The sequence below is a fragment of the Rattus norvegicus genome, chromosome 9 (genome assembly GCF_036323735.1).
Source record: "Rattus norvegicus strain BN/NHsdMcwi chromosome 9, GRCr8, whole genome shotgun sequence".
Classification (NCBI taxonomy): Eukaryota; Metazoa; Chordata; class Mammalia; order Rodentia; family Muridae; genus Rattus; species Rattus norvegicus.
In genome coordinates this window covers 113,135,079-113,711,794 of record NC_086027.1, presented here as the reverse complement: position 1 = coordinate 113,711,794, position 576,716 = coordinate 113,135,079, and the positions used below count along the sequence as shown (strand labels likewise).

Genomic DNA, 576,716 nt, shown 5'->3' with positions numbered 1-576,716 from the left:
AAGAGGGTGTTGGATCCCCCGGAACTAGAGTTAAAGATGATTGTGCGTCACCATGTCAGTGCTGTGAATAGAACCCCGGCCTCTGGTAGTAACCAGTGCTAACTAAGCCATCTCGCCAGCCCCCTAAGTTCACTGTTGAATTTAGTCCTATATTCCCACAAAACCCCACCCCAAAACCCTGAGATCAGGGACCTGGACACTTGCACACCAGTGTTGGTTGCAGTATTATGAAAACAGTCTGCCCCACGATCAGCAATGCCCAGTTATGCAACATAACACAAAATGGATAGAGATGGGAGCTGGGCTTTCAACAGTCAAAACTGGAAAAGGTGAAATCTATTTTTAAAGTCGCAGCACAAGGTCTTGACTCCATGGCGACGCCCTCTAAAGGTCTGGTGAGTGTCCACGTGCATGCCACTACCCAGGACTCTGAGCCCTGTTCAAATGTCACCTCCTTTGAGACATTGCCCTCTCTCAGACTGCCTCCTTGTGCTCCGGTGTGCGGTTGTGTTTGTCTGCAGAGTGTGCACTGTGGGAACGGCATGCTCACTGTAGATCCCTATGCACTGGGGTAGATTTCTGCCCTTGCTCTGCCATGTGACTTCGGACAAGCTATGTAGTCTGCTGAGTTCCCTCATTTGGAAAACGGAATAGTCATGAGCTGTGTCCAAGGAGCACTGGACCTCTATAGATGCTGTTACCATGGTTGCGACAACCCTGTCTCCTTCCCACTAGTGAGTGAGTCCCCTGGAAGAGGAAATACAGCATCCTTCTCTTCACCCAGGACAGCCAGCTCCTGGTCCATGGCAGAGGGTCAGAGAATGAATGAATGAGTGAATGAATGAATGAATATGAGTGGATGAATAGAATTATTGTTCAGAGGGCCCTCCTGTAAAAGACTCTACCACTAGGGCACATCATCCATGGTGCCAAACATGGGTGCTCAAAGCAAACACACATTTTGTTTTGTTTTTTTTTTGACACCAATGTCCCTCCCAGTCAGACCTTAAGACCCCAAAGTTGCCTGTAAGCCACAGACCACCTGCCAGAGGACATCTCTTGGCATCTGTTTTTTGATTCAGTGATGTTCATTTCTTCCCAAAGCATTCATGCCTTTCAGAACATCCGAAATGAGGTCTCCCCAGCAGATTCCCACATCCATTCTGCTTTTGGGAAAATACCAAACATATTAATAAAATAACATATTATTCATCCTGTAACTGCAAAATCAACCAACCTGTTGATGGTAAGACATGCATCCTCAAATAAACATGGGTGGGTGATTTTGCCCCATGTGGGCATTTATTAGCAACATCTGGAGACAGTTTTGGCTCTCATCTCTTAAGCATGGCAGGTGCATCATGGTACTTTAAGTATGAAGTGGATAAGGTCAGAGAGGCTGCAAAGACCCTCAGTGCCCAGCATGACCTTCTAGAGCAAAGAATTCTCTAACTAAGAATGCACTAGAGTGGAGGCAGGAGTGGAGGCTTGAGGCCATCCTGAGCTACACAGGGAGTCAAAGCAAGCTAGCATGCAAGCAAGCTAACCGAAGTCACTAGAGCAGAGACAAGACAAATCTTGCTTCTCGGTTCCACTGTAGAAACGTGGCCTCACCTGGGTGTTTATGTCAGACTAAGATGCTGTGTGCACATGGTCAACCTGGAGCTTGTTAGAATGCAAATCCTACAGGTGTTCATGGGGCTTGAAATGTTGGCACTTCTAACAAGCTCTTGGGTGAAGCCAGACAGTACTGCCAGTTTATTGGATGTGCTTTGAGGAGCAGAGGTTAGAAAAGATAAGTTTCTTTATTATGAAGTGGGGGAAAGCAAGCACACAAACACAACAGTTGGCCTAGTTACAGTCTTGCTGGTCTCTTGGACTGAGGAAAATAGTCTTTGAAAATCTGCAAGCATTATAATTCACAGGATGCAGCATCAGACCTGGGTGCTGACACTCCCCGTCAGGGCAGAGAGGTGGATAAGAGAGGATCCTGCTTACATGGAAGGGCAATGTCAAGAACGAGGGGGAAGCAGATGAAGCATCCTTGTGGAGGGAGAGCAGGTGACAGGCCCTGCCTGGAAGACTCAATCCTGTGCACAGAGTGTGAGGATGGGCACACATTCCCTAGAAACAGGAGGAGGGTGGGGATTTAAGACAATGACCAAGCTTCCTCAGGAAACAGTAGGCCTTCTCTGGAGTACCGTGTGCCCTATAGTGGGACATGTTCAGAACCAGTTGTGGGAATCTCACTCCTCATCATTCAGAGCATGGCTGGAGTCCACAGGAGTTTTCCTATAGGCAAGGAGCCAGCTAGAGAGCAAAGGATAATGCTGTCCTCCACACCCCACTCTTTGTAATTTTCTTGAACCTGGAAGTTGCTTAGAGAAAGCAGGGAGGAAAATTACCTCAATCCTCTTTTAAGAGTAAAACTATTAGAGATCTAGTTTTGTACCATTTTTGTGTCTGTTTTCCTGAGAATGCAACCCAAGAAGCTCAGCATTTACTCTGCAGCCCAGGTTGACTTTGAACTTGTCACAATCATTCTGCCTTAGTCTTCTGAGCGCTGAGCTTATAGGCACACACCATCACATCCACTTTTATTTGCCATTCTGGAATGGAGCAGCAACTGGGACTAAAATGGTTCAGAGGGTTCCACTTGATCCTTTAGGCAGGTTATATTATAGCCAGAGAAAAGGAAGTAACAGAATAGAAGTAGTCTGTATCCAGTAGACTAAGGTGCAGTTAAAGTAAGGCTACTCTGTTTATAAAGTACAGGTTAGTTTGTTTATATGTGGAGTCAGGTTACAGCTCACCACTGATGAAGAAGCCCTTTTAGATGGAAAGGCTTTAGGATGAGTCTAGCTCAGTTTAGCAGTTCCTGCGCATTCAATTTGGGAATAGTTACTACTGTAATGCCATTGGGTCCAGACTTATCTGGTTAAGGATCCTTTAGGAAAACAGTGTAACCGATAAGGCATTAAAAGAGAAACAAAACTAATCAACATAGACAACTGTTTTCAAATGAGTTAAAGCAAGGGAATTTACCGATGACACTGTCAGATAGACTGAAACTTCCTGTCTTCAGGGAAAAAATAGATCTGTTTGGCGACCCAAATGCTTCCTTGTGTTTCTGTGATCAAGTGGCTCTCAGCATGATTGACTTCCATTTTGGTCTGCTCTGGTTGTCTGGGTCTAAGTGCCAGGGCTCTTCTAAAGCAATGGCCTCGCATACATTTTGTTTAACATCTGCCTAGTGCGAGCCTAGGAGATGGTGAGAATCTCTCAGAGAAGGGTGGGTGACATTCTCCATCCAACCCATCAGAGGTGCCATGGGAAGGAAGCTACGCTGTGGACCAGCTCGCACACCAGGGAATCCAAGGCCATGCAATGAGTTATTTTGGAGGAGGAAAGAGCAACTTTGTTTCCTTCACGAGGGTTTTTGTTTCTTTTCATCACCGTCCCCCAGCTGCGGTCCAAACCCAGGGCCTTGCGCTTGCTAGGTAAGCGCTCTACCACTGAGCTAAATCCCCAACCCCTTCTTTTCATTTCTAAGAAATGCAATTTTATTACTTTTAAGTAAAAGCAACACCTTTGAGCCCAGCTAACAATAACATGATCTTGCTGCCTAAAGGAAGAATCTCTTTTAGGTTGTCATATAGCTGAAAACAATTATAGTCAGCACAATTAGTCACTGGGTAAAGGAATAGTTCTGTGGGGCATGGAAATAACTTCCTATCTAATAGAGATATCCTATTCCACAGTTGTTCCTGCGCTTGCTTAAGCACTCACTCACCCCACACACTGTTAAAGAGAAACTTCATCTCACTGCTTTGAGATCAGAACTCACATCAGATTAATGGAATACAAGGTGATGTATTTTATCATGTTGCTATAGACGTTTGATTGATGAGAGAGACCAGTGTAAGGGGCAAAGAGAATTTTCCTTTTACCCCCTGAAAATTCCGTAATTTAAGTCTGACAGCAGACAAATTAACAGGAGAAAAATCACATAACTTCATTATGTCCATACACATGGGAGACTCACAAAAACATGAGACTTGGAGACAAGCCAGATGGCTGAGAGTTATATAATGTCCTAAACTGCAGAGGCTGGGGAGTTTCTGGGCCAGCCGTGAAAACAGGTTAAGCGAGAATGAGAAGAGGAAGCCAGGGCAGACAGAGGCTGTCTTGTTGTCTAAATAATCTCTCAGAAAGCAGGCCTAGAGGGTAAGTTAAAAGCTGTACTTGTTGGACCTGGAGAGAGACCTCAGTGGTTATGCACGCTTCCTGCTTTTCCGGGCAACCTGAGTTCAGTTCCCAGCTCCCATGCTCCATGTTCACGGTATCCTGTAACCCCAACTGCAAGGCATCTGAAGATCTTTGGACTTCTGCTGGTGTGCGCACGTGAGCAAATACACGCAAACACACACACACACACACACACACACACACACACACACACAGAGAGAGAGAGAGCCAAAAATATAAATTAAATCTTTTTTTCTTTTCTTTTTTTCTTTTTTTTCCCCCCCGAGCTGGAGACCGAACCCAGGGCCTTGCGCTTGCTAGGCAAGCGCTCTACCACTGAGCTAAATCCCCAACCCCAAATCTTTTCTTTTTAAGGTTGTCCCTCTTAGCGTCCCATCACTGAAGCAGACTCCTAAGATAACGTATAAGGGTAATAGATGTCCTGGCTCTCAGCCTCAGAGGCTCCTGCTCACCAGCTCTTCCCAGGACAGACTCCCACTAACCATCTGCTGCTCCCACCAGGAGAGCACACAATAGTGGGGACACATGGCAGGACAAAGCTGACCAATTTATGGAGGGGCTGTGAGAAAGTGAAACTGAAAAGCTGACAGTGAGTGCCCCGTCATGCAGGATCCAGTCACTTTAACATCTTCTGGCCTCCACATAAAGGATCCCACCAGCTCCCACCAGCTCCACCCTGGGAAACAAGCCTTCAACATGGAGGCCTTCAGCTAATGCTTGTGATCGAAGTTAAGGTTCTGTGCAAACGTTAAGAAAAAGCAGACATTGATGCTTTTCTCCTCTTTGGTTAGGAGCTGATCCTGCGAAGGGGTTCCTGACATTGGTGCTCCACAGTAGGTACTGTCTGCCAAAGCTCCCAACTTTCAGATGCCTTTCTCTGAGCTTCAACACCAGCCTGAGAAATATGGCGGAAACATATATAAACATACTAGTATTTTTCCAGTGTCCGAAAGTATTGGATAGCAACCAGTTCATAAAGCACAGTGGTTTCATTGGCACAGTGAGTTCTACTTTCCTTGAGAGCCGGGCTGTGGCAAACACCAGTTCGTTTGTTTGCTTGCTTGCTTTACTTCAGTCATAACACTAACTTTCAGATACATTATGTCTTCATGGATGCATATGTGTAGGTCGCCAAGTGGCTATAAAGGGTTAAATAAGCTGCAACACAAGTCAATGTGCTTCAAAGAGAAAGGTTGAGAATCTCCTTAAGAGTCAGATACAGAGCCCAGGCTGCTGGAGTCAGGCTGCAGGGTCAGATTGAGCCGCAGAAGGGAGCAAGAAGAGCTGTGGTGGGAAGGGCAAGACCAGGTCCAAGTAAACAAATGAGTAGACATACTGATGTCAGATCCCAAAGACAAATGGATCTATGGTCAGTGTTAGCATTGCTTCTAGGCTCTGCCCAACGGTTACCTAGTAACTGCCAGTTAGGACCCTGACTGCTATAAAAGAACTGTTTGCTCCTGCTCTCTCTCTCTCTCTCTCTCTCTCTCTCTCTCTCTCTCTCTCTCTCTCTCTCTCTTTCTCTGGGTGTGTCTCTCTCCGTGTCTCTGTCTCTGTCTCTGTCTGTCTGTCTGTCTGTCTCTCTGGCTTCTCTCTCCCTCGCTCTCTTTCCCCCCTTCTCTCTCTGTGTGTTCCTGGCTAGTCTCTTCCCTTCTTTCTCTCTCCTCTCTCTGTCTTTCTCTGTCCCCTCTCTTTCTCTGCCTCTACTCCCTTCTCAACACCTCCTTCTCATGCCTCCAAATAGACTTCATTTTATACTAGACCCATCATATGGCTGGTACCGTGGGGGCAGGGGAGGCTCATCATGGGCCCACTAAATAACTCTCTCCTGCCACAACATGCCACCGCATAACAAAACGTATCAGTCAGAAATTTGAGTGGACCATATAGACAATGAGGACCAAACCAAGTTGAAGCCTCTGAGACAGCCAAGAGTGTTCTGTCTGTCAGTCCCTCGGTGCATATACTGGGTGGTCAGAGGGCAGGTTGACGAATCCATCACTAACAGTGTTGGTCTCTTCCTTTTTATAGGGTCTGGGGGTGGGGTGGGGTTTGTGCCCTTTTCTCAGTCTGGTACGGCTTTTCCCGATATGACTTTAGCACAACCACTCATTTTAAGGTTTCAGTTTACTGTGGTAAGTTTAGAGGGTGGCATCCTTCCTACTTTCAGGAATATCTTATTTATTGGTTTGTGTCTTGTGTGTGGGTGGTTCCAGGCAGACGGTGTTGCTTACACATCTATCAAGGTACATAGACACCCTTGTCTCCAAACTGTCGTCAACTCTTGCTTGCCAAGCGGATTCTTTCAGGAAAGGTTGGGGTGGGAGGAACCACTTTTTTTATACAATGCAGAGAAACTTCTCGAGGGGCACAGCCAGATCTCAATGCAGAAAGAATGCTTTTCACAAGGACACTGAATCTACACTGGTGAAGCTACATCTGTTCACAATGTGGCTATAAAGAGCTCCAAGAGAAAAAAAATTGTGAGATTATATCATTTCACTGACTTGCCAGCTTAAATATGCAAAAACATTTTTATTTGGGCACATCCGGGAAGAGAAGTAGCTGGTGTCTCATAGCTATACTAGGTAAGTGTGTTTATACTGACGGGGGTGTGTAATGTTATGGGATATACATCATGGGGTTCGTCCACAGTTCCTGACTCACAGCTCTTGAAGCACTCATAATTTCCCAAGAGACTAGAGCAAGAAGAAGAATATCTTTTGTCCTTAGTTCCTTAGAGCCCAAAAGGTGAGAGACAGTCTTTATTTACAAAAAGCCCACTTTGACTACACCTGAGTTCATGTTAATGAGGCTATTTGTGTAAACCCCTAGACAACCCCAGGATTAGGTTCCCTCTGGTTGCCAGGGCAACCAATCATATGCTTGAAGCCTGTCATTCTCTCCTCAAGCTATCTTGGTGGACAGGAACTCAGGATGGTCGCCAGTGGCCAATAGTTTGATCAGTCATAGCTGTGTAACGAAGCTTCTGCACATACCGTGAGAAGCTGGACTTGAGACTCTGCAGAAGGGCTCAGTGTCTGTGGTGAGAGCACCGGAGAGAGCATAGAGGTGACATATCTCTTCCCACGCACACACCCAACACATGTCTCCCTGTCCTTCACAACAGGTTTAGAAATGCATGCACACGTTCTCTGACTCCTGTGAGCCGTTCTAGCAAATTCACCTAACACAGTGGGAAGAGAACTAGGAAAATGATTTACGGGCATCTAGTCAGAAGTGGGGTGCATACCGCTGCTTGCAGCTGGCCCCTGAAATAAGAGCTTTCTTCTAGGACCAAATCTTTGCCGTGTGGGATCTGACACTGTCCAGCTAAGCAGTGTCAGAATGAACTTAAGAGGAGACATGCTACTGTGATTCCAGGGCCATCCGTTTCAGGGCTGTAGGGTGTGTGAGAACCACCCCTCACATTTAGTCACAGATGCATTTCGTTCTCTGAGAGCAAGTGGAAGCAGTGTGTTTCCTGCTGAGGATGTAACAGAATGGGGAGGTCTGTGGAGACTGCAAATACCACCTCATGCTGAACAGATCCTTCAGCCTGCTCAGTTCCATTCAGAGCAGAATGCAGTACTCCATGATGAGGCTCCTTCAGATATTGAACATGTTAAGCTGAAGGAACTGAGAAAGCCCAGATGCAGGAAGGTCGCCTCACCCTTCTCTTGCGTCCTCCCCTGAAGCAGATCACAGACAAGTCTCCTCTGGCTGTAGATCATAAGACTCACTTTGGAGGGCTCCTGCCCTATATATACCCAGAGGCCAAGGAGAATTGCGCACACAAGCACACAGACCTTGCTGAGTTCCCTGGGTGTGTGACTCATCTCGTCTTGCCTCTTTCTCCTCCAGTCACCTCTGCATGACTGTCCCTAATAACACATTGTTTCCCTGAGCTCTTTTTATGCACATCAAACTTCTGTTAAAATGTATCATCCTTTCCTGTTGCTGCTCCGTCCTTTGCCATAAGAATTCCAGCCTTGAAATAGGTGGAGGAAAGTTTTGTTTTGTTTTTTTCCCACTCAGGAATTCATTCTGGAAAACAGTCTTTATCCTGCAATTACAGACCAGAGACGTTCACCAAAATAAGGTGGGCGGGCAGTTCTACACTACTTCTCATCCTTAGTCAGTTGTCAGAGTTTCCAGGCAGGAGCCTGCCCCTAACCTCGTGGAGCTGGAGCTTCTCTGAAAAGCTGGGCAGGTCTGGCAGGCTGGGACTGGTGTTTGTGAGCCACTCCACAGACACGATTCCTGCTGGGCCCCCATCAGGGATGGTCCAAACAGCCTGTAGTCTGCCCCAGAATGTGGCTAGATGAATTTACCAAAGGTCACCTTTGTGCTCCTTTATTTTCGGTAGGGTTATCAGGAAAATGAAATCAACCTGGTACCCACGTTTCTCTTTTCTATCAAAACTAAAACTAGACCAAGAGTTCGCAGGAAGAGCATGAAAACCTGCCTTTTCTTAGGAAGTAGAGTACACGGATACTGTGAGATTGGCTCCTGCAGATACCAAACTCCAAGGCTGCTTAGCCCCTGTATCCAGTGGCATGGACTTTCAAACAACACCCTCCTGTATACTTGAGTCATATCTAGCCTTACAGTAGAAGAACAACGGAAGTGCTGTGCAGATCTGTTCTACTATGGTATCTAGAGATAGCAGGCAGGGAAACTGTACACTTAGCACAGATGCAGATGTTTTACTATTCCTGATCCCTGACTGTGCAATGCAGAATCTGTAGGCACAAAGAGCACACTGACTACTTACCTACTCACTAATGTTTAATATGCAACATATATCTGTAAATAAAGAACAGTGTGATCTTTAAACCTACTTTACTTCTTTGCTGTCTCTGCTTGACTCTCACAGATATCAGACTGTCAGCCCCTGGTGCAACCTAATACAAGAAAATACTCCCCAAATTCAGGCCCCCCATTTATCTGTTGTGGTGGTGGTTTGTATATGCTTGGCACAGGGATTGGCACTATTTGGAGGTGTGGCCTTGTTGGAGTGGGTGTGGCCTTGTTGGAGTGGGTGTGGCTCTGTGAATATGGGCTTTAAGAACCTCATCCTAGCTGCCTGGAGGTCAGTATTCTGCTAGCAGCCTTCAGATAAAGATGTAGAGCTCTCAGATCCTCCTGTACCATGCCTGCCTGGATGCTGCCATGCTCCTGACTTGATGATAATGGATTGAACCTCTAAACCTGTAAGCCAGCCCCAATTAAATGTTGTCCTTCTAAGAGTTGCCTTGGTCATGGTGTCTGTTCACAGCAGTAAAACCCTAAGACACCTGTCAACCAAACACACACAGGGGTGCCATTTGGTACATGAACACAGCAACAAACCAATGCTAATCTAATGGTTTGGAGACATTCTATGCACCGTAGATACACACTGAGGTTTAGGTGGGATTCAAGGATGAGTGTGGCTTCGGAAAGTGTGATAGTAAGCTACACGTTACAAACATTCATATGTCAAATATACACACTGAAATACTTACAGACGGGAAAGATTTGCTCATTCCTGGTATGTGTTGCTATTCACATAAGACATTCGGAAGAAAGTGCAATTTTGAACTATTTTGTATAATACATATATTGAAGCGCAGTGTATACCCTCCCACATTCTAACCCATGGCCCCTTCTCATGAAAGAAGCAGGCAGTTCCTGGTACATTTTACTTCTTTACGTGGTTGTTGCTCCCTGATATCACATCATGAACTCATGGTCCCACAGCACCATGACCTGCCCCTCTTAGTCTACAATACCTCTTGTCAGTAGCATGAACCGTTTGTGTTAGGTTAGCCGACGGTATTTTTATTTCACAGTTCTGTTTTAAAGATTCACACTGGTGAATAGCATGCTTCTTTGTGTTTTAGTGTGTGGCACATCAGTCTTTCACATTAAACCAATTTACAAAGGAACTTTGTTTTAAGGTGAGACATAAATCGTGGAGGTGTTGGCTCTCCGTTCCACTGGGCAGGTAAACATTGGCAGTGGGGATCCTACTATCCTGGGTGTGTTCTGAAGGAACTGCAGGTCCTTAAGGCTTTATCCCTGGACACCTTGCTTTATTCTTGTACAGAGTTGCACAGCAAAACCTCATGTGGTAATCGGCTCACTCCGGACTCTACTCCTTAGGGGACAGAGAGGAGGACCCAGATTTTCAATATAGTCTTTCCTTTTTCTTCTCCTTCCTTCCTTCCTCCACCCTCCCTCCATCCCTTTTTTTCTTCCTCCCTCCCTCCCTCTCCTCCCTTCCGCCTTTCCTTCCTTTCCTGACACAGGTGCCTGTAGAGGGCCACAATAACATTCGCCACCACTAGATGGCGCTGGCTTCCACTGCGCCCCACGTGGAAAGCCAGGATAGCCTCCGCCATTACAAGATGGCGCCAGCCTTCGCCACGCCAGCCGACTCCCTTTCAGGAAGTTATCTGTGTGCGCATGTGCAAGAGTGCCTTCGTGCCAGGTCTTTGCCCACTCCGGGGCGTGCCTAATGAGATCATGGGTAAACAACCAATCAGGTGTGGATGCGCCATGCTAGGGTGTATTTAAGCGCACCATGTTGGCGCACCGAGGCTTCTCCTTAAGATTAAAATAAAGTTTGGTCACAGCAAGGCTTTCTATGTACCCGCGTGTTTCTTGCCGGCGAGAGGTCGCGCGTGGGACAGGTGCCCACTATGTAGCCCAGGCTAGCCGGGAACTCATTATGTAGACCAGGCTGTCTTGGAAGTTACAGAGTTGCCTCTGTTCTCCAGTGCTTAATTCCAAAAAAGAGTTTTTTTGAGAATTCTTTGCAGCTAATAATTATTCCTTTCTGTCTGTACAATTCCTCTTCTCTGTTCCCACGTCTAACTCGATCCCCTTCTTGAGACACATGTGTGCCCAATGCTCTTTGTCCTGACCAGTTCGAGACTAAATGAAAAGTACTTAAGTCAGTTGTCTATGCTCCTTCCAACCCAGAGAGAGTGAGAATTAACACACACACTTGCCAAACATCACAGCCTTTTGCAACACTGGGGCCACATGATCAACCACAGTTTGAAGCTTCTTACTGTATAAGTTTCCTCGGTCCCCTGAGGAGGACTCTAAAGGACTTAGCCACAGCTTAGGGGAAGTGTCACCATTTGTATCACAGGCTCAGGCTAGGTTGAGTGCAAAGGGTGGTGGAGCAGAGGACTTTACTGGGCAGACATCTGAGGCTGAAGTGAGCCTGGGCAGTTTCTCCACACTTGTTAGCATTTTGTCTAAGCTCCATCCCACAGTTACCTGGCAACAGTCAAGTATGCCTGACTCAATATAAAAGGGTTGCTTGCCCCACCCCAGTCCTCCCTCTCTTGCTCTCTCTTGTTCTCCCCCGTTGTCCCCTCTATCCCCATTCCCTTTCCCCCTTCTCTCCACGTGCTCTATGGCTGGCCTCTACTCCTCTCTACTCCTCTCTCTCTCTCTCTCTCTCTCTCTCTCTCTCTCTCTCTGCCTTTCTCTGCATCTCCTGAGACCCCTCCCCATTTCCTGAATTAACTCTAAACTCTATACTACACCATCATGTGGCTACTCCTTCAGGGGAAGGGATGCCTCAGCATGGGCCCGTGGAGGCACTTTTCCCCCCATACCTGACTGTACCTCCATAAGACATATCCCCACCCTTTTTATCTTTTTATTGACACATCACTCCTTTCTCTGCTTCCTGTGGAGACATGAGTGAGGGACTGCATTAGCGTCTGTGACATTGCTGCAATCAGAATACCTGACAGAAACAAGGGAGTAAGCCATGTTTTGGGGACGTGGTTTCAGAGGAATCTGTCTGTCCCGGAGGTAAGGCTCAGTGGATGCACTTGACTGTGGAGGTGCAAATACCAAGTGGAATCTGGGAAAGTGGCAGGGATAGGAGCCCGGTGGTGGCCATCAGGGGTCCACCCCCAGTGACTACTGCCACCTAGGCCTTACCTATCAAAGGTTTCATACCACACACACACACACACACACACACACACACACACACACACACACACACACCAGATAGCACAACCAGTCGGGACACTGTCCAAAAACATGAAACCCATGAAGGAAATCACAGATTCAAAATGTAGCAGGGACTAGACAAAGCCAGATCATATTTAAAAGCAAGAAGGATCCAGATTCTGCAGCAACCAGCCCAGGAACTCCATGCTGCATTTTTATCTCCAGTAACCAGTTCAGAGAGCCAAGCCTGCTTGAAATAGTCAGACTCAGAGGAAGCCACACTGCTATCTCTAGCAAATGATTATCCAACGGTTCAATACTTGATTAATGACTGACGTGGGCCTCTACGTTTTGTCCCTGTTTCCAATTAGGGCCAATTAGGAAATGTTAAATATGGCCTTCCATTTAATCATGTGGGATGACCTGTATCTAGTTAACCCACTTATTTATTTGTAGCACCAGGCTCTAGTCAGAGCACACCTGAAGGCTTCCCTTCCCCACTGCAAAGCTTGTCTGATTTTCTGCTTTTGTTTTGAGTCTCTGCCATAACGCAAGTGGTGGTGGCTGGCTCCCTTACAAGCTCTGACTAAACAGCCTCGTTTTTCTCTCATTTAATTGGTTTTCACCGAATTTTACGTGGACCTAATATTTTTTGATTGCTACCCAAATTTACATTTGCTCAACAAATATTTACGGGGAAGCTAATTAATTCTCCTATGTTAGATGCCAGAAATCTGGGTTGAGTTTCCAGACTAGTGAGGGAGAATTTCATTAATCGAATAATTACACCAACAGATACAACATCTCAACTACCAGGAGAAGCAGTGTGGTGTGCTATGAGGACCTAAAGTACTTGCTCAGAGCCCATTTCTTTGAGGAATTAACAATTAGCCTGAGATTTGGAGAGGGACAAGACAACAGGCAAGGGAGAAGAAAGACTATAAAGGCCCAAGTCAAGGTCATGGGTAGTATGGACAAAACTGAAGCCTGGAGAATGGGGAGCCTGGTTGGAGGCCATAGAACTCGGGGGCAATGCCAGAGGAAGTGTGATTGAGAGACACATGCCGGGTCTCATGGGCATGTTGAAGGAACTTTGTCTTGATCCAAACACAACCATATAATAGCCAACAATGATTGTAAGATACTGCGTCCGCATGCTTCTGATGGTTTGGTTACAGGAAATCTGTTGTTTATTACAAGTTTAAAGACAACAGGGGATTGATGATAAGCTTTGCGGGTGTGGAAGAAAATAGGTAAGTGTAAACTTTAGTAGGTATAGAACACAGGGCTGGGGGCCGGGGACATGGCTCAGTACTCGAGGTGTTGCGAGTGAGTTTCAGGAGCTGAGTTCAGCCCTCCAACACCCAAGCCAGATTCTGGTTTGCTTCCTGTTGCCTTGATAAACACAGTGATAAAAAGCAGGGTGAGGAGGAGAGGGTTTCTTTCACTGTATAGCTTACCATCTATCATGAAGGGAACCAGGGCAAGAACTCAAGAGCAGGAATCTAAAAGCTAGCACTGAAGCAGAGAATGTTGCTGACTGGCTTTCCTTCAGTGCCTTGCTGAGCTGGCCTCCTTAGACAACTCATGACCACCTGGGTCTACTACCTCAACCATTAATGATGAAAACGTACCACAGACCAGCCAACAGGCCAATCTCATGGAAGCATATTCTTCACTGTCGTTCCCTCTTCCAAGGAGACTCTAGTGTGTATGAGGCTGACAAAAAAACGAACCGACATGCCAAGTAAATACTGTGTTGGTATAGAGACCTAACCACAATCCCATCATGCCAGACGTGGAGATGGGATGCCTGGAGTGAGTTGGCTAGTGAGATTTGCTGAACCAGTGAGAGACATTTTCTCAATAAACAAGGTGGAGAATGCTTGACCAGACATCAGCGTGTGACCACACATGTGCAAGAGTAGTGTCAAGTGATGCTTACGGGAAGAGGCAGATCCAGGAAGACTGAAAGCTTCCCTCAAATTTAGCTGGATGGAGCTGAAGTAACACATTCACAGAGTCATGGACGATTGGAGACCAAATGCTCAGCAGGAAGGCAAGAGAGCAAGTAACTGAGCTGTATGTGGCTGTGCAGGACAGAGGGGTGGGGTGGCAGCTATAAAGGGGGGGGGGAGACAAGGGAATAAACAGCTAGGAGTTGTCCATCCCTCCCTTTCTTTTGACTTGGATTGCTTTGGTCTCCAGATATTTCAAGTGAAAACCTTGAGGAAAAATCAGTTGAACGTGAAGGGTAAGTGCATAATTCCCTGAGGAGGGCGATCCACAGCTTCCGGGTTCTGAGGCAGCTGAAAGGGTGGGGGTGGGGCCCACCTTTCCTCTGAGGAAGAGTAGGTGGAGATGAGGTAGGAAAAGGCAAGAGCTCATCCATCTGGTGAGTTCTATCTTTTCCTGTAAAGTGGGAGGCTCGGTCATCTGCCAAAAGAGAGGAGGAGGAGTGGGCATCTGAGACCAAAGGGAGGTGATCTCAGCAAGACTCATGGGGACCAGAGACACAGAGTACACAGCAGTGTTAGGCTCTGGGAAGTTTGATGAAACCAAGCAGAACCAATGGGGGCTTCCCGTAGCGGAAGGAAAGAGTACATAAGATGTGTGTGTGTGTGTGTGTGTGTGTGTGTGTGTGTGTGTGTGTGTGTGTGTGTGCACAGACATCATGTATATATACAAATGTATGTATCCTATATGCAGACATATAAAATACAGATATATAGATATATAATTTTACTATATACTTGTACTATATAGATATGTACATATGACTATTTACATATATATATTTACATATATGTATATATATATATGTATATATATATTGCCTTCCTTATGATTAGGATATTGCCAGAAAACAAAGTGGCAATGACCTAGAGACCAGCTAGTAAGCCAGCTAGGAAGCTTACCTGGTTTAGCATTCAGGAGACGGTAGACAGAGAGGAGAAGGGGGACAGGTCTTACAGAGCTCTGTGATGGGGCGACAAGCAAGAGACAAAGTCACGCTCGGAGTGGTTCTGTTGTGCAGTAGTTGTGGTCAGCTGCTATTTCTCTGGCCCCAAAACACACATTCAGACATAACTCCAGAGAAAGCCCTAGAATGGGAATGTCGTGTTAAGAACTCTGCCATGAAGCCACACAACTTAAGCTTTGGGGCCCTCCGCCTGCACGCCCTAAAAGAGCCCTAGCAACTTTTGTATTTGCTACAGTTTGCAGGTTCAGCTATACCCATGGTTTCTTCACAAGCTTCAGATGGAGAATATCAACAATAGACTCTGGAGCCGAAGCTTTCTTAGGAGCACAGTGTCTCCATTCCTTCACGGTATCTAATCATAATGAAAGAAATGCCCCGAGGAGCTGGACCTCCCCCCACCTTCATGGATGTCCATTAGCAAAGACTTCCAGCTATGGAGAAGTGAATGGGGGCTGGAGATGGGGCATGAGAGCTGCCCTGAGTTAGGCAACAGGGGAACCACCCTTAGCCACTTGCTCCTGGAAGCTGGGTGTGAGCCAACCGGAGTGACAGAAGCCAGTCACTCCCCTCATACCCTTGGCTCCTTTTGCCTCTGAAGACCTGCTGTGTCTGAACTTTGCCTGTTGTAAACCCCTACCACGTGTCACAAGACACACATTCCTCCACACATCTTTTTAAATTTTTCTTGTTCTGAGACACTGCCAGGACTCTGACATTGTGGTGTCCCTGTTGTTGTGATAGAATCACGGCTCGTGTCTGGACAGACCACACCAGGCCAATAATGGTCCCATGTGGAAGAGGTTTATTGGGGACGATGGAGACGGGGGCGGGGGAGGGGGTGGGAAGAGAGGGAGAAAAAAAGAAGAGAAAGGGGGCAGAAAGGGTCTGTCTTCTATTTGAACTGCTCCCAGGTGAAGGTGGGAGCTGGGAATGTATGGCCATTACCGTGTCAGCAGATGTGCAGGTCCCTGTCGCCTGCAGGTGACGTCACAGCTGGAGTCGAAAGCAGTTCCTGATGCCAACGCCTGTGACCGACCGTTGCCCATGTAATATTCTTGCGTTTGCTTGATCCACAGGCTTTCCTGGTAGTCTCTTTGGGAAGACAATCATAAACACAAACAAGACAGGGGCCATGATCACGTGACACGTTTCTCACTATGATGCTGACCCACTCTATTTACCTGTGATGTGCCTGAGCCAGATGGCTACAACCTAGTCCTTTTCTCAACAGAGAAGGCATAAGACACATTCTGAAAGCTTGGTCTCCATCTGAGCATTGGGTCTACTCAGGATTTCAACCAAGGCCCTTCCCAGTTTAGGTTCCAGGAAGTAGTTACTGCCTCGGGTGGAAGAGGAAAACAATGGGTTTGGGTAATGGTTTTGCCCCTTCAGAGTTTCTAGTTATCCATTCTACTTAAAACATCATCATGTACGTTGCACCTATTCAATTGATTAAATTTGATATTGGTTCATGGCTGACTTTGGACTACTTTCTCAGTCTGCCATGAATGGTTTAGAGATGTCTAGAATATCTACCCCACTGGGTCTGTTTGGGCACACAGAGGAAACATACACTTGGATAGGATTGGCTCTTTTGAGGGAAGCACACTTTGGCCTCACTGACTCTTCATTGTCCAAATTGATCACAAATTGGGCAGATAAATGTTTACAAAGAATGTACTTGTTGCTATTAGGACCATATCTTTAAATGTTTTCTTGGGGACCTCAAATATCCTTGTAACATAAGTCTTTAAAATAAGCAGGCATAACCTCTCATGAATCCTTTTCCTGCCTCGGATACAAATCCTGCACAAGTGCATGCAACTTTCGCACACGTCCCACTTCCTACCCCATGTCTAACTATATCTCCCCTAAAGTCTAGTGCCTCTCACGGGTTCACAAATCTGTTTCTCCTGCTGGTGCGCAGATCCGAAAGGTGGTAGGACCTCTAATACATAGGCTTAGGGGGAAGTGTTTAGGTCATCAGGAGCGACACCCTAGAAAAGATCAACACTGTGTTTCTTCCTTTCAGGACTGGTTAGCAAACCCAGGACTCTGTACCTTCTAGGGAAATGCTCTATCCTGAGCTGTACTTTGGAGACAGAGCAGCCCAGGTTGCTCCTGCACCTGGGATCCCAGCTTTGTGCCAAGTTTACATTCTTCTGAGACCTTGAGTTGTTTCTCAAGAAAGCAAGTTGTAAATCAGCGAGCCTGCCCCGGTCCCTCCACCCGTCTCTGGCTTTCTAATATCTTCCTCACTCATACCTCTGCTGTGGTGCTGTCTGTCCTGAGGAGATGCAGCCAGAAGAGCCTGAACAACAGCTGCTGCCACTTTTGTCTTGGCACTTTCAGCTTCCAAAAAGGTGAGTCAAATCTTCCCCGTCCCCCTTCCCCTTCCCTCCCCCTCCCCTTCCGCATCCTCCTCCCCCTCCCTCTTCCCCTTCCCTCCCCCTCCCCTTCCGCATCCTCCTCCCCCTCCCCCTTCCCCTTCCCTTCCCCCTCCTCCTCCCCCCTCCCCCCTCATTCAGCCTTAGGTGTTTTGCTGTGGAAACTGAAATCATACTAACACAGTCTATGTAACCGTTTCCAGTTTTGTCACCATCTTAAATAAGAAATGCTCACGAACGAGCACTGCCCATTACTCGCTGGCTCATCCCAGGGCACGTGAAGCCTCCTTCACGGTTTTTAGGTCACGTGACATGGAAACAGGTTGTAGTTTCTAATTCTTTACCCTTGGATGTTTCTTTTTTCTTTTTCTCAGCCAAGACTTTTTGCCAAATGTTAAACTGTAAATAAACAGATCTGCAAATAAATGCTTCCGTTTACTCCAGGTGGGTCCACATCTTAAACCGCAGTGCTCAGTGAAAGTACCTTCTACTGTCAAGGAAAGCCCTGGTCTGTGAGAGATGTCAGTTATTCTCAGATGAGACCCTCACTCATTTTTCCAGGCTTATCTCCTACTATTTTTAAACAAAATATAGAATCGCCAGCAAAGTCAATGTAGCCAGTCCTTTCTGTCATACGCCGCATCCTCCCCCCTCCCCCGCGTACCCCCCGTCCGGCCTCCGGGGTCTTTGTTTGTCTCCTTCAGCGTTTCAGTGCCAGCCGCTATTCTCCAAGAGGCTCAGTCAGTCTCATTCCCAGGAGGAACCCACAAAAAATCGAACCTAGGACAGGATAGAGGCAGATCCTGCTTTTCAGTGGGGATGAGATCATTCGCATACAAAATGCTTCTGTCCTGAAAATATTTCCCTGCTTTTCTTGGCCACTTGTTTTTTCTCCATTTCTACTCATCCTTCAATGGTGATTGTAGCAGAGCTCCTGGGGGCTACCTGCAAACTGTCTGAACCCCTCTCCCCCCACTCTCCTCCTCCGCCCTGCTCTGGGGTCTCTACCGGAGCTCCTGGCTGCCCTGGGCTCTCATGGTCTGCCCAAGCGGCCAGTAATCCAGCAATATGGCCTCTGGATACACACTAGACTTTGGGGTCTGCTGTCTTTTGTTCTTTGAGACCTACCTTTCTGCCTTGCAAACCCTCTTGCCCCACGATGTCCCAAAAGAGGGCTTTGCCCGTAAGACGCAGTACTAAATCAAATGAGCACAAAAACCATCATTTCATAAGCCGAACAGCACTTTTGTAGTGAGAACTCCCATTTTTTAATTCCCCAGAGCATGTGTTCAAACGCTGTTGAATCTGGGCCCCTCAGAGAGTCGATCTGCTTTCTGATTGGTTCCGTGTGTTTCTAAAGATTTACTGAGAACTGGAAGAAGGCACCAGTCTAGTTTGGGTTCATTTTATTCAGGAACGGGTGAGAGTGGCCTAGAACTCCAGCACCAGGTTGTGTCATCTGTAAGTGCTAAATTAATTGCTAGGGCTTTTGTCTGTTTGTTTTGGAAATACTGTCTCTGTATGTATCCAGGCTGTCCCAAAACTCACTAATTAGCTCAGGCTGACCTTGAACTCCAAGTCTGCAGGCCTCTACCTCCTGGCTCTTGAGATTACAGACCTGCACCTGCCATGCTGAGCCTTTTTTTTAAAGGAAAAAAAATTATTTTTATTTTCTGTTGAATTACTAAACTGACTGATGCAAAACAGCCTAGATCTAACCAAAAAGAAAAAGTCACAGATGTGGTGTGTGTGATTCCCTCTTTGAGCAGGATGCTCCCACGGCTTCATGGTGAAGTCAGCCAAGTAGTCGTGGCAGCAGCAGCAGACCAATGTCCCAGCACTGAAGTCCTCAGACCAGGGCGACTTCCTCTGAGCCTCTCCCTCCAGGAAGTTGTTAGTAGCTCACGACTTGGGATTTCTCTGTCCTTGAAAGGATGCTCTGGCCAGCCTTGTGACTGAGATGGAAGCTCGAGGATCTGGCCCTGTCGACACTAAGTGCTTTATCCTCTTCCTCCACCTGTGCTTTGTTACCTTCCAAACCCCAGAGAACCGAGGGCAGCTGTTCTGCTGCTCTGAGAAATTATTTTGCCTGGAATATTGATCACAGACAGGAACATGTACCGAATGGAATATAGCACGCCAGATGTTCATCCAGAGAAGAGGACCTTAGCCAGAACATGGTATCTCTTTACTTACACGATCCCAAACCTGGTAATCCCCAGTGGGATTAACTCCCTTGGTTCCTACATCAGAGACCGGTAAAGTGCTGCTCTAACCAGGAAACCCTGAAACCTATTGCATTCGTTTTTTCCAGACTGAGACTAGAAAGCCAGAGTCCTAGACAAGTTAAACGCTGTCCTTATCGATCAATAAGGCAGACGTGGCTCTAGAAGAACCCAGAGGGACCTAGTATCTCCATCGATAGATTGCAACAAGAAAAAAAGAAAAGAAACACTTTGTCCATTAGTTGTAACGCTCTTTGTTATCCCAAAGCCTAAGAGAGATTTCGCTTTACAAACTGATGCACTCCCAGTCACTCTAACGGATGATGCTACTCACTCTAACGGGTGACTACGACTTCACCCAGCTAAATCTGTTCCAGAAAAATATGTGCACGAAGCAAAGCCAGGAAAAGGAAGGCTTCGAAGATTCATCAGATTCCAGCTTCTCGTCCCAAAACGCTAGTTGAGATCAGAATTACTTTTTAAAATAGTTTCATACCACAGAGTGGTTGTTCAAATTCTGTCTGAATGTTACCTGAGTATCTTTCACAGAGATCAGTGGTGTGAGCAGGCTCTCCTGACCAAGTAGACCCCGTCCAACCCCAAGGCTTTTATACTTGGGATTTATTACTGTGAAAAACTGTCACTCTGAGCAGGCCATCAAAGCCCACTGGATGGCAGGGTCAGATAGCTCTGAACCTTACTGGCCTTTTCTAAACACAGAGGTCACACTGTGAGGGGTAGGGGTGGGTGGGTGGCCATAGGAAAGATGTCACCAAGGAAAGAAAATTCAGGCTTCAATTTATATCCCAACCTTTACCTGCCATGCTGTGAACAGAGTCTTTGCGTTCTCTCCTGCAATTTAGACGTTGAAGTCTTGACTTTTGTTAGATAGTCCTAGAAGATGGGGGCTTGGAGAACTAGGCTGTGGATATGTTGTGGAACTCCCAAGAATGAGATTAGTGTTTTAGTCACAGTTCCTATTCTTACACAAAACTTCACGACCAAGAACCAAGTTGAGGAGGAAAGGGTTTATTCAGAGACTTCCACATTGCTGTTCATCACCAAAGGAAGTCAGGACAGGAATTCAGGCAGGTCAGGAGGCAGGAGCTGATGCAGAGGCCATGGAGGGATGTTATTTGCTGGCTTGCTTCCCCTGGCTTGCTCAACTGCTTATAGAACCCAGGAACCTCAGCTCAGAGAAGGCAACACACACAATGGGCTGGGCTCTCCCACCCTTGATCACTAATTGAGAAAATGCCTTACAGCTGGGTCTCATGGAGGCATTTCCTCAAGGGAGGCTCCTTTCTCTGTGATAACACCAGCTTGTGCCAATTTGAGGCACAAAACCAGCCAGTACAATTAGTGACAGCTTCAGTTTGGATCTGGAATGGAAAAGGTCTATGAACCTTCAACAGAACCCCAAGCCCAAAGTTCTACCAGACATTAGAAAAGAAAAATGTCTGATTTGATAGGTCTGCTGTCCGTGGTTTTATTGCTGTGAAGACACACGATGACCACGGCCACATCTGTAAAGGACAACATTTAATTGGGGCTGGCTTACAGTTTCAGAGGTTTAGTCCATTATCGTCACAGCGGGAAGCATGGCAGACACGGTTCTGGAGGGGCTGAGCTCTACATCTAGGTCCACAGGCATCAGAAAGAGACCGTGTGGCACACTGGGCATAGCTAGAACATATGAGACCTCAAAAGCTACCCCTACTCCCAAGGTGACACACTCGAAAGACCACATATACTCCAATGAGGCTGCACCTCCTAATAGTGCCACTCTCTATGGGCCAATTATGAGTCTATGTGGTCCATACCTATTCCAACCACTAGAGTCGTCATCTTCTAAGTCTTCCAAGCAGTATACGTGTCTTCAGAGGACACTCTTCAGTAATCAATGTGAACCTTAGCTGCTTTGAATTTCAGGACAATAATAAAATCTACGGGCAGTCAGTGTTCAGTAATGCCATCACGATTGATCAGCAGAAAGAGTCCCGCCTGAGAATCCACGAGCATCGTCAGCCGGGGCACTCTTGACTCTGTTGCACATATTCCTCTCCTCAAGCACACAGAGCTGTACTTTCCCTGTCGTGTCCAGGGCACAGGGGTGGAGTACAGCAGATGCCATCTGTGGGGCGGAATGAACTGCAATCCTTGCATTTGTGAGCTAGAGTGTTAACCCAACCCTCCTCTGTGCAGCACCTATTCCTCCTCCCTCAGGACGGGTATGATGCGATGACGTGATTGTTTACATAGGCACAGTGAGTCTCAAGCCTTTGAAGGCAGTGCATATGAAGGCCTGTGTCTGTATCTGACACAAAGCCTAGAACTGTAACCAGTGTAGGCTGTTTTCATGAATGAATGATGAGATGTTAAAAATCTGATCGATGCTCCTAGGACATACCACCTCTCCTCTAGGCACATAAAAGAGTGAAGATTGCATCTCCCTGCCATTAAATGGTCTTTGGAAGCAGCAGGGATACGAAGCACTTCTGGTCTGAACTTCAGGCCTGCACTCTCTACCAAGACTTTTCTCTGGCCTAGGCCACCAGTCAGCCACAGTTGATGAGTCTGGGTTCCTAAGTGACCGTGTGAGCAGATCACACCCTTTCTCCCCTGACCTGTTCTGGATTTTATATTCCACGAGCAAGAAATAAACCTCGGCTGAAAGATCGCAAGGTCTTTTTTGTCCTGTGGCATAACTTAGCCCATCCTGACCAACGCAGTCCATGGCCACTTCAAGAAGAGAGCAAAGAAAGTACATTTTTAAAGGATAAAATGTGTAAGTGCTCGTGCAGGCACTCTCTTATAAAAATTCTAGGTCTGGGGCCCTCTTACCTGATTTCTCGGGCAAGATCTAAAATTTAAAAGCCACTTGTGCCAGACAGGACAGCACACCTCTGTGCTCCCAGCTTCTTGGGAGGCTAAACAGGACGATCACAATATGCAAAAGACAATCCAGGACCGAGGAAATGGCTCAGTGAATAGAGTAGTTGCCACATAAGTGTGAAGACACGAGTGTGAATCCCTAGAACCCGTGTAAGGTCAGATGCGGTGGTGCATGTCTGTTCTCTCAGTGAGCCTGCCATCTCCAAATGCATATGGGAATTGGAGGCAGAGGAACCCCAGGAAGCCGGTGTGGTATATGAGGTGGAGAGGAAGAGACTCTGTTCCTAACAAGGTGGACCTCCAGGTTGTCCTTTGGCCCCTGCAGGCATACTGTAGCACGATCACCCCTCTCATAAAACAAAACAGAACAACTCTGTCTAAGAAAGGCTCTGCCAGAGTGTGATACAGAGGCCAATGCTCGCAGCCAACCACTGGACTGAGAACAGGGTCCCCAATGGAGGAGTTAGAGAAAAGACTGAAGGAGCTGAAGGGGTTTGCAACCCCATAGGAAGAACAACAATATCAACCAACCAAACCCCAGAGCTCCCAGGGACTAAACCACCAATCAAAGAGTACACATGGAGGGACCCATGGCTCCATCCGCATATGTAGCAGAGGATGGTCTTGTCAGAGGCCCTTGGTCCTGTGAAAGCTCGATGCCCCAGTGTAGGGGAAGGTCAGGGTGGGGAGGTTGGAGGGAGTGGGAGGGTGGGTGAGGGAGGGAGCACCCTCATGGAGGTAGGGGGTGGGGGGATGGGATGGGGGGTTTCTGGAAGGGAAGCCGGGAAAGGGGATAACATTTGAAATGTAAATAAAGAAAATATCCAATAAAAGCAAAGAAAAATAAAAAGTTAAAAAAAAAAAGACCACTCAATCTGCACAGCTCCGTTAGTGAGCTCGAAGGCCTAATGTCCTTCTGTGACAATCCTCCAGATCCCTGCCTCCCTACCAGTCAGAACAAGGCCAATGCCAGCAGGCTACAGAGACACTCTGACTCCCTCTGCGTGGTATTCTACTCCACGAATAAACCCACATTCGCTATTGGTTTGGGTATAAATGTTTAAAATGCACGTCATTTCATTTTTCTTTTCTTTTTTTGAAATCTGGAGTGGCATTTGTAGGAACGAGCACCGTATGTCCCTTGCAGTGCCTTCTCAGTAGGGCCAGCTTGGCCCCACTGTATGGTGCCCTCTCCCCAGTGACCTTCTGGGGACCTCACTTCTTACCCTGCAGAGTATCTGGCCAAAGTCTGTGAGCAGTTGGAGAAGGGACAGGATGGAAGTGCCCGCTTGCTGCTGCAATCCTACATCCACGGCATCCAAAATCCTGACTCGCTTTGACTCTAGCGCCGGCTGGACGTTGTGCGAGGATGGGTACCACATGGCTCACAAAGCATCCCGGCTCCCAGTGCTTTATTTGTCTCTGCAATGTGCAAAATGCCTCCCTGCCCCAAATTCCAATATTTTAAGACACAAGCTGGATCTATTAGACAGAATTTCGTACTGGGAGCAATGTGAAAGAAAAGTTGCTTTGAGAGCCTCTGCCTCAGTTTTCGGCTGAAATGAATTCACCTTCTCATAGCAATGCACTACATGATAACTTCTATTTCTGTCTCAAGAAATTCTGCCCAAAGGTACCAGTCTCAGAACGTGACCTCCTGGATCATGCAATGGTGGCATCCTTTTTTTTTTTTGTTGTTCTTTTTTTCGGAGCTGGGGACCGAACCCAGGGCCTTGCGCTTCCTAGGTAAGCGCTCTACCACTGAGCTAAATCCCCAGCCCGGTGGCATCCTTTCTTTAGAATAGCTGGATGGCAAAGAGGCAGACATCAGAGGGCGGTGACAGGCGGCGGTGGTGGCTGGAGGCAGAGGAGGAGAAGGGAGGGGGAAAAACAGAGGAGGTCCCCTGGAAGGACCAGACCTGACCCTCCTTCCCCACTTTAGAAGACCCCAAATGCCTGGTCCACACAAACACTTGGCACGACCCAGGCCACGAATCCCGGTGCATCCTTTCTTTGGAATAAAGTTTGAGACCCAGGTGACTCCCAATCAGGGTCTTTCGTGGGTTTTGTGACAGACATTTCAAACATGTGACCATCCCTTGGCCTCTGAGCAGTTTTACCACAATCAAGTGTTTTCCTGTTCACACCTGATGTACACAGTCTAGACCAGTTCTCCCAACATCCAAGTGTCCGGAGAACCGCCATTGAAGACTCACCTTTAGCTTGGATTGTGAGTGGTAACATCAATTCTGTGAAGAGAGCGTCTAGATTTGACCTAAGGTTCACTCCACGAGCATCCGACAAGCATCAGGTAGAGGCGCTGGCACACAGATCCCGTAACATAAGTAGGATTCCGAGTTTCCACAACATGGAATCAGGAGAGGACTGAGATCTGTCTCCTGACGTGCACGCACGCCTGTGTCATGGCACACGTGTACATGCTCTCACACAGGCAAAAATGTCAAATTACCATGTGGTCTAGATATAGCTAAGATAATGGAAAACGGCGTCTCAAATGGGTAATTGTGCTCACATGCTCGCAACGACATCATTGCAAAGAGACAGCAGGAGAAGCAGCTCATGATCTGCCAACAGAAAATGGGTTCATGTATGCCCAACCTTGTGGGATAGCAACATGATGTTATCACCTATGAAATTCATGCTTAAGACCTGCACAATCAAGTCTCTCTCTCTCTCTCTCTCTCTCTCTCTCTCTCTCTCTCTCACACACACACACACACACACACACCCCTCATACCTTATCCACAGCTTGCCTGCTGCTGCCCCATGTCCTGCCTAGTTGTTTGTACCTCAAAATGGAATGTGTGCACACCACAGAATTCAGCCTCAAAAAGACTAGGACACTGGAACAGCTGAACCATGCTCACAACCACACGTGAAAGGTCCCATCAAGAGGGGCAGATGCTATATACTTCCCCTTAGGTGAGTAAGCTACAGTAGTCACACTACAAGGCATGGGTAGAATGCTTATTGCCAGGGGCTGGGGCAAGTGGGGAGTTAGTGTTTAATGGGTAAAGAGTTTCTATTTGGAAAGAATAAAAATGCTCCTGATTTGGATGGCGACGACGAAGCCCACGAACTCTACACTTACCTTAGGATGATCAGTTGTGTGTTATGTGTATTTTACCACATTTTTTAAAAGGAAACCTGGCCAGTAAGATTGATCAGTGGGTAGAGGTTATTGTATGTTCAGGATCGACAGCCTGAGTTTGATCCCTGGATCCCACAGGTAGCAGGAGAGAACAGTTTCCTGAGTTGTCCTCTGGCCTCCACATGAATGCTAAATGTGGAGCATTTGTTTATATTATATAATTTGGAGCACCAAACAAACCTAAAAAGAACAGGAGTTCAGACATCGTCTTTAAGTCTCTCTATATGAACACAAAACACTTCTTTGACAATGTATTACTTTGCTATATGCTCATGCAATGGCCAAGGTTGACTGTTGCGTGTAGCTTTGCTATCCCGCCTAAGCTCTGGAAACAGGCTGTGCTACCAGCCCCCACCCAGCTTCCCTTGAATCCACAGATAAAAGACACGCACACACAGTTGTTCATTTTCAACTTGCCTTCTTGGTACAATTGCTGGGCGATACTATTCCTGACCCCCCCCCCCCACCCGGAAAAGCGTGCCCTTAGCAGTATTCTTATCTCTGTACCTCCCACTGCCCTAACTTTAGTTGTTCAGTTACATCCCCGACTGCCCGCCTGTGGGAGCCGCGCTCTGCTCGAGACCTCACATGTCTAATCAACTTTTCTCCATCAGAAGCTTGGGGAACTCGCCTCTCCACCCTTGCCTCCTGGGACCGGAAGTCCCGCCTAATCCTTCCGCCCAGCTACTGGCCCATGGCTTCTTTACTGACAGATCAAGAACCAATTGAGAAAGAGGACAGCACCAGACTCGCTCCTACAGTTGACCCACTGAAAAAGTCAGTCAGGACAGTGATACAAGCATTCTGGTGGAAGAACTGGGAACCTTTAGGCCATTTAGAAATGCAGACAAGTAAGCTGAGAGTGGAAGTTATCTGGGGTCGCACTTGAGAAGTCCAAAACACCCAACACTTCAGCCCTGCTGTCTAGATTTGTCCATTATAATATACTTAAGAAATGGTGATGACAGGGATGAGGGAGCCTCAATGCCCGTGTGCACTTACTTGCCTTACGGTAAAAGCACGGGGATGATTTGTGCATGAGATTCCAGCACAGCAGAAACTTTAAACCGTTGTAGTTTGTCCTAAGGTCCCAGGAGCAAACACACAGTTCTTCCTGGGCATTTGCTGTATGTTGTCTCTCTCCACTTCGTGTGTGCTCAAGAAACGAGCCTGCTATCTGGCTCCTTGATCATCAAAACAAATTCCTACTGGACAGTGGGAACGTGGTTCAGTGGAAACAAAATACACTTCAATTTCCATGCATCAAATATTTATGGAGAATTGGCAGGCGGCACCCGGCTGTAATGCCAGCACTTGGGGGGTGGGCTGGGAAGATCAGAGGGCAATTTGAGGCCAGCCTGGGCTGTATCAAATGCTATCTTAAAAAAAAAAAAACAACAAAAGCAAAAACACACATGCACATAGACACACAGACAAATACATACACACATACATACAAACACTATATATATATATATATATAGAGAGAGAGAGAGAGAGGAGGGAAGAGAAGACAAGAGAAGAGAAGAGAAGAGAAGAGAAGAGAAGAGAAGAGAAGAGAAGAGAAGAGAAGAGAAGAGAAGAGAAGAGAGATGCAGGGACATTTTAGGATATAGTAGAAGGTGTTGTAAGTGTTGTGACGGAGAGCTAAGGGATCCACGAGGATGGTTTACAAGGTTCAGCAGAGAAAGAGGACAAGCAGGGGAGAGATAGGAAAGTCAGAAGACGGTTAGTGGGTGCACAGACCGGATGGGGGATGGGAAGTCGGGTCAGAAGAAGAGAGAAAGAGCAGGCAAGGTGCAAAGAGGCTAGGAGGCAGGGGTGTGTGTGTGCACACTTACAGTGCTTGCTGTGGAGTCTGGTCTTACCCAGTTTTGGGGGCTGGTTAAACAGCATCCATGAGGCTGAAGCTGAACCTTGAAGCCCACAGAGATACCAAATGAAAAAGATGCTGTAAAGTGGGGAGGGAAATAAAGCGAGAACCAGAATCCACACCATCCACGGTGCCCTCAAGGGTGGGCTGATGTTTTACTGCCTGTTTTGCTGAAGATCCAGTACTGGGGATAAGCCAGGGTTCTCTGTCATGGACTAAGACCCTCACACATTTGTCCTTGGCAAAGCTGAAAAAACAACTCCAGAAGACAGAGAGACCATGTGGTCAACCCCAGACCGCCCCTTCATCTCCCCACCTCACCACCAAGCCAGAACGTCTGAGTAGCTCATAGATCTTGAAACCATACAGAGGTCCCATTCAGCACAAATGGGCACCTCACAGGGGACTGGGGAGTGAGGGGTTATAAGAGAAATCACCAGCTGAGGTAGGATGGTAAGGATGGGCAAATGTCGGCTAGACAGTGGGGCCATGTTGGTCTACGTCTGACCCACAGCTGGACCCAGCCTCTTGTAGGGGCAGAACTCAGGGAGTTGACTGTGCTCTGTGGTGGGGAGGCACAGTCTGAGATGTGGGAAAGCTGGAGCTGGTTCGGGGGTCCCGGGTCCTGCAATGAGGCCGGGCCATGGGGTCCTCAGACCCTTGGACATCAAGGTGCTGGTGGAGTTGAGAAAGAGTTGAGAAGGGAGTCATGGGCTGTGGGGCTGGGGGTTTTGGGTAGGTCAGAAAGGGAGCTCTGGTTTGTCCCATGGGGGGATTGTCCTTAGCTTGGCAGAGGCCAGCTTGGTGGCAGTAGTGACTGGGAGCTCAGAGAGGCCTTCTACGGGAGAATTAAGCTGTAACTTTGTAGGCGAATGCCTTCCTCGTGGCTCCCCACGGCAGATCCTGATGGAACAGATAGACCGTGGTTCTAAACAGTTTATTGATTTTCATGGTGGAAAATGGATGAGTACTGTACCATACCCACTTCTCAGGGTGGGCCTGAGATTAAATAGCTTTTGCAGGGAGGGATGTCTGGGAAGGGAAGCTTGTTGGTTATGCCCTCTGGGCCTCCAGGTACCTCATTAGCATGAAGAATTTTGAGCCTACTTGACCACAGGACATATTTCTTTTATGTGAGAAACATGGCACATGTTCCAAGTCAGGGGTCTGGCAGGGAGCTGGGAGTCGCCTAAGCCTCAGGTGTGTGCCCACCGAGTCTCTGGGTCTCGACCTGCTCTACCTTACCAAACTTCCTGGCATGGTTTACACCCCACAGGGCATCTTCCCAGGGCACTGGAGTCACACTAAAAAACGGGCAGTTGGGAAGACTGTATCTTTTAAAGGGAATGACAATAAACAGGAGAACTATGTTTTCCCAGAGAAGAAACTTGTTTAAAAACAAAACAAACAGAAATAGGCTGGGTGTAGCGGCTCACATCTGTAATCCCAGCATCTGGGAGGTAGAGGCTGGAAGATGAGGAATTCAGTATCACCCGTGGTGTGATGGTTTGTATATACTCAGGGAGTGGCACTATTAGGAGGTGTGGCCTTGTTGGAGTGGGTGTGGCCTTGTTGGAGTGGGTGTGTCACTCTGAGTGGGCTTTAAGACCCTCATCTGAGCTTCCTGGAAGTCAGTATTCTGCTTGCAGCCTTCAGATGAAGATGTAGAACCCTCAGCTCCTCCTGCACCAGGCCTGCCTGGATGCTGCCATGTTCCCACCTTGATGATAGTGGACTGAACCTCTGAACCTGTAAGCCAGCCCCAATTAAATGTTGTCCTTATGAGAGTTGTCTTGGGTTGGGGATTTAGCTCAGGGTAGAGCGCTTGCCTAGCAAGTGCAAGGCCCTGGGTTCGGTCCCCAGCTCCGAAAAAAAAAAAAAAAAAAAGAGTTGTCTTTTGTCTTGGTCATGGTGTCTGTTCACAGCAGTAAAACCCTAACTAAGACACATGGTTATATGACTCCCTCCCAAATAAAAGAACCAAACAATGGATAAATAAAATATAATAACAAAAGTGGAATGCTCTGGTTGAATGTGTCTGAATTGGAACCTTCGAGGCTGTGGCAAGGCTAGTTTACAAACTCGCCAGAAATTCTCAGCTTCTTCTCTTGTTCTGCCTTCAAGCTCTGGACCTTCCAACACTCAGATCGGGATGCCCTCCAGATTCAATTCAATTCACTTCCTAAAGAAAACCAAATGGTCCAGGGGAAAAGCAGGCTTCCTGTCTGCCCCAGCTCTCTACCCTGGGGAAAAGTCACTCCACCAGGGTTGCTTCTCTGTTCCTGTCCTGACCTTGGAGCCAAGCCATAGAAGGGAGGAAGGGGCCCCTGCTAAATGAGGAGATAGATGCTCCCCACAACTGGCACGGACCAGAGCCGGGCCTTTATTCGGTATCGCAGAGCAACAGACCCTTGGTTCCCCAAGAATAATCCAGATTCCAAAATTCATTAGAGGGATTCCCCAAACTCAGAAAAGGTCCTGGGGTTCATGGTTGTGGTTTCCTGTGGAAAGAGATGGGGAAATCCTTAAAGGAAGAAGACAAACTGACCATGGGGTGGCAGGATGCCTGGCACTGGCATAAAGATGGTTTAGATCATAGTTTACCCCAAGTCTGAAGGGAGTCAGGGTAGCCAGGGACAGTTCAATGGGTGTCAATTAGGGAGCCAAATCACCCTACCCCCCACCCACCACCACGATTTGTTTCCTTTTAGAAAAATAATATCTAGAGAGCTTACAATAAAACTATCTTTAACTCTGACTGACGTTTACAGATCTTAACACTGCCCAGTGCTCCAGGGTGAGGCGGGTCACCCCGCTCCGTCTCCAAAATGACTCAGCAGATGGCTGCTGAGTGTGACACACTCTCTAGACTGTCAGTGTTCCAAACCCAACCACGAATTCTGGGGACGCTTGAGTGTTTGATGGCTATTTCTTTTTGACCCCCAACATTTTCAAATGCCTGCTCGGTGCCAGGCTCCTGATCCAGTGCCTATGCAGACTCCCTTGCTGAATCCTCAAATGTCTGCAGAAAGCTCTATTATTATCCCTGTTTGAGCTGGTGGATTCTCTGTGAAGTCACCCGAGGTCACACGGCTAGAGCAGAGACAGACAGCCTTTGCAACGTAACCCAGACAACCAGAGCCAAGGAAGCAGACCAGGGCTGAGACGTGCTGGACATGGGCGAGCTTCGCTCACCCAAAAGTTCTGGGGGTGTCCGAAAGAGCAAGCTCAAGGTGACTTTGATGGAGAAGTTTTAATGAGGAACAGACGTGGTAGAAACAGGCAGTGAATTCTCAGGAGAGAAAATCGTACTCGAGAGAAAGTGGAGTCCCTTTATGATATTTAGGGGATGTTTCCTGGCTTCGCCTCTGGACCTTACCTCAGGCCATTTGAGTGGGGCTCTCGTTTGAAAAGGGGAAAGATGGGTAGCTGGCGATCTGGTTAGGTAATGCTCACTCCCACTCTTCCTCGCTGAGGCACTAGGCGTCGGGAGCTAGGATCTAATTATATGAGGCACCGCAAGTCCCTGGGTCAGGCTCCAAGCAGTTAGGGTCTGGTGGTTGGAAAGTGGGGAAGTTTGCTTTATACTTTTTTGGCCTCTTGTCTCAATAGTTGTCTCAATAGCATGAGTCCTGCTAACTTTAAAGAGAAGGTAAGAAAAGGCTGAAGGGTTGGGCCGTGTCCAGAGACCGGTGGATAAAGCACTTGCTGAACAAGCACGAAGCCTGACGGTTAGGTCCTCAACACTCATTAAAGCCAGGCAGGTGAGCCCCTACGCCTGTGATCTCAGCACTGGTGAGGTGGGCAAGCTGATAGGCTTAACTAGCCAAGTCCACGAGTTCTAGGATCCGTGAGAGATCCATGCCTCAGCAAACAGAGCAAAGAGTAATTAAGAAAGGTCTCTGGTTTTTATATGCATGTGCACATGCATGTGTGCATGGACACACAGATAAGGGCCAACTATACCCACACATATGCAAGTGTACTTACACGCATGCACTTACAACACATACACCTATACATGCAGGAGGGAAGGAAGGGAGGAAGGGGGAAAGAGAGAGGGAGGGAGGAAAGGAGGGAGGGAGGAAGAAAGAAGGAAGAAGGATGGGAGGGAGAAAGAAAGGAAGGAAAGAAGGAAGGAAGGAAGGAAGGAAGGAAGGAAGGAAGGAAGGAAGGAAGGAAGGGAGGAGGCAGGGTGGGCTTTATAAGGTGATATCCAAAAGGTAATATTTAACTGTCTGAGGAGACAGCTGTGAAGTCTTTAGAAGCCATCCTTCTGGTTTTTGTCACAGAGCACTGTGATTAAACAGGTCAATAGGGAGGTGCAAATAAGACTGAGAGGCTCAGGTCAGATGGCAAGTGTGGATATACTTAGGGATGGCGTGTGTGTGTGTGTGTGTGTGTGTGTGTGTGTGTGTGTGTATGTTGCACACTGGGGATCAAACCTAGGACCCTAGGGATGATAAGCACACACTTCTATGCCTCCATCGTGAGGACTGTTTGGACCATTCTGGCATCTGCTCCGCTCAGTGTCAAGGAACTGCACATCAGTCCCACCCCAGGCCCTAAGACTGAATGACTAACTGGGCTGTGCTTTCTGTCAGTGTTTAGCAACATGATTGCCTCCATGGGAAGCCACACTGTGACAGAGGCTGACAGGTAACTTGACAGTGATTCCTTTCCACAAGTTCATTCTGCAACTTCTCCTCCAAGAAAAACCTGAAAGAGGGAACTGCTCCGTTGCTATGTATCATGGGAACACTTCAGAGGTACTCTCGGCAAAACCTTCAGGTGGAAAAACAGCCCACATGTCATAAGATAAAATTTAAAGAGAAAAGAAAAGAGTTGGCAAAGGAGCCGGAGGCAGCAGCATGGAGGGCTCTGAGGTGCAACAGAGGATGCGGGCGGAGTGCTGCTGAGGCTCTGTGACAACAGGAAGTGACGCAAAGGACATACGTGGGGAAGGCTGGCTCCTGAGAGTCTGTATGCCTCATCCCAACTAGCAGGACAGAATAGAGACAAGGCTTGGGAAAGGCGCCTTACCGCGACATCACAGTGTGGAACCGGATGCAGTGGTCACGTGTGTGATCCCCGCGTGGGGGAGCCTTGCAGCGACATCACAGTGTGGAAGAGGACGCAGTGGTCACGTGTGTGATCCCCGCGTGGGGGAGCCCTGCAGCGACATCACAGTGTGGAACCGGATGCAGTGGTCACGTGTGTGATCCCCGCGTGGGGGAGCCCTGCAGCGACATCACAGCGTGGAACTGGATGCAGTGGTCACGTGTGTGATCCCCACATGGGGGAGCTGTCTGGGCTCAAGGGTGAAAGTCCACTGCAGTAACCAAATAGACAAGTGCATCTGGCATTGCAGGACCCCTTGTGCATGACCTCACCAGGATAACTCTCAAAACGCAGGCGCAGGCCCGCTGCTGCAGTGAGGATCAGGATGGCAGGCTTACCATCAAGGAGACCCAGAGAAGGCCTGGGGGAGCTCCGAAGCTTCTCCCATAGAACTAGCATGCATCATTCTCCCATCACACTGCTGTATTCGGTGACACTGGGGGTGACAATTAAGGGGCCCACGGATTTTGCTGGTGTCTCCCCAGTAAGCACAAGTCATAGGCGATATGAAAATCCAGTCTCCTGACAGTGTGTCTCCTAAGGCTGGGAGGGGCTGTTAGCATGTGCCTCGAAGCCCACCCTCTAACCACAGCCCATTCTCCCAATATGACAGCCTCCTAATCCTGAGTCGCCTTCTTAGTATGAGGGGTCACCCCAGACAAGAAAGTCACTTATGTCACTCAGAAAAACCAATGCTTACTAGACTGTGTTCTAGGAACCAAGGGGGAAAACCAGTTCTGTCTGGTACAACACGATGTGCAGTCTCCGAACACTGCTGAGATCATTATATACATCGCATTTAATCTTCAAGACAATCAATCATATGGGGTACGCGCATCACAATCTCACGGCAAAACCGAGGTGTACAAAGAATGTCTTGTGACCTCACACAGGTCGTAAATGACAGCAGGCATTCAAATTCCTACCTGTGACCTGTGTTTCCATGTCCCTCTGGAACCTACTATCAAAGGGAGAAACCAGGATGTTGGTTGTGTTTACTATAGAAGGACATTTAAAGACCTGGTGCTACTTAGTGCCCTAGAGAAAGGTCTAGGTTCTGCCCTGGGAGGAACTCCATCTTGAGTTAGGGGTGTAGCTGTGGCAGAGTGCTTCTGTAGCAAGATAGAGAAAAGCCAACGGCAAACACGTCAGTACTCAGAGTCAGAAGGTCGCCTCAGATCTGACTGTCTGTTAGTAGTTGAATGGTGTTAGGAAGGAAGGGGAAGGAAGGGGAGGAAAATGACAGGAAACCCTTACACAAAATCCTCATGGATCTCACGGAGAGTTCACCCACCCTTCACAGGTTTCATCTACGGAATTAAGGAGTTCATTTATTTGCAGAGAGAAACAAACCCATTTAAAGCCGTTTCCCTTTCTTTTCAGCCGAGTCTGCTTTGGTCTTTGGTTCTTGGGACTCACCTCCTCTCTCCTACTTCCTCTAGTCTCACGTGATACCCTCAAGCCTCTGGTGGCATGCATATATATATATATATATATATATATATATATATATATATATATATATATATATATTACATTACTGTTAAGTCCGAATTCCTCGCCCTCACTTGATTCGGGAAGGAGCAGTGCCCAAGAACGACAAGAGACTGAGTTCGATGCAAAAGCAACAAGCTGTATTTGGGCAGAGCTCTGGGCCAATACGTACCCCTCGCAGGAGGCAGAGATTGGCCCTGAACCACCAAAGCACCGAGTTTATATTGGGTTTTGGACGAGGAGCGGGAAAAGGATGGCGGGGCGATACATGATTGGTCCTTGCGCTTATTCAAACTTAAGCAAGTTTTGAGCAGGCAAAAGGGATATCTGGGGTCCCACAGATGTTCTTTGTGGCTTTTCTCGGAATTCTGGGTACAGGGTGGAGGAGGTCGTTTATGCCCTTGGAGTACAGCTATCTGATCTCATGACGCCTCCAAGTTCCTGGAACACAAACTTCCCGGTACATGGGTCATGTAAGAGTTAACTAGTACAGGCTGAAAGCCAGGTTCAGGCCTTGAGTGGGTGGGCGACAAGGACGAGTTTTTGAACAACATTTCAGTACATTTATATATAGATGCATTATATATATTGTTCTTTTGCTTCAGTTACTTTTACACTGTTTACATGGACCATTACTTTGGCATCAGGAAACACTACCTTTCAGGGGATTTATTAAATACCTAACTGTGCATGCCACAGCACTTGAAACCCAGCCAAGGGAGCCAGGCCCTCAGCGAGCCAGGGTGGCTGGAGAGTGGGAACAGCCAGGTCAGGCCTAGTCTGCAAAGAACTGTGTTCTGGACTAAATTCTACCTCCAAATGCCTTGTGACATCGGAAGGTTCACCTACGCCCCGGGATCTCAGATAAGTGAGCTGTGAAATATCCCAGTTCTTCACGGTCACATCCCAAACTCAAACTGCTCGCGGGGTTTATGCGAAATGGTGTCGGGAAGATTTTGGTGCCAGCAACATGGACAGAAGGAGTAATTGTGCACATGCCTTATGGAAGGCAGAGGGAGCTCCCAGTAATGTCGCCGGAGTCTTAGTGAGAGCGGCTGCAACTGGGCCGTCTTGAGCCCAGCTTGCACACCCTGTTGTTATTGCTCCTTTTCCATTAGACATAAGGAGAGCCTGCCTCAGCGGGTCACCACGGGATGACTGGAGATTAACCTGTGTGCTGTGGCTGAAAGAGACAGTAACTTCATGATTTCTGATCTCTTCCATCAGCCCCACTGAGACTAACCCAAGTTTTTACAAGAAGCAAAAGGTCATTTGGATCCCGGGCAGCAGAAAAAAAGAAAAAGTTTTTCAAAGCAAGTGCCCTGGGGATGGAAAAGAGAGAGATTTCAGCCTTGGTTCTCTACCTAACAGCAGCAGCCAAGGAGGGAGGCGAAAAGAAGGAGGGAGGAGGGAGGGGGAGGAGGGATGAGGGAGGAGACAAAGAAAAAGTGCAGGGGCCCCAGGGCAAGAGCCTGAGGTAGACTACAGGGGATAGAAAGACAGGGAACAAAGGCCCTAAGAGTTCTTTGGCTTTCTGACCACTTCCCACTTCTGCTTCCCAGGAGGTGCTCAGTAATGATTTGTGTGAGCAAAACACTGCTCACGAGTCAAGTCCACCCAGTAAGATGAGGTCTCAGGAAAAAGGTCACATCTGGGGGAACACAAGGCAAGGTCAGGGTCTGCTTAGTCTCGAATTCTGCATACCGAACGCTCAAGATGTGAGATGCAGCCTAGAAGCAAATACAGAATTGACTGTTCATATTTAGTCTGTGGTGGTGGAGGAAAACCCTTCTCCCTGGCCCCCAATGCTCCAGGTGTAAAGCTTGAATCTGGAATCAGTGTAGAATTCAGAGGTGGCAAACTTTAAGGGGATGTCTTCGAATTGTCAGCTAGCCTCCCTCCTTTCCCTGGTTTTCTCACATCGCAGCCACGAGGCAAACAGTGCTGCCCTACACAGGGCCAGCAGAAAGTGGACTGAATCCATAATAGCTGTGAACCAGAGTAAACGCTTTCTTCTTGTAGGCTGATTCTCTCAGGTGTTTTGTGATAGTAAAGGAAATCTGACTAACCGCACCAGGCCAATCCAGGCTTCACAGGGCGTCCTCTTGTGTGGCATTACGTCGGCTTTGGCTTTCACAGCACCTTGGACTTAACATTGATATTTGTGTTCTTGTTGCTTTGTAACCCCTGCTCATGAGTGTCACAAGACACAAATCAGCCAGGCATTAACAAAGACACACATTTCCATCTCAGTAAAACATTTTACCAACCTGATCTTAAAACATACCCTTTTAAAGCCTGCTTTGGTAACATCAACATGCAGGAAAGGAGGAGTCAAGTCAGGTGCCATGTGCCAGATGCTAAAGAGATGTTTGATGTGGACACAAACTCAAGGGTGCCTCATGAAGACCCAACCAAAGGTCGTTGGCGATGGTCGCTTCTAGAGAGCAGCTCCGCCTGGTTCCAGGAGCCGTCCCAACTCAACCCATGAGCACTGGCTGTCGTTATAGCATCAATCACTTTCATAGGTCAAATTGGCAGTACTCAGTTATCCAAAAGCCACTTATCAATAAGGGGCTACAATCAACACACCAGCCTGTGCAAGTCAACTTGAGGTTCATAGATGACAACGGTCTCCCATCTATGAATGGAACTGGGAGGGCTTAGCTGTTAAGCCAGCGTTTCAACATGTGGGCTGATCACAGATAGAATGGGCTACTGTGTAACACGTAAGCACAAAGGTATCCTCAACACTTAAACCGAAAGCCTGTCCACTGGCGGTTAGACGTTGGCCCTCACCCTGTCCTGATGCTAACCTGGAGCACTGCTTTGCATGACTGAGTTCTTTCCCTCCCCCCTCCTCCCTCTCTTGCTCTCCCCATCCTTCTGTGACTGACTTTCCAGCTGAAGGGTGGGCCCACTCACAGGCGGACCGCCATCCCTCTGAAGGGACATCCTCTCTGACATGCTCACCACACAGGGCTCAGTAGCTTTGCTTGTGTGAAAAGTTCTGCTACCACCACACAGGGGGTCTTCTGCCCCAACAAAACGGAACGCTGCAGCTGCCACCGTTCAAGTCCTTCATCTCCAGGCTCACTGGGCCGGGTCTGTGCACTTAGCACTTTCGGGGAGTGACCTTCCCTAGGACCCTGGGACTGGCTGAGGTAAGGCTTGGTGGAAGGAAGGAGTGACTTCTAAGCCTCGGGGCTTTGGACTTCCTGCAGCCTGAAAGATGCCCTCTTGTTGTTCACTCGTTAGTCAGGGGCACCATCTTGGGGCTTGCTTCCCACTCTCTTCCAGAAGACCAGAATCCAGAGAAGTATCGGTCCCTACTTTTGAGCTCTATCAACTCAGGTTACCATTACCTGATCAGGATCCTGCCATGGACTCTATCCCAGACATCAATGGGCTTCACAGGAGCAGGTGTGAGAGGAGGGTCTGAGATGTCTGTCCCGTGACTAACAGAGAGGAAGGGGAGGGGGAGGAAGAAGAGACGGAAGAGGAGGATGAGGAGCTATGCTTTCCTGAGGTAAAATTCGGTTCCTCACCTCTGGCCTTTAGCAGAGGATATGAGAGGAACCGAGCTCTGGGGAAGCAGCCAGGGAGCAGATGTACTCCTGACCCATTCTGCTGAACACTGTGGAGTTGTGGCCTCGCAGCTTCTGGGAAGAAACCTACCTGAAAGTAGGAAGAATTTAAAAGTGTCAGGCACTCAGGGAGCCCTGTGCCTTCTGAACCTTGTATGTCTTGGTTTTCTCACGTCTAAAAGGATGGTTGTACAGGTTCCTACGAAGAACCTGGGGTTGATTCCAACAGAGCTCAGAGTAGGCTCTCGGCGCTCACAGAATACATTACCTACCATCAATAACGGGTTCCTCAGGAGACGCCACTGAAAATGGTTGATGACCAATCGGCCCTGGGTAAGGTGAGTTTATGAGGGAGTTCTGATCTTTTGTGAGCTAAGAGACACTGCATAGAGGAGACGCCTCGGAAGGAACAGGAAAAACAGGGGTATAGCCTGTAGATACAGCCTTCTCATCACGGTACCCAAATTCCCCTCCCCAGTCTGCTCTTACGTTGCCTTCTGGCATCGAGCAAGTCTTTTTCCGAGCCAGCCGTGTTTCATTTGAAAGGTGCTGAATCAGGCTGTACCTCAGGGTCACAGTGGACAGGACAGGTGTGTGCTCAGGAACTTCTGTGAGAGGGACAGTGTGTAAAGTGAGTCAGGAGTGGTTTGAGGAATTGAAATGAATCGTCTTTCTGTGTGTACGAGTGGCTGAGACTTTACCAGGATAAAACAGCGATCAACACCACTGCGGCTGCGGCTCCTGCTCACGGGTCAGGCCCTAGGACACACCGTACAGATGGTTCTGTCCAGCCCTCTCTACGAGCTCTAGCATTAGACCTGACTCAGTGAGATGAGGGTTTATATTCACTACGGAGGGTAGAGGGAGGGTAGCTGGTGTGACTCAGCACTTATTGCCACTCCCCTTGGTGTTATGGTTTTGTTTTATTTTACCTATGTGAGTGTAGTAGGACCAATTTAAACTTTTCCCCGTCTAGCTTACAAATGAACGGGAATTCCAGACCATGGTTATTTTATTTGGCCTTGAGAATTACTGGGCGGAGGCAACCCTTAATCTACTTTTCTAACTGCTGGGCTGGCTGCCTCCCCAGCGGTGTGCCCCAGACACTTGCTGCTGTTTCTCCTGGCCCTGTGCTCTTGATCCATCTCCCCTTGTGGCAGCTTCCTCCTCTCCTTCTTCCTACTTCCCTCTGCAACTCCCAAACAGGTAACTCAAAACCCCCCTACCTTTAATTCCCCTCCCTGCAGTAATTGGCTGTAGCCCTGTCATGGTTTGAGGCCCAGGGAATGACACTATTTGGAGCTGTGGCCTTGTTGGAGTAGATGCGCCACTGTGGGCGTGAGCTTAAGACCCTCGCCCTAGCTGCCTGGAAGCCAGTCTTCCCCTAGCTGACTTCAGATGAAGATGTAGAACTCTCAGCTCCTCCTGCACCATGCCGGCCTGGATGCTTCTATGTTCACTTCTTGATGATAGTGGACTGAACCTCTGAACCTGTAAGCCAGCCCCCATTAAATGTTGTCTGTTGCGCGCCCAATGTCCCGCCAGCAAGAACGACGCGCGGCAACAGGATTCTTCTGCGAGCAAGCCTTTACTGTGTTACAGCTCTTCTTAGTGTTACAGCTCTTCTCAGTGTTACAGCTCTCTTGAACAGGGACCCCGAGCAGCAAAGTCACTCGACTTATATACACAACAGTATGCTAATTATCTCTCAGGGATTGGTGGGGCATGGATCACCCCACTACTTGTCCTCCAGGGATTGGCGGAGAATGAATCACCTCATTAGCATATTAACGGTCAACTGACACCTGGTGCATAAACCGCACATGTGCAGTACCGCTGTTCACCACTAGAGGAAGCCCTAGCAAGGGGACAAGCCTGCACATGCGCAGTAAGTTGTCGACATCCAGACAAGGCTGGATGTAGGCGCCATCTTTGTTTCGCCGCGCCGCTCTCTACAGTTGTCCTTTATAAGACTTGTCTTAGTCATGGTGTCTGTTCACAGCAGTAAAACCCCAAGACAAGCCATTTTTATTTAACCAATATTTTTTTAAATTGAGGAACAGGTTTGCATGACAAAAGCTGGTAAATGTGAGAATTCACTGGTAGGCAACTAGATCTTAGGTACAGAATTTAGCATTACAATACATAACAATAGACTAAACTCCAACATGTGAGTGTTTGTATGTATGTCTATGTACCCTGTATACCCAGGGCCCATGGAGCTCGGAAGCGGGTGTCAGATCCCCTGGAACTGGAGTTACAGATGGTTGGGAACCATGGGTTAGAAGTGAACCCAGGTCCCAGAATAATCTGTTGAGCAATTTCTACAGCCCTTATCTCAGTGTTGTACAGACTTTTTTCTAATCCTCACAATGAGTCTGTAAGGTAGCACAGGCCTGAGTTCATTTTCTGCTGTTATGTCATCAAGTGTCCCAGAGTCAGAGGCTCCAGATGCTGTCTCCAGATGCTGTCTCCAGATGCTGTCTCCAAGGCTTGTTGGTCCTCTGCTCAGGGCCTGTCGGATGCAGGCAAGGTGACAGCTAGACTGTGGTGTCGTCTTTCTCTTCTACTCAAGTCATCTTTTCATGTGTGGGCTGCTGGCCTCTGAAACAGTCTTCTCCTGACATGGTAGTCTGCATCTGTACCCTTGTCAGACTGAGGGTCCCGAATTCTAACTGTCTCGGCACTGGCTGGCAGGACTGCTGAGGGCTCCCCGAGGTCCTCCAACTGCATGTCGCCCTGTGGATTCGGGCACTGTAGAAACTGCTGTTTTTAATCTGTGGGTGCTGCAGATGACTGCGAGGTCAGATGGGGCTATGATCAGCCCCTGAGGTCCCTGGTCCCTCTCTGACATGTCCTTTCCACAGCATGACAGTTTGCTCCGTCAAGGCCATCAGGAGAGCGGCCTCTTCTGGGTCCTCTCTTATTTTTTAAATAATTTAAAGTAATTTTTTAATTAAAATATAGTTACGTTTTCTCCCTTCCCCCTTTCTCCTTACAGCCCCTCCTTGCTCTCTCTCAGTTTTGTGGCCTCTGTCTTTAATTGTTGCATACGTATTCCTAAATATGTTCAGTTTATATAATGTTTCTTGCATGCATAGGATTTCGTGGTTCACCATTTGGTGTTGGTTAAACAATTGCAGAGAGGTTCTTCCCTGGGGAAAGACTATTTCTCCCACTCTTTGCATTTTCTAATTGCCTGGAGCTCTTTGTCTAAGTCTGAGGACCTGTGAGTTGTCCCCTTTCTGTGTTAACATGTTAATTGGTGCCATTCGTACCGAGGTCTTGTTTAGACAGCCATGTGCATGAGACTTCATGGGTATTGCTTCTCAGACATTTCTAGAAGACACAATCTTACGACGATGAACTTTCTATCCCTCCAGCTCGAACGACACCCCGCCCCGTCCCCGCCCCCACCCCCTTCAGCTCTGATCCCTGAGCTTCAGGTGCCAGAGTTGCATTGTAGACGCAGCAGATGGGGCTGAGCTGAGTCCTCTTCCATGGCTCGCCCAATCATTTCCCCTTTGTGAACTGATCGCCAATTGATTCAATCCCTTAATCACATCTATGCATCCTTACCTTTGTTGTTGCGTGCAAGGTCAGCCCAGGCATTGATTACGCACAGTCACTGGACCCACACTCACTAGGGAGGAGCTTGTACCCCAGGGGAGAGAGCGCTGGATGAGAGTTCCGTCTGCCACAGACTCCGTTTCAGAAGGCACAGGTGCATGCCTAAAGTCCCTCGGCAACACAGAGTGACACCGGCCTTGAAGAGAGTGAGAGAGGCCTACATCCAAGCCCCATGCTATACCAAAGCCTCGTTCTGAGAGCACGCCTCACAGTCCCGGAACAGGTCATCTGCAGCACGCGCAGTTTCAAAGACTTCTTGGCGATACAGGAAATCCACGCACTCAAGTCCAACATTGGCGAGGTTTTCCTCGGAGCTCCTCAGAGTCGGCACTCCAACGCAAAGGAGCAAGCAGCCTTCCTGGAGACCCCCCTCCACCTCTCTAGGCTTTGCCCTGTACAGTGATAACAGTGGGGTGGGGGTTGGGGGTTCTCGCCTTAGCTGTGGTCACCACTCTGCCTGCCTGTGAGCCTCTCACAGATGAAGCACTCAAGAAATGAGCCAGGCATGGTGGCATCAGCCTGTAATCCCAGTGCTTGGGAGGATGAGGCAAGAGGATTTTGAGTCTGAGCTTGTGGGAGAACCCATTTCAAGGAAAAGGAAACCGTGAACTCTCTCCCATACGTGGTGATAATTTCTCAGACTCTTGTTTTCCTGCTCAAAGTGCCATGCACTTGGTAGTATTTGAGCTAACTTGTTCCATGTGTGGGGAGAGCTCCGTGAGTTAATACAGAGAGTGCCGTCAGCCCTGTGGCCATCTTGGCTGAAGCCAGGAAAGAAACTGCTTCAAGCCTGCTGGGGCCCATTTCTTTCCTCTGCACAGGTAGAAGATGTAGTCCATTCCCTCCTCTGGCGAGCAGGGTACAAGGAGCTATTTGGCACTTGTACCCTCTGCTGAGCCCCTCAACACTCTGCCACCCTCTATAGGGTCGGAGGCTCAGGGAGATTAAAAACCCCGGCTGAGGTCATGTGGCTGTTCGTGCTGCAGCCTGGATTAAGGACCACGTGATGTCAAAGCCATATGCTTTCTAGTTTGAACTATCGAATATCCCTCCCACCCCCAGGTAAAGTATAATCCTGGAAGCCGTGAGCTGCACTTAGGTGCCTGAGTATTACAGGGATATTCGGGAGTTCTAACAGAGCTTCTTAACAGAAAGACTTGTCTCAAGCATGACAACATTTGTGTAATACAGAAGGTTTGGTATTTCTATAGACTTTCTGTGTCTTTCCCGAGACATGTTTTCAGAAAGCAACTGAAAACAGAAGAGTGGGAAGAGATGGGGCACACACAGGTGTGTGGGTGTCTTTTGGGATGTTTGTTGGGGTGGGAAAAGCACCTTACAATGAACAAACAAGAGCTGGTGGCCCCAGAACAGCTTGTGAGCCGCAGAAATGGTGGACAGGCACATTGTCAGTGGTTTAGCATGCTTTTGGCGCCATCTAGTGGTTCAAGGGGGAAATGAATCTTTCTGGGAAAACCCATTTTCCTCCAAGTCATTGGAGTGTGCTTGCCTCCAGGTGAATAACGTTAGAGTACAGGTTACCCATGGTCCTTCCCACTGTGCCTGCTGGTGTATTTAGTCTTTCCTCATGAGCTCAAGTGGTTTTTTTGTGGTATATATTTCAAAGGCTTCCCATGTTTAAAGAGAAATTCTTTTAAAAGACATTACTGAGGATTGGTACCATTTACCTTTGTTCAGAAGGTAAATGGTGTTTTAGGAGTTCATAAGAGCAATGCCCAATTTATCTGAGTCCCTGACATGAGCATGGGCACTCCTCTGCTGCAGGAATATACCACAGCAGCTTTAGGCAGAGGTCAGATGCCTCAGCGCACCACGAAGCTGGCAAACCCACGACTTCCACTTATTTCCCAGCAACCTCAGGCCAGGCTTCTTGAGGGCTTACATAGTTTTCGTGGCAATCCTAGAAAGTTCATGTGATTGTTCCTGTCTGATAGCTGTAACCAACCCAGTGAGGTTGTAACAGAAGGTGATTGGTGAATCGTGGTGAGTGAGAAGTCATAGCAGCCGAGAGGTCAAGAGCAGGGGAAAGACTGATGATCTGCAGCAGGCAAGAACGGTTCCAGGAGTCATCCGGGGAGGCCCGGGGAAAGCACACATTCGTGTAGGGGTCGGCCCACTCCTAAGCGTGCTCCTAAGGAGTATGTACTACTCCCGAGCGTGTTTATGTCATAAAGCACATGTATAAAATACTAAGCAACACACCTCCGGGTCATGCTAGTTTGCCCCATAAAACTTCAGAGGCAAATAGATGGAAGGCCACTTTGAAGGAGCATTAATGAGAGGGATTTCACCAAAGGTGCCCGCTTCACTCAGGGACAAAACATCACACAGGTCCACTCCCAGTCACCAAACTTTCCCTGATGTTTCGCCCTTTCTTTAGGCTATATTATCTTTCTCTAAAGATACTCAAACCCTATAAGGGGCCGTTTTGTTCTGCGTTATCTTTATTTGTACAGACTTCTCACCTGGATTCTTTAAATATTCAAGTGGCAGAACTACAAGGGCTTCAGTCCCCAGCGTGGGTAGCTCTGTAAGGAATACGGTGTTGATATTCCTCAGGATGGAACTGGGATTACCCAGGGTCCAGGAGAAACTCAGATGTTAAATATTTGCCTGCAAATGTGTTTTCCCATGGAAGAGGGCAGCCAACAGGATTAAGGGCGGTGCGGGGATTGCCCAAGGGCTCCCTCTTGAGGCCAGCCTGGGAATATGCAACAGGACAGCTGCTTTAGTGGTAAACCGATTACCAGGCAGGTCATAAAGTGAGACTGCTTGTCTTGGGACGGGCTCAGGGGAGACATCAAGGTGAACAGTGACTGAATTACTGATCTCCCAAAGCCCGTAGGATTCCAGTGCTGACAGAAATAGCAGGCTGTTTCAGTCTTACACTCTGCCCATGCATATCACGAAGTATCTGACTCCTTGGCAGGGACTGAACACATCTGATCTTGGCAGGAACAGGGGCGGGTGGGGGTGTGTGTGAGAGGAAGGTATGGAGTCTGAAGAAAGGGGCTGTTTGAGAGGTTTGTAGAATAAATGGGCTATCCCCAAGGAGAGTCTGACAAGAATAGGTCTGGTAGATAAAGGGAAAAGGAAAAAATATAAGGCATCAACAATAGTTCCCAAGATTGAACAACCATATGGGACGAACACGGGCCAGATAAGATAGATGGTTCCTGACGGGCGCTTGGGGGTGGTGGGCACAGGGTTTCAGACTCTGGCTACCAAGGGCTCTGGAGTGGTTGAAGACATCGACAGCTCCGCTCACAGTACATAGGTCAGTGTACTGAGTTTAGGAAGGAGAGGAGAGAAACCCAAGTTTTTCATGAAAGGACGTGGGAGCCAGACAAAAGCACACTGGGACAGCAGCCTCTCATTTTCAGACCGGGCTGGCTGGCTGGGCAGGTCTGGGTACACAACAGTTGTCACTTCTGACTCTCCTGCCGGGAAGGACAGTGCTGGCAGCAGCCTTCTGCCCAACTGGCCGAGGAACAGCCCAAATGTCCAGGGAGGAGGACCAGCTGGCTGGCTGTGCTGGGGCCAGAGTGATGAGCCCCGGAGCCTGACCTTGTCACCACCGGACCCTCTCATCAGGTTGTAGCTCTCTCCTCTTTACTTGTGGAGGAAAAACCTCGCATCCCTGATGGCTGAGAAGGTGCAGACGAGCCAGCTGTCTACGGGCTGCATAGACCGCACTTCTGATCTCACCACCCGCCCTATCAATTTGATGAAGAGATCGGAATGTCCGTTTTTCTCCGGGAATCCAGTGCCTGTATCTCAGGGGTGCGTGGGTGGGGAGGGGAAACAGATGTGAACGTTTCCAGAAACAATTCCTCAACTTCTGCAGCTCTCACAGAGTGGTGAGACCATAATACTTTCCTTGGGGGTCCTCCAGAGACCATGGACGTCCTATTCAACAATTGTTTCCATAATATTTTAAGTGTGGGCTGCTGTCTGTTTCTAATTTTGCCTGGGGTGCTAATATTTCATCACAGTATGTGTATTTTTTATATATGTGTGTTACTTTGAACTATCTTCTCAGATGTGTTTGACCACCACTAATTGGGAAAAAGTATTTTTAGTATCTGTTCTTCTATCTTTGTAGATCTGCCCTATTTAAGGAAAAACATTAAAAAAAAAAAAAAGAACAGTTTGAGTCTGTTAAGAAGCACACCAGATATAAATTTAAACTTCTGCAAACAACATTTTCAAGTTCAGTGTAGAGGTCAGGGAGGAGAGCAGGAGCCCACAGTGCTCAGTGGGACCCCTTGCTGACTGTTCCTGCCTATCGATGCAGTGAGCATCCTTACACACTGAGTTCACACGCACCAGCACAACTCCTTAAAACCAATGCACTCCAACGAAAGCAGTAGTCTGGATGCTCTTCAAAAGCTCATGGAGACATGGTTTGTAAAGAAATGGAGGGCGTGGGGAAGAAGCCCAGTTGGGAACATGATTGCCAACAAGCCCGAACCTGAGTTCAATCAGCAGCATCCACTTAAAGATAAAAGGCTGGGCACATCTGCACACACCCAAAATCCCAGTGTGAACACACCTCCACCCCTCCACACCTCCACACCTACTACACCTCCTACACCTCCACAACTCCACACCTCCTACACCTCCTACACCTCCACAACTCCACACCTCCTACACCTCCTACACCTCCTAAACCTCCTACAACTCCTACACCTCCACACCTCCACATCTCCAACACCTCCTCACCTCCACACCTCCTACACCTCCGACACCTCCTACAAGTCCACACGTCCACACCTCCTACACCTCCATACCTCCACACCTCTTATAGCTCTTACACCTCTACACCTCCACACCTCCACACCTCCTACACCTCCACACCTCCTACACCTCCACACCTCCTACACCTCCACACCTTCACACCTCCACACCTCCTACACCTCGTACCTCCACACCTCCAACACCTCCTATACCTCCTACACATCCACACCTCCTATACCTCCTAAACCGACAACACCGCCACACCTCCTACACTTCCTAACCTCCTACAACTCCACACCTCCTACACCGCCACAACTCATTCACTTCCTACACCTCCACAACTCCTACACATCAACACTTCCTAATCTCCACACCTCCACACTTCCACACCTCCTAAACCTCCACACTTCGAACACCTCCAAACCTCCACATCTCCACATCTCCACACCTCCTACAACACTACACCTCCACACCTCCACACATCCTACACCTCCACAACTCCACACCTCCTACACCTGCAGACCTCCACACCTCCACAACTCCACACCTCCACACCTCCACACAACCACACCTCCTACACCTCCTACACCTTCAAAGCTCCTACACCTCCACACCTCCTAGAACTCCTATACCTCCTACACATCCCACACATCCTACACTTCCTACACCTCCACACCTCCTACACCTCCTACACCTCCACACCTCCTACATCTCCTATACCTCCTACACCTCCACACCTCCTACACCTCCACACTTCCAATCTCTACACCTCCACACCTCCACACCTCCTACACCTCCACACCTCCACACCTCCTACATCTCCACCACCTCCTACACCCCCACACCTCCTACACCTCCACAACTCCACACCAACTACACCTGCTACACCTCCTAACCTCCTACACCTCCACACCTCCTACACCTCCACACTTCAACACCTCCACACCTCCACACCTCCTACACCTCCACACCTCCACACCTCCACACCTCCTACACCTCCTACACCTCCACACCTCCACACTTCCTACACCTCCTACAGCTCCACACCTCCTACACCTCCTACACCTCCTACACCTCCACACCTCCACACTTCCTACACCTCCTACACCTCCACACCTCCTACACCTCCCATACCTCCAACACTTCCTACAACTCCACACCTCCACACCTCCTACACCTCCATAACTCCACAACTCTTCCACCTCCTACACCTCCACAACTCCACACCTCCACACCTCCTACATCTCCTACACCTCCTACACCTCCACACCTTCGTACCTCCTACACCTCCATACCTCCACAACTCTTACACCTCCTACACCTCCACAACTCCACACCTCCACACCTCCTACACCTCCACACATTCACACCTCCTAGACCTCCACACCTCCACCCCTCCACACCTCCACACCTCCTAAACCTCCTACATCTCCACAACTCCACAACTCCACACCTCCTACAACTCCACACCTCTGACCCTCCTACACCTCCTACATGTCCACACCTCCACACCTCCTACACCTCGTACTCCTACAAGCCTCCACACCTCCACACCTCCACACCTCCACAACTCCACATCTCCTACACCTCCACACCTCCACACCTCCTACACCTCCATACCTCCACACCCCTTACACCGCCTGCACATCCACACCTCCACACCTCCACACCTCCTACACTTCCACACCTCCTACACCTCCACAACTCCTTCACTTCCACACCTTCACACCTCCACACCTCCTATACCTCGACACCTCCACACCTCCAACACCTCCTATACCTCCTATACATCCACACCTCCTAAACCTCCTAAACTTCCTACACCTCCACACCTCCTACACTTCCAACACCTCCTATACCTCCACACCTCCTAGAACTCCTACACCTCCTACACCTCCACAACTCCTTCACTTCCTACAACTACACACCTCCTACACATCCACACTTCCTAATCTCCACACCTCCACACCTCCTAAACCTCCACACCTCCTACATCTCCTACACCTCCACACCTCCTACAACACTACACCTACACACCTCCTCACCTCCTAAACCTCGTACACCAACACACCCCCTACAACACTGCACCTCCTACTCCTCCACACTTCCACACCTCCTACACCTCCACACCTCCTACACCTCCACACATCCACACCTCCACACCTCCACACCTCCTACACCTCCACACCTCCACACCTCCTACACCTCCACACCTCGTACACCTCCACACCTCCACAGCTCCTCACCTTCACATCTCCACACCTCCTATACCTCCAACACCTCCCCACCTCCAAACCTCCACACTCCTACACATCCTACACCTCCACACCTCCTACACTTGCTGCACCTCTACACCACCACACCTCCTACACCTACTACACGTCCACACCTCCTACATCTCCGCACCTCTACACCTCCATACCTCCACACCTCCTACAACGCCAACACCTCCTACATTTCCTACATGTCCTACACCTCCAACCTTCTACACCTTCTACACCTCCTCCACCTCCTAAACCCCATAAACCTCCACACCTCCTACAACACTTCACCCCTACACCTCCCCACTTCCACACCTCCTACACCTCCACACCTACACCTCCTACACCTCCTATACCTCCTACACCTCCACAGCTCCACACCTCCACACCACCTACACCTCCTACACCTCCACACCTCCACACCTCTATACCTCCTACACCTCCACACCTCCACACCTCCACACCTCCTACACCTCCTATACCTCCACACCTCCTACACCTCCATACCTCCTAGAATTCCTACAGCTCCTACACTTCCTGCACCTCCTACACCTGCACACCTCCACACCTACTACACGTAAACCTTCAAACTTCCTACACCTCCACACATCCTACACCTCCAGAACTCCACACCTCCTACACCTGCAGACCTCCACACCTCCACAACTCCACACCTCCACACCTCCACACATCCACACCTCCTACATCTTCTACACCTGCAAAGCTCCTACACCTCGACACCTCCTAGAACCCCTATACCTCCTACACATCCCACAACTCCTACACCTCCTACACCTCCACACCTCCTACAAATTCTATACCTCCACACCTCCTACATCTCCACACCTCCCACACTTCCTACACCTACACACCTCCTACATCTCCTACACCTCCACACCTCCTACACAACCTACACTTCCTACACCTCCACACCTCCTACACCTCCACACCTCCTACACCTCCACACTTCCAATCTCTACACCTCCACACCTACACACCTCTTACAAGTCCACACCTCCACACCTCCTACACCTCCTACACCTCCTACACCTCCTGCACCTCCTATAAACCCACACCTCCTACACCTCCACAACTCCACAACACCTACACCTGCTACAACTCCTACACCTCCTACACCTCCACACCTCCTACAACTTCTATACCTCCACACCTCCTACATCTCCACACCTCCCACACTTCCTACACCTACACACCTCCTACATCTCCTACACCTCCACACCTCCTACACAACCTACACTTCCTACACCTCCACACCTCCTACACCTCCACACCTCCTACACCTCCACAACTCCACAACACCTACACCTGCTACAACTCCTACACCTCCTACACCTCCACACCTCCTACACCTCCACACTTCCACACCTCCACACCTTCTACACCTCCACACCTCCACACGTCCACACCTCCGACACCTCCTACACCTCCACAACTCCACAACTCCACACCTCCTACACCTCCACACCTCTACACCTCCTTCACCTCCTATATGTCCACACCTCCACACCTCCACACCTCCTACACCTCCTACACCTCCTACACCTCCGACCTCCTCCACCTGCTACACCTTCACACCTCCTACACCTCCACACCTCCACCCCTCCACCCCTCCACACCTCCTACACCTCCACAACTCCACACCTCATACAACCGCACACCTCCTACACCTGCTACACCTTCACACCTCCTACACGTCCACACCTCCACCACTCCACACCTCCACACCTCCTACACCTCCTACACCTCCACAACTCCACAACTCCACACCTCCTACAACTCCACACCTCTACACCTCTTACACCTCCTACATGTACACACCTCCACATCTCCTACACCTCCTATACCTCATACTCCTCCAAGCCTCAACACCTCCACACCTCCACAACTCCACACCTCCTACACCTCCACACCTCCAAACCTCCTACACCTCCTACACCTCCACACCTCCTACACCTCCTACACCTCCGACACATCTTATACCTCCACACCTCCACACCACCTAAACCTCCATACCTGCACACCCCTTACACCTCCTACACTTAGACACCTCCACACCTCCACACCTCCTACCCCTCCTACACCTCTACACCTCCACACCTCTATACCTCCTACACCTCCACACCTCCACACCTCCTACACCGCCTACACCTCCACATCTCCACACCTACACACTTCCTACAACTCCTTCACCTCTTACACTGCCTTCACCTCCTACACCTCCAAACCTCCTACACCTCCTACACCTCCTATACCTCCACACCTCCTACACCTCCACACTTCCACACCTCCACACCTCCACACCTCCACACCTCCTACACCTCCACACCTCCACACCTCCACACCTCTACACCTCCTACACCTCCTACATGTCCACACTTCCACACCTCCACACCTCCTACACCTCCACACCTCCACACCTCTACACCTCCTACACCTCCTACATGTCCACAACTCCACACCACCACACCTCCTACACCTCCTACACCTCCTACACCTCCAAACCTCCTACACCTCCTACACCTCCTATACCTCCACACTTCCTACACCTCCACACTTCCACACCTCCTACACATCCACACTCCCACACCTCCACACTTCCATACCTCCACACCTCCACACGTCCACACCTCCTACACCTCCAAACCTCCACACCTCCACACCTCCTACACCTTCATAACTCCACACACCTTACACCTCCTACACTTCCACAGCTCAACACCTCCACACCTCCACACCTCCTACACCTCCTACACCTCCTACACCTCTACACCTCCACACCTCTATACCTCCTACACCTCCACACCTCCACACCTCCTACACCTCCTACACCTCCACATCTCCGCACCTCCACACTACCTACAACTCCTTCACCTCGTACACTGCCTTCACCTCCTACACCTCCACACCTCCACACCTCCTACACCTGCAGACCTCCACACCTCCACACTCCACACCTCCACACCTCCACACATCCACACCTCCTGCAAAGCTCCTACACCTCGACACCTCCTAGAACTCCTATAACTCCTACACTTCCCAAAACTCCTACACCTCCTACACGTGCACACCTCCTACAACTTCTATACCTCCACACCTCCTACATCTCCACACTTCCTACACTTCCTACACCTCCACACCTCCTACACCTCCTACACCTACATACCTCCTACACCTCCTACACTTCCTACACCTCCACACCTCTTACAACTCCACACGTCCTACACCTCCACACTTCCAATCTCTACACCTACACACCTACACACCTCTTACACCTCCAAACCTCCACACCTCCTACACCTCGTACACCTCCTGCACCTCCTACAAGCCCACACCTCCTACACCTCCACAACTCCACACCACCTACACCTGCTACACCTCCTACACCTCCTACACCTCCACACCTCCTACATCTCCACACTTCCACACCTCCACAGCTCTACACCTCCACACCTCCTAAACCTCCACACCAACACACCTCCACACCTCCACACCTCCACACCTCCTACACATCCACACCTCCACACCTCCACACCTCCTACACCTACACACCTCCACAACTCCTACACCTCCAAACCTCCACACATCCACACCTCCTACACATCCTACAAACCCACACCTCCACACCTCCACACTCCTACACCTCCACACATCCACACCTCCTACACCTCCACACCAGCACACCTCCACACCTCCTACACTTCCTATACCTCCTACACCTCCACACCTCCACACCTCCACACTCCTACACCTCCACACATCCTACACCTCCACACATCCACACCTCCACACCTCCTACACCTCCTATACCTCCTACACTTCCACACCTCCACACATCCTACACCTCCACACCTCATACACCTCCACACCTCCTACTCCTGCTACACCTTCACACCACCTACACCTCCACACCTCCACCCCTCCACCGCTCCACAGCTCCTATACCTCGTACTCCTCAGAGCCTCCACACCTCCACACCTCCGCACCTCCACACCTCCACACCTCCTACACCTCCTACACCTCCACAACTCCACAACTACACACCTCATACACCTCCACACCTCCTACACCTGCTACACCTTCACACCTCCTACACCTCCGCACCTCCACACCTCCACACCTCCACAGCTCCACACCTCCACAACTCCACACCTCCTACACCTCCTACACCTCCGACACATCCTATACCTCCACACCTCCACACCTCCTACACCTCCATACCTCCACACCCCTTACACCTCCTACACTTCCACACCTTCACACCTCCATACCTCCTACACTTCCACACCTCCTACACCTCCACACCTCCACAACTCCTACACCTCCACACCTTCATACCTCCATACCTCCTACACCTCGACACCTCCTCCACCTCCTCCACCTCATACACCTCCAAACCTCCTACACCTTCTATACCTCCTACACCTCCTACACCTCCTACACCTCCACACCTCCTACAACACTACACCACTACACCTCCCCACCTCCACACCTCCTACACCTCCACACCTCCTACACCTCCTATACCTCCTATACCACCACACCTCCGCACTTCCTAAACCTGAACAACACCTACACCTCCATACCTCCACACCTCCACACCTACACACCTCTATACCTCCTATTCCTCCACACCTCCACACCTCCAACACCTTCTACAGCTCCACATCTCCACACCTCCACACTTCCTACAACTCCTTCATCTCGTACACTGCCTTCACCTCCTACACTTCCAACCTCCTACACCTCCTACACCTCCTATACCTCCACACCTTCTACACCTCCAAACTCCTAGAATTCCTACAGCTCCTACACTTCCTACACCTCCTACACCTCCACACCTCCACACCTACTACACGTACACCTTCACACTTCCTACACCTCCACACATCCTACACCTCCAGAACTCCACACCTCCTACACCTGCAGACCTCCACACCTCCACTACTCCACACCTCCACACCTCCACACATCCACACCTCCTACATCTTCTACACCTGCAAAGCTCCTACACCTCGACACCTCCTAGAACCCCTATACCTCCTACACATCCCACAACTCCTACACCTCCTACACGTCCACACCTCCTACAAATTCTATACCTCGACACCTCCTACATCTCCACACCTCCTACACTTCCTACACCTTCACACCTCCTACACGTCCACACCTCCTACACCTCCACACCTCCTAAACCTCCACACTTCCAATCTCTACACCTCCACACCTCCACACCTCCTACACCTCCTACACCTCTTGCAACTTCTACAAACCCACAACTCCTACATGTCCACAACTCCACACCACCTACACCTGCTACACCTCCTACACCTCCTACACCTCCACAACTCCTACACCTCCACACTTCTACACCTCCACACCTCCACAACTCCTACAACTCCTACACTTCCACAATTCCACAACTTTACACCTCCTACAACTCCACACCTCTACACCTCCTACACTTCCTACATGTACACACCTCCACACCTCCTACACCTCCTACACCTCCACAACTCCACAACTCCACACCTCCTACAACTCCACAACCCTACACCTCCTACACCTCCTACATGTACACACCTCCACACCTCCTATACCTCCTACACCTCCGACATATCCTATACCTCCACACCTCCACACCTCCTACACCTCCATACCTCCACACCTCCTACACGTCCTACACCTCCGACACATCCTATACCTCCACACCTCCACACCTCCTACACCTCCATACCTCCACACCCCTTACACCTCCTACACCTCTACACCTCCACACCTCTATACCTGCTACACCTCCTACATGTACACAACTCCACACCTCCTACACCTCCACACCTCCTACACCTCCTACACCTCCACACCTCCACACCTCCTACACCTCCTACACCTCCTATACCTCATACTCCTCCAAGCCTCAACACATCTACACCTCCACACATCCACAACTCCACACCTCCTACACATCCACACCTCCACACCTCCTACACCTCCTACACCTCCACACCTCCTACACCTCCTACACCTCCGACACATCCTGTACCTCCACACCTCCACACCTCCTACACCTCCATACCTCCACACCCCTTACACCTCCTACACCTCTACACCTCCACACCTCTATACCTCCTAAACCTCCACACCTCCACACCTCCTACACCTCCTACACCTCCACATCTCTGCACCTCCACACTACCTACAACTCCTTCACCTCGTACACTGCCTTCACCTCCTATACCTCCACACCTCCACACCTCCACACCTCTATACCTCCTACACCTCCACACCTCCACACCTCCTACACCTCCTACACCTCCACATCTCCGCTCCTCCACGCTACCTACAACTCCTTCACCTCGTACACTGCCTTCACCTCCTACACCTCCACACCTCCACACCTCCACACCTCGTAACTCCTACACCTCCACAACTCCACACCTCCTACACCTCCACACCTCTACACCTCCTACACCTCCTACATGTCCACACCTCCACACCTCCACACCTCCTACACCTCCTACACCTCCTACACCTCCGACCTCCTACACCTGCTACACCTTCACAACTCCTACCCCTCCACACCTCCACCCCTCCACACCTCCACATCTCCTACACCTCCTACACCTCCACAACTCCACAACTCCACACCTCATACAACTCCACACCTCCTACACATGCTACACCTTCACACCTCCTACACCTCCACCCCTCCACACCTCCACACCTCCTACACCTCCTACACCTCCACAACTCCACAACACCACACCTCCTACAACTCCACACCTCTACACCTCCTACACCTCCTACATGTACACACCTCCACACCTCCTACACCTCCTACACCTCCACAACTCCACAACTCCACACCTCCTACAACTCCACACTTCTACACCTCCTACACCTCCTACATGTACGCACCTCCACACCTCCTACACCTCCTATACCTCATACTCCTCCAAGCCTCAACACCTCCACACCTCCACACCTCCACAACTCCACACCTCCTACACATCCACACCTCCACACCTCCTACACCTCCTACACCTCCGACACATCCTATACCTCCACACCTCCACACCTCCTACACCTTCATAACTCCACACACCTTACACCTCCTACACTTCCACAGCTCAACACCTCCACACCTCCACACCTCCACACCTCCTACACCTCCTACACCTACACCTCTACACCTTCACACCTCTATACCTCCTACACCTCCACACCTCCACACCTCCTACACCTCCTACACCTCCACATCTCCGCACCTCCACACTACCTACAACTCCTTCACCTCGTACACTGCCTTCACCTCCTACACCTCCACACCTCCACACCTCCTACACCTGCAGACCTCCACACCTCCACACTCCACACCTCCACACCTCCACACATCCACACCTCCTGCAAAGCTCCTACACCTCGACACCTCGTAGAACTCCTATAACTCCTACACATCCCAAAACTCCTACACCTCCTACACGTGCACACCTCCTACAACTTCTATACCTCCACACCTCCTACGTCTCCACACTTCCTACACTTCCTACACCTCCACACCTCCTACACCTCCTACACCTACATACCTCCTACACCTCCTACACTTCCTACACCTCCACACCTCTTACAACTCCACACATCCTACACCTCCACACTTCCAATCTCTACACCTCCACACCTACACACCTCTTACACCTCCACACCTCCACACCTCCTACACCTCCTACACCTCCACAACTACACAACTCCACACCACCTACACCTGCTACACCTCCTACACCTCCTACACCTCCACACCTCCTACATCTCCACACTTCCACACCTCCAAGCTCTACACCTCCACACCTCCTAAACCTCCACACCAACACACCTCCACTCCTCCACACCTCCACACCTCCTACACATCCACACCTCCACACCTCCACACCTCCTACACCTACACGCCTCCACAACTCCTACACCTCCAAACCTCCACACATCCACACCTCCTACACATCCTACAAACCCACACCTCCACACCTCCACATTCCTACACCTCCACACATCCACACCTCCTACACCTCCACACCAGCACACCTCCACACCTCCTACACTTCCTATACCTCCTACACCTCCACACCTCCACACCTCCACACCTCCACACTCCTACACCTCCACACATCCTACACCTCCACACATCCACACCTCCACACCTCCTACACCTCCTATACCTCCTACACTTCCACACCTCCACACATCCTACACCTCCACACCTCATACACCTCCACACCTCCTACTCCTGCTACACCTTCACACCACCTACACCTCCACACCTCCACCCCTCCACCGCTCCACAGCTCCTATACCTCGTACTCCTCAGAGCCTCCACACCTCCACACCTCCGCACCTCCACACCTCCACACCTCCTACACCTCCTACACCTCCACAACTCCACAACTACACACCTCATACACCTCCACACCTCCTACACCTGCTACACCTTCACACCTCCTACACCTCCACACCTCCACACCTCCACACCTCCACAGCTCCACACCTCCACAACTCCACACCTCCTACACCTCCTACACCTCCGACACATCCTATACCTCCACACCTCCACACCTCCTACACCTCCATACCTCCACACTCCTTACACCTCCTACACTTCCACACCTTCACACCTCCATACCTCCTACACTTCCACACCTCCTACACCTCCACACCTCCACAACTCCTACACCTCCACACCTTCATACCTCCATACCTCCTACACCTCGACACCTCCTCCACCTCCTCCACCTCATACACCTCCAAACCTCCTACACCTTCTATACCTCCTACACCTCCTACACCTCCTACACCTCCACACCTCCTACAACACTACACCACTACACCTCCCCACCTCCACACCTCCTACACCTCCACACCTCCTACACCTCCTATACCTCCTATACCACCACACCTCCGCACTTCCTAAACCTGAACAACACCTACACCTCCATACCTCCACACCTCCACACCTACACACCTCTATACCTCCTATTCCTCCACACCTCCACACCTCCAACACCTTCTACAGCTCCACATCTCCACACCTCCACACTTCCTACAACTCCTTCATCTCGTACACTGCCTTCACCTCCTACACTTCCAACCTCCTACACCTCCTACACCTCCTATACCTCCACACCTTCTACACCTCCAAAGTCCTAGAATTCCTACAGCTCCTACACTTCCTACACCTCCTACACCTCCACACCTCCACACCTACTACACGTACACCTTCACACTTCCTACACCTCCACACATCCTACACCTCCAGAACTCCACACCTCCTACACCTGCAGACCTCCACACCTCCACTACTCCACACCTCCACACCTCCACACATCCACACCTCCTACATCTTCTACACCTGCAAAGCTCCTACACCTCGACACCTCCTAGAACCCCTATACCTCCTACACATCCCACAACTCCTACACCTCCTACACGTCCACACCTCCTACAAATTCTATACCTCGACACCTCCTACATCTCCACACCTCCTACACTTCCTACACCTTAACACCTCCTACACGTCCACACCTCCTACACCTCCACACCTCCTAAACCTCCACACTTCCAATCTCTACACCTCCACACCTCCACACCTCCTACACCTCCTACACCTCTTGCAACTTCTACAAACCCACAACTCCTACACGTCCACAACTCCACACCACCTACACCTGCTACACCTCCTACACCTCCTACACGTCCATAACTCCTACACCTCCACACTTCTACACCTCCACACCTCCACACCTCCTACAACTCCTACACCTCCACAAGTCCACAACTTTACACCTCCTACAACTCCACACCTCTACACCTCCTACACTTCCTACATGTACACACCTCCACACCTCCTACACCTCCTACACCTCCACAACTCCACAACTCCACACCTCCTACAACTCCACAACCCTACACCTCCTACACCTCCTACATGTACACACCTCCACACCTCCTATACCTCCTACACCTCCGACATATCCTATACCTCCACACCTCCACACCTCCTACACCTCCATACCTCCACACCTCCTACACGTCCTACACCTCCGACACATCCTATACCTCCACACCTCCACACCTTCTACACCTCCATAACTCCACACCCCTTACACCTCCTACACCTCTACACCTCCACACCTCTATACCTGCTACACCTCCTACATGTACACACCTCCACACCTCCTACACCTCCACACCTCTTACACCTCCTACACCTCCACACCTCCACACCTCCTACACCTCCTACACCTCCTATACCTCATACTCCTCCAAGCCTCAACACATCTACACCTCAACACATCCACAACTCCACACCTCCTACACATCCACACCTCCACACCTCCTACACCTCCTACACTTCCACACCTCCTACACCTCCTACACCTCCGACACATCCTGTACCTCCACACCTCCACACCTCCTACACCTCCATACCTCCACACCCCTTACACCTCCTACACCTCTACACCTCCAAACCTCTATACCTCCTAAACCTCCACACCTCCACACCTCCTACACCTCCTACACCTCCACATCTCTGCACCTCCACACTACCTACAACTCCTTCACCTCGTACACTGCCTTCACCTCCTATACCTCCACACCTCCACACCTCCACACCTCTATACCTCCTACACCTCCACACCTCCACACCTCCTACACCTCCTACACCTCCACATCTCCGCTCCTCCACACTACCTACAACTCCTTCACCTCGTACACTGCCTTCACCTCCTACACCTCCACACGTCCACACCTCCACACCTCGTACAACTCCTACACCTCCACAACTCCACACCTCCTACACCTCCACACCTCTACACCTCCTACACCTCCTACATGTCCACATCTCCACACCTCCACACCTCCTACACCTCCTACACCTCCTACACCTCTGACCTCCTACACCTGCTACACCTTCACAACTCCTACCCCTCCACACCTCCACATCTCCTACACCTCCTACACCTCCACAACTCCACAACTCCACACCTCATACAACTCCACACCTCCTACACATGCTACACCTTCACACCTCCTACACCTCCACCCCTCCACACCTCCACACCTCCTACACCTCCTACACCTCCACAACTCCACAACACCACACCTCCTACAACTCCACACCTCTACACCTCCTACACCTCCTACATGTACACACCTCCACACCTCCTACACCTCCTACACCTCCACAACTCCACAACTCCACACCTCCTACAACTCCACACCTCTACACTTCCTACACCTCCGACACATCCTATACCTCCACACCTCCACACCTCCTACACCTTCATAACTCCACACACCTTACACCTCCTACACTTCCACAGCTCAACACCTCCACACCTCCACACCTCCACACCTCCTACACCTCCTACACCTACACCTCTACACCTCCACACCTCTATACCTCCTACACCTCCACACCTCCACACCTCCGACACCTCCTACACCTCCACATCTCCGCACCTCCACACTACCTACAACTCCTTCACCTCGTACACTGCCTTCACCTCCTACACCTCCACACCTCCACACCTCCTACACCTGCAGACCTCCACACCTCCACACTCCACACCTCCACACCTCCACACATCCACACCTCCTGCAAAGCTCCTACACCTCTACACCTCCTAGAACTCCTATAACTCCTACACATCCCAAAACTCCTACACCTCCTACACGTGCACACCTCCTACAACTTCTATACCTCCACACCTCCTACATCTCCACACTTCCTACACTTCCTACACCTCCACACCTCCTACACCTCCTACACCTACATACCTCCTACACCTCCTACACTTCCTACACCTCCACACCTCTTACAACTCCACACATCCTACACCTCCACACTTCCAATCTCTACACCTCCACACCTACACACCTCTTACACCTCCACACCTCCACACCTCCTACACCTCGTACACCTCCTGCACTTCCTACAAGCCCACACCTCCTATACTCCACATCTCCACACCACCTACACCTGCTACAACTCCTACACCTCCTACACCTCCACACCACCTACACCTCCACACTTCCACACCTCCACACCTCTACACCTCCACACCTCCTAAACCTCCACACCAACACACCTCCATACCTCCACACCTCCACACCTCCTACACATCCACACCTCCACACCTCCACACCTCCTACACCTCCTATACCTCCTATACCTCATACTCCTCCAAGCCTCAACACATCTACACCTCAACACATCCACAACTCCACACCTCCTACACATCCACACCTCCACACCTCCTACACCTCCTACACTTCCACACCTCCTACACCTCCTACACCTCCGACACATCCTGTACCTCCACACCTCCACACCTCCTACACCTCCATACCTCCACACCCCTTACACCTCCTACACCTCTACACCTCCACACCTCTATACCTCCTAAACCTCCACACCTCCACACCTCCTACACCTCCTACACCTCCACATCTCTGCACCTCCACACTACCTACAACTCCTTCACCTCGTACACTGCCTTCACCTCCTACACCTCCACACCTCCACACCTCCACACCTCTATACCTCCTACACCTCCACACCTCCACACCTCCTACACCTCCTACACCTCCACATCTCCGCTCCTCCACACTACCTACAACTCCTTCACCTCGTACACTGCCTTCACCTCCTACACCTCCACACCTCCACACCTCCACACCTCGTACAACTCCTACACCTCCACAACTCCACACCTCCTACACCTCCACACCTCTACACCTCCTACACCTCCTACATGTCCACACCTCCACACCTCCACACCTCCTACACCTCCTACACCTCCTACACCTCCGACCTCCTACACCTGCTACACCTTCACAACTCCTACCCCTCCACACCTCCACCCCTCCACACCTCCACATCTCCTACACCTCCTACACCTCCACAACTCCACAACTCCACACCTCATACAACTCCACACCTCCTACACATGCTACACCTTCACACCTCCTACACCTCCACCCCTCCACACCTCCACACCTCATACACCTCCTACACCTCCACAACTCCACAACACCACACCTCCTACAACTCCACACCTCTACACCTCCTACACCTCCTACATGTACACACCTCCACACCTCCTACACCTCCTACACCTCCACAACTCCACAACTCCACACCTCCTACAACTCCACACCTCTACACTTCCTACACCTCCTACATGTACGCACCTCCACACCTCCTACACCTCCTATACCTCATACTCCTCCAAGCCTCAACACCTCCACACCTCCACACCTCCACAACTCCACACCTCTTACACATCCACACCTCCACACCTCCTACACCTCCTACACCTCCGACACATCCTATACCTCCACACCTCCACACCTCCTACACCTTCATAACTCCACACACCTTACACCTCCTACACTTCCACAGCTCAACACCTCCACACCTCCACACCTCCACACCTCCTACACCTCCTACACCTACACCTCTACACCTCCACACCTCTATACCTCCTACACCTCCACACCTCCACACCTCCGACACCTCCTACACCTCCACATCTCCGCACCTCCACACTACCTACAACTCCTTCACCTCGTACACTGCCTTCACCTCCTACACCTCCACACCTCCACACCTCCTCCACCTGCAGACCTCCACACCTCCACACTCCACACCTCCACACCTCCACACATCCACACCTCCTGCAAAGCTCCTACACCTCTACACCTCCTAGAACTCCTATAACTCCTACACATCCCAAAACTCCTACACCTCCTACACGTGCACACCTCCTACAACTTCTATACCTCCACACCTCCTACACCTCCACACTTCCTACACTTCCTACACCTCCACACCTCCTACACCTCCTACACCTACATACCTCCTACACCTCCTACACTTCCTACACCTTCACACCTCTTACAACTCCACACATCCTACACCTCCACACTTCCAATCTCTACACCTCCACACCTACACACCTCTTACACCTCCACACCTCCACACCTCCTACACCTCGTACACCTCCTGCACTTCCTACAAGCCCACACCTCCTATACTCCACATCTCCACACCACCTACACCTGCTACAACTCCTACACCTCCTACACCTCCACACCACCTATACCTCCACACTTCCACACCTCCACACCTCTACACCTCCACACCTCCTAAACCTCCACACCAACACACCTCCATACCTCCACACCTCCACACCTCCTACACATCCACACCTCCACACCTCCACACCTCCTACACCTACACGCCTCCACAACTCCTACACCTCCAAACCTCCACACATCCACACCTCCTACACATCCTACAAACCCACACCTCCACACCTCCACACCTCCACACTCCCACACCTCCACACATCCACACCTCCTACACCTCCACACCAGCACACCTCCACACCTCCTACACCTCCTATACCTCCTACACCTCCACACCTCCACACTCCTACACCTCCACACATCCTACACCTCCACACATCCACACCTCCACACCTCCTACACCTCCTATACGTCCTACACTTCCACACCTCCACACATCCTACACCTCCACACCTCATTCACCTCCACACCTCCTACTCCTGCTACACCTTCACACCACCTACACCTCCAAACCTCCACCCCTCCACCGCTCCACACCTCCTATACCTCGTACTCCTCCAAGCCTCCACACCTCCACACCTCCCCACCTCCACACCTCCACACCTCCTACACCTCCTACACCTCCACAACTACACAACTACACACCTCATACACCTCCACACCTTCTACACCTGCTACACCTTCACACTTCCTACACCTCCACACATCCTACACCTCCAGAACTCCACACCTCCTATACCTGCAGACCTCCACACCTCCACACCTCATCCATCCACTCCTCCTACATCTTCTACACCTCCAAAGCTCCTACACCTCCACACCTCCTAGAACTCCTATACCTCCTACACATCCCACAACTCCTACACCTCCTACACGTCCACACCTCCTAAAAATTCTATACCTCGACACCTCCTACATCTCCACACCTCCTACACCTCCTATACCTCCACACCTCCTACACGTCCACACCTCCTACACCTCCACACCTCCTAAACCTCCACACATCCAATCTCTACACCTCCACACCTACACACCTCCTACACCTCCACACCACCACACCTCCTACACCTCCTACACCTCTTGCACCTTCTACAAACCCACAACTCCTACACGTCCACAACTCCACACCACCTACACCTGCTACACCTCCTACACCTCCTACACCTCCACAACTCCTACACCTCCACACTTCCACACCTCCACACCTCCACACCTCCTACAACTCCTACGCCTCCACAACTCCACAACTCCACACCTCATATAACTCCACACCTCCTACACCTGCTACACCTTCACACCTCCTACACCTCCACCCCTCCACACCTCCACACCTCCTACACCTCCTACACCTCCACAACTCCACAACTTTACACCTCCTACAACTCCTCACCTCTACACCTCCTACACCTCCTACATGTACACACCTCCACACCTCCTACACCTCCTACACCTCCACAACTCCACAACTCCACACCTCCTACAACTCCACAACCCTACACCTCCTAAACCTCCTACATGTGCACACCTCCACACCTCCTACACCTCCTATACCTCATACTCCTCCAAGCCTCAACACCTCTACACCTCCACACATCCAGAACTCCACACCTCCTACACATCCACACCTCCACACCTCCTACACCTCCTACACCTCCGACACATCCTATACCTCCACACCTCCACACCTCCTACACCTTCATAACTCCACACACCTTACACCTCCTACACTTCCACAGCTCAACACCTCCACACCTCCACACCTCCTACACCTCCTACACCTCCTACACCTCTACACCTCCACACCTCTATACCTCCTACACCTCCATACCTCCACACCTCCGACACCTCCTACACCTCCACATCTCCGCACCTCCACACTACCTACAACTCCTTCACCTCGTACACTGCCTTCACCTCCTACACCTCCACACCTCCACAACTCCTACACCTGCAGACCTCCACACCTCCACACTCCACACCTCCACACCTCCACACATCCACACCTCCTGCAAAGCTCCTACACCTCGACACCTCCTAGAACTCCTATAACTCCTACACATCCCAAAACTCCTACACCTCCTACACGTGCACACCTCCTACAACTTCTATACCTCCACACCTCCTACATCTCCACACTTCCTACACTTCCTACACCTCCACACCTCCTACACCTCCTACACCTACATACCTCCTACACCTCCTACACTTCCTACACCTCCACACCTCTTACAACTCCACACATCCTACACCTCCACACTTCCAATCTCTACTCCTCCACACCTACACACCTCTTACACCTCCACACCTCCACACCTCCTACACCTCGTACACCTCCTGCACTTCCTACAAGCCCACACCTCCTATACTCCACAACTCCACACCACCTACACCTGCTACAACTCCTACACCTCCTACACCTCCACACCACCTACACCTCCACACTTCCACACCTCCACACCTCTACACCTCCACACCTCCTAAACCTCCACACCAACACACCTCCATACCTCCACACCTCCACACCTCCTACACATCCACACCTCCACACCTCCACACCTCCTACACCTACACGCCTCCACAACTCCTACACCTCCAAACCTCCACACACCCACACCTCCTACACATCCTACAAACCCACACCTCCACACCTCCACACCTCCACACCTCCACACTCCCACACCTCCACACATCCATACCTCCTACACCTCCACACCAGCACACCTCCACACCTCCTACACCTCCTATACCTCCTACACCTCCACACCTCCACACTCCTACACCTCCACACATCCTACACCTCCACACATCCACACCTCCACACCTCCTACACCTCCTATACCTCCTACACTTCCACACCTCCACACATCCTACACCTCCACACCTCATTCACCTCCACACCTCCTACTCCTGCTACACCTTCACACCACCTACACCTCCAAACCTCCACCCCTCCACACCTCCTATACCTCGTACTCCTCCAAGCCTCCACACCTCCACACCTCCCCACCTCCACACCTCCACACCTCCTACACCTCCTACACCTCCACAACTACACAACTACACACCTCATACACCTCCACACCTTCTACACCTGCTACACCTTCACACTTCCTACACCTCCACACATCCTACACCTCCAGAACTCCACACCTCCTATACCTGCAGACCTCCACACCTCCACACCTCCATCCATCCACTCCTCCTACATCTTCTACACCTCCAAAGCTCCTACACCTCCACACCTCCTAGAACTCCTATACCTCCTACACATCCCACAACTCCTACACCTCCTACACGTCCACACCTCCTACAAATTCTATACCTCGACACCTCCTACATCTCCACACCTCCTACACCTCCTACACCTCCACACCTCCTACACGTCCACACCTCCTACACCTCCACACCTCCTAAACCTCCACACATCCAATCTCTACACCTCCACACCTACACACCTCCTACACCTCCACACCACCACACCTCCTACACCTCCTACACCTCTTGCACCTTCTACAAACCCACAACTCCTACACGTCCACAACTCCACACCACCTACACCTGCTACACCTCCTACACCTCCTACACCTCCACAACTCCTACACCTCCACACTTCCACACCTCCACACCTCCACACCTCCTACAACTCCTACGCCTCCACAACTCCACAACTCCACACCTCATATAACTCCACACCTCCTACACCTGCTACACCTTCACACCTCCTACACCTCCACCCCTCCACACCTCCACACCTCCTACACCTCCTACACCTCCACAACTCCACAACTTTACACCTCCTACAACTCCTCACCTCTACACCTCCTACACCTCCTACATGTACACACCTCCACACCTCCTACACCTCCTACACCTCCACAACTCCACAACTCCACACCTCCTACAACTCCACAACCCTACACCTCCTAAACCTCCTACATGTGCACACCTCCACACCTCCTACACCTCCTATACCTCATACTCCTCCAAGCCTCAACACCTCTACACCTCCACACATCCAGAACTCCACACCTCCTACACATCCACACCTCCACACCTCCTACACCTCCTACACCTCCGACACATCCTATACCTCCACACCTCCACACCTCCTACACCTTCATAACTCCACACACCTTACACCTCCTACACTTCCACAGCTCAACACCTCCACACCTCCACACCTCCTACACCTCCTACACCTCCTACACCTCTACACCTCCACACCTCTATACCTCCTACACCTCCATACCTCCACACCTCCGACACCTCCTACACCTCCACATCTCCGCACCTCCACACTGCCTACAACTCCTTCACCTCGTACACTGCCTTCACCTCCTACACCTCCACACCTCCACAACTCCTACACCTGCAGACCTCCACACCTCCACACTCCACACCTCCACACCTCCACACATCCACACCTCCTGCAAAGCTCCTACACCTCGACACCTCCTAGAACTCCTATAACTCCTACACATCCCAAAACTCCTACACCTCCTACACGTGCACACCTCCTACAACTTCTATACCTCCACACCTCCTACATCTCCACACTTCCTACACTTCCTACACCTCCACACCTCCTACACCTCCTACACCTACATACCTCCTACACCTCCTACACTTCCTACACCTCCACACCTCTTACAACTCCACACATCCTACACCTCCACACTTCCAATCTCTACACCTCCACACCTACACACCTCTTACACCTCCACACCTCCACACCTCCTACACCTCGTACACCTCCTGCACTTCCTACAAGCCCACACCTCCTATACTCCACAACTCCACACCACCTACACCTGCTACAACTCCTACACCTCCTACACCTCCACACCACCTACACCTCCACACTTCCACACCTCCACACCTCTACACCTCCACACCTCCTAAACCTCCACACCAACACACCTCCATACCTCCACACCTCCACACCTCCTACACATCCACACCTCCACACCTCCACACCTCCTACACCTACACGCCTCCACAACTCCTACACCTCCAAACCTCCACACATCCACACCTCCTACACATCCTACAAACCCACACCTCCACACCTCCACACCTCCACACCTCCACACTCCCACACCTCCACACATCCACACCTCCTACACCTCCACACCAGCACACCTCCACACCTCCTACACCTCCTATACCTCCTACACCTCCACACCTCCACACTCCTACACCTCCACACATCCTACACCTCCACACATCCACACCTCCACACCTCCTACACCTCCTATACCTCCTACACTTCCACACCTCCACACATCCTACACCTCCACACCTCATTCACCTCCACACCTCCTACTCCTGCTACACCTTCACACCACCTACACCTCCAAACCTCCACCCCTCCACCGCTCCACACCTCCTATACCTCGTACTCCTCCAAGCCTCCACACCTCCACACCTCCCCACCTCCACACCTCCACACCTCCTACACCTCCTACACCTCCACAACTACACAACTACACACCTCATACACCTCCACACCTTCTACACCTGCTACACCTTCACACTTCCTACACCTCCACACATCCTACACCTCCAGAACTCCACACCTCCTATACCTGCAGACCTCCACACCTCCACACCTCCATCCATCCACTCCTCCTACATCTTCTACACCTCCAAAGCTCCTACACCTCCACACCTCCTAGAACTCCTATACCTCCTACACATCCCACAACTCCTACACCTCCTACACGTCCACACCTCCTACAAATTCTATACCTCGACACCTCCTACATCTCCACACCTCCTACACCTCCTACACCTCCACACCTCCTACACGTCCACACCTCCTACACCTCCACACCTCCTAAACCTCCACACATCCAATCTCTACACCTCCACACCTACACACCTCCTACACCTCCACACCACCACACCTCCTACACCTCTTGCACCTTCTACAAACCCACAACTCCTACACGTCCACAACTCCACACCACCTACACCTGCTACACCTCCTACACCTCCTACACCTCCACAACTCCTACACCTCCACACTTCCACACCTCCACACCTCCACACCTCCTACAACTCCTACGCCTCCACAACTCCACAACTCCACACCTCATATAACTCCACACCTCCTACACCTGCTACACCTTCACACCTCCTACACCTCCACCCCTCCACACCTCCACACCTCCTACACCTCCTACACCTCCACAACTCCACAACTTTACACCTCCTACAACTCCTCACCTCTACACCTCCTACACCTCCTACATGTACACACCTCCACACCTCCTACACCTCCTACACCTCCACAACTCCACAACTCCACACCTCCTACAACTCCACAACCCTACACCTCCTAAACCTCCTACATGTGCACACCTCCACACCTCCTACACCTCCTATACCTCATACTCCTCCAAGCCTCAACACCTCTACACCTCCACACATCCAGAACTCCACACCTCCTACACATCCACACCTCCACACCTCCTACACCTCCTACACCTCCGACACATCCTATACCTCCACACCTCCACACCTCCTACACCTTCATAACTCCACACACCTTACACCTCCTACACTTCCACAGCTCAACACCTCCACACCTCCACACCTCCTACACCTCCTACACCTCCTACACCTCTACACCTCCACACCTCTATACCTCCTACACCTCCATACCTCCACACCTCCGACACCTCCTACACCTCCACATCTCCGCACCTCCACACTGCCTACAACTCCTTCACCTCGTACACTGCCTTCACCTCCTACACCTCCACACCTCCACAACTCCTACACCTGCAGACCTCCACACCTCCACACTCCACACCTCCACACCTCCACACATCCACACCTCCTGCAAAGCTCCTACACCTCGACACCTCCTAGAACTCCTATAACTCCTACACATCCCAAAACTCCTACACCTCCTACACGTGCACACCTCCTACAACTTCTATACCTCCACACCTCCTACATCTCCACACTTCCTACACTTCCTACACCTCCACACCTCCTACACCTCCTACACCTACATACCTCCTACACCTCCTACACTTCCTACACCTCCACACCTCTTACAACTCCACACATCCTACACCTCCACACTTCCAATCTCTACACCTCCACACCTACACACCTCTTACACCTCCACACCTCCACACCTCCTACACCTCGTACACCTCCTGCACTTCCTACAAGCCCACACCTCCTATACTCCACAACTCCACACCACCTACACCTGCTACAACTCCTACACCTCCTACACCTCCACACCACCTACACCTCCACACTTCCACACCTCCACACCTCTACACCTCCACACCTCCTAAACCTCCACACCAACACACCTCCATACCTCCACACCTCCACACCTCCTACACATCCACACCTCCACACCTCCACACCTCCTACACCTACACGCCTCCACAACTCCTACACCTCCAAACCTCCACACATCCACACCTCCTACACATCCTACAAACCCACACCTCCACACCTCCACACCTCCACACCTCCACACTCCCACACCTCCACACATCCACACCTCCTACACCTCCACACCAGCACACCTCCACACCTCCTACACCTCCTATACCTCCTACACCTCCACACCTCCACACTCCTACACCTCCACACATCCTACACCTCCACACATCCACACCTCCACACCTCCTACACCTCCTATACCTCCTACACTTCCACACCTCCACACATCCTACACCTCCACACCTCATTCACCTCCACACCTCCTACTCCTGCTACACCTTCACACCACCTACACCTCCAAACCTCCACCCCTCCACCGCTCCACACCTCCTATACCTCGTACTCCTCCAAGCCTCCACACCTCCACACCTCCCCACCTCCACACCTCCACACCTCCTACACCTCCTACACCTCCACAACTACACAACTACACACCTCATACACCTCCACACCTTCTACACCTGCTACACCTTCACACTTCCTACACCTCCACACATCCTACACCTCCAGAACTCCACACCTCCTATACCTGCAGACCTCCACACCTCCACACCTCCATCCATCCACTCCTCCTACATCTTCTACACCTCCAAAGCTCCTACACCTCCACACCTCCTAGAACTCCTATACCTCCTACACATCCCACAACTCCTACACCTCCTACACGTCCACACCTCCTACAAATTCTATACCTCGACACCTCCTATATCTCCACACCTCCTACACCTCCTACACCTCCACACCTCCTACACGTCCACACCTCCTACACCTCCACACCTCCTAAACCTCCACACATCCAATCTCTACACCTCCACACCTACACACCTCCTACACCTCCACACCACCACACCTCCTACACCTCCTACACCTCTTGCACCTTCTACAAACCCACAACTCCTACACGTCCACAACTCCACACCACCTACACCTGCTACACCTCCTACACCTCCTACACCTCCACAACTCCTACACCTCCACACTTCCACACCTCCACACCTCCACACCTCCTACAACTCCTACGCCTCCACAACTCCACAACTCCACACCTCATATAACTCCACACCTCCTACACCTGCTACACCTTCACACCTCCTACACCTCCACCCCTCCACCGCTCCACACCTCCTATACCTCGTACTCCTCCAAGCCTCCACACCTCCACACCTCCCCACCTCCACACCTCCACACCTCCTACACCTCCTACACCTCCACAACTACACAACTACACACCTCATACACCTCCACACCTCCTACACCTGCTACACCTTCACACTTCCTACACCTCCACACATCCTACACCTCCAGAACTCCACACCTCCTATACCTGCAGACCTCCACACCTCCACACCTCCATCCATCCACTCCTCCTACATCTTCTACACCTCCAAAGCTCCTACACCTCCACACCTCCTAGAACTCCTATACCTCCTACACATCCCACAACTCCTACACCTCCTACACGTCCACACCTCCTAAAAATTCTATACCTCGACACCTCCTACATCTCCACACCTCCTACACCTCCTACACCTCCACACCTCCTACACGTCCACACCTCCTACACCTCCACACCTCCTAAACCTCCACACATCCAATCTCTACACCTCCACACCTACACACCTCCTACACCTCCACACCACCACACCTCCTACACCTCCTACACCTCTTGCACCTTCTACAAACCCACAACTCCTACACGTCCACAACTCCACACCACCTACACCTGCTACACCTCCTACACCTCCTACACCTCCACAACTCCTACACCTCCACACTTCCACACCTCCACACCTCCACACCTCCTACAACTCCTACGCCTCCACAACTCCACAACTCCACACCTCATATAACTCCACACCTCCTACACCTGCTACACCTTCACACCTCCTACACCTCCACCCCTCCACACCTCCACACCTCATACACCTCCTACACCTCCACAACTCCACAACACCACACCTCCTACAACTCCTCACCTCTACACCTCCTACACCTCCTACATGTACACACCTCCACACCTCCTACACCTCCTACACCTCCACAACTCCACAACTCACACCTCCTACAACTTCACAACCCTACACCTCCTACACCTCCTACATGTGCACACCTCCACACCTCCTACACCTCCTATACCTCATACTCCTCCAAGCCTCAACACCTCTACACCTCCACACATCCAGAACTCCACACCTCCTACACATCCACACCTCCACACCTCCTACACCTCCTACACCTCCGACACATCCTATACCTCCACACCTCCACACCTCCTACACCTTCATAACTCCACACACCTTACACCTCCTACACTTCCACAGCTCAACACCTCCACACCTCCACACCTCCTACACCTCCTACACCTCCTACACCTCTACACCTCCACACCTCTATACCTCCTACACCTCCATACCTCCACACCTCCAACACCTCCTACACCTCCACATCTCCTCACCTCCACACTACCTACAACTCCTTCACCTCGTACACTGCCTTCACCTCCTACACCTCCACACCTCCACACCTCCTACACCTGCAGACCTCCACACCTCCACACTCCACACCTCCACACCTCCACACATCCACACCTCCTGCAAAGCTCCTACACCTCTACACCTCCTAGAACTCCTATAACTCCTACACATCCCAAAACTCCTACACCTCCTACACGTGCACACCTCCTACAACTTCTATACCTCCACACCTCCTACATCTCCACACTTCTTACACTTCCTACACCTCCACACCACCTACACCTCCTACACCTACATACCTCCTACACCTCCTACACTTCCTACACCTCCACACCTCTTACAACTCCACCCGTCCTACACCTCCACACTTCCAATCTCTACACCTCCACACCTACACACCTCTTACACCTCCACACCTCCACACCTCCACACCTCCACACTCCTACACCTCCACACAACCATACACCTCCACACATCCAATCCTCCACACCTCCTACACCTCCTATACCTCCTACACTTCCACACCTCCACACATCCTACACTTCCACACCTCATACACCTCCACACCTCCTACTCCTGCTACACCTTCACACCACCTACACCTCCAAACCTCCACCCCTCCACCGCTCCACACCTCCTATACCTCGTACTCCTCCAAGCCTCTACACCTCCATACCTCCGCACCTCCACACCTCCACACCTCCTACACCTCCTACATCTCCACACCTCATACACCTCCACACCTCCTACACCCGCTACACCTTCACACCTCCTACACCTCCACACCTCCACACCTCCACACCTCCACACCTCCACACCTCCACATCTCCACAACTCCACACCTCCTACACCTCCTACACCTCCGATACATCCTATGCCTCCATACCTCCACACCTCCTACACCTCCATACCTCCATACCCCTTACACCTCCTACACTTCCACACCTTCACACCTCCACACCTCCTACACTTCCACACCTCCTACACCTCCACACCTCCACATCTCCTACACCTCCACACCTTCACACCTCCATACCTCCTACACCTCGACATCTCCTCCACCTCCTCCACCTCATACACCTCCAAACCTCCTACACCTCCTACACCTCCACACCTCCTGCAACACTACACCACTACACCTCCCCACCTCCACACCTCCTACACCTCCCCACCTCCTTCACCTCCTATACCTCCTACACCACCACACCTCCGCACCTCCTAAACCTGAACAACACCTATACCTCCATACCTCCACACCTCCACACCTCCACACCTCTATACCTCCTATTCCTCCACACCTCCACACCTCCTACACCTTCTACACCTCCACATCTCCACACCTCCACACTTCCTACAACTCCTTCATCTCGTACACTGCCTTCACCTCCTACACTTCCAACCTCCTACACCTCCTACATCTCCTATACCTCCACACCTCCTACACCTCCAAACTCCTAGAATTCCTACAGCTCCTACACTTCCTACACCTCCTACACCTCCACACCTCCACACCTACTACACGTACACCTTCACACTTCCTACACCTCCACACATCCTACACCTCCAGAACTCCACACCTCCTACACTGCAGACCTCCACACCTCCACAACTCCACACCTCCACACCTCCACACATCCACACCTCCTACATCTTCTACACCTGCAAAGCTCCTACACCTCCACACCTCCTAGAACTCCTATACCTCCTACACATCCCACAACACCTACACCTCCTACACGTCCACACCTCCTACAACTTCTATACCTCGACACCTCCTACATCTCCACACCTCCTACACCTCCTACACCTCCACACCTCCTACACGTCACACCTCCTACACCTCCACACCTCCTAAACCTCTACACTTCCAATCTCTACACCTCCACACCTACACACCTCCTACACCTCCACACCTCCACACCTCCTACACCTCCTACACCTATTGCACCTTCTACAAACCCACAACTCCTACACGTCCACAACTCCACACCACCTACACCTGCTACACCTCCTACACCTCCTATACCTCCACAACTCCTACACCTCCACACTTCCACACCTCCACACCTCCACACCTCCTACACCTCCTACACCTCCACATCTCCGCACCTCCACACTACCTACAACTCCTTCACCTCGTACACTGCCTTCACCTCCTACACCTCCACACCTCCACACCTCCTACACCTGCAGACCTCCACACCTCCACATTCCACACCTCCACACATGCACACCTCCTGCTAAGCTCCTACACCTCGACACCTCTTAGAACTCCTATAACTCCTACACATCCCACAACTCCTACACCTCCTACACGTGCACACCTCCTACAACTTCTATACGTCCACACGTCCTGCATCTCCACACCTCCTACACTTCCTACACCTCCACACCTCCTACACCTCCTACACCTACATACCTCCTACACCTCCTACACTTCCTACACCTCCACACCTCTTACAACTCCACACGTCCTACACCTCCACACTTCCAATCTCTACACTTCCAAACCTACACACCACTTACACCTCCACACCTCCACACCTCCTACACCTCGTACACCTCCTTCACCTCCTAAAAGCCCACACCTCCTACACCTCCACAACTCCACACCACCTACACCTGCTACACCTCCTACACCTCCTACACCTCCACACCTACTACACCTCCACACTTCTACACCTCCACACCTCCACCTCTCCACACCTCCTACACCTCCACACCTCCACACCTCCACACCTCATACACCTCCACACCTCCTACTCCTTCTACACCTTCACACCACCTACACCTCCACATCTCCACCCCTCCACCGCTCCACACCTCCTATACCTCGTACTCCTCCAAGCCTCCACACCTCCACACCACCGCACCTCCACATCTCCACACCTCCTACACCTCCTACACCTCCACAACTCCACAACTACACACCTCATATACCTCCACACCTCCTACACGTGCTACACCTTCACACCTCCTACACCTCCACACCTCCACACCTCCACACCTCCGCACCTCCACAACTCCACACCTCCTACACCTCCTACACCTCCGACACATCCTACACCTCCACACCTCCACACCTCCTACACCTCCATACCTCCACACCCCTTACACCTCCTACACTTCCACACCTTCACACCTCAACACCTCCTACACTTCCACACCTCCTACACCTCCACACCTCCACAACTCCTACACCTCCACACCTTCACACCTCCATACCTCCTACACCTTGACACCTCCTCCACCTCCTCCACCTCCTACACCTCCAAACCTCCTACACCTTCTACACCTCCACACCTCCTACAACACTACACCCCTACACCTCCCCACCTCCACACCTCCTATACCTCCTACACCACCACACCTCCACACCTCCTAAACCTGAACAACACCTACACCTCCAAACCGCCACACCTCCACACCTCCACACCTCTATACCTCCTATTCCTCCACACCTCCACACCTCCTACACCTTCTACAGCTCCACATCTCCACACCTCCACACTTCCTACAACTCCTTCACCTCATACACTGCCTTCACCTCCTACACTTCCAAACCTCCTACACCTCCTACACCTCCTATACCTCCACACCTCCTACACCTCCATACCTCCTAGAATTCCTACAGCTCCTACACTTCCTACACCTCCTAACCTCCACACCTCCACACCTACTACACGTACACCTTCACACTTCCTACACCTCCACACCTCCTACACCTCCAGAACTCCACACTTCCTACACCTGCAGACCTTCACACCTCCACAACTCCACACCTCCACACCTCCACACATCCACACCTCATACATCTTCTACACCTCCAAAGCTCCTATACCTCCACACGTCCTAGAACTCCTATACCTCCTACACATCCCACACCTCCTACACCTCCTACACCTCCACACCTCCTACACCTCCACACCTCCTACACCTCCACACCTCTTAAACCTCCACCCTTCCAATCTCTACACCTCCACACCTACACACCTCCTACACCTCCACACCTCCACACCTCCTACACCTCCTACACCTCCTGCACCTTCTACAAACCCACAACTCCTACACCTCCACAACTCCACACCTCCACACCTCCACACCTCCTACACCTCCACACCTCCACACTTCCACACCTCCACACCTCCTACACCTACATGCCTCCACAACTCCTACACCTCCAAACCTCCACACATCCACACATCCTACACATCCTACAAACCCACACCTCCACACCCCCACACCTCCACAATCCTACACCTCCACACCTCCACACCTCCTACACTTCCTATACCTCCTACACCTCCACACCTCCACACTTCCACACTCCTACACCTCCACACATCCACACCTCCTACACCTCCAAACCTCCACACCTCCACACCTCCTACACCTCCTACACATCCACACCTCCATACCTCCATACATCCACACCTCCACACCTCCTACACCTCCAAACCTTCAATCCTCCTACACCTCCTACACCTCTACACCTCCACACCTCCTATAACTCCTACACCTCCTACATCTCCACACTTCCACACCTCCTACACCTCCTATACCTCGTACTCCTCCAAGCCTCCACACCTCCACACCTCCACCACTCCACACCTCCATACCTCCATGCCTCCACACCTCCACACTTCCTACACCTCCTATACCTCCACAACTCCACAACTCCACAACTACTACACCTCCACACCTCTACACCTCCACACCTCCACACCTCCTCCACCTCCACACCTCCACACCTCCTACACATCCATACCTCCACAGCTCTTACACCTCCTACACTTCCACACCTCCATACCTCCACACCTCCTACACCTCCACCCCTCCTACACCTCCACACCTCCACACCTCCTACACCTCCACACCTTCTCAGCTCCACACCTCCTACACCTCGACACCTTGACACCTACAACACCTCCTATACCTCCTATACATCCACACCTCCTATACCTCCTACACTTCCTACACCTCCACACCTCCTACATTTCCTACACCTCCTATACCTCCACTCCTCCACACCTCTTACAAGTCCTACATCTCCTACACCTCCAGACCTCCACACAATCTACACTTCCACACCCCATATACCTCCACACCTCCTACACCTCATACACCTTCACAACTCCTACACCTCCACACCTCCACCCCTCCACACCTCCACACCTCCTACACCTCCACACCTCCACACCTCCTACACCTCCTACACCTCCATACCTCCTACACCTCCACACTTCCACACCTCCACACCTCCACAACTCCTACTCCTACACGCCTCCACACCTACTACACCTCCAAACCTCCACACCTCCACACCTCCTACACCTCCTACACATCCACACCTCCATACTTCCATACATCCACACCTCCACACCTCCTACACCTCCACACCTCCAAATCTCCTACACCTCCTACACCTCTACACCTCCACACCTCCTATACCTCCACACCTCCTACACCTCCTCACCTCCACACATCCTACACCTCTACACCTCAAACACCTCCACACCTACACCTGCTACACCTTTACACCTCATACACCTCCACACCTCCACCGCTCCACACCTCCACGCCTCCACACCTCTACACCTCTTACACCTCCTACACCTCCACAACTTCTCAACTCCACAACTACTACACCTCCACACCTCTACACCTCCTACACCTCCTACATCTCCACACTTCCACACCTCGTACACCTCCTATACCTCGTACTCCTCAAGCCTCCACACCTCCACACCTCCACCACTCCACACCTCCATACCTCCACGCCTCCACACCTCCACACCTCCTACACCTCCTACACCTCCACAACTCCACAACTCCACAACTACTACACCTCCACACCTCTACACCTCCTACACCTCCTACATCTCCACACTTCCACACCTCGTACACCTCCTATACCTCGTACTCCTCAAGCCTCCACACCTCCACACCTCCACCACTCCACACCTCCATACCTCCACGCCTCCACACCTCCACACCTCCTACACCTCCTACACCTCCACAACTCCACAACTCCACAACTACTACACCTCCACACCACTACACCTCCTACACCTCCGAAACCTCCTACACCTCCACACCTCCACACCTCCACACCTCCATACCTCCACAGCTCTTACACCTCCTACACTTCCACACCTCCATACCTCCATACCTCCTACACCTCCACCCCTCCTACACCTCCACACCTCCACACCTCCTACACCTCCACACCTTCTCACCTCCACACCTCCTACACCTTGACACCTCGATATCTACAACACCTCCTATAGCTCCTATACATCCACACCTCCTATACCTCCTACACTTCCTACACCTCCACACCTCCTACATTTCCTACACCTCGTACACCTCCACTCCTCCACACCTCCTACAACTCGTACACCTCCTACACCTCCAGACCTCCACACATCCTACACCTCCACACCCCATACACCTCCACACCTCCTACACCTCATACACCTTCACAACTCCTACACCTCCACACCTCCACACCTCCACCCCTCCACCCCTCCTACACCTCCTACACCTCCACGCCTCCAACCACCACACCTCCATACCTGCACACCTCCTACAACTCCCAACCTCCTACACCTCCACACCTCCACACCTCCACACCTCCTACACCTCCTACATGTCCAAACCTCCACACCTCCTACACCTCCTATACTTCCTACACCTCCACACGTCCACACATCCTACACCTTCACACCTCATACACCTCCACACCTCCTACTCTTGCTTCACCTTCACACCACGTACACCTCCACACCTCCACCCCTCCACCGCTCCACACCTCCTATACCTTGTACTCCTCCAAGCCTCCACACCTCCACACCTCCCCACCTCCACACCTCCACACCTCCTACACCTGCTACACCTTCACACCTCCTACACCTCCACACCTCCACATCTCCACACCTCCACACCTCCACAACTCCACACCTCCTACACCTCCTACACCTCCAACAAATCTTATACCTCCACACCCCTTACACCTCCTACACTTCCACACCTTCACACCTCCACACCTCCTACACTTCCACACCTCCTACACCTCCACACCTCCACAACTCCTACACCTCCACACCTTCACACCTCCATACCTCCTACACCTCGACACCTCCTCCACCTCCTCCACCTCCAAACCTCCAACAACTTCTACACCTCCTACACCTCCTACACCTCCAAACCTCCTACAACACTACACCCCTACACCTCCCCACCTCCACACCTCCACACCTCCACACCTCCTACACCTCCATACCTCCACACCCCTTACACCTCCTACACTTCCACACCTTCACACCTCCACACCTCCTACACTTCCACACCTCCTACACCTCCACACCTCCACAACTCCTACACCTCCACACCTTCACACCTCCATACCTCCTACACCTCGACAATTCCTCCACCTCCTCCACCTCCTCCACCTCCAAACCTCCTACACCTTGTACACCTCCTCCACCTCCTACACCTCCAAACCTCCTACAACACTACACCCCTACACCTCCCCACCTCCACACCTCCTACACCTCCACACCTCCTACACCTCCTATACCTCCTACACCACCACACCTCCACACCTCCTAAACCTGAACAATACCTACACCTCCATACCTCCACACCTCCACACCTCCACACCTCTATACCTCCTATTCCTCCACACCTCCACACCTCCTACAGCTTCTACAGCTCCACATCTCCACACCTCCACACTTCCTACAACTCCTTCACCTCGTACACTGCCTTCACCTCCTACACTTCCAAACCTCCTCCACCTCCTCCACCTCCTATACCTCCACACTTCCTACACCTCCAAACTCCTAGAATTCCTACAGCTCCTACACTTCCTACACCTCCTAAACCTCCACACCTCCACACCTACTACACGTACACCTTCACACTTCCTACACCTCCACACATCCTACACCTCCAGAACTCCACACCTCCTACACCTGCAGACCTCCACACCTCCACAACTCCACACCTCCACACCTCCACACATCCACACATCCACACCTCCTACATCTTCTACACCTCCAAAGCTCCTACACCTCCACACCTCCTAGAACTCCTATACCTCCTACACATCCCACAACTCCTACACCTCCTACACTTCCACACCTCCTACAACTTCTATACCTCGACACCTCCTACATCTCCACACCTCCTACACCTCCTACACCTCCTACACCTCCACACCTCCTACACCTCCACACCTCCTACACCTCCACACCTCGTAAACCTCCACACTTCCAATCTCTACACCTCCACACCTACACACCTCCTACACCTCCACACCTCCTACACCTCCTGCACCTTCTACAAACCAACAACTCCTACACGTCCACAACTCCACTCTACCTACACCTGCTACACCTCCTACACCTCCTACACCTCCACACCTCCTACACCTCCACACTTCCACACCTCCACACTTCCTCACCTCCTACACCTCCTACACCACCTACACCTCCTACACCTCCACACGTCCTACACCTCCACACTTCCACACCTCCACACCTCCTACACCTACACGCCTCCACACCTACTACACCTCCAAACCTCCACACCTCCACACCTCCTACACCTCCTACACATCCACACCTCCATACCTCCATACATCCACACCTCCACACCTCCTACACCTCCAAACCTCCAAACCTCCTACACCTCCTACACCTCTACACCTCCACACCTCCTATACCTCCTACACCTCCTACATCTCCACACTTCCACACCTCCTACACCTCCTATACCTCGTACTCCTCCAAGCCTCCACACCTCCACACCTCCACCACTCCACACCTCCATACCTCCACGCCTCCACACCTCCACACCTCCTACACCTCCTACACCTCCACAACTCCACAACTATTACACCTCCACACCTCTACACCTCCTACACCTCCTACACCTCCTACACCTCCACACCTCCACACCTCCTACACCTCCATACCTCCACAGCTCTTACACCTCCTACACTTCCACACCTCCATACCTCCACACCTCCTACACCTCCACCCCTCCTACACCTCCACACCTCCACACCTCCTACACCTCCACACCTTCTCAGCTCCACACCTCCTACACCTCGACACCTTGACACCTACAACACCTCCTATACCTCCTATACATCCACACCTCCTATACCTCCTACACTTCCTACACCTCCACACCTCCTACATATCCTACACCTCCTACACCTCCACTCCTCCACACCTCCTACAACTCCTACACCTCCTACACCTCCAGACCTCCACACATCCTACACTTCCACACCCCATACACCTCCACACCTCCTACACCTCATACACCTTCACAACTCCTACACCTCCACACCTCCACACCTCCACACCTCCTACACCTCCTACACCTCCACGCCTCCAACCACCACACCTCCATACCTCCACACCTCCTACAACTCCTACACCTCCTACACCTCCAGACCTCCACACATCCTACACTTCCACACCCCATACACCTCCACACCTCCTACACATCCTACACCTTCACAACTCCTACACCTCCACACCTCCACCCCTCCACACCTCCACCCCTCCTACACCTCCTACACCTCCATGCCTCCAACCACCACACCTCCATACCTCCACACCTCCTACAACTCCTACACCTCCACACCTCCACAACTCCCAACCTCCTACACCTCCACACCTCCACACCTCCTACACCTCCTACATGTCCAAACCTCTACACCTCCTACACGTCCTACACCTCCACACCTCCACACCTCCTACACCTCCAATCCTCCACACCTCCTACACGTACACCTCCACACCTCCACGCCTCCTACACCTCCTACACCTCCTACACCTCCTAAAACTGCACATCTCCACATCTCCAAACCTCCTACACCTCCTACACCTCCACACCTCCACACCTCCTACACCTCAACACCTCCACACTTCTAACACCTCCTGTACCTTCACACCTCCACACCTTCACACCTCCACACTTCCACACCTCCTACACCTCCATACCAGCACACCTCCACACCTCCTACACCTCCGCACCTTCTCACCTCCTACACCTCCTACACCTGCACACCTCCTACTCCTTCTACACCTCCTACACCTCCACACATCCACACCTCCTACACCTCCACAACTCCACACCTCCTACACCAATTACACGTCTACACCTCCACACCTCCTACAACTCCTAAACCTCCTACACCTCAACACATCCACACCTCCAGCCCTCCCCACCTCCTACACCTCCACACCTCCGCATCTCCACAACTCCACACCTCCTACACCTCCACACCTCCACACATCCTACACCTCTTACACCTACTACACCTCCACACTTCCACACCTCCTACACCTCCACACCTGCACATCTCCACACCTCCACACCTCCTACACCTCCACAGCTCCACAAGTCCACACCTCCTACATTTCGACACCTCCACACCTCAAACAGCTCCACACCTCCTACTCCTCCACACCTCCTACACCTCCACACTTCCTACTCCTACACACCTCCACATCTCCTACACGTCCACACCTCCTACATCTCCTACACCTCCACGCCTCCACACCTACTACACCTCCGCACTTCCACACCTACTACACCTCCTACACCTCTACACCTCCTACAAATCCACAGTTCTGCACCTCCACACCTCCACACCTACTACACCTCCACACATCCACACTTCCTACACCTCCTTCACCGACACAACTCCTACAACACTACACTTCCTACAGCTCCTAAACCTACAGACCTCTACACCTCCTACACTTCCTATACCTCCACACCTTCTACACCTCCCCACCTCCCCAACTCCACACCTCCACATCCACTTCTACACATCTGCACACCTCCTACACTTCCAAACCTCCACACCTCCACACCTCGACACCTTCCACACCTCCTAAAACTGCACACCTCCACACCTCCAATGCTCCTACGCCTCCTACACCTCCACACCTCCACAGCTCCACACCTCCTACACCTCCACAACTCCACACTTCTAACAACTCCTACACCTTCACACCTCCACACCACCACACCTCCACACCTCCTACACCTCCGCACCTCCACACCTACTACACCTCCTACACCTCCACACCTCCTACTCCTTCTACACCTCCTACACCTCCACACATCCACACCTTCTACACCTCCACAACTCCACACCTCCTACACCAACTACAGTCTACACCTCCACACCTCCTACAACTCCTAAACCTCCTACACCTCAACACCTCCACACCTCCACACCTACACACCTCCTACACCTCCACACCTACACACCTCCACAACTCCACACCTCCTACACCACCAAAACTCCACACCTCCTACACCTCTTACACCTCCTACACCTCCACACTTCCACACCTCAACATCTCCACACCTCCTTCACCTCCACACCTCCACACCTCCTACACCTCCACACCTCCAAAAGTCCACACCTCCTACACCTCGACACCTCGACACCTCCAACACCTCCTATAACTCCTATAGCTCCAAACCTCCTACACCTCAACACCTCCACACCTCCACACCTCCTATACCTCCACACCTCCACACCTCCTACACCTCCACTCCTCCACTCCTCCACACCTCCACCCCTCCTACACTTCCACAACTTCACACCTCCTACACCTCCTACACCTCCACACTTCCTAAATCTCCACACCTCCACACCTACTCCACCTCCACACCTCCTACATCTCCTATACCTCCTACACCTCCACAACTTCACACCTCCTACACCTCCACACATCGTACACCTCCACACCTCCCCACCTCCAGACCTTCACACCTCCTACACCTCCATGCCTCCACACCTCCTACACTTCCCCCCTCTACACCTCCACACCTCCACACCTCCACACCTCCTACACCTCCACACCTACACACCTCCACAACTCCACACCTCCTACACCACCAAAACTCCACACCTCCTACACCTCTAACACCTCCTACACCTCCACACTTCCACACCTCCACACCTCCCTAAACCTCCTAAGCCACCTAAACCTCCTACACCTCCAAAACTCCACACCTGCACACCTGGACACCTCCAAACCTCCTATACCTCCACACCTCCTAAACATCCACACCTCATATACCTCCTACACCTCGACACCTCGACACCTCCAAACCTCCTACACCTCCTCCACCTCTACCCCTCACACCTCCTCCACCTCCACACCTCCACACTTCTTACACCTCCTATACCTCCACACCCCACACCTCCTACACCTCCACACCTCTAAACCTCCACAGCTCCTACACCTCCACACCTCCACACCACCTACACCTCCTACACTTCCATACCTCCTTCACTTCCTACACCTTCTACACCTCCACAAATCCACACCTCCACACCTCCTACACCTCCACATCTCCTACACCTCCTACACCTCCTACACCTTTACACCTCCTACACCTCCACACCTCCTACACCTCCTACACCTACACACCCCCACACCTCCTTCACCTACACAGCTCCTCACCTCCACACCTCCTACAACTCCACACCTCCACCCCTGCTACACCTCCACACCTCCTACACCTCCATACCTCCACACCTCCTACACCTCCACACCTCCAAACCTCGACAGCTCCTACACCTCCACACCTCCACACCTCCACACCACCTACACCTCCTACACCTCCTACACCTCCACACCTTCTTCACTTCCTACACCTTCTACACCTCCCCAAATCCACACCTCCACACCTCCTATACCTCCTACACCTCCACACTTCCTACACGTCCACACCTCCTACACCTCCACACCTCCTACACCTCCTACACCTTTACACCTCCTACATCTCCATACCTCCTACACCTCGTACACTTACACACCCCCACACCTCCTTCACCTACACAGCTCCTCACCTCCACACCTCCACACCTCCTACACCTCCACACCTCCACACCTCCTACACCTCCATACCTCCACACATCTTACACCTCCTACACTTCCACACCTCCACACCTCCTACACCTCCACACCTCCTACACCTCCATACCTCCACACATCTTACACCTCCTACACCTCCACACCTCCACACCTCCACACCTCCACACCTCCTACACCTCCATACCTCCACACCTCCTACACCTCCCCACCTCCACACCTCCACACCTCCTAAACCTCCACATCTCCACACCTCCTACACCTCCTATACCTCCTTCACCTCCACATCTCCTATACCTCCTACAACTCCTACACCTCCTACACATCCACACCTACTTCACTTCCTACACCTCCCCACCTCCTACACCTCCGCACTTCCTAAACCTCCACACCTCCACACCTCCTACACGTCCACACCTCCTACATCTCCTACACCTCCTACACTTCCACACCTCCACACCTCCACACCTCCTACACCTCCACACCTCCTACACCTCCATACCTCCCCCCATCTACACCTCCACACCTCCACATCTCCTACACCTCTTACACCTCCATACCTCCACACCTGCACACTCCTACACCTCCTACACCTCCACACTTCCTACACTTCCTACACCTCTACAACACCACACCTCCTCCACCTCCTCCACCTCCTCCACCTCCTCCACCTCCTCCACCTCCACACCTCCTACATCTCTCCCCATCTACACCTCCACACCTCCATACCTTCACACCTCCACACCTCCACACCTCCACACCTCCACACCTCCACACCTCCACACCTCCACACCTCTACACCTCCACACCTGCCCACTCCTACACCTCCTACACCTCCACACTTCCTACACTTCCTACACCTCTACACCACCACACCTCCTACCCCTCCACACTTCCCAAACCTCGTACACTTCCACACCTGCACACCTCCACCTCCTCCACCTCTTCCACCTCCTCCACCTCCTCCACCTCCTACTCCTCCACACCCCCTATACATCCAAACCTCCTACACCTCCACACCTCCTACAACACTACACCTCCTACACCTCCACACCTCCACCCCTCCTACACCTCCTACACCTTCTACACCTCCCACACCTCCTACACCTCTTATACCGGTACACCTCCACACCCCCTACACCTCCTACACCTCCTAAACCTCCTACACCTCCACATCTCCTATACCTCTACACCTCCTACATTTACTGAAACACCACCATTACTGGGTTTCAAGTATTAGAATATCTCAGTCTATGGGGAACCTTCTCATTCAAACTGCCACACTTCTCACGTGTCTGTACATGAACCTGCACACACACTTGAACATGTATAACCCACACACAATTCCAACTGCAGATTATTTCTCTAGGAGAATGTCCATGTTCTTGCCTTTGATGCTTACTATCATTTTATTTATTTAGCATGTGCTTACATGTGTGCGTGTGTACATGCGTGCACGCTTATCTATGAAGGTGTGCATGCCTGGTGCCCCCAGAGGCCAGAAGATGGCATTGGATCCCTTGGATGTAGAATGACAAATGGTTGTGAACCACCATGGTTGGTCCTGGGAATTGAACCTGGATCTTCTAGAAGACCTGCCAGTGCTCTTAAGCACGGACCCCTCTCTCCAGCCCTATAGGTAACTATTTTAGTTTATGCGAGGCATGGTCTGGCTACATCACCTTACATATTTCTGTCAAATGGATGGAAGATTATCACAAAGGTTCAGATCCTGTTACCCTGAATAACACAGATTTGCAAACAACCTCACCATCCAATCCGAGCTACTTTAACTTTCTTTCGTGGGCACTCTGTTCCTCACAATGCTTTTTGGAACAATATTGTTTGCCATTTTAACAAACCATTAGGAAATAAACATTTGATGTGTGCTAATTTTCCAATTGTGTGAGAGTTGTGCTCTTCAAGAGTTGAGCATTGACAGAATAAACATATAGAAATAGAACTTGGTTCGGCACTACCATGTCTTCAGACCAACAGCCACAGTGTTGGTGAAGCTGAATCTTGAGGAGCCTCTGTCATACTTGGAAACTAAGGAAATATCAACACCCTCAGCCCATCAGATATCTTACAGTGACGGGCTTCTGGGAACTTTGAGGGTGAGTATATTTTGCATTTTGGAGAAGTATAATTTGTGGTTATTGGAAAATTGAAGTAGTTTTTTTTTTTAATATCTACAATATTATCCTAAGTTCTGTGGGATCATGTTCCTGCCTCTTAAGTGTGAGGTTAGCTTAGTGACCCATTCCTAATATACAGAGTGTGGCATTATCAATAACTCAGCATGACATTTGAAGGTAGGTTTGAGAAGATAATGTGGCTTGCATCATGTATCTCAGTCATTCTGAGGAAAATCTCCTACAATGTTAAAGTGACAAGCAGTCCTAAGGAGGGGCCCTTGCAGCCAATTCAAGGCCTCCTGCCGATAGGCATTAAGATATCCAGGTATTTTGCTACAATTTATACCATTTTGGCAACAGATCTCCCAGCGCATGTCAGGACTTCCGATTCCCAACTCATGTCTTGACTGAGACTCTGAGCCAGAGCTGCCAATTTAAGTGTTTTCAAACTCCTCTGATGTCGCAATGTATACTTATTGTTTTAAATAGCTAAGTTTGTCACATTTGTAACAGCAATAGATTACTAGTCAACCTGGCTAGCAGACACAAGCATTTTAAGGATTTTCAAGAATATTGCAAAAATTACCTTCTCAAAATGTTACATCCATTTACCCTCCCACAAGTAATTTCATATGATTGCTGGCTTACCCAAACTCCACTCCTGTTTGATTTATTAGTTTTCTCTCTTCTAGATTATGAGAGTAAAAAGTGACATGCTATTATTTTTATTACTTTCAATTATATAATTTCAAATGAGGGCGAGCTTTTCTTTCATGCATTCACTGCCTGTTCTGTGACTTTCTCAGGCGTTAACTTCTATGTTCACTAACGTCTAAGGCAGTTAGCTGTCCCGTGCTATCGTCTCGCCAGCAAGAACGCACTCGGACACCAGGATCCTTCTGCAGCAAAGCGTTTATTGCATCTTGAAGAGGAGATGCTGCGGCCCCAGAGAGTGTTAGCTTTATATCCCCCAAAGCAACGTGTTCCTTCCTGATTGGCCGCATAGCCGTGATCTCATTGGCACGCCCCGGGGTGGGCAAAGACTTGGTGTGAACACACCCTTGCGCATGCGTACTGCGTCCTTCGGTGTGTGCCCTGTACTAACAGACAACAGCTGGTACGGGTGGCTACCAACATCTCCCCCTCTCAAATAATATAAAGAACAAGTTTGATCAACCATTGGGCTCTTGTAGGACCCTCAGGGTTTGAGACCTTGAATGGATGTGACAAGGGCAAGGTACCTTCCTGCGTGCAATGGGACTAATCCTGCAGGGTGCAAAGGCTACCTTTAGGTGTAGGACACCCAATCCTGGTACAATGTCTCAAAGGACTCAGGGTGCATGGGCTGTCTGAACACAATCCCATTGTCAATCCTTAAGCATGTTTAACCAAACCGAGGGAGATGAGCCCACATCAAGTGCTGCAAGGGCCTGCTCAATGACCACTTTGTCACGTTGCTGTTGGACACGTAGCTTACACACCAACCATACCATAAACACTATCCCTCCGCAAAAAAGCATGCCAACCCCAATCATTCCCGCCCACTCCTTGAAGTGGGTCATGGCAGATGTGATCCAGGAAGATAGTCCCTCTGCGAAAGAAGCATCAACTCTTGTGGAATTCACGGTTACAATGGCCACACACAGCTGCTCCATCAAATTGTCAAATTCACTAGTCCAATTTCTTTGGCTGTCGAGATGGCGTAGGCCCCTCCTGTCTGGCCGGCCACCAGTCAGAAATCCAGGTGGCATTCAGCTTTTACAGGGCCCAGATGAATCCCGTCGCAAATTAAACCACGCTGCAGTCTGATTCTTATCTAACAGCAAAAGGGGCAAACAGCTTTGGAAAGCAAAACTCAACCTCCAACAAACAATCTAGTCTCCAAAATCCAGTCTCCAAGACACCGAGTCTATACAAGGTTCGACTGTCAATTCTTACATATGAACGCATGATGGTGTGGTCTCCAATACCTCAACAAAGAGACATTGCCCTTAAAATCTTTTAGAAGCCTGGTTTCTAAGATACGAGTTCCATAAAAATATTGTCCCAATTTAGACCTGTTTCCCTAGATTGGCTCATGCCACATGTTGTCTAGAATAACTCTATCCAAATTAACAGTTTTATGTCAACTTTGTTACCAATGTTACACTTTTTTTCTCAACTTTCTGTTACCAATGTTACATTTTTTAACCATATCCAATAAGATAAAAGCCAATAGTCCATAACCAAGGCATGTAGAGAATAATTATACATTTAGAACCAATCAGAAACAAAATTGAAGTGGCTACACATATCTTCAATATTTAGACCAACCACCATTATGACTTTTCTAGCTGTGATTTTAAGAGAAGCACCTTGTCACCTGCTAAGTCTAATAATCAGCTCATGCAGACGCTCATCCCCGGGCAGCTTCTCCAGCTGACCCAGGCTAAGGCTCCAAGGACTGATTGAACTGCTTTTATTCATTTGTTCATTTTTTGAAACGAATTAAAATCAAATCAAGGTGTGAATGGCCAGCAGATAGTGGTTTTTTTTTTTTTTTTTTACCATTTTCTCTTTTGAACATGAAACATAAAACATTTAAGCAACAAGAAACAAAAACCACAGACATAAACTGACATACATGGACAGCTTGGTGCACCAAGGACAGACAATAGACAGAGGGGAAAAACTAGATGGTGTCCCACCAAAGGGACCCAGATTCCAATAGGAGTCAGCAGAGAGGTAGGATTTCCCCTTTCCCACCACTTCCACGGTGACCATCCATTCGAGTGGAGTTGATATGGACGATGGATTGTCTCAATTCCTGGACTAGTCCATCAACGTGTTGAAACCAAATTCCTGTAAGATACTGAGATATATTACGGGATATCTGAGCAGCACGACTGACATTCACAAATGGTATGGAAGTGAAACACAGTCCTGAATATTTCCACTCACAACCCAATTACATTAACTCCATCAAGCTGTGCATGGGCGTTGAGATGTCCTTGGGGGTAGGGGGTAGGAAAAATGGAACTAATGCTGTAGCTGATGTGTCCTGACTGGTCCCAGCTGAAAGTCCTTGAGACCAGGAATCCAAGTAGGCACACTCTGTACAATTCTCAAGACAAAAGTTTAGAATCGAGATATCTCTTTGTTTGATTCTCCTGAATAAAATTTTCAGGCGGTCTACCTCTATCAAATCTGATCAGTATGACTCTGTGAAGTTTCCAGAGCCTAATCACACCTTTTACAAGCACAAAGACAAAATTTTTTCTCCCAAAATACTGTGTTCCTTTTATCTCCTGCCTGTTTCTCTCCCAGGGCGTCCTTTCCCTTATCTCTCGCTTCCTCGGATCCAAGGTCCTTGGAAGGGCCTCTTTTCTTAGGTGCACCTTTCCTTCTTAAAGCTTGTAATCTTTCACCTCGCTCTGTTTCTGACATGCTGTCCTGTAACTCCTCTAATGCCCCTTGTCCTGCTATTACTGTTGGGCGGCATTTCTCATCTTCTAGGCACGACTTCTGACTGTGCCTAGCGGCAGCCCCAAAATCAAAAACCAAAAGGAAAAGAATGAGCGCTGCCAAAACAATAACAAAAGCTTCCACCGCATCTTCTAATGGGGGAGAGAGATGAGAGAGATCAAGACCAAACATGCCTCTCAGAGCTTACCTTCGTCCTGCAGTTCTGAATCCTCTCCGCGAGCAGAGGGTCTCCTCGGCGCTGGCGATGGTGAGGCGTTTTTTTTTTTTTTTTGGGTTTCGGCACCAAATGTCCCGCGCTATCGTCTTGCCAGCAAGAACGCACGCGGACACCAGGATCCTTCTGCAGCAAAGCGTTTATTGCATCTTGAAGAGGAGACGTTGCGGCCCCAGAGAGTGTTAGCTTTTTTTTTTAATTTATTTAATACTTAATAATAATTCTTTGGTTTCCGGGCAAACATCCCCCTCCCCCCTCCCCTTCCTTATGGGTGTTCCCCTCCCAACCCTCCCCCCATTGCCGCCCTCCCCCCAACAGTCTAGTTCACTGGGGGTTCAGTCTTAGCAGGACCCAGGGCTTCCCCTTCCACTGGTGCTCTTACTAGGATATTCATTGCTACCTATGAGGTCAGAGTCCAGGGTCAGTCCATGTATAGTCTTTAGGTAGTGGCTTAGTCCCTGGAAGCTCTGGTTGCTTGGCATTGTTGTACATATGGGGTCTCGAGCCCCTTCAAGCTCTTCCAGTTCTTTCTCTGATTCCTTCAACGGGGGTCCTATTCTCAGTTCAGTGGTTTGCTGCTGGCATTCCCCTCTGTATTTGCTGTATTCTGGCTGTGTCTCTCAGGAGCGATCTACAACCGGCTCCTGTCAGTCTGCACTTCTTTGCTTCATCCATCTTGTCTAATTGGGTGGCTGTATATGTATGGGCCACATGTGGGGCAGGCTCTGAATGGGTGTTCCTTCAGTCTCTGTTTTAATCTTTGCCTCTCTCTTCCCTGCCAAGGGTATTCTTGTTCCCCTTTTAGAGAAGGAGTGAAGCATTCACATTTTGATCATCCACCTTGAGTTTCATTTGTTCTAGGCATCTAGGGTAATTCAAGCATCTGGGCTAATAGCCACTTATCAGTGAGTGCATACCATGTATGTCTTTCTGTGATTGAGTTACCTCACTCAGGATGATATTTTCCAGTTCCAACCATTTGCCTACGAATTTCATAAAGCCGTTGTTTTTGATAGCTGAGTAATATTCCATTGTGTAGATGTACCACATTTTCTGTATCCATTCCTCTGTTGAAGGGCATCTGGGTTCTTTCCAGCTTCTGGCTATTATAAATAAGGCTGTGATGAACATAGTGGAGCACGTGTCTTTTTTATATGTTGGGGCATCTTTTGGGTATATGCCCAAGAGAGGTGTAGCTGGATCCTCAGGCAGTTCAATGTCCAATTTTCTGAGGAACCTCCAGACTGATTTCCAGAATGGTTGTACCAGTTTGCAATCCCACCAACAATGGAGGAATGTTCCTCTTTCTCCGCATCCTCGCCAGCATCTGCTGTCACCTGAGTTTTTGATCTTAGCCATTCTCACTGGTGTGAGGTGAAATCTCAGGGTTGTTTTGATTTGCATTTCCCTTATGACTAAAGATGTTGAACATTTCTTTAGGTGTTTCTCAGCCATTCGGCACTCCTCAGCTGTGAATTCTTTGTTTAGCTCTGAACCCCATTTTTTAATAGGGTTATTTGTCTCCCTGCGGTCTAACTTCTTGAGTTCTTTGTATATTTTGGATATAAGGCCTCTATCTGTTGTAGGATTGGTAAAGATCTTTTCCCAATCTGTTGGTTGCCGATTTGTCCTAACCTCAGTGTCCTTTGCCTTACAGAAGCTTTGCAGTTTTATGAGATCCCATTTGTCGATTCTTGATCTTAGAGCATAAGCCATTGGTGTTTTGTTCAGGAAATTTTTTCCAGTGCCCATGTGTTCCAGATGCTTCCCTAGTTTTTCTTCTATTAGTTTGAGTGTATCAGGTTTAATGTGGAGGTCCTTGATCCACTTGGACTTAAGCTTTGTACAGGGTGATAAGCATGGATCAATCTGCATTCTTCTACATGTTGACCTCCAGTTGAACCAGCACCATTTGCTGAAAATGCTATCTTTTTTCAATTTGATGGTTTTGGCTCCTTTGTCAAAAATCAAGTGACCATAGGTGTGTGGGTTCATTTCTGGGTCTTCAATTCTATTCCATTGGTTTATCTGTCTGTCTCTGTACCAATACCATGCAGTTTTTATCACTATTGCTCTGTAATACTGCTTGAGTTCAGGGATAGTGATTCCCCCTGAAGTCCTTTTATTGTTGAGGATAGTTTTAGCTATCCTGGGTTTTTTGTTATTCCAGATGAATTTGCAAATTGTTCTGTCTAACTCTTTGAAGAATTGGATTGGTATTTTGATGGGGATTGCATTGAATCTGTAGATCGCTTTTGGTAAAATGGCCATTTTTACTATATTAATCCTGCCAATCCATGAGCATGGGAGATCTTTCCATCTTCTGAGGTCTTCTTCAATTTCTTTCTTCAGTGTCTTGAAGTTCTTATTGTACAGATCTTTTACTTGCTTGGTTAAAGTCACACCGAGGTACTTTATATTATTTGGGTCTATTATGAAGGGTGTCGTTTCCCTAATTTCTTTCTCGGCTTGTTTCTCTTTTGTGTAGAGGAAGGCTACTGATTTATTTGAGTTAATTTTATACCCAGCCACTTTGCTGAAGTTGTTTATCAGCGTTAGTAGTTCTCTGGTGGAACTTTTGGGATCACTTAAATAAACTATCATATCATCTGCAAATAGTGATATTTTGACTTCTTCTTTTCCGATCTGTATCCCCTTGACCTCCTTTTGTTGTCTGATTGCTCTGGCTAGAACTTCAAGAACTATATTGAATAAGTAGGGAGAGAGTGGGCAGCCTTGTCTAGTCCCTGATTTTAGTGGGATTGCTTCAAGTTTCTCTCCATTTAGTTTAATGTTAGCAACTGGTTTGCTGTATATGGCTTTTACTATGTTTAGGTATGGGCCTTGAATTCCTATTCTTTCCAGGACTTTTATCATGAAGGGGTGTTGAATTTTGTCAAATGCTTTCTCAGCATCTAATGAAATGATCATGTGGTTTTGTTCTTTCAGTTTGTTTATATAATGGATCATGTTGATGGTTTTCCGTATATTAAACCATCCCTGCATGCCTGGGATGAAGCCTACTTGATCATGGTGGATGATTGTTTTGATGTGCTCTTGGATTCGGTTTGCCAGAATTTTATTGAGTATTTTTGCGTCGATATTCATAAGGGAAATTGGTCTGAAGTTCTCTTTCTTTGTTGGGTCTTTGTGTGGTTTAGGTATAAGAATAATTGTGGCTTCATAGAAGGAGTTCGGGAGTGATCCATCTGTTTCAGGTGACTTTTTTTTTCTTTTTTTCGGAGCTGGGGACCGAACCCAGGGCCTTGCGCTTGCTAGGCAAGCGCTCTACCCCTGAGCTAAATCCCCAACCCCCCATCTGTTTCAATTTTCTGGAATAGTTTGGATAATATTGGTATGAGGTCTTCTATGAAGGTTTGATAGAATTCTGCACTAAACCCGTCTGGACCTGGGCTCTTTTTGGTTGGGAGACCTTTAATGACTGCTTCTATTTCCTTAGGAGTTATGGGGTTGTTTAACTGGTTTATCTGTTCCTGATTTAACTTCGGTACCTGGTATTTGTCTAGGAAATTGTCCATTTCCGGTAGATTTTCACGTTTTGTTGAATATAGGCTTTTATAGTAAGATCTGATGATTTTTTGAATTTCCTCTGAATCTGTAGTTATGTCTCCCTTTTCATTTCTGATTTTGTGGACACACTCTCTGCGTCCTCTCGTTAGTCTGGCTAAGGGTTTATCTATCTTGTTGATTTTCTCAAAGAACCAACTTTTGGTTCTGTTGATTCTTTCTATGGTCCTTTTTGTTTCTACTTGGTTGATTTCAGCTCTGAGTTTGATTATTTCCTGCCTTCTACTCCTCCTGAGTGTATTTGCTTCTTTTTGCTCTAGAGCTTTTAGGTGTGCTGTCAAGCTGCTGACATATGCTCTTTCCTGTTTCTTTCTGCAGGCACTCAGCGCTATGAGTTTTCCTCTTAGCACAGCTTTCATTGTGTCCCATAAGTTTGGGTATGTTGTACCTTCATTTTCATTAAATTCTAAAAAGTTTTTAATTTCTTTCTTTATTTCTTCCTTGACCAGGTTATCATTGAGTAGAGCATTGTTCAATTTCCATGTGTATGTGGGCATTCTTCCCTTATTTTTATTGAAGACCAGTTTTAGGCCGTGGTGGTCTGATAGCACGCATGGGATTATTTCTATCTTTCTGTACCTGTTGAGGCCCGTTTTTTGACCAACTATATGGTCAATTTTGGAGAAAGTACCATGAGGAGCTGAGAAGAAGGTATATCCTTTTGCTTTAGGATAGAATGTTCTATAAATATCCGTTAAGTCCATTTGGCTCATGACTTCTCTTAGTCTGTCTACGTCTCTGTTTAATTTCTGTTTCCATGATCTGTCCATTGATGAGAGTGGGGTGTTGAAATCTCCCACTATTATTGTGTGAGGTGCAATGTGTGTTTTGAGCTTTAGTAAGGTTTCTTTTATGTATGTAGGTGCCCTTGTATTTGGGGCATAGATATTTAGGATTGAGAGTTCGTCTTGGTGGATTTTTCCTTTGATGAATATGAAGTGTCCTTCCTTATCTTTTTTGATGAATTTTAGTTGAAAATTGATTTTATTTGATATTAGAATGGCTACTCCAGCTTGCTTCTTCTGACCATTTGCTTGGAAAGTTGTTTTCCAGCCTTTCACTCTGAGGTAGTGTCTGTCTTTGTCTCTGAGGTGTGTTTCCTGTAGGCAGCAGAATGCAGGGTCCTCGTTGCATATCCAGTTTGTTAATCTATGTCTTTTTATTGGGGAGTTGAGGCCATTGATGTTGAGAGATATTAAGGAATAGTGATTATTGCTTCCTGTTATATTCATATTTGGATGTGAGGTTATGTTTGTGTGCTTTTCTTCTCTTTGTTTTGTTGCCAAGACGATTAGTTTCTTGCTTCTTCTAGGGTATAGCTTGCCTCCTTATGTTGGGCTCTACCCTTTATTATCCTTTGTAGTGCTGGATTTGTAGAAAGATATTGTGTAAATTTGGTTTTGTCATGGAATATCTTGGTTTCTCCATCTATGTTAATTGAGAGTTTTGCAGGATACAGTAACCTGGGCTGGCATTTGTGTTCTCTTAGGGTCTGTATGACATCTGTCCAGGATCTTCTGGCCTTCATAGTTTCTGGCGAAAAGTCTGGTGTGATTCTGATAGGTCTGCCTTTATATGTTACTTGACCTTTTTCCCTTACTGCTTTTAATATTCTTTATTTTGTGCGTTTGGTGTTTTGACTATTATGTGACGGGAGGTGTTTCTTTTCTGGTCCAATCTATTTGGAGTTCTGTAGGCTTCTTGTATGCTTATGGGTATCTCTTTAGGTTAGGGAAGTTTTCTTCTATGATTTTGTTGAAGATATTTACTGGTCCTTTGAGCTGGGAGTCTTCACTCTCTTCTATTCCTATTATCCTTAGGTTTGATCTTCTCATTGAGTCCTGGATTTCCTGTGTGTTTTGGACCAGTAGCTTTTTCTGCTTTACATTATCTTTGACAGTTGAGTCAATGATTTCTATGGAATCTTCTGCTCCTGAGATTCTCTCTTCCATCTCTTGTATTCTGTTGGTGAAGCTTGTATCTACAGCTCCTTGTCTTTTCTTTTGATTTTCTATATCCAGGGTTGTTTCCATGTGTTCTTTCTTGATTGCTTCTATTTCCATTTTTAATTCCTTCAATTGTTTGATTGTGCTTTCCTGGAATTCTTTCAGGGATTTTTGTGTCTCCTCTCTATGGGTTTCTACTTGTTTATTTATGTTTTCCTGGAATTCTTTCAGGCATTTTTGCGATTCCTCTCTGTAGGCTTCTACTTGTTCTCTAAGGGAGTTCTTCACGTCTTTCTTGAAGTCCTCCAGCATCATGACCAAATATGATTTTGAAACTAGATCTTGCTTTTCTGGTGTGTTTGGATATTCCATGTTTATTTTGGTGGGAGAATTGGGCTCCGATGATGCCATGTAGTCTTGGTTTCTGTTGCTTGGGTTCCTGCGCTTGCCTCTCGCCATCAGATTATCTCTAGTGTTACTTTGTTCTGCTATTTCTGACAGTGGCTAGACTGTCCTATAAGCCTGTGTGTCAGGAGTGCTGTAGACCTGTTTTCCTGTTTTCTTTCAGCCAGTTATGGGGACAGAGTGTTCTGCTTTCGGGCGTGTAGTTTTTCCTCTCTACAGGTCTTCAGCTGTTCCTGTGGGCATGTGTCTTGAGTTCACCAGGCAGGTCACTTGCAGCAGAAAAGTTGGTCTTACCTGTGGTCCCGAGGCTCAAGTTTGCTCGCGGGGTGCTGCCCACGAGCTCTCTGCGGCGGCAGCAACCAGGAAGATATGCGCCGCCCTTTCTGGGAGCTTCCGTGTACTAGGGTTCCAGATGGTGTTTGGTGTTTTCCTCTGGCGTCCGAGATGTGTGTGCAGAGTGCAGTCTCTTCTGGTTTCCCAGGCGTGTCTGCCTCTCTGAAGGTTTAGCTCTCCCTCCCACGGGATTTGGGTGCAGAGAACTGTTTATCCGGTCTGTTTCCTTCAGGTTTCGGCGGTGTCTCAGGCGCAGAGGTCCTGCCGCTCCTGGGCCCTCCCCTATGGGAACCCAGAGGCCTTATACAGTTTCCTCTTGGGCCAGGGATGTGGGCAGGGGTGGGCAGTGTTGGTGGTCTCCTCCGCTCTGCAGCCTCAGGAGTGCCCACCTGACCAGGCGGTGAGGTCTCTCTCCCACGGGGTTTGGGAGCAGAGAGCTGCTGCGGGCCGGAATCCGCGGGTGTCGGACTTCCGGTAAACACAGGAAGTGCCCGGTCCTAGAGGAATTTTGCCTCTGTGTGTCCTGAGTTCACCAGGCAGGCCCCCCGCAGCGGAAAAGTCGGTCCCACCTGTGGCCCCGAGGCCCAAGCCCGCTCGTGGGGCACCGCCCAAGTCCTCTCCACAGCGGCAGCAACCAGGAAGATCCGCGCCGCCCCCCCCCCCGGGAGCCTCCGCGCACCAGGGCTCCAGACGGCTCCCGGTGCTCTCCTCTGGTGCCTGGATGTGCACAGAGCGCAGTCTATTCCGGCCTCCCAGGCGTGTCCGCCTCCCTGCAGGTCCAGCTCTCCCTCCCACAGGATTCGGGTGCAGAGAACTGTTTATCCTGTCCGTTTCCTTCAGGTTCCGGCGGTGTCTCAGGTGCAGGGGTCCCGCTGCTCCTGGGCCCTCCCCTATGGGAACCCAGAGGCCTTATACAGTTTCCTCTTGGGCCAGGGATGTGGGCAGGGGTGGGCAGTGTTGGTGGTCTCCTCCACTCTGCAGCCTCAGGAGTGCCCACCTGACCAGGCGGTGAGGTCTCTCTCCCACGGGGTTTGGGAGCAGAGAGCTGCTGCGGGCCGGGATCCGCGGGTGTCGGACTTCCGGTAAACACAGGAAGTGCCCGGTCCTAGAGGAATTTTGCCTCTGTGTGTCCTGAGTTCACCAGACAGGCCCCCCGCAGCGGAAAAGTCGGTCCCACCTGTGGCCCCAAGGCCCAAGCCCGCTCGTGGGGCACCGCCCAAGTCCTCTCCACAGCGGCAGCAACCAGGAAGATCCGCGCCGCCCCCCCCCCCCCCCGGGAGCCTACGCGCACCAGGGCTCCAGACGGCGCCCGGTGCTCTCCTCTGGCGCCTGGATGTGCACAGAGCGCAGTCTATTCCGGCCTCCCAGGCGTGTCCGCCTCCCTGCAGGTCCAGCTCTCCCTCCCACAGGATTCGGGTGCAGAGAACTGTTTATCCTGTCCGTTTCCTTCAGGTTCCGGCGGTGTCTCAGGTGCAGGGGTCCTGCTGCTCCTGGGCCCTCCCCTATGGGAACCCAGAGGCCTTATACAGTTTCCTCTTGGGCCAGGGATGTGGGCAGGGGTGGGCAGTGTTGGTGGTCTCCTCCGCTCTGCAGCCTCAGGAGTGCCCACCTGACCAGGCGGTGAGGTCTCTCTCCCACGGGGTTTGGGAGCAGAGAGCTGCTGCGGGCCCGAGAGTGTTAGCTTTATATCCCCCAAAGCAATGTGTTCCTTCCTAATTGGCCGCATAGCCGTGATCTCATTGGCACACCCCGGGGTGGGCAAAGACTTGGCGTGAACACACCCTTGCACATGCGCACTGCGTCCTTCAGGGGTGGACAACAGCTGTGCCCTGTACTAACAGACAACAGCTGGTACGGGTGGCTACCAACAGTTAGCCATTTGACTTGTTTGGTACAATGTTGCACATAGTCCTCACCTCTGCTCTGAGTACAAAAGCATCCTCCTCCCAAGTGGATCCTGCCCATAGCTCTCTCAGGGAAGGACTGTGTTAGCCACCGTGGAGATTGCTTTCAATTGGGTCCTACTCAGGGAGCTGCCCTGCTCATATGCGTGACTTCTTGGTGTGATCTATACCTACTAAGTGTCTGCAGTGGACAGTAAAGGCACAGCCTTTGCCAACCAACAAGGGGCCATCTGGCAAGCTGCTTGCATTCCAGAACCCTCTGTAGGGTCAACATTGTTGGTCTGTGTTGTAGCTCAATTTCTCCCTAAGAATTCTGTTTTCTTCACCCACCACCATCAGTATCACTCTCCAATAAATATCATGCCTGAAAACTCAGACTCTGTTCTCCAAATATATCAGACCTGCCCTGTGACATCTCAGAACTTAAATGGCTTAACTGGTAACCGACACATTGCGTACATCCCTTTAAACACTGTTCTTTTAAAAAGATTTGTGGGGTGTGTGTGTGTGTGTGTGTGTGTGTGTGTGTGTGTGTGTGTGTATGTGTGCTCCATATGTACACCGTTGCCCATAAAAGTCAAAAGAGGATATTCAAACCCTTGGAACTAGAGTTACAGGCAGCTGTGACATCCAGTATGGGTGTTGGGACAGAAACCCACATCTACCGTATGAGCAGGAATGCTCTTAGCCTCTGAGCCATCACTCCAGCCTCCATAGGCCATTCCTGAAAGCAGTAGAATGAGTGTTGGAATAAAATATACAAGTGGGCACTGGAGGGTTGGCTCAATGGTTAGGATTGCTTGCTGCTCTTGTAGAGGACCCATCCAATTGCCAGCACCCACACGGTGGCTTCCACCAGCCTGCAACTCCAGTTCCAAGGGCGATCCAATGCCCACTATTAACTTCTGCAGGCACCAGGCACATGTAGGCGGGAAAATGATCATACGCATAAAAACGATAAATATAAAAATTTTTTAAAAATACACAAAGTGGAACACCATTTTTAAAAAAGCTTTCCCTAATGCTTGTTATGCAAATCCATGATCTAGAGTATGTTTCTGAAAACATAAGCCATTTCTGCACCTTGGGATGTATGTATGCACCATTTATTTTGTCTTGCTTCTTTTCTTGAGTGTATTTTCTATCTGTACTTGGCTCCCACCTCTAGCACCTGAAATGGGGCCAGCCACGAGATAAGTGCTCAATATATACTGGCGGAACTGACAGATGAACGGACAGATGGTTAAGTGGCTATGGCCAATGGCAGACAAATCCTCTCTAGACCAAGACCCTACCTCACCTCCCCTCACGTTAGGAAAAGAAGGCACCGCGTCAACCGACCTCGTGTGAAAGTGGTCAAGTCATACTGAACACGCACAGACGCTGGCAGGCAGCTCCGGAAGTCGTCGTTTTCCCTGCTCTTTCCCCGCTCCAGGCTGGTTCCTCTGATGTGGGCCGCAGGGCTGCATGACTCAGGACGGCTGACGAGAGGTTGTGCAGCGGGTCAGGGGTGCTGAGGACAGACTGGCTGGCCTCCTTTTGCAGATGTTCTTGCATCCATGATGCTTTAAAGCATTTCAGTCAGCATCGTGTGACACGTTACCTTCTGGCTACAGCCCAGGTTTCTCCGGTCTCAGAGTATGCAGATCCCTGGCCTCACAGCAGTAACTCCTACACACACATGGATCCCACATGCTCCAGGGATCCAGTGCACTCCGACTTGTTAGATCTTGTTTGGAATGATGTTACAGTTTTACAGTGGGGGAAGGTCAATTAGATTGCTTTGTTTATTATATGTAAATATTATACACACATGCACACACACCTACATGTGCGTGTGTGCACAGTCATGTGTGTTCCTGCCACAGTATGCACGCAGAGATCAGAGGACAATTTGCATGAGTGGGTTCTCTCCTTCTACCTTGTAGATTCCAGAGACTGAACTTGGCGGCGGCAGCCACCTCTACCTGCTGAGCCATCTCACCCGTTCTGTTATTTATAGTTTAATTGACATGGTAGTTGTACACAATTATGCAAACAGTGCAGAATTCTAATAAATGTGCACGATGTGTAATGATTTGATTGGGGTAGTTTTTTTTTTTTAAATCAAGACTATTTAAGGACAAACCGAAAATCCCCAGAGGACGTAAATAAAGGTGATTCTGGGGAACTAGGATAGCGCTAGACCTGAAGTCATCGATCAGTCCTTGTCATCAATTATATGGCTGTTTTGTGGCCGGATGGCCGAGTAGCCAGGTCGATTTAGGGTCCAGGGCAATAGGGAACAGTCGTTATATCCAGTGTTTTCGTGGACATAACTGATGTCAAAATAAAGCTTAAGGGCGTAGACCATAATTGCAGATTGTGTTTGAGCTCACCTACAGAACTGCTGTCACTCCCAGCCACAACCCCAGTGCCGTTAATGCTGTCCTCAATAGCTTTCGACCTAAAAGGATATTTCTTGTGTTTAGTAAGCAAGCAAGCAGCCCAGTTTCCCCTCACGTCTAAATTCACTTTTTCCAGTTTGAGTTCTTTGTGAGAATGGGGGAAGCCATTTTTACATCTTTCCTCTGAAGGAAACTACATAGAAGAGAACTACAAGAGACGCCCAATACCACAGACACCAATTCTGTGGGCTGCTGACACCGGGCCTGAGGAATCCATTAGCTCAGCATCTCCGCTTCCACAGTTCTGTTTCTTTGTCGGGAAGCTGCCTTTGACCCATTGGGAGCAACTTTTCCAGGACCTCACTGAGGGGAGAGGAAGGGTGAGCTGGAGACCAGAGGACAGCGATTTACAGCACCCCCTTGTGGTTAGCTTGTGCCTAGCATCTCAGGATACTTAAAAACTTCTCAGATAACACTGGATATCTACCTAAGTTTTGGGTTTTTAACTCCTCACCGGGCGGGGGTAGGGGGGAGTAGGTGGGTGGGTGGGGGGACAGAATGAGCAGCCATATTTTAGTGCCCTTTCCTCTAGTGGCAGTTACTTTCATGGACTTTTGTCAACTGAAGAGAAGAACCTTATCTCCAAGAAGGCAAGTGGAGGGAGGAACCCCGCTAAACCTTCCCCAGGAGGAAGAGGGGGGAAGAATGTGAAGTGTGGCTAGAAATACTTCACCATTTGTGCACTGACGATGGCCACCAAATAAGCTAAAATTTAAAGCTATGTCTGTGAGGAAACGGAGGTTCAGGTTGCTTATCCTTCAAGCAAAGTGCATCCAGTTGGATTTTGGACTTTTTCAGATTGTGGGCTATCCACACACCCACGATACAGTGTGGAGTTAGAACCCAATTCTAAACATGACATTCAACTGTGTGGCTTCCCTGCCTTACATATACAGCCTAGACAAGCTACAGGGTCTCCCTGTGGGACCTGGGCTGGCTCCAAACTCACGAGTTTGACTCAAGTGCTGATATTACTATACCCAGGTACAACAACCATTTAAAGAAGGAAAAAACAGTATTTATTTACACATGTTCACAGCAGCCTTATTACAGTAGCTAAAAACATTTCAGCAGAAACATTTCAATGGTCCATGGATGTATGAACAAACAAAATGTAGCAATATACATACATACATACATACATACATACATACATAAATACATACATACATACATGCAAATACATTGTTCATCTGATGGACTGCAACATAACTTTAGTGGCACAGCGCTTGGTGCTAGACACATAATAGAGAAGCTGTAGTTCTATGTTACCTTATGTAGAAGATGCCTTGAGTAAATGTTTGTCATATGGGCAAAAGTAAAATGGTGGTAATTAGGGGAGGGCAGAAGGGAGGGAGGGTTACTGTTTAGTAGGCAAAGGGTTTCAGTTTACCAAAGCAGCTAAGTTCTGGTGGCAAAAATAAAAATAAAAATAAAATAAAATGTGAATGATCTTAATGCAACATGTGAACGTTCTATATTTAAAGAGCGTTAAAACGGGCACATTGTATGCTATAGATATCTCATTTCAATAAAAATGGGGTGGGAAGGAGCAGAACAAAACGCAGACCACATGAGTATACTTACTGTGTAGAGATGCACATGTCTCACACTTAGAACCAAGTTCTCTTCTGCATTTGTTCCACAGCAGTAAAGGAACGAGTTATGTACCACACAAGGACATCAGTCCCACAAGGCTGGTCTCTTACTGTGGGAGGCCATGATGTTGGTGTTGATGGGATGAGGAAGCCATGTCAGGATGTGTTGCTAGAGGATTGACTGATTGGATGTGTTCAAAACTAGACTAGAGTATGTCTGGGTGCGTCGTCTGTAGCAGTGGTTAAATAGTTTTGTGAAACTTGTGTTCCACTCTTTGTCATGCTGAATCACAACAGCTGTATCTGGCTTTTGTATGTTTAGAAAAAGCCATGTGCGGTGGCAAATGCCTGCAGCCAATGCTTGGTAGACTGATGCTGGAGAATAGTGCAAGCTCGTGTGTTCAAGACCAGCCTGAGCAACATAATGAGACTGGTCTGCATTTCTCACTGCAAGGCTATTTCCTTCTCCTGAATTGGAAACCCTTCCCCAGTGGAAATGGTTTTGGCTTTCCACTCATTTACTGAGGCAGAAAACCCCTTCCTCTGGGGCTAGTTCACCATCAGTGCTTTCCTTCACTGGCTGCTTGCCAAGCCAGGGTGGACATCACCCTCCTCTGTGACGGTATTACCTATGTTATCATGAGAGACTGTTGTGGGCTTCATGCTTCAACTCCAGAAAAACTACAGTTCTTGAACATCAAGGTGTTTGGGTTGTCAAAGCCCACAATGATGATCACTTCTGCCTTGGTTTCTAAGCTGTGATGGACACCATGACCAAAGCAAGTTGGGGAGCAAAGGGTTTCTCTGGCTCACACTTCCACATCTCTGTTCATCACTGAAAGAAGCCATGGCAGGAACTCACATGGGGCAGGAACCTGGAGGCAGGAGCTGATGCAGAGGCCATGGAGGGTGCTGCTTACTGGTTTGTTCCTCTTCCTGCTTAGCTGCTTTCCTGTGGAACCCGGGACCACCTGCCCAGGGGCAGCACCAACAGTGGGCTTCCGGTTCCCATCCCACTTCAGTCACTATGTGCAAAAATGCCCCACAGGCTTGCCTATGGCACCATCTTATGGAGACATTTTCTCAGAGGAGGCTCCCTCCTTTCTGATGACTCTAGCTTGTGTCACATTGATATAAAACTAACCAAGACTGTTGACTCCTTGTCAACATGACACACAAACCCTTCACTTTTCAATTTACCCTCAAGATGGCAGGTTGATATTGATACATTATAAACACAAGTAACTTTTAAAAAAAAACCACAGTTCTTACAAACATATTAAAACTCCAGTCTCTTGAACATACCCCACCTCTTTAAAAATTCAAGATCTCCTTTTAAAAGTTCAGTCTTTCAGCTGTGAGCTCCTGCAAAAATTAAAATTAAATTACTTTCTTACTTCAAGGTGGGAAGAACCAGGGCATAGTCACAATCTAAAGAAAGCGAAACCAATCATCAATAGTGCAAAGGAAGCGATGTCCATTAGGGATGACCCCCATTTGGGATTCACTCATGATCTTCTGGCTCCTTTAAGGGGCTTGGGTCCCCTTTTCCAGTTCTTCCTTCTACAGAAAGCACAGCTTGTTTTCTAGGCACCAGCTGACTCCACTCTGCTGCTGCTGTCCTTGGTGGTCATTCGATGGTTCTGACATCTCCCAAATCTAGGGTCTTCTGCTGCAACTGGGCTACACTTTTACCAATAGCCTCTCCTGGGGGCTCATCAGGGACAACCCGGCTGCACACTGACAAGCCTCAGCTGCTCCTCATGGCCTCTTCATGCCTTCAAAACCCAGCACCGCCTGGGTGACTCCTCCACTACCAAGTTCAGCTGCCAGCACAGGTTTAATTTGGCTGTCTCTGGAACATAGCTCCTGTGTGCTGACTCTCAGGAAACACAGAAGGTTTCACCTTAATGATTGATGTTGCTGTCTTTTTTATCACAGCTGGCCCCAGCTGAAGACACCATACTCTTCACACAAATGGCCCTGTCGGGTTTGGCTTCCCTCTGAAACTCCATAAGCCAGGCTTCCATCGTCTACACTGCTCTCAACATTCTCATCTCCCAAACTCCCACAGAACAGCTCACTCGGCTTAATGCTCAGTGACTTTTCTAGACTAAAGTTCCAAAGTCCTTCCACACTCCTCCCCAAAGCAACATGTCTCTCACAGCAACACCCCATTCCTAGTACCAATTTCTTTCCCAGTTAGGGTTACTATTGCTGAAACACCATGATCAAAGCTGACTGGGGAGGAAAGGGTTTATTTGGCCTACACTTCTTTTCTTTTTCTTCCATTTTTATTAAATTGGGCATTTCTTATTTATATTTCAAATGTTATTCCCTTTCCTGGTTTCCTGTCCATCAGTCCCCTATCCCCTCCCCTTCCCCTTCTATATGGGTGTTCCCCTCCCCATCCAGAGGGAGGAGCTGATGCAGAGGCCATGGAGGGAGGGATGCTGCTCACTGGCTTGCTCCTCGTGGTTTGCTCAGCCCGGTTTCTTATAAAACCCACCAGCCCAGGGATGGCATCAGCCACAAATGTGGGGACCTTTTCTCAGTCGAGGCTCCCTCCTCTCTGATGACTCTAGCTTGTGTCAAGCTGACAAAAGATGAGTCAGTACAGCCTACCAGCATCTTCCACTGACCACAAGTCACTTGTCTGATGCTCGAATACTTCTGAGGGAGGGAGGGCAGCTGGCATTACCATTGACTACCTTTCATTGCAAGAAAAAGTCATTTCCCCACACAACCGAGAGGAAACTCGCTACAGAGGCTGTAGGGACATATATGGTTTATTTCCTGAGACAGAGTCACACATAACCCAGACTGGCCGATTGGAGTTGAGTGGCCTTGGGCTTCAGATGCTCTCTTTCATCCCCCTCCCCGCTGTGTTGGATGACAGCTGAATGGGTTAATTGTCATTTTGAGTCTGTCCCTGCCCACCTTCTGTCTCCTTCCCTTGCCCACATGGCCTTTGTCCTTTTGATACTTTCCTGATGATAAATAATTGGAAAATTAGTTCTGAGTCTTTGTTTTCCCTGATTGTACCACTACATCTGAATAAGAACAGACAACTTTTTATAAGTGCAGTAAAAATACGACAGCATACAATGGGCAATGGTCATGTAGCAGCCCCGAGGTATTTCTGTGGCACGGGTGTTTCTGCGGCTCGGGCTGACTCTGGTGTGACAGCACACACAGTGCCAAGTGTTGGCACTGAGGTTGTATGGCACACGTGTTTACGTAGAAACAGCAAGATCCATAAGAGTTAAATTTGTGGGAGGAAATAAGAGGTTAAGGATTCAGATTACTTCCAACCACTAGAGCAGGCTTTCCTTAATGCCAGAGAGGTGGTGCCTGGAGTTCAGCCCTCCATAATCTGGGCACCAGACCCAGTGACTCTGTGGCCAGGCTTCTGAGAATGCAAGTTATCCGTTTCAAGCTGGGATTTTTGTAGCTGTGGATAGAGAAGGGAGAAGGGAAGCCCATTAGGGACAGAGAGGGGAAGTTGGTTGTTTTACTTAAATAAAATGACTGCCATCTCTTTCTGTAACCAGTGGGTTTGGGGTAGGGGGCAGGGCGGTCGAGGTCTGATGCGTTCTGCAATGCCCAAATAACTGGTTTTCTGGAACAATGATCTCAGCTTATGGGCCCTTTCCAAAACCAATTTGAGCTTGGGAATTTAGCTTAGCGACTCAGTGGCTTCACAGATGTGACTTTCCTCACCCCCGCAGGTGTTTATTTTACTACCGAGGACTGAACCCCAGGTTTCATGCATGCCAGGCAATCAGGCTACATTGGAGTTATAACCCCAGCCCTGTGGCATGGTGAACTCTGAGGAAGATGAGCCTCCATCCCAAAGAAGCAGCCAAAGAGGCACGAGAGGCATGGATGTACTCGTTGTGTAGGAAAAGAAGAAATAGCTCACTCCAGACACCTGGAGATAAGGGTGTTCCTCAGGAACATCCTTTAGCGTACTTTAAGGAGACTCACTGGAAGACGCTCATGCCCACATGGGCACTGGTGCTGAACTAAGGTGTTCTGGGTTCTGCGGCATAGCCAATCTCTCAGTCTCTGCAGGGAACTGGTCCAGGAGCTCCGAGCATACCCACATACGAGATGCAGTGCTGGATAATCTTATGACTCTCAGTTGAGAAAATGCCTCCATAAATCAGGTAACATGCAGGGCTGTGGGGCATTTTCTTAACTAGTGACTGAAGGGGGTGGGGGGCAGATCCATGGTTGGTACCTCTGGGCTGAGCAAGACGAGGAGGAGCAAGCCAGAGCGCAGCCCCTCTCCATGGCCTCCGCACCAGCTCCTGCCTCCAGGTTCCTGCCCTGTGTGAGTGAGTTCCAGTCCTGACTGCTTTCTATGATGAACAGTGATAGTGAAGTATAAGCCAAATAAACCTTCTCCTCCCCAACCCACTCTTGGTCATGGCGTTTCATCACTGACAATAGTAATCCTGACTACGACACTTGCCTAACTGGGCCTTTGTAGTCACCAAGGTCCCCGTCTCCCCTTCCCACAGGCTCTGGCCTCATGCTTTCTTTGCTTCTCTGGATTTGGCTATGTGCAGTGTCACGGTGTTGGAAACATGAAATTGAAAACAGAGGGGGGTAGGGCATTAAAATGGATCACTTCTTTCCCTCTGATCTGTCTGTCCTGCCTGGGTGCTGCTCCTGACCTGTCCACTGACTTCAGGATCCACCATCATGTCCCGTGCACAGTCAGGGAGCCCCGTGAAGCCCAGGGGTGGTTTGCCTTAAAATCCACAAGAGCAGAGAACATGGACGTGGTAGTAAAGACAGAAGGAAAGAGGGAGAAGAGAGACTTCTTAATAACTAGTTATACATGGCTACTCAATGGAGAATTGCCTTCCTCATGAACTGTAAATTATTGTCTATAGACACTCACTATGGTCTCCTCCAGGCTGAGCAAATAGAGACCCAGCCTTGCTTCACTGAACGCATTCACTTAGGGGACACGTCCTGAGACTGGCCTCAGTCTCCAATGACACAACACCCCACCATCCGCTAGATGGCAGCATAGGACAGGAGAGGAGGTGGAGGCAGCGGCCCAGGGACGAGGAATTTAAAGATAGGAGGGAGGGAGGAGGGGGAAGGAAAAGGGTGTGGGGTGTGTGTGTGTGGAGGTGCAGTATAAGGTGTGGGAAGAGACAAGAGAGATGTACAGAGGGTCAGGAAATTGAACGGAGGTGTGTAGCATGGAGGATGGGGAACTGGGGGCAGCAAGTCCCAGTGCCAGGAGCAAGAAGCTCCCAGGACTCAGTGGGGACAACAGAAGCTGAATACCCAACAAGCGAGGCGGAGAGAGAGAGCCCTTAGAGACTGTATCCCTCGGATAGGCAAGGCCTCTGGTTGAGGGATGGGGCCACTCACCCATCTCAAGAATTTTAACCCAGAATTGTTCCTATCTAAAGGAAAGGCAGGGACAAAAAATGGGGCAGAGCCTGAAGGAAAGGCCATCCAGAGACTGCCTCACCTAGGGACCCATCCCACCTGCTGATGCCAAACCCTGGACACTGTTGGTGACGCCAGGAAGTGCTTGCTGACAGAAGCCTGATATAGCTATTCCCTGAGAGGCTCTGCCAGCGCCTAACCAATAGAGATGCAGATACTCACAGCCAACCATTGGGCTGAGACCTGGGACCCCAATGGAGGAGTTAGGGCAGGGATTGAAGGAGCTGAAGGGGTTTGCAACACCATGGGAAGAACAACAATATCAACCAACCAGACCCCCCCCCCCCAGCTCCCAGGGACTAAACCACTAACCAAAGAATACACATGGAGGGAGCCATGGCTCCAGCCTCATATATAACAGAGGATGGCATTGTAGGGCATCAATGGGAGGAGAAGTCCTTGGTCCTGCTTTCATTTTCTGCTGATATTTCTACATCTCATGAAGTTTGCAAACACATTAGTTTGACAAACACGAAGCCACAAGTGTTCTACTGTAGAATGGGGAAGCGTGGGCTCAGCACATCCATAGTCACCGCTGACAGGAGAGTTGAGCTCCAGACAGTTAAATGATTTTTTTTGTCTGCAGGACTTTATAATGTGAAATGTTGGGTTTAGGGACAATAGTTGTAGATTTGAGTCCTTCTTAAAATCGTGTCTCTGCGGTATAATTAAGTACTCTTCTGAAACTTGGAGGAATACCAAGTTGCTCGTTATTCTGATTACGAAAGCACGTCTCTGTCTGCAAAGCAGCGCTCCAAGGTTCTCGGGAGGACGCGCGACTCATGTCCAAGCGATGAGTTGTGGGCGAGCAGCACACTGGCATTTGCACTTCTTCACTTTTCAGTCCTAATGACTGTGTGAGGCAGGGTGACAACAAACCCCGTCGTTTGCAGATGCCATCCTAGGTAGGCAGGTTCTAGAACAGAATATTTTCAGAGTAATGCTTAAGGAATTGTATGGGCAGGGGAAGGCCAGCCTCCTGCCTGTTAATTCAGGTTCCTTTCCTGACGCTGCTGGGTGTGAAAAGTGCCCAAGACGTGCAGCTTAGGAGAGAAGTCCAGCGTCCTCAGCAGGCCCCTCAAGCAGGGATGTTCTTCCTTTACAACTTTCTGCAGGTGAGAGAGACTGGGGACAGGAAGTGGTGCACAGAAGGTCAGCAGTCCTCAGGAAAAGGCCTCAGGGCTGACCTGTTCCCTCCTAAATTGTCCCCATCATAGTAGTCAGTGTGTCCCTTACAGCGGCCCTGTGAGGCATGCATGTGATTTCTTTCTTTTTTAAAATCTTCATTTTACATGTATGGGTGTTTTGCCTGCATGGATGTCCTGTGTACCACACCAGTGCCTGGTCTGTGAGTAAGCTAAAAGAATGTGTTGCTCCTTTGGAACTGGGGTTTCAAGGGATTGTTAGCCACAGTGTAGGTGCTGGGACTCCAACCCCAGTCCTCTGCACATAACCACTGAGCTGTCCTGCCACCACACCCATATGATCTCATTAAGGATAAACTCAAATGCCAGATTAACTTGTGGGTTATTTCCTGCCATTTTGATTAAGTATATTTCTGCAGCACGGCCAGGCATTTGTTCGACTGATAAAAGGAGCAGCCCCCAGTTTCCCCGGGAAATGTCATGGGATAGCCTGAATTCTTACCATACCATTGAGAATGACATAAAAATTAATTTTTTATGAAATTTCTGAAAATTTCCCATTTAAGATTTATTTTCCTTTTTAAAGGGTTTATTTTGTAACTCTGTATATGTGTATGTATCTGTGTGAGGGCAGGTGCATAGGAGTGCAGGAACCTATGACGACCAGTAGATAGCGCTAGATCAACACGGTACTAGAATTACAGGCGATTCCGAGTCCCTGGACATGGGAACCAAATTCACACCATCTTCAAGAACAAGCAGTTAACACACTGCTGCAGACCTTGCTGCCCGTGGTGAACATGTGTGAACTTCTATCAATTGTAAAACTATTACTGTTGTTTGACAACACACAAGAATTTCTACTTTGCACACAGGTTTCTTCCCAAATGTTAGGACTATAATCTAGGACCATGGGAGACAATTGTGGACCCCCTGTGAAGACCAACCTGGCCTAGAGTGTCCCCTAAGCCCACCCAACTGTTTTGCCAGACAAACAACAGTACATGCGATGTTCAAGCCAGCTGCTGTTTCAGGAGCAAGAGCCAAAGTTGCCTGTCAGCCACGGTCCTGCTTTCCCATGATGCTTAGCTGGCAGCACCCTTGTTGGTATGGGGTCTGGCTATGCAGGCTTTTAGTTTAGTGTGTGTGTGTGTGTGTGTGTGTGTGTGTGTGTGTGTGTGTGTGTGTGTTGCCTGCATGCTGTCTGTGGTCCACATGAACCTGCTTGTGGGAAGCCACAAGAGGGCACTGAATTTCCTGGAAGTGGATTCACAGACAGTCGTGAGCCACCATGTGGGTGCTTGGACTGGAATCCAGAGGGAGAGTGCCCAGTCCACTTAACTGCGAGCTGTCTCTCTCCAGTCCTCACTATGTAGTTTTAGTGAGAAACCACAACCTCAGTGTGGTGGTTTGAATATGCTTGGCCCAGGGAGTGGCACTATTAGGAGGTGTGGCCTTGTTACAGTGGGTGTGGCCTTCTTGGAGGAAGTGTGTCACTGTTAGGGGTGGGCTTGGAGGTTCTCCTCCTAGACATGTCGGTGTCAGCCTTCCCTTGTTCTCCTTTAAAACAGGATGTAGAACTCTCTGCTCCTCCCGCACCATGCCAGCCTGGATGCTGCCATGTTCCCTCCTTGATGATAATGGACTGAACCTCTGAACCTGTAAGTCAGCCCCAATTAAATGGTGTCCTTTGTAAGAGCTGCCTTGGTCATGCTGTCTCTTCCAGGCCGTTAGTCACCATGTGGGAGCTGGGAACCAAACCCAGGTCTACAATGCCCGGAGGGCTCTTACCTATGGAGTCATCCCTCTGGCCCCCATCCCAAATATTTTATAAAAGATTTTGTACATGTATATATGTTGACTGTATTCCTCTTTGTATCTCACTATTATAACGGTCAAAATCTAGTTCTGAGTTTTAAACTAAGGTACTGTTTTAAGAAGGAAAACATAGGAGTCAGAAAGACCTTATTCTTAGCCTAAGAATCGCAAATCACGGAACTTGTAAACTATAACCCTGTCAGCTCTGTCAACAGTTGGGTCTTGACATTAATCTAAAGGGGAGACCGATCTCAGAGCCACCTGGCTCATCTCACAAAATTGTTCCTACCTCCCCTTATTGGGGACTTGGTTTCCTAAATTACTAACCAGATGCACACCTGCTTCTGTAACCTCACTTAAATGCTGCCTGCTCAGAAAAAACAAAGGTGACAATGCCTCATGCAGCATAAAGACCCTCAGAGTGGAGTAGTTGTGGTTTCCCTTTTAAGAACTCCACCTTCTCACTTTGTAGAGGTTCTCACACTGGCACAGGAGGCTCTTGTTGCAACTTTGTTAAAATGAAAATAGGCTTGCTTTCTGGCCTTGATTTAAGTTCTGCAGTGGTAGTCCCCCCCTCCATGTCCTCCAGCTCTGCAGCACCCTAGTTTCTCTCTCTTCCCTCCCATTGGTCCCCATTGTCTCCACAGAGATGGTATTACTTCAGATCTGTGCATGTAAAATGATTTAATGCATCCATACAGAATCCAGGACTATAGCTGACTTGATTCACGGGATGTGATCTTCCACAGTTACGTCCATTTTCCTGACAATGGCTTGCTCCTATTCCCATCCTGAATGTTTGCCGTATTCTGTTTGTCCACACCTCTGTGGTGGGAATTGGGTTTCAGTAGTTGGGTTTTATACTTGGTGGTGCAGTGAGCAGTGGTGTGGAATTCCTCTGTGGTACGTTGGGGTCCTTTGTCTGAACACCCTGGAGTAGTAGTACTGGGTCATATGGAAGTTCTGTTTTCATTGTGTTTTGAGACGCCTGCATCCTGACTTTCCCAGTCATTAGACCTACATTCCCATGAGCAGTGTCTAAGGCCCTGCTGTCTACCTCCTTGCTAGCATTCATTGTTCTGTGTTCTTTTAAACAACAATTTGATTAAGAATTTCAATTTCATATGGTGTTTTGAACATATTTATCACTGTCTCCAAAAAATCCTCCCATTGTGGTTACCACAGCATTGTGCTAAAAGTTTAAGCTTACTATTCTTGAAAGACCAAAAAGCAAACAACATTGACCAGTTCTTGTAAAACTTGCTGTTCTTGCAAGATAACAGGTCACGAGGCTGTTATTTCTCCTTGTGTAATCAGGATTGCTTACCCTGCCCAAAAACATGACTAGCATAGCAGCAAGGCATACACACTAAGATGAGTCTTGCCTATACACAGACAGGATATGAATTAATTCCACCCCCACACCCCCAACTGTAACTACATTGTAAGCCCTGGGCTAATGGGGCTAAATGCTGCATCCTGAGAACACTAGAGTGCAGTCCTGGGGCCTGAATTTAAATAAAACACTCTTTTTATTAGTAAATCTTTTAGTCCCAGACTCGTAACACCATAACTACCCTCTCCACTCTCCTATACCTTTCTATCTATTGTGTGACTACTCTTTCCCTAGGAAGATACAACACACACATCTATTAACCCCAGATAGGGTAAGCCCATGGCAGACTGAAGTACATACAATAGCACCAAATCCAATTCGGTGATCCGGTGGTTTTTACTGCCATTATTTACAGAAGTATGGGGGTGGGAAGTGACTCAGAGGAACAGAAATGACTCAAAGACAGATACATCACCACAGCCCATCCCAGCATGGGTGACAACTTACCATAATTTGCAACCCAGAGCACACTGCACAGCGTGACAGCAGCTTAACAGGTGAAAGAATGTTTTAAATCTCAGTTGCTCTAAATTTCTTCCAGCAGCATGCCTGTTTTCTGCTTCTGTCAGGCAGCTAGGTGGTCTGGTCCCAGTTGTCTTTATAACTTGTCTCATCATAGAGAGACTCTGAGCAGCTTGGGTTGATTATGATTACATCTCGGAAAGGAGGGACTTAGAGAATCTGTTCAGTTTCAGGGACTTCCTGAAGCTATTTGGAATCATTTACCTTCCTGTTTAAGAAGATCCCTGCTGGATTGAATGATACAATCTCTCAGGCAAGGATATACAACATGGATACCTCCCATCACCTAACTCTGAGAAATTGTCTCCTCCTACTCTTCCTCTCTCCTGTCCTCGTCTTCTTCCTCCTCATGTTCCTTCTCCTCTCCCCATCAAGTCAATTTTGTGTTACCCAACTAATCTCAATCTCAGTAGTGAAGTCCGCCTTGGGACCCAGAGAAAAACAAAACCTCTGCTGTTCCACCAGCCTGACCGGAGAGAATTGAACTTCTCCCCTCTGGCACCTCAGGTGCCGGTCCCTGGCTATGACTGCTTGGTTGATAATTGTCATTTAAACCAAATGATTTGCTTTGCTGAAACCCCCAGAAAACACATTTTCTGAAAACAGTAGGGGAGCTGCCCTGGGCAAGGTGGGGAATCACTAGCAGGCAGACAGTGCAGCCCAAATAGAGCATCTCCACTTCCTTCTGGACCTGTGAGTCTGACCTCCAACCCCCACCTCCAGCCCCTGACACTGACCAGGATTCAAGACCTCGAACAATTTCTGCCAAGTTCACTTAAGAACTGATGGCAGCTGCCTGGAATTGCTGCTTTTGTATGTGGTCCATCTTGGACGTTGAGAGAGACCCTTTGGAGGCTGAAAGGGCTTGAGAATATGGATAGGTCTTACTTCCTGGAGATTGCTCAAAAGGTTTGCAGCAACCATGACTCTATAAGAGTCAACCCAGCCCAGGTCCCACAGCTACACCCACAAGCTGAAGGCAACCTGCCAGCGCTGGGCTGCACGCTCTTGCTGCCTGGAGCTGAATGGAAAGGGGATAGGGAACCATGTAGACTACATCTCTACTCATGAGAATCGGTGCCTGGGCAACCTGTCTGCATCCACTGCAACATCATAGATGTGCACCCATCTTCTTGGGAGAATCTGACAACCATAACTCATCTGCTCTCTGGAAGAGACTCAGCTGGTTAGTGTCTGGCAGCAGACTGGCTGGGCTGAGGTTCACAGAATCGGATGGGGCTGGTCCAGGAGCATGCCTGATAATGCACTGGTTGGGCATTGTATATCCACCTCTCTGGGTCCCCACAGGAATGCTGACACAGCATCATCTGGGGTGGCTAGGAAGAGTCCATGCCCAGTGTCAGTCATTCTGCTTCCTTTCTGAGCATGACTGAAGTGGCATCCACCAGCAAGCCAGCCAATATGCAGGGACAGGACCAAGTCTTTTGGACAGAGAAGCCACTGTCTCTTCTTTGCAATTACAGAGCCACCAGGCATTCTCCTTCCCTCTTCCTCTCCTGGTATCCCTGCTTTCCCCTCTGGGGTCTCTTTTTTCTCATTAGCTTTTCTCTTACAGAGTTGGAGTTGTTGTAAACCTTCTGCAGATGGAGGAGACGGTCTGCATTCTCTGTAACTTGTGCAACGTGGTCCCTGGAGGGATGGTGTGCTTCCTTCCTTCCTACGAGTACCTGTGCCAGGTACATGCTTACTGGGACAAGACTGGCCTGCTGCCACGTTTGTCTGTCAGGAAAAAGGTGAGTGCCCCTTAGCCTGTCTACGAGGACATTGCTACTTGTAGCTCTTCCAAGGGGCCCTCAACCTTGTTAACTTGGCATCTACCAAGTCGAGGCCTGGCACGCAGGCCACAGGGCTTTGCTGTAGCCTGACTACATGATCCATCCACATGCTTCAAAACCCAGACTGGGCTCAAGAATCAGTCTTTTGAAGCCTTTTGCTGGGAGGCCTCATCTTCTACCCTCAGATCGTTCAAGAGCCCAAGAGAGCGAGCCAGGTGGAGCAGGTGCTGACGGCGTATTCCAAGTGCATTGCGGTGAGAGACGGAAGTGAGGCTGCGTCCAGAGACCACCTGTGCCTGGCAGCTGGGAACAGTTGTGTGGCTCCCAGGCTTGGCTCAGGAACCCTGCTGTGATTCTCTTTCGATGGTGCTGCTCCTTCTAAAGATGTGAGGCAAGATGGAGACAGTTGTCAGCTTGGCCCTCTGTGGACAACAGGAGCTTTAGAGGTCAGCTTGTCCAGGAGCCTCTCAATCTGCTAATACTCGAGTGTGTGAGGAAGGCCCCAGCCTGCCTAGAGGTTGCTGGTCCACAACTAATATCATTGTTGGCCATACAATACAGTTGGTTTGTACAGTCAAATACTCGCACATAACTGGTCAGGGTTGTCAGTGAAGCTTCCTTAATCCATTTTGATTTCTTTCAATTCCAATATGGAAAACTGGACCTGTATCTGCATTGGGGTTCCCTAGAGGTCTCAATGTCAATCTAAGAGAAAACATTCCACTAAAAAGGACTGGGATTCCAAAAATAGGGTTATTTGTCTTTGGGGGGCCTGATTTGGGAGTCTCAGGACAGAGAGGGCACTTAACTATGAACATGGGGAAGAACTCTTTTAACATGGAGCAGAGGTTTCATCCCTGTCCTTGGTAGACCCCTCCATGGGTGAGCCAAACATGGTAGGGTCCAAGTGTCTGGTCTGCAATTCTGGGTGAGCCCAGATGATCCCGAGAAGAGTGGATGAACACAGAGCAATGACTGCCTTCCTGCCTGCCTGTACAAAAACCCAACTGGAACACAGGTTCTCTGGGGGCCAAGAATGACATCTCAGAATCGAGTTCTCTTGAGGACCATTCAGATTAGGAGTGGGAGCAGAACAAGACAGGGAACGTCTGTAAGTATTAGGGTAGGGTTTTCCCTTGTTCTTTATGTCAGGGTATGTCAGGTTGGGTCTTGGAAGTATTCATGCAGAGATAGGAGTATGTGTCCAATTCCTGGACACCCTACCTGATAAACTAGGAAAGTTCCATGATAAGATGTGCAATTGAAAACTCAATAAAGGATAAAGAAGGGGTGGGAAGGAGGGGATAATCTGTGGCATGCCTAGCCCTGAAGTGACACACCTGGGTGGTATGCCTGGGTGATAATCGGTTCCTGTCTTTTGTTCTCGGTCTTTTGTTCCTGTGGGTGTAAGCCTGTTTTCCCACTGTGCTTCCTGGAATTTTCCACCTGGTGAACTTGGGGTATATATTCAGTGAATAAAGGTAAAGATTTTTCATTCTCATGACACGAATGAACCGAGTATGTGTTTTTTCTTAAACCCTGCAGGCTTACACCCTTGGTACCACGTCGGTGGGGACACAGACAGTGGAGCCCTTTCATAATGGCAGCCAAGAGCTGAATCTCCAACAGAAAGATGTTGGGGTGTTAAGGAGTAGCATTAGGTAGAGATGAAAAGTATGCTTTAACCCAGATGTGTAGAGCTCTGCTATGGTCAAGCTCACCTGGGTACAACAGAGAATGAGCAGGACTAAAGAGGAGAGTTTCTGGAGTTATGCACATGGAGGTGAAGGATGTCACTGTCTGGGAAAACCAGGAACCCAGACTGCAGGCACACGGGGAAACCCTGTACATGAGCACTGCAAGCTAGGCTGGATTTCAGGGCAGTACAGGAACCTCACCATGGACAGACCGTGGGCTCTCACCCTACAGGAATGACCATGGAGCCACAATCTTGACAGTGTGTTACATTTTGTTAACCCAAACTTTGAACAGCATCCACATCCTTTTAGTTTCAGCTCCCACTACCAAGGAAAATTCCTCTTACACTTCCTTATCCAAGTGAGAGCCTGATTAATATCGCCTCTCCCTTTAAGACAGATCTCTGGTCACCTAAGGCCTGGTGAGATACCAGAGTGCACCTTGGGCCTGGCAGCTGCTCTTCCCTCCTTGGGAGTGGAGAGAGCCCAAGCTGCTCCTGTCTTCAGTTTCAGCATGGTTTTAGCATTCCTGAACCTTTAGTTGTCTACACTGACATAAGAGCAGTCCATGCGAAAGAACTCCCCAATCTTGAGAAGGCAGGATTAGGAGCCATGTTGGGTGTAGGTAGTTTGTGTGAGCCTGGACAAAGAGGCTGCTTTTATAAGAAATGTGGGAAATGGAGTCACTTCTATAATGCTGTATCACTAGTTTTATACATCACCACCAGTGTTCTTGTTAAAACCTAAAACTCAGCTATAATTTATACACTAAGAGAGAAGTGAACATTTAAAGTGGGTTGAAACTAAGGAATGAACCTAACACACCACCCCATCTCTCTCCCCCCGGCTCCACATTCTCTCTCTCATCCTCCTTGTCCTCCCCATCCTCCCTCCTCCCAAACCGTTAGCTCTGGGGCTTCCTGTGTCAGGCTCACGGCTCTCCCACCCACTATGAAGAAAGCCTCCATGTTACTGCACTTCAGAAGGTCCCTCTGACAGAAGCGCTCCATGATTTTCAAATCAGACTGTGCTTATCTGTTCCTTTGTCTACTAAACTGCCTCAGCTTCACACGTGAGGCCAACAGCACTCTGGAGAAAGCTTGCCTGACCCACTGTTAATACGGAGCTGTCCTTACTGAGCATCCTCACCTTGTCCTCCCCACCTTCATCCTCCCAGGCCTCACTCAGTGTAATCAGGATCTGGGTCTAGAGGACAATTTCCAAGTTGTAGGTCAAAGTTCTTATCACTAAACCTGTGTCTTCCTTCCCAGGCAAAGAGGTGAGGGCGGTGTGGCGAAATAGAAGCCCTGAACACTGCTCAGTTTAGCTCTGACAAGTTTCCACTTCACCCTGCTTTAGGAGTCATCTGCACACCAGGGCCATCTGTGATGGCCTTTTAATGTTTAATGTTAAATGGCTTTTAAATGTTTCCTTCCACCCATGAATTTTAAACACCTTGATTCTCAGCTGTCTTTGTTCTCAAACGGCTTCCACATGGGAGCATTCAACCTGGGTTAACCCTAACCTCACTCTGTGCCCTGGGACATGAACACTCAACTTTTGTTCCAGAAAATACTACGTCTCACTACCTCTGAGGTGACGCTGCAGTTTTCTGTTTGCTTGTTTGTTTTTGTTTTGTTTTTAGAGTGAAGACAAGTCTTTAGAGAGCAGGGATGAGGAACAGGCGCCCAAATCCTTGCCTAGACAAGACGGTGTCTATTGCGGGATAGAGGCTGAGGTGAGGGAGCCTAAGAGACATGTTGCTGTAACAGCCAGGCCTGCTACTGCCCTTCAGTCTGTCTACAGCCCTGATTGGGCTGTGCCTGAAAGTCTGCCCCGGGAACCCTCTTGGAGGAACCGGAAGTGACACACTGGAAGATGTCATTGGCTGCTGAGCTCGACCCACACTTGAGCCAGCCGCGAGGGACATCTCTGAAGATGTAGCTGGTGAGACAGATAACCGCCCCTCACCTAGCTTTCTCGTCAGGGCTGCCTGAACCTTAGGCATGGAACTCAGTCAGAATGGAGCCCAATCCCAACCTGAACACAAGAGTGAAAAAGTGGGCGGGGCTCCAGGAGGGGTCGTCTGAGACGATGAGACGCCCTCAAACCGTTTGTCCAGCTTGGTTCTGCAGGAGAGGAGCTCACCAGATATTCTCTGGTCATGGGCTAGACATCCAATCCTCATGCCTCTCATGGGTCCTTAAAAGCTAGAGTGAGGATCTGTGTACTTAGTACGTGGAATCTCTGTCTACTGATGGCGCAGCTGGGCAGGAGCCCTGGACCAACTGGAATACAGACTATGGAGCAATATTGCTGCTACCCCGCCTTTCTAGTCTGTGCACCAGGCAGCATTCCTTGAGAAGACATGAACACATATCTGTGCAACCGAGATATGATGCCAACAACAGACCTCAGGTTCATTCTACCCACGTCTAGCTGATTCAACCAGTGGGTTCACCAGTGGGTTCCTTGCTGAAGTACGCATGCGGAGTCTCAAGAAATGGTGGCTCGAGGGCAGCTGATCTCGAAATGTCTGACTCAGCACTGCCTTCAGCTTACAACAGTTGCATTTCTGGAGCTTCTGATAACTGGATAGCAGGCCATACTGGTCACCGTTTTTGGATCATAGACATCCCTAGTGCGTAGGTCTATGAATTGCCCCTCCCCCAAACAACCTACTTGTTAGCAACCTCCAAATGGTACTGGTTTTGACTTCTGAATGAGTAAATGTCAGCATGTTTGACCCACAGAAGCATAGCTACTGAAGCCTGCATCTTCCTTCCTTTTGCTGTAGTAAGACACCATGACCAAGACAGCAGACTTAGAAAAGTGAATTGTAACTCAGACTCATACACTGAGAGTCTACTGTGGTACAACAAAGGCATTGTGAGAGGAACAGCTGAGAGCACACTTGGTCCACAAGTGGGAGGCAGAGAAGAAATCACTGGAAATGGCTTGGGATTTTGAAACCTATAAACTCAGCCCCAGGGACACAGCACTTCCTCAAGACCAGACTACCTAAGCCTTCCCAAACAGTTGTACCAGCTAGGAAACAAAGCACTCAAGTGCATGGGCCTGCGGGCCATTCTCATTCAAAGGCCTACGCAGATTCTTAGTATCACAAGGAAGAAAAAGGACTGAAAGCAAAAGTCAAGACAGCAACTGGCAACGTGAAGATAGGGACACCCTCCACTTCCTGGTCCCAGGTAGCGTTTGTGAGGGAATTGTAAGTGAGAAGGAAACATCACGTGCTTAAGTCTGTGCTCTGGGTTGGGGTTTTGTCCCTGTAGTCCAGAGAGCTATTTGTTTTTCCCTTTTCTTTTGTTGGAACCAGAGGACTCTTACATGCCTATCTTGGTTTAATTTCTAGTTCATGTGTGGGGATTTTCCCTGGACCTCTCAGCAGAGGTCAAGGACAGTACTCAACCTCATTTCATGGCCAGCCTCTTCAGAAGGAGAAACCTCAGGAATAAGCACGTGGTGCTTTTCTCTCCAGTTGTGTGAGCTTGACTCTGTAAAATTAGCCTACCCTGGCCTTGCAGGGACCTGGCAGCCATAAATGTACTACCCGGGAAAGCACAGAGAAGCATCAGCACTACCTTTGTTTTGGTATTGCTGTTCTCCAAAAGTAACAGCTTCTGAATTCAATTTTCAAATTGAATTTTCTTTAATACCTTAATATTCATCTTGATAGAGGAATTTTTTATTGGATTTTTTTATTTACATTTCAAATGTTACCCCCTCTCCTGGTTTCTCATCCATAAACCCCTATCCCCCATTCCCCTGCTTCTATGAACGTGTTCCCCCACCCATGTACCCACTCCTTCTCGCCTCCCCGCCCTGACATTCCCCTAACATTGGGGGGGGGGTCCAGCCTTGGCAGAACTGAGAGCTTCTCCTCCCATTGGTGCCAAATAAGGCCATCCTCTGCTACATAGGCAGATGGAGCCATGGGTCTGTCCATGTGTATTCTTTGGATGGTGGTTTAGTCCCTGGGAACTCTGGTTGATTGGTATTGGTTCTTATGGGGTTGCAAACACCTTCAGCTCCTTCAATCCTTTCTCTAACTCCTCCAATGGGGACCCCGTTCTCAGTTCAGTGGTTGGCTGTGAACATTCACCTCTGTATTTGTCATGCTCTGGCAGAGCCTGTCAGGAGACAGCTATATCAGGCTGTCTTGACAGAGGAATCTTGGTGTCTCCAGAAAGAATATGCCCAGAACAGACACAACCTGAACATACCATGACAGCAATCAAATACTGCCCCCAAATGAGAACAATCCCAACACATGGACTAGAAATTAAACACTTACTTAAATGCAAACAGCAATGTAAAGTCATGACTTGCAATCAAACCTAGAGAAGGACATAGTGGACAAAAGCCCTTTAGAACCCTTCAATGCCCTTCAGTGCCCCAGAACCTGTTCTGACGGAGTCATACAATGGTAATGTTGGGTGGAGTCTGGGCAGGAAGCTCTCTGAGATGAGGGCACAGGGCTCCTCCTCTGCAAAGGGAACACACAGGGTGAGCTGCAGGCCTAAATCCTAACAGGGAGCCACTCTCTGCTCAGCTAAAACCCCTCATGTACCAACTTTTGACAGTTGCCCCAGAGAAGGCACCCACTAGAAAATATTCAGAAACTCTGTGCTTCACCAAATATGAGTGAGCAAAGTTCATAGACTATTCCAAGTGAGGCCTACGCAGGCCACACCATCCTAGCCCTCCATGTTCTGTGACTTTGGTGTGACACATATCATGTGTGCATCTGTGCAGAAAGAGTATGAGGAAATAATGGGGACACACTTAATATCAAAGGTCATGCGATCAACTTGGGCTTGGCTGTAGGACGGTCACAAGGACTTGTCCCTGGCAGTAGACCTTTCTATGCCCCACAATTTCTTCTCCTTCAGTTTTCCCCATAAGGAAGAGGCATTGATCTTGCCCGTGTCTGTTCAGGACACTGAACAACAGCAGCTGCCTGAAGACAGTGCAGGGGGTAAACGTGTCTCCAGGTTTTTCCTTTTCTTCTGTTGTCCCCTGAAGGAGAGCCCCATGTAGAGCCCAGGACCCAGTGTTCTTCTGTGACTGTCCCTTGTGTGAGCTTCAGCAAACTCTCAGGAGACCTTGCCTTTTGGGCAATACCCTGGCTGCAAACAGAGGAGCCACAGAAGAGGCAGAGGAGAGAGTGGAGGCTTGTCAGGGTTCTTTACAGACTGTGGCTTGAAAGAGTTCCATCCTTGAACCTTCCCCGGATTGCACTGCTAAGGCCCTCACACTTGGGAAGGTGTTATACACAGGCCTCCTGCAGGGAGGCAGGGACAGATTGGTTTCTCTAGGATAGGACTTTAGCATGCACTCAAGTGCATAGAAAGAATTCCCTGTCATTTGAAGAGTCTGAAGAGAATGGCAGACTCTGCAAACCAGAGAGGAGTGTCACTGGGAATCCACTTGTGTCACCTGATGAGTACTAATTGCAAATGCATTTCCCTCTGGTCTCGGAGAAAAGCTGAGGGCTTAAGCCTAGGACACATTAAGGGAAAAGGAACCTTGGACAAAGCCCATCCACACTCAGAAGCAGCCCTAAATGGTTAGGGACAGGCCTGAGTCTGCCAAACTAACCTACCACAGACAAACCGAATTCTACTGTGCACAAGTCAGATTCCAGAGAGAGAAAATTATAGTTCCTCTTTTAAATGGCAATGTTCCCAGGCTTACACCCTAGGAATATCATACACTTATCATAACTGATTGAAATAATATGTCAAGTCATGTTAAATTTATTATAAATTATAAGTATCCTCTTAATTGCAGTTGACATTAACATAATAGATATTTGTCTAGGGACAGCGTGCAGTGTGAGCTATGTAAAAGCATTGGGGAGATGCAGTGGGAGGAATAATTGATCCAGGTCATCAAAGGGGGCAGCAGGCTGCAGAATGAAGAGACCCAGAGACCTCATTTGTTGTGTGACCTCCATCAAGCTACTGAATTGAACCTGCACTCCTTAATTTGTAAATTACTCATCAAAACACTTGCCTGGCCTCCCTGGGAAGCTGCAGGATATATGTCCCTGAGCTCTTCATGGAGAACACTTTTAAAAGCCAGGGTATATGTCAGGGTATCTCTGTCCATACTAAAATGTAGAGGACCACATGCCCAGCTCAGCCCTAAACACACATCTACTCCATGTCATCCCTCCCCAGCTCTGGGAGACAGCATTTCAGTGCAGGATTCCTCCCCTCATCTTCATTCTGTAACCCAGCCTTTCTTTCTGAAGTTTCTCTATGAAGTCTTCTATGGCGGCTCAAGCTGGACCCAAGTGAAAAGGATCCCCGGGGACCAATCTCACCACTCTTGTGCTCACGCCCTAAGCACAGTGGAATCCTTGACCTGGAATCCTATCTTTCTGTGTGTACACAAGGAGGCCCTACCATTCTGCCCTTGCTGGACACATGGAAGCTCCTCATGTCTAGAGAGGGTCATCTGCAGGACAAGCCTGGGCTGCTTTGCTGAGGCCTGCCAGCTTTTCCAGCCTCCCAGGTGCCCAGTGACAGGTGAAGCCTCACTTAGGATTTCCTCCAGGGTGTTTCTAGAGAGCAGCAGAGCCCAGGGGGTTTAAGAAGTCTATGGATCACTCAAGCAGGATCATCTGGATGTTGGATTTGATAAGGAGAAACAATGTACAGCTGCAGGACGGGGATCCCAGGCAGAGGAAAGAAAGGACCTGTGAGCAGCAAAGTGCAGAAGAGCTCCGCATAGTGCAGCCTGGGCTGGTGCTCGGGGAGGCAGCAGGCTGGCAACGCTTCTGTTACTGCCAGGAAATAGGGCATTGAGCTCAGAGACCTGAATCCAAACCATCCTGCTATAGGAGGCTCGAACAGCAAACTTAGTGATTGTGGATACCAGGTTCATGAGCGGGAGATACTGGAGACATTCTAGGCATAATGTTTTCTTCACTGAGGGAGGGAGGGATGGAGGCATGAAGAGAGAGAGGGAGTGAGTGAGTGAATGAATGAACGAATGAACGAATGTGGTCAATGTATGGTTAACTTGAGATCTCATCGTAGCTCAGTGCTTTCTCCTACCTTCAGGGCACCGCCCTCTCTGTATGAGAAGCACTCTTAGAAAATTGCAGGAGGAGCCTCGGAGGATGTGGAAAGCCTTTCCTTCCCTCTTCTTCCAAAGTGGGGAGCATCCTGCCTTTGAGGTTAACTGTCCTCCTGAGGGAGAAGCTGACAGTGGAACTCATGATGGGGCACCTATGCCTCATCAGAGGTGACAGATCCTCACCAAGTTGTTCTTTGGAGGCAGAAGCCAATTTAAGCAATCCCCACATTCCTATCATTCCTTGAGAAACTCCTCCCTCCTCCTACAGACTCAGCAGACCTAGGGCACCACCTGCATCACCTCCCCCATGCATCCTTCTGAGGTGCACACTTCTTCAGGGTCTGATGTCAGCCTCTGTCAGTGAAGGCTGGGTTTTTATGGCCCATGTATGGAATGAGGGAACAGCAGTTCTGGAGACTTGGGGAGGGCCTACCTAGACAGAATTTGTTTCATTAAAGACTGGCAAGCTGCCAGGATCAATTTCCTAACCACAGGACATGTCCTTGAGACCTTCCTTGCACTCAGCTGTCTCTTCACCCTGCTGTCCCCAGGACTGCCCTTTGTTCCCACAATCCTCTGGTGACTGTAACTGTCCTAGGTCTGTGCTTGCATGTGGCCTCCCATAAGCAGAACGTGGGAGCTGTCCCATTCGGCCAGGTCTGCCCTGCTTGGACACTGGTGTCACATTCTCAGAGGCATGGAGCTGTGCAGCAAGTAAACCCTTAGACACTAGAAAAGTCTCACAGCTGTCATTCTGGGTGGCAGAACGGTACACCCAAGCCAGCAGCTTACACCAGACCTGACAGCAGCTCTTTCTAGAGACTGAGGCCAAAGGCCTGGTGTTCTGTCCCCTGCATGCCTCAACTGACGTGGTGACACCTGGCATAACTCTCCCTCTGTCTAGGCTCTTAGTGAAGTTTGAGTATTCGGTCTACTTTGTTTTCCTTATATTAAAAAAGGAAAATAGGAGACAGGACCGTGTCCAGACTGTTTCAGTTTTGCAGACAGCCTTCTGGAAAGGGAAAGAAAACTCTGAGATCTGCTTCCTCAGGTCACCTTGTTATTCTTTCCCAAGTCACCATTCTCGGTGACTTTTATCCAGTACAGAACCTGCACCCCCGGCCAGGTCAACTGCAGCCTCAATACTGCCCCCTTAATATTGTTCAACTGTGGAGGCCAACAGGCTGGGGCCTGGGCACAGACTATGGAGACATTAGGACTTAACTCTGGGAAGAATCCAAACTTGGCTCATTCCCTCCCACTTCCCTCAAATCCCGGGGGTTAGGGGTCTCCACTCCATCTACTAAGATCCCAAGGGCAAAGGAAGCCGGCAGTTGCTCTGAACATGTTAGGAGATCGCTTCAGGCCGACCATCACCCTGCTGTGTAGAGTGTCTGAGACGATTCCTCCTGCCCACCTGAAACTTTGTTCCCTTAGGCTTCAGGCCTGCTTCCCATCTCCTGCCTTCCCTGTGCCTGGCTCCTAGGGGTGGTCACTGTGTTCTCCACATTTGGAGGTTGAACTGTTAGAAATGCCATGAGGAAGCCTTGTGGGGGGAAGTGCACACATTTAATCCCAGCACCCGAGAGGCAGAGGCAGGTGGATCTCTGAGTTCACTGCTAGCTTTGTCTTATTGAGGGAGTTCGAGGATACCAGGGTTACACAGAGGTCTTGAGTCCACCCTGCCCCAAAGTGAGAAATGTCATGTAGAGATAAAGGCAGAGTATCTGAATACCTCATCTCGGGCTCTGGGCTAGTTAATGTAAGTTAAACAACAGTTTGTGGCAGTTAGGGTTTGCCCATCCCCCAGAGTGCTATCCACCAATCCCCTTTCTGCAAGGGGGCGGGCCTATCAGCCTCCCTTCCTTCTTCATTCTCTGTCCTGGAACATCCACTGCCTGGTGAGGACCAGTGTACAAAATACAAGTGTGTCGTAGGCTACTTTGCATCGATGTGGCAGACACTATGACCAAAAGCAACACAGGGCACACAAGCTTTATGAGGCTCATGTGTCCTGATCCTTGGCCGTCTGTGAAGAGAAGTCAAGGCAGGAACTCCATCAGGGCAGGAACCTGGAGGCAGGAAGTGAAAGAGAGCCTTCAGAGGAGGGCTGCTGACTGTCTTGCTAACCCGACTGTCCTTCTCAGGACATGCTGCCCAGTAGTGGCGGATCCTCCAGAGGGCTATGATCCTCCCATACCTGTCACTGAGGAAGACACCACATCATTCCTGTAGGCTATGTGATGCAGGCATTCTCTCAATCACACTTCCCTCCTTTCAGATGTCTCCTGCTTGTATTGTTGACAAATGGACCAGCACAGGGTCAATGGTCACCATACAAATGGAAAGAGCAGGACTAGGACCAGATGACATGTCACCAGAGGTGGGAACTCAGGTAGAATGTCTAAGTTTCAGAAGCAGCTGGCTGTCCCTTGTAGCTCTCAGGACCTATTTGAGGCAGACGTGAGGGCCTGGTGGATTGCACTGGAACTCAGTGCTCACTAGGTGGAGTGGATGTGTGTGGCACAGCCTGAGAGAAGCTATGACTCTGACCTGCCTGCTACAGAGAGCCCTAGGCAGAGAGAGGCCCTGACTGCTCCTCACTCCTGTCAGTGAAATGGTCCCTAACCTGCAGGGACCAGGAGAAAGTTGAATGGGTGAGGTCCTGTTGCAGTCTATTTTGACATGCACTTGGCTTAACTAGGACTCAGAGACCGGGTGTCTCATCCTAAATTGGCAAGGACGTTCCTCTTACGTGCCGGGTGAAGAGCACAGCTTTGCTCTGGAGTCCAGTCATGAGTGTGGCTGAATGACTGATCAGTGCGTGCAAGTTCTAGCCAGTGTGGTTTCTCCCCCTGATGTTTACAGCCTGACACTGATCATGGACAGACACCTCCCACCCAGGCTAGCTAACCCCTCCTCCCGTGCTGTACCAATTAAACAGCCTGAGATTCCTGGCAGCCACAGGCACACTTAGAGTTCCCAGCTGTTCCCAGCTTCACTTTCAATGTGACTTTCCTTCATTTCCTCAGCAGCTCAGGAGAGCAGCCTGAGTCAGGTGACCCTATGGACATACCCTTAGGAACCTATACCCTCTCCCTAACCCCTCAGAGGGCTGACTGGTTGTTTTGTTTTGAGACAGGGATTCTCTGTGTAGTCCTGGCTGTCTTGGAACTCCCTCTGTAGACCAGGCTGCCCTCAAACTCTGAGTTTCACCTGCCTCTGCTTCCTGACTGCTGGACCTAAGCTAAGGCCTGTACCAGCCGCACCGCCCAAGCTGCTGTGTTCTTAAGGGCAAGCCATTGACTTTGTAGGATCCCAGGAAGCCAGAGAAGGGAAACAGATGAACTGGCAGCTCTCCTGCTAGTCAGAACTCCCCGCACCGGGCTTAGCAGTCCAGATGCATTCCGTGGAGCAGGCTGCAGAGTTGAGACACCCAGTTATACCCACAGGACCCAGGTCCTAGTTTGATTACTGTTCGATTTCCCACATGTAATGAAATGCACTACTTTCTTATTTCTATAATTAATGAATGTATTTCTTAGCAAATACAATTTCAACTTTATTTCCAAAGAAATTACAACTTTATCTTTATTTATACAGCTGTTTGACGCTTTGTGAAATGCTTAGAAGTGTTTTGCCAAGTCACAGACAATATCTTCAAATTTAACTAAGTACACACTGGGATCGGCTTCAGCCTGGTGTATGACCACGCCAATTCTCTTGGAGGCATCGTCTTTGGTGTATCCCACATGTTTGCCTATCAGGGCATCCATAAGCTCAAGGTTGATGTCTAAAAGAGGCGGCTTTCTGCACCCTGCCAAAATACAGAGGTCGCCCTCTATATAGTCTTCTAGAAGCTGGTACATGTACAGCACAGGATCTTTCTCATATGTTATATAAAAGCTGGCATCCAAGATAGGAGTTTGGCCCAGGACCATGCCCTTGCAATCACCCTCATCGCCATGCTCACCCTCAAATACATGTTCCACTGCTTTGCCAATGATGGCATCAAGAAGGCTGGTGTCAGTGACTTGGGATGATGCTACCCTGTCAGAAGGAATTTTAAGGCACAGTACCCTCTTGTCTTTGTTAAATTCCAGTCCACAGACACAGTCAATGCCATCGCATTTCAGCAGGTGGAGAGAGGTCTTTACAGCCACCTGATCCAGCACAGTTCCTTTCCACTGTGTGATGGGCTCATGTCCCTCCTTCTGCCCGGGAGAAATTCTGCAGCCCATGACGTTCCTTCGGGTCGGGGTTGGAGAAACTTTTCCTCTCCCTGACCAGCTCTCTTCTTGGCCAACTTTGCGCTTCCCATGTTCTGTTCTGCAGCTTTGCTGGTGTGCTGCCCTTCTGCTTCCTGGGTCCTGGAGGGTTCCAAGGTTCTTCCTAGCTTGTACTGTCTTCCTGCCTCGGTGGATAGAGGCTGTCGGAGGGGGCTCCAGATACCTCTGCTAAAAGCCGGAGGCAAGGGCATCCAACCTAAAGAGTGCTCCACACAGTGCTGAGAAGGAGGATTAACGATTTTATTAAACTATTCGTCCCGTACAACGCAGGGATTTGTAGAGTACAACTTGGGAACTTTTTAACATATGCTAAGAATTCAACAGCCATTGGTATGATTATCTCACGCATTGCAAACATGATTCCAGGAGATTTTCAAAACTTGTAGCTGTGCCTGAAGGAACTCTCATCCCCCACACCGGTCACCTTTCCCTGTCTAACACACCACCCCTTCATGAGCACTAGCATGTCTGATCAGTATGAATTTGATTATAGCTTTCACTCTTTAATTACCTTTGCTTGTGTGGCTGTGGTTCTGTGTACATGTGTGTGCACACATGCATTTCTTCATGTGTGTATGTGCGTTGGTGTGCTGGGCACGCACAGTAAGGGTCAGGGTTAGAGGGAAGTGTTGATGGTGAGCTCTCTCCTTCCACCCTGCTGTTCTACAGTCCCCATTGATATTGTTGGGTCATATATTAGCCTGGCTGGCCTTGGAGATTTCAGTCAGTTCTGTTGTCTCTGCCTCAGGCTTTGCCGTGTTTGCATATTTTACTTTACATTGTTTGCTACTCAGTAAGCCTTTTTTTTTTTTTTTTTGAGGGATCTTGGGATGTTGTATGGGTCTTTAGGCTAACATACCTACCCTCATTATATACTTGCTCTCGTTTAGCCCTGAGATTTTTTTAAAATTATGTTGTATTTTAGGTTTCTTCTTGAAAACCAATTGAACGAAATGTGCCACTTGTGTTTGCGTGTGTGCATGCAAGTTTGTGTGTACCTATGCATGGATTACACCATAGTTCCATCCTCTTCCCAGTGGCCTGTTCACTTTCCTGAACCTCATAATGGGTTTCCTTCCAAGCCCAGCTATTTCCTCACTGCGATGTTGTGTCATACACATTACATTCGGTGCCTCCTCTTCTCGCCCACAATACCTGTGTTCCCCTCTCAGCACTGGTCCACTCTTACGTTTCCTGTTTTAAGACTGAAACACAAAGGCACACAAACAGTTGAGCAAGACACTCTCAGGCATTCACACACACACACACACACACACACACACACACACACACACACACACACACACACATTTCTGTTCCTGAGACTGGCTTATTTCACTTAGCATCTTGATCTCCATGTCGACACACATCCTGCTTATCTCAATTTCTTTCACATGTAATGATGTGACAGTGTTGTTGATTTCTCATCCCCTCCCACATGTTTGTGCTCATCCTGTCGGTTCCCTTCTGAGCTATAGTGAACAGGGCAACCATGAGCCTGGATGTCTGAGGATCCCTGCCTTACATTGACGGATCAGGCAGCAGTCCCCTTTTCCTTGTTCTGAGGAACTTTCATGCTGGCATCCAGGGTCACTTCCCCGGTCTCACTTCCCAACATCAGTGTGTGAGCATCCATGATTCTCCCTGTCCTGCCTGTCATTTGTTGGCCTTGCTTTCCTCGTTACCAGTCATGGTGGAGGGGGGAACCTGTTACCTCAAACACCTTTAATTCCCTTCCCGGGATGGTGAGGATGCTGAGCATTTGTTGAAGTGTCTACCTTTGTGGGTCTTCTTTTGAGGGCCTTCTCTTCAGTTCACTACCCCAAGTATTGATTAGATGCTTTGGTTTTTGTTGTGTGGGGCGGTGGGGTTTGACACTAGACAGAAGACTGGGCAATGAAGTTAGTTAAAAAACAAAACTCGGAATTCTCATAATTGCGAACACTAGGCATTAGTTCCAATTCAGGTCAAGGGCTACTGGTTTCAGAACAAGTGACGAAAACATTCCACTAGAAGGATCATGTCACTTGGGACAACACCTGAGGCCCTCCCCCATGCATATAAAGCATCCCAACCTCTCAAGACTGAGCCAAACAGAAGCATCTACCCCTGGATCCCAGTCCATTCCTGGAATGTGGAGGAGGCCTCTGTCCACAAGGGAAAAAGTGCATGAGCTATTTCACCAAGAATCATCCGAGTGCATCTGTCTTATGAGCTATAATACTCTTGGGAACAGTTTTCCCTGAGGAAGCCTTCCTTGCTGGATCTTGTCCCGGCCCAGCGGTTTGGGGAAGCTTCCCTGCAGCTACTTGGCTTGACACTGAGGATACCATTGGCTGTAATTGCACACCACATTCTGCCACTCCCTTAGTGGCTATGGCTCCAGTCCTAGGGACATAGTGAAGTGTGTAAAATGCTCACTGGGCAAGCACTGGTGAGTCAGGGTTCAATACCTTGGGCCCACGTCAGCTTTGATCTATGTTTCTTTGTGGTGGGGCCCAAGTGTGTGCTCTTGGACAACTCTTAGGTGAATCTTAATTCCTCTCCGTGTGTGAGCACAGGGCAGAGTCTTAGGGCGACACTGAGATCCTTTTTCAGCCCCTACTGCTCCTTCACACCAGGAAGTGTCGACCAGGAAATAGCGAGCAAGAGGAGCTGAGGGAGGGGCCTGGCCTAGATGACCACAGAGTACCATCCTTGATAAGACTGCTGAAGTGAAAGGTTTGATTTGGCTTCCAAGAGCAAGAAATCTGAAATCTGAAAGTCAAAACACTTTCTGAATGGCCTTGTAGGGCATCAATGGCAGGAGATCGATGCCGCAGAGTAGGGGATGCCAGGGCAAGGGGTGGGAGGGAGTGGGTGGATGGGTGAGGGAGCACCCTCAGAGCTGCAGGGGGCGGGGGCATGAGATATCGGGTTTCTGGAGGGGAAACTGGGAAAGGGAATAATATTTAAAATGTAAATAAAAATATCCAATCATAGGAAAAAATTCCTTTCCTGACACACTCTGGGAATGGTCAGAAGACCGGACCCAGGGTCTGATGTTCTCGTGTCCCTAGTCCAGCTCATAGGTAGGAGAATACATTGTTGTCCTGTTTGCATTGATCCGTTAGTACTGGAGTTTCAAGAGGTTGTTAGGCACACTGTAGGTGCTGGGACTCCAACCTGGGGCCTCTGCATGAGCAGCCAGTGTACATAACCACTGCGCTGTCTTAACACCACACCCATATGATCTTACTAAGGATAAACGCAAATGCCAGATTAACTTGTGGGTTATCTTCTGCACATTGATTAAATATGTCCCTACAGCATGGACCAAGGTTGCTTTAGTGGATATGAATAGTAGCCCCTACTTTTGTCCTCAGATTGTCATGGGATGGCCTGAGTTCTCACCATGCCACTCAGAGTGACATAAAATTTAAAGTGTTGTCTTTCTTTGTGCAACGTCCAATTAAATGTTTATTTCCTTTTTCAAAACATTATTTTTAGTTTCTCCGCCTCTCTGCCTCTCTTCCTCTCTGCCTCTCTGCCTCTCTGTCTCTATCTCTTTGTGTCTCTGTCTTTCTCTGTCTCTGTCTCTGTCTCTGCCTCTCTCTCTCTCTCTCTCTCTCTCTCTCTCTCTCTCTCTCTCTCTCTCTCTCTGTAAGCTATGCATGTATGTGCAGGCACTTATGATGACCAGCAGAGGGCTCTGGATCACCTAGGAGGTGGAGTGACTCATGATTGTTAGTCCCTGGGCTTGAGTGCTGGGAGCCAAGGAAGATCATCTCCAAGAACAAACAGTCCAAGCTCTCAACCGTGAGCCCTTTCTTCAGATGGCCCCACTCTGCTTCAAGAGTAGCTATTGATGAACTGCACTTTACCATGCAGGGATTTGTCAGGACGTTCCCCCCAAGAAGAACCAGTTAGGCTCTGACTAAATACTACGTAGGTCTTTAGCAGGAAAGACTTCCAAAAAAGGACACTCACTGTTCTAGAAAGTGGCACTGAAGTGTACAAATGATCACTTTTGAGAAATGAAAGAACTGACTGCAGCACAGAGCAGAGTGACCTCAAAGTGAAGCCAGAGGATAGGGTACGAGGCCGACATGCGTCCCACACTGCAGACATTGCTGCCTGAGTTGAGCCTGTGCGAACTTCGATCAACCATAGATCTGATTATTGTTGTTGCGGTGGGGTTTTTTTTTTGCAACTCATAGAATTTCTACTTGACGCAAAGGGGCTTTCTTCCTGAGTGTTAGGACTGAGAATCTAGGACCAGGAGAGACAATTGTAGACAATCTAGGACCAAGAACAACCTGGCCTAGAGTGTTTCCTCAGCCCACCCAATTGTTTTGCCAGAGAAAAACCAGTACATGTGCTGTTCAAGCCAGCTGCTATGCCAGGAGCAAGAGTCAGATTTGCCTCAGGAATAACCCTGCCTCTACCATGCTCCTTGGTTGATAGCCATGCCGTAACCACTCGCGGTATTCAGTGGTTACAACCTCAGAGATTGTTCCCCAAAAACTTCGGCTACAGAGACATCTGGGATACAACGTCTGCAGCTTTCCAGAGACTCAAACCAAGCAAGACATGCAGATGGCAAGCCACAACAGGTAACATGGTGACTGGGTCAGACCGCAGGATGGAAACACAAGCCAGGAAGAGTCAACGCCTCCCTGAAGGTAACCAGTGGGAAGGCTCACCTGCCTACCTTGTAAGAGCAGACTTGCAAACTTTCAACCAGGGAGCACGACCTTTGTTGACCTGACTTCTTGTGATTGATGCTTGGGGTTCATGCTCCTGATAGTGATCTGCCAGAACTTCCCTCTCTCTGGAAGGAGCCCCTTGGCCACATATGGCAAGACAAACGGGAAAAGCGCTGTCAAAGGACCGCCTGCCACATATGCCCAGATGTTCCTCTTTCAACTGGGAGAGCTGAGGGCATTGTCCCAGTCCTGAGCTCCGAGGATACTTCAGGCCCAGTGCCCACAGGGGAACAGTCCCTAGGTTGGAGAACACAGGAGCCAGCTGCCCTCTGTTCCTGTCTTCTGCCTTTCTGCTTGCTTTCACCTTGATCTGGAATCTGACCCTCAGGGAATGTGTCTGTCTATCTCAGACTGTGGCACCTGGGACATCAAGCCCAGAGTGAAAGCTCTGTCCTGGCTGCTATCCTCTAGTGAGTGCATTCCCTGAGCACGAGTTAGGTAGGGAAAACTGCTTCTGAGACCTTGTCCAGGTTGGAGCCAACCAGTCTCTGGTTGTCTTTTTTGCAGGAAGTTAGGGGGCTCTGTGATGCTCTGTCTTCTTGTGCCTTAGCCACGTTCACCAAAGTCAGGATGCCTGGACTCCATGGAATGGGCCTACATAGAAATCACGCACATATGTGCATTCGCACTCACACTGGCACACGCACACGTTCACACACACACACACACACACACACACACACACACACACACACACACACATCCAAACTTGTCGCCTCAGAGAACCCAACCTCTGTCTACCAGTCCTTTTCCTGATGTTTCTCCAGGACACTTTCAGAGGCCCAGTGTCATTACAGGCATTGACTCAGCTGGAGCACTGGTTCAGCCTTCCACATCTGCTGAGCTCTGCATCCTCTCAAAGGGCTGAATGACAGGGCACCGGTGAGATTAATGAGCACTCAAGGAGTCCCACGACTGAAGGGTTCATTCTCAGCACTGCATGGTTGTGGATGCAATTGATGAGGTGATCTTTTTTATTTGAGGTTCTCTGTCGGCCTAACATTCTCTCTTTGTTTCTGTTATGATTATGATCCACACTTAATGTCTGACTTGTAGACATTTGAGTGCAGAATGAAACCACTAACTGGTTGTGTGTAATCCTAGTCTCTAGTCAGCCACCTTTATCCATAAGTAGGGGATAAGACACCTCTGCACCGGTGCAGAGACCCTCACACACAGCACAGCAGGTGGTGGGGTTGTCCACCTAAAGATGTACATTCACAGGTCCCCTCCTCAAATGAGGCTTAAGTCAGGACCCTGAGTCGATTTACCTTAGATTCAATTCAAGGAGTTGGAGGAGGGACAGAATATCAGTGGGAAATTCTGTGGTCTTAAAGCCTTGGGTTCTTAGCAAAGTTGGGGTGGCCTTGGTTATATCTTTGCACCTTGGAAGGAAGTAGACTTACACTGAGAGAAGGCAAGAGAAGTGGATGGTTTTGGTCAACTTGACACAGAGACACGAGGAGAAAAAAATTCAACTAAGAAATTACCTCCACTTTTCTTCCTGTGGTCACGTCCATGGGCTATTTTCTTGGTCCCTGAGGAGTTCCATAAAGACCACTGTGGGCAGCACCACTCCTAGGCAGTGGTTCTCTGTCATACAAGAAGGCAAGCTGAGGAAGCCAGGGAGAATAAGTCAGTGGGTAACTTTCTTCCATTTTTCTTGGCTCTGCTCCTGCTTGACTCCTTACCCTGACTTTCCTCAGTGAAGGGTTTCACTGGGATGCCAATTAAACCAACCATTTTTTCCCTAACCAAGGCTTTTTGCCCTGGCATTGATCACAGCCTTAGAATTCAAACTGGGACAACAAACAGCCAAAGGCAGTCCCATGCGCATGGATTGCTGCGGGATATTTGATTAAACTCTTAAACCTTCAAACCAGAGATTGTGCATTTTTCTTGAATAATGTGTTCCTAGTTGTGGTATTGCTCAACCTTAGTACACACCTTTAATCACAACAGCGAAGGTAAAGTACAGTGCAGAAAGTAGCATCATGTTTAAAAGTTCCGTCTAATTGAGTGGCAGACAAAGTGATGAATACAAGAAAAATTTGACAGAAGAGTATACGCCTCACTCTCACAAGAAGAGAGAGGAAAAAGCTACTTAAAAGAGAGCAGTGCAGAGAGAAAAATCAAGACAAGGGAGCAGTTTTACTGGGTGAGTTTATAAAGAGGAAGAACCAAGAAGGGGTTAGCTCCTTCCAAAGTAAGTCTTAGAGGCTGAAAACATTCTAGGCCTAGATAGGATCATGTGGAGGCTCCAAGCTTCTAAGACGAGGCTTAAGCTATCGTCAAAGTCTACAATTACACTAAGAGAATGAACAATGCATTTGCAGGGGAGTAAAAATGCAACACCCTAGTCCATTGCTTGAGGGAGGGCAGGTCCTGTCTCTGAAGGAGACTATGAGCAGGACCAGGGATGTGGATCAGGACAGAGTGGATCTTTTATTGGGTCCCTTAGTCTCCCAAGTCGTTATGAGCTAGTCAATGACACAAAGACAAACCTGAGCGTGACCTCTGGTTGAGCATGAGATCCTGTCCCACAGTTGGAGTAGTGTCCCAGGGAAGTAAGAACTGGGAACACTACACATTTTTTCCCAGAAGCAGACAAGACACTGAGGCAGTTCTTCGGGAGGTGTCCTGACATTTCCTGAAAAACCATCTGAGAGCAAGCCAGCACCCAAGGTCACAAGGGAGAGCTAAAAATCCATTCTCTTATCTGTAAGGAGTCAACTTAGTTGTTTGGCAGGACCCTGTGAGGCGAAGAGGCATGACAGGAGCCTGGAGAGGGGTGTGCTAAGACACCTCGGTGCTTCTAAGACGAGTATCCACATGCCTACAAGACTCCAGTTGCGGCTGCCACCTTTCCGGGCATTCCACATCTAATGATGCCCTTTAATATACACTGGAAGCAACATTGTTGGCCAGAACCAAAAAAAAAAAAAAAAATTCAAGTTAGAGAGGGCCAAGAGCTCCTGGTGTCTTGAATCTTTCTGCCTTTCTTCCTCCAGGTCCCAAAATCAGAAGCCTGTGAATGTGGTGTTGACAAACCTCCCTTGTAGAGAGACTCTCCTATGTCTCCGTAGAAGCATCTCCTGCCAATAAGTAGTCATCCGATTGGCTGAGGCAGGAAATAGAAGGGAGATCCACCAGCAGAGAGAGTGGAGGGAGGAAGGGAGGGAAGGGGTAGGGGGAGAGAGGGAGGATTCTGGGACTGAGACAAGAGCAGAAGCTTGGCCCTGAAATCTGAAGATGTTGGACTCCTGAAACTGAGGACAGGTAACCAGAAAAGTGGCAGACATTAACTAGAAGAAACAAGTTATGAAAGGTACAAGCTAGCCTGAGAATGAGCCAGGGCTTACGGCCTGGGCATTTATTCATAAATAAGTCTCAGCATTGTAATTCTGATAACAGAGATGGTGGGTAGAAAAGGCAGCGGTTACTAATGGCACACTGAATGTGAGGTTAGAATCCAGGCTTAGAGCCTGAGAAATCTTGGTTGCAAAACAACTTCCCAGGCAAGCAGCAGTAAACCACAGAGAGGCAATTCAAAAGTCACAAGCTATGATAATCATCATCATCACTATCACCATCACCATCACCATAGCAACAATACTTTTAAAAACTTGCTGAAAACTTACTGAGAGGAAAGGGCTCTGCTACTGGCACCTCAGTGCAGCTCCTGGGTGCTGCTCCTCTAATTGGTGACTCCTGAGCCCATACAGCTGGAGGGTGCAGTGCTGATCAAAGGTCTCTCTCAGGCCACAGCTTTAATGCACTTCCCTGGTGCAGCAGAGCAACTGAGCAGCTGGGCCTGTCAGAACCCAGCATGCGCCTATGGGAGGAGCCTGCAATGGCCCCTAGACAAAAACAGTGCACTGGAATTCTGAGAGCCTGATCTACCTTCCCAGAGAGGCCAGCAGATACAGGGCAAAGAGCAGCTCCAGCCCCTAACTGTCAAGGGCAGCCTGCAGGACCAAGGAGAGATTGTAGCCAGCGGCCATAGACATGCGCTGGCCTCAGCAGCCTGCAGAAAGGCAGAAAGGCAGAAGGACTACATATACTACTGTTTTGACTGTGAGCAAGAAGTGACTATGTGCAGGAGTGATTGGAGTTTTCTAGAACAACTTTTAAGTTCAGAATAAAGCAGGCGTAACTAAGAGAGGGATGGGAGGTGGAACGCTAGGTCAGAAGCCACAGACAAAGGTGAGAGGAAACTTTAAATCAGAATAAAGAGTCTTGAAAGGTTCTGATCCGGAACCTAGAATGAGAGCAGAAACTATTTCCAGAAGAGAAAAATGCATAAAGGCTTGAGGAAGGAAAATGGCTGCCAATACAGGCTCAATATTCTCAGTCAAGAATCCAGATTCTGCTTAAACATGCCACATTAAAGCAGCATCCTATAACAGATTACGTGTCTCATTTTGTAGATTTCAAAAATTCAAAACATGCACGTATGTTGATATATCATACACTGGTTATACATTCAGACTTCCACACGGCTTCTGCCTTGAATTCTGCAAAGGATGATTCTGAAATTCTACACTTATTACCCATACTGGCTATCTGTGAAATGCCTTCGCAAACTCGACCTGATGATGCCTTAACATGTGTATCCCTTACAAGTTTTAAAGACATCATGGCATAGAAAACGTCACAGAAGTACGTTACCAACCTACAGGTGGACCAATTATGGAGAGCTCTCACAGGACTCTAAAGGAAGGGCTCATACAACAAAGGAGGAATATGGGATCTCTCAAAAGATAGATTGCATACTGTTTCATTGGGTTTAAATGTTTTAAATGCCAAAGAGGCAGATAAAACACCAGCTAAAAAGCACTAGGTCTTAGAAAGGACTCTGAGTCAGATCAGAATAATATCTGATAACCTCAGAATAGAAGGCAAGAAATGTGGGGCATCAAGGAAAAGAATATGCTCCTGCTTCAACAGGAAAAGGGAAACTGTCGGGTCTTTCAAAATTAATAAATGTCAGAGTTAACTGGGAGAAAACTCCTGAAGATCCTGACTACAGACAAAAAGAAAGTAATCATGAAGACCAACCAAAAGGGTAACGTGATTGTCTGATCCCTCTACATGGGAACAGCACTCGACGGAGAGAGACGTGAAGAAGTCTCCAGCCAAGACCTCAGGTGAGCATGGCCAGTAAATCTTGTTGGCCACAGACTCCTCAGGACAGATCCACGCCATTCAAAATGGCATGGGTGAAAACTCACATTAAACTTTGGTTATACAGTCCAAGATTACATTTAAAAGAAAAACCAAAACTTTACCTGCTCATCAAATCCTCCTTAACCGATTGAGCACACCTCGTACCCCATCAGTGTGCAGTTCATGCAAAAGCGTACATTACCTATAGGAGTCTATATACTTACAGTCACCAATGAAGTAAAAGAAGCCATGAGAAGATCTGCTGTCAGGGTGCTGAGTATGATACTATGACCCTGAGACATATTCATCCTATCAACCTGCTAGGCTCAGCCTCAGACTGCAGCCAAAGCCATTTCATCAAATCCCCTTCTACATCAACTTCAAAGCTGCTGGTTCTAGTTGGTCCAGCCCTTCAGACTGTCCCATGAATGTTTTGATTCAAGCCCCACACTTTCTCAGAAGTCAGAGACTGGACAACTAAAGTTATAGCCAGCTTTCTTAACGCAGGCCGAGATTCCAATTCTTTGGGCACCCACAGGTAAAAGATACCACCAAACGGCAGGAAGCAATGTGCAGAGAATGACACTCTATTCACAAAAGGATGGGGTGGGTGATTTTGCTTATTTATAAGGTAGTATATGTTTGCCATCTTTTAAGGGGGCCTGGGTAAAAGTTGTTAATGGTCCTGATTAGGGTGGAAACAAAGGAAAGGAGTTTAGACTCAGTGATTTCTTTTTTTCCTCTTCCTTTTTCTTTCTTCTATTCCTTTTCCTGTCTCCTAACTAATGTTCAGGTGGAAACATGGGTAGAATGTGTGAAAAGAAAACTGGGATATAAAAATAATAGCAATACACACACACACATATATATTCATATGTATGTATGTATATATGTATGTATGCATGTATGTATGTATGTGTGCATGTATAAGAATACAAGTGTAGATTATGGAATATATTTTTAGACCAAAGAACATCAACCAGCCAAATAATTTTACATTTGGCCTGGGCTTTGTATCTCGATGCAGATCGAGGACTTTGTTTTGCTGCATTAAACTCTTGTTTAATGTACTGTACCTATGTAATGTGAAATTTTAGTCATTGTAGGATGGAGACGGAATTCAGTCTTAGTCGGAGACAAATAAGACGCAGGGAAGTCGATGGTCAAGCTCTGCCAAGACAAGGTAAGCAATCTGTAACAATGTCTGCTTCACAGAAAAGTCTGTCAGATATTCTGGGCTGGAAGGCTCAAGATGGATCCTGCAAAGACTCCTGGACACTTTGGGTGACTGTCTGGGCAGTCAACTGCCCCGTCATTGCTATAGATTTGGAGTTTCGTGATCTGTACTTCTAGCATACGCAGGCCATTTTACTCCTCAGGTCTCTGATGGTGTTAAAGACTATTGATATTTAAGCTTAAATTACTTAAGATTTGAGGAAATGTTTTAAGGCCTAAGGAGATGTTCTTTGGTTTATAAATGCATAGAATATAATAGAATATGCATGTAAATAAATAGAAAATAATTTATTTACAGAAACCCAAACCCAACTGCCAAGATAGGAATAATATTAGAATACTGTTCTTCTAAGGTGGCTAAATACAGTCAGACTGGACACTGTAAATGCAGTCTTACCTGTTGGATTTCACAGTTGTTCCTAAGGTACGAAGTTTAGTGACGTTAGAGAAAGGGCCTTTTATTGGACGATAAGGGGGGAGATGTAGAGAGAATCTCTTCCATAGTCTGTGCAAGCATCACCTGTAATAAAAAGCTGATGGGCTATTAGTTAAGGCAGGAAATAGAAGTTGGAACACTGGGCAAGAGACACATAGGACTTTGGGAAAAAGTCAAGACCTGGAGATTGGCCCCAAAGGCTGAAGAAACCAGAAGCATGAATCAGAGGAGAAATAACCAACCATATGGCAGACACGGACTAGAGTAAACAGGTTATATAAATTACAAGCTGGTTGGAGAACGGGCCACAGCTTATAATCTGGGCATTTATTCTCAGAGTCATGATTCTGGAAAGAGTCTGGGTAGAAACGCTCCCAGTTACACTTTGTGTTGACTTAGCCTCTCTCTCTCTGCAGAACACTTGTCCAAAATGCACCTCATTCTGGAAAATCCAGATGGTTAGTTTGACATACTCACTATCCAGCTACAAAGTCCACTGAGGCACTCTGCTGCCTGTAATTGCTAGACCTGTGAATATCTATCTGTCTGATATGCAGAAGCAGAAGCTCAGAGAGGGCATTCTCATTCTCATGGAAATGGAAAGGTCCCTGTGGCCCAAAGTGGAAATAGCCACTCTGGGTTATAGTGTGCTGTGCTTGGTCCATTTCTCCCTCTGACCTAACAAAGAGCCACTGTGATAGAAGAATGAGTGTTCCCTCTATAAGGGTGTGGGCTGGTCTGTGGTTTTGTCTCTACTGACCAGGTAGCTGTTTTGGGTAACCTGTGGGACTCCTTCCTCGGTGTCTAGTTTGTCAGTTGTCAGATTGAGGACCTCAGTTCCGTTCACTGTTTGGTAGTTGTGAATTATTTTATATTAGAATCTGACGTGTGCACCTGAGCACCGTGACTACCTAGCGTCATGGCAAGTCACTCCCAAAAGAAGAGCGTAGGGCGTCAGTATAAGATGCTTTCTTCCATTGGCCACGGTGAATTCGGCACAGTGAAACTCACCTGCCACAGGAAAACCGAAGCCCTCATGGCCATAAAGACTATACAGATCACAGAGAGGCAAATAAGAAGGATCCTGTCGGGAGAGACCTCACCGCCTGGTCAGGTGGGCACTCCTGAGGCTGCAGAGCGGAGGAGACCACCAACACTGCCCACCCTTACCCACATCCCTGGCCCAAGAGGCAAGTGTATAAGGCCTCTGGGTTCCCGTAGGGGAGGGCCCAGGAGCGGCAGGACCTCTGTGCCTGAGACACTGCCAGAACCTGAAGGAAACAGACTGGATAAACAGTTCTCTGCACCCAAATCCCGTGGGAGGGAGAGCTTAACCTTCAGAGAGGCGGGCGCGCCTGGGAGACCAGAAGAGACTGCACTCTGCGCACGTCCAGATGCCAGAGGAAAACACCAAACGCCATCTGGAACCCTGGTGCACGAGGCTCCTGGAAAGAGAGGCGCAGATCTTCCCAGTTGCTGCCGCCGCAGAGAGGACTTAGGCAGTACCCCACGAGCAAACTTGAGCCTTGGAACCACAGGTAGGACCAACTTTTCCCCTGCAAGAAACCTGCCTGGTGAACTCAAGACACAGGCCCACAGGAACAGCTGAAGACCTGTAGAGAGGAAAAACTACACGCCTGAAAGCAGAACACTCTGTCCCCATAACTGGCTGAAAGAAAACAGGAAAACAGGTCTACAGCACTCCTGACACACAGGCTTATAGGACAGTCTAGCCACTGTCAGAAATAGCAGAACAAAGTAACACTAGAGATAATCTGATGGCGAGAGGCAAGCGCAGGAACCCAAGCAACAGAAACCAAGACTACATGGCATCATCGGAGCCCAATTCTCCCACCAAAATAAACATGGAATATCCAAACACACCAGAAAAGCAAGATCTAGTTTCAAAATCGTATTTGATCATGATGCTGGAGGACTTCAAGAAAGACGTGGAGAACTCCCTTAGAGAACAAGAAGAAGCCTACAGAGAGGAATCGCAAAAATGCCTGAAAGAATTCCAGGAAAACATAAATAAACAAGTAGAAACCCATAGAGAGGAGACACAAAAATCCCTGAAAGAATTCCAGGAAAACACAATCAAACAGTTGAAGGAATTAAAAATGGAAATAGAAGCAATCAAGAAAGAACACATGGAAACAACCCTGGACATAGAAAATCAAAAGAAAAGACAAGGAGCTGTAGATACAAGCTTCACCAACAGAATACAAGAGATGGAAGAGAGAATCTCGGGAGCAGAAGATTCCATAGAAATCATTGACTCAACTGTCAAAGATAATGTAAAGCAGAAAAAGCTACTGGTCCAAAACAGACAGGAAATCCAGGACTCAATGAGAAGATCAAACCTAAGGATAATAGGTATAGAAGAGAGTGAAGACTCCCAGCTCAAAGGACCAGTAAATATCTTCAACAAAATCATAGAAGAAAACTTCCCTAACCTAAAAAAAGAGATACCCATAGGCATACAAGAAGCCTACAGAACTCCAAATAGATTGGACCAGAAAAGAAACACCTCCCGTCACATAATAGTCAAAACACCAAACGCACAAAATAAAGAAAGAATATTAAAAGCAGTAAGGGAAAAAGGTCAAGTAACATATAAAGGCAGACCTATCAGAATCACACCAGACTTTTCGCCAGAAACTATGAAGGCCAGAAGATCCTAGACAGATGTCATACAGACCCTAAGAGAACACAAATGCCAGCCCAGGTTACTGTATCCTGCAAAACTCTCAATTAACATAGATGGAGAAACCAAGATATTCCATGACAAAACCAAATTTACACAATATCTTTCTACAAATCCAGCACTACAAAGGATAATAAAGGGTAGAGCCCAACATAAGGAGGCAAGCTATACCCTAGAAGAAGCAAGAAACTAATCGTCTTGGCAACAAAACAAAGAGAAGAAAAGCACACAAACATAACCTCAATCCAAATATGAATATAACAGGAAGCAATAATCACTATTCCTTAATATCTCTCAACATCAATGGCCTCAACTCCCCAATAAAAAGACATAGATTAACAAACTGGATACGCAACGAGGACCCTGCATTCTGCTGCCTACAGGAAACACACCTCAGAGACAAAGACAGACACTACCTCAGAGTGAAAGGCTGGAAAACAACTTTCCAAGCAAATGGTCAGAAGAAGCAAGCTGAAGTAGCCATTCTAATATCAAATAAAATCAATTTTCAATTAAAAGTCATCAAAAAAGATAAGGAAGGACACTTCATATTCATCAAAGGAAAAATCCACCAAGATGAACTCTCAATCCTCATCTTCGGTTGGTTTATATACAAGTGTGCAATTTCTAGGCTTGAAAGTAAAATGATGCTATTTGGTGCTGGATAGAGGAGCCTTATTTTTTATTATGGCAGCTTGCTATTTTTGTAACATGGTGATTTGGTTGAACACAATAAAGTACAGTAGTAAAAAAAAAAAAAGGATCCTGTCGGAAGTATCAATACTCAAGATGCTACACCATCCAAATATTATTTGCCTCTATCAAGTGCTGGTAACAGTAAAACATGTCCACCTTGTGACTGAGGTTGCTCCGGGAGGAACCTTATATGATTTGATAGCTGAAGATGGCCCCCTTCATGAAGAAGTGGCGAAGAAACATTTTGGACAGATCATGTTGGCAACCAAATACTGCCACACACTCAATATTGTCCACCGGGACATTAAACCACAAAACATCATGGAAGATGATGACGGGCTTATGAAGGTCATCGATTTTGGCCTTGCAGCACATCAGAGACCTGGCACCTTACTGAGTGGGAAATGTGGGACCAAACGTTTTGCCGCACCAGAGATTTTACTCGGAGAGCCATATGATCGAAAAAAGTCCGATGTGTGGAGTCTGGGCATGCTGCTCTACTTTATGACCGCCGGGTTTGTGCCCTTCAAAAGAGTTACCAATAAAGATACTGAGGAAGAGATCGTTACACGGACCTATGTTATCCCATCTCACTTTTCTGGGCAGCTCGAAAATCTTATTCACCAAATGCTCACAGTTCCCATAGAGAAGAGGCCCTTCATTGAAGCTATTGAAGAACACGCATGGGTCATAAAGTCTGAACCGAATATGTCACCTAAGACCTACCCAGACACCCAAATAATACATGTGCTCTGTGGCATGGGGTTTAATGCCAGTGAGATTAGGGAGTCATTGAAAAACCAAAAATTTGATGCACCAATGGGGGCATATTTAATTTTGAAAGAACAACAAGACAAGAGGGTTGAGTATACATCGATCACATCATCCAAGCCTCTGAACCTGTGCCCTACCCCATCCCCATCCGAGTCATATCCCTCTGTCTCTGGTCTTCCCCTAGTGAGAAGTGAACCCAACTTTTGCCCACTCCACATCTGGCCCTCAGGAGAGCATGGGCCTGTTGCCTTGGCACCGTCAAGATACAAGGTGGCCAGAAGTGTCTCTATGCCTCCCATTTCTCTAGATTGTACAAGCAAGAAGAGCAGCACTTTTAGCTGTTACCTCCATTCTGGACATGGGAGTGACCCATGTATCTGCAGAAGCCTATTGGAGGATGAATTGCCTGTGCTTCCTGACCAAGACTATGACATTGAAACATCATCTCCCCCTCAGCAGATGGGGTGCTTTAAGAGACTGAGGAACAGCATCAGGGAGTGCCTGTCAAGACTCAGTTGTTTGCCCAGGGCTTGGAAGAAAAGAACCCAGCAAAGATTCTCCAAGAAAGTGGCACCCCTGAAAGAGGCAGGAGGCCAAACCCAATGAAGGGTTAGCAGGCATCGGAGGCGCAATCTCTGCTTTGTGTTTTGTGTTCTCTGTCTTTATTCGTGTCTTCTTGTTGGAAAAAGCAGAAAGGTGTACATTTCTGGGGTCTCCTGGGATGGTCAGATGCATTTCTACTCCAGCTGGATTAAACTCTGATCCTGGGCTCACCACCTCAAGAGGAAATCCGGCTGGACCATGCCTAGGTGCTATCTGATGCAGCTACACTAGCAGTAATCAGCAGAGCTGTGGGTACTGCCAAGGTGAAAGGGGATGTGTGGAGCTGTTGTCCATGGGGAATATATTCTGATAGAGACTCTGCTTGGGGACCCAGAGCCTGGCAGAGTGACCATGGTCAAACACAAAGGGGCCACCTGAGTGTCCCCCTACATTTGCACTGGACAGGCAAAGTGTGCTGAGCCCTGTGAAGCCTCACATGGTTGCTTGGATGCCTACATGGGGAAGCTGAGCTGGATGCCCACTTACTGAGTATCCTGGGTACCCTATCCAGTGGAGATGGTTTCAGTGTCACCACAGTGGCATGCAGACCCTTGGCATACCATTCCATGCTGCTCTTACCAACCAACTCCTACTCAGGGCAGACTAGGTGGCAGAGGATCTTCACGGCCACCAGGCTCAAGGCAGCAATGCCTCACAGTGATTCCATCAGGACACTGACCCCTGGCCTTCTCAACTCTCCCTTCTTCTCGTCATCACAGGTGAACCCAACAGAGGCCTGCTCAAGAGCAAGTAAGGAGCAGAGATGGGAAGCATCCCACCACAGCTCTGCTCTGCAATCCATTCAATGCCTGTGCTGCCTTGGGCAATTCCTGTGCGGCCACAGGACAGGCTAAGGGACGCCCATCCAACATCCCACCCCCGTGCATACCTAGGAAGCACCTTGATGGCTTCTCACACTAACCAGGCTCCCTCAGGTCTACGCTGAAGCTCCAGCAGCCTGTGAACTTCCCATTGTCCTGTGAGTCCCCCCTGGGAGATGTAGGACATAGTATATGGCTGACAGCAGGAGGCTCTGAGGATATAGGAGATGGGCTTCAGTTGTGGGAGCATGAATGGACTCCAGGATCTGACCCAGAACCAAGTCCCAGGAATGCTCAAGCTGTGGACATGAAAGGCTTCTGTCTACAGTGAGTGTGTGGTGAGTCTACATTGCAGAAGGACCACACACAGAGGTTGAGGGAACACAAAGTGAAAGGTCACTACCATGCAGTTCAGTCAGCCTGTGTGACCTTCTTTCCTGTGGGAAGTGTTGGGGCAGGCACACAGCACATCTGTCTCACTGAGTCCAAGAAAGCTGCAAACCTTGTGTGTGAACCTCGAAGGCTTCAGTGACTGAGAAACAAGAACTTTCTGACCATCTTTCTGACACTCGGTCTTCCACATTTGAAGAGCCTGGAGGAGGGTCTCCTCTTATGTGTCAGAGGGTAGCCTTGTGACCAATGTCACTGCGTTCCTTAGGATGTTGTTCCCAGGCAATGGGCTGTTCGGCACGTCAGGGCTTGGTGTCTGAGCCATCTGGCTTGCTCTTTGCTTTCTGGGCTGGGCCTGCCCATGTGCTCCCTCTACAGTCACCTGTGCCCACGTCATTGCTGGAGTTGTCTTCTCTCACGGGCCCCACTTCACTCTACTCCACCTCAGCGTCTCCCTGTGGTTGAGAAGAACACCCAGTGCTGAGCTCCATCAGTGTATCAGTGTGGAGCGTCACCCTCTGGAGAAGTGGGAGAGACTGGACTCCCACCATTCTGCATTCTGGCCAGTAAGACAACAACCAACCCAGTAAGGCAGTGTGTGGACAATGAGACAGAATTCTCTACATGGACTCCAGTCACAAGAGCAGGGCCTCTTTGTCAGCTGCCAAAAACATTGGTAATCAGGGAACAAAACCTGAGCAGATGCCCTCAATGCCTCTACCCCGAGACCAAATGTCACCCATCCTCATAGGACACTTAAGCAATGTTCTTTTCTCCTCTTCCCCCATTGGTTCTAACTCCTATCAAGGTAAAGACATTTCCTTCCCGTGGTCAGATCTGAGTCTTTCTCCAGACGTCAGGTAACACAATTGAAAAGAGGATCTGGACCTCTCTGTGCTCGCATGTCTATATGGACATGCAGGAATGCACAGGCTCTGGAAGACTTTTCTTTGCCAGCTGCAGGACCAGCTGAGGACCTCTCCACATCTACTTCTGAAAAGCTTGTACCACGTGTCCTCTGTCAAGGTCATTCTGTGACTGACAGTGAAGTAGTGATACCCTGGTCTCCATATGAACATACCCAGTCTGCCCCAACAGGGTGCTACTGTCACTACAGGGACACTGAGGACAGGACTATGACAGTAGGACGTTGGATGCAATGATGATGGCAGCACCTTGTAATGCCGACAAAAGAAGCTCAGGCCACAAAGGAGGTGGACTTCACCTGTGAGACCTGAGTGTTACTCCTGGATCGGAGTCAACACCAACACCCAGGAATCCAGGAGCTTTGCATGGTGGATGCTTCGGTCCACAGTGTGAGAGGGCGAAGTCCTGAGGTGCACTCACTCTGTGTAGCTGCACGGGGAACAAACTAGGCTTCTCTCCCTGGACTTAAGGGTCCAAATGAGAAAAATAGCAAGCATAGGCTTCTTCATTTGGGAAGGTGAGCCCCAGATGATGCCTATATCCTGACCACTTGTAGGTCTCACGAATTCTGAGGGAACCTCTAAGGCTTGAATTACTGTGAAACATGCTGCTGTGTGCACCAGAATCCTGCCTGAGAGCAGCATTCACACCCAAATGGCCAGAACCCAAAAGTAAAGTTGTAGGAGGGGACAGGTGTTCTGGTGACCTCTAACACCACCAGGATCCCTGAGGCTCACCACCTCCTAAAGCACACGTAACCCACATCAGTGCAGGTCACACCAGGGCAGCCATCGCTGCTCCAGAGATACTGCTGACAGGAAAGGAAGGAGGCCTCATCTTCTCTGTTGCCCTTGTCTTCAGAAGAAACTTGAACACTTACATCCCTGCAGATTTCTTAACCTGGCCTGACCCCCATGCTAATCTAAGGTTCCATATTCTCCCTGTCTGTGACTAAAGAGAAGACCACAGACATCTGCAACTCTGATCCTATCCAACTGAGACTCCAGTGCTCAAGGCAAGAGTGGACAGAGACTTCTCAGTCATACCCAAGAAAATGTCCAAAATCAAGCTCTGGGGGAGGTAAGAGTGGGAGATGCTGCAGGGCTGTGGACAGAGTCTAGAGTCTAGGGAATGAAGTCTGTCCTCATTAGGGCCAGGAGACAAAGGAGGAATGGCGGAGCAAACACAGATGACATTGGTGTCCTGATGTAAAGCCCAAGATGGGGGGGGGGGCTACTGAGAATCCTGAGCCCTGTGAGAGTGACCCAGGACAAGGACAGTGGGTGGACCTGGTCCCCTTCACTTCAGGCTGCAGTGTTGTTACCATGACCTATAGAAGCACATGTCCCAGTGAACTATCCTCTGGCAAGGCTACTCGAACCTTCAAGCTCATGGGATGACTGTCCCGCCTCCATAGAGGTGAACTGGCATTACAAGTTGCTACTGTCACTGTGGTGACCATAAGGATAGGAGGAACATGAGAGTGGGTGGCTGCATGGGAAAATGTTGGGGAGGCAAAGCTATACCTGGAAGCTACATGGTGTAAACCCTGAGCCCGTCTTCAGGCCTTCATTCTATGATGGTGTCCTCCTAGTCACAACCCTGTCACCAGAAGACAGCAATATCTTCCCAGACTCCTCAGCCTTGCTTCTCTGTCTTGAGATTGAAGAGCCTCCAGGAGGCCTCTGCAGATCAGTCAGTGGGTGGCCCCTGACCACTGCCACTGCATTTCTGCATTTCCTTAGAGTTGTGTTCTAACTGTGGGCTGACTGAGGAGCTGGCCTCCCAGTCCTCATCGTACAACCTGTTCATCACGACCTGGACTGTGCCTGCCCCTGTCCTACGGTACCATCATGGAAGCCATCGCTCCCTTCAGAGGCCTGACTTCATTCTTACCTGCAAGGATTTAGGGTGAAGATTGGCTCTGAGATGTGACCCCAGCTTCCTTCCTGTCTCTGTATATTGTGATCTGTCCTTTGGTCAGTTGCCATTCACTATGCATAGTGATGTGCAAGGCCCTCGCTAGGGGCTGGATCCCAGGATCACTGGTGTGGTGGACAAGCTGTGCCCAAGGAGCTGACACTGGGGCAGGGTCCAGGGCACTCAGGAAGACAAAGGTGATGAGGTAAGTCCACATCAAAACAGGTAAAATGGGTAATGAAACTGGGAGTGTCATCCTAGTAGAGGTTGTTGGGAAACTCTGTCCCAGTGAAAAGAGCTCTGATGAGAACAGCCATGGGACAGACAGCCATCATAAATGACTGGACCTGAGGAGGGGCTGTGATATTGTGTATTTTATGGAAACCCTGTGGGACATTTATTGTAATTCATTGCTTGGTGAAATGGTGTTCTCCACTCAGATCTCAGGCCCTGGGAGTGTTGGGTATAACAACATGCCAAAGAGCTGACGTGTACACTCCTCTTTTAGAGGTGATGGGAAAGTCAGAAGATGAGGAGGCCATCTTGATAGGAGGACAATGTTGGAATCCAAGAAAAAAGAAGCCATGTTCCTGCCTGGGACTCCATCATTCTTCACATATATATGCATGTTGAGTTTCTAAGCAGGTAATGGCTGTAGATAAATTTCACCATGAGGTCTCCTGGACCTGGGGTGTCCCTCAGCCTTTAGCCTGCTCCCTCTCCAGGCAGACAGTCAGTCCTTGCACATACCCTGTCCCTCTCCAGGATTTTCCTTAACTATGAAAATAAGACACTGAGTAGTACAGGTGGGAGGAGTTATCTTAATCCTCCGTGTTCTGACCTTCTGTCACTGTCTCTCTTCAGATGCCTCCAGTTATGATTCTGACCTTAAGTAAACAGTGAAGGGTCACGAGGCTTTTCTGACAGGAACAACACAGGACGGAGCCAAGATCCTGATTCTGTGCACCGAAGTCCTCCCCTGTTTGTGGTTGCTGAGGACGGTCTGAAGAGAAAGACGGGACCTGCTGTGTCAGTGAATGCCCAACCTCTGGAACTCTGTGAGTTGGAACTGTAGTTGCTGCTAATGCTGCTGCCTCTGAGGCAAAAATCTAGTTCAGCTTGTGAGAAGATGAGCTTTCCATCCTCCAACCTGAACTTTCTGTCTCAGAGCAGACGGTGTGTACACTTGAAAGGAAAGACCAGGTAAGTAACATGGTGAGGTCCCAGGTGGCTCTCACCGTGTGCTTCTTCTCAACCCACGTCCCCAAGTTCCTTCAGTCCCATCTCAATATTACTCATAGTTCTAAGATGAATAGCGTCCAGGAGGGCTGATAGGACTGAGGGATCCCTGGGTGGCAGGTCCCCTGCACAGACTCTTCAGGATCTCCTGTGAGGGCCTGTCCCTCTTCATTCATTACCCATCCTGTGGTGTGAATCCCTGAACACGCTGACACTCACTGCTCAGTGTGCACACCTGCCCGCCACTTCCAGGAAGTTCTCCCGCTGTTGGATTCTGGGTTCCAGCCTCCTTTTCTATAGAACGTGTTTAGTGTAGTCAAAAAGGAACCTGACTAAAACAGTGTTTTGAGTAGCTAGACTTCTATGATGCCTAGAGGCAGCATGAGGTGGGGTCCCTGGGAACACTTAGCTTTGTTTCTCTCAGTAAGCTACACTTTGTGACAGGCATCAGCTGATCACAGGGAAGAAAGACACTTACTGTGCTCCCATCTTCAGTGGGCAAGCCTTCTCTGAATGGCATTTCCCTAGTATCAGCATGCTTCTCCAGGAACATGGCAATATCCTACGATGTTCTACCATCCATGCACTCTCTCTGCTGTCATCTGTGTCTGCACACTTAACTCCTGTGACTCTCTTTGTGAGGAGCTCATCCTCTGGTCTGTTCACACTTCTCTGCAGAATCTCAGTAGTGTCAGGTCAGGAAGCTATGGGCTGGATCATGACCAAGGTACTGGGGACTCTGTCCTTCTCATCCCATGGTATCCCATCCCCTCATGTCTTCCTTGCAGATCCTGGTGCTTTCCCACAAGATGCTGCTGGATATGGCCCCGTGGCAGGCCAAGAGCCTCTGTCTGCCAGACAGGAGACACCGTCACTGAGTCCAGCAAGCTCACGTGCATCATCACAAGCAGATGTCGGATAGAGGTCTGGGAAACACAGTGTGGACACGTGTGATGTAGGGCCTCCATTTCAGTGCCTAGGGCTAGAATTCCTCTGCAGGTTGGGGCTTGGAAAATGGCCACGTGCAGAGGGGCTGGCAGTTCAGGTCAGTGGTTATTCCTCAAATGTGAGACCTCTGGGTATCCAACTGTTATCGAGTGCCTTCTCTTCCCTTGCCTTCCCCCACGCTTCAGCAAGGACGCTGCACACTCGTTTCTCTCAGTGCAATGGTGGAAAGAGAGAAGAAGGGGAGTAGCACAGGCTTGCCTCTCAATATGATTGGGACTTCCTGGACGGTCATTAGTGGAGGTGCTCAGGGTCCCTGGAAGCTCCTCTGTGGTGTCATCTGACATGGCACACACTGACACAGGTCCCTCGGACGCTTGAGAGAACTCCCTGAAGGCAATTTTTACATTACGACTGGAGATGAGACATTCAGATGGAGTGAGGCAGTGTGCCCCTGGTCCCACTGAGCATGAGTTGGGAGCCAGAGGTTGATAACTTTGACTGACTAAGGGAAATGCCAGATATCTTCTACTGTTGCCCTGGGTTGTTTTAGAGTCAGTGCGATTATCTGTGTTGCAGTTTCCTCTCCAACCTGAATCGGCCCGTACAAAGAAAACACAACTCAATTAATATGACAACAATCTAGCATCTAGATTGGGCAGATCCACCCTACACTGTCCTATTCCTAGCTCCCAAATCCCTCATCCCTCGCACCTTTTATTTGCCAGGTCTCCAGCTTCTTCTCCCACGACGACTCTCTCCCTGCTCCTTTCCTTTCTCCTCCCCTGACTCCTCCCCCTCCTGACTCCTCCCCTCTCCTGACTCCTCCCCTCTCACTCCCAACTCCTCCCTCTGCCCAAATCTCAGGCTCTTGCCTTTATTTTACAAATTCAGAGAGAACTCCAAGGCAAACCACAACATATCTGATTATCCTTTTCAGTTGCATTTCTATCACAGTGACGTGACACTTCCAGGTTATACTGCATGACCATGTGAAGCCAAGGCTCGTGTGCAAAGGGACTACCCATGTCATAGCCACAGTCTAGAGCAGAGGGAAAGAAAGGCCTGCATGAGGCTTGCTTGCTTGTGCTCATCTAGAGCTCTCTGCTGTCATGCAGTCTGGGACACAAGCCTGCCAAAGCTGTTGTGCCTTCCTATGTCAATTAAGGTAATCAAAGGGGTCTTCTACAGACATCATCACAGAGGAACTTCATCTAGAGGACTCCTCTGTGAAGACTCTCCCTCCAGGTCACCTCTCCTGCACTGCTTGAGAGTCTGATTAAAGACCATGAATTGCTCCAGTGGCCACCACAGCTCCCAACATTGAAAACTCTCAGACTCAGGACTAGAGGCTTCAGATTCTCACTTTGCCTGGGCTCAAGGCTGACACCTTGTAGTGTGTTCTCTCTGCCAGCTCAGTTTCTCCCCACATTATACCTGACACTGTTTTTACTCAGCCATCAGCTCATAACTGCGATGTCTCTACTGTGTCCTTGAGTAATGCTTTCCAGACATAGAGGGAGATTTCTCAGCAGGGTCTTTGCCTTCAGGTTGATCCCCTGTTTTTTTTCTGTTTCCTCTGCCAGGTTCTTTTCCCGGTATGGAGCATCCAAGAAAGCATAACAACTGGTCAGCAATTTCCTTCTGCCAGCCTGTGCTTCTTTGAGTAAGTCAAATTCAGTGATACTAGATATATATGAGGCTTACAGACCTTAGCCTAGTTTTCACAGATGGTATGGCTCTGAGAGCCCATAACCTTGAACACATTTCATAGTATTGACATATATACTCACTTTCTTACCATTCACAGTTTCCTCTATCTTCTGTCTGTCTCTTCTGTTTTTCTGTTTGTATATCTCTCTGATACTCCAGATATCTTCCCTATCTCCTTTCCTCATTCTCTCTGCGCCACCCCCCCCCCATTGTGTGTGTAGGAAAGTGTTGTGCCCACCTTGTCCGGCAAGGAAGACCCAACACCATCGGATCCTTGTCAACAGCCTTTATTGCAGGACACCTTCATTGCTGATACAGGGACCTTGAGCAGCAAATGCGCTCGCCTTATATACACAACAGTATGCTAATAATCCTTCAGGGATTGGCAGGGCACGGGTCACCCCACTATCACCCCAGTGTCATCCCACTATCACCCCACTACTTGTCCTCCAGGGATTGGCGGAGAATGAATCACCTCATTAGCATGGTACTGCCCCTCATTAGCATATTACCGGCCAATTGACACCAGGTGCAAAACCTGCGCATGCACAGTACCGTTGTTCACCACAGGAGGGCGCCCTACATCTCCCCCTTTTTTGTTTAATAAAATGACTTGTCTAGATCTGGGTGTCACGTCAATCTTGTCATTGCTCCTGACTTAGGTCATTCTCATCCAAACTCAGCATTACCCGTCATAGAGTTACCCTATCGCCACTGGGCCCCATGTCTTAGATTGGTCCCAGCTCAAGGAAAGTTGCCCGTCTCTGGATACAATGACTCCACATGACAGTGACAAAAATGATCTAGGGTGAACTCTTAATCTTTCAAAGAGGCCAGCCATATGTTGGGATAAGCTCTTTTAAGGTACGATGCGCTCTTTCTACAATTCCTTGACCCTGAGGATTGTATGGTAATCCTGTAGTATGACCGACCTGCATTGTCTGGCAAAATGCCTGAAAGTACTTTGCAGTGTAGGCAGGCCCGTTGTCTGTCTTGAGACTATCAGGCTTTCCCCAGGCTGCCCATGCCTCTAAGCAATGACTAATGGCATTACGAGCTTTTTCACCAGTCATCAGAGTAGCGTGTATAATACCGGAACAGGTATCAACAGAAACATGAGCATATTTTAAATTTCCAAATTGAGATATGTGTGTGACATCCATCTGCCAAAGTTTTAGTGGGATCAGACCACGAGGGTTAATCCACACATAAGGAGGGTGGTGGAATTGAACGCAATTCTGGCAATGTAACACCACATCACGAGCTGTAGCCCTAGAGATGTTAAATTTTTGTTGAAGAGTAAAAGCAGGAACATGAAACTTTTGATGAAATTCTCTAGCGAGATCAACCGGAGCAGTATTAAAAATAAACTCTCTATGAGTACTAACATCCACCAGGGCGTTATTACTGGTCATGGGACCAGGCAAATTAGTATGGGCTCGAATATGTTGTATAAAAAATTTATTTTTTTCTGGCCCAAATCAAATTTTGTAATTCTAAAAGAATTTGACATACGGTACTACTCAACCAAATTGGCCCTGCAATTTCAAGTGAGCGCACAGCATTAACTACATAAGCAGAGTCAGAAATTAAATTAAAAGAATCATGAAATCTTTTAAAAACTTCCAATACAATTTTACATTCCGTAATTTGGGGGGTGCCTAAACTGTATTGAATTAATACTGGTTCTTGAGAATCAACCATATAGGCACCTACACCTGTTTTGGAGCTATCTGTATAAATATCTAACGCTCCCGACAAAGGCTCTGAGGCAGTGACCTTTGGAAAAATCACTGGATGTTCAGTAAAAAATTATAGCAAAGGATCCTTAGGATAATGATTGTCAAACTCTCCATCAAAACTACAGCGTAATATGGCGCAATCATCTATCAAGGCACACAATGTTTCTATCTGAGCTGTTGTATATGGTATAATAATTTTCTTGGGTAAAATACCAAAATGCTGAATACAAGATTTAATGCCTAACACAGCAAGCTGTGCAACAGCAGAAGGGTAATATTCAAGGGTTTTATTAGGAGAAATATGGGGATAAATCCAAAGAAGCGGTCCTTGTTGCCATAGCACTCCTGTAGGCTGACGAAAGGTTTTTAGTATGCACAAAAGGAGATCTTCCTTTTCCTTAGCATTGCCTTTTCTAGTCTTTCTTCTACTTTCCTCAAGGATAATCGTGCTTCCTTTGTTAAAGCACGGGGTGGAGTAAGCTGAGAATCCCCTTTCAGGATCTCATAGAGTGGCTGTAAATCTACATTGGGCATTTTAATATAGGGTCGAATCCAATTTATGCTTCCTAGTAATTTTTAAAAGTCATTTAATGTTTTCAAATGATCTTTTCGTAATTCAATTTTCTGAGGGGAAACATTATGAGGAGTGATTTTAGTTCCTAGATATTCCCCCATTTGGCCCATTTGAACCTTTTCAGGTGCTATGAACAATTGATTGTTTTCAAGCACCTTAAACACTTTTGCATAGGCCACTTTTAAGGTGCCACAATCTTTAGTGGAAAGCAAAATATAACCTTAGCCAGATTGGTGGGGCATTTAGGATCAAAGGCACTCTCCATGTTCTCCTGAATAAATTTTTCAGGTGGTCTACCTCTATCAAATCTGATCAGTATGACTCTGTGAGGTTTCCAGAGCCTAATCACATACCTAGCAATAACCTCAACTTGAGCTACAACAAAAGCTGTACTGACCCCATAGGTTCTGACTGATTATGCCAATTGCTTCATAGTCTTAAAGTCAACGGGTTCATGATATCAATGCCTGTTAGCATCCAGAAACACTGGAAAACTTAATCCCATCTCTTTCCACACCTCTAGGCAAAAGGAAGTAGCCCCTGCTGGCTTCATCATGCTTTTATATTGAGGGTTATATGGAGGTGCTGTTGGTATAACTGCTTTCTTGTCTAATCTCTCCCTCTCACACTGAGCAGCCTCTTCCTCGAGATTAGCCTCATCATCCTCACTAAACTCTGAATCATCTGACATTCCTAAGGTCAAGGTTTTTAAAGAAGAATATATCTTATTTGTTTCCTGGTCCTGATTATCCTCTTTTTTTTTATCTCTGCCTTCTCTCGGTTCCTTTTATCTCCTTTTCTTTTCTTTTTTTTCTTTCGAGACCTTTTCTCCCTCTGACATATTTTCTTGTTGTTCTGCAAGGACCCTCTGACCTGTCCTAATGGCTCTAACGGCTTCCTCACATCGTTTATCCTCTAAGCAGGCAGGGACCATTCGCCAAAGAGGTATTGGTCCGGGCTTAAGCTTGCGGTCTGGGCATATGATCAATAAAGGTGTAGTTGTGTCTCCCTGTCCTCTCTCCTCAGAGTTCTGCTGGGATCCTCACATTCTCTGTGCTCACTAACCCCATTCTTGAAGCTCTTCCATATCTGATCCCCAGTCATGGTCTGACCACAGTGATCAGACCTTTGAGGTGTCCATGTGGATACCCCTGACTGGATGTTTCCATTCTTAGCCATTGTAGGTAGGAGAACAAAGGCCTGGAGACGCCATGCTGTTCACCAGTTCAGGCAGTCACCTTCCCCAGGACAGCTACGATGCCACTGGACAGGCAGTATGGCACAGGTTAACTCTTTCCAAAAAAGCCTGACTGTCCTAGCGCAGAGAGCTCAAAAGTCTCCCCTCTCAGCCTCCTTCAGTTCTTGTATGTCTCCTTGGATAGCACTTCAGTAAGCTTCTGATTCTGCTGACAGGAGAGCACCATGGAAAAGCTCAGACTTTCAGGTTAGAGGGACAAGTATAGTAAGGAGGGTTTCTTATACATTGGTGGGGCGCTAGGATGTCTGGGAGGTACAAAGACTGGTGGGAGACAGCTGGGACTATATCTACTGCAAGAAACCATTCTTCTCTCAACTTACACAAGTTCCTTCATTTTGTTCTCCATATTAAGCCTCTTGTCACAAACATTTTGGCCTTGCTGATGTCCCCAGCTTAGCACTGGATTGCAGCCAATAGCTTGGGCTCTATAAGGATGGACCACATCCTTAGGAAGTACTTGGAAAACATCCATGCACAGGAGGAAAGTTCAAGGACCAAAGTATCGTCAGACATTGCAAGATACAGAGAGCCTGAGAGCCTCAGGTCAGAGGTTACCTTGAATCCTAGAAGAGGAAGAAGGCCCCACTCCACAGAAGAAGCTTGGTGGCGATGCTGTTGCAACCAGGACTAGGAATGTGAAACTTGTGTTTCTGTGATACCATGTTTAGGAGTCTTGTGCCCAGGTATCCACAGTCCTCCTCAGGTACCTCATCTATGAGAGAGTCCTGATTGGGAGTGTCATGTCCTGATCTTATCCCACTTGACACATGGGCTAAGAAAGATTTTTTTAAAGAAAGATTTCAAGGGGCTGGAAATAGGTGGACCCACAGGCGACATTAAAACTCCCATTCTGTACTTTGTGGTTATTGATGCTTTTCACCCTTGTTTGACTGAGAACAAGGCTCTGAGCCTGATATTTCCAAGATTCACCTCTATGCAATTCACAGTCCCACAGCTCAAATCTGTATAGATACCACTCTGGAATGAGTCCAGGGACAAGGTGCCTGACATGGGTTTTATCCATGTTTTATTTACAGGCCTATGCCTCAGCAACACTAAACCTACAGAGAATCATTCAGAGATTCCAACTTTAGACATTGGGAGGGGACGTTAAAGAAAACGACCTGTGCAAGGCTCACAGAGCCATGTCATGCATCTGTGACCCTTAGTGCTGTGATTGCCATGCTCTCTGGCAATCTCAAAGTGAGCTCACCATTTACAGAATAGCAGTGCAAGGCAGCAGAGCAATGCAGTGGCCCTAAGGTGGTGTACTGAGTGGTTCCAGTGGATACTGAAATCACTACATCCTCTGCTTTTAGGAGGAAAGCAAAAGGAAAGTGGGAGGGATTGTGTGAGGGTGAGATTCATGACTCAAATGTAGTCCAGGTATCAGCTCCCCCATCTGGAAGAGCACATCTGCCTCTGGATGGAGGCTTCAGGTCAGCAATGCCACCTGGGACACAGGAATTCATGATCACCCTATGAAGTCACTGTACCTGACATCTTGCTCTAGGATAGAACAAAAACAGGATAGTTATATCCCATCACCCAGGTTCCTGTCCATAAACCCCCATCCCACCCCCTTCCCCTGTGTCTTTGAGGGTGTTCCCCCGCCACCCACCCCTTCCTGCTTTCCCAGCCTGACATATCCTACACTGGGAGTCCAGCCTCCCCAGGACTAAGGGCTTCTCCTATCAAATGGGTATGAAGTCCCATTTGGTCCTTGTCCCTGGACTCATTCCAGAGTGGTATCTATACAGATTTGAGCTGTGGGACTGTGAATTGCATAGAGGTGAATCTTGGAAATATCAGGCTCAGAGCCTTGTTCTCAGTCAAACAAGGGTGAAAAGCATCAATAACCACAAAGTACAGAACGGGAGTTTTGTATGCCTGACAAGCTTATCCTCTGCTACATATGCAGCTGGAGCCATGGGTAACCCCATACTCTTTGGATGGTGGTTTACTCCCTGGGAACTCTGGTTGGTTGGTATTGTTGTCCTTATGGGGTTGCAAACCTCTTCAGCTCCTTCAATCCTTCCCTAACTCTTCCATTGGGGACCCTGTTCTCAGTTCAATGGTTGGCTGCAATCATCCTCACCTCTGTATTTGTCAGGTTCTGGCAGAACCTCTCAGGAGACAGTTATATCAGGCTCCTGTCAGCACGCACTTCTTGGCATCTGCAATAGTGTCTGGGTTTGGTGACTATGTATATGGGTGGATCCCCAGGTGAGGCAGTCTCGGGATGGCCTTTACTTCAGTCTCTGCTCCAAACTTTGTCTTCATAGTTCCTCCTGTGAATATTTTTGTTCACCCTTCTAAGGACTGAAGCATCTGCACTTTGGTCATCATTCTTCTTGAGCTTCATGTGGTCTGTGGATTGTATCTTGGGTAATCTGAGCTTTGTGGCTAATATCCACTTATCAGTGAGTGCATATCATGTGTGTTTCTCTGTGTTTGGGTTACCTCACTCAGGATGGTATTTTCTATTTCCATCCACTTGCCTATGAATTTCATGAAGTCATTGTTTTGATAACTGAGTAGCACTCCATTGTGTAGATGCACCAACTTTTCTGTATCCATTCCTCTGCTGAAGGGCATTTTGGTTCTTTCCAGCTTCTGGCTATTATAAATAAGGGTGCTATGAGCACAGTGGAGCATGTGTCCTTGTTATATGTGGGAGCATCTTTTGGGTATATGCCCAAAAGTGGTATAGTCAGGTCCTCAGGTTGTAATAGGTCCAATTTTCTGAGGAACCTCCAGACTGACTTCCAGAGGGGTTGTATCAGCTTTCAATCCCACCAACAATGGAGGAGTGTTCCTCTTTCTCTATATCCTGGCGAGTATCTGTTGTCACCTCAGTTTTTTATCTTAGCCATAGTGTGAATTGGAATGTCAGGGTTGTTTTGATACATTTCCCTGACGACTAAGGATGTTGAACATTTCTTTATATGCTTTTCAGCCATTCAATATTTCTCAGTTGTGAATTCTTTGTTTAGAACTCTACCCCATTTTTAATAGGATTATTTGTTTCTCTGGAGTCTAACTTCTTAAGTTCTTTGTATATGTTGGATATTAGCCCTCCATCAGATGTAGGATTGGTAAAGATCTTTTCCAAATCTCTTAGTTTCTGTTTTGTCCTAATGACAGTGTCTTTTGCCTTACAGGAGCTTTGCAATTTTATGAAGTCCCATTTGTCTATTCTTGATCTTAGAGTGTAAGCCATTGGTGTTCTGTTCAGGAAATTTCCCCCAGTGTCCATGTTTCGAGGCTCTTCCTGACTTTTTCTTCCATTACTTTGTGTATCTGGTTTTATATGTGGGGTCCTTGATCCACTTGGACTTGAGATTTATTCAGGTCGAAAAGAATGGATCAATTTGCATTCCTCTACATGCTGACCTCCAGTTGAACCAGCACCGTTTGTTGAAAATGCTATCTTTTTTCCACTGGATGGTATTAGCTCCTTTGGCAAAGATAAAGTGACCACAGGTGTGTGGGTTCATTTCTGGGTCTTCAATTCTATTCCATTGATTTACCTGCCTGTCTCTGTACCAATACCATACAGTTTTATCACTATTGCTCTGTATACAGCTGGAGGTCAGAGATGGTGATTCCCCCAGAAGCTCTTGCTATTTTGGTTTTTTTATGATTCCAATTGAATTTGCAAACTCAAGAATTGAGTTGGAATTTTGATGGGAATTGCATTGAATCTGTAGATTGCTTTTGGCAAGATGGCTATTTTTCCTATATTAATCCTGCCAATCCATGATCCTGGGAGATCTTTCCATCTTCTGAGATATTCGTTGATTTCTTTCTTCAGAGACTTGTCATAAAGATCTTTCACTTGCTTGGTTAGAGTCACACTGAGGCATTTTACATTATTTGTGACTATTGTGAAGTGTGTCATGTCCCTAATTTCATTCTCAGCCTGTTTATCCCTTGAGTAGAGGAAGGCTACTGATTTGTTTGAGTTAACTTTATATCCAGCCACTTTGCTGAAGTTGTTTATGAGGTTTAGGAGTTCTCCGTTGGAATTTTTGGGGTCACTGAAGTATATTATCATATCATCTGCAAATAGTGATATTTTAACTTCGTCCTTTCCAATTTGTATCCCTCTGACCTCCATGTTGTCTGAATGCTCTGGCGAGCACTTCAAGTTCTACACTGAATAGGTGTGGAGAGAGTGGCAGCCTTGTCTAGTCCCTGACTTTAGTGTCATTGCTTCAAGTACCCCTCCATTTAGTTCCATGTTGGCAACTGGTTTGCTGTATATTGTTTTACTATGTTTAGGTAGGGACCTCGGATTCCTGGTGTTTCCAAGACTTTTAACATGAAGCGGTGTTGAATTTTGTCAAATGCTTTCTCAGCACCTAGTGAGATAATCACGTGGGTTTTTTTCTGTGAGTTTGTTCATATAGTAGATTATGTTTATAGATTTCCATGTATTGTACAATCTCTGCATCCCTGGGATGAAGCCTACTTGATCATGGTGGATGATTGCTTTGATATGTTCTTGGAGTCACAAGAATTTCATTGAGTAATTTTTCATCAACATTCATAAGGGAAGTTGGTCTGAAGCTCTCTTTCGTTTTTGGGTCTCTGTGTGGTTTAGCTATAGGTGAACTGTGACGTCATAGAAGGAATTGGGTAGTGTTCTTTCAGTCTCTATTTTGTGGAACAGTTTGGAGAGTACTGGTATTAGGTCTTCCACGAAGGTCTGACATAATTCTGCACTAAACCCATCCAGTCCTGGGCTTTTTTGGTTGGGAGACTCTAATGAGTGCTTCTATTTCTTTAGGAGTTGTGGGACTGTTTAGATGGTTTGTCCAATCCTGATCTAACTTTGGTACCTGGTATCTGCCTAGAAAACTGTCCACATCATCCAGATTTTCCAGTCTTGTTGAGTACAGGCTTTTGTAGTAGGATCTAATGAGTTTTTGAATTTCCTGTTTTTGTTGTTATGTCTCCCTTTTCAGTTCTGATTTTGTTGATTTGAATACTCTCTCAGGGAAATATTTTAACATCACATTTCCTGCTCTTAGAAGTCAAATAACCTGTCAGACCAGTATTCTTCTCAAGGTTAATACTCTAGGGTCATCTAAGCCAGGCCTGTCCCTCAGCTCTTCTTGCTGGCTATTTCTTCTTATTGCTGGTCAGTCATTACCTCTGTGGTGTTGAAGAGCAGCAGAGGGTTGAGAAAGGACAGCAAAGTCACCCTAAAACTCTACCCTAGTGTTCACACACTGAGAGGCACTTAAGATTCACCTAAGAACTACTCAAGTGTGCACACTTGGACTCCACCACAAAGAAAAGTAAATCAAAGCAGACATGGCCTCAGGAGTTTGGAGACTGACTCATCCCTGCTTGCTCAGTGAGTATTTCATACACTATACTTTATCCAAAGAACCAGAGCCAGAGCCACTAAGGGAGTGGCAGGATGTGGAGTGCAATTACAGCCAATGGCATCCTCAGTGTCAAGCCAAGCAGCTGCAGGGAAGCCTCAAACCCAGACTGCTGGGCGGGGCCAAGATCCAGCAAGGAAGGCTTCCTCAGGGAAAACCATTCCCAAGTGTATTACAGCTCACTAAGACGGATGCTCTCAGATGATTCTTGGTGAAATAACTCTGCACTTTCTTTGTTACTCGAAGGAGGTAGACATTCTGTAATCATTACCAGATGTGCCAGACTCAAAAGAAAGACCACATCTCACAAAGAACTAAGAACCAAGAAGTATGATTGTTCCTCAAAGTTTCAAGCCTCCCCTTTTCCCAAGCCCATGGCCAAAATAAGAATTATAAACTTGTCATTTCTACTTCAGAGCTCAGAGCTCCAGGCCAACTACAAGGTGTTTCCTGAGAAGTTCTAATGATAAATGGCACGGCAAAGGTGGCAGGCAGTGGTTAGAAAGAAACAGGTTAATCCCTAACTCAGCACTTCTGCTAGCTTCTGCTTCTGCATGCTGCAAACAATGATTCTCATAAGAGTCCCAGTGCATTAACATGGTTTTACTAGTGTATACATGTACGCATTCTACATCTTCTTTCAGAAGTCTCCTTTTACTTATCATTCATAGCCAAAGGAGACCAGGAACCACTCTCAAGTATTATGTAAAACCATTTAATAAGTTCAATAGCTTCTTCCCTCATGAATTAAAGTATCCTGTGTTTGTGTTCCCTTCTTCCATTTTTCCCTGGTCTCATGATTGTGTCTCTCATATTAATGATTTTCATAGTTTCAGTAAATTCTTCTTTCTGGTAATGGACCCTGTATGATTCTCTGTTCCATTTTCTTAATTTATTTCTAGACATAATTTCTTCAAACTTTTTTGCAAGTCTGACATTAACGGGAAACTACTGTTGTGCAGTTATTGCGTTGTTCCAAAAATGAGAGTGCACCCAGGGTTGTTGGGTTAATTTTCCAGAACCTCTTTCACAGCACGAACCTGGGCCATTCAGAATGTGCTGTGCTGTCCCCCCATGCCTCAGTTTTTGATTGTTTCAGAATCATTTTATCAATGAACATCTAGTTACACAGAATTCATGAGAGCAGAGGGAGAAATAGGACAGTCAGATGTAGTAGAATAATTGCGCACACCAAGGCTGACTTGAAAGCAGTCACACACAAATGAAATGTATATAGCCATTGTCCAGGGCTAACGTTGGACAAATGGGAACAATCTTCTACAAGGAGCAGCCAGCAGTCTTCTGAGATGCCACCATCCAGGCCTGCTGAGGGCCGCTCCTTATTCCTGATGGCTGACCCCTGGAGGGATGAGTCTCCTGCTTCTGAGGGTCCCATGTCATCCATGTCATGCTACGCTGTCCCCAGAAGTCTGCTGTTGGCACCACATCTGGACTACACATATATTTGTACATGTCTTTTCAAGGGATGCCGCCTAGTGCACAGACAACTCTTTTGTGTGGGAGACACAGGTTTATTGATAAGAGCCTTTGATCTGCAGCTTAAAACCATCCTCTAGACCCATGCTGCCTCAGATCCTGAGGCCTGGGAGGATGAAGGTGGGGAGGACAAGGTGAGGATGCTCAGTAAGGACGACTCTGTATTAACAGTGGGTCAGGCAAGCTTTCTCCAGAGTGCTGTTTGCCCAATGTGATATGCTTGGCCCAGGGAGTGGCACTATTGGAAGGTGTGGCCTTGTTGGAGGATGTGTGTCACTGTGCGGTGGGTTTGGAGACCACCTAACTCCTCCTAGGATGCTGAGGCTGTTCCTTCAGGTGAAGATGTAGAACTCAGCTCCTCCTGCACCATGCCTGTCTGGATGCTGCCATGCTTCCGCCTTGATGATAATGGACTGAACCTCTGAACTTGTAAGCCAGCCCCAATTAAATGTTGTCCTTTATAAAATTTGCATTGATCATGGTGTCTATTCACAGCAATAAAACCCTAAGACACCCCAATAGTGAATTTAAGGCACTTTAGTATTCTTCATAATGGCTGGGAAATCATTGAGCAGGAAGAGCGAGAGAAGGAGGGAGGTAAGGACGGAGGGAGGAAGGGAGGGAGGGAGGGAGGGAGGGAGGGAGGGAGGGAGGGAGGGAGACCTTGCTTGGATGGCTTTGGAGACCTGAGCCTGGCACAATTCTCAGGACTTGATTGGGTTCCTAAGAGTGGATCTCCAATGCACAAAGTGCTTAGCCAATGAGTAGGAGGGGTGGTAGGGGCCTCCCTGGCCTCGGGACAGAGGTAGCCTCCTGACCCTAGCCCCCTCCACAGGTATAAGCAGTATGTTTTCCTGGACACTCTGGCTGGCGCAGTAACGAAAACACACACCATCTTGGGCACAGAGGAGGAGAAGTTGTTCGATGCTCCTCTGTCCATCAGCAAGAGAGAGCAGCTGGAGCAGCCGGTAGGTGTGGGGCGCCTGGGCAGGCAGGCCCTTGTACTGTTCCGTGAGGGCTCCACTAAGCCTCTGTCTACCCAGCTGCGTGGGTCCACTTGTGCGGCCTGCCACATGGTCTCAGCGTGGGCCCTGAGCTATGGCAGAACCATCACATTTCCTGTCTCACGTGTCCCCATAGGCTCCAGAAAACTACTTCTATGTGCCAGGCCTGGGCCAGGTTCCTGAGATCGATGTGCCATCCTACCTACCCGACTTGCCTGGCATCTCGGACGACCTGATGTACAGTGCGGATTTGGGTTCCGGTATTGCCCTGTCTGCCCCTGGTGCTATTCCAGAGCTGCCTGCCTTCCATACGGAGGTGGCAGAACCTTTCCAGCCAGGTGAGCCAGAGGATGGAACTGACCCAGAAGGTCCTTGCTGAGTCCTTCCTCAAACCCTTCTATGCTCTCACTTCCCTCACAGAACGGGAGGATGGAGCGCTGTTGGCACCACCACCGCCTCCTCCTCCTCCTCCACCGCCACCTCCCCCAGCTCCCACAGCGCTGGTCAGTACCCCCCAACCAGCGATGTCCCCTGACGTGGCAACTGTGACTGTCAAGGTTGCCAGGGGAGAAGACACTGGCATCGGCGTGGCCCACTCAGGTAGGGTAGTGCAGTGGGGGTACATGTGGTCAGCTCTCTTTTTTTTTTTTTTCGGAGCTGGGGACTGAACACAGGACCTTGCGCTTGCTAGGCAAGCGCTCTACCACTGAGCTAAATCCCCAACCCTGTGGTCAGCTCTCCTTAACAGAACCTCTGGCTTTCTCTTGCCCTGGTCCCTGAAAAGCTCTCAGTAGGTCACATATTCCTAGATCTGGGATCTACAGAGAGTTCTCGGGGTGCGTGTCTTGTCTCACGGGGTTGGTACAGTGGTCTCTGTGCTATACCGAGTTGTGAGAGTCTGACTTTCAGGGCAGAGGAAGCCTTGGAGAAGCTCTCTGCCATTTCTAGTGTAGTCAGCGGGCAGGGGGACTATAAAAACTTGAAACAACCAAATTCCAGCTTTCACATCACCTCTCTCAGCCTCTCCCCAGCCACTTCAAGGAGCAGAAAACCCTTTGTTGTCTTATGGTGCTAAGTTAGAACACTCAGAGCATCAGACTCTCAGGTCTGTCACCCCACAGTGTTAATAAAAGAGGGTTGGAGAGAGAGGAGAGACGCCTGGGCCCACGTCCCCTCAGCTCATTGAGAAATCCAGGTCAGTTTCGGTTTGTCAGGCTCCTGAGGCAGCGCCCAGCCTGAGGCTGGACAGCCTTCCCTGTCCTGTGATGCTGAGCTGCCCTTCGCCCTTCTCCTTACAGCCTCTGTTCAGGAGGCCCCTAAGGAGGTGGTTGACCCCTCCAGCGGCCAGGCCACTCTGCTTGAGTCCATCCACCATGCGAGTGCATCTGCAGGGCTAAGCTGTGCAGTGTTAAGGAACTCAAGCTTGAGAAGAAGAAACAGAAGGAGCAGGAGCAAGGTGAGGGACAGAGGATGTCACAGTAGCCAGGCTCCCTGTCTACTCACCATAAGTCCCTCGTGGCTGTCCTGATAGGTACCCTTGTCCCTCTAGGTGGTGCTACAGGACCTGCGGGGAAGCTTTCCTGTCTTGAGTTCTCCCAGGTAAAACCATGAAGAAGTAGAACCTTTGATAAGCATCATCCAAAGAAGTGTTCGAGAACGTGAGGTCCTCTGAGACGGGGACCTGGAGGCTCTCCCCATCCCAAGGACAAGGCTTTATGTCTGCCAATAGTCCTTGCTGGTAGCTTCCTAGTTAACCTGTGTGCACTGTCTTAGCACCCCAGCACTGAGAGTCCTGGGTTTGCATCCTGGATCTTCTGATTGCTTTGTGGGCCAATGCCAACTGCCTGGCCTCTGAGCTTGTGTCCTCCTCCATGCAGTGAGGCTGAGGACTGAACCATCGAGCCGAGACTGGGCCCATGGATATACCAAAGCTCCAAGAGCTTACAACCAGCACATGGCTGGTAGGCAGGTGTGTCTGTGCTGCCAGAGGCCAGCGAGCACCTAGTGTGTGATGTCCCTGATCTTACACTGCCCTCTCCTGCCACTTTCCCACTACAGTGAGAGCTACCAGCCAAGGCGGGGACTTGATGTTAGATCTCTTCAACAAACTCGTCATGAGGCGCAAAGGTAGGCACCTTCCCCATTGTCTACCCCCTGGGGCTGGTGAAGTAGTGCCCCACTGTCTCTCTCTCATCGCCTCTCCCTCCCAGGTATCTCTGGAAAAGGACCTGGCACTGGCACCAGTGAGGGGCCTGGTGGAGTCTTCAGTCGAATGTCAGACTCCATTCCACTTCTGCCGCCCCCACAGCAGCCAGTAGGAGACGAGGACGAGGATGACTGGGAGTCCTAAGAGTGCTTTGGCCCTTCTCCTCCACCAGCAGGAACAGCCTGCAGGGGCTCCTGGGCCAGTCGGTGCCTGTCAGGCTCTGTTACCAAGGAGCTGCAGGGGTTTGTGCAGGTGTCCCAAGCCTGTGCCTAAATTCTCTTCATGGAGTCAGGCTCTGTGAGCTGTCTGCTGCCTTCCCTGTTTCATGCGACTGCTTCACTGGATCCTTCCCCGAAGTGCTTCTTCCTTTGAAGGATCCTGAGAGAAAACAGCAACATGCTGGACTAAAGAAAGTAACTGTAGGCCTGAACCCCAGCCAACAGTGGCCTTTTAATAAATGAAGAGCAGCCATGTGGGCTGTGGCTTCGGAGAAGGTGAACTGTCCTCCTTCCCAAGTGTGCTCAGGCATGGTACAGGATGTCTGGGCGAACTGAGCTCAATCTCCCTGGGATCAAGGCACATGGGGATGAGGTCAGCTATTGCAGGGGGAGGGAGGGAGGGATATCTGTCCACTGGGAAATGCCTGGGTGTTTGCTGAGGTGCTGTGGACAGGAGCTACTGCAGGCCACAGGGAGGGCTTAGAGGCCAGCGGGGAGGGAGTCCTGTGAAGGGTGAGGACACAGGAAGGTAGGGCTGCGATTAGGAAGTGACACTGGTATGAGGTCCCTGTGGCACTGCCCTGGAAATGTGGATTTCTGTGGTGTAGATGAAAGGGTCAAAGCTCAAGGACAACTCGGGTCAGCTAGAAAGGGCCGAGGCAGGGTAGCCTTGGGCAGAGGCAGGGTAGCCTTGGGCAGAGGCAGGGTAGCCTTGGCTGCAGACAGCAGAGGCTCCCAACTACACAGATGCCTCCTGTCATGCTCTAGGGGCTGCCCTCTACTAAGGTGGTGTCTGGCATTGAAGTCCAGCAGGACATCTTGTGGGACAGGCAGATCTCAGACTGGACTGCTGGCGGAGGCAGGCAGGACTTGCCGTTTCCTCAGGATGATTCAGATTTCCTGCTGGTATCTCTTTGGTATATGGGCCATCCGGGCACCACTCTGGGGTGCCACAGGCTGTCAGAAGACCTGCTTTGTGCCTGAAACTGCATATGCAGGGATGTTTACCAAGGCTTTGCTGGGAGGGAAAGGCAGACTGAACCTTGTACACCCAGAGAAGGCAAGGGCAAGGATGCTTTCCCTCCACTGGTGTGGAAACCAGATTGGCAGGTGTGTGAGGATAGGAGGCTAGACACATGCCTGCAGCCTCTCTGATACCTGATCACCCTACCAGGCTCCAAGTTACAATTACCTCAGCACAGAGGTAGCCATCAGGTAAGTTCCCTCCTCCGCCCTCACAAGGCAAACATGGCAGGTAACATCCCAAGTGCTTGACCTCACTATCAACTCCCAGCTGCAGGCTGAGCTCTGGCTGATAACCTGGGTGCCCAGACTCCTCACCAGTACTGTCCTTATGGCAGGGGTGGGGCTAGGGGAGCGACTGGACTTCACAGAGGATGGCTGGTGTCCTGCATTAGCCGCAAGGCCAGGGTTCACGAGCCTGGGCCAGGAATGAAGTCATAGAGAAGATCGAGTAGATGGAGATTTTGCCCAAATTCTGTTGTGAGGCAGGGGACAATGTACGGTCAGTGCAGGACCTTGCCTTCCAGCCTGGGGGAGACACAGCTTGTTACCAGAGTTGTTAACAGGCTGGGCTCAGCCCTGAAACAGGTCAGTTAATCAAACCCTAATGAACAGTAGAAAAGGGAGATGTACCCAATGTGACTCCACTAGGAAGAGAACAGGGAGACTGAGTTAGGCCCTCCACGGTTGCTAAGTCCGTCGTTGGGAGTCCTAAGATGAGGTTCAGGTTTAAGTGAACAGTGAGAGGTCAGAATGTGGTCCTGCCCATCATGACACGTCAGAGCTGTATGGAGACAGGCTCCCCTCTGCCCACCATGGGAGCCTCAGTCTTCCTCCTGGTATGAGATCCCAAGGGGAAGATCCAGTCCCTGCAGGTACATGAGCTCGACACCCTGATGGTCAAAGGGAAGAGGTACAAGTGTCACTAGACTGTCCCATTCTTGTGAGGTTGGTCCCACTGGGTTCCTCTCTAGCCCTCCCCTGTTCTCTGAAATGCTAGAGGTATTTGAAAGGGTCTGACATAGCAAACCATCTTTCTCTCATGTCAGCTGTTACCACATACTTGTGGGACACAGGATCCAGGGATGTAAGGTGCTCAGACCTTCAGAGTGCATAAGCCGTTACCCACCACTCTTACAGCCTCTCTGGCTTCTTCCCTACACTTCTGCACCTGCCACCTGAAAGGGGTGTTTTCCCGCTGAGGCCCAGGTCAGGTGAGAGAACTGAATCCTGAGAACATCTTGGCTGCCCACTACTCTGTTCCATGGGGCCCTCAGCCCCAGCAGGAAAGAGCACTTGCTTAGCTGGTCAAGTCATCAGTAGTTTGTCCCTTTGGTTATCTTTCAGTAGACCACAGAGAAGAGCAGGGCCCTTCAGATGACTTCCAGCCATGCTGTAGCACTGCAGGGGACCTACTAATCCAAACCGGGCAAGCCCATTGCTGGTCCAATCTGCCAGGTTTTCATGGGTCATCAGTACCTGACCTGCCTGGGTTGTGTTCTTGATACTATGAAAGTCCAGAGAGGTGGCAAGAGTGAGAAAACAGGAAGAGGAGTCCTACCTGACTGGAATAAACACATAGCTGCCTGGTGGAAAGCACTTAACCTACCCACTAACCACCAGGGAGAGGATGGTTCATTTTTAGAATATCTGCTGGGACAAGACAATGCTTTTTAAAAGAGGACCTTAGAGGCTTGGGACTGCTTAAAATCCTGGACTTTCACCAGGCGGTGCACACCTTTAATCCCAGCACTTGGGAAGCAGAGGTAGGAGGATCTCGTTGAGTTTGAGTCCAGCCTGGTCTACTGAGGGAGTTCCAGGATTGCTAAGCTTACACAGAGAAACTCTGTTGTGGGAAGAAAGGAACAAAGAATCCTGGATATTCTGGGGTTGGAACTTGATACAATCAAACTTAAGGGAAACAGTAACCAAGTCCACAGAGCCTGGACTTGGGGTTAAGGAGGTAGGAGCCAGCACATACCCTGTCCTCCTCTTCTACTGCAGGCTTTCTTGAGCCTTTCATGAATCCGGAGAGATGACAACATCAGGGTAATCAATGGCTCTCAGATCCCACTGAGGACTAAATCCTGCAACTGCCCTTCTCCCTAGAAAATGGACACTAAGGGTCAGAGAATTAATCATTCTTACACCTCTTGGCAAAAGCGGGTGAAGGGCACCAAGCTTGAAGTTGTGGTTAGAATTTTCTGGCGCAGCCTCTGAAAATAGGTCATGTCCAATGTTCCTAGTGCAATAAACAGGGACGTTTATAATGACTAATTGCTCTACCTCCTGTGCTGTTCGTGCTTTTCTAACTAGTGACAGAAAACCAAGTCTCAATGGACTGCCTGTTCCCCAGAGTCTGTTAAATATTTTATTCTGCATTACACAACAGAAGTTTCTAAAGGACTCTGTGTAATACCTACATCTTTGTCATTATTGTGAACCAGATCCAATATCTACAGCAAGGAGGAAACAAATATATGCATGAAGAATATCAACCCTCTTAGCTCTTAAGGGTTTGTGTACATTTGATATTTAATAGTTTTTTTTTTTTTTTTACTTTTAACATTCTTTGAGAAAAGTGTATTTAGAAAACGATACCTTGGGAGCTGGTGAGAGGATTTAAGAGCACTGGATCCTCTTCCAGAAGTCTTGAGTTCAATTCCCAGCAACCACATTGTGGCTCACAACCATCTTTAGGGAGCTCTGATGCCCTTTTCGGGCAGGCAGACATATATTCAGCAGAGCACTCATACATTAAATAAATGTTTTTTTGGAAAAGCGCGACATTTTTGTGAAAACAAAAACCCCGATAAATGGTAATAGTAAAATCCTAATACGAAAAGTTAGATCAAGGCTCAAGCACATAGCCCTAATCAAAGCAATTTGAACCTCAAGTCCCGATATGAGCTGGAGTGCACAAGCTCAGTGGCGCGGGGCGTGTCCAAGTGGCCGGTTTTTCCGTTTGCGCATGCTCCTTCATTGAAGCTTCAAATCTTACCGCTGCTGCTGGGCTTGCTTGCTGGTCTCAGGGAGTCCTCCCTGCGGATGAGAGCGAATACGGTCCTGCGTGACTGAAGAACTGACACTGAAGGCAGAGAGGTGAGAAGGGCAGACTCGAGCGGAGGCGCAAAGTGAGGCTGCCAGGGACCGGCTTGAGCGAAGGGCACCCTAAGGTCGGACTTGTGGGCGGAGGCAGCATGGCAAAGAAGGAACGCGAGGGGCAGCCCAGTGGTGGTAGCAGGTTGAGTTCTAAAATTTAAGGAGGCTGTATTAAGCGATTTTCGGGCATTATTGTGTATAGTGGACGTCAGGTGAAGACCTACAGATTGACTGAATTAACGAGATCCAATTTGGCAGTCTCTCACAGGGCCTATACTATTACTTTCTCCGTTGCACTGTCCTCCCCCCGTCCCCCCTTTTTAAGGTTCAGAAAGTTCTGTCTGATGTGTGGAAGTCTTCCACATTTGCGGTGGAAGTGTCATAAAAGTAGGAGTAAATAATAAATGCATGGTTCCTGTATTCAGGAACCTGTCCTGAAATCCAGGCTAGCTTGCAGTGCGCATGTTTCCTCTTCTGCTCTCAGCCCGGGTCCCTGGTTTTCCCAGACAGTGACATTCTTCACCTTAGTGTGCATAACTCTAGGACCTCTCCTTTTTAGTCCTGCTACTTCTCTGTTGTACCCAGGTGAGTTTAACCATAGCCTGCTCTTAGAGCGTGGGTCCAATGCTTGCTTTTTGTTCTTTAAGTAACTATGGTACTCCTTAACACCCAGCCCCTTTCAATTGTAGATTAAGCTCCATGCTGCTGTTGCAAGGGCTCCAGTAGTGAGCATTGCCCCCAGTCAGCAGTCCTTTAATTTCTGTACCTTTAGCGTCCAGAAGCATGTCGAGTCCTGATATCAGTGATAGGTTAAGTGAAATTAAGGGGTGGTGCTGGGGGCTCTGTAGAGTGCTTAACACGCGTTAGATGCTCACAATCTGTGCTTACCTTTTAAAAATTACTTTTATTTTTACTATTTTATGTGTATGGGTATTTTGCCTCCCTGTATGTCTGGATCCTTTAGAACTGGAGTTAGAGACAGTTGTGAGCTGAGAAGTGGGTGCTAGGAATTGAACCTGGGTCCTCTGGAAGGGCAGCACGTTCCCTTAACTACTCAGCCATCTCTTCACGTCCTGTTGGTTACTTTTCTTTACCTTCTCTTTGTGTTTTAATGGTTTTCCAATTGCATGGCTGTTTTCATTACTGCGTTTTCTTAGTTTGTTGTGTGGCCTTTTGTTGTTTTGTTTTGGTCAGTAATTTTATTAAGGATAAAGTGGGTCTTAGGGTTATTACTATTTGGACTTAGAACAGATGGGCCTGTCCAGTTACTTCCCAGGAAAAGAGGTATGGACGAGAGTTTCCTCCAGATGGCAAAGAGGTGGTAGAGGAAAAGAGTTTCAGAAGAGGAAACAGGAATGAAACACTCATGGAGCTGAGAGCCCTTGTCCTGACAGGGGAAGGGGAATGCTGTGCACAGCCTTAGTATTGGGAAGCCAGTCCAGTCAGATTAGTGGCTGTGAAAAGCATTCTTACAGTCTGCTGTCTGGAACCAAGCAGCTGTCCTTTAGTGCCGTTAGGGTGCCAGGGATCATATCCCAAGGAGGCTCCAAATTCCTGGTAAACTTTCTACCATTGAGGGAGCCCCTGAAAGCCCTTGTGTCCCAAGGTCAGAAAGAATAACCAGTAGATGGCGGTGCTAGTGTGGAAATAGAGGTTAGGATGAAGAAAAGCAGATGTGAGCTGTCTGATGGAGGAGGTATGGATGTGAATCAGTGCCTTCTGAACAGGTCTTGTTGGTCATTCTGTGCCATTTCCCATAGGTTTATAGGCCTTCATCGTAGGAGCAGGTGAGGCAGCTTGGGCAGACGATGCCCATTACAGAGGCCTTCGGGAAGATTGCTGGAGGACTCCCATGTCCAAGGCAGCTTGATCCAAAGGGCACTGACCTTGGCAAGGAAGGCCTCTGCTTTTGAGGAGGAATTATTGGAAGGGCATCCAGTAGCAGAACAGGAGGTTCATCCTAAGGTCTTTCTGGGCTGGAGCATACAAAACCAGTATCTGACCAGCATCACTTTATGGGTTGTGTGGTTCTGCTATAATTACTTGTGTGCGATGGACAGAGCATGGTAACTGCTTGCCAGAAAATGTACAACCCAAAGGGAAATTGTGTGACTAGTGAGAAAAGTGTTTTGGATTCAGCAGATTCAATTCACTTCGTGGCTCATGAGAAAAGTAATCTCTCTCTCTCTCTCTCTCTCTCTCTCTCTCTCTCTCTCTCTCTCTCTCTCTCTCCCTCCCTCCCTCCCTTCCTCCCTGCCCCCCTCTAGGGCAATGGCTGAGGAAAGCCAGGAGATAGGTGGCATCCATTTTCTGTTTCTCTTCCCCCCTTATCCTATCCAGAAAGACTTCATGGCAGAACTCTACAAGGTTTTGGAGACTGGCAAGATTGGGATATTTGAGAGTCCAACTGGCACGGTGAGTGTGAGGGATGAGGGATGTGCGAGCACCACTCAGACAATTTGAGGCGGCCTTTCTCACCCTGACAGTTCACCTGTGTAGACATTGCCTTCCTCAAGAGGAAGCTAGGCACAGTAATCATCAGGTTCTCTTTCTGCATAGTGTTCTCTTCCTCTGTTCAACCGCTAAATGCAGCCCCATGGTGATAACAGGCTAAAGGACTTTAAAATTGAAATGTAACCCACACCACCAATGGCTTTGTGATTTCTGTGGCTAACTGCTGCTTTGATGTTGAGGAACATCGAGAAAGCTTTGGCTTTTCCAGGTTCAGCACTGTTTCTGAGTTAGGACCCAGGCTACTGAGTGCTGTTGGGAGCCAACCCCGAGGCTATCTTCCTTCCTCACCCAGACTGAGTGAGGGATGTATCTGAGGTGGATTGTTGGAAGTGAACAGGGCTGTGGTTGCAGGTTCCCAGTTTCTTTCTCCAACTTTGGTGTATTACTGTGCACAGTGAGTTCTGTAAGAACTTCCCCAAGGAGGTACTGTGTACAGGGAGTACTACGTGAACTCACCCAAGGAGGTACTGTGCATAGTGAGTACTATGTCAACTCACCCAAGGAGGTACTGTGCACAGTGAGTACTATGTCAACTCACCCAAGGAGGTACTGTGCACAGTGAGTACTATGTCAACTCACTTAAAGACGTCGGGGCTGGAACTCACACAGGACAGGAGGCAGGAGCTGATGCAGAGGCCATGGCTTGCTTCCCCTGGCTTGTTCATGGAACCAAAGACCACCAGCCCAGGGATGGCACCACCCACAAGGGGTCCTCCCCCCTTGATCACTAATTGAGAAAGTGCCTTACAGCAGGGTCTCATGGAGGCATTTCCTCAAGGGTGACTCCTTTCTCTGTGATAACTCAGCTTGTGTCAAGTTGGCATAGAACCAGGCAGTGCACTGTCCCATTTTTGCATATATACAAAAATATTTGCTTTTACATATATGGGAATAAGCTTTGGGAGGCAGGTCAGAGTCCCAGAGCTCCTGAGATGAGCCACTGTCTCGTCCAGGATTGCAGGTGAGAAGTTGTTTTTCTTAGGGTACCTTCCAGGACAGGTGAGTTCAGAACCCTGCTCTGGAGACTTTCAGCCACCCCTAAATGCAACAAACTCAGAAGGTTAAGTAGAGAGAGGGTTAGCTCTAAAGAGTCACATGAACCCAGATGGATCCTAGGGGCAGCAGCCTGGGGGACTCCACAGTTTCCTCTGTAGTCCATCTTCTGGTCTTCATGGTATAGAGAACTGCAGATTGCGTCCACAGCAGAAATCCAGCACTAACAGTTCTGGAGGTTCAGGTCTGGAGTCAAGATTTTCATAGTTTTGGCTCTTCCTGAAGGCTATGTGAGTAGGCTGTCCTGGCCCACTCCTGTTCTGGTAGATGCCATCTTCCTGCGTTTCTTTATGGTGCCTTTGTTTTCTGTATGACTGCATCTGAATGACCCTTTTTTATAAGGCTGCCAGTCCTTGTAAGAATGAGGACGCACCTAAGGGCCTCATGGTCAGTCAGACACTGGGGTTAGGAGCACAGGATAGGGCTGCCTGTCAGCGTGAACGGTACTATGGAACAGTGTTACCTCAAGCAGGAAGAGTGTTTTGGACAGTAGACATCGCCCACAGTAGGAACTCGTGTGACTGACTATGCGTGTTTGGGTTTTCGTTGCCCTAAAGCTTGGAGTCACATGTGGCCTTGGCAAGAATTTTGGATTCCATGCTTTATGTTACTGTATTTTTCCCGTCATTATTTAGATATTTTTGTAAGTTGAAAAAAACACTTAAATTCTTTTGGGACATGGAGCTATGCAGCCTAAGAGCAGCTAATTCCCCTTCTCGGAACCAAGCTTACTCCTCCCTTCCCTGTCTCTGGTGACCACTGATTCGTTTCCATTCTAGACGGTCTTGGAACATCATCGTGTTCAGAACCAGGGTTTCTTTGATGGCCTTATTACATGGGGCATCATCTGGGAAGCTTTGCTTCTGGCCTGGTGTGAGGTCGTTTTCCTCCTGCAGGGAAAGTCCTTAAGTCTGATTTGTGGGGCCCTCTCCTGGCTCCGGGACTTTGAACAGAAGAAATTGCAAGCAGAGGCTGGTCTCCTCGCTCCTGCATCTGGCCCCACAAGTAGTGGGAGGAACTCAGTCCTGTCTTCCTCATCCTGCCAAGAACCCTCTGACACCCTGAGACCTGCTGGAGATCCTGACTGGGTCACTGAATTTGTGCAGAAGAAAGAAGAAAGGGACCTGGTGGAGAGGCTGAGGGTGAGATCCGAGGGACTGAGAAGGGGAGTGATCAGGAAACAGGCTTCAATGATTATTTTCAATTTATTACAAGACTTAGGATTTTTTTTCGTTTGGTGTTGCCTCTCAGTCCTTGGCTGACCTTGAGGTCATTGCTGTCTCCTTATGATGCAAGCCTTTTCCATTTTTCACTCGCCCGGGAAAGGACAGAGTTGAAGAATGGCGGTTACTGTATGCCTTGGAGGAAGAGAGGATGTGGCCCCACTGACCTGAGCAGTGGGGCCAGATTGGCAGAGAGAATGGAGGTGGTAGCACCCTGTGAGGGGCTCCCTCAGTAGATTTGTTACTGAGAAAGGCCTGGGGTGGCACTTCTGCAGGAGTCTCTTTCTGCTGTCCCTGTCCTCTAGGAGGAGCAGCTGAGGAGGAGGAAGCGAGAGGAGCGGCTGCAGGAGGTCTGCCAGGATGGAAGACGCAGGTTTGCTGCCAAGCGCTCGGTGAGCACGTGGAGGGCTGTGGGGTGTGGGCAGCTGCACACTGCCTGGGCCCGACGTGAGACACCCGATTGGCAGACCCCACTCTTGCTCCCATTGGCCACCATCTCCTCAAACAGTGGTTGGGGCTTTCTGTGTTCTCCACCAGTAGCGTAAGCATAACCGTCAGAGAGTTCCAGACTCACAGTTGACATTGTTTAGGGTTTCTGGTCCAGATGAGCAGAAAGCTCTTATTTTATGAGCTTCACTTGTGAATGACCCAGGACACTCCAATAGGAGGGACTTATTCATGGCTGTACCACACAGCTCCTCTCGAGGCGCTCTTTTCTCATTCCCACTTTACTTCTAGTAGGGAATGTCTGGTGGCCCAGGTGCTGCAATCTGGAGTTTCATGTGCACAGTGACCATAGATGTCAGTGTCAGGGTGAGTGAGACACAGGACTTTCATGGCCTTTAGGGGAGGAGAATAGACTTCTTCCCAGCTGGAGTCCTGTTCAGGATATATCTGTGGGCACCCTGTTTAGCCAGTTGAGGTCAGCTGGGTATAGCCCTGTCCATGACCAGCGTACATTTCTAGGCTGGGAGAGGGGCGGGAAATAAGTGTACAGTTCCAGTTTGAAACCAGTGTGTTTGCTTAGAGGAAAATGGAGTAGGATAGTAGTAGTGTGTAAACTCACACCGAGGTGAGGTCTGCTGAGGCATGAGGGCTGTGATTAGGGTCCCATAAACTCACTGGGCTGGAAGTGGAGAGAGTGTGTGCTTGAGGGAAGGCCCAAGTATCAGAGCAAAGAGAGGAAGAGACAGAAGACCTAAGGTTGGAGCAGGTACAGGTCTCTGAGGGCTGTGTAAATACTGAATGGATGTCAAAGTACAGCAGCATGCTGGGGGAGGGATTAATTCAGCCTGAGAGTGCTATGTTCCATATCCAGTACCAGAATGTCCTTAAAACATTAAGGTTTGTGGGTATTTGCATCTCTCCCTGGCCTCGGGGATCTTCAGCAAATATTGGCCCCCCAAGAGCAATGGCCCACGAGGGCAATGCCAGCAGAGATGCTAGGTAGGGATGGGTCGGAAACCCCTTGAGTAATAGGGGGAAGAAGACACCTCAGGAGAGCTGGAGAGAGGCAGGTCAAATTTACCTATGGGTGATTCAAGCCTCCTATACTTTGGGGGTTGGGCGTAAGGTGGTAGAAGCATGGAGGATGGGCAAAGATCATTGGCTGAAGGCTTAGGGTACCAGAATGCCTCATTAGCATGGGGAAGCATTTCAGGAATCTCAGGTGCTTGCTGAGTGGGCTGTTAACAGTAAAAAGGAAGGCATACCTGTACTCTTGACCAAGGTTACATGACACTCTGCACATGGAGTTTTTGAACTCCCCAGACAAGGTCAGAGAAGGGGAAGGGATCCTCCATATAGTGTAAGGGTCTGTGATTCACGGAAGAGTGGTATCCTGGACTCAAATAGTATATAAAAGCAGAGTGTTTTATTCAGCAGCAGTCCAGTATGTTGGCATCTTCCATTACCAAGATGGAGACCGCCAAAGTGAACCCTCACCCCCATTTGTCTAGAGACATCCTAGAACCGCTATTGGGGGTGGAGGGAGGGACTGGAAACTGCTGCTGGGGGAGCCTGAAAACTGCTGCTGACCCATTGCCCTTGCTTGGCTCTGGCAGGTGGTGGGTCAGCTTCTGGTGGTGTTGGCAGTTCCTGATTGGCTGCCCAAGGCCTGGGGTTTTTCCAGTAACTGGCTTGCTTGGACTTGCCCAGTTCTTGGAAACAGATCTAGGCCTAGTCTGGTGAACTGCCACTTTGAAGCCTGTCATGGAGTCTTGGAAGTTTTGTTATTAACCAGGCTCTGATAGGCCCCTGAGGTAGTGCAGAAGTAAGAGCAGCCTGGTACTGGGCTTGTACACGTGGCCTGAGGCATAGTAGTTGGGTGTCACCTTAACAAATCAGCAGCTCTCCCGACCACATCCCAGGAGGACTAATGAGGAGCAGCAGTGTCTCTTCCAGGATAGCCTAAGGAGGAGGCCGACCACATAGAGGCAAGAGGTAACAGAGAAAGAGCCTGCCAAGGGACAGCAGTGGCTTAGATGGCGGTCCTGGGGAAGGGGTGTTTGAGAGTGGCAGAAAGAACAACCCAAGTCAAATTGTGGGGTAGAAGCTGGCAGCCTTATGTTCTGTTGGAGACAGCTCTCTGAAGATCACCACATAGCTCAGTCAGATAGCTCAGCTCTGTCAGACCAAAGCCCAGTCTTTTATTTACATATCAAATCACTCATCCACTCCAGGTTCCCCTCTGATTATTTCTTGAATCAGCCTTTTATGACCTTACCCTTTGGATCCTTAGAGAAGGACTGCAAGTACATTTTTTTAAACTTGGCAAATGAATTGCCTGCCTTTGTAAGCACTGGCAGTAAGCTGGCTGGGTAGTTCTTGTTCTGAGATCCTTCCTTCATTGCTTCCTTAACATCTGAAAAGTTGCCTCTGTTCCTTTAGGTCCATGAAACTCCTTATGCAATTAATTTTCCATTCTCATAATTTGCATAGTTGAAAAATTATATATTTTTGTACTCATGTTTTCAGAGTTCTTCCCCACAGCCTTAAAGCTTTCAGTGTTTACCATTTTACTGAGACATTAGACATTACCTCACCTTCTGGACCACTGCTGATTCTAAGTATAATGGAGTCATCAGCCTCAGCGGAGAGAATATCCCCTTTTCCACCAAAACCTTGGATGGGAGAATATTTCCCAATGGAGGAACATGAAGTTATATATATATTATACAAACAAACCTCATGCCTCACCATTGTCAACACTTGTGGAGCCTCATACCCTGCTGGCTCAGTTCCAGGGCTTGTAATCTTGTCATGCAGTCCCTTCCACGACCATGCAGGACTCTCATTTTATAGCAGAATGGCGTATGAGGCTGTAGGGTCAGAGATTACATCTTGGCTTTGAGTATGTGAAGTGGCTTTAAGAACTGCAAGTCGGGCTGGAGAGATGGCTCAGTCATAAGAGCTCCGACTGCTCTTCCAGAGGACCTGACTTCAAATCCCAGCACCACATTGTGGCTGTGAACCATCTGTAATGGGATCCGAAGCCTTCTGGTGTGTGAAGACACCTACAGAATACTCACTCTACTGTGTGCTCACATACAGAAAATAAAAATTAAACAAAGAGAGATAACTGCAAGTCTAGGGCTGGGGAGATGGCTCAGTGGTTAGCAGTGCTGAATACTTTTCCAAAGGTTCTGAGTTCAATTCCCAGCAACCACATGGCAGCTCTGAAGTGCCTGATGCCCTATTCTGGTGAGCAGATAGATGTAGGCCAGACAAAGTACCCATGTAGACAAAATACATAAAGAGGTCGTTAAAGAGAAAAGAACTCCAGGTCTTTTCTAAGTTTCACAGAGTTGAGGAGCAGTGAAGGCAGCTAGAGAGCTCCTGAGGAGCAGACTTGGCAGTTTCCTGGGTCATGTCTGTGTTGTATTCAGAGCTTGCCCCTCAGCCCTGTTGACTTCTGAGGACAGGCCTGCCCTCCTGCTTGTCAGTGAGAGCCCAGAGCACATTTCAGTACTTTTAGGTATTTAATTATCCCAAGTGTACCGTGTGGAGACTGACCTCCATCTTGGTGTGTCTCCTAGGGCGGATGAGGGTGAGGATGACTTGGAGGAAGAACATATAACCAAGGTAAGCTGCCCTCGTCTCTGATGGCCTCTAAGGGAGGCCTTGGAGGATCAGCCACACTGGGCCTAGGACACACAGGTTCCCCTCTCCAGGGGAGGTGGGGAGGGCAAGGAGGAGCAAGCATGTGTCAAGTCCTTATTCTTGGACTCTCATGGAGTGTTGTCTTCTTGCTTGTGTTCCACATACATGGAGTGCAGTGAGCTGTGTGTGCCTTGACACCTCTCCATGTTCAAAGTCCTTGAGTTGTCTGAGATGGATCTTTTCTATGCAATGTGGATGTCCTTGTGCTCTGCTCTCCTGTCTTACTGTGCACCTCAGGCTCCACCTCTCCTTCCAGGGCCTATGTACAGAATAACCTTCCTCCCATGCTCTCCAGAGAGGTGAGGTTGTTGCCATATCAGGAATCAGCACTGTGGGGAAACCCACTTTCCCAGGGTCTCCTAGGTCTCCTAGCCTAGGACTTGAGTCTGAGTTTAAACTGTGGGAGACTTGGGTCCTAGGTACTGCTGGGCCCCAGTTAGGTGTAACCTGACCTGAGCAGAGTCTTTGTCATCTCAGGAGTGTGCATTTGTGACTGCCCTGCTTCCTCCTGCAGGATCTCCGGCCAATGCGGCCAATTAGACTCCCCTCTTTGAATCCCTTTCCTTTCCTCTGGTCAGATTTATTACTGCAGTCGGACACACTCACAGCTGGCCCAGTTTGTGCGTGAGGTACAGAAGAGCCCTTTTGGCAAGGAGACGTGGCTAGTCTCCCTTGGGTCTAGGCAGGTAAGCAAAAGGAGGTGTTCTTGTCCAGACAGATGCCTCCTCCTGTGTCTTTTCTCTTGGCCTAGGCATAGACAGAGGTTGGTGAGGGCAAGGTGGGCCTGGGGGCAGCGCTCCTTGGTTGGCCAAATTATAAGGTGCAGGAGACACAGACTAGGCAGTGAGTCCTTCCTTTGTCCTTCAGCCAGCGCCATTTCTGTTCTTTATCTTTAAAGACATCTGTCAGTGTTCAGTATCCAAGATGTTCAGCTGAGCTCAGAAATGCCTTGAGTGGGAGAAATCCTCTACCCCAGGAACCAGTCCACCATTGCCTATCCAAGACCAGATGGTCAGTCCTGCTAACCTACTACAAGTAACGTTATATACACTGAGCAGGCTAGAATTAGGAAGATAATATGGATGCACATAAACATGTATGGATACATATATCAATGAAAGAGAGGCTGTGAATTGGAAAGATAGCAAGGAGCGTTTGGAGGGAATAAAGGGTAGGAGAAAAAAATGCAGTTTCAATCTCAAAGACAAACAGAGAGAGAGACAGAGAGACAGACAGAGAGAGAGAGAGAAATGCTGTACTACTGTGGCTTCCATTTCTCTCATCTAGGCCCAGAGATCACAACGAAGGACAGTAATTTTTTTTTCAATAAAAGGCAGAGGTTTTCTTAAGAAACAAAACAAAACAAAACAAAACAAAAATCCCACTGCAAACTCACCCTTTGGTTGGAAAGAAAGACAATGTGAGCACATGAACGATACCCTTTCATGTAGGTTGGTGTGGTGGTGCACACCTTTCATCCCTGCATATGTGATACGGAGGAAGAGGAAGGTTTTTGAATTTGAGACTCGACTGCTCTACACAGTGAGACGCTCTCTCAGAACAAACGACCACAATGCACACTAAGACCCCAAAACCAACTAAGGAACAAAACCCTAAAATACTGGTACAGAAGCGGACTGTGAGGAAGCTTCCTTCAAACAGTATGAGCTTGGGCTGGAGCCATGGCCCAGGGGCAAAGAACACTGCTGCTGTGCTCTTCCCAGGGACCCAGGTTGAGTGTCTAGCATCTCCATGGCAGCTCGCAGCCGTCTGTCACCCTAGCTCCGGGGCATCGTACGCTTCCTTCTGGCTCCCCGTGCACGTCCCAGGCATGCACATGGTGCACAGTTAGACAAGCAGACAGAATGCCCACACACATAAAACCTAATCACCCCCGACTGATACAGAACACAGTGGGTTCTCATGCACGCAGAGAACAGGTTCAGTCTTAGAGTTGGTGGAGAGCTTTGTGTGGTGTAGCTTAGGCACAAACAAAAACTTCAGGAGGGCAGAAGAGCAGTTTAGTGGTCCGATTCTGTGTTAATGGTCCATTCTGTAAGCAAGGGTCAAGATGAGTCAATCTTTAGAGTTGACTGAGGGTAAGCTTGGTAACAGAGGTTTCCCAATGTGAATGAAAGCCACTGCTTTCCCTCTTCTCCTGCCTTGTAGAGCCTTTGTGTGAATGAAGATGTGAAAAGCCTGGGTTCTGTGCACCTCATGAATGACCGCTGTGTGGACATGCAAAGACGCAAACACGGTAAGTACAGGACCTGTGTTGTGAGACGTGCCGGACAGCGTGTGAGTGGCAGAAGTGTGGTGGGGTCTACAACAGGGCCATGGCGTGAGGACTGTGTTAACCAGAAGGAATGGCTAAGCGGGCCCTGGTTTCTGCCTCAGGCCCCTCCTTGGGCACAGGTGTTGGTGCTTCCTGGGTCAGCGTCAGGGACCTGGCATAGACGCGTTTGTGCCATCTCTTTTTGGAGAGCATAGAGGACAATTCCCATAGTATCCCGACGAGGCCACAGTAAGCAGGAATTTCCTACCCCGTGAACGTGTGTGGTTCCGTATCATCGTTCCTACTCCTGACCCCAGACATAGCTGAGCCCCTTCCTGTCCTTGCTCCCCTCCATCTGCACCACCACAGAGAAGATGAGAATTGGGGAAGACAAGCCAAAGAGAAGGAGACAGAAGATGCAGGCCTCCTGCCCCTTCTACAACCATGAGCAGATGGAGCTTCTCCGGGATGAGATTCTGCTGGAGGTGAAGGACATGGAGCAGCTCGTGGCCCTCGGGAAGGAGGCCCAGGCCTGCCCCTATTATGGAAGCCGCTTTGCCATCCCTGCAGCCCAGGTGAGCGAGCTGGGGAATGGGAAGTAGTCCGTGTGCTGACACAAGGCTTTCCTCATCTCTCTTCTGTAGAGGACAATGTCCCTACCTGGGTTAGCATGACAAGTGCGTCACATCTCACCGGGAGCTCTCAGGCTCAGGAACCACACTGGAGCAGGTCATGCTCTGAGCTTTAAGTTTATTCTCACCTCTGAGTCAGGATTAAGGTTGTTGGCTTGGTCCCACTCACAGGTAAATAAGAGCATCTGGTGTGAGGGCTCTGGATCTGCTGATGAGGGAAGCCATGTCCTAAAATATTACAGACTTACTGTTACAGTCAAAGAAAGTTCTGGCAAAATAAAGGTAGGCAGAAAGATCTGGGGCAAATGAAGTAGTATGAGATTCAATGAGACTTAACCTTAGAGAACTAAGTAAGCTGAGAGCTTGAGGATCCCCAAGTCAACAATCAAGGCAAGTCTGCAGGAGAGATATGATCCGGACTGGCATCCAAGGAAGGAGAACAGCACATGTCTGTGCCAAGGCCAAGGCTCCCACTTCCCAGACAAGTCAGGTACTTCTGTGTGTACTGGCACTGACAAAGACCCTTCAGATTCTTCACCTGCAAAAACTTCCAAGAATAGACAATAGAGTACAATCTCAGGGTATTTCCCCAACTTTCAGTAATGCCTCAATAGAGTATCCTTTGACCTCTATTCGGTACCAGAAAATAATCATGCTACCTCTTCCCCCCCCCCACACACACACAATGATACAGACAGACAGAGAGAAAGAGACAGGCAGACAGAGACTGAGAGGCAGGGAGAAAGAGCAAAGGGAAAGAGAAACAGATGCAGAGACAGAGACAAAGCAGGAGTATCAGAGAGACAGAGAGACAGAGACAGTGGATAAGGAAGTAAGTGACTAAATATGTCAATAATATCAAGTGCTTGGCAAGGTTATGGGCTCTCAGAGCCATACCGTCTGTGAAAACTAGGGTAATGTCTGTAAGCCTCATACATACCTTGTAGCACTGAATTGGGCCTACTCAAAGAAGCACACCGTAACAGAAGGGCAGAGAGGCCGACCACTTGTTATCCTTTCTTGGAGGGAGGGGTTCCACACCTGGAAATGGACCTGGCAGAGGAAACAGAAAAAAGGATCAAATGAAGGCAGAGAAGTCTGCTGAGGAATCTTCATCTATGTCTGGAAAGCATTACTTGAGGACACAGTAGAGACATCGCAGTTATGAGCTGATGGCTGAGTGAAAACAGTGTCAGGTATAACGTGGGGAGAAACTGAGCTGGCAGAGAGAACACACTACAAGGCGTCAGCCTTGAGCCCAGGCAAAGTGAGAAGCTGAAGCCTCTAGTCATGAGTCTGAGAGTTTTCAATGTTGGGAGCTGTGGTGGCCACTGGATCAATTCATGGTCTTTAATCAGACTCTCAAGCAGTGCAGGAGAGGTGACCTGGAGGGAGAGTCTTCACAGAGGAGTCCTCTAGATGAAGTCCTCTGTGAGCATGTCTGTAGAGGACCTCTTTGATTACCTTAACTGACAATGGAAGGCACAACAGTTTGGGTAGTGCCAATCCCTAGGCTTCTGTCCCAGACTGCATGACAGCAGAGAGCTCTAGATGAGCACAAGCAAGCAAGCCTCATGCAGGCCTTTCTTTCCCTCTGCTCTAGACTGTGGCTATGACATGGGTAGTCCCTTTGCACACGAGCCTTGGCTTCACATGGTCATGCAGTATAACCTGGAAGTGTCACGTCACTGTGATAGAAATGCAACTGAAGAGGGTTTATTTCAGATAATCGCACTGACTCCCAAACAGCCCAGGGCAACAGTAGAGATATCAATCTGTAGGTCCCAACTCATGCTCAGTGGAGCTTTGCCTCTCTCCCTCTGAGGGTCTCATCTCCAGTCATAATGTAAAAATGTCCTTCAGGGCATTCTGTCAAGGGTCAGAGGGACTTCTGTCAGTGTGTGCCAAGTGTCAGATTACAGCACAGGAATTTACAGTGACCCCGAGCACCTCCACTAATGACCTTCTGTGAAATACCAATCATATTGAGAGGCAAGCATGTGATACTCCCCTTGTTCTGTGTGCTACCATTTTCTCCCCAGAGCTTGATTCTGGACCGATTTCGTGGAGAGGCCTTGGAAATCCCTGTTTATTCTTTGCCTTAGAGCACTGGAAGCTCAGTTGGACAGGATCAGAGTTGCAAATGTCTGTGGTCTTCTCTTGGGGAGTACTCTGGAACACTGGATTAGCACAGACTTCAGGGCCGGTTAAGAAATATGCAGGGGGGCTGGAGAGACTGCTCAGTGGTTAAGAACACTGACTGCTCTTCCAGAAGTCCTGAGGTCAAATCTCAACCACTACATGGTGGCTCAACAACCATCTGTAATGAGATCTGATGCCCTCTTCTGGTGTGTCTGAAGCCCACTCCAGTACTTATTAGAATAAATAAATCTTTTTAAAAAGAGAGAAATCTTTAGGGACTTAAGTGCTCAAGCTTCCCGAGAAGCAGGAATTCTGTAATGGAAGGAAATATCTTCACCTTATTAGGAGATAGAATGAATGGGGGATGAGGGCAAACAAGGGCCAGCTCATGGATCCTATGTGAATGATTGTTATTTGGTCTTGGGGTACAGGGATTGAAGGCATCTGCTCAGGTCTTCTTTTGGGCAGATACCAAAAAGGCCTTGCTCTTGTGAATGGAGTTCCTGTGGAGAATCTGTATCATGTACACACTACATTAATGGCTTGACTGTTGTCTTACTGAGTAGGCATGCAGAACAAACGTGTAGGAATCTGGTCTCTCTCTTGTCTACAGATGCTGATGTCCATTCTTGGCAGACGCTCCACACTGATACAGCAAACAAGCAGCTCAGCACTGGGTGTTCTTCTCGACCGCAGGGAGATGCTGAGGTGGCCCATTAGAGCCTTGATCTTTGTCCCTCTGCCGGGCACCACACCATCACATTATATTCCACCTGGACATTTGTTCCTGTGAACAACAGCCTCACATATTCCTGCATACCTTGCTCAGGGAGGAGGGTTTTACTCTGTGTTTCCAGATCAGCGTTGGTATTGAGATGTGATCCTCTGCAGTAATGACCACCTGCCCTCATCGTCAGAGAGCTATGTCCTTCCTGACCCCACATGCACCAGCTCCTGTAGGACGGAGGCGTCATCTGCAGAGGAGAAGCAGAGGAGGGAAGGCCTTAGATGCAAGGTGAGGGAACCCCAGGTACCATGGACAAGGGCAAGCCCACCTTTGCTGAGAACTTCCTACTGCATGAGATACCCCCGTGTAGATTACAACTCTGGTAAGAGCCAAAGTGCTCAGGAGGGAAGGACACTGGGGAAATGCAGAGACGGGAGAACTGATGGGCCATTGCCTTGTCCTGAATGACTAAAGCCTGCCCTTGAGACATGCAGTGGCCATCGAGAATAGCCAAGGCCATCGACTACTGGATGTCAGCAAGTTGTGTGTCAGGAAGCTAATGGAACAGCACGTCCTTTAGGGCGGGGAGGGAAAGGGGTCACATGTGCCATTGGGCTTCGTCTCATGCTGACTCTGGGATAGGGAGAGTCCGGACCCCCTATGTCCTGTGCAAACTCAGGTTCCATAGGGAATCCATGACCATCCTCTGCAGATGAGGACAGCAGTCATGAGTCCCAGAAATGAAACCAATGGAGAACAGAATCGATGGGGCGGTAAGTGGCTGAGACACCTGATAGAGGACTGAGTGAAAATGTGACAGGGCACGAGGTCAGGCCAGCCATGTCCTGTTCCTAGAGTGAGGAGAGCTCACACTCTGAAGTGTCTGACAGGCTGGAAAGTGTTTTCGTCTCCCCATCTGGATTGGATAATTTTCTGTCAATTTGGTAAACTTAAAGTCATTGGGGATGAAAATGTCTTGTTGAGAATATGCCCTTATCAGATTGTGAGTGTGTCTGTCCTACATTTCATTATTAGTGATTGACTGTGTTTAGTCCAGTTTGGGTGATAGCAGACATGGGAGTAGCTAGCCACTTTTGGAAGATAAATGGTGGGTTTTTGTCTTCAGAGCCATGGGGAAGCAATAGAGTCTTGACCGGCAAGCCCTGATGCTCTTGTGCAATCACTTGAAGCACCCAATGTTCTGAGGGGGAGATGAGATTTCCTTTTTGGTCTTCCTCAGGTGGGAAGGGCCGTTTCTCTTCTGATATGCTGCTGCAGACACATGGGGTAGCTACAGCTCCTGAATGGAGGGCACAGGCACTAAATTGGCTCTTCTTCTTGGGACAATGTGAAGCAATGGCAGGCATGGAAGCCCTTCTTGCCATCTTGTGTGCTGATAGTGTCAGGGCAAGAGGCCCATGCTCTCCTGAGGGCCAGATGTGGAGGATGCCAAAGTTGGGCTCACTGGCCCTTCTTTTTAGGGAAAGGCCAGGCATAGAGTGATGTGCCCTTACGGGTTGCATAGGGCATGGAATCTCAGGCTCGGCTGAAGTGGTAAATCTATGCTCGGGCCCCTTGTGACCTTTTTTTTAAAACTAAAATAGGTATCTGTCTGTTCATTAAAATCCCCCCCCCCCCCGGAGTTGGTTACATAACCCAGGGCCTTGCGCTTGCTAGGCAAGTGCTCTACCACTGAGCTAAATCCCCAACCCCATTAAAATTTTTAGCTGTGATTCCAAGATCTCGTTGGCCTAAAGCCCCATGCTTCAGAGCATGTTCTATTGCTTTAATCTGGATAGGCCGCTGTGTGGTATTAGCTTCACTTCCATGCCCCGTGGATATCTCTTAGTGTCCTCACTGGAGGGCCTCATCCCTGGGGGACTATGAGGACATGGTGAATTATGTCTTCAAGCTGCCCAGGAAAGTGAGCTGGACTGTCCCAGGTTCCCTTGGCAACCCTTTATCTAGGTCTGTCTGCTGCTTCCTCCGAAGGAGCCATACCTAGTGGTGAGGAAATGGACAAGGAAGTCCAGATGCACTCCTCTGCCTCCTCGCCAGCATATGGCTGCCCCATTATGCCCTCTGGGCCATTCAAGCTCTGTTCCCACTCTGCATTGCAGTAAGGTGCTGGGTTTGCACTCGATGTCCAGGACAAAGTTTGTTACATAATCCACATTACCTTCTGCATGTCCGAGGGAAAGCTGGGTCTCCTGCCTCGACGGACAATGTCAAGGCTGACACTGTCTGCCTGATTGTTTTCATTGCCTCTCCCTCCTCCTGCAGGCCATCCTCCACTGTCAGGTCAGAGAAGTGTCCTCCTGGGGCACACTCAGCAACAAGATGGACCCGACTTGCTGTTACTAGAGCCTGGGAGAGGCTGATGGTGTAGCATGGGGTAGTGACCAGCCCATACTTGTTGACACTTTCATTGGGTCTGCTTCCTGCCTCTTTATGCTTGTTTTTTTATTTATTTAAAAATTTCAACATGAATAAACAAACATTAACTTTTTTATTTTCATTTCAAATGTTATCCCCTTTCCCAGTTTCCCATCCATAACCCCCCTGTCCCATCCCCCCTCTCCTTGAGTCTATGAGGATGTTCCTCCTTTCCAACCACCCACCCCTTCATGCCTCCCTGCCCTGACATTCCCCTACACTGGGGGCGGGGTCCAACCTTGGCAGGGCTGCCCTGTGGTGCCTAACAAGGCCCTGCTTGGCTACATATGCAACTGGAGCCATGGCTCTGTCCACTTGGGTAATGGTTTAGTCCCTGTGAGGTCTGTTTGGTTGGTATTGTCATTCTTATGGGGTTGCAAACCCCTTCAGCTCCTTCAAACCTTTTTGTAACTCCTCCATTGGGAACCCTGTTCTCTGTTCAGTGGTTGGCTTTGAGCATCCACATCTTTTTGTCAGGCTCTGGCAAAGCCTCTCAGGTGACAGCTTTCATCAGGCTCCTGTCAGCATGCACTTCTTGGTATCAGCAATGCTGTGTGGGTTTGGTGGCTGTATGTATATGAGCTGGATCCCAGGGTGGGTAGGCTCTGAGTATCTATTCCTCTAGTCTGCTCCAAACTTTGTTTCCATATCTCCTATGAATATTCCCCCCCCCCTTTTTTTTTGGGTTTTTTTTTCGGAGCTGGAACCCAGGGCCTTGCGCTTCCTAGGTAAGCGCTCTACCACTGAGCTAAATCCCCAGCCCCTATTTTCCCCCTTTTAAGAAGGACTGAAGCATCCACATTTTGGTCATCCTCCTTCTTGAGCTTCATGTGGTCTGTGGATTATATCCTGGGTAATTCGAGCTTTTGGACTAATATCCAGAGATACAGGCAAGTGCTGGTGAAAGGAGGGGCATAGTGCATGGAATCCAGGCTTGGCTGAAGTGGTAGATCCATGCTCAACCTCCTTGCATACCTGTTCTTTTAAAATCAAATATGCACCCATCATTCCGCCAATGTCTTTTTTTTTGGAGGGGTTCAACCATCTCATTGGCATTAGACAGCATTCCTCAGAGCATGTCTACACTGTTGTAATATAGAGAGACCACAGTTGGGATATTTACTTCACCTTTCCTGACCCATGGGTGTCCCTCAGTGTCGTGAGTGCAGGGCCTCATCTCTCAAGACACTGTGAGGACCTGGATAATTAGGTTTCAATGTGCTCAGAGATACAACTTAGAATATGACAGGTCCCCTGGCAATCTTTTTCCTGATACCGTTCATGTGGCTTCCTCTGAACTGGTGGCACCCAGTGTGATAAAATAGAAAAGCAAGCACAGACCCCACACATCTGCCTTTATCCCACCACGTGGCCCCTCTAGTACAATCTCTGGGGTACCAAAGCCCTTGGTTCCTCACTGCCATTTAGGGGGGATGCTAGGTCTGAGCTTGGTGGAACAGCCAAAGCATCAGCTTGGTTTTTCTGTCTGCATCTTGTATAATGTTTTGAAGTTTAGCGTCTCAAACAATGTCAAATTTGGGGCAGTACTTTGTGGCTATCTGCCCAAAATTTCCTTTGCCTCTCCTTCCTGCAGCAGGCCATCCTCCATTATCAGGTCAAACAAGTTTCCTCCTGGAGCTCACTCTGTAGCTAGATAGCCTTGCTTTGATGTTGTTACTAGAACCTTCAAGAGCCTGATGGAGTCAGTATGGTGAAGTGTCTGAGGTGTCATTTCTGACAGTGTTCTCCTGATGTGCTTCTTGGTTATCTCTACAGTTTTTATGGCCAGCACAGCTTGTGTTTGTCTTTGGCAGGCAAGATTGACAGTGCCAAATGTACCCTTGCCGATGGGAAGAGCACATGGACTCCCGAGTTGGTTCTGTGCAGAATTGCTGGCCACAAGGCTAGGGTTGCTTTGCTCTGGTGCATACCGCTGCTGAGGGACGACTGAAAGCTCCCACACTAGGTGCAGCTGATCTCACCCAACAACTAAACAGACAGCTGTGAGGGAATCCCACAGGTCGCCAACCACAGCTCTCTCTTCTGTAGGGACAGAACTACAGACAGCCCACAGCCTCCTATGGGGGACCCTCAATCTTCCATCACAGTAATGTCAGAGCAAGAAATGGAGCAAGTACAACACGGCATAAGCCACAGTGGCTGTCTCTACTTTGGGCCACTGGGACCTTTGCATTCTCTTGAAAATGAGATCAGCCTCTCCCAGTTCAGCGGTTCAGAGATGGATATTTACTTGTTTAAGAGGCAGCAGAGTGCTTCAGTGGCCTTTGTAGATAGATGTTGACCAGTACTCCATGCAAGCAGGGCCAGCTCTAACCTGCTGTTCAGGTAGGGTGCCGGTCACAATCTTTGGAGTTTTGCAGCTAGTGAAGGACATGGCCAGTTCTGTTACAGATGACCACAGGGCCAGCTCTCCTGCCTGCCACTGGTATCACGTGATGAATGAATGAAGAGGGATCTCACCCTCGCCTAGCAGACAAGAGGACCCTTGGGGCTTGTACACAACCCATACATCCAGGCCCAGCTCTACTGTGCTCCCAGGCAAGGTCTGGGGCCTGAACTCCAGAGTGCTGTAGCAAGTGAGTGTCAGGGGCAGCGCTCCTGCTCTGGTCACACCAGAGTCAAGTCTCAAGCTTGCTGTAGGTGGTAAGGCACAAGGACAGAGAAGGGTGTCCCTTTCTTTGTCCACACTACTGAATTGGCACCAAGTAGCAGTGCCAGCTCCCCCAAACTTGCTCTTCCGGAGAGCAACACACACCCTCCTCAGGCGGTGACTGTGATTTAGGTCAGTGTAGTCCCTGCTATGTCATGATGGGGAAAGCCAGTGGCAATGTTGTGCAGTGCCTCACATGCCCCCTAAGGTGTTTTCCTGGAGAGCATGCAAAACTCCAGACCTTGTCTGAAAGATTGTCCTTGGTTTGTAGTCAGGTGGCCCATTGATGTTTCCAGCAGTTTGAGACCTGGTAACTAGGATAAGCCAGCTATACTGACAAGCTTTCTGCATTGAAGTGTGGCTTTCTTTTGTAAGAAAACTCTTAACTGCCCAGACACACACTGACTAAAGACTTGCTACTCTCGTCAGGGACCTCAGTAATCTTGTTTTGGTCTTCTCCCTCAGGGAAAACAAAACCTGTACCTGTCTTTTCGGCCCACTGAATAAAACTGATCTTTTTGTTCCCAGTTATGACTGCTTGGTTGGTGTCTTCTTTTAAACCAAACAGTGCAGTCCAAAAAAATATCTCCACCTTTCTCCTGACCTGTCTTTAGCCTGACTGGACATCTAACACTTACCAGGATCATGAGGCCCTGGGCTGTTTCCCAAGCCTATTTTTTTAATTGATGAGAGTTGCTAGGGAATTTTGCTTTTGTTGTGTGGTCAAACCTCGGATCTTGGAAAAGAAACTTCAAAGATTTAAAGCTTTGATTATATGAATAGGTCCTTATTACTAGAGATTTCTCAAATAGTTTAAAATCACCATGACTGTGGAACAGAAAAAGAAGCAATAGATAAGAGAGATCCTAGAGGGGAAGCAAGAGACACCAGGAGAGGAAGGGGCAAGGAGGACATCTGGTCCTATGTCGTGAGATTACAGAGGGGTCCATGTCCCGTGCTGTATTGGCCTTCCTCTGGGGCAATACCCCGGCACTTCTCGTAGATCGGCACCCATGTCCTATTCTTTTAACTGCAGCCCAGCTAACGTGCTGCCAGACACTAACCCAGGGGAGCCTCTTCCAGAGAGCAGAGCAGTTGTGGTCATCACAGTCCCTCAGCCTTGATGGGGGAACAAGAGGAGGTGACTGGGTGATGCTGCAGTGGATGCAGACGGGATGCCTAGCCATGAACCACCATGAGGGGAAGGTACATTCTAGGTTCTTCCCCAGGCATGTCACGTGTAGCTCAGCTCATCCAGATGGGCACTGACGTTTGGCTTCAGCTTTTAGGTAACCATGGGACCTCTGAGTGGATTGTTGACTGCTGCAGGTGGAAGACGGAGACCCCATACTGTGTACCTGATATAACATGGGACCTGGAGGGGTCGTATGCTTCCACCCCTAGCTATATGCTCACTCGTACAAGACTGACCTCCTGTTATGTTTGTCAAGGGAAGGTGTGTGTTCATAAGAACAATGCTACGTGTCGCTTTTCCCAGGATCCCCCTTCTTTGTCGACTTGGCATTCTTTGAATTCTCCCAGCTCCTCAATCTACCAAGTCTCGGTGTAAGCCATGGATCCAGAGATTCCCTATAGCTTCCTAAATGATGTTTAATCCCAAGGCTTTGCAAAAAAGTCTGAGGCTCAAGACCTAGTCTTTTGAAGCCTTTTGCTGGGAGAACTAGAGTTGTCTCCCCACATATTCTAAATCCCAAGACAGCGAGTCAGGGAGAGCAGGTGTTGATGGCACATTCCAAGTTCAAGGGAAAAGTGAGGCTGGGTCCACAGATCCCCTGTGCCTGTCAGCTGGGAACAGCTCTGTGACGCACAGATTTGGTTCCGGAATCCCCGGGTGGTTCTTCCGTGAGAGTGCTGCAGTCACTCATAAGACCATCTCTACTGTCTGGTTCTGTGTGTCAACCTGATGTAAGCTGGAGTTATCACAGAGAAAGGAGTCTCCCTTGAGGAAATGCCTCCATGAGATCCAGGTGTAAGGCATTTTCTCAATTAGTGATCAAGGGTTGGAGGGCCCATTGTGGCTGGGGCCTTCCCTGACTTTCTGGGATCTAAAAGAAAGCAAGCTGAACAAACAGGGGAAGCGAGTCAATAAATAGCACTTCTTCATGGCCTCTACATCAGCTCCTGTCCCCAAGGTCCTGCCCTGTGTGAGTTCCAGTCCTGACTTCCTTTCCTGATGGACAGCCATGTGGAAGTGTAAGCTGAATAGACCCCTTCATCCCAAACTTGCTTCTTGGTCATGATGCTTTGTACAGGAATAGGAACCCTAAGACAAATTGGTACTGAGTGTGGGGTATTCCTGTGACAGGCTGACCATGTTTTTGGGAGGACTGTGGAAGGACTCTGGAACTTTGGGATAGAAGAGCCATTGGGTGTTAAGAGCTCTGTGGGGTGTTCTGTAGGAGCTTGGAAGATAATGTTGAGAACAGTGCAAACGGTTTTGTGGTTTTGGTTAGCTGGGTCTGTAGAATCAGCTGTAATGAACAAGATATCAAAACTACTGAAGCAAAACCTTTGCATTACTGGGATCCTTTGCAGTACTGGGATGACTGATGCTGGCTTGCTGGATCTAAGAAATTTGCAGTGATTTAGAAGAGATGAGCGCCACTGAGGTGAAATCAGGGAAGTGTTTCCTGAGAGCACAGGGAAGCTGTGTTCCATACGCATGGTCGTTCCTCATGTCCGCCAGACTTGGTAATGTGTAAGAGTCACCCAGGGTTACTAGGTTTCAGACATGAAGGTAGCAGCTGAAGCTTGATACTGCAAGAGTGCAGGAGAGGCCGTTGGTGAAGGTGCAGCCTCAGTGGCAATTCAAGGCCCAGGATTGAAGAGAAGTTGAGGCTTAGCACCCTGAAAGGAGCCTGTGAGAGGCTATTTGTGAAAGTGCAGTGCAGTTGCAGCAGAAGACAGCAGTGTTTTGGAGATGCCAGTGCCATGAGATGAGCACCAAGAACAGCAGCAACAGTGGACTACAAGCATCTGGAGCCTACAAGACAAGGTGTGTGCTACAAAGGGCAGGGCTGGTGAAGTGACCCAAGCCCTTGGAGGAGCCCAGAAGATCGTGAGTGGATCCCAGACATTGGGCAGTCAGAGTTTGATTTTTCTTTTCATTGTGACCGTGCCCTGATATTTTTCCCTCTTTCATTTATGTATGTATGTATGTATGTATGTATGTATGTATGTATTTATATACTTACTTACTTACTTTATTATATATAAGTACACTGTAGCTGTCGTCAGATACACCGGAAGAGGGCATCAGATCTCATTACAGATGATTGTGAGTCACCATGTGGTTGCTGGGAATTGAACTCAGGACCTCTGGAAGAACAGTCAATACTCTAAACCATTGAGCCATCTCTCCAGCCCATATTTTTCCCTCTTGAAGAAAGTACCCCACAGTTAAGAGGCTTTGAATTTTATTAGATATTGGATATTTTAAAGGGATTGACATTTTAATCTGTAAAGCCTGTGGGTCTTTTAAAATTATTTAGGTCTTGGGGATGAGTAAGAAAGAAAGGGATGAGGCTTAATGGTGATGTGTTTCTCAAGTTGACAAGGGATCAGTTGTACTGGCTGGTTCTGTGTGTCAACTTGACACAAGCTGGAGTTATCCCAGAGAGAGGAGCCTCCCTTGAGGAAATGCCTGCATGAGATCCAGCTGCAAGGCGTTTTCTCAGTTAGTAATAAAAATGTTGAAGGGCAGATCGCAGCTGGTGCCATCCCTGGGCTGGTATTGTAAGGTTCTATAAGAAAGCAAGCTGAGCAAGTAAGGGGAAGGAAGTCAGCCATGCACCACTCCTCCATGGCCTCTGCATCAGCTTCTGCCTCCAGGTTCCTGCCCTGTGTCAATTCCTGTCTTGACTTCCTTTGGTGATGAACAGCCATGTGGAAGTGTAAGCTGAATAAACCCTTTCCTGCCCAACTTGCTTCTTGGTCGTGATATTTTGTGCGGTAATAGAAACACTGGTAAGACACCATTTGATGGGGACTTTGCTCTACTCTGGACGGAATGTGAGTGAAGGGTTCAACTTCTCTGAGTACCTAGACCTGTAAGTCTTCTCTTCTCTGGTGGGGCTGGGGCCACTGGGCTATACCTCTAAAGCATGCCACAGGATAGGAAACCACATGGCCTGCTGGGGGTCTATAGGTTGTGGGTGGATTAGTTGAAATCCCTCTCCACCTGGCTGTGTAGACAGAGAAGTAGGAAGCCATGATTTGCTTAGTGTCCTGGTATCAGCCTGGGTTGGATCTCGGAGCTAAAACAATCTTTTCCAAGTGGTACCTCCTACGTTGTGAGATCCAGAAGGCCATAGAGTTGTAAAGGGATGGGACAGGGATTAGTGGTTGAGAATATATTGTCAGAAACCAAGAGGACAACTCATTCTCACCATCATGCCTGGTGCGGGTCGAGCTTCTTTCTGGCTTCAGGAGGCTGTACCAGCAGCAGCTTTGTGCCTTTTCTGCCTTGTGGGGAGCCAGTCTGCCTGCTTCTGTGAAAGCCTGCCTGTCAGGCGTAGTCCAGTCAGGTCAGGGTCTACTGGCAGATTGCCTGCTCTACTGACCACAGGAGGACAGGGTTTCCACTTGAAGTTCACGTCGAGGAGCTCAATGTTCTATTAGCCTTGGAGGAAGGAGGAGTGAGGGGGAGGGAGGCCTCCAGATGGGTACAGGTATTGAATGTACGTCAGCCACTGTCTCTGCTGGCTTGGGAGTTTGCTTCCCACCATACTCTAAAGCCTCTGAGAAGCTCAAGGCTGCAGCAGCACTGACTGGACAGCCCTCTCCACCTCGACCTCTGTCTCTCAGTCTTCTCTTCCGTCTTTCCTATAATCCTCACCCCCCATCTGAAGACTACTCCACTTCCTAGTGGCCTGACCCGTACACTGCAAGCGTGCCTGGTCATAGGCTCTCAGCATGACGTCACACTTTCAAGTCCTCTGTCACCAAGTCCGCTGTGTTTGTGGTGAAGTATCCCTTGCTTCGCAGTAGTTACCCCACCTCATCCCTCAACTCTTGTTTGAACCAGCTCTGACCACCAGGGCAGGAGGAAAGCATACGCTCTGCTGAGCCTTCTGTATCTTTCCAAAAAGGTTACCCTTCTTACCCTAATGGGCACTGTTCACAGGGGCTGAGGCCTGCAGTTGCCATTACCATTGTATGTCTCTCCTTTCTCAGTCCTACTAAAGCTAAATAAAGTGCACTGGGCTGGAGCACGTAAGGAAGTCACTTGCGCCATTAGTTCTGACACATGGTGGACACAGGTGATGGTCCACCGAGGACAGTTGTCCAGCCACTCTGCCCCATGGACACAAGAGTGTTAGACCTTTTCTTGCCCAGCAGCCTCTCTGGCCTGTTCCTGCTGAAGTAAGGAAGGCTGCAGCCTGCTTAGGGGGTCATGGTCCAAAATTAACATTATATATTTTGTTGCTGGATAGACAGTTGGTTCTTCTATTCAATTTTCGAGACATGATTGGTCAGAATTTTCAGTGAAAGATACTTAATCCATTTTGATTCCTTTGAATTCAGACAAGGAAAATGAGATCTGTATCTGCACTGAGGTCCCCATTGGGAGGGTCCCAATGTCAATCTAAGGGAAAACATTCTACCACGAGATGCCAGGATTTATATAGAAGGATATGTGTCTTTTGGGGGGATCATTTAGGAATGTCAGAATAAAGAGGGCATTTACCTATCAAAATTGGGAAGCACTCTTTTAATATGGGGCAGTTCTTCCCATAGGGATTTTCACCTCTCCTTAGTAGATGCCTCCATGGTGAGCCAAGCATAGTTAGACTCCAAGTGTCTAATCTGTACCTGTGGAAGACCCCACATGATTGTGAGAAGAGTAGTTGACATAGAACATTGTCACCAACTGCCTTCCTCCCTGTACGTTGGGCCTCTCTCTCCAGCCACCTTCCTCTCTGTACGTTGGGCATCTCTCATCACAACATCCCATCCTGCCTGCCTGCCTGTAAAAACCTTAACTGGAAACAAATTCTCTGTGAGGGGTCATGAAACAACCTCTCAGAATTGACCTCTCTCAAAGACCATACTAAGAGTCCGAGCAGGAGGAGACAGGAAACTTCTACTTCAGGGTAGAAACTTTCAGTTACTTAGAATGCCAGATAAGGGTTATCAAGTTGGATCTTGGAGGTATTTGTTCAGAGATAGACGTATCCCAAGCAATCTGTCCAATTCCTAGGTATCCTACCTGAAAATGAGGAAAGTTCATGTAAGAAAGCAAGAGGAATGGATGGGAAGCAAGGAATAAACTGTAAAGTCCTGTCAGGAGCCATTTAGGAAACACTAAGGCTAGCAGGTGGCCTTCCTGGAGGAGGCCTCACTCTCTGCTTGAACTAAGATGGCTGAGCTGTGAGATGCAAGGCCTCAAAGAGACTTCATCTCGGGATTGCTTTTGGCAAGTGCTGTGCCTTTCCTCTCATTATGGAATTAGTGTAATAATCCTTGGGCTTTAACCCACCCCATTGAGCAGATTTCCTGCAGATCAACCTAAAGATGACTTCATGAATCAATACTGTTCAGATGAATAATGATTTTATTGAATTCCTGATTTGATCTTAGGAAGAAAGTTTTAAGAGGTGGTTTTAGTTGGTTTCCTGGGGATACATAATCAAGAATAGAAATGTTCCAATTTCTAATTCATAATATTTAGTAAAGGCTGTATAATAAGAAATACAGTGAGCTTTCATACCCCAACCAAACAGACGACAAATAGACTTGGGAGAAATCTGTGATCCAGGAAAACCATTCTAGTTCATGTTGGCAGTGAAGCCCCTGGTGTGCAATATGGCGATGCAGGCCCCTGGGGAAGAGGTGCTTTGGGTTTATACAGCTCTTACGGGACAGAGCTGCTTGCAACTCCTTATCTATATCCTTCTGTCACTCCCATTCTGTGCAACATTTATCTATGAAAATGCTAGAGAACAGAAATAAAGATGGTGGGGTTGCACTGGGGAGCTTTGCTCCATCCATCCATCCCTCCATCCCTCCATCCCTCTATCCATCCATCCATCCTTCCATCCCTCCATCCCTCTAACCTTCCAACACTCCCTCCATCCATCCCTCCATCCTTCCATCCCTCCATCCCTCTATCCCTCTATCCATCCATCCATCCCTCCATCCCTCCATCCTTCTAACCTTCCAACACTCCCTCCATCCATCCCTCCATCCTTCCATCCCTCCATCCCTCCCTACATCCAAAGGTATATGTCTGTCTGTTCATATGTACCTATGTAGGTATATGTGTATACATGCAAGCATGCATGAACACTTGTGGCGTTGAGACTGATTGCTGGGCTAGAATGTATTTGTATCAATGTATATGTGTATGTGCAAATTTGCCTGTGTACAAAAATTTAAGTATTTTCCTTTCTTTCCTCTCTAGTTCACAAAGAGGTAACTAGGCAGACAAGGGCTCCTGGTTAACTGGCCAGAGAAGGGAGCACTAGCAATAAATCCTTTACCTTACTCCTACCCCACAGACCCAGGGCCCTCTGTTAAGAAACAGGTGTTACTTTGCCTGAAGCCATAGGTTTCTGGCCCCAGAATAACAAAGAATCAAGGGGAGTAAATATTAATACTAAGCAACTTTTACTTTTGCAAAACCCAAGTTTTGCCTCCAACAATGTTCTGTCACCTCAGCTGACTTCTGGAGCGAACCAGTGCTCTCTGGTCAGCTTCTGGCAAAGTACGACCACACCGCAAATAGGATGCGGGTTGTTTTAACTTTGATTTGATCTGTCACCAACAGTAACTCAGAATGAAGTTTTTGGATGGTGACGCTGCAGATATTAAATAACCGCTGGCCATGCACACAGCTCACTGCTGCTGCCCTTTCAGAGCAGCAGCCATGGGCTCAATCTCCAACAGACAGGTGTTGGGTCTTAAGGAGTAGCATTAGGTAGAGATGAAAAGTATGCTTTAACACACGCGGGTAGAGCTCTGCTATGGTCAAGCTCACCTGGGTACAACAGAGAATGAGCAGGACTAAAAAGGAGAGTTCCTGGAGTTATGCACATGGAGGTGAAGGATGTCACTGTCTGGGAAAACCAGGAACCCAGACTGCAGGCACACGGGGAAACCCTGTACATGAGCACTGCAAGCTAGGCCGGATTTCAGGGCAGTACAGGAACCTCACCATGTACAGACCGTGGGCTCTCACCCTACAGGAATGACCATGGAGCCACAGTCTTGACAGTGTGTTACATTTTGTTAACCCAAACTTTGAACAGCATCCACATCCTTTTAGTTTCAGCTCCCACTACCAAGGAAAATTCCTCTTACACTTCCTTATCCAAGTGAGAGCCTGATTAATATCGCCTCTCCCTGTAAAAGATCTCTGGTCACCTAAGGCCTGGTGAGATACCAGGCTGCACCTTGGGCCTGGCAGCTGCTCTTCCCTCCTTGGGAGTGGAGAGAGCCCAAGCTGCTCCTGTCTTCAGTGTCAGCATGGTTTTAGCATTCCTGAACCTTTAGTTGTCTACACTGACATAAGAGCAGTCCATGCGAAAGAACTCCCCAATCTTGAGAAGGCAGGATTAGGAGCCATGTTGGGTGTAGGTAGTTTGTGTGAGCCTCGACAAAGAGGCTGCTTTTATAAGAAATGTGGGAAATGGAGTCACTTCTATAATGCTGTATCACTAGTTTTATACATCACCACCAGTGTTCTTGTTAAAACCTAAAACTCAGCTATAATTTATACACTAAGAGAGAAGTGAACATTTTTTAAAAAGACTTATTTATTTATATGAGTACACTGTCGCTTTCTTCAGACGCACCAGAAGAGGGCATCGGATCCCACTACAGATGGTTGTGAGCCACCATGTGGTTGCTGGGAATTGAACTCAGGACCTCTGGAAGAGCAGCCCGTGCTCTTAACCGCTGAGCCATCTCACCAGCCCCAGAAGTGAACATTTAAAGTGGGTTGAAACTAAGGAATGAACCTAACACACCACCCCATCTCTCTCCCCCCGTCTCCACATTCTCTCTCTCATCCTTCCTGTCCCTCCCATCCTCCCTCCTCCCAAACCGTTAGCTCTGGGGCTTCCTGTGTCAGGCTCACGGCTCTCCCACCCACTATGAAGAAAGCCTCCATGTTAGTGCACTTCAGAAGGTCCCTCTGACAGAAGCGCTCCATGATTTTCAAATCAGACTGTGCTTATCTGTTCCTTTGTCTACTAAACTGCCTCAGCTTCACACGTGAGGCCAACAGCACTCTGGAGAAAGCTTGCCTGACCCACTGTTAATACGGAGCTGTCCTTACTGAGCATCCTCACCTTGTCCTCCCCACCTTCATCCTCCCAGGCCTCACTCAGTGTAATCAGGATCTGGGGGGGAAGGTCTAGAGGACAATTTCCAAGTTGCGGATCAAAAGTTCTTATCAATAAACCTGTGTCTTCCCACACAAAAGAGTTACCTGTGCACTAAGCCGCATTCCTTTGAAGACACGAGCAAGTATCTGTGTCATCCAGATGTGGTTTAAGCAACAGACCGCAGAATTATTCTACCCAAGTCAAGCATACTCAACCAGTGGGTTCACGGGAGCTTTATAGTCAGGTATGCATGTGGAGTCAGTTAGAAGGAGGGGCCACCCTTGGACAAATGATCTCCAAATGCCTGACCCAGCGCGGTCTTCATCTTAGAAAAGCTGCATTTCTGAAGCTGCGTATGAATGGGCATCAGGCCATACTTGTCCTTGTTGAGGGTCCTAAGTACCCCAAATGGGGAGGACCATGGAATGGCTCTCCCTTAAATAACCTTTATAGCAGTCCCAAATGTTACTACTCAACAGCAAAGACCATTAAATATCTAATGGCTTTGACTTCTCAATGAGGAAATGTCAGCGCGTTTGATCCTCTAAAGCAATAGCTACTAAGGTCTGCGTCTTCCTTCCTTTTGCTGTAGTAAGACACCATGACCAAGACAGCAGACTTAGAAAAGTGAATTGTAATTCAGACTCATAGACCGAGAGTCTACTGTGGTACAACAACGCCATTGTGAGAGGAACAGCTGAGAGCTCACTTGGTCTGCATGTGGGAGGCAGAGAGGGAATGAGTCATTGGGAATGGCCTGGGCTTTTGAAACCTTCAAACCCAGCACCAGGAACACAGCTCTTCTCAAGGCCCCACTGCCCAACCCTTCCCAAACAGTTGTACCAGCTAGGAACATGTATAGACTCCCAGGACCCTATGGAGACCAACCTCATTCAAACCCCTACATAGGTCCATAGCATGATCACTAGGAAGAAAAAGGCCCTCAAGTCTAATATCACCACAGCCACTGTGCCCATATGGTGAGGGGGCGACCTCCACTTGATGTTCACATGGAGCATCGATATGTGTGTGTCTGGTTTGCAGTTTTGTATTCAAGGGAGCTGTGTTTTTTGTTTCTTTTGGGGCAACCAAAGGACTCCTATGTACCTGCTTTGGATTCATTTCTAGTCCAGCTGTTGGAAAGGGAAAGAAAACTGCTATGTCTGCTTCCTCAGGTCACCTTGTTATTCTTTCCCAAGTCACCATTCTCGGTGACTTTTATCCAGTGCAGAACCTGCACCCCCAGCAAGGTCAACTACAGCCTCAATACTGCCCCTTAATACTGTCCAACTGTGGAGGCCAACAGGCTGGGGCCTGGGCACAGACTATGGAGACATTAGGACTTAACTCTGGGAAGAATCCAAACTTGGCTCATTCCCTCCCACTTCCCTCAAATCCCGGGGGTTAGGGGTCTCCACACCATCTACTAAGATCCCAGGGGCAAAGGAAGCCGGCAGTTGCTCTGAACATCTTAGGAGATCGCTTCAGGCCGACCATCACCCTGCTGTGTAGAGTGTTTGAGACAATTCCTCCTGCCCACCTGAAACTTTGTTCCCTTAGGCTTCAGGCCTGCTTCCCATCTCCTGCCTTCCCTGTGCCTGGCTCCTGGGGGTGGTCACTGTGTTCGCCACATTTGGAGGTTGAACTGTCAGAAATGCCATGAGGAAGCCTTGTGGGGGGAAGTGCACACATTTAATCCCAGCACCCGGGAGGCAGAGGCAGGTGGATCTCTGAGTTCACTGCTAGCCTTGTCTTATTGAGGGAGTTCGAGGATACCAGGGTTACACAGAGGTCTTGAGTCCACCCCGCCCCAAAGTGAGAAATGTCATGTAGAGATAAAGGCAGAGTATCTGAATACCTCATCTCGGGCTCTGGGCTAGTTAATGTAAGTTAAACAACAGTTTGTGGCAGTTAGGGTTTGCCCATCCCCCAGAGTGCTATCCACCAATCCCCTTTCTGCAAGGGGGCGGGCCTATCAGCCTCCCTTCCTTCTTCATTCTCTGTCCTGGAACATCCACTGCCTGGTGAGGACCAGTGTACAAAATACAAGTGTGTCGTAGGCTACTTTGCATCGATGTGGCAGACACTATGACCAAAAGCAACACAGGGCACACAAGCTTTATGAGGCTCATGTGTCCTGATCCTTGGCCGTCTTTGATGAGAAGTCAAGGCAGGAACTCCATCAGGGCAGGAACCTGGAGGCAGGAAGTGAAAGAGAGCCTTCAGAGGAGGGCTGCTGACTGTCTTGCTAACCTGACTGTCCTTCTTAGGACATGCTGCCCAGTAGTGGCGGATCCTCCAGAGGGCTATGATCCTCCCATACCTGTCACTGAGGAAGACACCACATCATTCCTGTAGGCTATGTGATGCAGGCATTCTCTCAATCACACTTCCCTCCTTTCAGATGTCTCCTGCTTGTGTTGTTGACAAATGGACCAGCACAGGGTCAATGGTCACCATACAAATGGAAAGAGCAGGACTAGGACCAGGTGACATGTCACCAGAGGTGAGAACTCAGGTAGAATGTCTAAGTTTCAGAAGCAGCTGGCTGTCCCTTGTAGCTCTCAGGACCTATTTGAGGCAGACGTGAGGGCCTGGTGGATTGCACTGGAACTCAGTGCTCACTAGGTGGAGTGGATGTGTGTGGCACAGCCTGAGAGAAGCTATGACTCTGACCTGCCTGCTACAGAGAGCCCTAGGCAGAGAGAGGCCCTGACTGCTCCTCACTCCTGTCAGTGAAATGGTCCCTAACCTGCAGGGACCAGGAGAAAGTTGAATGGGTGAGGTCCTGTTGCAGTCTATTTTGACATGCACTTGGCTTAACTAGGACTCAGAGACCGGGTGTCTCATCCTAAATTGGCAAGGACGTTCCTCTTACGTGCCCGGGTGAAGAGCACAGCTTTGCTCTGGAGTCCAGTCATGAGTGTGGCTGAATGACTGATCAGTGCGTGCAAGTTCTAGCCAGTGTGGTTTCTCCCCCTGATGTTTACAGCCTGACACTGATCATGGACATACACCTCCCACCCAGGCTAGCTAACCCCTCCTCCCGTGCTGTACCAATTAAACAGCCTGAGATTCCTGGCAGCCACAGGCACACTTAGAGTTCCCAGCTGTTCCCAGCTTCACTTTCAATGTGACTTTCCTTCATTTCCTCAGCAGCTCAGGAGAGCAGCCTGAGTCAGGTGACCCTATGGACATACCCTTAGGAACCTATACCCTCTCCCTAACCCCTCAGAGGGCTGACTGGTTGTTTTGTTTTGAGACAGGGATTCTCTGTGTAGTCCTGGCTGTCTTGGAACTCCCTCTGTAGACCAGGCTGCCCTCAAACTCTGAGTTTCACCTGCCTCTGCTTCCTGACTGCTGGACCTAAGCTAAGGCCTGTACCAGCCGCACCGCCCAAGCTGCTGTGTTCTTAAGGGCAAGCCATTGACTTTGTAGGATCCCAGGAAGCCAGAGAAGGGAAACAGATGAACTGGCAGCTCTCCTGCTAGTCAGAACTCCCCGCACCGGGCTTAGCAGTCCAGATGCAATCCATGGAGCAGGCTGCAGAGTTGAGACACCCAGTTATACCCACAGGACCCGGGTCCTAGTTTGATTACTGTTTGATTTCCCACATGTAATGAAATGCTCTACTTTCTTATTTTTATAATTAATGAATGTATTTCTTAGCAAATACAATTTCAACTTTATTTCCAAAGAAATTACAACTTTATCTTTATTTATACAGCTGTTTGACGCTTTGTGAAATGCTTAGAAGTGTTTTGCCAAGTCACAATATCTTCAAACTTAACTAAGTACACACTGGGCTCGGCTTCAGCCTGGTTTATGACCACGCCAATTCTCTTGGAGGCATCGTCTTTGGTGTGTCCCACATGTTTGCCTATCAGGGCATCCATAAGCTCAATGTTGATGTCTAAAAGAGGCAGCTTTCTGCACCCTGCCAAAATAAAGAGGTCGCCCTCTATATAGTCTTCTAGAAGCTGGTACATGTACAGCACAGGATCTTTCTCATATGTTATATAAAAGCTGGCATCCAAGATAGGAGTTTGGCCCAGGACCATGCCCCTGCAATCACCCTCATCGCCATGCTCACCCTCAAATACATGTTCCACTGCTTTGCCAATGATGGCATCAAGAAGGCTGGTGTCAGTGACTTGGGATGATGCTACCCTGTCAGAAGGAATTTTAAGGCACAGTACCCTCTTGTCTTCGTTAAATTCCAGTCCACAGACACAGTCAATGCCATCGCATTTCAGCAGGTGGAGAGAGGTCTTTACAGCCACCTGATCCAGCACAGTTCCTTTCCGCTGTGTGATGGGCTCATGTCCCTCCTTCTGCCCGGGAGAAATTCTGCAGCCCATGACGTTCCTTCGGGTCGGGGTTGGAGAAACATTTCCTCTCCCTGACCAGCTCTCTTCTTGGCCAACTTTGCGCTTCCCATGTTCTGTTCTGCAGCTTTGCTGGTGTGCTGCCCTTCTGCTTCCTGGGTCCTGGAGGGTTCCAAGGTTCTTCCTAGCTTGTACTGTCTTCCTGCCTCTGGGGATAGAGGCTGTCGGAGGGGGCTCCAGATACCTCTGCTAAAAGCCGGAGTCGAGGGCATCCAACCTAAGGACTGCTCCACACAGAGCTGAGAAGGAGGATTAACGATTTTATTAAACTTTTTGTCCCATACAACTCAGGGATTTGTAGAGTACAACTTGGGAACTTTTTAACATATGCTAAGAATTCAACAGCCATTGGTATGATTATCTCACGCATTGCAAACATGATTCCAGGAGATTTTCAAAACTTGTAGCTGTGCCTGAAGGAACTCTCATCCCCCACACCGGTCACCTTTCCCTGTCTAACACACCACCCCTTCATGAGCACTAGCATGTCTGATCAGTATGAATTTGATTATAGCTTTCACTCTTTAATTACCTTTGCTTGTGTGGCTGTGGTTCTGTGTACATGTGTGTGCACACGTGCATTTCTTCATGTGTGTATGTGCGTTGGTGTGCTGGGCACGCACAGTAAGGGTCAGGGTTAGAGGGAAGTGTTGATGGTGAGCTCTCTCCTTCCACCCTGCTGCTCTACAGTCCCCATTGATATTGTTGGGTCATATATTAGCCTGGCTGGCCTTGGAGATTTCTTTCAGTTCTGTTGTCTCTGCCTCAGGCTTTGCCGTGTTTGCATATTTTACTTTACATTGTTTGCTACTCAGTAAGCCTTTTATTTTTGAGGAATCTTGGGATGTTGTATGGGTCTTTAGGCTAACACACCTACCCTCATTATATCCTTGCTCTCGTTTAGCCCTGGTTTTTTTTTTTTTAATTATGTTGTATTTTAGGTTTCTTCTTGAAAACCAATTGAACGAAATGTGCTCCTTGTGTTTGCGTGTGTGCATGCAAGTTTGTGTGTACCTATGCATGGATTACACCATAGTTCCCTCCTCTTCCCAGTGGCCTGTTCACTTTCCTGAACCTCATAATGGGTTTCCTTCCAAGCCCAACTATTTCCTCACTCCGATGTTGTGTCATACACAATACATTCGGTGCCTCCTCTTCTCGCCCACAATATCTCTTACCTTCCCCTCTCAGAACTTGTCCACTCTTGCTTTTTCTGTCTTAAGATTGACACAAAACGGTAGGCACACAGATGAACACAAGCACACTAAAGCATACACACACACACACACACACACACACACACACACACACATTTCTGTTCCTGAGACTGGCTTATTTCACTTAGCATCTTGATCTCCATGTCGACACACGTCCTGCTTATCTCAATTTCCTTCACATGTAATGATGTGACAGTGTTGCTGATTTCTCATCCCCTCCCACATGTTTGTGCTCATCCTGTCGGTTCCCTTCTGAGCCATAGTGAACAGGGCAACCATGAGTCTGGATGTCTGATGATCCCTGCCTTACATTGACGGATCAGACAGCAGTCCCCTTTTCCTTGTTCTGAGGAACTTTCATGCTGGCATCCAGGGTCACTTCCCCGGTCTCACTTCCCAACATCAGTGTGTGAGCATCCATGATTCTCCCTGTCCTGCCTGTCATTTGTTGGCCATGGTTTCCTCGTTACCAGTCATGGTGGAGGGGGGACCTGTCACCTCAAACACCTTTAATTCCCTTCCCGGGATGGTGAGGATGCTGAGCACTTGTTGACGTGTCTACCTTTGTGGGTCTTCTTTTGAGGGCCTTCTCTTCAGTTCACTACCCCAAGTATTGATTAGATGCTTTGGTTTTTGTTGTGTGGGGCAGTGGGGGTTGACACTAGACAGAAGACCGGGCAATGAAGTTAGTTCAAAAAAACAAAACAAAAAACTCAGAATTCTCATAATTGCGAACACTAGGCATTAGTTCCAATTCAGGTCAAGGGCTACTGGTTTTAGAACAAGTGACGAAAACATTCCACTAGAAGGATCATGTCACTTGGGACAACACCTGAGGCCCTCCCCCATGCATATAAAGCATCCCAACCTCTCAAGACTGAGCCAAACAGAAGCATCTACCCCTGGATCCCAGTCCATTCCTGGAATGTGGAGGAGGCCTCTGTCCACAAGGGAAAAAGTGCATGAGCTATTTCACCAAGAATCATCTGAGTGCATCCGTCTTATGATCTGTAATACTCTTGGGAACAGTTTTCCCTGAGGAAGCCTTCCTTGCTGGATCTTGGCCAGGCCCAGCGTTCTGGGGAGGCTTCCCTGAAGCTACTTGGCTTGACACTGAGGATGCCATTGGCTGTAATTGCACACCACATCCTTCCACTCCCCTGGTGGCTCTGGCTCCAGTCCTAGGGACATAGTGAAGTGTGTAAAATGCTCACTGGGCAAGCACTGGTGAGTCAGAATTCAATACCTTGGGCCCACGTCAGCTTTGATCTATGTTTCTTTGTGGTGGGGCCCAAGTGTGTGCTCTTGGACAACTCTTAGGTGAATCTTAATTCCTCTCCGTGTGTGAGCACAGGGCAGAGTCTTAGGGCGACACTGAGATCCTTTCTCAGCCCCTACTGCTCCTTCACACCAGGAAGTGTCGACCAGGAAATAGCGAGCAAGAGGAGCTGAGGGAGGGGCCTGGCTTAGATGACCACAGAGTACCATCCTTGATAAGACTGCTGAAGTGAAAGTTTTGATTTGGCTTCAAAGAGCAAGAAATCTGAAATCTGAAAGTCAAAACACTTTCTGAATGGCCTTCTAGGGCATCAATGGTAGGAGATCGATGCCGCAGAGTAGGGGATGCCAGGGCAAGGGGTGGGAGGGAGCAGGTGGATGGGTGAGGGAGCATCCTCAGAGCTGCAGGGGGCGGGGGCATGAGATATCGGGTTTCGGGAGGGGAAACTGGGAAAGGGAATAATATTTAAAATGTAAATAAAAATATCCAATCATAGGAAAAAATTACTTTCCTGACACACTCTGGGAATGGTCAGAAGACCAGAGGTCTGATGTTCTCATGTCCCTAGTCCAGCTCATAGGTAGGAGAATACATTGTTGTCCTGTTTGCATTGATCCGTTAGTACTGGAGTTTCAAGAGTTTGTTAGGCACACTGTAGGTGCTGGGACTCCAACCTGGGGCCTCTGCCTGAGCAGCCTGTGTACATAACCACTGCGCTGTCTTGACACCACACCCATATGATCTTACTAAGGATAAATGCAAATGCCAGATTAACTTGTGGGTTATCTTCTGCACATTGATTAAATATGTCCCTACAGCATGGACCAAGGTTACTTTAGTGGATATGAATAGTAGCCCCTCCTTTTTTTTTTTTTGTCCTCGGATTGTCATGGGATGGCCTGAGTTCTCACCATGCCACTCAGAGTGACATAAAATTTAAAGTGTTTTCTTTCTTTTTGCAACATCCAATTAAATGTTTATTTCCTTTTTCTTTTTTTTTTTTTTTGTTCTTTTTTTTCGGAGCTGGGGACCAAACCCAGGGCCTTCCGCTTCCTAGGCAAGCGCTCTACCACTGAGCTAAATCCCCAACCCCTTATTTCCTTTTTCAAAACATTATTTTTAGTTTCTCTGCCTCTCTTCCTCACTGCCTCTCTGTCTCTATCTGTGTCTCTGTCTTTGTCTCTGTCTTTGTCTCTGTCTCTGTTTCTCTGTCTCTGTTTCTCTCTCTCTCTCTCTCTCTCTCTCTCTGTGTGTGTGTGTGTGTGTGTGTGTGTGTGTGTGTGTGTGTGTGTGTGTCTGTAAGCTATGCATGTACGTGCAGGCACTTATGTTGACCAGCAGAGGGCTCTGGATCACCTAGAAGCTGGAGTGACTCATGATTGTTAGTCCCTGGGCATGAGTGCTGGGAGCCAAGGAAGATCATCTCCAAGAACAAACAGTCCAAGCTCTCAACCGTGAGCCCTTTCTTCAGATGGCCCCACTCTGCTTCAAGAGTAGCTATTGATGAACTGCACTTTACCATGCAGGGATTCGTCAGGACGTTCCCCTCAAGAAGAACCAGTTAGGCTCTGACTAAATACTACGTAGGTCTTTAGCAGGAAAGACTTCCCAAAAAGGACACTCACTGTTCTAGAAAGTGGCACTGAAGTGTACAAATGATCACTTTTGAGAAATGAAAGAACTGACTGCAGCACAGAGCAGAGTGACCTCAAAGTGAAGCCAGAGGAGAGGGTACGAGGCCGACATGTGTCCCACACTGCAGACCTTGCTGCCTGAGTTGAGCCTGTGCGAACTTCGATCAACCATAGATCTGATTATTGTTGTTGCGGTGGGGTTTTTTTTTTTTGCAACTCATAGAATTTCTGCTTGACGCAAAGGGGCTTTCTTCCTGAGTGTTAGGACTGAGAATCTAGGACCAGGAGAGACAATTGTAGACAATCTAGGACCAAGAACAACCTGGCCTAGAGTGTTTCCTCAGCCCACCCAATTGTTTTGCCAGAGAAACAACAGTACATGTGCTGTTCAGGCCAGCTGCTATGCCAGGAGCAAGAGTCAGATTTGCCTCAGGAATGACCCTGCCTCTACCATGCTACTTGGTTGATAGCCATGCCGTAACCACTCGCGGTATTCAGTGGTTACAACCTCAGAGATTGTTCCCCAAAAACTTCGGCTACAGAGACATCGGGAATACGAGGTCTGCAGCTTTCCAGAGACTCAAACCAAGCAAGACATGCAGATGGCAAGCCACAACAGGTAACATGGTGACTGGGTCAGACCACAGGATGGAAACACAAGCTAGGAAGAGTCAACGCCTCCCTGAAGGTAATCAGTGGGAAGGCTCACCTGGCTACCCTGTAAGAGCAGACTTGCACACTTTCAACCAGGGAGCACGACCTTTGCTGACCTGACTTCTTGTGATTGATGCTTGGGGTTCATGCTCCTGATAGTGATCTGCCAGAACTTCCCTCTCTCTGGAAGGAGCCCCTTGGCCACATATGGCAAGACAAACAGGAAAAGCACTGTCAAAGGACCACCTGCCACATGTGCCCAGATGTTCCTCTTTCAACTGGGAGAGCTGAGGGCATTGTCCCAGTCCTGGGCTCTGAGGATACTTGAGGCCCAGTGCCCACAGGGGAACAGTCCCTAAGTTGGAGAACACAGGAGCCAGCTGCCCTCTGTTCCTGTCTTCTGCCTTTCTGCTTGCTTTCGCCTTGCTCTGGAATATGACCCTCAGGGAATGTGTCTGTCTATCTCAGACTGTGGCACCTGGGACATCAAGCCCAGAGTGAAAGCTCTGTCCTGGCTGCTATCCTCTAGTGAGTCCATTCCCTGAGCACGCGTTAGGTAGGGAAAACTGCTCCTGAGACCTTGTCCAGTTTGGAGCCAACCAGTCTCTGGTTGTCTTTTTTGCAGGAAGTTAGGGAGCTCTGGGATGCTCTGTCTTCTTGTGCCTTAGCCACGTTCACCAAAGTCAGGATGTCTGGACTCCATGGAATGGGCCTACATAGAAATCACGCACATATGTGCATTCGCACTCACACTGGCACACGCACACGTTCATACACACACACACACACACACACACACACACACATCCAAACTTGTCGCCTCAGAGAACCCAACCTCTGTCTACCAGTCCTTTTCCTGATGTTTCTCCAGGACACTTTCAGAGGCCCAGTGTCATTACAGGCATTGACTCAGCTGGAGCACTGGTTCAGCCTTCCACATCTGCTGAGCTCTGCATCCTCTCAAAGGGCTGAGTGACAGGGCACAGGTGAGATTAATGAGCACTCAAGGAGTCCCACGACTGAAGGGTTCATTCTCAGCACTGCATGGTTGTGGATGCAATTGATGAGGTGATCTTTTTTGAGGTTTGCTGTCCGCCTAACATTCTGTCTTTGTTTCTGTTATGATCATGATCCACACTTAATGTCTGACTTGTAGACATTTGAGTGCCGAATGAAACCACTAACTGGTTGTGTGTAATCCTAGTCTCTAGTCAGCCACCTTTATCCATAATTAGGGGATGAGACACCTCTGCACCGGTGCAGAGACCCTCACACACAGCACAGCAGGTGGTGGGGTTGTCCACCTAAAGATGTACATTCACAGGTCCCCTCCTCAAATGAGGCTTAAGTCAGGACCCTGAGTCGATTTACCTTAGATTCAATTCAAGGAGTTGGAGGAGGGACAGAATATCAGTGGGAAATTCTGTGCTCTTAAAGCCTTGGGTTCTAAGCAAAGTTGGGGTGGCCTTGGTTATATCTTTGCACCTTGGAAGGAAGTAGACTTACACTGAGAGAAGGCAAGAGAAGTGGATGGTTTTGGTCAACTTGACACAGAGACACGAGGAGAAAAAAATTCAACTAAGAAATTACCTCCACTTTTCTTCCTGTGGTCACATCCATGGGCTATTTTCTTGGTCCCTGAGGAGTTCCATAAAGACCACTGTGGGCAGCACCACTCCTAGGCAGTGGTTCTCTGTCATACAAGAAGGCAAGCTGAGGAAGCCAGGGAGAACAAGTCAGTGGGTAACTTTCTTCCATTTTTCTTGCCTCTGATCCTGCTTGACTCCTTACCCTGACCTTCCTCAGTGAAGGGTTTCACTGGGATGCCAATTAAACCGACCATTTCCTCCCTAACCAAGGCTTTGGCCCTGGTGTTGATCACAGCGGTAGAATTGAAACTGGGACAACAAAGAGCCAAAGGCAGTCCCATGCACATGGATTGCTGCGGGACATTTGATTAAACTCTTAAACCTTGAAACCAGAGACTGCGCATTTTTCTTGAATAATGTGTTCCTAGTTGTGGTATGGCTCAACCTTAGTTCACACCTTTAATCACAACAGAGAAGGTAAAGTACAGAAAGTAGCATCAGGTTTAACAGTTCCATCTAATTGAGTGGCAGACGAAGTGATGAATCTAAGAGAAATTTAACACAAGCATATACGCCTCACTCGCACAAGAAGAGAGAGGAAAAAGAGCTACTTAAAAGAGAGCAGTGCAGAGAGAGAAATGACAAGGAAGCAGTTTTCCTGGGTGAGTTTATAAAGAGGAAGAACCAAGAAGGGGTGAGCTACTTCCAAGAAATTCTTAGAGGCTGAAAACATTCTAGGCCTAGATAGGAGCATGTGGAGGCTCCAAGCTTCTAAGACGAGGCTTAAGCTATCGTCGGAGTCTACAATTACACTAAGAGAATGAACAATGCATTTGCAGGGGAGGAAAAATGCAACACCCTAGTCCATTGCTTGAGGGGGAGCAGGTCCTGACTCTGAAGGAGACTATGAGGAGGACCAGGGATTTGGATCAGGACAGAGTGGATCTTTTATTGGGTCCCTTAGTCTCCCAAGTCCTTATGAGCTAGTCAATGACGCGAAGACAAACCTGAGCGTGACCTCTGGTTGAGCATGAGATCCTGTCCCACAGTCAGAGCAGTGTCTCAGGGAAGTAAGAACTGGGAAAGAAAACACATTTTTCCCAGAAGCAGACAAGACACTGAGGCAGTTCTTCGGGAGGTGTCCTGACATTTCCTGAAAAACCATCTGAGAGCAAGCCAGCACCCAAGGTCACAAGGGAGAGCTAAAAATCCATTCTCTTATCTGTAAGGAGTCAACTTAGTTGTTTGGCAGGACCCTGTGAGGCGAAGAGGCATGACAGGAGCCTGGAGGGGGGTGCTAAGACACCTCTGTTCTTCTAAGATGAGTATCCACATGCCTACGAGACTCCAGTTGCTGCTGCCGCCTTTCTGGGCATTCCACATCTAATGATGCCCTTTAATATACACTGGAAGCAACATTGTTGGCCAGAACCTGTGAAAGTGGTGTTGACAAAACTCCCTTGTAGAGAGACTCTCCTATGTCTCTGTAGAAGCATCTCCTGCCAATAAGTAGTCATCCGATTGGCTGAGGCAGGAAATAGAAGGGAGATCCACCAGCAGAGAGAGTGGAGGGAGGAAGGGAGGGAAGGGGTAGGGGGAGAGAGGGAGGATCCTGGGACTGAGACAAGAGCAGAAGCTTGGCCCTGAAATCTGAAGATGTTGGACTCCTGAAACTGAGGACAGGTAACCAGAAACGTGGCAGACATTAGCTAGAAGAAACAAGTTATGAAAGGTACAAGCTAGCCTGAGAATGAGCTAGGGCTTACGGCCTCGGCATTTACTCATAAATAAGTCTCAGCATTGTAATTCTGATAACAGAGATGGTGGCTAGAAAAGGCAGCGGTTACTAATGACACACTGAATGTGAGGTTAGAATCCAGGCTTAGAGCCGGAGAAATCTTGGTTGCAAGACAACTTCCCAGGCAAGCAGTAGTAAACCACAGAGAGGCAATGCAGAAGTCACAAGCTATAATAATAATATCACCATCACCACCATCACCATCATCACCATAGCAACAACAACAATACTTTTAAAAACTTGCTGAAAACTTACTGAGAGGAAAGTGCTCTTCTTCTGGCCCCTCAGTGCAGCTCCTGGGTGCTGCTCCTCTAATTGGTGACTCCTGAGCCCATACAGCTGGAGGGTGCAGTGCTGATCAAAGGTCTCTTTCAGGCCACAGCTTTAATGCACTTCCCTGGTGCAGCAGAGCAACTGAGCAGCCTGGGCCTGTCAGAACCCAGCATGCGCCTATGGGAGGAGCCTGCAATGGCCCCTAGACAAAAACAGTGCACTGGAATTCTGAGAGCCTGATCTACCTTCCCAGAGAGGGCAGTAGATACAGGGCATAGAGCAGCTCCAGCCCCTAACTGTCAAGGGCAGCCTGCAGGACCAAGGAGAGATTGTAGCCAGCGGCCATAGACATGTGCTGGCCTCAACAGCCTGCAGAAAAGCAGAAAGGCAGAAGGACTACATATACTACTGTTTTGACTGTGAGCAAGAAGTGACTATGTGCAGGAGTGATTGGAGTTTTCTAGAACAACTTTTATGTTCAGAATGAAGCAGGTGTAACTAAGAGAGGGATGGGAGGTGGAACGCTAGGTCAGAGGCCACAGACAAAGGTGAGAGGATACTTTAAATCAGAATAAAGAGTCTTGAAAGGTTCTGATCAGGAACCTAGAATGAGAGCAGAAACTATCTCCAGAGGAGAAAAATGCACAAAGGCTTGAGGAAGGAAAATGGCTGCCAATACAGGCTCAATATTCTCAGTCAAGAATCCAGATTCTGCTTAAACATGCCACATTAAAGCAGCATCCTATAACAGATTACATGTCTCACTTTGTAAATTTCAAAAATTTAAAACATGCACATATGTTGATATATCATACACTGGTTATACATTCAGACTTCCACACGGCTTCTGCCTTGAATTCTGCAAAGGATGATTCTGAAATTCTACACTTATTACCCATGATGGCTATCTGGGGAATGCCTTCGCAAACTCGACCTGATGATGCCTTAACATGTGTATCCCTTACACAGTTTTAAATACATCGTGGCAGAGAAAACGTCACAGAAGTATGTTACCAACCTACAGGTGGAACAATTATGGAGAGCTCTCACAGGACTTTAAAGGAAGGGCTCATACAACAAAGGAGGAATATGGGATCTCTCAAAGGATAGATTGCATACTGTTTCATTGGGTTTAAATGTTTTAAATGCCAAAGAGGCAGATAAAACACCAGCTAAAAAGCACTAGGTCTTAGAAAGGACTCCGAGTCAGATCAGAATAATATCTGATAACCTCAGAATAGAAGGCAAGAAATGTGGGGCATCAAGGAATAGAATATGCTCCTGCTTCAACAGGAAAAGGGAAACTGTCAGGTCCTTCAAAATTAGTAAATGTCAGAGTTAACTGGGAGAAAACTCCTGAAGATCCTGACTACAGACAAAAAGAAAGTAATCATGAAGACCAACCAAAAGGGTAACGTGATTGTCTGATCCCTCTACATGGGAACAGCACTCAACGGACAGAGACGTGAAGAAGTCTCCAGCCAAGACCTCAGGTGAGCATGGCCAGTAAATCTTGTTGGCCACAGACTCCTCAGGACAGATCCACGCCATTCAAAATGGCATGGGTGAAAACTCACATTAAACTTTGGTTATACAGTCCAAGATTACATTTAAAAGAAAAACCAAAACTTTACCTGCTCATCAAATCCCCCTTAACCGATTGAGCACACCTCGTACCCCATCAGTGTGCGGTTCATGCAAAAGCGTACATTACCTATAGAAGTCTATATACTTACAGTCACCAGTGAAGTAAAAGAAGCCATGAGAAGATCTTCTGTCAGGGTGCTGAGTATGATACTATGACCCTGAGACATATTCATTCTATCAACCTGCTAGGCTCAGCCTCAGACTGCAGCCAAAGCCATTTCATCAAATCCCCTTCTACATCAACTTCAAAGCTGCTGGTTCTAGTTGGTCTGGCCCTTCAGACTGTCCCATGAATGTTTTGATTCAAGCCCCACACTTTCTCAGAAGTCAGAGACTGGACAACTAAAGTTATAGCCAGCTTTCTTAACGCAGGCCGAGATTCCAATTCTTTGGGCACCCACAGGTAAAAGATACCACCAAACAGCAGGAAGCGATGTGCAGAGAATGACACCCTATTCACAAAAGGACAGGGTGGGTGATTTTGCTTATTTATAAGGTAGTATATGTTTGCCATCTTTTAAGGGGGCCTGGGTAAAAGTTGTCAATGCTCCTGATTAGGGTGGAAACAAAGGAAAGGAGTTTAGACTCAGTGATTTCTTTTTTTCCTCTTCCTTTTTCTTTCTTCTATTCCTTTTCCGGTCTCCTAACTAATGTTCAGATGGAAACATGGGTAGAATGTGTGAAAAGAAAACCGGGATATAAAAATAATAGCAATGCACACACACATATGTATATACATATGTATGTATGTATATATGTATGTATGTATGTGTGCATGCATAAGAATACAAGTGTAGATTATGGAATCTATTTTTAGACCAAAGAACATCAACAAGCCAAATAATTTTACATTTGGCCTGGGCTTTGTATCTCGATGCAGATGGAGGATTCTGTTTTGCTGCATTCAACTCTTGTTTAACGTACTGTACCTATGTAATGCGAAATTTTAGTCCTTGTAGGATGGAGACAGAATGCAGTCTAAGGCGGGGACAAATAAGACACAGGGAAGTCGTTGGCCAAGCTCTGCCAAGACAAGGTAAGCAATCTGTCACAACTCCTGCTTCACAGAAAAGTCTGTCAGATATTCTGGGCTGGAAGGCTCAAGATGGATGCTGCAAAGACTCCTGCACACTTTGCGTGACTGTCTGGGCAGTCAACTGTCCCTGTCATTGCTGTAGATTTGGAGTTTCGTGATCTGTACTTCTAGCACACGCAGGCCATTTTACTCCTCAGGTCTCTGATGGGGTTGAAGACTAAGGACATTTGTTTTAAGGCCTCAGGAGATGTTCTTTGGTTTATAAATGCATAGAATATAACAGAATATGCATGTAAATAAATAGAAAATAATTTATTTACAGAAACCCAAACCCAACTGCCAAGATAGGAATAATATTAGAATACTGTTCTTCTAAGGTGGCTAAATACAGTCAGGCTGGACACTGGATTTCACAGTTGTTCCTAGGTACAAAGTTTAGTGACATTAGAGAAATGACCTTTTATAGGACGATAAGGGGGAGATGTAGAGAGAATCACTTCCATAGTCTGTGCAAGAATCACCTGTAATAAAAAGCTGATGGGCTATTAGCTAAGGCCAGAAATAGAAGGTGGAACACAGGGCAGAGACACATAGGACTTTGGGAAAAAGTCAAGACCTGGAGATTCCCCAAAGGCTGAAGAAACCAGAAGCATGAATCTGAGGAGAAATACCCAACCATGTGGCAGACACAGACTAGAGTAAACGGGTTATATAAATTACAAGCTGGTTGGAGAACGGGCCACAGCTTATAATCTGGGCATTTATTCTCAGAGTCATGATTCTGGAAATAAAGAGTCTGGGTAGAAACGCTCCCAGTTACACTTTGTGTTGACTTAGCCTCTCTCTTTGCAGAACACTTGTCCAAAATGCACCTCATTCTTGAAAGTCCAGATGGTTAGTTTGACATATTCACTATCCAGCTACAAAGTCCACTGACGCACTCTGCTGCCTGTAATTGCTAGACTTGTGAATATCTATCTGTCTGATCTGCAGAAGCAGAAGCTCAGAGAGGGCATTCTCATTCTCATGGAAATGAAAGGTCCCTGGGCCCAAAGTGGAAATAGCCACTCTGGGTTATAGCGTGCTGTGCTTGGTCCATTTCTGCCTCTGACCTCACAAAGAGCCACTGTGATAGAAGAATGAGTGTCCTCTCTATAAGGCACTGGGCTGGTCTGTGGTTTTGTCTCTACTGACCAGGTAGCTGTTTTGGGTAACGTGTGAGACTCCTTCCTCGGTGTCTAGTTTGTCAGTTGTCAGATTGAGGACCTCACTTCCGTTCACTGTGTGGTAGTTGTGAATTATTTTATATTAGAATCTGACGTGTGCACCTGAGCACAGTGAATACCTAGCCTCATGGCGAGGCACTCCCAAAAGAAGAGCGTAGGGCGTCAGTATAAGATGCTTTCTTCCATTGACCACGGTGAATTCGGCACAGTGAAACTCGCCTGCCACAGGAAAACCGAGGCCCTCGTGGCCATAAAGACTATACAGATCACAGAGAGGCGCATAAAAAGGATCCTGTCGGAAGTATCAATACTCAAGATGCTACACCATCCAAATATTATTTGCCTCTATCAAGTGCTGGTAACGGCAAAACATGTCCACCTTGTGACTGAGTTTGCTCCTGGAGGAAACTTATATGATTTGATAATTGAAGATGGCCCCCTTCAGGAAGAAGTGGCGAAGAAAAAATTCGGACAGATTGTGTCAGCAATCAAATACTGCCACACACTCGATATTGTCCACCGGGACATTAAACCACAAAACATCGTGGAAGATGAAGACGGGCTCATGAAGGTCATCGATTTTGGCCTTGCAGCACATCAGAGACCTGGCACCTTACTGAGTGGGAAATGTGGGACCAAACGTTTTGCCGCACCAGAGATTTTACTTGGGGAGCCATATGATGGAAAAAAGTCCGATGTGTGGAGTCTGGGCGTGCTGCTCTACTTTATGACCGCCGGGTTTGTCCCCTTCCAAAGAGTTACTGATAAAGATACTGGGGAAGAGATCGTTACACAGACCTATGCTATCCCATCTCACTTTTCTGGGCAGCTCGAAAATCTTATTCATCAAATGCTCACAGTTCCCATAGAGAAGAGGCCCTTCATTGAGGCTATTGAAGAACACCCATGGGTCATAAAGTCTGAACTAAATATGTCACCTAAGACCTACCCAGACACCCAAATAATAGATGTGCTCTGTGGCATGGGGTTTAATGCCAGTGAGATTAGGGAGTCATTGAAAAACCAAAAATTTGATGAACCAATGGGGGCATATTTAATTTTGAAAGAACAAGAAGACAAGAGGGTTGAGTATAGATCAATCACATCATCCAAGCCTCTGAACCTGTGCCCTACCCCATCCCCATCCGAGTCATATCCCTCTGTCTCTGGTCTTCCCCTAGTGAGAAGGGGCAGTGAGCCCAACTTTTGCCCACTCCACATCTGGCCCTCAGGAGAGCATGGGCCTGTTGCCTTGGCACCGTCAAGATACAAGGTGGCCAGAAGTGTCTCTATGCCTCCCATTTCTGTAGATTGTACCAACAAGAAGAGCAGCACTTTTAGCTGTTACCTCCATTCTGGACATGGGAGTGACCCATGTATCTGCAGAAGCCTATTGGAGGATGAATTGCCTGTGCTTCCTGACCAAGACTATGACATTGAAACATCATCTCCCCCTCAGCAGATGGGGTGCTTTGAGAGACTGAGGAACAGCATCAGGGAGTGCCTGTCAAGACTCAGTTGTTTGCCCAGGGCTTGGAAGAAAAGAACCCAGCAAAGATTCTCCAAGAAAGTGGCACCCCTGAAAGAGGCAGGAGGCCAAACCCAATGAAGGGTTAGCAGGCATCAGAGGCGCAATCTCTGCTTTGTGTTGTGTGTTCTCTGTCTTTATTAGTGTCTTCTTGTTGGAAAAAGCAGAAAGGTGTACATTTCTAGGGTCTCCTGGGATATCAGATGCATTTCTACTCCAGCTGGATTAAACTCTGATCCTGGGCTCACCACCTCAAGAGGAAATCCGGCTGGACCATGCCTAGGTGCTATCTGATGCAGCTACACTAGCAGTAATCAGCAAGTGCTATGGGTACTGCCAAGGTGAAAGGGGATGTGTGGAGCTGTTGTCCATGGGGAATATATTCTGATAGAGACTCTGCTTGGGGACCCAGAGCCTGGCAGAGTGACTATGGTCAAACACAAAGGGGCCACCTGAGTGTCCCCCTACATTTGCACTGGACAGGCAGAGTGTGCTGAGCCCTGTGAAGCCTCACATGGTTGCTTGGATGCCTACATGGGGAAGCTGAGCTGGATGCCCACTTACTGAGTATCGTGGGTACCCTATCCAGTGGAGATGGTTTCAGTGTCACCACAGTGGCATGCAGACCCTTGGCATACCATTCCATGCTGGTCTTTCCAAACTACTCCTACTCAGGGCAGACTAGGTGGCAGAGGATCTTCACGGCCACCAGGCTCAAGGCAGCAATGCCTCACAGTGATTCCATCAGGACACTGACCCCTGGCCTTCTCAACTCTCCCTTCTTCTCGTCATCACAGGTGAACCCAACAGAGGCCTGCTCAAGAGCAAGTAAGGAGCAGAGATGGGAAGCATCCCACCACAGCACTGCTCTGCAATCCATTCAATGCCTGTGCTGCCTTGGGCAATTCCTGTGAGGCCACAGGACAGGCTAAGGGATGCCCATCCAACATCCCACCCCTGTGCATACCTAGGAAGCACCTTGATGGCTTCTCACACTAACCAGGCTCCCTTGGGTCTACGCTTAAGCTCCAGCAGCTTGTGAACTTCCCATTGTCCTGTGAGTCCCCCCTGGGAGACGTAGGACATAGTATATGGCTAACAGCAGGAGGCTCTGAGGATATAGGAGATGGGCATCAGTTGTGGGAGCATGAATGGACTCCAGGATCTGACCCAGAACCAAGTCCCAGGAATGCTCAAGCTGTGGACATGAAAGGCTTCTGTCTACAGTGAGTGTGTGGTGAGTCTACATTGCAGAAGGACCACACACAGAGGTTGAGGGAATACAAAGTAAAAGGTCAGCCGCCATGCAGTTCAGTCAGCCTGTGTGAGCTGCTTTCCTGTGGGAAGGGTTGGGGCAGGCACACAGCACATCTGTCTCTCTGAGCCCAAGAAAGCTGCAAACCTTGTGAGTGAACCTCAATGGCTTCAGTGACTGAGAAACAAGAACTTTCTGACCATCTTTCTGACACTCAGTCTTCCACATCTGAAGAGCCTGGAGGAGGGTCTCCTCTTATGTGTCAGAGGGTAGCCTTGTGACCAATGTCACTGGGTTTCCTTGGGATGTTGTTCCCAGGCTGTGGGCTGTTTGGCACGTCAGGGCTTGGTGTCCGAGCCATCTGGCTTGCTCTTTGCTTTCTGGGCTGGGCCTGCCCATGTGCTCCCTCTACAGTCACCTGTGCCCACGTCATTGCTGGAGTTGTCCTCTTTCACGGGCCCCACTTCACTCTACTTAAATGCTCGAGACTTCCAGTGTGAAAGCGGGGTCTAAGATCCAATCCCGTGTTCGAGGCTGACTCTGTCAGGCTGTGATCAGTGCTCCCGTCAGAAGACATTCACAAAACCTGTGCTGTGTGCAAAGCCCTCACTACTTGCTGGATCCCGGGATCTTTAGGCCTGAAGACCTACCTGTCGCCAGCAGCAGACATACTGGCAGAGTCCAGGAAAAACAGGAAGACAAAAATGGTGGCGTAGGGCCACATGGAAACATCTAACAAGGTAAGGGACAGAGAGAATGCATGGTAGTCCAGAGAGCGAGGAGACACATCTGTGAAGGCCACAGCCGGTCAGAGCCTGGGAGGGAAGAATGGAATGGACAGAGGTCCATGGGAGAAGCCATGTGACATGCTGCCAGCCTGAATCCCTGGACATGATGGTGTCTTTCTGTGACAGTGCAGTGTTTGTGGTCACCCAAGGGGAAGCTGTTTGTACGTCCACTTCAGGTGAAACGTCCAGAAACTCGTAATAGTGCTCAGGCTCTGGCGTTCTTGATGTCCACACGAGGAAAATACCCAAAGGGTTCTTGCCCTGTGCCTGAGGATCAGAAAACACAGTTCTGAGAGGGGTCAGAACTGTGGGAAAGAACAGGGCCAACTAGAAACGGGGATCATAGTGGCATCCCAGAATCTAGAGGCTCTGATCCAGCTGTGGGGCTCCACCCTCTCTCACTTATACCTGTAGGTGTGCCAAAGCCAGTGGTGATTCTAGTTAAAACGTGTCACCAGGACCTGCGTATGCTTCCCCTCCAACTCGAAGGATCTGTAACGTGAGGTAACTACTTCAGTGTCCTAGGTATTTCTACGTCCTCTAAGATGAAAGTTTCCAAGATAGACAGTGTATTGATCAGGCTATTTCTCTCCTGTCTCATCAGCCAGCCCTAATCTCTCTAGAATTCCCCCGCTGAGGCATTAGTACAGTAGGAAGCTGCCACAAGGCTTCTGGGATGAGGTTGCCTGAGGCTGAAGCCAAAATCCGACAGGTGTGTGCCAAGTCCTCCTTGCTCCATGGTTGTCATGAACACAAGAAGCAACAGGTCCTGTTTGGCTCTCCAAGAAAGTGTTTCTTATCTTCACACGCATGCCTATAACTACCCTGAAAGAAGTCAAGAGTAGTAACTGAAGGTAGGAATTTAGAAGCAGGAACAAGAGTAGAGACCATGAAGGGTTCTTTTACTGGCTTGTACACCATGCTTTCCTTAGCATGCTTCATATTGCCCAGCTGAGCTACCATCCAGACTGGATTAAACACAGTGAGAAATCATGAAAATGTACTGCAGACTCACTTGTCAGTCTGAAGATGGTATGTTCTTAAGGTTTTCTTCCAGAATGACATTCACCTGACTAAATAGTCAGAAACTTGTCCAACACAGTTGGCAGAGGCAATCACATCCTGGCAGGGCAGACACTTCAGGGTGTAAGGTGTCCTCACTCTTGGAACACTAATCGGCCTGACCTTACCTCCTGTCATATTTTCACTCAGGCCTCTTTATCAGGTGACTCAGCTGCTCACCCCCACCCTCCAATCAATTCTATCCTCCATTTGTTTCATTTCTGGGGTTCATGACTGCTGTCCTCATCTGCAGAGGATGGTCATGGATTCCCTATGGAACCTGAGTTTGCACAGGACATAGAGGGTCCGGACTCTCCCTATCCCAGAGTCAGCATGAGACGAAGCCCAATGGCACATGTGACCCCTTTCCCTCCCCGCCCTAAAGGACGTGCTGTTCCATTAGCTTCCTGACACACAACTTGCTGACCTCCAGTAGTCGATGGCCTTGGCTATTCTCGATGGCCACTGCATGTCTCAAGGGCAGGCTTTAGTCATTCAGGACAAGGCAATGGCCCATCAGTTCTCCCATCTCTGCATTTCCCCAGTGTCCTTCCCTCCTGAGCGCTTTGGCTCTTACCAGAGTTGTAATCTACACGGGGGTATCTCATGCAGTAGGAAGTTCTCAGCAAAGGTGGGCTTGCCCTTGTCCATGGTACCTGGGGTTCCCTCACCTTGCATCTAAGGCCTTCCCTCCTCTGCTTCTCCTCTGCAGATGACGGCTCCGTCCTACAGGAGCTGGTGCATGTGGGGTCAGGAAGGACATAGCTCTCTGACGATGAGGGCAGGTGGTCATTACTGCAGAGGATCACATCTCAATACCAACGCTGAACTGGAAACGCAGAGTAAAACCCTCCTCCCTGAGCAAGGTATGCAGGAATATGTGAGGCTGTTGTTCACAGGAACAAATGTCCAGGTGGAATATAATGTGATGGTGTGGTGCCCGGCATAGGGACAAAGATCAACGCTCTAATGGGCCACCTCAGCATCTCCCTGGGGTTGAGAAGAACACCCAGTGCTGAGCTCCATCAGTGTATCAGTGTGGAGCGTCACCCTCTGGAGAAGTGGGAGAGACTGGACTCCCACCACAGTGGACTGCATTCTGGCCAGTAAGACAGCAACCAACCCAGTAAGGCAGTGTGTGGACAATGAGACAGAATTCTCTACATGGACCCAAGTCACAAGAGAGGGCCTCTTTGTCAGCTGCCAAAAGCATTGGTAATCAGGGAACAAAACCTGAGCAGATGCCCTCAATGCCTCTATCCCAAGGATAAATGTCACCCATCCTCATAGACACTTAAGCAGTGTTCTTTCCTCCTCTTCCCCCATTGGTTCTATCTCCTATCAAGGTAAAGACATTTCCTTCCCGTGGTCAGAGCTGAGTCTTGAATTACTGTGAAACATGCTGCTGTGTGCACCAGGATCCTGCCTGAGAGCAGCATTCACACCCAAATGGTCAGAACCCACAAGTAAAGGTGAAGGAGGGGACAGGTGTTCTGGTGACCTCAAACACCACCAGGATCCCCGAGGCTCACCTTCTCCAGATGTCAGGTAACACAATTGAAAAGAGGATCTGGACCTCTCTGTGCTCAAATGTCTGTATGGACATGCAGGACTGCACAGGCTCTGGAAGACTTTTTTTGCCAGCTGCAGGACCAGCTGAGGACCTGTGCTCTCCACATCTACTTCTGAAAAGCTTGTACCACGTGTCCTCTGTCAAGGCCATTCTGTGACTGACAGTGATGTAGTGATTCCCTGGTCTCCATATGAACATACCCAGTCTGCCCCAACAGGGTGCTACTGTCACTACAGGGACACTGAGGACAGAAGGACTATGACAGTAGGGCGCTGGATGCAATGATGATGGCAGCACCTTGTAATGCCGACAAAAGAAGCTCAGGCCACAAAGGAGGTGGACTTCACCTGTGAGACCTGAGTGACTCCTGGATCGGAGTAAACACCACCAGGATCCCTGAGGCTCACCACCTCCTAAAGCACACGTAACCCACATCAGTGCAGGTCACACCAGGGCAGCCATCGCTGCTCCAGAGATACTGCTGAGAGGAAAGGAAGGAGGCCTCATCTTCTCTGTCGCCCTTGTCTTCAGAAGAAACTTGAACACTTACATCCCTGCAGATTTCTTAACCTGGCCTGACCCCCATGCTAATCTAAGGTTCCATATTCTCCCTGTCTGTGACTAAAGAGAAGACCACAGACATCTGCAACTCTGATCCTATCCAACTGAGACTCCAGTGCTCAAGGCAAGAGTGGACAGAGACTTCTCAGTCATACCCAAGAAAATGTCCAAAATCAAGCTCTGGGGGAGGTAAGAGTGGGAGATGCTGCAGGGCTGTGGACAGAGTCTAGAGTCTAGGGAATGAAGTCTGTCCTCATTAGGGCCAGGAGACAAAGGAGGAATGGGGGAGCAAACACAGATGACATTGGTGTCCTGATGTGAAGCCCAAGATCAAGGGGAGATACTGAGAATCCTGAGCCCTGTGAGAGTGACCCAGGACATAGACAGTGGGTGGACCTGGTCCCCTTCACTTCAGGCTGCAGTGTTGTTACCATGACCTATAGAAGCACATGTCCCAGTGAACTATCCTCTTGCAAGGCTACTCGAACCTTCAAGCTCATGGGTTGACTGTCCCGCCTCCATAGAGGTGAACTGGCATTACAAGTTGCTACTGTCATTGTGGTGACCATAAGGATAGGAGGAACATGAGAGTGGGTGGCTGCATGGGAAAATGTTGGGGAGGCAAAGCTATACCTGGAAGCTACATGGTGTAAACCCTGAGCCCGTCTTCAGGCCTTTATTCTATGATGGTGTCCTCCTAGTCACAACCCTGTCACCAGAAGACAGCAACATCTTCCCAGACTCCCTTAGCCTTGCTTCTCAGTCTTGAGATTGAAGAGCCTCCAGGAGGCCTCTGCAGATCAGTCAGTGGGTGGCCCCTGACCACTGCCACTGCATTTCTGCATTTCCTTAGAGTTGTGTTCTAACTGTGGGCTGACTGAGGAGCTGGCCTCCCAGTCCTCATCGTACAACCTGTTCATCACGACCTGGACTGTGCCTGCCCCTGTCCTACGGTACCATCATGGAAGCCATCGCTCCCTTCAGAGGCCTGACTTCATTCTTTTTTTTTTTTTGGTTCTTTTTTTCGGAGCTGGGGACCGAACCCAGGGCCTTGTGCTTCCTAGGCAAGTGCTCTACCACTGAGCTAAATCCCCAACCCCCTGACTTCATTCTTACCCACAAGGATTTAGGGTGAAGATTGGCTCTGAGATGTGACCCCAGCTTCCATCCTGTCTCTATACATTCATGTGATCTGTCCTTTGGTCAGTTGCCGTTCACTATGCACAGTGATGTGCAAGGCCCTCGCTAGGGGCTGGATCCCAGGATCACTGGTGTGGTGGACAAGCTGTGCCCAAGGAGCTGACACTTGGGCAGGGTCCAGGGCACTTGGGAAGACAAAGGTGATGACGTAAGTCCACATCAAAACAGGTAAAAAGGGTAATGAAACTGGGAGTGTCATCCTAGTACAGGTTGTTGGGAAACTCAGTCCCTGTGAAAAGAGCTCTGCCATGAGGACCGTCATGGGACAGACAGTCATCATAAATGACTGGACCTGAGGAGGGGCTGTGATAGTGTGAATTTTATGGAAGCCCTGTGGGAAATTTATTGTAATTCATTGCTTGGTGAAATGGTGTTCTCCACTCAGATCTCAGGCCCTGGGAGTGTTGGGTGTAACAACATGCCAAAGAGCTGACGTGTACACTCCTCTTTTACAGGTGATGGGAAAGTCAGAAGATGAGGAGGCCATCTTGATAGGAGGACAAGGTTGGAATCCTAGAAAAAGAAGCCATGTTCCTGCCTGGGACTCCACCATTGTTCTCATATATATGCATGTTGAATTTCTAAGCAGGCAATGGCTGCAGATAAATTTCACCATGAGGTCTCCTGGCCCTGGGGTGTCCCTCAGCCCTTTAGCCTGCTCCCTTTCCAGGCAGACAGTCAGTCCTTGCACATACCCTGTCCCTCTCCAGGATTTTCCTTAACTATGAAAATAAGACACTGAGTAGTACAGGTGGGAGGAGTTATCTTAATCCTCCGTGTTCTGACCTTCTGTCACTGTCTCTCTTCAGATGCCTCCAGTTATGATTCTGACCTTAAATAAACAGTGAAGGGTCACTAGGCTTTTCTGACAGGAACAACACAGGATGGAGCCAAGATCCTGATTCTGTGCACCGACGTCCTTCCCTGTTTCTGGTTGCTGAGGACGGTCTGAAGAGAAAGACAGGACCTGCTGTGTCAGTAAATGCCCAACCTCTGGAACTCTGTGTGTTGGAACTGTAGTTGCTGCTAATGCTGCTGCCTCTGAGGCAAAAATCTAGTTCAGCTCATGAGAAAATGAGCTTTCCATCCCCTAAACTGAACTTTCTGTCTCAGAGCAGACGGTGTATACACTTGAAAGGAAAGACCAGGTAAGGAACATGGTGAGGTCCCAGGTGGCTCTCACCGTGTGCTTCTTCTCAACCCACGAACCCAAGTTCCTTCAGTCCCATCTCAATATTACTCATAGTTCTAAGATGAATAGCGTCCAGGAGGGCTGATAGGACTGAGGGATCCCTGGGTGGCATGTCCCCTGCACAGACTCTTCAGGATCTCCTGTGAGGGCCTGTCCCTCTTCATTCATTACCCATCCTGTGGTGTGAATCCCTGAACACGCTGACACTCACTGCTCAGTGTGCACACCTGCCCGCCACTTCCAGGAAGTTCTCCCGCTGTTGGATTCTGGGTTCCAGCCTCCTTTTCTATAGAACGTGTTTAGTGTAGTCAAAAAGGAACCTGACTAAAACAGTGTTTTGAGTAGCTAGACTTCCATGATGCCTAGAGGCAGCATGAGGTGGGGTCCCTGGGAACACTAGCTTTGTTTCTCTCAGTAAGCTACACTTTGTGACAGGCATCAGCTGATCACAGGGAAGAAAGACACTTACTGTGCTCCCATCTTCAGTGGGCAAGCCTTCTCTGAATGGCATTTCCCTAGTATCAGCATGCTTCTCCAGGAACAGGGCAATATCCTATGATGCTCTACCATCCATGCACTCTCTCTGCTGTCCTCTCTGTCTGCACACTTAACTCCTGTGACTCTCTTTGTGAGGAGCTCATCCTCTGGTCTGTTCACACTTCTCTGCAGAATCTCAGTAGTGTCAGGTCAGGAAGCTATGGGCTGGATCATGACCAAGGTACTGGGGACTCTGTCCTTCTCATCCCATGGTATCCCATCCTCTCATGTCTTCCTTGCAGATCCTGGTGCTTTCCCACAAGATGCTGCTGGATATGGCCCCGTGGCAGGCCAAGAGCCTCTGTCTGCCAGACAGGAGACACCATCACTGAGTCCAGCAAGCTCACGTGCATCATCACAAGCAGATGTTGGATGGAGGTCTGGGAAACACAGTGTGGACACGTGTGATTTAGGTCCTCCATTTCAGTGCCTAGACCTAGAATTCCTCTGCACGTTGGGGCTTGGAAAATGGCCACGTGCAGAGGGGCTGGCAGTTCAGGTCAGTGGTTATTCCTCAAATGTGAGACCTCTGGGTATCCAACTGTTATCGAGCGCCTTCTCTTCCCTTGCCTTCCCCCACGCTTCAGCAAGGACGCTGCACACTCGTTTCTCTCAGTGCAGTGGTGGAAAGAGAGAAGAAGGGGAGTAGCACAGGCTTGCCTCTCAATATGATTGGTGTTTCAGGGAAGGTCATTAGTGGAGGTGCTCAGGGTCCCTGGAAACTCCTCTGTGCTGTCATCTGACATGGCACACACTGACAGAGTTCCCTCTGACGCTTGAGAGAACTCCCTGAAGGCAATTTTTACATTACGACTGGAGATGAGACATTCAGAGGGGGTGAGTCAGTGTGCCCCTGGTCCCACTGAGCATGAGTTGGGAGCCAGAGGTTGATAACTTTGACTGACTAAGGGAAACACCAGATATCTCTATGTTGCCCTGGGCTGTTTGGGAGTCAGTGCGATTATCTGAAATAAACCCTCTTCAGTTGCATTTCTATCACAGTGACGTGACACTTCCAAGTTATACTGCATGACCATGTGAAGCCAAGGCTCGTGTGCAAAGGGACTACCCATGTCATAGCCACAGTCTAGAGCAGAGGGAAAGAAAGGCTGCATGAGGCTTGCTTGCTTGTGCTCATCTAGAGCTCTCTGCTGTCATGCAGTCTGGGACACGAGCCTAGGGATTGGCACTACCCAAAGTGTTGTGCCTTCCATCGTCAGTTAAGGTAATCAAAGAGGTCCTCTACAGACATGCTCACAGGGGACTTCATCTAGAGGACTCCTCTGTGAAGACTCTCCCTCCAGGTCACCTCTCCTGCACTGCTTGAGAGTCTGATTAAAGACCATGAATTGCTCCAGTGGCCACCACAGCTCCCAACATTGAAAACTCTCAGACTCATGACTAGAGGCTTCAGCTTCTCACTTTGCCTGGGCTCAAGGCTGACACCTTGTAGTGTGTTCTCTCTGCCAGCTCAGTTTCTCCCCACGTTATACCTGACACTGTTTTTACTCAGCCATCAGCTCATAACTGCGATGTCTCTACTGTGTCCTCAAGTAATGCCTTCCAGACATAGAGGAAGATTTCTCAGCAGACTTCTCTGCCTTCAGGGTGATCCCCTTTTTCTGCTTCCTCTGCCAGGTTCTTTTCCCGGTATGGAGCATCCAAGAAAGCATAGCGACTGGTCAGCAATTTCCTTCTGCCAGCCTGTGCTTTTTGAGTAGGTCCAATTCAGTGATACGAGATATATATGTGGCTTACAGACCTTAGCCTAGTTTTCACAGATGGTATGGCTCTGAGAGCCCATAACCTTGAATGCATTTTATATTATTGACATATATACTCACTTTCTTACCCATTCACTGGTTCCTCTAACTTCTGTCTGTCTCTTCTGTTTTTCTGTTGTAGATCTCTCTGATACTCCAGATATCTTCCCTATCTCCTTTCCTCATTCTCTCCGAGCCCCACCCCTTTGTGTGTGTAGGGAAGGTAGGATGATAATTTTCTGGGTAGCCTATAGAGGTCAGAGGATAACTCTAGTGAGTCATTTCTCAAACTCGATGAAATATCCAGGTAATGAACTGTACCGCCTATTCATGGAAAAGTTTTTATAGTTGAAGTACCTGACATGCCTGGGAAGTGGGAGCCTTGGCCTTGGCACAGTCGTGTGCTGTTCTTCCTTGGATGGCAGTCAGGACATCTTATCTCTCCTGCAGTCTTGTCTTGATTGTTGACTTGGGGATCCTCAGCCTCTCAGCTTGGTTATCTAGCGTTAAGTCTCATTGAATCTTAGCATCTACTTCATTCACCCCTGTTCTTTCTGCCTACCTTTATTTTGCCAGGACTTTCTGTGGCTATGACTGTACACCTGTAACACTTTAGGATGGGCAAGTCCACATCAGGTTACCCAGAACCCTTACACAAAATGCTCTTATTTACCTGTAGGATGTCCAAGTTGACCTTAAAGTGCAAAGAGTGACCAGCTGCAGTGCGGTTCCTGAGCCTGAGAGCTCCCAGCTTCACTGTGAAACCTTCATGATTTATTCAGTGTTGGGACTTTTCTATTCTTTCGTTGTCAGTGTAAAGAAATACATCTGTAGAAGGTGGAAGTCGAGAAAGTAAGGGGCAGGGGTTTCTTGCACGATCTTGACCCATGCTGGGTTTCTCCCTTCCAACTCCACCTTCCACACAAAATATACCCCAACTCTCCAAAGGTCATGCCCATTCTGGTGTCCTTCACTCAGTTAGGAGATTGGAGCAAGTGTCCAAGGAGTGATGGTAAAGCTCTGGTTTCTCAGAGAGTCTGAGCTAGACCACTGATGTGCTGGGAAACACTTCCCTACTCTATGGGACCTTCATCTGCTGTAATGTCCAACAACCTGTTCAAGGAGCAATGTACCTCTGCCATGATGAATACAAGGTAGACAGAGAGTCCAGAAAAGAAAATGAGTCTGCCGTCTACCACCTTAACACTGTGCAATTCTATCTTCTAGGGAGCAGGGACAAATCTGCACGGTCCTACCTCCCAGAAGATGAGGCGAGGCGTTGCGGTTAGCATGACTCGTGACATGAAGCACACAGAGGTTCACCACGAATCTGAAAGTCAAGACACCGACCTCCATTAATATTGTCTTCCTTAGCCTTCCCTTAGAGACAAAACTGAAAGTCACCGTGGACCTTATCTTTAACATGCTGGTAAGACGATCACCTTAGATAGGTGAGCTTTTGATGCTAAGTCATGGGACTCCTAGCAGCTCTGAGAGGAGAGGGCACAAGGGGAGCTCAGTCCTGCAGCTGACACCACGCATGGCTGATGTCCTGGGGTTCTGTTCTCAGGGGGCAGCACGGGGAAACTTCTACATCATGTGAAAGGAAACTCTCCCAAGCAGCCTCAGGTCTGCACCTAGAGCAGAGGCTTTGATGGCACCACATCCTAAAGCTAGTGAGGTTGGAAACATGGCTGCGTATGACTAGTCCTACCACTCTTGCTGCAGCTGTTGTCAGGGATGTCCCCATACCTCTTCATCCAATGCCTCCTGGTCTGACTTAGATACTCTTGCTGGAATCACAACCCAATGCATCTAAATTGTCCAAATATGGAAGGACGGGCTATTTGTTATGTTCTGGTAAATGTACTCATGTCTGTCCATCACTGAGATAAATGATACACTGTGCCCTTGTGAGAAAGGGGACACCAGGCTGAGGCAGGTCTCTCCTGAGGTTGACTGCCCTGACCACACAGAAACCCATCAAAACTCAGAGGAAAGGGCCACATTTGAAGCCCTGGTTGACAGGCCCCAGACCCAGGAACTCTCCTTCCTCCTGGCTTTCTTTGTAAAACACTCTTCCCCTCAGACAGACCCATTTCAGTCATTCTCACAGACATCACCTTGGCACACAGTCTGGATATCATCTCCCTTTGTGTGACATGGGAAGATGTTGGCCATGTCCTGTTTCCTAACAGTGATAGAGTAAGCGCGCTTTACTGCACATTTAACCTGTCTCAGCAGGCTTTTCTCCTGTGTAACATGGGCAGTGTCCTAACAGCTCTACAGTGAGCCCACTTCACCACACAGCCAGGCCTGTCACAGCTGGCTTTGCTCTGAGCCATGCAGGACTCTTCTTCCTTGTGTATGCTTTCCCTATAAAGTAGACATCTGAGGATGTCCCTCCACCTTGTAAGTCTTCACAGCTCCCCCACCGTGTCTTTGGCATTTTGAGGTGAGCAAAGGCTTCAATTCCACCCATTGCACACAGCAGCTAACTCACACCCCATTCTTTCCTGACCTGGCCCAGATCTCCCCTCCAAAATACTCAGAGGACGTTATCCATCTCTCAATTGTCTGAGGTGCAGAGGAAGAACGGCATTAGGAGGAAAGCAGAGGTGAAAGTTCCTCTCTTGCGCATCCTCAGAGAGTTTTAGCTGTTCAGACTCAACGACGGAGACCATGACTGCGAGATGCCCTTTTTGAACACCATGTTCTCTAGGGACTTGAAGCAATGACGTTGGGATTCCTCAAATGGCAGTGGCCCATGCTCTCATAGCAGAGTGCTGTGTCCTTTTAAATCTTAGGGGACAGATGGTCTGCTCCTTCCACAGATGTGAGCTGGGTTTAGTACTGCGCACAGTGGGAAAGCGCACATTCGATCAGAAGGTATCCTGTTTCTTCTGGCCCAACAGGGAGCCATGGATTACCTCTCTGATTCTTTCTGCTGCCTGGAGATCTCAGGCTCTTCTGAGTTTAACATGGCGTGACACTGGACTACAGGCCAGTGCGGTCTCTGATGCAGAGAGGCCTCCTTTTCCTGCACATTCTGCCCACATGCCAACCCTGCTCTCTGGCTTCTCAGGAGGCTGTCGTTCTCTAAGCTTTCCCAGTGCCTCTGGAGAACTCCATCTGGCTCGTTCTTAGCACTTCCAGTGGAGGACGTCACCTGGAAAGACACGAGCTTTGATTATCGCATGCTTTTCCTGTCCTGTTTGGTATGTGTGAACTTCATGAAGATCAACTTAGAACTCTACACACAAGATGTATTTGGGAAATTGTCGATACTGTTGTCGTCCATTGTGCCCCTGAGGTCCTGCTCCACCCCCGACAGGTTAACTCCTCACCAAGATTTGCTGTCTTGCTAGTATTTGTTCAGTTGCATCTGGCCCATGTTTCCTGGGAATATCTCCTCCTGGTTTCTAGCAATGACCCAGCTGCTTTGAGCTGGCAGACTGTCTCAGTTTCTGAGGTGGTTGTTGAGGTGACCATCTCGCTTGTCTTATCTGATGTCCAGTTTCCAGTATAAAACAGCTTGCAAGGAGGAATTGAAAAGACCACATGTAAAGTTGTATTAATGGGCACAATGTTCACGGAAACTTGTAGACATGAAACACATGTGGCTTAAGAGAAAGCTAGTAAATTTGCAAACCCTGTGACATTCCCAGTGATGTGCTCGAAGGTGTGATGCTTGAGAATGTGGTTAGACTTTGGAGAACTTTTTTGTACTCGGGAGCCTAAATCATTCTTTTCAAAAGACTAGGCTAGGGTCTAACCATGAAGAGTTCAAAGAATGTCACTTCAGGAATCACCCAGGGCTGAAAAACAAATCTTCTAATATCCTCTGGCATTTGCACAAACACATAAACCCAGGTGCCGCCTAGACGTCAGGAATGATCCTTTGCTTGTAGCTAACCTGTCATTCTTTAGGCTTGAGCGTCCCTTTCCGTCATGTTTGCACTGCCTCTTGGCCTACACCACGCTCTCTTCTTGGCCGTCACCAACAGTCTGGGACGTTACAAAGGCTGGATGATGTTCCAATGAAAGGTCTGGTGGTTTACCCCCTATTTAAAAATTCAGTGAGTTGTGGGGTTTTCCTGGGTTCAAGGTACCTGAGCAGAGTGGGGCAGCACAGGTACACACAGTCTGGAATCAGTGGTCACGCTTTAGCCATTCTCTGCTCTACTGTGGAAGACAGCACAGGAGAGGAACTTGACACTTAGCTGACTTGCTCCTCATTATACTCACAGCTTTTCAACGTAGACCTCACCTGCTCTGGTCAAAGTTGCAGTCCAGTGTGTTATGAGTTCCTATCTACCAGTTGGTGGATGAACCAATAACTCAATGGATACTGTTTTGTAGAATGTTCTGCACATCCATGTTGAGCCAACCTTTGATATCACGATGTTTTGTGATCCCTTCAGAGTTCATCTCAACATTTATCATCGTGAATAGACCTTCTAACCAACACTAAGAATTCATTTCCCAGAAAATGGAACATCCTTGTGGCCATGACATCTCTGGACTCTCATAAGCCCATCCTGGTGGAGGGTAGAGCTCTGTCAGTCATGGGAGCAGTGCGTCTCTGCAGGTCAAGATGAGTGGATTCGTGGAAACTTTTATCAAAATGTGTTAATGATCTCAAGCATTTGACTGTTAAGTAAGTGTTCAAAATGGTGTGTGGACACCCCATTTGCACAAAGGAGGCAAGAAGTCTGCTGAAGTCTTGGGGGTTCTGGACCCGGCTTGTGTGTTTAGCAAGGCTCAGGTGTGGGAGGACACCTCTGGACAGGGGCATATCTGCAGTGTCCCACCATTTCCTCATGATGCTCCCATGAGACTGGGAAATGGAGAGGACACTGTCATACTAAAATGGAGTCTCTGGTGTATGAATGTAGGTCTGTGCACAGTGGAGTGGGTGCTCATCAGAAGTAACATTTGCACATTTTTTCCAGCTATGGAGGAAGAACCATTGGCCATCATCCTCACCCGTGGATGTGTCTATATGTCCGTCCCAGCCCTTGAGCTGTCAAGTCTCCAGGGGAAAACTTCGTAGGGGAAGGTGCAGGATCTACGTGTGGGTCTCTTTGCTTGCCTTCAGTACACGGATAACACAGGTGATGCTTCCTCTAACTGGATCTTGCGATCGATGAAGATGTAGTGTCTCTCTCTGTCCTCAGAGTTCTGCTGGGAACCTCACATTCTCTGTGCTCACTAACCCCATTCTTGAAGCTCTTCCATACCTGATCCCCAGTCATGGTCTGACCACAGTGATTAGACTTTTGAGGTGTCCATGTGGACACCCCTGACTGGATGTTTCCATTCTTAGCCACACTGTAAGGAGGAGAACAAGGGCCTGGAGATGCCATGCTGTTCACCAGTTCAGGCAGTCACCTTCCCTAGGGCATCTACGATGCCACTGGACAGGCAGTATGGCACAAGTTAACTCTTTCCAAAAAGCCTGACTGTCCTAGTGCAGAGAGATCCCAAGTCTCCCCTCTCAGCCTCCTTCAATTCTTGTATGTCTCCTTGGCTAACACTTCAGTGAGCTTCTGATTCTGCTGACAGGAGACCACCATGGAAAAGCTCAGACTTTCAGGTTAGAGGGACAAGTATAGTAAAGAGGGTTTCTTATACATTGGTGGGGCGCTAGGATGTCTGGGAGGTACAAAGACTGGAGGGAGACAGCTGGGACCACATCTACTGCGAGAAACCATTCTTCTCTCAACTTACACAAGTTCCTTCATTTTGTTCTCCATATTCAGCCTCTTGTCACAAACATTTTGGCCTTGCTGATGTCCCCAGCTTAGCAGTGGATTGCAGCCAATAGCTTGGGCTCTATAAGGAGGGACCAAATCCTTAGGAAGTACATGGAAAGCATCCATGCACAGGAGGAAAGTTCAAGGACCAAAGTTTCATCAGACATTGCAAGATACAGAGAGCCTGAGAGCCTCAGGTCAGAGGTTACCTTGAATCCTAGAAGAGGAAGAAGGCCCCACTCCACAGAAGAAGCTTGGTGGCGATGCTGTTGCAACCAGGACTAGGAATGTGAAACTTGTGTTTCTGTGATACCAGGTTTAGGAGTCTTGTGCCCAGGTATCCACAGTCCTCCTCAGGTACCTCATCTATGAGAGAGTCCTGATTGGGACTGTCATGTCCTGATCTTATCCCACTTGACACATGGGCTAAGAAAGATTTTTTAAAGAAAGATTTCAAGAAGCAGGAAATAGGCGGACCCACAGGCGACATTAAAACTCCCGTTCTGTACTTTGTGGTTATTGACCCTTTTCATATTTGTTTGACTAAGAACAAGGCTCTGAGCCTGATATTTCCAAGGTTCACCTCTATGCAATTCAGAATCCCACAGCTCAAATCTGTACAGATACCACTCTGGAACGAGTCCCGGGACAAGATGCCTGACATGGGTTTCATCCATGTTTTATTTACAGGCCTATGCCTGAGCAACACTAAACCTACAGAGAATCATTCAGAGATTCCAACTTTAGACATTGGGAGGGGACGTTAAAGAAAACGACCTGTGCAAGGCTCACAGAGCCATGTCATGCAGCTGTGACTCTTAGTGCTGTGATTGCCATGCTCTCTGGCAATCTCAAAGTGAGCTCACCATTTACAGAATAGCAGTGCAGGGCAGCAGAGCAATGCAGTGGCCCTACGGTGGTGTAGTGAGTGGTTCCAGTGGATACTGAAATCACTACATCCTCTGCTTTTAGGAGGAAAGCAAAAGGAAAGTGGGAGGGATTGTGTGAGGGTGAGATTCATGACTCAATGTAGCCCAGGTATCAGCTCCCCCATCCAGAAGAGCACATCTGCCTCTGTATGGAGGCCACAGGTCAGCAATGCCACCTGGGACAGAGGAATTCATTATCACCTATGAAGTCACTGTACCTGACATCTTGCTCTAGGATAGAACAAAAACAGGATAGTTATATCCCATCACCCAGGTTCCTGTCCATAAATCCCCATCCCACCCCCTTCCCCTGTGTCTTTGAGGGTGTTCCCCCACCCACATACACCTTCCTGCTTCCCCAGTATGACATACTCCTAGGCTGGGGTCCCGCCTTGCCAGGACCAAGGGCTTGCCAATACAGAAACCAGCACATGACTGCAATCGGGGATTCTTTGGAAGGTACAGGATTGTTGGAGTGTAAAATAGGGCTGAGAAACCAATAGAAATGTATGGCAGATACTGAAGTCATGTGTCAGATAGCATGGAGGCCACATGTAGCTGGATAGATGGGCTCCCTTGCTCTGACGGAAGCAGAGCCATGAAGGGCCTGCCTGAGCCCTCCATCGGTACCTTTAGGTCCAGCTGCTTCTCTTGCAAGTCACAAGCAGTATGAAGCTCTGCTCTTGGCTGCCAGCATCACATGGCCTTGTTCACATTGCAGACAGGGCTTACAGGAATCTATTCTCCTCCTACCTATGAGCTGGAATAGAGACCAGAGAACATCAGGTCCCTAGGGCCAGTCTTCTGGCTATCCCCAGAGTGAGTCAGAGAAATACTTCTTTATTGAATATTTTTTATTTACATTTTGAATGTTATCCCCTTGCCCGGTTTCCTGTCCATAAACCCCCTATCCCACCCCTTCCTCCTGCATCTATGAGGGTGTTCCCCCGCCCCACCATGCCTTCCTGCCTCCCCAGCCTGACATACCCCTACACTGGGAGTCCAGCCTCCCCAGGACTAAGGGCTTCTCCTACCATTGATGCCCGACAAGCTTATCCTCTGCTACATATACAGCTAGAGCCATGGGTAACCCCATACTCTTTGGATGGTGGTTTACTCCCTGGGAACTCTGGTTGGTTGGTATTGTTGTCCTTATGGGGTTGCAAACCACTTCAGCTCCTTCAGTCCTTCCCTAACTCTTCCATTGGGGACCCTGTTCTCAGTTCAATGGTTGGCTGCAATCATCCTCACCTCTGTATTTGTCAGGCTCTGGCAGAGCCTCTCAGGAGACAGTTATATCAGGCTCCTGTCAGCATGTAATTCTTGGCATCTGCAACAGTGTCTGGGTTTGGTGACTATGTATATGGGTGGATCCCCAGGTGAGGCAGTCTCGGGATGGCCTTTACTTCAGTCTCTGCTCCAAACTTTGTCTTCATAGTTCCTCCTGTGAATATTTTTGTTCACCCTTCTTAGAAGGACTGAAGCATCTGCACTTTGGTCATCATTCTTCTTGAGCTTCATGTGGTCTGTGGATTGTATCTTGGGTAATCCGAGGTTTGTGGCTAATATCCACTTATCAGTGAGTGCATACCATGTGTGTTTCTCTGTGATTGGGTTACCTCACTCAGGATGGTATTTTCTAGTTCCATCCACTTGCCTATGAATTTCATGAAGTCATTGTTTTGATAACTGAGTAGCACTCCATTGTGTAGATGTACCAACTTTTCTGTATCCATTCCTCTGCTGAAGGGCATTTTGGTTCTTTCCAGCTTCTGGCTATTATAAATAAGGGTGCTATGAGCACAGTGGAGCATGTGTCCTTGTTATATGTGGGAGTATCTTTTGGGTATATGCCCAAAAGTGGTATAGTCGGGTCCTCAGGTTGTAATAGGTCCAATTTTCTGAGGAACCTCCATACTGATTTCCAGAGTGGTTGTATCAGCTTGCAATCCCACCAACAATGGAGGAGTGTTCCTCTTTCTCTATATCCTGGCGAGTATCTGTTGTCACCTCAGTTTTTTATCTTAGCCATAGTGTGAATTAGAATGTCAGGGTTGTTTTGATTTGCATTTCCCTGATGACTAAGGATGTTGAACACCATGCTGGGCACAGAGGAGGAGAAGTTGTTCGATGCTCCTCTGTCCATCAGCAAGAGAGAGCAGCTGGAGCAGCCGGTAGGTGTGGGGCGCCTGGGCAGGCAGGCCCTTGTACTGTTCCGTGAGGGCTCCACTAAGCCTCTGTCTACCCAGCTGCGTGGGTCCACTTGTGCGGCCTGCCACATGGTCTCAGCGTGGGCCCTGAGCTATGGCAGAACCATCACATTTCCTGTCTCACGTGTCTCCATAGGCTCCAGAAAACTACTTCTAAGTGCCAGGCCTGGGCCAGGTTCCTGAGATCGATGTGCCATCCTACCTACCCGACTTGCCTGGCATCTCGGACAACCTGATGTACAGTGCGGATTTGGGTCCCAGTATTGCCCTGTTTGCCCCTGGTGCTATTCCAGAGCTGCCTGCCTTCCATACGGAGGTGGCGGAACCTTTCCAGCCAGGTGAGCCAGAGGATGGAACTGACCCAGAAGGTCCTTGCTGAGTCCTTCCTCAAACCCTTCTATGCTCTCACTTCCCTCACAAAACGGGAGGATGGAGCGCTGTTGGCACCACCACCGCCTCCTCCTCCGCCTCCACCGCTACCTCTCCCAGCTCCCACAGCGCTGGTCAGTACCCCCCAACCACCGATGTCCCCTGACGTGGCAACTGTGACTGTCAAGGTTGCCAGGGGAGAAGACACTGGCATCGGCGTGGCCCACTCAGGTAGGGTAGTGCAGTGGGGGTACATGTGGTCAGCCCTCCTTTTTTTTTTTTTCTTTTTTTCTTTTTTTTTTTCGGAGCTGGGGACTGAACCCAGGACCTTGCGCTTGCTAGGCAAGCGCTCTACCACTGAGCTAAATCCCCAACCCTGTGGTCAGCACTCCTTAACAGAACCTCTGGCTTTCTCTTGCCCTGGTCCCTGAAGAGCTCTCAGTAGGTCACATATTCCTAGATCTGGAATCAAAGAGAGTTCTCTGGGTGGGTGTCTTGTCTCACGGGGTTGGTACAGTGGTCTCTGTGCTATACCAAGTTGTGAGAGTCTGACTTTCAGGGCAGAGGAAGCCTTGGACAAGCTCTCTGCCATTTCTAGTGTAGTCAGCGGGCAGGGGGACTATAAAAACTTGAAACAACCAAATTCCAGCTTTCACATCACCTCTCTCAGCCTCTTCCCCAGCCACTTCAAGGAGCAGAAATCCCTCTGTTGTCTTATGGTGCTAAGTTAGAACACTCAGAGCATCAGACTCCCAGGTCTGTCACCCCACAGTGTTGCTAAAAGAGGGTTGGAGAGGGAGGAGAGACGCCTGGGCCCACGTCCCCTCGGCTCATTGTCTGCAGAAATCCAGGTCAGGCTCCTGAGGCAGCACCCAGCCTGAGGCTGGACAGCCTTTCCCTGTCCTGTGATGCTGAGCTGCCCTTTGCCCTTCTCCTTACAGCCTCTGTTCAGGAGGCCCCTAAGGAGGTGGTTGACCCCTCCAACGGCCAGGGCACTCGGCTTCAGTCCATCCACCAAGCGAGTGCATCGGCAAGGCCAAGCTGCGCAGTGTCAAGGAACACAAGCTTGAGAAGAAGAAACAGAAGGAGCAGGAGCAAGATGAGGGACGAAGGATGTCACAGTAGCCAGGCTCACTGTCTACTCACCATAAGTCCCTCGTGGCTGTCCTGATAGGTACCCTTGTCCCTCTGTGTGGTGCTACAGGACCTGCGGGGAAGCTTTCCTGTCTTGAGTTCTCCCAGGTAAAACCATGAGGAAGTAGAACCTTTGATAAGCATCGTCCAAAGCAGTGTGTGAGAATGTGAGGTCCTCTGAGACAGGGGACCCGGAGGCTGTCCCCATCCCGAGGACAAGGCTTTATGTCTGCCAATAGTCCTTGCTGGTAGCTTCCTAGTTAACCTGTGGGCACTGTCTTAGCACCCCAGCACTCAGAGTCCTGGGTTTGCATCCCGGTTCTTCTGATTGCTTTGTGGGCAAATGCCAACTGCCTGGCCTCTGAGCTTGTGTCCTCCTCCATGCAGTGAGGCTGAGGACTGAACCATCGAGCCGAGACTGGGCCCATGGATATACCAAAGGTCCAAGAGCATACAACCAGCACATGGCTGGGAGGCAGGTGTGTCTGGGCTGCCAGAGGCCAGCGAGCCCCTAGTGTGTGATGTCCCTGATCTTACACTGCCCTCCCCTGCCACTTTCCCACTACAGTGAGAGCTACCAGCCAAGGCGGGGACTTGATGTCAGATCTCTTCAACAAACTCGTCATGAGGCGCAAAGGTAGGCACCTTCCCCATTGTCTACCCCCTGGGGCTGGTGAAGTAGTGCCCCACTGTCTCTCTCTCATCGCCTCTCCCTCCCAGGTATCTCTGGAAAAGGACCTGGCACTGGCACCAGTGAGGGGCCTGGTGGAGCCTTCAGTTGAATGTCAGACTCCATTCCACCTCTGCCGCCCCCACAGCAGCCAGTAGGAGACGAGGACGAGGATGACTGGGAGTCCTAAGAGTGCTTTGGGCCTTCTCCCCCACCAGCAGGAACAGCCTGCAGGGGATCCTGGGCCAGTCGGTGCCTGTCAGGCTCTGTTACCAAGGAGCTGCAGGGGTTTGTGCAGGTGTCCCAAGCCTGTGCCTAAATTCTCTTCATGGAGTCGGGCTCTGTGAGCCGTCTGCTGCCTTCCCTGTTTCATGCGACTGCTTCACTGGATCCTTCCCCGAAGTGCTTCTTCCTTTGAAGGATCCTGAGAGAAAACAGCAACATGCTGGACTAAAGAAAGTAACTGTAGGCCTGAACCCCAGCCAACAGTGGCCTTTTAATAAATAAAGAGCAGCCATGCGGGTTGTGGCTTCGGAGAAGGTGAACTGTCCTCCTTCCCAAGTGTGCTCAGTCATGGTACAGGATGTCTGGGCGAACTGAGCTCTCTCTCCCTGGGATCAAGGCACATGGGGATGAGGTCAGCTATTGCAGGGGGAGGGAGGGAGGGATATCTGTCCACTGGGAAATGCCTGGGTGTTTGCTGAGGTGCTGTGGACAGGAGCTACTGCAGGCCTCAGGGTAGGCTTAGAGGCCAGCGGGAGGGAGTCCTGTGAAGGGTGAAGACACAGGAAGGTAGGGCTGCGATTAGGAAGTGACACTGGTATGAGGTCCCTGTGGCACTGCCCTGGAAATGTGGATTTCTTTGGTGTAGATGAAAGGGTCAAAGCTCAGGACAACTCGGGTCAGCTAGAAAGGGCCAAGGCAGGGTAGCCTTGGGCAGAGGCAGGGTAGCCTTGGGCAGAGGCAGGGTAGCCTTGGGCAGAGGCAGGGTAGCCTTGCCTGCAGACGGCAGAGGCTCCCAACTCCACAGATGCCTCCTGTCATGCTCTAGGGCCTGCCCTCTACTAAGGTGGTGTCTGGCATTGAAGTCCAGCAGGACATCTAGTGGGACAGGCAGATCTCAGAATGGACTGCTGGGGGAGGCAGGCAGGACTTGCTGTTTCCTCATGATGATCCAGATTTGCTCCTGGTATCTCTTTGGTATATGGGCCATCCGGGCACCACTCTGGGGTGCCACAGGCTGTCAGAAGAGCTGCTTTGTGCCTGAAACTGCACATGCAGGGATGTTTACCAAGGCTTTGCTGGGAGGGAAAGGCAGACTGAACCTTGTACACCCAGAGAAGGCAAGGGCAAGGATGCTTTCCCTCCACTGGTATGGAAACCAGATTGGCAGGTGTGTGAGGATAGGAGGCTAGACACATGCCTGCAGCCTCTCTGATACCTGATCACCCTACCAGGCTCCAAGTTACAATTACCTCAGCACAGAGGTAGCCATCAGGTAAGTTCCCTCCTCTGCCCTCACAAGGCAAACATGGCAGGTAACATCCCAAGTGCTTGACCTCACTATCAACTCCCAGCTGCAGGCTGAGCTCTGGCTGATAACCTGGGTGCCCAGACTCCTCACCAGTACTGTCCTTATGGCAGGGGTGGGGCTAGGGGAGCGACTGGACTTCACAGAGGATGGCTGGTGTCCTGCATTAGCCGCAAGGCCAGGGTTCACGCGCCTGGGCCAGGAATGAAGTCATAGAGAAGATCGAGTAGATGGAGACTCTGCACAAATTCTGTTGTGAGGCAGGGGACAATGTACGGTCAGTGCAGGACCTTGCCTTCCAGCCTGGGGGAGACACAGCTTGTTACCAGAGTTGTTAACAGGCTGGGCTCAGCCCTGAAACAGGTCAGTTAATCAAACCCTAATGAACAGTAGAAAAGGGAGATGTACCCAATGTGACTCCACTAGGAAGAGAACAGGGAGACTGAGTTAGGCCCTCCACGGTTGCTAAGTCCGTCGTTGGGAGTCCTAAGATGAGGTTCAGGTTTAAGTGAACAGTGAGAGGTCAGAATGTGGTCCTGCCCATCATGACACGTCAGAGCTGTATGGAGAGAGGCTCCCCTCTGCCCACCATGGGAGCCTCAGTCTTCCTCCTGGTATGAGATCCCAAGGGGAAGATCCAGTCCCTGCAGGTACATGAGCTCGACACCCTGATAGTCAAAGGGAAGAGGTACAAGTGTCACTAGACTGTCCCATTCTTGTGAGGTTGTTCCCACTGGGTTCCTCTCTAGCCCTCCCCTGTTCTCTGAAATGCTAGAGGTATTCGAAAGTGTCTGATGTAGCAAACCATCTTTCTCTCATGTCAGCTGTTACCACATACGTGTGGGACACAGGATCCAGTGGTGTAAGGTGCTCAGGCCTCCAGAGTGCATAAGCCGTTACCCACCACTCTTACAGCCTCTCTGGCTTCTTTCCTACACTTCTGCACCTGCCACCTGAAAGGGGTGTTTTCCCGCTGAGGCCCAGGCCAGGTGAGAGAACTGAATCCTAAGAACATCTTGGCTGCCCACTACTCTGTTCCATTGGGCCCTCAGCCCCAGCAGGAAAGAGCACTTGCTTAGCTGGTCAAGTCATCAGTAGTTTGTCCCTTTGGTTATCTTTTAGCAGACCACAGAGAAGAGCAGGGGCGTTCAGATGACTTCCAGCCATGCTGTAGCACTTAGGGGACCTACTAATCCAAACTGGGCAAGCCCATTGCTGGTCCAAGCTGCCAGATTTTCATGGGTCATCAGCACCTGACCTGCCTGGGTTGTGTTCTTGATACTATGAAAGTCCAGAGAGGTGGCAAGTGTGAGAAAACAGGAAGAGGAGTCCTACCTGACTGGAATAAACACATGGCTGCCTCGTGGAAAGCACTTAACCTACCCACTAACCACCAGGGAGAGGATGTTTCATTTTTAGAATATCTGCTGGGACAAGACAATGCTTTTTAAAGGAGGACCTAAGAGGCTTGGGACTGCTTAAAATCCTGGACTTTCACCAGGCGGTGCACACCTTTAATCCCAGCACTTGGGAAGCAGAGGTAGGAGGATCTCGTTGAGTTTGAGTCCAGCCTGGTCTACTGAGGGAGTTCCAGGATTGCTAAACTTACACAGAGAAACTCTGTTGTGGGAAGAAAGAACAAAGAATCCTGGATATTCTGGGGTGGAACTTGATACAATCAAACTTAAGTGAAACAGTAACCAAGTCCACAGAGCCTGGACGTGGGGTTAAGGAGGTGGGAGCCAGCACATACCCTGTCTTCCTCTTCTACTGCAGGCTGTCTTGAGCCTTTCATGAATCCGGAGAGATGACAAAAGAACCATCAGGGTAATCAATGGCTTTCAGATCCCACTGAGGACTAAATCCTGCAACTGCCCGTCTCCCTAGAAAATGGACACTAAGAGGCAGAGAATCATTCTTACACCTCATGGCAAAAGCGGGCGAAGGGCACCAAGCTTGAAGTTGTGGTTAGAATTTTCAGGCACAGCCTCTGAAAATAGGTCACGTCCAATGTTCCTAGTGCAATAAACAGGGACGTTTATAATGACTAATTGCTCTGCCTCCTGTGCTGTTTGTGCTTTTCTAACTAGTGACAGAAAACCAAGTCTCAATGGACTGCCTGTTCCCCAGAGTCTGTTAAATATTTTATTCTGCATTACACAACAGAAGTTTCTAAAGGACTCTGTGTAATACCTACATCTTTGTCGTTATTGTGAACCAGATCCAATATCTACAGCAAGGAGGAAACAAATATATGCATGAAGGATATCAACCCTCTTAGCTCTTAAGGGTTTGTGTACATTTGATATTTAATAGTTCCACTTTTTACTTTTAACATTCTTTGAGAAAAGTGTATTTAGAAAATGATAACTTGGGAGCTGGTGAGAGGATTTAAGAGCACTGGATACTCTTCCAGAAGTCTTGAGTTCAATTCCCAGCAACCACATTGTGGCTCACAACAGAGATCTGATGCGCTCTTCGGGCAGGTGGTCGTAAATTCAACAGAGCATTCACACATTAAATAAGTTTTTTTTTTAAAGTGCGATATTTCTGTGAAAACAAAAAACCCGATAAATGGTAATAGTAAAATCCTAATACGAAAAATTAGATCAAGGCTCAAGCACATAGCCCTAATCAAAGCAATTTGAACCTCAAGTCCCGAGATGAGCTGAAGCACTCAAGCGCAGTGGCGCGGGGGCGTGTCCAAGTGGCCGGTTTTTCCGTTTGCGCATGCTCCTTCATTGAAGCTTCAAGTCTTACCGCTGCTGCTGGGCTTACCTGCTGGTCTCAGGGAGTCCTCCCTGCGGATGAGAGCGAATACGGTCCTGCGTGACTGAAGAACTGACACTGAAGGCAGAGAGGTGAGAAGGGCAGACTGGAGCTGAGGCGCCAAACTGAGGCTGCCAGGGACCGGCATGAGCGAAGCGCACCCTAAGGTCAGATTGTGGGCAGAGGCAGCATGGCAAAGAAGGAACGCGAGGGGCAGCCCAGTGGTGGTAGCAGGTTGAGTTCTAAAATTTAAGGAGGCTGTATTAAGCGATTTTCGGGCATTATTGTGTATAGTGGACGTCAGGTGAAGACCTACAGGTTGACTGATAATTAACGAGATCCAATTTGGCAGTCTCTCACAGGGCCTATACTATTACTTTCTCCGTTGCACTGCCCCCCCCCCGTCCCCCCTTTTTAAGGTTCAGAAAATTCTGTCTGATGTGTGGAAGTCTTCCACATTTGCGGTGGAAGTGTCATAAAAGTAGGAGTAAATAATAAATGCATGGTTCCTGTATTCAGGAACCTGTCCTGAAATCCAGGCTAGCTTGCAGTGCTCATGTTTCCCCTTCTGCTCTCAGCCCGGGTCCCTGGTTTTCCCAGACAGTGACATTCTTCACCTTAGTGTGCATAACTCTAGGACCTCTCCTTTTTAGTCCTGCTACTTCTCTGTTGTACCCAGGTGAGTTTGACCATAGCCTGCTCTTAGAGCGTGGGTCCAATGCTTGCTTTTTGTTCTTTAAGTAACTATGGTACTCCTTAACACCCAGCCCCTTTCAATTGTAGATTAAGCTCCATGCTGCTGTTAGGCAAGGGCTCCAGCAGTGAGCATTGCCCCCAGTCAGCAGTCCTTTAAGTTCTGTACCTTTAGTGTCCAGAAGCATGTCGTGTCCTGATATCAGTGATAGGTTAAGTGAAATTAAGGGGTGGTGCTGGGGGCTCTGTAGAGTGCTTAACACACGTTAGATGCTCACAGTCTGTGCTTACCTTTTAAAAACTACTTTTATTTTTACTATTTTATGTGTATGGGTATTTTGCCTCCCTGTATGTCTGGATCCTTTAGAACTGGAGTTAGAGACAGTTGTGAGCTGAGAAGTGGGTGCTAGGAATTGAACCTGGGTCCTCTGGAAGGGCAGCACGTTCCCTTAACTACTCAGCCATCTCTTCACGTCCTGTTGGTTACTTTTCTTTACCTTCTCTTTGTGTTTTAATGGTTTTCCAATTGCATGGCTGTTTTCATTACTGTGTTTTCTTAGTTTGTTGTGTGGCCTTTTGTTGTTTTGTTTTGGTCAGTAATTTTATTAAGGATAAAGTGGGTCTTAGGGTTATTACTATTTGGACTTAGAACAGATGGGCCTGTCCAGTTACTTCCCAGGAAAAGAGGTGTGGACGAGAGTTTCCTCCTGATGGCAAAGAGGTGGTAGAGGAAAAGAGTTTCAGAAGAGGAAACAGGAATGAAACACTCATGGAGCTGAGAGCCCTTGTCCTGACAGGGGAAGGGGAATGCTGTGCACAGCCTTAGTATTGGGAAGCCAGTCCAGTCAGAGATTAGTGGCTGTGAAAAGCATTCTTACAGTCTGCTGTCTGGAACCAAGCAGCTGTCCTTTAGTGCCGTTAGGGTGCCAGGGATCATATCCCAAGGAGGCTCCAAATTCCTGGTAAACTTTCTACCATTGAGGGAGCCCCTGAAAGCCCTTGTGTCCCAAGGTCAGAAAGAATAACCAGTAGATGGCGGTGCTAGTGTGGAAATAGAGGTTAGGATGAAGAAAAGCAGATGTGAGCTGTCTGATGGAGGAGGTATGGATGTGAATCAGTGCCTTCTGAACAGGTCTTGTTGGTCATTCTGTGCCATTTCCCATAGGTTTATAGGCCTTCATCGTAGGAGCAGGTGAGGCAGCTTGGGCAGACGATGCCCATTACAGAGGCCTTCGGGAAGATTGCTGGAGGACTCCCACGTCCAAGGCAGCTTGATCCAAAGGGCACTGACCTTGGCAAGGAAGGCCTCTGCTTTTGAGGAGGAATTATTGGAAGGGCATCCAGTAGCAGAACAGGAGGTTCGTCCTAAGGTCTTTCTGGGCTGGAGCATACAAAACCAGTATCTGACCAGCATCACTTTATGGGTTGTGTGGTTCTGCTATAATCACTTGTGTGCGATGGACAGAGCATGGTAACTGCTTGCCAGAAAATGTACAACCCAAAGGGAAATTGTGTGACTAGTGAGAAAAGTGTTTTGGATTCAGCAGATTCAATTCACGTCGTGGCTCATGAGAAAAGTAATCTCTCTCTCTCTCTCTCTCTCTCTCTCTCTCTCTCTCTCTCTCTCTCTGTCTCCCTCCCTCCCTCCCTCCCTCCCTCCCTCCCTCCCTCCCTCCCTCTAGGGCAATGGCTGAAGAAGGCCAGGAGATGGGTGGCATCCATTTTCCGTTTCCCTTCCCCCCCATCCTATCCAGAAATACTTCATGGCAGAACTCTACAAGGTTTTGGAGGCTGGCAAGATTGGGATATTTGAGAGTCCAACTGGCATGGTGGGTGTGAGGGATGAGGGATGTGCGAGCGCCACTCAGACAATTTGAGGCAGCCTTTCTCACCCTGACAGTTCACGTGTGTAGACATTAACTTCCTCAAGAGGAAGCTAGGCACAGTAATCATCAGGTTCTCTTTCTGCATAGCGTTCTCTTCCTCTGTTCAACCACTAAATGCATCCCATGGTGAGAACAGGCTAAAGGCAGCTGAGACTTTAAAATTGCAATGTAACCCACACCACCAATGGCTTTGTGATTTCTGTGGCTCACTGCTGCTTTGATGTTGAGGAACATCGAGAAAGCTTTGGCTTTTCCCCAGGTTCAGCACTGTTTCTGAGTTAGGACCCAGGCTCCTGAGTGCTGTTGGGAGCCAACCCCGAGGCTGTCTTGTTCCTCACCCAGACTGAGTGAGGATTGTATCTGAGGTGGATTGTTGGAACCGAACAGGGCTGTGGTTTCAGGTTCCCCGTTTCTTTCTCCAACTTTGGTGTATTACTGTGCACAGTGAGTACTGTAAGAACTTCCCCAAGGAGGTACTGTGTACAGTGAGTACTATGTCAACTCACCCAAGGAGGTACTGTGCACAGTGAGTACTATGTCAACTCACCCAAGGAGGTACTGTGCACAGTGAGTTCTATGTCAACTCACCTAAAGTCGTCGGGGCTGGAACTCACACAGGACAGGAGGCAGGAGCTGATGCAGAGGCCATGGCTTGCTTCCCCTGGCTTGCTCATAGAACCAAAGACCACCAGCCCAGGGATGGCACCACCCACAAGGGGTCCTCCCCCCTTGATCACTAATTGAGAAAGTGCCTTACAGCTGGGTCTCATGGAGGCATTTCCTCAAGGGTGACTCCTTTCTCTGTGATAACTCAGCTTGTGTCAAATTGGCATAGAACCAGGCAGTGCACTGTCCCATTTTTGCATATATACAAAAATATTTGCTTTTACATATATGGGAATAAGCTTTGGGAGGAAGGTCAGAGTCCCAGAGCTCCTGAGATGAGCCACTGTCTCGTCCAGGATTGCAGGTGAGAAGTTGTTTTTCTTAGGGTCCTCCCAGGACAGGTGAGTTCAGAACCCTGCTCTGGAGACTTTCAGCCACCCCTAAATGCAACAAACTGAGAAGGTTAAGAAGAGAGAGGGTTAGCTCTAAAGAGTCACATGAACCCAGATGGATCCTAGGGGCAGCAACCTGGGGGACTCCACAGTTTCCTCTGTAGTCCGTCTTCTGGTCTTCATGGTATAGAGAACTGCAGATTGTATCCACAGCAGAAATCCAGCACTAACAGTTCTGGAGGTTCAGGTCTGGAGTCAACATTTTCATAGTTTTGGCTCTTCCTGAAGGCTATGTGAGTAGGCTGTCCGGCCCACTCCTGTTCTGGTTCCTGCATTTCTTTATGGTGCCTTTGTTTTCTGTATGACTGCATCTGAATGACCCTTTTTTATAAGGCTGCCAGTCCTTGTAAGAATGAGGACGCACCTAAGGGCCTCATGGTCAGTCAGACACTGGGGTTAGGAGCACAGGATAGGGTTGCCTGTCAGCGTGAACGGTACTATGGAACAGTGTTACCTCAAGCAGGAAGAGTGTTTTGGACAGTAGACATCACCCACAGTAGCTACTCGTGTGACTGACTATGCGTGTTTGGGTTTTCGTTGCCCTAAAGCTTGGAGTCAGAGGTGGCCTTGGCAAGAATTTTGGATTCCATGCTTTATGTTACTGTATTTTTCCCGTCATTATTTAGATATTTTGTAAGTTGAAAAAAACACTTAAATTCTTTTGGGACATGGAGCTATGCAGCCTAAGAGCAGCTAATTCCCCTTCTCGGAACCAAGCTTACTCCTCCCTTCCCTGTCTCTGGTGACCACTGATTCGTTTCCATTCTAGACGGTCTTGGAACATCATCGTGTTCAGAACCAGGGTTTCTTTGATGGCCTTATTACATGGGGCATCATCTGGGAAGCTTTGCTTCTGGCCTGGTGTGAGGTCGTTTTCCTCCTGCAGGGAAAGTCCTTAAGTCTGATTTGTGGGGCCCTCTCCTGGCTCCGGGACTTTGAACAGAAGAAATTGCAAGCAGAGGCTGGTCTCCTCGCTCCTGCATCTGGCCCCACAAGTAGTGGGAGGAACTCAGTCCTGTCTTCCTCATCCTGCCAAGAACCCTCTGACACCCTGAGACCTGCTGGAGATCCTGACTGGGTCACTGAATTTGTGCAGAAGAAAGAAGAAAGGGACCTGGTGGAGAGGCTGAGGGTGAGATCCGAGGGACTGAGAAGGGGAGTGATCAGGAAACAGGCTTCAATGATTATTTTCAATTTATTACAAGACTTAGGATTTTTTTTCGTTTGGTGTTGCCTCTCAGTCCTTGGCTGACCTTGAGGTCATTGCTGTCTCCTTATGATGCAAGCCTTTTCCATTTTTCACTCGCCCGGGAAAGGACAGAGTTGAAGAATGGCGGTTACTGTATGCCTTGGAGGAAGAGAGGATGTGGCCCCACTGACCTGAGCAGTGGGGCCAGATTGGCAGAGAGAATGGAGGTGGTAGCACCCTGTGAGGGGCTCCCTCAGTAGATTTGTTACTGAGAAAGGCCTGGGGTGGCACTTCTGCAGGAGTCTCTTTCTGCTGTCCCTGTCCTCTAGGAGGAGCAGCTGAGGAGGAGGAAGCGAGAGGAGCGGCTGCAGGAGGTCTGCCAGGATGGAAGACGCAGGTTTGCTGCCAAGCGCTCGGTGAGCACGTGGAGGGCTGTGGGGTGTGGGCAGCTGCACACTGCCTGGGCCCGACGTGAGACACCCGATTGGCAGACCCCACTCTTGCTCCCATTGGCCACCATCTCCTCAAACAGTGGTTGGGGCTTTCTTTCTTTCTTTCTTTCTTTTTTTTTTTTTTTTTTTTTTTGGTTCTTTTTTTCAGAGCTGGGGACCGAACCCAGGGCCTTGCGCTTCCTAGGTAAGCGCTCTACCACTGAGAGGTTGGGGCTTTCAAGTGGTGGAGGATCTGAGTCAGGCAGTGGGGTTCATCCTCTGAGGAGAATGTGGTGCTCTGTTTTTGGTGGCAGCAGTGCTGGGCCCAGGTCTGTCACAGAGTGAGCTGGAGCTCCAGTGCGAGACTTCTCTTTGTGTCTTTGTTCCCACCCAGAGACAGGAGGAAGAGGAGACCGAGACTCTCCTGCGCCTCAGCAGGGAGATGCTTGCTGCAGACACAGCACCAGAGCAGCTGGGGCAGCTGGAGTGTGGGGAGGAGCATCTGGTTCTGGCAGAATATGAGAGTGATGAGGAGAGAAGAGGCAGCAGGTGAGACCTCGGGTGTCAGTCTGCAGCCTCAGCCGCAGCACCCAGGAGACCGCCTGATAGCCGACTGCTTGTTTGTTCACCTTGGGCTTGTATTTCAGCGGTCATAAGTGCTGGTGACAACCACGGTTGACCCTTTTCTCTGTGACAGTCCTGTGTATGTTTTGAGTTAGTTTTCCCCACTGTCGTTCAGTGGTGGAATCCTGGAGGCCATGGCTCGGTCAGGTGCTATATCTTGGCCATTGCTGTGGGCTCATGAATGGAGGAGAGCTGGGCCTGGATGTAGTCCACCTGGTTCTGGATTCTGAGTTCTCCACCAGTAGCATAAGCATAACCGTCAGAGAGTTCCAGACTCACAGTTGACATCGTTTAGGGTTTCTGGTCCAGATGAGCAGAAAGCTCTTATTTTATGAGCTTCACTTGTGAATGACCCAGGACACTCCAATAGGAGGGACTTATTCATGGCTGTACCACACAGCTCCTCTCGAGGCACTCTTTTCTCATTCCCACTTTACTTCTAGTAGGGAATGTCTGGTGGCCCAGGTGCTGCAATCTGGAGTTTCATGTGCACAGTGACCATAGATGTCAGTGTCAGGGTGAGTGAGACACAGGACTTTCATGGCCTTTAGGGGAGGAGAATAGACTTCTTCCCAGCTGGAGTCCTGTTCAGGATATATCTGTGGGCACCCTGTTTAGCCAGTTGAGGTCAGCTGGGTATAGCCCTGTCTATGACCAGCGTACATTTCTAGGCTGGGAGAGGGGCGGGAAATAAGTGTACAGTTCCAGTTTGAAACCAGTGTGTTTGCTTAGAGGAAAATGGAGTAGGATAGTAGTAGTGTGTAAACTCACACCGAGGTGAGGTCTGCTGAGGCATGAGGGCTGTGATTAGGGTCCCATAAACTCACTGGGCTGGAAGTAGAGAGAGTGTGTGCTTGAGGGAAGGCCCAAGTATCAGAGCAAAGAGAGGAAGAGACAGAAGACCTAAGGTTGGAGCAGGTACAGGTCTCTGAGGGCTGAGTAAATACTGGATGGATGTCAAAGTACAGCAGGATGCTGGGGGAGGGATTAATTCAGCCTGAGAGTGCTATGTTCCATATCCAGTACCAGAATGTCCTTCAAGCATTAAGGTTTGTGGGTATTTGCATCTCTCCCTGGCCTCGGGGATCTTCAGCAAATATTGGCCCCCCAAGAGCAATGGCCCACGAGGGCAGTGGGAGTAGAGATGCCAGGTAAGGATGGGTCGGAAACCCCTTGAGTACATAGGGGGAAGAAGACACCTCGGGAGAGCTGGAGAGAGGCAGGTCAACTTTACCTGTGGGTGATTCAAGCCTTCTATACTTTGGGGGTTGGGCGTTAGGTGGTAGAAGCATGGAGGATGGGCAAAGATCATTGGCTGAAGGCTTAGGGTACCAGAATGCCTCATTAGCATGGGGAAGCAATTCAGCAATCTCAGGTGCTTGCTGAGTGGGCTGTTAACAGTAAAAAGGAAGGCATACCTGTACTCTTGACCAAGGTTACAAGACATTCTGCACATGGAGTTTTTGAACTCCCCAGACAATGTCAGAGAAGGGGAAGGGATCCTCCATATAGTGTAAGGGTCTGTGATTCACGGAAGAGTGGTATCCTGGACTCAAATAGTATATAAAAGCAGAGTGTTTTATTCAGCAGCAGTCCAGCATTTTGGCATCTTCCATTACCAAGATGGAGACCGCCAAAATGAACCCTCACCGCCATTTGTCTAGAGACATCCTAGAACCACTATTGGGGGTAGAGGGAAGGACTGGAAAGTGCTGCTGGGGGAGCCTGAAAACTGCTGCTGACCCATTGCCCTTGCTTGGCTCTGGCAGGTGGTGGGTCAGCTTCTGGTGGTGTTGGCAGTTCCTGATTGGCTGCCCAAGGCCTGGGGTTTTTCCAGTAACTGGCTTGCTTGGACTTGCCCAGTTCTTGGAAACAGATCTAGGCCTAGCCTCGTCAACTGCCACTTTGAAGCCTGTCATGGAGTCTTGGAAGTTTTGTTATTAACCAGGCTCTGATAGGCCCCTGAGGTAGTGCAGAAGTAAGAGCAGCCTGGTACTGGGCTTGTACACGTGGCCTGAGGCATAGTAGTTGGGTGTCACCTTAACAAATCAGCAGCTCTCCCGACCACATCCCAGGAGGACTAATGAGGAGCAGCAGTGTCTCTTCCAGGATAGCCTAAGGAGGAGGCCGACCACATAGGGGCAAGAGGTAACAGAGAAAGAGCCTGCCAAGGGACAGCAGTGGCTTAGATGGCGGTCCTGGGGAAGGGGTGTTCGAGAGTGGCAGAAAGAACAACCCAAGTCAAATTGTGGGGTAGAAGCTGGCAGCCTTATGTTCTGTTGGAGACAGCTCTCTGAAGATCACCACATAGCTCAGTCAGATAGCTCAGCTCTGTCAGACCAAAGCCCAGTCTTTTATTTACATATCAAATCACTCATCCACTCCAGGTTCCCCTCTGATTATTTCTTGAATCAGCCTTTTATGACCTTACCCTTTGGATCCTTAGAGAAGGACTGCAAGTACAATTTTTTAAACTTGGCAAATGAATTGCCTGCCTTTGTAAGCACTGGCAGTAAGCTGGCTGGGTAGTTCTTGTTCTGAGATCCTTCCTTCATTGCTTCCTTAACATCTGAAAAGTTGCCTCTGTTCCTTTAGGTCCATGAAACTCATTATGCAATTAATTTTCCATTCTCATAATTTGCATAGTTGAAAAATTACATATTTTTGTACTCATGTTTTCAGAGTTCTTCCCCACAGCCTTAAAGCTTTCAGTGTTTACCATTTTACTGAGATATTAGACATTCCCTCACCTTCTGGACCACTGCTGATTCTAAGTATAATGGAGTCATCAGCCTCAGCAGAGAGAATATCCCCTTTTCCACCAAAACCTTGGCTGGGAGAATATTTCCCAATGGAGGAGCATGAAGTTATATATATATTATACAAACAAACCTCATGCCTCACCACTGTCAACACTTGTGGAGCCTCATACCCTGCTGGCTCAGTTCCAGGGCTTGTAATTTTGTCATGCAGTCCCTTCCACGACCATGCAGAACTTTCATTTTATAGCAGAATGGCGTATGAGGCTGTAGGGTCAGAGATTACATCTTGGCTTTGAGTATGTGAAGTGGCTTTACGAACTGCAAGTCGGGCTGGAGAGATGGCTCAGTCGTAAGAGCTCCGACTGCTCTTCCAGAGGACCTGAGTTCAAATCCCAGTACCACATTGTGGCTGTGAACCATCTGTAATGGAATCTGAAGCCTTCTGGTGTGTCTGAAGACACCTACAGAATACTCAGTCTACAGTGTGCTCACATACAGAAAATAAAAATTAAACAAAGAGAGATAACTGCAAGTCTAGGGCTGGGGAGATGGCTCAGTGGTTAGCAGTGCTGAATACTTTTCCAAAGGTTCTGAGTTCAATTCCCAGCAACCACATGGCAGCTCTGAAGTGCCTGATGCCCTATTCTGGTGAGCAGATAGATGTACGTCCAGACAAAGTACCCATGTAGACAAAATACATAAAGAGGTCTTTAAGGAGAAAAGAACTCCAGGTCTTTTCCTTCTCTGTGTTTTCTAGGTTTCACAGAGTTGAGCAGCAGTGAAGGCAGCTAGAGAGCTCCTGAGGAGCAGGCTTGGCAGTTTCCTGGGTCATGTCTGTGTTGTATTCAGAGCTTGCCCCTCAGCCCTGTTGACTTCTGAGGACAGGCCTGCCCTCCTGCTTGTCAGCGAGAGCCCAGAGCACATTTCAGTACTTTTAGGTATTTAATTATCCCAAGTGTGCCGTGTGGAGACTGACCTCCATCTTGGTGTGTCTCCTAGGGTGGATGAGGGTGAGGATGACTTGGAGGAAGAACATATAACCAAGGTAAGCTGCCCGAGTCTCTGATCCCTCTAAGGGAGGCCTTAGAGGATCAGCCACACTGGGCCTAGGACACACAGGTTCCCCTCTCCAGGGGGAGGTGGGGAGGGCAAGGAGGAGCAAGCATGTGTCGAGTCCTTATTCTTGGACTCTCATGGAGTGTTGTCTTCTTGCTTGTGTTCCACATACATGGAGTGCAGTGAGCTGTGTGTGCCTTGACACCTCTCCATGTTCAAAGTCCTTGAGTTATCTGAGATGGATCTTTTCTGTGCAGTGTGGATGTCCTTGTGCTCTGCTCTCCTGTCTTACTGTGCACCTCAGGCTCCACCTCTCCTTCCAGGGCCTGGGTACAGAATAACCTTCCTCCCATGCTCTCCAGAGAGGTGAGGTCGTTGCCATATCAGGAATCAGCACTGTGGGGAAACCCACTTTCCCAGGGTCTCCTAGGTCTCCTAGCCTAGGACTTGAGTCTGAGTTTAAACTGTGGGAGACTTGGGTCCTAGGTACTGCTGGGCCCCAGTTAGGTGTAACCTGACCTGAGCAGAGTCTTTGTCATCTCAGGAGTGTGCATTTGTGACTGCCCTGCTTCCTCCTGCAGGATCTCAGGCCAATGCGGCCAATTAGACTCCCCTCTTTGAATCCCTTTCCTTTCCTCTGGTCAGATTTATTACTGCAGTCGGACACACTCACAGCTGGCCCAGTTTGTGCGTGAGGTGCAGAAGAGCCCTTTTGGCAAGGAGACGCGGCTAGTTTCCCTTGGGTCTAGGCAGGTAAGCAAAAGGAGGTGTTCTTGTCCAGACAGATGCCTCCTCCTGTGTCTTTTCTCTTGGCCTAGGCATAGACAGAGGTTGGTGAGGGCAAGGTGGGCCTGGGGGCAGCGCTTCTTGGTTGGCCAATTATTCTTTATAAGGTGCAGGAGACACAGACTAGGCAGTGAGTCCTTCCTTTGTCCTTCAGCCAGCGCCATCTGTTCTTTATCTTTAAAGACATCTGTCAGTGTTCAGTATCCAAGATGTTCAGCTGAGCTCAGAAATGCCTTGAGTGGGAGAAATCCTCTACCCCAGGAACCAGTCCACCATTGCCTATCCAAGACCAGATGGTCAGTCCTGCTAACCTACTACAAGTAATGTTATATACAATGAGCAGGCTAGAGTTAGGAAGATAATATGGATGCACATAAACACGTATGGATACATATATCAATGAAAGAGAGGCTGTGAATTGGAAAGATAGCAAGGAGCGTTTGGAGGGAATAAAGGGTAGGAGAAAAAAAATGCAGTTTCAATCTCAAAGACAAACAGAGAGAGACAGAGAGACAGAGAGACAGAGAGACAGACAGAGAGAGAGAGAGAGAGAGAGAGAGAGAGAGAGAGAGAGAGAGAGAGAGAGAGAGAGAAATGCAGTACTACTGTGGCTTCCATTTCTCTCATCTAGGCCCAGAGATCACAACAAAGGACAGTAATTTTTTTTTCAATAAAGGGCAGAGGTTTTCTTAAAAAACAAAACAAAACAAAACAAAAATCCCACTGCAAACTCACCCTTTGGTTGGGAAGAAAGAGAATGTGAGCACATGAGACCCTTTCATGTAGGTTGGTGTGGTGGTGCACACCTTTCATCCCTGCACATGGGATACGGAGGAAGAGGAAGGTTTTTGAATTTGAGACTCGACTGCTCTACACTCTCTCAGAACAAACGACCACAATGCACACTAAGACCCCAAAACCAACTAAGGAACAAAACCCTAAAATACTGGTACAGAAGCGGACTGTGAGGAAGCTTCCTTCAAACAGTATGAGCTTGGGCTGGAGCCATGGCCCAGGGGCAAAGAACACTGCTGCTGTGCTCTTCCCAGGGACCCAGGTTGAGTGTCTAGCATCTCCATGGCAGCTCGCAGCCGTCTGTCACCCTAGCTCCGGGGCATCGTACGCTTCCTTCTGGCTCCCCGTGCACGTCCCAGGCATGCACATGGTGCACAGTTAGACAAGCAGACAGAATGCCCACACACATAAAACCTAATCACCCCCGACTGATACAGAACACAGTGGGTTCTCATGCACGCAGAGAACAGGTTCAGTCTTAGAGTTGGTGGAGAGCTTTGTGTGGTGTAGCTTAGGCACAAACAAAAACTTCAGGAGGGCAGAAGAGCAGTTTAGTGGTCCGATTCTGTGTTAATGGTCCATTCTGTAAGCAAGGGTCAAGATGAGGCAATCTTTAGAGTTGACTGAGGGTAAGCTTGGTAACAGAGGTTTCCCAATGTGAACGAAAGCCACTGCTTTCCCTCTTCTCCTGCCTTGTAGAGCCTTTGTGTGAATGAAGATGTGAAAAGCCTGGGTTCTGTGCACCTCATGAATGACCGCTGTGTGGACATGCAAAGACGCAAACACGGTAGGTACAGGACCTGTGTTGTGAGACGTGCCGGACAGCGTGTGAGTGGCAGAAGTGTGGTGGGGTCTACAACAGGGCCATGGCGTGAGGACTGTGTTAACCAGAAGGAATGGCTAAGCGGGCCCTGGTTTCTGCCTCAGGCCCCTCCTTGGGCACAGGTGTTGGTGCTTCCTGGGTCAGGGTCAGGGACCTGGCATAGACGCGTTTGTGCCATCTCTTTTTGGAGAGCATAGAGGACAATTCCCATAGTATCCCGACGAGGCCACAGTAAGCAGGAATTTCCTACCCCGTGAACGTGTGTGGTTCCGTATCATCGTTCCTACTCCTGACCCCAGATGTAGCTGAGCCCCTTCCTGTCCTTGCTCCCCTCCATCTGCACCACCACAGAGAAGATGAGAATTGGGGAAGACAAGCCAAAGAGAAGGAGACAGAAGATGCAGGCCTCCTGCCCCTTCTACAACCATGAGCAGATGGAGCTTCTCCGGGATGAGATTCTGCTGGAGGTGAAGGACATGGAGCAGCTCGTGGCCCTCGGGAAGGAGGCCCAGGCCTGCCCCTATTATGGAAGCCGCTTTGCCATCCCTGCAGCCCAGGTGAGCGAGCTGGGGAATGGGAAGTAGTCCGTGTGCTGACACAAGGCTTTCCTCATCTCTCTTCTGTAGAGGACGATGTCCCTACCTGGGTTAGCATGACAAGTGCGTCACATCTCACCGCTATGGCACAAGGCCATCTTCTCCAGAGCATAGAGATTGAGGAGGCCAGGGATCCCACATGGCCTGGGCGAGAGGCCAGTTAGCATCATGGAGAGTTCAGCACGTAGGAATCTGAGAAGAGGGTTGTTCATCCTAAAGAACCACACTGAAGGGTGTTGGGTAGGAGCTGAGCCCAGAACTGGAAAATAACCAAATGCTTTTTCAGGCGGGCTGCTGGTGTACCCTCTGATGGCTGCTGGCAGTCCTGTCATGGTTAGACCGCCTTAGCTTTGTACAGAGAGGAAGTCTGCTTCTCTGTGACAGCACTGCTGTCACTGTGCGTCACTGTGTGCTCTCCTGCTCCCTCCTAGGGAGCTCTGTGTCATCCAGGAGACTTAGTGGATTTCCCGAGAGCAGGTCCTGGTAATCCTACTGCTCAGGGCGGTGCTCACATGGATGTCCCTGCTGTATGTGGGTGCCCACAGACAGACTGAGGGACTCGGCCTTGTCTCCAGATGTCTGTCCGAGTGAGGTGGTGCTGTCCATATAGAAGACCTGAGATTGGTGTGTTCTCGACATGCGGAAGCTGTTCTCACCTCATTTCCCTTTATAAACAGCCCACTGAAATAGCTCTGTTTGTACATGGGAGCACTGGGGCCCAGACAGATATTCTCTTCCCTCACTGTCCTAAAGGACGGTACCCACATTGGCACCTGGTTTTTACGTTGTCCGTATCTTTGTGTGTGTGCGTGCACACAATGAGCCTGTCTGTGGATCCCTGCTGCTGCCATCTCCAGTGGTGCCACCACTCCTGGCCTTTCCCCCATGGGATTGTGTCCCAGATTTTGCCCTTGATTTCAAGGAAAACACTTTACCAACTGAGTGCTCTCCCTCACTTGCTTGTTGGAAAAATCTTCATGGCAGTCTATACCTACAAATCTGAATTGATACTGACCCCTCACTGACATGGTTTCTCAGATTCTGTGAGCTGATAAAAAACCAAGGGTCATTTACATGAGAGTGTGCCAGAGTCACAGGGCTGAGGTAGCAGACCGAGCGCCAGAGGCTAGGGTTGTTTTCTGCTGCTTGGTGATTGATTCTCAGTATGGTGAAGAACTTTGGAGTCTAAGGACGCAGCTCACCTCCAGGGACTCCAGCCCTCCCCTTTCCCAGTGATCAGCTCCAATTTGAGTTCCTCATAGTTGACCTCTCAGAAACCTGAAAGGAGGGCTGTTGGAACAGGCAGAGTCCTGATCTATGGCATTGGGGCTTGAATGCCTCCTGCAGTGTCTGAGTAAGAAATTCAACAGTGCAGTGGCCTGGGTAGTTTACTGCAGGATAAGCCTTCTGCTCTGGGAAGACAGGTTGCTTCGCTCTCCAACCATCACCTTTCCCTACAGCTGGTGGTGCTGCCCTACCCAATGCTGCTGCACGCAGCCACCCGGCAGGCTGCGGGAATCAGGCTGCAAGGGCAGGTGGTCATTATTGACGAGGCTCACAACCTGATCGACACCATCACCAATATCCACAGCACAGAGGTCAATGGTTCCCAGGTTGGTCAGCCCCTCCTTTTTAGGGCAGAGTGACATTGGTCATCCCTTTAAATGCCTGGATCAGGGGGTGTTCTGGATGTGGGGCTTGGGAAGGGTGAACTGAACTGAAACCCTGTCCTTTCCTGCTCCTCGGTAAGAGTGAGGTTCTTGGACGCCAGCTTGCAAAGGGCGGCTGCTTTGTCCTCAGCTCCTCCACCCAGTGCTGCTCACGAGTTGTCTGTTGGAAGGATGGGGGCATCCAGGCCAGCAGGCCCACAGCAGTGCCTTTTATCCTTGTGGTTCCACATTGCTCAGGGCCTCTGCAGGCTCCTGATTACCTTCCAGGGTATGTGGCAAACAGCGAAAGGGATCTGTGTGCCTCATGCTTTTCTCTTGAGGTAGGGGTTCCCTGCTTTATTTTGGGAACTTGGGGATTCTCTGAGGGCAAAGCTGTGTGTCTTATACCCAAACTGCACAAACTGAGGTGAACCAGGATGTGACCACTGGCTTCTGACAAACCTATGTGATGTCACCCACCTTGAACTCAGTCCTGGACTGTAAGCCATCTTCCAGCTCTGTTCTCATCTGAGCTTGAGGACCTTTGACTTTGGACTCTTCCCTTACTCTCTCAGCTCTTGTCAGCCCCACAGCCTACCTGTGCATGTTTGCTTTTGTCTGTTGCTACCCAGATGCCCATCACCCTGATGGCTCCTATGTGTCCTGGGCTGGCATTTTCTAGATCGCTACAAAGGTTCTCTTAACCACATCCTGGAATTCCTTCGTGCTGTTCTTTTTTCTCCTTAGCTCTGCCAGGCCCATTCCCAGTTGCTCCAGTACATGGAAAGATACAGGTAAGAGACTTCCCAAGGCAAAAGGTCCCCCATGCTCAGCCCCAGTGGCTTCCACATTAGCCTCCTGGAGCACTAGTGGAGGTGACTTGTAGTGCCAGCGTCTTGGAATGGGTTGAATTGGTCTGTCCTGGTGTGTGCCCTCCTCATCCTAGGCTTTCTGGGGGAGAGCAGCACGTGCTGAGAACCCTGGTCCTAGCCAGCCTTTATCTGCTGGAGGGTTTGTCCCCCGCAGCCCAGTGTGTCGGGCCCTAGGCGGAGAGAAAGGCCGGTGCATCTGGTGCAGGGAGTTCCTGGAGGATGCCACACCCTGCTATGATGCTCCTTCCTCAGGAAGCGTTTAAAGGCCAAGAACCTGATGTACATCAAGCAGATCCTGTACTTGCTGGACAAGTTTGTGGCTGTTTTGGGAGGTAGGTGCACCTCTTCCCCTCCCCCTCCCGCCATCACCCCTAATCTGCCAATTGTGTTGGTCTTGGTCCTTGAATGCCACTGAGGACTCTTGGGTGTTTTATGCCTTTAAGAGCTGTCTTGGTCATTCCTTATGGTGTCCTTGTGTCTGTCTGTCTTAGCTGAGATGTTTGACCTCAGCCTTTTCACTTTAAGAAACCCAAGGGTACGGTTATGATCATCATGCCGTGTGAAACAGACCTGATGTTTCATGGTGTAGTTACAGCCACATGGTGTCCTGGCCATGACACACTGGCAGAAGGGAAGTCCAGGAGATTCAAACTTCATTCACAGAGGGAAAGCTAAGGCTGAAGGTGGGGTCTGCCTGTCGCTCTGGAGACTGGATGCAGGCTGTTGACTCTCACCTGCAGGTTTCTTTGTCTCTTCTGGGCGGGGACTCTTACACTGTATGTCAGTGGTTTGAAAGGCTTCTGTACAGCTATGTTTCTAGAAAGTCAGTGGAGGCTTTTGTACCAAGATGTCGTCCCGTGTTAGTACTTTCCACTTCCTTCTGTGCCCGTGCCACAGCTCAACGTCTTCTGCACACCCTGGTGTCTCCCTCGTCCTGCTCAGGGACAGTGGGAGACTACTCTGCTCCTGTCTCTTGCCTGGCCTTGGGGTCCATTTGAAGTGTGTGAGTCAGACCCACAGCTCCTGTACCCGCCTGGTTTTTAGTGTGTTGTTTGCTACAAATGCCCCACACGGATGTCACTTGAAAATGAATGTTCCCTGTAGCTATGACGCTAGGACGGAGTTATAGCTCAGAAGTGGGCAGAGAGCTGCCACCGTGACCCATTGTCATTTCCCCTCGTAGGTAACGTTAAGCAAAACCCTAGTACACAGAGCCTGCCTCAGACAGGTGAGGAGGTGTCTGTCAAGGGTGGGAGGTGGTCTGAGCCACGCAGGTCTTTATTCCAGGCCTGAGCTGAGGCCTCACCAAGGTACAAAGGAGCATCTTTTGTCTGCCCACAGGGTCTGAGCTGCAGAGCATCAACGACTTTCTCTTTCAGAGCCAGGTGGACAACATCAACCTCTTCAAGGTAAAGCTCTCTTGTGGTTCAGGCACCTTTGGGTTTCCTTAAGGCTCTGAAAGGAGAGGTAGGGGAGGAGGTCAGTTTTTCTTCACTTGCCTGTCTTGTTCTGCCCCTGTCACCTAGTCAAGTAGACACAGAAGAAATAATATGTAAATCGTTGTCCTTGAGTAAGCAAACATCAACGGATCTAAATTAGGACAGCAGCAGCCAAGTGGTTGTACCAGGGCCTGTACACCACTCTGGGGTTATGTGACCTAGGGTTGGTAAGAGAGGTTGGTCTTGGCATCCCTTGGAGTAAACACAGCCTCTCCATCCCTACCTACCTCTGTTCTGCCAGACTTTCTCCAGGGTGACTGAGTATGATGAGCAGGTGGGCGTGGCTAGGATGACAGTCCTCTGTGTACTTACTGTATGAGGTGGGAAGGTGGGCATGGCTAGGACTATAGTCCACAGGGTACTTACTGTGTGAGGTGAGCAGGTGGGCGTGGCTATGACTGCCCAGACAGTCTTCCCAGTGGATCCTTGGGCAGGATGGCAATCACAGACCTTTGCTTCTGTTAGCCTTTGAAAACTAGTGCTCCCACAGTTCAGTCGCTAGGACACTAAACCACAACCTAGTGTCCCTTTGTTCTGAGCACTCTGCCAGCACAAACTGTGAACACTTAAGAACAGGAAAACTGCTGGGCTGTGGTGGTTCCCGCTTTCATTCCAGCACTCAGGAGTTGGAGGCAGGTGGATCTCTGTGTTTCAGGTCAGCCTGGTCTACAGCTCTCCAGTCAGCAGAATCAGAAGCTCACTAAAGTGTTAGCCAAGGAGGCATGCAAGAGCTGAAGGGGACTGAGAGGGGGGACTTGAGTGCTCTCTGCACTAGGACAGTCAGGGTTTTTTGGGGAAAGAGTTAACTTGTGCCATCCTGCCGTCCAGAGGCATCCTAGATACCCTGGGGAAGGTGACAGGGTCCTCACACAAGTTCTGATGTTGGTTGCAGGCTCTGCTCCTGCACTGCCTGAACTGGTGAACAGCATGGCGTCTCCAGGCCCTTGTTCTCCTCCTTACAGTGTGGCTAAGAATGGAAACATCCAGTCAGGGGTGTCCTCAGGGACACCGCAAAAGTCTGTTCACTGTGGTCATACCATGACTGGGGATCAGGTATGGAAGAGCTTCAAGAATGGGGTTAGTGAGCACAGAGAATGTGAGGATCCCAGCAGAACTCTGAGGAGAGAGGACAGAGACACAACTACACCTTTATTGATCATATGCCCAGTTAGAGGAAGCATCACCTGTGTTATCCGTGTACTGAAGGCAAGCAAAGAGACCCACACGTAGATCCTGCACCTTCCCCTACGAAGTTTTCCCCTGGAGACTTGACAGCTCAAGGGCTGGGACGGACATATAGACACATCCACAGGTGAGGATGATGGCCAATGGTTCTTCCTCCATAGCTGGAAAAAATGTGCAAATGTTACTTCTGATGAGCACCCACTCCACTGTGCACAGACCTACATTCATACACCAGAGACTCCATTTTAGTATGACAGTGTCCTCTCCATTTCCCAGTCTCATGGGAGCATCATGAGGAAATGGTGGGACACTGCAGATATGCCCCTGTCCAGAGGTGTCCTCCCACACCTGAGCCTTGCTAAACACACAAGCCGGGTCCAGAACCCCCAAGACTTCAGCAGACTTCTTGCCTCCTTTGTGCAAATGGGGTGTCCAGCAACCCTTTGGAAAAATCTACTTATTAATAATCAAGGGTTAAGATCATCACAATTCTGAGATTCTACGTCAAACCATTCAGAATGGCTAAGATCAAAAACTCAGGTGACAGCAGATGCTGGCGAGGATGTGGAGAAAGAGGAACACTCCTCCATTGTTGGTGGGATAGCAGACTGGTAAAACCATTCTGGAAATCAGTCTGGAGGTTCCTCAGAAAATTGGACATTGCACTGCCTGAGGATCCAGCTACACCTCTCCTGGGCATATACCCAGAAGATGCACCAACATATAACAAGGACAAATGCTCCACTATGTTTGTAGTAGCCTTATTTATAATAGCCAGAAGCTGGAAAGAACACAGATGTCCCTCAACAGGGGAATGTACACAGAAAATGTACATTTACACAATGGAGTACTCAGCTATCAAAAAAAATGACTTCATGAAAGTAATAGGCAAATGGATGGAACTAAATATCATCCTGAGTGAAGTGTCCCAATCACACACACACACACACACACACACACACACACACACACACATACACACACACACACACACACGCACACACCAAAAAACCACACATGATGTGCACTCACTGATAAGTGGATATTAGCCCAAAAGCACAGATTTCCCACGATATAATCCACAGACCACATGAAGCTCAAGAAGAAGGACGACCAAAGTGCAGATGCTTCCGTCCTTAGAAGGGGAACAAGGTATTCATAGGAGGAAATAGTGACAAAGTTTGGAGTAGAGATTGAAGGAAAGGCCATAGAGACTGACCCACCTGGGCATCCAACCCATATACATAAAGCTATCAAACCCAGACAATATTGCTGATGTCAAGAAGTGCATGCTGACAGGCCTGATATAGCTGTCTCCTGAGCGGCTCTGCCAGAGCATGACAATTACAGAGGTGCATTCTAACGATTGAACTGTGAACAGGATCCCCAATGGTAGAGTCAGAGAAAGGATTGGAGAAGCTGAAGGGGTTTGCAATCCCAGAAGAACAACAATACCAACCAACCAGAGCTCCCAGGGACAGAACCACCATCAAAAGAGTACACATGGACAGAGCCATGGCTCCAGCTGCATGTGTAGCAGAGGATGGTCTTTTTGGGCACCAATGGGAAGAGAAGCCCTTTGTCCTGCCAAGGCTCGATGCCCCAGTATAGGGGGATATCATTGCAGGGAGGCGAGGAGAGCTGGGTAGGGAAACACCCTCATAGAAACCGGGGGAGGTTGATGGGATGAGGGTTTATTAATGGGAAACTGGGAAAGGGAAAAACATTTGAAATATAAATACGAAGATGTCCAATTAAAAAATCACAATTCATCTTGATAAAAGTTTAGTGGATGCTGCTAATCATGGGCCAGCAGAGACTCATTGCTCCAGTGACTGACAGATCTCCATTCTCCAGCACGGTTGACTTCTGAGGGCCCAGAGATATCACAGCTACTTAAGGAAGTTCTTTCTATCTGGGACATGGATTCTCAGAGCTGGTTGAAGGGTTTATTCAAGATGAGGAGTGGGGATATTCTCTGGAGAGGTCACATGACTTGGTGATACTAAAGGCAGCGCCCAAAATGGTGGCAGAGATTGGTCTCCAAAACAGTATCCATTGAGCATCTTCATTCATCCACCAGCCGTTAGATAGGAACTCAACACACTGTACTGCACCTTTGACCAGAGTAGGTGAGGTCTAAGTTGAAAAGCTGTGAGTGTAGTGAGGAGCAAGCCAGCTAAGTGTTAAGTTCCTGTCCTGTGCTGTCTTCCACAGCAGGGCAGCATATGACTAAAGCGTGACCAATTCCAGACTGTGTGTACCTGTCCTGCCCCACTCTGCTCAGGTACCTTGAACCCAGGAAAAGCCCACAACTGAGCTCCTCTTAAGGGTGTAGGCCCTCATTGCAACATCATCCACCTTTTGTAATGTCCCAGATTGTTGGGGATGGCTGGTACTGCAGAGAAAAGAGCATGGTGTAGGCTAAGAGGCAGGGCACATGACAGAAAGGGAAGGTCAAGCCTAAAGAATGACAGGTTAGCTACAAGCAAAGGGTCATTCATGACCTCTAGTGGTGGCACCTGGGTTTATGTGTTTGTGAGATGCCAAAAGATATTAGATTTGTCTTTCAGACCTGGGTAAACCTGAAACCTGAACAAGGAATTCTCTGAACTCTGCATGGCCGGGCAGGAGCCCAGCTTTTGAAAAGGACTATTTAGGCTCCTCAGAACCAAACAAAAATCTTCAGAGTTTAAGCATCTCCTCAGCATCCCACATCTGAACACATCACTGGGAAATTGATAGGAGTCCACATAAGTCCACATAGCTTACTATGGGTGTCATGAAGCTCCTCTGTCTCATGGCTACGATTTTCCTTGACAATTCAGCCCATAAATTTTGCAAGTGAATTTTTCGATACCTTCTTGCAAACAAGCTTTTTAAAAATGGTAACAGCACATCAGACAAGAAAGGGAGATGATCTACCCAAAAGCCACCTGAAAAAAATGAGATAGACTGAAGACTGACAGCTAAAAGCAGCAAGGTCTTTGCTAGTGACCAGAAGGAAACATGGATCATATGGAACTGAGCAAATACCAGGAAGAAGGAGAAAGTTGTGGGGATGACATAACCTGTTGGGAGTGGGCTAGGGGCTCTGACTTATAATAACTCAGGACAACAGTATCGACAATTTCCCAAATACATCTTGTGTGTAGAGTTCTAAGTTGATCTTCATGAAGTTCACACATACCAAACAGGGCAGGAAAAGCATGCGATAATCAAAGCTCGTGTCTTTCCAGGTGACGTCCTCCACTGGAAGTGCTAAGAACGAGCCAGATGGAGTTCTCCAGAGGCACTGGGAAAGCTTAGAGAACGACAGCCTCCTGAGAAGCCAGAGAGCAGGGTTGGCATGTGGGCAGAATGTGCAGGAAAAGGAGGCCTCTCTGCATCAGAGACCGCACTGGCCTGTAGTCCAGTGTCATGCCATGTTAAACTCAGAAGAGCCTGAGATCTCCAGGCAGCAGAAAGAATCAGAGAGGTAATCCATGGCTCCCTGTTGGGCCAGAAGAAACAGGATACCTTCTGATCGAATGTGCGCTTTCCCACTGTGCGAAGTCCTAAACCCAGCTCACATCTGTGGGAGAGGCGGACCATCTGTCCCCTAAGATATAAAAGGACACAGCACTCTGCTATGAGAGCATGGGCCGCTGCCACTTGAGAGGAATCCCAACGTCATTGCTTCAAGTCCCTAGAGAACATGGTGTTCAAAAAGGGCATCTCGCAGTCATGGTCTCCGTCTTTGAGTCTGAACAGCTGAAACTCTCTGAGGATGCGCAAGAGAGGATCTTTCACCTCTGCTTTCCTCCTAATGCCGTTCTTCCTCTGCACCTCAGACAATTGAGAGATGGATAACGTCCTCTGGGTAGTTTGGAGGGGAGATCTGGACTAGGTCAGGAAAGAATGGGGTGTGAGTTAGCTGCTGTGTGCAAAGAGTGGAATTGGTGCCTTTGCTCACCTCTAAATGCCAAAGACACGGTGGGGGAGCTGTGAAGACTTACAAGGTGGAGGGACATCCTCAGATAACATTCACTGGGTCTACTTTATAGGGAGAGCTCACACAAGGAGGAAGAGGCCCGCATGGCTACCATCAAAGCCTCCTGTGACAGGCCTGGCTGTGTGGTGAAGTGGGCTCACTATAGAGCTGTTAGGACACTGGACATGGCCAACAGCTGCCCATGGTACACAGGAGAAAAGCCTGCTGAGACGGGTCTAAGTGTGCACTAACTCGAGCTTACCACTGTTAGGACAGTGGACATCTTTCCATGTCACACAGAGGGAGAGGTGTAAGAGATGGATGATATCCAGACTGTGCCAAGGTGATGGCTGTGAGAATGACTGAAATGGGTTTGTCTGAGGGGAAGAGTGTTTTACAAAGAAAGCCAGGAGGAAGGAGAGTTCCTGGGTCTGGGGCCTGTCAAGCAGGGCTTCAATGTGGCCCTTTCCTCTGAGTTTTGATGGGTTTCTGTGTGGTCAGGGCAGTCAACCTCAGGAGAGACCTGCCTCAGCCTGGTGTCCCCTTTCTCACAAGGTCACAGTGTATCATCTCAGTGATGGACAGACATGAGGACATTTACCAGAACATAACAAATAGCCCATCCTTCCATATATGGACAATTTAGGTGCATTGGGTTGTGATTCCAGCAAGAGTATCTAAGTCAGACCAGGAGGCATTGGATGAAGAGGTATGGGGACATCCCTGACAACAGCTGCAGCAAGAGTGGTAGGACTAGTCATACGCAGCCATGTTTCTAACCTCACTAGCTTTAGGATGTGGTGCCATCAAAGCCTCTGCTCTAGGTGCAGACCTGAGGCTGCTTGGGAGAGTTTCCTTTCACATGATGTAGAAGTTTCCCCGTGCTGCCCCCTGAGAACAGAACCCCAGGACATCAGCCATGCGTGGTGTCAGCTGCAGGACTGAGCTCCCCTTGTGCCCTCTCCTCTCATAGCTGCTAGGAGTCCCAGTGTCTTAGCATCAAAAGCTAAGACGTATCTAATGTTCTCGCCTTACTAGCATCTAACAGATGAGGTCCACGGTGACTTTCAGTGTTGTCTCTAAGGAAAGACAACATGAAGGGTGATCTGATTCTTGGCCTTTGGATCTATGGTGAATCTCTGAGTGCCTCAGGTTATGAGGCACTGCAAAACCTTGGCTCATCTTCTGTGAGGTAGGACTGTGCATATTTGTCAGTGATCCCTAGGAAATTCCAAGGTGAGATACCGCAGACCCCTTTTCTTTTGTGGACTCTGTCTACCTGAAAGTTTTCTTCATGGCAGAGGAGCATTGCTCCTTGAACAGGTTGTTGGTTATTTAGAGCAGATGAAGCCAAGTGTTTCCCAGAGCATCAGTGGTCTATCAGACTCTGAATAGACGCTGTAGATGACTTCACTGCTTCGCTCCAGCATCCTCCCTGAGTGCAGGGCACTGGAACAGGCATGGCCTTGGAGAGATGTGGTATTTTTAGTGTGGAAGGTGGAGATAAAAGGCAAAAGATCCAGCATGGGTCAAGATCATGCAAGGGTTATCCCTTGCTTTCTGGGCTCCCACTTTTGCATAATCAGTTGTTGACACAGCCAAGAATATAACTGAAAAGGTCCCAACAGTGAATAAACCATGAAACGTGGACAGTGGAGCTGGGAGCTCTCAGGCTTAGGAACCACACTGGAGCAGGTCATGCTCTGAGCTTTAAGTTTATTCTCACCTCTGAGTCAGGATTAAGGTTGTTGGCTTGGTCCCACTCACAGGTAAATAAGAGCATCTGGTGTGAGGGCTCTGGATCTGCTGATGAGGGAAGCCATGTCCTAAAATATTACAGACTTACTGTTACAGTCAAAGAAAGTTCTGGCAAAATAAAGGTAGGCAGAAAGATCTGGGGCAAATGAAGTAGTATGAGATTCAATGAGACTTAACCTTAGAGAACTAAGTGAGCTGAGAGCTTGAGGATCCCCAAGTCAACAATCAAGGCAAGTCTGCAGGAGAGATATGATCCGGACTGGCATCCAAGGAAGGAGAACAGCACATGTCTGTGCCAAGGCCAAGGCTCCCACTTCCCAGACAAGTCAGGTACTTCTGTGTGTACTGGCACTGACAAAGACCCTTCAGATTCTTCACCTGCAAAAACTTCCAAGAATAGACAATAGAGTACAATCTCAGGGTATTTCCCCAACTTTCAGTAATGCCTCAATAGAGTATCCTTTGACCTCTATACAGTACCCAGAAAATAATCATGCTACCTCTCCCCCCCACACACACACACACAATGATACAGACAGACAGAGAGAAAGAGACAGGCAGACAGAGACTGAGAGGCAGGGAGAAAGAGCAAAGGAAAGAGAAACAGATGCAGAGACAGACAAAGCAGGAGTATCAGAGAGACAGACAGTGGATAAGGAAGTAAGTGACTAAATATGTCAATAATATCAAGTGCTTGGCAAGGTTATGGGCTCTCAGAGCCATACCGTCTGTGAAAACTAGGGTAATGTCTGGAAGCCTCATACATACCTTGTAGCACTGAATTGGGCCTACTCAAAGAAGCACACGGTAACAGAAGGAAAGGGCAGAGAGGCCGACCACTTGTTATCCTTTCTTGGAGGGAGGGGTTCCACACCTGGAAATGGACCTGGCAGAGGAAACAGAAAAAAGGATCAAATGAAGGCAGAGAAGTCTGCTGAGGAATCTTCATCTATGTCTGGAAGGCATTACTCGAGGACACGGTAGAGACATAGCAGTTATGAGCTGATGGCTGAGTGAAAACAGTGTCAGGTATAATGTGGGGAGAAACTGAGCTGGCAGAGAGAACACACTACAAGGCGTCAGCCTTGAGCCCAGGCAAAGTGAGAAGCTGAAGCCTCTAGTCATGAGTCTGAGAGTTTTCAATGTTGGGAGCTGTGGTGGCCACTGGATCAATTCATGGTCTTTAATCAGACTCTCAAGCAGTGCAGGAGAGGTGACCTGGAGGGAGAGTCTTCACAGAGGAGTCCTCTAGATGAAGTCCCCTGTGAGCATGTCTGTAGAGGACCTCTTTGATTACCTTAACTGACAATGGAAGGCACAACACTTTGGGTAGTGCCAATCCCTAGGCTTCTGTCCCAGACTGCATGACAGCAGAGAGCTCTAGATGAGCACAAGCAAGCAAGCCTCATGCAGGCCTTTCTTTCCCTCTGCTCTAGACTGTGGCTATGACATGGGTAGTCCCTTTGCACACGAGCCTTGGCTTCACATGGTCATGCAGTATAACCTGGAAGTGTCACGTCACTGTGATAGAAATGCAACTGAAGAGGGTTTATTTCAGATAATCGCACTGACTCCCAAACAGCCCAGGGCAACAGTAGAGATATCAATCTGTAGGTCCCAACTCATGCTCAGTGGAACATTGCCTCTCTCCCTCTGAGGGTCTCATCTCCAGTCATAATGTAAAAATGTCCTTCAGGGCATTCTGTCAAGGGTCAGAGGGACTTCTGTCAGTGTGTGCCAAGTGTCAGATTACAGCACAGGAATTTACAGTGACCCCGAGCACCTCCACTAATGACCTTCTGTGAAATACCAATCATATTGAGAGGCAAGCATGTGATACTCCCCTTGTTCTGTGTGCTACCATTTTCTCCCCAGAGCTTGATTCTGGACCGATTTCGTGGAGAGGCCTTGGAAATCCCTGTTTATTCTTTGCCTTAGAGCACTGGAAGCTCAGTTGGACAGGATCAGAGTTGCAAATGTCTGTGGTCTTCTCTTGGGGAGTACTCTGGAACACTGGATTAGCACAGACTTCAGGGCCGGTTAAGAAATATGCAGGGGGGCTGGAGAGACTGCTCAGTGGTTAAGAACACTGACTGCTCTTCCAGAAGTCCTGAGGTCAAATCTCAACCACTACATGGTGGCTCAACAACCATCTGTAATGAGATCTGATGCCCTCTTCTGGTGTGTCTGAAGCCCACTCCAGTACTTATTAGAATAAATAAATCTTTTTAAAAAGAGAGAAATCTTTAGGGACTTAAGTGCTCAAGCTTCCCGAGAAGCAGGAATTCTGTAATGGAAGGAAATATCTTCACCTTATTAGGAGATAGAATGAATGGGGGATGAGGGCAAACAAGGGCCAGCTCATGGATCCTATGTGAATGATTGTTATTTGGTCTTGGGGTACAGGGATTGAAGGCATCTGCTCAGGTCTTCTTTTGGGCAGACACCAAAAAGGCCTTGCTCTTGTGAATGGAGTTCCTGTGGAGAATCTGTATCATGTACACACTACATTAATGGCTTGACTGTTGTCTTACTGGGTAGGCATGCAGAACAAACGTGTAGGAATCTGGTCTCTCTCTTGTCTACAGATGCTGATGTCCATTCTTGGCAGACGCTCCACACTGATACAGCAAACAAGCAGCTCAGCACTGGGTGTTCTTCTCGACCGCAGGGAGATGCTGAGGTGGCCCATTAGAGCCTTGATCTTTGTCCCTCTGCCGGGCACCACACCATCACATTATATTCCACCTGGACATTTGTTCCTGTGAACAACAGCCTCACATATTCCTGCATACCTTGCTCAGGGAGGAGGGTTTTACTCTGTTTCCAGATCAGCATTGGTATTGAGATGTGATCCTCTGCAGTAATGACCACCTGCCCTCATCGTCAGAGAGCTATGTCCTTCCTGACCCCACATGCACCAGCTCCTGTAGGACGGAGGCGTCATCTGCAGAGGAGAAGCAGAGGAGGGAAGGCCTTAGATGCAAGGTGAGGGAACCCCAGGTACCATGGACAAGGGCAAGCCCACCTTTGCTGAGAACTTCCTACTGCATGAGATACCCCCGTGTAGATTACAACTCTGGTAAGAGCCAAAGCGCTCAGGAGGGAAGGACACTGGAGCAAGTGCAGAGACGGGAGAACTGATGGGCCATTGCCTTGTCCTGAATGACTAAAGCCTGCCCTTGAGACATGCAGTGGCCATCAAGAATAGCCAAGGCCATCGACTACTGGAGGTCAGCAAGTTGTGTGTCAGGAAGCTAATGGAACAGCACGTCCTTTAGGGCGGGGAGGGAAAGGGGTCACATGTGCCATTGGGCTTCGTCTCATGCTGACTCTGGGATAGGGAGAGTCCGGACCCTCTATGTCCTGTGCAAACTCAGGTTCCATAGGGAATCCATGACCATCCTCTGCAGATGAGGACAGCAGTCATGAGTCCCAGAAATGAAACCAATGGAGAACAGAATCGATGGGGCGGTAAGTGGCTGAGACACCTGATAGAGGACTGAGTGAAAATGTGACAGGGCACGAGGTCAGGCCAGCCATGTCCTGTTCCTACAGTGAGGAGAGCTCACACTCTGAAGTGTCTGACAGGCTGGAAAGTGTTTTCGTCTCCCCATCTGGATTGGATAATTTTCTGTCAATTTGGTAAACTTAAAGTCATTGGGGATGAAAATGTCTTGTTGAGAATATGCCCTTATCAGATTGTGAGTGTGTCTGTCCTACATTTCATTATTAGTGATTGACTGTGTTTAGTCCAGTTTGGGTGATAGCAGACATGGGAGTAGCTAGCCACTTTTGGAAGATAAATGGTGGGTTTTTGTCTTCAGAGCCATGGGGAAGCAATAGAGTCTTGACAGGCAAGCCCTGATGCTCTTGTGCAATCACTTGAAGCACCCAATGTTCTGAGGGGGAGATGAGATTTCCTTTTTGGTCTTCCTCAGGTGGGAAGGGCCGTTTCTCTTCTGATATGCTGCTGCAGACACATGGGGTAGCTACAGCTCCTGAATGGAGGGCACAGGCACTAAATTGGCTCTTCTTCTTGGGACAATGTGAAGCAATGGCAGGCATGGAAGCCCTTCTTGCCATCTTGTGTGCTGATAGTGTCAGGGCAAGAGGCCCATGCTCTCCTGAAGGCCAGATGTGGAGGATGCCAAAGTTGGGCTCACTGGCCCTTCTTTTTAGGGAAAGGCCAGTCATAGAGTGATGTGCCCTTCCGGGTTGCATAGGGCATGGAATCTCAGGCTCGGCTGAAGTGGTAAATCTATGCTCGGGCCCCTTGTGACCTTTTTTTTAAAACTAAAATAGGTATCTGTCTGTTCATTAAAATCCCCCCCCCCCCGGAGTTGGTTACATAACCCAGGGCCTTGCGCTTGCTAGGCAAGTGCTCTACCACTGAGCTAAATCCCCAACCCCATTAAAAATTTTAGCTGTGATTCCAAGATCTCGTTGGCCTAAAGCCCCATGCTTCAGAGCATGTTCTATTGCTTTAATCTGGATAGGCCGCTGTGTGGTATTAGCTTCACTTCCATGCCCCGTGGATATCTCTTAGTGTCCTCACTGGAGGGCCTCATCCCTGGGGGACTATGAGGACATGGTGAATTATGTCTTCAAGCTGCCCAGGAAAGTGAGCTGGACTGTCCCAGGTTCCCTTGGCAACCCTTTATCTAGGTCTGTCTGCTGCTTCCTCCAAAGGAGCCATACCTAGTGGTGAGGAAATGGACAAGGAAGTCCAGATGCACTCCTCTGCCTCCTCGCCAGCATATGGCTGCCCCATTATGCCCTCTGGGCCATTCAAGCTCTGTTCCCACTCTGCATTGCAGTAAGGTGCTGGGTTTGCACTCGATGTCCAGGACAAAGTTTGTTACATAATCCACATTACCTTCTGCATGTCCGAGGGAAAGCTGGGTCTCCTGCCTCGACGGACAATGTCAAGGCTGACACTGTCTGCCTGATTGTTTTCATTGCCTCTCCCTCCTCCTGCAGGCCATCCTCCACTGTCAGGTCAGAGAAGTGTCCTCCTGGGGCACACTCAGCAACAAGATGGACCCGACTTGCTGTTACTAGAGCCTGGGAGAGGCTGATGGTGTAGCATGGGGTAGTGACCAGCCCATACTTGTTGACACTTTCTTTGGGTCTGCTTCCTGTCTCTTTGAGAGGCGCCACATTTTGAAGGTAAATGGTGGGTGTTTGTCTTTAGAGCCCTTGTGTAGCCACAGAGTCTTGACAGGCAAGTCCTGATTCTCTTACACAGTCTCTTGAAGCACCCAATATTCTCCAGGGGTGGTGAGATTTCCTTATAAAGAGTCTCAGGTGGCCATGAGCATTTCCTCTTCTGATATCCAACTGCAGACGCACGGGGCAGCCACAGCTCCTAAATGGAGGGCACAGGCAGTAAATGCCTCTGTTCTTGGGACAACGTGAAGCAATGGCAGGCATGGAAGCGATTCTGCCTGAATGTTTTCTTTGCATCTCCCTCCTGAAGGGACCGTCATTCATGGTCAAAGAACTTGCCTACTGGGGCACACTCAGTAACTAGATGCACCCACTTTTATGTTTCTAGAATCTGCAAGAGGCTGATGATGTAGGATAGTGTAGTGACCAAGGTCAAGGTTGTGATGCGCCCTCCCATACTTGTCTACATTTTCCTTGGTTCTGCTTCCTGTCTCTTTCACAGGAGCCACATTTGGAAGATATATGGTGGGTTTTTGTCTTTGGTGTCCTCAGGATGCAACAGAATCTTCACAGGCAAGCCCTGATTCTCTTATGCAGTCTCTTGAGGCACCCAATATTCTGAGGGGTGGTGAGACTTCCTTGTTAGCTACTTCCTCAGGTGGCGTGGGCATTTCCTCTTCTGCTATGCTGTGCCAGACACATGGGGCAGCCACAGCTCCTGACTGGAGGGCATAGGCAGTAAATCAGCTCTTCCTTTGGGGAAAATGTAAAACAATGGCAGGCGGGGAGGCACTTCTTGCCATCTTGTGTCCTGACAGTGCTAGGGAAATGGCCCATTTACTCCTGAGGGCCAGATAAGGAGGAAGCCAAGTTTGAGCTCACTGGCCCTTCTCTGCTTGGAAGACCAGAGACAGAGGGATGTGCTGGTGATATGGGTGGCATAGGACATGGCATCACAGGCGTGGCTCAAGTGTTAGGTGTGTGTTTATGCCCCTCTTGTACCCATTCTTTGAAAGCAAATAAGTACCCATCATTCTGCCACATTATTGACAGGAATTAGAAGATCTCTTTGAAATTTAAAGCCATGCGTGGCAGCATGTGTATAATGTTGCAATCTGAATAAGTCACATTTGGAATATGTCTACCACGTTTACTGTCCTATGGCTGTCTCTCAATGACTTTCATGGAGGCCTCATTTCTGGAGGAAATGAGATGTTGTGATGTGGGTTTTCAGGTTGCTCAGAGGCATGAGCTGGACTGTCACAGGTCCTAGTGGCAATCTAAGTCCTTGATCTCTTCCCTGGTTGTTCTTCTGAAGGGACAGTACCCCGTGTGAGGACTGCACCCACGTGTCTCCGTGCCATCCTAAGGCCTACTAATGCCAGCTCTGGGTCCCACACTGCCATTTCAGTAAGGCCCAGGATTGTACTTGATGGCCATGCCAAAGTCTATCACCTTCACATGACCCTCTGCCACTCTGAGGAAAAGCTGGGGTTTCCTGTCTCGATGGACAAGGTCAAGGCTGTGGCATTACGTTATTGCCGATTCTATCCGCCTGACTATTCTCTTTGCCTCTTCATCTTGGGGTGGGCCGTCCTCCATTGTCAGGTCAGAGAAGTTTCCCCCTGGAGCACACTTAGTGAGTAGATGGACCTGCTTTGATGTTACTACAACCTGGATGAGGTAATGAAGTTAAAATGGTGTAGTGCACGACATCAGTGTTGTGATGCTCCATGCCATATTGTTTACCTTTTAATGGGTTCTGGGTCCTTCCTCTTTCAGAGGATCTACTTTCTTGTAAGATAGATGGGGGCTTTGTCTTTGGTGCCCTCCCTCCGGAAGCAACACAGCTTTAATAGGGAAGCTGTGATTCTCTAACACAGTGACTTGAAGCACCTAATCCTTAGAGGACATGATGAGATTGCCTTGTCAGAGAATTCTTCAGGTAGCACAGGCATTTCCTCTTCGATGTGCTGCTGCTGACACATGGGGCAGCCACAGCTCCTGAATGGAGGGCACAGGCAGGAAATTGGCTCTTCTTCTTGGGAGAATGTAAAGCAATGGCAGGCATGGAAGCCCTTCTTGCCATCTTGTGTCCTGATAGTGCCAGGGGAACAGGCCCAGGCTCTCCTGAGGGCCAGATGTGGAGATGGCCAAAGTTGGGCTCACTGTCCCTCCTCTTATTGGAAGAACAGAGATAGATGGATGAGCTGGTGATGGGGTGGCATAGGGCACACAAGCACAGGCTTGGATGAAGTAAAAGATCTGCGCTTAATCTCGTGTGTATGCTTCCTTTCACAATCAAATGTGTACCCATTGGTTCATTATACCTTTTTGCAGGGATTCCAAGAAATTGTTGACATTGAATGCCTTGTCTCTGAGCATGTCTATATTGTTTGATTCAGAATAAGGCACACTTGGGATATTTCCTTTACAGTTAACAACCCTTGGATGTCACTTAATGTCTTCAGTGGAGGGCCCTCATCTCTGGAGGAACTGGGAGAATATGGTGAATTAGGTTTTCAGGTTGTGGAGAGACATGAGCTTGGATGTCACAGGTCCCCATGGCAATTTTTTCCTCAATGTCTTTCTTGGTGCTTCTTCTGAAAGGGTACTACCCAGTGGTGATAGAGTAGCACACCCCAACTCACACATCTGCCTCTCGGCCATCATATGGCCACAAAACAACCCCCCTTTTCACACACTCTCGTTTCAGTAAGGTGTTGGTTGTACACTTGATGGCCATGGCAAAGTCTATTACCTTCACATGACCCTCTGCGTCTCTAAGGAAAAACTGGGGTTTCCTGTCTTGATGGACAATGTCAAGGTTGTGGCAGTGCTTTATGGCTGACACTGCCTGCCTGAATATTTTCTCTACCTCTACCTGTAGCAGGTCATCCCCCATTTTCAGGTCAACTTCTTTGGCACACTCAGTAACTAGATAGGCTCCACTCCCTTTGACTCAAAGAGGCTGATGCTGTCGTGACCAATGTCGAGAATGTGATGTGATATCCCATGCTTGTTTACACTTTTATTGGGTCTGGTTCCTGCCTCTTTCAGTGGAGGCTCTTTCTAAGTTGAGAAATATGGTGGGTCTGTTTCTGGAGTGCCCGGGAAGCAACAGTCATGACAGGCATGCGCGGATTCTCTTTCAGTCTCTTGAAGCACCCAAATTCTCAGTGGGTGATGAGATGTCCTTGTTCGAGGTTTCCTCAGGTGGTAGGGGATCTCCTCGTCCAATACACTGGTGTAGACACAAGGGAAAATGCAAAGCAGTAGCAGGCATGGAAGCCCTTCTTGCCACCCTGTGTGGGTTAGTGTCAGGGAAACAGGCCCATGCTCTCCTGAGGGCCAGATGTGCAGGAAGCCAAAGTTGGGCTCACTGCCCCTTCTCTTTATGGGAAGATCAGAGGTAGAGGGATGTGCTAGTGGATGGTTTGGTATGGATGGGGTGGCATAGGACAGAAAGTCACAGCCAGATGAAGAGGAAGATCTGGGCTCAAACCTCTTACATAACTTTTTGTTAAAGTAAAAAATGTACCCGTCCGTTCATTTTATTTTTCTGGCTGGGATTCCAGGACCTCATTGGCTTAAAATCCCATGTTTCAGAGCATGTTATATTGTTTCAATCTGGATACGTTGATTTCCAGTATTCAATTCACCTTCCTTTACCCATGGGTGCCTCTTAGCGTCTTCAATGGAAGGCCTCATGTCTGTGGGAACTATGAGGATATGGTGAATTAGGTTTTCAAGTTGCCAACAGAACTGAGATGGAATGTCAGTTTCCCGTGGCGATCTTTATCTGTTTCATGGTCCTTCTCTGAAGGATGATAACCAGTGGTGATGGTATAGAGTACCACACTCGGAGCGCACACATCTGCTTTCTTGCCATCCATCACATGGCTGCTGTAATACTCCCTATTGGGCATTAAAGCTCTTGGTCCCACATCTCAATTTCAGTAAGGTGCTTTGTCTGTTCTTGATGGCAAGGCCAATGTCTATTACCTTCACGTTACCCTCTGCGTCTCTGAGGAAAAGCTAGGGTTTTGAGTCTCCATGGAGAATGCCAAGGTGTGGCAGTACTTTATAGCTGACACCGTCTCCCTGAGTGTTTTCTTTGCCTCTTCTTCCTGCTGTGGATCATCCTCCATTCCAAGGTCAAAGCAGTGTCCTCCTGGAGCACACTCAGTAACTGGATGGACCTGCTCTGATATTACTAGAACCCGGAAGCGGCTGATGGTGTAGGATGGTGGAGTGAACAATATTGAGGTTGTGATGTACCGTCCCATTCCTGTTTACCCTTTCATTACATTCTGCATCCTGCCTCTTGCAGAGAAGTCACATTCTCAAAACATGATATGGTGGGTTTTTGTCTATGCAGTCCTGGGAAGCAACAGAGTCTGGAGAGGCCAGACCTGCTTCTCTTGCGCAGTCTCTTGAAGCACCTAACATTCAGAATGGGTGATGAGATTTTTTTTTTTTGTCAGAGTCTTCCTGAGGAGTCATGGACATTTCCTCTTCCAATGTGCTGCTGCAGACACATGAGGCAGCCACAGCTTCTGAATGGAGGGCACAGGCAGGCAGTGAATCAGCTCTTTTTTGGCATACTGTGAAGCAATGGCAGGCGGGGAGGCACTTCTTGGCATCTCGTGCCCTGACAGTGTCCGGGCAAAGGTCTGTGCACACCTGAGGGCCAGATGTGCAGAAGGCCAGATTTGGGCTCACTGCCCTTCTCTTTAGTGAAAGACCAGAAATGTGCTGGTGTTGTGTGAGGTGTAGGATATGGAATCACAGGCTCGGCTCAAGTGTTAGGTGTGTGTTCATGCCCCTCTTGTACCCATTCTTTTAAAGTCAAATATGTACCCTTCATTTTGCCACAATATTTTGCAGGGATTCCAAGATCTCGTTGAAATTTAAAGCCATGCATCAGAGCATGTCTATAGTCTCAATCCAGATAGGTCAGAGTTGAAATACTTCCTCCACATTTAATGTCTCATGGATGTCTCTTAATGTCTTCAATGGAGAACTTCACGTCTCTGGGGGAACTGGGATGATCTCATGTTTTTCAAGTTGCTCAGAGACATGAGTTGGAATGTCATAGGTCCCGCAATCTATTTCCATGATCTCTTTCCTGGTGCTTCCTGATGAGTAGGACCCACTGATGTCGGAATGGAGTAGCTGTCCAGACTGTTGTCCAGACTGTACATGTCTGCCTCCTTGCCATCACATGGTCCAATAAGGCAACTTCTGGGGCAGAAAAGCCCTTGGTCTCACACTGCTCTTGCAGGAAGCTGCTCGGTCTGCACTCCATGGCCCGGGGCAAATCTATAACATCCTTCACATTACCCTCCGCCTCTCTGAGGAAACTGGGGTTTCCTGTCTCCATGGACAATGTCAAGGCTGTGGCAGTACTTCATGGCTGACACTGTCTGCCTGAATGTTTTCTTTGCCTCTTCCTCCTACAGTGGACACCCTCCATTATCATGTTAAAGAAGTGTCCTCCTGGGGCACACTGAGCAACAAGATGGACCCGACTTGCTGTTACTAGAACCTGGGAGAGGCTGATGGTGTAGCATGGGGTAGTGACCACTGTCAAGGTTGTGATGCACCACCCCATACTTGTTGACACTTTTGTTGGGTCTGCTTCCTGCCTCTTTATGCTTTTTTTTTATTTAAACATTTCAACATGAATGAACACATTAACTTTTTTATTTTCATTTCAAATGTTATCCCCTTTCCCAGTTTCCCATCCATAATTCCCCTATCACATCCCCCCTCTCCTTGCTTCTATGAGGGTGTTCCTCCTCCCCAACCACCCACCCCTTCATGCCTCCCTGCCCTGACATTCCCCTACACTGGGGGCGGGGTCCAACCTTGGCAGGGCTGCCCTGTGGTGCCTAACAAGGCCCTGCTTGGCTACATATGCAACTGGAGCCATGGCTCTGTCCATTTGGGTAGTGGTTTAGTCCCTGGGAGGTCTGTTTGGTTGGTATTGTCGTTCTTATGGGGTTGCAAACCCCTTCAGCTCCTTCAAACCTTTTTGTAACTCCTCCAATGGGAACCCTGTTCTCTGTTCAGTGGTTGGCTTTGAGCATCCGCATCTTTTTGTCAGGCTCTGGCAAAGCCTCTCAGGTGACAGCTTTTATCAGGCTCCTTTCAGCATGCACTTCTTGGTATCAGCAATGCTGTGTGGGTTTGGTGGCTGTATGTATATGAGCTGGATCCCAGGGTGGGTAGGCTCTGAGTATCCATTCCTCTAGTCTCTGCTCCAAACTTTGTTTCCGTATCTCCTTTGTTTCCTTAAGAAGGACTGAAGCATCTGCACTTTGGTCGTCCTCCTTCTTGAGCTTCATGTGGTCTGTGGATTATATCCTGGGTAATTCGAGCTTTTGGGCTAATATCCAGAGATACAGGCATGTGCTGGTGAAAGGAGGGGCATAGTGCATGGAATCCAGGCTTGGCTGAAGTGGTAGATCCATGCTCAACCTCCTTGCATACCTGTTCTTTTAAAATCAAATATGCACCCATCATTCCGCCAATGTCTTTTTTTTTTTGGAGGGGTTCAACCATCTCATTGGCATTAGACAGCTTTCCTCAGAGCATGTCTACACTGTTGTAATATAGAGAGACCACAGTTGGGATATTTACTTCACCTTTCCTGACCCATGGGTGTCCCTCAGTGTCGTGAGTGCAGGGCCTCATCTCTCAAGACACTGTGAGGACCTGGATAATTAGGTTTCAATGTGCTCAGAGATACAACTTAGAATATGACAGGTCCCCTGGCAATCTTTTTCCTGATACCGTTCATGTGGCTTCCTCTGAACTGGTGGCACCCAGTGAGATAAAATAGAAAAGCAAGCACAGACCCCACACATCTGCCTTTATCCCACCATGTGGCCCCTCTAGTACAATCTCTGGGGTACCAAAGCCCTTGGTTCCTCACTGCCATTTAGGGGCGATGCTAGGTCTGAGCTTGGTGAAGCAGCCAAAGCATCAGCTTGGTTTTTCTGTCTGCATCTTGTATAATGTTTTGAAGTTTAGCGTCTCAAACAATGTCAAGTTTGGGGCAGTACTTTGTGGCTATCTGCCCAAAATTACCTTTGCCTCGCCCTCCTGCAGCAGGCCATCCTCCAATTATCAGGTCAAACAGGTTTCCTCCTGGAGCTCACTCTGTAGCTAGATAGACTTGTTTTGATGTTGTTACTAGAACCTTCAAGAGCCTGATGGAGTCAGCATGGTGAAGTGTCTGAGGTGTCATTTCTGACAGTGTTCTCCTGATGTGCTTCTTGGTTATCTCTACAGTTTTTATGGCCAGCACAGCTTGTGTTTGTCTTTGGCAGGCAAGATTGACAGTGCCAAATGTACCCTTGCCGATGGGAAGAGCACATGGACTCCCGAGTTGGTTCTGTGCAGAATTGCTGGCCACAAGGCTAGGGTTGCTTTGCTCTGGTGCATACCGCTGCTGAGGGACGACTGAAAGCTCCCACACTAGGTGCAGCTGATCTCACCCAACAACTAAACAGACAGCTGTGAGGGAATCCCACAGGTCGCCAACCACAGCTCTCTCTTCTGTAGGGACAGAACTACAGACAGCCCACAGCCTCCTATGGGGGACCCTCAATCTTCCATCACAGTAATGTCAGAGCAAGAAATGGAGCAAGTACAACACGGCATAAGCCACAGTGGCTGTCTCTACTTTGGGCCACTGGGACCTTTGCATTCTCTTGAAAATGAGATCAGCCTCTCCCAGTTCAGCGGTTCAGAGATGGATATTTACTTGTTTAAGAGGCAGCAGAGTGCTTCAGTGGCCTTTGTAGATAGATGTTGACCAGTACTCCATGCAAGCAGGGCCAGCTCTAACCTGCTGTTCAGGTAGGGTGCCGGTCACAATCTTTGGAGTTTTGCAGCTAGTGAGGGACATGGCCAGTTCTGTTACAGATGACCACAGGGCCAGCTCTCCTGCCTGCCACTGGTATCACGTGATGAATGAATGAAGAGGGAATCTCACCCTCACCTAGCAGACAAGAGGACCCTTGGGGCTTGTACACAACCCATACATCCAGGCCCAGCTCTACTGTGCTCCCAGGCAAGGTCTGGGGCCTGAACTCCAGAGTGCTGTAGCAAGTGAGTGTCAGGGGCAGCGCTCCTGCTCTGGTCACACCAGAGTCAAGTCTCAAGCTTGCTGTAGGTGGTAAGGCACAAGGACAGAGAAGGGTGTCCCTTTCTTTGTCCACACTACTGAATTGGCACCAAGTAGCAGTGCCAGCTCCCCCAAACTTGCTCTTCCGGAGAGCAACACACACCCTCCTCAGGCGGTGACTGTGATTTAGGTCAGTGTAGTCCCTGCTATGTCATGATGGGGAAAGCCAGTGGCAATGTTGTGCAGTGCCTCACATGCCCCCTAAGGTGTTTTCCTGGAGAGCATGCAAAACTCCAGACCTTGTATGAAAGATTGTCCTTGGTTTGGAGTCAGGTGGCCCATTGATGTTTCCAGCAGTTTGAGACCTGGTAACTAGGATAAGCCAGCTATACTGACAAGCTTTCTGCATTGAAGTGTGGCTTTCTTTTGTAAGAAAACCCTTAACTGCCCAGACACACACTGACTAAAGACTTGCTACTCTCGTCAGGGACCTCAGTAATCTTGTTTTGGTCTTCTCCCTCAGGGAAAACAAAACCTGTACCTGTCTTTTCGGCCCACTGAATAAAACTGATCTTTTTGTTCCCAGTTATGACTGCTTGGTTGGTGTCTTCTTTTAAACCAAACAGTGCAGTCCAAAAAAATATCTCCACCTTTCTCCTGACCTGTATTTAGCCTGACTGGACATCTAACACTTACCAGGATCATGAGGCCCTGGGCTGTTTCCCAAGCCTATTTTTTTAATTGATGAGAGTTGCTAGGGAATTTTGCTTTTGTTGTGTGGTCAAACCTCGGATCTTGGAAAAGAAACTTCAAAGATTTAAAGCTTTGATTATATGAATAGGTCCTTATTACTAGAGATTTCTCAAATAGTTTAAAATCACCATGACTGTGGGACAGAAAAAGAAGCAATAGATAAGAGAGATCCTAGAGGGGAAGCAAGAGACACCAGGAGAGGAAGGGGAAGGAGGACATCTGGTCCTATGTCGTGAGATTACAGAGGGGTCCATGTCCCGTGCTGTATTGGCCTTCCTCTGGGGCAACAGAAGTGGATGTACAAAACTCAAATACCCCAGCACTTCTCGTAGACTGGCACCATGTCCTATTCTTTTAACCGCAGCCCAGCTAACGTGCTGCCAGACACTAACCCAGGGGAGCCTCTTCCAGAGAGCAGAGCAGTTGTGGTCATCACAGTCCCTCAGCCTTGATGGGGGAACAAGAGGAGGTGACTGGGTGATGCTGCAGTGGATGCAGACGGGATGCCTAGCCATGAACCACCATGAGGGGAAGGTACGTTCTAGGTTCTTCCCCAGGCATGTCACGTGTAGCTCAGCTCATCCAGATGGGCACTGACGTTTGGCTTCAGCTTTTAGGTAACCATGGGACCTCTGAGTGGATTGTTGACTGCTGCAGGTGGAAGACGGAGACCCCATACTGTGTACCTGATATAACATGGGACCTGGAGGGGTCGTATGCTTCCACCCCTAGCTATATGCTCACTCGTACAAGACTGACCTCCTGTTATGTTTGTCAAGGGAAGGTGTGTGTTCATAAGAACAATGCTACGTGTCGCTTTTCCCAGGATCCCCCTTCTTTGTCAACTTGGCATTCTTTGAATTCTCCCAGCTCCTCAATCTACCAAGTCTCGGTGTAAGCCATGGATCCAGAGATTCCCTATAGCTTCCTAAATGATGTTTAATCCCAAGGCTTTGCAAAAAAGTCTGAGGCTCAAGACCTAGTCTTTTGAAGCCTTTTGCTGGGAGAACTAGATTTGTCTCCCCACATGTTCTAAATCCCAAGACAGCAAGGCACGGAGAGCAGGTGTTGACGGCACATTCCAAGTTCAAGGGAAGAGTGAGGCTGGGTCCACAGATCCCCTGTGCCTGTCGGCTGGGAACAGCTCTGTGGCGCACAGATTTGGTTCAGGAATCCCCGGGTGGTTCTTTGGTGAGAGTGCTGCAGTCACTCATAAGACCATCTCTACTGTCTGGAGTTATCACAGAGAAAGGAGCCTCCCTTGAGGAAATGCCTGCATGAGATCCAGCTGCAAGGTGTTTTCTCAGTTAGTAATAAAAATGTTGAAGGGCACATCGCAGCTGGTGCCATCCCTGGGCTGGTATTGTAAGGTTCTATAAGAAAGCAAGCTGAGCCAGTAAGGGGAAGGAAGTCAGCCATGCACCACTCCTCCATGGCCTCTGCATCAGCTTCTGCCTCCAGGTTCCTGCCCTGTGTCAATTCCTGTCTTGACTTCCTTTAGTGATGAACAGCCATGTGGAAGTGTAAGCTGAATAAACCCTTTCCTCCCCAACTTGCTTCTTGGTCGTGATGTTTTGTGCGGTAATAGAAACACTGGTAAGACACCATTTGATGGGGACTTTGCTCTACTCTGGACGGAATGTGAGTGAAGGGTTCAACTTCTCTGAGTACCTAGACCTGTAAGTCTTCTCTTCTCTGGTGGGGCTGGGGCCACTGGGCTATACCTCTAAAGCATGCCACAGGATAGGAAACCACATGGCCTGCTGGGGGTCTATAGGTTGTGGGTGGATTAGTTGAAATCCCTCTCCACCTGGCTGTGTAGACAGAGAAGTAGGAAGCCATGATTTGCTTAGTGTCCTGGTATCAGCCTGGGTTGGATCTCGGAGCTAAAACAATTTTTCCAAGTGGTACCTCCTCCGTTGTGAGATCCAGAAGGCCATAGAGTTGTAAAGGGATGGGACAGGGATTAGTGGTTGAGAATATATTGTCAGAAACGAAGAGGACAACTCATTCTCACCATCATGCCTGGTGCGGGTCGAGCTTTTTCTGGCTTCAGGAGGCTGTACCAGCAGCAGCTTTGTGCCTTTTCTGCCTTGTGGGGAGCCATTCTGCCTGCTTCTGTGAAAGCCTGCCTGTCAGGCGTAGTCCAGTCGGGTCAGGGTCTACTGGCAGATTGCCTGCTCTACTGACCACAGGAGGACAGGGTTTCCACTTGAAGTTCACGTCGAGGAGCTCAATGTTCTATTAGCCTTGGAGGAAGGAGGAGTGAGGGGGAGGGAGGCCTCCAGATGGGTACAGGTATTGAATGTACGTCAGCCACTGTCTCTGCTGGCTTGGGAGTTTCCTTCCCACCATACTCTAAAGCCTCTGAGAAGCTCAAGGCTGCAGCAGCACTGACTGGACAGCCCTCTCCACCTCGACCTCTGTCTCTCTGTCTTCTCATCCGTCTTTCCTATAATCCTCACCCCCCATCTGAAGACTACTCCACTTCCTACTGGCCTGACCCGTACACTGCAAGCCTGCCTGGTCATAGGCTCTCAGCATGACGTCACACTTTCAAGTCCTCTGTCACCAAGTCCGCTGTGTTTGTGGTGAAGTATCCCTTGCTTCGCAGTAGTTACCCCACCTCATCCCTCAACTCTTGTTTGAACCAGCTCTGACCACCAGGGCAGGAGGAAAGCATACGCTCTGCTGAGCCTTCTGTATCTTTCCAAAAAGGTTACCCTTCTTACCCTAATGGGCACTGTTCACAGGGGCTGAGGCCTGCAGTTGCCATTACCATTGTATGTCTCTCCTTTCTCAGTCCTACTAAAGCTAAATAAAGTGCACTGGGCTGGAGCACGTAAGGAAGTCACTTGCGCCATTAGTTCTGACACATGGTGGACACAGGTGATGGTCCACTGAGGACAGTTGTCCAGCCACTCTGCCCCATGGACACAAGAGTGTTAGACCTTTTCTTGCCCAGCAGCCTCTCTGGCCTGTTCCTGCTGAAGTAAGGAAGGCTGCAGCCTGCTTAGGGGGTCATGGTCCAAAATTAACATTATATATTTTGTTGCTGGATAGACAGTTGGTTCTTCTATTCAATTTTCGAGACATGATTGGTCAGAATTTTCAGTGAAAGATACTTAATCCATTTTGATTCCTTTGAATTCAGACAAGGAAAATGAGATCTGTATCTGCACTGAGGTCCCCATTGGGAGGGTCCCAATGTCAATCTAAGGGAAAACATTCTACCACGAGATGCCAGGATTTATATAGAAGGATATGTGTCTTTTGGGGGGATCATTTAGGAATGTCAGAATAAAGAGGGCATTTACCTATCAAAATTGGGAAGCACTCTTTTAATATGGGGCAGTTCTTCCCATAGGGATTTTCACCTCTCCTTAGTAGATGCCTCCATGGTAAGCCAAGCATAGTTAGACTCCAAGTGTCTAATCTCTACCTGTGGAAGACCCCACATGATTGTGAGAAGAGTAGTTGACATAGAACATTGTCACCAACTGCCTTCCTCCCTGTACGTTGGGCCTCTCTCTCCAGCCACCTTCCTCCCTGTACGTTGGGCATCTCTCATCACAACATCCCATCCTGCCTGCCTGCCTGTAAAAACCTTAACTGGAAACAAATTCTCTGTGAGGGGTCATGAAACAACCTCTCAGAATTGACCTCTCTCAAAGACCATACTAAGAGTCCGAGCAGGAGGAGACAGGAAACTTCTACTTCAGGGTAGAAACTTTCAGTTACTTAGAATGCCAGATAAGGGTTATCAAGTTGGATCTTGGAGGTATTTGTTCAGAGATAGACGTATCCCAAGCAATCTGTCCAATTCCTAGGTATCCTACCTGAAAATGAGGAAAGTTCATGTAAGAAAGCAAGAGGAATGGATGGGAAGCAAGGAATAAACTGTAAAGTCCTGTCAGGAGCCATTTAGGAAACACTAAGGCTAGCAGGTGGCCTTCCTGGAGGAGGCCTCACTCTCTGCTTGAACTAAGATGGCTGAGCTGTGAGATGCAAGGCCTCAAAGAGACTTCATCTCGGGATTGCTTTTGGCAAGTGCTGTGCCTTTCCTCTCATTATGGAATTAGTGTAATAATCCTTGGGCTTTAACCCACCCCATTGAGCAGATTTCCTGCAGATCAACCTAAAGATGACTTCATGAATCAATACTGTTCAGATGAATAATGATTTTATTGAATTCCTGATTTGATCTTAGGAAGAAAGTTTTAAGAGGTGGTTTTAGTTGGTTTCCTGGGGATACATAATCAAGAATAGAAATGTTCCAATTCCTAATTCATAATATTTAGTAAAGGCTGTATAATAAGAAATACAGTGAGCTTTCATACCCCAACCAAACAGACGACAAATAGACTTGGGAGAAATCTGTGATCCAGGAAAACCATTCTAGTTCATGTTGGCAGTGAAGCCCCTGGTGTGCAATATGGCGATGCAGGCCCCTGGGGAAGAGGTGCTTTGGGTTTATACAGCTCTTACGGGACAGAGCTGCTTGCAACTCCTTATCTACATCCTTCTGTCACTCCCATTCTGTGCAACATTTATCTATGAAAATGCTAGAGAACAGAAATAAAGATGGTGGGGTTGCACTGGGAAGCTTTGCTCCATCCATCCATCCCTCCATCCCTCTATCCCTCTATCCATCCATCCATCCTTCCATCCCTCCATCCCTCTAACCTTCCAACACTCCCTCCATCCATCCCTCCATCCTTCCATCCCTCCATCCCTCTATCCCTCTATCCATCCATCCATCCCTCCATCCCTCTAACCTTCCAACACTCCCTCCATCCATCCCTCCATCCTTCTATCACACCATCCCTCCCTACATCCAAAGGTATATGTCTGTCTGTTCATATGTACCTATGTAAGTATATGTGTATACATGCAAGCATGCATGAACACTTGTGGCATTGAGACTGATTGCTGGGCTAGAATGTATTTGTATCAATGTATATGTGTATGTGCAAATTTGCCTGTGTACAAAAATTTAAGTATTTTCCTTTCTTTCCTCTCTAGTTCACAAAGAGGTAACTAGGCAGACAAGGGCTCCTGGTTAACTGGCCAGAGAAGGGAGCACTAGCAATAAATCCTTTACCTTACTCCTACCCCACAGACCCAGGGCCCACTGTTAAGAAACAGGTGTTACTTTGCCTGAAGCCATAGGTTTCTGGCCCCAGAATAACAAAGAATCAAGGGGAGTAAATATTAATACTAAGCAACTTTTACTTTTGCAAAACCCAAGTTTTGCCTCCAACAATGTTCTGTCACCTCAGCTGACTTCTGGAGCGAACCAGTGCTCTCTGGTCAGCTTCTGGCAAAGTACGACCACACCGCAAATAGGATGCGGGTTGTTTTAACTTTGATTTGATCTGTCACCAACAGTAACTCAGAATGAAGTTTTTGGACGGTGACGCTGCAGATATTAAATAACCGCTGGCCATGCACACAGCTCACTGCTGCTGCCCTTTCAGAGCAGCAGCCATGGGCTCAATCTCCAACAGACAGGTGTTGGGTCTTAAGGAGTAGCATTAGGTAGAGATGAAAAGTATGCTTTAACACACGCGTGTAGAGCTCTGCTATGGTCAGGCTCACCTGGGTACAACAGAGAATGAGCAGGACTAAAGAGGAGAGTTCCTGGAGTTATGCACATGGAGGTGAAGGATGTCACTGTCTGGGAAAACCAGGAACCCAGGCTGCAGGCACACGGGGAAACCCTGTACATGAGCACTGCAAGCTAGGCTGGATTTCAGGGCAGTACAGGAACCTCACCATGGACAGACCGTGGGCTCTCACCCTACAGGAATGACCATGGAGCCACAGTCTTGACAGTGTGTTACATTTTGTTAACCCAAACTTTGAACAGCATCCACATCCTTTTAGTTTCAGCTCCCACTACCAAGGAAAATTCCTCTTACACTTCCTTATCCAAGTGAGAGCCTGATTAATATCGCCTCTCCCTGTAAAAGATCTCTGGTCACCTAAGGCCTGGTGAGATACCAGGCTGCACCTTGGGCCTGGCAGCTGCTCTTCCCTCCTTGGGAGTGGAGAGAGCCCAAGCTGCTCCTGTCTTCAGTGTCAGCATGGTTTTAGCATTCCTGAACCTGTAGTTGTCTACACTGACACACGTGCAGTCAAAGAGAAAGACCTCCTCAATCCCAGGAAGACAGGGTTTGGAGCCATGCTGTGTGCACTGAGAAATTGAAAAGTCTGCATGAGAGCTGGACAGAGAGGTTGCTTTTCCTCAGAAATGGGGACACAGGGCAGGTCTGTAACGTTGTATTACTAGTTTCACACAACATTACAACCACGGTTTTAGTAAAAACCTCAAATCAGCTATAATTTATACATTAACAGGGATGGGAGCAAGTAAAGTGGGTTGAAACTAAGGAATGAACCTAACACACCACCCCATCTCTCTCCCCCCGGCTCCACATTCTCTCTCTCATCCTCCCTGTCCTCCCCATCCTCCCTCCTCCCAAACCGTTAGCTCTGGGGCTTCCTGTGTCAGGCTCACGGCTCTCCCACCCACTATGAAGAAAGCCTCCATGTTAGTGCACTTCAGAAGGTCCCTCTGACAGAAGCGCTCCATGATTTTCAAATCAGACTGTGCTTATCTGTTCCTTTGTCTACTAAACTGCCTCAGCTTCACACGTGAGGCCAACAGCACTCTGGAGAAAGCTTGCCTGACCCACTGTTAATATTGGGCTGTCCTTACTGAGCATCCTCACCTTGTCCTCCCCACCTTCATCCTCCCAGGCCTCACTCAGTGTAATCAGGATCTGGGGCAGGACGGGTCTAGAGGACAATTTCCAAGTTGCGGATCAAAAGTTCTTATCAATAAACCTGTGTCTTCCCACACAAAAGAGTTACCTGTGCACTAAGCCGCATTCCTTTGAAGACACGAGCAAGTATCTGTGTCATCCAGATGTGGTTTAAGCAACAGACCGCAGAATTATTCTACCCAAGTCAAGCATACTCAACCAGTGGGTTCACGGGAGCTTTATAGTCAGGTATGCATGTGGAGTCAGTTAGAAGGAGGGGCCACCCTTGGACAAATGATCTCCAAATGCCTGACCCAGCGCGGTCTTCATCTTAGAAAAGCTGCATTTCTGAAGCTGCGTATGAATGGGCATCAGGCCATACTTGTCCTTGTTGAGGGTCCTAAGTACCCCAAATGGGGAGGACCATGGAATGGCTCTCCCTTAAATAACCTTTATAGCAGTCCCAAATGTTACTACTCAACAGCAAAGACCATTAAATATCTAATGGCTTTGACTTCTCAATGAGGAAATGTCAGCGCGTTTGATCCTCTAAAGCAATAGCTACTAAGGTCTGCGTCTTCCTTCCTTTTGCTGTAGTAAGACACCATGACCAAGACAGCAGACTTAGAAAAGTGAATTGTAATTCAGACTCATAGACCGAGAGTCTACTGTGGTACAACAACGCCATTGTGAGAGGAACAGCTGAGAGCTCACTTGGTCTGCATGTGGGAGGCAGAGAGGGAATGAGTCATTGGGAATGGCCTGGGCTTTTGAAACCTTCAAACCCAGCACCAGGAACACAGCTCTTCTCAAGGCCCCACTGCCCAACCCTTCCCAAACAGTTGTACCAGCTAGGAACATGTATTGACTCCCAGGAGCCTATGGAGACCAACTTCATTCAAACCCCTACATAGGTCCATAACATGATCACTAGGAAGAAAAAGGCCCTCAAGTCTAATATCACCACAGCCACTGTGCCCATATGGTGAGGGGGCGACCTCCACTTGATGTTCACATGGAGCATCGATATGTGTGTGTCTGGTTTGCAGTTTTGTATTCAAGGGAGCTGTGTTTTTTGTTTCTTTTGGGGCAACCAAAGGACTCCTATGTACCTGCTTTGGATTCATTTCTAGTCCAGCTGTTGGAAAGGGAAAGAAAACTGCTATGTCTGCTTCCTCAGGTCACCTTGTTATTCTTTCCCAAGTCAGCATTCTCGGTGACTTTTATCCAGTGCAGAACCTGCAACACCGGCCAGGTCAACTGGAGCCTCAATACTGCCCCTTAATACTGCCCAACTGTGGAGGCCAACAGGCTGGGGCCTGGGCACAGACTATGGAGACATTAGGACTTAACTCTGGGAAGAATCCAAACTTGGCTCATTCCCTCCCACTTCCCTCAAATCCCGGGGGTTAGGGGTCTCCACGCCGTCTCCTAAGATCCCAGGGGCAAAGGAAGCCTGCAGTTGCTCTGAACATCTTAGGATATCGCTTCAGGCCGACCATCACCCTGCTGTGTAGAGTGTCTGAGACAATTCCTCCTGCCCACCTGAAACTTTGTTCCCTTAGGCTTCAGGCCTGCTTCCCATCTCCTGCCTTCCCTGTGCCTGGCTCCTGGGGGTGGTCACTGTGTTCGCCACATTTGGAGGTTGAACTGTCAGAAATGCCATGAGGAAACCTTGTGGGGGGAAGTGCACACATTTAATCCCAGCACCCGGGAGGCAGAGGCAGGTGGATCTCTGAGTTCACTGCTAGCCTTGTCTTATTGAGGGAGTTCGAGGATACCAGGGTTACACAGAGGTCTTGAGTCCACCCCGCCCCAAAGTGAGAAATGTCATGTAGAGATAAAGGCAGAGTATCTGAATACCTCATCTCGGGCTCTGGGCTAGTTAATGTAAGTTAAACAACAGTTTGTGGCAGTTAGGGTTTGCCCATCCCCCAGAGTGCTATCCACCAATCCCCTTTCTGCAAGGGGGCGGGCCTATCAGCCTCCCTTCCTTCTTCATTCTCTGTCCTGGAACATCCACTGCCTGATGAGGACCAGTGTACAAAATACAAGTGTGTCGTAGGCTACTTTGCATCGATGTGGCAGACACTATGACCAAAAGCAACACAGGGCACACAAGCTTTATGAGGCTCATGTGTCCTGATCCTTGGCCGTCTTTGATGAGAAGTCAAGGCAGGAACTCCATCAGGGCAGGAACCTGGAGGCAGGAAGTGAAAGAGAGCCTTCAGAGGAGGGCTGCTGACTGTCTTGCTAACCTGACTGTCCTTCTCAGGACATGCTGCCCAGTAGTGGCGGATCCTCCAGAGGGCTATGATCCTCCCATACCTGTCACTGAGGAAGACACCACATCATTCCTGTAGGCTATGTGATGCAGGCATTCTCTCAATCACACTTCCCTCCTTTCAGATGTCTCCTGCTTGTGTTGTTGACAAATGGACCAGCACAGGGTCAATGGTCACCATACAAATGGAAAGAGCAGGACTAGGACCAGGTGACATGTCACCAGAGGTGGGAACTCAGGTAGAATGTCTTAAGTTTCAGAAGCAGCTGGCTGTCCCTTGTAGCTCTCAGGACCTATTTGAGGCAGACGTGAGGGCCTGGTGGATTGCACTGGAACTCAGTGCTCACTAGGTGGAGTGGATGTGTGTGGCACAGCCTGAGAGAAGCTATGACTCTGACCTGCCTGCTACAGAGAGCCCTAGGCAGAGAGAGGCCCTGACTGCTCCTCACTCCTGTCAGTGAAATGGTCCCTAACCTGCAGGGACCAGGAGAAAGTTGAATGGGTGAGGTCCTGTTGCAGTCTATTTTGACATGCACTTGGCTTAACTAGGACTCAGAGACCGGGTGTCTCATCCTAAATTGGGAAGGACGTTCCTCTTACGTGCCGGGTGAAGAGCACAGCTTTGCTCTGGAGTCCAGTCATGAGTGTGGCTGAATGACTGATCAGTGCGTGCAAGTTCTAGCCAGTGTGGTTTCTCCCCCTGATGTTTACAGCCTGACACTGATCATGGACAGACACCTCCCACCCAGGCTAGCTAACCCCTCCTCCCGTGCTGTACCAATTAAACAGCCTGAGATTCCTGGCAGCCACAGGCACACTTAGAGTTCCCAGCTGTTCCCAGCTTCACTTTCAATGTGACTTTCCTTCATTTCCTCAGCAGCTCAGGAGAGCAGCCTGAGTCAGGTGACCCTATGGACATACCCTTAGGAACCTATACCCTCTCCCTAACCCCTCAGAGGGCTGACTGGTTGTTTTGTTTTGAGACAGGGATTCTCTGTGTAGTCCTGGCTGTCTTGGAACTCCCTCTGTAGACCAGGCTGCCCTCAAACTCTGAGTTTCACCTGCCTCTGCTTCCTGACTGCTGGACCTAAGCTAAGGCCTGTACCAGCCGCACCGCCCAAGCTGCTGTGTTCTTAAGGGCAAGCCATTGACTTTGTAGGATTCCAGGAAGCCAGAGAAGGGAAACAGATGAACTGGCAGCTCTCCTGCTAGTCAGAACTCCCCGCACCGGGCTTAGCAGTCCAGATGCAATCCATGGAGCAGGCTGCAGAGTTGAGACACCCAATTATACCCACAGGACCCAGGTCCTAGTTTGATTACTGTTCGATTTCCCACATTTAATGAAATGCTCTACTTATTTCTATAATTAATGAATGTATTTCTTAGCAAATACAATTTCAACTTTATTTCCAAAAAATTAAAACTTTAACTTTATTTATACGGCTGTTTGACGCTTTGTGAAATGCTTAGAAGTGTTTTGCCAAGTCACAAACAATATCTTCAAACTTAACTAAGTACACACTGGGCTCGGCTTCAGCCTGGTTTATGACCACGCCAATTCTCTTGGAGGCATCGTCTTTGGTGTATCCCACATGTTTGCCTATCAGGGCATCCATAAGCTCAAGGTTGATGTCTAAAAGAGGCAGCTTTCTGCACCCTGCCAAAATACAGAGGTCGCCCTCTATATAGTCTTCTAGAAGCTGGTACATGTACAGCACAGGATCTTTCTCATATGTTATATAAAAGCTGGCATCCAAGATAGGAGTTTGGCCCAGGACCATGCCCCTGCAATCACCCTCATCGCCATGCTCACCCTCAAATACATGTTCCACTGCTTTGCCAATGATGGCATCAAGAAGGCTGGTGTCAGTGACTTGGGATGATGCTACCCTGTCAGAAGGAATTTTAAGGCACAGTACCCTCTTGTCTTTGTTAAATTCTAGTCCACAGACACGGTCAATGCCATCGCATTTCAGCAGGTGGAGAGAGGTCTTTACAGCCACCTGATCCAGCACAGTTCCTTTCCACTGTGTGATGGGCTCATGTCCCTCCTTCTGCCCGAGAGAAATTCTACAGCCCATGATGTTCCTTCGGGTCGGGGTTGGAGAAACTTTTCCTCTCCCTGACCAGCTCTCTTCTTGGCCAACTTTGCGCTTCCCATGTTCTGTTATGCAGCTTTGCTGGTGTGCTGCCCTTCTGCTTCCTGGGTCCTGGAGGGTTCCAAGGTTCTTCCTAGCTTGTACTGTCTTCCTGCCTCGGGGGATAGAGGCTGTCGGAGGGGGCTCTAGATATCTCTGCTAAAAGCCGGAGGCGAGGGCGTCCAACCTAAGGAGTGCTCCACACAGAGCTGAGAAGGAGGATTAACGATTTTATTAAACTTTTTGTCCCATACAACTCAGGGATTTGTAGAGTACAACTTGGGAACTTTTTAATATATGCTAAGAATTCAACAGCCATTGGTATGATTATCTCACGCATTGCAAACATGATTCCAGGAGATTTTCAAAACTTGTAGCTGTGCCTGAAGGAACTCTCATCCCCCACACCGGTCACCTTTCCCTGTCTAACACACCACCCCTTCATGAGCACTAGCATGTCTGATCAGTATGAATTTGATTATAGCTTTCACTCTTTAATTACCTTTGCTTGTGTGGCTGTGGTTCTGTGTACATGTGTGTGCACAGGTGCATTTCTTCATGTGTGTATGTGCGTTGGTGTGCTGGGCACGCACAGTAAGGGTCAGGGTTAGAGGGAAGTGTTGATGGTGAGCTCTCTCCTTCCACCCTGCTGCTCTACAGTCCCCATTGATATTGTTGGGTCATATATTAGCCTGGCTGGCCTTGGAGATTTCAGTCAGTTCTGTTGTCTCTGCCTCAGGCTTTGCCGTGTTTGCATATTTTACTTTACATTGTTTGCTACTCAGTAAGCCTTTTATTTTTGAGGAATCTTGGGATGTTGTATGGTCTTTAGGCTAACACACCTACCCTCATTATATCCTTGCTCTCGTTTAGCCCTGGTTTCTTTTTTTTTTTAATTATGTTGTATTTTAGGTTTCTTCTTGAAAACCAATTGAACGAAATGTGCTCCTTGTGTTTGCGTGTGTGCATGGAAGTTTGTGTGTACCTATGCATGGATTACACCATAGTTCCATCCTCTTCCCAGTGGCCTGTTCACTTTCCTGAACCTCATAATGGGTTTCCTTCCAAGCCCAGCTATTTCCTCACTGCGATGTTGTGTCATACACATTACATTCGGTGCCTCCTCTTCTCGCCCACAATACCTGTGTTCCCCTCTCAGCACTGGTCCACTCTTACGTTTCCTGTTTTAAGACTGAAACACAAAGGCACACAAACAGTTGAGCAAGACACTCTCAGGCATTCACACACACACACACACACACACACACACACACACACATTTCTGTTCCTGAGACTGGCTTATTTCACTTAGCATCTTGATCTCCATGTCGACACATGTCCTGCTTATCTCAATTTCCTTCACATGTAATGATGCGTCAGTGTTGCTGATTTCTCATCCCCTCCCACATGTTTGTGCTCATCCTGTCGGTTCCCTTCTGAGCCATAGTGAACAGGGCAACCATGAGCCTGGATGTCTGAGGATCCCTGCCTTACATTGACGGATCAGACAGCAGTCCCCTTTTCCTTGTTCTGAGGAACTTTCATGCTGGCATCCAGGGTCACTTTCCCGGTCTCACTTCCCAACATCAGTGTGTGAGCATCCATGATTCTCCCTGTCCTGCCTGTCATATGTTGGCCTTGGTTTCCTCGTTACCAGTCATGGTGGAGGGGGGACCTGTCACCTCAAACACCATAATTCCCTTCCCGGGATGGTGAGGATGCTGAGCATTTGTTGAAGTGTCTACCTTTGTGGGTCTTCTTTTGAGGGCCTTCTCTTCAGTTCACTACCCCAAGTATTGATTAGATGCTTTGGTTTTTGTTGTGTGGGGCAGTGGGGGTTGACACTAGACAGAAGACTGGGCAATGAAGTTAGTTAAAAAACAAAAACAAAAAACTCGGAATTCTCATAATTGCGAACACTAGGCATTAGTTCCAATTCAGGTCAAGGGCTACTGGTTTCAGAACAAGTGACGAAAACATTCCACTAGAAGGATCATGTCACTTGGGACAACACCTGAGGCCCTCCCCCATGCATATAAAGCATCCCAACCTCTCAAGACTGAGCCAAACAGAAGCATCTACCCCTGGATCCCTGTCCATTCCTGGAATGTGGAGGAGGCCTCTGTCCACAAGGGAAAAAGTGCATGAGCTATTTCACCAAGAATCATCCGAGTGCATCTGTCTTATGAGCTATAATACTCTTGGGAACAGTTTTCCCTGCGGAAGCCTTCCTTGCTGGATCTTGGCCAGGCCCAGCGTTCTGGGGAGGATTCCCTGAAGCTACTTGGCTTGACACTGAGGATACCATTGGCTGTAATTGCACACCACATTCTGCCACTCCCTTAGTGGCTCTGGCTCCAGTCCTAGGGACATAGTGAAGTGTGTAAAATGCTCACTGGGCAAGCACTGGTGAGTCAGGGTTCAATAACTTGGGCCCACGTCAGCTTTGATCTATGTTTCTTTGTGGTGGGGCCCAAGTGTGTGCTCTTGGACAACTCTTAGGTGAATCTTAATTCCTCTCCGTGTGTGAGCACAGGGCAGAGTCTAAGGGTGACACTGAGATCCTTTCTCAGCCCCTACTGCTCCTTCACACCACAGAGGAAGTGTCGACCAGGAAATAGCGAGCAAGAGGAGCTGAGGGAGGGGCCTGGCTTAGATGACCACAGAGTACCATCCTTGATAAGACTGCTGAAGTGAAAGGTTTGATTTGGTTTCTAAGAGCAAGAAATCTGAAATCTGAAAGTCAAAACACTTTCTGAATGGCCTTGTAGGGCATCAATGGCAGGAGATCGATGCCGCAGAGTAGGGGATGCCAGGGCAAGGGGTGGGAGGGAGCGGGTGGATGGGTGAGGGAGCACCCTCAGAGCTGCAGGGGGCGGGGGCATGAGATATCGGGTTTCTGGAGGGGAAACTGGGAAACGGAATAATATTTAAAATGTAAATAAAAATATCCAATCATAGGAAAAAATTCCTTTCCTGACACACTCTGGGAATGGTCAGAAGACCGGACCCAGGGTCTGATGTTCTCGTGTCCCTAGTCCAGCTCATAGGTAGGAGAATACATTGTTGTCCTGTTTGCATTGATCCGTTAGTATTGGAGTTTCAAGAGTTTGTTAGGCACACTGTAGGTGCTGGGACTCCAACCTGGGGCCTCTGCATGAGCAGCCAGTGCACATAACCACTGCGCGGTCTTGACACCACACCCATATGATCTTACTGAGGATAAACTCAAATGCCAGATTAACTTGTGGGTTATCTTCTGCACATTGATTAAATATGTCCCTACAGCATGGACCAAGGTTGCTTTAGTGGATATGAATAGTAGCCCCTACTTTCTTTTTTTTGTCCTTGGATTGTCATGGGATGGCCTGAGTTCTCACCATGGCACTCAGAGTGACATAAAATTTAAACTGCTGTCTTTCTTTGTACAATGTCCAATTAAATGTTTATTTCCTTTTTCAAAACATTATTTTTAGTTTCTCTGCCTCTCTGCCTCTCTTCCTCTCTGCCTCTCTGTCGCTATCTCTCTGTGTCTCTGTCTGTCTGTCTCTGTCTGTCTCTCTCTGTCTCTGTCTCTGTCCCTCTGTCTCTCTGTCTCTGTCTCTCTCTGTCTCTCTCTCTCTATGTCTCTGTAAGCTATGCATGTACATGCAGGCACTTATGATGACCAGCAGAGGTCTCTGGATCACCTAGGAGCTGGAGTGACTCATGATTGTTAGTCCCTGGGCGTGAGTGCTGGGAACCAAGGAGATCATCTCCAAAAACAGTCCAAGCTCTCAACCGTGAGCCCTTTCTTCAGATGGCCCCACTCTGCTTCAAGAGTAGCTATTGATGAACTGCACTTTACCATGCAGTGATTTGTCAGGACGTTCCCCCCAAGAAGAACCAGTTAGGCTCTGACTAAATACTACGTAGGTCTTTAGCAGGAAAGACTTCCCAAAAAAGGACACTCACTGTTCTAGAAAGTGGCACTGAAGTGTCCAAATGATCACTTTTGAGAAATGAAAGAACTGACTGCAGCACAGAGCAGAGTGACCTCAAAGTGAAGCCAGAGGAGAGGGTACGAGACCGACATGTGTCCCACACTGCAGACCTTGCTGCCTGAGTTGAGCCTGTGCGAACTTCGATCAACCATAGATCTGATTATTGTTGTTGCGGTGGGTTTTTTTTACAACTCATTGAATTTCTACTTGACGCAAAGGGGCTTTCTTCCTGAGTGTTAGGACTGAGAATCTAGGACCAGGAGAGACAATTGTAGACAATCTAGGACCAAGAACAACCTGGCCTAGAGTGTTTCCTCAGCCCACCCAATTGTTTTGCCAGAGAAACAACAGTACATGTGCTGTTCAGGCCAGCTGCTATGCCAGGAGCAAGAGTCAGATTTGCCTCAGGAATGACCCTGCCTCTACCATGCTCCTTGGTTGATATCCACGCCCTAACCACTCGCAGTATTCAGTGGTTACAACCTCAGATACTGTTCCACAAAAACTTCGGCTACAGAGACATCTGGGATACAAGGTCTGCAGCTTTCCAGAGACTGAAACCAAGCAAGACATGCAGATGGCAAGCCACAACAGGTAACATGGTGACTGGGTCAGACCACAGGATGGAAACACAAGCCAGGAAGAGTCAACGCCTCCCTGAAGGTAACCAGTGGGAAGGCTTACCTGGCTACCCTGTAAGAGCAGACTTGCACACTTTCAACAAGGGAGCACGACCTTTGCTGACCTGACTTCTTGTGATTGATGCTTGGGGTTCATGCTCCTGATAGTGATCTGCCAGAACTTCCCTCTCTCTGGAAGGAGCCCCTTGGCCACATATGGCAAGACAAACGGGAAAAGCGCTGTCAAAGGACCGCCTGCCACATGTGCCCAGATGTTCCTATTTCAACTGGGAGAGCTGAGGGCATTGTCCCAGTCCTGGGCTCCGAGGATACTTCAGGCCCAGTGCCCACAGGGGAACAGTCCCTAGGTTGGAGAACACAGGAGCCAGCTGCCCTCTGTTCCTGTCTTCTGCCTTTCTGCTTGCTTTCACCTTGATCTGGAATCTGAACCTCAGGGAATGTGTCTGTCTATCTCAGACTGTGGCACCTGGGACATCAAGCCCAGAGTGAAAGCTCCGTCCTGGCTGCTATCCTCTAGTGAGTGCATTCCCTGAGCACGCGTTAGGTAGGGAAAACTGCTTCTGAGACCTTGTCCAGGTTGGAGCCAACCAGTCTCTGGTTGTCTTTTTTGCAGGAAGTTAGGGAGCTCTGGGATGCTCTGTCTTCTTGTGCCTTAGCCACGTTCACCAAAGTCAGGATGTCTGGACTCCATGGAATGGGCCTACATAGAAATCACGCACATATGTGCATTCGCACTCACACTGGCACACGCACACGTTCACACACACACACACACACACACACACACACACACACACACACACACATCCAAACTTGTCGCCTCAGAGAACCCAACCTCTGTCTACCAGTCCTTTTCCTGATGTTTCTCCAGGACACTTTCAGAGGCCCAGTGTCATTACAGGCATTGACTCAGCTGGAGCACTGGTTCAGCCTTCCACATCTGCTGAGCTCTGCATCCTCTCAAAGGGCTGAGTGACAGGGCACAGGTGAGATTAATGAGCACTCAAGGAGTCCCACGACTGAAGGGTTCATTCTCAGCACTGCATGGTTGTGGATGCAATTGATGAGGTGATCTTTTTTGAGGTTTGCTGTCCGCCTAACATTCTGTCTTTGTTTCTGTTATGATCATGATCCACACTTAATGTCTGACTTGTAGACATTTGAGTGCCGAATGAAACCACTAACTGGTTGTGTGTAATCCTAGTCTCTAGTCAGCCACCTTTATCCATAATTAGGGGATGAGACACCTCTGCACCGGTGCAGAGACCCTCACACACAGCACAGCAGGTGGTGGGGTTGTCCACCTAAAGATGTACATTCACAGGTCCCCTCCTCAAATGAGGCTTAAGTCAGGACCCTGAGTCGATTTACCTTAGATTCAATTCAAGGAGTTGGAGGAGGGACAGAATATCAGTGGGAAATTCTGTGCTCTTAAAGCCTTGGGTTCTAAGCAAAGTTGGGGTGGCCTTGGTTATATCTTTGCACCTTGGAAGGAAGTAGACTTACACTGAGAGAAGGCAAGAGAACTGGATGGTTTTGTCAACTTGACACAGAGACACGAGGAGAAAAAAATTCAACTAAGAAATTACCTCCACTTTTCTTCCTGTGCTTACATCCATGGGCTATTTTCTTGGTCCCTGAGGAGTTCCATAAAGACCACTGTGGGCAGCACCACTCCTAGGCAGTGGTTCTCTGTCATACAAGAAGGCAAGCTGAGGAAGCCAGGGAGAACAAGTCAGTGGGTAACTTTCTTCCATTTTTCTTGCCTCTGATCCTGCTTGACTCCTTACCCTGACCTTCCTCAGTGAAGGGTTTCACTGGGATGCCAATTAAACCGACCATTTCCTCCCTAACCAAGGCTTTTGACCTGGCGTTGATCACAGCCTTAGAATTCAAACTGGGACAACAAACAGCCGAAGGCAGTCCCATGCACATGGATTGCTGCGGGATATTTGATTAAACTCTTAAACCTTGAAACCAGAGACTGCGCATTTTTCTTGAATAATGTGTTCCTAGTTGTGGTATGGCTCAAGCTTAGTTCACACCTTTAATCACAACAGAGAAGGTAAAGTAAGTGCAGAAAGTAGCATCAGGTTTAACAGTTCCGTCTAATTGAGTGGCAGACGAAGTGATGAATCTAAGAGAAATTTAACACAAGCATATACGCCTCACTCGCACAAGAAGAGAGAGGAAAAAGAGCTACTTAAAAGAGAGCAGTGCAGAGAGAGAAATGACAAGGAAGCAGTTTTCCTGGGTGAGTTTATAAAGAGGAAGAACCAAGAAGGGGTGAGCTACTTCCAAGAAATTCTTAGAGGCTGAAAACACTCTAGGCCTAGATAGGATCATGTGGAGGCTCTAAGCTTCTAAGACGAGGCTTAAGCTATCGTCGGAGTCTACAATTACACTAAGAGAATGAACAATGCATTTGCAGGGGAGGAAAAATGCAACACCCTAGTCCATTGCTTGAGGGGGAGCAGGTCCTGTCTCTGAAGGAGACTATGAGGAGGACCAGGGATGTGGATCAGGACAGAGTGGATCTTTTATTGGGTCCCTTAGTCTCCCAAGTCCTTATGAGCTAGTCAATGACGCGAAGACAAACCTGAGCGTGACCTCTGGTTGAGCATGAGATCCTGTCCCACAGTCAGAGCAGTGTCTCAGGGAAGTAAGAACTGGGAAAGAAAACACATTTTTCCCAGAAGCAGACAAGACACTGAGGCAGTTCTTCGGGAGGTGTCCTGACATTTCCTGAAAAACCATCTGAGAGCAAGCCAGCACCCAAGGTCACAAGGGAGAGCTAAAAATCCATTCTCTTATCTGTAAGGAGTCAACTTAGTTGTTTGGCAGGACCCTGTGAGGCGAAGAGGCATGACAGGAGCCTGGAGAGGGGTGTGCTAAGACACCTCGGTGCTTCTAAGACTAGTATCCACATGCCTACAAGACTCCAGTTGCGGCTGCCACCTTTCCGGGCATTCCACATCTAATGATGCCCTTTAATATACACTGGAAGCAACATTGTTGGCCAGAACCAAAAAAAAAAAAATTCAAGTTAGAGAGGGCCAAGAGCTCCTGGTGTCTTGAATCTTTCTGCCTTTCTTCCTCCAGGTCCCAAAATCAGAAGCCTGTGAATGTGGTGTTGACAAAACTCCCTTGTAGAGAGACTCTCCTATGTCTCCGTAGAAGCATCTCCTGCCAATAAGTAGTCATCCGATTGGCTGAGGCAGGAAATAGAAGGGAGATCCACCAGCAGAGAGAGTGGAGGGAGGAAGGGAGGGAAGGGGTAGGGGGAGAGAGGGAGGATTCTGGGACTGAGACAAGAGCAGAAGCTTGGCCCTGAAATCTGAAGATGTTGGACTCCTGAAACTGAGGACAGGTAACCAGAAAAGTGGCAGACATTAACTAGAAGAAACAAGTTATGAAAGGTACAAGCTAGCCTGAGAATGAGCCAGGGCTTACGGCCTGGGCATTTATTCATAAATAAGTCTCAGCATTGTAATTCTGATAACAGAGATGGTGGGTAGAAAAGGCAGCGGTTACTAATGGCACACTGAATGTGAGGTTAGAATCCAGGCTTAGAGCCTGAGAAATCTTGGTTGCAAAACAACTTCCCAGGCAAGCAGCAGTAAACCACAGAGAGGCAATGCAGAAGTCACAAGCTATAATAAAATATCACCATCACCACCACCATCACCATCACCATAGCAACAACAACAATACTTTTAAAAACTTGCTGAAAACTTACTGAGAGGAAAGGGCTCTTCTACTGGCCCCTCAGTGCAGCTCCTGGGTGCTGCTCCTCTAATTGGTGAGTACTGAGCCCATACAGCTGGAGGGTGCAGTGCTGATCAAAGGTCTCTCTCAGGCCACAGCTTTAATGCACTTCCCTGGTGCAGCAGAGCAACTGAGCAGCCTGGGCCTGTCAGAACCCAGCATGCGCCTATGGGAGGAGCCTGCAATGGCCCCTAGACAAAAACAGTGCACTGGAATTCTGAGAGCCTGATCTACCTTCCCAGAGAGGGCAACAGATACAGGGCATAGAGCAGCTCCAGCCCCTAACTGCCAACGGCAGTCTGCTGGACCAAGCAGAGATGGTAGCCAGCAGCCAGAGACATGTGCTGGCCTCAGCAGCCTGCAGAAAGGCAGAAAGGCAGAAGGACTACATATACTACTGTTTTGACTGTGAGCAAGAAGTGACTATGTGCAGGAGTGATTGGAGTTTTCTAGAACAACTTTTAAGTTCAGAATAAAGCAGGCGTAACTAAGAGAGGGATGGGAGGTGGAACGCTAGGTCAGAGGCCACAGAACAAAGGTGAGAGGAAACTTTAAATCAGAATAAAGAGTCTTGAAAGGTTCTGATCCGGAACCTAGAATGAGAGCAGAAACTATTTCCAGAAGAGAAAAATGCATAAAGGCTTGAGGAAGGAAAATGGCTGCCAATACAGACTTAATATTCTCAGTCAAGAATCCAGATACTGCTTAAACATGACACATTAAAGCAGCATCCTATAACAGATTACGTGTCTCATTTTGTAGATTTCAAAAATTTAAAACATGCACGTATGTTGATATATCATACACTGGTTATACATTCAGACTTCCACACGGCTTCTGCCTTGAATTCTGCAAAGGATGATTCTGAAATTCTACACTTATTACCCATGATGGCTATCTGGGGAATGCCTTCGCAAACTCGACCTGATGATGCCTTAACATGTGTATCCCTTACACAGTTTTAAAGACATCGTGGCATAGAAAACGTCACAGAAGTACGTTACCAACCTACAGGTGGAACAATTATGGAGAGCTCTCACAGGACTTTAAAGGAAGGGCTCATACAACAAAGGAGGAATATGGGATCTCTCAAAGGATAGATTGCATACTGTTTCATTGGGTTTAAATGTTTTAAATGCCAAAGAGGCAGATAAAACACCAGCTAAAAAGCACTAGGTCTTAGAAAGGACTCCGAGTCAGATCAGAATAATATCTGATAACCTCAGAATAGAAGGCAAGAAATGTGGGGCATCAAGGAAAAGAATATGCTCCTGCTTCAACAGGAAAAGGGAAACTGTCGGGTCCTTCAAAATTAATAAATGTCAGAGTTAACTGGGAGAAAACTCCTGAAGATCCTGACTACAGACAAAAAGAAAGTAATCACGTCACCAAAAGGGTAACGTGATTGTCTGATCCCTCTACATGGGAACAGCACTCGACGGACAGAGACGTGAAGAAGTCTCCAGCCAAGACCTCGGGTGAGCATGGCCAGTAAATCTTGTTGGCCACAGACTCCTCAGGACAGATCCACGCCATTCAAAATGGCATGGGTGAAAACTCACATTAAACTTTGGTTATACAGTCCAAGATTACATTTAAAAGAAAAACCAAAACTTTACCTGCTCATCAAATCCTCCTTAACCGATTGAGCACACCTCGTACCCCATCAGTGTGTGGTTCATGCAAAAGCGTACATTACCTATAGGAGTCTGTATACTTACAGTCACCAATGAAGTAAAAGAAGCCATGAGAAGATCTGCTGTCAGGGTGCTGAGTATGATACTATGACCCTGAGACATATTCATTCTATCAACCTGCTAGGCTCAGCCTCAGACTGCAGCCAAAGCCATTTCATCAAATCCCCTTCTACATCAACTTCAAAGCTGCTGGTTCTAGTTGGTCCAGCCCTTCAGACTGTCCCATGAATGTTTTGATTCAAGCCCCACACTTTCTCAGAAGTCAGAGACTGGACAACTAAAGTTATAGCCAGCTTTCTTAACACAGGCCGAGATTCCAATTCTTTGGGCACCCACAGGTAAAAGATACCACCAAACGGCAGGAAGCGATGTGCAGAGAATGACACCCTATTCACAAAAGGATGGGGTGGGTGATTTTGCTTATTTATAAGGTAGTATATGTTTGCCATCTTTTAAGGGGGCCTGGGTAAAAGTTGTTAATGCTCCTGATTAGGGTGGAAACAAAGGAAAGGAGTTTAGACTCAGTGATTTCTTTTTTTCCTCTTCCTTTTTCTTCTATTCCTTTTCCTGTCTCCTAACTAATGTTCAGGTGGAAACATGGGTAGAATGTGTGAAAAGAAAACCGGAATATAAAAATAATAGCAATGCACACACACACACATATGTATATACATATGTATGTATGTATATATGTATGTATGTATGTGTGCATGCATAAGAATACAAGTGTAGATTATGGAATCTATTTTTAGACCAAAGAACATCAACAAGCCAAATAATTTTACATTTGGCCTGGGCTTTGTATCTCGATGCAGATGGAGGATTCTGTTTTGCTGCATTCAACTCTTGTTTAATGTACTGTACCTATGTAATGCGAAATTTTAGTCCTTGTAGGATGGAGACAGAATGCAGTCTAAGGCGGGGACAAATAAGACACAGGGAAGTCGTTGGCCAAGCTCTGCCAAGACAAGGTAAGCAATCTGTCACAACTCCTGCTTCACAGAAAAGTCTGTCAGATATTCTGGGCTGGAAGGCTCAAGATGGATGCTGCAAAGACTCCTGCACACTTTGCGTGACTGTCTGGGCAGTCAACTGTCCAGCTATAGATTTGGAGCTTCATGATCTGTACTTCTAGCATACGCAGGCCATTTTACTCCTCAGGTCTCTGATGGGGTTGAAGACTAAGGACATTTAACCTTAAATTACTTAAGATTTGAGGAAATGTTTTAAGGCCTAAGGAGATATTCTTTGGTTTATAAATGCATAGAATATAATAGAATATGCATGTAAATAAATAGAAAATAATTTATTTACAGAAAGCCAAACTCAACTGCCAAGATAGGAATAATATTAGAATACTGTTCTAAGGTGGCTAAATACAGTCAGGCTGGACACTGTAAATGCAGTCTTACCTGTTGGATTTCACAGTTGTTCCTAAGGTACGAAGTTTAGTGATATTAGAGAAAGGGCCTTTTATTGAACTATAAGCGGGAGATATAGAATCTCTTCCAAGGTCTGTGTAAGCATCACCTGTAATAAAAAGCTGATGGGCTATTAGCTAAGGCAGGAAATAGAAGTTGGAACACAGGGCAGAGACACATAGGACTTTGGGAAAAAGTCAAGACCTGGAGATTTGCCCCAAAGGCTGAAGAAACCAGAAGCATAAATCTGAGGAGAAATAACCAACCATGTGGCAGACACAGACTAGAGTAAACGGGTTATATAAATTACAAGCTGGTTGGAGAACGGGCCACAGCTTATAATCTGGGCATTTATTCTCAGAGTCATGATTCTGGAAATAAAGAGTCTGGGTAGAAACGCTCCCAGTTACACTTTGTGTTGACTTAGCCTCTCTCTTTGCAGAACACTTGTCCAAAATGCACCTCATTCTTGAAAGTCCAGATGGTTAGTTTGACATACTCACTATCCAGCTACAAAGTCCACTGAGGTACTCTGCTGCGTGTAATTGCTAGACTTGTGAATATCTATCTGTCTGATCTGCAGAAGCAGAAGCTCAGAGAGGGCATTCTCATTCTCATAGAAATGGAAAGGTCCCTGGGCCCAAAGTGGAAATAGCCACTCTGGGTTATAGCGTGCTGTGCTTGGTCCATTTCTGCCTCTGACCTCACAAAGTCCACTGTGATAGAAGAATGAGTGTCCCCTCTATAAGGCTGTGGGCTGGCCTGTGGTTTTGTCTCTACTGACCAGGTAGCTGTTTTGGGTAACCTGTGGGACTCCTTCCTCGGTGTCTAGTTTGTCAGTTGTCAGATTGAGGACCTCAGTTCAGTACACTGTGTGGTAGTTGTGAGTTATTTTATATTAGAATCTGACGTGTGCACCTGAGCACAGTGAATACCTAGCCTCATGGCGAGGCACTCCCAAAAGAAGAGCATAGGGAGTCAGTATAAGATGCTTTCTTCCATTGGCCACGGTGAATTCGGCACAGTGAAACTCGCCTGCCACAGGAAAACCAAGGCCCTCGTGGCAATAAAGACTATACAGATCACAGAGAGGCACATAAAAAGGATCCTGTCGGAAGTATCAATACTCAAGATGCTACACCATCCAAATATTATTTGCCTCTATCAAGTGCTGGTAACAGCAAAACATGTCCACCTTGTGACTGAGTTTGCTCCTGGAGGAACCTTATATGATTTGATAGCTGAAGATGGCCCCCTTCAGGAAGAAGTGGCGAAGAAACATTTTGGACAGATTGTGTCGGCAATCAAATACTGCCACACACTCGATATTGTCCACCGGGACATTAAACCACAAAACATCATGGAAGATGAAGACGGGCTCATGAAGGTCATCGATTTTGGCCTTGCAGCACATCAGAGACCTGGCACCTTACTGAGTGATTTATGTGGGACCAAACGTTTTGCCGCACCAGAGATTTTACTTGGGGAGCCATATGATGGAAAAAAGTCCGATGTGTGGAGTCTGGGCGTGCTGCTCTACTTTATGACCGCCGGGTTCGTCCCCTACAAAATAGTTACCAATAAAGATACTGAGGAAGAGGTCGTTACACGGACCTATGCTATCCCATCTTACTTTTCTGGGCAGCTTGAAAATCTTATTCACCAAATGCTCACAGTTCCCATAGAAAAGAGGCCCTCCATTGAAGCTATTGAAGAACACCCATGGGTCATAAAGTCTGAACAGAGTTTGTCACCTAAGACCTACCCAGACACCCAAATAATAGATGTGCTCTGTAGCATGGGGTTTAATGCCAGTGAGATTAGAGAGTCATTGAAAAACCAAAAATTTGATGCACCAATGGGGGCATATTTAATTTTGAAAGAACAAGAAGACAAGAGGGTTGAGTATTCATCAATCACATCATCCAATCCCCTGGACCTGTGCCCTACCCCATCCCCACACGAGTCATATTCCTCTGTCTCTGGTCTTCCCCTAGTAAGAAGGGGCATTGAGCCCAACTTTTGCCCACTCCACATCTGGCCCTCAGGAGAGCATGGGCCTGTTGCCTTGGCACCGTCAAGATACAAGGTGGCCAGAAGTGTCTCTATGCCTCCCATTTCTGTAGATTGTACCAACAAGAAGAGCAGCACTTTTAGCTGTTACCTCCATTCTGGACATGGGAGTGACCCATGTATCTGCAGAAGCCTATTGGAGGAGGAATTGCCTGTGCTTCCTGACCAAGACTATGACATTGAAACATCATCTCCCCCTCAGCAGATGGGGTGCTTTAAGAGACTGAGGAACAGCATCAGGGAGTGCCTGTCAAGACTCAGTTGTTTGCCCAGGGCTTGGAAGAAAAGAACCCAGCAAAGATTCTCCAAGAAAGTGGCACCCCTGAAAGAGGCAGGAGGCCAAACCCAATGAAGGGTTAGCAGGCATCGGAGGCGCAATCTCTGCTTTGTGTTGTGTGTTCTCTGTCTTTATTCGTGTCTTCTTGTTGGAAAAAGCAGAAAGGTGTACATTGCTGGGGTCTCCTGGGATATCAGATGCATTTCTACTCCAGCTGGATTAAACCCTGATCCTGGGCTCACCACCTCAAGAGGAAATCCGGCTGGACCATGCCTAGGTGCTATCTGATGCAGCTACACTAGCAGTAATCAGCAAGAGCTGTGGGTACTGCCAAGGTGAAAGGGGATGTGTGGAGTTGTTGTCCATGGGGAATATATTCTGATAGAGACTCTGCTTGGGGACCCAGAGCCTGGCAGAGTGACCATGGTCAAACACAAAGGGGCCACCTGAGTGTCCCCCTACATTTGCACTGGACAGGCAGAGTGTGCTGAGCCCTGTGAAGCCTCACATGGTTGCTTGGATGCCTACATGGGGAAGCTGAGCTGGATGCCCACTTACTGAGTATCGTGGGTACCCTATCCAGTGGAGATGGTTTCAGTGTCACCACAGTGGCATGCAGACCCTTGGCATACCATTCCATGCTGCTCTTACCAACCTACTCCTACTCAGGGCAGACTAGCTGGCAGAGGATCTTCACGGCCACCAGGCTCAAGGCAGCAATGCCTCACAGTGATTCCATCAGGACACTGACCCCTGGCCTTCTCAACTCTCCCTTCTTCTCGTCATCACAGGTGAACCCAACAGAGGCCTGCTCAAGAGCAAGTAAGGAGCAGAGATGGGAAGCATCCCACCACAGCTCTGCTCTGCAATCCATTCAATGCCTGTGCTGCCTTGGGCAATTCCTGTGTGGCCACAGGACAGGCTAAGGGACACCCATCCAACATCCCACCCCCGTGCATACGTAAGAAGCACCTTGATGGCCTCTCACACTAACCAGGCTCCCTCAGGTCTACACTGAAGCTCCAGCAGCCTGTGAACTTCCCATTGTCCTGTGAGTCCCCCCTGGGAGACGTAGGACATAGTATATGGCTGACAGCAGGAGGCTCTGGGGTTATAGGAGATGGGCATCAGTTGTGGGAGCATGAATGGACTCCAGGATCTGACCCAGAACCAAGTCCCAGGAGTGCTCAAGCTGTGGACATGAAAGGCTTCTGTCTACAGTGAGTGTGTGGTGAGTCTACATTGCAGAAGGACCACACACAGAGGTTGAGGGAATACAAAGTGAAAGGTCAGCCGCCATGCAGTTCAGTCAGCCTGTGTGAGCTGCTTTCCTGTGGGAAGGGTTGGGGCAGGCACACAGCACATCTGTCTCTCTGAGCCCAAGAAAGCTGCAAACCTTGTGAGTGAACCTCGAAGGCTTCAGTGACTGAGAAACAAGAACTTTCTGACCATCTTTCTGACACTCAGTCTTCCACATCTGAAGAGCCTGGAGGAGGGTCTCCTCTTATGTGTCAGATGGTAGCCTTGTGACCAATGTCACGGGGTTTCCTTGGGATGTTGTTCCCAGGCCGTGGGCTGTTCGGCACGGCAGGGCTTGGTGTCCGAGCCATCTGGCTTGCTCTTTGCTTTCTGGGCTGGGCCCGCCCATGTGCTCCCTCTACAGTCACCTGTGCCCACGTCATTGCTGGAGTTGTCCTCTTTCACGGGCCCCACTTCACTCTACTTAAATGCTCGAGACTTCCAGTGTGAAAGCGGGGTCTGAAATCCAATCCCGTGTTCGAGGCTGACTCTGTCAGGCTGTGATCAGTGCTCCCGTCAGAAGACATTCACGAAACCTGTGCTGTGTGCAAAGCCCTCACTACTTGCTGGATCCCGGGATCTTTAGGCCTGAAGATCTACCTGTCGCCAGCAGCAGACATACTGGCAGAGTCCAGGAAAAACAGGAAGACAAAAATGGTGGCGTAGGGCCACATGAAAACATCTAACAAGGTAAGGGACAGAGAGAATGCATGGTAGTCCAGGGAGCAAGGAGACACTTCTGTGAAGGCCACAGCCGGTCAGAGCCTGGGAGGGAAGAATGGAATGGACAGAGGTCCATGGGAGAAGCCATGTGGCATGCTGCCAGCCTGAATCCCTGGACATGATGGTGTCTTTCTGTGACAGTGCAGTGTTTGTGGTCACCCAAGGGGAAGCTGTTTGTACGTCCACTTCAGGTGAAACGTCCAGAAACTCGTAATACTGCTCAGGCTCTGGCGTTCTTGATGTCCACACGAGGAAAATACCCAAAGGGTTCTTGCCCTGTGCCTGAGGATCAGAAAACACAGTTCTGAGAGGGGTCAGAACTGTGGGAAAGAACAGGGCCAACTAGAAACGGGGATCATAGTGGCATCCCAGAATCTAGAGGCTCTGCTCCAGCTGTGGGGCTCCACCCTCTCTCACTTATACCTGTAGGTGTGCCAAAGCCAGTGGTGATTCTAGTTAAAACGTGTCACCAGGACCTGCGTATGCTTCCCCTCCAACTCGAAGGATCTGTAACGTGAGGTAACTACTTCAGTGTCCTAGGTATTTCTACGTCCTCTAAGATGAAAGTTTCCAAGATAGACAGGCGTATTGATCAGGCTATTTCTCTCCTGTCTCATCAGCCAGCCCTAATCTCTCTAGAATTCCCCCGCTGAGGCATTAGTACAGTAGGAAGCTGCCACAAGGCTTCTGGGATGAGGTTGCCTGAGGCTGAAGCCAAAATCCGACAGGTGTGTGCCAAGTCCTCCTTGCTCCATGACTGCCATGAACACAAGAAGCAACAGGTCCTGTTTGGCTCTCCAAGAAAGTGTTTCTTATCTTCACACGCATGCCTATAACTACCCTGAAAGAAGTCAAGAGTAGTAACTGAAGGTAGGAATTTAGAAGCAGGAACAAGAGTAGAGACCATGAAGGGTTCTTTTACTGGCTTGTACACCATGCTTTCCTTAGCATGCTTCATATTGCCCAGCTGAGCTACCATCCAGACTGGATTAAACACAGTGAGAAATCATGAAAATGTACTGCAGACTCACTTGTCAGTCTGAAGATGGTATGTTCTTAAGGTTTTCTTCCAGAATGACATTCACCTGACTAAATAGTCAGAAACTTGTCCAACACAGTTGGCAGAGGCAATCACATCCTGGCAGGGCAGACACTTCAGGGTGTAAGGTGTCCTCACTCTTGGAACACTAATTGGCCTGACCTTACCTCCTGTCATATTTTCACTCAGGCCTCTTTATCAGGTGACTCAGCTGCTCACCCCCACCCTCCAATCAATTCTATCCTCCATTTGTTTCATTTCTGGGGTTCATGACTGCTGTCCTCATCTGCAGAGGATGGTCATGGATTCCCTATGGAACCTGAGTTTGCACAGGACATAGAGGGTCCGGACTCTCCCTATCCCAGAGTCAGCATGAGACGAAGCCCAATGGCACATGTGACCCCTTTCCCTCCCCGCCCTAAAGGACGTGCTGTTCCATTAGCTTCCTGACACACAACATGCTGACGTCCAGTAGTCGATGGCCTTGGCTATTCTTGATGGCCACTGCATGTCTCAAGAGCAGGCTTTAGTCATTCAGGAAAAGACAATGGCCCATAAGTTCTCCCGTCTCTGCATTTGCCCCAGTGTCCTTCCCTCCTGAGCACTTTGGCTCGTACCCTAGTTGTAATCTACACGGGGGTATCTCATGCAGTAGGAAGTTCTCAGCAAAGGTGGGCTTGCCCTTGTCCATGGTACCTGGGGTTCCTCACCTTGCATCTAAGGCCTTCCCTCCTCTGCTTCTCCTCTGCAGATGATGGCACCGTCCTACAGAAGCTGGTGCATTGAGGCCAGAAGGACATAGCTTTCTGACGATGAGGGCAGGTGGTCATTACTGCAGGGGATCACATCTCAATACCAACGCTGAACTGGAAACACAGAGTAAAACCCTCCTCCCTGAGCAAGGTATGCAGAAAAGATGTGAGGCTGTTGTACACAGGAACAAATGTCCAGGTGGAATATAATGTGATTGTGTGGTGCCCGGCAGAGGGACAATGGTCAACGCTCTAATGGGCCACCTCAGCGTCTCCCTGGGGTTGAGAAGAACACCCAGTGCTGAGCTCCATCAGTGTATCAGTGTGGAGTGTCACCCTCTGGAGAAGTGGGAGAGACTGGACTCCCACCACAGTGGACTGCATTCTGGCCAGTAAGACAGCAACCAACCCAGTAAGGCAGTGTGTGGACAATGAGACAGAATTCTCTACATGGACCCAAGTCACAAGAGCAGGGCCTCTTTGTCAGCTGCCAAAAACATTGGTAATCAGGGAACAAATCTGAGCAGATGCCCTCAATGCCTCTATCCCGAGAATAAATGTCACCCATCCTCATAGACACTTAAGCAGTGTTCTTTTCTCCTATTCCCCCATTGGTTCTATCTCCTATCAAGGTGAAGACATTTCCTTCCCGTGGTCAGACCTGAGTCTTTCTCCAGACGTCAGGTAACACAATTGAAAAGAGGATCTGGACCTCTCTGTGCTCGCATGTCTGTATGGACATGCAGGACTGCACAGGCTCTGGAAGACTTTTTTTGCCAGGTGCAGGACCAGCTGAGGACCTGCACTCTCCACATCTACTTCTGAAAAGCTTGTACCACGTGTCCTCTGTCAAGGCCATTCTGTGACTGACAGTGATGTAGTGATACCCTAGTCTCCATATGAACATACCCAGTCTGCCCCAACAGGGTGCTACTGTAACTACGGGGACACTGAGGACAGAAGGACTATGACAGTAGGGCGCTGGATGCAATGATGATGGTGGCACCTTGTAATGCCGACAAAAGAAGCTCAGGCCACAAAGGAGGTGGACTTCACCTGTGAGACCTGAGTGACTCCTGGATCAGAGTCAACACCAACACCCAGGAATCCAGGAGCTTTGCATGGTGGATGCTTCGGTCCACAGTGGGAGAGTGTGAAGTCTGGGGTGCACTCAGTCTGTGTAGCTGCATGGGGAACAAACTAGGCTTATCTCCCTGGACTTCAGGGTCCCAATGAGAAAAATAGGAATCATAGGCTTTTTCATTTGGGGAGGGGAGTCCCAGATGATACCTATATCCTGACCACTTGTAGGTCTCACGAATTCTGAGGGAACCTTTAAGGCTTGAATTACTGTGAAACATGCTGCTGTGTGCACCAGGATCCTGCCTGAGAGTAGCATTCACACCCAAATGGCCAGAACCCAAAAGTAATGGTGAAGGAGGGGACAGGTGTTCTGGTGACCTCTAGCACCACCAGGATCCCTGAGGCTCATTCCTCCTAAAGCACACGTAACCCACACCAGTGCAGGTCACACCAGGACAGCCGTCGCTGCTCCAGAGATACTGCTGACAGGAAAGGAAGGAGGCCTCCTCTTCCCTGTCGCCCTTGTCTTCAGAAAAAGCTTGAACACTTGCATCCCTGCAGATTTCTTAACCTGGCCTGACCCCTATGCTAATCTAAGGTTCCATATTCTCCCTGTCTGTGACTAAAGAGAAGACCACAGACATCTGCAACTCTGATCCTACCCAACTGAGACTCCAGTGCTCAAGGCAAGAGTGGACAGAGACTTTTCAGTCATACCCAAGAAAATGTCCAAAATCAAGCTCTGGGGGAGGTAAGAGTGGGAGATGCTGCAGGGCTGTGGACAGAGTCTAGAGTCTAGGGAATGAAGTCTGTCCTCATTAGGGCCAGGAGACAAAGGAGGAATGGGGGAGAAAACACAGATGACATTGGTGTCCTGATGTAAAGCCCAAGATCAAGGGGAGATACTGAGAATCCTGAGCCCTGTGAGAGTGACCCAGGACATGAACAGTGGGTGGACCTGGTCCCCTTCACTTCAGGCTGCAGTGTTGTTACCATGACCTATAGAAGCACATGTCCCAGTGAACTATCCTCTGGCAAGGCTATTCGGCCCTTCAAGCTCATGGGATGACTGCCCTGACTCCATAGAGGTCAACTGGCATTACAAGTTGCTACTGTCACTGAGGTGACAGTAAGGAAAGGAGGAACGTGAGAATAGGAGGCTGCATGTGACAATGATGGGGAGGCCAACCTATACCTGGAAGCTACATGGTGTAACCCCTGAGCCCGTCTTCAGGCCTTCATTCTATGATGGTGTCCTCCTAGTCACAACCCTGTCACCAGAAGACAGCAACATCTTCCCAGAATCCCTTAGCCTTGCTTCTCAGTCTTGAGATTGAAAAGCCTCCAAGAGGCCTCTACAGGTCAGTCAGTGGGTGGCCCCTGACCACTGCCACTGCATTTCTGCATTTCCTTAGAGTTGTGTTCTAACTGTGGGCTGACTGAGGAGCTGGCCTCCCAGTCCTCATCATACAACCTGTTCATCATGACCTGGACTGTGCCTGCCCCTGTTCCCCTGTAGCATCATGGAAGCCATCACTCCCTTCAGAGGCCTGACTTCATTCTTACCCACAAGGATTTAGGGTGAAGATTGGCTCTGAGATGTGACCCCAGCTTCCATCCTGTCTCTATACATTCATGTGATCTGTCCTTTAGTCAGTTGCCATTCACTATGCATAGTGATGTGCAAGGCCCTTGCTAGGGGCTGGATCCCAGGATCACTGGTGTGGTGGACAAGCTGTGCCCAAGGAGCTGACAGTTGGGCAGGGTCCAGGGCACTCGGGAAGACAAAGGTGATGAGGTAAGTCCACATCAAAACAGGTAAAAAGGGTAATGAAATTGGGAGTGTTATCCTAGTACAGGTTGTTGGGAAACTCAGTCCCTGTGAAAAGAGCTCTGCCATGAGGACAGTCATGAGACAGACAGTCATCATAAATGACTGGACCTGAGGAGGGGCTGTGATAGTGTGAATTTTATGGAAACCCTGTGGGACATTTATTGTAATTCATTGCTTGGTGAAATGGTGTTCTCCACTCAGATCTCAGGCCCTGGGAGTGTTGGGTGTAACAACATGCCAAAGAGCTGACGTGTACACTCCTCTTTTACAGGAGATGGGAAAGTCAGAAGATGAGGAGGCCATCTTGATAGGATGACAATGTTCGAATCCCAGAAAAAAGAAGCCATGTTCCTGCCTGGGGCTCCATCATTCTTCACATATATATGCATGTTGAGTTTCTAAGCAGGTAATGGCTGCAGATAAATTTCACCATGAGGTCTCCTGGACCTGAGGTGTCCCTCAGCCTTTAGCCTGCTCCCTCTCCAGGCAGACAGTCAGTCCTTGCACATACCCTGTCCCTCTCCAGGATTTTCCTTAACTATGAAAATAAGACACTGAGTAGTACAGGTGGGAGGAGTTATCTTAATCCTCCGTGTTCTGACCTTCTGTCACTGTCTCTCTTCAGATGCCTCCAGTTATGATTCTGACCTTAAGTAAACAGTGAAGGGTCACGAGGCTTTTCTGACAGGAACAACACAGGACGGAGCCAAAATCCTGATTCTGTGCACCGAAGTCCTTCCCTGTTTCTGGTTGCTGAGGACGGTCTGAAGAGAAAGACGGGACCTGCTGTGTCAATGAATGTCCAACCTCTGGAACTCTGTGAGTTGGAACTGTAGTTGCTGCTAATGCTGCTGCCTCTGAGGCAAAAATCTAGTTCAGCTTGTGAGAAGATGAGCTTTCCATCCTCCAACCTGAACTTTCTGTCTCAGAGCAGACGGTGTGTACACTTGAAAGGAAAGACCAGGTAAGGAACATGGTGAGGTCCCAGGTGGCTCTCACCGTGTGCTTCATCTCAACCCACGAACCCAAGTTCCTTCAGTCCCATCTCAATATTACTCATAGTTCTAAGATGAATAGCGTCCAGGAGGGCTGATAGGACTGAGGGATCCCTGGGTGGCATGTCCCCTGCACAGACTCTTCAGGATCTCCTGTGAGGGCCTGTCCCTCTTCATTCATTACCCATCCTGTGGTGTGAATCCCTGAACACGCTGACACTCACTGCTCAGTGTGCACACCTGCCCGCCACTTCCAGGAAGTTCTCCCGCTGTTGGATTCTGGGTTCCAGCCTCCTTTTCTATAGAACGTGTTTAGTGTAGTCAAAAAGGAACCCAACTAAAACAGTGTTTTGAGTAGCTAGACTTCCATGATGCCTAGAGGCAGCATGAGGTGGGGTCCCTGGGAACACTTAGCTTTGTCTCTCTCAGTAAGCTACACTTTCGACAGGCATCAGCTGATCACAGGGAAGAAAGACACTTACTGTGCTCCCATCTTCAGTGGGCAAGTCTTCTCTGAATGGCATTTCCCTAGTATCAGCATGCTTCTCCAGGAACAGGGCAATATCCTATGATGTTCTACCATCCATGCACTCTCTCTGCTGTCCTCTGTGTCTGCACACTTAAGTCCTGTGACTCTCTTTGTGAGGAGCTCATCCTCTGGTCTGTTCACACTTCTTCTCTGCAGAATCTCAGTAGTGTCAGGTCAGGAAGCTATGGGCTGGATCATGACCAAGGTACTGGAGACTCTGTCCTTCTCATCCCATGGTATCCCATCCCCTCATGTCTTCCTTGCAGATCCTGGTGGTTTTGCAGTCTGGCTGGGGCGGTACTATGCTAATGGGATGGTTCATGCTGCACCAATCTCTGGAGGACAAGTAGCTGGGATGACAGTGGGGTGATAATGGGGTGACTCATGCCCCGCCAATCCCTGAAAGAATATTAGCATACTGTTGTGTATATGAGTCGAGCGCTTTTGCTGCTCGAGTCCCCATGTCAACAATGAAGGTGTCCTGCAGTAAAGGCTGTTGAGAAGAATCAAACTGTGTTGCGTCTTCCTTGCTGGCCGAGGTGGGCGCGACAGGAGACCATGACTGCGAGCTGGCCTTTTTGAACACCTTATCCTCTAGGGACTTGAAGCAATGACGTTGGGATTCCTCTCAAGTGGGACTGGCCCATGCTCTCATAACAGAGTTCTGTGTCCTTTTATATCTTAGGGGACAGATGATCTGCCTCTCCCACAGATGTGAGCTGGGTTTAGGACTTCGCACACTGGGAGAGCACACATTCGATCAGAAGGTAGCCTGTTTCTTCTGGCCCAACAGGGAGCCATGGATCACCTCTCTGATTCTTTCTGCTGCCTGGAGATCTCAGGCTCCTCTGAGTTTAACATGGCATGACACTGGACTACAGGCCAGTGCTGTCTCTGATGCAGAGAGGCCTCCTTTTTCTGCACATTCTGCCCACATGCCAACCCTGCTCTCTGGCTTCTCAGGAGGCTGTCGTTCTCTAAGCTTTCCCAGTGCCTCTGGAGAACTCCATCTGGCTCGTTCTTACCACTTCCAGTGGAGGACGTCACCTAGAAAGACACGAGCTTTGATTATCGCATGCTTTTCCTGTCCTGTTTGGTATGTGTGAACTTCATGAAGATCAACTTAGAACTCTACAGACAAGATGTATTTGGGAAATTGTCGATACTGTTGTCGTCCATTGTGCCCCTGAGGTCCTGCTCCACCCCCGACAGGTTAACTCCTCACCAAGATTTGCTGTCTTTCTAGTATTTTTTTAGTTGCATCTGGCCCATGTTTCCTGGGAATATCTCCTCCTGGTTTCTAGCAATGACCCAGCTGCTTTGAGCTGGCAGACTGTCTCAGTTTCTGAGGTGGTTGTTGAGGTGACCATCTCGCTTGTCTTATTTGATGTGCAGTTTCCAGTATAAAACAGCTTGCAAGGAGGAATTGAAAAGGCCACATGTAAAGTTGTATTAATGGGCACAATTTTCACAGAAACTTGTAGACATGAAACACATGTGGCTTAAGAGAAAGCTAGTAAATTTGCAAACCCTGTGACATTCCCAGTGATGTGCTCGAAGGTGTGATGCTTGAGAATGTGGTTAGACTTTGGAGAACTTTTTTGTACTCGGGAGCCTAAATCATTCTTTTCAAAAGACTAGGCTAGGGTCTAACCATGAAGAGTTCAAAGAATGTCACTTCAGGAATCACCCAGGGCTGAAAAACAAATCTTCTAATATCCTCTGGCATTCGCACAAACACGTAAACCCAGGTGCCGCCTAGACGTCAGGAATGATCCTTTGCTTGTAGCTAACCTGTCATTCTTTAAGCTTGAGCTTCCCTTTCCGTCATGTTTGCACTGCCTCTTGGCCTACACCACGCTCTCTTCTTGGCCGTCACCAACAGTCTGGGACGTTACAAAGGCTGGATGATGTTCCAATGAGAGGTCTGGTGGCTTACTCCATAATTAAAAATTCAGTGAGTTGTGGGGTTTTCCTGGGTTCAAGGTACCTGAGCAGAGTGGGGCAGCACAGGTACACACAGTCTGGAATCAGTGGTCACGCTTTAGCCATTCTCTGCTCTACTGTGGAAGACAGCACAGGAGAGGAACTTGACACTTAGCTGACTTGCTCCTCATTATACTCACAGCTTTTCAACGTAGACCTCACCTGCTCTGGTCAAAGTTGCAGTCCAGTGTGTTATGAGTTCCTATCTACCAGTTGGTGGATGAACCAATAACTCAATGGATACTGTTTTGTAGAATGTTCTGCACATCCATGTTGAGCCAGCCTTTCATATCACCATGTCTTGTGATCCCTTCAGAGTGCATCTCAACATTGATCATCGTGAATAGACCTTCTAACCAACACTAAGAATTCATTTCCCAGAAAATGGAACATCCTTGTGGAAATGACATCTCTGGACCCTCATAAGCCCATCCTGGTGGAGGGTAGAGCTCTGTCAGTCATGGGAGCAGTGCGTCTCTGCAGGTCAAGATGAGTGGATTCGTGGAAACTTTTATCAAAATGTGTTAATGATCTCAAGCATTTGACTGTTAAGTAAGTGTTCAGAATGGTGTGTGGACACCCCATTTGCACAAAGGAGGCAAGAAGTCTGCTGAAGTCTTGGGGGTTCTGGACCCGGCTTGTGTGTTTAGCAAGGCTCAGGTGTGGGAGGACACCTCTGGACAGGGGCATATCTGCAGTGTCCCACCATTTCCTCATGATGCTCCCATGAGACTGGGAAATGGAGAGGACACTGTCATACTAAAATGGAGTCTCTGGTGTATGAATGTGGGTCTGTGCACAGTGGAGTGGGTGCTCATCAGAAGTAACATTTGCACATTTTTTCCAGCTATGGAGGAAGAACCATTGGCCATCATCCTCACCCGTGGATGTGTCTATATGTCCGTCCCAGCCCTTGAGCTGTCAAGTCTCCAGGGAAAACTTCGTAGGGGAAGCTGCAGGATCTACGTGTGGGTCTCTTTGCTTGCCTTCAGTACACGGATAACACAGGTGATGCTTCCTCTAACTGGGAATTTGATGGCTGAATGTATAATTGTGTCTGTCTCTCCTTCACAGTATCTGGGACCCTCACATTCTCTGTGCTCACTAACCCCATTCTTGAAGCTCTTCCATACCTGATCCCCAGTCATGGTCTGACCACAGTGAACAGACTTTTGAGGTGTCCATGTGGACACCCCTGACTGGATGTTTCCATTCTTAGCCACACTGTAGGGAGGAGAACAAGGGCCTGGAGACGCCATGCTGTTCACCAGTTCAGGCAGTCACCTTCACCAGGACAGCTACAATGCCACTGGAAAGGCAGAATGGCACAGGTTAACTCTTTCCAAAAAACCCTGACTGTCCTAGTGCAGAGAGATCCCAAGTCTCCCCTCTCAGCCTCCTTCAATTCTTGTATGTCTCCTTGGCTAACACTTCAGTGAGATTCTGATTCTGCTGACAGGAGAGCACCGTGGAAAAGCTCAGACTTTCAGGTTAGAGGGACAAGTATAGTAAGGAGGGTTTCTTATACATTGGTGGGGCGCTAGGATGTCTGGGAGGTACAAAGACTGGTGGGAGACAGCTGGGACCACATCTACTGCAAGAAACCATTCTTCTCTCAACTTACACAAGTTCCTTCATTTTGTTCTCCATATTAAGCCTCTTGTCACAAACATTTTGGCCTTGCTGATGTCCCCAGCTTAGCACTGGATTGCAGCCAATAGCTTGGGCTCTATAAGGAGAGACCAAATCCTTAGGAAGTACATGGAAAGCATCCATGCACAGGAGGAAAGTTCAAGGACCAAAGTCTCATCAGACATTGCAAGATACAGAGAGCCTGAGAGCCTCAGGTCAGAGGTTACCTTGAATCCTAGAAGAGGAAGAAGGCCCCACTCCACAGAAGAAGCTTGGTGGCGATGCTGTTGCAACCAGGACTAGGAATGTGAAACTTGTGTTTCTGTGATACCAGGTTTAGGAGTCTTGTGCCCAGGTATCCACAGTCCTCCTCAGGTACCTCATCTATGAGAGAGTCCTGACATTGGGAGTGTCATGTCCTGATCTTATCCCACTTGACACATGGGCTAAGAAAGATTTTTTAAGGAAAGATTTCAAGAGGCAGGAAATAGGCGGACCCACAGGCGACATTAAAACTCCCATTCTGTACTTTGTGGTTATTGACCCTTTTCATATTTGTTTGACTAAGAACAAGGCTCTGAGCCTGATATTTCCAAGATTCACCTCTATGCAATTCAGAATCCCACAGCTCAAATCTGTACAGATACCACTCTGGAACGAGTCCCGGGACAAGGTGCCTGACATGGGTTTCATCCATGTTTTATTTACAGGCCTATGCCTGAGCAACACTAAACCTACAGAGAATCATTCAGAGATTCCAACTTTAGACATTGGGAGGGGACGTTAAAGAAAACGACCTGTGCAAGGCTCACAGAGCCATGTCATGCATTTTGACCCTTAGTGCTGTGATTGCCATGCTCTCTGGCAATCTCAAAGTGAGCTCACCATTTACAGAATAGCAGTGCAGGGCAGCAGAGCAATGCAGTGGCCCTACGGTGGTGTAGTGAGTGGTTCCAGTGGATACTGAAATCACTACATCCTCTGCTTTTAGGAGGAAAGCAAAAGGAAAGTGGGAGGGATTGTGTGAGGGTGAGATTCATGACTCAATGTAGCCCAGGTATCAGCTCCCCCATCCGGAAGAGCACATCTGCCTCTGTATGGAGGCTTCAGGTCAGCAATGCCACCTGGGACACAGGAATTCATTATCACCTATGAAGTCACTGTACCTGACATCTTGCTCTAGGATAGACCAAAAACAAGATAGTTATATCCCATCACCCAGGTTCCTGTCCATAAATCCCCATCCCACCCCCTTCCCCTGTGTCTTTGAGGGTGTTCCCCCACCCACATACACATTCCTGCTTCCCCAGTATGACATACTCCTAGGCTGGGGTCCCGCCTTGCCAGGACCAAGGGCTTGCCAATACAGAAACCAGCACATGACTGCAATCGGGGATTCTTTGGAAGGTACAGGATTGTTGGAGTGTAAAAGAGGGCTGAGAAACCAATAGAAGTGTATGGCAGATGCTGGAGTCATGTGGCAGTTAGCATGGAGGCCACATGCAGCTGGATAGATGGGCTCCCTTGCTCTGACGGAAGCAGAGCCGTGAAGGGCCTGCCTGAGCCCTCCATCGGTACCTTTAGGTCCAGCTGCTTCTCTTGCAAGTCACAAGCAGTATGAAGCTCTGCTCTTGGCTGCCAGCATCACATGGCCTTGTTCACATTGCAGACAGGGCTTACAGGAATCTATTCTCTTCCTACCTATGAGCTGGAATAGAGACCAGAGAACATCAGGTCCCTAGGGCCAGTCTTCTGGCTATCCCCAGAGTGAATCAGAGAAATACTTCTTTATTGAATATTTTTTATTTACATTTCGAATATTATCCCCTTGCCCGGTTTCCCATCCATAAACCCCCTATCCCACCCCTTCCCCCTGCATCTATGAGGGTGTTCACCCACCACCCAACTCTTCCTGCCTCCCCAGCCTGACATACCCCTACACTGGGAGTCCAGCCTCCCCAGGACTAAAGGCTTCTCCTACCATTGATGCCCGACAAGCTTATCCTCTGCTACATATACAGCTACAGCCATGGGTAACCCCATACTCTTTAGGTGGTGACTTAGTCCCTGGGAACTCTGGTTGGTTGGTATTGTTGTCCTTATGGGGTTGCAAACCGCTTCAGCTCCTTCAATCCTTCCCTAACTCTTCCATTGGGGACCCTGTTCTCAGTTCAATGGTTGGCTGCAATCATCCTCACCTCTGTATTTGTCAGGCTCTGGCAGAGCCTCTCAGGAGACAGTTATATCAGGCTCCTGTCAGCACGCACTTCTTGGCATCTGCAATAGTGTCTGGGTTTGGTGACTATGTATATGGGTGGATCCCCAGGTGAGGCAGTCTCGGGATGGCCTTTACTTCAGTCTCTGCTCCAAACTTTGTCTTCATAGTTCCTCCTGTGAATATTTTTGTTCACCCTTCTAAGGACTGAAGCATCTGCACTTTGGTCATCATTCTTCTTGAGCTTCATGTGGTCTGTGGATTGTATCTTGGGTAATCTGAGCTTTGTGGCTAATATCCACTTATCAGTGAGTGCATATCATGTGTGTTTCTCTGTGTTTCGGTTACCTCACTCAGGATGGTATTTTCTATTTCCATCCACTTTCCTATGAATTTCATGAAGTCATTGTTTTGATAACTGAGTAGCACTCCATTGTGTAGATGCACCAACTTTTCTGTATCCATTCCTCTGCTGAAGGGCATTTTGGTTCTTTCCAGCTTCTGGCTATTATAAATAAGGGTGCTTATGAACATAGGGGAGTATGTGTACTTGTTATATGTGGGAGCATCTTTTGGGTATATGCTCAAAAGTGGTATACTCGGGTCCTCAGGTACTACTAGGTCCAATTTTCTGAGGAATCTCCATACTGACTTCCAGAGTGGTTGTATCAGCTTTCAATCCCACCAACAATGGAGGACTGTTCCTCTTTCTCTATATCCTGGCCAGCATCTGTTGTCACCTCAGTTTTTTATCTTAGCCATAGTGTGAATTGGAATGTCAGGGTTGTTTTGATACATTTCCCTGACGACTAAGGATGTTGAACATTTCTTTATATGCTTTTCAGTCATTCAGTATTTCTCAGTTGTGAATTCTTTGTTTAGAACTCTACCCCATTTTTAATAGGGTTATTTGTTTCTCTGGAGTCTAACTTATTGAGTTCTTTGTATATGTTGGATATTAGCCCTCTATCAGATGTATGATTGGTAAAGATCTTTTCCCAATCTGTTGGTTTCTTTTTTGTCCTAATGACAGTGTCTTTTGCCTTTCAGGAGCTTTGCAATTTTATGAAGTTCCATTTGTCTATTCTTGATCTTCGAGCATAAGCCATTCGTCTTCTGTTCAGAAAATCGTCCCCAGTGTCCATGTTTCGAGGCTCTTCCTGACTTTTTTTTCCATTACTTTCAGTGTATCTGGTTTTATGTGTGGGGTCCTTGATCCACTTGGAGTTGAGATTTATTCAGGTCGAAAAGAATGGATCAATTTGCATTCCTCTACATGCTGACCTCCAGTTGAACCAGCACCATTTTTTGAAAATGCTATCTTTTTTCCACTGGATGGTTTTAGCTCCTTTGTCAAAGATAAAGTGACCACAGGTGTGTAGGTTCATTTCTGGGTCTTGAATTCTATTCTATTGATCTACCTGCCTGTCTCTGTACCAATACCATACAGTTTTATCACTATTGCTCTGTATACAGCTGGAGGTCAGAGATGGTGATTCCCCCAGAAGCTCTTGCTATTTTGGGTTTTTTATTATTCGAAATGAATTTGCAAATGGCTCTTTCTAACTCTATCAAGAATTGAATTGGAATTTTGATGGGAATTGCATTGAATCTGTAGATTGCTTTTGGCAAGATGACTATTTTTCCTCTATTAATCCTGCCAATCCATGAGCATGGGAGATCTTTCCATCTTCTGAGATGTTCTTTGATTTCTTTCTTCAGAGACTTGTCATACAGATCTTTCACTTGCTTGGTTAGAGTCACACTGAGGCATTTTACATTATTTGTGACTATTGTGAAGTGTGTCATGTCCCTAATTTCATTCTCAGCCTGTTTATCCCTTGAGTAGAGGAAGGCTACTGATTTGTTTGAGTTAACTTTATATCCAGCCACTTTGCTGAAGTTGTTTATGAGGTTTAGGAGTTCTCCGTTGGAATTTTTGGGGTCACTGAAGTATATTATCATATCATCTGCAAATAGTGATATTTTAACTTCGTCCTTTCCAATTTGTATCCCTCTGACCTCCATGTTGTCTGATTGCTCTGGCGAGCACTTCAAGTTCTACACTGAATAGGTGTGGAGAGAGTGGCAGCCTTGTCTAGTCCCTGACTTTAGTGTCATTGCTTCAAGTACCTCTCCATTTAGTTCCATGTTGGCAACTGGTTTGCTGTATATTGTTTTACTATGTTTAGGTAGGGACCTCGGATTCCTGGTGTTTTCAAGACTTTTAACATGAAGGGGTGTTGAATTTTGTCAAATGCTTTCTCAGCACCTAGTGAGATAATCACGTGGGTTTTTTCTGTGAGTTTGTTCATATAGTAGATTATGTTTATAGATTTCCATGTGTTGTACAATCTCTGCATCCCTGGGATGAAGCCTACTTGATCATGGTGGATGATTGCTTTGATATGTTCTTGGAGTCACAAGAACTTCATTGAGTAATTTTGTATCAACATTCATAAGGGAAATTGGTCTGAAGCTCTCTTTCGTTTTTGGGTCTCTGTGTGGTTTAGCTATAGGTGAACTGTGACGTCATAGAAGGAATTGGGTAGTGTTCTTTCAGTCTCTATTTTGTGGAACAGTTTGGAGAGTACTGGTATTAGGTCTTCCACGAAGGTCTGACATAATTCTGCACTAAACCCATCCAGTCCTGGGCTTTTTTGGTTGGGAGACTCTAATGAGTGCTTCTATTTCTTTAGGAGTTGTGGGACTGTTTAGATGGTTTGTCCAATCCTGATCTAACTTTGGTACCTGGTATCTGCCTAGAAAACTGTCCACATCATCCAGATTTTCCAGTCTTGTTGAGTACAGGCTTTTGTAGTAGGATCTAATGAGTTTTTGAATTTCCTGTTTCTGTTGTTATGTCTCCCTTTTCAGTTCTGATTTTGTTGATTTGAATACTCTCTCAGGGAAATATTTTAACATCACATTTCCTGCTCTTAGAAGTCAAATAACCTGTCAGACCAGTATTCTTCTCAAGGTTAATACTCTAGGGTCATCTAAGCCAGGCCTGTCCCTCAGCTCTTCTTGCTGGCTATTTCTTCTTATTGCTGGTCAGTCATTACCTCTGTGGTGTTGAAGAGCAGCAGAGGGTTGAGAAAGGACAGCAAAGTCACCCTAAAACTCTACCCTAGTGTTCACACACTGAGAGGCACTTAAGATTCACCTAAGAACTACTCAAGTGTGCACACTTGGACTCCACCACAAAGAAAAGTAAATCAAAGCAGACATGGCCTCAGGAGTTTGGAGACTGACTCATCCCTGCTTGCTCAGTGAGTATTTCATACACTATACTTTATCCAAAGAACCAGAGCCAGAGCCACTAAGGGAGTGGCAGGATGTGGAGTGCAATTACAGCCAATGGCATCCTCAGTGTCAAGCCAAGCAGCTGCAGGGAAGCCTCAAACCCAGACTGCTGGGCGGGGCCAAGATCCAGCAAGGAAGGCTTCCTCAGGGAAAACCATTCCCAAGTGTATTACAGCTCAATAAGACGGATGCTCTCGGATGATTCTTGGTGAAATAACTCTGCACTTTCTTTGTTACTCGAAGGAGGTAGACATTCTGTAATCATTACCAGATGTGCCAGACTCAAAAGAAAGACCACATCTCACAAAGAACTAAGAACCAAGAAGTATGATTGTTCCCCAGAGTTTCAAGCCTCCCCTTTTCCCAAGCCCATGGCCAAAATAAGAATTATAAACTTGTCATTTCTACTTCAGAGCTCAGAGCTCCAGGCCAACTACAAGGTGTTTCCTGAGAAGCTCTAATGATAAATGGCACGGCAAAGGTGGCAGGCACTGGTTAGAAAGAAACAGGTTAATCCCTAACTCAGCACTTCTGCTAGCTTCTGCTTCTGCATGCTGCAAACAATGATTCTCATAAGAGTCCCAGTGCATTAACATGGTTTTACTAGTGTATACATGTACGCATTCTACATCTTCTTTCAGAAGTCTCCTTTTACTTATCATTCATAGCCAAAGGAGACCAGGAACCACTCTCAAGTATTATGTAAAACCATTTAATAAGTTCAATAGCTTCTTCCCTCATGAATTAAAGTATCCTGTGCTTGTGTTCCCTTCTTCCATTTTTCCCTGGTCTCATGATTGTGTCTCTCATATTAATGATTTTCATAGTTCCAGTAAATTTCTTCTTTCTGGTAATGGACCCTGTATGATTCTCTGTTCCATTTTCTTAATTTATTTCTAGACATAATTTCTTCAAACTTTCTTTGCAAGTCTGACATTAACGGGAAACTACTGTTGTGCAGTTATCGCGTTGTTCCAAAAATGAGAGTGCACCCAGGGTTGTTGGGTTAATTTTCCAGAACCTCTTTCACAGCACAAACCTGGGCCATTCAGACTGTGCTGTGCTGTCCCCCCATGCCTCAGTTTTTGATTGTTTCAGAATCATTTTATCAATGAACATCTAGTTACACAGAATTCATGAGAGCAGAGGGAGAAATAGGACAGTCAGATGTAGTAGAATAATTGCGCACACCAAGGCTGACTGAAAAGCAGTCACACACAAATGAAATGTATATAGCCATTGTCCAGGGCTAACGTTGGACAAATGGGAACAACCTTCTACAAGGAGCAGCCAGCAGTCTTCTGAGATGCCACCGTCCAGGCCTGCTGAGGGCCGCTCCTTATTCCTGATGGCTGACCCCTGGAGGGATGAGTCTCCTGCTTCTGAGGGTCCCATGTCATCCATGTCATGCTACGCTGTCCCCAGAAGTCTGCTGTTGGCACCACATCTGGACTACACATATATTTGTACATGTCTTTTCAAGGGATGCCGCCTAGTGCACAGACAACTCTTTTGTGTGGGAGACACAGGTTTATTGATAAGAGCCTTTGATCTGCAGCTTAAAACCATCCTCTAGACCCATGCTGCCTCAGATCCTGAGGCCTGGGAGGATGAAGGTGGGGAGGACAAGGTGAGGATGCTCAGTAAGGACAGCTCCGTATTAACAGTGGGTCAGGCAAGCTTTCTCCAGAGTGCTGTTGGCCTCACGTGTGAAGCTGAGGCAGTTTAGTAGACAAAGGAACAGATAAGCACAGTCTGATTTGAAAATCATGGAGCGCTTCTGTCAGAGGGACCTTCTGAAGTGCACTAACATGGAGGCTTTCTTCATAGTGGGTGGGAGAGCCGTGAGCCTGACACAGGAAGCCCCGGAGCTAACGGTTTGGGAGGAGGGAGGATGGGGAGAGACAGGAAGGATAAGAGAGAAAAAGAGGAAAGGGAGAGAAAGGAGAGAATGTGTAGACAGAAACTTAGAGAGATGGAGTGGGTTTTATTCGTTCCTTAGGTTCAACTCACTTTAAATATTCACTTCTCTCTTAGTGTATAAATTATAGCTGAGTTTTAGGTTTTAACAAGAACACTGGTGGTGATGTATAAAACTAGTGATACAGCATTACAGAAGTGACTCCATTTCCCACATTTCTTATAAAAGCAGTCTCTTTGTCCAGGCTCACACAAACTTTTAAATTCTACCTGCACCCAATATGGCTCCTGATCCTGCCTTCTCCGGATTGGCGAGTTCTTTCGCATGGACTGCTCTTATGTCAGTGTAGACAACTAAAGGTTCAGGAATGCTAAAACCATGCTGACACTGAAGACAGGAGCAGCTTGAGCTTCCACTCCCAAACAGGGAACAGCAGCTCACAGGCCAAGTGCAGCCTGGTATCTCACCAGGTCTTAAGTGACCAGAGATCTGTCTTAAAGGGAGAGGCGATATTAATCAGGCTCTCACTTGGATAAGGAACTGCAAGAGGAATTTTCCTTGATAGTGGGAGCTGAAACTAAAAGGATGTGGATGCAGAAAGGGCTGTTCAAATTCAAGGTTTGGGTTAACAAAATGTAACACACTGTCAAGATTGTGGCTCCATGGTCATTCCTGTAGGGTGAGAGCCCACGGTCTGTCCATGGTGAGGTTCCTGTACTGCCCTGAAATCCAGCCTAGCTTGCAGTGCTCATGTACAGGGTTTCCCCGTGTGCCTGCAGTCTGGGTTCCTGGTTTTCCCAGACAGTGACATCCTTCACCTCCATGTGCATAACTCCAGGAACTCTCCTCTTTAGTCCTGCTCATTCTCTGTTGTACCCAGGTGAGCTTGACCATAGCAGAGCTCTACACGCGTGTGTTAAAGCATACTTTTCATCTTTCCCTAATGCTACTCCTTAACACCCCAACACCTGTCTGTTGGAGATTGAGCCCATGGCTGCTGCTCTGAAAGGGCAGCAGCGGTGAGCTGTGTGCATAGCCAGCGGTTATTTAATATCTGTAGCGTCACCGTCCAAAATCTTCATTCTGAATTACTGTTGGTGACAGATCAAATCAAATAATTAAAAAACCCCATATAATATTTCATGCATGGCACTACAGTGCAGGGAAGCTGCCAGAGAGCACGGTTCGTCCCAGAGTAAGCCAAGGGGGCAGATCATCCTTGGGTGAAAATTTGGTTTGGGGAAAGTAAAAGTTGCTTAGTATTAATAATGTCTACTCCCCTGATTCTTTGTTATTCTGGGGCCGGAAACCTATGGCTTCAGGCAAAGCAACACCTGTTTCTTAAGAGTGGGTACAGGGGGTACAGGGGGTGGTGTGATGGGTTTATTGCTAGAGCTCTCACTTCTCATGACAGGGCCTGGAGCCCTTCACTGGCCAGGCTGGTTAACTACTTGTGAATTAGAATGGAAGGAAAGGAAAATAACTAAATTTTTGTACACAAGCAAATATGCACAGACACACAGACACACAGACACACACACATTCTAGTATATCCATCTGTCTCAATCAACTCTATACACACACGTACATATTACCAGACAGACATATACATTTTGATGAATGGTTGGATGGATTGGGCAAAGCTCCCCTAGCCAAGCCCATCTTTCTTTTCATAGGCAAAATGTCTAAGAAATTACCTCATATAAAATGTTACGCAAAATGGAGGTTACGATAGGATGCTGATATTATTTCAGAGCCTGTTTGATTCTACAAGCTCCTTCTATGTTCAAAGCAGCAGTTTTCACATGGCCTTGCCTTATCATAGTGCACACCCTGGCTTTATCCTTGAATATGCCCTAGAATGAATGGTCTCCCTTGATCACAAATTGACCCAAGTCTATTTCTCTTAAGCGTAAGTACAAAAGCTCACTGTATTCCTTACTATGCAGCCTTTACTTAATATTATGAGGAATGGGCACATTCTATTCCTGATTCTGACTTTGTTACTTTTTTTTTTTTGAAAAACAACTAAAGCCATCTTTTAAAACTTTCTTCCTGGATAGCTCAGGGGAGACAGCCACTTCTGCTTACATTACTGGCCAAAGAGGAACCTGCCTAGTACCCTCTGGATACAGGAAACTAGGAGCAGTCAGGGGCAGGATCCTTCCAGTTTCTGCTTGAGCCCAGAGCTAAAAGCCAGTTGCCAGGAGTGCTAACACACCTGAGAGCAGAGGAAAGACCAACTCTTCTGCTCCAAGCTGGAGGCTTCTGGACACACAAACCCAGGAGCAGTCTGTGACAAGACCCTTCCAGTTTCTACCTGCATCTGGAGCTGACCCAGTCCCACAGCTCTCTGTTCCCAGATCCAGCTTGAAAAAAAAACCAGCAAAAAACAGGTCTACAGGAGTGCCGACACACAGTCTTACAAGAGGGTCAAGCCATTGTCAGTGACAGCAAGACAAGCTAACACTAGAGACAACCTGATGGTGAGAGGCAAGCACAGGAACCTAAGCAACACAAACCAAGACTACTTGGCATCATCAGGGGCCAGTTCTCCCACCACAGCAAATACTGGATATCCAAACACACTGGAAAAGCAAGATTTGGATTTAAAATCACATATTATGATGATGACAGGGGACTTTAAGAAGGACATAAATAACTCTCTTAAAGAAATACAGGACAACACAGGTAAACAAGTAGAAGCCCTTAAAGAGGAAACATGAAAATCCCTTAAAGAGTTTCAGGAAAACACAAACAGGTGAAGGAATTGAACAAAACCATCCAGGATTTAAAAATGAAAATAGAAACAATAAAGAAATCACAAAAGGAGACAACCCTGGAGATAGAAAACCTAAGAAAGAGATCAGGAGTCATAGACATGAGCATCATCAACAGAATATAAGAGATAGAAAAGAAAATCTCAGGGGCAGGAGATACCATAGAAAACATTGACAAACATTGTCAAAGAAATTGTAAAACTCAAAAAGCTCCTAACCCAAAACATCCAGGAAATCCAGGACACAATGAGAAAATCAAACCTAAAGATAATAGGTATAGAAGATAGCGAAGACTCCCAACATAAAGAACCAGTAAATATCTTCAACAAAATTATAGAAGAAAACTTCCCTAACCTACAGAAAGAGAAGCCCATAAACATACAAGAAGCCTACAGAACTCCAAATAGTCCAGAAAATAAATTCCTCCCATCACATAATAGTCAAAACACCAATCACAAAAAACAAAGAATATTATAAAGAGTAAGGGGAAAAGGTCAAGTAACATATAAAGGCAGACCTATCAGAATTACACCAGACTTCTCGCCAGTGACTCTGAAAGGCAGAAGATCCTGGGCAAATGCCATACAGACACTAAGAGAACACACATGCCAGCCCAGGCTACTATATCCAGAAAAAGCCTCCATTACCATAGATGAAGAAACCAAGATATTCCATGACAAAACCGAATTTACACAATCTTCCCACAAATCCAACCCTACAAAGGATAATAGATGGAAAACTCTAAAACAAGCAGGGAAACTACACCCTTGAAAAAGCAAGAAAGTATTCTCCTTGCAACAAAACAGAAAGAAGAGAGTCACACAAACATAATTTCACTCTAACAACAAAAATAACAGGAAACAACAATCACTATTCCTTAATATCTCCTAACACCAATGGATTTGTTCCCCAATAAAAAGCATAGACTGGTTGCTGCCGCCACGGAGAGCTCCTAGGCAGCACCCCACGAGCAAACTTGAGCCTCGGGACCACAGGTAAGACCAACTTTTCTGCTGCAAGAGACCTGCCTGGTGAACTCAGGACACACAGAGGCAAAATTCCTCTAGGACCGGGCACTTCCGCTATTTACTGGGAGTCCTAAACCCGCGGATCCCAGCCCGCAGCAGCTCTCTGCTCCCAAACCCCGTGGGAGAGAGACCTCACCGCCTGTTCAGGTGGGCACTCCTGAGGCTGCAGAGCAGAAGAGACCACCAACACTGCCCACCCCTGCCCACATCCCTGGCCCAAGAGGAAACTGTATAAGGCATCTGGGTTCCCGTAGAGGAGGGCCCAAGAGCAGCAGGACCGCTGCGTCTGAGACACCGCCAGAACCTGAAGGGATCTACCGGATAAACAGTTCTCTGCACCTAAATCCCGTGGGAGGGAGAGCTAAACCTTCAGAGAGGCAGACACGCCTGGGAAACCAGAAGAGACTGCACTCTGCACACATCTCTGACGCCAGAGGAAAACACCCCATGAGCAAACTTGAGCCTCGGGACCACAGGTAAGACCAACTTTTCTGCTGCAAGTGAGCTGCCTGGTGAACTCCAGACACAGGCCCACAGGAACAGCTGAAGACCTGTAGATAGGAAAAACTACACGCCTGAAAGCAAAACACTCTGTCCCCATAACTGGCTGAAAGAAAACAGGAAAACAGGTCTACAGCACTCCTGACACACAGGCTTATAGGACAGTCTAGCCACTGTCAGAAATAGCAGAACAAAGTAACACTAGAGATAATCTGATGGCGAGAGGCAAGCGCAGGAACCCAAGCAACAGAAACCAAGACTACATGGCATCATCGGAGCCCAATTCTCCCACCAAAGCAAACACGGAATATCCAAACACACCAGAAAAGCAAGATCTAGTTTCAAAATCATATTTGATCATGATGCTGGAGGACTTCAAGAAAGACATAAAGAACTCCCTTAGAGAACAAGTAGAAGCCTACAGAGAGGAATCGCAAAAATCCCTGAAAGAATTCCAGGAAAACACAAACAGTTGAAGGAATTAAAAATGGAAATAGAAGCAATCAAGAAAGAACACTTGGAAACAACCCTGGATATAGAAAACCAAAAGAAGAGACAAGGAGCTGTAGATACAAGCTTCACCAACAGAATACAAGAGATGGAAGAGAGAATCTCAGGAGCAGAAGATTCCATAGAAATCATTGACTCAACTGTCAAAGATAATGTAAAGCAGAAAAAGCTACTGGTCCAAAACATACAGGAAATCCAGGACTCAATGAGAAGATCAAACCTAAGGATAATAGGTATAGAAGAGAGTGAAGACTCCCAGCTCAAAGGACCAGTAAATATCTTCAACAAAATCATAGAAGAAAACTTCCCTAACCTAAAAAAAGAGATACCCATAGGCATACAAGAAGCCTACAGAACTCCAAATAGATTGGACCAGAAAAGAAACACCTCCCGTCACATAATAGTCAAAACACCAAACGCACAAAATAAAGGAAGAATATTAAAAGCAGTAAGGGAAAAAGGTCAAGTAACATATAAAGGCAGACCTATCAGAATCACACCAGACTTTTCGCCAGAAACTATAAAAGCCAGAAGATCCTGGACAGATGTCATACAGACCCTAAGAGAACACAAATGCCAGCCCAGGTTACTGTATCCTGCAAAACTCTCAATTAACATAGATGGAGAAACCAAGATATTCCATGACAAAACCAAATTTACACAATATCTTTCTACAAATCCAGCACTACAAAGGATAATAAATGGTAAAGCCCAACATAAGGAGGCAAGCTATACCCTAGAAGAAGCAAGAAACTAATCGTCTTGGCAACAAAACAAAGAGAAGAAAAGCACACAAACATAACCTCATATCCAAATATGAATATAACAGGAAGCAATAATCACTATTCCTTAATATCTGTCAACATCAATGGCCTCAACTCCCCAATAAAAAGACATAGATTAACAAACTGGATACGCAACGAGGACCCTGCATTCTGCTGCCTACAGGAAACACACCTCAGAGACAAAGACAGACACTACCTCAGAGTGAAAGGCTGGAAAACAACTTTCCAAGCAAATGGTCAGAAGAAGCAAGCTGGAGTAGCCATTCTAATATCAAATAAAATCAATTTTCAACTAAAAGTCATCAAAAAAGATAAGGAAGGATACTTCATATTCATCAAAGGAAAAATCCACCAAGATGAACTCTCAATCCTAAATATCTATGCCCCAAATACAAGGGCACCTACATACGTAAAAGAAACCTTACTAAAGCTCAAAACACACATTGCACCTCACACAATAATAGTAGGAGATTTCAACACCCCACTCTCATCAATGGACAGATCATGGAAACAGAAATTAAACAGAGACGTAGACAGACTAAGAGAAGTCATGAGCCAAATGGACTTACAGATATTTATAGAACATTCTATCCTAAAGCAAAAGGATATACCTTCTTCTCAGCTCCTCATGGTACTTTCTCCAAAATTGACCATATAATTGGTCAAAAAACGGGCCTCAACAGTTACAGAAAGATAGAAATAATCCCATGCGTGCTATCGGACCACCACGGCCTAAAACTGGTCTTCAATAACAATAAGGGAAGAATGCCCACATATACGTGGAAATTGAACAATGCTCTACTCAATGATAACCTGGTCAAGGAAGAAAGAAAGAAAGAAATTAAAGACTTTTTAGAATTTAATGAAAATGAAGGTACAACATACCCAAACTTATGGGACACAATGAAAGCTGTGCTAAGAGGAAAACTCATAGCGCTGAGTGTCTGCAGAAAAAAACAGGAGAGAGCATACGTCAGCAGCTTGACAGCACACCTAAAAGCTCTAGAACAAAAAGAAGCAAATACACCCAGGAGGAGTAGAAGGCAGGAAATAATCCAACTCAGAGCTGAAATCAACCAAGTAGAAACAAAAAGGACCATAGAAAGAATCAACAGAACCAAAAGTTGGTTCTTTGAGAAAATCAACAAGATAGTAAACCCTTAGCCAGACGAACGAGAGGACACAGAGAGTGTGTCCAAATTAACAAAATCAGAAATGAAAGGGGATACATAACTACAGATTCAGAGGAAATTCAAAAAATCATCAGATCTTACTATAAAAGCCTATATTCAACAAAACTTGAAAATCTGCAGGAAATGGACAATTTCCTAGACAGATACCAGGTACCGAAGTTAAATCAGGAACAGATAAACCAGTTAAACAACCCCATAACTCCTAAGGAAATAGAAGCAGTCATTAAAGGTCTCCCAACCAAAAAGAGCCCAGGTCCAGACGGGTTTAGTGCAGAATTCTATCAGACCTTCATAGAAGACCTCATACCAATACTATCCAAACTATTCCACAAAATTGAAGCAGATGGAGCACTACCCAATTCCTTCTATGAAGCCACAATTACTCTTATACCTAAACCACACAAAGACCCAACAAAGAAAGAGAACTTTGGACCAATTTCCCTTATGAATATCGACGCAAAAATACTCAATAAAATTTTGGCAAACTGAATCCAAGAGCACATCAAAACAATCATCCACCATGATCAAGTAGGCTTCATCCCAGGCATGCAGGGATGGTTTAATATACGGAAAACCATCAACGTGATCCATTATATAAACAAACTGAAAGAACAAAACCACATGATCATTTCATTAGATGCTGAGAAAGCATTTGACAAAATTCAACACCCCTTCATGATAAAAGTCCTGGAAAGAATAGGAATCCAAGGCCCATACCTAAACATAGTAAAAGCCATATACAGCAAACCAGTTGCTAACATTAAACTAAATGGAGAGAAACTTGAAGCAATCCCACGAAAATCAGGGACTAGACAAGGCTGCCCACTCTCTCCCTACTTATTCAATATAGTTCTTGAAGTTCTAGCCAGAGCAATCAGACAACAAAAGGAGGTCAAGGGGATACAGATCGGAAAAGAAGAAGTCAAAATATCACTATTTGCAGATGATATGCTAGTATATTTAAGTGATCCCAAAAGTTCCACCAGAGAACTACTAAAGCTGATAAACAACTTCAGCAAAGTGGCTGGGTATAAAATTAACTCAAATAAATCAGTAGCCTTCCTCTACACAAAAGAGAAACAAGCTGAGAAAGAAATTAGGGAAACGACACCCTTCATAATAGACCCAAATAATACAAAGTACCTTGGTGTGACTTTAACCAAGCAAGTAAAAGATTTGTACAATAAGAACTTCAAGACTCTGAAGAACGAAATTGAAGAAGACCTCAGAAGATGGAAAGATCTCCCATGCTCATGGATTGGCAGGATTAATATAGTAAAAATGGTCATTTTACCAAAAGCGATCTACAGATTCAATGCAATCCCCATCAAAATACCAATCCAATTCTTCAAAGAGTTAGACAGAACAATTTGCAAATTCATCTGGAATAACAAAAAACCCAGGATAGCTAAAACTATCCTCAACAATAAAAGGACTTCAGGGGGAATCACTATCCCTGAACTCAAGCAGTATTACAGAGCAATAGTGATAAAAAAAAACTGCATGGTATTGGTACAGAGACAGACAGATAGACCAATGGAACAGAATTGAAGACCCAGAAATGAACCCACACACCTATGGTCACTTGATTTTTGACAAAGGAGCCAAAACCATCAAATTGAAAAAAGATAGCATTTTCAGCAAATGGTGCTGGTTCAACTGGATGTCAACATTTAGAAGAATGCAGATCGATCCAAGCTTATCACCCTGTACAAAGCTTAAGTCCAAGTGGATCAAGGACCTCCACATCAAACCAGATACACTCAAACTAATAGAAGAAAAACTAAGGAAACATCTTGAACACATGGGCACTGGAAAAAATTTCCTGAACAAAACACCAATGGCTTATGCTCTAAGATCAAGAATCGACAAATGGGATCTCATAAAACTGCAAAGCTTCTGTAAGGCAAAGGACACTGTGGTTAGGACAAAACGGCAACCAACAGATTGGGAAAAGATCTTTACCAATCCTACAACAGATAGAGGCCTTATATCCAAAATATACAAAGAACTCAAGAAGTTAGACCGCAGGGAGACAAAGAACCCTATTAAAAAATGGGGTTCAGAGCTAAACAAAGAATTCACAGCTGAGGAATGCCGAATGGCTGAGAAACACCTAAAGAAATGTTCAACATCTTTAGTCATAAGGGAAATGCAAATCAAAACAACCCTGAGATTTCCCCTCACGCCAGTGAGAATGGCTAAGATCAAAAACTCAGGTGACAGCAGATGCTGGCGAGGATGCGGAGAAAGAGGAACACTCCTCCATTGTTGGTGGGATTGCAGACTGGTACAACCATTCTGGAAATCAGTCTGGAGGTTCCTCAGAAAATTGGACATTGAACTGCCTGAGGATCCAGCTATACCTCTCTTGGGCATATACCCAAAAGATGCCCCAACATATAAAAAAGACACGTGCTCCACTATGTTCATCGCAGCCTTATTTATAATAGCCAGAAGCTGGAAAGAACCCAGATGCCCTTCAACAGAGGAATGGATACAGAAAATGTGGTACATCTACACAATGGAATATTATTCAGCTATCAAAAACAATGACTTTATGAAATTCGTAGGCAAATGGTTGGAACTGGAAAATATCATCCTGAGTGAGGTAACCCAATCACAGAAAAACACACATGGTATGCACTCATTGATAAGTGGCTATTAGCCCAAATGCTTGAATTACCCTAGATGCCTAGAACAAATGAAACTCAAGACGGATGATCAAAATGTGAATGCTTCACTCCTTCTTTAAAAGGGGAACAAGAATACCCCTGGCAGGGAAGAGAGAGGCAAAGATTAAAACAGACACAGAAGGAACACCCATTCAGAGCCTGCCCCACATGTGGCCCATACATATACAGCCATCCAATTAGACAAGATGGATGAAGCAAAGAAGTGCAGGCCGACAGGAGCCGGATGTAGATCGCTCCTGAGAGACACAGCCAGAATACAGCAAACACAGAGGCGAATGCCAGCAGCAAACCGCTGAACTGAGAATAGGACCCGCATTGAAGGAATCAGAGAAAGAACTGGAAGAGCTTGAAGGGTCTCGAGACCCCATATGGACAACAATGCCAAGCAACCAGAGCTTCCAGGGACTAAGCCACTACCTAAAGACTATACATGGACTGACCCTGGACTCTGACCTCATAGGTAGCAATGAATATCCTAGTAAGAGCACCAGTGGAAGGGGAAGCCCTGGGTCCTGCTAAGACTGAACCCCCAGTGAACTAGATTGTTGGGGGGAGGGCGGCAATGGGGGGAGGATGGGGAGGGGAGCACCCATAAAGAAGGGGAGGGGGGAGGGGGATGTTTGCCCGGAAACCGGGAAAGGGAATAACACTCGAAATGTATATAAGAAATACTCAAGTTAATAAAAAAAAAAAAAAAGCATAGACTAACAGACTGGATAAGTAATGAGGACCCAACGTTTTGCTGCATACAGGAAAACACCTCAGTGACGAAGACAGATACTACCTCTAAGTAAAAGGCTGGAAAACAATTTTCCAAGCAAATGGTCCTAAGAAACAAGCTGGAGTAGCCATTCTAATATTGAATAAAATCAACTTTCAATCAAAAGTTATAAAAAAATAAGGACACTTCATATTCATCAAAGGAAAAATCCACTAAGACGAACTCTCAATCCTGAATATCTATGCTCCAAATGCACGGGCACTTACTTACATTTATAAAAGAAACCTTACTAAGGCTCAAAGCACACATTGCACCTCACACAATAATGGTAGGAGATTTCAACACCTCAGTCTCATCAGTGGACAGATCATGGAAACAGAAATTAAACAGAGACATAGAGAAACTAACAGAAGCTATGAACCAAATGTACTTAACCGATACTTATAGAACATTTCATCTTAAAACAAAAGAATATACCTTCTCAGTACCTCATGATACCTTCTTCAAAATTCACCATATTATCAGTCACAAAACAGGCCTCAACAGATACAAGATTGAAATAATCCCATGCATCCTATCAGATCACCATGGACTAAGACTGGTTCAATAACAACAAAAAAGACAGAAAGCCCACATATACATGGAAGTTGAACAATGCTCTACTCAGTGATAACTTGGTCAAGGAACAAATAAATTAAAGACTTCTTAGAATTTAATGAAAATGAAGGCAGAACATACACAAACTTTTGGGACATAATTAAAGCAGTACTAAGAAAAAAACTCATAGCTCTGGGTGCCTCCAAAAAGAAACTGGAGAGAGCATACATTAGCAGCTTGACAGCACACCTAAAAGCTCTAGAACAAAAATAAACAAATACACTCAAAAGGAATAGATGACAGGAAATAATCAAACTCAGGACTGAAATCAAGTAAGTAGAAACCAAAAGAACTATACGAAGAATCAACAAAACCAGGAGCTGGTTCTTTGAGGAAATCAACAAGATAAACCCTTAGCCAGACTAACCAGAGGGCACAGAGACAGTATCCAAATTAACAAAATCAGAAATGAAAGGGAGACATAACAGAATCTGAAGAAATTCAAAAAATCATCAGTTCCTACTACAAAAGCCTATATTCAATAAAACTGGAAAATCTGGACGAAATGTCTCATTTTCTAGACAGATACCAGGAACCAAAGTTAAATCAGGATCAGATAAACCATCTAAAGAAATAGAGCAGTTATTAAAATTCTCCCTACCAAAAAGAGTCCTGGACCAGATGGGTTTAGAATTCTATCAGACCTTCATAGAAGACCTAATACCAATACTGTCCAAACTATTCCACAAAATAGAAACAGAAGGAGCACTACCGAATTCCTTCTAAGAAGCCACAATTATGTTTATACGTAAACCACAAGAGACATAACAAAGAAAGAGAACTTCAGACCAATTTCCCTTATGAATATTGATGCAAAATTACTCAATAAAATTCTTGGAAATCCAAGTACATTAAAACAGTCATCCATCGTGATCAAGTAGGTTTCATCCCAGAGATGCAGGAATGGTTCAATAAACAGAAATCCATCATCATAATCCATTACATAAACTCAAAGGAAAAAAAATGATCATCTAATTAGATGCTGAGAAAGCATTTGACAAAATTCAACTCCCCTTCATGATAAAAGTCTTGGAAAGATCAGGAATTCAAGGCCTATACCTAAATATAGTAAAAGCAACATACAGCAAACCAGAAGCCAACATCAAACTAAATGCAATTTAGTTTAATTGAAGCAATCCCACTAAAATCAGGGACTAGACAAGGCTGACTATTCTCTCCCTACCTATTTAATATAGTACTCGAAGTCCTAGCCAGAGCAATCAGACAACAAAAAGAGGTCAAAGGGATACAAATTGGAAAGGAAGAAGTCAAAATATCACTATTTGCTGATGATATGATAGTATACTTAAGTGACTCCTAAACCCGATAAACAACTTCAGCAAAGTGGCTGGATATATAATTAAACAAATCAGTAGCCTTCTTCTACTCAAAGGATAAACAACCTGAGAAAGAAATTAGGTTTTTTCCTATCGAACCAGGCGGCCTCAGCCGTGAACAAGTGAACAACGCAGAATGGCCAAGATCAAGGCTCGGAACCTGCGCGGCAAGAAGGAAGAGCTGTTGAAACAACTGGACGATCTGAAGGTGGAAATGTCCCAGCTTCGCGTTGCCAAAATGACAGATGGCGCCACGTCCAAGTTCTCTAAGATAGGAGTAATATGCAAATCCATCACTTGTGTCCTCACTGTCATTAATCAGACTCAAAAGGAAAACCTCAGGAAGTTCTACAAGGGAAAAAAGTACAAGCTCCTGCACCTGCGACCCAAGAAGACGAGAGCCATGCGCTGCGGGCTCACCAATCACGAAGAGAAGCCGAAGGCCAAGAAGCAGCAGCGGAAGGACCATCTGTACCCACTGCGCAAGTACGCAGTCAAGGCCTGAGACTTCGACAATGACAATAAACTGTAAGACGACGAGAAAATAAAAAGAAATTAGGGAAACCACACCCTTCACAATAGTCACAAACAATAAAAAATACCTTGGAGTGACTCTAAACAAGCAACTGAAAGATCTGTATGACAAGAACTTCAAGTCTCTGAAGAAAGAAATTGAAGGTCTCAGAAGATGGAAAGATCTCCCATGTCATGGGTTGGCAGGATTAATATAGTAAAACTGGCCATTTTTCCAAAAGCGATCTACAGAGCAATTTGCAAATTCATCTGGAATAACCAAAAACCCAGGATAGCAAAAACTATTGCCAACAATACAAGAACTTCTGGGGAAATCACCATCCCTGAAATTAAGCTATATTATGGAGCAATAGTGATAAAAGGAAAAAAAAAAACAACTGTATGATATTGGTACAGAGACAGGCAGGTAGATCAGTGAAATAGAATTGAAGACCCAGAAATGAACCCACACACCTATGCTCACTTGATCTTTGACAAAGGAGTTAAAATTGTCCAGTGGAAAAAAGACAGCATTTTCAACAAATGGTGTTGGTTCAACTGGGGGTCAGCATGTAGAAGAATGCAAATTGACCCATTCTTATCACTCTGCAGAAAGCTCAAGTCCAAGGGGATTAAGGACCTCCACATAAAACCAGATACACTCAAACTAATAGAAGAAAAAGTGGGGAAGAGCCTCAAACACATGGGCACTGGGGAAAAATTCCTGAACAGAACACCAATGGCTTATGCTCTAAAATCAAGAATTGACAAATGGGGCCTCATAAAACTGCAAAGTTTCTGTAAGGCAAGAAGACAGCAACCAAGCAGTCATAACTGAAAACCAGAGCTCATGGACAGGAAGGAAGAAGGTCAGTTTTATCCAGTGGGGCTGAGAAAATCCGTACATGTTTTGTTTTCCCTGGGTGATATGACCAATCCGAAATTATTAAGGTCCTCAACAAGAAGATGCAAGACTTCATTAAGGTGTGTCCAGGGAGGTGAGAGGTGACTTACACAAAAAAGCCACTCAATACAGAAAATCTGGTGAGTACAGGTGTGGTATCCTAGTCAACAAAACGTTAGAACCAACAATGGGCCATGTGACTCCAAAAGAAGGACAACCAATTTGAGACAAGGTCTGCAGAATTTTTAGCTAAAAGTAGAAATTATATGCATGCTCTCCAGCAAACTCCCCACGGGCCATGTCAGGTACTACCTAACATAACCACGTGGCATTAGCCATAGTCATCATGCAATAGCAGGAGCCCCACTGCCTATATCTCAGTCCAGCATAAGGACGGTGTGTTGCCCTCAGTAAGAGCAAGTGTAAGAGGGCTGGCCCTGACACTTGTTGCCCACTCGGTGGTATGGACAAGAAAGGGACACCCTCCTCTGCCCTAGTACCTCACTACCTGCAGGCATCATGAGACCTGGCACTGATGTTACCAGAGCAGAGTGCCCCTGCATGTCACTTGCTGCAGCATTCGGGAGGTCAGGCCCTGCACCATGCCTGAGTAGCACAGTAGAGCCAGCCCTGGTGGTATGAGTTGTGAAGAGTAGGTCCTGAGGGCCCTGCTTCTTGTCTGGAAGGCACTGGTGAAGATGAAGGACAGACCGCCCTCCCCTCCCTAATCCCTTGCTATCTATGGCAGCCATGAAAGCTGGCCCCGTGGTCATCTGTAACAGAACTGGACATGCCCCTCACTAGCTGCAATCCTTGAGAGACTGGGCCTGGCACCTTACCTGGGCAGCAGGGAAGAGCTGGCCCTGTTTTCAGGGATTTCTGATTAGGCACTACCCTTGGAGAGTGCAAAAGCTGCCAGGCTGACTTGCACAGATGTTTCTCAGGCCCAGATCTGGGGCTATGATTTGCCGCACACCAACATCTAGCCCCCTGATGAATTGCTGCAGTAGTACAGGAAGGACCCAGTCCTACCAATCCTAATCTCCAGGATCTCCAAACATGGGCATTGGCAATAACAAGATTCGGAGAGGTGTCACAGTGAAGCTCCAGTATTGATAGAGTGGCAGAAGCCTTATACCACACCAAAAAGCCATCATCATAAACTTTTGCAAGCAAGATGGTATAGGACCCAGTGTTACACACTGAAGCTTCCACAGGAGTTTTATCCCTTTAGTTGGGGTTTGGTTGCAAGGGTGAAGAGAGTGCACAGGAAAAAAGGGAGAAATGAGTGGGATTGAGGTGTGTGAGGTAAACTTCACACACACACACCAAACCATTATCAACTTAAACAAGCAAAAAGCAGAACTTCCAATCCCAAGGCTCAGGGATCTTTAGGATGAGAACTAGAAAGACTGTAAATGCCAAAGTGGTCGATAACATCAGGAACACAGCAGGGTTGTTGCAAATAGAAACTCACATTGACTGTCGCAGCACATGAGAACTGAGCAAGCTCACACCAGGAAGAATCTCATGAACAGGGATGTGGGAACATGGATAAGACATCCCACCACAGGGCTGGAGAGATGGCTCAGCAGTTAAGAGCACCCGACTACTCTTCCAGAGGTCATGAGTTCAATTCCCAGCAACCACATGGTGGCTCACAACCATCTGTAATGAGATCTGATGCCCTCTTCTGGTGTATCTGAAGACAGCTACAGTGTACTTATATATAATAAATAAATCTTTAAAAAAAAAAAAAGAAATCCCACCACAAGGTAAGAGATGGTTGGCACCTGACAGCTGATGAGAGGGGGAAAGTCAGTGTTCTCATGGCAAGCCCTGAGAGGGCAATGATATGCCAAGGCAGACTTCACCATTGAGATTTGTTGAGAAGAGAAGGAACAGAAGGAACAAGATGGGGAGGAAGAAGAGGCGGAATAGGAGGATAAGGGAGAGAAGTAGGAAAAGAATAGAAAGATGAGGAGGAGGAAGAGAAAGAGGTGGAGGAGGGAGAGGAGGAGGAAGAGGAAGAGGAGTGGAAAACTTCTCGTAGTTGGGTGGTGTTGAGTATCCATGTTGTATATCCCTTCCCTGAGAGACTGGAACATTCATTTAGCATGGAAGCTCCTTAAATAGGAATGTAACAATTCCAAATAATTTCAGGAAGTCCCTGAAACTGAACAGATTCCCTACATCTCTCTTTTCCAAGATGTAATCAACCTAAGCTGCTCAGTTCCTCTCAGACAAGCCATGGTACAAGCTCAACTGTGAGACCAGACCAGCCAGCTGCCTGACAGAAGCAGAAAACAGCCATGCTGCCTGGATGAGTTTTAGAGCAACCGAGACTTACAACACTCTTCCACCTGTTGAGCTGCTGTCAGGCTGTGCAGTGTGCTCCAGGTTGCAAACTAAGGCAAGCTTGTCACCCAAGTTGGGGATAGGCTATGGTGATGCACCTTTGAGTCATTTGTGTTCCTCTGAGTCATCTCCCATATTCCCCGTTGGAGTTTATTCCCACAAAACTCATTGTATTACCAAGCAGGACTGGGTGGTATCCCTACTATTTTGTTTCCTATCTGGGGTGGGCAGATTTATATGTTACATATGCCCAGGGAAGGTTTTGGAGGGACCCACACATGTGAGGAGTAGAGAATGCTCCATACAGGGCTCAGGATTAAGATCAAACCACAAAACCACATTCAATGAGTAAAATGTAAACCCTTTCATCCCTCAAAGGAGGCTTGAGGTCAGGGATGGTGATTCTTTTATTGTTGAGGATAGTTTCCACTATCCTGAAATTTTTTTGTTATTTCAAATGTATTTGCAAATTGCTTTCTAATTCATAGAGTTAGAAATTTGAGTTGGAATTTTGGTGGAGATTTCATTGAATCTGTAGATTGCTTTTGGCAAAATGGCCAGTTTTACTATATTAATCCTGCCAATCCATGAGCATGAGAGATCTTTCCATCTTCTGAGACCTTCAATTTCTTTCTTCAGAGACTTGAAGTTCTTGTAATACAGATCTTTCATTTGCTTGGTTAGAGTCACCCCAAGGTATTTTATATTATTTGTGACTATTGTGAAGGGTGAAATTTCCCTAGCTTCTTTCTCAGCCTGTTTAGCCTTTGAGTAGAGGAAGGCTACTGATTTGTTTGATTTAATTTTATATTCAGCCACTTTGCTGAAGTTGTTTATCGGGCTTAGGAATCGAAAACCCAGAAATGAACCCACACACCTGTGGTCATCACTTGATCTTTGACAAAGGAGCTAAAACCATCCAGTGGAAAAAAGATAGCATTTTGAACAAATGGTGATGGTTCAGCTGTAAGTCAGCATTTAGAAGAATGTAAATTGATCCATTCTTATCACCCTGTACAAAGCTCAATTCCAAGTGGATCAAGGATCTCCATATAAAACCAGATGCACTCAAACTAATAGAAGAAAAAGTAGGGAAGAGCCTCGAACACATGGGCCCTGGAGAAAATTTCCTGAACAGAACACCAATGGCTTATGCTGTAAGATTGAGAATTGATAAATGGGACCTCATAAAATTGCAAAGTTTCTGTAAGACAAAGACACTGTTATTAGGACAACATGGCAACCAGTAGATTGGGAAAAGATCTTTACCAATCCTACATCTGATAGAGGGCTAATATCCAATATACATACATAGACATACAAAGAACTCAAGAAGTTAGACTCCAGGGGCTGGGGATTTAGCTCAGTGGTAGAGCGCTTACCTAGGAAGCGCAAGGCCCTGGGTTCGGTCCCCAGCTCCGAAAACCGAAAAAAAGAACAAAAAAAAAAAAAAGAAGTTAGACTCCAGAGAATCAAATAGCCCTATTAAAATGGGTACAGAGAATTCTCAGCTGAGGAATATTGAATGGCTGAGAAACACCTAAAGAATTCAACTTCCTTAGTTATTAGGGAAATGCAAATCAAAACAACCATGAAATTTCACTTCACACCAGTCAGAATAGCTAAGATTAAAAAACCAAGTGACATCAGATGTTGGTGAGGATGTGGAGAAAGAGGAACACTCCTCCATTGCTGGTGGGATTGCAAGCTGGTACAACCATTCTGGAAATCAGTCTGGCAGTTCCTCAGAAAATTGGACATTGAACTGCCTGAGGACCTAGCTATACCACTCCTGGGCACACATCCAAAAGATGCTGCAACATATAACAAGGACACATGCTCCACTATGTTCATAGCAGCCTTATTTATAATATCCAGAAGCTGGAAAGAACCCAGATGCCCTTCATCAGAGGAATGGATACAGAAAATGTGGTACATTTACACAATGGAATATTACTCAGCTATCAAAAACAATGACTTTATGAAATTCATAGGCAAGTAGATGGAACTAGAAAATATCTTGAGTGAAGTAAACCAATTACAAAATAACACACTTGCACTCACTGATAGATATTAGTCCCAAAGCTCAAATTACCCAAGATACACTCCACAGACCACATGAAGCTCAAGAAGAAAGAAAATCAAAGCAGATGCTTCAGTCCTTCTTAGAAGAGGGAACAAAAAATTCAAGGGAGGAAATAAGGAGGCAAAGTTTGGAGCACAGACTGAAGGAATGGCCATTAAGAGCCTGCACCACCTGGGGATCCAGCCCATATACATACAGCCACCAAATCCAGACAATATTGCTGATGCCAAAAAGTGCAGGCTGGCAGGAGCCTGAGCGGCTCTGACAGAGCGTGACAAATACAGAGGTGAATGCTAGCAGCAAACCATTGAACTGAGAACCGGGTCTCCATTGAAGGAGCTGAAGAGGTTTGTATCCCCTTAAGAACAATACCAACCAACCAGAATTCCCAGGGACTTAACCACCATCCAAAGAGTACACCTGCACAGACCCATGACTCCAGCTGCATATGTAGCAGAGGATGGCCTTGTTGGGCACCAATGGGATGAGAAGCCTTTGGTCCTGCCAAGGCTGGACCCCCCAGAGTAGTGGAATATCAGGGCGGGAGGGTGGGAAGGGGAGGGTAGATGGGTGGGGGAAGATCCTCATAGGAGGAGGAGGGATGGCATGGGGCTTCATGAATAGGAAAACAGGAAAGGGGATAACATTTGAAATGTAAATTAAAAAAAAATCTAGTTAAAAAGACATAGAACGCCACACTATGTCGAAAGAAAGAAAGGAAGGAAGAAAGGAAGAAAGAATGGAGAAAAAAAAAGATGCTTTGACCAAACGTGGAATAGGGAGGAAATATTTCCCTTACATTTCCTGGTCACAGGACATCACTGAGTATACCCAAATTTGCAACTCTAGGCAAGACCCTGACCTAGAACACAAAGGTGAACACTGCTTACAGGCTGGCTCACAGGCACATGTCTAGCTTGCTTTCTTATGCAACTGAGGCCCATCTGCCTAACACTGAGGGCACTAACCATCTCCCTCAGCCTCCACACGCATCATCAATAAAGTGAATCACAAGCATGACCATAGGCCTTGGTGATGGAGGCATTCCGTCCATGTCACTACATGACTATATGATCAGTCATGCTCAAGTACAAACTATGGGGACCATCCCCAAGAGCCTGAACCCAAAGTCAGCATTCGCTAACATTTCCATAAACCATTTACAAAGTTAGCAGAAAGGAATGAACAATCCTATTCATAATTTTTTGAAAGAAAAACTACAAATATAAGCCCAACAGGAAGACGGAAAGAACACATAAAGAAAAAGTTCAGACCCTGTAGAAACTAAAGAAGACTCTAGAAGATGCAAAAATATCTTGAGTGTATTGATTAAGGTAGTCTCCATTGTAAAATGTCTATATTGGTGAAAGTGATCAACTAATAAACCTCCATCCACACTGAGATCACAGTTACATTCATAACAGACAAGAATCATATCTTATCAAAGAACAAATGTCCTCCATCAGCGAAAGTAAGCAGAAAGCAGTCCTGTTAGGCATACAAGCCATAGATTCTAGCCCTGGCAAGGCAGAAGCAGTGGCAGAGCTTGAGTTTGAGGCCAGCCTGGTGTACATATCGAGTCAGGAGAGGCAGAGCAACACAAAACAAAGTATGAAGTGGAAGAGAAAGCAAAAGAAGAGCTGAAGGTGGAGAATGAAGAAAAGAAGGGAAAGATGAGGAGGGAGAGAGGAAAGATGGAGGAGGAGGAACAACAGCAAGAGGAGGAGAAGGAAGAAAAAAAGAAGAGGAAGAAAGCACCATGCTAGAGAAACTGCACATCGGCAGAATGGAAAACAGTGGTGTGGCACAGAAACACACGAACAGATCACTGACCTTGGGTGGATTATCTAACGAACCCACAGTAAGAGACACCTAATTCTACACAAAGGTGGTGATGGAAATCTGCACAAAAAGGCTCACCTTGGTCAACAACTGGTGCTGGGAAAACCAAATGTCCATCTATGAGAGATTGAAGTTGCTCTGACCACACATTAAGATTATTCCAAATGAATCAGAATCACAAAGATAAGACCTGAAATGCTTCAGAAAATCACAGCACACTTTAGCACATAGCCAAGTAAGCCTAGGACTTTGAAAGTGATATGGGTAAGGTAGAAGATGGGCTTAGGACTTAACATGTGGGCTCGTGTGAAATTTAAAACTCTGTACAGCAAGGAAAAGTGACCAAAGCAAATAGATACCCTGCAGAAATGAAAAATATGGAAACAGAAAAATGGTTGTCAAATCTAAATCCAGGTGGTATTTTAAACTCATTGAACTCTATAAAACTGTTGGTCTCTAGACCAGGACAAATCTGGCATGAGATCCTTACTTGGGCCTCCTAGAAGGAAAGGTCCTGAGAGGCTCTGGTCTAGCCAGAAAAGACAAATGTTGGTTTTTCAGGGTGAAACCAGGGATGGCCGACTACTGGACCTCTTCTGCTTCCCTCGCAGCCCTGGAGTTGGTGGCAAGGGGCAAGATGTAAGGGACAGCTAGAAACCAGAGTCAGAGCTGGAGCGGATGAGGAGTGGCAGGATGTGGCTGAGATTAATAGCCAATGGCCTCCACAGAGGCTAGCCAAGCAGCCGCAGGGAAACCTCCATCAGGACTGCTGGGTGGGGCCCAGGTCCAACAAGGAAAGCTTCCTGAGAGAAAAGCCTTCGAAGGAGTATTACAGGTCAGTAAGATGGATGCTCTCAGATGATTCTTGCTGAAGTAACTCATGCACCTTTTCCTTGTGGGCAGGGACCTTGTGAACATTTTGAGGTGGGGTGGGATGCAGGGATAGATGCTTCCAGTTGGACCAACCTGAGATCTTAGGATGCTTTATTTGTATGGAAAAGGGCCTCAGGTATTGTCCCTAAGTGACAATGTCCTCCTAGTGGAATGTCCTAGTCATTTGTTCTGAGACAGATAGACCTTGGTCTGAATTGGAACTAATGCCTAGTGTTCTCAATTATGGGAGAATTCCTGCAGTTTAATTTTTGAACCAACATCAACCTTGCTAGGTTTTCTGTCTTGGGGCAGGATCCAATACCCACACAACAAAAACCAAGGCATCTAGTCAATACTTGGGGTTTCCCTCAAAAGAAGACACACAAAGGTAGACACTTCATCAAGTGTTCAGCATCCTTGCCATCCCGGGAAGGAAATTAAAGGTGTCTGAGGTGACAGGCCCCCCTCCACCATGACTGGTAACAAGGAAACCAAGGCCAACAAATGACGGTCAGGACAGGGAGAATCATGGATGCTCACACACTGATGTTGGGAAGTGAGACTGGGGCAGCCACCCTAGCTGCCATCATGAAAGTTCCTCAGAACAAGGAAAAGGGGACTGCTGCCTGATCCGTCAATGTAAGGCAGGGATCCTCAGACATCCAGGCTCTTGGTTGCCCTGTTCACTATGGCTCAGAAGGGAACCAGACAGGATGAGCACAAACACATCTAGAGAGTCTGCCATTCTCTGGGTCCTCATATGACAGGGAATTCTTTCTATGCACTTCAGCCCATGCTAAAGTCCTATCCTAGGGAAACCAATCTGTCCCTGCCTCCCTGCAGGAGGCCTGTGTATAACACCTTCCCAAGTGTGAGGGCTTAGCAGTGCAATCCGGGGAAGGTTCAAGGATGGAACTCTTTCAAGCCGCAGGCAGTCTGTAAAGAACCCTGACAGACAAGCCTCCACTCTCTCCTCTGCCTCTTCTGTGGCTCCTCTGTTTGCAGCCAGGGTATTGCCCAAAAGGCAAGGGCTCCTGAGAGTTTGCTGAAGCTCACACAGGGACAGTCACAGAAGAACACTGGGTCCTGGGCTCTACCTGGGGCTCTCCTTCAGGGGACAACAGAAGAAAAGGAAAAACCTGGAGACACGTTTACCCCCTGCACTGTCTTCAGGCAGCTGCTGTTGTTCAGTGTCCTGAAGAGGATCAATGCCTCTTCCTTATGGGGAAAACTGAAGGAGAGGAAATTGTGGGGCATAGAAAGGTCTACTGCCAGGGACAAGTCCTTGTGACCGTCCTATAGCCAAGCCCAAGTTGATCGATCACAAGACCTTTGATATTAAGTGTGTCCCCATTATTTCCTCATACTCTCTCTTCTGCACAGATGCACACATGATATGTGTCACACCAAAGTCACAGAACATGGAGGGCTAGGATGGGGTGGCCTGCGTAGGCCTCACTTGGAATAGTCTGTGAACTTTGCTCACTCATATTTGGTGAAGCACGGAGTTTCTGAATATCTTCTAGTGGGTGCCTTCTCTGGGGCAACTGTCAAAAGTTGGTACATGAGGGCTTTTAGCTGAGCAGAGATGGTCCCTGGAACTTCGTGGCTCCCTGTTAGGATTTAGGCCTGCAGCTCACCCTGTGTGTTCCCTTTGCAGAGGAGGAGCCCTGTGCCCTCATCTCAGAGAGCTTCCTGCCCAGACTCCACCCAACTGCATGGTTGTATGATTCCGTCAGAACAAGTTCTGGGGCACTGAAGTGCTCAGGTTCACAGGGTACCACACCAGTCTTTATGGCAAGAAAAAATTCGAACACTTGACACTCCTGTGTGCATGAGAGGGTGGTTTGGGCTTTGTTTTGGGGACAGTATTTGAATGCCATTGTCATATGTTTGGATGGTATCTGTGCTTTTTCTTCACAGTTAGCAAGGTTCTCCTGCCAGGATAAACATTCAATTATATGTTTTTAAGAAAAAGTAGATGTTGTCATGACATGGAAATCGAGAGTAGAATTCAGATGCTGGAGAACAGCGATACCAAAACAAAGGCAGTGCTGATCTTCTCTGTGCTTTCCCGGGTCGTACTTTTATGGCTGTCAGGTCCCTGCAAGGCCAGGGTAGGCTAATTTTACAGAGTCAAACCCACACAACTATAGGAAACATCTCCATATACTTACTCCTGAGGTTTTTCTTTCTGAAGAGGTTGACCATGAAGTGAGGTTGAGGCCTGGACTCCTTCTTGAGCTGGGCTGATAGGTCCAGGGAAAATCCCAACACAAGGTCTAGAAAGTAAACCAAGATAGGCACATAGGATCCCTTTGGTTGCCAAAAACAGCCGCTTGAACTATAGAGACCAAACCACAAAGCAGACCACAGACTTATACTCATGGTGTTTCTTTTTCACTTTTAATTCCCTCACAAATGCTCCATGGGAACAAGAAATGGGCAGTGTCCCTCTCACCATGTTGGCACAGTGGCTGTCTTGACTTTTGCCTTCAGGGACGTTTTCTTCCTTTTCAATAATGCTAGGGGCCAACCTAGGGGTTTGAATGATTGATCAGGTGCTTCTGTAGTCGCTTCCTAGTTGCCACAGCTGTCAGAAGGTTATGGCAGTGCTTCTTGAGGGAGACCTGTGTCCCTGGGGTTGGTTTTATAGGTGCCAAAAGCCCAGACCATTCCCAATGACTCATTCCCTCTCTGCCTCCCACTTGTGGACCAAGTCAGCACTTAGCTGTTCCTCTCACAATGGCGTTGTTGTACCACAGTAGACTCTCGGTCTATGAGTCTGAATTACAATTCACTGCTGTCTTGGTCATGGTGTCTTACTACAGCAAAAGGAAGGAAGATGCAGACCTTAGTAGCTATTGCTTTAGAGGATCAAACGCCCTGACATTTCCTCATTGAGAAGTCAAAGCCATTAGATATTTAATGATCTATTGAGTATGTAGTAACATTTGGGACTGTTAAGAGGAAGGTTATTTAAGGGAGAGCCCTTCCATGGTCCTCCCCGTTTGGGGTACTTATGACCCTCAACAGGGACAAGCATGGGTTGATGCCCAGCAGTGCAGCTTTTCTAAGAGAGGATGGAGCTGGGTCCGGCATTTTGGGATCATCTGCTCTTGCATCACGAGTTCTCACCAGTGAGTCCACATGCATACTCGAGAACGGCACTTCTGGAAACCCACTGGTTGAATAAGTTAGACTTGGGTGAAATGATTCTGTGGTCTCCTGTTGTACCACATCTGGATGACACATGCCGTTTCAAGGAATGCCCCCCGGTGCAGGGATGTTTCTTTTATATTGGAAGACACAGGTATATTGATAAGAACTTTTGATCTACAGCTTGGAAATCACCCTCTATTAGCTTCATATTTTATCTGTATCTTGCAAAATGTTTTAAGGTTTAATGTCTTGACGAAAAATGTCAAGGTTTTGCCAAGACTTTATGGTTGTCACTATCTGCTCTAATATTTTCTTTACCTCATCTTCTCTTCTTGCAGCAAATTCAAATTATATTCCTCCTGGAGAATACTCCATTATAAAATTAGCTTGTTTTGATGTTTCTAGAAAGTGGAAGAGGCTGATGATGTAGGATGGGGTGGTGACCAATGTCAAGGTTGTGATGCACCAGCCCATACTTGTCTACATTTTTTCTTGGTTCGGCTTCCTGTCTCTTTCACAGGAGCCACAGTTGGAAGATATGTGGTGGGTCTTTGTCTTTGGAGCCCTTGGGACATCACAGACAGACTCTGGAGGGGAAAGCCCTGATTCTCTTGCCAAGTATCTTGGGGCACCCAATATTTTGAGGGGGGAGATGAGATTTCCTTCTCAGAGTCTTCTACAGGTCATTATGGACATTTTCTCTTTAGTTATGCAGCTGCAGACACCTGGGGCAGCCACAGCTCCTGAATGGAGGGCACAGGCGGGAAATTGGCTCTTCTTCTTGGGAGAATATAAAGCAGTGGCAGGCATGGAAGCCCTTCTTGCCATATTGTGTCCTGATAGTGCCAGGGGAACAGGCCCATGCTTTCCTGAGGGCCAGATGTGGAGATGGCCAAAGTTTGGTTCACTGACCCTCCTCTTATTGGAAGAACAGAGATAGAGGGATGAGCTGGTGATGGGGTGGCATAGGACATGGAATCACAGGCTTGGGCAAAGTGGTAGATTCATGCTAAAGCCTCTTGGTTATGTTTTTTTAATTAATATATGTACCCATCAATTCATCAAACTTCTTTTTGCTGGGATTCCAAGATCCCATTGACTTCAAAGTCCGTGCTTCAGAGAATATCTGTATTGCTTTAATATGGATAGGTCGCATTTGCTATATTTATTTCACCTTCCATGACCCATGGATATCTCTCTTTTTTAATTTGATTTTTCTTAGATATTTTATGCATTTACATTTCAAATGTTATCCTTTTTTCCTCCTCTCCCATACCGCCTCCCCCTCCCCCGGCTTCTATGAGGATGCTCCAACTCCTACCTACCCACTCCAACCTCAACATCCAGGCATTACCCTACACTGGGGAAATGAGCCTTCACAGGACCAAGAACTCCTCCTCCTATTGATGCTGTACAATGTCATCCTCTGTACATATGTGGCTGGAGTCATGGGTCCCTCCACATGTACTCCTTGGTTGGTGGTTTAGTCCCTGGGAGCTCTGGAGGATCTGGCTGGTTGATATTGTTGTTCTTCCTATGAGGTTGCAAACCCCTTCAGCTACTTCAGTGTTTTCTCTAACTCCTCCATTGGGGTCCCCGTGTTCAGTCCAATGGTTAGCTGCAACTATCCTCATCTGTATCAGTAGGGCTCTGGCAGAGCCTTTCAGGAGACATCCATATCTGGCTCCTGTCAGCATCCACTTCCTGGCATCACCAATAGTGACTGGGTTTGGTGGCAGCATATAGGATGGATCCCCACGTGGGGCAGTCTTTGAATGACCTTTTATTCAGTTCCTGCTCTTCTCTTTGTCCCTGTATTTCTTCCTGTGAGCATTTTGTTCTCCCTTCTAAGAAGGACTGAAGCATCCAAATTTTGGTCTTCCTTCTTCTTGAGCTTCATATGATCTGTGATTCCAAGGTCTTGTTTGCCTTAAAGCCCGTGCCTCAGAGCATGACTATATTGTTTTAATCTGGATAGGGCACATTTGTGCTATTTATTTACTTCACCTTTCATGACCCATGGATGTTTCTTAATGTTTTCACTGGAGGGCCTCTTCTCTGGGAGAACTATGAGGATATGGTGAATTAGGTTTTCAAGTTGCCCACAGAAGTGAGCTGTCCCCTTGGTTATCTTTATCTTGAGTTCTTTCACGGTGCTTTCTCTGAAGGAGTGACACCCAGTGGTGATAAAATAGAGTAGCACACCCAGACTGCACTCATCTGCCTCCTTGCTAGCATATGGCTGCCATTGTATGACCTCTGGGGCATTAAATCCCTTGGTTCTACACTGCCATTTCAGTAAGGTGCTGGATTGGCCTTTGATGACCAGGACAAAGTCACATTACCCTCTGCATCTTGGGGGATATGTGGGAGTTTCATGTCTCAATGGACAATGTCAGGGTGGTGGCTGTACATTATACATTATACTATCTTCCTGAATATATTCTTTGCCTCTTCCACCTGCAGCAGGCCATCCTCCATTATCAAGTCAAAGAAGTTTCATCATGGAGCACAATCAGTAACGAGATTGAACTGCTTTTATGTTTCTAGAAACTGGAAAAGCCTAATGATGTAGGATGGTATAGTGACCAATGTTAAGGTTGTGATGCACCACCCCATACTTGTCTACATTTTCCTTGGGTCTGCTTCCTGCCTCTTTCACATATCTTCATTTGGAAGATATGTGGTGGGTTTTTGTCAGTGGTGCCCTCTGGATGCAACAGAATCTTGATAGGCAAGCCCTGATTCTTTCATGTAGTCTCTTGACCCAATATTCTGAGGGGTGGTGAGACTTCCTTGTTAGCTACTTCCTCAGGGGGCGTGGGCATTTCCTCTTCTGCTATGCTGCTCCAGACACATGGGGCAGCCACAGTTCCTGACTGGAGGGCATAGGCAGTAAATCAGCTCTTCCTTTGGGAAAAAGTAAAGCAGTGGCAGGCGGGGAGGCACTTCTTGCCATCTTGTGTCCTGACAGTGCTAGGGAAATGGCCCATTTACTCCTGAGGGCCAGATGAGGAGGAAGCCAATTTTGAGCTCACTGGCCCTTCTCTTCTTGGAAGACCAGAGACAGAGGGATGTGTTGTTGATGTGCGAGGCATAAGGCATAGCATCAAAGGCCTGGCTGAAGTGCTAGATACACATTGAAGCCCCTTTTGTACCCATTCTTTGAAAATCAAGTAAGTACCCAACATTTCACCACATTATTTTGCAGGGATTTAAAGAACTCCTTGAAATGTAAAAACCATGCATCAGACCATGTCTATAATGTTTCACTCTGGATAAATACTTCCTCCATATTTAATGTCCCATGGTTGTCTCTTAATGTCTTCAATGAAAGACCTCATCTCTGGGGGATCTGGGAGGATCTGATCAATTAGGTTTTCAAGTTGCTCAGAGACATGAGGTGGAATGTCACAGGTCCCCAAGGCAATCTATTTCCATGATCTCTTTCCTGGTGCTTCCTCTGAAGGGGTGATACCCAGTGGTGAGAAAATAGAGTAGCATGCCCAGACTGTACATGTCTGCCTCCTTGCCATCACATGGCTGCTATAATAAACCCTCTGGGGCATTAAAGCTCTTGTTCCCATGCGACCATTTCAGGAAGATGCTGGGTGTGTACTTGATAGCCAGGCCAAATTCTGTTACCTTTACATTACCCTCTTCATCTCTGAGGAAAAGCTGGGCTTTCCTATCTCAATAGGCAATGCCAAGGTTGTGGTAATACTGACACCATCTGCCTGAATGCTTTTATTGCCTCTCCCTCCTACAGCAGGCCGTCCTCCATTGTCAGGACGAAGAAGTTTCCCCCTGGAACACACTCAGAACTAGATGCTTTGATGTTACTAGAACCCAGAAGAGGCTGATGATTTAGGATGGCATGTCGAACTATAACAAGGTTGTGATGCACCATCCTGTAATTTTTTACACTTTCAATGAGTCTGCTTCCTGCCTATTTCCAGGGATCCAATTTGGTAGGCATATACTGGGTCTTTGTCTTTGGAAGTTAACAGAGTCTGGAGAAAAGCAAGCCCTGATTCTTGTGCACAGTCTCTTGATGCACCCAATATTCTGGGGTGGTGAGATTTCCATGTCAAGAGTCTTCCTCAGGTGGCCATGGACATTTCCTTTTCCGATATCCTGCTGCAGACACATGGGGCAGCCACAGCTCCTGAATGGAGGGCACAGGCAAATTTTCTTCTTGGGAAAATGTAAATCAATGGCAGTCATGAAGCACATCTTTCCATCTTGTGTTCTGATGGTGTCAGGACAATAGTCTCATGCTTTCCTGAGGGCTAGATGCGCTGGCTGCCAAATTTGGGCTCAGTAGCCCTTCTCTTTATGGAAGACCAGACATAGAGTGATGTGCTGGTGATAGGGTAGCATAGGGCATGGTATCACAGGCTTGAATATAGATCCATGCTAAAGTCTCTTGTGCAATTTTTTTAAAACTAAAATGCCTTTGACCTAAAGCCCCATGCTTCAGAGCATGTTCTATTGCTTTAATCTGGATAGGCCGCTGTGTGGTATTAGCTTCACTTCCATGCCCCGTGGATATCTCTTAGTGTCCTCACTGGAGGGCCTCATCCCTGGGGGACTATGAGGACATGGTGAATTATGTCTTCAAGCTGCCCAGGAAAGTGAGCTGGACTGTCCCAGGTTCCCTTGGCAACCCTTTATCTAGGTCTGTCTGCTGCTTCCTCCGAAGGAGCCATACCTAGTGGTGAGGAAATGGACGAGGAAGTCCAGATGCACTCCTCTGCCTCCTCGCCAGCATATGGCTGCCCCATTATGCCCTCTGGGCCATTCAAGCTCTGTTCCCACTCTGCATTGCAGTAAGGTGCTGGGTTTGCACTCGATGTCCAGGACAAAGTTTGTTACATAATCCACATTACCTTCTGCATGTCCGAGGGAAAGCTGGGTTTCCTGCCTCGATGGACAATGTCAAGGCTATAACAGTACTTCATGGCAGACACTGTCTGCCTGAATGTTTTCATTGCTTCTGCCTCCCCATGCAGGGGAACATCATTCATGGTCCGGTCAAAGAAGCTTCCTCCTGGTGGACACTCAGTAACTAGATGGACTAACTTTTGTGTTTCTAGAAACTGCAAAAGGCTAAAGATATAGGATGGTATAGTGACCAATGTCACGTTTGTGATGCGGCATCACATGTTTGTCTATGCTGTCATTGGGTCTGCTTCCTGCCTCTTGCAGAGGAGCCACATTAGGAAGATAAATGGTGGGTCTTTGTCTTTGGTGCCCTTGGGAAGCACCAGAGTCTCGACAGGCAGCCCTGGTAATCTAGCGCGTTGAAGCACCCAATATTTTGAGAGGGAGATGAGATTTCCTTCTCAGAGTCTTCCACAGGTGGCAGGGCATTTCCTCTTCTGATATCCTGCTGCAGACACATGGGGCAGCTCCTGAATAGAAGGCACAGGCAGTAAATTGGCTCTCTGGAAGGCTCTTGGAGGCTCTTTTGTAGGAATGGAAGCACTTCTTGCCATCTTGTGTCCTGATAGTGTTAGAGCAATAGGCCCATTTACTCCTGAGTGACAGACTTGGAGGAAGCCAAATTTGAGCTCAGTGGCCCTTCTCTTTAGTGGCATCAGGGACGGGGTGATGTGCTGATGGTGTGAGTGACATGTAGCATAGACTCACAGGCTTGGCTCAAGTGTTAGGTGTGTGTTCACACCCCTTTTGTACCCATTCTTTTAAAGTCAAATAAGTACCCATCATTTTCTCACATTATTTTGCAAGGATTCAAAGATCTCATTAGAATTGAAGCCATGTCTATAATGTTTCAATCTGGATAGGTCAGAGTTGAAATATTTCTTCCAATTTATGCCTGAAGGATGTCTCTTAATGTCTTCAATAGAGGGCAGACCTCATCTCTTGGGAACTGGGAGAATGTGCTGAATTAGATTTTCTAGTTGCTCAGAGACATGAACTGAAATGTTCCAGGTCCCTGTGGCAATCTATTTCCATGATCTCCTTCCTTGTGCTTCCTCGGAAGATGAACTGGTGATGAAATAGAGTAGCAAGTCCAGGCTGCACTTGTCTGCCTTCTTACCATCACATGGATCCCCTAAGGCAACTTCTTTCATCTTGTGTCTTGCTAGTGTCAGGGCAAAGGTCCATGCACACCTGAGGGCCAAATATGGAGGAGGCCAAAGTTGGGCTCACTGGCCCTTCTCTTTAGGGCACACAGGATTGGCTGAAGTGGTAGATCCATGCTCAACCTCCTTGCATATCTTTTTTTTATAGAACACTGTTATATTTTATTATAATGTATTGAATTTATAGCAATAAGGACATGTTCAAATTTAGAGAGAAATGATAATTTTCAACTATGAATTTCAAATTGATAACTAAATATAAAAGTGACAGGCTATGTGTTTTGCATGTGCCTGTTTTAGTGAGTATGTGATCATGTAGAAGAGCATGTGCTTTGTTAGAGAAAACAGCTATAAACACATGTAATTCATCTTTGGATAAATAATATCTAAATTCTAATTTTTGATATTTTTTATTTACATTTCAAATGTTACCCTCTTTGCCCCATCCAACCACCCCCGCTTCCCACCTTCCTGCCCTGACATTCCCCTACATTGGGGCGTCCAGCTGTGGCAGGACCAAGGGCTTCTTCTCCATTTGGTGCCCAACAATGCCATTCTCTGCTACAAATGCAGTTGGAGCCATGGGTCTGTCTATGTGTACTCTTTGGGTAGTGGTTTAGTGCTTGGGAGCTCTGGTTGGTTGGTATTGTTCTTATGGGTTTGAAAGCCCCTTTACCTCCTTCAACCCTTTCTCTAATTCCACCAACAGGGACCCCATTCTCAGTTCAATGGTTTGCTGCCAGCATTCACCTCTGTATTTCTCAGGCTCTGGCAGAGCCTCTCAGGAGATAGCTATATCAGACTCCAGTCAGCATGCACTTTTTGGCATCAGCAATATTGTCTGGGTTTCATGATTGTATGTATATGGGCTCCATCCCTAGGTCGGGCAGGTTCTGAATGGCCATTCCTTCAGTCTGTGCTCCAAACTTTGTCTCCACATCTCCTCCTATGAATATTTTTGTTACCCCTTCTAAGGACCAAAGCATTCACACTTTGGTCATCCTTTTCCTTGATCTTCATTCTGTGTGCATGTGTGGTAGGGGTCATGAAACAACCTCTCAGAATTGACCTCTCTCAAAGACCATACTAAGAGTCTGAGCAGGAGGAGACAGGAAACTTCTACTTCAGGGTAGAAACTTTCAGTAACTTAGAATGCCAGATAAGGGTTATCAAGTTGGATCTTGGAGGTATTTGTTCAGAGATAGACGTATCCCAAGCAATCTGTCCAATTCCTAGGTATCCTACCTGAAAATGAGGAAAGTTCATGTAAGAAAGCAAGAGGAATGGATGGGAAGCAAGGAATAAACTGTAAAGTCCTGTCAGGAGCCATTTAGGAAACACTAAGGCTAGCAGGTGGCCTTCCTGGAGGAGGCCTCACTCTCTGCTTGAACTAAGATGGCTGAGCTGTGAGATGCAAGGCCTCAAAGAGACTTCATCTCGGGATTGCTTTTGGCAAGTGCTGTGCCTTTCCTCTCATTATGGAATTAGTGTAATAATCCTTGGGCTTTAACCCACCCCATTGAGCAGATTTCCTGCAGATCAACCTAAAGATGACTTCATGAATCAATACTGTTCAGATGAATAATGATTTTATTGAATTCCTGATTTGATCTTAGGAAGAAAGGGTTTTTTTTTGTTTGTTTGTTTGTTTTTTTCTTTCGGAGCTGGGGACCGAACCCAGGGCCTTGCGTTTGCTAGGCAAGCGCTCTACCGCTGAGCTAAATCCCCAACCCCAGGAAGAAAGTTTTAAGAGGTGGTTTTAGTTGGTTTCCTGGGGATACATAATCAAGAATAGAAATGTTCCAATTCCTCATAATATTTAGTAAAGGCTGTATAATAAATACAGTGAGCTTTCATACCCCAACCACAAAGACCACAAATAGACTTGGGAGAAATCTGTGATCCAGGAAAACCATTCTAGTTCATGTTGGCAGTGAAGCCCCTGGTGTGCAATATGGCGATGCAGGCCCCTGGGGAAGAGGTGCTTTGGGTTTATACCGCTCTTACGGGACAGAGCTGCTTGCAACTCAGTATCTACATCCTTCTGTCACTCCCATTCTGTGCAACATTTATCTATGAAAGTGCCAGAGAACAGAAATAAAGATGGTGGGGTTGCACTGGGGAGCTTTCCATGAACCCAGGCTGCAGGCACACTGGGAAACCCTGTACATGAGCACTGCAAGCTAGGCTGGATTTCAGGGCAGTACAGGAACCTCACCATGGACAGACCGTGGGCTCTCACCCTACAGGAATGACCATGGAGCCACAATCTTGATAGTGTGTTACATTTGGTTAACCCAAACCTTGAGCTTGAATGACCCTTTCAGCACCCACTTCCTCTTAGTTTCAGCTCCCCCTGCTAAGGAATTGGTCCACGATTGGAAGGCAGAGAGGGGATGAGTCATTGGGAATGACCTGGGCTTTTGAACCCTTCAAACCCAGCCCCAGAGATAGAGCTCTTCTCAAGGCCACACTGCCCAATACTTCCCAAACAGTTCTACCCGCTAGGATCAACTATTGTAGCTCAGGACCCTACGGAGACCATCCTCATTCAAACCCCTACCTAGGTCCTTAGCATGATCACTAGGAAGAAAAAGGCCGTTAAGGCAAAAGTCAAGACGGTTTCTGTGGCAATGTGGTGAGAGGGGCACCCTCCACTGTAGGTCCACATGGAACATGTGTGGGGGATTGTAAGTGAAAAACACCGTGTGCATAAGTCTGTGGTCTGGGGTGGCTTTTTGTTCCTAAAGTCCAGGGAGCTGGTTTTTTTTTTTTTTCTTTTGTTGCAACCAAAGAACTCCTGTGTTCATGTCTTGGTTTAATTTCTTGTCCATGGGTTGGGATTTCCCTTGCACCTGTCAGCAGAGGTCAAGGAAAAGTACTCAATCTCCCTTCAAGGCAAGCCTCTTCAGAAAGAAAAACCGCAAGAGTGAGTATATGGTGCTTTTCCCTATAGCTCTGTGGGCTTGACTCTGTAAAATTAGCCCACCCTGGGGGTTGGGGATTTAGCTCAGTGATAGAGCGCTTGCCTAGAAAGCGCAAGGCCGTGAGTTCGGTCCCCAGCCCCGAAAAAAAGAAAAAAGAAAAAAAAAATTAGCCCACCCTGGCTTTGCAGGGACTTGAAAGCCATAAAAGTACTACCCAGAAATCACAGAATACTACATAGTATTGCTATGAATGTTCTGATTCTGAATTCAAGTTTCAAGTTTCATGTCGTGATGACATCTAGCTTTTTCAATAATAATTGAGCGTTTGTCCTGGCAGAAGAACGTTCTTAACTACAAGGAGAAGGCACAGAAGCTATCTGAACACAATATAATGGCATTCAAATCCTGCCCCAAAGCAAAGCCCACACAACCTGTTTATGCAGACAGCACTGTCAAGTGTTTGACTTTGTTTTTGCCATAAATCCTAGAGCAGTACCTTGTGACCCAGAGACTTTCAATACCCCAGAACTTGTTCTGAGGGAGTCATACAATAGTAACGTTGGGTGGAGTCTGGGCAGGAAGCTCTCTGAGATGAGGGCACAGGGCTCCTCCTCTGCAAAGGGAACACACAGGGTGAGCTGCAGGCCTAAATCCTAAGAGGGAGCCACGAAGTTCCAGGGACCATCTCTGCTCAGCTAAAAGCCCTCATGTACCAACTTTTGACAGTTGCCTCAGAGAAGGCACCCACTAGAAGATATTCAGAAACTCCGTGCTTCACCAAATATGAGTGAGCAAAGTTCACAGACTATTCCAAGTGAGGCCTACGCAGGCCACCCCATCCTAGCCCTCCATGTTCTGTGACTTTGGTGTGACACATATCATGTGTGCATCTGTGCAGAAGAGAGAGTATGAGGAAATAATGGGGACACACTTAATATCAAAGGTCTTGTGATCGATCAACTTGGGCTTGGCTATAGGACGGTCACAAGGACTTGTCCCTGGCAGTAGACCTTTCTATACCCCACAATTTCCTCTCCTTCAGTTTTCCCCATAAGGAAGAGGCATTGATCCTGTCCGTGTCTGTTCAGGACACTGAACAACAGCAGCTGCCTGAAGACAGTGCAGGGGGTAAACGTGTCTCCAGGTTTTTCCTTTTCTTCTGTTGTCCCCTGAAGGAGAGCCCCAGGTAGAGCCCAGGACCCAGTGTTCTTCTGTGACTGTCCCTGTGTGAGCTTCAGCAGGAAGGGAGCCCTTCAGCTCTCAGGAGCCCTTGCCTTTTGGGCAATACCCTGGCTGCAAACAGAGGAGCCACAGAAGAGGCAGAGGAGAGAGTGGAGGCTTGTCTGTCAGGGTTCTTTACAGACTGCCTGCGGCTTGAAAGAGTTCCATCCTTGAACCTTCCCCGGATTGCACTGCTAAGCCCTCACACTTGGGAAGGTGTTATACACAGGCCTCCTGCAGGGAGGCAGGGACAGATTGGTTTCCCTAGGATAGGACTTTAGCATGGGCTGAAGTGCATAGAAAGAATTCCCTGTCATATGAGGACCCAGAGAATGGCAGCATCTGCAAACCAGGAAGGGTGTCACTGGGAATCAACTCATGTGTCACTTCATGAGTACTAATTGCAAATGCATTTCCCCTGGTCTCTGAGCAAAAGCTGAGGGATTAAGCCCACAGCACATTAAGGGAAAAAGAGCTCTGCACAAAGCCCATCCACACTCAGAAGCAGCCCTAAAGGGTTAGGGACAGGCCTGAGTCTACAAAGCTAGCCTACAGACACTGAACTCTACTGTGCACAAAAGTCAGACTCCAGAGAGAAATATTATAGAATCTCTTTGAAGTGGCAATGTTCCCAGGCTTACACCCTAGGAATATCATACACTTACTTGTCATAACTGATTGAAAGTGTCCTAAATGCAGTTGACAATATCATAATAGATATTTGTCTATGGCCAGCCTGCTGTGTGAGCTACGTAAAAGAGCACTGGGGAGATGCAATGGGAGGAATAATTGATCCAGGTCATCAAAGGGGGCAGCAGAGACGTCATTTGTTGTGTGAACTCCATCAAGCCACTGAATCGATCCTGCACTCCTTAGTATGCACACTGCTCCTCAAAAATGCTTGCTTGGCCTCTCTTGGAAGCTCTCGGACATGTCTGTGAGCTCTTTGTGGAGAACCCTTTTTTTTTTTTTTAAAAATCTTTATTGGTTATTTAACTTAATTAATTTAAGTTAATTTATTTAATTTCAAACGTTTTCCCACATCCCAGTGTCACTTCCTCAAACATCCTCCCCCATCCCCCTTTTCTCCTGCTTCTCTAAGGGTGTTCCCCCACCCCCCTACTGGGCGGGAGCCTCACTGCCCTGGCATTCCCCTACACTGGGGCATTGAGCCTTCACGGGACAGAAGGCCTCTCCTGCCATCTATGCCAGATAAGGCCATCCTCTGCTACAAATGAGGCTGGAGCCATAGGGCCTTCCATGTGTGCTCTTTGGTTGGTGGTTTAGTCACTGGGAGTTCTGGGGTGTCTGGTTGGTTGATGTTGTTCTTCCTATGGGGATGCAAACCCTTACAGATCCTTCAGTCCTTCCACTAACTCCTCCATTTGGGTCCCCAGGCTCAATCCAATGGTTGCCTGTGAGCATCCTCATCTCTATTGGCTGTAGGCATCCACATATGTGTCTGGTTAACATGAAAGCCATGGTATATGTCCAAGTATCTGTGTCCATACTAAAACATAGAGGTCAAAGTGCCCAGCTCAGCCCCAAACAGGCATCCGCTCCATGTTATCCCTCCCCTGTACTGATCTCCCCAGTGCTGGGAGACAGCATTTCAGTGCAGGATTCCTCCCCTCATCTTCATTCTGTAACCCAGCCCTTCTTCCTGAAGTTTCTCTATGAAGTCTTCTATGGCGGCTCAAGCTGGACCCAAGTGAAAAGGATCCCCGGGGACCAATCTCACCACTCTTGTGCTCACGCCCTAAGCACAGTGGAATCCTTGACCTGGGTATCTTTCTGTGTGTACACAAGGAGGCCCTACCATTCTGCCCTTGCTGGACACATGGAAGCTCCTCATGTCTAGAGAGGGTCATCTGCAGGACAAGCCTGGGCTGCTTTGCTGAGGCCTGCCAGCTTTTCCAGCCTCCCAGGTGCCCAGTGACAGGTGAAGCCTCACTTAGGATTTCCTCCAGGGTGTTTCTAGAGAGCAGCAGAGCCCAGGGGGTTTAAGAAGTCTATGGATCACTCAAGCAGGATCATCTGGATGTTGGATTTGATAAGGAGAAACAATGCACAGTTGCAGGACGGGGATCCCAGGCAGAGGAAAGAAAGGACTTGTGAGCAGCAAAGTGCAGAAGAGCTCCACATAGTGCAGCCTGGGCTGGTGCTCGGGGAGGCAGCAGGCTGGCAACGCTTCTGTTACTGCCAGGAAATAGGGCATTGAGCTCAGAGACCTGAATCCAAACCATCCTGCTATAGGAGGCTCGAACAGCAAACTTAGTGATTGTGGATACCAGGTTCATGAGCGGGAGATACTGGAGACATTCTAGGCATAATGTTTTCTTCACTGAGGGAGGGAGGGATGGAGGCATGAAGAGAGAGAGGGAGTGAGTGAGTGAATGAATGAACGAATGAACGAATGTGGTCAATGTATGGTTAACTTGAGATCTCATCGTAGCTCAGTGCTTTCTCCTACCTTCAGGGCACCGCCCTCTCTGTATGAGAAGCACTCTTAGAAAATTGCAGGAGGAGCCTCGGAGGATGTGGAAAGCCTTTCCTTCCCTCTTCTTCCAAAGTGGGGAGCATCCTGCCTTTGACGGTTAACTGTCCTCCTGAGGGAGAAGCTGACAGTGGAACTCATGATGGGGCACCTATGCCTCATCAGAGGTGACAGATCCTCACTAAGTTGTTCTTTGGAGGCAGAAGCCAATTTAAGCAATCCCCACATTCCTATCATTCCTTGAGAAACTCCTCCCTCCTCCTACAGACACAGCAGACCTAGGGCACCACCTGCATCACCTCCCCCATGCATCCTTCTGAGGTGCACACTTCTTCAGGGTCTGATGTCAGCCTCTGTCAGTGAAGGCTGGGTTTTTATGGCCCATGTATGGAATGAGGGAACAGCAGTTCTGGAGACTTGGGGAGGGCCTACCTAGACAGAATTTGTTTCATTAAAGACTGGCAAGCTGCCAGGATCAATTTCCTAACCACAGAACATGTCCTTGAGACCTTCCTTGCACTCAGCTGTCTCTTCACCCTGCTGTCCCCAGGACTGCCCTTTGTTCCCACAATCCTCTGGTGACTGTAACTGTCCTAGGTCTGTGCTTGCATGAGGCCTCCCATAAGCAGAAAGTGGGAGCTGTCCCATTCGGCCAGGTCTGCCCTGCTCGGACACTGGTGTCACATTCTCAGAGGCATGGAGCTGTGCAGCAAGTAAACCCTTGGACACTAGAAAAGTCTCACTCACAGCTGTCATTCTGGGTGGCAGAACGGTACACCCAAGCCAGCAGCTTACACCAGACCTGACAGCAGCTCTTTCTAGAGACTGAGGCCAAAGGCCTGGTGTTCTGTCCCCTGCATGCCTCAACTGACGTGGTGACACCTGGCATAACTCTCCCTCTGTCTAGGCTCTTAGTGAAGTTTGAGTATTCGGTCTACTTTGTTTTCCTTATATTAAAAAAGGAAAATAGGAGACAGGACCGTGTCCAGACTGTTTCAGTTTTGCAGACAGCCTTCTGGAAAGGGAAAGAAAACTCTGAGATCTGCTTCCTCAGGTCACCTTGTTATTCTTTCCCAAGTCACCATTCTCGGTGACTTTTATCCAGTACAGAACCTGCACCCCCGGCCAGGTCAACTGCAGCCTCAATACTGCCCCTTAATACTGTTCAACTGTGGAGGCCAACAGGCTGGGGCCTGGGCACAGACTATGGAGACATTAGGACTTAACTCTGGGAAGAATCCAAACTTGGCTCATTCCCTCCCACTTCCCTCAAATCCCGGGGGTTAGGGGGCTCCACGCCATCTACTAAGATCCCAGGGGCAAAGGAAGCCGGCAGTTCCTCTGAACATCTTAGGAGATCGCTTCAGGCCGACCATCACCCTGCTGTGTAGAGTGTCTGAGACGATTCCTCCTGCCCACCTGAAACTTTGTTCCCTTAGGCTTCAGGCCTGCTTCCCATCTCCTGCCTTCCCTGTGCCTGGCTCCTGGGGGTGGTCACTGTGTTCTCCACATTTGGAGGTTGAACTGTTAGAAATGCCATGAGGAAGCCTTGTGGGGGGAGATGCACACATTTAATCCCAGCACCCGGGAGGCAGAGGCAGGTGGATCTCTGAGTTCACTGCTAGCCTTGTCTTATTGAGGGAGTTCGAGGATACCAGGGTTACACAGAGGTCTTGAGTCCACCCTGCCCCAAAGTGAGAAATGTCATGTAGAGATAAAGGCAGAGTATCTGAATACCTCATCTCGGGCTCTGGGCTAGTTAATGTAAGTTAAACAACAGTTTGTGGCAGTTAGGGTTTGCCCATCCCCCAGAGTGCTATCCACCAACCCCCTTTCTGCAAGGGGGCGGGCCTATCAGCCTCCCTTCCTTCTTCGTTCTCTGTCCTGGAACATCCACTGCCTGGTGAGGACCAGTGTACAAAATACAAGTGTATCGTAGGCTACTTTGCATCGATGTGGCAGACACTATGACCAAAAGCAACACAGGGCACACAAGCTTTATGAGGCTCATGTGTCCTGATCCTTGGCCGTCTTTGATGAGAAGTCAAGGCAGGAACTCCATCAGGGCAGGAACCTGGAGGCAGGAAGTGAAAGAGAGCCTTCAGAGGAGGGCTGCTGACTGTCTTGCTAACCTGACTGTCCTTCTCAGGACATGCTGCCCAGTAGTGGCGGATCCCCGCTGGGGGCCAGGCTGGGGTGAGGTCTTCTTCTTCTTCTTGGTTCTTCCTGAGGCAGCTGAGGGGGGAAAGTACTAGCAAAGCGTAAGACTTTGTCTTACCAGGTACAGGGTTAAGAATTTGTCTTTCAGGGTTGGGGATTTAGCTCAGTGGTAGAGCGCTTGCCTAGCAAGCGCAAGGTCGTGGGTTCGGTCCCCAGCTCCGAAAAAAAAAGAAGAAAAGAAAAGAAAAGAAAAGAAAAGAAAAGAAAAGAAAAGAAAAGAAAAGAAAGAGAATTTGTCTTACAAGGTATTTAGAGTTGCTATATAGTAATTTAAAAAAAGAAATTACATTGCTTATCTAAGTCTAAGTTACCTTGCTGCTGGATCTGACCTGCCTTTTGTGTTCCTCAGAAACAGCAGTTTCTGGCATTTCGCACCTCTTTAGAAAACAGCAAAGGAGCAAGCCTTTGTCTCAGCAGGAAGTGCAAGGCTCTAAAGTGCCTGCTAGTCAGAAGTCACAGGGGAAAAAAGGGACGCTTTGAAAAGTGATCATAGTGTTTATTACTATGTTATACAAAGATTCTAAGCAGGGAAAGGGAAAATTTTTTCTAAGTGGAGAAATGGAAAAAAAATTCTTTCATCCTCTCTTGTCCTCAGTACTTAGACATCTTTCAGAATACATGATCACATGTAAAAAAAAACGTTGATTCCAAGTTCACACATGAAGTCAAGTCATAAATAGAAATAGAAATTTACAGCAGAGAATGCTGACATGCATATCAGCCAGGAGTAATCATCTGCCTAACCGCCCAGCACCTGTCTGGGCTCCACAGTCTCCCTGAAGGTTTAAAGCCATAACCAAGTTATTAGTGACATTTCACATAGATAAACCCAGTCAATATTTTATCTTCTGTCCTAAAACCTATAATAAATTGTTAGACTCCTTTTTATGACCTTTGGTTAATGGTTTTACAACCCCTTCCGAATGTGCCTGAATAGGAGGAAGTCTGGTTACCATCCAAGAGCAATTAACTGGTGACACATGGGAGACTGACAGAGTTCTCATTGCAGTTTTGAATCAAAAAAGGACCTAATAGCAGCCCCACTACAAAAGAACTTGCTCTTACGTGCCCGGGTGAAGAGCACAGCTTTGCTCTGGAGTCCAGTCATGAGTGTGGCTGAATGACTGATCAGTGCGTGCAAGTTCTAGCCAGTGTGGTTTCTCCCCCTGATGTTTACAGCCTGACACTGATCATGGACAGACACCTCCCACCCAGGCTAGCTAACCCCTCCTCCCGTGCTGTACCAATTAAACAGCCTGAGATTCCTAGTAGCCACAGGCACACTTAGAGTTCCCAGCTGTTCCCAGCTTCACTTTCAATGTGTCTTTCCTTCATTTCCTCAGCAGCTCAGGAGAGCAGCCTGAGTCAGGTGACCCGCTACAGATATCCTTAGGGACCTATGACCTCTCCCTAACCCCTCAGAGGGCTGACTGGTTGTTTTGTTTTGAGACAGGGATTCTCTGTGTAGTCCTGGCTGTCTTGGAACTCCCTCTGTAGACCAGGCTGCCCTCAAACTCTGAGTTTCACCTGCCTCTGCTTCCTGACTGCTGGACCTAAGCTAAGGCCTGTACCAGCCGCACCGCCCAAGCTGCTGTGTTCTTAAGGGCGAGCCATTGACTTTGTAGGATTCCAGGAAGCCAGAGAAAGGAAACAGATGAACTGGCAGCTCTCCTGCTAGTCAGAACTCCCCGCACCGGGCTTAGTGGTCCAGATGCAATCCATGGAGCAGGCTGCAGAGTTGAGACACCCAATTATACCCACAGGACCCGGGTCCTAGTTTTGATTACTGTTCGATTTCCCATATTTATGAAATGCTCTACTTTCTTATTTCTATAATTGATTCATGAATTTATTAAACTTTTCATACTATATAACACAGGGATTTGTAGAGTACAACTTGGGAACTTTTTAACATATGCTAAGAATTCAACAGCCATTGGTACAATTATCTCACGCATTGCAAACATGATTCCAGGAGATTTTCAAAACTTGTAGCTGTGCCTGTATGAACTCAAATCCCCCACACTGGTCACCTTTCCCTGTCTAACACACCACCCCTTCATGAGCACTAGCATGTCTGATCAGTATGAATTTGATTATAGCTTTTACTCTTTAATTACCTTTGCTTGTGTGGCTGTGGTTCTGTGTACATGTGTGTGCACAGGTGCATTTCTTCATGTGTGTATGTGCGTTGGTGTGCTGGGCATGCACAGTAAGGGTCAGGGTTAGAGGAAAGTGTTTGATGGTGAGCTCTCTTCCTTCCACCCTGCTGCTCTACAGTCCCCATTGATTTTGTTGGGTCATATATTAGCCTGGCTGGCCTTGGAGATTTTAGTCAGTTCTGTTGTCTCTGCCTCAGGCTTTGCCGTGTTTGCATATTTTACTTTACATTGTTTGCTACCCAGTAAGCCATTTTGTTTGGAATCTGGGGATGCAGTATGGGTCTTTAGGCTTAAACATCTATCCTCATATAGTTGCTTTGGTTTAGCCCTGGATATTGTTTTTTAAATTATGATCTATTTTAGGTTTCTCTTTGTAAACCAATTGTAATAACTGTGCTCCATTATGTTGTGTGTGTGTGTGTGTGCGTGTGTGTGTGTGTGTGTGCTAGCTTTTATGTACTTGTGCATAGATTATGTGGTATTTCCTTCCTCTTCCCAGTGGCCTGTTCACTTTCCTGAACCTCATAGGTGGGTTTCCTTGCAAGCCCAGCTATTTCCTCACTCCGATGTTGTGTCATACACATTACATTCGGTGCCTCCTCTTCTCGCCCACAATATCTCTTACCTTCCCCTCTCAGAACTTGTCCACTCTTGCTTTTTCTGTCTTAAGATTGACACACAACAGTAGGCACACAAACAGATGTACACAGGCACACTAAAGCATACACACACACACACACACACACACACACACACACACATTTCTGTTCCTGAGACTGGCTTATTGCACTTAGCATCTTGATCTCCATGTCGACACACATCCTGCTTATCTCAATTTCCTTCACATGTAATGATGTGACAGTGTTGCTGATTTCTCATCCCCTCCCACATGTTTGTGCTCATCCTGTCGCTTCCCTTCTGAGCCATAGTGAACAGGGCAACCATGAGCCTGGATGTCTGAGGATCCCTGCCTTACATTGACGGATCAGGCAGCAGTCCCCTTTTCCTTGTTCTGAGGAACTTTCATGCTGGCATCCAGGGTCATTTCCCGGTCTCACTTTCCAACATCAGTGTGTGAGCATCCATGATTCTCCCTGTCCTGACCGTCATTTGTTGGCCTTTGTTTCCTTGTTACCAGTCATGGTGGAGGGGGGACCTGTCACCTCAAACACCTTTAATTCCCTTCCCCGGATGGTGAGGATGCTGAGCACTTGTTGAAGTGTCTACCTTCGTGGGTCTTCTTTTGAGGGCCTTCTCTTCAGTTCACTACCCCAAGTATTGACTAGATGATTTGTTTTTTGTTGCGTAGGGCAATGGGGCTTGCTACCAGACAGAAGACATGGAAAGGTTGAAGTCGGTTCAAAATAAAAAAAGAAAAGAAAAAAGAACCCCTCCCCCTGGGATTCTCATAATTGCGAATACTAGGCATTAGTTCTAAATCAGACCAAGTGTACCGGTCTCAGAACAAGTGAACATGACATTCCACTAGAAGGACCATGTCACGTAGGGACAACACCTGAGGCCCTCCCCCATACAAATGAAGCATCCTAACATCCGAGATTGAGCCAAACAGAAGCATCTACCCCTGGATCCCAGTCCATTCCTGGAATGTGGAGGAGGCCTCTGTCCACAAGGGAAAAAGTGCATGAGCTATTTCACCAAGAATCATCCGAGTGCATCCGTCTTATTGAGCTGTAATACACTTGGGAATGGTTTTCCCTGAGGAAGCCTTCCTTGCTGGATCTTGTCCCGGCCCAGCGTTCTGGGGAGGCTTCCCTGCAGCTACTTGGCTTGACACTGAGGATGCCATTGGCTGTAATTGCACTCCACATCCTGCCACTCCCTTAATGGCTCTGGCTCTGGTCCTAGGGACATAGTGAAGGGTGTAAAATGCTCACTGGGCAAGCACTGTTGAGTGAGGGATCAATATCTTGGGCCCATGTCATATTTGACATATTTTCTCTGAAGCGGGGCCCAAGTGTGGACTTGTGGACAGCTATTAGGTGAATCTTAAGTGCTTCTCAGTGTGTGAACAGTGGGGTGCAGTTTTAGGGTGACTCTAAGTTCCTTTCTCAGCTCTCTGCTGCTCTTCAACACCGTGGAGGAAGTGACTGACCAGGAAATAGTGAACAAGAAGAGCTGAAGGAGGGCCTGGCTTAGATGACCACAGAGTATCGTCCTTGATAAGACTGCTGAAGTGAAAGGTTTGATTTGGCTTCTAAGAGCAAGAAATCTGAGGTTAAAATATTTTCCGGAATTGTCAGAAGACCAGGCCTAGGCATCTGATGTTCTCCTTTCCCCGGTCCAGCATACAGATAGGAGGAGAATAGATTCTTGTATGTCCTGTCTATGTTGATCCATTAGAACTAGAGTTTCAAGAGGTTGTTAGGCACACTGTAGGTGCTGGGACTCCAACCTGGGGCCTCTGCATGAGCAGCCAGTGCACATAACCACTGCCCTGTGTGTCACCACACCCATATGATCTTACTGAGGATAAACACAAATGCCAGATTAACTGGTGGGTTATCTTCTGCCACATTGATTAAATATGTCCCTACAGCATGGACCAAGTTTGCTTTGGTGGATATAAATAGTAGACCCTGGTTTTCTCCTGGGATTGGTCAGTAGGTGGCCCCTGACAACTGCCACTTCATTTCCTTGGGATTGTGTTCTGTGGGCTTTATGACAGAGCTGGGCTCCCGCTTCTTACCATGCTGCCTGGTGAAGATTGACTCTGTGATGTTACCCCAGCTCCAAGGATGTCTCTGTGCAGTGGTATGATCTGTCCTTGGGTCAGTTGCCATTCACTATGCACAGTGATGTGCAAGGCCCTTGCTAGGGGCTGGATCCCAGGATCACTGGTGTGGTGGACAAGCTGTGACCAAGGAGCTGACACTCGGGCAGGGTCCAGGGCACTCGGGAAGACAAAGGTGATGAGGTAAGTCCACATCAAAACAGGTAAAAAGGGTAATGAAACTGGGAGTGTCATCCTCGTAGAGGTTGTTGGGAAACTCAGTCCCTGTGAAAAGAGCTCTGCCATGAGGACAGTCATGAGACAGACAGTCATCATAAATGACTGGACCTGAGGAGGGGCTGTGATAGTGTGAATTTTATGGAAACCCTGTGGGACATTTATTGTAATTCATTGCTTGGTGAAATGGTGTTCTCCACTCAGATCTCAGGCCCTGGGAGTGTTGGGTATAACAACATGCCAAAGAGCTGACATGTACACTCCTCTTTTACAGGTGATGGGAAAGTCAGAAGATGAGGAGGCCATCTTGATAGGAGGACAATGTTGGAATCCCAGAAAAAAGAAGCCATGTTCCTGCCTGGGGCTCCATCATTCTTCACATATATATGCATGTTGAGTTTCTAAGCAGGTAATGGCTGCAGATAAATTTCACCATGAGGTCTCCTGGACCTGGGGTGTCCCTCAGTCCTTTAGCCCGCTCCCTCTCCTGGCAGACAGTCAGTCCTTGCACATATCCTGTCCCTCTCCAGGATTTTCCTTAACTATGAAAATAAGACACTGAGTAGTACAGGTGGGAGGAGTTATCTTAATCCTCCGTGTTCTGACCTTCTGTCACTATCTCTCTTCAGGTGCCTCCAGTTATGATTCTGACCTTAAGTAAACAGTGAAGGGTCACGAGGCTTTTCTGACAGGAACAACACAGGACGGAGCCAAAATCCTGATTCTGTGCACCGAAGTCCTTCCCTGTTTGTGGTTGCTGAGGACGGTCTGAAGAGAAAGACGGGACCTGCTGTGTCAGTGAATGCCCAACCTCTGGAACTCTGTGAGTTGGAACTGTAGTTGCTGCTAATGCTGCTGCCTCTGAGGCAAAAATCTAGTTCAGCTCGTGAGAGAATGAGCTTTCCATCCCCTAAACTGAACTTTCTGTCTCAGAGCAGACGGTGTGTACACTTGAAAGGAAAGACCAGGTAAGGAACATGGTGAGGTCCCAGGTGGCTCTCACCGTGTGCTTCATCTCAACCCACGAACCCAAGTTCCTTCAGTCCCATCTCAATATTACTCATAGTTCTAAGATGAATAGCGTCCAGGAGGGCTGATAGGACTGAGGGATCCCTGGGTGGTATGTCCCCTGCACAGACTCTTCAGGATCTCCTGTGAGGGCCTGTCCCTCTTCATTCATTACCCATCCTGTGGTGTGAATCCCTGAACACGCTGACACTCACTGCTCAGTGTGCACACCTGCCCACCACTTCCAGGAAGTTCTCCCGCTGTTGGATTCTGGGTTCCAGCCTCCTTTTCTATAGAACGTGTTTAGTGTAGTCAAAAAGGAACCTGACTAAAACAGTGTTTTGAGTAGCTAGACTTCCATGATGCCTAGAGGCAGCATGAGGTGGGGTCCCTGGGAACACTTAGCTTTGTCTCTCTCAGTAAGCTACACTTTGTGACAGGCATCAGCTGATCACAGGGAAGAAAGACACTTACTGTGCTCCCATCTTCAGTGGGCAAGTCTTCTCTGAATGGCATTTCCCTAGTATCAGCATGGTTCTCCAGGAACAGGGCAATATCCTATGATGTTCTACCATCCATGCACTCTCTCTGCTGTCATCTGTGTCTGCACACTTAAGTCCTGTGACTCTCTTTGTGAGGAGCTCATCCTCTGGTCTGTTCACACTTCTTCTCTGCAGAATCTCAGTAGTGTCAGGTCAGGAAGCTATGGTCTGGATCATGACCAAGGTACTGGGGACTCTGTCCTTCTCATCCCATGGTATCCCATCCCCTCATGTCTTCCTTGCAGATCCTGGTGCTTTCCCACAAGATGCTGCTGGATATGGCCCCGTGGCAGGCCAAGAGCCTCTGTCTGCCAGACAGGAGACACCGTCACTGAGTCCAGCAAGCTCACGTGCATCATCACAAGCAGATGTCGGATGGAGGTCTGGGAAACACAGTGTGGACACGTGTGATGTAGGTCCTCCATTTCAGTGCCTAGACCTAGAATTCCTCTGCACGTTGGGGCTTGGAAAATGGCCACGTGCAGAGGGGCTGGCAGTTCAGGTCAGTGGTTATTCCTCAAATGTGAGACCTCTGGGTATCCAACTGTTATCGAGTGCCTTCTCTTCCCTTGCCTTCCCCCACGCTTCAGCAAGGACGCTGCACACTCGTTTCTCTCAGTGCAGTGGTGGAAAGAGAGAAGAAGGGGAGTAGCACAGGCTTGCCTCTCAATATGATTGGTGTTTCAGGGAAGGTCATTAGTGGAGGTGCTCAGGGTCCCTGGAAACTCCTCTGTGCTGTCATCTGACATGGCACACACTGACAGAGTTCCCTCTGACGCTTGAGAGAACTCCCTGAAGGCAATTTTTACATTACGACTGGAGATGAGACATTCAGAGGGGGTGAGGCAGTGTGCCCCTGGTCCCACTGAGCATGAGTTGGGAGCCAGAGGTTGATAACTTTGACTGACTAAGGGAAACACCAGATATCTCTATGTTGCCCTGGGCTGTTTGAGAGTCAGTGCGATTATCTGAAATAAACCCTCTTCAGTTGCATTTCTATCACAGTGACGTGACACTTCCAAGTTATACTGCATGACCATGTGAAGCCAAGGCTCGTGTGCAAAGGGACTACCCATGTCATAGCCACAGTCTAGAGCAGAGGGAAAGAAAGGCCTGCATGAGGCTTGCTTGCTTGTGCTCATCTAGAGCTCTCTGCTGTCATGCAGTCTGGGACACGAGCCTAGGGATTGGCACTACCCAAAGTGTTGTGGCTTCCATTGTCAGTTAAGGTAATCAAAGAGGTCCTCTACAGACATGCTCACAGGGGACTTCATCTAGAGGACTCCTCTGTGAAGACTCTCCCTCCAGGTCACCTCTCCTGCACTGCTTGAGAGTCTGATTAAAGACCATGAATTGATCCAGTGGCCACCACAGCTCCCAACATTGAAAACTCTCAGACTCATGACTAGACGCTTCAGCTTCTCACTTTGCCTGGGCTCAAGGCTGACGCCTTGTAGTGTGTTCTCTCTGCCAGCTCAGTTTCTCCCCACGTTATACCTGACACTGTTTTCACTCAGCCATCAGCTCATAACTGCGATGTCTCTACTGTGTCCTCGAGTAATGCTTCCCAGACATAGATGAAGATTCCTCAGCAGACTTCTCTGCCTTCATTTGATCCTTTTTTTTTCTGTTTCCTTTGCCAGGTCCTTTTCCAGGTATGGAACCCCTCCCTCCAAGACGACTGGTCAGCCTCTCATGCCATTTTCCTTGTGCTTCCCTGTTCTTCTTGTGTAGGTCCAATTCCATGCTACTAGGTATGAGGCTTCCAGACATTACCCTAATTTTCACAGATGGTATGGCTCTGAGAGCCTGTAATCTTGAAAGGGTTTTATATTATTTACATATGTCCTCACTCACTTCACTACTCACTCTCTGTTGATCCTCCCTGTCTGTCTGTCTGTCTGTCTGTCTGTCTGTCTGATACTCCTGCTTTCTGTCTGTCTCTGCATCTGTTTCTGAATCTTTCCTTTTCTTTTTCTCTCTGCCTTGCATGATTATTTTCTGGGTAGCCTATAGAGGTCAGAGAATAACTCTCTTGAAGCATTTCCCAAACTTGGAGAAATATCCAGGAAATGAACTCTATTGACTATTCTAGGAAAAGCTTTTGTACACGAAGAACCTGCAGGGTCTTAGGCAGTCCCAGTACATCCAGGAAAAGTACCTGACTGGTCTGAGAAGTGGGGAGCCTCTGCCTTGGTACACACATGTGCTGTTCTCCTTCCTTGGATGCCAGTCAGGACAACTGGATTTATCTGGCCTGCAGACTTGCCTTGATTGTTGACTTGGGGATCCTCAACCTCTCAGCTTAGCTCTCTAGTATTAAGTCTTATTGAATCTTAGCATCCTACTTCATTTGCCTACATTCATTTTGCCAGGACTTTCTGTGGCTATGGCAGTATGTCTGTAACACTTTAGGATGGGCAAGCCCACATCAGGGTACTCAGAACCCTTACACAAGATGCTCTTATTTACCTGTGAGAAGTCCAAGCCAGGAACCCTAATCTAGACTCAGTTTTGAGAGTGAACTTAAAGCTCAGTGTGTGACCTGCCCCAGTTTCTGAGTTTCTGAGTCTGAGAGCTCCCAGCTCCACAGTGAAACCTTCTTGATTATTTCAGGGTTGGAACTTTTCCCATTCTTTCCTTGGCAGCGTCAACAAACTACTTCTGTAGGAGCTGGGAGTCCAGAAAGGAAGGGGCTAGGGTTCTTCCATGACCTTGACCCATGTTGGGTCTTCTCCCTTCTATCTCCACCTTCCACACTAAATATGCCACACTGTCCAGTGTCCTGCATTCCGTGAGGAGGTTGCAGCAAATGTCAAATGAGTGAGGATCAAGCTCTGACTTCTATCAGAGTCTGAGCTAGACCATGGATGCACTCAGAAACACTTCCCTTCTCAGTGGGACCTTCATCTGCTGTAATAACCAACAACTTGTTCAAGGAGCAATGTGCCTCTGACTGAAGAAAACTCTCAGGTAGACTGAGAGTCCACAAAAGAAAATGGGTCTGAGGTCTCCCACTTAACACTGCAATTCTATCTTCTAGGGATCACTGACAAATCTGCATGGTCCTACCTCCCAGAAGATGAGCCATGACTCCAGAAGTTAGCATGATTCCTGACATGAGGCACTCAGAGGTTCACCACAAATCTGAAAGCCAAGATTCAGATCACCTTAAGTAAGGTCGTTCCTTACTCTCTCTTAGAGACTGAACTGAAAGTCACCGTGGACCTCATCTTTTAGATGCTGGTAAGATGATTACCTTAGTTAACTTAGCGTTTTATGCCAAGTAACTGGGATTCCAAACATCTATGAGAGGAGAGGGCACAAGGGGAGTTCAGTCCTGCAGCTGACACCACGCATGGCTGATGTCCTGGGGTTGTGTTCTCAGGGGGCAGCACGGGGAAACTTCTACATCATGTAAAAGGAAACTCTCCCAAGCAGCCTCAGGTCTGCACCTAGAGCAGAGGCTTTGATGGCACCACATCCTAAAGCTAGTGAGGTTGGAAACATGGCTGCGTATGACTAGTCCTACCACTCTTGCTGCAGCTGTTGTCAGGGACGTCCCCATACCTCTTCATCCAATGCCTCCTGGTCTGACTTAGATACTCTTGCTGGAATCACAACCCAATGCATCTAAATTGTCCATATATGGAAGGACGGGCTATTTATTGTGTTCTGGTAAATGTACTCATGTCTGTCCATCACTGAGATAAATAATACACTGTGACCTTGTGAGAAAGGGGACACCAGGCTGAGGCAGGTCTCTCCTGAGGTTGACTGCCCTGACCACACAGAAACCCATCAAAACTCACCGGAAAGGGCCACATTTGAAGCCCTGGTTGACAGGCCCCAGACCCAGGAACTCTCCTTCCTCCTGGCTTTCTTTGTAAAACACTTCAGACACACTCATTTCAGTCATTCTCACAGTGATCACCTTGGCACACAGTCTGGATATCATCTACTACTTATACTTCTCCCTTTGTGTGACATGGGGAGATGTTGGCCATGTCCAGTGTCTTGACAGCTGTACAGTGAGCCCACTTCACCCCACAGCCCGGCCTGTCACAGCAGGCTTTGCTGTGAGCCATGCAGGACTCTTCTTCCTTGTGTGTGCTTTCCCTATAAAGTAGACCTAGGGAATGTTATCTGAGGATGTCCCTCCACCTTGTAAGTCTTCCCAGCTCCCCCACCGTGTCTTTGGCATTTTGAGGTGAGCAAAGGCATCAATTCCACCCATTGCACACAGCAGCTAACTCACACCCCATTCTTTCCTGACCTGGTCCAGATCTCCCCTCCAAACTACTCAGAGGACGTTATCCATCTGTGATCCATCTGAGGCCCAGATGATGAACTGACACTGGTAGGGAAAGCAGAGGTGAAAGGTCCTCTCTTGAGCATGCTCAGAGAGTTTTAGCTGTTCAGACCCACATAGAGGAAGACCATAACTGCAAACTGGCCTTTGTGGACACCATATCCTCTAGGGACATGAAGCAATGATATTTCGATTCCTCTAATGTGGCAGTGGCCCATAATCTCATAACAGAATGTTAAGTCTTTTTAAATCTTAGGGGACATGTGGTCTTCTTCTCCCACAGATATGAGCTAGGTTTAGTACTGGGAGATGAGTATATTCAAACGGAAAAGTAGACTATTTCTTTTGTCGCAACAGGGAGCCATGGATCACCTCTCTGATTCTTTCTGCTGCCTGGAGATTTCAGGCTGTTCTGAGTTTAACACAGGCATCCCCTGAGCTACAGACCAGTGGGGTCTCTGATGCAGAGGGGCCTCCATTTCCCGTACATTCTGCCCACATGCCAACCCTGCTCTCTGGCTTCTTAGGAGGCTTATGGTGTTCATTATGCCACTGTCTCTGGAGAACTCAGTGTGGCTGGTTATTAGCACTTCCTGCAGTGGATGCCACCTGGAAAGCCATGTGCTTTTATTATTTTCCTTGCATGCTTTTCATATTCTGTTTGGTATGTGTGAACATTCATGAAGATCAACTTAGAACTCTATAGACAAGATGTATTCAAAAAATTGTCAGTGCTGTTGTCCTGAGCTATTATGCCCCTGAGGTCCTGCTCCACCCCCGACAGGTTATCTCCTCACCAAGATTTGCTGTCTTTCTAGTATTTGTTCAGTTGCGTCTGGCCCATGTTTCCTGGGAATATCTCCTCCTGGTTTCCAGCAATGACCCAGCTGCTTTGAGCTGGCAGACTGTCTCAGTTTCTGAGGTGGTTGCTGAGTAGAACATCTCACTTGTCTTATCTGATGTGCAGTTTCCAGTATAAAACAGCTTGCAAGAAGGAGTTGAAAAGACCACTTGCAAAGTTGTATTTATGGGCTCAATTGTCAAGGAAACTCTTGAACATGAGACAGAAGTGAGTCAAGAGAAAAACTGTAAGCTGCAAAATCCTATCAAATTCCCAGTGATGTGTTCAAATGTGTGATGCTCAAGAGTTTGCTTATATTTTGGACACCTCATTTGGGGCTGAAGATCCTAAATAGACATTTTCAAAAGGCTATGCTTGAGCCCAGCCCTACAGAGTTCAAAGATGTTGAACACAAAACCAGCCAGGACAATTGATTCCTTGTCAATTTGACACACAAATGTATCACCATTAAGCCTGAACCCTTACTTTCCTATTCATCCCCAAGATCTAAATAACTTTAGAAGTCCCACAGTCTTTACAAATTCTTACATATTAAAATTTCAATCCATTTAAAATATCCATTCTCTTTTAAAATTCAAAGTCTTTTTTTCAAAGTCTCTTAACTGTGGACTCCTCTAAAATACTTTCATCCTTCAAGAGGGAAAATTATCAGGGCACAGTCACAATCAAAAGCAAAATCAAACTCTAACCATCCAATGCCTGGGATCCACTCATGATCTTCTGGGCTTCTCCAAGGGCTTGGATCACTTCTTCAGCTCTGAACTTTATAGCACACACATTATCTCCTAGGCTCCAGCTGCCTTGTACTTCACTGCTGCTGCTGTTCTTGGTGGTCATCTCATGGTACTGGCCATGGAAGGATGTTATTTATTGACTTGCTTCCACTGCCTTTCTCAGCCTGCTTTCTTATAGAACCCAGGACCACCAGCCCAGGGATGGCACCACCCACAATGGGATGGGCCCTCTCCCCTTGATCAGTAGTTGAGAAAATGCCTTACAGCTGGATCTCATGGAGGCATTTCCTTAACTGAGGTTCTTTTCTCTGTGATAACTCCAGTTTGTATCAAGTTGACACACAAAACCAGTCAGTACAAAGAGTCAGGAATATCTGGAGAAATCTCCAGAAGCAGTCCAGAGGCTGAAGCAGTTCTCTAGGAGGTGTCCTGATATTCTCTGGAAAAGTGACTTAAGGGCAAATCATTTCACAGGATCACGAGGGAGAATGAACTAAAAACTCCATTCTCTTGCCTGTAAGGAGTGAACTCAGTGGTTTCACAAGACTCCCTGAGATGAAGAGTCGTGACAGGAGCCTGAAGACGAGTACCAAGACACCTCAGTGCTCCTCACAAGGTGAGTATCTTCATGCCAAGTATAATCTGGAGGACTCCACCTCTCCTGGGACTTCACATCTAACTTGGTCCTTTAATGCACACTGGAAGCAAGACTCTGGACCAGAACAAAGAATTACAGGCTCATATGAGAGAGGGCTAAGAGCTCCTCATGCCTTGGATCTTTCTGCCTTTCTTCCTTCAGATCACAAAACCAGAAGCCTGTGAATGTGGCTTTGACAAAACCCCCATGTAGAGAGACTCCTATGTACTCTGTAGAAGCATCTCCTGCCAATGTAAAGCTGCTGTGCTATTGGCTGAGGCAGGAGATAGAAGGGAAGACCAGCAGCAGAAGGAGAGAATCCTGGGAAAGAGTCAAGAGCAGGAGTGTGACCCTGAAATCTGAGGAAGTCGGACTCATGCAACTGAGGCAGGTACCCAAACTGTGGCAGACATTTATCAGAATAAACCAGTTATAAAAGTTATAAGCTAGTCTGTGAACAGTCGATGCATATGGATGGGCATTGTCTCATAAGTTAAGTCTAGGAGTCTAAGAGCTGAAGGAGTTTGCAACCCCAAAGAACAACAATATCAACCAACCAGACACCCCAGAGCTCTGAGGGACTAAACCACCAACCAAAGTGTACACATGGAGCAACCCATGGCTCCAACCGCATACGTAGCAGAGGATGGCATTGTGTGGTGTCAATGGGAGGAGAGGCCCTTGGTCCTGTGAAGGCTTGATGCCCCAGTGTAGGGGAATGCCAGGGTGGAGAGGCAGGAGGGAGTGTGTGTGTGAGTGGGGAAGCACCCTCATAGAAGCAGGGGGAGGGAGGATAGGATAGGGGGTTTCCATAGGGGTAACCAGGAAAGGGGAGAATATTTGAAATATAAATAAGAAAATATCCAATAAAAGGAAAGAGAAGAAAAGAAATAAACAACCTGATGAGAAAATAAGGGCTCTTCTACTGATCCCTCAGGGCAGCTCCCTCCCGGGGCTCTAATTGGAGGCTCATGAACTAATTCAGTTGAAGGGTGCAGAGCTGATCAAAGGTCTCTCTCAGCTGTCAGAACCCAGCATGCGCCTGTGGGAGGAGCCTGCAATGGCCCCTAGACAAAAACAGAGCAGTAGCATTCTGAGAGCCTGATCTACCTTCCCAGAGTGGGCAGCAGATACAGGGCAAAGAGCAGCTCCAGCCCCCTAACTGCCAAGGGCAGCCTGCTGGACCAAGCAGAGGTGGAAGCCAGCGGCCATAGACATGCGCTGGCCTCAGGAGCCTGCAGAGCTGTGGCGGAAGCCCCAACAAACTCAAGGGGAATGTATTCAACATGAAAGCAGTAAAAGAGGAAAGAACCTGGGTATATAAATTGTAGAAAGAAATGTGTTTGTAACTAATATAATCAGTTCTCCAAAGGGAGGAGAGAGAGAGAGAGAGAGAGAGAGAGAGAGAGAGAGAGAGAGCGCAAAAGCAAAGCAAATATTTTTGCATTAAGAAATGGAGAAAAAGGGGTTGGGGATTTAGCTCAGTGGTAGAGCACTTGCCTAGGAAGTGCAAGGCCCTGGGTTCGGTTCCCAGCTCCGAAAAAAAAACCAAAAAAAAAAAAAAAAAAGAAGAAATGGAGAAAAATACAATGATCAATGGCATTTGGACCCCATATAATTTTGTTTCAACTGTAAACAAAAAATGACAATATGTTCAGTAATGATTGCAGTTTTCTATATCACCATTAAGTAGGTGCAGAATAAAGCAGACCTCGATAAGACAGAAACAGGAGCAATGCTAGGTTAGAGGCCATAGAACAGAGGTGAAAGGATTCTTAAAATCAGAATAAAGTCGTGAAAGACTCTGATCCGGAACCTAGAATGAGAGCAGAAACTATTTCCAGTGAAGAAAATTACACAAAGGCTTGAGGGAGAAAACTGGCAGCCCACAGAGGCTCAATATTCTCAGTTAAGAATCCAGATTCTGCTTAATAATGACATATTAAAGCAGCATCCTATAATAGGTTATGTGTTTCTTTTTGTAGAGTTTGAAATTTTAAAACATGCACCTATGTCGATACATCATATACTGCATACATATTCAGACTTCTAAGAAGCTTCAGCCTTGAATTCCGAAAGGGATGGTTTTGAAATTGCTCATTTCTTCGAGAGGGTGGCTATCTTGGAAATGCCTTTGTAGCCTGGAGCTAATGATGCTTTAACATCTGTTCCCATTATAATTCACATTTCCCATTATAGCATTAAAAATGTCATATGTTACCCACTTACAGGTCAAGCAAATATGGAGAGCCCTCACAGGACATTAAAGAAAATGCTCGGGCTGGAGAGATGGCTCAGCCGTTAAAGGCTAGGCTCACAACCAAAATATAAGAAAATGCTCATAGAACAAAAGGGGGATCTTGGATCCCACCAAGACAGTTTAAATCAAGCTTTATTGACTTGAATTTTTAAAATGCCAATGAGACAGATAATGCAGCTGCTAAAAAGCATGAGATCTTAGACAGGCCTGCCGATTTAGACGAGCACGAATACATGATAACCTCAGAAGAGAAGCCAGCCCAGCTGCTGCAGAGGGGAAGAGAAGAGGATCTTGTTTCAACAGGAAAAGAAAAACTGTGGACTCCTTCAAAATTAATAAAAACCAGAGTTGACTGGGAGAGACCTCCTGAAGACCCTCACTACAGACAAGAAAGAAATCATGAAGACCAACGAAACAGGTAATTTGTTTTTCTGGTCCCTCTACATGGGAACTGCACTCAGACTGACTGACACAAGTAAGTCTCCAGCCAAGACTTCAGGTAAACATTGCCAATAAATCTTGGTGGCCACAGAATCCTCAGGATGGATCCATGCCATCCTTTGAAATAGTATGGCTGAAAATTCCTATTCAGCTTTGGTTATACAGTCGAAGATAACTTAGGAAAGCCTTAGCAGCTCAAACAGACGCCATCAAATCCTCTTTAGCTGATTAATCACCCTCATATTCCATCATGCACAGGCAACTCAGATATACTGTAGACAGTCTTCAAAAGCCTCAGACGACTCCAGAATGTGGCATTTAAAGAGGTTTTATTCATAAAAGGCTCTTAAAGTGAGATAGGTCTGTTCTTGACAGCACCCCGACACTACTTCAAAGAAGTTATGAGCATTGAAGAGCCTCTACATTAGTTTGCTTCAGATGTGATAAGCTAGGCACTAGGCAAGAAACTGTGCTTGCCTAAACTGCAGTCAGAATGCTGTGTAGGCTGGGGACAAATAAGACGCAGGGGAGCCATGGCCAAGCTCTGCCAAGACAAATAAGGAGTCCTTAACAATTCCTGCTTCACAGAAAAGTCTGTCAGATATTCTGGGCTGGAAGGCTCAAGAGGGATGCTGCAAAGACTCCTGGACACTTTTTGGTGACGGTCTGGGCAGTCAGCTGTCCCTGTCATTGCTATAGATTTGGAGATGTGTGGCCTGTACCTGTAGCATACACAGGCCATTTCACTCCTACTCAGGTCTCTGAGACGAAGGAGTCACAGTCTCACATTTAAGCTTAAATTACTTAGTATTTGAGAATTTGTTTTAAGGTCTAAGGAGATAGTCTTAGGTTTATAAATGCCTGTTTTGACAGAAGATGATTGATGTATAGAAACTCAAACTCAATCCCAAGACAGTTCTGATTGTAGTTTTTTCCTAATGTGGCCCAACACAGATAGAATGGACACTGTGAATGTAATTCTTATCTCCTGTTTTTCATAGTTGTTCCCTGGACTGTAGTTTACTAATGTTAGAGATGGCATTTAGTTGGACTATAGGGAGAGGCATATATAAAGAGAATATCTTTGCTACTGTGTGCAAGCATCACCTGTCCTTAAAAAGCTGATGGCCAATTAAGAAAGGCAGGACACAGGAGGTAGGACATGAGGCAGGGAGAGATGGGACTCTGAGAGGCAGTGGAGACCTGCACATTTATAAACCTAAGACTATCTCCTTAGACCTTAAACTCTGAGGAAGAGAGAAACACGAATCTGAGGGGCGAGAGCCATCTGTGTGGCAGACATAGACTAGAATATAACTAACAAGCTAGTTGGACAATGGGCCACAGCTTATGGCTTAGGCATTTCTTTGTGAATAATTAATTCTCAGAGTCCTGTTCTGGGAACAAAGATGCTAGGTAGAAAAGCTCTCAGTTACACATGGTGATGACTTAGCCTCTCTCTGCAGAACACTTGTCCAAAATGTACCTCATCCTTAAAAGTCCAGCTATGAGGGCCACTGAAGCACTCTGCTGCCTGTAACTGCTAAACAAGTAAATATCTGCCTGTTTGATCTGCTGAAGCAGAAGCTCACAGAGGGTAGTCACATTTTCATGAGATCGGAAAGGTCCCTGTGGCCCAGAGTGGAAACAGCCATAGTGGGTTACAGCCTTCTCTGCTCGCTGCATTTCTCCCTATGACCTCACAAAGAGCCACTGTGACGGAAGAATGAGAGCCCTCTGCACAAGACTGTGGACCTGCTAGTTGTATTTGTCCATACAAAGCAGGGAGCTGGTTTTAGTAACCTGTGGGACTCCTTAACAGCTGTCAAGTTTGTTGGTTGTCGGGTTTTGTACATCACAACCTGTGTGCACTAGAGCACAGAGAACACTTAGCCTCATGGCCAGCAACTCCAAAAAGAAGACTATGGAAAGTCAGTACAAAGTGCTTTTCACACTCGGCAAGGGTTCATTTGGCACCGTAAAACTGGCCTTGCACCTAAAAACCGAGGCACTAGTTGCCATCAAAACAGTAGAGCTCAACAAGAAGACCATCAGGGGGATCCTGGCAGAAATAGCGACACTGGAGACACTGCACCATCCAAAAATCGTCAGCCTCTTCCAGATTCTGGTGACGTCAAGGCACATAAACTTCATAACAGAGTACGTTCCAGGAGCAAACCTGTTTGAAATAATAAAGGAGGAGGGGCCGCTGCAGGAGGAAGAGGCAAAGGTAACATTCGGACAGATAGTGTCAGCCGTCAAGCACTGCCACAGCCTCGACATTGCCCACCGAGACATAAAACCCCAGAACATCCTCAGGGATCAGGGGGGTAATGTAAAACTCATCGACTTTGGCCTGGCCACCAAGTGTAGATCTGGCACATTACTGAAACAGCGGTGTGGGACCAAGGGCTTTTATGCCCCAGAACTCATACAAGGGGAGCCATATGATGCCAAGAAGACCGATGTGTGGAGTTTGGGTGTGCTCCTCTATTTCATCATCATCGGGTACTACCCCTTCAGAGGAAGCACAATGAATGAGATAGAGAAAAAAATTTCCACTGGGACCTATGACATTCCATCTCATGTCTCTGGGCAACTTGAAAATCTAATCCATCAGATCCTCACGCTTTCCCCAGAGATGAGGCCATCCATTGAAGATATTGAGAGACATCCATGGGTCGAAAAATGTGAACTAAAGGTCCCAACTGTGATGGATCCAGACTACAACATCATAGACATGCTGTGTGGCATGGGGTTTAAAACCAATGAGATCTTGGAATCCCTTCAAAGAAAGAAATACGATGAACCAATGGGGGCATATTTGATTCTAAAATACCAGGTAAACAAAGGGATTGAGCTTGGATCTCCCACTTCAGCCAAGCCTGTGGATCCGTGCCCTGCTCCACCCCCATCGCCAGCACATCCCACCATCTCTGGTCTTCCCCTAAAGAGAAGGGCCAGTGAGCCCAACTTTAGCCTCTTCCACATCAGGCCCTCAGGAAAGCATGGGTCTGTTGCCTTGGCACTGTCAGGATACAAGGTGGCCAGAAGTGTCTCCATGCCTCCCATTTCTCCAGATTGTACCAACAAGAAGAACAGTGCTTCTATCCGTGCCCTTTATTCTGGACCTGTGGCTGACCCACGTATCTGCAGCAGCATATTGGAGGATAGATTGTCTGTGCCATCTGACCAAGACTCTGACATAGAAACATCTCAGAATATTGGATGCGTCAAGAGATTGGGCAAGAGCATCAGGGCGTGTCTGTCAGGGCTCTGTTGCCCCCAGGGCTCTGAAGGAAAAGAACCCAGCATACATCCTCCAAGAAAGTGGCTCCCCTGAAAGAGGCAGGAGGCCAAAACAAATGAAGGGTTAGCAGGCATCAGAGGCGCAATCTCTGCTTTGTGTTGTGTGTTCTCTGTCTTTATTCGTGTCTTCTTGTTGGAAAAATCAGAAAGGTGTACATTTCTAGGGTCTCCTGGGATGGTCAGATGCATTTCTACTCCAGCTGGATTAAACCCTGATCCTGGGCTCACCACCTCAAGAGGAAATCCGGCTGGACCATGCCTAGGTGCTATCTGATGCAGCTACACTAGCAGTAATCAGCAAGAGCTGTGGGTACTGCCAAGGTGAAAGGGGATATGTGGAGCTGTTGTCCATGGGGAATATATTCTGATAGAGACTCTGCTTGGGGACCCAGAGCCTGGCAGAGTGACCATGGTCAAACACAAAGGGGCCACCTCAGTGTCTCCCTACAATTCCATTGGACAGGCAGAGTAAACCAAGTCCTGTGAAGTCTGATACTGCTGCTTGGATACCAAGTTCCTGTGCATCCTGCTGCCCTTCAGAGAGGAGATGGCTGCAGAGTCATGAGAATCTCCACAGTGGCATTCAGAGCCTGGGCATACCACACCATGCTGGTCTTTCCAACCACCTCCTCACCAGTGCAGGGACCTTCACGGCCACCAGGCTCAGGAAAACAAAACCTCCCACGGATTCCTTTGGGACACCGACCCCTGGCCTTCTCAGCTATCCTTTCTTTCCATCAGTTGATCGAGCTACCAACAAGGAGAAGTGCGCTCCCTGTGAGCAGAGCACACAAGGAGCAGAGATGGGGAAGCATCTCTACACAGCTCTGCTCTTCAAAGCTTAACTAAGCCTTCAGTGCATGTGCTGTCTTGGGCAGCTCCTGTGCAGGCCACAGGACATTCTGACTGAGAACAAGGCAGCTTCCTACGCCTGTGCAGACCTCGGATGAACCTTCATGGCCTCTCACACTAGACAAGCTCCCTTAGGTCTCACTCGGAAGCTTGCTGTCTTCCTGAGAGACCACCCTGGGAAGCTTGGGACATTGTATGCAGCTGACAGCAGGAGACTTGGGACTTTGAAAGTGAGCTTGAGGTGTGAGAGCTCCAGCTGCCTCCGGGATGTGATGCAGGATAGCATTCCCAAGTGTTGCAGCTTAGGAAAGTCCAGGCTTCTGTCTACCATGACAGCGTGCTGAGTCTCTGTGCTGGGCGGTCCAGGGAACACAAAGTCAAAGGTCAGCCGCCATGCAGTTCAGTCAGCCTGTGTGAGCTGCTTTCCTGTGGGAAGGGTTGGGGCAGGCACACAGCACATCTGTCTCTCTGAGCCCAAGAAAGCTGCAAACCTTGTGAGTGAACCTCGAAGGCTTCAGTGACTGAGAAACAAGAACTTTCTGACCATCTTTCTGACACTCAGTCTTCCACATCTGAAGAGCCTGGAGGAGGGTCTCCTCTTATGTGTCAGAGGGTAGCCTTGTGACCAATGTCACTGGGTTTCCTTGGGATGTTGTTCCCAGGCCGTGGGCTGTTCGGCACATCAGGGCTTGGTGTCCGAGCCATCTGGCTTGCTCTTTGCTTTCTGGGCTGGGCCTGCCCATGTGCTCCGTCTACAGTCACCTGTGCCCACGTCATTGCTGGAGTTGTCTTCTCTCACAGGCCCCACTTCACTCTACTTAAATGCTCGAGACTTCCAGTGTGAAAGCGGGGTCTGAGATCCAATCCCGTGTTCGAGGCTGACTCTGTCAGGCTGTGATCAGTGCTCCCGTCAGAAGACATTCACGAAACCTGTGCTGTGTGCAAAGCCCTCACTACTTGCTGGATCCCAGGATCTTTAGGCCTGAAGACCTACCTGTCGCCAGCAGCAGACATACTGGCAGAGTCCAGGAAAAACAGGAAGACAAAAATGGTGGTGTAGGGCCACATGAAAACATCTAACAAGGTAAGGGACAGAGAGAATGCATGGTAGTCCAGGGAGCAAGGAGACACTTCTGTGAAGGCCACAGCCGGTCAGAGCCTGGGAGGGAAGAATGGAATGGACAGAGGTCCATGGGAGAAGCCATGTGACATGCTGCCAGCCTGAATCCCTGGACATGATGGTGTCTTTCTGTGACAGTGCAGTGTTTGTGGTCACCCAAGGGGAAGCTGTTTGTACGTCTACTTCAGGTGAAACATCCAGAAACTCGTAATACTGCTCAGGCTCTGGCGTTCTTGATGTCCACACGAGGAAAATACCCAAAGGGTTCTTGCCCTGTGCCTGAGGATCAGAAAACACAGTTCTGAGAGGGGTCAGAACTGTGGGAAAGAACAGGGCCAACTAGAAACGGGGATCATAGTGGCATCCCAGAATCTAGAGGCTCTGATCCAGCTGTGGGGCTCCACCCTCTCTCACTTATACCTGTAGGTGTGCCAAAGCCAGTGGTGATTCTAGTTAAAACGTGTCACCAGGCAGCCCCCCTGGACCGGTGTTGTTCCTTAGCACTAATGTGTGTTTCCCTTCCAACTCACACTTGGTAATGTTGGGTGAACACCTTCAGTGTCTCAGGTATTTCATTCTGCTCTAACAATAAACCTCCAAAGGGGCCTGGGTGTACTGATCGGGGTCTTTCTTCCCTCTCATCTGCTCGCCCTGGTCTCCCTAGCGTTCTCCAGGCAAGATTTTTTTTATTACACTGAGGTAAGTCAGTAATAGTAACTTAAGGAATTAGAGGCAGAAACAACAATAGAGTCCATGAAGGCTGCTTGTCACCTGCTTCTTCACCAGGATTTCCTTGGCATGTTCCCTACTCCCACGAGGGCTGTCACTCAAACTGGCCTACACACTCACAGCCAGTCACTAATCATGAAACGTATGACAGACACACTCAAACCTGATAAGGGCATATTCTCAACAAGACATTTTCATCCCCAATGACTTTAAGTTGACCAAATTGACAGGAAATTATCCAACCGAGATGGGTGGGGAGAGGCAATCCCTTTCTGGCCTGCCAGACACATCAGGGGGTGAGCTGTACTCACTCAAGGAACAGTACATGGCCTGACCTTGTGCCCTGTCACATTTTCACTCAGTCCTCTATCAGGTGTCTCAGCCACTTACCGCCCCATCGATTCTGTTCTCCATTGGTTTCATTTCTGGGATTCATGACTGCTGTCCTCATCTGCAGAGGATGGTCATGGATTCCCTATGGAACCTGAGTTTGCACAGGACATAGAGGGTCCGGACTCTCCCTATCCCAGGGTCAGCATGAGACGAAGCCCAATGGCACATGTGACCCCTTTCCCTCCCCGCCCTAAAGGACGTGCTGTTCCATTAGCTTCCTGACACACAACTTGCTGACGTCCAGTAGTCGATGGCCTTGGCTATTCTCGATGGCCACTGCATGTCTCAAGGGCAGGCTTTAGTCATTCAGGACAAGGCAATGGCCCATCAGTTCTCCCGTCTCTGCATTTCCCCAGTGTCCTTCCCTCCTGAGCGCTTTGGCTCTTACCAGAGTTGTAATCTACACGGGGGTATCTCATGCAGTAGGAAGTTCTCAGCAAAGGTGGGCTTGCCCTTGTCCATGGTACCTGGGGTTCCCTCACCTTGCATCTAAGGCCTTCCCTCCTCTGCTTCTCCTCTGCAGATGACGCCTCCGTCCTACAGGAGCTGGTGCATGTGGGGTCAGGAAGGACATAGCTCTCTGACGATGAGGGCAGGTGGTCATTACTGCAGAGGATCACATCTCAATACCAACGCTGAACTGGAAACACAGAGTAAAACCCTCCTCCCTGAGCAAGGTATGCAGGAATATGTGAGGCTGTTGTTCACAGGAACAAATGTCCAGGTGGAATATAATGTGATTGTGTGGTGCCCGGCAGAGGGACAACGGTCAACGCTCTAATGGGCCACCTCAGCGTCTCCCTGGGGTTGAGAAGAACACCCAGTGCTGAGCTCCATCAGTGTATCAGTGTGGAGCGTCACCCTCTGGAGAAGTGGGAGAGACTGGACTCCCACCACAGTGGACTGCATTCTGGCCAGTAAGACAGCAACCAACCCAGTAAGGCAGTGTGTGGACAATGAGACAGAATTCTCTACATGGACTCCAGTCACAAGAGCAGGGCCTCTTTGTCAGCTGCCAAAAGCATTTGGTAATCAGGGAACAAAACCTGAGCAGATGCCCTCAATGCCTCTACGCCGAGACCAAATGTCATCCATCCTCATAGGACACTTAAGCAGTGTTCTTTCCTCCTCTTCCCCCATTGGTTCTATCTCCTATCAAGGTGAAGACATTTCCTTCCCGTGGTCAGACCTGAGTCTTTCTCCAGACGTCAGGTAACACAATTGAAAAGAGGATCTGGACCTCTCTGTGCTCGCATGTCTGTATGGACATGCAGGACTGCACAGGCTCTGGAAGACTTTTTTGCCAGCTGCAGGATCAGCTGAGGACCTGCGCTCTCCACATCTACTTCTGAAAAGCTTGTACGACGTGTCCTCTGTCAAGGCCATTCTGTGACTGACAGTGAAGTAGTGATACCCTGGTCTCCATATGAACATACCAAGTCTGCCCCAACAGGGTGCTACTGTCAGTACTGGGACACTGAGGACAGAAGGACTATGACAGTAGGGCGCTGGATGCAATGATGATGGTGGCACCTTGTAATGCCGACAAAAGAAGCTCAGGCCACAAAGGAGGTGGACTTCACCTGTGAGACCTGAGTGACTCCTGGATCAGAGTCAACACCAACACCCAGGAATCCAGGAGCTTTGCATGGTGGATGCTTCGGTCCACAGTGGGAGAGTGTGAAGTCTGGGGTGCACTCAGTCTGTGTAGCTGCACAGGGAACAAACTAGGCTTATCTCCCTGGACTTCAGGGTCCCAATGAGAAAAATAGGAAGCATAGGCTTCTTCATTTGGGAAGGGGAGCCCCAGATGATGCCTATATCCTGATCATTTGTAGGTCTCACGAATTCTGAGGGAACCTCTAAGGCTTGAATTACTGTGAAACATGCTGCTGTGTGCCCCAGAATCCTGCCTGAGAGCAGCATTCACACCCAAATGGCCAGAACCCAAGAGTAAAGGTGAAGGAGGGGACAGGTGTTCTGGTGACCTCTAGCAACACCAGGATCCCTGAGGCTCACCACCTCCTAAAGCACACGTAACCCATATCAGTGCAGGTCACACCAGGGCAGCCGTCGCTGCTCCAGAGATACTGCTGACAGGAAAGGAAGGAGGCCTCCTCTTCCCTGTTGCGCTTATCTTCAGAAGAATCTTGAACACTTACATCCCTGCAGATTTCTTAACCTGGCCTGACCGCTATGCTAATCTAAGGTTCCATATTCTCCCTGTCTGTGACTAAAGAGAAGACCACAGACATCTGCAACTCTGATCCTACCCAACTGAGACTCCAGTGCTCAAGGCAAGAGTGGACAGAGACTTCTCAGTCATACCCAAGAAAATGTCCAAAATCAAGCTCTGGGGGAGGTAAGAGTGGGAGATGCTGCAGTGCTGTGGACAGAGTCTAGAGTCTAGGGAATGAAGTCTGTCCTCATTAGGGCCAGGAGACAAAGGAGGAATGGGGGAGCAAACACAGATGACATTGGTGTCCTGATGTAAAGCCCAAGATCAAGGGGGGGCTACTGAGAATCCTGAGCCCTGTGAGAGTGACCCAGGACATGAACAGTGGGTGGACATGGTCCCCAACACTTCCGGCTGCAGTGTTGTTACCATGACCTATAGAAGCACATGTCCCAGTGGACTATCCTCTGACAAGGCTACTCTGCCCTTCAAGCTCATGGGATGACTGCCCTGACTCCATCCAGGAGACCTGGCCTTAGAAGTTACTACTATCACGGAGGTGATGGTAAGGCCAGGAGGACCATGACAGTGGGAGGCTGCATGTGAAAATGAAGGGTGGCCCAGCATTACCTGGAAGCTACATGGTTTAACCCCTGAGTCCCTCTTCAGACCTTCATTCTATGCTGGTGTCCTCCTAGTCGCAACTCTGTCACCAGAAGACAGCAATGTCTTCCCAGAATCCCTCAGCCTTGCTTCTCAGTCTTGAGACTTGAAGAGCCTAGAGGAGGCCTCTACAGATTAGTCAGTGGGTGGCCCCTGATGTCTGCCATTTCATTTCCTTGGGATTGTGTTCTGTATGTGCACTGTCTGATACAGCTTGGCTCTCAGTACTTACCATGCTGCCTGTTCATCATGCCCTGGACTGTGCCTGCCCCTGTTCCCCTGTAGCATCATGGAAGCCATCGCTCCCTTCAGAGGCCTGACTTCATTCTTACCGGCAAGGATTTAGGGTGAAGATTGGCTCTGAGAGGTGACCCCAGCTTCCATCCTGTCTCTATACATTCATGTGATCTGTCCTTTAGTCAGTTGCCATTCACTATGCACAGTGATGTGCAAGGCCCTCGCTAGGGGCTGGATCCCAGGATCACTATTGTGGTGGACAAGCTGTGCCCAAGGAGCTGACACTCGGGCAGGGTCCAAGGCACTCGGGAAGACAAAGGTGGTGAGGTAAGTCCAGCAGGTAAAAAGGGTAATGAAACTGGGAGTGTCATCCTAGTACAGGTTTTTGGGAATCTCTGTCTCTGTGAAAAGAGCCCTGCTGGGCTGTGCCTGGGCAGAAAGAAGGCCATGAGAGTAGCCATGGTACATGTGGCCATCTTAAATGACTAGACCTGAGGACAGTCTGTGAATTCTATGGACACCCTAAGGGAAATTTATTGTAATTCATTCCTTGATAAAATGATGTTTTCTACTCAGATCTCAGGCCCTGGGGGTGTTGGGTATAACAACATGCCAAAGAGCTGACGTGTACACTCCTCTTTTACAGGTGATGGGAAAGTCAGAAGACGAGGAGGGCATCTTGATAGGAGGACAATGTTGGAATCCCAGAAAAAAGAAGCCAAGTTCCTCCATGGGGCTCCACCATTCTTCTCATATATATGCATGTTGACTTTCTAAGCAGGTACTGAGTGCAGATAAATTTCACCATGAGGTCCCCTGGACCTGGGGTGTCCCTCAGCCCTTTAGCCCGCTCCCTCTCCAGGCAGACAGTCAGTCCTTGCACATATCCTGTCCCTCTCCAGGATTTTCCTTAACTATGAAAATAAGACACTGAGTAGTACAGGTGGGAGGAGTTATCTTTTTTTTTTTTTTTTTGGTTCTTTTTTTTCGGAGCTGGGGATCGAACCCAGGGCCTTGCGCTTCCTAGGCAAGCGCTCTACCACTGAGCTAAATCCCCAACCCCGGGAGGAGTTATCTTAATCCTCTGTGTTCTGACCTTCTGTCACTATCTCTCTTCAGATGCCTCCAGTTATGATTCTGACCATCAGTAAGCACTTAATGGTCATGAGGCTTCCCTGACAGGAACAAAACAGGACTGAGCCAAAATCTCATTTCTGTGCTCCAAAGTCCTTCCCTGTTTGTGGTTGCTGAGGACGGTCTGAAGAGAAAGACGGGACCTGCTGTGTCAGTGAATGCCCAACCTCTGGAACTCTGTGAGTTGGAACTGTAGTTGCTGCTAATGCTGCTGCCTCTGAGGCAAAAATCTAGTTCAGCTTGTGAGAAGATGAGCTTTCCATCCTCCAACCTGAACTTTCTGTCTCAGAGCAGACGGTGTGTACACTTGAAAGGAAAGACCAGGTAAGGAACATGGTGAGGTCCCAGGTGGCTCTCACCGTGTGCTTCTTCTCAACCCACGAACCCAAGTTCCTTCAGTCCCATCTCAATATTACTCATAGTTCTAAGATGAATAGCGTCCTGGAGGGCTGATAGGACTAACAGATCCCTGGGTGGCATGTCCCCTGCACAGACTCTTCAGGATCTCCTGTGAGGGCCTGTCCCTCTTCATTCATTACCCATCCTGTGGTGTGAATCCCTGAACACGCTGACACTCACTGCTCAGTGTGCACACCTGCCCGCCACTTCCAGGAAGTTCTCCCGCTGTTGGATTCTGGGTTCCAGCCTCCTTTTCTATAGAACGTGTTTAGTGTAGTCAAAAAGGAACCTGACTAAAACAGTGTTTTGAGTAGCTAGACTTCCATGATGCCTAGAGGCAGCATGAGGTGGGGTCCCTGGGAACACTTAGCTTTGTCTCTCTCAGTAAGCTACACTTTCGACAGGCATCAGCTGATCACAGGGAAGAAAGACACTTACTGTGCTCCCATCTTCAGTGAGCAAGTCTTCTCTGAATGGCATTTCCCTAGTATCAGCATGCTTCTCCAGGAACAGGGCAATATCCTATGATGTTCTACCATCCATGCACTCTCTCTGCTGTCCTCTGTGTCTGCACACTTAACTCCTGTGACTCTCTTTGTGAGGAGCTCATCCTCTGGTCTGTTCACACTTCTTCTCTGCAGAATCTCAGTAGTGTCAGGTCAGGAAGCTATGGGCTGGATCATGACCAAGGTACTGGGGACTCTGTCCTTCTCATCCCATGGTATCCCATCCTCTCATGTCTTCCTTGCAGATCCTGGTGCTTTCCCACAAGATGCTGCTGGATATGGCCCCGTGGCAGGCCAAGAGCCTCTGTCTGCCAGACAGGAGACACCGTCACTGAGTCCAGCAAGCTCACGTGCATCATCACAAGCAGATGTTGGATGGAGGTCTGGGAAACACAGTGTGGACACGTGTGATTTAGGTCCTCCATTTCAGTGCCTAGACCTAGAATTCCTCTGCACGTTGGGGCTTGGAAAATGGCCACGTGCAGAGGGGCTGGCAGTTCAGGTCAGTGGTTATTCCTCAAATGTGAGACCTCTGGGTATCCAACTGTTATCGAGCGCCTTCTCTTCCCTTGCCTTCCCCCACGCTTCAGCAAGGACGCTGCACACTCGTTTCTCTCAGTGCAGTGGTGGAAAGAGAGAAGAAGGGGAGTAGCACAGGCTTGCCTCTCAATATGATTGGTGTTTCAGGGAAGGTCATTAGTGGAGGTGCTCAGGGTCCCTGGAAACTCCTCTGTGCTGTCATCTGACATGGCACACACTGACAGAGTTCCCTCTGACGCTTGAGAGAACTCCCTGAAGGCAATTTTTACATTACGACTGGAGATGAGACATTCAGAGGGGGTGAGGCAGTGTGCCCCTGGTCCCACTGAGCATGAGTTGGGAGCCAGAGGTTGATAACTTTGACTGACTAAGGGAAACACCAGATATCTCTATGTTGCCCTGGGCTGTTTGAGAGTCAGTGCGATTATCTGAAATAAACCCTCTTCAGTTGCATTTCTATCACAGTGACGTGACACTTCCAAGTTATACTGCATGACCATGTGAAGCCAAGGCTCGTGTGCAAAGGGACTACCCATGTCATAGCCACAGTCTAGAGCAGAGGGAAAGAAAGGCCTGCATGAGGCTTGCTTGCTTGTGCTCATCTAGAGCTCTCTGCTGTCATGCAGTCTGGGACAGAAGCCTAGGGATTGGCACTACCCAAAGTGTTGTACCTTCCATTGTCAGTTAAGGTAATCAAAGAGGTCTTCTACAGACATCATCACAGAGGAACTTCATCTAGAGGACTCCTCTGTGAAGACTCTCCCTCCAGGTCACCTCTCCTGCACTGCTTGAGAGTCTGATTAAAGACCATGAATTGATCCAGTGGCTACCACAGCTCCCAACATTGAAAACTCTCAGACTCAGGACTAGAGGCTTCAGCTTCTCACTTTGCCTGGGCTCAAGGCTGACACCTTGTAGTGTGTTCTCTCTGCCAGCTCAGTTTCTCCCCACATTATACCTGACACTGTTTTCACTCAGCCATCAGCTCATAACTACGATGTCTCTACTGTGTCCTCGAGTAATGCTTTCCAGACATAGAGGAAGATTTCTCAGCAGACTCTTTGCCTTCAGGTTAATCCTCTTATTTCCACTGCCCAGTCCTTTTACAGGTATGAAGCCCCTTCCTCCAAGAAAGGATAGCGACTGGTCAGCCTCTATGCCATTTCTTTCTGTTACCGTGTGCTTCTTTGAGTAGGTCCAATCCTGTGCTACAGACATTACCCTAATTTTCACAGGTGGTATGGCTCTAAGAGCCTATAATCTTGCAAGTATGTTATATTATTTACATATATACTCATTCACTTCCGTATTCACTTTCTCCTTTATCCTCTCTGTCTGTCTGTCTGTCTGATACTTCTGCTTTCTGTCTTTGCATCTGTTTCTGCCTATCTCCTCTTCTCTCTCTCTCTCTCTCTCTCTCTGTCTCTCTCTCTCTCTCCCTCTCTCTCCCACCCTCCCTCCCTCCCCCTCTGTCTCTCTCTCATTGTTTGCGGGGGTGCAGCATGATATTTTCTGCGTAGCCTATAGAGATCAGAGAATACTCTATTATTGATGGAAATCTCAAACTTGGTGAAATACCAGGTATCAGATTCAATTGCCTATTTTTGGAAAAGATTTTGCAGGTGAAGAAGCTGAAGGATCTGAGGTAGTGCCAGTACATGCAGGAGTAGTGGACTGGTCTGGGGAGTGGGAGCATCTGCCTTGGCACACACAAACAATTTGTTCTCTTTTGGATGCCAGTCAGGACAATCTTATCTCTCCTGCAGACTTGCCTTGATTGTTGACTTGGGGATCCTCAACCTCTCAGCTTAGTTCTCTAGCGTTAAGTCTCATGGAATCTTAGCATCCTAATTCATTCACCCCTGATATTTCTCCCTAGCTTTATTTTGCCAGAACTTTCTGTGGTTATGACAGTACATCTGTAACACTTTAGGATGGTCAAGCCCAAATCAGGGTACCCTTACATAAGATGCTCTTATTTACCTGTGAGCAGCCCAAGCCAGGAACCCTAATCTAGACTCAGTGCTGAGAGTGAACTTAAAGCTAAGACCATGACCTTCCCCAGTATGGTTTCTGAGCCTGAGATCTGCCGGCTCCACTGTGAAACCTTCTTGATTCATTCAGGGTTGGGACTTTTCTATTCTTTCATTGTCAGTGTAAAGAAATACATCTGTAGAAGGTGGAAGTCGAGAAAGTAAGGGGCAGGGGTTTCTTGCACGATCTTGACCCATGCTGGGTCTTCTCCCTTCCACCTCCACCTTCCACACAAAATATACCCCAACTCTCCAAAGGTCATGCCCATTCCGGTGTCCTTCACTCAGGAGATTGGAGCAAGTGTCCAAGGAGTGATGGTCAAGCTCTGATTTCTCTCAGAGAGTCTGAGCTAGACCACTGATGTGCTGGGAAACACTTCCCTACTCTATGGGACCTTCATCTGCTGTAATGTCCAACAACCTGTTCAAGGAGCAATGTACCTCTGCCATGATGAATACAAGGTAGACAGAGAGTCCAGAAAAGAAAATGAGTCTGCCGTCTACCACCTTAACACTGTGCAATTCTACCTTCTAGGGAGCAGGGACAAATCTGCACGGTCCTACCTCCCAGAAGATGAGGCGAGGCGTTGCGGTTAGCATGACTCGTGACATGAAGCACTCAGAGGTTCACCACGAATCTGAAAGTCAAGACACCGACCTCCATTAATATTGTCTTCCTTAGCCTTCCCTTAGAGACAAAACTGAAAGTCACCGTGGACCTTATCTTTAACATGCTGGTAAGACGATCACCTTAGATAGGCGAGCTTTTGATGCTAAGTCATGGGACTCCTAGCAGCTCTGAGAGGAGAGGGCACAAAGGGAGCTCAGTCCTGCAGCTGACACCACGCATGGCTGATGTCCTGGGGTTCTGTTCTCAGGGGGCAGCACGGGGAAACTTCTACATCATGTGAAAGGAAACTCTCCCAAGCAGCCTCAGGTCTGCACCTAGAGCAGAGGCTTTGATGGCACCACATCCTAAAGCTAGTGAGGTTGGAAACATGGCTGCGTATGACTAGTCCTACCACTCTTGCTGCAGCTGTTGTCAGGGACGTCCCCATACCTCTTCATCCAATGCCTCCTGGTCTGACTTAGATACTCTTGCTGGAATCACAACCCAATGCATCTAAATTGTCCATATATGGAAGGACAGGCTATTTGTTATGTTCTGGTAAATGTACTCATGTCTGTCCATCACTGAGATAAATGATACACTGTGACCTTGTGAGAAAGGGGACACCAGGCTGAGGCAGGTCTCTCCTGAGGTTGACTGCCCTGACCACACAGAAACCCATCAAAACTCACAGGAAAGGGCCACATTTGAAGCCCTGGTTGACAGGCCCCAGACTCTCCTTCCTCCTGGCTTTCTTTGTAAAACACTCTTCCCCTCAGACAGACCCATTTCAGTCATTCTCACAGACATCACCTTGGCACACAGTCTGGATAGCATCTCCCTTTGTGTGACATGGAGAGATGTTGGCCATGTCCTGTTTCCTAACAGTGATAGAGTAAGCGCGCTTTACTGCACATTTAACCTGTCTCAGCAGGCTTTTGTGTAACATGGGCAGTTGTTGGCCTTGTCCAGTGTCCTAACAGCTCTACAGTGAGCCCACTTCACCACACAGCCCGGCCTGTCACAGCAGGCTTTGCTCTGAGCCATGCAGGACTCTTCCTCCTTGTGTGAGCTCTCCCTATAAAGTAGACCTAGGGAATGTTATCTGAGGATGTCCCTCCACCTTGTAAGTCTTCCCAGCTCCCCCACCATGTCCTCAGCATTTAGAGGTGAGCAAAGGCATCAATTCCACCCATTGCACACAGCAGCTAACTCACACCCCATTCTTTCCTGACCTGGTCCAGATCTCCCCTCCAAACTACTCAGAGGATGGTATCCATCTCTCAATTGTCTGAGGTGCATTAGGAGGGAAAGCAGAGGTGAAAGATCCTTTCTTGAGCATCCTCAGTTTTAGCTATTCCGACACACAGAGGGAGACCATGACTGCAAGCTGGCCTTTGTGAACACCATATCATCTAGGGACATGAAGCTCTGACATTGGTACTTCTCTACAGTGGCAGTGGCCCGTGCTCTCATAACAGTGCTTTCTCTTTATAAATCTTAGAGGACAGAAGGTCCGTTCTCCCACAGATATGAGCTGGGTTTAGTACTACACATGCTGGGAGATGAGGATATTCAAATGGAGATGTAGCCTGTTCCTTCTGGCCCAACAGGGAGCCATAGATCACCTATTCTTTTCCCTGTCTGGAAATCTCAGGCTCTTCTGAGTTTAATATAAGGAGACACTGGACTATAGGCTAGGGTCTCTGATGCAAAAATGTGTCCATTTCATGCACATTTTGCCCACTTGCCAACCATGTTCTCTGGCTTTTCAAGAGGACATAGTGTACATTAAGCTTTGTCACTGTCTCTGGAGAACTCAATCTGGCACTTCCTGTGGAGGATGCCACCTGAAAAGCCATGTGATTTTATTATTTTCTTTTTTCTTTTGATTTTATTATTTTCAATGCATGAACTTACTGTTCTCTTTGGTATATATGAACATTCATGAATATCAACTTAGAACTCTATAGACAAGATGTATTTGAAAAATGTCAGTGCTGTTATCCTGACCTATGCCCTCAAGTCCCCACTCCACCTCCTGACAGGTTATCTCATCACCAAAATTTGCTGTCTTTCTAATATTTGCTCAGTTGCATCTGGCTCATGGTTCCTGGGGATGTCTCCTTCTGGTTTCTAGCAATGACCCTGCTGCTTCGAGCTGGCAGACTGTCTCATTTTTCTCAGGTGTTTGTTGACTGGTCCATCCATCTCCCTTCTCTTGTTTGATGTGCAGCTTCCATTGTAAAACACATTGCAAGAAAGAGTTGAAAAGACCACTTGTAAAATTTATTAATGGGCTGAATTCTCAGGAAACCCGTAGCCACGAGAAGGAGGTGCTTCAAGAGACACTAGTAAGCTGTGAAACCCTATCAAATTCCCAGTGATGTGTTCAAATGAGTGATGCTCGAGTGTGTTTAAATTTGGGAGAACTCATTTGGTACTGAGGAGCCTAGATAGTTCTTTTCAAAAGGCTAAGCTTGGGCCTACCGATGCAGAGTTTAGAGAATTCCACTTCAGCTTTCAGGCCTACCCAGGGATGAAAATAAATCTACTAATATCTTTAGGCACAAACATATAAGCCCAGGAGCCACCACTACAGGGCATGAATGGTCCTTTGCTGGTAGCTAACCTGTCATCCTTTAGGCTTGAGCTTCCCTTTTGTCATGTTTGCACTGCCTCTTGGCCTACACCATACTCTCTTCTTTGCCATCCCCAAGTCTGGGACATTACAAAGGCTGGATGATGTTGCAATGAGGGGTCTACTGGCTTACCCCCTAATTAGAAGCTGCTTGAGTTGTGGGGTTTTCCTGGGTTCAAGGTACCTGAGCAGAGTGGGGCAGCACAGGTACACACAGTCTGGAATCAGTGGTCACGCTTTAGCCATTCTCTGCTCTACTGTGGAAGACAGCACAGGAGAGGAACTTGACACTTAGCTGACTTGCTCCTCATTATACTCACAGCTTTTCAACGTAGACCTCACCTGCTCTGGTCAAAGTTGCAGTCCAGTGTGTTATGAGTTCCAATAACTCAATGGATACTGTTTTGTAGAACGTTCTGCACATCCATGTTGAGCCAGCCTTTCATATCACCATGTCTTGTGATCCCTTCAGAGTGCATCTCAACATTGATCATCGTGAATAGACCTTCTAACCAACACTGAGAATTCATTTGCCAGAAAATGGAACATCCTTGTGGAAATGACATCTCTGGACCCTCATAAGCCCATCCTGGTGGAGGGTAGAGCTCTGTCAGTCATGGGAGCAGTGCGTCTCTGCAGGTCAAGATGAGTGGATTCGTGGAAACTTTTATCAAAATGTGTTAATGATCTCAAGCATTTGACTGTTAAGTAAGTGTTCAAAATGGTGTGTGGACACCCCATTTGCACAAAGGAGGCAAGAAGTCTGCTGAAGTCTTGGGGGTTCTGGACCCGGCTTGTGTGTTTAGCAAGGCTCAGGTGTGGGAGGACACCTCTGGACAGGGGCATATCTGCAGTGTCCCACCATTTCCTCATGATGCTCCCATGAGACTGGGAAATGGAGAGGACACTGTCATACTAAAATGGAGTCTCTGGTGTATGAATGTAGGTCTGTGCACAGTGGAGTGGGTGCTCATCAGAAGTAACATTTGCACATTTTTTCCAGCTATGGAGGAAGAACCATTGGCCATCATCCTCACCCGTGGATGTGTCTATATGTCCGTCCCAGCCCTTGAGCTGTCAAGTCTCCAGGGAAAACTTCGTAGGGGAAGGTGCAGGATCTACGTGTGGGTCTCTTTGCTTGCCTTCAGTACACGGATAACACAGGTGATGCTTCCTCTAACTGGGAATTTGATGGCTGAATGTATAATTGTGTCTGTCTCTCCTTCACAGTATCTGGGACCCTCACATTCTCTGTGCTCACCAACTCCATTCTTGAAGTCATGGTCTGACCACAAATTATTAGACTTTTGAGGTGTTTATGAGGACAACCCTGACTGGATGTTTCCTTTTTTAGCCACACTTAGGGAGGAAAACAAAGGCCTTGAGACGCCACGCTGTTCACCAGCTCTAGCAATGCAGGAGCAGAGCCTGCAACCAACATCAAAACTTTTGAGTCTGAGGACCCTGTCACCTTCCCCAGGACAACTACGATGCCACTGGACAGGCAAGTATGGCACAAGTTAACTCTTTCCAAAAAGAGCCTGACTGTCCTAGTGCAGAGAGCCCCCAAGTCCCCTCTCTCAGCCTCCTTCTGTTCTTGTATGTCTCCTTGGCTAGCACTTCAGTGAGCTTCTGATTCTGCTGACAGGAGAGCTCCACCGAAAAGCTCAGACTTCAGGTTAGAGGGACAAGTATAGCAAGGACGGTTTCTTATGCATTGGTAGGGGTGCTAGGAAGTCTGGGAGGTGCAGACTGGTGGGAAAAGAGCTGGAAACATATTCTGCAAGAAACCATTCTTCTCTCAACTTACACAAGATCCTTCATTTTTTTTCTCCATATTCAGCCTCTTGTCAAACATTTTGGCCTTGCTGATGTCCACCGCTTAGCAGTAGATTGCAGCCAAGTAGCCTGGGCTCTATAAGGAGGGACCACATCCTTAGGAAGTACTTGGAAAGCATCCATGCACAGGAGGAAAGTTCAAATCCAAAGTCTCATCAGAGATTCCAGGATACAGAGAGCCTGACAGCCTCAGGTCAGAGGTTACCTTGAATCCTAGAAGAGGAAGAAGGCCCCACTCCACAGAAGAAGCTTGGTGATGATGCTGTTGCAACCAGGACTAGGAATGTGACACTTGTGTCTGTGGATACCGGGTTCAGGAGTCTTGTGCCCAGGTATCCACAGTCCTCAGGTACCTCATTTGGTGGAATTTTGCAAGTTCTGACATTGTCAGTGTTATGTGCTAGTCGTGTCCCACTTGACACATAAGCTAAGAAAGATAACCTCTGAGTGGATATAGGATAAGATTTAAACTTAGGACTACATGCAGCCAGAAAGATGAAATCTTTCAGCCAGGGGTTGAGACATGTCTACTGGCTGAGGAGCTCACTTCTCAACGGCTCTCCTGATAGCATACACTGGGAGAGTAGGGTGGGGAAGAAAAGAGGTATCCTGGGGTTTCCCCTGGCTCCTTTAGTTGTATTCCGGGCTTTCTGCAGCAGCACATGACATGCAAGTAATATGTTGCTAATACTTTACCCAGTCTTCCAGCTGGCAAACCCTTAAAGCAATCCTTTGGTGTGTGTGCACTGTTTTAATAATATATACAGCCCTGGCTTTATGTAACTCTATGCTTCCTCAAGATTCCTAGGTCCCATGAAGATTTTAGCTTGTTAAAACAGATGTCTGGAATGTGGGGCTTGTAAAATTGGCTGTTGCCTCAAAAGTGCAACCTGATGAGGGTTTGACATAGACGCCCCATCATGAGTTTCACTGTCCTCAGGAGGACACGTAACCATCAAACAAGGATGCTCCCCATTTTGCAGAAGAAGAGATAAAAAGACTTCTGAAGCTTCTGCAACTTTCAAAAAGTGATCCTGAAGCAAGGAGAAGGTGCTGACTTAGGATGAGACCTCGAGCTCATATGTTCAACACAAAAAATCCATCCATCCATCCATCCATCCATCCATCCATCCACTCACCCTCTCTCAAACATTCCTCCCTTTCCTCAAAAAATGTGCCTAGAATGTCTCCAGGATCTCCTGCCCGTGAACCTGGTCTCTAAAGTCACTAATTTTGGGCTGCACTATGCGGAGCTCTTCTGCACTTTGCTGCTCACAGGTCCTTTCTTTCCTCTGCCTGGGATCCCCGTCCTGCAACTGTGCATTGTTTCTCCTTATCAAATCCAACATCCAGATGATCCTGCTTGAGTGATCCATAGACTTCTTAAACCCCCTGGGCTCTGCTGCTCTCTAGAAACACCCTGGAGGAAATCCTAAGTGAGGCTTCACCTGTCACTGGGCACCTGGGAGGCTGGAAAAGCTGGCAGGCCTCAGCAAAGCAGCCCAGGCTTGTCCTGCAGATGACCCTCTCTAGACATGAGGAGCTTCCATGTGTCCAGCAAGGGCAGAATGGTAGGGCCTCCTTGTGTACACACAGAAAGATACCCAGGTCAAGGATTCCACTGTGCTTAGGGCGTGAGCACAAGAGTGGTGAGATTGGTCCCCGGGGATCCTTTTCACTTGGGTCCAGCTTGAGCCGCCATAGAAGACTTCATAGAGAAACTTCAGGAAGAAGGGCTGGGTTACAGAATGAAGATGAGGGGAGGAATCCTGCACTGAAATGCTGTCTCCCAGAGCTGGGGAGATAGATCAGTGGGAGAAATGACATGGAGTAGCTTTATTTTTAGGATGAGGTAGGCACTTTGATCTCTATGTTTTAGGCTGGACACAGATACTCATATCAAAAGTTTTCAATGATTTGAGCTTGACAATGTATTTCAGGTTATAAGGGAAATGGAACAAACATTTTAATAAGTGAATAACACATTAAGGTGTGGAGGTCTCTAAGTGGCTTGATGGAGGTCACACAACAAATGAGGTCTCTGGGTCTCTTCATTCTGCAGCCTGCTGCCGCCTTTGATGACCTGGATCAATTATTCCTCCCACTGCATCTCCCCAATGCTTTTACATAGCTCACACTGCACGCTGTCTCTAGACAAATATCTATTATCATGATATCAATTGCATTTAGGAAAATTCTCATACTTGATCACAAAATTCAATCAATGTTTTAATTGGGCATGATACCTGGATGATATTCCTATGATATAACCCTGGGAACATTGCCATTTCAGAAAGCAGGTAACAGATGAGTAGATTCCCAGTGACAATCCTTCAAGGTTTACAGAGGCTGTCATTCTCTGGGTCCTTTTAGAACTTGGATTTCTAGCTGCATTTCAGTGCATGCTAAAGTCCTGCGCTAGTGACAAAATCTTAACGTGTCTCCCTGTGAAGGTCTGTCTGTCTCAAAACATCCCCCAGGTGTGAGGGCACTTCAATCTGGGGAGGATTCAAGGATCGAACCCCTTTGAGCTGCAAGCGGTACAAGCACCATTGAAAGACAAGCCTGCACTCTCTCCTCTGCCTCCTCTTGCCTCCTCTCAGTTTGCAGCCCAGGGTGTTGCCTAAATGCCAAGGGCATATGGCTCCTGAGTTTCCCGAAGGTCATATAAGGGACAGCCACTGCTGAACATGAAGGAGCTGTTCATGTTCAGGGAACAACAGAAGAAAATGAAAAACATGGAGACCCTTTTGCCCCATGACATGTCTTACAGGGGAACGTTGTTCTGAGCACAGAGGCCTGAGGAGCTGTGGATAGGATCAATGCTTCTTTCTTTATGGGGTATAGAGAAGTATATGACCAGGGTCCAAGTCTTTGTGAAGGGTCCTTCAGAAAAATCAGTTTATGTCAGCTCTTTCAATATTAAGTATGTCCCCATTGTTTTCTCAAATTCTCTTCTGGACAGATGATGTGTGTACAATTCTGGGCCAGGCAATAAAGCTTGAAACAGGACATCTGTGTCTGAGATGGGAGTCCAAGGCCAAGGAAAGCTTAAATGGCGTGGGTCAGAGGCAGGCGGGCCTCACCTCAGAAAAGGCAGAGAGCTGAACCTGAGCCAGGTGCTACAGTGAGACTCTTGTCTCCGGGAACGTGGTGTCTTCAGGATGTTCTGGCTCTGTCCTTGTGGCTTCTCTATGTGAGTCCAAACACTGGAGGGCACGGCCTCTGAAGGCTGGTGCACACAGCAGTCTGCATATGGTTTGCACCTTCTTAGGCCATATACGAAGGCCGGGTCAAGCACAGAAAATAAACACAAGCTTACCCTAGACATGGGTGTGACTTTTCTCGATGGAACTGCAGAGAGAAAAAGGTGTGAGAAGCCCCATTTCCATCCAAGAAGGCCTAGGGCACAGGAGAAATCCTAACCTTCCGCATAGCAGCAAAAGCAGGCCCAAAGGTGGCTTTGACTTCCACTCGGTCTCGTATCCAGGCAGGCAACTTGGCCAGGATGGAGGGCCGGGCATACCGGTGATCCAGGAGCACAATGCTGGCAAAGTCCTTCTGGTGCCTGATGGCCCTGCCTGGGTAGATGTGTAAGTCAGGACCCTTGAGCGCAACTCACCTACCAACACTGCATGTGCACTGGGGTCTCCTCCTTCCCTGACCACTCAAATGGACAATAGTGTACGCAGTAACAACCCTCCTGCCTCAAACCAGCTGCCCCCAGCAGCTGCCCCACACTTACCTATGGATTGGTTTATAGCCTTCATACACAGATTCTCTATCAATACCGTCCCTGGCGGGGGCTGACCATGTGTCCTAGGCTGAGAAGAAAACAGAAGAGGGAAGCTCAGAATCTTACCTCTGCTTGCAGTGTAGTGCAGGCTTTGGAGCAAACTCAGGTTTCACGAGTCTGAGTCAACAGCTTGTGGTATAGTTCACGCCACAGAGAAGATCAATGGGTTAGAGGTGTACTCCAAACCTCTAGGGAAGACAGCAGTCATTTGTGCAGTGGGAGGTCAGGCTGCAATGCCTTGTCATCCAGTCCCAGGGTGTGGGTGGCACTGCTTCCTCCCTTTCCCCCTCTCAAACACTTCAGGTACTCACAATGGTCTGATCCAAGTAGGCCATCTTCTCTTGTAGCTCTGGAGACTTAATGTTGGGGTACGGCATCCCCACCATCACCACACACCTGTATAGCATAAGTCATCAAGTCAGCATGTAGCTACCATGGACACTGCATCAACTGATAGGTGGAACGAGTTTTGTGTGATTTCATGGGCCTTTATGGTGTGTGCTGTACACATGCGTGTGGAGGCCAGAGGATGATAGATGTCAGGCACTGTTTTCTGACACTCTTCACACTATTCTCTAGGACATGGTTTTCCAGTAAATCTGAAGCTCACAGGATGCTAGGACTCATGGGCAGAACTACCCAGGGCCTGTCGCCTCTGACACACAGTGCTTACTGGTAAACACAGCCAGTGTGTGTGTGGAGATCTGCGTCCTCTTGCCTTCTGGGCATGCACCGTCACTCACTAAGCCATGTCCCACGCACGCTCCTACCACTTGTGCGGCCCTCTCGCTCCCATGGAGGTACCACTGGAAGGCTGTTTTAGCTCCCATCAAGCCAGGCAGGCCAGGACCCGAAGCAAGCCATGGCTTCCTTCTTCTCTGGTCTAAACAGCCAGATGGACAGTGATTTCAAATAATCCACCCACAGCCTGCAGCCCCCAAGCAGGTCGTGTGGGTACTGACCCCATGGCATGCCTTAGCAATTAGGGCCCAGTGCTCCCAGCCCCGGCAGACAAGGGGACACACCTACCGGCCCAGGTCGTCCGAGAAGTTGATCCCTTCACTCATCTTCCCTCCAACCACAGAGAGGAGAAGGGCCCCTGTCAGATGGCCTTCTGAGTGACTGCAGCTCTGTCAGGACAGAATCACAGCAGGGTTCCTGAGCCAAGCCTGGGAGCCACACAACTGTTCCCAGCTGCCAGGCACAGGTGGTCTCTGGACGCAGCCTCACTTCCGTCTCTCACCGCAATGCACGTGGAATACGCCGTCAGCACCTGCTCCACCTGGCTCGCTCTCTTGGGCTCTTGAAAGATCTGAGGGTACAAGATGAGGCCTCCCAGCAAAAGGCTTCAAAAGACTGATTCTTGAGCCCAGTCTGGGTTTTGAAGCATGTGGATGGATCATGTAGTCAGGCTACAGCAAAGCCCTGTGGCCTGCGTGCCAGGCCTCGACTTGGTAGATGCCAAGTTAACAAGGTTGAGGGCCTCTCGGAAGAGCTACAAGTAGCAATGTCCTCGTAGACAGGCTAAGGGGCACTCACCTTTTTCCTGACAGACAAACGTGCCAGCAGGCCAGTCTTGTCCCAGTGAGCATGTACCTGGCGCAGGTACTCGTAGGAAGGAAGGAAGCACACCATCCCTCCAGGGACCACGTTGCACAAGTTACAGAGAATGCGGCCCGTCTCCTCCATCTGCAAAAAGCAGACAAAGAGCCGGCCTAGAGCGGGGCCCACAGCCCCAGCCACACAGGATGGAAACTGAGCAGCTCCCCTTTGGTATCATGCAATGTGTTCGCTACTTTTAAGAGAAGTCCTCAACTGGGGCTTGGGGTGACTTGGTGCATTTATGCAATATCCCATCACTGGTACCCCAGAGATGACAAACCAGACTCTTGGTAAATCTCCCTATGTCCCTGTTTCATGAAGAATACCAACCAGAACAAATCGGCACTGAGAGGCCACAGGAGTTGTGACCTAGAAATTCACCCTTCCCAGGATAGAGACAAGGAACAAGAACCCCAAACTGGCCAGCCTTCTCCTGCCCTGCATCCTCACGGGATGACAGGAGTTCTTTAGAAAGTATTAAGAAATGTATGGTGAGGAAGGCAGACCATCCATCTCCATGCCAACACTGGTAGTGCCCGATGCCTGGTCACAGGCCAGCAAGGACAGGGGGGAGGCTGGCACTAACCATCTGAGGCAGCTCTCTTCTCTGGTAGGTGAATTCCAGCTGTTGGTTAGAGGGCCCACTGCATATGATAAGGGGCAAGATGTTGTCTGGAGGGATCACGTGACCTGGTGATAACAAAGGAAGGCTGAAAACTAGTGTCTAGGTAGGGCAGTTTTTCAAATCATTTTTCCATCTAGGAGCTAAACTTTGAAATGCACTTAGCTCCTCTCTGCACTGACAGAGCAGTGTGAACAATGTGGTGAGCAGAGCGCAGAGCCTGAATCTGAGGAAGTGTGGTGGTAAGCAAGCCCACTAAGGTGCCAGCCAGTGGAGTCCTCTGCCTTTGCCCATTCTGCCCTCCACACAGTTGCTTACCACAGGAGAACTCAACCACTCTCGAAGCTTCTACCCCAGAACACGCCAGCAGCTGCTCCCGAAAGTCAGACACCTGCAGCAATGACATCAGGCCTTGTGACCTCAGAGCCTGGGGTTGTGTGCTCTTGCAGTGAATGCAAGAGAAGGCTGGGCTAGGAGGCAAGTCCAGACACAGGAAAGGAGGAGCAGCCAATGATCCAAGGCAAAAGAAAACAACTGCTATCCAGTGTCCCCAGAAAACTTAAGAGAGAGCAGCAAGGGAAGCACCAGGATATACATTCACATCAATAATAGGGACACATGTTCGAAAAACGAAACTAATCAAACATTGCAGTCAGGGAACACAGTAACAAAACGAACAGTTCTCAACACAGGAAAAAGAAACGGCCAATAAAGTGTGAAGAAATGCTCACCCTTACTCGCCACCAGAGAAATGGAAGTCAAAACTATGCTAAGATTCCTGCCTTATCCCAAAAGAATGACTGTCAAGGCTCGGGGACCTTCAGGAAGAGGGGAAGATGGATTATGAGAGCCACGGGTGGAAGGAAATGTCTCAGGTCACACCAGGGCAAGTGACTGTGACAGATGGGATCCCGAGCAAACGCAAGGCAGGCAGAACCCCAGCATGGAGGTAGGGTTGTGGGGACAAAATCCCAGCACTAACCGAGGAACTACTGGCCTGACAACTGCTGCAAGAGGGAAGGCCTGTTTTCTTTAATGATGTGAACCCCTAGTAGGTTGATGACACAGAGGCAGACAGAACACACTACCAAGACTGACTGGGCAACACAGCACGGCCTTGATGGGCAGCAGAGCTCATGGGGAGGCGAATATGTTCAAACACAGCAGATAAAATTCTCAAGCAACACAAATATTTTTTAAATGGCAAGAAAAGAGAACAAAGAAATCTGGCAAGGATGTGGACAACAGGCCTGCGACACGGCTGGTGGGAATGTAAGGTGGCCTAGCCACCGTGGGAGTCAGTGCACAGCTTCCTGCAAACAAAACACACTGAAAGTGGATCTTTCGTATGCACAGCTGAATAAACAATGAAATAAGAGGAGGAGGACATGCCGGGTCCTACAGTGTGGGGATTTCTACGATAGCTACAGGGAGAAAACAGGCAGAGTCTGGAGGAGTTCAGGCTGAAGATGACCAGCTGACTAAGAGACCAGGAGAGCAGAGCCTGGAGGGACAGCAAGAGAGGAGCAGGGGACGAGATGGTGCACTGTACAGGATTCAAGCTGGGAAAGGAAAAGGAAGCCTAGCTGCTGGAAGAAGGGTTTTAGGGGAGGTAGCAGGGTGGAATGCTGGGAGGAGCCACAGGTTCTAAAGGATCCTGGAAGAGCTGCTATCACTTTGATGGGTTAAAAGGCGCCTCACTTAACCATTTGTCCCAGGATTCTGAGACCTAACAGCAGCTCTACTACTCCAGAATATGGAGCCAAAGGACTCCAAAAACCCACAGAGGGATTCCACACCGTGCTCACTGCTGCACTAAACACCAAACAAGATACCCATCAACAGAGGCTTGGACACAGAAAATGTGGTCTACAAGACAGGTTTTGTTTTACTGGGCAGTGATGGCACATGCCTTTAATCCCAGCACTTGGGAGGCAGAGGCAGATGGGTTTCTTGAGTACAAGGCCAGCCTGGTCTACAGAGCAAGTTTCAGGACAGCCAGGGCTACACCGAGAAGCCTGTCTCGGGAGGCTGAGGCAGGGAGGCAACTCAGGAAGATCACATTACGTGAACTAACTAGCTGCAGCCCTAGATGCTTTACATGACCCCATCACACATAGATGATACAGTGTGGAAGTGCCATTGTCGGCGGGAACAGTGGGAGGGAAAGCAGGGAAATAGGAAGGAGAGTGAAATCCTAGGAGGATATCCTCAACGTATACACATATACAAAATCTTTAATAAAAACTTGAGGCCTGCACAGATGACCCCATGGTTAAGAACCTTCATTGCTTTGGCAGAGGACCTGGGTTTGGCTCCTAGCACCCATGTGCTGACTCAAGAGTCTGAAACACCAGGCAAGACAGCTCATTAAGACTACACAGTAAGAGCTGGACATGGTGGTGGACACCTTTATCTCAGCACTTGAGAGGCAGAGGCAGATGATTCTCCTGTGAGTTTGAGGGCAGCCTGATCAACACAGGGAATTCTAGGACAGCAAGGACAGACAGACAGACAGACAGACAGACAGACAGACACACACACACACACACACACACACACACACACACACACACATTACATAGTAGAGAGACTTCCATCTCAAAAACCAGCAAACAGAACAATAATGGCCACGCACAGTGTTAACACCAAATGAATACACACGAAGCCAAACCAAAAACTAAACCAGCTTCTACATGGGCTTAGAATGTGCCTTGACTGTAGAGTATGTGCCTGGCACGTACCTGGTTTTGAGGGCCATTAGCTGTAACACAGGGAACGCAACAGAAAAGTCCTTTTTTTTTTTTTCAGAGCTGAGGACCGACCCAGGGCCTTGTGCTTGCTAGGCAAGCGCTCTACCACTGAGCTAAATCCCCAACCCTAGCAAAGTCTTAAGAAAGTTCCAGCCTCCATTCTAGCAGGCAACCAAGGCTGGAATCCAACTGTAATAGTCCAACAGTCTACACTATAGAGGGCTCTCAGGGTGGAACAAGGAACAACCCTGGGTCACAGAACTGAGAAACTGGAGACAATGGGAAGAGTGTAGTACCCACTACACAAAGCAGGACTGGGGTGAGCGGCACCTCATGTCACATTTAAATGCAGCACCGAGGAGTATGCTAGAATAAACATTTGCTGACAAGAGTAAATAGTAACATCGTGTACAGAGAGAAACAGCAAACTATACCAATAATGTAGAAGTGTGGTTTAAATATCCACGGAAGTTACAGACACCAGCACGACCCTTTGGTTTCCCCAATTCTGTAGTTAAAGCTTGTCTTTGATGTCTATGAAATAAAACTAACTTTTCAAAACCATACAGGCAATGACTTTCCAGGAGATGCTGGCACAAGGAGGGACTGAGAGAACAGCAACTCCATGAGAGTCTGGACTACAGAAGGGCTTTTTCTCAGAGAGAGAAGCCAACTCCAGGGGCTGCAGACATACAAGAGACACAGGGCTGCCACCCCACCAGCCTAAAAGGCAAGGGCAGTGAAATGGTAGTGGTCCCTAGTAGGCGTTGCTAAGCCTGCATGTGCTGGCCCATTTGTGCTTAGGGGCCCAAGGACAGAGAGGAGAGGCTGATGTGTCCTTCCCGGGTACCTTACCGGCTGCATGGTGCCACCAGCAATGACCAGGGCTCGGCATTCCTTCACCACCTGGGCAAAGTGCACAGCTGGGTTCAAGAGTAAGAACTTAAGGCTGCTCTGACCAACACTGCCTGAAAGACAAACGGCAAAGGGACAGAGCTGACTACGCAGAGGAAACCCAGATGATCTATGGAGGGCAGTGAGCTCCTTTCTCCCTTTAAAAAGAAAGCATTTCTCCTGCCCTTGGTACCACAGACTCTGGGAACTCAGGGGCAAAGATAGTCTGGCCAGTGTCCCATAACCCTCGGACAACAGATAAGGTCCAGCCCCATCTAACCACAACCGCAAGTCTCTAGGTTCTGTAGGGACCTTGTCTGAGATAATTCAGCACCTCTGACACCCAGTCCCCAGGTCTACTGGTGGCTCCAGCCTAGGAGGCATGTGGTTCCTTCACACACAGAACCAGGCAGCGTGACAGAGTACTTCCAAGCTAGGCCCCTTGGTTACAAGCAGTGGATTACCTTGGCGGTTCACGATCACCCTGCCATCCTGGTTGGCTGTGGTGAGAGCTTCTAAAAAGGCCTCAATGTGCATCAGTGGGGAGGCAGGCCGCAGGGCTACAGCCTGGCCCTCCTCCAGGGAGTCTGCAGAAGAGGGCAGGATGGGAAAGAAGGCCTTCCTTATATGGAGTCCATGTCTCTCACAGGGCCTGTGTCTGGCTCTCATGGCTCACCATCCTAGCTCACCCTCAGGAGGCCCTGACTGCAGGCTCTTCAGGAACTGCTGGAAGCCACCCAGACCTCGGTTCTCCTCAGAGTCTGAGAGGGATGGAAGAACAACTCCAAAGCATTCTGTGAAGCCAAAGAGCTGTGTTGGGAACAAGAGGACAGACAAAAATGAGGAGGAACTCTGAGTAAGACTCCCCAACCAGCTGGCACCCATTTCCTCCCAGGCCAGGAGTCACCCCACCCTATGGACAGTGGAATCAGAAGCTAGAATCCTCAGGCAACAGAGTAAGCAGGCGGGGACACTCAGGCTCCTGGCCAAACAATGAGAAAGGTACCTTCCTGCTGAGCATGCTCTTCTCCAGGTACCGCTGAACCTGCAGAAGGAACATGGGCCATTGTGAGAAGGAAGCAAACTGTGGGCTAAACTCTAGAGACGGCCACTGAAGGGACAGGGCTCATTACCCCCTCAGAGGAACCCAAAGCCATGTAAAAAGGGAAAGGCAGTGGACCATGAGAGGCAGCCTGGTCCTTGGTTGAGCTAAAGGCTCTGAAGCCCCGGAGACCCTGAAGGGACAACAGGAGCTTTGCCTGCTCCCAGGAGCCAGACCCCTGCAATTAGCTGAAGCCCCCCATAGATATGTGGCCTCCACATGTAGCCCCAATGCCTCAGGCCAAGGAAAAGAGTTGTGCATGACCTGTGGTCACTTAGGCTCAAGACACAGATCTCTATGCTAATGAGGTACCTTTAGGCATAGAGGTAATAAGCTCCCTTCCCAGATATTCCTGGCCCCCGCAGAAGGTATTTACTCTCAGGGTGACCCTGAGAATTGGGGTATGGTTTTACACATCCACTTTCCACCATGGCATTAATGATTCAGACTGTCTGAAGGCCTTTACCTGTAGAGCTGCTAGCTAATCTCCTGTAGAAGGCCTCTCTGAGCTCCCAGACACAACCTCTATCAAGTTAAGGGCCTCCACCAAGCCTGCCGACCACGGCCAAGCTAAGGGCCTCCACCAAGCCTGCCAACTGTCAAGCTAAGGACTCTCCCTGTGGGCCCAGCCAGAGCTCTCCGCCATCCTGTTCTCTCCCTCTGCTTCTGGCTATATGCAGCCCATGGACCCCCACCTCCATTCTCAGCTCTTCCTCATCTCCTAGCAGGGCCTGGATGTCTAAGAGCCTGAGAACCGGAAGGCCCTGGCCTCATTGAAGACCAGCAGACTGGAACCAGCTCCAGCTGTCCTGTGCCTTAGACTGTGTTTTTCCACTCTGGAGTGGTCTCTTGGTGCTTCCCTACATCCCAGCACATGCCCAGAGCTACTTGGAAAAACTCAGTCAAACTCTCTGTGTTTGCCTCCCCAAGCAGCCATGCCCTGTGGCGGAGTGGATCCCGGACCCACAACCCCAAGCAATCTTACTGGTCTACTTTCTGAGTCGAGCAGTAGGCAGGTACTCACTACTCTAGTGGCCCTAAGAACGCAGGGTTCCACAGGAGACCTCACAAGCATAGCCTCACCATTGACGTTCCCACTCTCACCTTAAGGGAGTTCAAGACAAGATATGAAGGACAGGAAGGTTGGATCACAACCATCTGTAATTCCAGTTCAGCAGATCTCCCTTCTCATGACCTCCATGGGTACCAGGCATGCATACATGTGGTGCTCAGACATACATGCAGGGAAAACCCCCAAATACATTACAAAGAGCAAGGCACTAACTGCCAAGTGCCAGATGCAGATGGGGCCTTGAAGAAGAGGTGAGTTAAAATCAACGCCAAGGGTGGTGAAGACGGCTCATAAGCTCGCCACACAAGCAGACACCTGAGCTGGAATGCTCAGAGAACACACAAAAGCCAGAGTCAGTTAGCACTGAGTGTCTAACCACAATGCTCATACTGAGAAATGGGATGCAGAGAGGAGAAACAGCCCAGAAGCCTGTGAACCAGCGTGCCTGGCACAAACAGCGAAAACAACCAAGAGACCCTATCTCCAACAGGATAGAGAAAGCAGGGACTAACATGGGAAAACTGTCCTCTTGCCTGACATGCACCGTGGCGATTCAAAACACAAATGTGTGCTGGCATACACATTAAAAAGACAAATCTTGGGCTGTAGACATGGCTCCGAGGTTAAGAGGTCTGCTCTTCCAGAGGTCCTGAGTTCAAATCCCAGCAACCACATGGTGGCTCACAACCATCTATAATGAGATCTGGTGCCCTTTTCTGACCTGCAGGAATACATGCAGGCAGAAAGCTCTATGATGTATACATAATAAATAAATGTTTTTTTTAAAAAGACAAATCTTTAAAAAAAAACAAAGACAAACAAACAAACAAAAAACCTCAAAACCGTTCTAGGCCGGCCTGGTCTCTATAGTCTGAATTCCAGGATGGCCAGGGCTAGATAGTAATACCCTATCTTAAACATCAAAACACAAAATAGAAAACTAAAATGAAAACAGAAGTCTGGTCCTTTACTTCAGAGCAGAAAGGAGATGAGCCTGGCCCAGGGGAGGTGGGGATGCAGCCTCCCTGCATGCTCAGTAGGGAGAGGTTGGTACCTCTCCCCAGCTGACAGCGCATCATGAGGTCTGTGGGAAGTAGACAGATTGCAACCCAGGCTGGCATCGGGTGAAGTATGCCTTAGTCAGCCATTATAAAGGGAAAGGCAGAGGTGTGAGGCAAGCTGGAGAAAGAAGGCTGCCTCAAGGCTCACAGCTGTGGTAACCAAGAGCCATGGGGAATGTCAACTATTCAGAGCTGAACAAAAGAGGAGAAAGGTACCAAAGACGACCAACAGGATGACGATAGTGACAATGACCAGAATTAGTTTAAGGAACACTGATTTGAAAACTGGAAGGCAAGCATGGAGAGCAAGATCCAGGCTGGGTCTAGCTGGTGGGGTCCATCCAGCCACCCTTGGTTCACCCACAGGTAGCCTGGGCCAGTCGCCCTCCAGACCAGCTAATCTGAGCCTGTTTTCCTGTACTTTTGTTTTATGTTTCAGGGTTTCTCTGTGTGGCCCTGGCTGTAGACCAGGCTGACCTGAAACACAGAGATCCACCTGCCTCCAACTCCTGAGTGCTGGAATTAAGGCGGGCACCACCACAGCCCAGCAGTTTTCCTGTTCTTAAGTGGCCACAGTTTGTGCTGGCAGAGTGCACAGAAAAAAGAGACACTAGGTTGTGGTTTAGTGTCCTAGCCACTGAACTGTGGGAGCACCAGTTTTCAAAGGCTAACAGAAGCAAAGATCTGTGATTGCCATCCTGCCCAAGGATCCACTGGGAAGACTGCCTGGGCAGTCCTAGCCACACCCACCTGCTCCCCTCAGTATGTACACAGTGGACTGTAGTCATAGCCACGCCCACCTCCCCACCTCACTCAGTATGTACACAGTGGACTGTAGACCTAGCCAGGCCCACCTGCTCCCCTCACACAGTAAGTACACAATGGACTGTAGACCTAGCCACGCCCACCTTCCCACCTCACTCAGTATGGACACAGTGGACTGTAGACCTAGCCAGGCCCACCTGCTCCCCTCACACAGTAAGTACACAGTGGACTGTGGTCCTAGCCACACGCAACTGCTCCCCTCACACAGTAAGTACACAGTGGACTATAGTCCTAGCCATGCCCACCTTCCCACCTCATACAGTAAATACACAGGGGACTGTCATCCTAGCCACGCCCACCTGCTCATCATACTCAGTCACCCTGGAGAAAGTCTGGCAGAACAGAGGTGGGTAGGGATGGAGAGGCTGTGTTTACTCCAAGGGATGCCAAGACCAACCTCTCTTACCAACCCTAGGTCACATAACCCCAGAGTGGTGTACAGGCCCTGGCACAACCACTTGGCTGCTGCTGTCCTAATTTAGATCCGTTGATGTTTGCTTACTCAAGGACAACGATTTACATATTATTTCTTCTGTGTCTACTTGACTAGTTGACAGGGGCAGAACAAGACAGGCAAGTGAAGAAAAACTGACCTCCTCCCCTACCTCTCCTTTCAGAGCCTTAAGGAAACCCAAAGGTGCCTGAACCACAAGAGAGCTTTACCTTGAAGAGGTTGATGTTGTCCACCTGGCTCTGAAAGAGAAAGTCGTTGATGCTCTGCAGCTCAGACCCTGTGGGCAGACAAAAGATGCTCCTTTGTACCTTGGTGAGGCCTCAGCTCAGGCCTGGAATAAAGACCTGCGTGGCTCAGACCACCTCCCACCCTTGACAGACACCTCCTCACCTGTCTGAGGCAGGCTCTGTGTACTAGGGTTTTGCTTAACGTTACCTACGAGGGGAAATGACAATGGGTCACGGTGGCAGCTCTCTGCCCACTTCTGAGCTATAACTCCGTCCTAGCGTCATAGCTACAGGGAACATTCATTTTCAAGTGACATCCGTGTGGGGCATTTGTAGCAAACAACACACTAAAAACCAGGCGGGTACAGGAGCTGTGGGTCTGACTCACACACTTCAAATGGACCCCAAGGCCAGGCAAGAGACAGGAGCAGAGTAGTCTCCCACTGTCCCTGAGCAGGACGAGGGAGACACCAGGGTGTGCAGAAGACGTTGAGCTGTGGCACGGGCACAGAAGGAAGTGGAAAGTACTAACACGGGACGACATCTTGGTACAAAAGCCTCCACTGACTTTCTAGAAACATAGCTGTACAGAAGCCTTTCAAACCACTGACATACAGTGTAAGAGTCCCCGCCCAGAAGAGACAAAGAAACCTGCAGGTGAGAGTCAACAGCCTGCATCCAGTCTCCAGAGCGACAGGCAGACCCCACCTTCAGCCTTAGCTTTCCCTCTGTGAACGAAGTTTGAATCTCCTGGACTTCCCTTCTGCCAGTGTGTCATGGCCAGGACACCATGTGGCTGTAACTACACCATGAAAGATCAGGTCTGTTTCACACGGCATGATGATCATAACCGTACCCTTGGGTTTCTTAAAGTGAAAAGGCTGAGGTCAAACATCTCAGCTAAGACAGACAGACACAAGGACACCATAAGGAATGACCAAGACAGCTCTTAAAGGCATAAAACACCCGAGAGTCCTCAGTGGCATTCAAGGACCAAGACCAACACAATTGGCAGATTAGGGGTGATGGCGGGAGGGGGAGGGGAAGAGGTGCACCTACCTCCCAAAACAGCCACAAACTTGTCCAGCAAGTACAGGATCTGCTTGATGTACATCAGGTTCTTGGCCTTTAAACGCTTCCTGAGGAAGGAGCATCATAGCAGGGTGTGGCATCCTCCAGGAACTCCCTGCACCAGATGCACCGGCCTTTCTCTCCGCCTAGGGCCCGACACACTGGGCTGCGGGGGACAAACCCTCCAGCAGATAAAGGCTGGCTAGGATCAGGGTTCTCAGCACGTGCTGCTCTCCCCCAGAAAGCCTAGGATGAGGAGGGCACACACCAGGACAGACCAATTCAACCCATTCCAAGACGCTGGCACTACAAGTCACCTCCACTAGTGCTCCAGGAGGCTAATGTGGAAGCCACTGGGGCTGAGCATGGGGGAGCTTTTGCCTTGGGAAGTCTCTTACCTGTATCTTTCCATGTACTGGAGCAACTGGGAATGGGCCTGGCAGAGCTAAGGAGAAAAAAGAACAGCACGAAGGAATTCCAGGATGTGGTTAAGAGAACCTTTGTAGCGATCTAGAAAATGCCAGCCCAGGACACATAGGAGCCATCAGGGTGATGGGCATCTGGGTAGCAACAGACAAAAGCAAACATGCACAGGTAGGCTGTGGGGCTGACAAGAGCTGAGAGAGTAAGGGAAGAGTCCAAAGTCAAAGGTCCTCAAGCTCAGATGAGAACAGAGCTGGAAGATGGCTTACAGTCCAGGACTGAGTTCAAGGTGGGTGACATCACATAGGTTTGTCAGAAGCCAGTGGTCACATCCTGGTTCACCTCAGTTTGTGCAGTTTGGGTATAAGACACACAGCTTTGCCCTCAGAGAATCCCCAAGTTCCCAAAATAAAGCAGGGAACCCCTACCTCAAGAGAAAAGCATGAGGCACACAGATCCCTTTCGCTGTTTGCCACATACCCTGGAAGGTAATCAGGAGCCTGCAGAGGCCCTGAGCAATGTGGTACCACAAGGATAAAAGGCACTGCTGTGGGCCTGCTGGCCTGGATGCCCCCATCCTTCCAACAGACAACTCGTGAGCAGCACTGGGTGGAGGAGCTGAGGACAAAGCAGCCGCCCTTTGCAAGCTGGCGTCCAAGAACCTCACTCTTACCGAGGAGCAGGAAAGGACAGGGTTTCAGTTCAGTTCACCCTTCCCAAGCCCCACATCCAGAACACCCCCTGATCCAGGCATTTAAAGGGATGACCAATGTCACTCTGCCCTAAAAAGGAGGGGCTGACCAACCTGGGAACCATTGACCTCTGTGCTGTGGATATTGGTGATGGTGTCGATCAGGTTGTGAGCCTCGTCAATAATGACCACCTGCCCTTGCAGCCTGATTCCCGCAGCCTGCCGGGTGGCTGCGTGCAGCAGCATTGGGTAGGGCAGCACCACCAGCTGTAGGGAAAGGTGATGGTTGGATAGCGAAGCAACCTGTCTTCCCAGAGCAGAAGGCTTATCCTGCAGTAAACTACCCAGGCCACTGCACTGTTGAATTTCTTACTCAGACACTGCAGGAGGCATTCAAGCCCCAATGCCATAGATCAGGACTCTGCCTGTTCCAACAGCCCTCCTTTCAGGTTTCTGAGAGGTCAACTATGAGGAACTCAAATTGGAGCTGATCACTGGGAAAGGGGAGGGCTGGAGTCCCTGGAGGTGAGCTGCGTCCTTAGACTCCAAAGTTCTTCACCATACTGAGAATCAATCACCAAGCAGCAGAAAACAACCCTAGCCTCTGGCGCTCGGTCTGCTACCTCAGCCCTGTGACTCTGGCACACTCTCATGTAAATGACCCTTGGTTTTTTATCAGCTCACAGAATCTGAGAAACCATGTCAGTGAGGGGTCAGTATCAATTCAGATTTGTAGGTATAGACTGCCATGAAGATTTTTCCAACAAGCAAGTGAGGGAGAGCACTCAGTTGGTAAAGTGTTTTCCTTGAAATCAAGGGCAAAATCTGGGACACAATCCCATGGGGGAAAGGCCAGGAGTGGTGGCACCACTGGAGATGGCAGCAGCAGGGATCCACAGACAGGCTCATTGTGTGCACGCACACACACAAAGATACGGACAACGTAAAAACCAGGTGCCAATGTGGGTACCGTCCTTTAGGACAGTGAGGGAAGAGAATATCTGTCTGGGCCCCAGTGCTCCCATGTACAAACAGAGCTATTTCAGTGGGCTGTTTATAAAGGGAAATGAGGTGAGAACAGCTTCCGCATGTCGAGAACACACCAATCTCAGGTCTTCTATATGGACAGCACCACCTCACTCGGACAGACATCTGGAGACAAGGCCGAGTCCCTCAGTCTGTCTGTGGGCACCCACATACAGCAGGGACATCCATGTGAGCACCGCCCTGAGCAGTAGGATTACCAGGACCTGCTCTCGGGAAATCCACTAAGTCTCCTGGATGACACAGAGCTCCCTAGGAGGGAGCAGGAGAGCACACAGTGACGCACAGTGACAGCAGTGCTGTCACAGAGAAGCAGACTTCCTCTCTGTACAAAGCTAAGGCGGTCTAACCATGACAGGACTGCCAGCAGCCGTCAGAGGGTACACCAGCAGCCCGCCTGAAAAAGCATTTGATTATTTTCCAGTTCTGGGCTCAGCTCCTACCCAACACCCTTCAGTGTGGTTCTTTAGGATGAACAACCCTCTTCTCAGATTCCTACGTGCTGAACTCTCCATGATGCTAACTGGCCTCTCGCCCAGGCCATGTGGGATCCCTGGCCTCCTCAATCTCTATGCTCTGGAGAAGATGGCCTTGTGCCATAGCGGTGAGATGTGACGCACTTGTCATGCTAACCCAGGTAGGGACATCGTCCTCTACAGAAGAGAGATGAGGAAAGCCTTGTGTCAGCACACAGACTACTTCCCATTCCCCAGCTCGCTCACCTGGGCTGCAGGGATGGCAAAGCGGCTTCCATAATAGGGGCAGGCCTGGGCCTCCTTCCCGAGGGCCACGAGCTGCTCCATGTCCTTCACCTCCAGCAGAATCTCATCCCGGAGAAGCTCCATCTGCTCATGGTTGTAGAAGGGGCAGGAGGCCTGCATCTTCTGTCTCCTTCTCTTTGGCTTGTCTTCCCCAATTCTCATCTTCTCTGTGGTGGTGCAGATGGAGGGGAGCAAGGACAGGAAGGGGCTCAGCTACGTCTGGGGTCAGGAGTCGGAACGATGATACGGAACCACACACGTTCACGGGGTAGGAAATTCCTGCTTACTGTGGCCTCGTCGGGATACTATGGGAATTGTCCTCTATGCTCTCCAAAAAGAGATGGCACAAACGCGTCTATGCCAGGTCCCTGATGCTGACCCAGGAAGCACCAACACCTGTGCCCAAGGAGGGGCCTGAGGCAGAAACCAGGGCCCGCTTAGCCATTCCTTCTGGTTAACACAGTCCTCACGCCATGGCCCTGTTGTAGACCCCACCACACTTCTGCCACTCACACGCTGTCCGGCACGTCTCACAACACAGGTCCTGTACCTACTGTGTTTGCGTCTTTGCATGTCCACACAGCGGTCATTCATGAGGTGCACAGAACCCAGGCTTTTCACATCTTCATTCACACAAAGGCTCTACAAGGCAGGAGAAGAGGGAAAGCAGTGGCTTTCGTTCACATTGGGAAACCTCTGTTACCAAGCTTACCCTCAGTCAACTCTAAAGATTGCCTCATCTTGACCCTTGCTTACAGAATGGACCATTAACACAGAATCGGACCACTAAACTGCTCTTCTGCCCTCCTGAAGTTTTTGTTTGTGCCTAAGCTACACCACACAAAGCTCTCCACCAACTCTAAGACTGAACCTGTTCTCTGCGTGCATGAGAACCCACTGTGTTCTGTATCAGTCGGGGGTGATTAGGTTTTATGTGTGTGGGCATTCTGTCTGCTTGTCTAACTGTGCACCATGTGCATGCCTGGGACGTGCACGGGGAGCCAGAAGGAAGCGTACGATGCCCCGGAGCTAGGGTGACAGACGGCTGCGAGCTGCCATGGAGATGCTAGACACTCAACCTGGGTCCCTGGGAAGAGCACAGCAGCAGTGTTCTTTGCCCCTGGGCCATGGCTCCAGCCCAAGCTCATACTGTTTGAAGGAAGCTTCCTCACAGTCCGCTTCTGTACCAGTATTTTAGGGTTTTGTTCCTTAGTTGGTTTTGGGGTCTTAGTGTGCATTGTGGTCGTTTGTTCTGAGAGAGTGTTGAGCAGTCGAGTCTCAAATTCAAAAACCTTCCTCTTCCTCCGTATCCCATGTGCAGGGATGAAAGGTGTGCACCACCACACCAACCTACATGAAAGGGTCTCATGTGCTCACATTCTCTTTCTTCCCAACCAAAGGGTGAGTTTGCAGTGGGATTTTTGTTTTGTTTTGTTTTGTTTTTTAAGAAAACCTCTGCCCTTTATTGAAAAAAAAAATTACTGTCCTTTGTTGTGATCTCTGGGCCTAGATGAGAGAAATGGAAGCCACAGTAGTACTGCATTTCTCTCTCTCTCTCTCTCTCTCTCTCTCTCTCTCTCTCTCTCTCTCTCTCTGCCTGTCTGTCTCTCTGTCTCTCTCTGTTTGTCTTTGAGATTGAAACTGCATTTTTTTTCTCCTACCCTTTATTCCCTCCAAACGCTCCTTGCTATCTTTCCAATTCACAGCCTCTCTTTCATTGATATATGTATCCATTCGTGTTTATGTGCATCCATATTATCTTCCTAACTCTAGCCTGCTCATTGTATATAACGTTACTTGTAGTAGGTTAGCAGGACTGACCATCTGGTCTTGGATAGGCAATGGTGGACTGGTTCCTGGGGTAGAGGATTTCTCCCACTCAAGGCATTTCTGAGCTCAGCTGAACATCTTGGATACTGAACACTGACAGATGTCTTTAAAGATAAAGAACAGAAATGGCGCTGGCTGAAGGACAAAGGAAGGACTCACTGCCTAGTCTGTGTCTCCTGCACCTTATAAAGAATAATTGGCCAACCAAGAAGCGCTGCCCCCAGGCCCACCTTGCCCTCACCAACCTCTGTCTATGCCTAGGCCAGGAGAAAAGACACAGGAGGAGGCATCTGTCTGGACAAGAACACCTCCTTTTGCTTACCTGCCTAGACCCAAGGGAAACTAGCCGCGTCTCCTTGCCAAAAGGGCTCTTCTGCACCTCACGCACAAACTGGGCCAGCTGTGAGTGTGTCCGACTGCAGTAATAAATCTGACCAGAGGAAAGGAAAGGGATTCAAAGAGGGGAGTCTAATTGGCCGCATTGGCCTGAGATCCTGCAGGAGGAAGCAGGGCAGTCACAAATGCACACTCCTGAGATGACAAAGACTCTGCTCAGGTCAGGTTACACCTAACTGGGGCCCAGCAGTACCTAGGACCCAAGTCTCCCACAGTTTAAACTCAGACTCAAGTCCTAGGCTAGGAGACCTAGGAGACCCTGGGAAAGTGGGTTTCCCCACAGTGCTGATTCCTGATATGGCAACGACCTCACCTCTCTGGAGAGCATGGGAGGAAGGTTATTCTGTACCCAGGCCCTGGAAGGAGAGGTGGAGCCTGAGGTGCACAGTAAGACAGGAGAGCAGAGCACAAGGACATCCACACTGCACAGAAAAGATCCATCTCAGATAACTCAAGGACTTTGAACATGGAGAGGTGTCAAGGCACACACAGCTCACTGCACTCCATGTATGTGGAACACAAGCAAGAAGACAACACTCCATGAGAGTCCAAGAATAAGGACTCGACACATGCTTGCTCCTCCTTGCCCTCCCCACCTCCCCCTGGAGAGGGGAACCTGTGTGTCCTAGGCCCAGTGTGGCTGATCCTCCAAGGCCTCCCTTAGAGGCCATCAGAGACGCGGGCAGCTTACCTTGGTTATATGTTCTTCCTCCAAGTCATCCTCACCCTCATCCGCCCTAGGAGACACACCAAGATGGAGGTCAGTCTCCACACGGCACACTTGGGATAATTAAATACCTAAAAGTACTGAAATGTGCTCTGGGCTCTCACTGACAAGCAGGAGGGCAGGCCTGTCCTCAGAAGTCAACAGGGCTGAGGGGCAAGCTCTGAATACAACACAGACATGACCCAGGAAACTGCCAAGCCTGCTCCTCAGGAGCTCTCTAGCTGCCTTCACTGCTGCTCAACTCTGTGAAACCTAGAAAACACAGAGAAGGAAAAGACCTGGAGTTCTTTTCTCCTTAAAGACCTCTTTATGTATTTTGTCTACATGGGTACTTTGTCTGGACGTACATCTATCTGCTCACCAGAATAGGGCATCAGGCACTTCAGAGCTGCCATGTGGTTGCTGGGAATTGAACTCAGAACCTTTGGAAAAGTATTCAGCACTGCTAACCACTGAGCCATCTCCCCAGCCCTAGACTTGCAGTTATCTCTCTTTGTTTAATTTTTATTTTCTGTATGTGAGCACACAGAGTGAGTATTCTGTAGGTGTCTTCAGACACACCAGAAGGCTTCAGATTCCATTACAGATGGTTCACAGCCACAATGTGGTACTGGGATTTGAACTCAGGTCCTCTGGAAGAGCAGTCGGAGCTCTTACGACTGAGCCATCTCTCCAGCCCGACTTGCAGTTCGTAAAGCCACTTCACATACTCAAAGCCAAGATGTAATCTCTGACCCTACAGCCTCATACGCCATTCTGCTATAAAATGAAAGTTCTGCATGGTCGTGGAAGGGACTGCATGACAAAATTACAAGCCCTGGAACTGAGCCAGCATGGTATGAGGCTCCACAAGTGTTGACAGTGGTGAGGCATGAGGTTTGTTTGTATAATATATATATAACTTCATGCTCCTCCATTGGGAAATATTCTCCCAGCCAAGGTTTTGGTGGAAAAGGGGATATTCTCTCCGCTGAGGCTGATGATTCCATTATACTTAGAATCAGCAGTGGTCCAGAAGGTGAGGGAATGTCTAATATCTCAGTAAAATGGTAAACACTGAAAGCTTTAAGGCTGTGGGGAAGAACTCTGAAAACATGAGTACAAAAATATGTAATTTTTCAACTATGCAAATTATGAGAATGGAAAATTAATTGCATAATGAGTTTCATGGACCTAAAGGAACAGAGGCAACTTTTCAGATGTTAAGGAAGCAATGAAGGAAGGATCTCAGAACAAGAACTACCCAGCCAGCTTACTGCCAGTGCTTACAAAGGCAGGCAATTCATTTGCCAAGTTTAAAAAATTGTACTTGCAGTCCTTCTCTAAGGATCCAAAGGGTAAGGTCATAAAAGGCTGATTCAAGAAATAATCAGAGGGGAACCTGGAGTGGATGAGTGATTTTATATGTAAATAAAAGACTGGGCTTTGGTCTGACAGAGCTGAGCTATCTGACTGAGCTATGTGGTGATCTTCAGAGAGCTGTCTCCAACAGAACATAAGGCTGCCAGTTTCTACCCCACAATTTGACTTGGGTTGTTCTTTCTGCCACTCTCGAACACCCCTTCCCCAGGACCGCCATCTAAGCCACTGCTGTCCCTTGGCAGGCTCTTTCTCTGTTACCTCTTGCCCCTATGTGGTCGGCCTCCTCCTTAGGCTATCCTGGAAGAGACACTGCTGCTCCTCATTAGTCCTCCTGGGATGTGGTCGGGAGAGCTGCTGATTTGTTAAGGTGACACCCAACTACTATGCCTCAGGCTACGTGTACAAGCCCAGTACCAGGCTGCTCTTACTTCTGCACTACCTCAGGGGCCTATCAGAGCCTGGTTAATAACGAAACTTCCAAGACTCCATGACAGGCTTCAAAGTGGCAGTTGACGAGGCTAGGCCTAGATCTGTTTCCAAGAACTGGGCAAGTCCAAGCAAGCCAGTTACTGGAAAAATCCCAGGCCTTGGGCAGCCAATCAGAAACTGCCAACACCACCAGAAGCTGACCCACCACCTGCCAGAGCCAAGTAAGGGCAATGGGTCAGCAGCAGTTTTCAGGCTCCCCCAGCAGCAGTTTCCAGTCCTTCCCTCTACCCCCAATAGTGGTTCTAGGATGTCTCTAGACAAATGGCGGTGAGGGTTCACTTTGGCGGTCTCCATCTTGGTAATGGAAGATGCCAAAATGCTGGACTGCTGCTGAATAAAACACTCTGCTTTTATATACTATTTGAGTCCAGGATACCACTCTTCCGTGAATCACAGACCCTTACACTATATGGAGGATCCCTTCCCCTTCTCTGACATTGTCTGGGGAGTTCAAAAACTCCATGTGCAGAATGTCTTGTAACCTTGGTCAAGAGTACAGGTATGCCTTCCTTTTTACTGTTAACAGCCCACTCAGCAAGCACCTGAGATTGCTGAATTGCTTCCCCATGCTAATGAGGCATTCTGGTACCCTAAGCCTTCAGCCAATGATCTTTGCCCATCCTCCATGCTTCTACCACCTAACGCCCAACCCCCAAAGTATAGAAGGCTTGAATCACCCACAGGTAAAGTTGACCTGCGTCTCTCCAGCTCTCCCGAGGTGTCTTCTTCCCCCTATGTACTCAAGGGGTTTCCGACCCATCCTTACCTGGCATCTCTACTCCCACTGCCCTCGTGGGCCATTGCTCTTGGGGGGCCAATATTTGCTGAAGATCCCCGAGGCCAGGGAGAGATGCAAATACCCACAAACCTTAATGCTTGAAGGACATTCTGGTACTGGATATGGAACATAGCACTCTCAGGCTGAATTAATCCCTCCCCCAGCATCCTGCTGTACTTTGACATCCATCCAGTATTTACTCAGCCCTCAGAGACCTGTACCTGCTCCAACCTTAGGTCTTCTGTCTCTTCCTCTCTTTGCTCTGATACTTGGGCCTTCCCTCAAGCACACACTCTCTCCACTTCCAGCCCAGTGAGTTTATGGGACCCTAATCACAGCCCTCATGCCTCAGCAGACCTCACCTCGGTGTGAGTTTACACACTACTACTATCCTACTCCATTTTCCTCTAAGCAAACACACTGGTTTCAAACTGGAACTGTACACTTATTTCCCGCCCCTCTCCCAGCCTAGAAATGTACGCTGGTCATAGACAGGGCTATACCCAGCTGACCTCAACTGGCTAAACAGGGTGCCCACAGATATATCCTGAACAGGACTCCAGCTGGGAAGAAGTCTATTCTCCTCCCCTAAAGGCCATGAAAGTCCTGTGTCTCACTCACCCTGACACTGACATCTATGGTCACTGTGCACATGAAACTCCAGATTGCAGCACCTGGGCCACCAGACATTCCCTACTAGAAGTAAAGTGGGAATGAGAAAAGAGTGCCTCGAGAGGAGCTGTGTGGTACAGCCATGAATAAGTCCCTCCTATTGGAGTGTCCTGGGTCATTCACAAGTGAAGCTCATAAAATAAGAGCTTTCTGCTCATCTGGACCAGAAACGCTAAACGATGTCAACTGTGAGTCTGGAACTCTCTGACGGTTATGCTTACGCTACTGGTGGAGAACACAGAATCCAGAACCAGGTGGACTACATCCAGGCCCAGCTCTCCTCCATTCATGAGCCCACAGCAATGGCCAAGACATAGCACCTGACCGAGCCATGGCCTCCAGGGTTCCACCACTGAACGACAGTGGGGAAAACTAACTCAACACATACACAGGACTGTCACAGGGAAAAGAGTCAACCGTGGTTGTCACCAGCACTTATGACCGCTGAAATACAAGCCCAAGGTGAACAAACAAGCAGTCGGCTATCAGGCGGTCTCCTGGGTGCTGCGCCTGAGGCTGCAGACTGACACCCGAGGTCTCACCTGCTGCCTCTTCTCTCCTCATCACTCTCATATTCTGCCAGAACCAGATGCTCCTCCCCACACTCCAGCTGCCCCAGCTGCTCTGGTGCTGTGTCTGCAGCAAGCATCTCCCTGCTGAGGCGCAGGAGAGTCTCGGTCTCCTCTTCCTCCTGTCTCTGGGTGGGAACAAAGACACAAAGAGAAGTCTCGCACTGGAGCTCCAGCTCACTCTGTGACAGACCTGGGCCCAGCACTGCTGCCACCAAAAACAGAGCACCACATTCTCCTCAGAGGATGAACCCCACTGCCTGACTCAGATCCTCCACCACTTGAAAGCCCCAACCTCTCAGTGGTAGAGCGCTTACCTAGGAAGCGCAAGGCCCTGGGTTCGGTCCCCAGCTCTGAAAAAAAGAACCAAAAAAAAAAAAAAAAAAAAGAAAGAAAGAAAGAAAGAAAGCCCCAACCACTGTTTGAGGAGATGGTGGCCAATGGGAGCAAGAGTGGGGTCTGCCAATCGGGTGTCTCACGTCGGGCCCAGGCAGTGTGCAGCTGCCCACACCCCACAGCCCTCCACGTGCTCACCGAGCGCTTGGCAGCAAACCTGCGTCTTCCATCCTGGCAGACCTCCTGCAGCCGCTCCTCTCGCTTCCTCCTCCTCAGCTGCTCCTCCTAGAGGACAGGGACAGCAGAAAGACTCCTGCAGAAGTGCCACCCCAGGCCTTTCTCAGTAACAAATCTACTGAGGGAGCCCCTCACAGGGTGCTACCACCTCCATTCTCTCTGCCAATCTGGCCCCACTGCTCAGGTCAGTGGGGCCACATCCTCTCTTCCTCCAAGGCATACAGTAACCGCCATTCTTCAACTCTGTCCTTTCCCGGGCGAGTGAAAAATGGAAAAGGCTTGCATCATAAGGAGACAGCAATGACCTCAAGGTCAGCCAAGGACTGAGAGGCAACACCAAACGAAAAAAAATCCTAAGTCTTGTAATAAATTGAAAATAATCATTGAAGCCTGTTTCCTGATCACTCCCCTTCTCAGTCCCTCGGATCTCACCCTCAGCCTCTCCACCAGGTCCCTTTCTTCTTTCTTCTGCACAAATTCAGTGACCCAGTCAGGATCTCCAGCAGGTCTCAGGGTGTCAGAGGGTTCTTGGCAGGATGAGGAAGACAGGACTGAGTTCCTCCCACTACTTGTGGGGCCAGATGCAGGAGCGAGGAGACCAGCCTCTGCTTGCAATTTCTTCTGTTCAAAGTCCCGGAGCCAGGAGAGGGCCCCACAAATCAGACTTAAGGACTTTCCCTGCAGGAGGAAAACGACCTCACACCAGGCCAGAAGCAAAGCTTCCCAGATGATGCCCCATGTAATAAGGCCATCAAAGAAACCCTGGTTCTGAACACGATGATGTTCCAAGACCGTCTAGAATGGAAACGAATCAGTGGTCACCAGAGACAGGGAAGGGAGGAGTAAGCTTGGTTCCGAGAAGGGGAATTAGCTGCTCTTAGGCCGAATAGCTCCATGTCCCAAAAGAATTTAAGTGTTTTTTTCAACTTACAAAAATATCTAAATAATGACGGGAAAAATACAGTAACCTAAAGCATGGAATCCAAAATTCTTGCCAAGGCCACATGTGACTCCAAGCTTTAGGGCAACGAAAACCCAAACACGCATAGTCAGTCACACGAGTTCCTACTGTGGGCGATGTCTACTGTCCAAAACACTCTTCCTGCTTGAGGTAACACTGTTCCATAGTACCGTTCACGCTGACAGGCAACCCTATCCTGTGCTCCTAACCCCAGTGTCTGACTGACCATGAGGCCCTTAGGTGCGTCCTCATTCTTACAAGGACTGGCAGCGTTATAAAAAAGGGTCATTCAGATGCAGTCATACAGAAAACAAAAGCACCATAAAGAAACGCAGGAAGATGGCATCTACCAGAACAGGAGTGGGCCGGACAGCCTACTCACATAGCCTTCAGGAAGAGCCAAAACTATGAAAATCTTGACTCCAGACCTGAACCTCCAGAACTGTTAGTGCTGGATTTCTGCTGTGGATACAATCTGCAGTTCTCTATACCATGAAGACCAGAAGATGGACTACAGAGGAAACTGTGGAGTCCCCCAGGCTGCTGCCCCTAGGATCCATCTGGGTTCATGTGACTCTTTAGAGCTAACCCTCTCTCTACTTAACCTTCTGAGTTTGTTGCATTTAGGGGTGGCTGAAAGTCTCCAGAGCAGGGTTCTGAACTCACCTGTCCTGGAAGGTACCCTAAGAAAAACAACTTCTCACCTGCAATCCTGGACGAGACAGTGGCTCATCTCAGGAGCTCTGGGACTCTGACCTTCCTCCCAAAGCTTATTCCCATATATGTAAAAGCAAATATTTTTGTATATATGCAAAAATGGGACAGTGCACTGCCTGGTTCTATGCCAACTTGACACAAGCTGAGTTATCACAGAGAAAGGAGTCTCCCTTGAGGAAATGCCTCCATGAGACCCAGCTGTAAGGCACTTTCTCAATTAGTGATCAAGGGGGGAGGACCCCTTGTGGGTGGTGCCATCCCTGGGCTGGTGGTCTTTGGTTCTATGAGCAAGCCAGGGGAAGCAAGCCATGGCCTCTGCATCAGCTCCTGCCTCCTGTCCTGTGTGAGTCCCAGCCCCGACGTCCTTGGGTGAGTTGACATAGTACTCACTGTGCACAGTACCTCCTTGGGTGTGTTGACATAGTACTCACTGTGCACAGTACCTCCTTGGGTGTGTTGACGTAGTACTCCCTGTACACAGTACCTCCTTGGGTGAGTTCACATAGTACTCACTATGCACAGTACCCCCGTGGGTGAGTTCACATAGTACTCACTGTGCATAGTAACTCCTTGGGTGAGTTCAGATAGTACTCACTGTACACAGTACGTCCTTGGGTGAGTTCACGTAGTACTCCCTGTACACAGTACCTCCTTGGGTGAGTTGACATAGTACTCACTGTGCACAGTACCTCCTTGGGTGAGTTCACATAGTACTCACTGTATACAGTACCTCCTTGGGGAAGTTCTTACAGTACTCACTGTGCACAGTAATACACCAAAGTTGGAGAAAGAAGCTGGGAACCTGAACCCACAGCCCTGTTCAGTTCCAACAATCCACCTCAGATACATCCCTCACTCAGTCTGGGTGAGGAAGGAAGACAGCCTCGGGGTTGGCTCCCAACAGCACTCAAGAGCCTGGGTCCTACACTCTGAAACAGTGCTGAACCTGGGGAAAAGCCAAAGCTTTCTCGATGTTCCTCAACATCAAAGCAACAGTGAGCCACAGAAATCACAAAGTCATTGGTGGTGTGGGTTACATTGCAATTTTAAAGTCTCGGTGCTTTAGCCTGTTCTCACCATGGGGCTGCATTTAGTGGTTGAACAGAGGAAGAGACCACTATGCAGAAAGAGAACCTGATGACTACTGTTCCTAGCTTCCTCTTGAGGAAGGCAATGTCTACACAGGTGAACTGTCACGGTGAGAAAGGCCACCTTCAACTTGTCGCACATCCCTCATCCCTCACACTCACCGTGCCAGTTGGACTCTCAAATATCCCAATCTTGCCAGCCTCCAAAACCTTGTAGAGTTCTGCCATGAAGTCTTTCTGGATAGGATAGGGGGGGAAGGGAAACGGAAAATGGATGCCACCCATCTCCTGGCTTTCTTCAGCCATTGCCCTAGAGGGAGGTAGGGAAGGAGGGAAGGAGGGAGGGAAGGAGGAAGGGAGGGAAGCAGGGAGGGAGAGAGGGAGAGAAGGAGAGAGGGAGAGAGAAAGAGAGATATTACTTTTCTCATGAGCCATGAAGAGGATTGAATCTGCTGAGTCCAAAGCACTTTTCTCACTAGTCACACAATTTCCCTTTGGGTTGTACATTTTCTGGCAAGCAGTCACCATGCTCTGTCCATCGCACACAAGTGATTATAGCAGAACCACACAACCCATAAAGTGATGCTGGTCAGATACTGGTTTTGTAGGCTCCAGCCCAGAAAGACCTTAGGACGAACCTCCTGTTCTGCTACTGGATGCCCTTCCAATAATTCCTCCTCAAAAGCAGAGGCCTTCCTTGCCAAGGTCAGAGCCCTTTGGATCAAGCTGCCTTGGATGTGGGAGTCCTCCAGCAATCTTCCCGAAGGCCTCTGTAATGGGCATCGCCTGCCCAAGCTGCTTCACCTGATCCTACGATGAAGGCCTATAAACCTATGGGAAATGGCACAGAATGACCAACAAGACCTGTTCAGAAGGCACTGATTCACATCCATACCTCCTCCATCAGACAGCTCACATCTGCTTTTCTTCATCCTAACCTCTATTTCCACACTAGCACCGCCATCTACTGGTTATTCTTTCTGACCTTGGGACACAAGGGCTTTCAGGGGCTCAATGGTAGAAAGTTTACCAGGAATTTGGAGCCTCCTTGGGATATGATCCCTGGCACCCTAACGGCACTAAAAGACAGCTGCTTGGTTCCAGACAGCAGACTGTAAGAATGCTTTTCACAGCCACTAATCTCTGACTGGACTGGCTTCCCAATACTAAGGCTGTGCACAGCATTCCCCTTCCCCTGTCAGGACAAGGGCTCTCAGCTCCATGAGTGTTTCATTCCTGTTTCCTCTTCTGAAACTCTTTTCCTCTACCACCTCTTTGCCATCTGGAGGAAACTCTCGTCCACACCTCTTTTCCTGGGAAGTAACTGGACAGGCCCATCTGTTCTAAGTCCAAATAGTAATAACCCTAAGACCCACTTTATCCTTAATAAAATTACTGACCAAAACAAAACAACAAAAGGCCACACAACAAACTAAGAAAACGCAGTAATGAAAACAGCCATGCAATTGGAAAACCATTAAAACACAAAGAGAAGGTAAAGAAAAGTAACCAACAGGACGTGAAGAGATGGCTGAGTAGTTAAGGGAACGTGCTGCCCTTCCAGAGGACCCAGGTTCAATTCCTAGCACCCACTTCTCAGCTCACAACTGTCTCTAACTCCAGTTCTAAAGGATCCAGACATACAGGGAAGCAAAATACCCATACACATAAAATAGTAAAAATAAAAGTAATTTTTAAAAGGTAAGCACAGATTGTGAGCATCTAACGCGTGTTAAGCACTCTACAGAGCCCCCAGCACCACCCCTTAATTTCACTTAACCTATCACTGATATCAGGACTCGACATGCTTCTGGACGCTAAAGGTACAGAACTTAAAGGACTGCTGACTGGGGGCAATGCTCACTGCTGGAGCCCTTGCCCAGCAGCACCAGGGAGCTTAATCTACAATTGAAAGGGGCTGGGTGTTAAGGAGTACCATAGTTACTTAAAGAACAAAAAGCAAGCATTGGACCCACGCTCTAAGAGCAGGCTACGGTCGAACTCACCTGGGTACAACAGAGAAGTAGCAGGACTAAAAAGGAGAGGTCCTAGAGTTATGCACACTAAGGTGAAGAATGTCACTGTCTGGGAAAACCAGGGACCCGGGCTGAGAGCAGAAGGGGAAACATGAGCACTGCAAGCTAGCCTGGATTTCAGGACAGGTTCCTGAATACAGGAACCATGCATTTATTATTTACTCCTACTTTTATGACACTTCCACCGCAAATGTGGAAGACTTCCACACATCTGATCGAACTTTCTGAACCTTAAAAAAAATGCGGGGGCAGGGGGCAGTGCAAAGGAGGAAGTAACAGTATGGGCTCTGTGAGAAACTGCCAAATTGGATCTCAAGTTAATCATAGTCAACCTGTAGGTCTTCACCTGACGTCCACTATACACAATAATGCCAGAAATCGCTTAATACAGCCTCCTTAAATTTTAGAACTCAACCTGCTACCACCACTGGGCTGCCCCTGACACGGGTTCTCTGCCATGCCGCCTCCGCCCCCAGGTACGACCTTAGGGCGCTCTCCGTTCACGCCGCTCCCCGGCAGCCTCTTTTTGCACCTCCGCTCAAGTCTGCCCTTCTCACCTCTCTGTCTTCGGTGTCAGCGCTTCACTCAGGCAGGGCCGAATTCGCTCTCATCTTCAGGGCGGACTCCCTGAGGCCCGCAAGTAAGCCCGGTAGCCGCCATAAAATTTGAAGCTTCACAGAAGGAGCATGCGCAAACAGAAAAGCCCGCCACTTGGCCACGCCCCCGTCACTGCGCCTGCGCACTCCAGCTCATCCGGGGCTTTGAGGTTCAAGTTGTTTTGGTTATGGCTCTGTGCTTGAACCTTGATCTAACTCTTCGTATTAGGATTTTACTATTACCATTTATCGGGGTTTTGTTTTCACAGAGATATCGAGCTTTTTAAAAAAACTTTTATTTACTTAATGTATGAGTGCTCTGCTACATATACATCTGCCTGCCCAAAGAGGGCATCAGATCTCCCTAAAGATGGTTGTGAGCCACAATGTGGTTGCTGGGAATTGAACTCAAGACTTCTGGAAGAGCAGCCAGTGCTCTTAAATCCTCTCACCAGCTCCCAAGTTATCGTTTTCTAAATAAACGTTTCTCAAAGAATGTTAAAAGTAAAAAGGAAAAAACTATTAAATATCAAATGTACACAAACCCTTAAGAGCTAAGAGGGTTGATATTCTTCATGCATATATTTGTTTCCTCCTTGCTGTAGATATTGGATCTGGTTCACAATAACGACAAAGATGTAGGTATTACACAGAGTCCTTTAGAAACTTCTCCTGCTGTGTAATGCAGAATAAAATATTTAACACACTCTGGGGAACAGGCAGTCCATTGAGACTTGGTTTTCTGTCACAGGTTACAAAAGCACGCACAGCACAGGAGGCAGAGCAATTAGTCATTATAAACGTCCCTGTTTACTGCACTAGGAACATTGGACATGACCTATTTTCAGAGGCTGTGCCTGAAAATTCTAACCACACCTTCAAGGTTGGTGCCCTTCGCCCGCTTTTGCCAAGAGGTGTAAGAATGATTAATTCTCTGTCCTTTAGTGTCCATTTCCTAGGGAGACGGGCAGTTGCAGGCTTTAGTCCTCAGTGGGATCTGAAAGCCACTGATTACCCTGATGGTTCTGTTGTCATCTCTCGGGATTCATGAAAGTCTCAGAACAGCCTGCAGTAGAAGAGAGGACAGGGTATGTGCAGGCTCCCACCCCCTTCACCCCAGGTCCTGGCTCTGTGGACTTGGTTACTGTTTCCCTTAAGTTTGATTGTATCAAGTTTCAACCCCAGAATATCCAGGATTCTTTGTTCTTTCTTCCCACAACAGAGTTTCTCTGTGTAAGCTTAGCAGTCCTGGAACTCCCTCAGTAGACCAGGCTGGACTCAACCTCAATGAGATCCTCCTACCTCTGCTTCCCAAGTGCTGGGATTAAAGGTGTGCACCGCCTGGTGAAAGTCCAGGATTTTAAGCAGTCCCAAGCCTCTTAGGTCCTCTTTTAAAAAGCATTGTCTTGTCCCAGCAGATATTCTAAAAATGAACCATCCTCTCCCTGGTGGTTAGTGGGTAGGTTAAGTGCTTTCCATGAGGCAGCCATATGTTTATTCCAGTCAGGTAGGACTCCTCTTCCTGTTTTCTCACTCTTGCCACCTCTCTGGACTTTCATACTATCAAGAACACAACCCAGTTGGTTGAGGTGCTGATAACCCATGAAAACCTGGCAGCTTGGAACAGCAATGGGCTTGCCCAGTTTGGATTAGCAGGTCCCCCCCCCCCCCCCAGTGCTACAGCATGGCTGGAAGTCATCTGAAGGGCCCTGCTCTTCTCTGTGGTCTGCTGTAAGATAACCAAAGGGAAGAACTACTGATGACTTGATCGGCTAAGCAAGTGCTCTTTCCTGCTGGGGCTGAGGGCCCCATGGAACAGAGTAGTGGGCAGCCAAGATGTTCTCAGGATTCAGTTCTCTTGCCTGGCCTGGGCCTCAGCGGGAAAACACCCCTTTCAGGTGGCAGGTGCAGAAGTGTAGGGAAGAAGCCAGAGAGGCTGTAAGAGTGGTGGGTAACGGCTTATGCACTCTGAAGGCCTGAGCACCTTACATCCCTGGATCCTGTGTCCCACAAGTATGTGATAACAGCTGACATGAAAGAACGATGGTTTGCTACGTCAGACCCTTTCAAATACCTCTAGCATTTCAGAGAACAGGGGAGGGCTGGAGAGGAACCCAGTGGAACCAACCTCACAAGAATGGGACAGTCTAGTGACACTTGTACCTCTTCCTTTTGACTATCAGGGTGTCGAGCTCATGTACCTGCAGGGACTGGATCTTCCCCTTGGGATCTCATACCAGGAGGAAGACTGAGGCTCCCATGGTGGGCAGAGGGGAGCCTCTCTCCATACAGCTCTGACGTGTCATGATGGGCAGGACCACATTCTGACCTCTCACTGTTCACTTAAACCTGAACCTCATCTTAGGACTCCCAACGACGGACTTAGCAACCGTGGAGGGCCTAACTCAGTCTCCCTGTTCTCTTCCTAGTGGAGTCACATTGGGTACATCTCCCTTTTCTACTGTTCATTAGGGTTTGATTAACTGACCTGTTTCAGGGCTGAGCCCAGCCTGTTAACAACTCTGGTAACAAGCTGTGTCTCCCCCAGGCTGGAAGGCAAGGTCCTGCACTGACCTTACATTGTCCCCTGCCTCACAACAGAATTTGGGCAGAGTCTCCATCTACTTGATCTTCTCTATGACTTCATTCCTGGCCCAGGCGCATGAACCCTGGCCTTGCGGCTAATGCAGGACACCAGCCATCCTCTGTGAAGTCCAGTCGCACCTTCCAGGTGAGACAGGAAATGTGATGACTCTGCCGCAGCTCAGGGCCCACACTGAGTCCATGGGGCAGGTAGCACGCATGGACCCTGGGTAGACAGAGGCTTAGTGGAGCCCTCATGGAACAGTACAAGGGCCTGCCTGCCCAGGCGCCCCACACCCACCGGCTGCTCCAGCTGCTCTCTCTTGCTGATGGACAGAGGGGCATTGACCAACTTCTCCTCCTCCGTGCCCAGCATGGTGTGCGTTTTCGTTACTGCACCAGCCAGAGAGTCCAGGAAAACATACTTCTTATACCTGTGGAGGGGGCTAGGGTCAGGAGGCTACCTCTGTCCCGGGGCCAGGGAGGCCCCTACCACCCCTCCTACTCATTGGGGAAGCACTTTGAGCATTGGAGATCCACTCTTAGGAACCCAATCAAGTCCTGAGAACTGTGCCAGGCTCAGGTCTCCAAAGCCACCCAAGCAAGGTCTCCCTCCCTCCCTCCCTCCCTCCCTCCTTCCCTCCTTCTCTCCCTCTCCCACTCCCTCCCTCCCTCGTTCCTTCCCTCCCTCCCTCCCTCCCTCTTCCTGCTAGCTATCTCCTGGCCATACAGGTTTTCTGTGGTGTTGAAGAGCAGCAGGGAACTGATGGAGCTAATGTTGCTGGGAAGACCCCCAAGTCCCTCCTCAGCCTCATCCTCAGGCTCCGACTTGGTGCTCACACACACGGGAAAGTATTTCAGCTTCTCCTGGGGCAGGATCAGAGTGGATGGAGGTTCAGCGCTATGCTTGACCCAGCATCATCCTAACCGTAATCCTTATGGAGACCGAAATCCGTGGTCAGCCTCCCCTCCCCACCTCCCAGCAGCCATGGCCTCCAGGTGAGTGACATGCAGGTGGCATTCAGACCTGCAGAGCCCGCTCATCCAGTGGGCGGTGCTTGCTCTGGATCCTGTACCGGGGTCTTCTCTGCAGACCAGGGTCCAGGGCTCCAGTAAAGACGGAGTTATACTCCTGCAGGTGCTCCGGGGCTGGGTACTTGGCACTGGAAAAGACCTGTGGGTACAGGGACAACTCTGGGGCCTGAAATATTCAAGGCAGCCTGGTGATCTTACAGACAGGCAGGAAAAGTGGGGTGGCCGTGGGCAGGGAGAAAGTGAGGTGTGGCTGAACAGTAGGGACATAGGAAGACCAGTGTGCCAGCCACAGGACACAGAAGCCATGGCCTACCTTGATGGCCTTCTTACTGCCCTTGATCTTCTCTATCTTAGCCTGGGCCAAGGAGACCCTCTCCCCAATGGCCTGCAGCTGGCGTCGGCTCAGCTCTACTCGCTGGGAGATCCTACAAAAGGGGAAATGTCGACATTGAGGACAGCTTCAGGTTCTGTGGCCTCTGTGCCCCTGTGCCAGTGGCACGCCTGAGCCTTGCCAAGTCGTGCCACAGGTGCTCAACACAGGATAACCTGCCTCTCGGCTACTCTTAGTGCTGCTCACCTGACTGCTGTCTGCCCACATTATTCAGCCTAAGGAAGTCAGTGACATGAGCTCTCGACAGACAGACAGACAGACGGACAGCCAGCGTGACTCTAGCTTGGTGCCCACATATGTCATCTGAAAAAAACATGATTCCTGCATCCAGGGGTTTACAGCCTCAGGCAGGCAGACAGTTGTAGGAGCCACTGGCAGTTGGCGATGTTTGTATCTACACCCATCCCTGTTGGTCACATAGTGTTAACAGACTTCTGGTCTTTGCATAGAAGACAAGTGTGCAACAAGGTCAGGTAGCCAGGCAGACCTGTGACCTCGCCTATATTTAGTCCCAGACAGCTAAGGAATTGCCCTATGCATTGTGGATCGCTCACAGAATAAATATGAAGGCCTAATGCTGGCTCACAAGACTTACACAGCCCCACCACTAACCTGTCCCACGCTCTCCTAAGTGTGGGACGGCAGTAACAGTACCTGACATACCCTGATACCCCAAACCCAGTGTTGCCTCTGGGGTGAATGGAATGCCGTGTGACACTCACAGGACCAAAGCCTTCCCTTTGTTAAGGCCTTTCCTCACTGGAGCTTCCCTGACTGAAAGCCTGTCCAGGACACTTCCTAGGCCTGGCCTGCTTCTTTCCCACAACTCCTGGTGTATCTTGTGCACACTAAAGGCCAGGCCTTCCTTATTCCTGACCATGCTCTGGTCTTGCACACAACCTGGCACAGACACATCCCCAGGTGCTCACACTGTACCCATGTGGTTCCCACTTGACATGTATGAGCTTCACGGACACTTCCCCACACCTCTGCCCCACAGCAGGTTTTTATCGTTGAGATGCTGACTCTGACCATGTTTAATACAGTGTCAGACTCTCAGTGCTCTCTCATCTCCCCATCCGCTGGGTCTACAGAGTGAGTTCTGGGACAGGCTTTGGGTAGGAGGAGGCTGAAGCGGATTTGAGGGTTAAATGGAGTCTGGCTGAAGACAGTGATCACAAACACAGGCAATCCCATTTACCCCAGTCTGGATGCTCTTGGAAAACACAGGCTCCTGGAGAAAGAGGAGCAAGCCCCAGGAAGGAGTAAAGGCCCTGGCATAAACTCAGAAGATGGGAGACTTGAGACTACAAAAGGACTGTTAGTCAGCTTGAAGAGGACCTGGGTTCCATTCCCAGCCCCTTGTAGCGGCTTACAACCATCCTCAACTCCAGGTAAGAAGGGTTAAAGTTAATAATCTAACACGCTCTTCCGGTCTCCTCAGGTACCAGGGGTGCACACAGCCCAACACATTTAAAAAAAAAAAAACTTAAAAACAAACGGAGAGACCTTACTTGGAGTGGGAGGAAATGTAACACTTAACACTAGGTGTGGACAACCAGGCAGGAGACAAGGCTCACCTCAGGTCACCTATGCTCAAAGACAGGACCTGGGTACTAACACACCCGGCCTGGGAAGGATCTGAGACCAGCATCCATTGTATCTTTAAAGGGCACTCACTGAGGATACACTGTTGCCCAAGGCTGCTCTACACAAGTGCTGAGAGTCATCCTACATCCCCTCTGCTACAGCTTGGCTGCCTCCCTTCTGGGACCCATGGGAAAGGCCTGCAGTGCAGCCACCTGAAGTAGAATAAGGAAAAGGTCTCAGCTGGGCAGGGGTGCTGCACATCGTTAATCCCAGTGCTCGGGAGGGAGAGACAGGCAGACTTCTCTGAGTTCCAAGCCAGCTGGGTCTACAGAGTGAGTTCTGGGACAGCCAAGGACACAGAGAAACCCTGTCTTAAAAAACAAAAAAAAACAAAAAAAAACCACAAGTTTACAGCACTGGCTGTTCTTCCAGAGGTCCTGAGCTCAATTCCCGGCACCCACATGTTGCTTACAACCATCTGTAACTAGTCCCAAGGAATCCGATGCTCTCTTCTGGTGTAAGCACACATTAATAAATGTAAAAACTAAATTGTTTTTAAATGTAGGGCCTCATTTAAGAGGTGGAACCTAGTAAGAGGAGGCTGAGCCATCAGAGGTCTGCCCTTTAAGGGAATAGGAGAATCCCCGCCTCTTCCTGCTTCTTGACTTGCTGGACCCCAAGACTTCAGGAACCTCCTACGCCTTGCCCTGCCAACAAGATGCACTGGGCAGTATGGCCGGTGACCAGACTGAAACCCTCCAATTCTGAGCCACAGAAACCTGTTCTCCTTAAGTTGATTGTCTTGGGTATTTGTCACAATGAGAGGAAACCGACAAACACAAATCCGACCCCATGTAAGAGTGTGAAGGCCCTGCTCAACCCCAGCTTCTCTGTGGTAGTCACACCTGACTCCTTCCAGGCCCTTCCCACCTTAGGCTCCCACTCACTCTTTCTTTGGGGACGTTATTCCTCCCACCCCATCTGTTTGCCTCTCAGGCTTTACCGTAGGACGTTACCTCTCACACATCCCTTCCTCCATCCCTCTACATTGAACAGGACTCCGGCTCTAAGTCTACAGAACCTAAGCCCCGACCCAGCGATGTGTATAGCAGTCAGGTGACAACCTCAGGGAATGAATCCTCTCTTTTACCTCGTGGGTCCCAAGGATGAAACCCTTATCGTCAGGCTTGGCAGGAAATGCCTTAACCCACTTAATCTTTGGCTTTCTTTTTCTGCCTAAGAAATGGGCAGATGGCCAGACATGATGACACCGCACCTCTAGTGCCACGGCGATCGGAAGCTTAAGGTCACTCTCCAATACACAGCAAGTTCAAGGTCTGACTGCGTCAGTGATACCCTATTTCTGCCCCCACCACCAAAGAGGAGGAATGATAACACTGGCTCCTCCCAGAACGTCTCAAGGGTTAAAATCATTAACACTAGAGACACCGCTGGACCCTGAAGGAAACAGACCGGATAAACAGTTCTCTGCACCCAAATCCCGTGGGAGGGAGAGCTAAACCTTCAGAGAGGCAGACAAGCCTGGGAAACCAGAAGAGACTGATCTCTGTACATACATCTCGGACGCCAGAGGAAAACACCAAAGACCATCTGGAACCCTGGTGCACTGAAGCTCCCGGAAGAGGCGGCACAGGTATTCCTGGTTGCTGCCGCCGCAGAGAGCCCGTGGGCAGCACCGCACGAGCGAACTTGAGCCTCGGGACCACAGGTAAGACCAACTTTTCTGCTGCAAGAAAGCTGCCTGGTGAACTCAAGACACAGGCCCACAGGAACAGCTGAAGACCTGTAGAGAGGAAAAACTACACGCCCGAAAGCAGAACACTCTGTTCCCATAACTGGCTGAAAGAAAACAGGAAAACAGGTCTACAGCACTCCTGACACACAGGCTTATAGGACAGTCTAGCCACTGTCAGAAATAGCAGAACAAAGTAACACTAGAGACAATCTGATGGCGAGAGGCAAGCGCAGGAACCCAAGCAACAGAAACCAAGACTACTTGGCATCATCGGAGCCCAATTCTCCCACCAAAACAAACATGGAATATCCAAACACACCAGAAAAGCAAGATCTAGTTTCAAAATCATATTTGATCATGATGCTGGAGGACTTCAAGAAAGACGTGAAGAACTCCCTTAGAGAACAAGTAGAAGCCTACAGAGAGGAATCGCAAAAATCCCTGAAAGAATTCCAGGAAAACACAATCAAACAGTTGAAGGAATTAAAAATGGAAATAGAAGCAATCAAGAAAGAACACATGGAAACAACCCTGGATATAGAAAACCAAAAGAAGAGACAAGGAGCTGTAGATACAAGCTTCACCAACAGAATACAAGAGATGGAAGAGAGAATATCAGGAGCAGAAGATTCCATAGAAATCATTGACTCAACTGTCAAAGATAATGTAAAGCAGAAAAAGCTACTGGTCCAAAACATACAGGAAATCCAGGACTCAATGAGAAGATCAAACCTAAGGATAATAGGTATAGAAGAGAGTGAAGACTCCCAGCTCAAAGGACCAGTAAATATCTTCAACAAAATCATAGAAGAAAACTTCCCTAATCTAAAAAAAGAGATACCCATAGGCATACAAGAAGCCTACAGAACTCCAAATAGATTGGACCAGAAAAGAAACACCTCCCGTCACATAATAGTCAAAACACCAAACGCACAAAATAAAGAAAGAATATTAAAAGCAGTAAGGGAAAAAGGTCAAGTAACATATAAAGGCAGACCTATCAGAATCACACCAGACTTCTCGCCAGAAACTATGAAGGCCAGAAGATCCTGGACTGATGTCATACAGACCCTAAGAGAACACAAATGCCAGCCCAGGTTACTGTATCCTGCAAAACTCTCAATTAACATAGATGGAGAAACCAAGATATTCCATGACAAAACCAAATTTACACAATATCTTTCTACAAATCCAGCACTACAAAGGATAATAAATGGTAAAGCCCAACATAAGGAGGCAAGCTATACCCTAGAAGAAGCAAGAAACTAATCGTCTTGGCAACAAAACAAAGAGAATGAAAGCACACAAACATAACCTCACATCCAAATATGAATATAATGGGAAGCAATAATCACCATTCCTTAATATCTCTCAACATCAATGGCCTCAACTCCCCAATAAAAAGACATAGATTAACAAACTGGATACGCAACGAGGACCCTGCATTCTGCTGCCTACAGGAAACACACCTCAGAGACAAAGACAGACATTACCTCAGAGTGAAAGGCTGGAAAACAATTCTCCAAGCAAATGGTCAGAAGAAGCAAGCTGGAGTAGCCATTCTAATATCAAATAAAATCAATTTTCAATTAAAAGTCATCAAAAAAGATAAGGAAGGACACTTCATATTCATCAAAGGAAAAATCCACCAAGATGAACTCTCAATCCTAAATATCTATGCCCCAAATACAAGGGCACCTACATACATAAAAGAAACCTTACTAAAGCTCAAAACACACATTGCACCTCACACAATAATAGTGGGAGATTTCAACACCCCACTCTCATCAATGGACAGATCATGGAAACAGAAATTGAACAGAGATGTAGACAGACTAAGAGAAGTCATGAGCCAAATGGACTTAACGGATATTTATAGAACATTCTATCCTAAAGCAAAAGGATATACCTTCTTCTCAGCTCCTCATGGTACTTTCTCCAAAATTGACCATATAATTGGTCAAAAAACGGGCCTCAACAGGTACAGAAAGATAGAAATAATCCCATGCGTGCTATCGGACCACCACGGCCTAAAACTGGTCTTCAATAACAATCAAGGAAGAATGCCCACATATACTTGGAAATTGAACAATGCTCTACTCAATGATAACCTGGTCAAGGAAGAAATAAAGAAAGAAATTAAAAACTTTTTAGAATTTAATGAAAATGAAGGTACAACATACCCAAACTTATGGGACACAATGAAAGCTGTGCTAAGAGGAAAACTCATAGCGCTGAGTGCCTGCAGAAAGAAACAGGAAAGAGCATATGTCAGCAGCTTGACAGCACACCTAAAAGCTCTAGAACAAAAAGAAGCACATACACCCAGGAGGAGTAGAAGGCAGGAAATAATCAAACTCAGAGCTGAAATCAACCAAGTAGAAACAAAAAGGACCATAGAAAGAATCAACAGAGCCAAAAGTTGGTTCTTTGAGAAAATCAACAAGATAGATAAACCCTTAGCCAGACTAACGAGAGGACACAGAGAGTGCGTCCAAATTAACAAAATCAGAAATGAAAAGGGAGACATAACAACAGATTCAGAGGAAATTCAAAAAATCATCAGATCTTACTATAAAAACCTATATTCAACAAAACTTGAAAATCTTCAGGAAATGGATAATTTCCTAGACAGATACCAGGTACCGAAGTTAAATCAGGAACAGATAAACCAGTTAAACAACCCCATAACTCCTAAGGAAATAGAAGCAGTCATTAAAGGTCTCCCAACCAAAAAGAGCCCAGGTCCAGACGGGTTTAGTGCAGAATTCTACCAAACCTTCATAGAAGACCTCATACCAATATTATCCAAACTATTCCACAAAATTGAAACAGATGGATCACTACCGAATACCTTCTACGATGCCACAATTACTCTTATACCTAAACCACACAAAGACACAACAAAGAAAGAGAACTTCAGACCAATTTCCCTTATGAATATCGATGCAAAAATACTCAACAAAATTCTGGCAAACCGAATCCAAAAGCACATCAAAACAATCATCCACCATGACCAAGTAGGCTTCATCCCAGGCATGCAGGGATGGTTTAATATACGGAAAACCATCAACGTGATCCATTATATAAACAAACTGAAAGAACAAAACCACATGATCATTTCATTAGACGCTGAGAAAGCATTTGACAAAATTCAACACCCCTTCATGATAAAAGTCCTGGAAAGAATAGGAATTCAAGGCCCATACCTGAACATAGTAAAAGCCATATACAGCAAACCAGTTGCTAACATTAAACTAAATGGAGAGAAACTCGAAGCAATCCCACTAAAATCAGGGACTAGACAAGGCTGCCCACTCTCTCCCTACTTATTCAATATAGTTCTTGAAGTTCTAGCCAGAGCAATCAGACAACAAAAGGAGGTCAAGGGGATACAGATCGGAAAAGAAGAAGTCAAAATATCACTGTTTGCAGATGATATGATAGTGTATTTAAGTGATCCCAAAAGTTCCACCAGAGAACTACTAAAGCTGATAAACAACTTCAGCAAAGTGGCTGGGTATAAAATTAACTCAAATAAATCAGTAGCCTTCCTCTACACAAAAGAGAAACAAGCCGAGAAAGAAATTAGGGAAACGACACCCTTCATAATAGACCCAAATAATATAAAGTACCTCGGTGTGACTTTAACCAAGCAAGTAAAAGATCTGTACAATAAGAACTACAAGACACTGAAGAAGGAAATTGAAGAAGACCTCAGAAGATGGAAAGATCTCCCATGCTCATGGATTGGCAGGATTAATATAGTAAAAATGGCCATTTTACCAAAAGCGATCTACAGATTCAATGCAATCCCCATCAAAATACCAATCCAATTCTTCAAAGAGTTAGACAGAACAATTTGCAAATTCATCTGGAATAACAAAAAACCCAGGATAGCTAAAGCTATCCTCAACAATAAAAGGACTTCAGGGGGAATCACTATCCCTGAACTCAAGCAGTATTACAGAGCAATAGTGATAAAAACTGCATGGTATTGGTACAGAGACAGACAGATAGACCAATGGAATAGAATTGAAGACCCAGAAATGAACCCACACACCTATGGTCACTTGATTTTTGACAAAGGAGCCAAAACCATCCAATGGAAGAAAGATAGCATTTTCAGCAAATGGTGCTGGTTCAACTGGAGGTCAACATGTAGAAGAATGCAGATTGATCCATGCTTATCACCCTGTACAAAGCTTAAGTCCAAGTGGATCAAGGACCTCCACATCAAACCAGACACACTCAAACTAATAGAAGAAAAACTAGGGAAGCATCTGGAACACATAGGCACTGGAAAAAATTTCCTAAACAAAACACCAATGGCTTATGCTCTAAGATCAAGAATCGACAAATGGGATCTCATAAAACTACAAAGCTTCTGTAAGGCAAAGGACACGGTGGTTAGGACAAAACGGCAACCAACAGATTGGGAAAAGATCTTTACCAATCCTACAACAGATAGAGGCCTTATATCCAAAATATACAAAGAACTCAAGAAGTTAGACCGCAGGGAGACAAATAACCCTATTAAAAAATGGGGTTCAGAGCTAAACAAAGAATTCACAGCTGAGGAATGCCGAATGGCTGAGAAACACCTAAAGAAATGTTCAACATCTTTAGTCATAAGGGAAATGCAAATCAAAACAACCCTGAGATTTCACCTCACACCAGTGAGAATGGCTAAGATCAAAAACTCAGGGGACAACAGATGCTGGCGAGGATGTGGAGAAAGAGGAACACTCCTCCATTGTTGGTGGGATTGCAAACTGGTACAACCATTCTGGAAATCAGTCTGGAGAATCCTCAGAAAATTGGACATTGAACTGCCTGAGGATCTAGCTATACCTCTCTTGGGCATATACCCAAAAGATGCCCCAACATATAAAAAAGACACGTGCTCCACTATGTTCACTGCAGCCTTATTTATAATAGCCAGAAGCTGGAAAGAACCCAGATGCCCTTCAACAGAGGAATGGATACAGAAAATGTGGTACATCTACACAATGGAATATTACTCAGCTATCAAAAACAACGACTTTATGAAATTCGTAGGCAAATGGTTGGAACTGGAAAACATCATCCTGAGTGAGCTAACCCAATCACAGAAAGACATACATGGTATGCACTCATTGATAAGTGGCTATTAGCCCAAATGCTTGAATTACCCTAGATGCCTAGAGCAAATGAAACTCAAGACGGATGATCAAAATGTGAATGCTTCACTCCTTCTTTAAAAGGGGAACAAGAATACCCTTGGCAGGGAAGAGAGAGGCAAAGATTAAAACAGAGACTGAAGGAACACCCATTCAGAGTCTGCCCCACATGTGGCCCATACATATATAGCCACCCAATTAGACAAGATGGATGAAGCAAAGAAGTGCAGACCGACAGGAGCCGGATGTAGATCGCTCCTAAGAGACACAGCCAGAATACAGCAAATACAGAGGCGAATGCCAGCAGCAAACCACTGAACTGAGAATAGGACCCCCGTTGAAGGAATCAGAGAAAGAACTGGAAGAGCTTGAAGGGGCTCGAGACTCCATATGTACAACAATGCCAAGCAACCAGAGCTTCCAGGGACTAAGCCACTACCTAAAGACTATACATGGACTGACCCTGGACTCTGACCTCATAGGTAGCAATGCATATCCTAGTAAGAGCACCAGTGGAAGGGGAAGCCCTGGGTCCTGCTAAGACTGAACCCCCAGTGAACTAGACTGGTGGGGGGAGGGCGGCAATGGGGGGAGGGTTGGGAGGGGAACACCCATAAGGAAGGGGAGGGGGGAGGGGGATGTTTGCCCGGATACCGGGAAAGGGAATAACACTTGAAATGTATATAAGAAATACTCAAGTTAATTTGAAAAATATATATATATATATAGAAAAAAAAGCATTAACACTGCTAGGTCAGTGGTGGGTAATGCTATATAAAGATGTTTGTAGAGGTAGGTTAACTACTCACTAAACTAGTTAAATTCACCTTGGCACATCGTCACGTTTTAACCTACAAAGGACCACAGGCACAAAGGTATATGATGCGTAACATCGCAATAGAGCAGACATCCTCCCCTCCCCTAAAGATGCAGTAGCTATGGCAACATTGCCACAATGCAGGGTATTAGTCCTGGGTTTGAGGAGATGCTGAAAAAATAACTCTGTTTGGCCAGTAGCATAGCACAGCACTTACAGTTACGCACCATGTACTAAGGCAATGGTAAAATGAGATTTGCTGGCTTGTCTTCACTGTGGTGTAACCGCTATGGTTCTCTTACAGCATATTGCCTCTGCTTACAGACGTCAGCTGCTACCTCGTCGTGCAGCAGCGGTTCCACGCCTTGAGAACGTCGGGAGACACTGCCGTGGAGGACTAGAGCATCTGCATCTGTGGAGCACACTGTCTCGGCCCACAGGGACAAAGCCATCTAGTGATCCACTCCTCAGCACACAGAAGGCACAGCGGCTCTTAGGCCTGTCCACCCAGCCAGCGATATGCTCTAGCTGAACAGCGACACTCTCGGATCTACAGCTAGACCTGAGCACAGGGCCTGTGCCCCCGGCCCTGAGTCAGTGAAGGACGAGATCTGGTGGTGGATCTTCCACCACAGGCCCACGGGAATCCTAAAGGGCTACACTACAGTGAGGAGGTGGTGAGCTCTCAGGCACTTATAGCCCTGAGAACTGGTTGGGTCACTAAAGAGCTTGTTTGCAGAAGGTACACAGGGCTGCGGAGAATGGCCCTCAGAAAAGGGGTGCTCCTGCACTGGGTCCCACCTGCTGAAGATGTCTCCGGAGATGTTCTGTAAGTACTGCAGGGCGTCTGCCACTTGCTGGATTGCCTCCTCTCGACGCAGGTCTGGCTGGATGAGGGGCACCGCATAAACCTGGCCTGCCAAGGAGTGCTGGGTCTTCACCGCCGTCATGGTGCCTGCGGGAAGGAACCAAGACATCAAGAACACAGCCTCACATCCAACCCCTCCATCTACCAGCCACACACAAGGTGGCCGTGTCAACGCCTGGGATCCCGGGAGGCAGAAGCAAGGACTGTCCATTGTTTAAGGCCATCTTCTGATACAGACAGCTCAAGACCAGCCCGGGCTATGTGAGACACTGCCTACGTGGTAAATGGAGAGAACCCGCTCCCAAAATTGTCCTCTGACCTTCATATGTTTGACAACACATGTGGACCTGCACAACATACACATGTTGTACACACACACACACACACACACACACACACACACACAAATTAAATAGTTTTATAGAAAGTCTCGATACTATTTTAGGCAAGACATATCCTAGAATGAACTCCAGCATAAGAAGTCAAAATTAACAGTGACGTTGTTTTATCATTCATCCACCACGTAGCTGTCTTTATTCAACTTAGTAAAATATGCTATCTCACCACTACTAACACTAATTAGTATTTGTAACTATTATTTTCACTAGCTAATAATTACATACCTTAGAGTAAGTCTGCCAGCCTGCCTCATCTCAACTAGGACCTTCCTTCTCTCAGTGTCAGTGAATTTAATCAGTGCCCCCAATTTTAATTTAGGAAGTTTGAGCAAACAACATTTTCAACTGTAAAATACTTACCTTTACTGAAGACTGGCTATGAATCAACGATCTAATTCACAAGTGTTACCTGTCAGTACGTTCTGTCATTTTCATACACAAAAATGCAAACCATTTTAAGAGCTCACTCTTTTTTTTTTTTGTCCTAATTGACAGACATCTTCTCTTGCTTGATACCCTGCCCTATGCTGACTCAGCGGGTCCTGATGTGATTGATGCCCTGTGCTGACTCAGCGGGTCCTGATGGGATGCCCTGTGCTGACTCAGCAGGTCCTGATGGGATGCCCTGTGCTGACTCAGCGGGTCCTGATGTGATTGATGCCCTGTGCTGACTCAGCGGGTCCTGATGGGATGCCCTGTGGTGACTCAGCGGGTCCTGATGAGATTGATGCCCTGTGCTGACTCAGCGGGTCCTGATGGGATTGATGCCCTGTGCTGACTCAGCAGGTCCTGATGTGATTGATGCCCTGTGCTGACTCAGCGGGTCCTGATGGGATTGATGCCCTGTGCTGACTCAGCGGGTCCTGATGAGATTGATGCCCTGTGCTGACTCAGCGGGTCCTGATGCGATTGATGCCCTATGCTGACTCAGCGGGTCCTGATGGGATGCCCTGTGCTGACTCAGCGGGTCCTGATGTGATTGATGCCCTGTGCTGACTCAGCGGGTCCTGATGGGATTGATGCCCTGTGCTGACTCAGCGGGTCCTGATGGGATTGATGCCCTGTGCTGACTCAGCGGGTCCTGATGTGATTGATGCCCTGTGCTGACTCAGCGGGTCCTGATGAGAAGAGCCCCAGCTTCACTCAGCATCATTGCAACTGCTCATGTTCACATTTGTCCACGACGGGTGCAGAGTACCTGGAAGAGAATGGAGGACAAGAGACACGAAGAAGGACGCCAAGACAAGAGTCTGATCAAGGTGACAATTTTATTTTTTTCCCAAGGCTGAATTTATACCATAACATGACTAACAGAGGGAGTGGGGGAGTGCGAAACATTTATGCGGGCCAAGGACACAGTATTCGTGTGGTCAGGGAGTCGACTGATGTTGACAGGATGTCAGAAAGGTCACAGGTTTGTCATATCTATTAGTCAGCAGGACGTCTTTATCATATTATTTGTCTTGACCACCAGATTTGTATTAGTCTTCTGCAGCTGGCTGGGGATTTTCCATGAACCCAGTAATACTTAATGCTAACCATAATAATAACATCAACAATGGAGGGCTTCAAGGGCATCGCTCCCAACACACATTAAACTCTGGAACTAGGCATCGCTATTGCAAAGAGGTTGATGGCTCTCTTGAAGAACACTACAAGCATTAACCATCTCCACTGGGACAACCGTCACTTCTTCCAAAGTGAAGTTCAAGATAGGTCTGTTGACTACTGACATTCTTTCATGGGCTGGGGGTTTTCTGCCACTTCCTCTGCACCGTCAGCTTGCTATATACGATAATTCTGCCCTAATTGCACATTACCTAGTAGTCTCGGTGTCCACACTGGAAAAGTCAAGTCACACACACACCTGTCAAATATGTATGTATGTATGTATGTATGTATGTATGTATGTATGTATGTATGTATGTTGACAGAGATAGTGCTTGTTTTAGCATAAGTGACATGTTTCTAGTGATCGGCGCTTAACCAATATCACCAACACCCGCAAGTGCGTGTCTCCAGTGAAATCCGTAATCTCCAAAGTTCCTGGCAAAATCCACCCGCCACCCTGGAAGTCTTCCTCCCTCACTCTGCTCCTCAGAATCTTCAGGAAGCCTCGGGGCCTCTTCCTTGCAGCCGGAGCTGCGGGGTGTGGGAGGGGTGGCGGCCCGGATCCCTTCATGGCCTTCCTGGACCGTCCCCCCAGGCGCCCTCACTTGACTACAGTCGGTGGGCAGCAGGGTGGAGCGGTCCCGCGCTCGCAGCCCGCCCCTTGCCCGCCCCGCACGCGCACGTCCTCACGTGTACGTCCCCGCCCGCGGTGACCTGCATCCCCGGGTTCTAGCGTCTCCCAGATTTCAGCTTCCCTCTCTATCTGGGACGTCTCTCTGGGACGCTGGTGGGCGGGGCTCAGACCAGGAAGCTGCCCTATGCTCTGTGCCTGCCTTTCCTGTCTGTGAAGTTCTGGTCGCTTCTGTTCCCAGCTCCAAGAAGCCCTCGCCCTACATCTGACCTACTATAGAACATCAAGTGGAGCCCCACCACCACCACCAAACGCCCCCTCTGTTCCAGTCTTACACACTTAAATGGCTTAAGAAATCTTTTAGAAGATCCTGTGTTTACCTCTGAAGGTAAAGTCCCTTAGTTTCCAACTTTAAAAAATCAACGTAGAACCGGACAGATTCGGTATGATTTGACCTGGAATACTCAAGTTCTGCATAGAAACAGACTGTAGAATATTGCTTCCTGGGACTGGGAAAGCAGTGTGGTAAATGGACCGTGTGTATTGAGAGTGTTAGAGGCAGATGAGGCTCCCTTTCCCCCCATCCCTTATTCTAGCTTTCAGACAGCCCTTCTAACCCACAGCCAGACAAAGCCTTAGGGGCAAAGAAGCCACCAACAGCCCACAGCTGATGAGCTCTTCGTGAGGCAGCAGCAGCCACAAAAGAAATGCTGACAGAAATCCACCCCACCCCCAGCTGAAAAATAGCAGAGAAGCAGCAGCAGCAGCAGGCTTGCAAAGATTGCCATAGCAACCAGGAAAGGTTTCTTAAAGTTGTCTGTGCACAGGGCCTGGAGAGAGAGCTCAGAGGGAAGAGAGCGCTAAGTGCCCTTGCAGAGGACCCAAGTAAGGCTGCAGCACCCACTTTGATTTCCTCACAGGCACCTGTAACTCCAGCTTCAGCAGGATCCAGGGCTCCCTTCTGCCTTCTTTGGACACCCACACTTAATACACGCGCGCGCGCGCGCGCGCACACACACACACACACACGCACACACGCACACACACACACATCCAGGACTCTACCCATTGCTAGGTTAAGCTGGGCCTCTGTCAGGTGTTGTGGCCGTCTGATGTTGAAGGCATTGTGCTGTGGGGAAGTTGTGAGCTATGTGCTTGCAGGGAGGGCACCCCCTTTGGAAGTTGGGGAGTCTTCTGGAAGACTCCTGAATGCTGCAGCAAGTGACATGCAGGGGCACTCCTCTGGTAACATCAGGGCCAGGTCTCATGATGCCTGCAGGTAGTGAGGTACTAGGGCAGAGGAGGGTGTCCCTTTCTTGTCCATACCACCGAGTGGGCAACAAGTGTCAGGGCCAGCCCTCTTACACTTGCTCTTACTGAGGGCAACACACCGTCCTTATGCTGGACTGAGATATAGGCAGTGGGGCTCCTGCTATTGCATGATGACTATGGCTAATGCCACGTGGTTATGTTAGGTAGTACCTGACATGGCCCGTGGGGAGTTTGCTGGAGAGCATGCAAATAATTTCTACTTTTAGCTAAAAATTCTGCAGACCTTGTCTCAAATTGGTTGTCCTTCTTTTGGAGTCACATGGCCCATTGTTGGTTCTAACGTTTTGTTGACTAGGATATCACACCTGTACTCACCAGATTTTCTGTATTGAGTGGCTTTTTTGTGTAAGTCACCTCTCACCTCCCTGGACACAGCTTAATGAAGTCTTGCATCTTCTTGTTGAGGACCTTAATAATTTCGGATTGGTCATATCACCCAGGGAAAACAAAACATGTACGGATTTTCTCAGCCCCACTGGATAAAACTGACCTTCTTCCTTCCTGTCCATGAGCTCTGGTTTACAATTATAATTGCTTGGTTGCTGTCTTCTTTTAAGTCAGACAGTGCAGCCCCGAAGTGTATCTCCACCCTATTCCAGACCCTCTTCTGACCTGACTGTGACCCCAACAGTGGCCAGAGTGAAGAGGCCCTGTACAATTTTGCTCAGCTCATTTTAGAACTGAAGGCAGCTACTGGGAAATGTTGCTTTTGTGAGATGTGGTCTTTCTTTTGAGTTTGGCACATCTGGTAATGATTACACAATGTCTACCTCCTTCGAATAACAATGAAAGACTGGGGCCTGGCAGAGGCAAGAGAGTGTGAGTGTGCAGGAAGGCAAGAGACAGCACAGCCTCAAGCCTAAAGAGGGAGCTCAACTAAAGCCTGAGAGAGACTGGCAAGCAGAGAGAGGCTAGCATGTGATCTCTGGAGGAGAAAGTGCTAGTGAGTGTGCTCAACTTCAAGCTGCAAGCAAGGTAAGGAGAGGGAGGGAGGGGTGGGACAGAGACAGAGACAGAGACAGAGACAAAGCAAGCACATCCTCCAGCTGAGACTGCCTTTCAGTTTGTACCCAAAAACACTGCCTGTGTGTTCCTTAAGGGCCTTCCAGCTATCACTGCTTCTAGTTGAGCCCACCAATCCTGTGTGGAGGCTGGACCCCAGCAACAGACCACAGAATTGTTCTAAGTCTGGCTGATTGATTCAGTGGGTTCATGGGAGCTCCTTGCTGAAGGACACATGGCACAGGGGCGGCATGGGGTTCACCTTAGAAAATCTGCATTTCTGAAGCTACACCTGCCTTGCTTATCTGAAATTTCCTTCACATGTAATGATGCGTCAGTGTTCCTGATTTCTCATCCCCACTCACGTGTTTGCACTCATCCTGTCGGTTCCCTTCTGAGCCATAGTGAACAGGGCAACCATAAGCCTGGATGTCTGAGGATCCCTGCCTTACATTGATGGATCAGGCAGCAGTCCCCTTTTCCTTGTTCTGAGAAACTTTCATGCTGGCAGCTAGGGTGGCTGCCCCAGTCTCACTTCCCAACATAAGTGTGTGAGCACCAATGGTTCTCTCCGTCCTGCCCGTCATTTTCCGTGTTACCAGTCATGGTGGAGGGGGGACCTGTCACCTCAAACAACTTTAATTCCATTCCCGGGATGGTAAGGATACTGAACACTTGTTGAAGTGCCTACCTTTGTGGGTCTTCTTTTGAGGACCTTCTGTTTAGTTTTCTCCCCCATGCATGGATTACATGACATGGCTTTTTGTGTAACTTTATGTGGGGCAGTGGATCCTGCCACCAGACAAAAGACCCGGCAAAATGGAAGTAGGCTTTAAAGACCCCGGCAATTCTCATAATTGAGAACAGTAGGCATTAGTTCCAATTCAGGCCAAGGCCTACAGGTTTCAGAACAAGTAAACATGACATTCCAGTAGTTGGATGATGTACCTTAGGGACAACCTGAGGCCATCCCACATGCAAATGAAGCATCCTAACCTCTCTGATTGAGCCAACCAGAAGCAACTACCCCTGGATCCTAGACAACCCCATAATGTTCATAAGTTCCTTGTTTACAAGGAAGAAAGTGCAGAGTTATTTCACCAAGAATCATCCGAGAGCATCCGTCTTATTGAGCTGTAATACACTTGAGAATGGTTTTCCCTGAGGAAGCCTTCCTTGCTGGATCTTGGCCCCGCCCAGCAGTCTGGGTTTGAGGCTTCCCTGCAGCTGCTTGGCTTGACACTGAGGATGCCATTGGCTGTAATTGCACTCCACATCCTGCCACTCCCTTAGTGGCTCTGGCTCTGGTTCTTTGGATAAAGTATAGTGTATGAAATACTCACTGGGCAAGCAGGGATGAGTCAGTCTCCAAACTCCTGAGGCCATGTCTGCTTTGATTTACTTTTCTTTGTGGTGGAGTCCAAGTGTGCACACTTGAGTAGTTCTTAGGTGAATCTTAAGTGCCTCTCAGTGTGTGAACACTAGGGTAGAATTTTAGGGTGACATTGATGTCCTTTCTCAACCCTCTGCTGCTCTTCAACACCACAGAGGAAATGACTGACCAGGAAATAGCCAGCAAGAAGAGCTGAGGGACAGGCCTGGCTTAGATGACCCTAGAGTATTAACCTTGAGAAGAATACTGGTCTGACAGGTTATTTGACTTCTAAGAGCAGGAAATGTGATGTTAAAATATTTCCCTGAGAGAGTATTCAAATCAACAAAATCAGAACTGAAAAGGGAGACATAACAACAGAAACAGGAAATTCAAAAACTCATTAGATCCTACTACAAAAGCCTGTACTCAACAAGACTGGAAAATCTGGATGATGTGGACAGTTTTCTAGGCAGATACCAGGTACCAAAGTTAGATCAGGATTGGACAAACCATCTAAACAGTCCCACAACTCCTAAAGAAATAGAAGCACTCATTAGAGTCTCCCAACCAAAAAAGCCCAGGACTGGATGGGTTTAGTGCAGAATTATGTCAGACCTTCGTGGAAGACCTAATACCAGTACTCTCCAAACTGTTCCACAAAATAGAGACTGAAAGAACACTACCCAATTCCTTCTATGACGTCACAGTTCACCTATAGCTAAACCACACAGAGACCCAAAAACGAAAGAGAGCTTCAGACCAACTTCCCTTATGAATGTTGATGAAAAATTACTCAATGAAGTTCTTGTGACTCCAAGAACATATCAAAGCAATCATCCACCATGATCAAGTAGGCTTCATCCCAGGGATGCAGAGATTGTACAATACATGGAAATCTATAAACATAATCTACTATATGAACAAACTCACAGAAAAAACCCACGTGATTATCTCACTAGGTGCTGAGAAAGCATTTGACAAAATTCAACACCCCTTCATGTTAAAAGTCTTGAAAACACCAGGAATCCGAGGTCCCTACCTAAACATAGTAAAACAATATACAGCAAACCAGTTGCCAACATGGAACTAAATGGAGAGGTACTTGAAGCAATGACACTAAAGTCAGGGACTAGACAAGGCTCCCACTCTCTCCACACCTATTCAGTGTAGAACTTGAAGTGCTCGCCAGAGCAATCAGACAACATGGAGGTCAGAGGGATACAAATTGGAAAGGACGAAGTTAAAATATCACTATTTGCAGATGATATGATAATATACTTCAGTGACCCCAAAAATTCCAACGGAGAACTCCTAAACCTCATAAACAACTTCAGCAAAGTGGCTGGATATAAAGTTAACTCAAACAAATCAGTAGCCTTCCTCTACTCAAGGGATAAACAGGCTGAGAATGAAATTAGGGACATGACACACTTCACAATAGTCACAAATAATATAAAATGCCTCAGTGTGACTCTAACCAAGCAAGTGAAAGATCTGTATGACAAGTCTCTGAAGAAAGAAATCAAAGAACATCTCAGAAGATGGAAAGATCTCCCATGATCATGGATTGGCAGGATTAATAGAGGAAAAATAGCCATCTTGCCAAGAGCAATTTACAGATTCAATGCAATTCCCATCAAAATTCCAACTCAATTCTTGATAGAGTTAGAAAGATCCATTTGCAAATTCATTTGGAATAACAAAACCCCCCAAAATAGCAAAAGCTATCCTTTACAACAAAAGAACTTCTGGGGGAATCACCATCCCTGACCTCCAGCTCTATACAGAGCAATAGTGATAAAACTGTATGGTATTGGTACAGAGACAGGCAGGTAGATCAATGGAATAGAATTCAAGATCCAGAAATGAACCTACACACCTCTGGTCACTTGATCTTTGACAAAGGAGCTAATACCATCAAATGGAAAAAAGATAGAATTTTCAACAAATGGTGCTGGATCAACTGGAGGTCAGCATGTAGAGGAATGCAAATTGATCGATTCTTTTCAACCTGAACAAATCTCAAGTCCAAGTGGATCAAGAACCCCACATATAAAACAAAATACACTGAAAGTAATGGAAGAAAAAGTCAGGAAGAGCCTCGAAACATGGACACAGGGGACAATTTTCTGAACAGAAAATGAATGGCTTATGCTCTAAGATCAAGAATAGACAAATAGGACTTCATGAAATTGCAAAGCTCCTGAAAGGCAAAAGAAACAGTCATTAGGAAAAAACAGCAACCAACAGATTGAGAAAAGATCTTTACTAATCCTACATCTGATAGAGGGCTAATATCCAACATATACAAAGAACTCAAGAAGTTAGACACCAGAGAAACAAATAACACTATTAAAAATGGGGTAGAGATCTAAACAAAGAATTCTGAAAAATATTGAATGGCAGAGAAGCATATAAAGAAATGTTCAACATCCTTAGTTATCAGGGAAATGCAAATCAAAACAACCCTGACATTCTAATTCACACTATGGCTAAGATAAAAAACTGAGGTGACAACAGATGCTGGCCAGGATATAGAGAAAGAGGAACCCTCCTCCATTGTTGGTGGGATTGCAAGCTGACTCAACCACTCTGGAAATCAGTATGGAGGTTCCTCAGAAAATTGGACCTATTACAACCTGAGGACCCGACTATACCACTTTTGGGCATATACCCAAAAGATACTCCCACATATAACAAGGACACATGCTCCACTATGTTCATAGCACCCTTATTTATAATAGCCAGAAGCTGGAAAGAACCAAAATGCCCTTCAGCAGAGGAATGGATACAGAAAAGTTGGTACATCTACACAATGGAGTGCTACTCAGTTATCAAAACAATGACTTCATGAAATTCATAGGCAAGTGGATGGAAATAGAAAATACCATCCTGAGTGAGGTAACCGAAACACAGAGAAACACACATGATATGCACTCACTGATAAGTGGATATTAGCCACAAACCTCGGATTACCCAAGATACAATCCACAGACCACATGAAGCTCAAGAAGAATGATGACCAAAGTGCAGATGCTTCAGTCCTTAGAAGGGTGAACAAAAATATTCACAGGAGGAACTATGAAGACAAAGTTTGGAGCAGAGACTGAAGTAAAGGCCATCCCGAGACTGCCTCACCTGGGGATCCACCCATATACATAGTCACCAAACCCAGACACTGTTGCAGATGCCAAGAAGTGCATGCTGACAGGAGCCTGATATAGCTGCCTCCTGAGAGGCTCTGCCAGAGCTTGACAAATACAGAGGTGAGGATGATTGCAGCCAACCATTGAACTGAGAACAGGGTCCCCAATGGAAGAGTTAGGGAAGGATTGAAGGAGCTGAAGTGGTTTGCAACCCCATAAGGACAACAGTACCAACCAACCAGAGTTCCCAGGGACTAAACCACCATCCAAAGAGTATGGGGTTACCCATGGCCCCAGCTGTATATGTAGCAGAGGATAAACTTGTCGGGCATCAATGGTAGGAGAAGCCCTTAGTCCTGGGGAGGCTGGACTCCCAGTGTAGGGGTATGTCAGGCTGGGGAGGCAGGAAGGCATGGTGGGGCGGGGGAACACCCTCATAGATGCAGGAGGAAGGGGTGGGATAGGGGGTTTATGGATGGGAAACCGGGCAAGGGGATAACATTTGAAATGTAAATAAAAAATATCCAATAAAGAAGTATTTCTCTGGGGTTGGGGATTTGGCTCAGTGGTAGAGCGCTTGCCTAGGAAGCGCAAGGTCCTGGGTTCGGTCCCCAGCCCCGAAAAAAAAAAAAGAAAGAAAAAAAATAAAGAAGTATTTCTCTGATTCACTCTGGGGATAGCCAGAAGACTGGCCCTAGGGACCTGATGTTCTCTGGTCTCTATTCCAGCTCATAGGTAGGAGGAGAATAGATTCCTGTAAGCCCTGTCTGCAATGTGAACAAGGCCATGTGATGCTGGCAGCCAAGAGCAGAGCTTCATACTGCTTGTGACTTGCAAGAGAAGCAGCTGGACCTAAAGGTACCGATGGAGGGCTCAGGCAGGGCCTTCCATGGCTCTGCTTCTGTCAGAGCAAGGGAGCCCATCTATCCAGCTGCATGTGGCCTCCATGCTATCTGACACATGACTTCAGCATCTGCCATACACTTCTATTGGCTTCTCAGCCCTCTTTTACACTCCAACAATCCTGTACCTTCCAAAGAATCCCCGATGCCAGACATGTGCTGGTTTCTGTATTGGCAAGCCCTTGGTCCTGGCAAGGCGGGACCCCAGCCTAGGGGTATGTCATACTGGGGAAGCAGGAAGGTGTATGTGGGTGGGGGAACACCCTCAAAGACACAGGGGAAGGGGGTGGGATGGGGATTTATGGACAGGAACCTGGGTGATGGGATATAACTATCCTGTTTTTGTTCTATCCTAGAGCAAGATGTCAGGTACAGTGACTTCATAGGGTGATCATGAATTCCTGTGTCCCAGGTGGCATTGCTGACCTGAAGACTTCATACAGAGGCAGATGTGCTCTTCCGGATGGGGGAGCTGATACCTGGGCTACATTGAGTCATGAATCTCACCCTCACACAATCCCTCCCACTTTCCTTTTGCTTTCCTCCTAAAAGCAGAGGATGTAGTGATTTCAGTATCCACTGGAACCACTCACTACACCACCGTAGGGCCACTGCATTGCTCTGCTGCCCTGCACTGCTATTCTGTAAAGGGTGAGCTCACTTTGAGATTGCCAGAGAGCATGGCAACCACAGCACTAAGGGTCACAGATGCATGACATGGCTCTGTGAGCCTTGCACAGGTCATTTTCTTTAACGTCGCCTCCCAATGTCTAAAGTTGGAATCTCTGAATGATTCTCTGTAGGTTTAGTGTTGCTCAGGCATAGGCCTGTAAATAAAACATGGATGAAACCCATGTCAGGCACCTTGTCCCGGGACTCACTCCAGAGTGGTATCTGTACAGATTTGAGCTGTGGGATTCTGAATTGCATAGAGGTGAATCTTGGAAATATCAGGCTCAGAGCCTTGTTCTCAGTCAAACAAGTGTGAAAAGGGTCAATAACCACAAAGGACAGAACGGGAGTTTTAATGTCACCTGTGGGTCCACCTATTTCCTGCCCCTTGAAATCTTTCTTTAAAAAATCTTTCTTAGCCCATGTGTCAAGTGGGATAAGATCAGGACATGACACTCCCAATGTCAGGACTCTCTCATAGATGAGGTACCTGAGGAGGACTGTGGATACCTGGGCACAAGACTCCTAAACCTGGTATCACAGAAACACAAGTTTCACATTCCTAGTCCTGGTTGCAACAGCATCACCACCAAGGTTCTTCTGTGGAGTGGGGCCTTCTTCCTCTTCTAGGATTCAAGGTAACCTCTGACCTGAGGCTGTCAGGCTCTCTGTATCTTGCAATGTCTGATGAGACTTTGGTCCTTGAACTTTCCTCCTGTGCATGGATGCTTTCCATGTACTTCCTAAGGATTTGGTCCCTCCTTATAGAGCCCAAGCTATTGGCTGCAATCCAGTGCTAAGCTGGGGACATCAGCAAGGCCAAAATGTTTGTGACAAGAGGCTTAATATGGAGAACAAAATGAAGGAACTTGTGTAAGTTGAGAGAAGAATGGTTTCTTGCAGTAGATGTGGTCCCAGCTGTCTCCCACCAGTCTTTGTACCTCCCAGACATCCTAGCGCCCCACCAATGCATAAGAAACCCTCCTTACTATACTTGTCCCTCTAACCTGAAAGTCTGAGCTTTTCCATGGTGCTCTCCTCTCAGCAGAATCAGAAGCTCACTGAAGTGCTAGCCAAGGAGACATACTAGAACTGAAGGAGGCTGAGAGGGGAGACTTTTGAGCTTTCTGCACTAGGACAGTCAGGGTTTTTTGGAAAGAGTTAACTTGTGCCATTCTGCCTGTCCAGTGGCATCGTAGCTGTCCTGGGGAAGGTGACTGCCTGAACTGGTGAACAGCATGGCGTCTCCAGGCCTTTGTTCTCCTATGTACCATGTGGCAGTCCTAAACCCAGTTCACATCTGTGGGAGAGGCGGATCATCTGTCCCCTAAGATATAAAAGAACACAGCACTCTGCTATGAGATCACGGGCCACTGCTACTTGAGAGGAATCCCAACCTCATTGCTTCAAGTCCCTAGAGGATATGGTGTTCAAAAAGGGCATCTCGCAGTCATGGTCTCCGTCGTTGAGTCTGAACAGCTAAAACTCTCTGAGGATGCGCAAGAGAGGAACTTTCACCTCTGCTTTCCCTCCTAATGCCGTTCTTCCTCTGCACCTCAGACAACTGAGAGATGGATAACGTCCTCTGAGTAGTTTGGAGGGGAGATCTGGACCAGGTCAGGAAAGAATGAGGTGTGAGTTAGCTGCTGTGTGCAATGGGTGGAATTGATGCCTTTGCTCACCTCTAAATGCTGAGGACATGGTGGGGGAGCTGGGAAGACTTACAAGGTGGAGGGACATCCTCAGATAACATTCCCTAGGTCTACTTTATAGGGAGAGCTCACACAAGGAGGAAGAGGCCCGCATGGCTCAGAGCAAAGCCTGCTGTGACAGGCCAGGCTGTGTCGTGAAGTGGGCTCACTGTAGAGCTGTTAGGACACTGCCCATGTTACACAGGAGAAAAGCCTGCTGTGGCAGATGTAAATGTGCAGTAAAGCGTGCTTACTCTATCACTGTTAGGAAACAGGACATGGCCAACATCTCTCCATGTCACACAAAGGGAGATGATATCCAGACTGTGTGCCAAGGTGATGTCTGTGAGAATGACTGAAATGGGTCTGTCTGAGGGGAAGAGTGTTTTACAAAGAAAGCCAAGAGGAAGGAGAGTTCCTGGGTCTGGGGCCTGTCAACCAGGGCTTCAAATGTGGCCCTTTCCTCTGAGTTTTGATGGGTTTCTGTCAGGGCAGTCAACCTCAGGAGAGACCTGCCTCAGCCTGGTGTCCCCTTTCTCACAAGGTCACAGTGTATCATTTATCTCAGTGATGGACAGCATGAGTACATTTACCAGAACATAATAAATAGCCCGTCCTTCCATATATGGACAATTTAGATGCATTGGGTTGTGATTCCAGCAAGAGTATCTAAGTCAGACCAGGAGGCATTGGATGAAGAGGTATGGGGACATCCCTGACAACAGCTGCAGCAAGAGTGGTAGGACTAGTCATACACAGCCATGTTTCCAACCTCACTAGCTTTAGGATGTGGTGCCATCAAAGCCTCTGCTCTAGGTGCAGACCTGAGGCTGCTTGGGAGAGTTTCCTTTCACATGATGTAGAAGTTTCCCCGTGCTGCCCCCTGAGAACAGAACCCCAGGACATCAGCCATGCGTGGTGTCAGCTGCAGGACTGAGCTCCCCTTGTGCCCTCTCCTCTCAGAGCTGCTAGGAGTCCCATGACTTAGCATCAAAAGCTCGCCTATCTAAGGTGATCGTCTTACCAGCATGTTAAAGATAAGGTCCACGGTGACTTTCAGTTTTGTCTCTAAGGGGAGGCTAAGGAAGACAATATTAATGGAGGTCGGTGTCTTGACTTTCAGATTCGTGGTGAACCTCTGAGTGCTTCATGTCAGGAGTCATGCTAACTGCAACGCCTCGACTCATCTTCTGGGAGGTAGGACCGTGCAGATTTGTCCCTGCTCCCTAGAAGATAGAATTGCACAGTGTTAAGGTGGTAGACGGCAGACTCATTTTCTTTTCTGGACTCTCTGTCTACCTTGTATTCATCATGGCAGAGGTACATTGCTCCTTGAACAGGTTGTTGGACATACAGCAGATGAAGGTCCCATAGAGTAGGGAAGTGTTTCCCAGCACATCAGTGGTCTAGCTCATGGCCTGGGAACAACATCCCAAGGAAACGCAGTGACATCGGTCACAAGGCTACCCTCTGACACATAAGAGGAGACCCTCCTCCAGGCTCTTCAGATGTGGAAGACCGAGTGTCAGAAAGATGGTCAGAAAGTTCTTGTTTCTCAGTCACTGAAGCCTTCGAGGTTCACACACAAGGTTTGCAGCTTTCTTGGGCTCAGAGAGACAGATGTGCTGTGTGCCTGCCCCAACACTTCCCACAGGAAAGCAAGTCACACAGGCTGACTGAACTGCATGGTGGTGACCTTTCACTTTGTGTTCCCTCAACCTCTGTGTGTGGTCCTTCTGCAATGTAGACTCACCACACACTCACTGTAGACAGAAGCCTTTCATGTCCACAGCTTGAGCACTCCTGGGATTTGTCGTGGGTCAGATCCTGGAGTCCATTCATGCCCCCACAATTGAAGCCCATCTCCTATATCCCCAGAGCCTCCTGCTGTCAGCCATATAGTATGTCCTACGTCTCCCAGGGGGTAATCACAGGACAATGGGAAGTTCACAGGCTGCTGGAGCTTCAGCATAGACCTGAGGGAGCCTGGTTAGTGTGAGAGGCCATCAAGGTGCTTCTTACGTATGCACGGGGGTGGGATGTTGGATGGGTGTCCCTTAGCCTGTCCTGTGGCCACACAGGAACTGCCCAAGGCAGCACAGGCATTGAATGGATTGCAGAGCAGAGCTGTGGTGGGATGCTTCCCATCTCTGCTCCTTACTTGCTCTTGAGCAGGCCTCTGTTGGGTTCACCTGTGATGACGAGAAGAAGGGAGAGTTGAGAAGGCCAGGGGTCAGTGTCCTGATGGAATCACTGTGAGGCATTGCTGCCTTGAGCCTGGTGGCCGTGAAAATCCTCTGCCAGCTAGTCTGCCCTGAGTAGGAGTAGGTCGGAAAGACCAGCAAGGAATGGTATGCCAAGGGTCTGCATGCCACTGTGGAGATTCTAGTGACACTGAAACCATCTCCACTGGATAGGGTACCCACGATACTCAGTAAGTGGGCATCCAGCTCAGTTTCCCCATGTAGGCATCCAAGCAACCATGTGAGGCTTCACAGGGCTCAGCACACTCTGCCTGTCCAGTGCAAATGTAGGGGACACTCAGGTGGCCCCTTTGTGTTTGACCATGGTCACTCTGCCAGGCTCTAGGTCCCCAGGCAGAGTCTCTATCAGAATATATTCCCCATTGACAACAGCTGCACACGTCCCCTTTCACCTTGGCAGTACCCACAGCTCTTGCTGATTACTGCTAGTGTAGCTGCATCAGATTGCACCTAGGCATGGTCCAGCCGGATTTCCTCTTGAGGTGGTGAGCCCAGGATCAGGGTTTAATCCAGCTGGAGTAGAAATGCATCTGACCATCCCAGGAGACCCTAGAAATGTACACCTTTCTGATTTTTCCAACAAGAAGACACTAATAAAGACAGAGAACACACAACACAAAGCAGAGATTGCGCCTCCGATGCCTGCTAACCCTTCATTGGGTTTGGCCTCCTGCCTCTTTCAGGGGTGCCACTTTCTTGGAGAATCTTTGCTGGGTTCTTTTCTTCCAAGCCCTGGGCAAACAACTGAGTCTTGACAGGCACTCCCTGATGCTGTTCCTCAGTCTCTCAAAGCACCCCATCTGCTGAGGGGGAGATGATGTTTCAATGTCATAGTCTTGGTCAGGAAGCACAGGCAATTCATCCTCCAATAGGCTTCTGCAGATACATGGGTCACTCCCATGTCCAGAATGGAGGTAACAGCTAAAAGTGCTGCTCTTCTTGTTGGTACAATCTACAGAAATGGGAGGCATAGAGACACTTCTGGCCACCTTGTATCTTGACAGTGCCAAGGCAACAGGCCCATGCTCTCCTGAGGGCCAGATGTGGAGTGGGCAAAAGTTGGGCTCAATGCCCCTTCTTACTAGGGGAAGACCAGAGACAGAGGAATATGACTCGTGTGGGGATGGGGTAGGGCACAGGTCCAGGAGATTGGATGATGTGATTGATGAATACTCAACCCTCTTGTCTTCAAAATTAAATATGCCCCCATTGGTTCATCAAACTTTTGGTTTTTCAATGACTCCCTAATCTCACTGGCATTAAACCCCATGCTACAGAGTGTTGTGGTTTGCCTTGGAGTTCTCTCTGAATTTGTAAAATAAAGGCAAGAGCTTTGGGCAGAGGGAGGAGTCGGGAGCGAGAGGGGAGGAGTCAGGAGAGGGGAGGAGTCAGGAGAGGGGAGGAGTCAGGAAGGGTAGGAGTCAGGGGACGAGAAAGGAAAGAAGTGAGGAGAGAGTTGTCGTGGGAGAAGGAAAAGCTGGAGACCTGGCAAATAAAAGGTGCAAGGGATGAGGGATTTGGGAGCTAGGAATAGGACAGTGTAGGGTGGATCTGCCCAATCTAGACGCTAGATTGTTTTCATATTAATTGAGTTGCATTTTCTTTCTACTGGCCGATTCGGGTTGGAGAGGAAACTGCAACAAACTGCAACAAAATGGCGCCTAACGTATCCATTAGAACTCAACTAACCTGAGATAAAAGTTTACTTCCCTCTCACCCCCAGAATAGGGCTCTGATAGAGATCTAGGCAGGAGTACTGGTGGATTGGGAGATGACTGTGTCTGAGCGGTCTACGGAGAACTGCAGAGAGACTCCCTGCCCCAAACCCCAGACAGAGAGCTACAGCCGAGGGCATCATCTAGAATCAAGGAAAGGGATAGGAGAACCTAGAGCACAGTGAGGGAGTTTTCTGGCCAGAACATTGAACAGGATTCCTGAGATCACCACACGACCAAGCAAAGCCAGAGACAACCCAAAGAGGCCCCTCCCTGGGAACAAAGAATCGAGAGGACTGCACGTGTTCTGAGGCAGAGGGAGAAAAAGGTACAAAGGGCTTCGGATCAGGTACTACTTTGATGTAAGAGAGATATATAACCTTTTGATACTTAAAGATGAGAAACACAATGAATATCTTTTGGGCTGAAAGGAAAATTATACAGATTTAAGGTTTAAAAATATGAAGTTAAAAGAGTATGTTTCAACTCAGGACTAAACACTGTGAAAAGCAAGTCCAGACAGCCCCGCCCTGCCGCTAGAACTAACAGACCATAAAAGGAAAGGAATGCAGAACAGACCAGGAGTACCGGACCTGACTCACAGGCCACCTGGCAGGAAGAGATAAGCCCCCAGCCCCCGACATCCAGGACGCCCCAAACCTGCCAATGTGTGTAGCTATACCTTATTACCTCATCATGTGAAATAGCCAATCATATGTGAACATGTCTATGTGCCTCGTTTGAATCCACCAATCCCCGTAACTATGCATCTGCTTCTGTACGCCCGCTTCTGCTTCCCCAATCCCTATAAAAGCCCCATGCTGGAGCTGCTGGGTGCGCAAGTCCTCCGAAGAGACTGTGTGCCCGCAGGTACCTTTGTTTTCCAATAAACCCTCTTGCTGATTGCATCCGAGTGGACTCGGCTCGGTCATTGGGCGCTTGGGACTCCTCCTGAGGGAAAGGTCCTCTCCGGGGGTCTTTCATTATGGGGGCTCGCCCCGGGATTTGGAGACCCTCCGCCCAGAGATCACCGACCACCCACTGGGAGGTAAGCCGGCCGGCGTTTGTCTTGTCTGTTATGTCTTGTCCTGTGAACGATCGATCAATAGGCTTAGATCTGGGGACTATCTGGGCGGGCCAGAAAAGGAGCTGACGAGCTCGGACTTCTCCCCCGCAGCCCTGGAAGACGTTCCAAGGGTGGTTGGAGGAGAGGGAGATCCGGATCCGTGGCACCTCCGTCTGTTTTCGGAGGGATCCGTACCCTTGATGACTCCATCTGAATTTTATTGGAGTAGAGGATCCAAGACCCTCGCTGACTCCGTCTGAATTTTTGGTTTCAGTTTGCTACCGAAGCCGCGCGGCGCGTCTGCTTGTTACTTGTTTGACTGTTGGAATTGTTTGTCTTCTTTGTGACCTGACTGTGGTTTTCTGGACGTGTTGTGTCTGTTAGTGTCTTTTTGACTTTTGTTTCGTGTTTGAATTTGGACTGACGACTGTGTTTAAAATCTTGGACCAATGACTGTGTTTGAAATCATGAAACTGTTTGCTTTGTTCGTCGAAGAGTTTTTCTTGGTCCCCTTAACGCTTAGTGAGTAAGAAACTTAATTTTGTAGACCCCGCTCTAGTGGCGGTGTGTTGGTTGATAGCCAAAGTTAATTTTTAAAACATAGTGTTTTGGAGGTTGGGGATTTAGCTCAGTGGTAGAGCTCTTGCCTAGCAAGCGCAAGGCCCTGGGTTTGGTCCCCAGCTCTGAAAAAAGGAAAGAAAAACAAAACAAACATAGTGTTTTATCTGTGCTTGTGCTCGCAGCCAGCTGTGATGAACTGGGAAAGATTTAAATTTTCCTTGGGAGTAAGGAATCTTAAAGGCAGAGTTTCAGCCGGTATGGCACTTAGTGTGTAGCTGCCTAAAAGATCAGAAATGCTGTCAACAGGCTATAAAAAAGGGACAGGCGGTGTTAGAAATGCTAAGGGAAGAACTATCTAAAAAGGCTGAGAGCGAGGTGGGAGAGGACTATAAGGAAAACAAGAAAGGAATTTCTGACATTTGCTCACCGAAGGAGAGCGCTCATTAAGAGAAGTTCTTTAAGGAAGCCTGCCTTATCTGCTGTCCTTATACCAAGGGAGGAGTCAGTCTCCAACATTAAATTACTTTTCTCGCTGATCATCATTAACATGGAGAGTGCCTTTGGTCCTATCCCCACAGCAGCCAGTTCCTGCCCCTATGGTTAAAATGCCCCAGGTTGGGGGACAAAAAGAGCCCCTAAAATAGTTTCAAAGTATCTACAACTGTGAAGAACTTTGTTTTGCCAGTCAGGATTAATGTTTTCTTTTCCATGGGCCTATAGCCCACTGAGACAGTTTGGTAAAGGGCTGTTACTAAAGTCCTGAAAGCCCCAGGTGAACTGGTTACAATTCTTTTGTCAGCTGCTTAGTATCTAGCACCCAGGTTCTAACCATCTCTCCATCCTTTTGTTATTAGTTGTTACTAGAAGCCTAGTGTCATTTGGAGGCTGGTTCTCTTGAGAGGCAAAGCCACCAAGCTGACACTGAAGGGAGGTAGGTACTCCTTAAGGGAAAATCTAAGCCCAGAGAGACAGCCAGTAACAGCTAGGCTGCCTCTCTGTTCGCCTTTCTGTTTCATAGACAAAGCTTGTGCTTATAAATATAAGTGGCCTTTTTGTCCAAAAAAACGCCTCCTGGTTTAGCTGTGTGACTAAATGCTATTTGTCCTCTTCAGTGGACCTCTCTCCTCTAGATTCCCTTCTTGTTTTCTCACCATCCCACGTGAGATGCTTGTTAGTAACTGTTACAGATCTTCTTTACCACTGAGGAAAGACAGAATCCTGCTAGAGGCCAGAAAGAATGTTCCAGACATGGATGGAAGGCTCCTGACTGTTGACTTCAATGTGCCTGAAGGTAGGGAGTGCTCCAGGTCTGCCCCCAGGCTCCAAGGGTGGGTCTCCTAGGGGCTGGAAAATGCCCCACCAATCTGGCTAAGATAAGGAAAGGGTATGAAGAGAAAGTTACAGAAATTTGAAGAGTTAAGCTAAGTTGCTGAGAGTTAGTATAAGTTACAGAGAAAGTAAGGTTAAAGAAAGAGAAAGAGAAAAGAAGGTAAAAAGAGCAGAAAGCTAGGGAAGAAAAGAGACAAAAAGAAGAGGAAGCTAGAGAGCTAAAGAGAGATAAAAGACAAGAGAGGAACATATACTGGCCACAGTAGTTAGGGAACCTAGGAAGACAGTACCTGGCAACAGAAGAGAATTCCTGGCTAAAGATCAGTGTGCCTAATGCAAAGAAAAAAAAAGACACTGGGTCAGGGACTGCCCCAGAAAGAACAAGAGGGGACACTGGAGAGCCTCTCGGTCCTGGAGTGCTGGCTATGTGCAGAGATAGAGGGAAGCCTGCCCAGTTGTTTTATGGATACAGGGACCCAATGCTCTGTGCTCCTATGCTCCAGTGGGCCAAAGACCTTGGGTACAGGGGCCTACTGGCAACAAACAATACTTATGGACTGCCCGAAGAACAGTGGACCTTGGCGTGGGCCGGGTAACCCATTAGTTCATAGTCATCCCTGACTGCCCCCATCCCTTGCTCATGAGAAAATTGCTCCCCAAAATGGCTTGCGTGGGCTGAAATGGTTGGGTGAGGCCATGTGTATGCATATCTACAGACTGTGTATGCGGAGCTTAAGACCTGTCTCAGTGCACCAGTACCTGATGCTGGGAGATGAATGGCTTAGCGCTGTTCTACTTGGAACATATCAGTCCTGCCAGCCGGGCACTAACAATTATCACCCAATCCAGGACTTAAACTGTGATAGACTGGCTGATGTTTGCCTTTGAATAGAGTGTCCCAAAAGATGGGACCACTGGTCAGCTGCCATGGACTAGATTCTCCACCTGTTGGGGGCAATCTGGTCACCTTGCTGCCCAATCCGACCTGGAGCCACCACAGCACGAGTGTCAAGCACTGGCAGAAGCCCATGGGTGGAGGAAAGACCTCTGCGACTGGCTGATTGACCCCTGCTGAAAGCCGAGGCTACCTTGTCCACAGATGGGAACAGTTCTCTTCATGAAGGTCAGAGATAAGTGGGTGCTGCCATGGTGGACAACACAATGTCATCTAGGATGGCTGAACCTCAACCCCCCAGTACATCAGTGCCGCAGATGCCTTTGCCATCTCTTGGATGCCCTGGTGAAGCCAACAACTGTGAGTACTATTCATTGCTCAGGATATCAGGAGGGAAGAGATTCAGTGGCATTGGGCAGTAACAAAGCAGATAAAGTGGCTCGGGAAATGGCTATGCAGGAGCCTATCCTGGTTGCAGGCCTGCAAGAGACAGCCACTGAGAACTAGGATCGGACTAAGGGATGGCCTCACTTAGAAAAGGCCCAAATTGCTTAAAAGATAAAGAACAATGGCACACTTGAGGGGAAAGCTATACTCCCCCAGAGAACAAAGAAAAGACTCACTTTGCCAAATACAGAAATGGACTCATTTAGGAGATAAAAAGTTTGTCCAAGTAGTTAAGTGTATGTAATAGACTTTAAGATTTTAGCCAGAGAGGCAGTAGAAAGTATAAGGTATGTCAATAAGTGAATGCTTAGCAAGCAAACAGGGCAAAGAGACCTAGAGAGTTTGGTGAAAAGTCCAAGTGAACTTCACTGAGATAAAACCAGAAAAATATAATCACAAGTATCTCCTAGTGCTTGTAGATACGTTTTCAGGAATAGATAGAAGCTTTCCTCACCAAACGAGAGACGGCCTCTGCAATCATCAAGAAGATACTGGAAGAAATCTTCCCCCAATTTGGAATGCCCAAGGTAATCTGGTCAGACAACAGCCCTACTTTCGTTGCCAAGGTAAGCCAGGGTGTGGCTAAGTATTTAGAGGTCGATTGGAAATTACATTGTATTTACAGACCTCAAAGTTCAGGACAGGTAGAGTAAATAAATAGAACTCTAAAAGAGACCCTGACCAAATTAACCATGGAGACTGGCGCAGACTGGGTGACACTCCTTCCTTCTTGCTCTCTTCAGAGCAAGAAATACCCCTTCCAGATTCAGCCTTACCCCCTTTGAGATCTTAAATGGGGCCTCAGCCCCCCTGACTGTATTAGATGATGTTACTGAACCAACATGTCATAGTGCCATAGTAATAATGATTTGTGTGCCAGGCTAAAAGACCTACAGGTGATACAGAAAGAAATCTGCTCAGAGCTGGCAGCAGCCTATGCCCTGGGGACCCCTGAGACATCTCACCAGTTCCAGGTCGGAGACTCGGCTACATACGATGGCACCGAACCCAGATACTCACTGGAAAGGACCGTACCTGGTTCTGCTGACCACCCTGACAGCCATCAACTCTCAACCCTCACCAGCCGTGTACTAGCTGTTGGGGCTGAGAGCTGGGACCTAGAGGGAAACTCAGATCTTCAAAAAGCTCCCTAGACTTAATTTCATGTTTGCCCCGGGTTTTATCAAGATAGGTGTGGGGATAGGCTTGATTTCTATTACAAATGATGTAACATTGCATATGTTAGTACTCCTAACACTTCTTGGGACTGTGCCTCAGGGATCACAATCTGTATAAGTTTAGAAGTTCTAAAAGCTAGTCATGACCTTGGTGTGTAGGTTTAGATAGTGTCCAGATTGGAATCCTGATGCTAAAGACTTAGTAAGACACAAAAAAAAAAGGAGTTGAGAATTACTTAGGGCTAAGGCTATCTAGGTGCTGCAAGGGCAGCACAAGGACATCTGCTGTTGCAATGCAAGGCTTATAGAGAATTCAGAACTGCCATTCAGGAGTAATTAAAGACTCCATGAATAAACTTAGAGAAAGGTTAGACAAAAGGCAGACAGAGAAGCGCATCAGGGATGGTTTGAGAGCTGGTTTAGTAGATCTCCTTGGATGACTACTCTGGTATTTTCCCTTATGGGATCCTTCTTAGTTTTGTTTCTGCTTCTGATTATAGGTCCATGTGTGTTAGAGAAACTAGTTAATAGGTTTGACTCCTACAAAAAGATAGAGACGCTCAACAAGGTTGGTTTGAGTCTTGGTTCACTCGGTCTCCCTGGATGACTACCCTACTCTCTGCTATATGGCTGGGCCATTACTAATAATTTTCTTGATTTTAGTTTTTGGACCCTGCGTGACAAACAGGTTAATTGCTTTTGTTACAAATCGAGTGAGTGCTGTGCGGTTGATGGTTCTGACACAACAGTACCAGTCAGTTAGGACAACTGGTGAGACCAAATACGAGACTTGATATCAAAATTCTAAGATTAGAATTACTTAGTAGAAGAAGAGGGGAATGAAAGGAAAATTATACAGATTTAAGGTTTAAAAATATGAAGTTAAAAGAGTATGTTTCAACTCAGGACTAAACACTGTGAAAAGCAAGTCCAGACAGCCCCGCCCTGCCGCTAGAACTAACAGACCATAAAAGGAAAGGAATGCAGAACAGACCAGGAGTACCGGACCTGACTCACAGGCCACCTGGCAGGAAGAGATAAGCCCCCAGCCCCCGACATCCAGGACGCCCCAAACCTGCCAATGTGTGTAGCTATACCTTATTACCTCATCATGTGAAATAGCCAATCATATGTGAACATGTCTTTGTGCCTCGTTTGAATCCACCAATCCCCGTAACTATGCATCTGCTTCTGTACGCCCGCTTCTGCTTCCCCAATCCCTATAAAAGCCCCATGCTGGAGCTGCTGGGTGCACAAGTCCTCCGAAGAGACTGTGTGCCCGCAGGTACCTGTGATTTCCAATAAACCCTCTTGCTGATTGCATCCGAGTGGACTCGGCTCGGTCATTGGGCGCTTGGGACTCCTCCTGAGGGAAAGGTCCTCTCCGGGGGTCTTTCAGGGCCTTATGGAATGATATTTTGAATGGTCTGACGGTTGTGAATTTTGAGGAAATAGACACTTTATCATTTACCGGTATTGCAATATTCATTCTTCTGATTTACTATATCTTCTCAAAAGACAGGGCCCTAAATAGCAAATTTCTAGCCTTAGAAAAGAAATTACAATTAATGCTAGAACAGAAATTTCTGAAATTCATAGATGACTCTGAACAACGGAGAGATAAGCTTAAGTCTTGGCAACAGGAGCTAGAAGAGACACTAGAAAAAAGAATTCGACAACTCATAGATCAAATTGAACAGCAGGGAGATAGAGATAGAATCTAGAAGCAAAGTCTAGAGGATAACTTACTAAAACTAGCAAATCAAAATAAGGCAGAGGCTGCAATATCAGAATTACAACATAAAGAGAAACTAAGATTATGGAAGCAGGGCTTAGAGCAGAAGATCCAGGTAATTATGGAACAACATGAACAACAGAAAGAGAAAATTAAGTCTTGGCAATGTAGCCTAGAAGGAACACTAGAATTGAAGACACAGGAAATTATAGATCAGAATGAGAGACAGAAAGATGAAAATGAAGGTGGTAGACAGGAACTAGAAAGGATGTTAGAACAGAACATACAACAGCTCACAGCTCATACTGAACAGCAGAGAGAAAGTAATGAGGTTTGGAAGCAAGACTTGGAGAATAACTTTTTAAAATTAGTCAATCAAAAGATAATGGATAGCAGATTATTAGAAGTACAATATAAAGAAAAATTCAAAGTGTGGAAGCAAAGCCTTGAACAGAGAATTCAGGAACTCAAGGAACTGGGGGAAAGACAGAAGGAGAGATATGAAGCATGGGTACAGACTTTAAGAGAGGAATTTAAAATTACAACTAAAGAAAAAACTCAGGTAGAGACAGAAGATAAAATTAGGGAAAGCCAACCTAAGGTTATTAGGAAACAAACTTTAGTCTATCCAGTTAGTGTACAACAAAGGCCTCCAGACGATGATCATCCACAGGGTTATGAAGAATTTGAATGGCAACCCATGGATGTGTTAGAATTGAGGAAATTTAAGGAAAGCGTAACTAATTTTGGAATGCATTCACCATTTGTAAAACAAATCGTGATTTCTTGGGCTATTAAAAATAGAGTAATCCCCCAAGACTGGAAAGATATGGTAAGAGCAATTCTAGAGCCTGCTGAAAATTTACAATGGACTTCGTGGTGGAGAGAAGAAGTGAGGGAGATAGCACGACAAAATAGAGCTAGGGGCAGAGAGATTTCCACAGATCAACTGCTTGGTGAAGGCCGCTTTGCTGAAGTAGAGGGGCAGGCTGTATATGATGAAGAAACTATGGTATGGTGTCGATTGTCAGCCTTAAAGGCCTGGGACAAAGTCGCAGAATCAGGGAAAAGACTTGAAACATTCACTCAAGTCATACAAGGTCCTAAAGAAACCTTCCCTGACTTTTTACAAAGGCTTACCTCAGCTGTGGAAAGGAGTGTATCAGATTCAGCGGCAAGAAAGGCGATAATTGAGTCTTTAGCCTTTGAAAATGCAAATACCGAATGCAGGGAAGTAATCAGACCACTGAAGGTGAGGTCCTCACCAATAGATGAGTGGATTAGATATACAGCTGATGTTGGATCTTGTTCTCCTGATAAGAATGTGATAGGAGAAGCTGCCACTGGGCAGCTAGAGATGACCCAAAATTTCAAATGTTCACTGGGGGTTCAGTCTTAGCAGGACCCAGGGCTTCCCCTTCCACTGGTGCTCTTACTAGGATATTCATTGCTACCTATGAGGTCAGAGTCCAGGGTCAGTCCATGTATAGTCTTTAGGTAGTGGCTTAGTCCCTGGAAGCTCTGGTTGCTTGGCATTGTTGTACATATGGGGTCTCGAGCCCCTTCAAGCTCTTCCAGTTCTTTCTCTGATTCCTTCAACGGGGGTCCTATTCTCAGTTCAGTGGTTTGCTGCTGGCATTCGCCTCTGTATTTGCTGTATTCTGGCTGTGTCTCTCAGGAGCGATCTACATCTGGCTCCTGTCGACCTGTACTTCTTTGCTTCATCCATCTTGTCTAATTGGATGGCTGTATATGTATGGGCCACATGTGGGGCAGGCTCTGAATGGGTGTTCCTTCTGTGTCTGTTTTAATCTTTGCCTCTCTATTCCCTGCCAAGGGTATTCTTGTTCCCCTTTTAAAGAAGGAGTGAAGCATTCACATTTTGATCATCCGTCTTGAGTTTCATTTGTTCTAGGCATCTAGGGTAATTCAAGCATTTGGGCTAATAGCCACTTATCAATGACTGCATACCATGTTTGTTTTTCTGTGATTGGGTTACCTCACTCAGGATGATATTTTCCAGTTCCAACCATTAGCCTACGAATTTCATAAAGTCGTTGTTTTTGATAGCTGAGTAATATTCCATTGTGTAGATGTACCACATTTTCTGTATCCATTCCTCTGTTGAAGGGCATCTGGGTTCTTTCCAGCTTCTGGCTATTATAAATAAGGCTGCGATGAACATAGTGGAGCACGTGTCTTTTTTATATGTTGGGGCATCTTTTGGGTATATGCCCAAGAGAGGTATAGCTGGATCCTCAGGCAGTTCAATGTCCAATTTTCTGAGGAACCTCCAGATTGATTTCCAGAAAGGTTGTACCAGTCTGCAATCCCACCAACAATGGAGGAGTGTTCCTCTTTCTCCGCATCCTCGCCAGCATTTGCTGTCACCTGAGTTTTTGATCTTAGTCATTCTCACTGGTGTGAGGTGAAATCTCAGGGTTGTTTTGATTTGCATTTCCCTTATGACTAAAGATGTTGAACATTTCTTTAGGTGTTTCTCAGCCATTCGGCATTCCTCAGCTGTGAATTCTTTGTTTAGCTCTGAACCCCATTTTTAATAGGGTTCTTTGTCTCCCTGCGGTCTAACTTCTTGAGTTCTTTGTATATTTTGGATATAAGGCCTCTATCTGTTGTAGGATTGGTAAAGATCTTTTCCCAATCTGTTGGTTGCCATTTTGTCCTAACCACAGTGTCCTTTGCCTTACAGAAGCTTTGCAGTTTTATGAGATCCCATTTGTCGATTCTTGATCTTAGAGCATAAGCCATTGGTGTTTTGTTCCGGAAATTTTTTCCAGTGCCCATGTGTTCAAGATGTTTCCCTAGTTTTTCTTCTATTAGTTTGAGTGTATCTGGTTTGATGTGGAGGTCCTTGATCCACTTGGACTTAAGCTTTGTACAGGGTGATAAGCATGGATCGATCTGCATTCTTCTAAATGTTGACCTCCAGTTGAACCAGCACCATTTGCTGAAAATGCTATCTTTCTTCCATTGGATGGTTTTGGCTCCTTTGTCAAAAATCAAGTGACCATAGGTGTGTGGGTTCATTTCTGGGTCTTCAATTCTATTCCATTGGTCTATCTGTCTGTCTCTGTACCAATACCATGCAGTTTTTATCACTATTGCTCTGTAATACTGCTTGAGTTCAGGGATAGTGATTCCCCCTGAAGTCCTTTTATTGTTGAGGATAGTTTTAGCTATCCTGGGTTTTTTGTTATTCCAGATGAATTTGCAAATTGTTCTGTCTAACTCTTTGAAGAATTGGATTGGTGTTTTGATGGGGATTGCATTGAATCTGTAGATCGCTTTTGGTAAAATGGCCATTTTTACTATATTAATCCTGCCAATCCATGAGCATGGGAGATCTTTCCATCTTCTGAGGTCTTCTTCAATTTCGTTCTTCAGAGTCTTGAAGTTCTTATTGTACAGATCTTTTACTTGCTTGGTTAAAGTCACACCGAGGTACTTTATATTATTTGGTTCTATTATGAAGGGTGTCGTTTCCCTAATTTCTTTCTCGGCTTGTTTCTCTTTTGTGTAGAGGAAGGCTACTGATTTATTTGAGTTAATTTTATACACAGCCACTTTGCTGAAGTTGTATATCAGCTTTAGTAGTTCTCTGGCTTTTGGGATCACTTAAATATACTAGCATATCATCTGCAAATAGTGATATTTTGACTTCTTCTTTTCCGATCTGTATCCCCTTGACCTCCTTTTGTTCTCTGATTGCTCTGGCTAGGACTTCAAGAACTATATTGAATAAGTAGGGAGAGAGTGGGCAGCCTTGTCTAGTCCCTGATTTTCGTGGGATTGCTTCAAGTTTCTCTCCATTTAGTTTAATGTTAGCAACTGGTTTGCTGTATATGGCTTTTACTATGTTTAGGTATGGGCCTTGAATTCCTATTCTTTCCAGGACTTTTATCATGAAGGGGTGTTGAATTTTGTCAAATGCTTTCTCAGCATCTAATGAAATGATCATGTGGTTCTGTTCTTTCAGTTTGTTTATATAATGGATCACGTTGATGGTTTTCCGTATATTAAACCATCCCTGCATGCCTGGGATGAAGTCTACTTGATCATGGTGGATGATTGTTTTGATGTGCTCTTGGATTCGGTTTGCCAGAATTTTATTGAGTATTTTTGCGTCGATATTCATAAGGGAAATTGGTCTGAAGTTCTCTTTCTTTGTTGTGTCTTTGTGTGGTTTAGGTATAAGAGTAATTGTGGCTTCTGTTCTCATTCTAGGTTCCGGATCAGAACCTTTCAAGACTCTTTATTCTGATTTAAAGTTTCCTCTCACCTTTGTTCTGTGGCCTCTGACCTAGTGTTCCACCTCCCATCCCTCTCTTAGTTACGCCTGCTTTATTCTGAACTGAAAAGTTGTTCTAGAAAACTCCAATCACTCCTGCACATAGTCACTTCTTGCTCACAGTCAAAACAGTAGTATATGTAGTCCTTCTGCCTTTCTGCCTTTCTGCAGGCTGCTGAGGCCAGCGCATGTCTATGGCCGCTGGCTTCCATCTCTGCTTGGTCCAGCAGGCTGCCCTTGACAGTTAGGGGCTGGAGCTGCTCTTTGCCCTGTATCTGCTGGCCTCTCTGGGAAGGTAGATCAGGCTCTCAGAATTCCAGTGCACTATTTTTGTCTAGGGGCCATTGCAGGCTCCTCCCATAGGCGCATGCTGGGTTCTGACAGGCCCAGGCTACTCAGTTGCTCTGCTGCACCAGGGAAGTTCATTAAAGCTGCTGCCTGAGAGAGACCTTTGATCAGCACTGCACCCTCCAGCTGTATGGGCTCAGGAGTCACCAATTAGAGGAGCAGCACCCAGGAGGTGCACTGAGGTGCCAGTAGCAGAGCCCTTTCCTCTCAGTAAGTTTTCAGCAGGTTTTTAAAAGTATTGTTGTTATGATGACAATTATTATTATTATTATTATTATTATTATTATTATTATTATTATTATTATAGCTTGTGACTTCTGCATTGGCTGTCTGTGGTTTACTGCTGCTTGTCTGGGAAGTTGTGTTGCAACCAAGATTTCTCAGGCTTTAAGCCTGGATTCTAACCTCAAATTCAATGTGCCATTAGTAACCACTGCCTTTTCTAGCCACTATCTCTGTTATCAAAATTACAATGCTGAGACTTATTTATGAGTAAATGCCCAGGCCATAAGCCCTGGCTCATTCTCCGGCTAGCTTGTACCTTTCATAACTTGTTTCTTCTAGTTAATGTCTGCCAAGTTTCGGGTTACCTGTCCTCAGTTTCATGAGTCCAACATCTTCAGATTTCAGGGCCAAGCTTCTGCTCTTGTCTCAGTCCCAGGATCCTCCCTCCCTCCCCCTACCCCATCCCTCCTTCCTCACTCCACTCTCTTTTGCTGGTGGATCTACCTTCTATTTCCTGCCTCAGCCAATCGGATGACTATTTATTGGCAGGAGATGCTTCTACAGAGACATAGGAGAGTCTCTCTACAAGGGAGTTTTGTCAACACCACATTCACAGGCTTCCGATTTTGGGACCTGGAGGAAGAAAGGCAGAGTCAAGACACCAGGAGCTCTTGGCCCTCTCTAACTTGAATTTTTTTTTTGGTTCTGGCCAACAATGTTGCTTCCAGTGTATATTAAAAAGCATCATTACATGTGCAATGCAAGAAAGGAGGCGGCAGCAACTGGAGTCTCTTAGGCATGAGGATACTCGTCTTAGAAGCACCGTCTTTGCACCCCGCCTCCAGGCTCCTGTCATGCCTCTTTGCCTCTCAGGGTCTTGCCAAACAACTAAGTTGACTCCTTATAGATAAGAGAATGGATTTTTAGCTCTCCCTTGTGATCTTGGGTGCTGGCTTGCTCTAAGATGCTTTTCCAGGAAATATCAGGACACCTCCTGGAGAACTGCCTCAGTGTCTTGTCTGCTTCTGGGAAAAATGTGTTTTCTTTCCCAGTTCTTACTTCCCTGAGACACTGCTCTGACTGTGGGACAGGATCTCATGCTCAACCAGATGTCACGCTCAGGTTTGTCTTTGCGTCATTGACTAGCTCATAAGGACTTGGGAGACTAAGGGACCCAATAAAAGATCCACTCTGTCCTGATCCAAATCCCTGGTCCTGCTCATAGTCTCCTTCAGAGACAGGACCTGCTCCCCCTCAGGCAATGGACTAGGGTGTTGCATTTTTCCTCCCCTGCAAATGCATTGTTCATTCTCTTAGTGTAATTGTAGACTCCGACGATAGCTTAAGCCTCGTCTTAGAAGCTTAGAGCCTCCACATGATCCTATCTAGGCCTAGAATGTTTTCAGCCTCTAAGAATTTCTTGGAAGTAGCTCACCCCTTCTTGGTTCTTCCTCTTTATAAACTCACCCAGTAAAACTGCTCCCTTGTCATTTCTCTCTCTGCACTGCTCTCTTTTAAGTAGCTCTTTTTCCTCTCTCTTCTTGTGCGAGTGAGGCGTATATGCTTGTGTTAAATTTCTCTTAGATTCATCACTCCATCTGCCACTCAATTAGATGGAACTGTTAAACCTGATGCTACTTTCTGTACTTTACCTTCTCTGTTGTGATTAAAGGTGTGAACTAAGCTTGAGCCATACCACAACTAGGAACACATTATTCAAGAAAAATGCGCAGTCTCTGGTTTCAAGGTTTAAGAGTTTAATCAAATGTCCCGCAGCAATCCATGTGCATGGGACTGCCTTTGGCTCTTTGTTGTCCCAGTTTCAATTCTAAGGCTGTGATCAACACCAGGGCCAAAGACTTGGTTAGGGAGGAAATGGTCGGTTTAATTGGCATCCCAGTGAAACCCTTCACTGAGGAAGGTCAGGGTAAGGAGTCAAGCAGGAGCAGAGGCAAGAAAAATGGAAGAAAGTTACCCACTGACTTGTTCTCCCTGGCTTCCTCAGCTTGCCTTCTTGTATGACAGAGAACCACTGCCTAGGAGTGGTGCTGCCCACAGTGGTCTTTATGGAACTCCTCAGGGACCAAGAAAATAGCCCATGGATGTGACCACAGGAAGAAAAGTGGAGGTAATTTCTTAGTTGAATTTTTTTCTCCTCGTGTCTCTGTGTCAAGTTGACCAAAACCATCCAGTTCTCTTGCCTTCTCTCAGTGTAAGTCTACTTCCTTCCAAGGTGTAAAGATATAACCAAGGTCACCCCAACTTTGCTAAGAACCCAAGGCTTAAGACCACAGAATTTCCAATGCTATTCTGTCCCTCCTCCAACTCCTTGAATTGAATCTAAGGTAAATCGACTCAGGGTCCTGACTTAAGCCTCATTTGAGGAGGGGACCTGTGAATGTACATCTTTAGGTGGACAACCCCACCACCTGCTGTGCTGTGTGTGAGGGTCTCTGCACCGGTGCAGAGGTGTCTTATCCCCTAATTATGGATAAAGGTGGCTGACTAGAGACTAGGATTACACACAACCTGTTAGTGGTTTCATTCTGCACTCAAATGTCTACAAGTCAGACATTAAGTGTGGATCATGATCATAACAGAAACAAAGACAGAATGTTAGGCTGACAGCAAACCTCAAATAAAAAAGATCACCTCATCAATTGCATCCACAACCATGCAGTGCTGAGAATGAACCCTTCAGTCGTGGGACTCCTTGAGTGCTCATTAATCTCACCGGTGCCCTGTCATTCAGCCCTTTGAGAGGATGCAGAGCTCAGCAGATGTGGAAGGCTGAACCAGTGCTCCAGCTGAGTCAATGCCTGTAATGACACTGGGCCTCTGAAAGTGTCCTGGAGAAACATCAGGAAAAGGACTGGTAGACAGAGGTTGGGTTCTCTGAGGCGACAAGTTTGGATGTGTGTGTGTGTGTGTGTGTGTGTGTGTGTGTGTGTGTGTGTGTGTGTGTGTGTGTGTGTGTATGAACGTGTGTGTGTGCCAGTGTGAGTGCGAATGCACATATGTGCGTGATTTCTATGTAGGCCCATTCCATGGAGTCCAGACATCCTGACTTTGGTGAACGTGGCTAAGGCACAAGAAGACAGAGCATCCCAGAGCTCCCTAACTTCCTGCAAAAAAGACAACCAGAGACTGGTTGGCTCCAACCTGGACAAGGTCTCAGAAGCAGTTTTCCCTACCTAACGCGTGCTCAGGGAATGCACTCACTAGAGGATAGCAGCCAGGACGGAGCTTTCACTCTGGGCTTGATGTCCCAGGTGCCACAGTCTGAGATAGACAGACACATTCCCTGAGGGTCAGATTCCAGAGCAAGGCGAAAGCAAGCAGAAAGGCAGAAGACAGGGACAGAGGGCAGCTGGCTCCTGTGTTCTCCAACGTAGGGACTGTTCCCCTGTGGGCACTGGGCCTGAAGTATCCTCGGAGCCCAGGACTGGGACAATGCCCTCAGCTCTCCCAGTTGAAATAGGAACATCTGGGCACATGTGGCAGGCGGTCCTTTGACACTGCTTTTCCCGATTGTCTTGCCATATGTGGCCAAGGGGCTCCTTCCAGAGAGAGGGAAGTTCTGGCAGATCACTATCAGGAGCATGAACCCCAAGCATCAATCACAAGAAGTCAGGTCAGCAAAGGTCGTGCTCCCTTGTTGAAAGTGTGCAAGTCTGCTCTTACAGGGTAGCCAGGTGAGCCTTCCCACTGGTTACCTTCAGGGAGGCGTTGACTCTTCCTGGCTTGTGTTTCCATCCTGTGGTCTGACCCAGTCACCATGTTACCTGTTGTGGCTTGCCATCTGCATGTCTTGCTTGGTTTCAGTCTCTGGAAAGCTGCAGACCTTGTATCCCAGATGTCTCTGTAGCCGAAGTTTTTGTGGAACAGTATCTGAGGTTGTAACCACTGAATACTGCGAGTGGTTAGGGCGTGGATATCAACCAAGGAGCATGGTAGAGGCAGGGACATTCCTGAGGCAAATCTGACTCTTGCTCCTGGCATAGCAGCTGGCCTGAACAGCACATGTACTGTTGTTTCTCTGGCAAAACAATTGGGTGGGCTGAGGAAACACTCTAGGCCAGGTTGTTCTTGGTCCTAGATTGTCTACAATTGTCTCTCCTGGTCCTAGATTCTCAGTCCTAACACTCAGGAAGAAAGCCCCTTTGCGTCAAGTAGAAATTCAATGAGTTGTAAAAAAAACCCACCGCAACAACAATAATCAGATCTATGGTTGATCGAAGTTCGCACAGGCTCAACTCAGGCAGCAAGGTCTGCAGTGTGGGACACATGTCGGTCTCGTACCCTCTCCTCTGGCTTCACTTTGAGGTCACTCTGCTCTGTGCTGCAGTCAGTTCTTTCATTTCTCAAAAGTGATCATTTGGACACTTCAGTGCCACTTTCTAGAACAGTGAGTGTCCTTTTTTGGGAAGTCTTTCCTGCTAAAGACCTACGTAGTATTTAGTCAGAGCCTAACTGGTTCTTCTTGGGGGGAACGTCCTGACAAATCACTGCATGGTAAAGTGCAGTTCATCAATAGCTACTCTTGAAGCAGAGTGGGGCCATCTGAAGAAAGGGCTCACGGTTGAGAGCTTGGACTGTTTTTGGAGATGATCTCCTTGGCTCCCAGCACTCACGCCCAGGGACTAACAATCATGAGTCACTCCAGCTCCTAGGTGATCCAGAGCCCTCTGCTGGTCATCATAAGTGCCTGCATGTACATGCATAGCTTACAGAGACATAGAGAGAGAGAGACAGAGAGAGACAGAGACAGAGAGACAGAGGGACAGAGACAGAGACAGAGAGAGACAGACAGAGACAGACAAAGACAGAGACACAGAGAGATAGCGACAGAGAGGCAGAGAGGAAGAGAGGCAGAGAGGCAGAGAAACTAAAAATAATGTTTTGAAAAAGGAAATAAACATTTAATTGGACATTGTACAAAGAAAGACAGCAGTTTAAATTTTATGTCACTCTGAGTGCCATGGTGAGAACTCAGGCCATCCCATGACAATCGGAGGACAAAAAAAAGAAAGTAGGGGCTACTATTCATATCCACTAAAGTAACCTTGGTCCATGCTGTAGGGACATATTTAATCAATGTGCAGAAGATAACCCACAAGTTAATCTGGCATTTGAGTTTATCCTCAGTAAGATCATATGGGTGTGGTGTCAAGACCGCGCAGTGGTTATGTGCACTGGCTGCTCATGCAGAGGCCCCAGGTTGGAGTCCCAGCACCCACAGTGTGCCTAACAAACTCTTGAAACTCCAATACTAACGGATCAATGCAAACAGGACAACAATGTATTCTCCTACCTATGAGCTGGACTAGGGACTCGAGAACATCAGACTCTGGGTCCGGTCTTCTGACCATTCCCAGAGTGTGTCAGGAAAGGAATTTTTTCCTATGATTGGATATTTTTATTTACATTTTAAATATTATTCCGTTTCCCAGTTTCCCCTCCAGAAACCCGATATCTCATGCCCCCGCCCCCTGCAGCTCTGAGGGTGCTCCCTCACCCATCCACCCGCTCCCTCCCACCCCTTGCCCTGGCATCCCCTACTCTGCGGCATCGATCTCCTGCCATTGATGCCCTACAAGGCCATTCAGAAAGTGTTTTGACTTTCAGATTTCAGATTTCTTGCTCTTAGAAACCAAATCAAACCTTTCACTTCAGCAGTCTTATCAAGGATGGTACTCTGTGGTCATCTAAGCCAGGCCCCTCCCTCAGCTCCTCTTGCTCGCTATTTCCTAGTGGACACTTCCTCTGTGGTGTGAAGGAGCAGTAGGGGCTGAGAAAGGATCTCAGTGTCACCCTAAGACTCTGCCCTGTGCTCACACACGGAGAGGAATTAAGATTCACCTAAGAGTTGTCCAAGAGCACACACTTGGGCCCCACCACAAAGAAACATAGATCAAAGCTGACGTGGGCCCAAGGTATTGAACCCTGACTCACCAGTGCTTGCCCAGTGAGCATTTTACACCCTTCACTATGTCCCTAGGACCGGAGCCAGAGCCACCAGGGGAGTGGAAGGATGTGGTGTGCAATTACAGCCAACGGCATCCTCAGTGTCAAGCCAAGTAGCTGCAGGGAAGCCTCCCCAGAACGCTGGGCCTGGCCAAGATCCAGCAAGGAAGGCTTCCTCAGGGAAAACTGTTCCCAAGAGTATTACAGCTCACTAAGACGGATGCACTCGGATGATTCTTGGTGAAATAGCTCATGCACTTTTTCCCTTGTGGACAGAGGCCTCCTCCACATTCCAGGAATGGACTGGGATCCAGGGGTAGATGCTTCTGTTTGGCTCAGTCTTGAGAGGTTGGGATGCTTTATATGCATGGGGGAGGGCCTCAGGTGTTGTCCCAAGTGACATGATCCTTCTAGTGGAATGTTTTCGTCACTTGTTCTGAAACCAGTAGCCCTTGACCTGAATTGGAACTAATGCCTAGTGTTCGCAATTATGAGAATTCCGAGTTTTTTGTTTTTTTGAACTAACTTCATTGCCCGGTCTTCTGTCTAGTGGCAACCCCCACTGCCCCACACAACAAAAACCAAAGCATCTAATCAATACTTGGGGTAGTGAACTGAAGAGAAGGCCCTCAAAAGAAGACCCACAAAGGTAGACACTTCAACAAGTGCTCAGCATCCTCACCATCCCGGGAAGGGAATTAAAGGTGTTTGAGGTGACAGGTCCCCCCCCTCCACCATGACTGGTAACGAGGAAACCAAGGCCAACAAATGACAGGCAGGACAGGGAGAATCATGGATGCTCACACACTGATATTGGGAAGTGAGACCGGGGAAATGACCCTGGATGCCAGCATGAAAGTTCCTCAGAACAAGGAAAAGGGGACTGCTGTCTGATCCATCAATGTAAGGCAGGGATCCTCAGACATCCAGGCTCATGGTTGCCCTGTTCACTATAGCTCAGAAGGGAACCGACAGGATGAGCACAAACATGTGGGAAGGGATGAGAAATCAGCAACACTGTCACATCATTACATGTGAAGGAAATTGAGATAAGCAGGATGTGTGTCGACATGGAGATCAAGATGCTAAATGAAATAAGCCAGTCTCAGGAACAGAAATGTGTGTGTGTGTGTGTGTGTGTGTGTGTGTGTGTGTGTGTGTGTGTGTGAATGCCTGAGAGTGTCTTGCTCAACTGTTTGTGTGCCCTTGTGTTTCAGTCTTAAAACAGGAAACGTAAGAGTGGACAAGTTCTGAGAGGGGAAGGTAAGAGATATTGTGGGCGAGAAGAGGAGGCACCGAATGTATTGTGTATGACACAACATCGGAGTGAGGAAATAGTTGGGCTTGGAAGGAAACCCATTATGAGGTTCAGGAAAGTGAACAGGCCACTGGGAAGAGGATGGAACTATGGTGTACTCCATGCATAGGTACACACAAACTTGCATGCACACACGCAAACACAAGGAGCACATTTCGTTCAATTGGTTTTCAAGAAGAAACCTAAAATACAACATAATTAAAAAAAAAGAAACCAGGGCTAAACGAGAGCAAGGATATAATGAGGGTAGGTATGTTAGCCTAAAGACCATACAACATCCCAAGATTCCTCAAAAATAAAAGGCTTACTGAGTAGCAAGCAATGTAAAGTAAAATATGCAAACACGGCAAAGCCTGAGGCAGAGACAACAGAACTGACTGAAATCTCCAAGGCCAGCCAGGCTAATATATGACCCAACAATATCAATGGGGACTGTAGAGCAGCAGGGTGGAAGGAGAGAGCTCACCATCAACACTTCCCTCTAACCCTGACCCTTACTGTGCGTGCCCAGCACACCAACGCACATACACACATGAAGAAATGCACCTGTGCACACACATGTACACAGAACCACAGCCACACAAGCAAAGGTAATTAAAGAGTAAAAGCTATAATCAAATTCATACTGATCAGACATGCTAGTGCTCATGAAGGGGTGGTGTGTTAGACAGGGAAAGGTGACCGGTGTGGGGGATGAGAGTTCCTTCAGGCACAGCTACAAGTTTTGAAAATCTCCTGGAATCATGTTTGCAATGCGTAAGATAATCATACCAATGGCTGTTGAATTCTTAGCATATGTTAAAAAGTTCCCAAGTTGTACTCTACAAATCCCTGCGTTGTATGGGACGCAAGGTTTAATAAAATAGTTAATCCTCCTCCGCTCTGTGTGGAGCAGTCCTTAGGTTGGACGCCCTCGCCTCCGGCTTTTAGCAGAGGTATCTGGAGCCCCCTCCGACAGCCTCTATCCCCAGAGGCAGGAAGACAGTACAAGCTAGGAAGAACCTTGGAACCCTCCAGGACCCAGGAAGCAGAAGGGCAGCACACCAGCAAAGCTGCAGAACAGAACATGGGAAGCGCAAAGTTGGCCAAGAAGAGAGCTGGTCAGGGAGAGGAAAAGTTTCTCCAACCCTGACCCGAAGGAACATCATGGGCTGTAGAATTTCTCTCGGGCAGAAGGAGGGACATGAGCCCATCACACAGTGGAAAGGAACTGTGCTGGATCAGGTGGCTGTAAAGACCTCTCTCCACCTGCTGAAATGCGATGGCATTGACTGTGTCTGTGGACTGGAAGTTAACAAAGACAAGAGAGTACTGTGCCTTAAAATTCCGTCTGACAGGGTAGCATCATCCCAAGTCACTGACACCAGCCTTCTTGATGCCATCATTGGCAAAGCAGTGGAACATGTATTTGAGGGTGAGCATGGCGATGAGGGTGATTGCAGGGGCATGGTCCTGGGCCAAACTCCTATCTTGGATGCCAGCTTTTATATAACATATGAGAAAGATCCTGTGCTGTACATGTACCAGCTTCTAGAAGACTATATAGAGGACGACCTCTGTATTTTGGCAGGGTGCAGAAAGCCGCCTCTTTTAGACATCAACCTTGAGCTTATGGATGCCCTGATAGGCAAACATGTGGGATACACCAAAGACGATGCCTCCAAGAGAATTGGCATGGTCATACACCAGGCTGAAGCCGAGCCCAGTGTGTACTTAGTTAAGTTTGAAGACATTGTCTGTGACTTGGCAAAACACTTCTAAGCATTTCACAAAGCGTCAAACAGCTGTATAAATAAAGATAAAGTTGTAATTTCTTTGGAAATAAAGTTGAAATTGTATTTGCTAAGAAATACATTCATTAATTATAGAAATAAGAAAGTAGAGCATTTCATTACATGTGGGAAATCGAACAGTAATCAAAACTAGGACCCGGGTCCTGTGGGTATAATTGGGTGTCTCAACTCTGCAGCCTGCTCCATAGATTGCATCTGGACCGCTAAGCCCGGTGTGGGGAGTTCTGACTAGCAGGAGAGCTGCCAGTTCATCTGTTTCCTTTCTCTGGCTTCCTGGAATCCTACAAAGTCAATGGCTTGCCCTTAAGAACACAGCAGCTTGGGCGGTGCGGCTGGTACAGGCCTTAGCTTAGGTCCAGCAGTCAGGAAGCAGAGGCAGGTGAAACTCTTGAGAGTTTCAGGGCAGCCTGGTCTACAGAGGGAGTTCCAAGACAGCCAGGACTACACAGAGAATCCCTGTCTCAAAACAAAACAACCAGTCATCCCTCTGAGGAGTTAGGGAGAGGGTATAGGTTCCTGAGGATATCTGCAGCAGGTCACCTGACCTCACACTGCTCTCCTGAGCTGCTGAGGAAATGAAGGAAAGACACATTGAAAGTGAAGCTGGGAACTCTAAGTGTGCCTGTGGCTACCAGGAATCTCAGGCTGTTTAATTGGTATAGCACGGGAGGAGGGGTTAGCTAGCCTGGGTAGGAGGTGTCTGTCCATGATCAGTGTCAGGCTGTAAACATCAGGGGGAGAAACCACACTGGCTAGAACTTGCACGCACTGATCAGTCATTCAGCCACACTCATGACTGGACTCCAGAGCAAAGCTGTGCTCTTCACCCGGGCACGTAAGAGGAACGTCCTTGCCAATTTAGGATGAGACACCCGGTCTCTGAGTCCTAGTTAAGCCAAGTGCATGTCAAAATAGACTGCAACAGGACCTCACCCATTCAACTTTCTCCTGGTCCCTGCAGGTTAGGGACCATTTCACTGACAGGAGTGAGGAGCAGTCAGGGCCTCTCTCTGCCTAGGGCTCTCTGTAGCAGGCAGGTCAGAGTCATAGCTTCTCTCAGGCTGTGCCACACACATCCACTCCACCTAGTGAGCACTGAGTTCCAGTGCAATCCACCAGGCCCTCACGTCTGCCTCAAATAGGTCCTGAGAGCTACAAGGGACAGCCAGCTGCTTCTGAATCTTAGACATTCTACCTGAGTTCCCACCTCTGGTGACATGTCACCTGGTCCTAGTCCTGCTCTTTCCATTTGTATGGTGACCATTGACCCTGTGCTGGTCCATTTGTCAACAACACAAGCAGGAGACATCTGAAAGGAGGGAAGTGTGATTGAGAGAATGCCTGCATCACATAGCCTACAGGAATGATGTGGTGTCTTCCTCAGTGACAGGTATGGGAGGATCATAGCCCTCTGGAGGATCCGCCACTACTGGGCAGCATGTCCTGAGAAGGACAGTCAGGTTAGCAAGACAGTCAGCAGCCCTCCTCTGAAGGCTCTCTTTCACTTCCTGCCTCCAGGTTCCTGCCCTGATGGAGTTCCTGCCTTGACTTCTCATCAAAGACGACCAAGGATCAGGACACATGAGCCTCATAAAGCTTGTGTGCCCTGTGTTGCTTTTGGTCATAGTGTCTGCCACATCGATGCAAAGTAGCCTACGACACACTTGTATTTTGTACACTGGTCCTCACCAGGCAGTGGATGTTCCAGGACAGAGAATGAAGAAGGAAGGGAGGCTGATAGGCCCGCCCCCTTGCAGAAAGGGGATTGGTGGATAGCACTCTGGGGGATGGGCAAACCCTAACTGCCACAAACTGTTGTTTAACTTACATTAACTAGCCCAGAGCCCGAGATGAGGTATTCAGATACTCTGCCTTTATCTCTACATGACATTTCTCACTTTGGGGCGGGGTGGACTCAAGACCTCTGTGTAACCCTGGTATCCTCGAACTCCCTCAATAAGACAAGGCTAGCAGTGAACTCAGAGATCCACCTGCCTCTGAGTCCCGGGTGCTGGGATTAAATGTGTGCACTCCCCCCACAAGGCTTCCTCATGGCATTTCTAACAGTTCAACCTCCAAATGTGGCAAACACAGTGACCACCCCCAGGAGCCAGGCACAGAGAAGGCAGGAGATGGGAAGCAGGCCCGAAGCCTAAGGGAAAAAAGTTTCAGGCAGGCAGGAGGAATCGTCTCAGACACTCTACACAGCAGGGTGATGGTCGGCCTGAAGCGATCTCCTAACATGTTCAGAGCAACTGCCGGCTTCCTTTGCCCCTGGGATCTTAGTAGATGGTGTGGAGACCCCTAACCCCCGGGATTTGAGGGAAGTGGGAGGGAATGAGCCAAGTTTGGATTCTTCCCAGAGTTAAGTCCTAATGTCTCCATAGTCTGTGCCCAGGCCCCAGCCTGTTGGCCTCCACAGTTGGGCAGTATTAAGGGGCAGTATTGAGGCTGTAGTTGACCTGGCCGGTGTTGCAGGTTCTGCACTGGATAAAAGTCACCGAGAATGCTGACTTGGGAAAGAATAACAAGGTGACCTGAGGAAGCAGACATAGCAGTTTTCTTTCCCTTTCCAACAGCTGGACTAGAAATGAATCCAAAGCAGGTACATAGGAGTCCTTTGGTTGCCCCAAAAGAAACAAAAAACACAGCTCCCTTGAATACAAAACTGCAAACCAGACACACACATATCGATGCTCCATGTGAACATGAAGTGGAGGTCGCCCCCTCACCATATGGGCATAGTGGCTGTGGTGATATTAGACTTGAGGGCCTTTTTCTTCCTAGTGATCATGCTATGGACCTATGTAGGGGTTTGAATGAAGTTGGTCTCCATAGGGTCCTGGGAGTCAATACATGTTCCTAGCTGGTACAACTGTTTGGGAAGGGTTGGGCAGTGGGGCCTTGAGAAGAGCTGTGTTCCTGGTGCTGGGTTTGAAGGTTTCAAAAGCCCAGGCCATTCCCAATGACTCATTCCCTCTCTGCCTCCCACATGCAGACCAAGTGAGCTCTCAGCTGTTCCTCTCACAATGGCGTTGTTGTACCACAGTAGACTCTCGGTCTATGAGTCTGAATTACAATTCACTTTTCTAAGTCTGCTGTCTTGGTCATGGTGTCTTACTACAGCAAAAGGAAGGAAGACGCAGACCTTAGTAGCTATTGCTTTAGAGGATCAAACGCGCTGACATTTCCTCATTGAGAAGTCAAAGCCATTAGATATTTAATGGTCTTTGCTGTTGAGTAGTAACATTTGGGACTGCTATAAAGGTTATTTAAGGGAGAGCCATTCCATGGTCCCCCCCATTTAGGGTACTTAGGACCCTCAACAAGGACAAGTATGGCCTGATGCCCATTCATACGCAGCTTCAGAAATGCAGCTTTTCTAAGATGAAGACCGCGCTGGGTCAGGCATTTGGAGATCATTTGTCCAAGGGTGGCCCCTCCTTCTAACTGACTCCACATGCATACCTGACTATAAAGCTCCCGTGAACCCACTGGTTGAGTATGCTTGACTTGGGTAGAATAATTCTGCGGTCTGTTGCTTAAACCACATCTGGATGACACAGATACTTGCTCGTGTCTTCAAAGGAATGCGGCTTAGTGCACAGGTAACTCTTTTGTGTGGGAAGACACAGGTTTATTGATAAGAACTTTTGATCCGCAACTTGGAAATTGTCCTCTAGACCTTCCCCCCCAGATCCTGATTACACTGAGTGAGGACTGGGAGGATGAAGGTGGGGAGGACAAGGTGAGGATGCTCAGTAAGGACAGCTCCGTATTAACAGTGGGTCAGGCAAGCTTTCTCCAGAGTGCTGTTGGCCTCACGTGTGAAGCTGAGGCAGTTTAGTAGACAAAGGAACAGATAAGCACAGTCTGATTTGAAAATCATGGAGCGCTTCTGTCAGAGGGACCTTCTGAAGTGCACTAACATGGAGGCTTTCTTCATAGTGGGTGGGAGAGCCGTGAGCCTGACACAGGAAGCCCCAGAGCTAACGGTTTGGGAGGAGGGAGGATGGGGAGGGACAGGGAGGATGAGAGAGAGAATGTGGAGCCGGGGGGAGAGAGATGGGGTGGTGTGTTAGGTTCATTCCTTAGTTTCAACCCACTTTACTTGCTCCCATCCCTGTTAATGTATAACTTATAGCTGATTTGAGGTTTCTACTAAAACCGTGGTTGTAATGTTGTGTGAAACTAGTAATACAACGTTACAGACCTGCCCTGTGTCCCCATTTCTGAGGAAAAGCAACCTCTCTGTCCAGCTCTCATGCAGACTTTTCAATTTCTCAGTGCACACAGCATGGCTCCAAACCCTGTCTTCCTGGGATTGAGGAGGTCTTTCTCTTTGACTGCACGTGTGTCAGTGTAGACAACTACAGGTTCAGGAATGCTAAAACCATGCTGACACTGAAGACAGGAGCAGCTTGGGCTCTCTCCACTCCCAAGGAGGGAAGAGCAGCTGCCAGGCCCAAGGTGCAGCCTGGTATCTCACCAGGCCTTAGGTGACCAGAGATCTGTCTTAAAGGGAGAGGCGATATTAATCAGGCTCTCACTTGGATAAGGAAGTGTAAGAGGAATTTTCCTTGGTAGTGGGAGCTGAAACTAAAAGGATGTGGATGCTGTTCAAAGTTTGGGTTAACAAAATGTAACACACTGTCAAGATTGTGGCTCCATGGTCATTCCTGTAGGGTGAGAGCCCACGGTCTGTCCATGGTGAGGTTCCTGTACTGCCCTGAAATCCGGCCTAGCTTGCAGTGCTCATGTACAGGGTTTCCCCGTGTGCCTGCAGCCTGGGTTCCTGGTTTTCCCAGACAGTGACATCCTTCACCTCCATGTGCATAACTCCAGGAACTTTCCTCTTTAGTCCTGCTCATTCTCTGTTGTACCCAGGTGAGCCTGACCATAGCAGAGCTCTACACGCGTGTGTTAAAGCATACTTTTCATCTCTACCTAATGCTACTCCTTAAGACCCAACTCCTGTCTGTTGGAGATTGAGCCCATGGCTGCTGCTCTGAAAGGGCAGCAGCAGTGAGCTGTGTGCATGGCCAGCGGTTATTTAATATCTGCAGCGTCACCGTCCAAAAACTTCATTCTGAGTTACTGTTGGTGACAGATCAAATCAAAGTTAAAACAACCCGCATCCTATTTGCGGTGTGGTCGTACTTTGCCAGAAGCTGACCAGAGAGCACTGGTTCGCTCCAGAAGTCAGCTGAGGTGACAGAACATTGTTGGAGGCAAAACTTGGGTTTTGCAAAAGTAAAAGTTGCTTAGTATTAATATTTACTCCCCTTGATTCTTTGTTATTCTGGGGCCAGAAACCTATGGCTTCAGGCAAAGTAACACCTGTTTCTTAACAGAGGGCCCTGGGTCTGTGGGGTAGGAGTAAGGTAAAGGATTTATTGCTAGTGCTCCCTTCTCTGGCCAGTTAACCAGGAGCCCTTGTCTGCCTAGTTACCTCTTTGTGAACTAGAGAGGAAAGAAAGGAAAATACTTAAATTTTTGTACACAGGCAAATTTGCACATACACATATACATTGATACAAATACATTCTAGCCCAGCAATCAGTCTCAATGCCACAAGTGTTCATGCATGCTTGCATGTATACACATATACTTACATAGGTACATATGAACAGACAGACATATACCTTTGGATGTAGGGAGGGATGGTGTGATAGAAGGATGGAGGGATGGATGGAGGGAGTGTTGGAAGGTTAGAGGGATGGAGGGATGGATGGATGGATAGAGGGATAGAGGGATGGAGGGATGGAAGGATGGAGGGATGGATGGAGGGAGTGTTGGAAGGTTAGAGGGATGGAGGGATGGAAGGATGGATGGATGGATAGAGGGATAGAGGGATGGAGGGATGGATGGATGGAGCAAAGCTTCCCAGTGCAACCCCACCATCTTTATTTCTGTTCTCTAGCATTTTCATAGATAAATGTTGCACAGAATGGGAGTGACAGAAGGATGTAGATAAGGAGTTGCAAGCAGCTCTGTCCCGTAAGAGCTGTATAAACCCAAAGCACCTCTTCCCCAGGGGCCTGCATCGCCATATTGCACACCAGGGGCTTCACTGCCAACATGAACTAGAATGGTTTTCCTGGATCACAGATTTCTCCCAAGTCTATTTGTCGTCTGTTTGGTTGGGGTATGAAAGCTCACTGTATTTCTTATTATACAGCCTTTACTAAATATTATGAATTAGGAATTGGAACATTTCTATTCTTGATTATGTATCCCCAGGAAACCAACTAAAACCACCTCTTAAAACTTTCTTCCTAAGATCAAATCAGGAATTCAATAAAATCATTATTCATCTGAACAGTATTGATTCATGAAGTCATCTTTAGGTTGATCTGCAGGAAATCTGCTCAATGGGGTGGGTTAAAGCCCAAGGATTATTACACTAATTCCATAATGAGAGGAAAGGCACAGCACTTGCCAAAAGCAATCCCGAGATGAAGTCTCTTTGAGGCCTTGCATCTCACAGCTCAGCCATCTTAGTTCAAGCAGAGAGTGAGGCCTCCTCCAGGAAGGCCACCTGCTAGCCTTAGTGTTTCCTAAATGGCTCCTGACAGGACTTTACAGTTTATTCCTTGCTTCCCATCCATTCCTCTTGCTTTCTTACATGAACTTTCCTCATTTTCAGGTAGGATACCTAGGAATTGGACAGATTGCTTGGGATACGTCTATCTCTGAACAAATACCTCCAAGATCCAACTTGATAACCCTTATCTGGCATTCTAAGTAACTGAAAGTTTCTACCCTGAAGTAGAAGTTTCCTGTCTCCTCCTGCTCGGACTCTTAGTATGGTCTTTGAGAGAGGTCAATTCTGAGAGGTTGTTTCATGACCCCTCACAGAGAATTTGTTTCCAGTTAAGGTTTTTACAGGCAGGCAGGCAGGATGGGATGTTGTGATGAGAGATGCCCAACGTACAGGGAGGAAGGTGGCTGGAGAGAGAGGCCCAACGTACAGGGAGGAAGGCAGTTGGTGACAATGTTCTATGTCAACTACTCTTCTCACAATTATGTGGGGTCTTCCACAGGTAGAGATTAGACACTTGGAGTCTAACTATGCTTGGCTTACCATGGAGGCATCTACTAAGGAGAGGTGAAAATCCCTATGGGAAGAACTGCCCCATATTAAAAGAGTGCTTCCCAATTTTGATAGGTAAATGCCCTCTTTATTCTGACATTCCTAAATGATCCCCCCAAAAGACACATATCCTTCTATATAAATCCTGGCATCTCGTGGTAGAATGTTTTCCCTTAGATTGACATTGGGACCCTCCCAATGGGGACCTCAGTGCAGATACAGATCTCATTTTCCTTGTCTGAATTCAAAGGAATCAAAATGGATTAAGTATCTTTCACTGAAAATTCTGACCAATCATGTCTCGAAAATTGAATAGAAGAACCAACTGTCTATCCAGCAACAAAATATATAATGTTAATTTTGGACCATGACCCCCTAAGCAGGCTGCAGCCTTCCTTACTTCAGCAGGAACAGGCCAGAGAGGCTGCTGGGCAAGAAAAGGTCTAACACTCTTGTGTCCATGGGGCAGAGTGGCTGGACAACTGTCCTCGGTGGACCATCACCTGTGTCCACCATGTGTCAGAACTAATGGCGCAAGTGACTTCCTTACGTGCTCCAGCCCAGTGCACTTTATTTAGCTTTAGTAGGACTGAGAAAGGAGAGACATACAATGGTAATGGCAACTGCAGGCCTCAGCCCCCGTGAACAGTGCCCATTAGGGTAAGAAGGGTAACCTTTTTGGAAAGATACAGAAGGCTCAGCAGAGCGTATGCTTTCCTCCTGCCCTGGTGGTCAGAGCTGGTTCAAACAAGAGTTGAGGGATGAGGTGGGGTAACTACTGCGAAGCAAGGGATACTTCACCACAAACACAGCGGACTTGGTGACAGAGGACTTGAAAGTGTGACGTCATGCTGAGAGCCTATGACCAGGCACGCTTGCAGTGTACGGGTCAGGCCACTAGGAAGTGGAGTAGTCTTCAGATGGGGGGTGAGGATTATAGGAAAGACGGAAGAGAAGACTGAGAGACAGAGGTCGAGGTGGAGAGGGCTGTCCAGTCAGTGCTGCTGCAGCCTTGAGCTTCTCAGAGGCTTTAGAGTATGGTGGGAAGCAAACTCCCAAGCCAGCAGAGACAGTGGCTGACGTACATTCAATACCTGTACCCATCTGGAGGCCTCCCTCCCCCTCACTCCTCCTTCCTCCAAGGCTAATAGAACATTGAGCTCCTCGACATGAACTTCAAGTGGAAACCCTGTCCTCCTGTGGTCAGTAGAGCAGGCAATCTGCCAGTAGACCCTGACCTGACTGGACTACGCCTGACAGGCAGGCTTTCACAGAAGCAGGCAGACTGGCTCCCCACAAGGCAGAAAAGGCACAAAGCTGCTGCTGGTACAGCCTCCTGAAGCCAGAAAGAAGCTCGACCCGCACCAGGCATGATGGTGAGAATGAGTTGTCCTCTTGGTTTCTGACAATATATTCTCAACCACTAATCCCTGTCCCATCCCTTTACAACTCTATGGCCTTCTGGATCTCACAACGGAGGAGGTACCACTTGGAAAAGATTGTTTTAGCTCCGAGATCCAACCCAGGCTGATACCAGGACACTAAGCAAATCATGGCTTCCTACTTCTCTGTCTACACAGCCAGGTGGAGAGGGATTTCAACTAATCCACCCACAACCTATAGACCCCCAGCAGGCCATGTGGTTTCCTATCCTGTGGCATGCTTTAGAGGTATAGCCCAGTGGCCCCAGCCCCACCAGAGAAGAGAAGACTTACAGGTCTAGGTACTCAGAGAAGTTGAACCCTTCACTCACATTCCGTCCAGAGTAGAGCAAAGTCCCCATCAAATGGTGTCTTACCAGTGTTTCTATTACCGCACAAAATATCACGACCAAGAAGCAAGTTGGGCAGGAAAGGGTTTATTCAGCTTACACTTCCACATGGCTGTTCATCACCAAAGGAAGTCAAGACAGGAATTGACACAGGGCAGGAACCTGGAGGCAGAAGCTGATGCAGAGGCCATGGAGGAGTGGTGCATGGCTGACTTCCTTCCCCTTACTTGCTCAGCTTGCTTTCTTATAGAACCTTACAATACCAGCCCAGGGATGGCACCAGCTGCGATCTGCCCTTCAACATTTTTATTACTAACTGAGAAAACGCCTTGCAGCTGGATCTCATGCAGGCATTTCCTCAAGGGAGGCTCCTCTCTCTGGGATAACTCCAGCTTGTGTCAAGTTGACACACAGAACCAGCCAGTACAACTGATCCCTTGTCAACTTGAGAAACACATCACCATTAAGCCTCATCCCTTTCTTTCTTACTCATCCCCAAGACCTAAATAATTTTAAAAGACCCACAGGCTTTACAGATTAAAATGCCAATCCCTTTAAAGTATCCAATATCTAATAAAATTCAAAGCCTCTTAACTGTGGGGTACTTTCTTCAAGAGGGAAAAATATGGGCTGGAGAGATGGCTCAATGGTTTAGAGTATTGACTGTTCTTCCAGAGGTCCTGAGTTCAATTCCCAGCAACCACATGGTGACTCACAATCATCTGTAATGAGATCTGATGCCCTCTTCCGGTGTATCTGACGACAGCTACAGTGTACTTATATATAATAAAGTAAGTAAGTAAGTAAGTAAATACATACATACATACATACATACATACATATATACATACATACATACATACATAAATGAAAGAGGGAAAAATATCAGGGCACGGTCACAATGAAAAGAAAAATCAAACTCTGACTGCCCAATGTCTGGGATCCACTCACGATCTTCTGGGCTCCTCCAAGGGCTTGGGTCACTTCACCAGCCCTGCCCTTTGTAGCACACACCTTGTCTTGTAGGCTCCAGATGCCTGTAGTCCACTGTTGCTGCTGTTCTTGGTGCTCATCTCATGGCACTGGCATCTCCAAAACACTGCTGTCTTCTGCTGCAACTGCACTGCACTTTCACAAATAGCCTCTCACAGGCTCCTTTCAGGGTGCTAAGCCTCAACTTCTCTTCAATCCTGGGCCTTGAATTGCCACTGAGGCTGCACCTTCACCAACGGCCTCTCCTGCACTCTTGCAGTATCAAGCTTCAGCTGCTACCTTCATGTCTGAAACCTAGTAACCCTGGGTGACTCTTACACATTACCAAGTCTGGCGGACATGAGGAACGACCATGCGTATGGAACACAGCTTCCCTGTGCTCTCAGGAAACACTTCCCTGATTTCACCTCAGTGGCGCTCATCTCTTCTAAATCACTGCAAATTTCTTAGATCCAGCAAGCCAGCATCAGTCATCCCAGTACTGCAAAGGATCCCAGTAATGCAAAGGTTTTGCTTCAGTAGTTTTGATATCTTGTTCATTACAGCTGATTCTACAGACCCAGCTAACCAAAACCACAAAACCGTTTGCACTGTTCTCAACATTATCTTCCAAGCTCCTACAGAACACCCCACAGAGCTCTTAACACCCAATGGCTCTTCTATCCCAAAGTTCCAGAGTCCTTCCACAGTCCTCAAAAAAACATGGTCAGCCTGTCACAGGGATACCCCACTCCCAGTACCAATTTGTCTTAGTCAGGGTTCCTATTCCTGTACAAAGCATCATGACCAAGAAGCAAGTTTGGGATGAAGGGGTCTATTCAGCTTACACTTCCACATGGCTGTCCATCAGGAAAGGAAGTCAGGACTGGAACTCACACAGGGCAGGACCTTGGGGATAGGAGCTGATGCAGAGGCCATGAAGAAGTGCTATTTATTGACTCGCTTCCCCTGTTTGTTCAGCTTGCTTTCTTTTAGATCCCAGAAAGTCCAGGGAAGGCCCCAGCCACAATGGGCCCTCCAACCCTTGATCACTAATTGAGAAAATGCCTTACACCTGGATCTCATGGAGGCATTTCCTCAAGGGAGACTCCTTTCTCTGTGATAACTCCAGCTTCCATCAGGTTGACACACAGAACCAGACAGTAGAGATGGTCTTATGAGTGACTGCAGCACTCTCACGGAAGAACCACCCGGGGATTCCGGAACCAAATCTGTGCATCACAGAGCTGTTCCCAGCTGACAGGCACAGGGGATCTGTGGACCCAGCCTCACTTTTCCCTTGAACTTGGAATGTGCCATCAACACCTGCTCTCCCTGACTCGCTGTCTTGGGATTTAGAATATGTGGGGAGACAACTCTAGTTCTCCCAGCGAAAGGCTTCAAAAGACTAGGTCTTGAGCCTCAGGCTTTTTTGCAAAGCCTTGGGATTAAACATCATTTAGGAAGCTATAGGGAATCTCTGGATCCATGGCTTACACCAAGACTTGGTAGATTGAGGAGCTGGGAGAATTCAAAGAATGCCAAGTCTACAAAGAAGGGGGATCCTGGGAAAAGCGACACGTAGCATTGTTCTTATGAACACACACCTTCCCTTGACAAACATAACAGGAGGTCAGTCTTGTACGAGTGAGCATATAGCTAGGGGTGGAAGCATACGACCCCTCCAGGTCCCATGTTATATCAGGTACACAGTATGGGGTCTCCGTCTTCCACCTGCAGCAGTCAACAATCCACTCAGAGGTCCCATGGTTACCTACAAGCTGAAGCCAAACGTCAGTGCCCATCTGGATGAGCTGAGCTACACGTGACATGCCTGGGGAAGAACCTAGAATGTACCTTCCCCTCATGGTGGTTCATGGCTAGGCATCCAGTCTGCATCCACTGCAGCATCACCCAGTCACCTCCTCTTGTTTCCCCATCAAGGCTGAGGGACTGTGATGACCACAACTGCTCTGCTCTCTGGAAGAGGCTCCCCTGGGTTAGTGTCTGGCAGCACGTTAGCTGGGCTGCAGTTAAAAGAATAGGACATGGGTGCCGGTCTACGAGAAGTGCTGGGGTATTTGAGTTTTGTACATCCACTTCTGTTGCCCCAGAGGAAGGCCAATACAGCACGGGACATGGACCCCTCTGTAATCTCACGACATAGGACCAGATGTCCTCCTTGCCCCTTCCTCTCCTGGTGTCTCTTGCTTCCCCTCTAGGATCTCTCTTATCTAATGCTTCTTTTTCTGTTCCACAGTCATGGTAATTTTAAACTATTTGAGAAATCTCTAGTAATAAGGACCTATTCATATAATCAAAGCTTTAAATCTTTGAAGTTTCTTTTCCAAGATCCGAGGTTTGACCACACAACAAAAGCAAAATTCACTAGCAACTCTCATCAATTAAAAAAATAGGCTTGGGAAACAGCCCAGGGCCGCATGATCCTGGTAAGTGTTAGATGTCCAGTCAGGCTAAATACAGGTCAGGAGAAAGGTGGAGATATTTTTTTGGACTGCACTATTTGGTTTAAAAGAAGACACCAACCAAGCAGTCACACCTGGGAACAATAAGATCAGTTTTATTCAGTGGGCCGAAAAGACAGGTACAGGTTTTGTTTTCCCTGAGGGAGAAGACCAAAACAAGATTACTGAGGTCCCTGACGAGAGTAGCAAGTCTTTAGTCAGTGTGTGTCTGGGCAGTTAAGGGTTTTCTTACAAAAGAAAGCCACACTTCAATGCAGAAAGCTTGTCAGTATAGCTGGCTTATCCTAGTTACCAGGTCTCAAACTGCTGGAAACATCAATGGGCCACCTGACTACAAACCAAGGACAATCTTTCATACAAGGTCTGGAGTTTTGCATGCTCTCCAGGAAAACTCCTTAGGGGGCATGTGAGGCACTGCACAACATTGCCACTGGCTTTCCCCATCATGACATAGCAGGGACTACACTGACCTAAATCACAGTCACCGCCTGAGGAGGGTATGTGTTGCTCTCGGGAAGAGCAAGTATGGGGGAGCTGGCACTGCTACTTGGTGCCAATTCAGTAGTGTGGACAAAGAAAGGGACACCCTTCTCTGTCCTTGTGCCTCACCACCTACAGCGAGCTTGAGACTTGACTCTGGTGTGACCAGAGCAGGAGCGCTGCCCCTGACACTCACTCGCTACAGCACTCTGGAGTTCAGGCCCCAGACCTTGCCTGGGAGCACAGTAGAGCTGGGCCTGGATGTATGGGTTGTGTACAAGCCCCAAGGGTCCTCTTGTCTGCTAGGCGAGGGTGAGATCCCTCTTCATTCATTCATCACGTGATACCAGTGGCAGGCAGGAGAGCTGGCCCTGTGGTCATCTGTAACAGAACTGGCCATGTCCCTCACTAGCTGCAAAACTCCAAAGACTGTGACCGACACCCTACCTGAACAGCAGGTTAGAGCTGGCCCTGCTTGCAAGGAATGCTGGTCAACATCTATCTACAAAGGCCACTGAAGCACTCTGCTGCCTGTTAAACAAGTAAATATCCATCTCTGAACCGCTGAACTGGGAGAGGCTGATCTCATTTTCAAGAGAATGCAAAGGTCCCAGTGGCCCAAAGTAGAGACAGCCACTGTGGCTTATGCCGTGTTGTACTTGCTCCATTTCTTGCTCTGACATTACTGTGATGGAAGATTGAGGGTCCCCCATAGGAGGCTGTGGGCTGTCTGTAGTTCTGTCCCTACAGAAGAGAGAGCTGTGGTTGGCGACCTGTGGGATTCCCTCACAGCTGTCTGTTTAGTTGTTGGGTGAGATCAGCTGCACCTAGTGTGGGAGCTTTCAGTCGTCCCTCAGCAGCGGTATGCACCAGAGCAAAGCAACCCTAGCCTTGTGGCCAGCAATTCTGCACAGAACCAACTCGGGAGTCCATGTGCTCTTCCCATCGGCAAGGGTACATTTGGCACTGTCAATCTTGCCTGCCAAAGACAAACACAAGCTGTGCTGGCCATAAAAACTGTAGAGATAACCAAGAAGCACATCAGGAGAACACTGTCAGAAATGACACCTCGGACACTTCACCATGCTGACTCCATCAGGCTCTTGAAGGTTCTAGTAACAACATCAAAGCAAGTCTATCTAGCTACAGAGTGAGCTCCAGGAGGAAACTTGTTTGACCTGATAATGGAGGATGGCCTGCTGCAGGAAGGAGAGGCAAAGGAAATTTTGGGCAGATAGCCACAAAGTACTGCCCCAAATTTGACATTGTTTGAGACGCTAAACTTCAAAACATTATACAAGATGCAGACAGAAAAACCAAGCTGATGCTTTGGCTGCTCCACCAAGCTCAGACCTAGCATCGCCCCTAAATGGCAGTGAGGAACCAAGGGCTTTGGTACCCCAGAGATTGTACTAGAGGGGCCACGTGGTGGGATAAAGGCAGATGTGTGGGGTCTGTGCTTGCTTTTCTATTTTACCACACTGGGTGCCACCAGTTCAGAGGAAGCCACATGAACGGTATCAGGAAAAAGATTGCCAGGGGACCTGTCATATTCTAAGTTGTATCTCTGAGCACATTGAAACCTAATTATCCAGGTCCTCACAGTGTCTTGAGAGATGAGGCCCTGCACTCACGACACTGAGGGACACCCATGGGTCAGGAAAGGTGAAGTAAATATCCCAACTGTGGTCTCTCTATATTACAACAGTGTAGACATGCTCTGAGGAATGCTGTCTAATGCCAATGAGATGGTTGAACCCCTCCAAAAAAAAAAAGACATTGGCGGAATGATGGGTGCATATTTGATTTTAAAAGAACAGGTATGCATGGAGGTTGAGCATGGATCTACCACTTCAGCCAAGCCTGGATTCCATGCACTATGCCCCTCCTTTCACCAGCACTTGCCTGTATCTCTGGATATTAGCCCAAAAGCTCGAATTACCCAGGATATAATCCACAGACCACATGAAGCTCAAGAAGGAGGACGACCAAAGTGCAGATGCTTCAGTCCTTCTTAAAAGGGGGAAAATATTCATAGGAGATACGGAAACAAAGTTTGGAGCAGAGACTAGAGGAATAGATACTCAGAGCCTACCCACCCTGGGATCCAGCTCATATACATACAGCCACCAAACCCACACAGCATTGCTGATACCAAGAAGTGCATGCTGACAGGAGCCTGATAAAAGCTGTCACCTGAGAGGCTTTGCCAGAGCCTGACAAAAAGATGCGGATGCTCAAAGCCAACCACTGAACAGAGAACAGGGTTCCCATTGGAGGAGTTACAAAAAGGTTTGAAGGAGCTGAAGGGGTTTGCAACCCCATAAGAACGACAATACCAACCAAACAGACCTCCCAGGGACTAAACCATTACCCAAATGGACAGAGCCATGGCTCCAGTTGCATATGTAGCCAAGCAGGGCCTTGTTAGGCACCACTGGGCAGCCCTGCCAAGGTTGGACCCCGTCCCCAGTGTAGGGGAATGTCAGGGCAGGGAGGCATGAAGGGGTGGGTGGTTGGGGAGGAGGAACACCCTCATAGAAGCAAGGAGAGGGGGGATGGGATAGGGGAGTTATGGATGGGAAACTGGGAAAGGGGATAACATTTGAAATAAAAATAAAAAAGTTAATGTGTGTTCATGTTTAAATTTTTAAATAAAAAAAAAAAAGCATAAAGAGGCAGGAAGCAGACCCAACGAAAGTGTCAACAAGTATGGGCTGGTGCATCACAACCTTGACAGTGGTCACTACCCAATGCTACACCATCAGCCTCTCCCAGGTTCTAGTAACAGCAAGTTGGGTCCATCTTGTTGCTCAGTGTGCCCCAGGAGGACACTTCTTTAACATGATAATGGAGGGTGTCCACTGTAGGAGGAAGAGGCAAAGAAAACATTCAGGCAGACAGTGTCAGCCATGAAGTACTGCCACAGCCTTGACATTGTCCATGGAGACAGGAAACCCCAGTTTCCTCAGAGAGGCGGAGGGTAATGTGAAGGATGTAATAGATTTGCCCGGGCCATGGAGTGCAGACCGAGCAGCTTCCTGCAAGAGCAGAGTGAGACCAAGGGCTTTTCTGCCCCAGAAGTTGCCTTATTGGACCATGTGATGGCAAGGGGGCAGACATGTACAGTCTGGACAACAGTCTGGACAGCTACTCCATTCCGACATCAGTGGGTCCTACTCATCAGGAAGCACCAGGAAAGAGATCATGGAAATAGATTGCGGGACCTATGACATTCCAACTCATGTCTCTGAGCAACTTGAAAAACATGAGATCATCCCAGTTCCCCCAGAGACGTGAAGTTCTCCATTGAAGACATTAAGAGACATCCATGAGACATTAAATGTGGAGGAAGTATTTCAACTCTGACCTATCTGGATTGAGACTATAGACATGCTCTGATGCATGGCTTTAAATTTCAACGAGATCTTGGAATCCCTGCAAAATATTGTGGCAAAATGAAGGGTACATATTTGACTTTAAAAGAATGGGTACAAGAGGGGCATGAACACACACCTAACACTTGAGCCGAGCCTGTGATTCCATATCCTACGCCTCACACAACACCAGCACATTTCTGGTCTTTCACTAAAGAGAAGGGCAGTGAGCCCAAATCTGGCCTTCTGCACATCTGGCCCTCAGGTGTGCACAGACCTTTGCCCGGACACTGTCAGGGCACGAGATGGCAAGAAGTGCCTCCCCGCCTGCCATTGCTTCACAGTGTGCCAAAAAAGAGCTGATTCACTGCCTGCCTGTGCCCTCCATTCAGAAGCTGTGGCTGCCTCATGTGTCTGCAGCAGCACATTGGAAGAGGAAATGTCCATGACTCCTCAGGAAGACTCTGACAAAAAAAAAAAAAAAATCTCATCACCCATTCTGAATGTTAGGTGCTTCAAGAGACTGCGCAAGAGAAGCAGGTCTGGCCTTTCCAGACTCTGTTGCTTCCCAGGACTGCATAGACAAAAACCCACCATATCATGTTTTGAGAATGTGACTTCTCTGCAAGAGGCAGGATGCAGAATGTAATGAAAGGGTAAACAGGAATGGGACGGTACATCACAACCTCAATATTGTTCACTCCACCATCCTACACCATCAGCCGCTTCCGGGTTCTAGTAATATCAGAGCAGGTCCATCCAGTTACTGAGTGTGCTCCAGGAGGACACTGCTTTGACCTTGGAATGGAGGATGATCCACAGCAGGAAGAAGAGGCAAAGAAAACACTCAGGGAGACGGTGTCAGCTATAAAGTACTGCCACACCTTGGCATTCTCCATGGAGACTCAAAACCCTAGCTTTTCCTCAGAGACGCAGAGGGTAACGTGAAGGTAATAGACATTGGCCTTGCCATCAAGAACAGACAAAGCACCTTACTGAAATTGAGATGTGGGACCAAGAGCTTTAATGCCCAATAGGGAGTATTACAGCAGCCATGTGATGGATGGCAAGAAAGCAGATGTGTGCGCTCCGAGTGTGGTACTCTATACCATCACCACTGGTTATCATCCTTCAGAGAAGGACCATGAAACAGATAAAGATCGCCACGGGAAACTGTGACATTCCATCTCAGTTCTGTTGGCAACTTGAAAACCTAATTCACCATATCCTCATAGTTCCCACAGACATGAGGCCTTCCATTGAAGACGCTAAGAGGCACCCATGGGTAAAGGAAGGTGAATTGAATACTGGAAATCAACCTATCCAGATTGAAACAATATAACATGCTCTGAAACATGGGATTTTAAGCCAATGAGGTCCTGAAATCCCAGCCGGAAAAATAAAATGAACGGACGGGTACATTTTTTACTTTAACAAAAAGTTATGTAAGAGGTTTGAGCCCAGATCTTCCTCTTCATCTGGCTGTGACTTTCTGTCCTATGCCACCCCATCCATACCAAACCATCCACTAGCACATCCCTCTACCTCTGATCTTTCCATAAAGAGAAGGGGCAGTGAGCCCAACTTTGGCTTCCTCCACATCTGGCCCTCAGGAGAGCATGGGCCTGTTTCCCTGACACTAACCCACACAGGGTGGCAAGAAGGGCTTCCATGCCTGCTACTGCTTTGCATTTTCCCTTGTGTCTACACCAGTGTATTGGACGAGGAGATCCCCTACCACCTGAGGAAACCTCGAACAAGGACATCTCATCACCCGCTGAGAATTTGGGTGCTTCAAGAGACTGAAAGAGAATCCACGCATGCCTGTCATGACTGTTGCTTCCCGGGCACTCCAGAAACAGACCCACCATATTTCTCAACTTAGAAAGAGCCTCCACTGAAAGAGGCAGGAACCAGACCCAATAAAAGTGTAAACAAGCATGGGATGTCACATCACATTCTCGACATTGGTCACGACAGCATCAGCCTCTTTGAGTCAAAGGGAGTGGAGCCTATCTAGTTACTGAGTGTGCCAAAGAAGTTGACCTGAAAATGGGGGATGACCTGCTACAGGTAGAGGTAGAGAAAATATTCAGGCAGGCAGTGTCAGCCATAAAGCACTGCCACAACCTTGACATTGTCCATCAAGACAGGAAACCCCAGTTTTTCCTCAGAGACGCAGAGGGTCATGTGAAGGTAATAGACTTTGCCCTGGCCATCAAGTGTACAACCAACACCTTACTGAAACGAGAGTGTGTGAAAAGGGGGGTTGTTTTTGTGGCCATATGATGGCCGAGAGGCAGATGTGTGAGTTGGGGTGTGCTACTCTATCACCACTGGGTAGTACCCTTTCAGAAGAAGCACCAAGAAAGACATTGAGGAAAAAATTGCCATGGGGACCTGTGACATCCAAGCTCATGTCTCTCCACAACCTGAAAACCTAATTCACCATATTCTCCCAGTTCCTCCAGAGATGAGGGCCCTCCACTGAAGACATTAAGTGACATCCAAGGGTTGTTAACTGTAAAGGAAATATCCCAAGTGTGCCTTATTCTCAATCAAACAATATAGACATGCTCAGAGACAAGGCATTCAATGTCAACAATTTCTTGGAATCCCTGCAAAAAGGTATGATGAACCAATGGGTACACATTTGATTGTGAAAGGAAGCATACACACGAGATTAAGTGCAGATCTTTTACTTCATCCAAGCCTGTGCTTGTGTGCCCTATGCCACCCCATCACCAGCTCATCCATCTATCTCTGTTCTTCCAATAAGAGGAGGGACAGTGAGCCCAACTTTGGCCATCTCCACATCTGGCCCTCAGGAGAGCCTGGGCCTGTTCCCCTGGCACTATCAGGACACAAGATGGCAAGAAGGGCTTCCATGCCTGCCATTGCTTTACATTCTCCCAAGAAGAAGAGCCAATTTCCTGCCTGTGCCCTCCATTCAGGAGCTGTGGCTGCCCCATGTGTCAGCAGCAGCACATCGAAGAGGAAATGCCTGTGCTACCTGAAGAATTCTCTGACAAGGCAATCTCATCATGTCCTCTAAGGATTAGGTGCTTCAAGTCACTGTGTTAGAGAATCACAGCTTCCCTATTAAAGCTGTGTTGCTTCCGGAGGGAGGGCACCAAAGACAAAGCCCCCATCTATCTTACAAGAAAGTAGATCCTCTGAAAGAGGAAGGACCCAGAACCCATTAAAAGGTAAACAATATGGCATGGGACATCACATCACTGATGTCGTGCACTACACCATTTTAACTTCATTACCTCATCCAGGTTGTAGTAACATCAAAGCAGGTCCATCTACTCACTAAGTGTGCTCCAGGGGGAAACTTCTCTGACCTGACAATGGAGGACGGCCCACCCCAAGATGAAGAGGCAAAGAAAATAGTCAGGCGGATAGAATCGGCAATAACGTAATGCCACAGCCTTGACCTTGTCCATCGAGACAGGAAACCCCAGCTTTTCCTCAGAGTGGCAGAGGGTCATGTGAAGGTGATAGACTTTGGCATGGCCATCAAGTACAATCCTGGGCCTTACTGAAATGGCAGTGTGGGACCCAGAGCTGGCATTAGTAGGCCTTAGGATGGCACGGAGACACGTGGGTGCAGTCCTCACACGGGGTACTGTCCCTTCAGAAGAAGAACCAGGGAAGAGATCAAGGACTTAGATTGCCACTAGGACCTGTGACAGTCCAGCTCATGCCTCTGAGCAACCTGAAAACCCACATCACAACATCTCATTTCCTCCAGAAATGAGGCCTCCATGAAAGTCATTGAGAGACAGCCATAGGACAGTAAACGTGGTAGACATATTCCAAATGTGACTTATTCAGATTGCAACATTATACACATGCTGCCATGCATGGCTTTAAATTTCAAAGAGATCTTCTAATCCCTGTAAATAATGTGGCAGAATGATGGGTACTTATTTGCTTTTAAAAGAATGGGTACAAGAGGGGCATAAACACACACCTAACACTTGAGCCGAGCCTGTGATGCCATGTCCTATGCCACCCATATCACCAGCACATCCCTCTGTCTCTGGTCTTCCAAGCAGAGAAGGGCCAGTGAGCTCAAACATGGCTTCCTCCTCATCTGGCCCTCAGGAGTAAATGGGCCATTTCCCTAGCACTGTCAGGACACAAGATGGCAAGAAGTGCCTCCCCGCCTGCCACTGCTTTACTTTTTCCCCAAAGGAAGAGCTGATTTACTGCCTATGCCCTCCCCATGTGTCTGGCGCAGCATAACAGAAGAGGAAATGCCCACGCCACCTGAGGAAGAAGCTAACAAGGAAGTCTCACCACCCCTCAGAATATTGGGTGCCTCAAGAGACTGCATAAGAGAATCAGGGCTTGCCTGTCAAGATTCTGTTGCATCCCGAGGACACCAAAGACAAAAACCCACCATATATCTTCCAACTGTGGCTCCTGTGAAAGAGACAGGAAGCAGAACCAAGGAAAATGTAGACAAGTATGGGAGGGCGCATCACAACCTTGACCTTGGTCACTACACTATCCTACATCATCAGCCTCTTGCAGATTCTAGAAACATAAAAGTGGGTGCATCTAGTTACTGAGTGTGCTCCAGTAGGCAAGTTCTTTGACCATGAATGACGGTCCCTTCAGGAGGGAGATGCAAAGAAAACATTCAGGCAGAATCGCTTCCATGCCTGCCATTGCTTCACATTGTCCCAAGAACAGAGGCATTTACTGCCTGTGCCCTCCATTTAGGAGCTGTGGCTGCCCCGTGCGTCTGCAGCTGGATATCAGAAGAGGAAATGCTCATGGCCACCTGAGACTCTTTATAAGGAAATCTCACCATCCCTGGAGAATATTGGGTGCTTCAAGAGACTGTGTAAGAGAATCAGGACTTGCCTGTCAAGACTCTGTGGCTACACAAGGGCTCTAAAGACAAACACCCACCATTTACCTTCAAAATGTGGCGCCTCTCAAAGAGACAGGAAGCAGACCCAATGAAAGTGTCAACAAGTATGGGCTGGTCAGTACCCCATGCTACACCATCAGCCTCTCCCAGGCTCTAGTAACAGCAAGTCGGGTCCATCTTGTTGCTGAGTGTGCCCCAGGAGGACACTTCTCTGACCTGACAGTGGAGGATGGCCTGCAGGAGGAGGGAGAGGCAATGAAAACAATCAGGCAGACAGTGTCAGCCTTGACATTGTCCGTCGAGGCAGGAAACCCAGCTTTCCCTCGGACATGCAGAAGGTAATGTGGATTATGTAACAAACTTTGTCCTGGACATCGAGTGCAAACCCAGCACCTTACTGCAATGCAGAGTGGGAACAGAGCTTGAATGGCCCAGAGGGCATAATGGGGCAGCCATATGCTGGCGAGGAGGCAGAGGAGTGCATCTGGACTTCCTTGTCCATTTCCTCACCACTAGGTATGGCTCCTTCGGAGGAAGCAGCAGACAGACCTAGATAAAGGGTTGCCAAGGGAACCTGGGACAGTCCAGCTCACTTTCCTGGGCAGCTTGAAGACATGATTCACCATGTCCTCATAGTCCCCCAGGCATGAGGCCCTCCAGTGAGGACACTAAGAGATATCCACGGGGCATGGAAGTGAAGCTAATACCACACAGCGGCCTATCCAGATTAAAGCAATAGAACATGCTCTGAAGCATGGGGCTTTAGGCCAACGAGATCTTGGAATCACAGCTAAAATTTTAATGGGGTTGGGGATTAGCTCAGTGGTAGAACACTTGCCTAGCAAGCGCAAGGCCCTGGGTTATGTAACCAACTCCGGGGGGGGGGGATTTTAATGAACAGACAGATACCTATTTTAGTTTTAAAAAAAAGGTCACAAGGGGCCCGAGCATAGATTTACCAATTCAGCCGAGCCTGAGATTCCATGCCCTATGCAACCCGTAAGGGCACATCACTCTATGCCTGGCCTTTCCCTAAAAAGAAGGGCCAGTGAGCCCAACTTTGGCATCCTCCACATCTGGCCCTCAGGAGAGCATGGGCCTCTTGCCCTGACACTATCAGCACACAAGATGGCAAGAAGGGCTTCCATGCCTGCCATTGCTTCACATTGTCCCAAGAAGAAGAGCCAATTTAGTGCCTGTGCCCTCCATTCAGGAGCTGTAGCTACCCCATGTGTCTGCAGCAGCATATCAGAAGAGAAAAGGCCCTTCCCACCTGAGGAAGACCAAAAAGGAAATCTCATCTCCCCCTCAGAACATTGGGTGCTTCAAGTGATTGCACAAGAGCATCAGGGCTTGCCTGTCAAGACTCTATTGCTTCCCCATGGCTCTGAAGACAAAAACCATTTATCTTCCAAAAGTGGCTAGCTACTCCCATGTCTGCTGTCACCCAAACTGGACTAAACACAGTCAATCACTAATAATGAAATGTAGGACAGACACACTCACAATCTGATAAGGGCATATTCTCAACAAAACATTTTCATCCCCAATGACTTTAAGTTTACCAAATTGATAGAAAATTATCCAATCCAGATGGGGAGACGAAAACACTTTCCAGCCTGTCAGACACTTCAGAGTGTGAGCTGTCCTCACTCTAGGAACAGGACATGGCTGGCCTGACCTCGTGACCTGTCACATTTTCACTCAGTCCTCTATCAGGTGTCTCAGCCACTTACCGCCCCATCGATTCTGTTCTCCATTGGTTTCATTTCTGGGACTCATGACTGCTGTCCTCATCTGCAGAGGATGGTCATGGATTCCCTATGGAACCTGAGTTTGCACAGGACATAGAGGGTCCGGACTCTCCCTATCCCAGAGTCAGCATGAGACGAAGCCCAATGGCACATGTGACCCCTTTCCCTCCCCGCCCTAAAGGACGTGCTGTTCCATTAGCTTCCTGACACACAACTTGCTGACCTCCAGTAGTCGATGGCCTTGGCTATTCTTGATGGCCACTGCATGTCTCAAGGGCAGGCTTTAGTCATTCAGGACAAGGCAATGGCCCATCAGTTCTCCCGTCTCTGCACTTGCTCCAGTGTCCTTCCCTCCTGAGCGCTTTGGCTCTTACCAGAGTTGTAATCTACACGGGGGTATCTCATGCAGTAGGAAGTTCTCAACAAAGGTGGGCTTGCCCTTGTCCATGGTACCTGGGGTTCCCTCACCTTGCATCTAAGGCCTTCCCTCCTCTGCTTCTCCTCTGCAGATGACGGCTCCGTCCTACAGGAGCTGGTGCATGTGGGGTCAGGAAGGACATAGCTCTCTGACGATGAGGGCAGGTGGTCATTACTGCAGAGGATCACATCTCAATACCAACGCTGAACTGGAAACACAGAGTAAAACCCTCCTCCCTGAGCAAGGTATGCAGGAATATGTGAGGCTGTTGTTCACAGGAACAAATGTCCAGGTGGAATATAATGTGATGGTGTGGTGCCCGGCAGAGGGACAAAGATCAAGGCTCTAATGGGCCACCTCAGCATCTCCCTGCGGTCGAGAAGAACACCCAGTGCTGAGCTGCTTGTTTGCTGTATCAGTGTGGAGCGTCTGCCAAGAATGGACATCAGCATCTGTAGACAAGAGAGAGACCAGATTCCTACACGTTTGTTCTGCATGCCTACCCAGTAAGACAACAGTCAAGCCATTAATGTAGTGTGTACATGATACAGATTCTCCACAGGAACTCCATTCACAAGAGCAAGGCCTTTTTGGTATCTGCCCAAAAGACCACCTGAGCAGATGCCTTCAATCCCTGTACCCCAAGACCAAATAACAATCATTCACATAGGATCCATGAGCTGGCCCTTGTTTGCCCTCATCCCCCATTCATTCTATCTCCTAATAAGGTGAAGATATTTCCTTCCATTACAGAATTCCTGCTTCTCGGGAAGCTTGAGCACTTAAGTCCCTAAAGATTTCTCTCTTTTTAAAAAGATTTATTTATTCTAATAAGTACTGGAGTGGGCTTCAGACACACCAGAAGAGGGCATCAGATCTCATTACAGATGGTTGTTGAGCCACCATGTAGTGGTTGAGATTTGACCTCAGGACTTCTGGAAGAGCAGTCAGTGTTCTTAACCACTGAGCAGTCTCTCCAGCCCCCCTGCATATTTCTTAACCGGCCCTGAAGTCTGTGCTAATCCAGTGTTCCAGAGTACTCCCCAAGAGAAGACCACAGACATTTGCAACTCTGATCCTGTCCAACTGAGCTTCCAGTGCTCTAAGGCAAAGAATAAACAGGGATTTCCAAGGCCTCTCCACGAAATCGGTCCAGAATCAAGCTCTGGGGAGAAAATGGTAGCACACAGAACAAGGGGAGTATCACATGCTTGCCTCTCAATATGATTGGTATTTCACAGAAGGTCATTAGTGGAGGTGCTCGGGGTCACTGTAAATTCCTGTGCTGTCATCTGACACTTGGCACACACTGACAGAGTTCCCTCTGACGCTTGAGAGAACTCCCTGAAGGCAATTTTTACATTACGACTGGAGATGAGACATTCAGAGGGGGTGAGGCAGTGTGCCCCTGGTCCCACTGAGCATGAGTTGGGAGCCAGAGGTTGATAACTTTGACTGACTAAGGGAAACACCAGATATCTCTATGTTGCCCTGGGCTGTTTGAGAGTCAGTGCGATTATCTGAAATAAACCCTCTTCAGTTGCATTTCTATCACAGTGACGTGACACTTCCAAGTTATACTGCATGACCATGTGAAGCCAAGGCTCGTGTGCAAAGGGACTACCCATGTCATAGCCACAGTCTAGAGCAGAGGGAAAGAAAGGCCTGCATGAGGCTTGCTTGCTTGTGCTCATCTAGAGCTCTCTGCTGTCATGCAGTCTGGGACACAAGCCTGCCAAAGCTGTTGTGCCTTCCATTGTCAGTTAAGGTAATCAAAGGGGTCCTCTACAGACATGCTCACAGAGGAACTTCATCTAGAGGACTCCTCTGTGAAGACTCTCCCTCCAGGTCACCTCTCCTGCACTGCTTGAGAGTCTGATTAAAGACCATGAATTGCTCCAGTGGCCACCACAGCTCCCAACATTGAAAACTCTCAGACTCAGGACTAGAGGCTTCAGCTTCTCACTTTGCCTGGGCTCAAGGCTGACACCTTGTAGTGTGTTCTCTCTGCCAGCTCAGTTTCTCCCCACATTATACCTGACACTGTTTTTACTCAGCCATCAGCTCATAACTGCTATGTCTCTACCGTGTCCTCGAGTAATGCCTTCCAGACATAGATGAAGATTCCTCAGCAGACTTCTCTGCCTTCATTTGATCCTTTTTTCTGTTTCCTCTGCCAGGTCCATTTCCAGGTGTGGAACCCCTCCCTCCAAGAAAGGATAACAAGTGGTCGGCCTCTCATGCCATTTCCTTCTGTTACCGTGTGCTTCTTTGAGTAGGCCCAATTCAGTGCTACAAGGTATGTATGAGGCTTCCAGACATTACCGTAGTTTTCACAGACGGTATGGCTCTGAGAGCCCATAACCTTGCAAAGCACTTGATATTATTGACATATTTAGTCACTTACTTCCTTATCCACTGTCTCTGTCTCTCTGTCTCTCTGATACTCCTGCTTTGTCTCTGTCTCTGCATCTGTTTCTCTTTCCCTTTGCTCTTTCTCCCTGCCTCTCAGTCTCTGTCTGCCTGTCTCTTTCTCTCTGTCTGTCTGTATCATTGTGTGTGGGGGGGGGGAAGAGGTAGCATGATTATTTTCTGGGTACCGTATAGAGGTCAAAGGATACTCTATTGAGGCATTACTGAAAGTTGGGGAAATACCCTGAGATTGTACTCTATTGTCTATTCTTGGAAGTTTTTGCAGGTGAAGAATCTGAAGGGTCTTTGTCAGTGCCAGTACACACAGAAGTACCTGACTTGTCTGGGAAGTGGGAGCCTTGGCCTTGGCACAGACATGTGCTGTTCTCCTTCCTTGGATGCCAGTCCGGATCATATCTCTCCTGCAGACTTGCCTTGATTGTTGACTTGGGGATCCTCAAGCTCTCAGCTTACTTAGTTCTCTAAGGTTAAGTCTCATTTAATCTTATCATACTACTTCATTTGCCCCAGATCTTTCTGCCTACCTTTATTTTGCCAGAACTTTATCTTTGACTGTAACAGTAAGTCTGTAATATTTTAGGACATGGCTTCCCTCATCAGCAGATCCAGAGCCCTCACACCAGATGCTCTTATTTACCTGTGAGTGGGACCAAGCCAACAACCTTAATCCTGACTCAGAGGTGAGAATAAACTTAAAGCTCAGAGCATGACCTGCTCCAGTGTGGTTCCTGAGCCTGAGAGCTCCCGGTGAGATGTGACGCACTTGTCATGCTAACCCAGGTAGGGACATCGTCCTCTACAGAAGAGAGATGAGGAAAGCCTTGTGTCAGCACACGGACTACTTCCCATTCCCCAGCTCGCTCACCTGGGCTGCAGGGATGGCAAAGCGGCTTCCATAATAGGGGCAGGCCTGGGCCTCCTTCCCGAGGGCCACGAGCTGCTCCATGTCCTTCACCTCCAGCAGAATCTCATCCCGGAGAAGCTCCATCTGCTCATGGTTGTAGAAGGGGCAGGAGGCCTGCATCTTCTGTCTCCTTCTCTTTGGCTTGTCTTCCCCAATTCTCATCTTCTCTGTGGTGGTGCAGATGGAGGGGAGCAAGGACAGGAAGGGGCTCAGCTACGTCTGGGGTCAGGAGTCGGAACGATGATACGGAACCACACACGTTCACGGGGTAGGAAATTCCTGCTTACTGTGGCCTCGTCGGGATACTATGGGAATTGTCCTCTATGCTCTCCAAAAAGAGATGGCACAAACGCGTCTATGCCAGGTCCCTGACCCTGACCCAGGAAGCACCAACACCTGTGCCCAAGGAGGGGCCTGAGGCAGAAACCAGGGCCCGCTTAGCCATTCCTTCTGGTTAACACAGTCCTCACGCCATGGCCCTGTTGTAGACCCCACCACACTTCTGCCACTCACACGCTGTCCGGCACGTCTCACAACACAGGTCCTGTACCTACCGTGTTTGCGTCTTTGCATGTCCACGCAGCGGTCATTCATGAGGTGCACAGAACCCAGGCTTTTCACATCTTCATTCACACAAAGGCTCTACAAGGCAGGAGAAGAGGGAAAGCAGTGGCTTTCGTTCACATTGGGAAACCTCTGTTACCAAGCTTACCCTCAGTCAACTCTAAAGATTGCCTCATCTTGACCCTTGCTTACAGAATGGACCATTAACACAGAATCGGACCACTAAACTGCTCTTCTGCCCTCCTGAAGTTTTTGTTTGTGCCTAAGCTACACCACACAAAGCTCTCCACCAACTCTAAGACTGAACCTGTTCTCTGCGTGCATGAGAACCCACTGTGTTCTGTATCAGTCGGGGGTGATTAGGTTTTATGTGTGTGGGCATTCTGTCTGCTTGTCTAACTGTGCACCATGTGCATGCCTGGGACGTGCACGGGGAGCCAGAAGGAAGCGTACGATGCCCCGGAGCTAGGGTGACAGACGGCGGCGAGCTGCCATGGAGATGCTAGACACTCAACCTGGGTCCCTGGGAAGAGCACAGCAGCAGTGTTCTTTGCCCCTGGGCCATGGCTCCAGCCCAAGCTCATACTGTTTGAAGGAAGCTTCCTCACAGTCCGTTTCTGTACCAGTATTTTAGGGTTTTGTTCCTTAGTTCGTTTTGGGGTCTTAGTGTGCATTGTGGTCGTTTGTTCTGAGAGAGCGTCTCACTGTGTAGAGCAGTCGAGTCTCAAATTCAAAAAACTTCCTCTTCCTCCATATCCCATGTGCAGGGATTAAAGGTGTGCACCACCACACCAACCTACATGAAAGGGTCTCATGTGCTCACATTCTCTTTCTTCCCAACCAAAGGGTGAGTTTGCAGTGGGATTTTTGTTTTGTTTTGTTTTGTTTCTTAAGAAAACCTCTGCCCTTTAGTGAAAAAAAAATTACTGTCCTTTGTTGTGATCTCTGGGCCTTGATGAGAGAAATGGAAGCCACAGTAGTATAGCATTTCTCTCTGTCTGTCTGTCTGTCTGTGTCTGTCTGTCTCTCTCTGTCTCTCTCTCTCTGTTTGTCTTTGAGATTGAAACTGCATTTTTTTCTCCTACCCTTCAAACGCTCCTTGCTATCTTTCCAATTCACAGCTTCTCTTTCATTGATATATGTATCCATACATGTTTATGTGCATCCATATTATCTTCCTAACTCTAGCCTGCTCAGTGTATATAACGTTACTTGTAGTAGGTTAGCAGGACTGACCATCTGGTCTTGGATAGGCAATGGTGGACTGGTTCCTGGGGTAGAGGATTTCTCCCACTCAAGGCATTTCTGAGCTCAGCTGAACATCTTGGATACTGAACACTGACAGATGTCTTTAAAGATAAAGAACAGAAATGGCGCTGGCTGAAGGACAAAGGAAGGACTCACTGCCTAGTCTGTGTCTCCTGCACCTTATAATTTGGCCAACCAAGGAGCGCTGCCCCCAGGCCCACCTTGCCCTCACCAACCTCTGTCTATGCCTAGGCCAAGAGAAAAGACACAGGAGGAGGCATCTGTCTGGACAAGAACACCTCCTTTTGCTTACCTGCCTAGACCCAAGGGAGACTAGCCGCGTCTCCTTGCCAAAAGGGCTCTTCTGCACCTCACGCACAAACTGGGCCAGCTGTGAGTGTGTCCGACTGCAGTAATAAATCTGACCAGAGGAAAGGAAAGGGATTCAAAGAGGGGAGTCTAATTGGCTGCATTGGCCTGAGATCCTGCAGGAGGAAGCAGGGCAGTCACAAATGCACACTCCTGAGATGACAAAGACTCTGCTCAGGTCAGGTTACACCTAACTGGGGCCCAGCACTGTAGAACTAGAGTTTTAAAAAAGTTACTCATTGTCAGAGTCCGGATGTGCCTGAGGGAGAGCCAGAGATAGGACTTGCCAAACCAGCTATCAGCCCCAAGGACATTGACCATCTGTAGCCACCCTCTCCCCTTCCTTCACCCCCCTGAGTGAGATGACCCACCCTACATGCCTGCTGAGCTGCTAGAGAGCACGTACACCTTGCTGATGTAATTTCGCGCCGAAAGTAACTGTGCACCATTTGAATTGACCAATCATGTGTAACCGCGCGAATGCCCCTATATAAACCCCCGAGTTTGGAAGCTCGGGGTCGATTCCTCTGTTTCCTGTGTGGGATACGTATCGACCCGGGATCCCGCTAATAGGGATCTCGTTAATAAAAGCTACCTCTTGCTGTTACATCAAGAATGGCTACTCGTGATTCCTGGGGGCACCCCACCCCGCGATCGGAGAGAGAGACGCAGCTCCCCGTTTTGGGGTATGCTCTTTCATTTGGGGGCTCATTCGGGATCGGAGCGTGACCCCCCCAGAACCCCAAATGCCACTTGGAGGTACGTTAGTGTGAGTGCTGGAAAGCGGCCGCTGTGTGTGTGAGTGTGTGTGAATTAAGTCTTGTAGTCTGTGTTTTTTGGTACCGGTTTAAGGTCTTAGTGCACTGTCTGGGCAGATGAAGGATTCCTGCCCTGTGCACGGGTGGAAGAAGGATTCCCACTCCGTAGAAAGCTAGCTTGAGAGTGCACTGTCTGGGCAGAAGAAGGATTCCTGCCCTGTGCACAGGTGGAAAAAGGTTCCCCACCCCGAAAAGGCGCCTGTGAATAGATGAAGGATTCCTACTCTGAATAGTCTTTTTCTTTCTTTTTTTTCCTTTCTAGAAAGCGCACAGGGGGACGCCCCAATCGCGCAGGCTCTGGGACGCGTGAGAGACGTTCCGAGAGCCAGCTTTTGTCGGGAGGACCCAGCAACTGGCAGTCAAAGAGATCTGACTGTGACTTGACTTCGGAGGTCGCGTTCAGCTGCCTATTTAAGAATAGGCACGGACAAGTGTGCTTAGATGTGCTAGTGTCTGTTGTCTGTATTCTGTTTCTGTGTTTGGTATCCCAGAAGCAGCTAAGGTTAAGCTGCAGTTTGGGCCAGGTACTGAAGGTACCAGGCATCTGTGGAAATTGGTTATAGGATGCTTTGTCTTGGTCTTGTTTGTCTGGATTTTTTCCTGTGGTATTGTCCAGTGTCTTTTTCAGCCGGTTTGACACTTAGTGTGTAGCTGCCTAAAAGATCAGAAATGCTGTCAACAGGCTATAAAAAAAAGGGACAGGCTGTGTTAGAAATGCTACCAGAGGAACTATCTGAAAAGGCTGAGAGCGAGGTGGGAGAGGACTATAAGGAAAACAAGAACAAGAAAGGAATTTCTGACATTTGCTCACGGAAGGAGAGCGCTCATTAAGAGAAGTTCTTTAAGGAAGCCTGCCTTGTCTGCTGGCTTTATTCCAAGGGAGGAGTCAGTCTCCAGCACTAAATTACTTTTCTCGATGATCATCATTAATATGGAGAGAGCCTTTGATCCTATCCCCACAGCAGCCAGTTCCTGCCCCTGTGGTCAAAATGCCCCAGGTTGGGGGACAAAAAGAGCCCCTAAAATAGTTTCAAAGAATCTACAACAAGCTGTAAAGAACTTTGTTTTGTTTTGCCAGTCAAAATTTAGAATTCAGGCTTTGGCGGTGGCCAAGGTCAGGATTAATGTTTTCTTTTCCATGGGCTTTTAAACCCAGTGAGACAGTTTGGTAAAGGGCTACTACTGAGGTCCTGATAGCCCCAGGTGAACTGGTTACTATTCTTTTGTCAGCCACCTGGCATCTAGCACCCAGGTTCTAACCATCTCTCCATCCTTTTGTTATTAGTTGTTACTAAAAGCCTGGTGTCATTTGGAGGCTGGTTCTCTTGAGAGGCAAAGCCACGGAGCTGACACTGAAGAGAGATACTCCTTGAGGGAAAATCTAAGCTTGTGCTTATTTATACAATGGCCTTTTTGTCCAAGAAAACCTCCTGGCTTAGCTGTGTGACTAAATGCTGTTTGCCCTCTTCAGTAGACTTCTATTCTCAAGATTTTCTTGTTTTCTCACCATCCCATTTGAGATGCTTGTTAGTAACTGTTATAGGTCTTCTTTACCACTGCGGAAAGACGGAATCCTACTGGAGGCCAGAAAGAATGTTCCAGACATGGATGGAAAGCCCTCACTTCTGCCTGTTGGATTCCATACGCCTAAAGGTAGGGAGTGCCAGGTCTGCCGCCAGGCTCCAAGGGTGGGTCTCTGAGGGGCTGGAAAATGCCCCACCAATCTGGCTAAGATAAGGAAAGGATATGAAGAAAAAGTTACAGAAATTTGAAGGATTAAGCTAAGTCACTGAGAGAGTTATTGTAAGTTGCAGAGAAAATAAGTTGATGTGTGGTTCAGGGTCTGTGCAGAAAAGTGGACAGCACCTAATAGCTGTAGAAGAAGATGCAGAGAGACTGAAAAGAAAGAAAGAAAGAAAGAGGTAAAAAGAGCAGGAAGCTAGGGAAGAAAAGAGACAAAAAGAAGAGGAAGTTAGAGAGCTAAAGAGAGATAAAAGACGAGAAAGGAACATATACTGGCCACAGTAGTTAGGGAACCTAGGAAGATAGTACCTGGCACCAGAAGAGAATTCCTGGCTAAAGATCAGTGTGCCTAATGCAAAGAAAAAGGACACTGGGTCAGGGACTGCCCAAGAAAGAACAAGAGGGGCCACTGGAGAGCTTCTTGGTCCTAGAGTGCTGGCTATATACAGAGATAGAAGGGAAGTGTGGATACAGGGACCCAATGCTCTGTGCTCCTATGCCCCCCAGTGGGCCAATATCCAAAGACCTTGAGTACAAGGGGCTACTGGCAATGAACAATACTTATGGACTGCCCGAAGAACAGTGGACCTTGGCGTGGGCCGGGTAACCCACTAGTTCATAGTCATCCCTGACTGCCCCTATCCCTTGCTCATGAGAAAATTGCTCTCCAAAATGGCTTGCGTGGGCTAAAATGGCTGGGTGAGGCCATGTGTATGCATATTTACAGACTGTGTATGTGGAGCTTAAGACCTGTCTCAGTGCACCAGTACCTGATGCTGGGAGATGAATGGCTTAGTGCTTTTCTGCCTGGAACACACCGTTCCTGTCAGCCGGGCACTAACAATTATCACCCAATCCAGGACTTAAACTGTGATAGAGTGGCTGTTGTCTTGCCTTTGAATAGAGTGTCCCAAAAGATGGGACCACTGGTCAGCTGCCATGGACTAGATTCTCCACCGGTTGGGGACAATCTGGTCACCTTGCTGCCCAATCCGGACCTGGAGCCACCACAGCATAAGTGTCAAGCACTGACAGAAGCCCATGGGTGGAGGAAAGACCTCTGCGACTGGCTGATTGACCCCTGCTGAAAGCCGAGGACCTTGTCCACAGACGGGAACAGTTCTCTTCATGAATGAAGGTCAGAGATAAGTGGGTGCTGCCATGGTGGACAACACGATGTCATCTGGGATGGCTGAACTTCTACCCCCCCAGCGCATTAGCACTTCAGATGCCTTTACCATCTCTTGGATGCCCTGGTGAAGCCAACAACTGCAAGAAACGGCCTCGATAGTCATCAAGAAGATACTGGAAGAAATCTTCCCCAGTCTAGAGTGCCCAAGGTAATCTGGTCAGACAACGGCCCTACTTTCGTTGCCAAGGTAAGCCAGGGTGTGGCCAAGTATGTAGGGGTCGATTGGAAATTACATTGTATCTACAGACCTCAAAGTTCAGGACAGGTAGAGTAAATAAATAAAATTTTAAAAGAGACCCTGGCCTGGCCCGCAGCAGCTCTCTGCTCCCAAACCCCGTGGGAGAGAGACCTCACTGCCTGGTCAGGTGGGCACTCCTGAGGCTGCAGAGTGGAGGAGACCACCAACACTGCCCACCCCTGCCCACATCCCTGGCCCAAGAGGCAACTGTATAAGGCCTCTGGGTTCCCGTAGGGGAGGGCCCAGGAGCGGCAGGACCCCTGCGCCTGAGACACCGCCGGAACCTGAAGGAAACAGACCGGATAAACAGTTCTCTACACCCAAATCCCGTGGGAGGGAGAGCTAAACCTTCAGAGAGGCGGACACGCCTGGGAAACCAGAAGAGACTGCACTCTGTGCACATCCAGACGCCAGAGGAAAACACCAAACGCCATCTGGAACCCTGGTGCACGGAGGCTCCCAGAAAGAGCGGCGCAGATCTTCCCGGTTGCTGCCACAGCGGAGAGGACTTAGGCAGTACCCCACGAGCAAACTTGAGCCTTGGAACCACAGGTAGGACCAACTTTTCCCCTGCAAGAAACCTGCCTGGTGAACTCAAGACACAGGCCCACAGGAACAGCTGAAGACCTGTAGAGAGGAAAAACTACACGCCTGAAAGCAGAACACTCTGTCCCCATAACTGGCTGAAAGAAAACAGGAAAACAGGTCTACAGCACTCCTGACACACAGGCTTATAGGACAGTCTAGCCACGGTCAGAAATAGCAGAACAAAGTAACACTAGAGATAATCTGATGGCGAGGCAAGCGCAGGAACCCAAGCAACAGAAACCAAGACTACATGGCATCATCGGAGCCCAATTCTCCCACCAAAGCAAACACGGAATATCCAAACACACCAGAAAAGCAAGATCTAGTTTCAAAATCATATTTGATCATGATGCTGGAGGACTTCAAGAAAGACATAAAGAACTCCCTTAGAGAACAAGTAGAAGCCTACAGAGAGGAATCGCAAAAATCCCTGAAAGAATTCCAGGAAAACACAATCAAACAGTTGAAGGAATTAAAAATGGAAATAGATGCAATCAAGAAAGAACACATGGAAACAACCCTGGACATAGAAAATCAAAAGAAAAGACAAGGAGCTGTAGATACAAGCTTCACCAACAGAATACAAGAGATGGAAGAGAGAATCTCGGGAGCAGAAGATTCCATAGAAATCACTGACTCAACTGTCAAAGATAATGTAAAGCAGAAAAAGCTACTGGTCCAAAACATACAGGAAATCCAGGACTCAATGAGAAGATCAAACCTAAGGATAATAGGTATAGAAGAGAGTGAAGACTCCCAGCTCAAAGGACCAGTAAATATCTTCAACAAAATCATAGAAGAAAACTTCCCTAACCTAAAAAAAGAGATACCCATAGGCATACAAGAAGCCTACAGAACTCCAAATAGATTGGACCAGAAAAGAAACACCTCCCGTCACATAATAGTCAAAACACCAAACGCACAAAATAAAGAAAGAATATTAAAAGCAGTAAGGGAAAAAGGTCAAGTAACATATAAAGGCAGACCTATCAGAATCACACCAGACTTTTCGCCAGAAACTATGAAGGCCAGAAGATCCTGGACAGATGTCATACAGACCCTAAGAGAACACAAATGCCAGCCCAGGTTACTGTATCCTGCAAAACTCTCAATTAACATAGATGGAGAAACCAAGATATTCCATGACAAAACCAAATTTACACAATATCTTTCTACAAATCCAGCACTACAAAGGATAATAAAGGGTAGAGCCCAACATAAGGAGGCAAGCTATACCCTAGAAGAAGCAAGAAACTAATCATCTTGGCAACAAAACAAAGAGAAGAAAAGCACACAAACATAACCTCACATCCAAATATGAATATAACAGGAAGCAATAATCACTATTCCTTAATATCTCTCAACATCAATGGCCTCAACTCCCCAATTAAAAAGACATAGATTAACAAACTGGATACGCAATGAGGACCCTACATTCTGCTGCCTACAGGAAACACACCTCAGAGACAAAGACAGACACTACCTCAGAGTGAAAGGCTGGAAAACAACTTTCCAAGCAAATGGTCAGAAGAAGCAAGCTGGAGTAGCCATTCTAATATCAAATAAAATCAATTTTCAATTAAAAGTCATCAAAAAAGATAAGGAAGGACACTTCATATTCATCAAAGGAAAAATCCACCAAGATGAACTCTCAATCCTCATCTTCGGTTCGTTTATATACAAGTGTGCAATTTCTAGGCTTGACAGTAAAATGATGCTATCTGGTGCTGGATAGAGGAGCCTTATTTTTTATTATGGCAGCTTGCTATTTTTGTAACATGGTGATTTGGTTGAACACAATAAAGTACAGTAGTAACTGATCTCCCCTTCTTCCTGGATGAGTGAGGAGATGATTAAATGTTGATGTCAGCATCCTTGAGCATATTCAGATGAGCTTCTGCTTCTGTTGAAAAGGATGCTGTGTTTGATTGTGGTCCGAAGCTTTGAAGCACTATTTGGCATCTCCTTCCTTGGAGGTCTCACTGTTTAAACATAACAGATTTGATAGCTTGTTGGTAAGGTGAGGTCCAGCTTGTCTCCACTAGGTCATCTTCATGTGAATCCGGTGGTTATACGGTTTTGTTCTAGGGATATTTCATTTTTTTAATAACGGTTTTAGCTGACATTCATGGAGAGAATGAATCCTTAGAACTGTGCCACTAGTGAAAGGAAATCCTGTCTAGAGTATGTTTCTTTACAAAGCTGTGTCACACCATCCTTTGGGCCCTCTGCTGGAAAAGTAGAATCAAGTCTCAAATAATGCCTTTTAAATTGTATCCTCTAGTATTATAGATGTAGGACAGTACTGTATCATACCTCTGTGGATGTAAAATAGCTTGTACCTGCTTTATGATACGTAGTAGTGACCGTGCTTTATCAGAGCTGTTTTTAATGATGTTGCTCAGAATGTTTTCTTTCCAGATGATGATTGAGAAGCTAATTTAAAAAAAAGTGGTGCCAGGTACCACAAGAGTAACAGAACTGTGCTGTTTTCTCGGGTTTTGTTTTTTTTACTTTTTTTTTTAATGGAGTGTGCTGGATGTCTCTACAGTTTTGTTCAGATGACTGCAGAACCTGGAAAAGCTGTTACTGCTGTTGATGCATAACACACTGCTATTATTGGTCTTTTTATATAAATATAAATATATATATATACAGACATATAATTTGAATTTTTTGAAACTTTAGCTGTGCTGTCAACTTTGGAAAAAAGTATCCCCGTTTACTGTGTTGAGTTGGCACTGTACAGAAATTAACAGCCATATTGGTCTAGAAATGTTGAACTTAAGTTTTTTCCATTTGTACAGGGGTAACACACTGTATTAAATATGTAAGGTCTTATCTACATGGGTTTGATTACAAAAACTAATAAAGTATTCTCTAAATTTACAAAAAAAAAAAAAAAAGAGACCCTGAGCAAATTAAATTGACCATGGAGACTGGCACAGACTGGGTGATACTCCTTCCCTCTTGCTCTCTTCAGAGCAAGAAATACCCCTTCCAGATTCAGCCTTACCCCCTTTGAGATCTTATACGGGGCCTCAGCTCCCCTGACTGTATTAGATGATGTTACTGAACCAACATGTCATAGTGCCATAGTAATAATGATTTGTGTGCCAGGCTAAAAGACCTACAGGTGATACAGAAAGAAATCTGCTCACAGCTGACAGCAGCCTATGCCCCGGAGACCCCTGAGAGATCCCATCAGTTCCAGGTCGGAGACTGCAGCTACACTGAGCCCAGACACTTGAGCCTCGCTAGAAAGGACTATACCTGGTGCTGCTGACCACCCTGACAGCCATCAACTCTCAGCCCTCACCAGCCGTGTACTAGCTGTTGGGGCTGAGAGCTGGGACCTAGAGGGAAATTCAGTCATGTTTGTCCTGGGTTCTATCAAGATAGGTGTGAGGATAGGCTTGATTTCTATTACAAATGATGTAACATTACATACCTTAGTACTCCTAATACTTCTTGGGACTGTGCCTCAGGGATCACAGTCTGTATAAGTTTAGAAGTTTTAAAAGCTAGTCATGACCTCGGTGGATAGGCTTGGATAGTGTCCAGATTAGAATCCTCATGTTAAGACAACAATACCAAGCTCTTATGCTAGATGAAGCTGAGTTCTCCATGTAGTTCTAAGATTAGAACTACTAAAAAAAAGAAGAAGGGAATGTAGAACTAGAGTTTTAAAAAGGTTACTCATTGTCAGAGTCCGGATGTGCCTGAGGGAGAGCCAGAGATAGGATTTGCCAAACCAGCTATCAGCCCCAAGGACATTGACCATCTGTAGCCACCCCCTCCCCTTCCTTCACCCCCGAGTGAGATGACCCACCCTACCTGCCTGTCGAGCTGCTAGAGAGCATGTACACCTTGTTGATGTAATTTCGCGCCGAAAGTAACTGTGCACCATTTGAATTGACCAATCACGTGTCACCACTCGAATGCCCCTATATAAACCCCCGAGTTTGGAAGCTTGGGGTCAATTCCTCTGTCTCCTGTGTGGGATACGTATCGATCCGGGATCCTGTTAATAGGGATCTCGTTAATAAAAGCTACCTCTTGCTGTTACATCAAGAATGGCTACTCGTGATTCCTGTGGGCACCCCACCCCGCGATCGGAGCGAGAGATGCGGCTCCCCGTTTTGGGGTACGCTCTTTCAGCAGTACCTAGGACCCAAGACTCCCACAGTTTAAACTCAGACTCAAGTAATAGGCTAGGAGACCTAGGAGACCCTGGGAAAGTGGGTTTCCCCACAGTGCTGATTCCTGATATGGCAACAACCTCACCTCTCTGGAGAGCATGGGAGGAAGGTTATTCTGTACACAGGCCCTGGAAGGAGAGGTGGAGCCTGAGGTGCACAGTAAGACAGGAGAGCAGAGCACAAGGACATCCACACTGCACAGAAAAGATCCATCTCAGATAACTCAAGGACTTTGAACATGGAAAGGTGTCATGGCACACACAGCTCACTGCACTCCATGTATGTGGAACACAAGCAAGAAGACAACACTCCATGAGAGTCCAAGAATAAGGACTCGACACATGCTTGCTCCTCCTTGCCCTCCCCACTTTCCCCCTGGAGAGGGGAAACTGTATGTCCTAGGCCCAGTGTGGCTGGTCCTAAAGGAACAGAGGCAACTTTTCAGATGTTAAGGAAGCAATGAAGGAAGGATCTCAGAACAAGAACTACCCAGGCAGCTTACTGCCAGTGCTTACAAAGGCAAGCAATTCATTTGCCAAGTTTAAAAAAAATGTACTTAGTCCTTCTCTAAGGATCCAAAGGGTAAGGTCATAAAAGGCTGATTCAAGAAATAGTCAGAGGGGAACCTGGAGTGGATGAGTGATTTGATATGTAAATAAAAGACTGGGCTTTGGTCTGACAGAGCTGAGCTATCTGACTGAGCTATGTGGTGATCTTCAGAGAGCTGTCTCCAACAGAACATAAGGCTGCCAGCTTCTACCCCACAATTTGACTTTGAGTTGTTCTTTCTGCCGCTCTCGAACACCCCTTCCCCAGGACCGCCAACTAAGCCACTGCTGTCCCTTGGCAGACTCTTTCTCTCTTACCTCTTGCCCCTATGTGGTCGGCCTCCTCCTTAGGCTATCCTGGAAGAGACACTGCTGCTCCTCATTAGTCCTCCTGGGATGTGGTCGGGAGAGCTGCTGATTTGTTAAGGTGACACCCAACTACTATGCCTCAGGCCATGTGTACAAGCCCAGTACCAGGTTGCTCTTACTTCTGCATTACCTCAGGGCCCTATCAGAGCCTGGTTAATAACAAAACTTCCAAGACTCCATGACAGGCTTCAAAGTGGCAGTTCACCAGACTAGGCCTAGATCTGTTTCCAAGAACTGGGCAAGTCCAAGCAAGCCAGTTACTGGAAAAATCCCAGGCCTTGGGCAGCCAATCAGAAACTGCCAACACCACCAGAAGCTGACCCACCACCTGCCAGAGCCAAGCAAGGGCAATGGGTCAGCAGCAGTTTTCAGGCTCCCCCAGCAGCAGTTTCCAGTCCCTCCCTCCACCCCCAATAGTGGTTCTAGGATGTCTCTAGACAAATGGCGGTGAGGGTTCACTTTGGCGGTCTCCATCTTGGTAATGGAAGATGCCAACATGCTGGACTGCTATTGAATAAAACACTCTGCTTTTATATACTATTTGAGTCCAGGATGCCACTCTTCCGTGAATCACAGACCCTTACACTATATGAAGGATCCCTTCCCCTTCTCTGACCTTGTCTGGGGAATTAAAAAACTCCATGTGCAGAATGTCTTGTAACCTTTGTCAAGAGTACAGGTATGCCTTCCTTTTTACTGTTAACAGCCCACTCAGCAAGCACCTGAGATTCCTGAAATGCTTCCCCATGCTAATGAGGCATTCTGGTACCCTAAGCCTTCAGCCAATGATCTTTGCCCATCCTCCATGCTTCTACCACCTAACGCCCAACCCCCAAAGTATAGGAGGCTTGAATCACCCACAGGTAAAGTTGACCTGCCTCTCTCCAGCTCTTCCGAGGTGTCTTCTTCCCCCTATGTACTCAAGGGGTTTCCGAACCATCCCTACCTGGCATCTCTGCTCCCACTGCCCTTGTGGGCCATTGCTCTTGGGGGGCCAATATTTGCTGAAGATCCCCGAGGCCAGGGAGAGATGCAAATACCCACAAACCTTAATGCTTGAAGGACATTCTGGTACTGGATATGGAACATAGCACTCTCAGGCTGAATTAATCCCTCCCCCAGCATGCTGCTGTACTTTGACATCCATTCAGTATTTACACAGCCCTCAGAGACCTGTACCTGCTCCAACCTTAGGTCTTCTGTCTCTTCCTCTCTTTGCTCTGATACTTGGGCCTTCCCTCAAGCACACACTCTCTCCACTTCCAGCCCAGTGAGTTTATGGGACCCTAATCACAGCCCTCATGCCTCAGCAGACCTCACCTCGGTGTGAGTTTACATACTACTACTATCCTACTCCATTTTCCTCTAAGCAAACACACTGGTTTCAAACTGGAACTGTACACTTATTTCCCGCCCCTCTCCCAGCCTAGAAATGTACGCTGGTCATAGACAGGGCTATACCCAGCTGACCTCAACTGGCTAAACAGGGTGCCCACAGATATATCCTGAACAGGACTCCAGCTGGGAAGAAGTCTATTCTCCTCCCCTAAAGGCCATGAAAGTCCTGTGTCTCACTCACCCTGACACTGACATCTATGGTCACTGTGCACATGAAACTCCAGATTGCAGCACCTGGGCCACCAGACATTCCCTACTAGAAGTAAAGTGGGAATGAGAAAAGAGCGCCTCGAGAGGAGCTGTGTGGTACAGCCATGAATAAGTCCCTCCTATTGGAGTTTCCTGGGTCATTCACAAGTGAAGCTCATAAAATAAGAGCTTTCTGCTCATCTGGACCAGAAACGCTAAACGATGTCAACTGTGAGTCTGGAACTCTCTGACGGTTATGCTTACGCTACTGGTGGAGAACACAGAATCCAGAACCAGGTGGACTACATCCAGGCCCAGCTCTCCTCCATTCATGAGCCCACAGCAATGGCCAAGATATAGCACCTGACCGAGCCATGGCCTCCAGGATTCCACCACTGAACGACAGTGGGGAAAACTAACTCAACACATACACAGGACTGTCACAGAGAAAAGAGTCAACCGTGGTTGTCACCAGCACTTATGACCGCTGAAATACAAGCCCAAGGTGAACAAACAAGCAGTCGGCTATCAGGCGGTCTCCTGGGTGCTGCGGCTGACGCTGCAGACTGACACCCGAGGTCTCACCTGCTGCCTCTTCTCTCCTCATCACTCTCATATTCTGCCAGAACCAGATGCTCCTCCCCACACTCCAGCTGCCCCAGCTGCTCTGGTGCTGTGTCTGCAGCAAGCATCTCCCTGCTGAGGCGCAGGAGAGTCTCGGTCTCCTCTTCCTCCTGTCTCTGGGTGGGAACAAAGACACAAAGAGAAGTCTCGCACTGGAGCTCCAGCTCACTCTGTGACAGACCTGGGCCCAGCACTGCTGCCACCAAAAACAGAGCACCACATTCTCCTCAGAGGATGAACCCCACTGCCTGACTCAGATCCTCCACCACTTGAAAGCCCCAACCACTGTTTGAGGAGATGGTGGCCAATGGGAGCAAGAGTGGGGTCTGCCAATCGGGTGTCTCACGTCAGGCCCAGGCAGTGTGCAGCTGCCCACACCCCACAGCCCTCCACGTGCTCACCGAGCGCTTGGCAGCAAACCTGCGTCTTCCATCCTGGCAGACCTCCTGCAGCCGCTCCTCTCGCTTCCTCCTCCTCAGCTGCTCCTCCTAGAGGACAGGGACAGCAGAAAGACTCCTGCAGAAGTGCCACCCCAGGCCTTTCTCAGTAACAAATCTACTGAGGGAGCCCCTCACAGGGTGCTACCACCTCCATTCTCTCTGCCAATCTGGCCCCACTGCTCAGGTCAGTGGGGCCACATCCTCTCTTCCTCCAAGGCATACAGTAACCGCCATTCTTCAACTCTGTCCTTTCCCGGGCGAGTGAAAAATGGAAAAGGCTTGCATCATAAGGAGACAGCAATGACCTCAAGGTCAGCCAAGGACTGAGAGGCAACACCAAACGAAAAAAAATCCTAAGTCTTGTAATAAATTGAAAATAATCATTGAAGCCTGTTTCCTGATCACTCCCCTTCTCAGTCCCTCGGATCTCACCCTCAGCCTCTCCACCAGGTCCCTTTCTTCTTTCTTCTGCACAAATTCAGTGACCCAGTCAGGATCTCCAGCAGGTCTCAGGGTGTCAGAGGGTTCTTGGCAGGATGAGGAAGACAGGACTGAGTTCCTCCCACTACTTGTGGGGCCAGATGCAGGAGCGAGGAGACCAGCCTCTGCTTGCAATTTCTTCTGTTCAAAGTCCCGGAGCCAGGAGAGGGCCCCACAAATCAGACTTAAGGACTTTCCCTGCAGGAGGAAAACGACCTCACACCAGGCCAGAAGCAAAGCTTCCCAGATGATGCCCCATGTAATAAGGCCATCAAAGAAACCCTGGTTCTGAACACGATGATGTTCCAAGACCGTCTAGAATGGAAACGAATCAGTGGTCACCAGAGACAGGGAAGGGAGGAGTAAGCTTGGTTCCGAGAAGGGGAATTAGCTGCTCTTAGGCCGCATAGCTCCATGTCCCAAAAGAATTTAAGTGTTTTTTTCAACTTACAAAAATATCTAAATAATGACAGGAAAAATACATTAACATAAAGCATGGAATCCAAAATTCTTGCCAAGGCCACCTCTGACTCCAAGCTTTAGGGCAACAAAACCCAAACACGCATAGTCAGTCACACGAGTTGCTACTGTGGGCGATGTCTACTGTCCAAAACACTCTTCCTGCTTGAGGTAACACTGTTCCATAGTACCGTTCACGCTGACAGGCAACCCTATCCTGTGCTCCTAACCCCAGTGTCTGACTGACCATGAGGCCCTTAGGTGCATCCTCATTCTTACAAGGACTGGCAGCGTTATAAAAAAGGGTCATTCAGATGCAGTCATACAGAAAACAAAGGTACCATAAAGAAACGCAGGAAGATGGCAGCTACCAGAACAGGAGTGGGCCGGACAGCCTACTCACATAGCCTTCAGGAAGAGCCAAAACTATGAAAATGTTGACTCCAGACCTGAACCTCCAGAACTGTTAGTGCTGGATTTCTGCTGTGGATACAATCTGCAGTTCTCTATACCATGAAGACCAGAAGACGGACTACAGAGGAAACTGTGGAGTCCCCCAGGCTGCTGCCCCTAGGATCCATCTGGGTTCATGTGACTCTTTAGAGTTAACCCTCTCTCTTCTTAACCTTCTGAGTTTGTTGCATTTAGGGGTGGCTGAAAGTCTCCAGAGCAGGGTTCTGAACTCACCTGTCCTGGGAGGACCCTAAGAAAAACAACTTCTCACCTGCAATCCTGGACGAGACAGTGGCTCATCTCAGGAGCTCTGGGACTCTGACCTGCCTCCCAAAGCTTATTCCCATATATGTAAAAGCAAATATTTTTGTATATATGCAAAAATGGGACAGTGCACTGCCTGGTTCTATGCCAACTTGACACAAGCTGAGTTATCACAGAGAAAGGAGTCTCCCTTGAGGAAATGCCTCCATGAGACCCAGCTGTAAGGCACTTTCTCAATTAGTGATCAAGGGGGGAGGACCCCTTGTGGGTGGTGCCATCCCTGGGCTGGTGGTCTTTGGTTCTATGAGCAAGCCAGGGGAAGCAAGCCATGGCCTCTGCATCAGCTCCTGCCTCCTGTCCTGTGTGAGTTCCAGCCCCGATGTCCTTGGGTGAGTTGACATAGTACTCACTGTGCACAGTACCTCCTTGGGTGAGTTCACTTAGTACTGACTGTGCACAGTACCTCCTTGGGGGAGTTCACATAGTACTCACTGTGCATAGAAACCATTAAAACACAAAGAGAAGGTAAAGAAAAGTAACCAACAGGAGGTGAAGAGATGGCTGAGTAGTTAAGGGAACGTGCTGCCCTTCCAGAGGACCCAGGTTCAATTCCTAGCACCCACTTCTCAGCTCACAACTGTCTCTAACTCCAGTTCTAAAGGATCCAGACATACAGGGAGGCAAAATACCCATACACATAAAATAGTAAAAATAAAAGTAGTTTTTAAAAGGTAAGCACAGACTGTGAGCATCTAAAGTGTGTTAAGCACGCTACAGAGCCCCCAGCACCACCCCTTAATTTCACTTAACCTATCACTGATATCAGGACTCGACATGCTTCTGGACGCTAAAGGTACAGAACTTAAAGGACTGCTGACTGGGGGCAATGCTCACTGCTGGAGCCCTTGCCCAGCAGCACCAGGGAGCTTAATCTACAATTGAAAGGGGCTGGGTGTTAAGGAGTACCATAGTTACTTAAAGAACAAAAAGCAAGCATTGGACCCACGCTCTAAGAGCAGGCTATGGCCAAACTCACCTGGGTACAACAGAGAAGTAGCAGGACTAAAAAGGAGAGGTCCTAGAGTTATGCACACTAAGGTGAAGAATGTCACTGTCTGGGAAAACCAGGGACCCGGGCTGAGAGCAGAAGAGGAAACATGAGCACTGCAAGCTAGCCTGGATTTCAGGACAGGTTCCTGAATACAGGAACCATGCATTTATTATTTACTCCTACTTTTATGACACTTCCACCGCAAATGTGGAAGACTTCCACACATCAGACAGAATTTTCTGAACCTTAAAAAGGGGGGACGGGGGGAGGACAGTGCAACGGAGAAAGTAATAGTATAGGCCCTGTGAGAGACTGCCAAATTGGATCTCGTTAATTATCAGTCAACCTGTAGGTCTTCACCTGATGTCCACTATACACAATAATGCCCGAAAATCGCTTAATACAGCCTCCTTAAATTTTAGAACTCGGGGTTGGGGATTTAGCTCAGTGGTAGAGCGCTTGCCTAGCAACCGCAAGGCCCTGGGTTCAGTCCCTAGCTCCGAAAAAAAAAAAAAGAAAAAATTTTAGAAGTCAACCTGCTACCACCACTGGGCTGCCCCTCGCGTTCCTTCTTTGCCATGCCGCCTCCGCCCACAAGTCCGACCTTAGGGTGCGCTTCGCTCACGCCGGTCCCTGGCAGCCTCAGTTTGGCGCCTCCGCTCGAGTCTGCCCTTCTCACCTCTCTGCCTTCGGTGTCAGTTCTTCACTCACGCAGGACCGTATTCGCTCTCATCCGCAGGGCGGACTCCCTGAGACCAGCAGGCAAGCCCAGCAGCAGCGGTAAGCTTTGAAGCTTCAACGAAGGAGCATGCGCAAACGGAAAAACCGGCCACTTGGACACGCCCCCGCGCCACTGCGCTTGCGCGCTCCACCTCATCTCGGGACTTGAGGTTCAAATTGCTTTGATTAGGGCTATGTGCTTGAGCCTTGATCTAACTTTTCGTATTAGGATTTTAATAAGATATGTGATTTTTTTTTCCGGAGCTGAGGATCCAACCCAGGGCCTTGTGCTTGCTAGGCAAGCACTCTACCACTGAGCTAAATCCCCAACCCCTCTTATTAGGATTTTACTATTACCATTTATCGGGTTTTTTTGTTTTCACAGAAATATCGCGCTTTTTAAAACAACTTATTTATTTAAAGTATGAATGCTCTGCTGAATATACGTCTGCCTGCCTTAAGACGGCATCAGATCTCCCTAAAGATGGTTGTGAGCCACAATGTGGTTGCTGGGAATTGAACTCAAGACTTCTGGAAGAGCAGCCAGTACTCTTAAATGCTCTCACCAGCCCCCAAGTTATCATTTTCTAAATACACTTTTCTCAAAGAATGTTAAAAGTAAAAAGAGGAAATATTAAATATCAAATGTACACACACCCTTAAGAACTAAGAGGGTTGATATTCTTCATGTATATATTTGTTTCCTCCTTGCTGTAGATATTGGATCTGGTTCACAATAACGACAAAGATGTAGGTATTACACAGAGTCCTTTAGAAACTTCTCCTGCTGTGTAACGCAGAATAAAATATTTAACACACTCTGGGGAACAGGCAGTCCATTGAGACTTGGTTGTCTGTCACTAGTTACAAAAGCACGCACAGCACAGGAGTCAGAGCAATTAGTCATTATAAACGTCCCTGTTTATTGCACTAGGAATATTGGACATGACCTATTTTCAGAGGCTGTGCCAGAAAATTCTAACCACACCTTCAAGCTTGGTGCCCTTCGTCTGCTTTTGCCAAGAGGTGTAAGAATGATTAATTCTCTGACCCTTAGTGTCCATTTTCTAGAGAGACGGGCAGTTGCTGGATTTAGTCCTCAGTGGGATCTGAAAGCCACTGATTACCCTGATGGTTCTGTTGTCATCTCTCCGGATTCATGAAAGGCTAAAGACAGCTTGCAGTAGAAGAGGAAGACAGGGTATGTGCTGGCTCCCACCTCCTTAACTCCATGTCCAGGCTCTGTGGACTTGGTTACTGTTTCCCTTAAGTTTGATTGTATCAAGTTCCACCCCAGAATATCCAGGATTCTTTGTTCTTTCTTCCCACAACAGAGTTTCTCTGTGTAAGCTTAGCAATCCTGGAACTCCCTCAGTAGACCAGGCTGGATTCAAACTCAACGAGATCCTCCTACCTCTGCTTCCCAAGTGCTGGGATTAAAGGTGTGCACCGCCTGGTAAAAGTCCAGGATTTTAAGCAGTCCCAAGCCCCTTAGGTCCTCCTTTAAAAAGCATTGTCTTGTCCCAGCAGATATTCTAAAAATGAACCATCCTCTCCCTGGTGGTTAGTGGGTAGGTTAAGTGCTTTCCACCAGGCAGCCATGTGTTTATTCCAGTCAGGTAGGACTCCTCTTCCTGTTTTCTCACTCTTGCCACCTCTCTGGACTTTCATAGTATCAAGAACACAACCCAGGCGGGTCAGGTGCTGATGACCCATGAAAACCTGGCAGCTTGGAACAGCAATGGGCTTGCTCAGTTTGGATTAATAAGTCCCCTCCAGTGCTACAGCATGGCTGGAAGTCATCTGAAGGGCCCTACTCTTCTCTGTGGTCTGCTGTAAGATAACCAAAGGGAAGAACTACTGATGACTTGACCAGCTAAGCAAGTGCTCTTTCCTGCTGGGGCTGAGGGCCTCATGGAACAGAGTAGTGGGCAGCCAAGATATGCTCAGGATTCAGTTCTCTGGCCTGGCCTGGGCCTCAGCAGGAAAACACCCCTTTCAGGTGGCAGGTACAGAAGTGTAGGGAAGAAGCCAGAGAGGCTGTAAGAGTGGTGGGTAACGGCTTATGGCACTCTGAAGGCCTGAGCACCTTACACCCCTGGATCCTGTGTCCCACAAGAATGTGGTAACAGCTGACATGAGAGAAAGATGGTTTGCTACGTCAGACCCTTTCAAATACCTCTAGCATTTCAGAGAACAGGGGAGGGCTGGAGAGGAACCCAGTGGGACCAACCTCACAAGAATGGGACAGTCTATTGACACGTGTACCTCTTCCCTTTGACTATCAGGGTGTCGAGCTCATGTACCTGCAGGGACTGGATCTTCCCCTTGGGATCTCATACCAGGAGGAAGACTGAGGCTCCCATGGTGGGCAGAGGGGAGCCTCTCTCCATACAGCTCTGACGTGTCATGATGGGCAGGACCACATTCTGACCTCTCACTGTTCACTTAAACCTGAACCTCATCTTAGGACTCCCAACGACGGACTTAGCAACCGTGGAGGGCCTAACTCAGTCTCCCTGTTCTCTTCCTAGTGGAGTCACATTGGGTACATCTCCCTTTTCTACTGTTCATTAGGGTTTGATTAACTGACCTGTTTCAGGGCTGAGCCCAGCCTGTTAACAACTCTGGTAACAAGCTGTGTCTCCCCCAGGCTGGAAGGCAAGGTCCTGCACTGATCGTACATTGTCCCCTGTCTCACAACAGAATTTGGGCAGAGTCTCCATCTACTTGATCTTCTCTATGACTTCATTCCTGGCCCAGGCACGTGAACCCTGGCCTTGCGGCTAATGCAGGACACCAGCCATCCTCTGTGAAGTCCAGTCACTCCCCTAGCCCCACCCCTGCCATAAGGACAGTACTGGTGAGGAGTCTGGGCACCCAGGTTATCAGCCAGAGCTCAGCCTGCAGCTGGGAGTTGATAGTGAGGTCAAGCACTTGGGATGTTACCTGCCACATTTGCCATGTGAGGGCAGAGGAGGGAACTTACCTGATGGCTACCTCTGTGCTGAGGTAATTGTAACTTGGAGCCTGGTAGGGTGATCAGGTATCAGAGAGGCTGCAGGCATGTGTCTAGCCTCCTATCCTCACACACCTGCCAATCTGGTTTCCACACCAGTGGAGGGAAAGCATCCTTGCCCTTGCCTTCTCTGGGTGTACAAGGTTCAGTCTGCCTTTCCCTCCCAGCAAAGCCTTGGTAAACATCCCTGCATGTGCAGTTTCAGGCACAAAGCAGCTCTTCTGACAGCCTGTGACACCCCAGAGTGGTGCCCGGATGGCCCATATACCAAAGAGATACCAGGAGCAAATCTGGATCATCCTGAGGAAACAGCAAGTCCTGCCTGCCTCCCCCAGCAGTCCAGTCTGAGATCTGCCTGTCCCACTAGATGTCCTGCTGGACTTCAATGCCAGACACCACCTTAGTAGAGGGCAGGCCCTAGAGCATGACAGGAGGCATCTGTGGAGTTGGGAGCCTCTGCTGTCTGCAGGCAAGGCTACCCTGCCTCTGCCCAAGGCTACCCTGCCTCTGCCCAAGGCTACCCTGCCTCTGCCCAAGGCTACCCTGCCTTGGCCCTTTCTAGCTGACCCGAGTTGTCCTGAGCTTTGACCCTTTAATCTACACCAAAGAAATCCACATTTCCAGGGCAGTGCCACAGGGACCTCATACCAGTGTCACTTCCTAATCGCAGCCCTACCTTCCTGTGTCTTCACCCTTCACAGGACTCCCTCCCGATGGCCTCTAAGCCCACCCTGTGGCCTGCAGTAGCTCCTGTCCACAGCACCTCAGCAAACACCCAGGCATTTCCCAGTGGACAGATATCCCTCCCTCCCTCCCCCTGCAATAGCTGACCTCATCCCCATGTGCCTTGATCCCAGGGAGAGAGAGCTCAGTTCGCCCAGACATCCTCTACCATGACTGAGCACACTTGGGAAGGAGGACAGTTCACCTTCTCCGAAGCCACAACCCGCATGGCTGCTCTTTATTTATTAAAAGGCCACTGTTGGCTGGGGTTCAGGCCTACAGTTACTTTCTTTAGTCCAGCATGTTGCTGTTTTCTCTCAGGATCCTTCAAAGGAAGAAGCACTTCGGGGAAGGATCCAGTGAAGCAGTCGCATGAAACAGGGAAGGCAGCAGACGGCTCACAGAGCCCGACTCCATGAAGAGAATTTAGGCACAGGCTTGGGACACCTGCACAAACCCCTGCAGCTCCTTGGTAACAGAGCCTGACAGGCACCGACTGGCCCAGGAGCCCCTGCAGGCTGTTCCTGCTGGTGGGGGAGAAGGGCCAAAGCACTCTTAGGACTCCCAGTCATCCTCGTCCTCGTCTCCTGCTGGCTGCTGTGGGGGCGGCAGAGGTGGAATGGAGTCTGACATTCGACTGAAGGCTCCACCAGGCCCCTCACTGGTGCCAGTGCCAGGTCCTTTTCCAGAGATACCTGGGAGGGAGAGGCGATGAGAGAGAGACAGTGGGGCACTACTTCACCAGCCCCAGGGGGTAGACAATGGGGAAGGTGCCTACCTTTGCGCCTCATGACGAGTTTGTTGAAGAGATCTGACATCAAGTCCCCGCCTTGGCTGGTAGCTCTCACTGTAGTGGGAAAGTGGCAGGGGAGGGCAGTGTAAGATCAGGGACATCACACACTAGGGGCTCGCTGGCCTCTGGCAGCACAGACACACCTGCCTCCCAGCCATGTGCTGGTTGTAAGCTCTTGGAGCTTTGGTATATCCATGGGCCCAGTCTCGGCTCGATGGTTCAGTCCTTAGCCTCACTGCATGGAGGAGGACACAAGCTCAGAGGCCAGGCAGTTGGCATTGGCCCACAAAGCAATCAGAAGATCCGGGATGCAAACCCAGGACTCTGAGTGCTGGGGTGCTAAGACAGTGCACACAGGTTAACTAGGAAGCTACCAGCAAGGACTATTGGCAGACATAAAGCCTTGTCCTTGGGATGGGGAGAGCCTCCGGGTCCTCTGTCTCAGAGGACCTCACGTTCTCGCACACTTCTTTGGACGATGCTTATCAAAGGTTCTACTTCCTCATGGTTTTACCTGGGAGAACTCAAGACAGGAAAGCTTCCCCGCAGGTCCTGTAGCACCACCCAGAGGGACAAGGGTACCTATCAGGACAGCCATGAGGGACTTATGGTGAGTAGACAGGGAGCCTGGCTACTGTGACATCCTTCGTCCCTCACCTTGCTCCTGCTCCTTCTGTTTCTTCTTCTCAAGCTTGCGTTCCTTGACACTGCGCAGCTTGGCCTTGCCAATGCCCCCGGCTTGGCGGATGGACTCAAGCAGAGTGGCCCGGCCGCTGGAGGGGTCAACCACCTCCTTAGGGGCTCCCTGAACAGAGGCTGTAAGGAGAAGGGTGAAGGGAGGCTCAGCATCACAGGACAGGGAAAGGCTGTCCAGCCTCAGGCTGGGCGCTGCCTCAGGAGCCTGACAAACCGAGGGGAAGCCCAGTTTCTGAAGCTGCAGCCTCTGGTCTACTCAAAACGGACCTGGATTTCTGCAGACAATGAGCTGAGGGGCTGTGAGCCCAGGCGTCTGTCTCTCCTCCCTCTCCAACCCTGTTTTAGTGACACTGTCGGGTGACAGACCTGAGAGAGTCTGATGCTCTGAGTGTTCTAACTTAGCACCACAAGACAACCAAGGGTTTTCTACTCCTTGAAATGGCTGGGGAGAGACTGAGAGAGGTGATGTGAAAGCTGGAATTTGGTTATTTCAAGTTTGATATACGCCCCTTGCCAGCTGGCTACACTAGAAATGGCACAGTGCCTCTCCAAGGCTTCCTCTGCCCTGAAAGTCAGACTCCCACAACTTGGTATAGCACAGAGACCACTGTACCAACCCCGTGAGACAAGACACGCACACAGAGAACTCTCTGTAGATCCCAGATCTAGGAATATGTGACCTACTGAGAGCTCTTCAGGGACCAGGGCAAGAGAAAGCCAGAAGTTCTGTAAAGGAGAGCTGACCACATGTACCCCCACTGCACTACCCTACCTGAGTGGGCCTCACCGCTGCCAGAGTCCTCTTCCCTGGCAACCTTGCCAGTCACGGTTACCACATCAGGGGACATCGGTGGTTGGGGCGCACTGACCACCGCTGTGGGAGCTGGGGGAGGTGGCGGTGGAGGAGGAGGAGGAGGCGGTGGTGGTGCCAACAGCGCTCCATCCTCCCGTTCTGTGAGGGAAGTGAGAGCATAGAAGGATTTGAGGAAGGACTCAGCAAGGACCTTCTGGGTCAGTTCCATCCTCTGGCTCACCTGGCTGGAAAGGTTCCGCCACCTCCGTATGGAAGGCAGGCAGCTCTGGAATAGCACCAGGAGCGGACGGGGCAATACCGGGACCCAAATCCGCACTGTACATCAGGTCGTCTGCGACGCCAGGCAAGTCGGGTAGGTAGGATGGCACATCGATCTCAGGAACCTGGCCCAGGCCTGGCACATAGAAGTAGTTTTCTGGAGCCTATGGGGACACGTGAGACAGGAAATGTGATGGTTCTGCCATAGCTCAGGGCCCACGCTGAAACCATGTGACAGGCCGCACGAGTGGACCCACGCAGCTGGGTAGACAGAGGCTTAGTGGAGCCCTCACGGAACAGTACAAGGGCCTGCCTGCCCAGGCGCCCCACACCTACTGGCTGCTCCAGCTGCTCTCTCTTGCTGATGGACAGAGGAGCATCGAACAACTTCTCCTCCTCTGTGCCCAGCATGGTGTGTGTTTTCGTTACTGCACCAGCCAGAGGGTCCAGGAAAACATACTTCTTATACCTGTGGAGGGGGCTAGTATCAGGAGGCTACCTCTGTCCCGGGGCCAGGGAGGCCCCTACCACCCCTCCTACTCATTGGGGAAGCACTTTGAGCATTGGAGATCCACTCTTAGGAACCCAATCAAGTCCTGAGAACTGTGCCAGGCTCAGGTCTCCAAAGCCACCCAAGCAAGGTCTCCCTCCCTCCCTCCCTCCCTCCCTCCCTCCCTCCTTCCCTCCTTCTCTCCCTCTCCCCCTCCCTCCCTCCCTCATTCCTTCCCTCCCTCCCTCCCTCCCTCTTCCTGCTAGCTATCTCCTGGCCATACAGGTTTTCTGTGGTGTTGAAGAGCAGCAGGGAGCTGATGGAGCTAATGTTGCTGGGAAGACCCCCAAGTCCCTCCTCAGCCTCATCCTCAGGCTCCGACTTGGTGCTCACACACACGGGAAAGTATTTCAGCTTCTCCTGGGGCAGGATCAGAGTGGATGGAGGTTCAGCGCTATGCTTGACCCAGCATCATCCTAACCGTAATCCTTATGGAGACCGAAATCCGTGGTCAGCCTCCCCTCCCCACCTCCCAGCAGCCATGGCCTCCAGGTGAGTGACATGCAGGTGGCATTCAGACCTGCAGAGCCCGCTCATCCAGTGGGCGGTGCTTGCTCTGGATCCTGTACCGGGGTCTTCTCTGCAGACCAGGGTCCAGGGCTCCAGTAAAGACGGAGTTATACTCCTGCAGGTGCTCCGGGGCTGGGTACTTGGCACTGGAAAAGACCTGTGGATACAGGGACAACTCTGGGGCCTGAAATATTCAAGGCAGCCTGGTGATCTTACAGACAGGCAGGAAAAGTGGGGTGGCCGTGGGCAGGGAGAAAGTGAGGTGTGGCTGAACAGTAGGGACATAGGAAGACCAGTGTGCCAGCCACAGGACACAGAAGCCATGGCCTACCTTGATGGCCTTCTTACTGCCCTTGATCTTCTCTATCTTAGCCTGGGCCAAGGAGACCCTCTCCCCAATGGCCTGCAGCTGGCGTCGGCTCAGCTCTACTCGCTGGGAGATCCTACAAAAGGGGAAATGTCGACATTGAGGACAGCTTCAGGTTCTGTGGCCTCTGTGCCCCTGTGCCAGTGGCACGCCTGAGCCTTGCCAAGTCGTGCCACAGGTGCTCAACACAGGATAACCTGCCTCTCGGCTACTCTTAGTGCTGCTCACCTGACTGCCGTCTGCCCACATTATTCAGCCTAAGGAAGTCAGTGACATGAGCTCTCGACAGACAGACAGACAGACAGACAGACGGACAGCCAGCGTGACTCTAGCTTGGTGCCCACATATGTCATCTGAAAAAAACATGATTCCTGCATCCAGGGGTTTACAGCCTCAGGCAGGCAGACAGTTGTAGGAGCCACTGGCAGTTGGCAATGTTTGTATCTACACCCATCCCTGTTGGTCACATAGTGTTAACAGACTTCTGGTCTTTGCATAGAAGACAAGTGTGCAACAAGGTCAGGTAGCCAGGCAGACCTGTGACCTCGCCTATATTTAGTCCCAGACAGCTAAGGAATTGCCCTATGCATTGTGGATCGCTCACAGAATAAATATGAAGGCCTAATGCTGGCTCACAAGACTTACACAGCCCCACCACTAACCTGTCCCACGCTCTCCTAAGTGTGGGACGGCAGTAACAGTACCTGACATACCCTGATACCCCAAACCCAGTGTTGCCTCTGGGGTGAATGGAATGCCGTGTGACACTCACAGGACCAAAGCCTTCCCTTTGTTAAGGCCTTTCCTCACTGGAGCTTCCCTGACTGAAAGCCTGTCCAGGACACTTCCTAGGCCTGGCCTGCTTCTTTCCCACAACTCCTGGTGTATCTTGTGCACACTAAAGGCCAGGCCTTCCTTATTCCTGACCATGCTCTGGTCTTGCATACAACCTGGCACAGACACATCCCCAGGTGCTCACACTGTACCCATGTGGTTCCCACTTGACATGTATGAGCTTCACAGACACTTCCCCACACCTCTGCCCCACAGCAGGTTTTTATCGTTGAGATGCTGACTCTGACCATGTTTAATACAGTGTCAGACTCTCAGTGCTCTCTCATCTCCCCATCCGCTGGGTCAACAGAGTGAGTTCTGGGACAGGCTTTGGGTAGGAGGAGGCTGAAGCGGATTTGAGGGTTAAATGGAGTCTGGCTGAAGACAGTGATCACAAACACAGGCAATCCCATTTACCCCAGTCTGGATGCTCTTGGAAAACACAGGCTCCTGGAGAAAGAGGAGCAAGCCCCAGGAAGGAGTAAAGGCCCTGGCATAAACTCAGAAGATGGGAGACTTGAGACTACAAAAGGACTGTTAGTCAGCTTGAAGAGGACCTGGGTTCCATTCCCAGCCCCTTGTAGCGGCTTACAACCATCCTCAACTCCAGGTAAGAAGGGTTAAAGTTAATAATCTAACACGCTCTTCCGGTCTCCTCAGGTACCAGGGGTGCACACAGCCCAACACATTTAAAAAAAAAAAAACTTAAAAACAAACGGAGAGACCTTACTTGGAGTGGGAGGAAATGTAACACTTAACACTAGGTGTGGACAACCAGGCAGGAGACAAGGCTCACCTCAGGTCACCTATGCTCAAAGACAGGACCTGGGTACTAACACACCCGGCCTGGGAAGGATCTGAGACCAGCATCCATTGTATCTTTAAAGGGCACTCACTAAGGATACACTGTTGCCCAAGGCTGCTCTACACAAGTGCTGAGAGTCATCCTACATCCCCTCTGCTACAGCTTGGCTGCCTCCCTTCTGGGACCCATGGGAAAGGCCTGCAGTGCAGCCACCTGAAGTAGAATAAGGAAAAGGTCTCAGCTGGGCAGGGGTGCTGCACATCGTTAATCCCAGTGCTCGGGAGGGAGAGACAGGCAGACTTCTCTGAGTTCCAGGCCAGCTGGGTCTACAGAGTGAGTTCTGGGACAGCCAAGGACACAGAGAAACCCTGTCTTAAAAAACAAAAAAAACAAAAAAAACCACAAGTTTACAGCACTGGCTGTTCTTCCAGAGGTCCTGAGCTCAATTCCCGGCACCCACATGTTGCTTACAACCATCTGTAACTAGTCCCAAGGAATCCGATGCTCTCTTCTGGTGTAAGCACACATTAATAAATGTAAAAACTAAATTGTTTTTAAATGTAGGGCCTCATTTAAGAGGTGGAACCTAGTAAGAGGAGGCTGAGCCATCAGAGGTCTGCCCTTTAAGGGAATAGGAGAATCCCCGCCTCTTCCTGCTTCTTGACTTGCTGGACCCCAAGACTTCAGGAACCTCCTACGCCTTGCCCTGCCAACAAGATGCACTGGGCAGTATGGCCGGTGACCAGACTGAAACCCTCCAATTCTGAGCCACAGAAACCTGTTCTCCTTAAGTTGATTGTCTTGGGTATTTGTCACAATGAGAGGAAACCGACAAACACAAATCCGACCCCATGTAAGAGTGTGAAGGCCCTGCTCAACCCCAGCTTCTCTGTGGTAGTCACACCTGACTCCTTCCAGGCCCTTCCCACCTTAGGCTCCCACTCACTCTTTCTTTGGGGACGTTATTCCTCCCACCCCATCTGTTTGCCTCTCAGGCTTTACCGTAGGACGTTACCTCTCACACATCCCTTCCTCCATCCCTCTACATTGAACAGGACTCCGGCTCTAAGTCTACAGAACCTAAGCCCCGACCCAGCGATGTGTGTAGCAGTCAGGTGACAACCTCAGGGAATGAATCCTCTCTTTTACCTCGTGGGTCCCAAGGATGAAACCCTTATCGTCAGGCTTGGCAGGAAATGCCTTAACCCACTTAATCTTTGGCTTTCTTTTTCTGCCTAAGAAATGGGCAGATGGCCAGACATGATGACACCGCACCTCTAGTGCCACGGCGATCGGAAGCTTAAGGTCACTCTCCAATACACAGCAAGTTCAAGGTCTGACTGCGTCAGTGATACCCTATTTCTGCCCCCACCACCAAAGAGGAGGAATGATAACACTGGCTCCTCCCAGAACGTCTCAAGGGTTAAAAGCATTAACACTGCTAGGTCAGTGGTGGGTAATGCTATATAAAGATGTTTGTAGAGGTAGGTTAACTACTCACTAAACTAGTTAAATTCACCTTGGCACATCGTCACGTTTTAACCTACAAAGGACCACAGGCACAAAGGTATATGATGCGTAATATCGCAATAGAGCAGACATCCTCCCCTCCCCTAAAGATGCAGTAGCTATGGCAACATTGCCACAATGCAGGGTATTAGTCCTGGGTTTGAGGAGATGCTGAAAAAATAACTCTGTTTGGCCAGTAGCATAGCACAGCACTTACAGTTACGCACCATGTACTAAGGCAATGGTAAAATGAGATTTGCTGGCTTGTCTTCACTGTGGTGTAACCGCTATGGTTCTCTTACAGCATATTGCCTCTGCTTACAGACGTCAGCTGCTACCTCGTCGTGCAGCAGCGGTTCCACGCCTTGAGAACGTCGGGAGACACTGCCGTGGAGGACTAGAGCATCTGCATCTGTGGAGCACACTGTCTCGGCCCACAGGGACAAAGCCATCTAGTGATCCACTCCTCAGCACACAGAAGGCACAGCGGCTCTTAGGCCTGTCCACCCAGCCAGCGATATGCTCTAGCTGAACAGCGACACTCTCGGATCTACAGCTAGACCTGAGCACCGGGCCTGTGCCCCCGGCCCTGAGTCAGTGAAGGACGAGATCTGGTGGTGGATCTTCCATCACAGGCCCACGGGAATCCTAAAGGGCTACACTACAGTGAGGAGGTGGTGAGCTCTCAGGCACTTATAGCCCTGAGAACTGGTTGGGTCACTAAAGAGCTTGTTTGCAGAAGGTACACAGGGCTGCGGAGAATGGCCCTCAGAAAAGGGGTGCTCCTGCACCGGGTCCCACCTGCTGAAGATGTCTCCGGAGATGTTCTGTAAGTACTGCAGGGCATCTGCCACTTGCTGGATTGCCTCCTCTCGACGCAGGTCTGGCTGGATGAGGGGCACCGCATAAACCTGGCCTGCCAAGGAGTGCTGGGTCTTCATCGCCGTCATGGTGCCTGTGGGAAGGAACCAAGACATCAAGAACACAGCCCCACATCCAACCCCTCCATCTACCAGCCACACACAAGGTGGCCGTGTCAACGCCTGGGATCCCGGGAGACAGAAGCAAGGACTGTCCGTTGTTTAAGGCCATCTTCTGATACAGACAGCTCAAGACCAGCCCGGGCTACGTGAGACACTGCCTACGTGGTAAATGGAGAGAACCCGCTCCCAAAATTGTCCTCTGACCTTCATATGTTTGACAACACATGTGGACCTGCACAACATACACATGTTGTGTACACACACACACACACACACACACACACACAAATTAAATAAAGTCTCGATACTATTTTAGGCAAGACATATCCTAGAATGAACTCCAGCATAAGAATCAAAATTAGGAGGGGTTGGGGATTTAGCTCAGTGGTAGAGCGCTTACCTAGGAAGCGCAAGGCCCTGGGTTCCGGTCCCCAGCTCCGGAAAAAAAAGAACCAAAAAAAAAAAAAAAAAAAAAGAATCAAAATTAGGGGTTGGGGATTTAGCTCAGTGGTAGAGAGCTTGCCTTGCAAGCGCAAGGCCCTGGCTGGGTTCTGTCCCCAGCTCCGAAAAAAAGAAAAAAAAAAAAAGAATCAAAGTTAACGGTGACATTGTTTTATCATTCATCCACCACGTGGCTGTCTTTATTCAACTTAGTAAAATATGCTATCTCACCACTACTAACACTAATTAGTATTTGTAACTATTATTTTCACTAGCTAATAACTACATACCTTAGAGTAAGTCTGCCAGCCTGCCTCATCTCAACTAGGACCTTCCTTCTCTCAGTGTCAGTGAATTTATTCAGTGCCCCCAATTTCAATTTAGGAAGTTTGAGCAAACAACATTTTCAACTGTAAAATACTTACCTTTACTCAAGTCTGGCTATGAATCAATTATCTAATTCACAATTGTTACCAGTCAGTACGTTCTGTTGTTTTTCAGACACAAAAATGCAAATCATTTTAAGAGCTCACTTTTTTTTTTTTTTGTTCTAATTGACAGACATCCTATCTTGCTTGATACCCTGCCCTATGCTGACTCAGCGGGTCCTGATGGGAAGAGCCCCAGCTTCACTCAGCATTTTTGTGATTGCTCATGTTCACATTAAACTCTGGAACTAGGCATCGCTATTGCAAAGAGGTTGATGGCTCTCTTGAAGAACACTTCAAGCATTAACCATCTCCACTGGGACAACCGTCACTTCTTCCAAAGTGAAGTTCAAGATAGGTCTGTTGACTACTGACATTCTTTCATGGGCTGGGGGTTTTCTGCCACTTCCTCTGCACTGTCAGCTTGCTATATACGATAATTCTGCCCTAATTGCACATTACCTTGTAGTCTCAGTGTCCACACTGGAAAATCAAGTGAATTTCTGGTGATTCTGCTGCTCTGGGACACCCACGTTCTGCAAGTAAATCCAGTAAACTCAGGGGTTGCCCAAGGTGGGCTTCGATGGAATTATACTTTGGGTTGTCATCGGGGCTCTGTAAGGAGGGGTGGATGCCTGTTTGCAGTCCTGCCCACAAGGGGAGGTTTCCAAACCATCTAAAATGGATTGAAGGCCACCCACCCTACTTGTGAGGGAAAACAATAAATAGTTGAAAACGCAATTTACTATAAGTCGTCTTTCTGTGACTTTTGTTCTGAGACAAAGTAATTCCTCCCTCCAGCAAGTGACTACATTTCTATCTTGGCCTTCAATCGTTCCTGCTCGCTTATTTTTCACTTGTCATGCATGCCATGAATACATAAACATTCCCATTCCCACATCACGGTGTCTCTTACATACACACACACACAACCTCTGTCAAGTATATATATACAGAGACAGTGCTTGTTTTAGCATAAGTGACACGTTTCTAGTGATCGGCACTTAACCCAGATCACCAACACCCCCATGTGCCCGCCTCCAGTGAAATTCTTCATCTCGGAAGTTCCCGGCACAATACACCCGCACCCTGGGGGGTGTCGTCCTCCCTCACTCTGCTCCCGGGAATCTTCAGGAAGCCTCAGGGCCTCTTCCCTGTAGCCAGAGCTGCAGAGTGTGGGAGGGGTGGCGGGCTGGATCCCCGCACAGATTTCCAGGACCGTTCCGCCCGGGCGCCCCCACTCGCCTCCAGCCGGTGGGCAGCAGGGTCGCGGCCTCCCCTCGGTCCCGCGCTCGCAGTCCGCCCCTTCCCTGCCCCGAACGCTCGCCGAAGGGTGGTGTCCTCACGTGCGCGTCCCCGCCCCCGATGACCCGCAGCCCGGGGTCCTAGAGTCCGCCCGCTTTCAGCTCGGTTCTCCGTCTTCCGGGTCTCTCGGACGCTGGTGGGCGGGGCTCAGACCAGGAAGCTGCCCAATGCTCTGTGCCTGCCTTCCCTGTCTGTGAGGTTCAGGTCTCTCCTGCTCCCAGCTCCAAGAAGCCCTCGCCCTACATCTGACCTACTATAGAACATCAAGTGGAGCCCCACCACCACCACCAAATCCCCCCTCTGTTCCAGCCTTACACACTTAAATGGCTTAAGAAATCTTTTAGAAGATCCTGTGTTTACCTCTGTGTTTACCTCTGAAGGTAAAGTCCCTTAGTTTCCAACTTTAAAAAAATCAACGTAGAACCGGACAGATTCGGTATGATTTGACCTGGAATACTCAAGTTCTGCATAGAAACAGACTGTAGAATATTGCTTCCTGGGACTGGGAAAGCAGTGTGGTAAATGGACCGTGTGTATTGAGAGTGTTAGAGGCAGATGAGGCTCCCTTTCCCCCCATCCCTTATTCTAGCTTTCAGACAGCCCTTCTAACCCACAGCCAGACAAAGCCTTAGGGGCAAAGAAGCCACCAACAGCCCACAGCTGATGAGCTCTTCGTGAGGCAGCAGCAGCCACAAAAGAAATGCTGACAGAAATCCACCCCACCCCCAGCTGAAAAATAGCAGAGAAGCAGCAGCAGCAGCAGGCTTGCAAAGATTGCCATAGCAACCAGGAAAGGTTTCTTAAAGTTGTCTGTGCACAGGGCCTGGAGAGAGAGCTCAGAGGGAAGAGAGCACTAAGTGCCCTTGCAGAGGACCCAAGTAAGGCTGCAGCACCCACTTTGATTTCCTCACAGGCACCTGTAACTCCAGCTTCAGCAGGATCCAGGGCTCCCTTCTGCCTTCTTTGGACACCCACACTTAATGCACGCACATGCACACTCGCCTCCCCCCACCCCCTGTGCACAAACCCACGTCTAAGACTCTACCCATTGCTAGGTTAAGCTGGGCCTCTGTCAGGTGTTGTGGCCGTCTGATGTTGAAGGCATTGTGCTGTGGGGAAGTTGTGAGCTATGTGCTTGCAGGGAAGGCACCCCTTGGAAAATGGGGAGTTGGGAAACTTGGAAATTTGGAAGGCAGAGAGCTCTTGCAAGCAGGGGTGGTGACAACGTGGTACACAGCAATCGTGCAGGGTTGTCCTGTCCTCCTGTGGGGTGTGGGGCAGTTCTCGGAACATCATTCCTTACCATCCAAGGCCAGAGAGATTGAGGAAGGATGAGAGCTGGGTGGATGGCCAGGCCCCAGTGCCCTCAGCAGCAGCCGGTGCTGTTGTCCTGCCCAGCGCACCTTCATCCCACTGTGGGAACGGGTTGGTTTAGGACCTCAACAGTTAACAAGCTGAAGTTTCTCTAACGGTGGTAACAGTCTCCATTGCTTTTCCTCAGGCTCCATATTCAAAAAGGTTTAAAGTTTGTTTTTTTAAACAGTCATACTATGTATCGGTGTCTGGCCTGGAACTTGATAAGTAGACCAGGCTAGCCTCAAGCTCACAGAACTCCACTGTCCTCTGTTCCCCAAGTACTGGGATTTTAGAAGTGTGTGCCTCCATATCGAGATATACCTAGGTTTTTAAATTAACATGTAGAGTTTATCTTATTGACTTGAGTCTGGTAGCACACACACACACACACAATGAGGCGGTGTGGCACTTTTCTGGGAGATGTATGTTGCTAGCAAGTCATGGAGACAGTTTACATGTGTGTCATAATGGGCATGGCTCTTGTTTCCTTGGGTGCCATTAGAGCAGGTTTGTCGGTGATCCTGGGTTAACCAATGGGAACACATCCCTCCCATGGCTGTCCCTTCTGTCGTCACCAGGAAGCCAACAGAAGCCCTCTTAGCCTCCTCCTGATTGGGAGATGGTGCTCCTGCCAGTAGGCTCTCCAGGACAATCGGGCATCAACTTTTTTTCCAATCCACACCCACTCTTCAGGCGAAGCCACATAAGCGGAGAACAATCACCTGGGCATGTGGGGCAGCTCAAATCAGGCACCTGGATTGCAACAGTTCATTCCATCTGGGGAATGAGCCGTGCCTCACCTTTTAAATGAGTGAGTTTAACAGGTAGCAGAAACATATTAGAGCTCAGATGAGCACCTGGACAAAGGGTACCCCAGACGACTGGGAGCTGAGGAGATAGATGCTGGAATGCGCTGTTCTCCGTCCCCTGTTCAATTGCACAGTGTTTCGCCCCTAATTGTTTAGGCAGCTCCTCTTTACCATTCCCATGAGGTCGGAAGGACAATCCTGCATGCGAAGCCAGCTTCTCGGTGAGTACAAACAGCAGTCAGCTGGCTCCCTATGTCACAGGTGAGGAGATACAGATTCAGATGACAGTTTGGAAAACTGAGCTTGGGAGCACCCTTTAAAGGAGCTGGGGTGGTTTGAATAAAAATGCACCTCCTCACAGACCCCACTCCATAGGGACTGGCCCCACTAGGAGTCCTGACCTTGTTAGAGAAAGTGTGTCTCAGTCTCCTACTGCTGCCTGCAGGTCACGTGTTGAGCTCTCCCCTCCTTTTTCAGTACTACATCTGCCTGTGTGCCACCATGCTTCTTCTCACCATGATAATGGGCTAAACCTCTGAACCTGTGAGACAGCCCCAGTTGAATGTTTTCCTTTATAGGAGTTGACTGGGTCGTGGTGTCTCTTCCCAGCAATAGAACACTTAGACAGACCCCCCTTTTTTTTTATTTAAAGATTTATTTATTATATATAAGTACACTGTAGCTGTCTTCAGATATACCAGAAGAGGGCATCGGATTTCCTTTCAGATGGTTGTGAGCCACCATGTGGTTGCTGGGAATTGAACTCAGGACCTCTGGAAGAGCAGTCGGGTGCTCTTAACCGCTGAGCCATCTCTGCAGCCCCAAACCCCCCTTTTAAGATGAGTTCATTTATCTGCTCCTGGGGCCCAGGGTCAGCTTCACTTGGCCCAGTGTGGCTTCAGTCTGACATCTACCACTGTTCTGTTGAACACGCTCTGCCAATGGCCTCCTGCTTCCCCTCTGCCTCCTCCTTTTTTCTTTGTCCTTGCCATCTCCTCTGGAAGCTGACCTATTTTTTGGTTTCTTTGTCGGCGCCTGCACCGACATGGTACCGAGAATCAGGCGAAAAGCCTGTGGGATGAAAGAAACACACACACACAGGTTATTCGTGTCAAGCCAGAAGAGGAAGAGAGCCTCTGGTTTCTTTATTGACCAAACTATATATCCAAAGAACACCACTTAGCAGGTATCTGTCAAGCACAGTGGGGAACCCTGCCTGAGACTTCGGTAACAAAGGACCGACTATGTGGCCTGAATAAATTAGGGAAATAACCAGGAAGGCCAGCCTAATTCTGACTCTGGTGAGAAGTACCTGGCCAGACTGTTCCCAGTTGGGGACAAAAGGCTTCCACATGCAAGGGCAGGGCTCAGCAGGAGTCAAACCTTGTTGGAGACCCAGAAGGGTCTTGTTCAGGCTGACAACATTCTGTGAATGTAAACTTCTTGTGCCATAAATTACAGGGAGAGGCTTTTGATCCTACAATCTAAGACTAAGGCCACACAGTGACAAAGCAACCCGGCCCAAATCCAATACAGCGCCCACATTTCTTTATCTGCCTTTCACTTTCCTCAAAGACGTTGACCAACGTTTCTGTTCTTAGGGTTCTCCTGAATTCTCGAGCCAAGCTTTTGGCATAACCCTGCCTTCGTGAGAGGGGCCAAGGCTTAATCAATGGTAGCACCTGGCTTCAGTGTACACTTTAAGGGAGTGGCAGGACTGGGTCTACATTCCTGTGTCTCGTAGCCCAGCTCAAGTGTTCCTCCAAGAAGCCCAATCTGTCCCCTGACACCAGCACTGGTAGAAAGAGCGAGGGCATAAGCTTAGAAACTGTCAGACTTCACTTGTCCAAGTGATCTACCCAAACTGGTAGATCCTAGCTAAGTTACTTAATGATTTTGAGTCATTTCCCTCATTTACTGCGACCCATTTGACAGCTCTGTAATGGGGATTAAATGAATTGCCTGCAGAGTGCGACACAGCAGCCCAGCATGGCTTCAGTCCCAGCACTTGGGAGACAGAGGCAGAAGGATCTCTAGTTCCAGGCCAGCCTGGTCTATGGAGTGAGTGCCAGGGCTGCACAGAGAAGCTGTCTTGACTGAGTGTGACAAGCATTCACCTTTCACTTCCTTTTCTTCCCACCTCAGTGTTCCCAAGCCCCTGCTATTGGCATTGTAGTCATCCCCCAGCCTGGCACATGGGCTTGTCACACAGTCCAGGCCACCGTGGTTTCAGTGACTGGTGACAAACTGGGAACTTTCTCTTTCCTGGTCCTGGGGATGTAGGTCCCCCCAAGCAAAGCTCAGAGAGAAAGAAAAGAGTTGCAGACATAAGTACCCTTTGCTACTTCTGCCTTACATAACCAGCCAGATGTGACTGCTTTCCTGTGTCAGACCAGCAAAGCTGCAGATGGCTTGAGTCTGCTCCAACAGTCCAGAGGCTTCAGGGCTGGGAGTCCTATCGGTTAGGTCAGGTAGGCTCCCACTACTAATTGGCCTCAGCCTGCTCAGGAGTCTTTAGTCTCCATCTGCAAGATGTTCTGGTGGAAACTCCCCAATAGGATCTTTAGAGGACCTGGGCTCGGTCTTAAGTGGGGAGTAGCATTGTCCTGAGTGGACCTTGGCCCAACTTGGTACCATTACAGATGCTAGTGAACACATCAAGACCTCTCCACAACCCTACCCAAAAGTTTGCACACAGTAAGTGATCACGGGCCACTGAGACTGCTCAGAGGATAAAGGCACTTGCTGTGCAAACCTGGTAGCCCAAGTTCAATCCCGGGAACCTGCATCGAGGTGGAGGAAGAGCTGGGTGGGGTGGTGCATGCCTTTACTCCCAGCACTTGGGAGGCAGAGGAAGGTGGATCTCTATGAGTTCAAGGCCCTCCAGGTCTACATATGGAGTTCCTAGATAGCCAGTGTCACAAACAGAAAGTCTGTCTCAGAGAGAGAGGGAGAGGGAGAGGGGGAGGGAGAGGGAGAGGGAGAGGGAGAGGGAGAGGGAGAGGGAGAGGGAGAGGGAGAGGGAGAGGGAGAGGGAGAGGGAGAGGGAGAAAGAGAGAACTTGGAAGGAGAGAATAGACTTCACAAAGTTGTCCTCTCACCTGCACACCTGAAGCTTTAGCTGTGGTGACCGCCACACAGCCACACACCTATAAAACTGTCTTTTGACCTTACAGAGCTGTGTCCCATCTGCTTTGGAGATGCAAATTGAGGAGGGTGTGGTCTTACCCTTTGGAGATAGCAGGCAGAAGACCTGGGATTATAGTAGGATGCAAGATTCAAATATCCCCGAAGTTCTGTGCCCTTCTCTTCCACCAGGGGGCGCTCCTTCCCCTTCAAGGGAGAGGCCCGAGCCTGGCCAGTCTTCCTGGCTCCCCGTCGTGGAGCAGACAGCCCTAACATTACAATCCCAGACGTACAGGGTTTCTTCAGTTTACAGTCTTTCGAAACCGTTATGCTGTGAAAGCAATGCAAATTCACCAAAATCTACCCCAGTATAGATGACAAGCCACAAAAGCTGAGAACCGGATCACACTGCACACACACAGCTCAATAGGCTGAAGTGTTTCTCCCCAGTGACTCAGTTGCTCTGAACTTTGTCCAGGCACCTCAGATGGCTTCTGCTCCTAGGCAGCTCGTCTTTGCAGCTTGGCTTAGGGTGGTGCAGCTGTCCGTGAGTCCTTTCTGCTCCTGTAAGTCACCCCATTAAAACTCATTGGTTCACCAAGTTGGATTTGGGTGGTTTTCATACATTGGTCCGTCATGGGCTCCCTATCTGGGGTGAGTAGACTTGTGTTATGTCTCCCCAGGAAGTCTCGTCATACAACAACAATCTGTCCCCCTGCAGAGACAGTAGCCCCCTGTGCCAGGGTGACAACACACCTGAGGCCTTGGAGTCCCAAGGTGGAAGGAGACAGAGCAGCACCAGCTTGAGGGATAAGCAAGAAGAACTAGGCGCGCACACGGGTTACAGTCACATAACAAGAGCTTTGTGGACACCGGGGATGCTATTCCTAAGGCCCGGCGTGGTGAGAAGCAGAGCAGGAAGAAACCTTAACTGAGGTCTGTCATGATACAGGCAAAAGATACAAAAACCTGGATCTCCTCTTTCAGGTTCAAAAGTATAGAAAAGGTCTGAGTGGTGTCTGGGCCTCCCATCCCTGCCATTGGCCAGTTTCCCTTTCCACTGTTAAAGGTGCAAGGGCAGAGCAGCGTTATTGGCCAACAAGGCAGTGTGTGTTTGTGTGTGTGTGTGTGTGTGTGTGTGTGTGTGTGTGTGTGTGTGTGTGCAGAAGCAAACCGGTGGAGTCTTCTCTGCCTAGGTGATTCCAGCAGCCTATCCTACTCTCATCCCCAGCCTCCTGTAACTCTATTCATAGTTCACAGGAACTTCTATGCCCACCTCCTAATAAGCTGGTATGGTGGATTGAGTATGCTTGGCCCAGCGAGTAGCACTATTAGGAGGTGTGGCCTTGTTGAACTAGGGATGGCCTTGTTGAAGGAAGTGTGTCACTGTGGGTGTGGACTTTAAGACCCCTGCTTCTAGCTGCCTGGAAGACAGTCTTCTAGCAGCCTTCAGATGATAATGAACAGCTCTCACCTCCTCCTGCACCATGCCTGTCTGGATGCTGCCTGCTCCTGCCTTGATGTTAAGAGACTGAATCAACCACTGAACCTGTAAGCCAGCCCCAATTAAATGTCATCCTAATAAGAGTTGTCTTGGTCATGGTGTCCGTTCACAGCAGAAAAATCCTAATAAAGACAGAAGTTGGTACCAGAGACTGGGGTATTGCTGTGATAGGCCTGACCATGTTTTTATTTGGAGGAATGTTGATTTTTGGACTTTGGATTTGGAAAGCAATGGAGTGCTTTAAGTGGGGCTCAATGGGCCATTCTAGTAGGAATATGGAAGACTTTGTTGCTGAGAGTGATTTGAACTGTGCAGACCTGGCCCAAGAGGTTTCAGTGGAGAAGAATTTCAGTATGTAGCATAGAGACTCTTTTTTGTGGTATTTTGGTGAAGAATGTGGCTGCTTTTTTGCACCTGTCTGAAGAGTCTACCTGAGGCTGAGGTAAAGAGATTTATATTAATGGCTTTGACAAAGGAAATCTCAAAAGAGCCCAGCAGAGACTTTGTTCTCTGGTTTAGTCTGAGGAAGAGCGTTTTAATAAAAAGGAGCAAGCTGAGAAAGGAAAAAATATAGATTGTATGATTCAAGTAATAAAGGGGCACCAGCAAGTGGAATGGAGCTGAATCCTGTGTTCAAGGAGATGAAGAGACTAAGGGAGTGGTGATCTCAGGGCAGGATTCCATGAAGCCATTGCTTGTGTTTGCAGCTGAACAAGGGATAGCTTGGATTATTAATCAGGAATGAACTACAGTCCCGAAATGTAGGGCACACTTTGACCCAGATCTTGAGACTGGAAGACACAGGATTTTTGATACACATCTTAGGAACAGTAGTCATGAAAATGTGTGGTGGTATACGCCTCTGATCCCAGCATTCAAGAGACAGAGCCATGCAGATCTCTGAGTTCAAGGTCAACCTACAGAACCAGTTTCAGGACAGCCAACCTTAGGCAGGGAGAGAGTTGGAAAACAGAAAGCTTGTAATAGTATAAGGGGGGCCATGTTCCAACCCCAGCAAGCATCAGCAGAACTCAGCAGCTTCAGCCATGTGGCTCTGGCTTTAGAGTGAAATAGAAGGGACCACTGGGACAATTGAATCTGGTTAGCTGGAGCTAAGAAATTAGTGGTGATTAAGAGACCAGCATCACTGAGTGAAATCTTCTGGGAAGTGTATTCCAAGAGCACAAAGAAGCTGTGTTCCAGAGATAGCCAAGGTTGTACCTCATGCTACAGCTGAATTTGGTAATGTGTGAGATGCCAAATCTTTTAAGTTCAGACTCCATTTTAGTTAGCCTGACCTAAGTGTGAACTCAGGTAAACAGGCTGGTACCTAGCTCCAGTTCTCAAGTGGCTCCCACAAAACCCAGGCCTAGTAGTTCCAGTCTCTGGGCTAACCCCCAATGAGACCAATGTTTCCAGGTTACACCCTCCATAAGACCCGTGTCTCCAGGTTATTCCCCCAACAAACCTGCACCCCCAGGCTACAAGCCCACCCCCTGCCTAACAACCACCAATGCAGAGGGGAACAGAAATTAAGTTTATGATAAGACTCCCTGGGGTTGGGGATTTGGCTCAGTGGTAGAGCGCTTGCCTAGGAAGCACAAGGTCCTGGGTTCTGTCCCCAGCCCCCGGGGGGGGGGGGGGGGGGGGCGGGACTCCCAGCACCAGCCAATTATGTTAAAGGCCACAGTAGCTTTCCAATTAGATGCGTGCACAGTTACTCTCTGCTTGCTGCTTACTATAAAGTCTTGCCCTGATGGATATTAGGGGCTCCCCCACCATCCTGTGTGACTATAGTGTGTTGGGGGGCTGGGAGGAATCGAGCTAGCTCTTATAGAATAAAGACCCTGCTGTGAGTTGTATCACACAGGCTCCTGTTTCTTGGGGAACACTAACATTTTCCTGGCACAACCTAAGAATCACTCGGGTGGTACTGGTTTTGAAGGTATGAAGGGGTCATGGAGACCAACTCAGGCTTGGCACTGTGAGAGGCCAAGGAAGGTGCAGGCTCAGTTGCAGTTGAAAGCCCAAGACTGAAGGGATCATGCAAAGGAGTTGAGGCTTGGCTCCATGAAGAGAGCCTGTGAGACGCTATAGGTGAAGCCTAGTTGCAGCAGAAGACCCCAGTGTATTAGAGATGCCAGTACCATGGGATGACCACCAAGAACAGCAGCAGGAATGGAGTGGAGTCAACCTGGGCTTAGAGTGCTACAGAGGGAAGAGCTGGAGATGTGACCCAAGCCATTGGAGGAGCTCAGGAGACCATGCGTAGATCCCAGATGCTGGAACAAGAAGCTGTAACATTGAAGTTGCTTTGGAGACCCCAAGATGTCAAAGATGCCAGAGCTGTGGGATACCTGCCGTGGAAAGCTGCTAACAGGGAGCGGAACCAGCCCAGGAGAAAGACGTTTGATGCAGCTAACAAAGATGAAAAAAGAGTTGGAGATCAGACATGGAGATGCAGAGTTTGGAGTTTGCCCAGCTGGTTTCCTGTCTTGCGCTGGGAATTACAGTTCAGTGATCTTTGAACTTTGGATTTTTAACATTTTTTGAGACTGCTATAGACTATGGGGACTTGGGAAGTTGGACTAAATATATTTTTTACTATGAGCCCCATAGACTCATGTTTGAATAAGCTGATGGGGGCCAGGGGGTGGAATGTGGTGGTTTGAATATATTTGGCCCAGGGAGTGGCATTATTAGGAGATATGGCCTTGTTGGAGTAGTTGTGGCCTTGTTGGGGGAAATGAAGCCAGTCTTCTAGTGGCCTTCAGATGAAGATGTAGAACTCTCAGCTCCTCCTGTACCATGCCTGCCTGGATGCTGCCTTGCTCTCTCCTTGGTGATAATGGATTGAACCAACCTCTGAACCTGTAAGCCAGCTTCAATTAAATGTTGTCATTGTAAGAGTTGCCATGGTCATGGTCTGTTCACAGCAGAAAATGCTAACTAAGATATCTAGGAAAAGAGATACCGGAGCTTTTTACAAGTGCAAGAATGTATTGGAAGAGCTCAGCATAGCCTGAGGAAGAGAATAGCAGAAAGAAATTTCCAGCACACTAAACGACTGGAGGGACTGTCCACCCTGTTAGCATTCCCTCTGGGCTCAGCCCAATAGTTACCTAGCAATAGCCATGTATGAGCCTGGCTCACATATAAGGACAAATTCGGTTCTCAGTTTGTGTGTGTGTGTGTGTGTGTGTGTGTGTGTGTTGTGTTTCTCTTCTCTCTCTCTCATACACACACACACACACACACACATACACACACACACACACACACACCACACCTTCCCCATGTGTCCTTGGCCAGTTGGCCTCTTCCCCTCTTCCTCTCTTCCTCTCTATCTCTTCTTTCTCTTTCTGTCCTCCTCTATCCCCCTTTCCCTTCTGAAATAAACTTCCTTTATACTAAGCTGGTCACTTGAATGGATTGTTCAGGGGTCTGCCCCAGCGTGGGCCAGCTGGGATATGCCATTCCAATCTATCACTGCATCACCCCAAGGTGGGCAGGAGGCAGGGGCAGGCAAGGGGCAAGGATGGGATGAGGAGTGGAATCCTGAGGTGAGGCTGTCTGAGTCCAGCTCAGATGAAGCAGGGAGTGTAGTCATGGGAGCCTGTGGCTGGGAATCAGGGTTCGTATCAGCCCATTGCAAAGCAGGTGGTTGGGGATTTGGAAGCCTGACTTAGCTAGAATGAAGGCAGAAGGCTGGGCCTCCATGGGACCCTCTCTTAGCATCTTCAATGCTCTCTCATTGCCCCTCATCTGCCCTAGTATGGCAGTGCCTTGCTTCTAAACCTGCCTGCTAGTTCTGTTCAAAACCCAAGCACACCTTCCAATGCCAAACTGAAGATTTGAATGCAGTATATGAAGAGTAGTTTTCCTGACGTTGGAAAAGAAGTTTACTGGAGTCCAGGTTGGACTGCCTTTCATATGCTAAGTATAGTACAAGATGCTGAACTTAAGAAGATGGGAAATTCTTTCCCCATGGAGGTTAGAATCGGGTGGCAAGGGAGGCAGGCATATTTTTGTGGTACCTCCATGACTAATCTAGACTAGGAGGTCTGAGAGACCCCTAATACAATATGATGAAGCCACGTTGAAGAATCCACACAGTACCATCCGTCTAGGAGGTCCTTTGGCTTAATTTGTAAGGTGATCTGATTTTAGTTGTTTAAGAATCGCGTGTATCAGTGTCAGGTGAACTGGGTTTGGTGGTGATGCTTGAACGGTGGTGGCATGAGGGTCATGAGTTCAAGACTAGCTTTACCTATAGCGAGCTTGAGACCAGCTTGGGCTACATGAAACTCTGAAAGGCCAAACTATTACTGCTGCTAATGACAACACGTTTGGGTGTGCACACACAATAATATAAATGGACATTGGGATACGAATTATCTTTTCTTCTTCAGTATCTTTTCAGTCCCTCAGAGAAGTACTGAAACAAATTTAGAAGTGGCAAACTAATACTGGAGATAATGCAGTAAGAACCAAGGTATTTAGTATCATTGATTGGAAACGCTGTCTCTTGAGTCGAATAATTTGTAGAGTATGATTCAATGGATTATGTTAGGTTTCTTTTTTGAAGGATAACCTTTCAGACTCTACATACTGTTGTCAAAATTCCAGGAACTATTCACAACTTTATTATAGCAAAAGGAAAGGGGTAGATACAGGAGAAGACACACACAAAATGACAGTCAAAGGAAGAGTCAAAAATAAGTTAAAAGTCCAACATGGCGGTATGCTCTTGTCTGAAGGTTGAGGAGGATCACGCAGAACCTGTGTGAATATCTAAAGCTGGAAACAGCACGATGCCTACTATAGCTGCTAGGAATTTCCAGAGATCAACCACATATCAAGAACTCAGTGGCTTCCCCACCTCCACCAGTTTCACTATGGAAAATGTCTAGAGCATACACAAGCACAAAGAATATTTGTTCGTCGAGCGCGTAGCATCGACAGTCATCATTTCTACCTCCCACTTCCTGGCATTCCGAAGTCAATTCCAGCTAGCCTATCCTTTTACAGACTCTAAAAGCGAAGTCTTGGAAGACAAGGCACTTGCTGTTCAGGTCCACTAAGTGGCAGCCCTTTAAGTACGATCGGGTGTAAGATAAGTCTCAGCCGACCGGATTGTGCAGGAAGTAACTGCAATACCAGAAGAGGTGTTTGACAGAACAAACACAAGATCCTCCAGGAGGCCCGCTTCGTCCTCAGGGCCGGGACTCAGCTTGCCCAGCCGGCCTTTTAGGGATTGGGCTGTTCCAGCAGGCCACGCGCGCCCTCGCGCGCCCGGGCGCCTGGAGCTGCGCACTCTTCCAGACGCCCAGGCTCGGGCTCGTGAGCGTGCGCCGTGCGTCCCGGGCTCGTGAGCGCGCGCGCCGTGCGTCCTGGGCTCGGGGCCGCGCCCGCCGGGCCTCCAGGCTCGTTCGTTCCCTGTCAGCCTAGAGCGGCCAGGGTCGGAGAACCGCGTACCCCGCCATGTTCTCCTTGGCGCTGCGGGCCAGGGCGTCCGGCCTCACCGCTCAGTGGGTAAGAGGCTCGGGGTGAAGCGGGCACTGTCGCCATAGTCGCCGCTCTTTATGTTTCTCTTAGCTTTGGTACCCGGAGACCCCAGGGTGCTGGATAGGTCAGCTGGCGATGGCGGAGACGCCGCGGCCTTCGTCCTGGGTGCCTCCGGGATGCCCCTCAGCTGCGGCGGCGGCGGGTGGCCGGCCGCCCGCACCGGGCCCGGAAAGTCACCCTAACTTAGTCAAGGTCAGGAAGGCGGTTGTCATTTGTCCCGGTGCGGAACCTAGTGAGATCCTGGCGGCCTGCTGCTTCCAGGAACCCGGCAGCGAAGAAAGGGGCTTCTTGTCTGTCAGACTTAGCGGCAACGCTGCAACAGAATTAAAGGCATGCTGGAGAAAACGCTGATGTGCTTGGTGAAGGCTTGCCGAGTTCCTTCATCAGGCCTAGATGAAGGTGACCAGCGTTTCATTTACTGAAGTTGTCCATTCACTATAGGAAATGCTCCGCAGAAAATCGTAGGAACTAACCGTGAAAGAATAGTAGCATTGATTAAGAGGCGTAGCTTTATGATCATTTGATTGTCAGGTACGTCTCAGATAGGCAAAGGAATTGAACTGAAGTTGAAACACTGAAGCGAACCTAAAATGCAGACTTCAGGGCCTGCGAGATCGCTCAGTGTGGAAAGGCCTTCAGGTGTGAGTTGTCCTCTGACCTTCACGTGTGTGACTTGTGTCCGGAGAGTGCAGGGGCACACAGTAAATAATGGCTGTCGTAATTAACTACACAGCAATTACAGGATAGAAAAAAGCCTTGTTTGGTTGGTTGGATTTTTATTTTCCCAGCAGTAAAACAAAAATTAAGTTGGTGTTCAACAAAACACAGTATGTATTAGTATAGAATCCATTCAGGGCTTTCTTTAGACTTAGACCTGTGTTTTGAAGGGTAGCATCCCAGGTGACCTTTTGTAGTTATGTGACATGATCTAGAGCAATTAGTCTTTGTTTCTTCAGATGTGAAATGGGAATATTGAGTCTGTCCCTAGTTGTTTGAATGTATTTCTAGGTCCAGGTAACAATGTGGATTGGATTATAGTACTTTTTTTTTTTTCCTTTTGAAATTAGATCTCACCATGCAGCCCTGGCTGGCCTGGAGCCTGCAAAGTGGGCCATGCTGGACTTGAATGTTTGTTGGTCCTCTTGCCTTGCCTCGAGTGCTGAGATTACAGGTGTGAGCTTCCGTGTCCTGCTGGAGTATAGTAACGATGGGTGATGTTTGATGGCCCTTTGCTGTGTGTTTAATAGGCGAATTTATATCTTAGAGGGTGGTGCAGTGTTTTCATCACTACAAATTAGAAACGAGTCTGGTTTTTGTGGGGTTACTTCATGTAAGAACACTCATAAGGTACATATGAGTATGGCTGGCCACATGTGATATCCTAGCATTCAGGAGTTAGAGGCAGGACCATGAGAGTGCTTGTTATCATTAGCTATATGCTCAGTTTGAGGTCAGCCTGGCCTATATAAATTCCTGTCTGTAAAATATCCCCAACTCAAATCCCAGCCCCCTACAACAAACTAAAAGGAGACCGTGGTAGTGTAGAGTAGTAAAGAGTCAGGGAAAGGCTTTATGTAGAGTAAGGGTCCTGCTTTGAGTAGATGACTGATGCAGGAGTGGGGGTGGAATAGGTCTGGTTGGAGTCAGACACTGGAAGGTCACATAGGTAAGAGAGGCTGTGTGAAACATCTGGTTGAGGAGGAGAAGTAGGGGCATAAAAGTTCCTATAGATGGGGTTGGGGATTTAGCTCAGTGGTAGAGCGCTTGCCTAGCAAGCCAAGGCCCTGGGTTCGGTCCCCAGCTCCGGAAAAAAAAGAAAAAAAAGTTCCTATAGACATCTTTTGTTTCTTTTGTTCCTGAGGCAAAGGGTAACAAGAAGTAACTGAAAAGCAGGATTTTGTTTTGTGGGTGTTGTTGTTTTGAGACAGTTTCTTTATGTAGCCTTGGCTAGCCTGGAAGGAAGACTATCCTAGCCTCAAACTCAGATCCACATGCACTCCCGGGCCTCTGCTTTCAGTTTTGAAATGTTTTCCCTTGTGATAGTGGATTTGTGCTGTCACCCCAACATGTTCCCCACATGAATAATTTTGAGTTGTATCCCGGACATTGTGAATGCGTAGGTTACATAGACACTGCAGTCTAAGTTACTTCTTTTAAGAATATCCATCCCATTGTCATGAGTGTTGGGTTTTTTTTTTTTTTCTTTCTTTTTCTTTTTCTTTTTTCGGAGCTGAGGACCGAACCCAGGGCCTTGCACTTGCTAGGCAAGCGCTCTACCACTGAGCTAAATCCCCAACCCTGCATGATGGTTTTTATATTTATTTTTTTATTTTGGTGTCTTTGTAGAACAGCCCCAGCTGGCTTCGAACTCTCGCAATCCTCTTAGCATTCCTCTTAAGTGTGGCATTACAGCTGTGAGCCGTCATACCTGGCTTACAGGAGAGATGTCTGGTTTGTTTGTTTGAGACAGAGTCTCTCTGTGCAGTCCTAGTTGGCCTGTTACATTAGAGATACTCAAACCTAACTTTGTAAAATCCCAGCAGACCCAAAAGAAATTTTACCTTTTAGGATAGTCAGCTTGGTATATGCCTTTAATCCCAAAAGCAGGAGGATCTCAGTGAGTTTGAGACAGCCTATTCTACACAGCAGGTTTCAGGACATCAAGGGCTATTTAATGACCCTTCTCAAAAAAGAAAAAAAAAGCAACCAAGAAATTTTATCTTAATGTATGTGTATCTTAAAATTCAAATCCCCAAATTTTCTTAACTTATGCTGGGTTACATACACTCCTACTTGGAAGTTTGAAGATTTAATAATAAGTGGCACAGTATAGCTTGCCAACATAGTTTTCCATAGAGAAGCTTCACCCTTTTATTTCATGGTTATAGGTTTGCGCTGACTGACTGTGTGTGTGTGTGTGTGTATTCCTTTTTGAAGCTGCCCAGGGAAAGTGTTGTATATGATGAACAACTAAGTTGAATGAGTGCTGTGATTGTGGGAGCACAGACAGTTCCTTTCTCTAGTCGCTGTACAGGGTTAAGAGGAGGAACTTACATGGCCTTGATATGCGTGAGGAGGCATAAAGGGCTGTAAGTTGAAGTAGCTGCATGTACAAGAAGTGAAGTGCACGGTAGTTTGGAGAGGAAATAAGATGGTGGGAGACATGAGAGGATTTAGATTTTATCAGTAAGACGTGAGCAGCCATGGCAGATACATAGCTCAGACTGAGTCTAGTGCTACCACATTAGAATTTTCCTGAGCATCTCTAGAGGTGTGGAAAAGCATAAGACAGTCATGGAACCATGCCAGCGGTAGTCAGCTGGGGGGGAAGGAGAGCTGGGACAGAAGCAGGGCTGGGGAATGCAATAGCAGGAATAACAAAAATTGCTCAGTAGAATGTCTGAGACCTAGTGATTAGTAAGTCAGGAAAAGTATATTGAGATATTTTCTCAAGTCACGCATGGCGTTAGGATATTGTCGATAAAGACTACTGTTAACTGCATGTGATGGTCTATACCTATAATATTGCCACTTGGGAGACTGACATAGGAGCATAGAAAGTTTAGGCTAGCTTGGACTATCCAATGAGACTATTGTCTCAAAACAACAAAAGTAAGCTTGGCGGTGGTGGCTCCTGCCTTTAATCCCACTTGAGAAACAGGCAGATGCCTGTGTGTGCAAGAGACACATCCTACTGGACAGGTTGTAGCAGACTGATTCTCCAACAGAACATTTGGAGAGCTCGCATAAGTGGGGTATTCTGTGTAAAGTGCTGGCTTGGTTTGCTGTGCTCCACTTTGTGTGCATCTTGAATGAAAGGGCTGTTTGTGTCCTGGTGCACTGGATAAGCTCGAAGGTGGCAGGACACTACTAGCATGAATCACTCAGGAACATAAAGTCCCTTATGGGACACCAGTGCTTCTCCCACCTTCCACCTCCTTTAAGTAAAGGGGGATATATTTAATATATATTATATTATATATATATGTTAATTATATATATATGTTAATTTTAGCAGAGAGGAAGTAGATATTTTTCTTTTTTTTGGGGGGGGGGGTTCTTTTTTTCGGAGCTGGGGACCGAACCCAGGGCCTTGCGCTTCCTAGGCAAGCGCTCTACCACTGAGCTAAATCCCCAACTCCAGATATTTTTCAACTATCTAAAAATATAATTATATCAGAAGTCACAGTCTAATTACAATATAAAAATCACATACTAACAGATGCAAGAAATTCAATAGTCTGCTATTTTGAGAATGACTCTTTATTAGTTGTTATAAACAAAAGACAATTTATCTGTCATGTTTTAAAATTAACTTTCAATCTGTCTTTCAGTTATTATTTTACCTCCTAAGGGGTAAAGGCACCAGTCTTGTCTTGCATATAGTGCACATATATACATGCAGGCAAAACACCTATACACATAAAATGTAAAGAAAGAAGTTGGAGATGAAGAGATGATGGCTCAGCAGTTAAGAACGACTTACTGCTCTGAGGGCTGGCCAGAGTGCATCCCAGCACACATCCGGTGCTCACAGCTCCCTGTAACTCTGGCTCCAAGGGATCTTATCTTCCACTTCTGAACTTCATGGATACCTGGACACACATACACACACCAATCTTTTAAAAAAGACATTAAGAATAAAGTTTCATATTAGGAAGTGGCAAAGTATTAATATAAACTCTTCACTTTGGAAAAAATAAAACCAGAAAGTCCTGAGTTTATACCACTTAGCTTTTTCTCCCCACTCTTTTTTTTTTAAAGATAGATTTGTTTGTTTGTTTATTATACATGTTTGCATGCAGGCCAGAAGAGGGCACCAGATCTCCTTACAGAGGGTTGTGAGCCATCATGTGGTTGCTGAGAATTGAACTCAGGACCTCTGGAAGAGCAGCCGGCACTCTTAACCACTGATCCATCTCTCCAGCCCTCTCCCTACTCTTCTTAATTATTCTGACATCAGTGGTTTACAATTAAAACATTGATTTTTTTTTGATGTATAAATTCATGCGAATATGCAGAATTACTAGTCAGTAAGAGTATGCCTCAAAAATATTTTTTCAGGGGATTGGTTTTCAAGTGGTTGGGTTCTTGCCACCAAAACTGCCATCTTGAGTCCTGTCCCTGGAGACAATTTCTGTGAGTCATTCACAGCAAACAAATAAATAAACGTTTTCGCTGGAGGCATGTTCTAATAGGGAGGTCCTGACCATCAGGAAGCTAATGAGCAGCCTTTTCAAAATTAGCTCTGTATTTATTTTAAAGACTATTTTCATTTCATGTGTTTTATGTGTTTTGCCTACATGTGTGACTGTGCACCACATGTGTGCATGGTGCCCAGAGGCCAGCAGAGGGCACTGATCCCCTGGAACTGGAGTTGTGGACAATTAGAATTCACCAAGTGGGTGCTGAGAACCAAACCCAAGACCTTTGCAAAAGCAGGTCTCCCAACGGCTGGGCATCCCTCCAGCTCTTCCTTATTTATTTTAAACAAAATATATGCATGAAACACCCTGAATAAATAAAAAGGGATCAAATATTGACCAAAGAAAAGGTCAATACATTTCATTTGTGAATGCTTTGTTTTTTTTGTTTTTTCTTTTTTTTTTTCTGGAGCTGGGGACGGAACCCAGGGCCTTGTGCTTCCTAGGCAAGCGCTCTACCACTGAGCTAAATCCCCAACTCCCTGAATGCTTTGTTTTAAATCAGTCTTTTTCAGTTCGTGTACCAGTATTAAATAGGAATTTGGAAAACAGAGAAAAATATATGAGACCTTGCAACTTATAATAAAAGTGATGGTGACAATTATTCAGTTTTTATTAGTGTCTATAGTTGTTAAAGTAGGGATGACAGTCTGTATTTTTTAAAGGTCAGTTTTGTTGTATTTTGTATTTTTCCTGTACGCCGTATGCCTGTGCACCACGTGTACACTGTTGCCCAAGGTCATCAGGGAGGGTCCCTGACACTGGAGGTACAAATGATTGCAAGCCACTGTGTGGGTGCTGGAGATTGAACCCGAGTCCTCTAGAAGACCAGCCAGTGCTCTTAACTGCTGAACCATCTCCAGCCTCAATCATATCCTATAAAAAAGAATTCCTAATCATTTCTGATGTGACGGTGGCATCAATACTTTTTTCCTGTGTCATTTTTTATAAAAATTAACAGCTATTTAATTCTCCAATATGGAAAATTTGCTCATTTAGAACTTCTTTTTTGGGTGGTAAGATGGCTCACAAAGTAAAAACTTGCTGTGGAGACCTCATGACCTGGTTCCTGAGTCTTAGTGGAAGGAGAGGACTCCTGAAAGTTGTCCTCTGACCTCCACTCATGTACTTGCATTCACACACACAAATCTCATCAAATTACACTCTGAAAATACTTTAAAATTAAAGCTTCTCTTTGCTTCTGTTTTTACAATAACTCTGCTAGAAACAGTTTTATTTTGATTTGTTTGTTTTTTGGTTTTGGGGTTTTTGGTTTGTTTTTGTTTTTTTTATCTTTTGAGACAGGGTCTTACTATGTACCCTTGGCTGGCCTGAAACTCACGACATAGAACAAGCTGAACTGAATTCATAGAAATCTGTGTGACATTGCCTCCTCAGTGCTAGGGTTAAAGGTGTGTGCCACCATGCACAGCAAAATATTCTTACGCCTTTTATGCTCATTTCTTTTAAAGATTTATTATTTTTAAATATATGTGTATATGTAGGTTCATGCTGTGAGTGCAGGTGCCTGCCAAGTTAGAGGTCTGGGATTTCCCTGGAGCTGGAGTTACAGTTGTGAAATGCCCCCGGTGGATGCTGGGAACAGAACCTGTAAGAGCAGTTAGAGTGGGAGGTCAGAACAAAATGTAGTCAGGTTCGTTCCAGAGCAGTTGCACCTGGTAAGTCTGCATAGCCTTAGAGGTAGTAAGGTGTGTGGCCGGAGCTGCTCAAGCATTTAGTGAAGAACTGAAAAGGCTGGCAGGGCCAGGAACAAGTCCTCTAACCACTAAGCCATCTCTCCAGCCCCCTTACTTGCATACACATGCACAGAGCACCTCTCCTCCCCTTGAGACAGGGTCTTCATATGTAGGCCTAAATTCATAGCACCCTCTCAAGCTTAGTGCTAGGATTGTAGGAGGGACACTATCAGTCCAAGCTACTACTGCAGTGTTCTTTAAAAGTAAATTTCTAAAAGCATTACTATGTTAAAAGAAATAAATTGGGGTTGGAGAGATGGCTCAGCGGTTAAGAGTACTGGCTGCTCTTCCAGAGGTCCTGAGTTCAATTCCCAGCAACCACATGGTGGCTCACAACCATCTGTAATGGGATCTGATGCCCTCTTCTGGTGTGTCTGAAGACAGCCACAATGTACTCATATAAATAAAATAAGTAAATTAAAAAAAGAAAGAAAAAAATTCACATCAGGCATGGTGGCTCATGCCTTTAATCCCAGCACTCAGTAGGCAGAGGCAGGGGTTTTACAAATTAAGTTCCAGGACAGCCAGAGCTCTGTTGAATAGAGAAATCATGTTTTCAACCATCCCCCACTCAAAACACCTCCCCCAAAAGATATAAATTTCCTTGAGGTTTTCCATAAATCATACTGGTTTGCTTCCCTAAAAGGCTTGTATGAGTGTTTGCCTAATGCATTAGCAAGTCCATTTCTCCCATGCTCTCAACAAAATGGAATGCTATCTTTAAAAAAGATCCCAAACCAAAACTTTTCCTAATTTAAGCTGGCAGTATTATTTTAAATTTCATGCTTTTAAGTTTTTAAATGTTCATGGTCTTTACTAATTTCCCTCATTAACTTTATGCACTTAAGGTCTTTTCTGGGTGTTATCACTAGAACTGTGTAAGACATAGTAGTCTTCAACATAGTGGGGAGATGATGCCAGAGAGGCTGTAAGGGAGAGAGCAGAGGAGTCAGAGTTGAGATCAGAGGGTGGGGACTTTCGAGTTGTGGCTAATCTTCAAGAAATGAGTGTGTAAGGCTCAGGAGGTGAAAAGAGGGATTATTTCCCCTGCCTTAAAATTAGCCATTATTACAAAATAGTTATTTTCTCTCAGTGTTTACTTAAGTAATTCTCTGTTATTCAGAAGTTTCCATATTTTCTTGTGTTCTCAGCTAAAGTGACTTCAGTGTGTGTTTTCTATAGTTTAGTGTCATGTTTCACAGCCTTCAATGTGTTGAATTGTTTTTTAAGTTATATATTTAAAAAAAAGAAGCATAAAGTAATGCTTGTTTATCTACTAGCTGCCTAAGGGTGGGGGTGGGGTGGTCGGGGAGAACACAGTTGAGGCAAAACCCCTCCAGAGGACCCTTTCTCTGGTTGTGGGTGGTACATAAAACTGATAGTTTTGACCACTGTATGTTGTACCTATGTCTGTAACTAGGTTTTTTAGTTAAGGCAAGATGAAGCAGTATGATCTGTGGTAAAGTTAAGTATGTTGTTGGGTCATGTAACTTGCACTTAGTGTTTCTAGTAGCCAGTCCCATGCTTAGTTTAATTCAGCGTCCCAATATTTATGGTTCATAGAATTAAGAAATAGATAGTGGGATTTAGAATAATATTGCAATTGCTTAGAGAAGAGAGAGGTCAGCAGTACAGGAGAGGCCCAGAAGAACAAAATGTAGTCAGGTTCGTTCCAGAGCAGTTGCACCTGGTAAGTCTGCATAGCCTTAGAGGTAGTAAGGTGTGTGGCCGGAGCTGCTCAAGCATTTAGTGAAGAACTGAAAAGGCTGGCAGGGCCAGGAAAGTCCTCTAATCAGTCCAGAATCAGGAAGGCTGAGGCAAAAAAGAAAAAAGTAAAGTCCAGCTGGGGCTACATAGGGAGACTCTATTGAAAACTTTTTAGAAGAGTATAGTGTGACTATTTGTGCATAGCCGTGACTTAGGAGATAGGGGCAGATGGGGCTCTAGAAGGGCAGCCTGGTCTGCAGGACAATCCAGCATAGCAGGCTTACATAGTGAGACCCTGTCTCATGCAGCGAAAGTTCACCACATTAAAAAGCTGACCTCAACTTAGACAAAAGGACAGACAGCCACTTAGTTCTCTGAGGTCCATGCCAGCCTCATGTGAGTAGAGAGTGCTCGTGGCACCTGTGCACAAGCCTGGGTTTGGGTCAGTTTTTCCACAGACCTCACAGGTAAGTTAATAATGTACCTTTATGCATGTTTCCTGATACTTCTGAGGGAGAAGGGCATAGGATGTAGGCCAGCTCTCCTAAGATATTACCCAAGATAACTTGATTCTCTTATTTTAAATTATGACTCTTTTAAAATTTGTGACTAAGTTTTCTTAAAATTTTAAACTTTAGGGAAGACATGCAAGGAATTTGCATAAGACAGCAGTGCAAAATGGTGCTGGAGGAGCCTTATTTGTGGTAAGTAATTGGAATTCCTGATAATGGAAAGACTTGGAAATTTGAGTGAATCCACGGTAACGTCATAAGTTGTGGGATATGTTACCATAACTCTGTGGCAGAATACTTGCCTAGAGTGTGCAGTATCTGGGTTCAGTCCCTAGCACTGCAAGGAAAAGAATCAACCACTGAGCCATCTTTGCAGCTTCAAGAGAAAAGAATCAAAAGACTTTTGTTTTAATTTTATGTGTGAGTGTAACTGAGAACCTGTGTGCGCACTATGTACATGCAGGAGCCAGAGAAGGTCAGGTCATGTTAGATCCTTACAAACTGGAGTGCAGTCAGCTGAGAGCTGCATGTGGGGGTTGGGAACCAAGCCTGATTGCTTTGCAAGAACAGTAAGTGCCCTTAACCTCTGAGCCATTTTTCCTGCCCCCCAAAACAAACCTTAACATCTCTGTCTTTGGCATATATTGATCACTATGGGTATCTAAATATAGCTTGTTAAATTTGTTTTAATTCAAATAATGCTTGGTTCCAGCTGAACCTATCAAATATAAACTAACACCTAGAAATTTAGGTGACTCTAGGGTTGAGAATTTCGGCTACTGTGAGCAGGTTGCGATGGAGCATGCTTTTATTCCCAGCACTTAGGAGGCAGAGCTCTGAGCGTTTTAGGCCAGCCTGATCTGCATAGAGCGTTCTAGGACAGCCAAGGCTCTGTTACACAGAGAAACACTGTCTCAGAGGACAAAAACATTTAGGTTATTGTTTGATAACATTGCTGTAAGGGCTGATCTGATGGTCAGACTACATGACTGTAGGTTGAGAATCCCTGAAGGACACTTGTTTGAAACTCAAAGCATTTAGAGCAATACGATTAGTACATTACCACATAGTAAATATGCTATCTCACAAAGCAGTTGGTCTCCATTATTTTGGCTTCACAGTTTTAATACTAGGTGGCATTTATAAACTAGCTTTAAATGCTATGTTTGCATTTTAGTAATTAACCTAGCATTTGATGACAATGTAGTAAATGTATATGGTGATTTAGAGTACATACTTCAAATTATTGTCCAAAGCTTCCATTTTCTTCCCTGTTTTGCTTCATACATACCTTTCTAAAAAGCAAAACTCTGAGAACATCAAGACATCTCTTAATATTAAGCTTATTCTGCTCTTTAAAAAGTAATTTTGTACTTATTTATGTTGAGACTATTGCTGGCTGGCCTGGAACTTGCTATATAAACCAGGTTGGCCTTGAACTTACAGAGATCTGCTTTCTGGGGTTAAACGCACCTTCAGTGTTTGGCTTACTCCACTGGGTTTCTGTTTGTTGTTGGTGGTGTTTTTGGAATATAGTTGTGGTTTTAGTTTTTTTGCTTTTGATGTTTGTTTTTATATAGGGTTTTCACATCGTAACCCAGGATGTCTTTGAATTCTTGGCAAACTAACCTTCTAAATGTTAGCTTGAAGCTTTCTCTTTGGAAACTTGTTTGGGGAAAGATGTACTTTTGTGCTTGTCCCAGATAGCTTGGGTGATTGAATTCCTTTGCTTTTGGGTACTGTGCTTGTCAGGAATTCACGTGTTGACTTTTCATCTAAAATTTTTATTCATGTGTATGTTTACTTGTCTATGTGCATGTAGTACTGGTGTCCTTAGAGACCAGAAGGAACCAGTGAGTACCCTGGAACTGGAGGTATTGGGATGCATTTGCCAATGTGGATGCTGGGAACTGAGCTCTGGGTCTCTGCATTAGCAGCAAGCATTTTCCCCCTAAGATAGGGGTTCTTGGTATAATAATTAGAGCCCTGGCTATCCTGGAACTTTCTCTGTAGACCAGACTATCCTCAAACTCAGAGATCCACCTGCCTCTGCCTCCCAAATGCTGGGATTAAAGGCATGTGTCACCATGCCCAGCATCTCTCCAGCTCATATTTAATTTTTTTGTCTTAATTACATACTGCTGCTACTTTGTATTTGATATTTGAACTGGAATATCCCATTCTAGTGAAGCTGAATAATTTTTTTTTATTTTGAAACCAAAAAGTATGCCTTAATCTTTAAGGGTTCATTTTGAAACTATTTTAAAAGTTTTAGTTCTGCTAACTTAACTTTAACAAACAGTTAACAAGTATTTTTAGTCATTCTTGCTACAGAGGTAGACTGATGGGATTAAATGAGTGGCAACGATATATATAATGATATATATATATATACATATATATATATATATATATAATAATGTACAGTAGTGTTTCAGTTTTAGAAAAAATGTTGATAATTTTGGAATTTTTTTTTTGGTATAGCATAGAGATACTCCTGAGAATAACCCAGATACTCCATTTGATTTCACACCAGAAAACTACGAGGTATGTTTAATAGACAATTAGTTGATTTATCCAGTATTCAGTGCTTCCACTTATCTATGTAAAGCGGTACTCTTCCTTCTGCAGAGGATAGAGGCAATAGTCAGAAACTACCCGGAAGGGCACAGAGCAGCAGCTGTGCTTCCAGTGCTGGACCTGGCCCAAAGGCAGAATGGGTGGCTGCCTATCTCTGCCATGAACAAGGTACTGAATTCAATTTCCCTCAGGGAAGGGGAGGTTGTATGTGATAATTTCATACAGAATTCATCATGACGAATTCTCTCCTAACCATGTGTCTCTACCCTCTCAAACCACCATCCCATAAACATGGACCAGGTAATGTGGTTTGTCCAGCCAAGTTGGCAGTTTGTAAAGGACTTGATTCGGCTGGTTAAAAGATGCACCAAACCCGGTAGAAAAGAATTCCGGAAGCTGGCCATGGCCACAGCAATAGGATTCGCTATCATGGGATTCGATTCACTGGCTTTGTGAAACTGATCCACAACCCCATTAATAACTGTGGGTGGCTGAGTCCCTTCTCATCATGGGACTAGTGAACCATTGAGGGGTGACAAGCTCCTAGATTAAAACGTCGCCTGGATGCTTTTTTTCTGTTTCTTTCCTCCTTCCTATCAAGTTCTATTTCTAAATTAAAATAATTACAAAATAAACATTTTTCCCATAACAAAAAAATCGTCATGATAATCACTGATATCAGAGTTTACTCATATATACATACAATAGATGGATAGAGTGGGTGGGTGGATAGATGGGTGGGTGGATGGATGGATTGGTGAGTGGGTGGGTGGGTGGGTAGATGGGTGGGTGGATGGATGGATTGGTGAGTGGGTGGGTAGGTGGGTGGATGGATGGATAGAACTCCTCCTTAGTATGTTTTTGTAGTACAGCTTCCATTCTTGCAGGACATAGGCATCAATATGAAAGATTTGTTTTCCTCCCCCGACACCTTTTGCGTGGTCATAATGAAAAGATGTCAAATTATGTGTAATTTAGGTGTTTTGCAAAGTAAGTGTTTCAACATTAAAATTACAGGGGAAAAATCCCTTACCAAATGTAATGTCTTAATATCTTTACATCTGACGTTCTAGTCTTTAACACAGATTTGTATCTAGTATGTGGTATGCATGGCATTTGGTTACCTTCAGAACTGCCGAGCGACCCACTTCAGCTTATTTACAAACACTGTTAAGACTCACCCTCTCCTTCCAAGACAGTCTGCCTGGCACACTTAGCCCAGTCTATTCTTGAGCTTCTGCCAGTCCTCCTGCCTTACATGTGAAGGTTGTTTTTCAAATAGTTTCAGCAGTAATCTAGATTTCAGATTTACTTACATCCTGTTACTATGGTAATTACAGGTAATCCATGTGACAGTACAACACATCTTTTACAGAGTGCGTGTTAAAGCGTGTGATGACAACTCTGCTTTCTGCTGTCATGGGTACCCCACTGTAGTATGCTCAGTTTCATCACTTTCTGAACTGTATTTGTGGACTATCACAAAAGAAACAAGACAGAGTGTCTCACCTTTGTTTATCTACAAACCGCAAATGCAATTTTAGGTTGTGTTGATTGTTCTATTCGTATGTATACTACCCTAACACTGACACATGCTACGAAGCTTTATTTAATGACTAAATGCTTTCCTTAGTTAACATGAGTGGTTAATTTTCCCAGAAGCCTTGACCAGAACCTGGAGAACTAAGTAGAAGAGCATTGCCTACTAACTCCAAAGCCTGATTGATCATCAGCACTGAGAAAAAAACAAAAATAGTATGCTATATAGTTCTTGTAAAATGTTTCATTTGAAATTATACCTTAGTTTTTAAAAATTAAGCTTAGTGTGTGATGTACATGTGGAGGTCAGAGGACTTCTATGGTCAGCAAGGTCTTTTAGTTCCTTGAACTATCTTGCCAGACCATAACTTTTTTTTAAAAGGAAAATGTTGGTTTGGTAATAAAAACATTTAGGTCTCTTGTTGAATACTAAGACTGTAGAGAAAAATAAAAACAAGCAAGAATGTAGGAGCATTTAGGACACAGTGTGCTATTTAGACCTGGATACATGACTTCAGTGATGTGAGCACTGTAGTCATCTTTAATGTTTTAATATTTAGGTGGCAGAAGTTTTACAAGTGCCTCCAATGAGAGTCTATGAAGTGGCGACTTTTTACACAATGTACAATCGAAAGCCAGTTGGGAAGTACCACATTCAGGTCTGCACTACTACACCTTGCATGCTTCGAGACTCTGACAGCATCCTGGAGACCCTTCAGAGAAAGCTGGGTATGGAATACTTCATTTCTTTCAGTAATACCAAGAATAGCCAAGGTGCCTTGGGGCACAACCTTAATCGCCCAGCACTTGTGAGGTAGGGACAGGGATCTATAAAGTAAGTTCCAGGACAGCCAGGGCTACACAGAGAAACCCTGTCTTGAGATACCTTTCCCCACCCCCAGCCCAGACAAACAAACAAACAAAGCAAGCTTCCTCTGTACATTTCCTGACTTCCAAACAAAATTATCTTTCTGGATTTGACATTTTCCACCTAAAATGTTCAACTTCAAGTGATCTCATTGGCTTGTTGTACTTATTCAGTACATAAGAAGATACATTTGCTTACTTTTATTTCTTTCTAGTTTGTGTTCATCTCATAATCAGCCTTAAGTGTGAGCCTTTAATCTACTTTAATCATTAAGTATGTTAGCATGTGCCACACAAAGATGACTACATATGGCTAGAGATGACTCGGGTACTGCTTCCCCAGAGGGTCAGGCAGCTCACCACCACCTGTAACTCTAGCCCCAAGTGGACCAGACATTTCTGAGGCACCTGCATTTGTGTGCACAAATACACAATTAAAAATAACTTTTAGAGTGTCCATGTACTACTTTTCTAGAGAAGTCATAGAGTAACAACATAGAATATTTCAGAAGGGAATTTTAAATAGATGTATTTTATAGCATATCTATAAAACAAATGAGTATTTCCTATACAAAATTGCCATTGTTGTTGTTTTGTTTTGTTTTTAAGACAATCTTCTGTGTAGCCCTGGCTGTCCTAGAATTTGCTTTGTAGACCAGGCTGGCTTCAAACTGAGAGATCTGCCAGCCTTTCCCTCTGGAGTACTGGGATTAAAGGTGTGTGCACCACTGCCTGCCTGCATTTATTTCTGACTGAAGTTAAAGTAGCTTTTAATTTTCTTTCTTGTACTGAGGAGCACAGGTTTCATTCGTGCTAGAGCCAAGTACACGTAGCACTGACTGCATTCTCAACCCCAGTGTTTACTGACTTGGAGACAGGGCCTTACTGAGTTGACCAAGCTGCTCTTACCTGCAGTCCTCTGACTCTGGTCTTTGTCATCAGTGTGGCTTTTTAAAAAATATACATCCTTGTAGGTTACAGATACATTTGGGTAACATCAAAGTATATAAGGCTGAAAGATCAAACTGGTCCCAAAACATACCTCTAAGGTATGGATTCTGGTAACTGCTTGTACATGGGTTATAGGTTTTAATATCCTTTATTATTTAGCATATAAATGTAATATATGTACTCTTACGTTATGTGGTGTAACGTTGGACTCTGTATAGCACACACTGTTCTCATTTTTGCTGTTATAGACAGTACTCTAGTAATCTCATATAGACACACTTTTGCATTTTTCAGGCCGTATATTAAGACTAAGAAGTTGCTGAGTCAACTTGTTGTATTTTGCCCATCCCTTCCCTTAAGTGTATGAGTGTTCATTTTCCTTAGCTCCTTAATGATCTTTGACCTTCAGTTTTCAGAATCTGCCAATCTAAGGGTTTGACTGTGTTGTTAGCAGTCCAATTGGATACTCATTTTTTTTTAAGATTTATTTATTCTATATAAGTACACTGTAGCTGTCTTCAGACACACCAGAAGAGGGCATCAGATCATATTACAGATGGTTGTGAGCCACCATGTGGTTGCTGGGATTTGAACTCAGGACCTCTGGAAGAGCAGTCAATGCTCTTGACCGCCGAGCCATCTCTCCAGCCCCCTCATTTTGTTTTTTAATGACTTTTTTGTTTATGTGTGTACAGTATCCTTGGTGGCCAGAAAGGGGTGTTGGATCTCTGACCCACAACTGTGGGCACTGGGAACCAAACCCAGCTCCTTCCTCCACAAGGACACCCAGTGCTCTCTCTAATCACCCAGAAGCCTCCATCCCCTATTTATTCTTTGAAGCTTGAGAACAATTTTATTAGTTTAAAAGAAAAACCCCAAGGCAGGGAAACTGTAAATACCCACTGCTGCCTGTAAGAGTGAGGCAGAGAAAAGGTAGAGCCATGCTGTTTGAGGAGGTCAGCCATGTGGCAGACAAGCAGCTAGGCATGGGCAGCTAGTTCAGTCATAGCACAGAGTGAATGAAAACTGTGAGCACTGGTCTCAGGGCTTTTATCGATTTTAAAGGAACGAGCCTACTTAAGAAATAGCTTGAAGCGAGGCAGGTGGCTTTTGCCTATGACCCCAGACCTCTGGGACCTAAGCCAGGAGGGCTGTCATGAGTTAAGAGGCTCGGCCTGAGCTTCAGTGTGAGTCCCCATCTCCAAAACATGTTTTCAGAAATGAAAATGAGTGTTATGTTGTCATTATGTTGATTTTTTGAGACGGGATCTCTATAGTCCAAGCTAGCCTTGAACTTGAGTCCTATCTGCTTTCCAAGCGCTGAGTGAGATTACATGTGTACGCCATTGTGTTTGGCTCTTTTCATTTTTACAGAAATTTAATGCATGACAATACTTTTATATGCCTCTATAACACATGTTGATGTTGTCGTTTTTATTAAACAATATTGCTTTTAAGCTATAATCTATATCTTATAGTGATCATTTACATTTTCAGGAATAAAAGTTGGAGAGACTACGCCTGACAAGCTTTTCACTCTTATAGAAGTAGAATGTTTAGGGGCCTGTGTAAACGCACCGATGGTTCAAATAAACGACGACTACTACGTGAGTATCCACCTGCATAAGCTGAAGTTCTCAACGTCCTAATGTTCAGATACTGGCTCTTGAGTTACTCATTCAGAAGAAACTAGTAGTAGTGTAAGTATCTAGATGGTTTTAGAAGAAGTATCTTTAAACATTTTGCATTTTTCTACAGGACATAAATTTGAGTTTTAGTTATGACAAATTTAGTCACGTATAGTAGAAACCAAGATGAAATATCAACTCTTTAGAGCATTTACTTAGATAATATTATCTAATTCTTATCATTATTTGCAGAAGAAATTATACATATAAACACCTCAAATATTTTTCTCTCTAGATATAAATTTAGTGTGTATTCTTTCTGTAGATGTTTTAAACCTTTTCTGTATAGTCTATTTATAGTAATATGCCACTGTTTGAATTTTTTAATAGAGATGAAATATATAACATACCTCTGCTGCCTTATCCGTATCTCCCAAGGCTTTTGTCTGTTTTATCTCTTTATTTTTGACCTGTAAGTTTTCTGGAGGTTTTAATATCCAAATGCATGGAGTTTTCTAATTAGCATTTTAAATTACTTGCTGCCCCTATTATATCAATTAAGATATTGTGTTAGTTTTTATTTCTTAGAAAATAGTTTATGGAGATTCTTTGAGATCTTTGCTGAAGGTAGCATTTTCAAGAATGGACTTACTTCTCTCCTGCTCTTAGAGGTACTAAATCATTTATTGTACCCCCAAAGGCTGATATCTTTATATCTTTACCTCACCCATTCTGCAGTGACGCGGGTTCCAGCCTAGAAGTGTTCTCTGCAGGACAGTTTACTTTCTAGTTTGTCTTTGCATTTAATGTATAGATTTTTTTTAGATCTTAACTGGTTTGCTTGGTCTCTTATGAAGTCTTCCTTTGTCTTGATCCGGGGTCTTGTCCCTCGCTCCTCTTGGGAACTGAAAACTTGGTATTTTCCTGCTGAAATATGAGGTTTTCTTTTGGGGAGGGGGCTCTTATGTATACCTCAAATAGGAATTAGTCAGGGCTTTATAAGGGATAAATCTTGATATAGTAGCCTACAGGCCTTGGCATCTAAGAGAGTTTTTCTTTTTCCCACTAGTAGTTAGAGCGTTTGAGTCAGGCACAACTATTGATGACCGATAACCATTCTGAGCTGCAGGGTTTCTTTCAGGTTAGCAGTGCTTTGTTCACTGGTGCTTTCCTAGTTTATGTTTTCCTATTGTCAGGGTTCTGATTGCTGTGAAGAGACACCATAACATGGCAACTCTTATAAAAAGGAAACACAATTTGGGCCCGGCTCATGGTTTCAGAGGTTGAGTTCATTAGCATCATGGCAGGAAGCATGGCACAGCTTGGTGCTGGAGAAGTAGTTGAAAGCTACATCCTCATTTGCAGGTAGTAAGAGACACTAGGCAAGGCCACGCCTACTAATCCTTTCCACTGGTGCCACTCCCAGGACACTGAACGTTCCAATGGGGGCTACTCTTATTCAAACTGAGCAATCTTCAAACAAGTTCAGATTCCTGAAGGGAACTTGGAGATGCTGAGGGAGCTGGTGACTGAGATACTAGTGAGGCTAGAATCCAGATACAGAAATACACGTAGTTTTGCCTTTTCAGCTAAAGCTCTTAATGTATATTGCATTATATATTAGAGCTGTTCAGTTGTAGATATCTTGGTAAGTAATAAATGATTTCACTTTAAGGAATTACAGGTTTTTTTTTTTACAGCAGTTAATTGACGGCTTCAATTTTTCTCTAGGAGGATCTGACACCCAAGGATATTGAAGAGATTATTGATGAACTCAGAGCTGGGAAAGTTCCAAAACCAGGGCCAAGGTATACTTTTACGTGTGTGCGTTCATACTCTACACTGAACCTTTCACAGAAGCTTGATTTTTTTTTAAGAGTTTACACTTATTCATAGGAGATGACTGGAAATTTGCATATCTAAAGCTGTCATCTGGAGCAAGATTTTTTCTTCTTAAAAAATCCATAAAATATGGCTGAGGAGATGGTTCAGTGTTTGTAAAATCCTCTCCATGTAAGCCTTAAGGGAGTTCAGATTCCCAGAACACACATAAAAGCTGAGTGGGGTGGTGTTGGACGAGGAGACAGGGAATCCCCCTGAACAAGGTGGCTAGCCAGCCTAGCTAAACCAGCAAGTTCCCAGTTCAGTGTGAGGCAGAACCTTGATTCATAGAGAGTGATAGAGGCAGACATTAAACATTGGCTTTGGGCCTCCATGTGCACATACATACATCATACACAAACATATGTGCAAACATGCCTACATACATCTCAACACATATAGAAAAAAATTGTAAGAACACTTTTACTGAAAGAGAATCTCCTACAAATAGAAATCTGTTGCTTAAAAGTTCATGTTACGGGGTTGGGGATTTAGCTCGGTGGTAGAGCGCTTGCCTAGCAAGTGCAAGGCCCTGGGTTCGGTCTCCAGCTCCGGGTGGGGGCGGGGGGAGTTCATGTTACCAGAAGATTGATCTGAAATTAGCCACCTTCTTATTTCCACCTAAAGATCCAATTTTCCTTTTCAATTAATACAGGATAATTTAAAATGTTTTTTTTATTTTGATCATGTATAATATATATGTGGAGGTCAGAGGACAACTTTGTGGAGTTGCTTCTCTCCGTACACCTGTACAAATTTGAGATTTTGAACTTGGGTTGCTAGCCTTTCCAATAATCGCTTTTCCCCACTGATCCATGCCACTGACTCCAATACAAAATAATCTTTGCTACTTTTCTTGAAATAGCTATCTTGTATTCTTCCTATCTTTTTGTCCTATTTAATATCACAGATCTTTAATTAGTTTTCTTTATGTGCCATAATTTGGTCTCATGGGATTTCTAGTTAGCTTGTGAATTCACAGTGATGGTTCAAAGTAACTATAGTACAGTATGTGTCACATAATGAGATTTAATCAGCAACAGACAGCAGACACAATGATAGTCCCATAGACCTACAGTAAAGCTGAAAGGTGCCTTTTAATATTATCTTGAGATAGGGTTTTACTATAGCCCCGACTGGCTTGGAATTCACTGTATATATAGACCAGGTTAGCAACTCAGAGCTCTGCCTGCCTTTGCCTATGGAGTGCTGGGATTAAAGGTGAAAACACTAAACCTGGCCATTTTTTTTTTAAGTAAATTTACATATGTTAACCACTAATGATCATTACTTGCTTTCTTTTCAGGAGTGGCCGCTTCTGTTGTGAGCCAGCCGGAGGCCTTACTTCTTTGACTGAACCACCCAAAGGACCTGGCTTTGGTGTGCAAGCAGGCCTTTAACTTACATTCAACTGTAAAAATGTCACTGGAGAAATAAAATATGAACCTACTACATGAGCTTATACTGTCTGCTTATTCTCACCTGCATATCTTGTTAGTGATCTGGTAACTTCCAGCTGTTAGAAATCATGTGAGAACAAGAGGGCTACCATCTCAGTCCACCTGTAACATAATTAGGTACTAAGTGCTGCCCATCCACACCAGTGATACTGTGAAGTAAAGGTTTGCAAAACGTCAAGTACATTTTCCTTTGTATCTTTAGACACAGCCACATTCTGTTAAAGTTTTTTAAGCTTTATGTTGATATTCCCTAAGTGTTTTAGTATTGAGCATAGTTGTTCTGGGGTTTCTGACCGGTGACAAGGGTAGAGGGTTTTCTCTCAGTTATGTTTGCTATCTCACTTCGTAGCCTGGCTTGTCTGCTTCCCAGGCTGGCCTTCAACGGGGAGTAGTTTTGCCTCTGCCTCCCAAGTTCTGGGATTATAGTAAAAGCATTACTTACAAGAAGAAAAATTAAAAGTAATATTTAGATACTTATTTAGATACAGGATCTCACTTTGTAGACCAGGATGGACTAGAACTCAAATCTAGTCCATGTTTTGGCCATGCCTTTACATGCTGGGATTAAAGGTATTTAAAAGCCACCACACTTATTTAACCTTGGATGTGTTGTTGTTGGTTTTTGTTTTTTTTTAAGGCAGAGTTTGGACATTTTTGGCTATATTTTTAATACTGGAAGCACCTAAGGAATAACTGGTAGAGTTGGTTAGTTGTACAATATAGACTTGTATGAATAAAGCTATTACATTCAATTCTAAAAATGCAGACTAGAAATAGTTTTAATTCATAGAATAATCAGATTGCTTCAGGATTTATCAATGCCAGTGGCCTTACAGGTGTCTCACTGGAGTAGTAGGCACTCAGGAGGCAGACTCTGTGAGTTTGAAGTCAGCCTGGTCAAGGTATGGAAGTCCACACCAGACAGGGCTACTTAATGAGACTCTTAAAAAAAAAAAAAGAAAAGCTAGATTTATATTATGTGCATCAGTGTTTTGCCTGTGTGCTTGGTGTGCACAAAAGCCAGAAGAGCACATCAGACACCCAGGAACTGAAGTTACATATGGTTTTGAGTGGTCCTGTGGGTGTTAGGAACAACTGAATCCAGGTACTCCAACAGTGCTTTTAACCCCTAAGCCACCTCTCCACCTCTGCCTATAAAGACAGACTGGTCTGAGTGCTTATGATTTAGGGTTTAAGGTAGGTCTTTAAAGCTATATTTTGCGAGAAATATAGCTCTCTACATACACCACTGTTGGGTACTTGCCTGGCATTCGAAAGGACATAGGTTCTGTCCCCATTACACACATATATAGAGCTCTATAAAGGAACAATATTTCTGCCGCCCCCTCTCCTCCCCCAATCATAAAGAGAAACTTTTTGTTTGTGACACATATCCAAGTTGTTATATTCCGATAGCAGCAAAGTAGTTTCCTACTGTTCATACTGAAAATTTTTTTATACGTGAGGACAAGGAAGAAAATCTATCTTGATTTTTTAAAAATGCAGGTTTATGTCCCTGTCAAGTCTAAAAGTCACGTCAGAATTTTCAGCTTATTGGTAGGACTGTTAGACTCCCCATTAAGGTCCTAACGGATACTGAAGGAGGCCACAGTTAACGATGAGGGAGAAGATGGTTTCCTGTGGAGTATGTAACTTCTTGGGTGGTTAAGGCACAACGGTTGCAGGCTAACCGCTGTAGATAAAAAGCATTCAGAAGGAAGTCTGAGGACAAGCTGCTGCTGCGATGGTAAAAATTTCCCCACCTGCCCTATGAGACTTAGTACCACACGGACAAATTTAGTGAAATTTCTGTTCAAAAAGGTCAAAGGATGGCGTGGCTAGAACCGGGCATAATGCCACGTTCTCTGCAACCAGTGCTCACAGCCGTGCTTTGGGCACTGGGTGCGTTTGGCTTGGACGCCCCTCGGTCCGCGCCTCACACCGGCGCAGACACGCAACCCGGACCCGCCCCACCGCGCAGCGGTGTCCTCTCGCCGGCGCGACCACCGCTAACGAAACCCTCCCGGCCTCCAGCTGGTTTTGCCGTCCCAACTCAAACCCTGCAAAAATATGTGCGTTTCCTCCGCCGAGCGCCGGCACCCACGCCACCTTTTGCACATCTGGGGTGGTGGTACCAGGCTGCGTGTGCGGAGCGCCAGTAGCCCGCGGCTCCAGGGCGGCTCCGACTCCCACGCGGCGGCTCCCACAGCTCCTCGGG

General features: G+C 48.0%; 10 protein-coding genes, 4 long non-coding RNA genes and 6 pseudogenes across 56 annotated transcripts; 14 read left to right on the top strand and 6 right to left on the bottom strand.

The window, feature by feature from the left end:
* Positions 1-128,211: 128,211 nt before the first annotated feature.
* On the bottom strand, positions 128,212-140,392 carry Spin2l-ps1 (spindlin family member 2 like, pseudogene 1; annotated as a pseudogene).
* Smokl9 (sperm motility kinase like 9) lies at positions 140,075-156,120 on the top strand. 2 transcript variants are annotated; one of them, XM_063268190.1, is made up of 6 exons: positions 140,075-148,550; positions 149,216-149,595; positions 149,899-150,035; positions 150,255-150,448; positions 151,418-151,553; positions 153,161-156,120. In XM_063268190.1, the coding sequence occupies exon 1, from the start codon at positions 143,947-143,949 to the stop codon at positions 145,333-145,335; it is 1,389 nt and encodes a 462-aa protein (XP_063124260.1). In that variant the 5' UTR covers positions 140,075-143,946; the 3' UTR covers positions 145,336-148,550; positions 149,216-149,595; positions 149,899-150,035; positions 150,255-150,448; positions 151,418-151,553; positions 153,161-156,120. The 2 variants fall into 2 exon arrangements, with proteins under 2 accessions (XP_063124260.1, XP_063124259.1); XM_063268189.1 differs by having other exon boundaries at positions 140,075-149,595.
* A 7,777-nt stretch (positions 156,121-163,897) lies between these two features.
* Washc1-ps2 (WASH complex subunit 1, pseudogene 2) lies at positions 163,898-167,466 on the top strand (annotated as a pseudogene).
* Positions 167,467-170,754: 3,288 nt separating this feature from the next.
* Positions 170,755-195,087, top strand: LOC120094772 (ATP-dependent DNA helicase DDX11-like). 4 transcript variants are annotated; one of them, XR_005489407.2, is made up of 10 exons: positions 170,755-171,310; positions 173,578-173,725; positions 175,774-176,019; positions 176,406-176,492; positions 180,138-180,183; positions 180,840-180,947; positions 182,431-182,518; positions 182,906-183,111; positions 185,924-186,325; positions 188,321-195,087. XR_005489407.2 is itself a non-coding variant. In XM_039084796.2 (9 exons), exons 4-9 carry the CDS (start codon positions 176,461-176,463, stop codon positions 186,101-186,103), a joined length of 660 nt encoding a protein of 219 aa, XP_038940724.1. In that variant the 5' UTR covers positions 170,755-171,310; positions 173,651-173,725; positions 175,774-176,019; positions 176,406-176,460; the 3' UTR covers positions 186,104-195,087. The 4 variants fall into 4 exon arrangements, 3 of the variants coding, with proteins under 3 accessions (XP_038940724.1, XP_038940723.1, XP_038940726.1); XM_039084796.2 differs by having other exon boundaries at positions 173,651-173,725; positions 185,924-195,087; XM_039084795.2 differs by having other exon boundaries at positions 185,924-195,087.
* LOC102554696 (uncharacterized) lies at positions 183,270-304,585 on the bottom strand. Its single transcript, XR_010055076.1, has 9 exons — positions 304,462-304,585; positions 299,174-299,296; positions 268,472-293,169; positions 267,881-268,090; positions 267,672-267,771; positions 185,870-186,284; positions 184,109-184,221; positions 183,506-183,715; positions 183,270-183,396 (listed from the first exon to the last, which is right to left on the bottom strand). It is a non-coding gene; the product is annotated as an uncharacterized LOC102554696 (long non-coding RNA).
* Spin2l-ps3 (spindlin family member 2 like, pseudogene 3) lies at positions 204,108-207,831 on the bottom strand (annotated as a pseudogene).
* Smokl6 (sperm motility kinase like 6) lies at positions 217,349-328,551 on the top strand. Of its 4 annotated transcripts, none has more exons than XM_063268179.1 (9): positions 217,349-221,663; positions 222,584-225,353; positions 225,661-225,709; positions 226,015-226,353; positions 227,177-227,433; positions 229,925-230,126; positions 317,377-317,612; positions 317,908-318,068; positions 328,203-328,551. In XM_063268179.1, exon 1 carries the CDS (start codon positions 217,366-217,368, stop codon positions 218,845-218,847), a length of 1,482 nt encoding a protein of 493 aa, XP_063124249.1. In that variant the 5' UTR covers positions 217,349-217,365; the 3' UTR covers positions 218,848-221,663; positions 222,584-225,353; positions 225,661-225,709; positions 226,015-226,353; positions 227,177-227,433; positions 229,925-230,126; positions 317,377-317,612; positions 317,908-318,068; positions 328,203-328,551. The 4 variants fall into 4 exon arrangements, with proteins under 4 accessions (XP_063124249.1, XP_063124247.1, XP_063124248.1 ...); XM_063268177.1 differs by having other exon boundaries at positions 328,198-328,551; XM_063268178.1 differs by lacking the exon at positions 328,203-328,551 and adding an exon at positions 318,717-328,186.
* Positions 237,473-240,307, top strand: Washc1-ps1 (WASH complex subunit 1, pseudogene 1; annotated as a pseudogene).
* On the top strand, positions 246,448-266,278 carry Ddx11l1 (DEAD/H-box helicase 11 like 1). The gene is given in 15 exon segments (XM_039084779.2): positions 246,448-246,496; positions 246,499-246,590; positions 248,592-248,837; positions 249,224-249,310; positions 249,720-249,874; positions 253,711-253,756; positions 254,413-254,520; positions 256,048-256,135; positions 256,523-256,728; positions 258,228-258,380; positions 259,164-259,210; positions 259,541-259,620; positions 260,472-260,516; positions 260,630-260,697; positions 265,212-266,278. Coding segments are annotated over 15 exon segments (1,713 nt in total). The 3' UTR covers positions 265,455-266,278.
* On the top strand, positions 305,402-403,180 carry Smokwl4 (sperm motility kinase W like 4). 11 transcript variants are annotated; one of them, XM_063267549.1, is made up of 11 exons: positions 305,402-308,809; positions 309,272-309,361; positions 309,463-309,712; positions 387,914-390,793; positions 391,113-391,247; positions 391,586-391,779; positions 392,751-393,007; positions 395,614-395,815; positions 398,802-399,037; positions 399,333-399,493; positions 399,684-403,180. In XM_063267549.1, exon 1 carries the CDS (start codon positions 305,414-305,416, stop codon positions 306,893-306,895), a length of 1,482 nt encoding a protein of 493 aa, XP_063123619.1. In that variant the 5' UTR covers positions 305,402-305,413; the 3' UTR covers positions 306,896-308,809; positions 309,272-309,361; positions 309,463-309,712; positions 387,914-390,793; positions 391,113-391,247; positions 391,586-391,779; positions 392,751-393,007; positions 395,614-395,815; positions 398,802-399,037; positions 399,333-399,493; positions 399,684-403,180. The 11 variants fall into 11 exon arrangements, with proteins under 11 accessions (XP_063123619.1, XP_063123618.1, XP_063123625.1 ...); XM_063267548.1 differs by having other exon boundaries at positions 305,402-309,361; positions 399,684-400,007; positions 400,173-403,180; XM_063267555.1 differs by having other exon boundaries at positions 305,402-309,361; positions 399,684-400,500; positions 403,134-403,180.
* On the top strand, positions 336,483-344,729 carry Rpl35l4 (ribosomal protein L35 like 4). The gene has a single exon (XM_063268191.1). The coding sequence runs from the start codon at positions 338,479-338,481 to the stop codon at positions 338,845-338,847; it is 369 nt and encodes a 122-aa protein (XP_063124261.1). The 5' UTR covers positions 336,483-338,478; the 3' UTR covers positions 338,848-344,729.
* On the bottom strand, positions 348,811-353,947 carry Smokl-ps1 (sperm motility kinase like, pseudogene 1; annotated as a pseudogene).
* Smokwl6 (sperm motility kinase W like 6) lies at positions 356,611-403,180 on the top strand. Of its 9 annotated transcripts, none has more exons than XM_063268181.1 (19): positions 356,611-365,034; positions 369,297-370,158; positions 370,466-370,600; positions 370,821-371,014; positions 371,987-372,243; positions 373,385-373,495; positions 374,785-374,987; positions 378,124-378,265; positions 378,449-378,677; positions 380,518-380,964; positions 382,454-386,232; positions 387,914-390,793; positions 391,113-391,247; positions 391,586-391,779; positions 392,751-393,007; positions 395,614-395,815; positions 398,802-399,037; positions 399,333-399,493; positions 399,684-403,180. In XM_063268181.1, exon 11 carries the CDS (start codon positions 382,885-382,887, stop codon positions 384,328-384,330), a length of 1,446 nt encoding a protein of 481 aa, XP_063124251.1. In that variant the 5' UTR covers positions 356,611-365,034; positions 369,297-370,158; positions 370,466-370,600; positions 370,821-371,014; positions 371,987-372,243; positions 373,385-373,495; positions 374,785-374,987; positions 378,124-378,265; positions 378,449-378,677; positions 380,518-380,964; positions 382,454-382,884; the 3' UTR covers positions 384,331-386,232; positions 387,914-390,793; positions 391,113-391,247; positions 391,586-391,779; positions 392,751-393,007; positions 395,614-395,815; positions 398,802-399,037; positions 399,333-399,493; positions 399,684-403,180. The 9 variants fall into 9 exon arrangements, with proteins under 9 accessions (XP_063124251.1, XP_063124257.1, XP_063124256.1 ...); XM_063268187.1 differs by adding an exon at positions 365,215-365,303 and having other exon boundaries at positions 371,987-373,495; XM_063268186.1 differs by having other exon boundaries at positions 356,611-365,303; positions 369,297-369,424; positions 369,972-370,158; positions 371,987-373,495.
* Ddx11 (DEAD/H-box helicase 11) lies at positions 402,103-506,909 on the bottom strand. Of its 12 annotated transcripts, none has more exons than XM_063267342.1 (28): positions 434,674-434,810; positions 434,245-434,377; positions 428,891-429,038; positions 426,395-426,640; positions 425,924-426,010; positions 425,363-425,517; positions 421,484-421,529; positions 420,719-420,826; positions 419,121-419,208; positions 418,528-418,733; positions 416,876-417,028; positions 416,046-416,092; positions 415,636-415,715; positions 414,740-414,784; positions 414,559-414,626; positions 410,842-410,880; positions 410,525-410,645; positions 410,300-410,422; positions 409,797-409,909; positions 406,507-406,579; positions 406,153-406,256; positions 405,504-405,653; positions 405,208-405,276; positions 404,994-405,094; positions 404,276-404,360; positions 403,914-403,992; positions 403,595-403,749; positions 402,103-403,522 (listed from the first exon to the last, which is right to left on the bottom strand). In XM_063267342.1, the coding sequence occupies exons 2-28, from the start codon at positions 434,286-434,288 to the stop codon at positions 403,487-403,489; spliced, it is 2,769 nt and encodes a 922-aa protein (XP_063123412.1). In that variant the 5' UTR covers positions 434,289-434,377; positions 434,674-434,810; the 3' UTR covers positions 402,103-403,486. The 12 variants fall into 12 exon arrangements, 11 of the variants coding, with proteins under 11 accessions (XP_063123412.1, XP_063123414.1, XP_063123411.1 ...); XM_063267344.1 differs by lacking the exons at positions 434,245-434,377; positions 434,674-434,810 and adding exons at positions 429,367-429,559; positions 431,322-433,552; XM_063267341.1 differs by lacking the exon at positions 434,674-434,810 and having other exon boundaries at positions 434,245-434,545.
* On the top strand, positions 448,365-469,100 carry LOC102554935 (uncharacterized). The gene is made up of 3 exons (XR_005489402.2): positions 448,365-448,590; positions 455,786-455,915; positions 456,316-469,100. It is a non-coding gene; the product is annotated as an uncharacterized LOC102554935 (long non-coding RNA).
* On the top strand, positions 473,790-509,860 carry LOC102553550 (uncharacterized; annotated as a pseudogene).
* Positions 509,861-528,349: 18,489 nt separating this feature from the next.
* LOC120094767 (uncharacterized) lies at positions 528,350-532,480 on the top strand. 2 transcript variants are annotated; one of them, XR_005489398.2, is made up of 4 exons: positions 528,350-529,456; positions 530,303-530,381; positions 530,485-530,562; positions 530,721-532,480. It is a non-coding gene; the product is annotated as an uncharacterized LOC120094767 (long non-coding RNA). The 2 variants fall into 2 exon arrangements; XR_010055081.1 differs by having other exon boundaries at positions 528,353-529,456; positions 530,303-530,562.
* On the bottom strand, positions 531,966-542,065 carry Washc1 (WASH complex subunit 1). Of its 2 annotated transcripts, none has more exon segments than NM_001127390.1 (11): positions 531,966-532,451; positions 532,535-532,603; positions 533,207-533,365; positions 534,018-534,197; positions 534,280-534,481; positions 534,654-534,786; positions 535,091-535,227; positions 535,388-535,534; positions 535,709-535,820; positions 539,694-539,847; positions 541,990-542,065. In NM_001127390.1, coding segments are annotated over 10 exon segments (1,428 nt in total). In that variant the 5' UTR covers positions 539,843-539,847; positions 541,990-542,065; the 3' UTR covers positions 531,966-532,311.
* LOC120094769 (uncharacterized) lies at positions 535,789-541,764 on the top strand. Of its 4 annotated transcripts, none has more exons than XR_010055079.1 (3): positions 535,789-535,922; positions 537,025-540,040; positions 540,878-541,764. It is a non-coding gene; the product is annotated as an uncharacterized LOC120094769 (long non-coding RNA). The 4 variants fall into 4 exon arrangements; XR_010055080.1 differs by having other exon boundaries at positions 535,816-537,188; positions 538,624-540,040; XR_010055078.1 differs by having other exon boundaries at positions 535,816-537,188; positions 537,466-540,040.
* A 12,158-nt stretch (positions 542,066-554,223) lies between the features above and the next one.
* On the top strand, positions 554,224-574,490 carry Ndufv2 (NADH:ubiquinone oxidoreductase core subunit V2). 2 transcript variants are annotated; one of them, NM_031064.2, is made up of 8 exons: positions 554,275-554,379; positions 563,719-563,784; positions 566,077-566,139; positions 566,224-566,340; positions 568,272-568,440; positions 571,027-571,136; positions 572,889-572,965; positions 574,345-574,490. In NM_031064.2, exons 1-8 carry the CDS (start codon positions 554,329-554,331, stop codon positions 574,436-574,438), a joined length of 747 nt encoding a protein of 248 aa, NP_112326.1. In that variant the 5' UTR covers positions 554,275-554,328; the 3' UTR covers positions 574,439-574,490. The 2 variants fall into 2 exon arrangements, 1 of the variants encoding a protein (NP_112326.1); XR_010054635.1 differs by lacking the exon at positions 574,345-574,490 and having other exon boundaries at positions 554,224-554,379; positions 571,027-571,229; positions 572,889-572,917.
* Positions 574,491-576,716: the final 2,226 nt, after the last annotated feature.

Coding starts and splice junctions, on each gene's coding strand:
- Ndufv2 (NM_031064.2), top strand. CDS start 554,329: ATGTTCTCCTTGGCGCTGCGGGCCAGGGCGTCCGGCCTCACCGCTCAG. Junction 554,380..563,718: donor CCGGCCTCACCGCTCAGTGG/GTAAGAGGCTCG, acceptor TTTAAACTTTAG/GGAAGACATGCAAGGAATTT. Junction 563,785..566,076: donor CTGGAGGAGCCTTATTTGTG/GTAAGTAATTGG, acceptor TTTTTGGTATAG/CATAGAGATACTCCTGAGAA.
- Smokl9 (XM_063268190.1), top strand. CDS start 143,947: ATGGCAGCTTGCTATTTTTGTAACATGGTGATTTGGTTGAACACAATA.
- LOC120094772 (XM_039084798.2), top strand. CDS start 176,461: ATGGAAGACGCAGGTTTGCTGCCAAGCGCTCG. Junction 176,493..180,137: donor GGTTTGCTGCCAAGCGCTCG/GTGAGCACGTGG, acceptor TGTGTCTCCTAG/GGCGGATGAGGGTGAGGATG. Junction 180,948..182,430: donor TCTCCCTTGGGTCTAGGCAG/GTAAGCAAAAGG, acceptor CCTGCCTTGTAG/AGCCTTTGTGTGAATGAAGA.
- Smokl6 (XM_063268179.1), top strand. CDS start 217,366: ATGGCGAGGCACTCCCAAAAGAAGAGCGTAGGGCGTCAGTATAAGATG.
- Ddx11 (XM_063267342.1), bottom strand. CDS start 434,288: ATGCCCCTCTGTCCATCAGCAAGAGAGAGCAGCTGGAGCAGCCG. Junction 418,734..419,120: donor CATGCAAAGACGCAAACACA/GTAGGTACAGGA, acceptor GCACCACCACAG/AGAAGATGAGAATTGGGGAA. Junction 403,993..404,275: donor CCTACTTGGATCAGACCATT/GTGAGTACCTGA, acceptor TTTTCTTCTCAG/CCTAGGACACATGGTCAGCC.
- Smokwl6 (XM_063268180.1), top strand. CDS start 382,885: ATGGCCAGCAACTCCAAAAAGAAGACTATGGAAAGTCAGTACAAAGTG.
- Smokwl4 (XM_063267551.1), top strand. CDS start 305,414: ATGGCGAGGCACTCCCAAAAGAAGAGCATAGGGAGTCAGTATAAGATG.
- Rpl35l4 (XM_063268191.1), top strand. CDS start 338,479: ATGGCCAAGATCAAGGCTCGGAACCTGCGCGGCAAGAAGGAAGAGCTG.